At 44.8% G+C, this 437,090-nt stretch overlaps 3 protein-coding genes, 1 long non-coding RNA gene and 1 pseudogene across 16 annotated transcripts; 3 read left to right on the plus strand and 2 right to left on the minus strand.

Moving 5' to 3' along the window:
• The first annotated feature begins 50,095 nt into the window (after positions 1-50,095).
• NCOA1 (nuclear receptor coactivator 1) lies at positions 50,096-384,517 on the plus strand. 12 transcript variants are annotated; one of them, XM_039530434.1, is made up of 23 exons: positions 50,096-50,409; positions 67,752-67,896; positions 135,331-135,500; positions 259,578-259,683; positions 266,756-266,922; positions 308,232-308,326; positions 315,102-315,279; positions 322,513-322,692; positions 324,730-324,825; positions 325,681-325,821; positions 327,362-327,509; positions 328,479-329,802; positions 342,332-342,515; positions 347,650-347,835; positions 353,214-353,340; positions 359,039-359,207; positions 362,932-363,246; positions 363,709-363,810; positions 366,595-366,994; positions 368,326-368,500; positions 374,773-374,956; positions 378,990-379,115; positions 380,970-384,517. In XM_039530434.1, exons 4-23 carry the CDS (start codon positions 259,595-259,597, stop codon positions 381,135-381,137), a joined length of 4,554 nt encoding a protein of 1,517 aa, XP_039386368.1. In that variant the 5' UTR covers positions 50,096-50,409; positions 67,752-67,896; positions 135,331-135,500; positions 259,578-259,594; the 3' UTR covers positions 381,138-384,517. The 12 variants fall into 12 exon arrangements, with proteins under 12 accessions (XP_039386368.1, XP_039386367.1, XP_039386372.1 ...); XM_039530441.1 differs by lacking the exon at positions 67,752-67,896 and adding an exon at positions 380,818-380,874 and having other exon boundaries at positions 50,097-50,409; positions 378,990-379,079; positions 380,970-381,108; XM_039530440.1 differs by lacking the exon at positions 67,752-67,896 and adding an exon at positions 380,818-380,874 and having other exon boundaries at positions 50,098-50,409; positions 378,990-379,079; positions 380,967-381,110.
• A 9,690-nt stretch (positions 384,518-394,207) lies between these two features.
• On the minus strand, positions 394,208-402,234 carry PTRHD1 (peptidyl-tRNA hydrolase domain containing 1). Its single transcript, XM_039531648.1, has 2 exons — positions 401,864-402,234; positions 394,208-394,704 (listed from the first exon to the last, which is right to left on the minus strand). The coding sequence occupies exons 1-2, from the start codon at positions 402,203-402,205 to the stop codon at positions 394,534-394,536; spliced, it is 513 nt and encodes a 170-aa protein (XP_039387582.1). The 5' UTR covers positions 402,206-402,234; the 3' UTR covers positions 394,208-394,533.
• Positions 402,235-402,375: 141 nt separating this feature from the next.
• Positions 402,376-419,891, plus strand: CENPO (centromere protein O). Of its 2 annotated transcripts, none has more exons than XM_039531647.1 (7): positions 402,376-402,528; positions 404,320-404,480; positions 406,399-406,568; positions 406,992-407,121; positions 408,117-408,376; positions 409,864-410,035; positions 418,750-419,891. In XM_039531647.1, the coding sequence occupies exons 2-7, from the start codon at positions 404,450-404,452 to the stop codon at positions 418,872-418,874; spliced, it is 888 nt and encodes a 295-aa protein (XP_039387581.1). In that variant the 5' UTR covers positions 402,376-402,528; positions 404,320-404,449; the 3' UTR covers positions 418,875-419,891. The 2 variants fall into 2 exon arrangements, with proteins under 2 accessions (XP_039387581.1, XP_039387580.1); XM_039531646.1 differs by having other exon boundaries at positions 402,377-402,528; positions 418,747-419,891.
• Positions 419,892-424,487: 4,596 nt separating this feature from the next.
• Positions 424,488-429,285, minus strand: LOC120401880. The gene is made up of 2 exons (XR_005596807.1): positions 428,980-429,285; positions 424,488-425,282 (listed from the first exon to the last, which is right to left on the minus strand). It is a non-coding gene; the product is annotated as an uncharacterized LOC120401880 (long non-coding RNA).
• Positions 429,286-430,043: 758 nt separating this feature from the next.
• LOC120401196 lies at positions 430,044-434,993 on the plus strand (annotated as a pseudogene).
• Positions 434,994-437,090: the final 2,097 nt, after the last annotated feature.

Genomic DNA, 437,090 nt, shown 5'->3' on the forward strand with positions numbered 1-437,090 from the left:
TGTAGGGATGGATGCAATATGACTCCTTGGAGACTGCAGACATCAAGGTATATTCCCCTCCGCCATCCTTTTGCTGATCATTGAGCTTTATAAGTGGAAGATTATGATATTGCACCAATGGATTTGATCCACTGGCTTGAATTTTCTGAAGGGCTCTGTTACAAGCTCTCCTCACCCAGAGGACGTCCTGCAAAATGAGCTTGCCTAATTTCAGTAGCTAAGTATAAGCAGAGTCTGAATGAGCTTTCCTCTGACATTTAGTGACAAAATGGGGGAAAAGACGTCAGGAGCAGACAGTATTTGCATAGACACACCTACTCTGCCTGGGTGTTCAACAGGCAGAGCTGCTTTGCCGAAGTGATCGATTTTGGCTGGTTTGGGGTTATAGTTTACTTTAGTGGAGCCAGGAAAGTAACTGAAATACTTCTAAGATAGGTTATCCCTCAGTAAATATAATCCATCTTAAATTCTCAATTACTGAGCGACAATCTACACTCATTGCTATATTCGCTTTCCACAATCTACTCTTAGTATAACCTTTTATGAGTGATGTACCTGAATATTTGGATGCTAATATCTAAACTGTATCATTAAATTTATTAACCTTAATTTGGGATATTGCTCTGATTGGCCTCTGCCTACTCCCAGCCCTTCTAGCCACTGGAGGACCAAGTCTCACTGGTTCCACCAGCAACTGACCCTGGGAGGCCTTTTTAGGCAACTCCTGGAAGTCCAAACTCTCTGCCTTTCACTTCTTAGGTCAGTGTGCACCAAGGCAGTGGGGTGTCCGGTGAGAATGGGGGTAGTGAATGCCTGGTACACCCTGTCACAGGCTCACAACACCCACAATTGTGCCAGATTATCAAAAGAGCCGAGATTCCATTTAGGCACCAAAATAAGTGGCTACATTTTCAGAAGAACTCAGCATGATGGATTCAGCCCTATTAAAACTGACCGAAAGTGCCACAGTGGGAACTATTGGAGGCAGAGCTCTGTTATAAATTCTGGCCATTGATTAGATGGTCTGAGGTCCTGAGTCCAAACTCTGCTAGAAAAGTTGATAAAGTAAGTAGATTTCTTGGCAAACATCTGAATGTTTTCTCAGCTACTAAGCGAGCAGACTCCACCCTAATTACATGTCTTCTCTGGTCTTCGTGGCAAGCTTCTAGCAGACTCTGCTGATAAGTTTTTAGTATCTTCCTTGGCCTCTGTGCACATCATCTGACATCTGGTTGTGAGTAAGTGCTTCTTCCTTTCCTGCCAATCGCTTCTCCTGGCACATCATGGGGGCAAACGGGGAACTGGGAAAATCTGGGGAGGCAAGGCCAGGTTGGGGATGTCTGTCATGTGAGGAGGAACGAGGATTTGGTAGATAGGATTATTCAGGGAATATTCAAGACCCGGTGAATGGGTGGGGAAGGGTCCAGTCCAGTTTTCTCCTTATGCTCTGGAGATGGGGTCCTGGCAAGTAAAGCACCCTTGTCACAGTCCCCGGCTATGAAAACTGTCCCCTTTCACCTACAGCGCTATCCAGAGACACCTACTAATCTTTACTTTTTTCTGCCAAGGTTTTAAAATATATATTCCAGCAAAAAGGGCAGGAGCTAATTAAAGAAACTGAGTATGGATTCTAATAATCAACCTAGGGTGACCAGATGTCCCGATTTGATAGGGACAGTCCTGATTTTGGGGTCTTTTTCTTATATAGGCTCCTATTACCCCCCCACCCCCATCCCAATTTTTCACACTTGCTGTCTGGTCACCCTAAATCAACCCCAGATTCTCAGTATGTAAGGAAGACACTCTTCAAGCCAGACTTGGGTTTACTTAGATTGGGCCAGTGGAAGGCGAATCTCCCCTCTCTTTCAGCCCAGTGGGTGCTGTGACTAGTTCACTTTCCAGTGCTGCTGGTTTTCATCCATTTGTAGGTCTGTAGGGCAGAAACTAGGCAAACTGCACTCATATTGGAGTAATGTGTAAGCAGCTTTCTACATTCCTATTAGTTCTCCCAGATTAGAGGTAATTACAGATGACTAAATCCTATCTCTAGTACAATCACAGAAATCAGAGATGGAGAAGACCTAGATTAGGACTTTCTCTCATAAGGAATGTAGGAGATTCTGGTATTTTAGGTCACTCCAGGAAACCATGTCTGATTTTTGCGCCTCTGGTGGAAAAAGCTCAAGAATCCTGGAGAGGCGGGTGAGTCCCAAGCTGTGGTCTACAGAGCATGGGTGATGAGCAGTGAGCTAGTTAATCAGATGATGCTGGTTCTCCATTTAAGACAGCTAAAAATGCAAACTTTCCTAGTATTGCTCCTCCATATAAAGAATTGCAGCAGCTTCCATGGAAATGTTATATGACGGCAAGTAAAAGGTAAGATGGTTTGAGCAATTGCAAATGGTAGGGACTGTGTCCCCAGGACAATACACCAAATGCTGAGCAGTAGCGTAAATCTGGAGTCACTCCACTAGCTTTAGTGGAGTTGTTTTGCAGACACATTAATGTGAGATCAGAATCTGGCTTAATCTCTCTGTTAAGATGCAGTATGCACTATGACAATTGTGAGACCCACTGGTGGGGACCCCAGTGCAGGACTGTTCTCGAGTGTTCCATGGTCCATGCTGTGGCCAATTCCCTCCTCGGGTACTGCAGCCTTCAAAATGGCACTCTAAAAATCACCTCTCTCCAAAATGGCACCTTCTAAAAATCCTCCACCCCACAGAGGGGCTGTGTCATATTCAGTGATGCCACATAGCTGCTTAGTAGTGATTATGCTGGCATTAGCCAGATGACTTCACTCCCTTGACTATAGATGGTGGTGAAGCAGCATAGGTAAGCAGGTAACAAAGCTGATTGTTAGTGTGCATCATGCTGCAGTGCAGACACTGAAATAACCAGTCAATGTGAAATAAAGGGTGGAGAGGGGGAGAAGAGAGACCATGCATCAAAGATGATTGGATCCTAGCCTGCCCACACTGATGGGACCAAGCCCAACAGTTGTCCTGCCTGGGGAAAGGATGGATCTGAGTTCTTCATCGCTGGCGCACATATATTCCATGACGAGCTCAACTGACATTCAGTGGCAAGGCCCCTGCTGTCTATGGCACTCCCGGGCAGCAGTCTGGGATTGCTGCGGCAACTTCAAGGTACATTCGAAATTAGATGGTTTTACTGAATTAACTATGCAAACGAGAAATGCAATCAGAACAGTGTCCCTTGTGTGGTTTAATTTGGGACTAGATTCATCTTACACTGCCCCTAAATGTTCCATTTCCCCTGTGCTATTAAATTTTATATTGAAAACGGCTGTACATGATGTGCAGTTAATCAAAGAATAATAACTATTGCACTGTAGAAACTGCACCTATTGCTTTTTTGCCAACAGTCCTAATCAATGCAACCCCACTTCCTGCTATTATTTTCTGGGAACCGTAGGTGGCGATTATGCTTCCTTTGTTAGCTACAGGCATCTGCTGACAGACATCAGATGTCCAGCACAGGTGCACTTCAGCTGAAATGACTTGTTTGCTAAGGCAAACATTGGGTAGAATATGTTAGTTCCTTTTCCCCCTCTCAGATTGCTGGGCCGACTTTGTAAAATGGTATAGCCGCGAAGGTATATTTTGAACACCAAAGAGCCTATCATTATCAGTGTGAGTTGTTTAGTAATACTTGGCTTCTCATCAGCTATGAGGTTTTTAATACTTTGTTGCCCTGTTGAGCAAGAAACACAGCACTGGCTGACTCATGCCATCCTCGCATACAGAGGGAATTTTACTATACTGGTGTCTTTTTATGTTTACATAAAATCTAGTGTTGCTTTTATTTACTACTGTGTATTGGCCAGGCCATAGGAAATGAAACTGCCTTGCCCTGAGTTACAGAGCCCAAACGCTGGGATGCGTCTAGACCAGGGATCGGCGACCTTTGGCATGCAGCCTGTCAGGGAAATCTGCTGGCGGGCCGGGACGGTTTGTTTACCTGCAGTATCCGCAAGTTCAGCCGATCGCAGCTCCCACTGGCCGTGGTTCGCCGCTCCAGGCCAATGGGGGCTGCGGGAAGCAGCGTGGGCCGAGGGATGTGCTGGCTGCCACGTGCCAAAGGTTGCCGATCCCTGGTCTAGACAGACTGTACTCCACACCAGCAAAGGTTTCATTTTCTTAGTGGCTCTCATTTTCTGGGGGCCAACTTGAGATCCTGAAGTCTTTATTTGCAGAAGTGCTGAGCACCCACGGCCGCAGCTGCAGTGTGCTTTGAACGTATGAAGAGCTGTAAGTACTCTGAAAAAAATCAGGCCTTGCGTGTCTCAGATTGGCCAACCAAAATGAGTGGACACTTTGACCATAATCTCTCTGTGTCGCAGTTTCCCATCTGTAAAATTACAATAACACCACTTCATCTCTCTTGAGAGTTGTGAAAATAAATTAATCTTTGTGAATCCCTCAGGTCCTATAGTGATGAGCATCTTAGAAAAACCCATGAGGAAATGAATAATTTTGTCTTCAGAGCAGGGTTTGAATAGGAAGCCGTAACTAAGGCATGGGGCCACATGTCGAACGGTGACGATAAAACAAGATATTGAACAGCTGCTCAGTCAGTGAGCACTTCTAGTCTGTGCACTGAGCCAGGGGTCCTGTGGAAAAATAGTCCGTGATCACGTATCACGATGCATACACACAAGAGGGCTGACTTCAGGTTGCACAGACAACCTTGATGCTGGCATTTCCTTACTTTAGAGCGCTGGACTTTGCAGCATTCACATCCTTCTAATGAACTGTTTTTCTGTGTAAAGCATAGACACATTAGCTTGGTATTTTACTGTAACTGGTCGCACATGGAGTCAATGAAGAATGTGGAACAAAGGCCTCCAGTATGCTATTCTGTCTAATCGGGAATTTGTAAAATACGTAGTTTTTTTGGTTGACTGTGCTCGGTTGTAAAGAAAGCTGGGGTTTGTGCAACCCTTGTATGTGTGAGAGTAGGGCAGTCTAGAGTTTGTGCTCACAGGTCGACACAGGAATTGCCAGATCACAGTGCAGAGATACAGGTTGAGGCTTTACTACCTTTCTATGGCCCATAAGCCCTGCTGGGGAATTCCCTTAGGAGGTGTCCTAGGAACTGCCCTGGAGCACTGTCACAGGACCTGAAACCAACTGCCATGGATTCAGGGCCAGCAAGAAACTCCAGGGCCTCTGCAAGGGTGGGTTTAATTTTCCAAGGATGCCCCAGATTCCACATAGATTTCAGGGATCCGTGCAGTTTGCGGGCCATACATGGAGCTTGAGCTGTGGAAGGCAAACCCTACCCCCCGATGGAATGATTCCAGAGGAAGTTCCTTGCAGAGAAACTTGCAGCAATTTCTTCCCCCCTATAGCGTTTGGTTTACACATTAACATTCACCTCTGCAAAGAATAGAGCTCAAGGTTTAGGCCAAAGTTTTCAAAAATGGCCATTGACTTAGGGTACGCAACTTGAGACATGTAGCACCTGATTTTGTTTTTTCAAACGGAGGAGCGGGTGCTCAGCATTTATGAAAAACGGACCCAAGGTGGGGTCTCCCCAGAACTGAGGCACACCAAGCCAGTAGCCACACGTGAAAATTTTGACCTTACTGCATTTTGTAATTAAATCTTATGTCACCAGTAGTTATTTGTGACCTTATTTTCAAGCCCTCCAGAGCTGGTGTGCCATTCTGGTGTTCCTATTTAAAAACGTTCTGACTTTTTAAAATGTTCCAGGAAGCTGAGAAATTTGATCTTGTGCTCTACCTCTTGACTAGATGGATCTAGCAAAGTACACTTCATTTGTCTACTTCCCATTTTCTAACTCAAGTGGCAAAAAAGACTTAGGAGAATTTTATAACTCTGCTAATCCCTCTCCTTTAATTTTGCATCTTTAAAAACAGTTTGACCAACTAACTGGCATCTTGGTTAAAAACTACAACAGCAGCAAACTCCTTTGGCCAGGAGCCAAAATTCCATTTTAAGAGAGGTTCATAATGGAACATGAGTTTTAATCTAAATCAGGGGTAGGCAACCTATGGCACGCGTGCCGAAGGCGACACGCGAGCTGATTTTCAGTGGCACTCACACTGCCCGGGTCCTGGCCACCGGTCTGGGGGATGCTGCATTCTAATTTAATTTTAAATGAAGCTTCTTAAACATTTTAAAAACCTTATTTACTTTACATACAACAATAGTTTAGTTCTATATTATAGACTTATAGAAAGAGACCTTCTAAAAACGTTAAAATATGTGACTGGCACGCGAAACCTTAAATTAGGGTGAATAAATGAAGACTCGGCACATAGCTTCTGAAAGGTTGCCGACCCCTGATCTAAATTATGGAGAGGTGGCCACTATTCTATAATTGCCAGTACTGAAAGATTCCTGGTCACATGACTCTTCTCCTCCTATATGGTATTTATACATCCCCGTTACTGCAGGATGTGACTGCCTCACAATATTTAAGCATTTATCTTTACAAGCCCCCTGTGAGATAGGGCAATGCTATGATCCCCATTTTACAGATTGGGAACAGCGGCACAGAGAGGTTAAGTAACTTGCACAAGATCCCACAGCAGGTCTGTGGCAGAACAGGGAATTGAACTTGAGCCTTAAGTCCCAGGCTAGAGCTCCAATCACTGGGCTTCCTCTCCCCTCTAGTAGCCAAATGTTCAGGTATTTGGTACTTACATGGAAGCAGGTATTAGTTTGTTTTTATGAATGCCAGCCTCTGCACATCGCTTGTGGACAAGCCAATATAGCTGGTCAGTAATCCCACCGTGGTGCTACTAAGCCATTCAGCAAAGACCCTTGATGATGGGACAGTCCAGCTTCCACCTTGCAGAAACAGCCTCCCTACAATATTAAAGAATGTTCTTGACTAAGAGTAGGATGTAGCCCTTGATTTTAAACATATTTATCTCAGTACGAATGACATTGTTAAATTGTTACAAGCTGATTCTGTACATCTCCCTGCCAGGGCTGCCCAGAGGATTCAGGGGGCCTGGGGCAAAGCAATTTTGGGGGCCCCTTCCATAAAAAAAAGTTGCAATACTATAGACTCATAGACTTTAAGGTCAGAAGGGACCATTATGATCATCTAGTCTGACCTCCTGCACAACGCAGGCCACAGAATCTCACCCACCCACTCCTGTAACAAACCCCTGACCTATGTCTGAGTTATTGAAGTCCTCAAATTGTGGTTTGAAGACCTCAAGCTGCAAAGAATCTTCCAGCAAGAATAGAATATACTATATTCTTGTGGGGGCCCCTGTGGGCCCCAGGACCTGGGGCAAATTGCCCCACTTGCCCCCCGCCCCGAGCAGTCCTGCTCCCTGGAAAGGATTGTGAGCAATTGCTATCATTATCAAAGGTGATGTGCAAGGGAAACAAAATGAGGGTCTTCAGTGGCAATTCAGTGGCAGGTCCTTCCCTCCGAGCGGGACTGAGGGACCCGCCGCTGAATTGCAGCCGAAGACCCGGACATGCCGCCCCTTTCCATTGACCGCCCCAAGCACCTGCTTCCTTCGCTGGTGCCTGGAGCTGGTCCTGCCTGGAGGGCCAGGGGGTTAATATTTTTTTAACATTAGAACCAATAGGACAGCGAATGTGATCTTGTTCTGGATATCTTCTTGTAGGACTCAGCCATATAACTGGAGTTCAAAGTCTTTAATTGAAGGAGTGCTGATGTTCCATCTTTACCAAACAGATCTTTCCTTCCAACTGTTTACAAAGGGATTGAGTTAAATAGCTGTTTCCAAAAACAAAACCAATGCTAAGTTTTAAGCAATCTGAATAAAAGTCACTTCCCCACTCAACTTTCTGTCACTTGATATATGTGATGTCATAATTCTGCTAGTCCTTCTGTCTTCCAAGAAAAGCCAAGGAGACAATCTCTGAATTACTAATGTGTAAAACAAGTAGATTAATACCTCTTAAAAACTTCCTTCATATATTACAAAGAAGCAAAAAAAGGGCCACCAACCCATTTTTCCTGTACATAAAACCTTTAAGCAATGTACAACGCTGCTGTATCTTTCAAAATGTAAACATGCCAACTTGTATGCCAGTGGTGCTGTATGACCCTGAGTGGGCATTCATCTAGTTTTTGGATCCCTTTATTCTCTGTCTTATTACTTTAACTGTATGTCTTCAAAAAGGCATGAATTGTCTTAAAAGCCTGAGCGTATCAGCTGCATAATTGATTATGGGCCAGATACTCAGCTGGGGTAAGTCAGTCTTGACTCTACATGGATGTCAAGCGAGTGACATTAATTTACAGCAGCTGAAGATTGGGTTCTACGTTTTCCAGAGTTTCAGGGAATTATATTTGATCCTGCCTGGTGCTGAACATTCTGGCCCGGAACCAGCAAAGCTCTTAAGTACATGCCTACCTTAAGCATTTGGCCCTAGAGGAAATGGAGCCCCTTCCCCGCCATTTGTTAAACTTTTGAATACCTTTTTTTTTGTGCCTTTGTAGCCCATTTCATGGCTCTGATACACGATTTGCATGCATGATTTATCCCTGTCATATGATGATAAATTTACACTTTCACAGTTACACAATAAAACAAGATTCATAACATTGCAGGTGGGCTCTCACTTCCCTTCGTTCTTATCTCTCACTGACTGACTGGCGACGCCCCACCCCTTGTATAGCCGCAAGGGCCTGGCTGACAACATTTTAGGAGGTTCGAGGAAAATGTAGTTCTCAGAAAGTCTGGAAGGTTCCACAAGATTCTACAAAGGTTCAGAACATTCTAGGAGGTGAGTGAAAAATGAATCCACATACGGAATACCTGAAACATTTAACTTCAAACATTATATTTTCCCCTTTGTCGCTAACAACAAAAACAGCTCACACACCCTGAGCATGGAGCCCCCTAAGCCCAGCACTCCAGGCAGTTGCCTGGGTCACCTGCCTTTAAATCCGGCCCTAGTGTGAATAGTCCCTAACATGCTTCAGTGCTTTGCTGGATCACCAGCAAAGTGATCTGCACCTTACAGGACTATTTTCCTCATTGTCACAAGTACAATGATGTGATTTCTCTACTTTTTCTGGTAAAACATTTAAATTTCTCCTCTTCTCTCCAAAGGATTCACTGAGAACTGTATGTACCCAACTTCCTACTAGAACATACAGCAGCAATAATGATTTACATCTAATAGTTCTTGTGTTGACAGCCTCTTTAATGGATCATTGATTTTTTTTTGTATGTGAATTTTTATCACATTTCTATGGATTGTTTCCCTAAGCATTTATTTAATAGAACTGTTTTAATAATTGCCTTACACTGCCAGGGAATGTTCAGTTATTAAACTTTTCCTTTGCACATTTCTGAAAGTATTTCTGATTATATATGGATTAGAAACATGTATATAATTTAATCTCAGTGTGTATAATTTCATGTGACTGTCCATAAAATGATTTCCTTCCTTGTTTTGGTGTAAGGTAAATCAGTGGTTCCCAACCAGGGGTATGCAGAGATCTTCCAGGGGGTACATCAACTCATCTACATATTTGCCTAGTTTTACAACAGGCTACATAAAAAGCACTAGCAAAGATAATACAAACTAACATTTCATGCAGAGAATGACTTGTTTATACTGCTCTATATACCGTACACTGAAATGCAAGTACAGTATTTATATTCCAGTTGATTTATTTTATAATGATATGGTAAAAATGAGAAAGTCAGCAATTTTGCAGTCATAGGGTGTGGCGACACTTTTTTGTATTTTTATGTCTGATTTTGGAAGCAAATAGTTTTTAAGTGAGGTGTAACTTGGGGCTATGCAAGACAAATCAGATTCCTGAAAGGGGGGCCGTAGTCTGGAAAGGCTGAGAACCACTGAGGTAAATGAACCAAAATCCTCCTCTTTAATGTGTAGATATAGTTAGTGACCATGATTTTCAAAAGCAACTAGTGAGTTTGGGTACTTCAATTTTTGGATCCCCAACCTGAGACATTTTCAGAACTGGGTGCTCAAGATTTCCTCAAGGTGAGTATTGGCACCCTTTAAAGCATCTCAAGCCTGGCACCCAAAAATGCAATGTATTTATTTAAGAATTAAATAAAACTATTAAAAGCTGTATATAAACTATATAAAAACTGTAAATACAATTGTAATGTCACAGGAGCAAGCTAAGCTGATGTAAGATAGGTTTATAGTGACGTAAGAGTGCCCCCACAGAAAACGTCAATCCCAAGCATCTTAACAGCAGGCAGTATAGATGAACATCCAGCTGTTGGTTTTGATTATTTTAATGGGGGTTTAAACGCTTGTCAGTCCTCAGACTGGGCAGCAGGAAGGTTTGCTCTCTGGAGCAACGTACCAAGTGGAAAAACACAGATGGCATTGCCTTCAGAACAAGAGCCTGGATAATGTGTCTCTCTCCAACAGTCTCCCACTGAGAAAATATGGAAACTGGAATAGAGACAAGCTGTTGGGTCCAGATTGGGGCCTTCTCTGAACAAGGCAGACATTGGCATTAGCGCATCAAAACTGCAGGGATCTCATCTTAGGTAAACATATTTGTACTGTAACAAATCCATAGCCTCCTAATATAACCCCTTCAGCTATGATTATTTATTATTTGTATTATGGTCATGCCTAGGAACCTCCTTCAGAGACCACAGCCCCATTGTGCTAGACTCTGTAAAAACACAGAAGATCCAGAAACTGGTGTTAACCCCATCTTCTTAGCAGGCTAGAAGATTCCCTCAGTTGTGGGTAAAGTGATTCTAACTTTATCCACAGAACCTAAGATGTTAAAATTGGGACAGGTCATTGCTACTGTCTGGATAGTTAAGGTTGCTAGCCAGTCTCCCCATCTGTCTCAGACCAGATGGGTGAAAGGAGAGGGAAGCACCAACATTACTCTCAAGCAAAATAGAAGATACCAAGACTTCAGAGTCAGCAGTAGGGTCCATACCTAGAGGAGATCTTTCTGGTGCCACAAACACTTCCGAGGCTAGAACTTCTGCCAGAGTCCTCAAAGATTCTGATAGGAATCTAGGAAAGGATTGATCTCACCTCCTTCCTTTTATGATCTGAGGATCTAGGAAAGATCAACAAGGTCACATTGCTCAAAATGAGGGAGGAGGGAGGCTCAAAGTACCTCCAAGAGTTGTAGCTCCCCTGTAGAGGAGCAGGGGAGATGGACCTTTTAGAAGACCTCAAAACACATCCCATATGATGTTCAGGCCAACCTGAGCAATCCCTACAACCAAGAAGTAGAGGAAGGAGAAATTCTGTCATTCCCAATATTAGAAGTAATAGAGGCCATTCAAGGTAGAATTTTGAGGCTTTGAAATCTGAATTCATATTTAACCTTTGCTGCTCATGCCACTCTTTGATATGTAACACTGGAAGTGTGACAAATCTAATAAAGTGCCTCACCCTGATGCAGGATTCACTAGTGCCAACCCCTGTGCTTCTGCAGAGTCCAATTTACTTCAGTAGGGCTCTGCGTGGATACAAGAGTAGGGGCCTAAAACTTTAATGTTCTTAGCCACCAAACACTGAGTGTGTCCATAAACACATTTAAATTATCCCATTAATAAAAATACCTGAATAGCCATTACTTAGTACAAAACAGGCTGGCTTTGTAGCTTCTAACTCTGGCTGATTTCAGGGGATGTGAGGTACAATACTCAGGTGCCAGCCTAAGATTTCCAGCATAGACTTGACTTCATTCTGGTTTCTAATGTAGTGGGGAATAATTTATAGACCTACCTCCAAGAGATACATAATCATAGAATATCAGGGCTGGACAGGACCTCATCTAGTCCAACCCACTGCTCAAAGCAGGATCAATCCCCAGTCAGATTTTTACCCTATTTCCCTAAATGGCCCCCTTAAGGATTGAACTCACAACCCTGGGTTTAGCAGGCCAATGCTCAAACCACTGAGCTACCCCTCCCCTCATTAATATAGTGCTACCTGTGTTACAGACATCCTCACAATTTGTTGTGTCTGTTTTAATAACTTAACTTATACTGTTACATGGGGCTCCATGCTGCTATAATGGCCTGCTCGTATAGTACCAAGTGCCGGATCAGGGCCTTAGTGGTAAACTCTTCAAACAAGGGACCATGTCTTTTCTATGTTCTACAAAGTGGCAGACTTTATTTACTAAAAACATTATTATAATAAAATAACAACAGCCAATGAAGAACACAGCATCCACTTCCTTCATTCTTTACCCTGACCACCACCCCAGGCTGCTCATTCACATGGGCACTAATGATATTGTCAGGTATGACCCTGAGCAGATCATCAGTGACTACAGGGCTCTGGGAGTGAGGGTAAAGGATTCAGCACTGATGGTGTTCTTGCCTATCTTCCCGGCTAAGGATAAGGGTCCAGGCAGTCATCCTGAAGATGAATGAATGGCTGTGCGGATGGTGTGAACAGGAGGGCTTTTGCTTTCTTGACCATGGGATGCTGTTCTGGGAAGGAGGACTGCTGGGAAGAGATGGGGTCCACCTGACCATAAAGAGGAAGAGCATCTTCATGCAACAAATCACCAATCATGTGAGCAGAGCTTTAACCTAGGTTCAAAGGAGACAGGTGACAAAAGCCCACAGGTAGGTATAAAAAAGGCAACCTTAACAGAAGGCTAGATGCTGTGAGGGAAATGGCAAATTACAATAGGGTTGTACGAGCAACAAGAGGGATAACAGAGGTATCTGCTCCACATCTTAGATGTCCATACACAAGTGCAAGGAGGATGGGGAATAAACAGGAAGAACTGGAGCTATTAGTACACAAGTTAACTTATGATTTAACTGGCATCACAGAGACTTGATGGGATAAATCTCATGACTGGAATATACAATGGTATAGCTTGTCCAGGAAGGACAGGCCAGGGAAAAAAAGGAGGTGTTGAATTATATGTCAAGAATAGATACACCTGTTCTGAGGTCCAGAAGGAGAGGCAGACCAATTGAAAGTCTCTAGGTAAAGATAAAAGGGGGGGGGAAATAGGGGTGATGCTGTGATAGCAATCTACTATAGCCCATGAAATCAGGAAGAGGAGGTGGATGAGACATTTAAAGAACCAATAACAGAAATATCCAAAACACAAGACCTGGTAGGAAAGGGAGATTTTAACAGCACAGACATTTGTTGGAGAAGTAATTCAGCAAAACACAAAATGTCCAATATGTTCTTGGAATGTATTGGGAACAACTTTTTCTTTCAGCAGGTGGAGGAAGTAACCAGGGGCACAACCATTTTAGACTTGATTCTGACTAACAGGGAGGAATTGGTTGTGAATCTGAAAGGTGGAAGGCAATTTGGGTGAGAGTGATGTCGTGATTCTAAGGAAAGGAAGGAGTGAGAGCAGCAGATAAGGACAATGGAAATCAAAAAAGCAGAGAACTAGTAGGTGAGGTCCCATTGGAAGAAAATCTATGGGATAAAGGAATTCAGGACAGCTGGCAGTTTCTCAGACAATATTAAAAGACCAACAGCATACCATCCTGATGCAAAGAAAAGATAGGTAGAATAGTAAGCGGCCAATATGGCTCCATCAGGAGCTCTTTAATGGCCTGAAAATCAAAAAGGAATCCTACAAAAAGTGGAAACATGGACAAATTGCTAAGGAGGAGTGCAAAAGAATTGTACAGGCAAGTAGGGACAAAATCAGAAAGGCTGAGGCACAAAGTGAGTTACACCTAGCAAGGGACATACAAGACAATAAGAAGAGGGTCTATGAACACATTAGGAGCAAGAGAAAGACGAAGGAATGTGTAGGTCCTCTATTTAGCAGGGGAGGAGAGCTAGTAACAGGCAACTGCAAGAAGGTTGAGGTGTTTAATATCTATTTTGCTTCAGTCTTCACTGGAAAAGTAAATTGCAACCAGATACTTAACACAACAAATATAAACAACAAAATGGGGGATAAAAACATGTTAAAGAATATTTAGGTAAGTTACATGTATTCAAGTTGGCAGGGCCTGATGAAGTGCACCGTAGGGTACGTAAGGAGCTATCTGAGACAAACTTGGAACTATTAGCAATTATCTCTGAGAACTCACAGAGGATGAGTGAGATCCCAGGGAACTGGAGAAGAGCAAAGACAGTACCTAACTTTAAAAGGGGGAACAAAGAGAACCAGAAGAACTAATGACCAGTCAGTCTACTGGTGACACCCGGAAAGATACTGGAACAAATTCTGAAACAATCAATTTGTACATACCCAAAGGATAATGGGGTTATAAGTAACAGCCAGCAAGGATTTGCCAAGAACAAATCATGCCAGACCAATCATACTGCATTCTTTGGCAGGGTTTGTGACCTAATGGATGGTGGGGAAGCTGTAGATGTGATATACCTTGATTTCAGTGAGGCTTGTGACAAAGTCCCACATGATATTCTCATAAGCAAGCTAGGGAAATGTGGTCTAGATGAAGGTACTATATAGTGGGGGCACAACTGGTTGAAAGACCATCTTCAAAGAGTAGTTATCAATGGTTTGCTGTGAAACTGGGGTGATGCTTCTAGTGGGGTTCCTCAGGGGTCAATCCTGGGTCTGGTACTCATCAATATTACCATTAATGACTTGGATAACGGAGTGGAGTGTATGCTTCTAAAATTTGTGGATGACACCAACCTTGAAGGATTGCTAGGACTTTAGGGGACAAGATTAGAAATCAAAATGACCTTGACAAATGAAATCAATAAGATGAAATTCGCTAAAGCCAAGTGCAAAGTACCACACTCAGGAAGGAACTATCAAATAGGGTGACCAGATGTCCCAATTTTATAGGGACAGACCCGATTTTTGGGTCTTTCTTATATAGGCTCCTATTACCCCCCACCCTCTGTCCCGATTTTTCACACTTGCTGTCTGGCTACCCTACTATCAAAAGCACAACTACAAAATGAGGAATAACTGACTAGGCAGTCGTACTGCTGAAAAAGATCAGGAGTTTATACTGGAGCACAAAATGAAAGAGAGTCAACAATGTGATGTAGTTGTGAAAATGTCCTTCTGGGGTATATTAACAGGAAGATCATACATAAGACACAGGAGATAATTGTCATGCGCTACTGGACACTGGTGAGGACTCAGCTGGAATGCAATTCTGAGTACCACACTTTAGGAAAGATGTGGTCAACCTGGAGACAGTCCGAAGGAGAGCAACAAAAATTATAAAAGATTTAGAAAATCTGATTTACGAGGAAAGGTTTAAAAAAATGGGCATGTTCAGTCTTGAGAAAGGAAGACTGAGCGGGGACCTGATCACAGTTTTCAAATATATTAAAGTATCAGAGGGGTAGCCGTGTTAGTCTGGATCTGTAAAAGCAGCAAAGAGTCCTGTGGCACCTTATAGACTAACAGACATATTGGAGCATGAGCTTTCGTGGGTGAATACCCACTTTGTCGGATGCAAGTTGCAAGCTGCATCCGACGAAGTGGGTATTCACCCACGAAAGCTCATGCTCCAATACGTCTGTTAGTCTATAAGATGCCACAGGACTCTTTGCTGCTTTTACAAATATATTAAAGGTTGTTATAAAGAGGATAGGGATCAATTGTTCTCCACGGAAAGTAGGACAAAAGTAATTGACTTAATTTGCAGCAAGGGAGATGTAGGGTAGGAAAATCTTTCTGACTATAAGGATAGTTAAGCACGGGAATTGGCTTCCAAGGGAGGTTGTGGAATCCGTGTTACTGAAGTTTTTAAGAACAGGTTGGACAAACACCTGTCCAGGATGGTCTAGATTTACTTGGTGCTACCTCAGTGGAGGGGTCTGGACTCGATGATCTCACCAAGTCCCTTCCAGCCCCACATTTCTATGATCCTATAATCTTTCAACATCCACAATCATATAAAGCTTATGAGTTAAATCAACACTGCTGTAATAAAGAGGTGCAACTCTGCTGCTCTCAGTGGACATTGAGATGTCCAGAACCACACAGCCTGCTCCCATCCACTGTTTTCTCAGCGATTGATGGGATCAGCACTCAGGAAACCACAGTGCTATAAAATAACAAACTCTAAGTTCCAGATTCCTAGTGTGGCCAGGTAGCATATTTGCAATTTGCTGAAATCAAACTCCCACACAGAAAAGAAAATGACCTGACCACAGCTTACTTCCCCATGGCTCAGTTTCCCCATCTGTAAAATGGGTATAATGATACTGCCCTCTTTTGTAAAGTGCCTTGAGATCCACTGATGAAAAGCACTAAACGAGAGCAATGTTTTATTATTATTACTGTAACCCAGTAAATAACTGGTACAGAGAATAATCATTGCTCTTTTGCTACACTGATACATACATTGGAAGGCAGACCTTGAATAAAGAAATAACAGGGTTATTTATTGCTTTGCTTGCTGCTGTCTAGACTTCTCTACATGCAGAATAACATCAAGGAGGTTTACTTTCAAAAGCCCCCATCCTGCCCTCACTGAAGTCAGTGCCAAACTCCCCCTGCCTTCAGTGGCAGCTGGATTAGGCCCCAGATTAAGCTGTCTGCTGATGGCTTGTTGCCTGAAAGTTGTAACAAAACCTTGGTGTGATGGGCTGGACCCCTTGGGAAGCCACCTGATGTGCTGAGATACCACTGAGTCTACCTGTTCTGCCAGCATGGGCCCCCTTGAACCTGTCTTGCTGAGCCAGGCTCTTAAAACTTCCAATAACACACACACAGGCAGGGCCGCAGATCAGCTCTGGGAAGACTCATTTTAAGGCACTTGCTCCAGCACTCAGATGTCCACCTCCCTTGTGCAGACCCAAAGATATATTATGAAATTTGCCCCCTCCCTCAATGTGGAGAGGGATGTGCACACTTCTTGCCCCGCCCCCAGTTAGAAATTACAGAAACTGGGTTTACTAATAAACAAAACAAGTGTTATTAACTATAAAAGGCAGATTTTAAGTGGTAAAAGGGGTAACAAACAGCACAAAGCAGATTACTAAGCAAATGAAATCAAACCCGCAAACTACGCTAGTTTCATTAAAGAAATTGGTTACACATAGTATTTCTCACCCTAGATATTGCTGCAGGCAGTTTGCAAAGTTTCTGTGGTTCAGAGTTCCAGTTATATTACTTTTCAGACTGGACTTCTCTCTCAATCTGGATTCCCCCCTTGCCTTCCCTTTTGCAGTCTTTCTTCTTGGGCAGCCAGGCCATGGAGAGGAGGAATCCTGTTTGCCGTCCTCCCCACCCTTAGGCCTGGTCTACACTGGTGGGGGGGGAGATCGATCTAAGTTATGCAACTTTAGCTATGTGAATAACGTAGCTGAAGTCGACGTACTTAGATCGACTTACCGTGGTGTCTTCACTACGGTGAGTCGACTGCTGCCACTTCCTCGTCAACTCTGCCTGCGCCTCTCGCCGAGCTGGAGTACAGGAGTCGACGGGAGAACGCTTGAGGGTCAATTTATCGCATCTAGACTAGATGCGATAAATCGATCACCACTGGATCGATCGCTGACTGCCGATCTGACTGGTAGTGAAGACATACCCTTAAATAGGATTTACATAAGATGGGAATCCTTTGTTTCCCAAACGTGACCCCCCCCTTCCCTTCCAGTGGAAGGTGACAAGAAGTCCCGACTCCCAGGTAATGCTTTAGTATCAGGTGACAAGACCACCTGACTCGGTAGGATCACAGCGTCCATGAGTCAGGGGCAGTATGGAGGGTCCACAGGAAGGCCAAGCTTTTCACAGTCCATTGTCCTTGCTGATGGACCTTCCGCCCTCTCTGGCTTTTCCATTGTTGTACCTGAAGTGTTAGCAGCGGGTGTCACCCAAAGTAGCATAGTTGAAATACAGATCCATAGTCAATATTCCTAACTTCAGATACAGAAATATACAGGCATACAAATTAGATCATCGCATTCAGTAAATCATAACCTTTCCAATGATATCTCACATGAGCCGTCTTGCATAAAGTACATCTCAGTTATGTCATATTCACAGCACAGGCGTATTTTCATAAGGAATATGGAATGCACATCACACTCGCATGGAATGTGTTGTTTTAAAGGGTTTCAGAAAATATAGCATTAATAGAAATGTTATCAAAATGTTTGTAAAATGTCAGTGCAAATGAGATGTAAACATTCACCACCCTTCCCCATGCAGCGCTAGGAACTCAAACCCAGCAGCCTGGAGCTAGTGCACAAGCAACCCAGAGTGAAACTGATCCACCAACTGATTGATACTATTACATTATGAAAACTGAGACTCTTGCAGAATTAATTTCCTCTTCATCTAGACACGACAGTGATAGGTACATGGTAGATAGCTAGACAGATCTGCTTGTTTACTCTTTCAGGATCGGGGGCCTGAATGCCCAATGATAAGTGCATTTGGGTGAAATGTAAAAAGCAAGCAGACACCTGCCTCTTTGTTATATTTCAGATCCAAGAACGAGGTGATGATGGTGGGGAAGGAAGGCCTCTGATACAAGACTGCTGGGTTGTTCCAAACTCTGATGCTGACTCTTGGCAAGCCCGTCTGAGGTAGGTTGTTGCCTTAAGCTGCTGTGGAGGGCTGATCGGCGCAGCTCTTACAAGGATGAGTTTGCGTGGGGCAGGCAAAATGCAGCAGGAAGCACATCGAGAAGCAGAAATAACAGTGGCAGCAAGCAGCCAGCAGGGGCAGAAAAACCAGCGGCATCAAGCAGGCAGTGGCAGCAGCAAAAAGTGGCAGCATCAGTAAGCCAGTTGCAGAGGTGTGTGGCAACAGCAGAGACACTGCTCAATGCCTCCCCTCCCCTCTCTTCAGGCGCGGACATGAACCCACCTCTGAACTCGTGGTCTTCACTCACCAAGGACAATCAGCTCTGAGGGGGGTGCAGTGGAGGGAAAGGGGAGTGGCATGTTAAAGGGACATTCATTCATTGGACTTTCACACCACAAGGTGGGAAACTGAGGCAGAAGATGCTGCCCAAGGTACTGCGGGGTGGGTGTTTGCTTATGGTGACATGCTTTTGAATGTGATTAATGCTGGGTTCCCTTTTAATAAAAGTTTTCTTTTGTTATACTGACTCAAGCTGGCAAGTATTGCCTCTTATAGATACCCAGGGGTAGTGTTAAGTTTTCCCAGATTAGTGGGTGGGGACTCAAGCCAGCTCTGTATTGTTAAGAGGAACCCCTAGGAACTGAACCTGGTGCTTTTTGCTGTCACCTCCACCTTACAGAGAATGCAGTAGCCATCCTCCCCCTGGCTAACTTGGATCTGTTGGCATGAGGGGCATCTGCCCATCCCTGCCCATGACGCCTGCAATTTTCACAGGTGCCTAAGGGAGTTGAGCACCCAACTTTTAAATGGGATTTAGGTGTTTAACTCCCTTAAGTGCCTTTGTAAATCCCAGCCTCTGCATTTTCTAACACTTCTGTTGGCACTAGTCACCCCTGCTCTGTGCATACTGGGAGTATAATGATTATACCTGTCCCTTGAGCAAAGATATCCACTTGTATCCACTCCCTATCCTTGTACACTATGCAGGTACAATTTAGCCTTTAATGAGATCTTGGGATGCATATACAGGGGACTCTCTAGCAGGAGTAGAGAGGTTATCTTACCTCTTTATGCGGCACTGATGCGACTGATGCGCTGCTGGAATCCTGTGTCCAGTTTTGGTGCCCACTATTCAAGAAGGATGTTGATAAATTGGAGAGTGTTCAGATAAGATCCAGAAAGAATAATTCAGAAAGAATAATGAAAGGATTAGAAAACATGCCTTATAGTGTTAGACTCCAGGAGCTCAATCTATTTATCTTAACAAACAGAAGGTTAAGGGGTGACTTGATTACATGTATAAGTATCTAGAAGGGGAACCAATATTTAATAATAAGCTCTTCAATCTAGCAGAGAAAAGTATGACATGATTCAATGGCTGGAGGCTGAAGCTAGACAAATTCAGACTGGAAATAAGGCGTCTATTTTTAACAGTGAGGGTAATTAACCAAGGGTTGTGGTGGATTCTCCATCACTGACCATTTAAAAATCAAGACTGGATGTTTTTCTAAAAGATCTGCTATAGGAATTATGTTGGGGGAAATTCTCTGGCCTGTGTTATACAGGAGGTCAGACTACAAAAACAACGAGGAGTCCGGTGGCACCTTAAAAACTAACAGATTTATTCGGGCATAAGCTTTCATGGGTAAAAACCTCACTTCTTCAGATGCATGGAGTGACTGAAGAAGTGGGTTTTTTAACCCACAAAAGCTTATGCCCAAATAAATCCATTAGTCTTTAAGGTGTCACCAGACTCCTCGTTGTTTTTGTGGATACAGACTAACATGGCTACCCCATGATACTTGAGGTCAGACTAGATCATCATAATGGTCTCGTCTGACCGTAAAATCTATGAATATATGAAACCTCTTTGTGTCTCAGCTGATCCATCTGTAAAAATGGGAGTAATAATAATTGCCAATTCTCACAATCCCCACTGTGAAGTAAACTTTTTTAAAATGGGGTCCTCAGACGAAAAGTCTATCTAGATACCCAGTACTGTGAGTTAGGAACTTTATACCCACTAGTTAGGTGGATGATCTGCAGGGAATGCAGGAGGAGAGCAGCTCAAAGAAAAAAAAATGGGCTCACAATAAACTGTATAGACCACTGCACACTGCCACGTCTCTAACACTTTTTAGGAGGAACGAACAAGTTTGGAGGAGGCAGATAAGCCTATGCAAACTGCTGTATGGGCAGAGTGTTCTTTTGTACAAGCATTCTTGAAAGTCTGTACTGTGTGTATGTGAGCAGGACTTAATGATTGGAGCAAGATGTTCCAGCACAGCACAATGAGAAAGAGAAAGGGGTCCAGCTCTGGATAGAAACCACAGCAGAAAGGAAAAGGAACTGAAATATTGATTCTTGATGTGGATTCAGGCATGAGATGAGTAAAAAAAGGATATTATTAAGCATGGATAAAACCCTGGGATTATGATGTAGCTCTCGGCTCTTTTCCCTCAAATGCTTTGGGTTTGAGCCCACAAAGCAATGCGTGACTCCTGTGAGATTCTAAGTGACTTCCGCTTCTAGGGCTCAGCACCGCACAGGACCCAACCCTTAGACTGCCACTTAAGAGCAAATATCAGAAGAGAGAGTCCTGTGTGGATAATTGCCCAAAAGGCTGGAAATAGAAGAGCAGTTGGTGAAACTGTTAACATCTGGTGTTGGTTGCTTGAGAACCACCTGGATTATTGCACACTTCAAGGTGCTCTGAGGGTGGTGTTGATAATTTCAGTCACTAGTGGGGCTACTTGTTTCATGCTGGCTTTCTCTAACCATGATGGGCAGGCATTTCGTCCTACGTAGCTTGGAGGAGGTGATGGTTGAATAGGAAAGAGAAGATTTTTGCTATGTTTTTAATGTCCAGTTTGATTCTAGACAGAGGCTCAGGCCCAGTGTGCATGACTGGCTTTGTGTGTGGGTCTCAGTGGTGATTCTGAGAGGTGCCAGGGTTGTGAGGTACCTCACTACCGCATGCTCTTCGCGTGAGGAAGTCTTGTCTGTGGCAGCACAAGCGTTGCCCTCCAGACCCCCCCAGGCCTCACTCTCTCTGTACAGATTAGTGACTGGCACACATCAACTCCCGAGTCCGCCAAGTGCTGAGCCTCTGTTCCACTAAACACTCCCAGAACTCTCAGATCCTCTATTCAGGGCTGTCCCTAGGGGGGATGCGGGGCCCAGGACATAGGCACTAAGTTTCTAATCTGCCAAGGGGTTCTCAGCCCAGGCCACACCCCCACTCCACCCCTTCCCCCAAGGCCCCACCCACACCCTGCTTCTTCCCACCCCTGTCCCCACCTCTTCCCCACCCAGTTCTACCCCCTGCCCCAAGCACGCTGCGCCCTCGCTCCTCTCCCCTCCCCCCACAGCACCACCTGACGCTGTGAAATATCTGATCCGTGACAGGCGCTGAGAGGGATGGGGAGGCACTGATTGGTGGGGTCCGCTGGTGGGCAGGAGGTGGTGGGGGAAGGGGAGGTTCTGGTAGGGGGGCTCCTTGTCCCCCCAACCCACCTGCCGCTTGCCTCCCCATTCACCTCCTCACCCCGCTCACCTCCTGCCTCACCTCCCCGCCCGCCGGGCCCCCCAAAGCGCAGGGCCCGGGGCAGTTGCCCCGATTCACCGTACCCGAGGAACGGCTCTGCCTCTATTCCCAAAGGGACAGTACACACCAGCTTACTATTTTAACTCCAGCTCACCACTCCCCTTAACACACAGCACTTAGATATAGAGTGAAAACAAGAATACGTTTATTTTCAAAGCACAGAGATTCCAATGACAGCAAGTACAAATATTGGAAATCAATGGTTACATATAAAAGAAAATCCCAACACACCTTTCTAGAGCCTAAACTTAACTCCTAAGACATTCCCCTGTTTCCTACAGGCCAGTTTCCCCCAAGTCCTTTTCCCCGTGTTTTCAGCCAGGTTTGCTAAGATTCCCTTTCATAAGGTCAATCCCATTGGCAGCTTCTCCTCACACACTGAAGGGTTCATCTACACCCTAGATATATCAGAGGAGACCTTTGATCTTCACCTGAAAGCAGGGTTCCCCTCCACTGTTTACCTCTTCCTGTTAATTTCTTTCTGAAGTCTCTGCAAGCTCCGCATTAGTGTTTGACTCATTATGCTAATAGACTTTTCTTGTAAGATACACAGTCTCCAAAGATCAAGAGTCTAGGGAACTCGAACGTCCTCCTGAATAGCAATCCGGTAATTTCTCTTTGAATCCTGTAGGGTTTGTGGGGGGGAGGGGAAGAAGGAGGGGGCATTTATACCAGATCGATTTCTGTCATATCTAGATTCAGGTGTCATGTGAATGCTCTCAAATGATATTTTTTTCCTCCAGGGTGGGGTATCTTGTGCATATGAGTTTGAGTGGGAATATGACTCTCTCTTTCTTGGGTTACTTTTGCCTTCCTTTTAGCTGAGTAGTTAATAAAACCAGCTGGGCCACCAGTATGGGGCTGGAGAAGTTATCTGGCCAGGTCTTAGTGATGCTGGCCAGGTTGAAAGGTTTGTCTGAAACCAGATCATAAATAATACAGGATTAGCTGATGACTGACCTTGTATTCCTTAGCAAGAGTTTCTGAACATCAAACCCTGATCTGAGCCTGGGTTCCATCTCTGCTTTTAAAACAGACAACAAGCACAGTAATATGGTGTGTAATTCATTTTCTTATTAGACACTCTTTTGTTATTGCTGAGCAGCCCTGTGATAACATCCTGGTATTTTGAGGCCATAATTTGATTCCTCATCAATCCTGTGATAACATTCTTCACATACCTCAGGACTTTACTTTGATCCCTTAGCAGCCCTATAAGAACATTTGTATGTTCCAAGACTGTAGTTTCAGCAATGGAGGCTGAATCTCTATTTCAGTTCTCTCCATAAAACCCATTCCTCCACCACTGTCTTTATGGAGACTAGATGGCACATCCCTGGGCTTCTGCAAGACAGCTAAACATTTGCAAATTAAGACCTAACTCCACTAAATTGAGTCTTTAAAGTCTATCAATCCTGATTCACTAGCGGTCCTCACATTTTACTCATGGAGGAGGAGATGGGACTGCTTTTCTTCACTTCCATCTCCAGATCTCTACCAGGTGTATTCTTCTAAGTGTTTTAGGATCTAGATCAACTAGGAAGCAGAATATCTAGGATTTAATGTAGCTTTTAAGAATATTCCTAAATACAAATAGTAATTTAAAAAAGAGTTAAGATTGAAGTATACTTCAATGCTGTTCAGCTAATACCCAAACCAGTTTTACGCTTTACAAAAATTCTGGACTTTTTAAAAAAACCCAATCAACAGAATGCATGGAAATGAACAATTTAAAAATAAATGTATCCAGACAGTTCTCCATTGCGATGTAATCCTTCACAGAGTTGCCATCTTATGATTTTATCACAAATATTGTGGTATCTTGTTGTGACAGGGCGGACTAAGTTTGAAGGCCCCTTGCTAGAGGCCTCACTGCCCTGCCACACCCAACCCCAAAAAGGGGCAGTAGAAAGGTCCTCCAAGGTGCCTAGAATGGCTGTGTGGGAAACAGCCAATTAGAGAGGCTTCAGGGAGCAACCAATCGGGGCTCAGCAGGTTAGTGTAAGAAGATCTGCAGGGCCAAGGTGAGGTCAGTTCCTTGCTAGAGCTGGTGGAGAGTAGATGGTGTAGCTGGCTGGCGGGAAGGGGGTGCACGTGTGTGCGTGCTACAGGCCCTTGCATAGAGCAGTGCTGGAAGAAGCAAAGGAGCTAATGGCTGGCTGTTGGGACTCAATCAGGACAAGGCCTTAAGGTAAGGGTGAAGAATATGCTGGAGCCATGGAGGGGTGGCCCAGGGAATTAGAACAGCTGTGTGGCTTACATAAAGGGACATAGCATGACTGCTATCTATAGGGTCCCTGGGCTGGGACCCAGAGTAGAGGGTGGGCCTGGGTCTCCCCCCCACCACCACCACCAACCACTGGTAAAGTGGCCTGGACTTGAGGCACCCTAGAAGGGGAACTGAACCATAGTGGCTCAGCTGGAGAGTTGTGGCCAGAAAGGCCTTGAGAGAGTGAAGACATTGCCACCAGGGAGGGAGCCCTGGGGCACTGCTCTATACTGAAGCAGAGATGACTTGAGAGAGACATTACAGAGGGCACTAAGTGAGGCCTTTGTTGGACTTGTACCCTGGGAGGGTTTTGCCTTGTTCTTATCTCACAGATGGCCTGTGTATGACTTGGCTGGAGGGCTGAGTCACCGAAGACCCACCACAAACCCGGGGGGGGGGGGGGACCAGGCACATGCACTGGGATCGGGTGCTTGTGAAAGGTGAGTGTGCCTCATTACACTTTTTTCATAAAGCCCCATCTTCTGAAGTCCTGTGATTACATGAGGTTCTCAGATTCTCTTTTTAAAAGTTTCTACTCCTTATGGTTGAGAAGCTTAAAAACATGGTCAGTCTATCTGAAAGGCTAAAATAATACATAAATAAAAAGAACCCCACATCTATTTGTTTTAAATCATAATTTGTAAGTCAATCTTGTAACTTTTTTGTGACTCACGATTAGGTGTTGGCAGTACAGCCTTAATCACTTCTGATTTACATCACCAACCCAGTTTCTGCATAATTAATGATCTAATTTCACCCCATTGATCTTCCTCCATCACCCAGACCCAGCTAGGTCCTACTTTAACTTTGCCCCTGCCCCAGTCTTTTGCAAGAATCCTTGCAAAAGATCAAGATAACAAGCTTGTAGGAGATTAATGAAAATGGTACAGTTTGAAACATTCTGGGCAAGATCCTCGGCTAGTGTCATAGAGCATAGCTCCAACTGGTTTCAGTAGAACTCAGCTGGTGTACACCAGCTGAGGATCTGTCCCGCTGCCTTTAAAATTCCTTTTCTGACTTTTTTTTTACTAGTCTTTCCAGAAAAGTTCTACTCTGAGAGGAGAAGCCTTGTGTGATATTTCAAGAAGGTTGATTTCTTTACAGGAAAAGTTATGGTATGGATTTAAAAATGACTTAGACTGGAAGCTTAAATTAGACCATACCTGTGAAGCAACAGCTGTTGATTCCACAATGAAGGTATAACAGAGTAGTCTGCCCTTTAAGAGGCCGGGGCCTGAGGCCAGCTGCCTCTGTTAATAATAGGTGTTTGGACCTGGTAGAAGGGATTATCAAACTCAGTAAGGAAGGGGTCAGGTAACTACTGGATGAGCACCTGATCCTGATAAAGGAGCAAGAAGACTGGAGAAGAGCTGCTAGAACTGGAGCAGGAGACTCTAGCAAGGAAGATTTGTGTCAGGGGAAAGGACCCATATTCACTGATGGGTTCATATTGCGCTAGTTCATTTAGGGGGTTGCTAAAGATTGTTGGTGCAACCAATGCATAGTGCCCTAAGAAAAAGCCTGAACAGACCATGGGTGTGGTTTTTAATTCCTTCTTGGGCTGGGGAGAGGCCAGTAGCCTACAGAAATGTCTTAGTGACACCTGCTCAGTCCCTTTTTTGCTCTGCCCTATAAAACAAAAAAGCGGTGGTCACTTGATGAGCCTAAATGGCATGATGATTTTGAACTAGTATTTCTTCAAGCAATGAGAAGTCGGCTTGTGTAATTTCCTGCCACATGAGGTCATAGAGCCAGAGGAACAAACCCTGTCTCACTCTAACCAATGTAAAGCAAGAGTAACTTCACTTCAGTGGAGTTAATCCACATTTACACTGATGTAGCCAAGAGCAGAATTTAGCTCATCTACTGCAACTAGATTTCAAGTGTCTGTATGAGTCTGACTAATAACAGTCATAAATACCAAGTCATTGACAGCCATGTCTCCTGCTTAAGGTTAGCAACTTAAGGTTCAGGAAGGAATTTACCTTCATGTCAATTGGCCAAGAGTATTGTGCTATTTAATGCACAGTGGGATATTGTTTGCCTTCTGCTGGTGCATGAAGTGCAAGAACAGAGTACTTGCATTGACAAACCAAGGGTCTGGTCCACCTGGCAATCCTATGATGGTACCGAAGTCCTATAGTCCATCTAGTTCAGCAGAAGAGTAATGAAAAGAAATGGGCTTTTATAGCTACAGAGGACATGGATAGGCTTATAGTTAAAGCATAGGAATGGGAAACCGGAGATGCTGGATCTGTCTCCACCTACACCAAAAATGTAGGCATAGATTTGCAAGGGGAACTTAGGCACTGTAATGTTCAACCTAACGTTAGGTGCCCTACCCAGAGTGGAATCCACAACCCTGACTTAGATGCCCAATCTCCGTACACAAGGCAGAGAGAGAGTTTATGCCTAAAAATGGATTCCCAGAACTCCCCTGCCCTCTATCCAACCCCCCCGCCCCCCTAATCACACAGCTCAGAGCGTCGGGTCAGGTCAGGCCAGGCTCTGCAGCTGCGCTGCTCCAGGAGCTTGCTGCCCAGAGCATTGCGCTGGCGGCCGAGCAAGCGGAGGCTGCAGGGGAGGAGGGACAGTCTCTTGGGACAGGAGCTCAGGGGCCAGGCAGGACGGTCCTGTGGGCCAGATGTGGCCCACGGGCTGCAGTCTGCCCACCTCTAGTCTAGCTTCAGTGTCCAGCCACTATATCATGTTAGACCTTTCTCTGCCAGATGGAAGAACCCATTTTTAAATATTTGTTCCTCCTGTAGGTACTTATAGACTGTAATCTAGTCATCCCTTAACCTTCTGTTTGTTAAGCTAAACAGATTGAGCTCCTTGAGGTTATCACTATAAAGCACATTTTCTGATCCTTTATTCATTCTCGTAGCTCTTCTCTGAACCCTCTCCAATTTATTAATGCCCTTCTTGAATTGCGGGCACCAGAACTGGACACAGTATTCCAGCAGTGCCAAATACTAAGGTGTAATAACCTCTCTACCCCTACTTGCGATTCTCCTGTTTATGCATCCCTGGATCACATTAGCTCTTTTCGCCAAAGCATCATACTGTACTAGGAGCTCACATTCTGCTGATTATCCACCACAGCCCCCAAATCTTTCAGAGTCACTGCTTTCCAGGATAGAGTCCCCCATGCTGTAAGTATGGCTTATATTCTTTGTTCCTAGATGTACACACTTACATTAGCCATATTAAAACTCCTATTGTTCACTCGATAAACTGTGCACAAGCAATGTAGATCGCTCTGAATCAGTGACCTGTCTTCAGTATTTACCATTTTCCCCAATTTTTGTTGTCTGCAAATTTTATCCATGATTTCATGTTTTCTTCCAGGTTATTGATGATAAATAGCATAGGGCCAAGAATCAATCCCTGCAAGACCCCACTGGAAACAGACCTGCTTGGTTCCCCATCTACAGTTACATTTTGAGACCTATCAGTTATTAAATGGATTAAAAACTGGCCGAGTGGCCTGTTTAACTTTACATCACTCTAGTTTTTTTTAATCAAAATGTTGAGGTAACAAGTTAAATGCCTTACAGAAGTCTATTACATCAACACCATTACCTTTAGCAACTAAACTTGTAATCTCATCAAAAAAAGATCAAGTGAGTTTGACAGGATCTATGTTCCATAAACCCATGTTAATTTGCATTCATTACATTACCTTCCTTTAGTTCTTTATTAATCCAGTCTCATATCAGCAGCTCCATTATCTTGCCTGGGATCAATGTATGGCTGACAGGTTTATAATTACCCCACTCATCCCATTTACCTTTTTAAAAAATTGGCACATTAGCTTTCTTCTGGAACTTCCCTAGTGCTCCAAGAAGTAATGGTCCAGCAAGCTCCTCAGCCAGCTCTTTTAAAACTCTTGGATCCAAATTCTGTGCACCTGCTGGTTTAAAAATGTTTAACTTTAGAAGCTTCTGTTTAACGTCCTTCAGAGATACTAGTGGAATGAAGTGTTATCACCATGTAATAAGCCTATATCATCTGTCCCCCTGCCAAATACAAAACAAAGTATAGGGCATTTACTTGGGATATATAAGACTTGGTTCAAGTCCCTGTGCCACATCAGGCAGAATGGGGATTTGAACCCCATCACCTACATCTCATGTAACCACTGGGGTATTGAGTAAAGGGGGGGGTTCTTTGGGCTGTTTGTGGGAGGACTCATCTGATAGACATGACCTAAGGTGGCCCCTTAGCATGTCTACCAGATTGGGAACTCCACGCAAGACAGATGAGGGAGACCCTAGATTGTGAATTCCATTCGGGCTTAGGTGCAAGTTGGCACCAAGCTGCTTGCTGGTGTTAGGACTGAGGTGACTGTGTGTGTTCCCACCAGCAGAAACTCAGGCTTGTAGCAAATTTAGGCCCTACAGGGTTAGGTAGCAGCTGAGCAGGGGCTCTGTGAATGCCACATGCTGACTGTTGGGCTTGGGTACCTAAAGGGGGAGTTAAGAACTAAGTCCCCCTGGTTAACCTGGCCCTTAGCATATGAGTTTAGGTAACTTATTTAACTTCTCATGTGCCTCAGTTTGCCCATATGTGAAGTGGGGATAATTCCTAAACGGCAGGAGGAGTGCACCGATGAATTCTACTTGTGGCGCTCAGCAGGCTCATTGAATGGAAGGTGCTGTAGAAGTGCCAGTTGTTTAGCGTAAGCTAGTGCTGGAACTGCCCTCCCATGAGGGTGAAGGTAAGTGGGTCAGTAATAGAGAAAACATTTGTGGTTTCTATGAGTGAATGTTCCTGTGGCTGTCTGCTAGTCTAGACGACAATGCAGACGTGACCCTTTGGTGAAGGCTTCTGATTAATACCTGTCCTTACTGTTTATGTATCCTGCACATTAATACAGCTGAGACGCAAGCTGGGGCCCTTGTGGTCCATCGACAGCCGCAGCCAACCTACTAGGTAAACTGCAAAGGAGCCTCATTCAGACCAAGCTAGTTGAAGCTAAGCTAAACTTGTCTTCCCTCAAAGTCACTCTGTGCTTCACTTAGCATGAGGAAGGCAGCCATAGGAAACAAAGGTTTAAAAATCAACGAGGCCAATTTGCCAAGTTTGGGGCTGGCTCTGAACTGCCCCAAAACACAGGGATGTTCCGATCTGAGGTTTTGGTTTGCCCATTTCACAAAGATGAGCCAACCTACAGAGCTTAGGACCAAATCTGTGCTTCCGCAAAGTTCAGGGCTGCGGGGACACAGGGTTGTAATTCAAGCCCGTCTCCAAAATACACTAAGAGGTGCTATGTTATTGAAAGTACTTCCTCTGGGTGAAGTGCCTGCCCTTCAGGTGCTCGAGTGTTCCCAGATCCATAGACAAGATGGTATTTTTAATTTCACTCAAAGTGATGTCTTGGATAACTTCCAGGTTCTAATCAATCAGAAGTGTCCTAGGGCTGAGAGGGTCCAAGTATTTAGAATAGGTTTCTCAAGTGAAGGATTTTTCAAAGGCGAGCAACTCTTTATAGGAAGAGACAAAAGCGCCTAAAGGGACATTCAGAGGTAATCATGGGGGCATGTGGAAGAATGTGTGGGACAATCAGTACATTAAGCCCAATGAAGTCTGGGAGCAGGAGCATTGCATTGCAATACAGCAACAAGACGGCATTCCCAGGCTGTGACAACTAAGTATGAGAGTGGGGGTGGGGTGTTGGGGATTCCTAGCTCCCAATTCATTGCACAGGCAAAATTCCTATTAACCTCCATGAGTTGTATGCACGTCTGGTGTTCTAGTCACCATTGCCCTGCACCCTGTGTAGTCATCTACACCAGTGCAAAGCGAGTATAAAATGCTACCCATCAAACCAATAGGGTATCATGTTAGACCAGGGGTCAGCAACCTTTCAGAAGTGATGTGCCGAGTCTTCATTTATTCACTTTAATGTAAGGTTTCTTATGCCAGTAATACATTTTAACGGTTTTAGAATCTCTAAGTCTAATATATTAATTTTTGTATGTAAAGTAAATAAGGCTTTTAAAATGTTTAAGAAGTTTCACTTAAAATTTAAATTAAAATGCAGAGTCCCCCAGACCAGTGGCCAGGACCTGGGCAGTTTGAGTGCCACTGAAAAACAGCTTGTGTGCTGCCTTCTGCACACATGCCGTAGGTTGCCCACCCCTGTGTTAGACCTACTTTCCACTGCTGTAAATGATCACATGAGGATTATGGACATGGTGAATCACGTTTGTGGGCTTCAAAATCAGAAGCTCTAAGATCAAATGCCATTCCCTACTTGTAGATCACATAACAAGCAACCAGGGGCGGCTCTAGACATTTCGCCGCCCCAAGCACGGCGGCATGCCACGGGGGGCGCTCTGCCAGTTGCTGGTCCCGCGGCTACACCGAAGCCACGGGACCAGCAGACCTTCCGCAGGCATGCCACCGAAGGCTGGCTGCCTGCCACCCTCCCGGCGACCGGCAGAGCGCCCCCAGCGGCATGCCGCCCCAAGCACGCGCTTGGTGTGCTGGGCCCTGGAGCCGCCCTTTCATTATCCTAAAAATGAAACCAACATTAACAAGACACATTTCAGATAAAATTGACAGTTGGACTATCCTCACTGCAGAAACTGTTGGAGGGCAAAGGTGGGTTATGCCACCCACTATTTCTCCTTGGATTATATGGCCAGCTCCTGGCATAAGTTAGAGCAGCCTAGGATGTGTATTTAGATGCTTTGATCTGAACTCTGTGGCTTGTTTTGGAGGGCTTGAATTGTTTGTTAAAGGATGGAGTGTGTAAAAGGAAAAGTTAAGTTTGACGGTTTGTCTTATGACTTGGTAACTCTGCTTGCCTTGTATTCTATAGAATACAGCGTTTTGTTCTGTTTTTCCTAAATATACCATGGAGCCTTTGGATCAAGGTAGGCATAATACACTAACTAGTGGATATGTATCACCGCTGCTCTCTCTTGGGTAGAAGCAGACGTACTCAAGTGGCTGTGATTATTTCACCAAGTCTTCTTTATCTCAAGTGGCATATAAAGCTTTAGCTCAAGCTTGTGATTTTTTTATTTGGACCTGAAGGGCCTGATTCCTATTTCCAGTGCGTGTGTAGCTAGTGACCAATGTCTCTTCTTTGCAGCCTTATACACAGGGCCCAATGAACACTGCAATTCCATGGCCAAAGAATTTGCCCCCAAATCCATCCCTTCCTACAGAACAGCTAGCCAGAATGTAAGGTTTCCATTTCAATTTTAAAAAAATTATACTTATTGTTATAGTAGCCACAAAAATTTCTAAACATGAACTAAGTATAAACGGAGGCCTTGTCTACATTAGGCTTCTAGCCTCTGATGTAGCTGCATCACTGCAAATCACTACTCTGGTGAGATCCTCATTGGTGCAAGTCAGAGCTTACACCAGTGCAGTGCATGATAAGTTTTCAAGTACATAAAAAGATGTTACAAGGAGGAGGGAGGAAAATTTTTTAACCTTTGAGGATGGGACAAGAAGCAATGGGCTTAAATTGCAGCAAGGGTGATATAGGTTGGACATTAGGAAAAAACTCCTGTCAGGGTGGTTAAGCACTGGAATAAGTTGTGTAGGGAGATTTTGGAATCTACATCATTGGAGATTTTTAAAAGCACCTGTCAGGAATGGTCTAGATAATACTTAGTCCTGCTGTGAGTGCAGGAGACTGGACTAGATGACCTCTCAAGGTCCCTTCCAGGTCTACCAGTCTATCTATATTGGGTTTGCATCAGTGTAACTGCACTGGTGGCTTATAAACCCCAGGGTAAACAAGTCCTGATGCAGTGCTGTCTGCCTGAGTCTGTAGCTGGCCTGAAACAATAGTTCTGAGAGAAATGAGAAACTGACCCCATTCCTCTGGAAAGGTTGTTAACTTTGAAAACTGATAAGTAACAGTATTGATGAAGTTTGCACATGAGAACATTTAGGTTAAAGGGAAGATTTGAGGCACTTCAGTAGAACCTACCAAAGTCAGGTGAACAATTGGCTTAAAGCAGATAAGTCGCTATTGACATGCATGGTTATGCACACTGGAAGAAATAATTTTAACTACTTGTGCACATTGCTGGATTCTAAATGAACTGTAAGGGCTTGTCTACACTACAGGACTATTTCGAATCTACTTTAAAAGTTTTTGTGGATTCGAACTTAATAAATTGTTGTGTTTTGTATCCATACACAAACACAAATTCGAGTCCACATTCACATTCACGGGCCAGCTTTGATTTGGAAGCGGTGCACCTAGGGAAGCACCCCCACCCCCCCCTCCCCGCTGCCCATTGGAATTTTGGATTTTCACCCCTGGCTGGGGGGAAAAAAAAAATGTTGTTGAAACCGCCCCCGCTCCCTTCCCTCTTCCTGAAAAAGCCGGCGGAAATCTGTTCGCGCGCCTGGTCTGGTACAGCGCCGCAGCCACAGCACTGCGCACTGGGAGCATGGAGCGCCCCGCTCTCGCTGCACTTATGGCCGTGGTCTCGTCCTAACCTCGCCCACTCCTTCCACAGTCCCATCATGAGAAGAGAAGCGAGAGGCTCCGCAGCGTGAGGAGCAGCAGGAGAGAGAGACGACCTCTCACAAAGCAGGGCAGGTGGAGGGCATGGGGGTGGGTGGTGGTCAAGGGTCAAGTTGGGGGTGTGGAAGGCCGGGGGGGGAACGGGAAACAAGCACAGACTGGGTGGGAGTGCATAGTGCTGCAGGTCTGGGATGACACACTTCAGGATGCGTAAGGACACTTTCTGTGTGACTGTGACCTTGAACTGTGTGCGCTTGTCCCCTGCCCTGAAGCGCCGGCGACACTGGATGCCAGAGCAGAAGCATGTGCAGCTGCAAACTTGCCAGCCAGAAACTTGCCAGCCGCCACCACTGCGAACCGTACCTTGGCGGCAAATTTGGCGTGGGCAAATAATCCGTGCAATGGGCCCTCATCGCCAACAAATAGCCTGCGCAAAGTGACTGACTGTCGGAATGTCCAGGCTCTCATCGATGATGATTCCCAATGGATGGTGGATCCCCAATGGATGGGGGGCCCATGTGGGGCTCACGGACTCACATCGGCACCAGCCCACCAGGCCAGCCCGAAGGCCAGCTTTTAGCTAAAAGAAAGGGCTGCTCAAGACCATGGCAAGCTGTAGGGACATCACCGTCGGGTCAACGGGTGGTGGGCGGGTGGGCGGCAAGGTTCATGGTGCAGGTGCGGTGTTCAGGAGGCCTCCTTCCAGGCAGGCACTTCAAGGCAGGCACCGGACTCCAAAAACAGGATGCAGATGCCTACATGCCTCCTCCTATCAGCCTCTCGGGGACCCGGCCTCTCTATGCTGCCCCTCCTGAAGAAGCGGACACTGAAAAGACTTCAACTGCCGCTGACTTGGTGGCTGGCCCGTGGTAAGTGTGCCTGTGGTGGAGGGAGTGGCCTTGAAGGGAGGCACGGGAGATGGCGGACTCGACTACATCAGCGAAAAGAATATCCCTGTGCTGTGTGCTGTTGCTGCTGTGCTTCTGTGAGGCTCTCAGTTGGAGCAAGGGGGAGGCCGCTTGGGCTTGAGGCTTTGGGAGGTCATGCTGTGGCTGCTGTTGAGAATCAGCCAGCTGCCGATCTGAGCATGCTGAGAGAGCGAGAGCGGAGGAGCAGGGCATCAGGCGCTGCTTGAGTCCAGCAGCAGCTAAGGAGACTGTGCACTTGATGACTTTCCAAGTTTTCCCCACTTCCCCAAGTTTTTTAACTTTTTTTGACACTTTTTAAAAAAAAATAAATAATTTTTAATTATTTATTCAATGTTTTATCTTTTAAATTTGTTTTTATTCTGTTGCCATGTATTGGTTGAGTGCTGGTCTGGGTTGCAGGTGAAGTAGGGGGTTGCAGAAGGGGGTGGTTGGGGACGGGTTGTGGTGGGGGCTGGAGGGGGGGGGTGGGGGGGGGGGGGAAGGGGGGGGGTGAGGGGGGTGTGGGGTGTGGGGGACGGGGGAGTATCTTGGGGGGATGAGGTCTATTTTGGGGCTCGGGGCACCGGGAGGATAGCCTGCCTGGACATTCGGGGATGTCGGCACCCCACACCACCAGGGAGCATACACCAGGCATACACCCCACCACAAGACACACCACAGCAACTCCACACAGCAGCATAGTGACTGCTAGCTGTGGCAGTGCTGCAGTGTGTCTGCAGCATGGTCCTGTGGTGTCTGCAGTGCAGTGCACAGACCCACCAGGCACCATACAGAACAACCAGTAACAGAACACCGACGAAAAAGAAACGACACAGTACAGTTTGAAATAAATACCAACAGTAAGGGTAATGTACTTGAGTTTTTACTGGTTGATTGGAACAGGTTGATGTAATAACTTAAGTTGGTGTGACAGTTGGCTCTAAGTACACTTGTACAGCGCGTGCTTGTGTGGTGTGTCTCGACACAGTTCTCACGGCCCCTAGGGCCCCTCCGTGCTTGTCACTTTGGGGGGCAGGGGACTTGGCTTCTTGTGGGGCAGCACTGCAGGGAGCATGGGGCAGGGCTGCTGAGCCTGGCAGGCGCGCCTCAGAGGTCAAGGCGCGCTCTCGCACCTCGCGGCGCGTCCGTGCTCGTTGCTCCCTCATTGCCGCAGCGTGCCGCTCCCCTCCTCCTGCCAAGCCTGCTGTCCGCCGCCTCTGTGTGCGATGCTGCTGCTCTGCCTGCTCCCGCCTGTCTCTGACCTGCTCTGCTCTGCCGCCTCCGCCTGGAGTTGGCTGCCTGCTCGCCTAATCTGGTTTTTTTTTCTCTTTTTCTTGTCATGTCCTCTCTGGGAGTTCGATCTGGAGTGGGGCTAGCCGTGGCTGTCTGTGGGAGTGAATGGTGATTTGTAGGAACAGGAGCAGAACACACAACAGTAGAAAGGTACAGTTCTCAGTCAGAGTTCAGTGACAAAGACCAAAACAAGACCAGTCTCAGGGAGGAGTCAGAGGAGTCGAGAGAATTCTCGCTCATTTGCACTGGAGAGCAGCCTGAGAGTGCGAGCAGCGAGGAGCGCAGCTGCATCCTCTGCTGCACTGGGCTGCATCCAAAGCTCAGCTAAGTGTGCTCTTGCATGCTCATGTGCTCCTCTCCTGCTGCAGGCAATGTGCAAGCGCAGAAAGGCCTGCCACATCTGGCAACGGAGCGAGGGTGCAGACCTCCGCCAGTGATTTCTCTGCTGAGCCTCTGTTTTCTGCTGCAAGCTTAAAAATTCTTATGTTGCTGAAAACAAACTTGCAAGCAAAAAAAGAATATGCAAAGTAATGCAAAGTTAAAGTTGTTAAAAGTCATTCTTATGCAAGTCAAGTACAAATCAAAGTAAACAACAACACACTTTCACACATAAAATCACACCATGCTCACAGACGACATCACCCTGAGAGGACTCAGGCGCAGCGCGAGAGAGCGGATGTGCACACAGCCCTGAGAGCCCATGCTGACCATGCACGAGAGCAGCTGAGGAGGCCATGCTCCTGAACCGTGGGGGCTTCAAGCTGCCTGGCAGAGCTTCTTCGGAGCACCCCAGAAAGCACAAGAAACCTCTTTGTGAGCTTTTTTCTCTTTTTCTCTTTTTTTCTTATTTTTTGAAATATCCCAGAGGATTTTTGCTTATCCCTTGTTTGTGTTTTTTTTATGTTTTTTTTTTTTTAAATTTTTAAATAATTTTATTATTATTAAAATTTTTTTATTCCCTTCCCCTGTAAATGTTTAAATAAAGTTTGTCCCTTTTATTAGAATCCTGATTCTGATCTAAAGTCCTGTCCTCCTAGGCTGAGGGGGGGGTCCTAGGGTCTCGTGAGGGTGATGAAGAGATCCTCGCTGTCAGGGAGTTCGAAGGGGGGGGTGGGAGGGGGCGCCGCCACCCCTCCTCTTCCCCGGAACTGGGACCCCACGGGATACCTCCAAGCGAACTGTCCCGCTCCCGTCCTCGGCTCCGGACTGTCTGGGGCTGGCAGAGCACGTTGGCCCGGAAACTCTGGCCAGCATCTCTGTCCGCATGCACCACCTGGGCATGTCTGAGGCTGGGCTTGCCGCCCGCCCTTTTCCTTCACTTTTTTTTCGACTTTATTTCTCTTCCTTTTTTTCGCTCCTTGGGCGGCTGAGCCCTTCTGTTTCCTTTGTCTTTCTCTTGTTGGAGCTTTTTTTCTCTTCGTTGTTGGGCCGAGCTTCAGCGGAGCTTCAGGATCCGCAGCAGACTCGACGACCCACAGAGAGCCCTGGATCCAGGCATCAGCTTCTCTGTCTCTACTGGGGATTGCCTCTGCTCGATCAGATCCTCTCTTCTGCTGCTCTGCATGCTGCTGCGCAGGTGCAGTCTGCTGCAACCAGATGCCAAGATTCAAACAACAAATGAACGGCCAAGGAAGGAAAATTTCGGCATCATTCGCCAGAGCTTTCAAGTGGCAGGAAGCTCTGTGCCAAAGCTCGAGCTGCTGTCCACGGGGAACACTGCCACCTGCCCTGTGGATGCTAGCGGAGCCCTAAAGTTCGATTGCATCCACACCAAATGGCTTCCGGCTATTAAGCCCGACCGTTCGAATGGAACTAACCGACCCTGGTGGAAAAGTAGTCGTGTAAAAAATGGGCCCTGGTTCATGGTTAGGGCTGTTGCGTTGGGCGGTTGAGCTAACTGACCATGGAAAAGGCCTGGTGTGAACAGACATATCAGAGAACACCTGCCTTCCTAAACTGCGCTCCTCCCCAGCAAGATTTCCACACTCTCATGCATGACTTGTTGACCCATCAGTGTTATGTCTAATATATTGTTCCTCTGAGTTGCAGCTTGAGCCTGCTCACACTAAAATCTGAAGCAAGTGCCATTGACTTCAGTGTGACAGGATCGGGCCCCTAGTTTGTCAACTATGTCATCTTACCTGTTCTGTAAAACATCATGTAAACTGGTGCTTTGCTAGTGCTTTATAAATATGGAAAATTTGACATCACTAAAGAAAATTGACTTTCTTAATCTTCAGCCTCACTCATTCTTCCATAAATGACCTCTCTTGGTGGAAATGTCTCAAGAGGGTGGCAAAAAAATTAATCTTTTGGAAGTATATTCTGAAACAGAAGAGCTGAGATCATCCTTTTTCTTGTTGGCTTGCTTCCATTTAGAATTCAGCAAACTGAGAACCATCTATTACTGGATATTACATACACAACAGATGGTTCTGCCTTTGCTGAATCCTAAGTGAAAAGCACTAAATGAGCAAGGAAATAATATTTCATTTTTCATTGTCCTTGGACTTGCCTGAGCCTCTCTGGATGGAGATCAGAGCCTCCCTGGGGAGGCCAACCTCACAACTGGAGAAGCACTGCACCTACAGGAACAAAAAGGAAGGAAGAACTAACAAGTTTTTCTCAGACGTGAAATGTTAGATTACACACAGTGTACATGGAATTGCGTGGTTGTAGCTGTCCTCTGATGTAGGAGATCAAGAATGATAAGTCTTTGGACTGAGTCAAAAAATGTGAGTCTTCAAGGGGATGGGGAGGGAGACAGTTTTTTTTTTTAAGTGAGCAGTGTCAAAATCTAGAGGTTCCTGGTGTAGTGCAAAGACCCATTTTAGCAAGTGTCCCTGCAAAGTTGCTGCTTTTCTTACTACATGGCATTTCCATAGCATGTGAGGCTCTCCAAGCATTGTACAAATGTTAATTTAGCCTTAGAATACCCCTTTCACAAGGTAAACCTTATTCCAATTTTTACACACAAGGAAAGCAACATATGAAAGTATGTGAATTATTTCAAATTTTCTTATCTAGAACCCACATCTTCTGGATCCCAGACCATGCTTTCATCACAAGACCTTCCTCTCTCTCTTGAAGACGTGCACGGCAAACCAATAGCATGAGAGGCCCCATCATCTTTGTCCTTCTAAACAATTTTCTGTTTGGTGTGTCCTCTGCTAGAAAAAACTCTGAATGCCCCTTTCTCCCCCTCCCTGCCAAGAAAAATCTCTACTCTAAGTTACCATACAATTGTAACCACACATAGGAATGATTTACTTTAAATAATTGTCACAGTGGGAAGAATTATTAAAACATGTCCAGAAAAACCCCTGTATTTTATAATTTCCTCTAATCCTAATCTAGATTCTCCCCCCCAGTATGAATCATTTACCCCAGAATTCCCCTGATCGCTTGACTCTCCATTTATTTGGATGACCACAAAACATTTCCAATAGCGCGCACACACACACACACACACACAACCACACAGTGTTGAATTGGTAATCTACCTTCTATTCCGTTTGCTGATTTTTGTAGCCTCAGTTTTTTTATTCTATCGCTATGGAAGCTAGGCCCACTTTCACACAAGGCGATACTGTACCAGTATGAATGCCCTACTTGCATTTGTTCTTATGTCTTCTCCTCTAGCTTTTCAATAAGCAATAAACCCCCAAAAAGAACTGTCTAGAGCTAAACTGGCATCCCTGGAGAATATACTCATCAGATGGGTGGTAGCAGTGCATGCTCCTCCCCCAGTAAATCTCACCCCTATGCCTGCCAACTTTTCAGAAACAAAAGGAGTGATCTACAATGTTCAATGGACTGGAGGGGCATCTACCCCACCTGTCCAAAACTGGAACTGTACCTTGATTTGTTAGTACAGATACAGCCAAAACGCCAATAAATCATACGTTTAATGAAGAAAACTTTACATAAAAATAAAACTTGTGCTTGCAATGAAGTTTTCCTTTTTATTTTCCTATCCTCCACTTTTCTCTGAACTTCCTGTCTTTCAATGTCTGAAGGAAAATACAAACTAGGTTTTTCACCCCCCCCCCTTTATATTTTTATATCTCATCTTTAAAACTGTTTCAAGAAGATGCATTTCTTCTGACTTTAGCTTTTATATTCCCTCTTTAATTTACTTCCTGTGTTTCCCATCTCACTGCCTTTCAGTCCCTCACAATCTTTTTTTTATTTATCCTCCTAATACCTAGAACAATGCTGCTATTCCCATATAGGGAGTGAATGGAAGCACAGACTCAGTGATTTGCCCCAGGTCACACAGAGTTTGTGGTAGAGCAGACACTTGACTTCACATCTCCTTGGCCCTCACCACCCATCTGCTATACTTACCTACATGCCTCCAGCTTTCATCCAGACCACATCACACGATCCATTGTCTATAGCCAAGCTCTAAGATACACCCACATTGGCTCCAAACCCTCAGACAGAGACAAGCACTTCTCTATCAAGTGTTCTTAAAACTACAATACCCACCTGCTGAAGTGAAGAAACAGATTGACAGAGCCAGAAGTCACCTGCTACAAGACAGGCCCAACAAAGAAAGGAACAGAACGCCACTAGCGGTCACCTTCAGCCCCCAACTAAAATCTCTCCAGCGCATCATCAAGGATCTACAGCCTATCCTGAAGGATGATCCCTCACTCTCACAGATCTTGGAAGACAGGCCAGTCCTCGCTTACAGAGAGCCCACCAACCTGAAAAATACTCACTAGCAACCACACAACAAAAACAGTAACCCAGGAACCTATCCTTGCAACAAAGCACATTGCCAACTCTGTCCACATCTATTCAAGGGACACCATCATAGGACTTAATCGCATCAGCCACACCATCAGAGGCTTGTTCACATATCACACTGGTAGATGTGTAGACACCATCATGTACCAGCAATGCCCCTCTGCCATGTACGTTGGCCAAACTGGGCAGTCTCTACACAAAAGAATAAATGGACACATCAGACATCAAGAATTATAACATTCAAAAACCAGTTGGAAAAACGCTTCAACCTCCTTGGGCACTCACTTACAGACCTAAAAGTCGCAATACTCTAACAAAAAAACTTCAAAAACAGACTCCAATGAGAAACTGCAGAATTGGAATTAATTTGCAAACAGGACACCATTAAATTAGGCTTGAATAAAGACTGGGAGCGGATGGATCATTACACAAAATAAAAACGATTTTCCCCATGCTAATTTCCCCCTACTGTTACTCACACCTTCTTGTCAACTGTTGGAAATGAGCCATCCTGATTCACTACAAAAGTTTTTTTTCCCCTGCTGATAATAGCTCACCTTAATTGATTAGTCTTGTTATAGTTGGTATAGCAACATGCATTTTTTCATGTTCTGTGTGTGTGTGTACACACACACACACACATATATATATATATAATCTATATATATATATCTATCTATATATATATATATATATCTTCCTATTGTATTTCCAATGCAAGCATCCAATTAAGTGGGTTTTAGCCCCTGAAAGCTTATGCCCAAATAAATTTGTTAGTCTCTAAGGTGCCACAAGTGCTCATTATTTTTGCTGATACAGACTAACATGACTACCACTCTGAAAGCTATTTAGATTTGTCAAGTCCCAAGAGGACTGCGAGATACTTCAAAGGAACCTGCTGAACTAAGTAAATGGACAACACCAAGGCTGAGGAAGTTCAGTGGTAACAAATACAAAGAATGTATGTTGGAGGGAAAACTTTAAACTACTCCTTACCGGGGTCTAAATTAGCAGTAACAATTCAAGAAAGGGACCTAGGCACTACTGAAGCCCTCCACTCAGTGTACAGCTGTGGTCAAAAAAGCAAAACAAGATGTTAGGATGCATAAGGAATGGAATGTAGAACAATATGGAGAATTCTACGATGCCATTATATAAATAAATTGCTTGCCATCATCCGCCTTTGAGATGGGGTGACCAATATTTCAAACAGGGTATTGCAGAATTAAGGGAGGTTCAGAGAAAGGTTGTGAGTATGAGTAGGGAGACCCTTAGAAAAAGCCCTCATATGAAAAAAGCTTGGAAAAGATGGAGATTGTTTACCTTATAAGGGAGACAAATAAGAGGTGACATGATAAATATATACAAAATAAGTAGCCTAGAAAAGGTGGGTCAAAAACTTTTGTTCTCCCTGACTCATAAGACAAATATACGGGTCATGCAATGAAATTGAAAGGTGGAAAATATAAAACTGATAAAAGGAAATACTTTCCCTGCACAATTAGACTGTGGATCTCTCTGCCATGGGATGATGTTGAGACCAAGTATTTAGCATGATTCAGAGAGGGAGTAGAGATTTATATGGATAACAAGAATATCCAGTGTTATAATAATGAATGATAATAACTTTGGGGAGGGATTAAAAACCTCATGCTTTACGACAGTCTCTATTAGGGATTAGGATGAGACCTTCATGGGAGGGGGATAGTCGGGTTTTAAAACCATTTTGGAAAGGTATTCCTTACCTGAATTGCTGAAAGCAAAATAACTTTAAAAAAAATTTTTTTTTTTGCAGTTTTGCTCTTCACTTAGGTTAGACATTGAAACTTCATTAGTTTTCTGTGTGGCTTAACTTTTCATTATAACAGTTTTTAGTTGGTTCCCATCTGTTTCTCAGACACTAGTACAATGCTGAAGTATTTTGGTTGCAAACACAGCAGGGAAAGGATTAAAATCCCGACAAACATAACTGTTTTAATTGAATTTTCTCTATTTTCTTTTTACTTTTTAAATGTCATGAAACATTTCTGTAAATATTAGGTTTTGTAAACATTTAAAAATAAATCTAAATGTTGAGCCTAAATTGCCTGGCAGTGTCTATTTCAAAAGAAATGTTTAAAAACTACCCAGAACTAACAATCATTTTTTAATTTCTAAGAGCTCCTTGCAAGTACTCATGGTAGTAAATATTCATACTTGGTAATAAGTTATGCAAGACCTGGGACGACTCATGGTAGTAAATACTGCAATTTTGAAATCAACAGGGCTCTGTGTATGCATAAAGGTCTGCCAGCGTGGCTACCATTGCAGGATCGGGGCCTGTAGCCAGTAGTATTCACAATATTTGCCCCAATATTATAACTTCCTTGGAGTAGGGGCTATGTCATTAATCTATCTGTACAGTATCATCCTCACCTATGGTGCTAAAGACAAATGTTAATAACAGCAAAATCTATTGATTATTGTTAAATGTATAGCTATATACATGTTATTAATCATGAATAGAAATTATCCAATTAATAGAGCTTTGAGGTGTGTTTAGAAGGGGACTGGGAGAGAAGTGAGGTTTCTTGTGTTTAAGTTTGGCCTAAAGCTCTATACCTTTAGTCAAAGAAAAAAAATTAAAAATTAAATTTGAGAAACCCCATACACACACACTCTCTCTCTCTCTCTCTCTCTCTCTCTCTCTCTCTCTCTCTCCTGTTTTGATCCAGTCTGTTGTCAGATTAAAGGGTGAGATCTGAATCAACATACAAGTATTTAATCTGTTGTTCAAACTAACAGACCTTGAACGGGAAAAAAATATAAAAGCTGGCCTCTTTTAATTTAATTCAATATCATTTTAATGAATTTCTGAAGTTAAACACAAATGTGACAGCAAAACGTGGAAAGCACACACTGTAGTTGTGTGAGGTCCAATAAAGTGATACTAGCTATTTGTGTGGTTAAATATGGCTTTGAAAGTGTGGTAACATAGCCACACATACTCGGCAGCTTATGCAACCCAATTTACAGTATGTCAAAGTTTCCTGTAAGATATTAAGCCTTTTTAATTTATTATACTTTGCTTTCTTGCTGCTGCTAGAGGTTGCTCTGTGCTGAGCTGGATCTGATACCATAAAAAGTTAGGGAGGAAGCTAAACTGCCTGTTTTGTACTAGGAGCCTGTTTTGAAAGCAGGCAAAAAATGCAGATTGAGGCTTTTAAAACTGCACTGAATGACTCCACTGTGAAAGGTAGAGCAGAGTTAGTAATCATATACTTTTGTCCTTGCGTTTACTATAAAATAGGTCACAGAAAAGGGACAGTGTATCTTTAAATATTGTTACTCTGCTGATCCTGGATTATGATTAGGTTACGTAACTTGCTTATGAGCTGCTTTTCATTAAGACTTCCACAGAGCATACACGTCCATTTTAGTCTAAAGCACAAGAGGGCGCTGTGTTTGATGACTCAATCTCTGCTGAGAGCCAGAATGCAGACACGCAGTTTTATGAACACTGTAACAACCATTTTAGAAAAGGATTTATTTAAATGTAGACAGCTACTTTCCTGTAAACCATGCAAGTCCTAAAAGTCTTCATCACTGCCAACTGCTCGCATGAATTATCACAGGATAAGTAGATGTCTGAATGTAAAACAACTAATTAACCTTAATGGAATTATACATTAATCTTGGCTGAAGTATAGTCACAAAAAATTGTAAAAATAAAGGGTACATAAAAGATGTTAAATCAATGCATTAAAAGCATTTTTCTCTAAGCCTCCAAATTATTGTATTAAGTGCATCCTCTCATAAGAAACTTTGATTCTTCTTTTGGTGGTCTCAAAAGCTAGCTACACTAATCGTCAATGAAAGTTAAAGGCTGATTCCTATAGCTCTTAATGAGGGTGAGAACAGGACCAAAACTAGGGAGCCAAGTAGGGTGACCAGACAACAAGTGTGCAAAATCGGGACGGCGGTGGGGCATAATAGGATCCTATATAAGAAAAAGACCCAAAACTCAGGACTGTCCCTATAAAATCGGGACATCTGGTCACCCTAGAGCAAAGTTATAGATGAACCCAACTGCAGAAAAAGGTTATGAGCATTTATAAAGATTTTACAAGCCAACATTAAAGTCCCAATCCTTAGAGGGAAGTCAATATCTCCCAAGAGGTACTCAGCACTTTGCAGAATCCAGCTCATACTTAGAATTTATGTAGCACTGAGAGGTCAGATTCTCCCTGGCATTAAGTGAATGCAATGCGGTCAGTGAAATTAAGGCTCACTTACACCAGAGCTGGTATCTTTATAACTGCACAATATTAACTAATGAATCTGCCTCAAACCATCTGAGGGTAGTGCTTAGTCCAGTGGCTACTTGGGAACTATTGCAATGAAGGCTGAAAAAGGCCTCCTCACCCACAACAACTTAAATGAAACAATGGGCTAACAGGAGGCAGCATTATACAGTGGTTAGAGCAGGAAACTGGGAAGTCAAATAACCTGGGTTCTATTCTATTTGGTGATTCCACCACTTACCTGCTGAGTGACCTTGGGTAAATCACTTACCACTCTGTACCTCAGTTTCCCCATAGGTAAAGTGAGATCATTATAACTTAAGGCATTTTAAAAAAGTATTTCATTCTTCTGATGGATTTATTTTTGCTATGTATATTTCAGTGAGATATTTAAATCTCACTTATTTCTTTTGAAGTCTCATTCATTCATATTGTCACAGCTTGGCATCCCTATATGTATTTTAAAATGATATTGTTTTATATCTTTATTCCATTTAAAAATTAACTAGCAGATTAATAAAAATGGCCTTATGCTCCTCACTGAAAACTTAAGCATCCCTTCCCTGCGACTGACCCATACATTAGTCTCCTGTGCAAAAATTCATGGAGGAAACCACACTAATGTAAAAACTCCATAGTTCTAATAAAGCTGTGGGGTTTGAGCATTTCCCCTGTGTGATGAAATAGACCAGCCCTTACTGGCCTACTGCTGGTCAGCTGCACCCTGCCCCAGGAAGAAGAAAGGTGGGTCCTCCAGACCTACCTAGAGAGACCTCACTGGGGCAGCTATCTAGGAAGCCAGAGAGACATTGTTCTCTGAGGGCTAGCAACAGCCAATTAGAACTGCACTCTGTTCCTATAAAGAAAGGAGTTACCCAGCATGCAACAGCAGTTGTCACAGTCCCTGTTAACTTTCCACAGATGTTTCCTGTGGTCTGTTGCAGTTCAAGGAGACTCAGGAGCGTTACAAATGGTGCATCTTCTTCCACCCATTGGTCTAACCCATGTTGACTGTATAGCTCATGGAGTGCATGTGTTGTAGGGTGGGGAAAAGAAGGTGACTATTTGATATGGGGGTATCATCTCACATAGCCACTCTTCTCCTCTATGTGGCCTCAATATGGCTTTCTTCCATGCATTTTCTACTCTCCAAACCAGGCGTGGGCAAACTACGGCCCGTGGGCCGGATCCAGCCCATCAGGGCTTTGGATCCGGCCTGCGGGATTGCCATTCCCGTGGTGCTGCGGGGCTAAGGCAGGCTCCCTGCCTGCCCTCACCTCACGCTGCTCCCAGAAGCAGCTGGCACCATGTTCCTTTCGGCCCCTGGGGCGTGGGGATGGGGAGGCAGAAGGCATGCAATTTCCCCACCCAGATGTGGCCCTCGGGCCAAAAAGTTTACCCACCCCTGCTCCAAACCATATAGAAGGGGAATGGGAAATATAGGCCAATCTTCAGAAATCTTCCCCAAAGACTTGTTCAGAAGGAACAAAGTGTACACTATTGCCTATAAAATGCACCTACAGTAATAATAAAATTAAAAATAGTTAATATTTTTGTTTTACCTTAGAATAATAATAATAAAAAATGCCTGTGACAGTGCAGAGACACCCCCTCCCCCCAACCTGGAAAACAAGGAGTTAATTCTAGCTCAGGTCACCTCTCCACATGCACAGGTGCTTAGGGGAAGATAATGAGGCAGGGTTATGGAATGCAGGCTAATCAGTTTCCTCAGCTGGATGACAGGAAACATCATAAAGAGAGCTGCTCAGGAACCAGCCTAGCCTTAAGAAGGGATCTATATCAAGTCATTATAGGGCTGAGGTTATAGGCTAGATTGGAGTTTCTCTAGTTTTGATTGTCTTGTGAAGCCCAGTTTCTTTTGTTATAACTACTGCATTCAGAATACTTTGAGGAATAAAAAGCCTTAAGGAGGAATGTGAGCTACGTGAAGAATTGTCTTATTTTAACTATTCAACCTATTTTCCTTGATGGCGTGTTGGGTGATTTCACACTTCCATAGAGCATATGAAGAATGTAACAAGATGAAGAAAGAAAATGTGGCAAAATAGTTGATTGCTGCAGATTAATCATAGAATTATAGAATATCAGGGTTGGAAGAGACCTCAGGAGGTATCTAGTCCAACCCCGTGCTCAAAGCAGGACCAATTCCCTACTAAATCATCCCAGCCAGGGCTTTGTCAAGCCTGATCTTAAAAACCTCTAAGGAAGGAGATAGAGCACTTGCTGCCCTTCAATTTATGCAGAAGTAACAGCAAGTGCTAGTAGAATTGTTTCAGGTGGGTCCTGGGGTTTATGCTGCAGTGGATGGGATCACTCTGGCTTAAAAGCTTGTCATATCTCACACTATGAGGGGAGGGATAGCTCAGTGGTTTATGCATTGGCCTGATCTCCCCCCCCCCCCAGGGGTGTGAGTTCAATCCTTGAGGGGACCACTTAGGGATCTGGGGCAAAAATTAGTACTTGGGCCTGCAAGTGAAGGCAGGGGCTAGACTCACTGACCTTTCAAGGTCCCTTCCAGTTCTAGGAGATTGGTATATCTCCAGTTATTATTTATTATGCTTATTGGTGGGAGGAGCTGTTCTCTGCCTCAGTTTAGATTCTGCTGACTCTGTATTTTAAAATGTTTGAATGTGTGGGAGGAAAACACTGGCAATGCCAAGATGGACCACTCTTTTCCTATGATCACAGGGGAATTAACAGGTCACTTCACCTTCAGTGGTCCCTTAGAATATGTGCTAACTACTTATGCTAAACTATCTGTTCTATATTGTATTTATCTGTGACACTTTCCAGTACCTTTCTCAGACCTGAAGAAGAGTGCAGCATGGCTCAAAAGCTTGTCTTGCTCACCAACAGACATTGGTCCAACAAAAAGTATTACCTACCCCACCTTGTCTCTCTAAAACCAACTGTAATGCTGACAGACCCTGGTTGTCGGCGGGCGAGACTGAACTGGGGACCTCCGGAGCTTAGTGCATGAGCCTCTACCACATGAACTAAAAGCCAACTGTTAGCTAAGGCTGTAGAGCAGACTCATTAATTGCTCTTTAAGTGATCTCAGTGCCACTAGATGGGACGAACACCACATCCAAGAGGTGTGTGGGTTACATAACCATGGCATTTAAGTTTTGCTTCATACCTACTGGGGGAAACTACTTGGAAACAGATGTTGAAAGGTGACTAATATTGACACAAAGCAACCAGTCTAGATTTGATAGGCCTCACTGAGCAAGTCTATTGGAACAGGTTGAAAAATAGGGAGATTACAGGCTTGTTGACTCAGGAATGGTGCAGCAACTTGGGGAGATCTGCAGTTGGTGGATGAAATTGGAATCCTATTTCAGATGGGAAGTGGTGGAATTTGTTCTGTTAGAGCAGTGGTTCTCAAACTTTTGTACTGGTGACCCCTTTCACATAGCAAGCCACTGAGTGTGACCCCCCCCCCCCGTATCAATTAAACACTTTGTTATATATTTAACACCATTATAAATGCAGGGGGCAAAGCAGGGTTTGGGGTAGAGGCTGACAGCTCATGACCGCCCCCCCATGTAATAACCCTGTGAGCCCCTGAGGGGTCCCAAACTCCTGTGTTAGAGCAACTTAATATTATCAGGCTTACTAAACTCCAGGAGTGGGTTTGTTGCTATGGGGGTGCCAGCAGAGGGCAAACTGTATGTCTGGTGGGAAAAGGAGGCAGGGCAGCATAATGGTGCTGAATTCAGGAGGGACAGGGGCTGTGGAGGATGTGATAGCTGTGTGTGAGTGACCCAGCAAAACTTGCACCCTGGTTAGGGGAGGAAGGCAGTGCTATGTGCTTCCTAGGGTCCCAGTAGCCATGCCGGGGAGGGGTCTGTCCTTAAACCACAAAATGCATTAGAGGGCAGGTGGGTCCTTTATATATGTTGGTATCAGTATTCCTAAGGTTGAATGTATTCCTGAGGGTTTCAGCACATGACATCACCTTTAATGAAAGATTATTCTTTAATTCCCAGAGACTCCACGATGATCCTGGAGGGTGGGCAACCCTAAGTGTTGAGGGGATGGATGGGCCTCGGGGAAAAAAGCATCAATGTTTGGACAGACCTGAGGGGAAACAGGGCTCTGTGGTACCCGGGTGCTATGGGAGGGAGCGCTTTGTGGGGCAAAGGGGAAATGGGGTGGGTGCTCGGTGGTACCTGGGTGCTATGGGAGGGAGCGCTGGAGAAATGGGTGGGTGTTCTGTGCTACCTGGGTGCTATGGGAGGCAGCGTTTCGTGGGGCAAAGGGGAATCGGGTGGGTGTTCTGTGGTACGTGGGTGCTATGGGAGCAGCGTTTTGTGGGGCAAAGGGGAAATGGGCTGGATGCTCGGTGGTACCCGGGCGCTGTGGGAGGGAGCACGTCGTGGGGGAATGGGCTGGTGCTGGGTGGTACCCGGGCGCTGTGGGAAGGAGCACGTCGCGGGGGAACGGGCTGGGTGCTGGGTGGTACCCGGGCGCTGTGGGAAGGAGCACGTCGCGGGGGAACGGGCTGGGTGCTGGGTGGTACCCGGGCGCTGTGGGAAGGAGCACGTCGCGGGGGAACGGGCTGGGTGCTCGGTGGTACCCGGGCGCTGTGGGAAGGAGCACGTCGCGGGGGAACGGGCTGGGTGCTCGGTGGTACCCGGGCGCTGTGGGAGGGAGCACGTCGCGGGGGAACGGGCTGGGTGCTCGGTGGTACCCGGGCGCTGTGGGAAGGAGCACGTCGCGGGGAAACGGGCTGGGTGCTGGGGGGGACCCGGCGCTGTGGGAGCACGTCGCGGGGGAACGGGCTGGGTGCTGGAGGGTACCCGGGCGCTGTGGGAGGGAGCACGCCGCGGGGGAACAGGCTGGGTGCTGGGTGGTACCCGGGCGCTGTGGGAAGGAGCACGTCGCGGGGGAACGGGCTGGGTGCTGGGTGGTACCCGGGCGCTGTGGGAGGGAGCACGTCGCGGGGGAACGGGCTGGGTGCTCGGTGGTACCCGGGCGCTGTGGGAGGGAGCACGTCGTGGGGGAACGGGCTGGGTGCTGGGTGATACCCGGGCGCTGTGGGAAGGAGCACGTCGCGGGGGAATGGACTGGGTGCTGGGTGGTACCCGGGCGCTGTGGGAGGGAGCACGTTGGGGGGAACGGGCTGGGTGCTGGGTGGTACCCGGGCGCTGTGGGAAGGAGCACGTCGCGGGGGAACGGGCTGGGTGCTGGGTGATACCCGGGCGCTGTGGGAAGGAGCACGTCGCGGGGGAACGGCTGGGTGCTGGGTGATACCCGGGCGCTGTGGGAAGGAGCACGTCGCGGGGGAACGGGCTGGGTGCTGGGTGGTACCCGGGTGCTGTGGGAAGGAGCACGTCGCGGGGGAACGGGCTGGGTGCTGGGTGGTACCCGGGTGCTGTAGGAGGGAGCACATTGGGGGGAATGGGCTGGGTGCTGGGTGGTACCCGGGCGCTGTGGGAAGGAGCACGTCGCGGGGGAACGGGCTGGGTGCTGGGTGGTACCCGGGCGCTGTGGGAGGGAGCACGTTGGGGGGAACGGGCTGGGTGCTGGCGGGGCGGTGACCCTGGGCTGCAGGGTGTCTGGCGGTGGGGCAGGGGGACCTTGGCTGGGGCTAGTTGCCCGGGGCACTGGTGGCGGGAAGCGGCCAGAGGCCCCGTAGGGGTGAGGGGCGGAGGACGTGTCCCAGGCACGGAGGAGACGGGGGTGGGGACGGTGCTTGGGGCAGCTTTGCGCTGGGAGTGGGGGCAGGGCGGTGCCTGCCCCGCTCCCCCCCAGTCTGTGTCCACGGGCCCCTTTACCAAGATGGCGCGTGGTTCCCCTCGGGCCCCGTGCGGCGGCGGCGCCGCCCTGGCGGCTGGAGGACCCCGCGCTCTGCGGGCGGGGGAGGGGCAGCGGCCTGCGCCCAGGCCGCTGCTGGCGGGGAGGTGCGAAGATGGCGGCAGCCGTCCGCGCTGCGAGCGGTTGAGGGGGAGGGATCCGGGCCCGGCCGCGGCGACCCCGCCCCTCGTTCGGCCCCTCCCCGCCCCGTCCCGTCCCGCCGGGAGGGAGGGAGCCGGAGCCCGAGCCCCGCAGCCAAGCCGAGCAGCCGGAGCAGGGGGCCCCGGGCGCCCAGGAGCCCCACAGCGGGAGCCGGGGCCCCAGCAGCAGCAGCCGCCGCGGGAGCCGGAGCCTCTCGGGGCCGCCCCCCTCCGTGTGGCCGGCGGAGTCGCTGTCGCACCCCCGTTAGCTCCGCTGGGGGCAGGCCGGAGGCGGCGGCTGTCACCAGGCGGCGGCGGCAGGTGAGCGGAGCTCGCAGCCCGGCCGGACTGCAGCTGTCAGGGGCCGGGCAGGGGGGAGCGGCGGCGGGGCCCCGTTACCCCCCCGCCTGGGCTGGGAGGGGCTCGGCGGGGGGGGGTCACAACCGGTGTGTGTGTAGGGGGTTCTGAGGTATTGCGGGGGGGCACAGCAGCTCCAGTGAGGGGCACCCTAGAGCAGTGCACCGGGGCCCCAGGCTGGGGGGGGTGCAGGGGCCCCAGGCTGGGCGGGGTGCAGGGGGGTGCAGGCGGGGGGGGGTCTGAGGGATTGCGGGGCGGCACAGCCGCGCCAGTGCGGCGCACCCTAGAGCAGTGCACCGGGGCCCCAGGCTGGGTGGGGTGCATGGGGTGCAGGCTGGGGGTTCTGAGGGATTGCGGGGGGCACAGCAGCTCCAGTGAGGGGCACCCGAGAGCCGTGCACCTGGGGCCCCAGGCTGGGTGCAGGGCCCCAGGCTGGGCGGGTTGCAGGGGGGTGCAGGCTGGGGGGGTTCTGAGGTATTGCGGGGGGGCACAGCAGCTCCAGTGAGGCGCACCCTAGAGCAGTGCAACGGGGCCCCAGGCTGGGTGGGGTGCATGGGGGTGCAGGCTGGGGGGGTTCTGAGGTATTGCGGGGGGCACAGCCGCTCCAGTGCGGGGCACCCTAGAGCAGTGCACCGGGGCCCCAGGCTGGGGGGGGGGCAGGGGCCCCAGGCTGGGCGGGTTGCAGGGGGGTGCAGGCTGGGGGGGTTCTGAGGTATTGCGGGGGGGCACAGCAGCTCCAGTGAGGGGCACCCTAGAGCAGTGCACCTGGGGCCCCAGGCTAGGGGGGGTGCAGGGGGGTGCAGGCTGGGGTGGGGGTTCTGAGGTATTGCGGGGGGCACAGCAGCTCCAGTGAGGGGCACCCTAGAGCAGTGCACCTGGGGCCCCAGGCTGGGGGGTGTGTGCAGGGGCCCCAGGCTGGGGGGGGCAGGCTGGGTTGGGGAAGAGCTTGGCGTGGACTGGGGAAGCTCCTGGGGAGCAACAGCGTCTGGAGGACCCCCCCCCAGTGCTCCCCCGTTGCGGGGTGGGGAGGAGGCGGGTAACTAGGGCACTGGGGGGCCCTGGAGGCTAGGGGGCGGGGTGGGGCATTTCCCCCCCCATGCTGTGGGGTTCGGGAGGAGCTGTAGCTGCACCGAGGCTCGGGAGGATCGGAGAACTCGGGCTAGGGGGAGAAAATGCCGGGAGCGTGACGGGGCATGTGGTGGGGGCTGATATTTTGGGCCCCCTCCCCTTTAGCAGTGCCTCGGGGTAAGGAGGGGAAACCACCAGGCAAACCCAGCATCCGTGGTCTGGGGTGTGCCAGCGGGGAAAGTAAAGCTGTCATGGTGCTAGAAAGTAGCAAATGGGCGTGTGCGGGAGCGATGGGGGAGGGAGGGGAGGAAAAGGGGGATGGGAAGGGGGATGTACAGTATTTTGAAGTTGTCCTGGACTGTGGTAAGGAGCTGAGAATTCTCCCCATAGACAACTCCTATTCTATGGGGTATTTTGGCCTTTTTTGCAGGTTTCTGGAATGGCTTGTGTGCCACCCCATTCTTCTTTGAGGGGGTTGGCTGTAGGGATCATGTGAAAGAAACGTCTGTTGGTTTGGGGATGAGGGTGTTTGGGGGTGCAGCACCTTTTGGCTCTTGCACAGCAGCAGTGCGGGGAAGGGAATGGGTGACAGTCGAAGCTGATTAAATGAAGGCTCGTCATTTCTGAAATATGTTATGTATTCAGATTTTTAAGAAGTTGATTTGAAAAGTAAGGAAGCAGGGTTTTTTCCTTCTAGTGTCCCTGTGAGGGAGGAATTGGAACTATATGGAGTGACTTTGTCTTGGCTCTGCAAACATGGCTGAAGGGGAGGGAATGGGGGTTGTTGGTGGGGTGAAGCACCGCACAAATGGGGGTTGTGGTGGTCACAGCAACAGGGAGCTGCTGAAATCTCTATTGCAGGGACAGTGGGCTGGGGGAGGGGAAGACACTTCATTTTGTTGCTTTTTAAGTGACAGCTCTTTGTTTGTTTGCATCTTCTAATCAGTTGCATTATTACACCAGCACCATTGAATTAGGATACGCACATTAATTTTTTACATGTAAAATTTTTAAGAGGAAAAACAAGTAATATATTAATGCGGTTTCTTGGTTAAAGGAAATGAAGATGGTAATGTGGTATCAAGTAGCTTTCAGTGTAATTTGAGCTGAAAAGATGGCTCAGTCATTATGCATTTTGTTTGGAAAAACAGCCAGCAGTCTGAGTAAAAGATGTGTATGGTGCTTACTGCTGTTCTGAAGTGTGTGGGGAGATTGATTTTGAAGTCACTGCTTTTTTTCCTCTGTCAGCAGCTGAATTGTTGCCCTAAATTTCGTAGGTTTCTGTCCTAGAAACGTGAACCAAAAGCAGCAGCAGATTGTGAATAATTCTAAAGCTGGGGGTGTGTGTAAGTGGCAACCCAGGAGTTCCAGTTGGAACTAAGGGGTTATAGCCAATAGAATATGACATTTAGTTATATAGAAGCAGTGGCTGAGAGGCAATTTTCTTCCAGTGTAGGCTGCTAGACACACTAAAACCCCTGGTTTCTTAGGTGCATGTTGACCTTTCAATAGCTGAGAATTGGGTTGCCATTATGATGATGTTGTATGTTTGACATTTTCATGATTGTATTGTATTATGCTACAATGCAACAAGGGGGTGGTTTGTGACCTAAAGTGCTAGAGAGTTGGTATGTAAAAGTTTACTCAACATATAGTGGATGTTAACTCTACAGACCCAGATATGGCGTAACCAAAAAGGGAGACACAGCAAAGAAGCATAATAGAGCTGAAAACTTGTAATAATGTAGGTGTTTATCGTGCACTGTTCTTAAAATCTTGGTGTTAAGATGTTGCATTCCTTATGTTAATAGTTTACACTTGTATACATGACCTGGCTTATGTGGGGTTGCAGGAAATGTGAATCTCAAAAGCGGTACACCTGATGAAGTACGGTTGAGAAGTGTGTTAGTGGATTTAAACAAAAAATGAGGTTTACTGTTTACTTTTCCAGGGATGTACTATCCTAATCCAATTCAGAGGCTGTAGTATTTTCAGCTTGCCACAATCTTATGGGAAGGTTTAAATGTTCTAAAATGTTAAGTTACTTTGTGCTTATGACAGCTCTTTATATAGTGGAAACAGCAAAAACCATTACCTAACGTTTCTCCAGTTTGTTTAGGCCTCTTGTACAGCAACGGGGAGAGAAACAGGAAAAGGTGATTGTAAATTGACAAATTTGTGGAGGGTCTCAGAAACTGATATAGTATCTGAAACTACATTTAACTGAGTTTTTGGAAATGATTGGAGTTCAAGTTGTCCCTTTTAAAAGCAAACACCTATTGATGCTAGACAACAGTAGTAACTTCAGCAATATTATACCTGTCTCAGAGCCTGTGGGCATGATTGAAATGATATGATCTTACCTGGTTTGCTCAAGTTAAGTATTTATTGTCTAGAAATATGCTGCTAAACAACATGACAGCAGCATGATCCTTGCTTTCAAAACAAATGCACTTCACAAGAAACCGCGTGGGGTTAGAGTATTAATAATTAAGACCTTTATTTCTTAGTCATTACAGTTTGATTTAGAGTTGGTGTTAGGGTGTTGGTTTTTCCCCATAACTTGCCCTCTGCTGTGAACACTGTAAGAGAAAAATTCACAACTGTATGACTAATTCTCGTAATTAGTCATGCAACTTCCATTGTAGAATTATTGGCATAGTAATACTATCATTTTATGTTCTAATATTGTCTTGTTTTAGAAACATATGTGCCCATTGTTGAGACTTCAGTCTCTTAACATCCTTTTTATGTGGTACATCTATAAATGTCTAAAACCTTTAGGATTATTAGCTTTCCTTAACTTTATAAACATTTTTATAATGAGCAGATTTGCTGGAGATCAACACCTTGTTGGCTACTAATCCAAGAGTGTCAATTTGCATGTGAGGTATGAGGATTGTCAGAAGTTAAGGTGTGAGCGTTGTTACTAAAAATAGCCTGTCTCTTGCATAAGCAATTTGCCAGTTGAAGAAAATTAATTTATTTTTTGTATAAGCAAACTACTTATATTGCAAGTTTTGCTTGGTTCCTCATTTCCTTGAAGCAGTGATGTTTATCTCTTTTATCAAAGGGAGGGAATAAAAAATAGTTTTTAAAGTTAGATTGAAATCTGTTTTTAAAGGAGAATCAGGGAAAGCTCAGAGAAACAGGTAAACATTAAATCAAGCCTGCCCAAAAGGGCAAATGCAGCCCAGAGTCTACATCCTGTAGCTACTGCTGCCATATAACAAAGGCTAATTGTTGACAAATTCAATCAAGCATTTTTACTGGTTTATTTAGAAACTAGTTCAAACAGACAATTGTAGGTAACCGTAATACTTAAGGCCTGGTCTAAACGGTTAAAATGGTACAAGAATAGTGCCAAGCAAAGCTGCATCTGTTTAAACCTGGCTCTTAAGCAGATTCAAGAGTAGTGCCATGCAAAGTTGCATCAGTTTTAACATAACATAACCTTCTGTGTAGACAAGCTTTAAAGTGCTTTGAGGACTTATTTGTGCCCTAAACACAAAAATGCATCAGTTTAACTAAAAATGTGATTTTTTTAAAAAACAGATTTAGTTAAGACAATACATCTTGCTTGGTGTGTGGACACTTTAAATCCATTTAAACTTATTGATTTAGCTTTCCGCTTTAAACTAATAGGAGGAAGGTAAACTGACAGCCAGTTTTAAACTAACGTGTGTTCACACAGGGATTTGTCCTCGTTTAACTAAACCCATACAAGTTTGTATGTAGACAAAGGAAAGGTGTTATAGAAATGCAAAATAGTTCAATGAGTATACAAATGAGCAGTGTCACTTGAACTTTCCTGGGAAGTAAACTGTAAGAACTAGATGACCTCCTGAGGTCCCTTCCAACCCTGAGATTCTATGATTCTATGAACCTCAATTGCAGAATATGGGCACTGCCTATGATTAAGCTCAGACAACTTCTAAAATAAAACTGGGGCAGGTTCTGCCCTCAGATGTGTGTGTAATTTTTCCTATGGCAGGTTCTGCCCTCAGATGTATGTGTAATTTTTTCCCCAGAGGCACAAAGACATTTAAATGTTTAAAGCTCTGTTTTAAAAAGACAGATTCCAGGAGATGCAAAATCAAGGCTGATCCTCTTCTAACTTTTTAGGGGAAACAAATGTTTAACTTGTTTAGTTTTGTTCTAAGTCTCATGAAAGATACCTGTAAAACAGACTGCTTAACTAAGAACAGGATCTCTTAAACTGGATCACCTTTTTATTATATGCTTAAAATCTATCAGGACATTACATGAATTAGCTGATGTGGAAAGAGGTGTGTGTGGGGGGGGAGAAACGAGCCTTGCACCTGTTTTGTGTGTTCATGATGCCCTGAATAAGGAACTGTTGTTTTTTAAAAACAAAAACTAAAAAAGAGGTCTTGGCTATATTTTGGGGTTGGGGTTCAGGGTACTCTGACTTGGAGCTGTATGAATGGAGAATGATGATGTATCAAGAGACTTAGCAGTTGAGAGGGAAAAGGATTTTTATTTTTTTGTTCACTTTTTAAATATATATTTAACTCCAAGACTTGGGAGAAAAGTTTGCTAATTGAAGCATTGAACCTCTAAACCTTTCAGTCTTCTATGTGTAAAGCTGAACCAACCTGACTTAAAAAAGCCTTTGCAGGATCTACAGCAAAACCTCTCAAGTATCTGGAATCATTCATTTTTATAGTTGCATTATTTTAAAAATAATACGTTCTCCCTCACTCCTCCTAATGCTTCCTTTTCATTCCTAAACTGAGACTTTGCATACAACTTCTAACAGAACACATTTGAAGTTGAGTTAAATACACCGCTACCTCGATATAATGCCACCTTGATATAACATGAATTTGGTATAATGCGGTAAAGCAGTGCTCCGCGGTGGCAGGGCTGCGCACTCCAGTGGATCAAAGCAAGTTCAATATATCATGGTTTCACCTATAATGTGGTAAGATTTTTTGGCTCCCAAGGACAGCGTTATATCGAGGCAGAGATGTACCTGAAAGTAGTGGTTTTAATGGTAATGGAAATGACTAATCTGAATAGTTTTTTGACACTTGTTTGTGACTAGTTTAAATTTCAAATCAGATTGGAAAAATTGTGGGTGAATTTAATGTTAATGAAAATCAAGAACTTTACAGCATCAGCTAGGACCTAGTGCAGACTGGGTGTTCAAGTTTAATCTCTTCTGTCTTGTGTTCCTTAATTCTGACCCCTGCTACTCTAGTTCTGCATCTTCTCTCCTGCTCTGCCAATGCACCTCAATGCTGACTTTTGTTTTAGTGATGACCCTTTCTTGAGCAGAGACTCCTAATCAAACGGTTTTGGGAGGTTATTTATGGTGTGAGCCAGTATCCACTAGTGTGCATAGGATGAGTGCACTAACCTTATTTTCAGTTATGACCCAGTTGACTCAAAGGTGAAAAGCAAACACAAGTACTGTTTAATGACAGAACACATTGTGTTAGGATTCAAGGAATGACAGCTAGTCACCCTGGAACCATTTATACTGAACAGCTGATACAACACTCTTGCTTTCATGTGTAAGTGCAAATTTAATAGTAAAATGCGGTGTGTAGAATATTAAGAATATGAAACCTGAGCATTTACAGTGTGCTCGTATCTCAACTTACTGTACAATTGTGCCTCAAGTCCAAATATGTGTTAAGTGTGAAGCCTGACTCAGTACTGTGTTAGTATTTAGAATTTCTTGGAATAGATTTCACATATAAAGCATCTCTGCCCATGTCTTCAAATGACATGTTAAGAATATTGTTATACGGAACCAATGTGAGCCACTGCTGAAAAAAAACGCAGGTATAACAATTATACTTCACAGGCCTCAGTCTTTGCTCTTTCTTGCTGACTCATTTTGAATAGGAATAAGAGTTTAATTAGTTCTCCCTTTGCTAGCATGTATATAAATAAGGGGTTTTGTGTAAACTAAAAGCATAAACAACCTGCATTTCAGAATAGCCTCCATATTTTTAATGTTCTGCAAGTTCCGGGTAGTCTATAGACTACGTTCTGTTTACTTTCATCCTGTATACTTTATAAGAAAAAAAGGCCCTCTTTTAATTGATCTCTTTCAAAACTTTTTTGGGTGCCTAAAGTTACGCATCAGATCCATAGTTCAACACTAATTGGCCTGGCTTTCAGAAGTGTTGAGCATCTAGTGAATTCAGTGGGCGCTGCGAGTGCTTGGTCCCTCTGAAAACTGGGCCACTTTGTTAGTCTTAACTCTAGGCGCCCAGGTTTTACAGTCTTGTCTTAAGGTTATAATGGTGGTAATCCCTTACAAAACCTAATATGAATACAAATGTTTTTAAAATGTTTCTAAAATGTCACTAAAAACAGTGTTTTGTCTGGGCTTATACATTCTTTTGCAGTATTGAAAATATAAACACAACCACATAGTACTGTAATGTGAGGGGGACCGAACATGGAAAGTAAAACTGAGCAGTCTAATTTCACTTTTCAAAATGAGTGAAGTTGAAAAAGTAAACTAAACCAATGTTTCCCAAACTTCTGACTAAGGCAACCCACTAACTTCATTTTGTCCCTTTTTGGGAACACACCTTTACCCCTGTTTTCCTCTCCACTCCCCTTCTCGGTTGTCCTACCCCATCCTGTAGCCCCAGCTGGCTCCTCTCTCTCCATGGCCGGGGAGTGTTACCAACTCTCCCGGATTGTCCTGGAGTCTCCAGGAATTAAAGATTAATCTTTAATTAAAGATTGTCATGTGATGAAACCTCCAGGAGTACGTCCAACCAAAATCGGCAACCCTATGGCTGGGCCGGGCTGCGATCACCATCAGGCAGCTGATTGTCGGCTCACCGGCCACGGCTGCTTCCTCTGTGCTTCTGCTGCTACCTGGATCTTGCTACCTGTGCTGCTGCATTCTGCCCAGGGGAAGCAAAATCTGGGTGGTGGTGGCGGCAGCAGCAGCAGCACAGAGGAAGTGGCTGGAGCCAGAGGGAGGACAGTCAGCAACCTCTCCCTGCCCTGCTCGTGCCACAGAGGCACTTCCTCTGTCATGCTGCTGCTGTTGTCTGGATCCTGCTGCTTGCTGGGCCAGGGGAAATGAGAGAATGTGTAGTGGGGTAGGGGAATGTCTTTGGGCACATGCAGGGTGGGGCAGATTGTTGACTGTCTGCTTGCTGACTCTGGCCACGCCCTCTCTGCTGCTGCTTGGATTTCTCACCCCATACTGCTGCCTCCTGCCCAGGAAAAGTGAGACGCTGGGGGCAGGGTGAAGGCGTGATCCACCTAGATCCCTCCCATGACCCACTGATAGGTTGGACCTACTGTTTGGGAAACACAGAACTAAGCTGCCCAGATCAGAAAAAGTAACACAACCTATTTTCTATTTTGTTCTACAGCCTAAGATGTTAACTTAAATTCCCTTTAATGTGGCTAAGATTAAAATCTTAAAAAAATAAAGCAAAGTGCAGTACATCTGAGTAACATATTCTGACAGCAAGGGAAGTCTGGACCAAATTCTGCTTGTGTTACTCACTTGAGTAGTCTTGCTCCTTAGTCCTGTTGGCTTTGTGGTTATGGCAGACAGGATTTGCTCTACTGCCTTTAACTTCATAGGTATTGCAGGGGTATAGATCCCTGCTGGTGACAAGTACAATAGTGCTTGGATACAACGTGCCCTCAAGTGTCAATTTCTTTATATTATCCTGTAACCGTCTTCAGTATGATAAGGGGACCTGGTAGTGATCCTGGACTTAGGTTGCCTAACACTTCTTATAATCTTGGAGAAGCTTTATGCCTCCATTGTTTGCACCGGGGTAATCCTATCAAGGTAGAAAGGTGCTTTTTCTTTGTTTTGTGAAATTCCATTCAGATTTAACTGAATTGTAAAATGTTAAAAATCACAGAATCATAGAACAGCGGAGAGGCAAATAGTGCACAGCGGAGACAAGACAAGCCAGTTTGTAGTTTTTATATGAGATAACAAGTTGAGGCAAACCCTACGATCCCCATAGTCTTTATCTCACCCTGCTAAGGGGGAGCCTGTGGTTTATCTTGGCATACTAACTTATGTGAATACTACAAACTGCCCATCGGCACTAGGATTTTAACTCGAATTAGCACACTTCTTTTCCTAATAAAGGGACGCACCTAATGTTGACAGAGTTATATTCCTGCATGGGAATACCATCATATAAGTGGTAATATGAACAAATAGAGAAATGCTATTGTGTTGCGTGTAAGGCCTTGCTTTGCTGTACCAACCCACCTCCCTTTCTTTTCTCATCCCCTCCGGAAGCTATATCAGAAGACAGTTATCTAGGTTGCAAAGTCAAGCACTGAAAAGTTAGGAAATGCCAGATTTATGGATGCCTATGCAACTGTTGTTTTTAATGACATAATATTTTTTCCATGGAACCCCTGCCACATTCAGTGTACAGGTTGGGTAAACAAGAGGGACACATTAAGGTTGCACAGACAACTGTAAATTTGGCATTTCATAATTTTTGTGTGCGCTTGATGTTGCCAGGGCCGTCTCCAGACCCCAGCGCACCAAGCGCGCGCGTGGGGCGGCATTTTCACTGGAGGGCGGCAGGCGGGTCCGGCGGATCTTCCGCAGTCATGCCTGCGGGAGGTCCACCGGAGCCGCGGGACAGCGGACCTCCCGCAGGCATGACTGCGGAGGGTGCGCTGGTCCCACGGCTCGGGTGGACCTCCCGCAGACATGCCTGCGAATACTCCACCGGATCCGCCGGACCAGCGAACCCTCCGCAGCTGCGGGAGGTCCACTGGAGCCGCAGGACCAGCGGATCCTCCGCAGTCATGCCTGCGGGAGGTCCGCTGGTCCCCCGGCTCCGGTGCACCTCCCGCACGCATGACTGCTTGGGGCGGCCAAATTGCTAGAGCCGCCCCTGGATATTGCAATCTAGATGATATTCTTTTAACATAGTTTTTTGTAGTATGTATATGCCTTTCTGTGGTGCTTATTGTGATATTATTTGAACACCTGACACATTAAACTGTTCATAATACCTTGGGGATAAGGATATAGCACTCCCACTTTTCAAATGGGGGACATCGGCAAGCCGCTCAACTTCTGTGCCAATGTAGCAGGGTTTTCTGTCCACGGAGAAAAGGCACTTGACAGACTAAAATATTTTAAAGTGCTCAGCGCATGACAAGAAAACTTGTGATCAGAGAGGCTGATTTATTAGATTGGTGCAACTCATCATGAATTTGTACCTTGAAAGTTAGATCTAGAAGGGACCCTTCATCGTTGGCAGTTGACTCTTCTGCATCAGGTATGTGGTGGTGCTTATGGATTTATGGCTGGCACCTGATCACTCTCATTCTGTAGACAAACTCTGCTTCTCACTGTGATTTCTAAATTGTTTTTATACTGTGGGGAAGAACTCAGACTTGAAGGTCATTGTTACTGCTGTAGAACATGCCACTGCAGAGATGCTGGATAGTCTTCCAATTCTTGTTATGAGCCTTTATCTTGAAATCAATTTTAAAAGCTTGTTTAATTGTACAAATACTTTCAAAGGGGGATTTGTATCCCTGCTACTGACATAGACCTGTATGCTTAGGCTTGGAAGGATTAGGGTTTTTTTAATCGATGGTCAAAATTAACTGATAGGCAAAGTGAGAAAATTGCTGCTTGAGAGATTAGAGTCTCATGTGAATGTGTATAAAATGTGTTATAATGCTGGAGTTAAATGATTATAATTTTCTGCAACTGTGAACATTTAAATCAATGATTGAAAAAAATGCTTGAAAATAAATTTGATATTATCCATTGAAGTTATAAAAATAAATAAAATTCTGACAAGCCTGTGTATATTGTCATTAGGATTAGGCCTTTCCACATTCAATGGGTAAGTTAAAAAGAAACAAATTGAAGCTTTTAAAGAAATCTGAAGAATCTAGTTAGATCAAGATTACATTATGTATTGCTTTTAAGACTTATGGAAAATGGATAAAATAACCTTTAGAATAAAAAATAATCGTGCTTGTCAGGAAACATTTTCTTCCTCTAGTCTGTCCATTAGGCTGGATGCGAATTGTGCACTACAAGAGGCTGTTGAAATGATCAGTTGTTGCCAACCTTACTCTATAAGGACTGGCCCTCTAGATCCACCCCAGAAATTCTGCCATGCAACAATTATAGGTTGGCAGTTAGAACTTTTTCCTGTTGAAAAAGTGCTTCTCTATCCAAGGAACTCAAAGCACTGTAATAAATATTAATATAATAAACCTCACCACATCTCTGAGAGGTAGGTAAGTATTCCCATTTCACAGATGTTTGTGGACTTCCATAGGGCTGGTCCACACTGGTACATTGGTATAGCTTTGTCCCTTAGGGGTATGAAAAATCCTCACCCTTGAGAGATGTAGCTATTGTGACCTAACCCCCAGTATAGACAGCACTAGGAATCCTTCTGTCGAGGGTGGATTGCCTATGCCAACGAGAGAACACCTGTTCTAGGTAGCTACTATACTGAAGCTCTATAGCGGTGAATCTGCAGTGCTGCATCTATGCCACTGTAGCGGTTTAAGCATAGACATACCCTAAATGTCACACAGGAAATCTTACAGATGTGCTGATGGAGCTCAGGTCTCCCGACTTAGTGTATGGCTACACTACAGCAGCATAGCTAAGGCCTTGCAGCTGTGCTGCTATCATGTAGACCAGAGGTTCTCAAACTGTGGTCTGCGAGCACCATTCAGGTGTTCTGCAGATAGTTCCCTCTAAGGTGTGCGCCTGGGCGGCCACACACAAGAGAATGAAGGGCCACCCACCTAATTTGTGGAGCTGTGCAGGTGTCGCTCCACAAATTAAGTGCTTGGGCCCTGGAGAAGAGACACATGTAAACTGAGACGGTGGTCTTGGAGGGAACAGGGGGTAGGTGGGAGGGGGTACTGGGGTGAGAAGAGGGGGTGGGTATTCGGGATATGCAGGGCTGCGGTGGCCAGAGAAAGAGGCAACTTTCCCCAGCTCCAGGGCTGCGGCTGCTGGGGAGAGACCCCCCCTGCTTCCCAGCCCCAGCTCTGTGGCTGCTGTGGCCAGGGAGAGAGGGGGAGACACCCCCCCCTCCTTCCCAGCCCCAGCTCGGGGGCTGCTGTGGCCGGGGAGAGACCCACCTTCTTCCCAGCCTCAGCTCTGTGGCTGCTGTGGCCGGGGAGAAAGGGAGAGACCCCACCTCCTTCCCAGCCCCAGCTCAGGGGCTGCTGCGGTGGGGGAGAGAGCACATCCATCGCATTAGAAAGGTAAGACTACTGATATTAAAAATATGAGTTGTGTGCTTTTATTTGTAGAACAAAAAAAGTTAATTATTAAGGTGTGTTGGTTTTTTTTATATAGCGCCTTTATCCAAAGCACTTTACAATAGTTAGCTATTGGTACAAACAACATTTGGAAAGATCATTAAGTGGTCTGCCAAGACCCTCAGCAATTTTCAGGTGGTCGGTGGAAAAAAAAAAGTTTGAGAACCACTGGTGTAGACCCTTCCTGCACTGAGAGAAGGGTTTTTTCTGTTGATGTAGGTAATCCATCTCTCCAACAGGTTATAGCTAGGTCAATGCAAAAATTCTTCTGTTGACCTACCTTCATCTGTCATAGGGGTTAGCAACCTTTCAGAAGTGCTGTGCCGAGTCTTCATTTATTCACTCTAATTTAAAGGTTTCACATGCTGGTAATACATTTTAATGTTTTTTAGAAGGTCTCTGTCTATAAGTCTATATATTATATAATTAAACTATTGTTCTATTGTAAAATAAACAAGGTTTTCAAAATGTTTAAGAAGCTTCATTTAAAATTAAATTAAAATGTTGATCTTATGCCGCCGGCCCGCTCAGTCTGCTGCTGGTCTGGGGTTCTGTTCACCTAGGCTGGCAGTGGGCTGAGTGGGGCCTGCGGCCAGGACCCCAGCTGGGAAGGGTCTGGCAGCCAGAACCCCAGACCGGCAGCGGGCTGTGCGGGGCCGGTGGCCGGGACCCCAGACCGGCAGTGGGGTGAGCGGCTCAGCCCACTACTGCTCAGGGGTTCCATCCTCCAGCTCCTGCCAGCAGGCATCCCGGCTGCCGGACCCGCACAGCCTGCTGCCGATCTGGGGTCCTGGCCCTGCCCACATACAGTGAGTACCTGCCTTCTCCCTGGTTCTGCCCCATTCTCTTCCTCTCTCTGCACTGAGCTGAGGGTGGGAGTGGACCGAGCACAGGGCTGGGGGTGAAGGGTCTGGCCAGGAGCCAGAATGAGGGAGGGGGCTCAGGGTTGGGGCAGGAGGTTTGGGTGTGGGGGCACTTACCTGGGCAGCTCCCATTTGGTGTGAGGGGTGCAGGTGGGAATGTGAGTGGGGTGCAGGAGCTCCCGTTTGGTGCTCAGGGTAGGGATGTGCGGGGTGCATGGGATGTGGGGGGTGCAAGAGTCAGGGCAGAGGGCTGCGGGCATGTGAGGGGGGTGCAGGTGTCAGGGTAGGGGGGCTGGATATGTGTGGGGGTGCCAGAGTCAGGGCTGGGGTCATGGGGGGAGGGTGAAGGAGTCAGAGGGCTGGGTGGTACAGGGCTCAGGGCAGAGGGCTGAGGGGGAGGGGTCAGGGCTCAGGGCAGAGGGCTGGGGGACTTCCTCCCCCCCCCCCCCCGAGTCCCCAACCCCACTGCTCCTTGTCCCAACTACCCCCTCCTGGGACCTCACCCCCATCTAAGCCTCCCTGCCCCTTGTCCCCTGACTGCCCCCCCCCCAGGACCCTACCTCCTACCTGTCCCCTGACTGCCCCAACCCTTATCCACACCCCCGCACCCAGACAGACCCCCTGGACTCCCATGCCCCATCCAACCGCTCCCCGCCCCCTGACAGGATCCCCAGAACTTTGGACCCATACAACCCCCACCCCGCTCTCTGCTGCCCTAACCCCTCTCCACATCCCTACCTCCTGACAGCCCCCCCCGAACTCCTGACTCATCCAACCCCCAGCTCCTTGTCCCCTGATCACCTCTCCAGACACCCCCCACTCTAACTGCCCCGCAGGACCCTCCTTGCTCCCTGTCCCCTGACTGCCCTGACCCCTATCTGCCCCCTAACAGACCCTGGGACTCCCATGCCCTATCCACCCCCCTGCTCCCAAACTGCCCCCTCCAGAGACCCCCACCCCAACCCCCCCTCCGAGATCCCACTCCCCCCATCCAACCCACCCTGCTCCCTGTCTGCCCCCACCCCTTATCCAGCCCCCCCTCCAACCCCGGACCCCTTACCATGAGGCTCCCCGCTCATCCGGAGTTTTGTCGCCACCGCGCGCGCGCAGCCCTGCCCCACCCCTCAGAGCGCTGCGCGCGTGCGGATGAGCGGGGAGCGGTTTTCCCTCCCCACAGAGCCAAATGCTGCCCCACGGGAACATGCAGCCCCGGCCCCCAGAGCCCTGCGTGCGCGGCGGCAGAGCTTCGGGGGGAAGGCGGGGGTGGGGCCGGCGGCTTGCGCTCGGCCGGTGCTCTGGCCAGGGAGCGCAGACCCTGCAGCTTCCCACGTCGGCAGGATTTTTAATGGCACACTGGAGAACCGGCAGGCTCCAGCATGCCATTAAAAATCGGCTCGCATGCCATCTTTGGCACGCGTGCCATCGGTTGTCGACCCCTGGTTTAGATTGACCTAGGTGTATCACACAGGGCATGACATTTTTCATGTCTCTAGTTTTAGGTATAGAGCAGGCCTCAATCCTGCGCTCTAATCACTTGTATAGTTGCACTTACTTAATTCTTGAGCAGTTAGCCTACAGTGGTTAATGTATGGAACATGTTTACTGTAATTATAGTAATATAAACTTGATTTGTTTAGCAAGAGAGTCCTTTGGATAGGCCTTCAAAAGTGCCAGGAATGGGAAACAAACACAACTTGAAGTGCCACTCTGTATCCTTGAGTATAGCTATAAATGCCTATTTTGCATCCTGATGCGTGATTTGTAATGAGAACCACAAGGTTAAGGGAGTTCTCTCCTGACCTCCCCCCCCCCCCCCAACCTGTGTTTCTATTCAGGGCCGTTGTGAACAGTGGGGGCCCTACCAATGCAGCAATTTAGAAAATTGTGCCTTGCTTCAAACACTAGACTTAATCCACAGGTAGTTTCCAGCCTTCAAAAGACAGTAGCATCGGTGAAGCATAATCCAGTACCTACGAGGATTTCTGCACAAGGGAATAATACTTGTGTCCCTAGAAGTGAAGAAACGGCTAACTGGAACTCTGTGCAAATGAAGGGGGAATAGGTTTAAGGATCTTTCTGATGTGGGTAAGAGGAAGTTAGAATTCCCCACTGTTAAGCATATAAGAGGCCATTATATTTCTCCTTTGGTGGAAGGTATTGAGTGGGCACAAAAATAGGAAGGACCGTTACAAAAAAAGAATGTAATCATGAAAAGCAGAACAAGAGACAAAAGCAGTTTCTTTAACATATAATAGCCCCAAATAGTCTTTTTTTTTTTTAAATAAGCACCGTAATAGCATCTTTTTCTGTCCTGATATGCAAAAGTCTGAAGATTCACGGTAAGCCAGAAGGGTACATTGTCTGCCATCTCTTGCACCTCTTCAGGCTCTTTTTAAATAAGCAGTGTTGGATGCAGCTGGGCCAGTAAACTACACTTGCCGCCTTTTCATAAGACAGCAGAGATTGTTGTGTGCCTAGAGAGACGTAGTTGTATCCTCAACTCAGCAGTCACATCCAAGTGGTAGTGTTTATTTGAGAGGATCAACATGTTGGAGGGGAATAAAATAGAAGCGCTCAGTTACACTTGGGTGAAGACACTGCAGTGCTTGCTGAACAGGCTAGACTACTTAGTTACAAAGGTTAAATGCTGTTAGCTGTAACCTTTCATTGTCAGAGTCCATGTTTGAACCTTTCGCTCTTCCTTTTTAACAGTTAATGGCAAGTGCCAAAAGGGGGTTGGTTGTCTTTCCCTTCTCCCTGAAGGGAAGTTGACTTCTGAGAAGTGGCTGGTTTTTAATATTGAAGCCAAACTTTGTTCATTCTAGTGTCATCTCCTATCCCACTCTAGTGTCTAACCTCTAAGGGCGCGACCCCAACCACATCTCTCTGGAGATATTAGCTATAGGCCCTTCTCTGTGAGCTGAGTGAACATGTTTTCAGTTCTTTATATACTTGAGCTCCTTGAACCTCAGCGCCATACAGGAAAAAACCTGCCATTTCTTTCAAAGAGACTTTAAAGGGAGTTTGATAAGAATATATAGAAAATGAGCTCTCATTTTGTGACGTAGCCTTTCATCACACATGCACTTGAAACCTCTAAATAAAGAGTGCAATCTTCACTGCTTTGAGATCTGTGGATCAGAAGAGCTATGTAAGACACGGATATTATTTCCCAGGGGAGGCAAATCTCTCAGATCTGATTTTAAAAGGATCAGAATTAAATTCTTGGGATAATTCTGGAATGTATATTTTGAAATGACAAAAGGGTTATTACAGAACTGGTTATTAAGATGGAACAGGAGGAGGTCCGAAGTGACTTTAGTGAACGCTTTCTCTCAAATTCAAGGAGTACTCCATTGTGATGCAGAGAGAAATGATGTGTGGACTACTGATTTGAATAGAGGTCTAAGTCGTGATTCTGGCTTGGATATTGGCTCCCTTAGGCAAGTTACTTATCCTCTTACTTGTTTTCCCTCTATCTAAAGTTGCAATAACAAATACTTGACATGGATGCTGAGGACTAAAGATAATGCTAAGCATTAATAATGCTATTTAAAAGCGCATGACTCTCCAATAAGGAGAATAAATAACTGGTTTTTGTACTGTGGTAATACTCATTAGGAACTACACACTGTCCGCACCTGGCTGTGAGATAGCCATCAGCAGATTTTTGCAAAGATAGAATGCGTTGCTTCCTACAGTAGATGCAACTGATGCATTTTTTCTGAATAATCCTTCTAGCAAAAGACCATATCTACTTCAAGAGTGGGCAAATAGGAATAGGCATCCCAAAGACATTTCAAAGTCCTTTGCAGCAGCCTTGGAATATTCAGTATGGTATATTCTGGCATGAAATTCTAAATAAAGCGCTAATGGTCATGAGAGATCAGAAGTTAGTCTACATATAAAATTTTGCTGGCTCAATCTTTCATTTTAAATGCTTTGCACTTCCTCAGCAGGAGCCATGCCTCTAATGTAGACTTGAGAAGTCATCTTTGGCTAGGGTCATGGGCTAACCTAAGTTTTAATAATTTATAGTAATATTTATTATTTGTATTGCAGTAGTGCTGAAGGACCCCAATCAGATCAAGTCTGCATTGTGCTAGTCACTGTACGGACACAGAACAGACAGTCCCTCTCCTGAGAGATTACAGTCTATGTATAAAACAAGGGACAACAGACAGGAGGAGCACAAGAAACAATTATGGTAAATAAAACTGGTCAGTGTGAAAAGTAGTGCTCACTGTATACAAGCTGCTTAACCATTATCAAGTTTTTTGTAGGTGTCGTGATAGAATGTTCACCAAGCTATGGGTGGGAGGAGGAGAGAAGTATATTTGGAGAAACTCAAATTAGTATTGTATAGAGCTATTAAAGGATATAGTTCTAATAAACTATGATTACATGTGGGGAGGATGCATTTGAGATTAAATATGGAACTGTTAAGGGGAGGAAGGACCCTAGAAGGAAAAAAAGGGAGATTAGTACAGTAGAACCTCAATTACGAATACCTTGGGAATGGAGGGTGTTCATAACTGAACAGAACGTTATGGTTCTTTCACAAGTTTACAGCTAAACATTGACTTAATACAGCTTTGAAAGTTTACTATGCAGAATCAAAATTCTGCTTTCAACCATCTTAATTTAAATGAAACAAGCACAGAAACAGTTTCCTTACCTTGTCAAATCTTTTTCAACTTTCCCTTATTTGTGTAATAGTTTAACACAGAACTGTACTGTACAATATTTGCTTTTTTTGTCTCAGTTGCCTGATTGCATACTTCCAGTTCCAAATGAGGTGTGTGGTTGACCGGTCAGTTCATAACTTTGAGATTCTACTGTACATGTTTCTTTTTGGTGTGTATAGATTCATAGATTCTGGGGCTGGAAGGGACCTCGAGAGGTCATCGAGTCCAGTCCCCTGCCCTCATGGCAGGATCAAATACTGTCTAGACCATCCCTGATAGACATTTATCTAACCTATTCTTAAATATCTCCAGAGATGGAGATTCCACAGCCTCCCTAGGCAGTTTAACCGTCAGGGTGGTTAAACACTGGAATAGACACTTTTTCCTAATGACCAACCTAAACCTCCCTTGCTGCAGTTTAAGCCCATTGCTTCTTGTTCTATCCTTAGAGGCTAAGGTGAACAAGTTTTCTCCCTCCTCCTGATGACACCCTTTTAGATACCTGAAAACTGCGATCATGTCCCCTCTCAGTCTTCTCTTTTCCAAACTAAACAAACCCAATTCTTTCAGCCTTCCTTCATAGGTCGTGTTCTCTAGACCTTTAATCATTCTTGTTGCTCTTCTCTGTACCCTCTCCAATTTCTCCACATCTTTCTTGAAATGTGGTGCCCAGAACTGGACACAATACTCCAGTTGAGGCTTAACCAGCGCAGAATAGAGCGGAAGAATGACTTCTCGTGTTTTGCTCACAAAACACCTGTTAATGCATCCCAGAATCACATTTGCTTTTTTTGCAACGGCATCACACTGTTGACTCATATTTAGCTTGTGGTCCACTATAACCCCTAGATCCCTTTCTGCCGTACTCCTTTCTAGACAGTCTCTTCCCATTCTGTATGTGTAAAACTGATTGTTCCTTCCTAAGTGGAGCACTTTGCATTTGTCTTTATTAAACTTCATCCTGTTTACCTCAGACCATTTCTCCAATTTGTTCATATCATTTTGAATTATGACCCTGTCCTCAAAAGCAGTTGCAATCCCTCCCAGTTTGGTATCATCTACAAACTTAATAAGCGAACTTTCTATGCCAATATCTAAGTCGTTGATGAAGATATTGAACAGAGCTGGTCCCAAAACAGACCCCTGTGGAACCCCACTTGTTATACCTTTCCAGCAGGATTGGGAACCATTAATAACTACTCTCTGAGTACTGTTATCCAGCCAGTTATGGACCCACCTTATAGTAGCCCCATCTAAGTTGTATTTGCCTAGTTTATTGATACAAATATCATGTGGCACCCGTATCAAATGCCTTACTAAAGTCTAGGTATACCACATCCACTGCTTCTCCCTTATCCACAAGACTCCTTTTCCTATCAAAGAAAGCTGTCAGACTGGTTTGACATGATTTGTTCTTTACAAATCCATGCTGGCTATTCCCTATCACCTTATCACCTTCCAAGTGTTTGCAGATGATTTCCTTAATTACTTGCTCCATTATCTTTCATGGCACAGAAGTTAAACTAACTGGTCTATAGTTTCCTGGGTTGTTTTTATTTCCCTTTTTATAGATGGGCACTATATTTGCCCTTTTCCAGTCTTCCGGAATCTTTCCCGTCTCCCATGATTTTCCAAAGATAATAAGTAGTAAGTCCAATACACTAAACAAAATTTTACCTCTATGTTGCATATAGTCTTCAAATGAAATAGGTAGAGAAGTACTAAAATTTGTGAAGGACAGCATCTGACTTGGAATTACTTGTGTAACTTAATGCAAAACCTAAATTAACAGTGCAACCTTAGCATTAAATTAATTACTCAGAGTTGTTAGGGAATGCCAAAGTTAAGGTTGATCATTCAGTCTTTACCCCCTTTCTGCATAAATGTCGTACACAGTCTAATTACAAAATTGCATATTTCTCAGAGACAGTATAGTAACTTTGTATACATGTAGTGTCTGGTGATATTTTTTCAGTTTTCTTCTTTATTAGAGATGTACTTATAGGGTGCTAACAAAATTTACCTCCTTGAGACAAAAAGAACAGGAGTACTTGTGGCACCTTAGAGACTAACAAATTTATTTGAGCATAAGCTTTCGTGGGCTACAGCCCACTTCTTCGGATGCATGGAATGGAACATATATTGAGGAGATATATATACATACAGAGAGCATGAAAAGGTGGGAGTTGCTCTACTAACTCTTAAGAGGCCAATTAAGGAGAAGAAAAAAACACTTTTGAAGTGAGACAGTTATCTTTACAGTATAATACCATCGTATTTAGCATGCTTTTTCAGAGAGACTGGAAAATAGTACAGTATTAATCTTATATATTTCTTGTCTATCAGTCTCTTTTCTGCAGATATATCTAACTTGAATTATGTGCTATATCTTTCAGTCTTTACTTGTTCCATGTAGTGAAAATAGTTAAATTGAAAGTTATGAATGTTTTTAATACAAGAACTTGTACGGACTATTTGCTTGTTTTACTACAAGCTTGAATGTGATCAATATCTTTCAGACCAAAAGCAAGTCGTAAGTAAAAAATTAATCCTGTAGTAAATAAATGTCATTCACCCTTTTCTAACATAATAAAAATATTAAATTTAAGAATCTGAAGAAGTGAATGGTAAGCTATATAATTGCTTAAACAAATGTTTATATATATAGCATATTATCCTGGTTAGCAGAAAGGTACGAAATTGAGTGTACAGGCTATATTTAGTTACAAATCAACATGTTTTGATGATGACCATCCAACAAGAATAAACTTTTCTTTAGGAAAATAACTACAAATGCAAAACAAGATTAAAATTGGTGATTTAAATCAAGGTTTCCTATTTACTGATTTAAATTTTGATCAGAATCTGATTTAAATCAATCCACCCTGTTTTTAACTAACGTAAGCCAGAGACTTTCAGAGACATAAAATGTTTGTCAGTGCTAAATATTTGGCTGAGTAAATATTTACTATATATTGACAGTAAGATTCAGTAGAAGGAGATGTAGTCAATGTGGAAAGAGTTTACAGATATAAAATAAACTGCTACATTTGCTAACACATAATATTTCTCACTATTACTGTTAACTAGAACAGTGATGGTCATCACTTTTTAGCCCAATCCAGTGGTTCTCAAACTTTTGTACTTGTGACCCCTTTCACACAGCAAGCCTCTGAGTGTGGGCCCCTCCTCCCCCATAAATTAAAAACACGTTTAATATTTAATACTATTATAAATGCTGGAGGCAAAGTGGGGCTTGAGGGTGGAGGCTGACAGCTCATGACCCCCCCCCCACACACACACACATCATAACCTCAAGGCCCCCTGAGGGGTCACAACTCCTAGTTTGGGAACCCTTGGCCTAATGGTACATTAGTTTGTCTGGTGATGTCTATTAAAACAGGCATCCACCTACAGCCTGTCCTAATTAAGTGGTGTAGATTCATGCCAAAGTGTGCTAAACATTTATATAGCTATTAAAAAAAACCCTACACTGCAATAGAAATAATGTTTTAAAGTGAAGAACTGAAGAGAGGAAATGCTAGAATTAAGGTTGCCCATGCCACCCTCATTTTGCCCTTTTGTGCATATTCACTGTAATACAATCTTTAGTTAAGTGGTCATATAGTGTTTTTTACACGCTGTCTGCACAGGACAGACGGTACTCAGGGAGTGAGGCAATGGTTCAGTTTTGTTTCTTACCCTCCTCATTCAGTGTGTCTTTCCATGCTCAATACTGTATCCCGAACAAATGCTGCACTGAATGTCTCTTCTGTGGCACTCACAGCTATAGTATTTGAGACTCACAAATAATAATGAACTTCTCTTTATAACCTCTGTGAGATATTTGAATATTATTATACCCATTTGATAGATGGGGAAGTTAGATCCTGGGATATTGAAGCCAAAATTTGCAAAGAATTAATTTTGGCCACTCAGCTCGGTTGACCTGGGAACCCAATTTTTCAGATTACTTAGCATTTTTCTTGCACTTTGGATGTTCAGAAGACTGTACAACAACAGATTTTTCTAGGCCTTTATGAAGAGACAAAAATAAATTCCATTATATGCAATTCTTACAACCACCCAAAATGCTAGTGCTCTTAAAACAAACCAAACCCTGAAAGACCATTTCTCCAGATCATTTTGAATTTTAGTTAAATAAAATAAAATAAAATAAGGAGTTCTATCCTCCATAGCATTTGCAACCCCTCCCATCTTGGTATCGTCTGCAAACTTTATAAGTGCACTCTCTCTGCCACTATCTAAATCATTGATGAAGATATTGAACAGAACCGGATCCAGAATTGATCCCTGTGGAACCCCACTTGTTATGTTTAGAGCAGGGGTTCTCAAACTTCATGGCACCGTGACTGCTTTCTGACAACTGAGCCTGCTGCCCTGGGTGGGAGGGTCAAAGCCCAAGCCCCACTGCCCTGGGTAGGAGGGGGGGGACAAAGCTGAAGGGCTTCAGCCCTAGGCAGGGGGCCTGTAACTCGAGCCCTGCTGCCCAGTGCTGAAGCCCTCGGGCTTAGACTTCAGCCCTGGGCTGTGGGGCTCGGGCTTCAGCTTTGGCCCCAGGCCCCAGCAACTCTAAGTCAGCCCTGGCAACCCCATTAAAATGGGGTCGCGACTCACTTTGGGGTCCTGACCCACAGTTTGAGACTGCTGGTTTAGAGTACTTCCTTAGCTATCCTTATTCTTAGTGATTATTAGCTCTATATTATGCTTGCTGAAGTGATAAAACTCATTTTTTTTAATTCTGCGGAACTAATTTTTCGTTCAGTTTGGTTTTAGTTCAGTTCATTTCCCTATTTTTTCTTGTCGGTATTGCTACAGAAGCATGAGTTTCAGCCAGGGAGGGGTGAGGAACTGGAGGAGGATTCAGGGATCTGGTAATTTTTCGGGAAATCCTGCTCCTGCTTGTACCTAGAATGGTGGTCAGATTTTTCTCTTTTCAGTAAAATGTCTGGCAAATGACTGTTAAAGATAAATACCACTGTTAGACTTTGTTATACTCTTCACATCTCTTTAATTTCATCCAGGGATCTGAACTCATAGATAAACAAAAACTTTTTTAATGTATGGGCAACAGTGGCACACAAATTAAGTGTTTTGGCCCAAGGTCACACAGCATGTCTGTGACAGCTGGAAATAGAACTTAGATCTCCTGACTTGCAATCCTGTGCTTTAACCACAAGACCATCCTTCCTTGACAGTACTGAAGTCTGAACTTCCAGTCCAAAATGGTATATGTGGAGCCAGACACTGTAGCAATTCATGATAAAGGTAGAAAAATCCCTTTGCCTCTCTGGGGTGGTCTTTCTTTTGTTTTTTGTTTAAAAAAAGAAATGACCCCAGGGATATTTAATCAGTTGAAGCCTAAAATATTTTCTAATTAAAATGGATATTTTATATCAGCTCCCTGAACTCATAACATTCACTCTCCAGGATAATTCTGTTTTTCTTTTGTGTGGCCGAGTGGCAATACGTTTTACAAATAAAACAAACAAAACCCACTCCTCTTTTATTGTCGGGGGAATGGGGAGAGGAAAACTGTTTAAGGAAAATTAACTGTTGGCCTGACTTTGAAGTGCTGAACAGCTCCAGCTGCCACTGAAGTCAATAAGATGATGTAGGTGCTCAGCGTTTTTGAAAATCAAGCCACACATATGGTAATATTCCTTTACCGACAGATGCATTAAGACAGAAGGATGCAGTTGGGTTTACTGCAACTATAGACACTAGTATCTAAAAAGGAAAAGTTGATTCTTAACTGGAATATCTGTAAAGTTAATCATCTTAGTAATTCATATAGAGGAGATGTATGAAAGAGGTCCCCTACATTGGTGCATTTTGCATACTAGTGAGCACGTCCATCATATTCATGATGCACAAACATATAATACCTATTGCAGCTTATGAGCAGCAAAGCTGTAGCATCATAAGGCTGTATCTAAAAGGGATGGTAAACACAAGCCTTGTAGTCTTGTTCCCAATGCTCACGGCTGATGGGGGAGAGGGAGGGAGAGGAGACAATTGTACCGAGGCCCTGAGTTCAAGGAGCCCCCTGAAAACATCTGTAATGTCTGTTTCTGTTTTGCTTCTAAAGCTCTTCAATTCATATAATTGCATTGCCTCTTATGTATAGCTGATTATATGTAGTCAGGTTGCAATTGTAATCCCACTTGCTCTCAGCAATAGGTGACATAACTGTTGAGCTACAATGAACAAAGCCCAAAGTGCTTTTTTTTTTTTTATAATATGCTGCTTTTAAGAACAATGGCTTGGTTCATAGTATAGTTGTTTGTTAATTGGAGAACTGTAGTTTAATATAGAAGTTTACTCAAGGAAAAAGTACTGAAAGCTTTTATAATCAAATAGTTCAGATGGCAGCAGAACTTGTCCTTCCACTCATCTTTATAGCTGATAAAGCATTGTTCTTGTGACTGTGGGACTGGAGAAACTAACCTTACTGGATTTCCTACTATAATAGGGCAATTGTAGATGTAGCTAGGAGCTTAAGGTGAAGTATCTCGTGTCAGAAAGGTGTCATAAGAGAGCTATGTAATAAGAATAAAATATGTTTTTCTGTATTTCCCCTAGAATTTGAAAACTGTATTTACTGTCTAAATAGTTTGGCTCCTGTTACATATGTACTACAACTTCTTAAATAGATCACTTACCGGTGCATGGCTACATAAGAATGGCCATACTGGGTTAGATCAGTGGTCCATCTAGCCCAATATCCTATTTTCCAACAGTGTGACTATAGGAAAAAACAGTGCAGAGAATTTATCGAATGATCAATCCTCTGTCATTCAGTCCGAGCTTCTGGCAGTCAGAGGCTTAGCAACACTTGGAGACATCTTGGTTCAGAGCCATTGATGGACCTATCCTGCAGGAACTTATTTCATTCTTTTTTGAACCCAGTTACAGTTTTGGCCTTCACAAACTCCCCTGGAAGTGCCAACAGAAATGTCTTTAAAAGAACCTATAGTAGTCCAGTTAGGCTAGACAGAAAATTGCAGGACTTTATTTATCAGTTATTTTATTATTTATGATAACCATACCCTGGGTGGGCTGTACCAGCCTTTGACAAATACCAGAGGGATCTGCTTGTTTTTTCAGATATTTTAAGCAATGCTTGACTCCTTTATTTGACATAATAAGCTAACATTGAATTGCTAGTACCTGCTTACTATTGGTTAAATATAATTACTTCTCTAAATTTACTGGGTGTTCATGGATTGTATAATGCAGTGGTTCTCAAACTTTTGTACTGGTGACCCCTTTCACATAGCAAGCCTCTAAGTGCGACACCCCCCCTTAAATATATTAAAAAATGTTTTTAATTTATAACACCATTATAAATGTGGGAGACAAAGCGGGGTTATGGGTGAAGGCTGACAGCTCACGACCCCCCATGTAATAACCTCGTGACCCCCTGAAAGGTCCCGACCCCCAGTTTGAGAACCCCTGATATAATGCAATACCGCTTTATTTTGTACAAATTAAACAAATGTGATGTTTTGCTGTACCTGATCTCAAACTGAGAAAATAACACTCCATTTTTAGGGAAACACTTGCCACAAAACGCTTTTAGGGAAGGTCTAACATGAGGTTGAAGAACGCTTTGTCCTGCTGTCAAGTGATGAGTCATACTGGTGGGCCTGAGAGTGCAGCCTTTCCTGGCCCTGAGATAATTGTTCCCCCTCTGCTGCATTCTGCCACTTGGTGCTTCATGCCCTACCTTGCCTTGCTTAATGGCTTCAGGCAGAATGGTGAATGGGGCATATGGCACCAAGGTGCTGAATACATCACAAACACCCCAAAATGGGAGAAATAGTACCAACACCTGCCCCCCACCCCTCTTTCCAGCAGCCACTTGCTGCAGGCACCATAAATGTGAATTATCAACCTTTTGTGCGGTTAACATTTCAGCTGTAATGTTACTTTCACACATGGATATAAAATATATTTTTTGCCTTTAACCTGATCTTTGTTTGGGAGAGAGCCTCTTGTGCAGTCTTTTTATTCAGGACAAACTGTCAGCATTGTCATTCGCACTGTATCTGGGTGTTGATTAAAGAGGGAAGTAGCAGATTGTTTTGTAGATTAAAACAAGAAGAAACTAACAAAACTATATTTTTTTTGTTCAGGCTGGAATGCCCATTTTATAACCTGGTATGGGTGGTCACCTTCTCAACAGCATGAAATGCACTGGACTTTTCAGTTTCATAATTACCGAATTTGTGTATATTCCAGCAGAATCTTTGTGAACTTTTAAAATTGTTTGGACAAAAATCATTAGGTTATAACTAGTATTTCAAAGATGACTTAATTTATTGCTGTGATTGAGCTTTCCACGGAAAAATGTCAGATGAAAACCTGCATAGACTTTGAAGCCAAAGTCCATATTAGGTATAGCCATGGGTGTGAGGAGCCTTGAACTAGACTCTCAGTTTCTGTGGCTGCTGAGTCATGGTAACATGTGGCATGCTCTGTATAATAAACATGAGAATTTTACACCGTGTGTTGCCAAGGTAAGGGAGTTTTATCAGGTTGTCAGAAGGCTGGTTCTGCAATAGAGTGTAAAGAGATCAGCTTTTAATTTGCTTATTGTACCTTGACAAAAGCCAGAGTGTTGGAGTGAGTTGTGCATTTTTCAAAAGAAAATTAATTACCCATGTTGTTGTAAAGTGGAGGATATTGTTGCTGTAGTTACATACGGTATTTTTACAGTGGAGTGGTTGTTTTGTAAGTAATACAAATGCTCAGTTATACTATCTTGATGGAGAGATGAGCAGAAATAGTACAAATCACTGAAAAACCACAGCAACAGAACCTAAATTGCTCTGAAATAATGCTTTGCACCTTTATTTTTCTTCCAGTTGTATGTAAAGCCACCTACGCTGGAGCTCCGGAAGTGTATACAAATATTTAATATACAAAACTAAAGATTAAAATCCCAAAATACAACAACTGGCTCTTCTCATCCAAGACAACCCTAAGTAAGAAAATAACAGACCACTAATGAAATAGCTTCTGAAATCTGATCACCCCATAGTCCTCAAATACCCCTTGAACGAAATCCTGAAGAAATACATTAGTTTTACAGCATATTCTGATAGTCAACATATTTAGGCTTTGCTAGGAAAAGGGGGAGCAACTGAGATTGAGGACACCTTGCAAAAAACATTGTCAGTAGTTTCCTCTTTTTATATAGGCAGACATTGGCCTTTGTTCATTGGCTGGTTGAAACGATGGTGATATTGCATCCTGTAAGAAAAGTGGACCCTCAGGTATCAAGGTAGCACACATTCAAAACAATATCTTTTAAATTCTATCTGAAAACAAATAAGTAAATACTTGTCCATGTAAAGAGCCTAGCAGAATGCTGATGTTACGTAAACTATAACTGGAAGCTAGTGCTGACTCTAGTGTGTTGATGTGACCATTCAATATCTTCATCAATGATTTAGATAATGGCATAGAGTACACTTATAAAGTTTGTGGACCATACCAAGCTGGGAGGGGTTGCCAGTGCTTTGGAGTATAGGATTAAAATTCAGAATGATCTAGACAAACTGGAGAAATGGTCTGAAGTCAGTAGGATGAAATTCAATAAGGACAAATGCAAGCACTCCACTCAGGAAGGAATAATCAGTTGCACACACATAAAATGGGAAATCACTGCCTATGAAGGAGGACTGCGGAAAGGGATCTGGAGGGCATAGTGGATCACAAGCTAAATATGAGTCAACAGTGTAACATTGTGGCAAAAAAAGCAAACCTCATCGTGGGATGTATTAGCAGGAGTGTTGTAAGCGAAACATGAGAAGTAATTCTTCTGCTCTGCTCCATGCTGATTAGGCCTCAACAGGAGTATTGTGTCCAGTTCTGGGCACCACATTTTAGGAAAGATGTGGACAAATTGGAGGAAGTCCAGAGAAGAGCAACAAATATGATGAAACATCTAGAAAACATGACCAAAAAAAGTATGAATTGGATGAATGGACTATAAGGTGGATAGAAAGATGGCTAGATCATGAGGCCCAACGGGTAGTGGTCAATGGCTCGATGTCTAGTTGGCAGCTGGTATGAAGCGGAGTGCCCCAGGGATTGGTTATGGGGCCAATTTTGTTCAACATGTTCATTAATGGTCTGGATGATGGGATGGATTGCACTGTCAGCAAGATCGTGGCTGACACTAAGCTGTGGGGAGAGGTAGATACACTGGAGGGTAGGGATATGACCTAGAGAAATTGGAGGATTGGGCCAAAAGAAATCTGATGAGGTTCAGCAAGGACAAGGGCAGAGTCCTGCACTTAGGATGGAAGAATCCCATGCTCTGCTACAGGCTGGGGACCGACTGGGCAAGCGGCAGTTCTGCAGAAAAGGACCTAGGGGTTACAGTGGACGAGAAGCTGGATATGAGTCAGCAGTGTGCCTTCGTTGCCAAGAAGGCTAATGGCATATTGGGCTGCATTAGTAGGAGCATTGTCAGCAGATTGAGGGAAGTGATTATTCCCCCCTATTCGGCACTGGTGAGGCCACATGTGGAGTATTGTGTCCAGTTTTGGCTCTTCCTCTTACCTCACCCCCACTAAAGAAGGGATGTGGACAAATTGGAGAGAGTCTAGCGGAGGGTAACGAAAATGATTAGGGGGCTGGGGCACATGACTTATGAGGAGAGGCTGCGGGAACTGGGCTTATTTAGTCTGCAGAAGAGAAGGATGAGGGGGGTTTGATAGCAGCCTTCAACTACCTGAAGTGGGGTTCCAAAGAGGATGGAGCTCAGTTTTTCTCAATGGTGGCAGATGACAGAACAAGGAGCAATGGATCTCAAGTTGCAGTGGGAGAGGTTTAGGTTGGATATTAGGAAAAACTATTTCACAAGGAGGGTGGTGACGCACTGGAATGGGTTACCTAGGGAGGTGGTGGAATCTCCTTCCTTAGAGGTTTTTAAGGTCAGGCTTGACAAAGTCCTGGCTGGGATGGTTTAGTTGGGGTTGGCCCTGCTTTGAGCAGGGGGTTGGAGTAGATGACCTCCTGAGGTCTCCTCCAACCCTAATCTTCTATTATTCTATTTCCCCTGGTTGTCTTCCCCCAACCCATGAATACCAGAGTTTTCCTCTGTCTTGTCTGGGTTGTTCCTCAGCCAGCTAGCCCTAGCCTCAGATGACACACTGAGTGAGTGAATTGTTCAGCTGCATCAGCTAGGACAGATAACTGGAGCTCTGCCATTTTATCAGCATATTAGAGACGCTGTAGCCTAATCACCCTCATTATGAGGCCATTAGGATGTTTGAGAGAGAGGTGATGCCATAGAACCCCTGTGGTATCCTGCGAGGCAGCCCATGGGGCAGACGAGCAATTGCGAAGCAGCTGTTTGACCTCTATAAAAGAGGAATGGAGTAGCTCAATCAATCAAAGGCCAGGTCTACACTAGGAGTGCTTTTCAGTCTAACTGTACCAGTATATTATAACAGGAAAGTGCTCCTAATGTGGATGCAGCATATACCAACAAATCTGCTTTTGCCAGAAATAAGCTATAGCAGCAAACATTTAATTGTGTGTATAATTTATAAACAAACTGCATCTACATTAAGGGCTTTTGTCAGCCAGAGATCACACCTTATCACACCCATGACCAGCCTAGCTGTGCCAGCAAAAGTTTATAGTCTACACCTGGGCTAACCCTGTTAGGGACTTCAGATATGTCAACTGTACCTCATGATCATTGGTGTCTATACGGTGCCTTCAGTCCAAAGATTCCAAAGAACTTTACAAATATGCATGCACGTGCCCTTGCAATGTCACTGAGGGGTAGGCAAGCAGTATTTCCATTTTAGAGATGACTAAACTGAGTCACAAGCCTTAAGTGACACACCCAAGGTCTTGCAGTGAGTCAGTAGCAGAGCTTGGGTGGAACCCATCTGTCAGAACACAATCATTTTGTGCCTTAACCATGTGGCTGACCTTCCTCCCCAAGGGAAACTTGTTCTTATTATCATCCAGGTTTGTGGTAAGTACTGGAAGCATTTAATTTGTGTTCAGTTTTGACTTAGCAAGTTTTTCTAAGAAAATTAGAGTAATTTAAGAATTTTGGTTCACTTGCTAAAATGACGTGCATAAGCTTTCAACAGTTAGATAATTCCTTTCTTATGCAAATTAAGAAATGGGTCCATTGTAACATCGGCGTATGTGTGACATCCACTGAGTTTTTCTTCAGCTGAAATCTCATTGAACAGTTAAGAAAGGAGCTAAACAAAATTTTAAAGGAGCTAAACACTGTTTTAAAAATAGTGACTCTGTGTACATCTCCAGGGATGTTGTGAAGACACCAAATTTAAGCAACTCTTTCCTCTTATCCACTGATAAAGTCCATGAAAAATTTTGTTTTTCCTTCAGACAAGTGTTTACATAGTTTAATCTTAATTTGTGAACAAAAAGAGTAAATTATGTTTTAGACCAAATGTCTTAAGTATATTGGAGAAATTACAAACAGGAAACCACAAAGAAATGCAGCCCATGACATGAATTTGAGAGAGGCTGGAAACTTTCAGAGCTTCACTGGTTTAACCAGGTTTTTTCCCTAGAAAACAGTAGAACTTAAAACGGTTCTGAAAATCTCCTCTCACTGTAATTAGTATTGAATCACTAGTTCCAGCAACAGTGTCAAGGGCCAGTTGGCCCTTTAAGGAGACTCAAGGCCTAGCTTGCCCATGATGGCCCTCTGAAGACTCACCGGAGTCAAGGTGGTTGTCCCAGGTGGCTGATAATGGTGCACCTGCACCCTATAAAAAGGCTGCCTGAGCTCAGTTGGGGAAAAGCTCTCAGGAGGAAAGTACCTCTGATGAGAAGAGAGACAAGGTGGATGAGGTAATATCTTTTATTGGACCAGCTGCTGTTGGTGAGAAGAACAAGCTTTTCAGCTTGCACGGGGCTCTTCTGAGAAGAGGTTTGTAAGGGGGCAACCCCAGAGGGAGTATGTCCTAGGGAAGGGAACAGGAGTAGCCATGAGGAAGGGAACTGAGAGAGTTCCAGAGAGAGAGAGTCTGTTTCCCAGTTTCCAGGAGCAGGAGTATCTTGAAGGGAAGGAATCTGAGGGAATGTCTACACTGCAGCTGGGCGCAAACCTCCCAGTGCGGGTAGGCAGATTCATGCTACTTGGGCTCAAGCGAGCATGCTAGCAATAACAGTGTGGACGTTGGCACTCGGGTCTCTCCAGTGTAGGTGGGTCAAGTGGACTTACTGGTGTGAATCTGTCTACTTGGGGTGGGAGGGTTGCTTCCAGCTGTAGTATAGACAGATCCTGAGACTGTTTCCAGGAAGAGAAGAAGAGTATTCTGGGAGAAGGAATCAGAGACTGCCCCCCAGGTGAAGGAGGTGGGGTTATCTGGAAGAAAAGGAACCAGCAGTTGTTTCCAGGAGAAGGGAAGAGGACTCTTGAAGGGAGGAGCCAGAGGTCATTGTCCAAAGCTAGTTGCACTGACTGTAGGATGGTGGATGCCCTGGGGGTTCCTGAGTAAGATCTTGCTTATGTTTGTGTTAATTTATGATGTCGGTGAATGAGGCCCTCTGAAGGGGAAGCACTCTTTGATACCGAGATTTGTTTGGACTGCCTTGTACCTGGCTAGGGGAAACTAAGGCAAGGCTTGCTTGCGGCACCAGTCCTGAGTGCTAGGGGACATGCAGTCAGAAGCAGAGCATCCACACGGAGAAATTGAAATAGATATTTTTAAACCTCTTTTTAAAATTTAATATTTGCTATCCAAGGTCAAACTAATCCATGTAGTATATTTTTCTTAAAGGAAAAAACACTTCAAATATATTGGCTCTGCCTCACAAGAAACGATATAATGTATGCGGCTCACTTCCGTAACAAAACGGACATCAGCTGCAAGCTTCTCAGGGGTTATTTTGGACAGTTTGAGGGAAAGAGTTGTCAAAATGTCAAGTACCTAACTTGTGTAGTTCTCTTGCAAACAAATGTTATGCATTATTGATTGGAGAAGTTCTTGTGAGGAAATTACCAGCCTATTCTAATGGTGAAATATTAAACAGAACTCTCTTTCATGCAGAATAGCAACTGGTAAACCTCTGGTGCTTTATTTTTTAACTAGGGTGGCTTCTCCCAGAGTCTCTCACTTCTTCCCCCATAGCCACTCTACCTCTGGAGAAGGAGGTCTGGATAAGATGCTGTTTCACGTGTTGGCCAAAGAGGATCACTTGAGTCAGAGCCCTCTTTCAGTCAGGCTGTGTGAATTGCCCGAAAGTCCTATGTTACAGACTTGTTTAAGAGTTGTACCAGGGAGTTCAGTGGTTTCCAACCTTCTGTGAGAGCTCCCCTTGTAACGCGTTGGTAGCTAGTTGTATGTTCGTTACGGTGATCCACCACCGTCAGGGCACCGTTGTGCTAAGCACTGTAGAAGTAGAGTAGTAGATGGTCTCTGCCCTGAAAGAGCTTGCACACTAGACAATAGGGACAAAGAGTAGGGGAAAGAGAGAGAGAGGGTCTATATACCAATCACTTTGTACCGTTTCCTGGTACAGTTCATTTTATTTTCAGTCCGTTAGTGGTAGTGTCTATTCTTCTTCTCCCTGCAGTTGCCTAGTCCAGTGTAGTTTTAGCTGTCCTCTATGCTGATCTAGTAGTTAGAAACAAGAGGAGGAGCCAGCAGCAGCCCGCCAGACAGCTCTCCATGGACCAAGCGCATCATAGACACAATTTTTGGGAGCCGTTGCACTTGAGTCAGAGTGGATTTAAGTTCTTCCCACCACCACTGCTCTTCTTCTCTGCTTGTTTCCCCACCCCCAGCATAGCCTGCCTCCTCACCCCAGGCCCAGGTTGAAAGCATTGAGTTAGTGACAGTGGTTGGCTCTAAATGTGGTTTGTGTCCAAGGTGGCTAATACTCTTAGTAACCATAGCAGCTAAGTGTTTTGCCCTTGCTATTTGGGTGCCTTCCTGTAACCAGTTCAGCACTGTTTTTATTAAAGCCTAAACCCCCTCCCCAAATAGCATCCGTGTGAATGGCCTGGGTGGCCCTCCTTCCACGCCAGCATTCTGTGCCAAAGACATTCCAGTGTCCATTGTTACATATACTGCTGAGTGGATAGTCTGTGGGCATATGATCTACTGCAGAGGCAGGATGGGCCTGGTGTGCATGGGGAAAACTTCCCCCAGATTTTAAAATCGGTTCAGCTAAACAGATGAAATTGGCTGGCACTGTAGTGTAGATGAGAGTTCAGGCAGCTTGAACGATTTCATATGAATGTGTCTCAAAACCATCTCAAGCTGGTTCCGCAACTGGTGTGGTAAAAAATGGTTGTGGGCTACATACTATGGCTCCAGCAAAATCTGTTTAGCTGAGCTGGTTTTAAAACCAGTTGGAATTTTTTGGGGACGATATCCCAGCATAGATGGGCTGGTGTGTTACACGCTCAGATTTCCCCAGCACACATAGCTAGCTACAAACATGATTAGGAATTGTGGTTGGTACAAATTCACCAACACTTGACACATGACTGTTTTGGGAGGAGGCAAAATGCTGCTGTGTGGGCACAATTCAAATGAGTTTGCTGTTACCACGTTAGATGAGTGTCACAAACTGGTGAAAAATATCACAGATTGATTTTTATTATAGACAGGGCATGACGCTCATCCCTCTTTTACTAGGCCAGCACAGAGCTGGAGTTCTGGTCTTGAACACAGATCCTTGGCTCAGGAGCAGTGTGCTGCAACTAGGCTGCTTGGAAACTTTTACAAACAAGGGAAACTGTTCAGGGAATTTTTTCAAAAGCCAAAGCATTTTCACTTTAAAAAAAATAGCTGTCACTTTAAGTAGATATGTGTTATGGTTAAACTTCTCTAATCCTTATTACATGTCAGTATAAAAATGCCCTCAGTAATATGACCCAGCAGTTCCTTGAATGCTTTGCTAAACCAGTTGGAGCACCTCTGTTTCAGCAAAAATCTGTTAAATAGCCTTGGTGCATAGATAATATTGTTGCAGTTTATTCTCTTTGGTTTGAAAAGGTATTTGGTGATCTGTGCTCTATTAACTTTCCAAATAAAGCATAATTTTGAGAGATTCAGTATGTCCCCCACACATAATTGACCCTGGCCAATTTTAAAATATGGTTACTTGGAAACATGCAGATTCTGTGGAAGTCTCCTTTTCTTTGTTCTGTGTCTTCCACTTTTTTAAAGAAAATAACTTGAAATTTATAGGTGCTAAAGAGAGAGGTTGTGCAAGGTGTTACGAAAACTCTGTGAATTGCTGAACCACAATTTGCCTTGTTAAATTAGGATCATTACCACATCAAGTCAGTAACTACGCAAGCATTTTAATGTCAGTTCTAATTTATTCTGTGACTCTTGTCACTTTCATATTCAGGTTAAAAATGTTTGTAAAAGCTTGCTGCATATCATCGGTATTCAGCATTCAGAGTTTATTAGGTTCCTCCAGGCAGGCACTGTGTGAGCAAAGCACCTCGCTTTTGAAAGGCCCTTATTTAGGGGGCACCTAGCGGTCATTGTGGCAGGGGCAGTGAGTGGGGTAAGAAGAGAAGCTGTAAAAAACCAGCTTCAGGGCAAGGTGGGGCCATTTCCAGGCAGAAAATGGGCCCTACTTTGATTCCATACATATTTTTTTCCCACTGAAAGGCAAGGAGAGGCAGGGAAAGAGGAAGAGAGTAAGAATATACTGTGACTGGTAAAGAGAAGGCAATGTGCTACTCAGTATTGAAGCTAATGAAATGGATTTTATTTAAACATCTTACATTGTATATTGCATGAGACAGGTCTCGTTGAATGACCAAATCAGTACTGTAACCACTACATAATTCTGTGGTTGACAGGGAATACAATAATTATGCAGATCTGCCATCAGCATAGCCAGGTAAACAAGAAAAATGTTGCTGGGCACCATAGTAACCAGGTGGGTGGAAACTGTCTATCCTTGTACTGTCCGATGTGTCTTATGTGGTGGTCCAAGACAGGAAGATGTACTTAAATTGAATACTACAGAACTACGTAACATGCTTCCCGCCCTCCCACCCCCCGCAGATTTGAAGCCCTGTTACTGCAACAAGGTCCTGAATTATGAAAAGTTGGTCATCATAGAATCTCAGGGTTGGAAGGGACCTCAGGAGGTATCTAGTCCAACCCTCTGCTCAAAGCAGGACCAAACCCAACTAAATCATCCCAGCCAGGGCTTTGTCAAGCCTGACCTTAAAAACCTCTAAGGAAGGAGATTCCACCACCTCCCTAGGGAACCCATTCCAGGGCTTCACCACCCTACTAGTGAAAAAGTTTTTCCTAATGTCCAACCTAAACCTCCCCCTCTGCAACTTGAGACCATTGCTCCTTGTTCTGTCATCTTCTACCACTGAGAACAGTCTAGATCCATCCTCTTTGGAACCCCCTTTCAGGTAGTTGAAAGCAGCTATCAAATCCCCCCTCATTCTTCTCTTCTGCAGGCTAAACAGTCCCAGTTCCCTCAGCCTCTCCTCATAAGTCATGTGCTCCAGCCCCCTAATCATTTTTGTTGCCCTCCGCTGGACTCTCTCCAATTTATCCACATCCTTCTTGTAGTGTGGGGCCCAAAACTGGACACAGTACTCCAAATGAGGCCTCACCAGTGCTGAGTAGAGGGGAATGATCACATCCCTCGATCTGCTGGAAATGCCCCTACTTATACAACCCAAAATGCCATTAGCCTTCTTGGCAACAAGGGCACACTATTGACTCATTCAGCTTTTCGTCCACCGTAACCTCTAGGTCCTTTTCTGCAGAACTGCTGCCCAGCCATTCGGTCCCTAGTCTGTAGCAGTGCATGGGATTCTTCCGTCCTAAGTGCAGGACTCTGCACTTGTCCTTGTTGAACCTCATCATATTTCTTTTGGCCCAATCCATCATATTTCTTTGGTCATCCTAACCCAGCAGTATTGATCTGCTTAGATACAGTTTATAGTAATTGGCATTGAGTCTCTGGATTCCACAGTGATACATAAGGGTTTATTCCTCTTTTCTGTTTACTTGATAGGGGAACATAAAAGGCATTTGTGACCTTGTTTGTTTAGATGACAAATCAGTTGTCCTTGTTGCCAGTGCCTTGATGTGAGATACTTGGGCTTTATTAGAGTTACGATGAAGTGGTGTCTCTGTGGATGGTAGTTTAGACTGTGACTTCTACTCAGGTGTACGATTCTCCTGTGCCCCAGCAAAGGCTCTGAGTCCTGTTGACCCTCCCTCTGGCTATTTTTGCAGACCACTTGCACCACTCTTGGGTTGTGCCAGATGTTTTTGCTGGAGAGAGAAGCATGATGCCTGCCTTGAGGCTAGACATACTGCCTCTGCAGCCTACTCAGGCCCTGCTGGCCTTGGCAGATATGATCACCTGTGTGTATGGTTCTGGCAGTTGATTACCTGGCCAGACAGGCTGAGTAATAAGAGCACGCTGGGGATAATATTTCCATGAATAGAATTTTTTAGATGATTGTAAAGGCTAGGAAAGTAACTAGAGCTTTTAGGAGAGATTAGAGGGTATAGGTTACAGTGCATTCATCAAGGTGTATGTTTCTTCAGCTCTCCATCTTGTCTGATCTATCAGGTCTAGCTGAGTGGCTTCCCTGGTGTCTGAGAGTGAGGCTTTAAGAGCTGTCATGCTCAGCCCAGTCAGGACTGAAGTAGTGTTAGCAGATTCAGAGAAACAAATGGAAAAAAGGACAGCATACATCAGTTCTCCTGTTTGAAGGGCAGACACTTTGTCACTTGGAATTTGGAGTTGGGAATTGTGTGATTGGTCAGAAAGGGTTGCTGGAAAGCAGGTAAATGAAAAAGAAGTGTGTGTGTACGTACAGAGTGAAAGCCTAATGGAGTGGGGAGAGAGGAATAGCATCCCCCAGAGGCTTTGTCTTCACTGCCCAAAGTGAAGCGGTAGTTATAAGTCTGTAGTCAGCCTCACTTCAGTACCTGGAAAGGGTCTCGAACAAATTATTAAATCATCATTTTGTAAACAGCTAGAGCATAGTGGGGTTACAAGGAATAGCCAACATAGGTTTGTCAGGAGCAAATCTTGTCAAACTAACCTAAATTCCTCCTTTGACAAGGTTATTGGCCTAGTAGGGAAGCTGTAGGTGTGATATATCTTGATTTTATTTATTTATTTGGTAAGGCTTTTGATACAGTCCCACACAACGTTCTCATAAGCAAACTAGGAAAATGTGATCTAGCTGAAATTTACTATAAGGTGGGTTGCACAACTGGTTGAGACGTTGTCCTCAGAGTAGGTATCAATGGTCTGCTGTCAAACTGGGAGGGTGTTTCTAGTGGGGCTCTGCAGGGGTCAGTCCTGGGTCTGCAACTAGTCAATATTGTCATTAATGACTTGGATAATGGAGTGGAAAGTGTTCTTTTAAAGTCTGTAGATGACACCAAGCAGGGAGGAGTTGCAAGCACTTTGGAAGACAGGATTAGAATTCTAAACAACCTTGAGAAATTAGAGAATTGATCTGAAATCAACAAAATAAAGTCGATCAGGAGAAGTGCAAAGTGCTACATTTAGAAAGGAAAAATCAAATGCACAACTACAAAATGGGGAATAACTGGTTAGGTTGTAGTACTGCTGAAAAGGATCTTGGGGATCACAACTTGAATGAGTCAACAGTGTAATACAGTTATAAAGAAGGCTAATATTCTGGGCTGTAATAACAGGAGTCTTGTATGTAAGACATGGGAGTTATTTATCCCACTTTACTTGGCACTAATGAGGCCTCAGCGGGAATACTTTGTCGAGTTCTAGGTGTCAGACTTTAAAAAAGATGTGGACAAATTGGAGAGTCCAGAGAAGAGCAACAAAAATGATCAGAGGTTTAGAAAACCCAGCCTGTGAGGAAAGGTTAAAAAAAATTGTGCATGTTTAGTCCTGAGACTAGAAGAGTCGGGACTGCTAATAATCTTCACATCTGTTAATGGCTATTATAAAGATGATGGTGATCAATTGTTCTCCATGTCCACTGAAATTCGGACAAGTAATGGGTGTAATCCACAGCAAGGGAGTTTTAGGCTATTTATTAGGAAACACCTTTTAACTATAAGGGTAGTTAAATGCGTGAATAGGCTTCTGAGGGAAGTTGTGGAATCTCCCTCTTTGGAGGTTTTTAAGTACAGGTTAGAGCAGACAAACGCTGGTCAGGGATGGTTTAGATTTACTCGGTCCTGCCTCATTACAGGGGGCTGGACTAGATGACTTCTTGAGGTTCCTTCCAGGATGGTTTCCAGGATTCTGTGCTTAGGCAGTCTTGTCCATTTGCATAACTTGGGCATTAAATGCATAGAACTACATTAATTTGGTGATAGGGTTACATGCTTAATTTAAAAAAGGCAGCAAATTCAAAAGTTAATGTTCTAGTAATACTAACCCTCATTCACATGGTTTTTGATTAATGGTATGGCTGTTAAATGATATAGCCTGCACAGTGTGCTTTGATAATTCTGGGGCTATGTCTACACTAGAAACGCAAGTCAATCTATATTAGGTCGACTTATATCCACTGCAGTAATTACTGCGGTGGTGCATGTCTACACTACTCTGCTTGGTTGGTGTTGCTTGTCCTCTCCTGAAGTGCTTCCTCCAACCTAAGAGGGGCAGTGTAGAGAGCTGAGAGCCCAGGCTCCCAGTGGGTGGCTCTCCCCCTGCTCCCCATTCCCTGCTGGGAGCTGGGGGAAAAGCCTCCCAGGGCTTCTCGGCACCTCTCCGTTCCCCAGTCGGAGCAGTGGGAAAGCTGCCTGGGGCTTCTTGGTGCCTCCCAGTGCCCTGCTGGGAGCTGGGCAGCCTTATCAATTTCATGGCTCAGGAAATTGACATGGCTGCCCAGCTCTGGGTGGAGGGGGCTCCTGGGCTTCTCGCCTCCGCTTTCAGCTGGGAGCAGGATCCAGCCACCTGAGCTTCTCATCCTGGCTCCAGCTGCCCAGCAATCCGAGGGAGGGGGTAGGCTGTAGCTGAGACAAGACAGCCAACAGCTGACGTAAGGAATGCAGTGTCTACACAGACGAACTACACCGACATAAGCCTTACACCTCTCGTGGAGGTGGAGTTATGGCAGTGTAGTAGGGCACTTATATTGGCGGAGGAAGGCTGTAGTGTAGACACTGACATAATTAGGTCGACGTAAGATGCCTTACTTCGACCTAACTGTAGTGTAGACCAGCCCTAAGGGAACCTTAACTTTTCTGTCTGGATCTTGTTTTAATGTAACCTTTTTTTTAATAGGCTCTTATTTAAAGCTAGTATTTCAGACTTTCAAGTAAAGTTGATGCAAAAAAAAATCATCCTGTATAAAACAAATCTGTATTTAAACTAAGGAACATCTGTTGGAATAAGGAATTATGCTGAAAAGCATGCAACTCTTGCAGCATTATTTTGTATTTCAAATTGTATTCCATAATAATTCTGAGTTCACTAGAGACTACAGCAGTGATGTCAGCCAGCATTCTATGTGTTCTGTCTGTCGTCATAATTATAGATTATAGTGAGCGTTGCCAGAATCCTAAATGTCATTGGTGATTGTAGTATTTTGCTGATGAAATTCTGCAAAAAAGAGCCAGAGTTTGGAAATTCCAAGAAGGCTGTGTTGAATTCTGTATTGAAGGGTAAAACCTTTCTGTTTCTTTTGAAAGCCCTTTGAAGTCAGAGGATAGAGCTTTATAATAGTAAGAGTGCTTTCTCAATTGTTGGTCTTCTAATGTATTAGCACCGCTTCCTGCTGTGACACTATCCAGATTGTATTCAGCAAATTGGCATGATGCTATGAAGTGGGTTATTGTAGCTGTAATGGGGCCATGAAAATTATTGGAAAAGGATCAAAAAGGAAAATTTCAAGAAGGAAAAACAAATGTGATACCAACAGCTGTGGAAAACTGCTTTTGTTTGTTTAATAATATATACCTGTCAGGAACTGTGTTCACCATGAAAGCAGATTAGACTCCAAAAACTTCAACAAACCAAAATAAGCTCACTGTTCATTGCACAATCTTTTAAAATAGGTGATGTTCAGATTCTGAGATTAAGATAACAGTGTATTACAAGTAGGAGTATTCTTTCAGTGTAAGAACTTCCTTAATTGTTGTCAATATGAGGAGGAACACCATGGAGTATTTCAAAGCTGGTAAGTCTGTATGAGTAAATACAAGTAAACTAGAAGTTTCTTGTGATAGAACAGGGTGAAGAGGCCTATAATGGCCAAACTTTAGAGGAAATGGGAATATCAGCAGTACTTGCTTGAATCATAGGTGAAGAGATGAGGTTTAAGATGCATGGAAAAACATTTATAGCTTCATTGAATCCAGTGGAGTTCTGATAGTTTGCACCAGCTGAGGATCTGCCCCAGGGAATTTATTCTAGCTGGTGGAGATGGTGCATGGGAGAGATATGAAGCTCACTCGGGAGAACTGGGAAATGAAACAGAAATACTTGAGGAGCATAAGTAAATAGCAAAAGAATAGTGAAGTGATTGAGGGAAATTCTCTGGTAGATCTCAAGTACAGAAGTGTAGTTGTACTCTGGACTTTGAAATGATTAAGAAGTTAGTGGAACCTTCAGGATGGGGATGAGATGTGCTCAAAAGTGGGTGTCACTTTGTACATTGGTTGGTTGTTATGAAACGTAGCAGCATAGCTCAAACACCACATTTAAGAGCACCTGTGTGATAGCAAGGAGTATCTTCATGATGAAGAGACCAGAATTACTGGCTGAAAAGTAAAACAAATCAAACAAGTACTGAAAATAAAAAGCTATCTTTTTAATTTAAAAACAAAAAGGAGGTAGGGGACTCTCACTCGCTATGAACTTGCTGTGCAATGTGAGAAGTCAGTACGTTTGCAGGCTTCAAGAGACTAGACAAATTAGGAAGGTGATAGACCCTTTCTGAATGCAAATGGTGATCTAGACTACTATGTGCAATTATGGTTATCTCAGTAGCAGAGAGTTGCCAACAAGGAGGAATTCAATGAAAAGCAGCAATTGCCTGAAAGTTTGGAGGTGTTAAACTATGATAAAGATTAAGAGTAAACATATATCTTAACTAACTCACTTAAGGAAAAAGGGAGGACTGAGAGATGTAATCCTCTGTATTTGAAGGGCTTGACACCTGTGATGGAAGAGGATTTGGATGTTGGGGTCCAAAGTAGTATCACTAGACCTAATGGGATGAAACTGACCAAAGGAAATTGGGCACTGAGTACTCAGAAGTGTTTCCCAATAGGTAGGCTTATAGGACAGTGGAATAGACTCAGCAATGAAGTGGTGCAAGCTCCATTGTGTGAGTTAACAAAGCACTGGAGAATAGACTAAAGGAACAGTAATAGCTTGGTTGTGGGATGAACAAAATGACTTAATAGAGCTTTTCGCTCTCTAAATTCAGACCTCTATGGGTTATATAACCTGCCCTATTGTTAATGAAAATTAAATTACCAATAAAGGGGAAATGGCAGAGCAAAAAAACACTCAAAAGTTGGTTCTGTTTAACTCTCCCACTCAGATGAAAAGAGCTTTTAACCCCTTCTTAGCTCACCGGTTGTTTCCAACTCAGAGTTGAGAAACTCTTTCTTTCTGGAAAAAAAATCTTATCTCTAGCCATGCTGTGTATCCAAAAGAGGAAAAAAGTACAAACTTAATTCTGTACAACCAATCTCCTGTGTTATATTTCTCATAAACTTCTGTAGTTACATGAGTAACCAACTTAAGACACAATTTAAAAAAAGTGTATTACATTAGATTGATTGGAAAAAAAAGCATGTTCAGTAGCCTGCCTGCCTATAGAACACTGTATAAAGAGATTAGATGGACCTGTATATTAGTAGCCTGCCAGAATTCTGAAAGAGCTTGCGTAGGAGGCCAGTAATGGGAGCAAAACCAATGTCATATACATTTTTAACTTACTGGAAACTTTACTTATCAGCCTTTCCTTCCAGTCCCTAGTCTGACACTCCTACACAAAAGGTGATCAGGGTAGACTCTTGAAGGCCAAAAGGAGTATGCTTATGGTGCTGAGTATTGCAGAAAATCTGGGTATGATAAATAAAAGTAAAAAGGCCACCACTCCATTTGGCAGCTTGCTTGGCAGTTTCTGCAGACAGACCAAAGGCTGAATGGCCTGTGGAGCCTGACCTCCACTATTGTCCTGAGAGTTAGGAAGGATGGTCTCATGGATAGTGCACTCCTGCTGGGATGTAGGAACAGAACCCAAGTCTCTCAGCTTAGCCACACACAGCCTGTCTGACTCTGGACACTCGATCTATGCTGAGCCTCAATTCCCCATCTGTAAAATGAGGGTAGTGCATTAATGATTGTGAGATGAGAACCATATAACTACCTCGATAGACACCAGGCCACTGATTAAATAATTTAAGAGCAGTATGGGAAAACTTGAATTGCTTCTGCCTGTACTCTCCTTTTCTGTGGTTAAAGGAGACAGACAGCCACACTTCACCATTACTAATTTCCCTTAAAAACAAAAACAAAACAAAAAAAAATCCCCACCAAAACCTAAAAGCCGCCAGATCAGTTTGAATACCCTCCCTGCTCCCAATAAAGGAGTAAATAGAATTCTAGTAGAATATTTCTGTTATGGAGGGGAAGCCTAGATTTGAAGTCACCCTGTTCTTCTCTTGGTCCCCCCCTTTTTTAATTAAAAACATTTGGTTAGTTCTGTTAATTCAGTTGTGGACAGCACTGTAAAAGAGTGGTCACTACAAGTAAATAAGTAGCAATTATTTTATCAAATGAAATAAGTTTCCCCCACATCACTGATCAGGGACAAAAATGAACATAATGATAAAAATTGGTTAGAAAGAGTGAGGAAATAACAAGGACAGTGAAAGAGTAGAAATAATTGACTTAATCTTCAAGAAGGCTTTAGATCTCTTGGACATTAGTTTCTGATGCAATAATGTAAGCAGCTGTGGTATCGATATGAGAGACACAGTTGCATTAAAAAAAGGCCCAGAGATGAAGGTCAAAGTTAGCAGTAAATGGTTACAGATTTTGTAGGAGGGAGGTGGCAAGAGGAATGTCACAGGAAATGGTGTTAACGTGCCCCTGATCACATTCAAACTGTATCAGTGACTTTCAGGATTAGCTATGTGGCCAGGTTTATAAATCCACAGGTGAGACAAACTAATTTAATTATAATAAAATATTAACCCAATTGTGATAGTGTGTCCAAAAAGACATCTAGAGGAAACAAAAAGAACAGGAGTACTTGTGGCACCTTAGAGACTAACAAATTTATTTCAGCATGAGCTTTTGTGAGCTACAGCTCACTTCTTCGGATGCATAGAATGGAACACACAGACATGAGATATTTATACATACAGAGAACATGAAAAGGTGGAAGTATGCATACAAACAGGAAGAGTCTAATCAATTGAGATGAGCTATCATCAGGAGGAGGAAAAAAAACTTTTGAAGTGATAATTAAGATGACCCATAGAAGGTGTGAGGAGAACTTAACATAGGGAAATAGATTCAATTAGTGTAATGACCCAACCATTCCCATTCTCTGTTTAGGCCTGAGTTAATTGTATCTAATTTGCATATTAATTTGAGTTCAGCAGTCTAAGAGACATGAATTAACAGGATGGCTTCTGCAACTTACTGTAGAATAATGTGGAGTAATGTGGCTAGAAACTGAACGTTGGCAAATAGAGATCATGCTTTTAAATGGTCACAAATTACAAAACGCTGATCAGGAAAAGGATCTGGAGTTGATAGTTTATGGAAATTTGATAGCCTTCTTAAAGCCTGGTAAGAAAGCAAAGAGTACTGGGATGACTAAATAGTGTCCACGTTGGAAGAAATCTTTGCCCATGTGTAAAGACTAGGGGGACAATTTGGGCCCCATATTAGAGAAAGGATACTGAAGAATTGGAGCAGGAAAAATAAAAGGAGCAAGCAGGATGGCAAAGACCAAGTTTGGAAAATTTAAGCCCTAAAGTTAAGTTTCAGGAAAAATATGAGGGATTGATAGCAAGGGATGCGAATAGAAATAATGATGCAGCCTTTACTTTAGCAGTTGCAGCTGCTCCCCTGGTCATTGTCAAAGGAGAAATTGAGGAAGCATGTTTGAGACTCTTAAAATGTTGAGGTGTACCCAGAAGAAGGATGCCAAAACAAACTTTCTGAGATGGCAACTAACTCTAAAACAAGAGGGCAAAAGTGGAAGCTGTGTATAGAAGAGGCTACCCAAGGTAGCTGTAAAGGGCATGACCCACCAGAAAATATCCTCCTCATAAAAACTCTGGGAAGTGACTCCAGAGGCATGCCTGCTTATCTAGAGAAAAGGTCAATCTTCTGTGAAAAGTGCCAAAGATTTGTATATTAGGGAGATGGGGGTACGGTCAAATGAGCAGAACAGCTGGTGTTGCTGGAGCGAGGAAAGTCCATGCAAATGAGCTCCCACAAACTCTCTCTTGGAGCTGTGAAGCTTGCAAGAACTAGTTCAGCCTTAGGGCTGAAGTGAACTCATGCACAGTTCATGGATATGGAGTTGTACAGTTCCAGCTTAAGGGCTAGGGGCATATTGAAGGCTTTGTTTTTGATTCTCATGTGGGATTGGTTGTGTGCGGGAGAATAGCAGCATCCCTGTCTCCTGTAGTCAAGGGTGGACTGTGAAGAGTAATTGTCAAGCATCATAGTCCTTTTCTTTTGTCTGCTCTCTGAAACAATATAGAAATTTTGGGGCATTGCAATAATGAAATTCTTCTTGGCTCACAAGTAAGATCCCACTCTTGTGTTAGAATGTCTGGGATTGTACTGAGCACACTTTATAGTAAGACTTCAAATGAATTGGGAATTCACTAATCTCATAATAGAATCAGGCCTCTTCTCTCGAAGGTGAGAGCTTGTCTGCACTTGTGGGGACAAGAGCATTTGTATCTTTCTGATCTCAACATCTTAACCTGCAAAACCATTCTTGTGGCCTATGGATGAGCTTGAGTGGAGATGGACATTTTACAAGGCCCCTAGATGAGTGGTAATGGTGGGGAAATGATCCTTTCAGCCGCTTCCAGGAGAGTGAATCTGCTTAAATAGCAGCTGAATCTCAGGCTGATGTGTTTGTTATATTAGGATAATAGATCCTGGTCTTGAAAAAAATCTACTTGCCTGGGGTAAACAGGAATCTTTCCTGGACAAAGGTCATCTCAGCTTTCATTTAAAAAAAAAAAAGTTGTCTTTTATGATTAACAGCCTTCCAACCACTAAGTGTAACTGATGCTGTGCTGGCTGCCTTTATTTCATCCCAGTGCAGTTGCTGCTACTGCTTGGGGGCCTGGCCACTGACTGCTGTTAAGAGCAGGGTCCCCTGAGGGGTGTGTCTCAACCTGTGCTGTGTAGTAGAGTTTTGGGAAATGCCAGTGTCTTGTGAAAGCTCCCATTCGGAATAAACCAGCCCCGACAGGGCTCTATGTGGGGCCCCTGACAACTCTACAGAGGATTCTGTAGAGGGAAGGGGCACTGCTCCAATATCACCGTCATCTTCCAGAGTGCTTGGTGAGGTGACAGTGGTCCCTCTTCTCTTTTAAAATACTTCTAGGCCTAGGGTAGGAGGTAGATAGTCTGCCATAGCTGGCCTTCAGGCTAGCTGGGGCTCACTACTACTCAGCTTGCTGCTCCCTCTTTTGTAATTGGCTGGAGGTCTGGTCCAGGAAAAGAGCGATTATAATTTTTTATTATAATGGTGCATAGAGGCCCCAGTTGGGATCAGTGCTGTACAGCTATATAGTCGAGATAGTGTGCGTCCCAGAGAACTTGCACTCCAGGGTTGTAACAAAACTCAACAAGTGGTTGAAACAAGCAGGGAAAGTAGGGCACGGTAACAGTGTGAGCATGTTTTCCTGTCTGCACAACATAGCTTGCCCCCTGCCTAATCTCAGCCCCGTGTCATCCCAACAGAGGGCTGTGAGGGATTGCGTGAAGCCGCCTTGCTTTCCCAGCAAAGGGCTCTGGATAGTGGAGTGACAAGCGGGGGTGTCTGCATTAATTTATTGGGGATGCTGCATTAATTGGAGATCAGGGTTTAACCAGTGGCTGACTGGAGTTTTTGGGCCCAAGCAGTGGGAGTATCTGACCAGTGGAAGACCCTGTAAGAGGTGGTGTGGCTTGGAGATGGGATTCAGGACTTGAGGTACAGTTGTATTTTTGTCCTGGCAGGTTGGCTTAGTGCTTAAATTAGGAGGTGTTGGTCAAACTTTAAAAGCCCTGGGTTAAATCTGTTCTGAACACTGAGGTTTCCCCCTCTCACCAACATACACACAAAGGAAACATCTCAAAACAAATAATGAAGCAGTGTTATTTAACACCTATTGTAAATAGAGAGGGGTAGTAATCAAAACCTTGGAGTCAAACTCACCCAAAGATTGGGAAAATTTGAATCCTGATATTGCAGCTGCTTCTGTAATGGCCCTCAAGCAATGGTGGTAATCCCCTAACTTTCAAGCTTGGGCTCCATGCACTTCTAGATGGACTTTCTCTGCTTTTGCATGATTGTTTTGTAACTTGGCTGTCTTATTTTGCTATTCCATTCTGTAGAATTAAAGCTTCCAGCGACACAGAAAGTGTTTATTTTAGGTTCTGCATTCTTCTCTTCCAAGCCTTTTTCATGCTGGTAGTAAAGTTGACATTACTTTTTGCAATTTGTTCAAATTTTCTTCACATTAAAGGCACAATACTCATTTGGTGTAGGCTCAGTGTCCATTTTTAATTGTATTTGTATTATGGATTTATAGTATGCAGTTGTCTTAAATTAGTGTTTTGAAATGGATGATTCCCTAGGGAAATGTTTGTTCTGAAATTAATCTCTATAAGGCTTAGTTTACATAGTATGTGAACAGTAATGTGGAGGCCTTTTAGAAATACAGTAAGATGCTTACTAAGCCAGTTGCTTTTGTTGTGTAGACAAACAGGATTGAAAAACTCTTGTGCAAGAACTGCAGAATGGGTGTAGGGAAGGGGTGTGAAATGTAATTTAATCAGTTTGCTGCTATAAACCTTGGATAAAGGGCTGTTGGCTCAGTGATCAGAACTTTCTAGGTCTGTGCCATGTTTAATATATAAAATAAAGAGTTTGTTTGTTCAGTGTCTTGGGGCTAAAAGAGAACCTTGGCAAAGGTGGTATGTCTGGGAGTTCTGTGTGATGTCCTAATTGATTGCATGGTCTGTTTATTCTTGGTGGCATATTGGTTTACTTTGTAAACTTAAAATTGGTCATGTGAGATATACATTAAGGTCATTTGATATAACTATTAACTTGCAGGCCATGCATGGTCTGTAAAATGGATGTAAGAATTTGGAGATCTCATGTGGATTTTCTCTTTAACACTTTTGATAGGCTTTTCTATGGTCTGGCTTTCACAAAGATGAATTTCAAGGTCTAATTTTATCTCTAACATGACTGTATGTCCAAATGCCATTTGCTAAAGGAGGTCATTGGGTGCTACAATATGTTGACTTTAAGAGTTTGCTTTCTCAACTTGTCTGATTTGTAGTTCGCTTTGAGAGGCACCAAGGGGGAATCAAGATGCTATAAAGAAAAAAAAAACAACCAAACAAAAAAACCAAATCCCAAGACTCTGCTGTATATCCTTGCCAAAACTACAGATATGCAGTAATTTGTAAGCAAATTCTACAAGGCAGGGGAGATATCAGGAAATTCTCATTTTGATAATACTGGCTTTAAAACTCTCATAGCAATGTTGCCTATGTCTGCTGACTGATAGTAGGAGTTCTTTGCAGCCTAGTTTGTAGGATGACAGCTTTCAAGTATGATTGCTAACTTTCCCAAAAAGTTATTTTTCAGCTGTTCCTAATGTTTTGCCTCTGTGTGAGTAATTGTACAGAGGCAAAGCTTGTATAAAAATAATTTATTGCTGAAGATTATGGGAAATAAAATCAAGGTTAGCTGATCCTCAGAAATTAAAGTTTCCAATTGCTGACTCAATTAGAATGTCAGTGGGTAAGTGCTTGAGGTCCTGGCATTCATAGGAAGGAGAACCAATTCATTTTATTGGATAGTACTGAGTTTAAGAACATTTATTGGCATAATATAGTAGTTGACTCTGCTTTGTATTATCCTGTTTATTTAACAACCATTGTTTTGTGTGCAACTTGTTTTTGAAAGTATGGATTGCCTTGCTTTACCTGTCGAACTGCATTACTTTCCAAGTGGCCTTGCAGCTGTGCTGGGTGTTTTTAAAATGCGTACTCCCGCTATATGTTAACATACAAGGTCTCCAGGAGAAAATGATTTTTCAATGTTATTTACTAGTGATACAAACCATAAAGACATTCCATAACCAGAAAACCAAAAGCAACGCTAGGGATTACATTAAGTAAAAACAGAGGAAGGAATGTTCTAATTGCAAAGTCTTCATTAGTGGTGGCATTGCACAAGCCATGTTGACTTTTAGATCACATGTGAGTTTACAAGGCAAACAAAAACTATATATATATTTTTACTTGTAAATCTGAGCAAATTTGATGTGGAGTAGTTGAGAGACGACAAACATTCTACTCTTTAAAAAAAACAAGAAAAGAATAGTCATGCTCCAAATTTGTTTTCTTTGCATGCTGGTGGAAACTGCTTAAGGATTTTTGTCACGTAAACATAGTAATTTGTTTTCTTACTGTTGCACAAGGGATTTTGTTTCCATTAGCATTAATGGACACTAACCAGATAAATCCTCCTGACATTGATGGGAAAGGATCTGTTACTATACATGCACTGCTGCAGCAGATTATCTCAGTAGACCAAAGTGGTTCCTGTCAATCGGATGAAAGCCGGACTTTAGAAGAAAAAACATGCATAGTCTAAGGTTCCTGTCGTACATTTGGGAGCCAGAATATTGTGTTCTGTAGTAACATGGAGATGATGAAGGGGTTGTTTGTAAAAACAAAAATGAGCCAGACAGTACTCTTAGCGTTAATAGCCTTGTGCCTGAGTGCCTCATGTTGGAGGCTTTGCTCCCTTATGTATTTTGCTGGAGGACTCTGACCCACATCATATCATGGTTCCAGAGACTTTAGCCTCTTACCACTAAGTACAGCACTAGTAATGGAACTCTCCCAGGGCAATGATTAACCACTAGGTGATATAGCATTAGGCTCTGCTTCTCTGAGGCAAGAGGAATATTTATTTTTTTTAGGCTTGTCCCAGGGGAATAAAGCCCTTGGCTGCACCACTGCTGAGAGAGCGGGAAAGCCTCCTGATGAGTTAGTATACTGCCATGTGAAAATCTAGGCTTTGGTCTTGCTTGTCCAGAGGGAGTTGCTGTTCAATGGCACAGGACAATCAGCACTGGTAATGAAAGACCAGAGGGATGTTATTTGTTGTTTGCTGCTGCAAATGTGCTAAGTACTTGGCAGACAGGCATGAAAACAAGGGACCTAGTTTGCAGGGTTTTACAATTTTAATAATAAAAATAAAAACTCACTGGTGAACAACTTTTAAAGAAATGTGATTTGAAGGGTTAACTGACATTCACCTTATCTGCATGAATTTCCTTACATTAAAATTAATGGAAAAAATTATGCATCTCATATTTCTTAGTGATTCATTAGTTGGCACGTCTGCAGAGGTGGTAGGCAGGTGGAGGTTCATGGGACTTCACAAACAGGTGTTTTGAGGAGGAGAGGGTGGAGACTCCATTGAACTGGACCTCGATTGGGAACTACAGGCAGAGGGGTGCCGTCTCCAATGCTTCTAAGCAGAAAGGTTGTGTTCACCATATATTGATGATGATGTAGCATGAGAGAGTGGACAGAAGAGCTCTTTGGGTGGCGATAGGGATTCTAAAAACTACGGGTTAGGGAGAACTTTTAGGGACTGTTTTTTATAAGCAGGAAGCCGAGTCTTTCTCAAAACTCTCAAGAAAGTCAATGAATACAGTGGGAAAGTGGCATCTGCAGGATTGGGCCTCAGGTTGCAGAAATCATGGTTTCTGCTGCATTATAATATACAGTAGTGACTTTAAAAATGTTTCTCTTGTCTGGCTGTAAGTAATTGATCATGGAGTATATCTTGTGTGCATGATTAATACACAGAATTAAACTAAAGCAGGTGTCATGAATAATCTAATATTTAGTTCCTATGACATTGCCTGCCACTTTGCCTTTTCAATTTTACAGTTTCATGTGACCTGCGCTTCTGCCATTATGCAGATTTCACTCCCTTTTAAAGAAATAACTCTTTGAAAAACCTTATGAATTACTGATCATGTGGGATTGCATTTTCATTATACTTATTACCACTTAATCAATTAAATATATTTTCATCTCTCTTTTTGTTTTAAGAAGTCAGGAAAGGGAAGTATATTGATTACTTGTTTTGGACATACGCATTCAGCAGTCTGGAGTCATTTATGTGTTCAGAATGCACAAGAGCTCAAAAACATAAAATATTAATTACATTGTGCTGTATAAAATTAAATGTTAACTAAAAACATTTCTGTAGTCGTAGAGCTCTGATTTGAAAAGGAGCATGTAAAAAAACAAATCTCCCCACACTGGAGTACCATAAAACATATGTTTTTTTGTTTTTGTTTTTTAATAATACACTTTTTTATTAGATTAAGAGTACTGTAAAACTAATGCATGTCAAAAAAATACTGGCACAACAATTAAACCTCAAATCCTTTTCCCACTTCCTCCATCAGTACATGAGGCGTTCATAGTTTAAAAATAAAAAAACAACTTCATCTAGGAAGGGCCAGACCAAAAAAATCAGACAAAATATGACGCAGTTAAACAACTGAATGTTGTATCTGTATAATGCATATGATGTAGATTTTACATGTAGGAATAGATTTTGCCACCTTATTTGCATTGAATGCCACCATACTTCATGAACAGCCCTGTTCATATCAGTGGGGCTACTGTGGAATATGGTGGCGGAATTGGGTACAAAACTAAATGGATCCAAGTGGTGACCTAAATGTACTTCTGGCAGTTGTGACCCAAGAACCCTTAAAGCCAAGGAGGTACAGTAATATCAAATGAATCTCAAATGAAATCTAGTGTCTTACCGGTTATTAATATCATTGTGAAGTGTATGTACAGATACTATGTAAGTAGTTATGTATATATACTGAAGACATGTTTTTAGTCTGTATCAAAGTATTAATCACCAGCAAAGGTGAAAAACAGGTTTTCTGTCAGACAGGAGATAAGAAATGTGTATCTCTGTCGGGATGTAAATTAAGCATTGTGCATGCTTAATTAAGCAAAGTGGATGGATATTTCTAGAAGAAGTCGCATCTTAACAAAGAGATGTGAAGTCAACAGGAAAGCAGCACAGAAGTAAAAAAACAAGCTATGGGTGGTTATCCTGCCTGTAAGCAAAGGCAATGAACTTTTGGGGTATATCTAGAAGACAAGAAGACACCCACTAATCCTGCACCTCAGAAGTAAACAGCACATTTACATTAATCAAAATGAGATCTCAGCCAACCGTGTTTGAAAACGCTGAAGAGGACTTTGGATAAGATACGCTTTAGACATGAGGTAAAGCTGATAGTTAAGCTTGGTCTCTAGAAAGCATAGTATGATTTTATTTCATATGTGGCCATTTGTTTCCAATATCCATACTATCTCCTGGATCTCTAGTCTTTGATAATAAACTTACATTTATACTGAAAACAAGAATATCTGAGTGCTATGGTGTTAAGCAAAGTGCTGGTTCTGAGCTGATCGTTACAAACTGGTTTTCATACGGTTCTTTTGGGAACAGCAGGCCTGGTATTTCAGTGAGTAGCCAGGGACAGGGGCTCGATATCACAGGGGAACACTTAAAACAGACTTGGGGACAGGGGTGCACCTATTGTTAATCTGCAAGGCGAAGTCAGAGCTGGCATAGCCCAGAGGCATGTGCTTGAGTCGCTCGTGGCCTGAAGGAGTTAGGGAGCTGACACCCAGCTAAATACACCCTCCCTCGTGCTGGAGAACATAAGAACGGCCGTACCGGGTCAGACCAAAGGTCCATCTAGCCCAGTATCCTGTCTACCGACAGTGGCCAGTGCCAGGTGCCCCAGAGAGAGTGAACCTAACAGGCAATGATCAAGTGATCTCTCTCCTGCCGTCCATCTCCATCCTCTGACAAACAGAGGCTAGGGACACCATTCCTTACCCATCCTGGCTAATAGCCATTTATGGACTTAGCCACCATGAATTTATCCAGTTCTCTTTTAAATGCTGTTATAGTCCTAGCCTTCACAACCTCCTCAGGCAAGGAGTTCCACAAGTTGACTGTACGCTGCGTGAAGAAGAACTTCCTTTTATTTGTTTTAAACCTGCTGCCTATTCATTTCATTTGGTGACCCCTAGTTCTTGTATTATGGGAATAAGTAAATAACTTTTCCTTATCCACTTTCTCCACATCACTCATGATTTTATATACCTCTGTCATGTCCCCCCTTAGTCTCCTCTTTTCCAAGCTGAAGAGTCCTAGCCTCTTTAATCTTTCCTCATATGGGACCCTCTCCAAACCCCTAATCATTTTAGTTGCCCTTTTCTGAACCTTTTCTAGTGCTAGAATATCTTTTTTGAGGTGAGGAGACCACATCTGTACACAGTATTTGAGATGTGGGCGTACCATGGATTTATATAAGGGCAATAATATATTCTCAGTCTTATTCTCTATCCCCTTTTTAATGATTCCTAACATTCTGTTTGCTTTTTTGACCGCCTCTGCACACTACGTGGACATCTTCAGAGAACTGTCCACGATGACTCCAAGATCTTTTTCCTGACTCGTTGTAGCTAAATTAGTCCCCATCATAACACAGGGTTATTTTTTCCAATGTGCATTACTTTACATTTATCCACATTAAATTTCATTTGCCATTTTATTGCCCAATCACTTAGTTTTGTGAGATCTTTTTGAAGTTCTTCCCAGGTTGCTTTGGTCTTAACTATCTTGATCAGTTTAGTATCATCTGCAAACTTTGCCACCTCACTGTTTACCCCTTTCTCCAGATCATTTATGAATAAATTGAATAGGATTGGTCCTAGGACTGACCCTTGGGGAACACCACTAGTTACCCCTCTCCATTCTGAGAATTTACCATTAATTCCTACCCTTTGTTCCCTGTCTTTTAACCAGTTCTCAATCCATGAAAGGACCTTCCCTTTTATCCAAAGTGGTAACAGCACTGGGCACCCTGACAACCGTCCCATGATCAGCCAATGGGCCAGTTTTGCAAAGAAACACCATCAACTTAAAAATAAGCACTTTAGCGGGTTGAAAAATATTTTTTTAGACAAGAGTTGCAGTGATTGGGACTGAAAGATGCTAGTGAAGAAATACTATTTTTCTTTTTTTCCCCCCTGGTTTGTTTACTTTTGTGCATATGATACATGTTGGATATAGCCAGTTTCACCATTTTCCCTCTAGTCAGTTTCATTTTACACCAACATAAACAGATGAGAAGAAAAACCCTTAAAATTATTCAGAATTGAATTTGTGTATATTGATCAATTTCAAAACATTCAAGTTGTGTTCCCTTAAAGGTATTTTAGATGCAGTTTCTGCTTGTCAACATACCACTTCTCTGCTTCAAGTCTAGCTCTCTGTACTGTACCTTTTGTGTTCTGTGGGCTTGTCTTCACTACGGGGAGTTTGACGCTGCTGCATGCAGCAGGGGTCAATTTTAGCAGGTCTAGTGAAGTTCTGCTAAATCGACAGCAGAGTGTTCTCCAGTCAACCCTGGTACTTCACCTCTCTGAGAAGAGTAAGGTAAGTTAACTGGAGAGCGTCTCCTGTCGACAGCGCAGTGAAGACACCGGGATACATTGACCTAAGCTACGTCGACTCCAAATACGTTATTCACATAGATGGAGTAGCGTAACTTAGGTTGACTTATCCTGGTAGTGAAGACAAGCCCTCTGTCTGTCAAGTGTTGTGAAGTGAAACTTTATTAATAAGGGAGTGTTAAGTGGTTAAAAAAATGGGATTGGAAATCAGGGCCACTGTGATGTATCCCTGACTCATTTTGTATCCTTAGGCAAGGCACTTTACTCCACTGGGCCTGTAAAATGGGTACTGTTGTACTTGCATGTCTGTTGCACTTAATGTGTAAGTCCAGTAAACATCGCTGTACAGCTCATGGTGCAGAGAATGAAGTTGTGGAACTACATAGGGAGGAGGATGAGTGTGGAGTTAGAACACAGCAGCAAGCTGTTTTTATAAAAATAAGAATTCCTTTTTCTTCAGAGAGGGACAGACACAATAGAGGCAAAGGAAATGGGAGAGTGAGTCTTGGGGAAAGAAAACACAACATTCAATTTTTTAAAATTTTTTTTGTGGCTTGTTTTTTGTTGATGGTTCTGGTACTTGCCGTAATTTGCTGGTTGTGTATCCTCAGCCCCTCTTGTTAAGAAAAGTGAATTAGGTGTTGGTAAATGAATATCTCTGGGTCTTGATGTTTTACTTATTTTGGGGCATACAACTTGGTAAACGACTTTGTACTGTGACCAGAATTTTGCTGTGTGCACCTATAGTGAGGCACCAAAGCCTGACTGTCAAGACAATGAACTTCGATGGGTTCCATTGAAGTCAGAGGGTATCCAGCAACGCTGAAAAACAAGCCTCTCATTTAGATATTTTGGGCACTGTGTGTGAACACGCAGGCTTGTAGTGCCAATAGTTACATTGCCATAGTAGCAGGGGACTTACTGCCATTTTGCAAGACAGGTTTAGACCAATGATATACATTATATACATTGGTTTAATTCGCCTCAAGAGGGCTTGAAATTTGGCGGTAAATATATGCTCGTACCACAAAGAAGTTCTAAAATATTCATTGTATTGTTTAAAAGAAAAATTCCTCAGCCTTGAAAAGCCTCTGCAGTTTTGCATGCTAAACAGTTCCTTCTGAAGGGAGTGTTCTAAAGCAGATAAGTTCTTCAGACACATCTCCAGAAATGTAAACAGACATGGCAATACTACAGTGCTTTAGCTCGTTCTCTCTAAATTAAGTGCAAGCTTAGTTGGCACAAGCTGCTACTTGTATAGGAAGGAGAGGTAATTATGATGAAACGAGTTCACTTCAGACTTCAAACACTAGGGAGTTAATTTGCTGTAACATGATTGAAAAAACAAATAAAACTTTTGTAGCTTATTTCCTCCTAAAATAGGGATATTCAGCAACTAAACAGGTTATGACACAATTTCGTTTTAAACATGCAAATATTCAGACACTATGTCTCCTCTTCAAATGTAAGACTACAGAAGATGCATAGGTTGTTTTACAAATCAGTGAGAGTAACAGTAACTTCATAGCAACACCAAGAGGCCAACTGAAAGGCTACACAAGGGAGACAAATTGTCAAGGTCGTCATCTGGCACCTGTTGCTGCTGTTGTGTTTACTAGCTTGGATCTTTTGGACAACTTGCGTACCACTACCAGACCTACTCTAGTTTTTATAAGTAACATTTTGGGAGCTTTTAAAAGAACTGGTAAACCTATGAATATTGTATAATCACTTATTAACACTCAAGACACTATTTGAATAGTCTGTTGGCCTTTTTCATCTATGTAGATTCTGATATTATTTGAATCTAGTGCTGCTTATTCTCCTGATACTAGAGTTTTTAATTATCACTATTTCAAATACCTCCCCCCAAAAAACCAAACCCAACCGAAAACCATGAATTTTTCCTTTGTGGGACTTACTTCACATTCACTTTTGTTACTTGTAATGCCTTGCACATTTTGAACACAGCCATGGTTCCATATGAAATACATTTCATACGTATTCTTATGTCTGGATACAATACTGTTCATTAATGCATTTTTTAAAACCACTTTCTTTGTATTTCCTTTTCAGAAACTGTACTGAAGTAGAGAAATTACTTTTTTTCCCTTTAATTTGGACACTATAAAAACGGCCTCAGTTTTAAAATTTGCTTCTATACTCTGACATTTTGTGGAGAATTGTTTCAATTTAAGGGAAATGTTACATTGTTAAAGTCTCTAGGTCCACTGGAAGATCTATTTATCATAATAGTATGTATCAATAAGATGATTAGAGTTTGAACAAGTCTGGGGGAAAAGATGGAACGTTGTACAGTGCCTTTCAGACATTAATCTCCTATTATTGTTTGCGACTTTCACAGTCATTGGAGAACTACAATAGCAGATCCAATACAGTGATCCATGTGCTATGCCATGAATGAATGTACTAAATGGTCCAGTAGAAGAAGAATGGGGTGTAGAACACTTTATGTCTAGGTAACAGGCCGTTCTCTCTTCCAGGTTTGATAGTGGGTGGAAGTACTTACCATCTGTTAGCTGTTCAGCCTTTGAAAAAGGAGTTGGATATTCTGACTAATTTCCAGTGGATGGTGTCCATATCACCAAACCACCATGTCAGCTGAGAACCCTGTTGGCACTATCATCAGCTGAGGGCTGGATGGCCATGGAGATTAATGATCATCTCACTTCAAGAAGTTGTTTAACCCATGCTAGAATCTTACGAGCCATAACAGTGTTTAAACTCTTTTGCGTAGCTAGTATAGCTATCCCAGTGTGTATAAGGCCCCTGACTTCTGGTCTAGCACTTTAGAGATCTGTTTAATCCAACAGCTTTTCAATCCAGGCAGTGATAGATGATAGACTGCCCTTCTTGCAGCCTTTAATTCACAAATTCAGAGTCTGGTTTGCAAGATTAATTTGGCATCTAAAAGATATCTTACCATATCTTCTAATTAAATAAGCTCTTTATACTGCAATTGGTGAATTGCAGAAAAATATAAACCTTAATAAAGGTCTAGTGTGGCAGGTGTCTGATCAGAAATGCTTTGTAGCTAATGGTCTGAAATACTCAGAGGTTGGAAAACTGAACCCCAGTCCCATCCTACCTGATCCACAGTACTTGTATGGAGGAACCCATGGAAATTATATTTAAAACCCTTTATTAACCATCAGACTGCAGTCCAATGTGCAGTGATCTTACTAGCATGTTGCAAAACATTGGTGATGGCCATTCAGATCTTGAATGCTTTAAAAAAAACCCGCCCCCCCGCCCCAATTGGTATGTGATAAAATCCGATTACTTTAGTTGCTCATAAGTGAAAAGCTTGCTGCTTAAATTGAACACAGATGCCTTTATTTCTGCTTATTTGCATGTTGGGAATGTGACTAGAAGTCTGTGCTATTAAGCTGCTGATTGATGTTACCATCGGGGGGGGAGGGGAGGGGGAGATAAGGTGGCTGCAGGAACAACTGCAAGCATCTGGAACATAGTGACTGCCATAAATTAGTGTCTTAATACTGAACTACTTTTAAGTCTAAGGAAGAACTTGCTGCTTAGTAGTTTTTTTTCCATCAGTAGAACTCAGTGACTTACAAAGGAGGTCAGTATCATCCCTGTGTTTCAGATGGAGAAACAGAGGCACAGGGATGTAAAGTGACTTGCCCGTGGTTACCCATCAGGCCAGTGGTAGTCAGGAATAGAAGCCAGGTGTCCTGAGTCCAGTCTACTGCTCTATCCACTCGGCCACACACTGTCCCATTAATTAGTCAGCTACCTCTCTCCAGTGTTGTGAGGATAAATTAGATGTGTTTGTAAAGTGCTCTGAATAATATCAAGTGACATGTAAGTATTATCTGCTGAGGAGCCTTTCTTTCAGAAGGCCTCTGATTTTTGGATTGGCCTGTCTGGTTGTTGGAAAACAAGATTGAGGCCCTCAGTCCAAATATTTAAACATTGAGATGACTTAGTAAATTGAATTTTAGACAGAGCCTTCCTTCCTACATTATGGCAAAAACGGGTCACTGTTATGCCTGACTTTCTTGAATCTATTTATATGCAGAGTGCATGTATGTGTGCAGAATAACACGTTAAAAATCAGCATTAGAATGAAGGGAACCCAGTCAACTTGAATCTTTTGAAATTGGCTGATAGTCTTCGTTAGCTTTGTGTTCCCATACTGATGTGGAGAATGGTGCTGTGACTTGGTAGAGCCTTGAGAGCAGCAACATCAGACACCATAGGTGCTGAGTTTTTCTTTTCCCCAGGAGTGCTCCACCCCTGTCCCTCCCCTCCCCCGTTGCCCTGTCCTGTGCTCTGCCCATTCCCTGAGGCCCCTTGCCGCTTGAAATGCTGTCAGCCTTCCTCCAAATCCCTACCCCAGCCTCCGATCAGCTGTTTGGCGGCGTTACTGATCAGCTGTTTGGCAGCACAGCCAATCATCTGTGGCTAGTGGGTGCTGAGCACCCACAATTTTTTTCCCCGTGGGTGCTCCAGCCCCAAAACACCAATGGAGTCGGCACCTGTGCCAGATGCACTCAGACCTACCTCTCTTAGCCATTCCCTCTCTTTTCCGCTCTGTGCACATGCCTTTCTGCAACCTCTTTGGTTTATGATTAGTAGTAAACAGCCTTCCTCAGGGACTGGGCATGGGTGTGCACAAGCATTCCCTCCCAGAGCAGTACATGGGTGATGTCGTGCTGGTGCATGCGACAGGAAGTGCAACTGACCATCAGCACAACAGCAAACCCAGTTGTGTGTGAAGGGCTCTCAAATATGCAAGGTAAATGGCAGAAAATAGAGAGAAATTTTCTAATCTGTCAGTTTTGGAAAGCTCTGATATTACATGTAACCAAAGTGGGTATAGTTTTCAGGTGGAACTTTTTTTTTTGGGTGAATCTGTTCCTGTAAGGTAAACTACACCACTACTGTTGAAATAGAAACACAGTAAAATCAACGTGTACGTGTGTGTGTGTGTGTATGTGTGTATGTATGTAGTGTGGGTATATTAGGTGAAGTTGAATTTCTACTTCTAGACATTTTTCCCCCCAGTTAACAAAATATGCTGTAGCTATCACTCCAACAGAAATTATGGACATGATGTAGGAATTTCTGGGAGAAGTTTGATGGCCTGTGTTATGCACAAGATCAGACTAGTTCATAATAGTTTTTTCTGGCCTTAATCTATGAAAAATAACTTCTTCTAGTTTGAAATTTTCTATGCAGTCTTAGTTCAGTGGTGATTGTCTGAAGAGTCTGAGCAAAAACTGTTCATGTAGTCTGTTTTTCAAGAATAAAACATTACAAGTTGCCTACACGTTCTGATCAGAAATATTATGTTCTGATAATTAAGCTAGACATTTCAAACATCTTTTATATGGAAGATCTCTTTGAGATAAGAGGTTCTAGCGAAGTTTGAAGACAACTGGTTCTGTATTTTTAAAGTAATAATGAACAAAGTGAATGTGTGTTTGTGTTGGTCTGGGCCTGGAACAGCATGGCCTTTGACATACTTTACTTTCATGTTGCTAATAGTGCATTATAAATTCATGATATGGTGTAAAGAGCGAAAAACTAGGAGTTAGCACTCCTGGGTTCTTACCCTACCACTTCAATTGACTTGTTTGTCACCAGAGAGAGCATCTAATCCTCCTGGCTAATGGAATTTTGGGGCGGTCTTTGCTAGTGGATAGGGCATGAGGAGGCTTCCCCAGCTCTTGAGAGACCCTCCCAGTAAGGCCCAGATACTATGGCTCCATTAAGTCCTCTAAGGACTTTGCTGTTGCTATCGATTTCATGCGGAAGGAAGTCCGACGCTACAGTGATGGGTGGCAGTATAAAACTCTTAGACAGATAAATAGATTTCAGTCCCTGTGTGCCTTTTAAGTGCAGGGACTGCTCACTTATCATGCTCTAAGACAGTGTTTCTCAAACTTTTGTACTGGTGACTCTCTTCACACAGCAAGCCTCTGAGTGCAACCCCCCCTTATAAATTAAAACCACTTTTAAAATATTTAACACTGTTATAAATGCTGGAGACGAAGCGGGGTTTGGGGTTGAGGCTGACTGCTCACGACCCCCCACATAACCTTATGACCCCCAATTTGAGAACCCCTGCTCTAAAGAGCATGACCCACACAAGATTGATACAAGGGACAGCTGGAAGAGGGTCTGGTCCAAAGAATTACATTCATGGTGGCATATTGGGTGCATCCCCTGAGACATAGTCCTCAATTGCAGTTTCCCGCACCACCCCTAAATTGGGCGTGTGACTTCTAGTTCTTTGCCACCTGTTTCAGGGGGATGCTGGCGAAGAAATTGCCAAATCCACTGGAATTATGAGAACTCTGGAAAAGCAGGGAGAAAACTGCTGCCCCAACTGTTGCGAAATGGTAACACATCAAACAGAGTTGAGAGCACAAGCTGTAAAAGGAAAAAGAAACAATATTTCAATAAGGTAATGAGGGCACACTTTCAAAAAGGCGTGTCCAGTCCCAATACCTGTTTAGATAGCTTTGTTTCATTACCCGAGCTTTGATATATTTGCCACCTAATTTTAATTCTGAATCAAATGCAACCGCTTAAAACTAATTTAAGTAACTTCAGAGAGATGGGAAATGTTCAAATTGCCATGGGCCAAAAGGTGGCAACTATGGGCCAAATCCTCGGGTGGTGTTACTCCACTGACTTCAGAGTGGTTATGCTTGGTCCTTAGCCTTGCCAGTGGAACAAGCTTGAACATAAGATTTGTTTGTCTGTAGTAGTTTAAGTACTGGAAGAGAGACATCTGGAGTAAATATGGAACCACGGTATTGACTCTACAGCTCAGATTGTAACCAGTTTTTCATTATAGCACTAAGTTAGACTCCACCTCTAACTTCCTAATAAAGGTTGCTTTCTGTAGCCAGCTGTTGATGGAATCTTGATCCACCACTCTATTAGAATTCTTTGAGTGGGTCAATAAACATGTGAACAAGGATGATCCATTGGATATAGTGTACTTGGGCTTTCAGAAAGCCTTTAACAAGGTCCCACGCCAAAGGCTCTTAAGCAAAGTAGGCTGTCCTGGGAAAAGAGGGAAAGTCCTCCTATGGATCAGTAACTGGTTAAAAGACAGGAAACACAGATTAGGAATAAATGGTCAGTTTTCGGAATGGAGAGAGTAAACAGCGGGGACCCCAAGGATTTGTCCAGGGACCTGTGAGGTTCAACATATTCAGAAATGATCTGGAAAAGGGGGTAAACAGTGAGGTCGCAAAGTTTGCAGACAATACAAAATTACTCCAGATATTAAGTCCAAAGCTGTGAAGTTATGAAGGGATCTCACAAAACTAGGTGAATGGGCAAGAAAACGGCAGATGAAATTGAGTGTTGATAAATGCAACGTAATGCACATTGGAAAATGTACTCCCAACTATACATACAAAACAATGAGGTCTAAATTAGCTGTCATCACTCAAGAAAGAGAATCGTGGATTTTTCTCGGAGAACATTTGCTCAATGTGCAGTGGCAGTCAAAAAAGCTAACAATGTTGTGAAGCATTAGGAAAGGAATAGTATCGTACTGCCACTATATAAATCCATGGTATACCTCCACCTTGAATACTGCATACAGTTACGGTCACCTTATCTTAAATTAAGATCTATTAGAATTGGAAAAAGTACAGAGAAGGGCAACAGAAATGATTAGGGGTACAGCACATCTTCCACAGGAGGAGAGATTAAGAAGTCTGGAACTGTTCAGCTTAGAAAAGAGACAGCTGATGAGCCTGGGATATGATAGTCTCTAAAATCCGGGATGGTGTAGGGAAACTGAATAAGGAAGTGGTATTTACCTCTTCACATAACACAAGAACCAGGGTCACCGAATGAAATTAATAGGCAGCTGGTTTAAAAGAAACAAAAGGAAATACTTCTTCACACAATGCAGAGTCAATCTGTGAAACTCATTGGTAGGGGATGTTGGGAAGGCCAAACATATAACAGGGTTCAAAAAATAATTAGATAAGTTCATGGAGGATACGTCCATCAGTGGATATTAGCCAAGATGATCAGGGATAAACCGTATGCTCTGGATGTCCCTAGCCTCTGACTGCCAGAACCTGGGACTGGATGATGGGCTGGATCATTCAATGATTGCCCTGTTCTTTTCATTCCCTCTGAAGCCTCTGGCACTGGCCACTGTTGGAAGACAGGATACTGGGCCAGATGGACCATTGGTCTGACCAAGTATGGCCATTCTTGTGTTCTTATGTAACATGTAAGAAGTTCAGCGGACCATGAAACTTTCAGCGTATTGTAGATGTTAAAGCCTGAAGGGACCATTCTGATCATATAGTCCGTAGCAGCGTACTCTGACTACCTGGATAACACAGGCCTTAGAATTTCACCCCATTGCACTTGTATTGAGTCATCTCATTTCCATATCCATACATAAGGCCCTGTGTAAATAATTATTTTATAGAGGGCATGGAAACTGCAAAAATGCCCCCAAACTATGACCTTTAAAATATTTTTTTAAAGGAAAATATCCCCAACCAAATCTTTTATACAAAAAATTACCTAAACTCTAGTCAGTTTCAAATTGACTACAGTTACTTATAGAATTAATTTCATCCTTGCAATTGACTAAATTTAGTTTTAAAATTCATTCTGTGGAAGGTGCAGGAAATTTAATTTTTTGCCATTTACACTGTTGTGAATTTTCTTTTGGGAAAAAGAAAATATGATTTACACAGGGCCCCTACCCATTGTCTCATTTGTTCCCCACAGTTGTAGCGCATTCACTGCCAAAATGTGCACTTCATGTTCTCATTCCTTCATGGAAAGTGTGCTGTGTTTGTCCTTCCAGGCAAGGCTGTTTAAATCAGCTTTTTAAATCATGATTTAAATCGATTTTAATAATCTTTTCCATTTGTACTTCAGTTACTTTTTAAAGAAAGGTGCATTCGCTGGTTGATATAACCATTAAAATGTTGACATTCCACTACATTTGTTGCATATTTTTGCTACCTAGAAGTGTACACCATAACTCTATGTTTAAGCAATTATATAACTTGATGTTTTCACATTCTTACTAACTGTGGATTTTTAGTATGTTAGAAAATGGTGAATGATATTGCTCATTTCCTAGATAACTAACTTCTTGCTCATGATTAGTGTCAAGCTGCATTAGGATGGTAACTAGTTTAACCAACCACAAGCAACAGCATATAATATTTATTTTAATTAAATGTTTTGGATACATAAACTTTTCTTATCAAAATGTGTTTCACCTTTACAACTAAATCATAATAAGTTTAGGCTTTAACATAGTTTGTATTAAATTCTGATTTTATTTTCTTTCAAAAGAAAAACTTATAATTTAAAATACAAAATCAAAAATAAATTTTAAATAAAAAAAATCCACTTTGTTCCAGAAAAAAATCAGTTGTTTTTTTTTAAATCCAGGCTGCTACCAGTTGAAATAGGTTGGTTCAAATAGCTTATGAAAAAAAATCCAAATTTGCATCAGGAATAAATTCCCCGACAAGAAATTGTGCAAGTAGTTAAGGTTGTAAATACAGATCAGTTTATAGCATCATTAGGATACTGTACTTTGACATAAAGCAAAATGCCTGAATAAGGAAATGTGGAGTTAACCTTGACATAACTCTCTCTGACTAAACACCCATCTTCTATTGCCAGGAAACGTGTATTTCCAAATTTTTCACTTCATTCACTTTGACTTTCAAAAACCAGCTGGACCATCTTGAAAGTCTTGACTATATTCAAGAACACGCCAGTAATCCTCATCCTGGTTGGTATCTACGCCCTGATTCTGCTGGCTTTGTAGGGGCACCGCTGTCGCACTGTAGTTTTCTGGATTAATTAGTTTTTGACCCTTCTTTGATGTGGAATTCACTGCTCCTTAACATCCACCTCAGTCCCTCCCTTTTAAAGATAATCTAAAGTCTCACCTTGTAGAGATGTTCTTACCTTTAAACATTCTTGGCCTCATGTAAAACCTCCAGCCTTGTTAGTGATTAGGATCATTTGGTAATCAGTATCCAGCAACTGGTGATATTTTGTTCTGGATTGCATCAGAATTCTCTCTTGTGACTGGACATATCTAGCGTCTATGCATAAAATCTCCACTTTCACTACAGGTTCTCCCACATTTATCCCCATTCAGTGTATGTATATATGAAATATCTGACTGGTATTGAGGTATCATTGAAACTTATTGTGCTACAGACTGAGGTTGCTTGTCTTTTCTAGATCAAACTCCACTCTTCTGGAGTGACTTGCCTATCCACATCCTTTTCCCAGCATGTCAAATAGAGACCCTTTTTTGTTAGGAAAGCCGTCAAAGATTGATATAAATTACTTAACTTTTTTGTTTCCTAATTGTCCAGACACCATCGTTTCTGTTAAAGTTAGCTTTCCTGTATAAAACAGGTTTTCTAGAAAGTTGAGAAACATAGTGCCTGACTTGAAAGTATTGATACCAGGGGAGAATGGTTTTGATCTCTAAATAAGTTAGAAAAATTTCTTTACTGAACAGCTGGCCAACTATGTGTGTTCCATGGCTCTCAGTCTGGATTATTTGTGATGGAAAAGAGCTGATCTTATCGCTAGTTCTATCTGAGACCCACAGAGTAGCTTTGCTAAAGGATATATGTAAAATTTCTGACGGGTCTGAATTTTTTTATGAATCAATAGTAGCCTAGTGATGTTACTGTTGTGATTTTCTTGTTCAGTATAGACCCAGTATTTGGCTGGGTTAGAGCACCCCCAGTCTGCTACTGGTTTGAGCTGGCTGGCTTGATAGTACCATAGAACTTTTGAAATAGTCCACACTATTTAATGGATCTGTACAAAGTATCTTCTTTCACTCTTGGTATTTTCTGGTTCCATATGAATTCTAACATCCTCTGTATTTGTGCTAGGTTTTTATCTGGGATAATTTTACTCTGTGTGACGTGCTCAGAGTAGCACTGTGTGCGGGTCTATGTGAAGGTTTACTTTTTCATTCATTACTCACTTTTATTTTACCCGTTCGCTGGCTGTAATTACTTCTCTCCTGTGTAAGGGTACGTGCATACCAGTCAGTAGCAGCATGGTACTAATGCATGCTCTTGGAGTTATTTCACTGTTTGCTTGTTATTAAGCTGTTTTGTCTCATTTAATTACCCAAAGATTATAATAAACATACTACTGATTTGTATTTATATCCACTCTATGTATATTTTCTGTATCTTATACATGCCATATAAACGCTTTAAATAAAGTCAAAATAATTGTAAGGGGAAGGGGGAAGAATTACCATTCTTCAATTTTTGTTCAATGGCTCCAGCCCCCCGTTCTCTCCTATGGTCCCAGTTCTATTTTATCATTAGCATGAGGTGCTGAAGGATAGTTAAGGGGCTTGCCACCGTTATTTGGGTAAAGATTAGTCTTCTGCTTAAACCTGTTGAACTAGCTGCATAAAAGCTTTTAAGTAGGCCTTGTGCTGTGAAGACAGTGCCAGATCACTAGATAGGACCAAAGTTATATGTATAGTAGAAATATATAGATGCAGAGATTCAGGGTCTGATCCTACAAAGTGCTGAGTACCTTCAATTTACATTTTCTTCAGTGAGCACTGAGGGCATACTGTATCTTGCAGGATTGGGCCCTTAATGAACTCTAGCAGCTTTTTTCTTTTTATAGTCGAACTCTCTGCCATGTACCTTTACAGGAGCCTCCTTTCGGTAGCTGCCGCAAATGCTGTCTTTTGGAGCGACACAACATATTATAGTGATTGCTACAATAGGAATGGCTTCCTTGCAAATATACAATATCTAAGGAAGTGCCTTAAATATCTACCAAGCAAGAATTTACAAGTGTTGTCAATCTTAACCAAAAAGGTACATGCTTTCAATTTTTGGTTGTACTTTCCCCATAGATGGAATGGTAGAAGGGGGACACTGCAGGGAGATCATTCTACAGATACCACTTTTATGGCTTTTTCTGCTGGAGGGCATGATCCAGGCTCCAGTAAATAAGATCTTTAATTATTTGTTGGGTTACGTCCTGGTCCAACTGAAAGGAGAGAGATCCTATCATTTGCTTAACTCTCAAATTACTTCATGTCTTTATGGATAGCTATCAAAACCTTGGATCTTCAATTTGCATTTCTGATGTTACTACCTCTTCATAAAATGTAAGCCAACAATAATTAACATCCAGTAAAATCAACAGTAAAATCACCACCATCAGGTTAAAGTACACCTCAGTCATAACAAATTATCCAGTAAATGCTTTTGTTTTATTATAATCTGTAAAAATGAACTTCATTCCATCAAAAATTATGAATTTTAGCTTGGAAAAAAAAAAAGACAGCAACATCTGCCCCAGGCTGTTGAGATTATGTTGTAAAATATCAAACCTTTATTCTTTTTGCTCTCTACTCTTATCTGAAGTACTTGATCATGTTTTGGCAATCCAAAATACAGTTCAGATTCTTATCAAGGGTAAATTTAATCACTTAGGACTATACTTCACATAAGTTCTAGTTATGCCTTGTTGCACCATTGCAGAGGGGTGAAATTCACTGTCTGATCTTATCACCCTATTCTTAGGCATCTTCATTAATACTGAATAGAACAATAAAATAGATGGAAAAGATGTCTTGTCCATTTTAACTTGACTACAACAAGATTCTTCCCGGAAGTAGATAAAGTATCAAATTGATTTGAAAATGTTGCTTTTTACATACTAAAACAGACAGCAATCTTGTCTCAATCTTAGTACACTGATGGTTATTGGTGCTTTCACCTCAATTTTTCTCATTTTATATGTCTTTGAAATCTGCAAGTACAGAACAATGTTTCATCCATGTACTGGCTGATATTGTTTTAACATGGAACTTTCAGCTGCCACAAGTTCTACTTTCAGCTTTGTACCTTCTTTTCACATCATGGAAACATTGACAGTTCATAAAACTATTTACAATCTTCCATAATGAATCATCACTGCTGGATTACTGATGACTTTGACAGAATTTTATGCTCTCCCATCTCCAAAAAAATTAAATCAGGAAAACAAACACCCATCACTTCCTCATGTTGTCTGGCCTCCAGATGAAGAATAGTTTGCAAATGACAAAAACACTTTAATAAAACTGATGGGCCTTGGAAGAGAGGACAGACCAAATAAAATAGGAGTATTGAACTGGGTGAACCATTAGTGTGTGTTTTTCCTAACAAGAGAAACTGACTGTTCTCCGAACTAGTTATGCGTGTGGTAGTCTAGAAATTACTCTATGTACAGCCTGTCGTCTATTCTAAACATCATTGACTGTGGTACAAAGAGAGAAAAGGAAGATATCCATGTATTTAAATGTTGGAAAAAATTGGTACAAATCCTCATTGGCCCAGTTTTGTGTATTACTTATGTATTGTGTATGGTATAATAACCCATGATTTCAGCATGATGTTCATTAGTTTATCTCTACAGACAATATCTGAGAGGTTTCTGGTACCAATTCCTGTATCAATAGAGTATTGCAGAGTGAAGAGGGCTTTTCATCCAGTGCAAATGAACATAGTTTAAAAACTATTAAAGTTTGGTCTAATTTAGAGGGGAAATCCCTGAGATCTTTAATACAAAATACATAACTCAGATAGTGTAGGTGATCTTAGGATTTCAGTTTTAAATCATTGGCTAGGAGCAGGGAGCAATCTGAACTTTTCCAGCTTCCGATCTCATTCCAAATATTATAGCTCATGTGGCCAGCTACGTGGTTTCAGCCAGCAAACAGCTGTTACAGTCCCATGGTTGCCATGGCATCCATAAAATTCTGAGCTGTTCCAGAATAAGTCATCTACATAAATATTGATGTCACTGAGCACTTTTAGCCTTTGTGCCTCCAGTGCCACTGCAGTGATGAACCTGATCAACGCATCAAGGGCATTGGTGGTACACCAACACCAACCCGCTTTAACCCTACCTTGGGACCCACCCACAAGGTGAACACCTTGAAATCTAGTCTTGGAGCAGGCAACATCATTCATTGTCTTAAATATATAAAGCATAATTTGCATTCTCCATTGATCCCTCTTTGTGCTTTACAATACGCACAGCTGGGGACAACTGCCTCAACAGTCTTAGATCTTATTCTCCGGGCCTTATCCCCCAGTGGGGTCAAAGACTGACTTTTACTGCATATGGCAGTGTTTTGTCAGTCTTTTGGTCGCCCGAAGGTGGCCATTGAAGTGAGGGAGCTAAATGCCCAACGTTGAACTTCCCGGGCAGGCTGCAAAGACCGTCAAACGCAACAGAACTTAATTCCACAACCAGCCTATCCCTCTATCAATCCACACCTCTTAAAGATGTCCCTTTGCTACCTCCCAGAGGCCTTTCATCGTTGTGAAATTAAGAAAAATACCAAAGAAATCCCACTCCCAGGTGCCTGGAGCTTTCCCTCCCATTGTCTAGATGGCTAGATTTATGTCATCCTTCCCCTTCATCCCTGCACCACAGAGATGACTGTAGTGGCCAAACAACTAAAGTGGAAAACTCCTGGCTACTTCATTTCCTGGCATCTATACTTTCATATTCCTACTGCACCCACTAGCCTTACCTCACTTAATTCTGAGTAAGTGTTAGTTCAGTAAGCCCACTGACATTAGGGCAGTAGGAATGGTTTCGGGAGCGCCCCAAAAAAGTATGGTTCCTTCCAATACCCTAGATGGCCTATAGGTGTTTTTTAGACAAGTTTGTTACTTCCTGCATTTAGTGGAAATGGCCTGGTGGAGACAGCATTCTTTTAAGACTGGATGTGAAGACTGGATAAACGCAGTCATAAAAGATGTCCAAAGAGAAATTCAGGTGCATATAAATACACTCAGTCTTGTTAGGCAGATATGATTTTTTTTTAAATACATGCCTGGCATAGGTTACACTGGCAGCCACTTCTGATTACCTTGTCCTCCTCTATTTGTCTTTATTCATATGGGTATTGGCTAAATCATAGATCGTGAGCAATCTAGGGCAGGAATTTTTCTCCAGACCATAATCTCTGTTAGGGTTACCACAGTAGAAGTAACCACAGATTCCACTTTCTTTAAAGACAGTATTGCCTCTTGTTAACCTAGAATTATTTGTTACTTTAATCAAAGAATAAAAAAAGTTCAGATATTTTAGCACCTTGAAGTGAAATCTGGAAAGTGTGAAACATGTTAATTTCAACTAGGGCAAGCAAAAACTCCACAAAAAACTTGGCATACATTCAAAAGTTTTAAAGGTACAAAAAATAGTTAAACTTTCATGTGAGTTGATAAGACAAATTCACTCGAACCCATTTGATTTCTCTATTTTTCAGTCCTTAGTTGTAGAAAACTACAATCTCTCAAAATACAGTGGTGACTATTCAAATTAAAGGTTGGAGCTGTTAATTGGCAGACTAATTTGACCCTCTTGCCAAAATGTCTCCTCTCTCTGCAATTTGATTGCTTTATAATATTGTGTATAATATGTGGTATCTGAAAAAGTAGAAATGGACAAAGATATAAATTCCCGGTGTCCTCCTATTAAGCACCTATTTCTTCTTACTCGCAGAATTCCCTCCTTCCTTTCTGCTATGAATACATTACATTCAAACCATACTTGAGAGCCAAATTTCAGAAAAAACGGTTGTGTGAAATAACACTGTACAGGTACTGCTGCCTGAATGTTCCTATCCAGAGGAGGTGAAATGTCCCTGAGAAATATGAATTCTAAACTGGCCCAATAGCCTTGGAGGAGATGCAAGTTAGATACTTGGCACTAATGTCTTGTATCCCAGTCAGAAACAGTGCTCTCTGCATATGAAAGTGCAGACGAGGAAGTGCCTTGGATCATTCACTAGCTACCCTTCCAGCCAATTACGCTTCCTCTGGTGTCTGTCATTGCTCCTCCTTAAAGTTTACGGAAGTTGTCATTTTATTTTTAATTGATATCTCTGATACTAAACAGAGAACACATGCAGCGGTATGAACTATAAGGTTGTACTTTCTATGCTGGGAGTTCTCGTGATATGTACAAAAACATCTGAACTCTTCTGTCTGTAGCATACATTTTGTATTTAATTTACTACCCATATCTTTCAAAAATAATTTTAGGCAGGTAGGTGTAGGTGAAAGGAATGGATGGTCTTATGACTGAAGGACAGAACTATATATTGAGAAATCCGGATCCTGGTTCTCCACTCACTGCTTTAAATTGGGTAAATCCATTGAAGTCAAAGGCGTGACACTGGTGTAACTAAGAAGGGACTCCAGCCCTGACTCTTCCTTTTTATTGTGACTTTGCAATTTGTAAAATGGGGTAATATTTCCCTAAATGACAAGATGGTGAGACTTAACAGTGCCTGTAAATCACTTTTGAAATCTTTGTATTTTATGGCACCTTCCATACAAAGTAGTATTATTGTTCTGAAGCAGGTTAGCAAAGGACAGACCAAAAAACCAGGAAATTCCCAGATTTGGCTGAAAATCCTGACTGAACAATCAGACATAAACTAATCTGTCACCCGTGTCAGAAGTCAAGGCTACAGTGGCATATAAAATAAATCCTAAAGTTTTGCCATTAAAGTTCCTTGCTTTTATATTAGGCCCATATTATTATGATGTAAATTTTATATTTGGAGATGCTTTTTAAATTGTGGTAGCTAAAGTAATTAATCATTGTCAGCATTGTCCAAATTGCTTACTGCAGATACATAACATTTGGAATGTACGTAACTTTTGAAATTCATTTTATTCACTGGACTAAGTAAAATGGAACAAGGGAGTTGTTGAAAGGCATGTGCTTTGCATGCTAGCCCATAACTGCTTCAAAGGTGCTATAAGTCTATTGCATCATGGCCTGTTGTGAGAACTTTAATTGCAGATAGACCATGCCTTTTAAACCCGTGGGTGAAAAATCTGTAGGGATCACATGACTTGGGGAATGTAAATGGAGAAAGATAACTAAACTAAAGATGAAAGAAAGTTCTCTTTGAAATGTGGTCTGGATTAAAAATGATGGAAAAATGTTTTGTATGATGACTGATTGGTAAATTAGTGAATGGATTTTAGTTTAAATATTTAGTAACAGTTGCCCTTGGGCTAAGGTATTGTGCCAAGTTTTAGCCCCAAAAGAATTTTTACAGCTGACTTATAAAACCTTAAAATAGGGGTATGTAATGGAAAGACTGATAGACACAGTGACATGACTGGCACCGTAATATATTTTTGAGTACATTTTTGATGGATTACAAGAATTCTTAAGATTGCTATAATCAGTAATAGAGTACTAACTAGATGAGTCTGTTTCATAATGATGTATTGTAAAGGAAGTTTAGTTAGAAGAATTCAACTTCAAAGGACATGTTTACAAAGACCTTAGATAACCTACTGCTCGCCTTCACCCCACCACTCTGTGGGAAGTATAATTATTAGATATGGTTTGCTTAAAAACCAAACAACATTCATCTTCATCATCTTGTGTTGAATATTTGTTCCTCTCCAGACAGCTTCATTAGGTGTCAGAAAGAAAGGATAAAAATGAACCCCAGCACTTATAAGCAAACCACTTCAGACAATTCACTGACAAGAGTTGAGCATGAAATATTGAATACAGGATTATGGAAGGTAACAGTCAGAAGACCAAGGATTTCAGGCTAATGCAAGCTTTATGGAAAGGCCAGGTTTCTTGCACTGAAAATCTTTAAGTACGTACTCCTTGTAGTAACAAGAATCGAAATGCTTTCTGATGGAGTAAAAAACATTGTGAGGTAGAGATATTTATATTCTGTGGACACTTCATTCTACTGTTTGTCCTCCAAACATCTTTTTTTCTTAAACTGAAGACTTATCTGAAGTCACGTTGATGTATTAACAAAAGGCACTTTAAGTAGTTTTTATCACCAGGCACTATAGTAAAAAACAATCCGCTTTAGAACAGAAAAGCTACAGATATATGAAAAAATATATTTGGACGTAAAGGCAATCCACTTACTTGGGTAAGTAGAGAGTAGTATTTGCTGAACTGGCATTGTTGCTTGTTGTCTGAACCCATGATTGTCAGACTGTGGTGATCTGCAGATAGCTGATTGCTCAGAGGGGTGTGTGTTCTTTTCACGCCCCTGAGGGACATAAATTATACCAATAAAAGTGCTAGTATAGACATAGCCTAAGATGTGGTCCACACTGCACAAAACTTCAGAACCCCCATCTATGTCAGTTTGTAATTTGTATAGTAGAAGCTGCCACAGTAGCGCTGTTCACACTCTAAAGCACGGTTTGCCTGTAAGGAAGCAGTCCAACAGACATGGCTGAGAACAGCTGGCTAGGAAGGTACGGTGCCAGCGAGTCATCTAGCAACAGCTCAGGGCTGTAACCCTGTCCACTCATTAGAACAGCCTGATTATAGTTACTCATTTGAAGTGATATCCATGTCCATATCAAATAAGAGTATCACTGAGACATAAATGCTTCTTGTTTGGGTTATAAATTCAGAGAAGTCTGAAGAACTTTTGGAGGGATCTGATCAAGTTGGGTGAATGGGCAATGCAACGGCAGAAGAAATTTAATGTTAATACATTTATTATTGGAATTACCCTAGCACCTAGGAACCGCCATCATGGACCATGATCCAATTGTGGTAGGTGCTGTACAAGAGAAGCTCCCTGCCCCGAAGATCTTACAATCTAAGTATGAGACAAGAAGCAACAGATGGATACACACTGATGGGAGAGTACACAGAAACAATGAGGCAGTATTGTTCAACATGATAGACTGTGGTCTTAACACACTGCCATCCTAACTGTCAAATTTTGTATAGGCATCACAGTAAAGCAGAGTTTTAAGGCAGGATTTGAAGGTAGATAATGAAACACCTTTGCAGATGTTTATGGAGAGCTCTTCACAAGCCTGAGGCTGAGAGAGAGCACAAAGGAGCTTGTTTGAAAATGTAACAAGTGGGCGGCGGAGGTTGGTGTCGTGGACTGATCAGAGTTGGGAGCAGACAGCTCGATGGTGATGAGAGATGATAGACTGTTAAGTGCCTTAAAACAGCTTTGGTTTGATGCAATCGATAATGGGGAGCCAGCAGAGGGTTGAAAAGAAAGGGGTGAACATGGTCAAAGTAATGGGCTAGGAAAATGATCTTTGCAACAACATTCTGAATGGATATGAGTGAGGCAAGACAGCATTTGTCATGGCCAGAGAGGTGGTGTATCTTAGAGATGTTGTGTAAAAAGAATCTGCAAGATGTGAGAGATGAGGCCTGGAGAGAGATGAGTCGAAGATCAGGAGTACTTGTGGCACCTTAGAGACTAAGCATCTGATGAAGTGGGCTGTAGCCCATGAAAGCTTATGCTCAAATACATTTGTTAGTCTCTAAGGTGCCACAAGTACTCCTGTTCTGTTTGCGGATACGGACTGACATGGCTGCTACTCTGAAATGAGTCGAAGATGACAGCCAGGTTACAAACCTGAGTGACTGGCAGGAGGATGGTGGTGTCCACAGGGATCAAGGGAGGATGTAGTAGATGGGGTTTCTTGGAGTGAGGGGAGGTAGAGCTTGAGTTCTGTTTATTTATGTTAACCTTGAATTGATGGGTCGACATCTATGAAGAGATGTCAGAGAGACAAACCCAAGATTTTAGTTTGGCTAGAAGGAGAGAGGTCTACAGTAGAGATTTATTTATTTTATATTTTATTTAGAGAGGTAGATCTGTATATCACCTGCATAGAGTTACAGAAATCAAGGGAGGACAAGATTTCTAGGAGAGTGTAGTTGACTGTCAAAGGTGGCTGACTGGTCAAGGAGCATTGGGCAAAATAAGGCACATTGGTGGGAAAACTTAAGTTCTAATACATTTTACTGGGTTCTATATTAACTGTATCAACTCAGGAAAAGGATTTGGGTATTGTTGTGGACAGTCCAATGAAGACTTCTGCTCAAAGCGCAGTTGTAGTCAAATCAACAAATGATATTAGGATGCATAAGGAGTGGGATGGAGAATTATATATGAAATATTAGAATCCTGTTACATAAATTAATGGTTCACAATCATCTAGAATACTTCACTCCATGCACTGGAATAAATTGCCTAGGGAGGTTGTGGAATCTCCATCACTGGAGATATTTAAGAGCAGGTTAGAACAAACACCTGTCAGGGCTGGTCTAGAATAGATAATACTTAGTCCTGCCATGAGTGCAGGGGACTGGACTAGATGACCTCTTGAGGTCCCCTCCTGTCCTATGATTCTGTCTCAAACAGAATATTGCAGAATAAGAAGGGGTCAGGGAGTGGCATCCAGAATGATTAGGGGAGTAGAAAAACTCTCATATTAAGTGAGATTGAAAAGGTAGGGATTGCTTACCTTAGAGAGGCGACAAGGAGACATACAAATAACGAATGGTGTAGAGAGGGTAGATCGGAAACTTCTATTCTCCTTAGTTCACAGAACAAGAACAATGAGTCATTCAGTTAAGTGGAAATGTGGTAAATTTAAAATCTAGGAAAAAGAAATACTTTTTTGCATAATACATATGGCTGTGGAACGCATTGCCGCATGATGCTGCAGCCAAGAACTTAATAGGATTTAAAGAGGGAGCAGACATTTATATGGATAACAAGTTTATCCAGAGTTGCTTAGTTAATGCTAAAAAAAAGTTTGAGACCTATAAAACCTCATGCCTCAGGGTTTGAACAAGACTCTAACTATCAAAGGTTAAGAGAAGACTTTCATAAGGGGCAGGTTAACCCACATCTGCTTACTACTTCATGCGCTTTCCTCTGAAGCAGTTGGTGCAGACCACTGAATTACATGGACCCATCTGATCCAGTCTGGCAATTCCTACATTCCTTATTGAAAAGACTACTTATCTGAAACTTATACATAAACCAGGGGTCAGCGACCTTTCAGAAGTGCTGTGCCGAGTCTTCATTTATTCACTCTAATTTAAGGTTTCGCGTGCCAGTAATACATTTTAACGTTTTTAGAAGGTCTCTTTCTAGAAGTCTATAATATATCACTAAACTATTGTTGTATGTAAAGTAGATAAGGTTTTAAAAATGTTTAAGAAGCTTCATTTAAAAGTAAATTAAAATTCAGAGCCCCTCAGACCGGTGGCCAGGACCCGGGCAGTGTGAGTGCCACTGAAAATCAGCTCGCGAGCCGCCTTCGGCACCCGTGCCATAGTTTGCCTACCCCGATATAAACTTTCAGATAGGTCCATGTAATTATATATAAACTTTCAGATAAGTAGTCTTTTCAATAAGGAATGTAAGAATATGTGTGTGATGCTATATTATAGAGAGCGCGCCACAACAATGGTCAACAAAGAAGTAATAATGAGACTTCTGGCCTATGTGTTTGATTCTGTAATCAGTATACATGATTACCAGAAACTGTGTAGCTTTTTACTGGCTTGAGAAATAGATGATTGTTATGCTGATCTGACTATTAGCGAAGGTTCCCCTTTTGGACGGCTCACTTTCTCATTTGAAAAAACAAGAAGGAGTCCTTGTGGCACCTTAGAGACTAACAAATTTATTTGGGCATAAGCTTTTGTGGGCTAAAACCCACTTCATCAGATGCATGGCGCTGAAAATACAGTAGTAGGTATATATACACAGTATATTGAAAAAATGGGAGTTGCCTTACCAAGTGGGGGGGTGGGGTCAGTGGTAACGAGAATTCAATTAGCAGTAGAATACCTAGGGAGGAAAAAATCACTTTTATAGTGTTAATGAGGGCGGCCCATTTCAAACAGTTGACAAGAAGGTGTGAGTAACAGTAGGGGGAAATTAGTATGGGGAAATTATTTTTTGTAATGACTCATCCACTCCCAATCTTTATTGAGGCCTAATTTGATGGTGTCCAGTTTGCAAATTAATTCCAGTTCTGCAATTTCTCGTTGGAGTCTGTTTTTGAAGTTTTTTTTGTTGAAGAATTGCCACTTTTAAGTCCGTTATTGAGTGACCAGATCCCTGTTTGTTAGTCTCTAAGGTGCCACAAGGACTCCTCGTTGTTTTTGCTGATACAGGCTAACACGATTACCACTCTGAAACCTTTCTCATTTGAATTCTGACAGTAGATCATAGGGTGGAGTGCAAACTCATATGACCAATGTCTGTGCTTCTGCCAATTGAGGTTTGACCAATTTATGATTTGTTACATATTGGAATTTGTGTGTTGAATACAAGGTTTTACATGGGTGAAAATTTTGGGAGACTTGGTGGCTGAAAAAATTATGATGGTTTAGATCAGTGATTTGGCTGCAGCAATATGCGGGATTGAGTTGGTGAAACTTGTTCCTTGTAGTGGAGGAAGCGTAAGTGACATGGCACTTACGGTATCCCTGAAGGGATAAAAGGCTACATCCACTATTCTGTTCTGTTCAGGTTCTTATACCATGGCCTGTGAGCACCATTTGAAGTGTAAAAAACTTTTACAAAGTACTATACATCAACAAATTAAAGAGAAGTTTCCTCTCCATTTTCTCCACCTGCACCCTTCATGGACAGTAATTTCTACACTTTAAATTCCTTCTCTGACCTAAATACTAATAGAGTGTGTTGCTTTGTGGGAAAGAGTGGTCAAAGATGTGAGATTTTTTTTATTACATTTGGATCTGAAAATTGTTGAGCGTGTTGGCTAATCTTAGTCCTCTGGGAGTTAATTCTACAACACAGCTGCCAAGAAAACCCCTGTGAGCTTCACCTTTTTGGTAAATAGTTCCTTTATTCATGAGGAGCAGAGTTGTTGAGCAATTGAGACTTAGAGGATGAGGTGAACTTTTAGGTACCTTGGTACCAGTTTTTTTTTTTTTTGTGTGTGCAGGATTTCAAAGAAAGGACTAGAATCTTGATGAAGTTCGGTAAGGAGCTTGCGGAGAGAGTGGTACAGGGGTGATATTGATCCTGTATCTAGGTTATAGGCTATAGATGTGCTCAGGAACTGCTGTTCATTATCTTCTCAGTCAGCTTGCTCAGGAGTAGGAGATTTGACTCCAGGTGGTGGAAGTCTTGTTCTGTAGAGTCAACAAATGTTTCAAGATTGGTCTTGCTGTAAACCGGGAGAGACAGATCCTTCGTTGAACAAGGCACTGGCAATCTGTCAGATACCCTAGGTATTCTTGAAACTTTCCCCAGCCAGAAAGGGCAAAGGTCTGACTTGCAAGTGGAGGCTTCTGTTTCATTCACTTTGTCCAGGGCTTCCTGATGTGTAGAAGGATCAAACTTGGGGAAGGGAGGTGGCCAGATATTGAAGTTGTATGTAATGTTTGATTCTATGTACCCCAAGAAACTATTGGCTATATAGGGGATGTTCAGTAAGGAAGAAGATAGCAGAAAGTGTTACTGGATTCTTCTGCAGGCTACAGTCGGTTGGGCTTCATTAACCAGAATAGCTTTTTTGGGTGGCTGCTGCAGAAGAGGAGAAAAAGGATTTTAGCCTGTTATTTTGCCTTAGTGTATTTTTTACATATTGAAAATTTTTGTTTCAATATTTCTACCTTATCTAGATTTCAGTGCTCTAGTTTCTTTTCATATTATACTAGTCACACAGAGACCTGTGTGAATGATGTGAAGGCAGAATGTTGTTTGGGAGCTGTTACTTTGATTACAGTGGTTAATGTGTGGTCATAATGATGCGCAATTTGATTGCTTCTTGGTCCCTTGCTGCGCTGTTGCCACCGAATATCAGGGTGGATAAAAATAGATGATTAAAAAAAAAGATAATTTGTTTTAAATTAAATGCATTTTCTTTTTAAAAATAAACCTATTTAAAATTATGGCAACCTATATTAAGGCCTAAACTTATTATAATCTATTAAATCATTTAAATTAAATAAAAAAATCAACCAGTACATGTTTACTGACAAAAATTTTAAGAAACCACTGAACTGGTGAAAGTCACTGGTTAAGCACCTGGAACCAGAATTTGTTGAAGTACTAAACCAGCTTTTGATAGCAGTAGCCTCTTCTGCAGGTGCAAAGAGAATATTTTCTTCATTTCCGTTTATTCAGCTATTTTACTTGAATGATTAGTTCATTCAAAGTTGAGAAACTTATGAGGGGTTGAAAAAGCAGGAAAGCTTATTTTCCTCCTTCGGTCTATGAATAAAACTGAGGTGAGAAAAAGGAGCTCTATTAGTTCTAAAATCTTGAAGGTCGTGGTGACCAGAAACAATCAGTTCAGTTCAATAAATACAGATAATGTTACTTTTGTTTAAAAAAACAACCAGTTTTTCTAAAATGCAAAACGTATTAATAAACCTGCTCTTTTGTTAGGTGTCCAGTACATTTAAAGCAGTTTTATTTATGTAATAAACAATTTTTAGATGCTGTTCTTGTGTATTTTTAATTGAATTCTAGTTTTCATCCAAGTGAAGTTTGACAGAAATCACAAGTAAAAATTAATCTAGTAAGTAGATAACATAACAATATATAAAAATGAAGACTATGAATATATGTATATTTAGCGTTTGGCTCTCTTAAGGTCCACCTCGCAGTCATTTCTGCATTCTACCCAGGTGCTTGGTGTTTGCACACCCGCTCGTGCGGCGTTTCCTGAAAGGCCTGGAAAAAATCCATCCTCCAGCAAAGCCACCTGTACCTGCATGGGACCTTAACTTGGTTCTTTCCTGCCCTATGGGCCCTCCCTTCGAGCCGCTGGCTTCCTGCTCACTCCTCTATCTTTCCTGGAAGGTCGCCTTCCCAGTGGCCATCACTTCAGCGCTTCGGGTGTCTGAGCTACGGGCTCTTACCTGTGAAGCACCTTATACCATTTTTCATAAAGATAAAGTCCAGCTGAGACCTCACCCAGCCTTGCTGCCAAAAGTGTTGTCCCATTTCCATGTAAGTCAGGACATTTTCCTGGCAGTTTTTTACCCGAAACCACACACCGACCTTCGGGAACAACGCCTCCATTCACTGGACGTTAGGAGGGCGCTCGCCTTCTATATAGACTGCACAAAACCATTCCGTAAGACAACCCAGTTGTTCGTTGCCATCACGGACCGCATGAAAGGCGCACCGGTCTCCTCCCAGTGGATATCTTCATGGATCACCGCATGTATCCGTACCTGCTACAGCTTGGCACACATCCCTCCGCCTGCTCTCACGGCTCACTCCACTAGAGCTCAGGCATCGTCGGCAGCCTTTCTGGCACACGTTCCCCTCCAGGAAATTTGCAGAGCTGCCACGTGGGCCTCAGTGCACACCTTCACATCCCACTATGCCATCGTCCAGCACACTCGTGATGCGGTTTTTGGCAGACCAATTTTACAGTCTCCGGTACCTAAACTCTGACCCCACTTCCGAGGTAAGGCTTGGGAGTCACCTAACTGGAATTGATATGAGCAAGCAATTGAAGAAGAAAAAACGGTTACTCACCTTTCTGTAACTGTTGTTCTTCGAGATGTGTTGCTCATATCTATTCCATTCCCCCCCCACCTTCCCCTCTGTCGGAGTAGCCGGCAAGAAGGAACTGAAGGGGGGTCGGGCCGGCAGGGTCTTGTATAAAGCACCATACCGGCGCCACTCCAGGGGGCTCCCCAGCCAGCCCGACGGGTAGCTGCTAGGGAAAAAGTTTCTGACATCCGTGCACGCAGCATGCGCACACACCTAACTGGAATAGATATGAGCAACACATCTCGAGGAACAACAGTTACAGAAATGTGAATAACCGTTTTTTTAATGGTTACCAATCAATGATACTCAGTCTTTCTATAGGAAAATAAATAAAAAGTAAATGCAAAATGAGATTAAAATCAATGATTTTTAAACCAAGATTTCTTGCCTGCTGATTTAAAATATGCATATATCAGTAATTTAAATCACTTTGATTTAAATTAGTTGACCTTTGTGTATTGGAATCTGGTGAGCCCATAATATTTCTTGTCTGAATCATGCAAAATTGCTATTCTGGTGCCCAGAGGCAGGGAGGTCCTTAATAAATAATAATTGGAGATATACCAATCTCCTAGGACTGGAAGGGACCTTGAAAGGTCATTGAGTCCAGCCCCCTGCCTTCACTAGCAGGACCAATTTTTGCCCCAGATTCCTAAGTGGCCTCCTCAAGGATTGAACTCACAATCCTGGGTTTAGCAGGCCAATGCTCAAACCACTGAGCTATCCTTCCCCCCAAGGAATTCCTTGAGGAATTCCACCAAGATTTCAACGATTTCCACCCTACCATCAACCTCAGCCTGGACCAGTCCACACAAGAGGTCCACTCCAAGACACTACAGTGCTAATAAGCAATGCTCACATGAACACCACCCTATACCGGAAACCTACTGACGGCTATACTTATCTACATGCCTCAAGCTTTCATCCAGAACACACCACTCGATCCGTTGTCTACAGCCAAGCTCTGTGATACAACCGCATTTGCTCCGATCCCTCAGACAGAGACAAACACATACAGAATCTCTATCAAGCCTTCTTAAAACTGCAATACCCACCCGGTGAAGTGAAGAAACAGATTGACAGAGCCAGAAGGCTACCCAGAAGTCACCTGCTACAAGACAGACCCAACAAAGAAAGTAACAGAACGCCACTAGCCATCACCTACAGACCCCAACTAAAACCTCTCCAGTGCATCATCAGGGATCTACAACCTATCCTGAAGGACCATCCCACACTCTCACAGACCTTGGGAGACAGGCCAGTCGTCGCTTACAGACAGCCCCCCAACCTGAAGCAAATACCAGCAACTACACACCACAAAACAAAAACACCAACCCAGGGACCAAACCCTGGTGCCAACTCCGTCCACATATCTATTCAAGGGACAACATCATAGGACCTAACCACATCAGCCACACCATCCGGGGCTCGTTCAGCTGCACATCTACCAATGTGATATATGCCATCATGTGCCAGCAATGCCCCTCTGCCATGTACATTGGCCAAACCGGGTGGTCTCTACTCAAAAGAATAAGTGGACACACATCTGACATCAGGAATCATAACATTCAAAAACCAGTAGGAGAACACTTCAGTCTCTCTGGTCACTCAATAACAGACCTCAAAGTGGCAGTTCGTCAAGAAAAAAACTTTAAAAACAGGGCTCCAACGTGAAGCTGCAGAACTGGAATTAATTTGCAAGCTAGATGCCATCAGATTAGGCCTGAATAAAGACTGGGAGTGGTTGGGTCATTACAAAAGCTAAACTTAATTTCCCCTATACTAATTTCTACCTACTGTTACTCACACCTTCTTGTCAACTGTCTGTAATGGGCCACTCTTACCACTTCAAAAGTGACTTCTCCTCCCTTGATATCCTGCTGTTAATTGATTTATCTTGTCAGACTGACTTAACACTTGGTAAAGCACCCCACATCCTTTCATGTATTTATACCTGCTCCTGTATTTTTTACTACATACATCTGATGAAGTGGGTTCTAGCCCATGAAAGAGTATGCTCAAATAAATTTGTTAGTCTCTAAGGTGCCACAAGGACTCCCTGTTTTTTTTTTTCATGCTGCTTATGTTAGGTGGTAGTCTAACCCAGAGCAGCGTTTGGCTTATGATGATCTCTGTCTACATCCGGTCCAACATATGGCCAGCCATGTGAATTACACTAGAAATTATTAGTGAATGTTTTAGGATGGAAAGAGAGGAGACAAATTTTGGGGTGTTTGTGTCCAAGGTCCTGTCAGTATGAATAGGAGGCGGGAGGGATAGCTCAGTGGTTTGAGCATTGGCCTGCTAACCCCAGGATTGTGAGTTCAATCCTTGAGGGGCCATTTAGGGATCTGGGGCAAAAATCTGTCTGGGGATTGGTCCTGCTTTGAGCAGGGGGTTGGACTAGATGACCTCCTGAGGTCCCTTCCAACCCTGGTATTCTATGATATTGACATCGCCTAGGATTATAAGTCCAGAGAACTTCACTATTGCTGACAGAGTCTTAGTCAGCTTCTTTATGAACTCCTTGGTCTTTTCGGGTTTATTAATGAGTTTGAAGTCCTAGATTTCCTTTGTTGCTGTCTGTTAGATGAAGGAATTCAAAAGATTTTCTAGTTCCTGGGGGTTGGGAGAAACTTAATTGTATTTGTGGTTAGATGAGACTATTGAATGCTAACCTATCTGCCTTCTTGCCCATTCTTGTTCTTTGGTGTGCTCGGTAGATTCATAGAATCAAATGCCAGAAGGTACCACTATGATCATCTAGTCTGCCCTCCTGTGTGCACAGGCTGTAGATTGTTTGTTTGTTTTCCCAGAAACTGGAGTAAAGCGTATCTTTCAGAAAAATGTCTAATTTTATTTTAAAGGCTACAAGTGATGGTGAGTCTACCACCTCCCCTGCTAAGCTGTTCCAAGTTTAATTATCTTCACTTATTTCAAGGTTGAATTTGTTTAACTTCAATTTCCAATCCTTGGATCTTGTTTTGCCTTTGTCTGCAAGATTGAAATGCCCCCACCATCAGATATATTTCCCATGTGTAACTAACTATACACAGTATCAGAGGGGTAGCCATGTTAATCTGGATCTGTAAAAGCGGCAAAGAGTTCTGTGGCACCTTATAGACTAACAAACATATTGGAGCTTTCGTGGGTGAATCCCCAAATGGCCCCCTCAAGGATGGAACTCTCAACCCTGGGTTTAGCAGGCCAATGCTCAAACCACTGAGCTATTCCTTCCCCCCATATCACCTCTCAGCCTTCCCTTTGATAAAATGAATACATTGAGCTCCTTAAATCTCACATTGTAAGGCTTGTTTTCCAGCCCCCTGGATTGTTTTTGTGACTCTTCTTTGACTTTCTCCAGTATTTCTTCATCCTTCTTGAAGTGTGTGTCCAGTGCTGATGTCTAATCTAGTAGTGCTCTTACTAATGTAGTGTACCAAAGCAAGATCACTTCCCTACTTGTACTAGATATTCCCTTTTTTATACATTCAGTGACTGTAGTGGCCTTCTTTGCCACAGCATTGCACTGAGCGCTCATGTTCAGGTGGTTACCTATGATGACCCCAAGTCCTTCTCTGAGTCACTGCTTTCCAAGCCCGTCTCCGATCTTGTAGTTTTGGCTTCATTCTTTGTTCTCAGATGTATTACCTTGCATTTTGCTGTATTGAAACACACTTTGTGGGATTGAGGCACTTAACCTGGTGACTCAGATTGCTTTGTAACAGTATCTTGTCCTCGTTGTTTGCTATCCCACCAATCTTTCTGTCCTCTGCAAATTTTATCAGCAAAGATTTTATATTATCAACTAGATCACTGATAAAGGTATTGAATAGTGTTATACCAAGAACCGATCCCTACGGGACTCCACTAGTAACTGCCCCACTTATTAATATCTCCATATTCACTGATCTCAAAGTTTAGTTATTAAGTTTTTAATTCATGTAATATGTGCCCTGTTAGTTCCATGTAAAGCAAGTTTTTAAAACAATGTCATGTGGTACTAAGTCAAATGTCTTATTGTTCTTAATATGATTTAAAAATGCCTTGTTGGCTTTAACCCTATTGGCCATTAATATTTCACTGATTTTTTGTACTTATCAGTTGCCTGCATTTTTTTAACTTTAATTTATTGCTATTAACGTCCCCTTTTTGTGGTCTTTATATATTGTTTTTTTTCCCATATTTTATTGCTGCTTTCACATCTCCTTTTAACCAAGATAGATTTTTGAGTAGCGTCATTTTTCCCCAAGTTTGTGCAATTGCATTTATTCAGACTCTAGTAGGATGGCCTTGTGTGATTTCCAATTTTTGCTAACACTTTCTATCAGTTATGCTGACCAGTTGCTTTAAGCTTTGGGTAACTGGCCCTTTTAAAGTTCCAAGTCTACACATTACTGATAGGTGCCGTATTCTGTTTGTAGTCTGGTAGGAGCGAGGTGGACCATCTCTGGGCCTGATTTTAATGTTTAACATGCCTCCGCCATGTACATTGGCCAAACCGGACAGTCTCTACGTAAAAGAATAAATGGACACAAATCAGACGTCAAGAATTATAACATTCAAAAACCAGTCGGAGAACACTTCAGTCTCCCTTGTCACTCGATGACAGATCTAAAAGTCGCAATATTACAGCAAAAAAACTTCAAAAACAGACTCCAACGAGAGACTGCTGAATTGGAATTAATTTGCAAAATGGACACCATTAAATTAGGCTTGAATAAAGACTTGGACTGAGGGAAGGAATTGTGGCTTTAGGGAGCCATAACTACTGCCTGGTTTCCTTTTGTTCCACACGGATAGTACTTTGCAGTTTCTTAGGCACTTACGTATCCCCATTTGCTGTATTATGAGCCCCTTGCAATCTTTAATGTATTTATTCCCAACACCCCTGCGAGGTAAGGAAGTTCTATTTATTTCCATTTTACAGATGGGGCACTGAGGCACAGAGAAGCTAAATGACTTGCTGTAGTCTGTGGAGGAGCAGGGACTTGAACTCAGGTTTCCTGAGTCCTGGGTTAGTGTCCTAGCCACTGGATGATCCTTCCTGAACTATAACAGAAGCAAATTACTACCCACACCCTGTGAAGCAGTGCTCAGACGGTGATCATATTGCATCTGGGGCCTCATCCATAATGAATTCACTGACGATTTGAGGACTGTTGACCACCAGTCTAGCGCTGATGAGCGTCAACTTAATTTTTTGGTGCTCATTTGTGTCTTCGTGGATGATGTCTGGCTATCGCAAATTGTTATCAGTTTGTTTCTGGATCTGTGCTGCTTTTTCCTGTGGGTATTCTGTGTTAGGCATTATATAAGAGGGGGAAGGGGGCAGAAGATAAGCATATCTGTAAGTGACATTGAACCTAATGTTTGTTAAAAGCTCTAGAGTTTCTGGACTGTGAAACTTCCATTCTTTAGCATGGATTTGCTGAGGAATAAGGTCTTTAAATGTTGATTTTTTTTCCAAGTCACTAAAGGCTGGAAAAACTGCTACCCTATTAAGCCTTTTTGTAATGCAACCAAAGAACAAACTGCTTTGGTGTATGTAGAATTAATAAAACCAACATGCTTTTAATATGATATTGCCACAAATTAATGTTGAAATTAACTAACTGCTATTTTTCACTTAAGATGCTGAAAGTTGAATCCTGTGTCATTTGGTTTATTGGGAGACAGTAATGTAACCAAAATGTCTGTTTGCCCTTTTTCTCACCAGAATTCAATAATTGATGCTGGTCCCCTGCCGGGAGAGTACATCTGAAGACTGCCCATGGACGATCGATGCTTGTGTTTTCTGAAGTTCTAGGATTCTTTTGTTTTACTGTTTAATTTACTGAAGAGTCCATTTTTTCCCATGAGTCATCGTCCACCTCTGGAAAGGTAGAGGTAAGTTTTCAGGTTTTTTCTTTTTTTGTTCTTTCTCCACCTCAAGTGAAAATTGTTTAAAACTGTCAGAGATGCCTTTTGCTAAGGCATCTCTAAATGTGGAACCAATCATTGGAACTTCTCAAAGCATTCTGTCTCACCTCTGTATCCTAAGGGTTTGCTTTCCATGGATCAGACTGGCAGCCAGTCTGTAGTGTATCAGCAGTTAAAAAATCTGCCTTAGAAGTCCATAAAGGAAAAAAATTACTGCAAAACTAGTCCATATTGACTTGGTGTGCTTTAATGGTTAGTTGCTGCAATTGCAGAGTGAAGTGTTGTGAAGGCGAAGACTACAACACGGTTCAAAAAAACTAGAAAAGTTCATGAAGGATAGGTCCATCGATGGTCATTAGCCGGGATTGGCAGGGATGGTGTCCCTAGCCTCTGTTTGCAAGAAGCTGGGAATGAGCAACAGGGGATGAATCACTTGATGATTACCTGTTCTGTTCATTCCCTCTGGGGCATCTGGCATTGGCTACTGTTGGAAGACAGGATACTGGGCTAGATGGACCTTTGTTCTGACCCAGTATGGCCGTTCTTATGTTCTTATGCATAGGCTACATACTCAAGACAGGTCTGGTGGCTTTAATTAGTTAATATTACTCTCGTGGTTTGACCTGGAGCTTTCAGAGCTTCTCTGTAGAACACTTGAGCTCATAGTGTGTTTCCCAAGTCTCAAGCTTGTGTGTTAAATGTCAGGGACTAAATATAGTCTCTGGTGGAAGAACAATGCAGTCAGTATCCTTGTAGCCCTTCCTAGCTGATATACGTAATGGCTTGGACATTTCTGTAGCTTGCTAGCAACCAGCTATATTTTAATTTGAAGAAAAATTGCTGTAATAGAGTGGGAACTACACAGAACAGAAAAACTTAAATGAGCATAGTGGTAAAAATACCAGCAGCTTTAAACACCATCATCCTAACTTTAGACTTTAGTTCCTCCTGTGCTATTGACATATTGGGCAGTCCGGTTCCTCCATTAATTAGTGGCTCGGTAATTGTGGTAGTTCTTCCTCAGCAATGTCCACACGTTCGGTAACCTTTGTCGCTGTCATCTGCCAGTTCTTGTTTGGCCTACATCATTTTCTTTCCTACCTGGATACCCAATTCAATGCTTGCTTAGTTCATCTCCCATCTTCTATATGGTGTATGTGTCTCAACTGCCTGAGCTTTTTTCTTTGATATTTTCTAATACAACCTGCTCTGTCCACTCCCTTACTCTCTCAGGGTACGTCTATACTTACCCACCGGGTCGACGCGTAGCGTTCGACTTCTCGGAGTTCGAACTATCGTGTCTAATCTAGACGCGATAGTTCAAACTCCGAACGCGCTCCCGTCGACTCCGGAACTCCACCACCGTGAACGGCGGTGGCGGAGTCGACGGGGGAGCCGCGGACTTCGATCCCGCGGCGTCTGGACGGGTGAGTACTTCGAACTAAGCTAGTTCGTACCTTAGTTCGACCCCCCCCCCCCACTTAGTGTAGACCAGGCCTCGTTTGTTGTTTTGTCTTTCCATGAAATGTGTAGTATCTTCCTCAGCCATCTCTGATGGGCAACTTCCAGTTTCTTTTTGTTAGCTCCTGTCTTCAACCAAGTCTCTGCCCTGTACAGTAGTATACTCAGTACAATCGCATGGTATAATCTGACTTTTAGTTTCGTGTTGAGACCTTGGTTTGACCAGATGTTGTTCATCCTTCCAAAAGTGGTGTTCATTTTTTCTTCATCTCATGTGAATATTTTCATCGCAGCCACCATCAAATATCATCACACTCTCCAGATAGCAGAACTCTACCTGTTTCATTTTCTTCTCCAGCTTTTTCTAATTTAGCACTGGCATTTATATACACCCTTTGCACAATCATCAAATCTGGACAGTTTAATATGAAAGGAAATGTTCTTTCCATCATGCAGACCATCACAGATGTTGAAAATGCACAAAGAACAGGCCAAACAATTAAAAAAAAAAAACAAAAAAACAACCCACCACAATAGGGAAAATAATCATGCAGGCATTATCACGAGGTGAGCAGTTATACTGTCAGTATTATACTACCCTGTTCAACGTAGCTTATCACTCATTCACCAAGAGTTTCTTAAGAAGCTTTCAAATAAAGTCCGTTGTCCAGAACCAGGTTGCACTAGGGGTTGGAATGCAAACTAGAGTTTCTAGAATTTTTTATATTGGCTTGAAATGTCCCTTGCTTAACTAAAATTCACAATATTATCCTTGAATAGAATATAGATGCTGTGTAGAAGTATGATGCTGTTGTTGGGTCTCCTTCATAGGCTGATTTTGTTACTGGAAGGATGTTTGTGGGTTAATAGGTGGCTAATGGATTAAGGCACCCTACATACTGTTCTTGACTCATGTTGCTGCATGGCGTTGGGTGATCCATAGGAACATAGCATTGAAAGGGACCTCTTGGGTCATTGAGTCCAGTCCCCTGCTTACCTTTTGTCCTCTCTATGCTTCAGTGTTTCCATTTGTAAAATGAGGATAATAATATGTAACCACCATTGTAAAGCTCTTGGAGGGCTTTAATAGTAAAATGAGTGAATGAAGAGGAAAATATTACTAATTATTATTATTTCACTTCATTTATCAGGTTTCAGACTCCCTTTGCAAAGAAGAGCTGTGACTTTCTGATTAGTCACTAAGTTCAAAGACATTTCTGTGGATATTTGTTTTTACAATAAAAAAAGTCTCAGAATTCAGTGAGAATAGCACTTAGTACTGAATACGACTATTGCTCCACATCTCTGTGCACTGTATTCACTTCACTGTTATATCACACTGCTTATTTTCTGGACAGATCTCTTATCAATCTGGAATCAGGGTTTTACAGAGCAATAAATAGACTCCTTCTACTCTTCTATTTTTAAGGGTTTTTTAATTAAAAGAAAAATGTATTTGGAAGTAAAACAAGAAAAAATGTGATCACGTTAAAGAAAAGCTTTCTAATATTATCCCTAAGGTTTATACATAACATAAAGTGACTGTTGAGGGCTCTATCTAAGCCTTTGTTGTGTATTTATTCACCCGAATAAAAAGAAAAATATATGTAGCAGCCCTACCAAAACCAGGAAGAAAACCCAAACCCACTTCATCTATGAATACCCTGTTCTCAGAGCACAAAGCAATGCCATCGGCCCACTATTCCCTTCTTGAAGCTTGAGGAGAGGATGTGCTTTACAGGGTGCCCAGAAGGCCAACAAACTTGGGCTATTTGGAACTAGAGGCCCCTCACAAAGAGTTCCTAGCCCCAGCTCTATTTCTTTTACTCCGAGAGTATCAGATGGGGAGAGAGGTGCCTCTCCAGTACGTCAGCTCTAAATCATTCAGAGCTTTATATGTCAAAACCGAAACTCCACTCAGAAGCTAGCAAACAGTAGTGATCCCAGAGCACTGCAGTCACCTGCTCAGAGTGAGAAACTCCACTTGATAAGTGAGCTGCCACATTCTTTGCTGGCTTCAGTTTCCCAGTTGACTTGAGATGCAGTCCCACATAAAGTGCATTTCGGTAATATAATCTCAGCGACGAAGGCATGGATCATGCGAGCAGAGTTCTGATGTGGAAGAAATGGTTGCAACCTCCTGCCCATATGTTGATTGAAAAAAGTAACATTGCACTGTTGGCTGCTTTTGAAGCTACTGTATATTGTATTTGAGGTTGTATTGTAAAGTTTGGTAGTGTAATCTCCCAGTCACTGTTGAAGATGAGTGCTGCTTCTCTTTGTGGTGGATGGGAGGGGGTAGTATCTGACAAGTCTGCATTTGAGGCCAAACTGTTGTTTAAATAATGTAATAAAATGGATGGTCAACTTAATCCCAAAAGGTCTTTTGTACATATTATTTTTGAAGAGAAAAATCATTTTGGGGAAAAAGTAGCAGTGATGTACATAACTTGGCTGTGGAAGGCCATTATATTATTGACCCTCATTAGATTGCTGCTTCTTGGAATTTCCACAAGTATAGAATTGTCTAACACTCATGCATTTAAAATAGTCTATTATTGAAACTGAGTGATTGAAAATTAGGTTTTTGTGTTTTAACGCTGAATTATACATGTACAGTGGAGTCGTGGGGGTTAGGTTCTAAAGTCAGCGCTTAAGGCAAAAATTGCGAATAGTCAAAATTACCCTTGAAAATTCCTTAAATTGCCCATAAAGTACAGTATACTGTACAAGGTTTTGTGTATACAACACTGTACAGTAATATGTATGTGTATAATGCATACAGTAATGTACAGTATATAATAAAGAGTACATATGCAAAATATAATTTTACAGTACTGTATTTTTAATTACGGGGTAATTACAGGGGGTTGTCAGGGCTTGATTTCGATTCAGGAAACTGAGGTGACGGAGAGCTTGGGTGATCGAGAGCGAGTCGTAGACGAAATGGTTGGCTCTGGTTCAGCTCGAAGTTGATTGCATAGGCTCATCTTCTGCTGGCTATTTTTCCTTGAAAAATGTCGTGATCGGCAACTATTGCTGTTGTGTCTTGAGCTGCTCAAACATTTCTTGATATGGCCTCAAATCATTTGTAATACTAAGTGTGATTTTTTGAGGCTTCGTTCCATAGAGGGATCATATTCAGAAATTAAATCATTCAGGTGTTTCGCTGCTTGGAACACTTCAGCAAATTTATGAAGATTCCAACTTGCTGGCTCTTCCTGTTTCTCATCATCATCTTCGTCTTCTGTAGACGATTCTATCAGTTCCTCTAACTCTTCGTTAGTCAATGTTTCGCTATGGCTCTCAATTAATTCTTCAATTTCTTCCTCAAGGATGTCGACGAAGCCGTCACCACCCACTTGCCTGGCCACCTGAACAATGCATTTCACTTCTTTGTCAATGGTCGGGAAACCCTTAAAATCATTCACACATTCTTTCCATAGGTTTCGACCAACATGCATCGACTGTTTCAGGCTTGATTGCATCCATTGCCTGTTTAATATAAGTGATGCAATCGGCAATGTTGAAGGACTTCCAACACTCCATCACATTAAGATTGGGATCAGCTTCCATAGTGCTATGTATCTGTGAGAACCTAAGCCTCGTGTACGTGGCCTTGAAACAGCGAATCATGCCTTGGTCGAGAGGTTGGAGGATGGATGTGGTATTTGGCGGGGAGAAAGATGAATTCAATGTTATGTGCAAACCGGAGTGCCGCAGGGTGGCCAGGAGCATTGTCTAGAATCAGCAACGCTTTAAAGTCAACTCCTTTCTCTTCGAGGTACCGCTTGACCTCCGGAATGAAACACTTGTGGAACCAATCCAGAAATAATGCTACTGTCACCCAAGCCTTTTTATTTGATTGCCAGAGCGCAGGCAGGAGATTTTCATTCTTGCCTTTTAGGGCTCAGGGATTTGCAGCCCTGTAGAGCAAGCCCAGCTTTATTAAATGCCCAGCCGCATTGCCACAAAACAACACAGTCACATGGTCTTTAACTGCTTTGAAGCCAGGGGCTTGTCTTTCTGATTTCAAAATGTAAGTGCGGTTGGGCATTTTTTTTTCCAGAAGAGCCCAATCTCGTCAGCATTAAAAGCTTGTTCTGGAAGATAGCTCTTTTCTTCTATGATTTTCTTTAATTGTTTGGGGGTAGGCTTTTATAACATAGAATCTCAGGGTTGGAAGGGACCTCAGGAGGTCATCTAGTCCAACCCCCTGCTCAAATCAGGACCAATCCCCTGACAGATTTTTGCCCCAGATCCCTAAGTGGCCCGCTCAAGGATTGAACTCACAACCCTGGGTTTAGCAGGCCAATGCTCAAACCACTGAGCTGTCCCTTTGCTACCTCTTCATTGGCAGATGCAGCTTCACCAGTAGTCTGCATGTTTTTGAGGTTGAAGCGGTTCCTAAAACTGTTAAACCAACCTTTGCTGGCTTTGAATTCCTTTTCATCAGAAAGCTGTCCCTCTTTGGCAGGAGGTTTGAACAGCATGTAGAGGCTAAGAGCCTTTTTTTGTAACGTGTTGACATCGATCGGCACACGTTTACAATTATGACTTCCAGCCATGAGTTTAATGTTTTTTCAGTCTTCACTAAAGTCTTATCACGCACCTGGCTCGTCACCTTAGCAATTATTGGAGCACTTGATGCCACGTCTTGACGAATTTCTCTCTCTTGAATCTTGATGGCACGGATGCTAGATTCGTTGCGGCCATATTTATGCGCCACGTTGGAGACCGACATATTGTCTCTCAATAAGTCCAACACAGCCAGCTTTTCCTCCAGTGTTAGAAAAGATCGCTGTTTCTTCGGTTGAGCATCAGATGAAGTAGTTGGCTTGCATTTAGGGGCCATGTTGTACAAAAAATACATATCTTTAAACACGAGAATCACACTCAGCGTGGCGAGATGCTGACACTATGAGAGGCACACAGGAACTGAGACTGACGGAGGGAACGGCAATTCACGTCTCCCATCTCACGCTCACTCTGGGGCATACGCTCATTGGGTTGAATTGCCGGCACTATTTACAGGTATTTTGTTTTTCTTTTTTTTGCCGAGCGCGTATAGGCGAATTTGCCTAAGTTAACGCGCGTATGATGCGACTTGCCTGTATATCCTGTTTGGAGAGTCAGACTTGGATTGTTTTGCATGAATAAAACTGAAGAACATGTCTCCTCTTCATGTCCCTGTTAGAGAAACTCCTCAGAAATATTTATGATTTACTCTAGAAAAGTTGCATTATGAATAAAAAGAAATTCCACTTGATAATGTCATTTATCCACATTGATATTAGCTTTGGTGTCAGCTAAAGTTAGAGGTTATCAGGGTTTTTCCATATCTAGCTGATAGGCTTGTCAGCTCTTACTTTTCTTCTTTCAGATGAAATTTGCCCTTGTGCAAAGGGTCAGCAAAAGGCTCTTGTGCCATTGCAAAGACCTCCAAAGATGATTGAAGTGATGTGTATATATAATGTGTTAGCCTCAGCACATAGATTAATTTAACTCTGAGGTGTTTACAGAAGCCTAACTTGTTTGTTGAATTCTTCAGATGTGGTAACTGTCCCTGCCAGCAGGTATATGGGATCTTGGGGAGCAATTACCACATGGGTGGGGTGCAAAATAAACTTTATTAAGAAAATGCAAAAAACAGGGAAAATTCAATAGTGAGGGGTGTGGGGTTTGTTAAGGTAGACAATTGGGGAGGGGTTTCTTTTGGTGAACAGTATAGGGGGTTTCAATAGTGGGGTATAATACAGTTGGTAAACAATTAACACTGAGGTATAAATGTAACAGGCAGTTAACAATTCCTATGTAGAAAGGTGTGTCACAGCAGCATATAACCAACTAACAGTTATGGAAAAATATGTTAAATAACAAACAATTTTAGGTAAAAATGGGTCACAGTGGTGTAAATGTAGAATGTGAGGTGTATCAGAGAGGAAAAAGTAACCAATGGGGTTTTATGCTAGATTGGGATGGGGGAAGAGGGGCACGTGGTGGAGCAGAGGGAGATTTAAACTTAGAGAGACGCAGAGAACAGACAGACTGTAAGGAGTCAGAGGGACACAAAGAAGCTGGGGGGGCGGGGTTGCAGTGGAAAGACAGACTTAACCACAATTATGCAAAACACAGCAAAATCTTATCTATGATCTAACTTAACCAAGACTACACAAATTAGCAAGTAACAAAACACAATGCAACAATTTTCTAAGCCTAACTTACAGAGTATAATGCTAAACCTAACTTAACCTAATGAGTGCACCTTATACTAGGGGTGGTTCTCCAAGGGTGTGGCTGCAGCAGTGGAGCAACTGCAAGTGAGCTGCCCAGGACATAATCCAGGGAGGCACAGGTTTATTTCTAGCAGCAAAAGAGCTGCAGAACCAGAAACAGATTACAGATGCAGACCAAGGAGTTAACTTGGGTCTGTCTGTTGGGGAAAGAAAAGCCAGCAGCTAGAACAGGGAGGGTCTGCAAGAGAGAGTTCTTACCAATCCCCAGGACAACAGCAGAGGCAGGCACAGCAGCAGCATCAGAGGACACAGAGAGGACTCAATTTGCTCACAATAATCAGGAGATCTCCAGGCAAAATTTGTTGTTCGTGGGAGGGGAGTTTAAAAACGGGGGTACGCTCAAAAACAAACGAGAGCGGGGAGAGGGCCTCCCAAAGACCCCTAGCTGATCAGACCAGGTGGCAAAGCAAGGACCTTCTCCGAGGTCTTCTTAGAAAATGTCTGGTTATATAGGCAGACTTAGGCAGTTTCCCGCCAGTAACTTTGATTGGTCCCCCTTGTTAGAGGGGAGGAGAGAAAGCAGGGAAAAGTCTTCAGGTGTGCACAGATGTTTCCGGGCTAGTTCTAAGTCACAGGCATGACTTTGGGCAGCGCCCCCTACACCGAGCCCAGGTCTGAACAAAGGAGGCAGGGGCCCACCCCCACCTGAGCAGAGCAATGGCTCCGGTTAGTCTGCAAAGGCCATTCCACTGAGCAGGGCCAGGCTATGACTCTTGCTAGCCCCATGGCCGGGAGGGGCGGCCACACAGAGAGGAAAACAAAAAAGGAATGCAGCAGGGAGGCAGCTGTAACAGACAGTAACTTGTAATAAACTGTGGCAAATTTTTTTTCTTAATTCCCATTTCAGTCCTCAATTCAGGTGGGAATGAAACTCAGCATCTTACACCAGAGGAGCGCTGTGGAAAGTTTTGAACCGCTTCAGTTTTTCCCCAAAAGGAAATGATGGCTTGTTTTGTATAAGATTTTTACTGTAGGATTGATGCCTAAAGAAAGCACTCAAGTTTCCTTGTGCTTATCTGCAGAAGATATTTCAGATAGCACTATGCTTTCTGGCTAAAGCTTCTCTGAAAAAGTATACCCTTTTTTTTTTAAAGAGCTAAACATGAAGACCATTCTAGCCTGAAATGCTTAAATTGTTCTAAATGGAATTTCTGGTCATTCATTTGCTGAAATAAATAAGTTCATCGCTGATTTGAAGACACAATGTCATTTTTTGTCAGCCATCAGTATTAAGGAAGGATTTCTAACAGTAAGATTAATTGGAATTAGACTGGACTATTTTGCTAAGAGAGGTTGTTAAGGCAACATTATTAGAAGTGTTCAAGTGTTAACTAGATAAAGACACTTTGATCTTTGTTGAGCTGTGGACTACTGCAGAATCAATGAGAATAATTTGGTAAGCATTGAAGAGACCATGTTCTTTTTCATGTTCATATTAAATTAATAGGAATCAGAGGTGACTATACAACTTCAAAGATGGGTGGAGAAACAACTCATGGGACTTCAGAAAAAATGATAGAGAAAACAAACATGCTAGCAGAATTTCAGACTTTTGGGGAATGGGAATTACGGGCGAGAACCTTTTCATTTAAAGTAGTTAGTTTTAGTTACACTTATTGGGTTTTGTTCTGTTTCTTAAATTTAATTATAGCCTTAAAGCCAAAATTTTCAATGGAGGTGCCTAAAATTGGGTACTAAAGGTAAAAGTGCTCTGGCTCATAGAAAGGTATTGAGCACCCACAGCTTCTGTTGATGTTCAACGCCAATGAAAGTCAAACCACTTAAATACCTAAATAAGGATTTGATTTCTTAACTTGAGGCACTAAAGTTTACAAAATTTATCCAGAATTTTAAGATGTAACCTATTGGCCAGTGTATGTGGAACTAATATAACAAAATTACTCCTTCAAAATACTACTTTTGGTGTCAGTAACTAGAAACTTCCAGAAGATGGGAAAACTGCAAGCCTCTTCAGGTGTTTCAGCAACCTTATTTATAGATAAGGCTCATTTGTAGCTTATAAGTTTCTATAGAATCATAGAAATGTAGGGTTGGAAGGGACCTGAGAAGTCAAGTCCAGCCCTCTAGTAACACGTAGGATATCTGTGACAGGTGTTTGTCCAACCTGTTCTTAAAAACCTCCAATGACGGGGATTCCACAGCTACCCTTGGAAGCCTGTTCCAGGTCTTAACTACCCTTTGAGTTAGATTTTTTTCCCCTAGTATCTAACCTAAATCTGTCTTGCAGCAGATTAAGCCCAGTACTACTTGTTCTACCTTTTAATGGACATGGAGAATAGTGGATCACTAATAGCCTTTAACATATTTGAAAACTGTTATCGGATCCCTCCTCAGTTGTCTTTTCTCAAAACTAAACATGCCCAGTTTTCTTAACCTTTCCCCATAGGTCAGGTTTTCTAAACGTTTTATCCTTTCTGTTGTTGTTTTCTGGATTCTCTGTAATTTATCCACATCTTTCCTAAAATATGGAGCTCAAAACTGGATACAGTATTCCAGCTGAGGCTGCACCAGTGCTGAGCAGAGTGGAAGAGTTACTCCCTGTGGCTTAGATATGACGCTCCTGTTAATACAGCCCAGAAAGATATTAGCCTTATTTTGCAACCACATCATGCTGTTGACTCATAATTTGTGATTTACTCCAACACTTGCAGTGTAGATATACCCAGAGTGTCACAGCTAAATACAACGTGGAATAGATTGCTTAGCATAAGTAAACACACATTTCAAGGGACAATTAAAGGTAAAGTTACCTCTTAACAGCTCTCCAGTCATAGGAAGGAAAGGAGGGGAAGAGATGATGCTGGAGTGGGAGGGTGTTAAGTGGGTTATGGATTGTAAGAAGCCATACATTCAGCGTTTCTATTCAGTCCATGATTTTTAGTATCTAGCAAAATTATGAGGTTGGCATATTGGTGAGCCGTCCTAGTTCCCATGGAATGCATATGAGGTATCATCAAACAATTACAATCCGTACTCAATGGGGACTATATCCTGAAACCTATATCCTTTCCTGACCCCCCCTCTGTGACTGGTTCGGTCACAGAGATCACCTTGGGAATGTCACCTGATGCGCTGAGATTACCTCTGAGCCCGTTTTCCCTGCCAGTTTGGGATTCCAGAACCCTGCCTTGTTGATCCAGACACGCTAGCCTGCTGCAATGCAGACTCAGGGTCTGGGCCACAACCCAAAGCTGTAGACTTAACTGAAAACAGTTTAGCAGATTACCTGCCTCCAGCACCCAGACCCCAGTGGGTCCTAAATAAATCTGTTTTCCTCTGTATAAAGCTTACATAGGGTAAACTCATAAATTGTCAGCTGTCTATAACACTGATAGAGAGAGATGCACAGCTGTTTGCTCCCCCAGGTATTAATCACTTACTCTGGGTTCATTAATAAACAAAAGTGATTTTATTAAGAATAGAAAGTAGGATTTAAGTGGTTTCAAGTAATAACAGACAGAACAAAGTAAGTCATCAAGAAAAATAAAGCAAAAACATGCAAGTCTAAGCCTAATACATTAAGAAACTGATTACAAGTAATATTTCATCCTCAGAGATAGTCCAATAGGCTTCTTTCACAGACTAGATGCCTTCCTAGTCTGGGCCCAATCCTTTCCCCGGTACAGTCCTTGTTAGTTCCAGCGGACATCTTAGGTGGAAAGCAGGGGCTTTCTCACAGGGCTGGCTCCAGGGTTTTTGCCACCCCAAGCGGCGCCCCCCCTCCCCCCCCCCCCCAAAAAGGCCGCGATCGGCAGCTGCTTCACCACACCACTTTCTTCTTCGGCGGCAATTCAGCAGCCGGTCCTTCCCTCCGAGAGGGAGCCGCCACGCAAGATCCCGATGTGCCGCCCCTTCCCCTTGGCCGTCCCAAGCACCTGCTTGCTCAGCTGGTGCCTGGAGCCGGCCCTGCTTTCTCATGATTGGCTGCCCTCTTTGTTCTGCTCCACCCCTTTTATACCATTGGCACAAGGTGGGAATCTTTTGTCTACACATGCCTGTTACAACATATGGTGTACGTCGCCGCTGCACTAAATGCCCCAACTACTACTAAGTGGATGAAATGAGACTGTCGAATGAACTCAGACAGAAAAATGATAAAAAACGAAAAACACCATATCGCCTGTGGGTGAACACTTTTCATAATGCAGTCACTCTCTATATGACTCTCAGTCCTCATCTTCAAAGGAAACTTGAATAACACCCTCAAAAGGTGAGCCTGGGAGCTTAAATGCATAACTTTGCTAGATACTAAAAATCACAGACTGAATAGAAATTCTAGATCAATGGCTTCTTACAACAATCTATAACCCCCAGATCTCCTTTCCCCTCTGACTGGAGGGGTGTTAATGGCATTACTTCACCATGAAAAGTCCCTTGAAATAAGTGTGAGGTATTTATGATAAACAATCTGTTCTACTTTGTATTTAGCTATGACAATGAGTACATTTCCCAGATCTGAAGAAGAGCTCTGTTTAAGCTTGTCTCTCTCACCAACAGAATTTGGTCCAGTAAAAGATATTACCTCACCCGTCTCTTGTGACACTTAATAAAGTGATGGAAACATGCTTTCTCTTGTCTTTCTGTTGCTCCTAATGTACTTATAAAACCTCTTCTTATTGCCTTTTCCATTATCCTATATAACTTTGTTTTCAAATATTTGCCCAGATCCAAAATTGCTTGTACTAATTTGCTATTGATGCATGTACAGTAACTCCTCACTTAAAGTCGTCCGGCTTAATGTTGTTTCGTTGTTACATTGCTGATCAGTTAGGGAACATACTCATTTAAAGTTGTGCAATGCTCCACTCTTACGTTGTTTGGCTGCCTGCTTTCTCCACAGCTGGCAGCCTCCCTACAGTTGCTTCCCCCCAGTGCCTCCCGCCTGTCAGCAGACTCTGCGGATCAGCGCCTTCCCCCTCCACCCCCTGCCTCCTGCTTGTGGCAATCAGCTGTCTTGCGGCATTTTGGAGGCAGAAGGGAGGGGGGAGGAGGAGGACTCAGCGTGCAGGCTCCCTCTCCCTCCCCTGCCTCCCAACTGCGGCAAGCCAGCTGATTGGAGGCAGGGGACGGAGTGGAGGTGCATCGAGTCCTCGCTCCTCCCACCTCCCTCCTGCCCAGGGCAATCAGCTGGTTTGCCGCATTCGGGAGGCAGGAGAGGGACGGGGAGCCTGCGCACCGAGTCCTTGCTCCTTTCCCCTCCCTCCTGCTTCCAAAACACCACAAGCCAGCTGATTGCCCTAGGGAGGCGGGAGGAGCGAGGACTCTGCACATCTCCACTCCCTCTCCTGCCGGCGGCAATTAGTTGGCTTGCAGCGTTTTGGAGGCAGGAGGGAGGGGGGAGGAGCGAGGACTTGGTGCACCTCCCCCTTCCCTCCCCTATGCGGCAATCAGCTGGCTTGGCGTTTAGAAGGGAGGGGAGGGTGGGGGAGGAGCCAGGACGCAGTGAGCGAAGTAAAGGGGGAGGAGGTGTGGGGGGGAGAAGAGGCGGGTCAAGAGTGGGGGCTTGGGGGAAGAAGTGGAGTGGGCAGGCTGAGGGTTGAACCCCCCGCCTCTCGTGTTTGCGGAGTAGGGGAAGCTGCCCTGGAACCTAACCCCCCTATTTACATTAATTCTTATGGGGAAATTGGATTCGCTTAACATTGTTTCACTTAAAGTCGCATTTTTCAGGGACATAACTACGACGTTAAGTGAGGAGTTACTGTAATATAAAACATTACTTGAGGCTGGGAGAGGTTGGCTGAGTTAGGGATGTTTAATCCATGATTCTCTTCAGCCTCCTCTATTTGTGTAGAACTTGCTCTGTGGAATACACAGGATGAACTGTGTGTATATTGGTTTTAGCAAAATCATAATCAGCATCCAGCAAGACCATAAATGATGCTAGAAATATTAGTGGTGTTTTAGTTTGCTGGATATTCTGTTGTCCTCAAGGAGTTTCTACTTCCTGGGCTAACAAAGAGGATGTATTGTACAACTGAAAGCCATACACTTAAATAATCAATCCATATCTTTTCTGGACTTAATGATCCCATACACTTCACATAATGCAGTATTTGCTATAAAGGCCCTTCCTGTGGACATTAATAAGATATAAATTGGTACTTATTTCCTTTCCCTTCTCTGTTGCTTCCATCTACATTTGTACAGCTCTACCTTTCACATTAATAATATACCGGTAGTATGTTGTGGGAATTAATTTGGTGTCTTACCATTATTGACAGGCTTCTAAAATATGTTCTGTTCCATTCTCCCAGTTACTATAGTGGTGGTGCTAGTTGCAGCTTCTATATTTAATGTTGTAAAACTGCATCCATTACTTGTATAATGTTCTTGTTACTCCTGACTTTCCAAAATGCTCATCTTGGGGTAGTTTTCCCCCGTGCTTAGATTAATTGATTTGGAAAGCTTGAACAAAATCCCTTTAAGCCATATTTTAAGTTAGTGGACTCAATGTGGAGAGTGGAGTAGGGAAGTAATTTTTCTCTTTAAATAAATACATCTTTAAAAAAATCTAGCTTTTTTAGGGGAGGGCTGTACTTAAAAAAAAACAAACCAAAACAAATTTGAATGGGAAACTTGGCATTGACATAGCTTCCATTGAAAATTAGTGTCTTATATCAGTTAGCAAAATGTTGGTTTTGATTGAACAAAGTTAGGATCTCCATCAAATCTTTTTTTTGAAGAAGAAGAATAGAGACTATTTCAAAGGGAAACTTTCGGATGTGAAATTCTCCAAATATGCTGATATTCTGGTCCAGAACTCTTGGACCTTCCCATAACTCCTTAATGTAAGCCTCATATCCACAGTCTCGGACTTGCTCTCTGCCTCTCAGCCTCTATACTAAGTTTCGTAAATAGGGCCGTGTGTAAATCATGATTTCACAGAGGACACAGAAATCATGAAAATGCCCCCAAACTGTGAACATTAGTCAATTCCAAGGATAGAATGAATTTCAGTCCTTGAAATTGAGTAAGGTTGGTTGTAAAATTCATTCGTGCAAACTGCGTGAAATTCAATACTTTGCCATTTACTTTTGTGAATATTCTTTTTTTTCCTTTTTTTAATAACATGATTTACACAGTGCCTTATTCATAGCAAAAATCCAGTACACTTGTTATGATACGCAGATCAAGGAAAACAAAATTTTCCCAGAAATAAGGTACATAAAATCCACATCCCCCATATGGCAACCAAATGAACTTCCCTGAAAGTAGCCCAACTCCCCTATATCCAGGCTGTTTTTTCCCTGCAATGTGTTACCATAGTTAATTGTTCCAGAATATTTGTCTCTCTGTGCAGTCTCTATAAAGATGTAAAAAGAAGTGCAATGCAAAAAATTACTGTTGCTGCAGGTAATAAGACTACAAAGTTGTCCACAATATAAATAAGTATTAAAACCGTTAGGAAGAATGATTTGACCTTGGGCAAGTCATTTAATCTCTATCTCAATTCTCCATTTGTAAAACTGGAATAATACTTCCTTTTTCCTGTCCTTTGTGTTGATTATTTAGAATGTAACCTTTTGGGGGCAGGGATTCTCTTTTGCTGGTTAGCTCAATTGGACTCTGATTTTGGCTGGAACCTCTAGGTGTTAGCATGCTGCTACAACAAGGAACTACTGGAGTAAGGGAGGGTTGAAGTCCCATCTTTGCTACTAATATTTGGCTGAAGACCTTTTTCTGTACGGCTGGGTTGATGGCAATAGCAGCAGAAGGATAAAATCTTAAGACCCAAGGCTGCAACTGCCAGGTGTTGTGCTTACTATTGTGCATAAGCTCATAAATACTGTTTTTAAGAATAACTAACTGTGCGTGGGATCAGGCCCTTAATCTGTGCCTGCTGGAAGATTTTGCCATGTTCCCCTCTCCCCCCCCGTGAGACACTTACAGTGTCCCACTTGTGAATTTATCTCCAGCAACAACTTCTGGGCCCATGATGGGCAATACCGGGCACTGACAGAGTGGGAGGCCCTACTAGCCTGTTCTAAAAATAAGCTGATGACAAATGAGCATGCTCAGAAATGTTTTTCTGTTGCTGTAACTTTCTGATTATTAGGTTTTGCGGGGGGATGGTAAATTTAACAAAAAGTTGACTCCTCAGGAAGTAGTACTTGTTCAGTTTAGTGGTGGTTTGTTCATCTGTTTTCAGTTATTAGTGAGCAAAAAAGTCTTATTGCTGAAAGAATGGGTTTTATTCACTTTCCAGTAACTCTCAAATGACTGGAGGGATTTTCCACAGACTTTCAAAAAAAAAATTCACCTCTGGGTTGAGAGCAAGCCTGGGAAATTTCAACCTCACAGGAGTAACTGTGTGTTTCAAGATACCATTATTATTTCCCTCATGGTCTTGTGATAATTTTTTTGTGAATAGTTTTTAGAGACATGCTTGGAGCTTTTTGTCCTCAGAGCGTGGATCTATTGGCCTTTGGAGAAGAACATTACCTATCAGAAGTTCTGCACCTTCAGAAAACAAGGACAAATAGTAATAAACACATTCCCCCAACCACCTTCCCTGCAGGGTTGGGGATCATTGTGTGCTACTGTACTCTGTGTGGTAGAAAAAGGATTGTCAGTTAAAGTATTTGCTGGCTGTTTTGACTCCATAGTGGGTAAGTGATTCCTGTAACTGTATGGCCCACCTGTCAATTGGGAATGTTGATTTAATAATCCCAGAGTAATGTTTTTTATATCTACTACTTTGCAAGAATTACAGGTAAATAATTTTCTTCTCTTCATGTTTAGTTTTAGAATTTCACCCAACTAAAGGGGGTATGGAGCCTAATTTAAGGGTGTCCAGTTTGCAAATTAATTCCAGTTCTGCAGTTTCTTTTTGGAGTCTGTTTTTGAATTTTTTTTGTTTTTGTTTTTGTTTAAGAATTGTGACTTTTAGGTCTGTAATTGAGTGACCAGGGAGGTTGAAGTGTTCTCCGACTGGTTTTTGAATTTTATAATTCTTGACGTCTGATTTGTATCTGTTTATTCTTTTGCGTAGAGACTGTTCGATTTGGCCAATGTACATGGCAGAGGGGCGTTGCTGGCACATGATGGCATATATCACATTGGTAGATGTGCAGATGAACGAGCCTCTGATGGTGTGGCTAATGTAATTAGGTCCTATGATGGTGTCCATTGAATAGATAGGTGGACAGAGTTGGCCAACGGGCTTTGTTGCAAGGATAGGTTCCTGGTTAGTGTTTTTGTTGTGTGGTGTGTGGTTGCTGGTGAGTATTTGCTTCAGGTTGGTGGGCTGTCTGTAAGCAAGGACTGGTCTGTCTCCCAAGATCTGCGAGAGTGAGGGATCGTCCTTCAGGATAGGTTGTAGATCCTTGATGATGCGCTGGAGAGGTTTTAGTTGGGGGCTGAAGGTGACGGCTAGTGGCGTTCTGTTATTTTCTTTATTGGGCCTGTCCTGTAGTAGGTGACTTCTGGGTATTCTTCTGGCTCTGTCAATCTGTTTCTTCACTTCAGCAGGTGGGTATTGTAGTTTTAAGAATGTTTGATAGAGATAGGTGTTTGTTTCTGTCTGAGGGATTGGAGCAAATGTGGTTGTATCTTAGAGGTTGGCTGTAGACAATGAATCGTGTGATGTGGTCTGGGTGAAAGCTGGAGGAATGTTGGTAAGTATTAGCAGTATTTCTGGGTGAAATTCTCCCCGTGCAGGGGACCAGAACAAGGCCAATGCCTGTCCACCACTTAGTGCCCCACTTAAGTGTAATGTAAGTGGTACATAAGAATTTGTGCGGTCTCTCTGAATAGAGGTGACTTTCACCTGCAATTACTGACAGCAATAGCATGGCTGATGAACCCATAACTTTGAAGACTTGTATGTTTATAGGGTAGTTTGTTTAAAATGACTTTCTCTCATTTATTTTTTAAAATGAGTTTATTAATAATCAACTCCTGTATTTCCATCATGTACGCTCCCTGGGTTTACTATACTTTAGATATTTGAGCTTAAGAGAGCCTTTCATTGTTGCTAATAGCCAATGAGATGCTGGGAATAGTTAGTAAACTTCTGGTAGTGTCTTTAATAAAGAACCTTAGCCTCCCCTTGTAGATTTCAAAGAATTCTCCTGAGGTTAAGGAAAGCTTTAGCTTCAGTGTGTTGGTTTTTTTGGTCCCCCTTTACCTTGTTATGCCTTGTTGTTCCTTTAGAGAATGAAAGGCGTACTCTTATATAATAATGCCATCACAAACCATGGCTGTGGATGTGCTGAATGCAAATGTACATTTAAAATATATTTTGAGAAGTTGAAAATGAATTTCAGAATCAAAGGAAAATTGCCCCTCTTGCGTGCTATAATTCATATCAAAATGTCACTAGGGAGAGAAACACGTTCTTTTAGAAGAGTGAATAGTTAGCTGAGAGGGGGACTGAGTTTACCTGTGGGGAAACAGAATATCTCCCTACCACCCCCAGCCCAATTGGTGAAGAGTGAAAAGTAGACTAATGAGTAAATTTTAATAACAAAGTAACAGCATATCAGACGGATGATGGATCTTTTAACATTACAAGTAAAGCCATAGATTTATTCACTAAGAGCAATTTCCATACAGCTCTGAATATAATAAATGAAGGGAAAATCATTTCTTTAGATGTTTTGAATAAAATTCTGAAAGTGGCAGGAATAAATTAGAAATGAGACTTTAAAAACTCTTATCTCTGTAACAGTGACAGTTTTGGAAAAAGAAAATAAATAAAGTTCCATATTTCGTTTTCAAGATTTTTTTAGATTAATGGAGCCACAAAAATTCTGCAGAGATGCAGTAAAAATTTATATGGGCAGTTCAAGAGCAGCAACAACAAAATAATTAAAATAGGGTAAAATGTTCGGATGCAAGAAAAAGCTATTCAGGAATGTGAGAAATGTCAAGATGAAATCCACCAGCATTATTAACTGTTAATTGTACACAAGTATCAAACTGGGAATTTAAATGAGTGGAATCTGCATATTGTCATCTAAAAACTGGTCACTGGAAAAAAACCAAAAACCTATGCACTGATGCCATATGGTTAATGGTGCTCAGACACTTTGATGAGCACTATAGAAGTATCTGAAGAAATGTGAGGGAGAAACCCCGGTTAATAAGGTAGACATACTGCTGCTGACAGTTGCTGAAGGAAAATTAAAATATTTTGACTCGCAAAGGCACATAAAAAATAAAATCCATGAATCACTGCCATCATTGCATATAAACAACCCTTTTGTAGCAGGATAAAATATTGTGTTTAACAATCACGTAAATGGACTGCAGTCTAGCTTAATCAAATTAATTCCTACTAGAAAGACTTTATTACGGCATAAAATGATCTAACAATTTCACTGCCTGTTCCTCACTGTTAGCCAATTTTATTTTTGTTTGGAAATCTCAGAGGAAGCCTAAACCATCCAGATAAAATAGCCTTGGAAGGCAGAACAATATCCTAGGGTGGCACCAATGCCAGAATTCTGTCCCAGGATGTCAATATTCCCTGATCTATGATGTTCCTTTATATCACCTAGGCTCCAGTTCTTTTCCTCACGGCCTCAACTATGCTGCTGCAAAGCTGCTCCCGCACCCCTGACATCATTTAGGCTCTGCAGGGGCTATCCTCAACCCTCACATCTTCCTGTTTGGAAAGGTTGGCTTCCCACGAGAGAATCTAAAACTGCCTACCAGTCCAAGTTACATCTGAGAAAGTTTAACAGAGCCTAATTGCTGCTTAATCCGGGTGCCACAAACCCAGATCATATCTCCTGACTTCTTAAAAAGAGAGAAAAGGACATCTGGTGCCCCGAGTCTCCTTTTTGTGTACTTTGGTGTAAGTCAGGAATAACTCCACTGAACTCAGTGGTGCTACACTGATGTAAAACAAGTACAAGTCGAAACACTCTTCAACCATTTTAAGGTACCCTAGCTATTCGGTCTTATTTGCTTTTGAGGCTTACTGCAGTTATTTGTCCCTGTGTGTTCATTAAATTAAAGGCTGGAATAAAGCATCCGAGTATTGCCAACTATAATCTGACATGGATTCTTTTAGAAAGACAAGGTGGATGAGGTAACATCTTTTACTGGACCAACTTCTGTTGGTGAGAGAGACAAGCTTTTGAGCTACGCAGAGCTGCTCTTCAGGTCTGGGAAATGCACTCAGAGTGTCACAGCTAAACAGAAGGGGGAACAGATTGTTTTACTGTCCTCGCTCTGTCTCTCTACTGCAGAGGAGGGCAATCTACGGCCCACGGGCCACATCCGGCCCACGGGGCCATCCTGCCTAGCCCCTGAGCTCCTGGCCGGCCCCAGCCGCTCTCCTGCTGTACCCCCTCCCCCGCAGCTCACTATGCCAGCCGCGCAGCGGCAGATTTACAAGTGAACACAGGGTGCCCTGGCACGGGCCGCCCAACAACAGGGGGATCCAGGGCTGGGCACTGGGGCAGCTCAGCACCAGCACAACCCCCTGTGGGGGGAGGGGCTGCGCTGCGGGGGCAGGGGAGCGGGTGGCGGGAATGCGGGCGGAGGACTCAGGAGGAGCACCGGGCGGCCGCAGAGCTTGCTGGAGAGAACCGACGCTTTGAAGGGGAAACCACCGCTTCTCTCTGGCTGTGCGGCTGCGCCTGAGTCCTCCGCCCATGTTCGTAGGGCCACATTCTGATGGGGGTGGGGTCGGTCAGGAGCAGGAGGCACTGGGAGGGGGCGGTCAGGGGACGGGGGGGTTGGATAGGGGATGGGGTCCAGGGAGGCAGTTAGGGGTGGGGATCCCAGGAGGGGGCAGTCGGGGGACAAAGAGTAGGGGGGTTGGATAGGTCAGGGGGGTGGGGGGGGGGTGGAGCGGGCGGGAAGTGGATAGGGGGTGGGGGCCAGGCTGTTTGGGGAGGCACAGCCTTCCGTACCTGGCCCTCCCTCCGTTTGCAACCCCCAAGGGCCCCTCCAGGCCAAAAAAGTTGCCCCTGCCCTGCTCTACTGGCTACAAGAACACTGCATGATGATAATCTTTTTAGTCTCTTTTACTACAGTCTCATCTTTCAAATCCTAATTTTATTTTTTATTTTATACTGGCCATTCCTTTCAAAAATAAGTAGCCACAGGTCCAGATAAAACTCAGGTTGGCAGGACCCTGAAATTTGTGGTGTTTACCTCTTCACGTAACACAAGAACCAGTGGTCACCCAATGAAATTATTAGGTAGCAGGTTTAAACCAAACTAAAGGAAGTGATTCTTTACACAACACCCAGTCAAACTGTGGAACTCATTGGCAGGGGATGTTTGGGGAAACTAAAATAAAGTAATTTCAATATAAGTTCATGAAGGATAGATCCATTGATTATCCAATGATCTCTATGATGCAACCTCTGAAGCTTGGGTGTCTGTGATCCATGATTGCCAGAAGCTGAGATGCTGGGTGAATGACTGATTGCCTGTTCTGTCATTGTTCTGAAGCACCTGCTGCTGGCTTGATCTGACCTAGCATTGGCCTGCTGGATGGTGGGCCATTGATCTTTGGCTATGTTATTATGATTCTTCTTGGCCATTCTTATATTCTTTTATAAATATCTGCTTGCTTTATTTTGTTATTTATTCTTTCTTATTTTGCTTTCTTAGATCTTTATTTGGAAACTGTGTGTGTGTGTGTCTCTTAAATGGACTGGAGGTTTCTCTAGGTTTTGTTGTCTTAGTAGTCTGTTGTTTAAACTCCTGTGTTGGTAAAGTGCTGGTGTCATTGCAGTGGTACTGCCCTGGTGTCTTTATCCTTTTCACAGCTAAGTTGAATTTTTGACAGCTTTTATTTTTGCTGACAAAGCAAAAAAACAAAGGCTGTCAAAAGCAGGCTGGGCCAAGTCAAAATTTTGTTGCAGCTTTGTGTGCATATAAAGCAGCTGGTCTTTTAAAGCAGCTCAGAGAGTGGTCTTCAGTGACCTTCAGACCCTTTCAGAGAGCTTTTGGCTGGCCACCTTCTCTCCTGCAGCTCAGAGAGCTCTACTGCTTTTTATTAGGAGAAGAACAGCAACTAGAGCTCAAGAAGACACACACCAACATAGAACACACAAGACACAGAGGGACACATTGGCACATGACATAGAAGGCTGTGCATTCTTCTCTTCGACTTCCTCCATAACACAGGCCAGAGAATATTGCCATCAGGTCTATAACTTTTTGCTTGAGGTATAGTGTATTTCTTATGTAAAATCACTGCTGATAAAATTTGCAGGTGAGACACAGATTGGCAAATGATGATGACAGGACAATTGTATAGAGGAATCTGAATTGTCTGGTAAGCTGGGCCCATTCAAACAAAATGTTTTTAATACAGTCAAAATTCAAAGTTATATGTGTAAAAATGTGGACTGCAGGCCATGCCTACAGAACGGTGGTCTGTATCCTAGAAACCAGTGACTCTGAAAAGACTTCATGGGTCATAGTAGTTGAACATGAGCTTCCAGGGCAGAGGTTCCCAAACGCGGTGCCCGCGGGCACCATGGCACTCGTCTACTGGCCGCTGGACAAGCAACCGCTGAAATGCCGCCGAGAAGTGGCAATGTAAAGAAGCGCTGCTGCCGAATTGTGGTGGGATTTCGGCGGCGACTTGATGACGCTCCTTCACAGCGGCATTTAGCAGTGACGCCTATTGACGTTGCCGCTTCATGGCGGCATTTCGGCGGCTGCTTGTCCAGTGGCCACGGTCCTCGGCGGCTAGTCGTCCGGCACCCGCCCCACGGAAAAGGTTGGGGACCACTGTTCTAGGGCAATGCTGTAGCACAAAGGGCTAATGAATGCTCGGATGTATATCCAAGGGAGTATTGAAGAGTACTAGGGAGATGATTTTATGTCTGTTCGTGGCATTGCTGAGACTGAAACTGGAATATTGTGTACTGTTCCAGTGTCCATGTTTTAAAAAGGATGTTAAAAATTGGAGAGGGAAAAGACACAACAATCATTGATGGGCTGGAGAAAATGCCTTATAGTGAGACTCTTAAAGTGCTCGATCTGTCTAAAAGAAGATTGAGAAGTGACTTGATTAGTGTCTAAATTCCTTCATGGGGAGAAGATATTGAATGCAAAAGCGCGCTTTAATCTAGCTGAGAAAGGCATAACAAGAACACATTCAAATTAGAAATGAGGCACAGATTTTTAACAGTAGGGGTGATTAACCCCTGGAACAAACTGGAAGAGATGCTTTAGTGAAACCCAAGTTATTGGACTCAGTAAAGGGGTAACTGAGTGAAATTCAATGGCCTATGATGTACAGGAGGTCAAACTGTATGAGCTAATGGTTCATCCTTTCTGACCTTAAATTCTATGAATCTTTTGGAAAGTTTATTACACTCTCACTGTTAAAAATTAGTACCTTAAACAAATTCAGACTGGAAATATCTTCTGCTTTCAATCATCGGAACAAACAATTGGTACAATTGACCCCATCCATTGTGTGTGTGTGTGTGTGTGTGTGTGTGTATTTGAAGTCACTCTTCTGAGTTTTTCCTTTCATGTAATTTCCCAGGCATGCACTGTTGCCTGCCTCGTTGTCCTGTTGCTCATATTTGAAATGGCAGGTGAAAACAGTTCATTGTGATTAGCTGCTCTTGACCTGTCATTTCATGAGGGCACATGTGTTAAGTATTAGGCTCTTATCACCCTGTAGGTATTAATGATCATATAAATTATAAACTATTTCACCAGTGTCTAGTGTTAGTGTATAGTAACCCCGTTTTTGGAATGCTGGTGGGCATTCAACTAGATTATAATAATTGCAGTAACCCTGTTTTTTGAATGAGTTGGGCAGAGTAATAATTGCTGAATGTCCTGATCTGAGTCGTTTGGGAAATCATTGAGCATATTAAATGTGAAGAACATAGAAGTCTCCAAACATTAGCAAAGATAAGAGAGTTGGCAGATGAGTAAAGTAACTAAGGGATTAAAAACACCACTCAGTGCAGTACTTACCCATCAATCCTCAACACCATGTACCATACATAAAGTAAATAATTCCAGTGAAAGATACAAAGATCTTATTAAACATTTTAACTAACTCATCAACAGACTAACAAATACTTAATGAGAGTTACCAAAGTGCCTGTTCAGGCTTCTATAGAATTTTAAGAATGGCATTCACCCACTAATAAATGCTTGAGAGAGGAGATTTCATGAAAGCCAGTTTGTCTATCCTATTTTAAGTATTGGATTTGGGTATAATAGTTTGCTTTTTTCAGTAGTGTAACAAATCAGCTCTAACTTACATTCTTCTTTTTAAAATGTACCCTTTTAGAGAAGTGGCGTAAAAGAGAGAGAGAGAGACTAATTCAGTAGTATTTCTAAGAGCAAATTACTGAATGGAACAATCATCTTCCGGTTAAGGCACTGGATTAAGACTCGGGAGATCTGGCTTCAAATCCTGATTCTGCCAAAGACTCTGTGTGACCCTGAGCAAGTCCCTCAATCTTTGTGCATCAGTTCCCCATCTGCAAAGCGGGGATACTACCACCTTTTGTCCACTACTGAACTTCTACATTTAGATTGTGGGCTTTTAAGGGCAGGGACAGTTTTAGTATGCATGCCTGTTCAAAGACCAGGTCAGTGGGGCCCTTCCTCTCACTTAGGGCTTGTCTACACTGGCAAGGGTCGGTGCTGGGGCCGGTTTTATTCAATATCTTCATTAACGATCTGGAGGATGGTGTGGACTGCACCCTTAGCAAGTTTGCAGATGACACTAAACTGGGAGGAGTGGTTGATACGCTGGAGGGTAGGGCTAGGATACAGAGGGACCTAGACAAATTAGAGGATTGGGCCAAAAGAAATATGATGAGGTTCAACAAGGACAAGTGCAGAGTCCTGCACTTAGGACGGAAGAATCCCATGCACTGCTACAGACTAGGGACCGAATGGCTGGGCAGCAGTTCTGCAGAAAAGGACCTAGGGGTTACGGTGGACGAAAAGCTGAATGAGTCAACAGTGTGCCCTTGTTGCCAAGAAGGCTAATGGCATTTTGGGTTGTATAAGTAGGGACATTTCCAGCAGATTGAGGGATGTGATCATTCCCCTCTACTCAGCACTGGTGAGGCCTCATCTGGAGTACTGTGTCCAGTTTTGGGCCCCACACTACAAGAAGGATGTGGATAAATTGGAGAGAGTCCAGCGGAGGGCAACAAAAATGATTAGGGAGCTGGAGCACATGACTTATGAGGAGAGGTTGAGGGAACTGAGATTGTTTAGTCTGCAGAAGAGAAGAATGAGGGGGGATTTGATAGCTGCTTTCAACTACCTGAAAGGGGGTTCCAAAGAGGATGGATCTAGACTGTTCTCAGTGGTAGAAGATGACAGAACAAGGAGTAATGGTCTCAAGTTGCAGAGGAGGAGGTTTAGGCTGGATATTAGGAAAAACTTTTTCACTAGTAGGTGGTGAAGAACTGGAATGGGTTACCTAGGGAGGTAGTGGAATCTCCTTCCTTAGAGGTTTTTAAGGTCAGGCTTGACAAAGCCCTGGCTGGGATGATTTAGTTGGGTTTGGTCCTGCTTTGAGCAGGGGGTTGGACTAGATACCTCCTGAGGTCCCTTCCAACCCTGAGATTCTATGATTCTAATTAACAATGTTGCAACTTCCTTGCTCAGGGGTGTAAAAAACCCCGCCCCTGAGCACTGTAAAGCGCCAGTGTAAACAGTGCCCCGGTGCTTGGAGCCACGCCCCTCATTGAGGTGGGTTTTTTAGAGCACTGGGAGAGCTCTCTTCCAGCGCTGTGTCACGACCGCACAAGGCACATTAAAGCGCTGTTCTGGCTCTCAGTATTACTACGAATGATACACAAGATTGAAAAGCCTGAGCAGTGAAGTAGTAATTCTGGACCAAATTCTGCAGTCATTTCTTGAAAAACAGTTTTGCTTTAGTCAAAGTTTTGCTCAAGTGAAAGCCTCAGAATTTAGAGTTTATTTTGTAAGAAACAGCAACTTTTGGGGACAGGGACTGTATTTTAATAAGTCTCTTTAACAGTGTATTAACCAGATTTTGCTCATTACATGCTCTTTCAGGAGACTGTATCCGATATTAAATTGATACTTCACTTACATTATAACTAACCCTGTAACTAACAGTATGCCTGTCTTTTTTTTGTGATCACCTTTGTTTTTACAGGGTTTAACCTCAAGCAGAAATAAAACTGTTACTTTATATAATGATGTGATAGTATGCAACATAGAAATAGGCGAGATCCCTGCACCAATCAATTTAGTGGTTGAACTTGACATTGAGGGTCCTATAGGCACTTATTTGGTTGTGTGTGATTTGTACAGAATGCACAAATGTGTGACTTGTAATGCACATATTTTGCTCAAGTTATAAGTTAACTCTCCGATAATTTAAACTCTGTTGTGAGCTAGTAACATTCTTATTTCTTAACAGTTTATTAAACACCAGCTAATCTTACATTTGAGTTTTATCCTTATTTGTTTTTAATTTTTATTTATTAGCGATCTAATACATTAACAGAGCAGCAAAGAATCCCGTGGCACCTTATAGACTAACTGACGTTTTGCAGCAGAAGCATTTTTGTTAACGGAAGCATTTTTGTATTGCCAATATTACTGTTCCACAAATAATAGGTCTGGTGTACGTAGAAGTTGTGAAGTATAAACTGGCCTTTGGGATTCCATAATGTTAGAATGGTGGCCTTCTAATAAGATAGCAGTGTAACAGTTTCCCATCCTCAGTATTCAGAGAAAGTCCTCAGTCTGATGGGAATGATTCTTTCCCTGAAAACTCCAGGAAACTCTACCATATTTCTGATTAATCCTTTTCTTTCTTCCCTGTAGAACTGACTTGATGGGTTAGCTTTTTTTAATAATAGTATTTCCCATACTTTGTGGAACTAGTTAATTGATTTAGGGGAGTCATGTCTCTTCCACCTTGTGATTGTGATTCTTGCTGCAACTAACAAATGGGTAATCAGTTCCTTGTACCTCTCCTACAGTGCAGAATTTTCAGGAAAATTCAACAAAAACAGCAAAGGATTATGTGACAGCTGGCAGCCCGTTTCTTTAATGAAGTCCCCAACCGCTTTCCAAAATGTCCTAATTTTTGGACAAGTCCACCATATGTGAAAAAAATCTACCCATTTTGTTATACTCTCTCCTGCATTTACTCATCCCTGTATGATAGATGTGTTTAACTTTAAGGGGGTTTGATATCCTTGGTAGAAGATTTTAGTAGTTCGTCATCCTTTTATAATGCCCCCTGTGCAGCTTGAGTGTTTTCTTTCCTTACTGTTTTTTGTCCTCCTTTCTATTTGGCAAAGATTGATTTTTTTTCCCTGTGTGCTTAATGGAGCAGAAGCCAGTGTTGCTGTGTTCTGTAAGCTGCCATGTTTGTGCATTAGCACTGCTGGTATCAGTGAGAGTGTTTGTAGTCCTGAGTACAGCTTATGTGAGTGTTAACAGCTGCTTCAAGGCCACTAGGCAGAGCTCCTTTTTGGTGTGTCATACAAAAATGCCAGCTATCATTTTCAGAAGTGTTTGTGTGGAAATCTTTGGTTATTGAGTGGGAACGCTGTTAGGATAGAGTTCACCCCTGTGCAGAATCCAGCACTAGGTTTAGGCAACACTTTTGCCCCATGTAGATTTAAGTGGTAGATAGGCACTGGATTGGCTCCCTGCACCAGTGTAAAAATCGTCCTTTAGGGCAGTGGTTCCCAAACGTATTCTGCCGCTTGTGCAGGGAAAGCCCCTGGCAGGCCGGGCTGGTTTGTGTACCTGCCACATCCGCAGGTTCGGCCGATCGCGGCTCCCAGTGGCTGCAGTTCACTGTTCCAGGCCAGTGGGAGCTGCTGGAAGTGGTGCGGGCTGAGCCGCCGCCTGGAGCAGCGAACCGCGGCCACTGGGAGCCATGATCAGCCGAACCCGCAGATGCGGCAGGTACGCAAACTGGCCCGGCCCGCCAGGGGCTTTCCCTGCACAAGCGGTGGAACAAGTTTGGGAACCACTGCTTTAGGGAATACCCTCCAGATTGACTGAAAATACTGACTATTACATGTTTATTGCAGGGGTTCTCAAACTGGGGGTCGGGATCCTCAGGAGGTCACAAGGTTATTAAATAGGGAGTCACGAGCTGTCAGACTCCACCCCAATCCCCGCTTTGCCTCCAGCATTTATAATGGTATTAAATATATTAATTTAATTATTTAAATTATTAATTAATTTAATTATTTAATTAATTTAATTATATTAAAAGTGTTTTTAATTTATAGTGGGGGGGGGTGTCGCACTCAGAGGCTTGCTACGTGAAAGGGGTCACCAGTACAAACGTTTGAGAACCACTGTTTTATTAGATTGAACTAAATCAAGCCAAATAAGTAACCATTTGACAGTGAAATGTATCCAGAGTGGTCCAGTTTAACAGACTAGATAATCTCAGCTTTCTTGCACTATTAATGTCTAAGATTTAATAACACCACCTTGGACTTATTTCTGTAGCACTTTCCATCCCAGGATCTCAAAGGACTGCATACTTCAATTAGTTTAGCCTCACAACTTCTTCATGAGGGATTGAGCTCTCCTGTCCCCCTCCCTCTGCGCTTGAGCATGGAAGTTCATACTTCTCTCCTAACTATCTAGGTTCTTAAATTGGTGCCAGTTATCACAGTGGTACTGGAGTGCTCCTCCCTACGCACCAAGAAGTAACTCTTCACCAGTGTAATCACTTTATTAATATATCCCATTGTATTTAGATTGCACATACTTATGCTGTAATTCTTATTGCATGGATTTCCTGCAGTGCCTGGGGGCCCTGGCCCCATCCCCTTCCTCCAGGCACAGATCCCTTAACCTGAGGAGGGTGGAGCCATGAAGCTGGCTATTTTTCACCCCTTTTTCTGTGCAGATCTGTTTGGGGAGTGGGGTGTGATTGGTAGGGAAAACATGAGTCTCTCCATACACTATTTTGTGCCTTACTCTTTACTTTGGTGTTTACATTTGCAAAACAGTGCTAGACATAAAGAGAAGCAGCCAGTGGAAAAGTTTGTGTCTCTTTGAGATCACAATCTTGTGCTTAGGAGACAGTAGAGAGGAGAAACCGATAGCTGTCTAGTTAAAAATCCTCCATTATACAAACCTGGCAGTAGCAGATGTGATGGTATGCTGAGCATCCTGTAGGCTTGATTGCTGACTGTCTGACACCTGGGTGAAGGAGGTGTAAAATGCTGTCATTCTGACTGGGTAACATTTCGCACCTGTTTTGCCCAGGTGTAAATAACTGCACAAAATGCCAGTCTGTCTCTTTTGGCACAGGCTCATTTCCGTTAAACCTTCCTCCTTGCCGATGTTACACTTCCTTCTCTTTCTTGCTGCTGCTGTTTAACTCTGGGGTAACAAGTAGGAAAGACAATACAAAACGAAGCTGCATCTTATTGTCACTGGGAGCAGATCATTTTATTTCTTTATAATCTTTCCCAGAGGATTCTTCTCAGCTGTAAGTTTGTAAGCCTTCTATTGCAGGGACCTTTTCTGCAGAACTCAAACTACAATTCATGAGCTCTCTGCAGTCTGTTTCAAGGAGAAAGCCTAAAGGAAACATAAGTAGAAATATATATTGCAGAGGCAGATCAATCTTGCTGCTGTACAACAAAAATAATAAATGGTAAGTTGGATAAATATAGTGCTAGAAAGGTGCCTCCAGCACCCAAAATGTTTTTTTTATTTCAGTCCTTAGGGAGTGATCCACTGACAATGGTGTGATTTAAAAAAAAATTAATTATTATTTAGAAATACTTAGTGTTGGGGGAAGAAGTTGGGCTATGTGAGAGCCCAGTTGTTTTAAACTTGTTTTTCATTGTAGTAGGCCCTTTTTAAAAAAAGGCGCTAGGCCTTGAAAACCTTAAAGTCCTTCAGTTGCAGTGCTTGGAAAGCATCTCTGGCCCTGAAAATACTCTGCATTGGGTAGATTGGGAGCGAGGGATGGGGGTGGAATATTCAAGACCATGTGCTCTTTATTAGCAACTCCTTTATGGATAGAGTGAAGAGTACAGGATGTGTGGCTTTTTATTTATTTGTATTAAATCTGGGAATAGAATTTTTGGGAAAAATCAGGTAGGGGATGTTCTTCTAAACTATACCAATTTGAGTGACCAAAATAACACTACTACTCACAGTAGACTGTGCAGATCTGTGATTCCCCTCTCTCCTTTGGTACATGAAGAATGAGAAAGTTGACGAAATAGATACCAAAAGAACAGGAGTACTTGTGGCACCTTACAGACTAACAAATTTATTTGAGCATAAGCTTTCGTGGGCTACAGCCCACTTCATCGGATGCAAATGTTTTTGCTCAAATAAATTTGTTAGTCTGTAAGGTGCCACAAGTACTCCTGTTCTTTTTGCGGATACAGACTAACATGGCTACTACTCTGAAACCTGAAAATAGATACAGTACTTAATTGCCATAACTGGGCACGTGAATTAACATCTCACTGAGATGGATGGGGGCAGTTGTCATTTCTCAGAGCTATTGTTACAGGTTCTCTTGCATGAATATTTCTCCGTTGGTGGTTACACTGTATTCACAAGTAGGTTTACAACCCCCCCACCTATGAGCCTAGAGAACAGGATAGCAGCTTCAGAGCGATGCTGATACACCATCACAACCACGTATTGGTTCGATCCAATTCTTCTTAAATCTGTTTTTTGTCTTTCTCGCAGTTCAGAATTTGTGGGTGGCCTTGCAGAATAGCTTTCCATTCTGCCAGCTTAACTGACTTCTATCCACTTTGATCACTTTGCTGAGGAGAGACCTTGGCAGTTCTCTTTGAATGGGACTAGATCAAAGTGCATTTAATGAACTGTTAATGCAGGTCAGCAGGATCCACACAGTTAGCCTGTGGCAGGCTAGTATGGGGTAGATTCACACATCAGCTTGCTGCAAACTAATTGTTTGTATAGACTAGCCCTTTCCTCCTTGCTTTATTGGCCAGTGTTTAAAGAGACATAGTCAATTTACTTAATTACTAATAATACCTAGCATGCCACATGTTCAAAGTACTTTTCATACACTAATTAATTCTCATCCTCACCATCACTCCATAATGTTGGTAAGTATCCAGCTGAGGAAGTGAAAACAGGGAGTTTAGGTGACTTGCCCTAAACCACTTAAAAGTCAGTGTCAGAGCCAAGATTAACAAGGAGTCGGGTGGCACCTTAAAGACTAACAGATATATTTGGGCATAAGCTTTCTTGGTTAAAAAAGCCCACTTCTTCAGATGCATGGAGTGAAAATAGCCAAGATTAGTTCTTGGAAATTTCTGGCTTTCCACTATGTGCTTGGTCTGCTGGATTTCAATCCCTTGCAGGTGTATAAAGCAATGGACTTTGTATATTTATATTATTTCTTTGTTAAATGATTGTTAAATTTACTAGTATATTTATAATTAAGATCTAATTAATGCTCTGTTCTACAAAACTGAAAATAAGGTTATCAAGTGGCATGTTGCCACAATAACAACACCCACACTGGTCTGAGTATTGCATTGACAGGTATAGATCATACTTTCAAAGCTGATCAGTTAAAATGAGAAACAGAGTAAATACTTTTTAAAAAAACACTGTCACTAGAGAGAGAGAATGGGGGGAAATGGCATTTCTACCACCTCTTCCTACTTTAAACCCACCACTACACTGAAACACCTGCCTTAGTAGCTAGTTTGTTTTTTATCACGTCTTGCACATCTGAACTTGAATCTTATGCTGTCCACTTGGCCTTGATCTCTTAGAAAAGATTAAGTGGCAAAATGGGAAGGCTGCATTATGTAGTTTGCCCTCTGTAATTAATTTAATGTAGGTAGACTTGTTCACATTGCTTCAGCCTCAACTTGTTCTTAAATTAACCGTTTAAATTATAGGACACCGAGATTGATCATGTATCAATAAGTGAATATCACAAAAGTGGCTTCAGTAGGATCTAGAAAAGTTTGAGAACTGGGTTGAACCATATATTTTTACTATTAACTTTGGAGAGTTCAGTTGCATATATGAGGTCAGTTGATGGTGCTGCACAGGTTGACATTAGCTGAGGATCTGGCCTTCTTGTGTATTTGCAGGTATGGTAAAAATTAAAGAGAAATTAAAAAAAAATCTTCTATCTGAAGACTTTGTACTTTCCATTGTTACAAGCCCTAAGATTATTTACTAACAGAGACTAGAGGAAAATATTGTTCTCTAGTTGTTTCCAATGTATACTGTGTGTTTGGTAGCACTTTGATCCTGAGTTTTAAAGGTATTTTGGTGCCTAAGGATGCAGATAGGCACCTAATAGGATTTTCAACAGTGTCTAGGTGCCACTGAAATTAATTAACCCTAAGTGCTTTTGAAAATCTCACTGGCACCTATCTGCATCTTTGGGCTCATCTTCACTGCATTGTTAGCTTGAGCTATAACATGAGTTTTACCCCTAACCCGACTCTTGTCCCCACACACACACAAACTCAAACCAGCTCGTTTGTTTGGGGATGGGTTGAAGCTTGAGTACTGCTGAAGCTCCAGCTAGTAATCCAGAAGCCAAACTCATCAACTACTAACCTAATCACTAGCTCTTCTATTTCACAGTGTGCTCAGTCTCACTTCCTGCCTACTCTAGCTCCTGCAGTGAAGAGAAGCCCTTTAGATGCCTAAATAACTTTAAAAATCTGGCCTTTTGTCTATAGTCAGTTTCACTGTTTCCCCTCTAGAATAATTTCCCCATGTTTGTATGGGTCTTTCACACAGCAACAGTGAAGGGATAAAAACGTTTTGGGGATCAAAATTTAAACTTTGTAAAGCCACAAAAACTGGCAGTGGGGACTCTGGGGAGGTGTAACATCTGAAACTACCTTAAACTTAATTGTTTTAAAACATTGACTACATTTCAAGTTGAGTGTCTCTTTAAGATCACTCTCCTATAAGCGAGTTATATTTAGAATTACAACATTGTCATTAAAGTAAATGGAAAAACTAGCTTGGCTTGAATTTGGATTTGTATAGGACTTGAGTCAGTTTCTTCTTTCCGCCTGAAGTGGAAACCAGGCACAAAGCAAGAGTGCATTTCGGTGTGCTCCTCAGAGCAGTGCCAGGCTCCTTACTCCGTGTTTTCATGTAGTCTTGGAAAATGTTTCCCATATCTGAATGAAAGTGTTTTATTAAGTAACTTGATAGGCTTTGAAAGCTAGAATGAATGTAATACTGAGTAATCTCTTTTGCAGAATGCGTATCTGAGGAGGTATCTTTATTAGGAAGTAATTTGAAAGCTTTGGCTCTCATTTCTGGGACACCCTTGTACCATCATCTCTAACTAGATTTTGAAGCGGAAGTTGTATTGCACAAAACTTAAAGTGAAACTTGGCTTGTCCAGCATATCTTTACCCAAACTAACTCTTAGCTAGTAATGATTTTAGAAATGGAAAGCTGACAAAAGATGAAGCTGATTATATGCAAATATGCAGGACTTGATGATCTAATATCCTGTACTGCATTACATGTGTTCCAAGCTGTCTATATAATGCATTAAAGTATTATAAATAGTGACAAGCCTCTGCATAAACAGTGCATTAACATCCTAACACATAAATACTTTGCATGTGTCACTTGTGGAGCTGAAAGTGCTTTACAAAGAGGGGATAAGTACCATTATTCACATCTGTGAGGTAGGGCAATGAGGCACAGACACAAGGCCACAGTTTTTAAGAGTGGCCACTGAATTTGGGTGTCCAGTTGGGACACTGCAGGTTTGCTTTTCAGAAATGCTAAGCAGCTGCAGCTCCCACTGAAGACATTGAGAGCTGTGGGTACGCCTCATCTCTGAAAATCAGGCTCGTGGGGTCACAAGTTGGGCATCACAAGCATGATGAAGACCCGGACCACCGCACAATAATGAGTCACACAATAATGTAGAGCTGGGAATAGAACAAAATTCTCCTGGAACTTTTTTCTAGTACCCTGTCCATTAGCCCACGTTGCCTCCCAGGGCAGTGACTGATCCAGTGCTAGTCCAGTGCTTCAGCAATAGCATTTCTGCTGAGTAAAAATAATTACACTTGTCTATTGGTAACAAACTATAATTCATATTATGTTAGGTTGGCAGTAAGCGCTTCCTTCCTGCCAGGATCCATAGTCATTCTTTGAAGCATCTCGTATATGTCCCTCATAAGAGTTAGATATTCCAGCACCCAATAGGTAGGCATCTGAAATCAGGAAATTATGTAATTGTGAAGCATGATGTTTTGATTTTTCTTCAGTGCCACTAACAGGGCCACCCAGAGGATTCAGGGGGCCTGGAGCAAAGCAAGGGAGCTGCGGTGCTTGCACTCACCCAGCGGCGGTCCGGGTCTTCGGCAGCATTTCGGCAGTGGGAGGCCCTTCAGTCACTCTGCGTCTTTGGCGGCACTGAAGGGCCCCCCGCCAGTGAAATGCCGCCAAAGACCAGGAGCGACTGAAGGGACCCCCGCCGCCGCAGACCCGGGCTGCCGCCGGGCCAGGGCTCGCGGGGCATTTCGGTGACGGGGGGCCCTTCAGTCGCTCTGTGTCTTCGGCAGCACTGAAGGGGCCCCCGCCGCCGAAATGCTGGCTGAAGATCCAGACCGCCGCTGGGCCAGGGCTCGCGGGGGCCCCTGTGGGGCCCGGGGCTTGGGGCAAATTGCCCCACTTGCCCCCCCCTCTGGGCGGCCCTGGCCACTAATCCATCTTTCAGATGATGGCAGTATATCCTCATACACTCCCAGATAAACTTCAGGGATTTGTATGTGTGTTGCGGGAGGGGGGCCTGATTCCTTCAAATGGATCATTAGGAGAAAGTAGATTTTTCTCTGAGGGGAGCTTTTAGGTGAGAAATGCTATTTAATCTGTAGTAACCGTTCCAGGTTCTAGAAAGAATGTGACTTGCACCTTTGTGCATTGTTTCTTTTTAAAGGGTGGTGTTGACCCTTTTGGCACAATTTGTTTTGAACCCTCCAAATCCTAGCTCACAGTGGTCCTAAGACTACAAGCACCTTAATGGTGGCTGAGGCCAGGAGATGAGACCAACATGGTGCTGATTCAGGCCAAGAGTGTTTCCTTCCATGCTTCTTAAGTGCCAAACTCCTCTTCTTATTAGTGATCTCAATCCCACTCGCTCAGTGCTGCCTTTCATTAACTCAGGGGCTAAGGAAATGGAAGTAGGATCTCTTTCCTTCTTGCCTGCTGTTCCTGTTTGGAGAAAATAGTCTGCTGAGGAAGAGGAACGTGAAGGATTTATTCTTGCCAAGAATCTAGAGATCAGGCTGTTCAGGAGACATAACTTATCCACTCTAGTCACTAGGTTTCTAACATACTTAATTTGAAAGATTTCATTCCAAAAATATCGGAGGAAGAACCTTTCCAGGAACTGATCTGCTTGGAGATTCTCTGGTTAAATAATGACCTCCCCAGACAGAAAACCCCAGTCCCTAGTAATTTCTCAGATGTTTTATGCTCTTAACAAAGAGTCATGTACTTTTTTTTTTTTTTTGGGCTCCTTATGAGGAATTGTTTTTCTGGGTACTTTTGAACAAATCTCCTCCTGCAAAGATCCAGCTGAGTGAAAAACAGCATCTGCCCGTAACCAGACGAACATCCTTCACTTTTAAAGCACAAACTGGGAGTCAGAAAATTTGTGAAAATTCAGGAAATAGAACCTCTCTTTTTCAGCTGTGGGAGAAATACTTCTCACTGTATAACTTCTCCATCTATAATACCTACAACAGAGGGATGTTGTGAAGTTTAACATCCATGGAATACTTTGAGAAGGTCAGATGGCCAGTACTATAAAACATGCAAAATATCATCATCATAAAATGATTTTTGGGACTATCATTTATAGGAATAACATGGCCAAATTAGCAGGTGATAAATGACGTCTTTGATCATTTTGGTTACCTTTTAGACCCTTAGCAGAAACAGACAGTAGAATGATTATTTTATTTAAGCATTTTGTTTTTTTTAAGAAGAAGGTTGTGTTCCGTAAAGCAGCAGCGTTGATCTTCAAAACGTAACTGTTACATATTAGCCAGGACACTGTTTTCTTTCTCAGAAACCAAAAATCCACCCACCCATCATAAAAAATCCAAAGGATCTGTTTGATACAATAAGGCTTTCTGGCCAGCTGCCTTGTTTTACTTACACAGAGTCCAGCCTTTCATAAAATACAGTAGGCTGTCTATTTTCACAGCCTTCCAAGAACAATATGGAGTCCTAATTGCATATACAGTAGTTAGAGAGATCTTGAAATGTGTCCCTTTATATTGTTTTGGCTTCTGGTTATATGGCCTAAGCCTGCTCTGCTACTGGATTTCCTGTTTCTCATTCTCAAAGGTGAACAGCTGCCAGACAGACATTAAAATTAAGGTAGGCCCAGTCTCAGAATCCCTCACTAACTGGGCTTTTGGGAAGAAGGAGGGTGCACAAACCACAGCCGATCTTCCGACAATTATTCCTTCCCAGCCCATGTTCGCACCTGGTGAAATCCTCTTGCTTTTTTCTGTTTCACTGACAATATTGTACAATATGATTTAGAAAATACTACATATCTCACTGCAACCCGTGGCATTTGGGATGTCTCTGAATAGTACAATCTGGGATATTGTCACCAGCACAGGGAACACCAGTGGAAATTCATTGTTGGGTGGAGGAGGTTAGTGAAGGAAAACATTGAAAGTTATTTCTGACCTGAATCTCTCTGTCCCCCAGCCTGCTTAGTGGGAGTATTCAACACAGAAACCTGTGCATACTACAACTTTAATTTTTGCACTGCAGCCTGCCTCTTAAAGTGCTGCTAAATTGTTGTCAGCCCAGGCTCTTGGTCTGTTAGACAATGGCTACACTTGCAAATTTGCAGCGCTACAGCAGGGTGTGAAAACACACCCTCTCCAGCGCTGCAAATTGCGGCGCTGCAAAGCGCCAGTGTGGTCAAAGCCCCAGCGCTGGGAGCGCGGCTCCCAGCGCTGTACGTTATTCCCCACAGGGAGGTGGAGTACGGACAGCGCTGGGAGAGCTCTCTCCCAGTGCTGGCGCTTTGACTACACTTAGCGCTTCAAAGCGCTGCCGCGGCAGCGCTTTGAAGTGCAAGTGTAGCCATAGCCTTAGAGTATAAACTAGACTTTGTATCCTCTAAAGAGGGTAGAAGAAACATTTGCAAATTTTAGCAAGTCAGCTTGACCTACTTATTTATCCCATCCAGAATTCACAGGTTTCTGAGGCAAGGGCTTCACATTTTCCACTTGCAAAGGCTACTTGTATGGTATTTTTAAAACAGGTTCAATTTTTAAGCTAGCAGGCTTTCTTGTAGTGTGTATTTCTACCAAGATTGCTCACTGTGGCTTTGTTGAAATGATTTATCTCCACTGAGAACCTGGTGAGATTTTTCAAAGGTGCTGAGCATTGGCCGAAATCTGTTCCCATTAAATTTCTCTCCCGTTGGCTTTCAGTGGGAGCAGAGTTAGGTCAATGTTGATTGTTTATGAAAATCCTACTCCCTTCCTCCAAGCAATTGACGTTTAGATCTGGAGCCTGCTAGCATGAGTGCTGCAGCTGAGCTCAGATGTTGAGGTACTGCATGGGGGAGAGGGAGCCAAGACTCCCACCATATTATGGTAGGCTGCCCTTGCCAGACTTTGCATTGTAGGTAATATGTGTAATTGGAGCATTGTCTCATGTGCAGCTTGGGATAGAACGAAAAGGACTTGGGAGGCAAAGCCAAACCATTTTGTTTGATAAGAACTGAGAGTATCGTGACTTGGGCTCCTAGGCACTATGGTAATGTAAGTAATGATGATATTAAAAGTAAAGAAAAAGATGTCATGGGCAGGTGATATACAATACACAGCTCCTTTGAGTTATTTCCTAATCCTGCCTAATAAATGTGTTTTGACAGCCCATTTCACAGCAGTGGAAGTGGAACTCCATTGCAGAAGACTTGGTCTTGCAATAATAGTAAATCAAGATTTCAAAATAGCTGGGCCTTAGAGTGAATTTAGTGCTGGGGAATTGTGCCAGATTGACAGCTCTGGAGACTGAAGTTGTTTAGCCACAGACAGATACAGAATTACGCTATGGTAGTTCTGGATTCACTGCTCTATCCCAATGTGACTGAGAGGATGGAGAAGTGAGGTAGCCTACTAGTAACAGTCACTGGCCATACCCACATTCCCAGTGTTCCTGATTGTGTTTCATTTCTATCCCATAGTCTCCACTACCACAGCCCCCTGGACTGGTAATAAACCTTCTGGGAAGGAAGGAAGGAGGGTGATGGTGGATCTTTCCTCCTCCCTTATAAACAAGGGTGTCCAGGTATCACCTACTCATAATTCCACATGGGGGGACCTGGTGACTCTCACCTCTTGCTCTGCACAAACCTTGAAAGAGTGAGCAAGGAGCTTCTTGCCTTCACAGCTGGTGTGAGAGAGTCTTGTGAGCCTTGCTCTTGCATATGTACAGCTTGGAGAGTGGGGAAGAAGTGCCAGCATGATGTAATGTTGTATAGTGGTCCACACTGAGACCGCACCCTCTCTATAAGAAGATTGGTCTGTTGATGAGAAGGTAGTTCAGTCTCCTGCCATTCATGCCGTGCTTCTGTGATGAAGGCTCTTTCTGCCCTAGCGGTAGGACTGAGATGAGCAACTCATGGGGCTGGAAAGGACCTCCTGGGTTATTGAGTCCAGTCTCCTACTATCACAAGCAGCCCATCATAAAATCAGCTTCATAAATATATCAAGATCCATCTTTAAACTACTCAAGTTGTTTGCTTCCACTACTCCTATGTGAAGGCTGTTCCAGAACTTCACTCCTCTGATTAGAAGCCTTCTGATTTTCAGCCTAAATTTATTCATTGCCAGTTTATACCTATTTAAGCCATGGGAATGGTAATTACTTTTGATCACTACTGTTCTGGGCCTTGTTCCGCCAGTGACCTGGAAAGGAAAGGTTATATGAACCACTGCCCTTTTCAATCATTTATTAGAACAAAGATATACCCCTCTGTATTCTATTGACTGTAAATGAGCTGTGTAGCTCATGTCTGGGCATCTGTTTATGGGGCTTGTTTTCCCTCTAATGGACAGTGGAGCAAATACTAAGAACATGTTTCATTAAAGGACAGTTTTGGTGAAATCCAGCCTGTTCTTGTTTCCGCCCTAATATTTTTTGCTGAATTTGTTTTTTGGGTAGCACATGTCTTCCTATTTGTGTTGTGTAAGCCATGGGGAGTTCTCACAATGTCTAATGTTTTTGATATACTTTGAGGAACTGGTTTCAGAGTGGTAGCCATGTTAGTCTGTATCAGCAAAAACAACTGATGAAGTGCATTTTAGCCCATGAAAACTTATGCCCAAATAAATTTATTTGTCTCTAAGGGGCCACAAGGACTCCTCGTTGTTTTTGAGGAATTCATAACTTGTGCTATGATTTCACAATTCTCTGCTCAGTGCTGAATGGTTAAAGTTTGCTTCAGGATCTAGCTTCTCTCTCTTGAACAAGGACAAGTGCAGAGTCCTGCACTTAGGACGGAAGAATCCCATGCACTGCTACAGACTAGGGACCGAATGGCTGGGCAGCAGTTCTGCAGAAAAGGACCTAGGGGTTACGGTGGATGAAAAGCTGAATATGAGTCAACAGTGTGCCCTTGTTGCCAAGAAGGCTAATGGCATTTTGGGTTGTATAAGTAGGGGCATTTCCAGCAGATTGAAGGATGTGATCATTCCCCTCTACTCAGCACTGGTGAGGCCTCATTTGGAGTACTGTGTCCAGTTTTGGGCCCCACACTACAAGAAGGATGTGGATAAATTGGAGAGAGTCCAGCAGAGGGCAACAAAAATGATTAGGGGGCTGGAGCACATGACTTATGAGGAGAGGCTGAGGGAACTGAGATTGTTTAGTCCGCAGAAGAGAAGAATGAGGGGGGATTTGATAGCTGCTTTCAACTACCTGAAAGGGGGTTCCAAAGAGGATGGATCTAGACTGTTCTCAGTGGTAGAAGATGACAGAACAAGGAGTAATGGTCTCAAGTTGCAGAGGGGGAGGTTTAGGTTGGACATTAGGAAAAACTTTTTCACTAGTAGGGTGGTGAAGCACTGGAATGGGTTACCTAGGGAGGTGGTGGAATCTCCTTCCTTAGAGGTTTTTAAGGTCAGGCTTGACAAAGCCCTGGCTGGGATGATTTTGTCGGGAATTGGTCCTGCTTTGAGCAGGGGATTGGACTAGATACCTCCTGAGGTCCCTTCCAACCCTGAGATTCTATGATTCTATGAACTCTATTTTTGGGGCCTCTTCAGTGTTAATACCCACTAAATAATTATTAATACATTAAAGGCCTGATTTCGCCATCCTAACACATGTTGAGTAGCACTTTACTCCATGATGAGCTCTGTTGATTTCATTGGGGCCATTTACAGAATAAGGTGCTTCTCTATGTGAGCAAGGGCTTCAAATGGGACTATGTTAATGTAAACGTGGGTGCCTTGTAGAGCGGGCCAGCAGGGTCTATGTGTGGCAGTTAGAGTGCAACACATTAGAGCGCTTGACAAATCCCAACCTTCTGAAGCACCTTAATTTCCCTCTGCATTTGTTTCCTACCTCATCTTTTGTCTGTCTTGTCTATTTACATAAACTCTTCTTTGAAGAGATTCTCTTACTGTGTATTTGTATGATGTCTAGCACGATGGGGGCATATAGGTGTTACTGAAGTACAAATAATGGTACCTCAATTCACAGTCCTACATTCTGAGGATTAAAAGTCTGAAATCTTGTCTCTGTTAAGATTTCAAAACATTAAAAACAGGAATCCACTTCTTTTTTGCATTTAAAACCTTATCTTCTCTCCTTCTCCCTCCCCTGTATTCCCTGAACAACTACAATTAGGACTGCTTTGATTTGAGTCTTTATGAATCATATCTACCTAGGTTGCTTTTTTTTTTCTTTCTTTTCTTTCCATTCCTCATCTTATCAGTCCACCATTCAGGGAGCAAAAAAGCCATGAAGTTTCTCTTCCGGAATCTTAGATGACAGACCCGTCTCTCCAAGAATTGTCAGTTTCACAAACACTTATTTAAACTGAAAATGCCAGGAAAGGATCCCTTTAGTATATGTCAGTTGCGTTCGGGTTTAGCAACTAACAAACTTCTAAGGAAGCCCAGGAACCACGTTTAAAAACCCAAATGCCAAATCAAAGTCTTGAGAGAATTGGAGATAAAAAATGTTTGTGATCCTAAGCTAAACACAGCCCAGCCTGTCAAATACCCAAGGAGTCTCCTTATTGTGAGCATTACTCAGACCAATGTGTTTCCAGCTAGAGAAAGCTGTGCATTGTAAAATGAAATGGCATTTTGACTGGATGGTAGAGAGATGGGAATTTGAAGAGTTCTAATAAGGTGTGTTTTTCTTCCTTTCATGGGATACTGTAGCTTTAAATGTAACTCTGATTTGTTAAACTGACAGATTCCACACTTAAAGAGGAAGGTCTTAATTATAGCATCCTGGTAATATATAAATTTACCAGGTATTGGTGTTTAGATAGTGGTGCATGGTGATAGATGCCTTACAAATACCAAAAATAGAGATTGAACTGGATACATCTGCAACTGCTGCAGCTTCTCTTGCTTTTCTTTTTTTCCCCATTGCCTGGCACAGTTCAGAGGCTTGCCAGTGTGTTTAGTCAATGAAAGTTAATAGCCATGTAGATAAGCATGTGTGATTTTTCTAGTGCCAATTATTAGATCAGCAGATGCTCTGGGGAGTATTTATTAGAGCTGTCACATTAGTAATCCCAAGGTGTAATTATACGTGCAGATTTCTCATGCTTTAGCAGTATTGACAAGGTGGTCCAGATGTTTAGATTGGGGAGGAGGAGAAGATTAGGTATTTTGCACAGTCACCCTCTTTTCAGTTGTGATTAAGAATGAGAGGTTATCTAACACTCACATATTTTAGTGGACTTTAATTGAAATGGAACTGAAAACGAAGATAGGTAAATATGTATTCTCCTGTTTATCTAAGTGCCGTCTTCCTGTTGTAAATATTTGACATGACCTTTCACCTGGTAGGGTTTTAGCTGTTTTTGAAAGTGTTTCTTTAATTGCTCTCCACTTAGAGATCATTAAAATGTTAGGTAATTCACATCCTCAATTCCATGTTGAATAGGAGTGCTTGTAAATAGGCTGCAGCCCTAATTATTTCTCTTGGAAAGAGTTCAGGTGAGTATGCCTCAGACTGGACTCGCCGTGGTAAATGGGAACTGAGTAATTCTCCAGTGCTGAGAATTTGGATCGGCTTTGGTTTAGGAGCATTCCCTCTGAGCTACTACTGTCTGAGGTTTAAACATAGGCTTTACTAGTGCAACATAAGTATTATGTAACAAGTTAATGAGTAACTAACTTCAGTGAATGATTATATCAGACTGTCTCTAAGTGGTTAAGACTGTTGCTTCAAACCGGTTGGGATTAGGAAAGGTCAGATGTTGTGGACAGAGCCTTGTGTATTATTATGGTTTTATTATATGGCACTTGGTTTTAAATGCAGTAAAGAATAAAAATCTTACTATGACCACATATTAATGTCCTTAAAGATAAGGTAAAGGTAATAATTGGAGATATACCAATCTCCTAGAACTGGAAGGGATCTTGAAAGGTCATTGAGTCCAGCCCCCTGTCTTCACTAGCAGGACCAATTTTTGCCCCAGATCCGTAAGTGGCCTCCTCAAGGATTGAACTCACAACCCTGGGTTTAGCAGGCCAGTGCTCAAACCACTGAGCTATCTCCCCACTTCTCTCCTTATTTTTCTCTGAAAGAAAATTCTAATTTGCAGCATCCAGCATCTCTAATTACCTGATTGGTTGATCACTAGTGGACAGCTGAAATAATCTTGTTTTCACAACAATAAAATATTTAATAAGCTCTGAAATATATTTTAAATACTTTGATAGATACCAAAAGCATCATTTTAAATATTAACTCTCAAAACCTCTTTGGTTTGTAAGTCTGTAGAATGGCATATGATTGCTCTCAAGAGAAAATGTCTTTTTGTTTCTCTTGAACATAAATTAACTGTCTGATTTAAACATAATTACAATGAGGTGCCAAACTATGCATGGCCCAGAGCAAAAACAGAGATACCCTGGCATCCTTGAAAACCTCCAGATTTATTTTTTAAAAACATTTGTGGAATAAATAGATGCTTAAGGAAGTCCTGACCTAATAGTATTAACTAGGATGTGGCATGGCATATCTTTAGATAAGATTTCCTGCTCTGTCAGTGCACCTCCATCTTGACATGCAGAGCCTCCTGGTCAGAGACTCTGCTTGTTTCTGTGGTGGTTTATGTGTGACGTGGATAAGCTCCTACTAGGGAGAAGGAAGGAGAATGCTGTTCACTTTCATTTGTGATCTAAGCAGAATTTGTAGTCATGCTTTCAAAAATGAAAGATGATTGCACTATTAAACCACTGACCCTAAACCTCTCTCCTGCTAGTGAAGGAAGAGTTGATCAGGTTGCATGTTAAACTCAGCCATTTTAGTAAACTTAAAATGTTTCTATGCATTGATCCAGCAACTTCATGCACAATATTTTCATCCATGTGTTCAAATGTGAACTCTAAAGCTCATTGTTTTGACTGTCTTTTTTTTTTAAATCCTGTCTGGTAATGACACCTTAAGTTATTGAAACACAACTAATCAAAAAACTCCAACAAATTCACTTTTTGCAATTCATATGGTGATCTTACATTTTGCATTTCTCACTCTGCATGGACACTGAAAATGAACTAGTGAGTTTCACTTTCTGGCTTTCATGCACTGGCACAGTGCTGTAATGTTTGGGTTGGAAAAAAGTGCATAGGAATGTTTGTATTTAAATAAACTATTTTAATTAGAATAAAAAAGGGAAAATTTCTAATTACAAATTGTAAAAATCTTGTTTTTAATCAAACATAAACGTTAGTCCTAAATTGATCTGTGGTATCTATTTAATAGTCCAAAGTGTCTAATGAAGTCAATGAAAGAAAATTGTGTGTGTAAAAAGACTAAAAAGATGTTCACCTGTACTTTGTGTATGCTTATGAACCGATTTGATCAGCACAGATACAATATGATTTCCTCATCCACCTCCCCAGAGTTTTCTTTAGTTTTTAATAACTTTTCCTGTTTAGGTAAATACAGTATTTTGATATGGCTTGAAGTATTGTTTGGGTTAAATTAATCAGAGGGGGTTTGATCTGGTGAAATCCTCTAGAGATCAGATGGTGTAATTCTTACAACACTTGGCTAGGAAGCAAACAGTGTCTTTTTGCTTAATTAGATTCAGGGAAGGCACATACAGCCATGCAAATGTTCCTAGACAAGAGAGGAGAGGATTAAAGTGCATAAAGAAAATACACGAGTCAAGATTGCAGACTGAGGAATTCTTTAATTAAAAAAAAAAAAGTAGCAACACTTGCTCTATGCCCAATATGTTAAACGTATGAGATGAGATTAGATTAAATCAAAGCAAGACAAACCATAATAATATGGAGCTAAACCTCCTTTACTGGCCCCAAAATAAAATAATTTAATATCCAAAGGCTTTAAACAAAGGTAACAAAAATCACAGTGGAAAAGGCAAGTAGCAAGAGGAGAGCAAATATAAAATCAAAAGTAAAATAAAGGAAATGCATTTAAACAAACAAAACTTGCAGACGTTCAGAGCGTAGGTTAAGGAAAACAAGAGTCATAAAAAGAAAAGTGAGGACAGTGGGGAAATAAAAGAAACAGTGACACAATAAGGGGAAAAAACTAAAAATAGGAGCCTTAAAAATTTGGGTGAGTAAGAGGGGAATGGAAATCTTGCTAATGCGATGGAGGCCCCAGTGGAGCTGATGAATAATGGGTCACCTGTGCAGATTAGATGGTGTAGCCTGAAATTGATACAAACTGTTTCTAAAGAATTTCAAATTAGCTCAATTAAAATTACATTCTTATCCTTCTTGTATCTTTTATTTCATGCAAAAGTGGCAAAAATTGAGAGGAACCCAGTTAGAAGACAAAGTAATCTTTAGCATGTACATGCATACACTGTGGTGTCCACCTGTGAACAGGCATAAGGTAACTTTGTATTTCTCTAAGTATCCATTTTACTGGCCATTCATAAGTATACAAAGAGAGCGAGATTAAAATACAGCAGTACTGGCAAGAGAAGAATACCTGCCCTCATCTTTCAAACAAAGGATCAGCTGCTGGAGTCCCAGCAATGCTCCTTCTTGGGCTGCTGTTGCAGTCCCAATAAGTAGGACAGGATGTCTGTATCTCCACTGGGTTATCTTTGATGCTTAGGTCCCAGCATGCAATGCTGCTGCTTGACTCAATCATCAGACTAACCAGTGGGAAATATGTATGTCCTGCCCCCTAGTTACTGGGAGTGCTGCAGCAGATCAAGACAGAACATTGCATGTTAGCACATGTAGTTTCTCCAGATTGCACCTTCATATGAAAAGTGAAGATGGCAGCAGGACACATTAAAGCACTCTGGGCTGCACTTTGGGTTGCCCCTGTTCTCATGCTAATTAGCAGCCTTTTCGTGTCCTGGCTCAGTAGTCACTGTTGGCAAAATGGCATTATGTTCCATCCCTGGGTCCTTTGTTTCCGTTCAGAAAATGAGCTGAGACTGCAGAAGACCCCTTTGGTCAAGTCATTTTTTAATATGCTGTATGTGGTCCTGCCTCAGTGCAGGGGGCTGGGCTAGATGACCTCTTGAGGTCCCTTCCAGCCCTATGTTTCTATCATACATAGCTTTATATAAAGGATTTGGTTTCCCTTTCTTCCATCTCCCTCTTCTCTCCAGTTTAATTCACTGATTGAACTGCAGAAAGTGCCAAGAATAGCATAGCCCAGCTCCACTCCTTCTCTGACAGAAAATGCAAGAGCAACTCTCTAAACATCCACTTGCTTGCAAGTCATGTTTACTCTTGAATATTGATGCCCTGTTTACACTTGAATGTCAGGAACAACAACAGGCAGCTCAGACCAGTGCACCACCAGTGAACTGATTTTTATAGAAGATGTTAATCTATTGGGGTGCAGTGTCTGTCCATCTCTGTCTGTCTCTCTATGGTCCACAGACCCTTTTACACAGGGTCTCCAACCTGTACTCAGCTGAAGGAGTAAAAAGCCATTCTCGGAGGAGTGCTCCACATAATAGAAAAATACAGCGTGCCTTTGTTATTTTTCTTGCACCTTTTGGACTTCACATCTCAGTTGCTGCTTGCTCTTCTGTATTTAGATACGGATTTAGCATTGCTGAGGAAGATAGCCTGTTAACCTCATTGAAAGCTTTTAACCTAACCTGTGAGTGGCACATGTTTTCACAGGAATATTTTTATCATTACAAGCTGAATCTCATTCTCACCAATAAATGAACAGAGACTGGAAACTGCAGTCTGCAGAATATTGTCTAATATCACTGGTTCTCATAGTTGAAAGGCTTTTTAAACATTTAAAAGCAGCTTGATTATTTTTAATTCCCTTACTGGTTGATAGGGTACTAGATATTTACCCTGTCATGTCATATGATCATTAGTTATCCAGAATTTAGAGATATTGATTATAGAGTGCAGTGTGCAATTTGTTACATAATTATCCACTGTAATTTTAGTTTTTGCATGAATAAACTGTTTAATTAGAACACGAACTTTTAATATTTCAGAATGTACCAAACAGAAGTATAATTGATTATATGCCTTGCCTGTGTAGGAATCCTGAAGTTATTATGTAAGGACACATAACTACATTTAATCAAACATTGGCTAAAGCCAGCTGTTCAGCGCACAGTTTTGGCACAAAGTAAGTAACAATTTAACAATTACTGAGTGCTGCTGAAAATAGTCTTGCAGTAGAATGGGCTTTCTGCTGTGCATTTCAATGACACATAAGACACCTCACCAGGCTGGTTTTTTATTAAAGAAAATGTTGCTTAACAAAATAATGTAAACTAAATGATGCATCTGATTAAACAGTTTTAGTTTCTATAGGTCCCCGAGCCTGTGTTTAATGAAGTAATCCACCAGTTTTGTGTGTGTGTTGCGGTATGTGAGCTTTCAATGGGAGAAGGGTGCATTGATGAGTAATGAAGGGTTTATTACCAGTATTGTGCATAGAATGCTATAACAGCATGCAGCAAATAGTCTTCCCCCATGCACCCCAGTTTGCAATGTTAGGGGTATCCTTGAAAACCCTTTCACCATCTTTTTTTTTTCCTGCTCTGCCCATTTCCACCCTATCTGTACTGCAGCTACAAGGAACGGTTTGACTTTTACTGCACGCTATTTTTTCCAGAAAGCTGAGTTTACGTTTTAAAGTTTTTGCTTATCAAGTGCAATTCTGACAACTTCCTCATACTGGAGAGGTTTCAGAACTGCACAGGGGGAAGAAGTGTGAGGCTTCTCTTACACTTCCCACACACCCACTCCCCCTTCTTTGTCTTGGGACCAGATTCCATTGACTTCAAAGGGAATGTCACATATCATAGGGAAATGGAGAGGGAATTGAACCTTGCGAAGCGAAACCCATTCCTGCTGTCTTCTTGTTCTGGCTGAGGGTAGCTGCCTCGGACTTTGCATTATTCCTAGATCAGTTGTTGCAAAAGTTTTTGTTGTTGTTGTGTCTACCTCCCACCCCACCTCACCCACCCTGCCAGAAAAAGGGAGGGAAACTGCCTCATAAAATGTTCTTTGCCATGTCAGGGAAGGAGATGGGACCAGACCATTTAACCACCTGGCCTACTGGCAGGTCAAAATAAATCCTCCAGATTCCAATCAGTTTGTCACCTATATGTTTTTAGAACCTAAATATGGCAGGTTGCAGAATGTCAGCTTTTTGGCAGCGTTGGAAAGCTGTCAATCAGATATTAAATTGGGCATAGAAGTATTTTCTATCCACAGAAATGAAATCTCATTCTAAAAGCACTCATTGAAGTGCTGTCAATAGCTGCACAATCTTTTTAACTTCTATGCTGCAGTCTTAATCATACTTGTCTTAATTGCAAAACCATTGGGTTTTGTAACTAAAAAAACCACATACTATTTTTTTCTTAAAATGCTACCATGGAACAGTGACTTCTGGGGGTCATTGATGTGGTTGTAGCAAATTCGATCACCAACCAGCAAGTTATGATGTAAAGAAACTGAAGGTGTGACCAGTTCTTACACTAATGGTCGAAGATAAGGGTGCCCAAATGCAGTGATTCCAAAGGACATAATGGTAACTTGGAAAGTGTCCAAAGGCTGCTTTTAACTTACTTACATAATCTTTGAAGGGAAGCAAACACACAAGCATGTTTACTTGAACTCATTTTTTCCAGAGTGGAGGCATATAAATTGCTTCCTAGTTGAGTTCCCTGGAAATGATCTCTCTCCCCATAAGATTAAATTGCTTGTTTTTGCCTTCAAGTGGATCACTGCACCCTAGCCGCTTATCCCTTTGCCTCTTTCCTTCTCTCACCCCAATGCTGCTGGCCATGATCCCCTCCCCACCTGCCCTCTATTTGTCCACTTCCCCCACAAGCATCTGTCTCTCTTTCATGTTTCCTCCTACACATGGAACACCCTCTCAACTATTCCAATCTGCCAAGCCGTCACCCTCTCATTTAAATCCCCACATGCCTACGAGAAGTGATTCTATAATTTATTTTGTAATTAAAATTAAGCCATCAAGGAGTACACGTGCTCTAAACTGATTGGTGGCACAATCGTGTTACTGTTCCCTGTCCCTCCCTATTGTTTGTCATCCTCACACATTATGTTGTAATCAGCGTTAGGTCTCAGTTCTGCAATCAGATCGGTCTGCGCAGTCCACTGCACCTCTGTTGGTGTCCTGTTGATTTCAGTGGGGTTCACAGGGGTTCAGGAGTTCACCTACACAGATCCAGCAGCAGGCTCTCAGGGTAGGGACATAGTAAGACAATGTATTCTGTAAGGCACCTGGTGTGAATTTGGACACTATATAAAGTATCCAATAATAAAATGAGAGCCTGCAATCTTTTAGTGTAGTTCACACTCTACATTCATAAGCAGAGAGTGATTGCAGGCACCATTTTATAATTATTCAACACTTAGACAGTGGCCACCATCAACATTTGATAATTTTGCCTAACATTACCATGATACTTGCTGTATTTCCTTTATATAGTATAGAGAATACCATGGTAAGATGAGTGACTTACAAATAGAAACAGGAAAGATTTTATGGTAACCCCTGAATAGTGCTTTACATTTTCAAAATGCGGTACAGATATTAATTAGTCAATCCTCACAGCTGAGAAGTTGGTACATGATCTTGTTCCCGCTTTATGGATGGGCAAATTCAGACAAATAGGTTAACATGCAATTCTAGTTTGAAGCACATACTTCGGTGACACCTTACCTACATGTATAAAGCATCTCGTGTCAGGGCTCTTTGTGATGCTGCACAAGCAGGAAAAATCCCAGCTTGACTTTCAGATCCCAGAGTGAAGTTTCAGGGCTGGCAGTCTGGAGAAGGCACATAGCTTGTAAACTGAGTAAATCTCATATGTAGGTAGTGAGAAAAACCACTCTGGAGCCCAGGCCATGGTTAGTCACTTCTCAGAGCAGAGTCACATTTTAAGATTATTTCCTAAATCCAAACAGTGAGTCAGTTGTAAAGGCAAGAACTTGGGAGTTCCTGATTTCATCCTCCAGTCACTAAACCATGTACCCTTGCTACCCATTAGAACTGTGTAGAATGGCTGTTCTCTGCCTTTTTGGGCTCAGGACCCATTTGTAAATGTTTATGGCTGGTCACCACCCAGTAAATAGTCTGGAGGTGGAAGCCCTGGGGTGCTTTCAGTTGTGTCCTGTCTCCCCGAGGGGGTTGGGTGCTGCCTGGCACTTACTCCCACAGTGGCAGCTCCTGCAGCTCTTGTGCTGTGGGGCTGGCTGGGCTTGGCTCTGGGCATTGCAACCTCAGGGGTTACAACCCTGCTCAGGTTTGACTGCAGCCTCCTGACTGGACCAAATTTGTGTAAGTGGAGCTGTGACCTGGCTCGTGGGGTTGCAGTGCCACTCACTTAAATTTATAGACTTATAGACTCATAGACTTTAAGGTCAGAAGGGACCATTATGATAATCTAGTCTGACCTTCTGCACAATTCAGGCCACAGAATCTCACCCACCCACTCCTGTAACAAACCCCTAACCTATGTCTGAGTTACTGAAGTCCTCAAATTGTGGTTTGAAGACCTCAAGCTGCAGAGAATCCTCCAGCAAGTGACCCGTGCCCCATGCTGCAGAGGAAGGCGAAAAACCTCCAGGGCCTCTGCCAATCTGCCCTGGAGGAAAATTCTTTCCCGACCCCAAATATGGCGATCAGTTAAACCCTGAGCATGTGGGCAAGACTCACCAGCCAGCACCCAGGAAAGAATTCTCTGTAGTAACTCAGATCCCATCCCATCTAACATCCCATCCCAGACCACTGGGCATACTTACCTGCTGATAATTTGGCAATTGATCTTTGATTAATTGCCAAAATTAGGCTATCCCATCATACCATCCCCTCCATAAACTTATCAAGCTTAGTCTTAAAGCCAGATATGTCTTTTGCCCCCACTACTCTCCTTGGAAGGCTGTTCCAGAACTTCACTCCTCTAATGATTAGAAACCTTCGTCTAATTTCAAGTCTAAACTTCCTAGTGTCCAGTTTATATCCATTTGTTCTTGTGTCCACATTGGTACACAAGAACAAATGGATATAATTAAATAATTATATCCCTCCCTAATATTAATCCCTCTGATGTATTTATAAAGAGCCATCATATCCCCGCTCAACCTTCTTTTGGTTAGGCTAAACAAGCCAAGCTCTTTGAGTCTCCTTTCATAAGACAGGTTTTCCATTCCTTGGATCATCCTAGTAGCCCGTCTCTGAACCTGTTCCAGTTTGAATTCATCCTTCTTAAACATGGGAGACCAGAACTGCACACAGTATTCCAGATGAGGTCTCACCAGTGCCTTGTACAACGGTACTAACACCTCCTTATCTTTGCTGGAAATACCTCGCCTGATGCATCCTAAAACTGCATTAGCTTTTTTAACGGCCATATCACATTGGCGGCTCATAGTCATCCTGTGATCAACCAATACTCCGAGGTCCTTCTTCTCCTCTGTTACTTCCAACTGATGTGTCCCCAATTTATAACTAAAATTCTTGTTATTAATCCCTAAATGCATGACCTTGCACTTTTCACTATTAAATTTCATCCTATTATTATTACTCCAGTTTACAAGGTCATCCAGATCTTCCTGTATGATATCCCGGTCCTTCTCTGTGTTAGCAATACCTCCCAGCTTTGTGTCATCTGCAAACTTTATTAGCACATTCCTGCTTTTTGTGCCAAGATCAGTAATAAAAAGGTTAAATAAGATTGGCCCCAAAACTGATCCCTGAGGAACTCCACTAGTAACCTCCTTCCAGCCTGACAGTTCACCTTTCAGTACGACCCGTCGTAGTCTCCCCTTTAACTAGTTCCTTATCCACCTTTCAATTTTCATATTGATCCCCATCTTTTCCAATTTAACTAAAAATTCCCCATGTGGAACCGTGTCAAATGCCTTACTGAAATCGAGGTAAATTAGATCCACTGTGTTTCCTTTGTCTAGAAAATCTGTTACCTTCTCAAAGAAGGAGATCAGGTTGGTTTGGCATGATCTACCTTTTGTAAAACCATGTTGTATTTTGTCCCAATTACCATTGACCTCAATGTCCTTAACTACTTTCTCCTTCAAAAATTTTTCCAAGACCTTACATACTACAGATGTCAAACTAACAGGCCTATAGTTACTTGGATTACCTTTTTTCCCTTTCTTAAAAATAGGAACTATGTTAGCAATTCTCCAGTCATACGGTACAACCCCTAAGTTTACGGATTCATTAAAAATTCTTGCTAATGGGCTTGCAGTTTCACGTGCCAGTTCCTTTAATATTCTTGGATGAAGATTATCTGGGCCCCCGATTTAGTCCCATTAAGCTGTTCGAGTTTGGCTTCTACCTCGGATGTGGTAATATTTACCTCCATATCATCATTCCCATTTGTCATCCTACCATTATCCCTAAGCTCATCATTAGCCTCATTAAAGACTGAGGCAAAGTATTTACTTAGATATTGGGCCATGCCTAGATTATCCTTAACCTCCATTCCATCCTCAGTGTTTAGCGGTCCCACTTCTTCTTTCTTTGTTTTCTTCTTATTTATATGGCTATAGAACCTTTTACTATTGGTTTTAATTCCCTTTGCAAGGTCCAACTCTACATGGCTTTTGGCCTTTCTCACTTTATCCCTACATGTTCTGACCTCAATAAGGTAGCTTTCCTTGCTAATCCTTCCCATCTTCCACTCCTTGTAGGCTTTCTGCTTTTTCTTAATCACCTCTCTGAGATGCTTGCTCCAGCTTGGTCTACAACTCCTGCCTATGATTTTTTTCCCCTTTCTTGGGATGCAGGCTTCTGAAAGTTTCTGCAGCTTTGACTTGAAGTAATTCCAGGCCTCCTTCGCCTTTAGATCCACGAGTTCTTCAGTCCAATCCACTTCCCTAACTAATTTCCTCAATTCTTTAAAGTTAGCCCTTTTGAAATCAAAGACCCTAGTCCCAGATCTATTTTTGTTTATCCTTCCATCTAGTTTGAACTGAATTAGCTCATGATCACTCAAACCAAGGTTGTCCCCTACAACCATTTCTTCTATAAGGTCCCCACTACTCACCAAAACCAAATCTAAAATGGCATCCCCTCTTGTTGGTTCTTCTACTACTTGGTGAAGAAATCTATCAGCTATCACATCCAGAAAAATCTGAGCCCTATTATTGTTACTAGCACTTGTCCTCCAGTCTATATCTGGGAAGTTAAAGTCTCCCATGATCACACAATTCCCATTAGTGTTTACTTCATTAATAACATTAAAGAGGTCTCTATCCATATCCAAATCAGATCCCGGTGGTCTGTAGCACACCCCAAGCACTATCTCAGGGGAGGCTCTAGTAGCTTTCTTTCCCAATGTGATTTTTGCCCAGACAGACTCTCTTATCCGTTCTATTACTTCTTATTTCTTTACAGTTAACCTCATCATTGACATACAATGTTACTCCACCACCTTTACCTTTATTTCTGTCTTTCCTAAACAGCACATACCCTTCAATACCTGTACTCCAGTCATGACTACTATTCCACCATGTTTCTGTTATCCCTATAATATCCGGTTTCACTTCCTGCACCAGTATCTCTAGTTCCTCCATTTTGTTACCTAGGCTCCTCGCATTAGTGTACAGACATCTTAATTTTTGCCGTTTGGCTTCACTGACGTTCTTTACTCGGTTAGGCACAGACATTCTACCCCCAGTATCACCTATTAGACTGGTATCTACACTAGCCTTCCTCCTTATGTCCATTCTTCTGCCCACAGCTGTATCCTCTCTTACTTTGTTTTCTTCCCTCTCAATGTTGTATTCCAGTGTGGAGATTACCTGGACATCTCCCCACAATTCCTAGTTTAAAGCTCTCTTAATCAGTTGGGCCAGCCTCCATCCTAGAAGCCTATTTCCCTCCTTAGTCAGGCTAAAGTCCACCCTGAGAGAACAGTCCTCTGTCCATGAATGCTTCCCAGTGGCCATACATCCCAAAGCCCTCCTTATAGCACCACTGCCTGAGCCATCTGTTGATAGCCATAATCTTGTCACACCTTTGTTGCCCTTCTCTAGGAACAGGCAGAATCCCACTGAAGATCACCTGAGCCTCGATTTCCTTAAGCGTCTTCCCCAGCCTGGCATAGTCTCCCTTGATACGTTCCAGCGAGAATCTATCCGTGTCATTTGTTCTCACATGAAGGACAATCAACGGTTTCTTTCCTGTTTCCGTTAGGATCCTTTTCAGCCTCAGGTCCACATCCCGTATCTTAGCACCCGGCAGACAGCACACCCTTCTGTTCTCCGGATCAGCTCTGGTTACAGGCCTGTCTGTTCTTCTCAGTAAGGAGTCCCCAATCACATAGACCTGCCTTTTCCTGGTGACAGTGTGATTCTCTGGTCTATCTCCTGCTCCCACTGTCTGCAAGTCCTCTCGATTCCTATTCGCCCTTGCAATCCTCTGCAACCCATCCCGTATCCTCCTGGGGCTCATGTTTGGTGTTGTCTCCATTGACTCTTCCCCTCTTCCTGTAGGACTAGCAGCTCTTCTCTTTTTCCTTGCCCTCTCACCTTCAGCGACCACCTGCTGTGCCCCTTCTTCATTTTCCAACTCTGCAAACCTGTTCCTGAGCTCTATTTCTCCTTCACTGCCTGTCTCTTCCTCTGCTTGGTTCTCTTAGTCACATGCTTCCACCGTCCACTTTCCTCACCCAGCAGTCTCCCCTCAGAATTCTTAGGTCCTGCTTCCATCTGCAAGTCTGAGCTTGTCCCTTCAGCCTCCTCATGTCTTTGCTCCATCATCTGCTCGAACCCCCTTTTAAACTCAACCAGAGTTTCCACCTGCATCTCCAGTCCTCGGATCTTTTCTTCCATCAGCTCTATATCAGGCGGCATTTCATGCAGACAAAACTCTTTTCAGGTACCCCCTACCTGAATTCCCGGGCCAAATCTAAGTGGTGCTGGGACCCAAAGGTTGCAGTGCCTGGAGCAGGGAGGTGAGCCCAGCCAGCTCCGTGGGACAGGAGTTGCCATGTGACCCTTGGAAACATTCTGGCGACCCTGTTTTGGGTCCCGACCCACAGGTTGAGAAACCTTGGTGTAGAGCACATTTGGACCTTCTGCCACACTCTGGAATCAAGTTAAATCCACAAAAGGTCATTGCAGACTTCTCTGCAACCTGTCTTCAGTTTCTCACTCCTTGAAAGTATTACTTGCTCCCTTCGAGCAGAGTGTACTCCTTTCTTCCTCCTGCTCCCCCCTTTCAGCTGCAGCTCTGGAGAGGTCTCAAAGCTATGGGCCATGTCCCAAACAGCAAGAACCCCATTGCCATAGACCATTAGGCTGCTCACTTTCATACACTTCTTTATGTTGTCTGTCTGGATGCTGACTCTGGGGAGAAGTGCCACAGAGATGGCTGTAAAAGTTTAGCTTGCAGATTGCAGCTGGGTGCCAAGATGGATTGGGGGGCGGGAGAGAGAGTGTATGAGCTGTAACATAACTTTCCTAAATACTATTTCCTAGACTGCCCCTTCTCACAAAAAAGCTCCTGACAAGGGGTGGAAGACTCCAGGATGGCCCCTTCCTTGACTTCACCCACTGAATGATTTTCGGGGAAGGGGGAGTTTTCCACCACGGCCACCTCTAGAACAGGCTATGGTTTCACTTCCAAACCTTATGGAGCTCAGCGGAGACAACCATCCACACAGAGGTCCCATGCTTCTGCAGACCCCATTCACTCCCTTGCAGCATATGGCCAAGAGACACTTGTCCAAGGTGGTGCAGAAAATCACTGTTGCAGCCATGATCACACCGATGTCCTGGCTTCTTGTGTTGTGCTGTAGCCCCCAGACCATCTTTCTCCGCACTGCACCAAAGAATGCATATACAGAAGTCTGTCCTTCTGCTGTGTCTTAAAATGGTAAGCTATAGTTATTGTTAGCTATGAATTAATATCAGTGCACACTTCTGTGCCTCTTGAATTCCTTACCTAACCTGTGCATCTGCCAAACTAGTGCATGTCCTCTCGACCTCTGTAAATATAGGCTAGAGGCAGCTTATCACCCCTAAGATCATGACAGCTGACACACAGATCTAAGAGCCTAGTAATTATATGCTAAAAGTCAATGTGCCTATTTATTCTGTTTCCACCTCCAACAGCAGGAAAACATCCTTTAACTAATTACATGTGGGTGTCTGTCCCATCCCACACCCCAGCAAGGAAGCTGCAGCATGAAACAAACAGTCTGCAGAGATGTCTCTTAGGTCTCAGGTGGTTTACAGACTTGGGTAATCAATAGGGGACGTTAACGGGATTGAACCAAACATGCTTTGCGTGGAAGTGCAGCACTTACCCGCATGGCCTCAGCATTGCTGTTCTCCCTGCTTTTGCTTAGTAAAATGAATACCCTTTTTCGAATACTGTGTGCACAGATGCTTAGTCTCTGTAGTACATCTTGCACATGTACATGTATGTCATGGGGTGGGGAATTGGGAAGTAAAAGCTCCCACCGCCCTTTCACAAAAGTAATATGATCCCACGGGAATGCTGAGAAGATTTAAAAGATTAGGTGGAAGGCCTTTTATTTGTATTTAAAGGGCCACTGCTAGGGTAAAAATAAGGCTTTTAAAATATATGTATTTGTATATACACGTATGCTGATGTGTATGTATGTAAGTGATATTAATGTGGTTCGTATGCTTACTGTGTCCTGCTGAAGCAAATTTAAAATGCTGATTAACTTTTCACCCTTAATGTAGTTTTATATTTTGCACTACACTCGATTTGGACCGTGATAACTGACCAGTCAGTTTTACTTTTGTTTCTGGTCAGTTTCATTTTCATGCCCTGTCATAATGCTACTGTGTTTGGATTGCAAATGTTGCCGGGGAATTTTTAAATCTATAAAACACTTTCATTGGACTGTAAAGTGAACTAACAGGAACTTTTCTGTGGATGATCTGTAAAAGCTTGGTGGCTTTTGTTTTACACCACCTGAATTTTAAGCCCATCCAGTCTCGTGTCCCTTTTTAAGCTTTATCCACACAGTGGATTGGGCTAGCTGAGAGGTACAGTGGTAGTAATACTGTCTGCCACACAGCACGTCCTGTGTTCAGTCCCTTGTGCCTGGAAGGTCCCACAGAAACAGTGTGCTCACGCCTAGCATAAAGGAGGAATTTGGGCCTCTAGAGTTGATGAGCACAGGGAGACAGTCGCTCCTCTCACTGGAGCAATACTCATCCTGACACAGGAATTTGGGGAAAGGACGTTATAGGGCTTGAAACTAGACAGTTGATGTTGGTAGGAGCTTTGCTGTCCACTTCAGTGGATGCAGGATTGAGCCTGTAATGAAGAAAAATTAGATAGATCCTCCCTCCTCAGGAGAGAGAAGGAAGTGCATTCACAGTGCTAGATCTAAGAGGATCAGACAGAACACATACACTCCAAAATATTACATTAAAGTATAATAAAATGCTAGTTCACATGCATGTGTTTTGCAAACCATGACCCCAGTCCTGCAGTTGGATCCATATAGACTTCTGCCCAGAGCTCCATTGCGGCTCCTTGTGAACACAGGGATCTACCTGTGTGGACATAGGGATCTATCTGTGTAGATCCATTTTCAGGATCAGGGCCCATGTTAGGAAGATAACAAACATAGACTAGTAACACATGGCAATGTGGGAATACACATACGCTTTCATAAAAAGCATAAGGGAGGAAACTCCATTTGAGCTAGTTTCTGATTTTTAAGTGTTTCCAAATGTTAGTGTAGAGGCTCTTGAAAGCTCCTCTAGTAGGATTTCTTGCTATATCTTGGGTAGAAGAGGAATAAGTTGATTCAGAAACCAAAGGCTTTTTGTTTGTATATGTAATAGCAAATGAATATCCACTTTAGAACATTTGGTTAAGATACGTATTTACATTATACTGTAATGGCTCCTTAGGAGCTATTCAAATGCTTTTGTAAAAGGTTTTAAAATCTTTTTCTGTTTTTAAAAAACAACAAAAACTTAAGTATAAAAGTGTTTTTAAAAGTTCTTTAAGATTTAGCACAGGGATTGGCAACCTCTGGCCCACGGCCCGCCAGGGTAAGCCCCCTGGCGGGCCGCGGGCCAGTTTGTTTACCTGCCACATCCGCAGGTTTGGCTGATTGCGGCTCCCACTGGCCGTGGTTCACTGCTCCAGGCCAATGGGGGCTGCAGGAAGCAACGTGGGCCGAGGGATGTCCTGGCCGCTGCTTCCAGCAGCCCCCATTGGCCTGGAGCAGCAAACCGTGGCCAGTGGGAGCCACGATCGGCCGAACCTGCGGACACGGCAGGTAAACAAACCGGCTGGCAGGCCGTGTGCCAAAGGTTGCCAATCCCTGATTTAGCACGTCTTTACCGAATTGCTGTTTTTTCTGCTTTGGCTTCAGCCTCATAGACTCCCAGGACAGGTGGTCTTTTTGGACTGATAAATTGAAACAGTTCATAGAAAACTTTGTCAGTAGAGTCCGTGTTAAAAGTAAATGGAAAAAGGAGAACTGCGATGCTTGCTGTTCTTGAACCCTTGTATTACATTCCCAGTGTTTCCAACTCATGTGATTTTATTTAATGGTGTTGTGATATTTGGTGTTTTCAGCATCTGGATTCATATTATTACTTGAGAACTGCAGCTTTTATTTAAAAACAAAGTTTATCGTTCTTGTGGGTGCAGAGAAAAACCTTAAAAATATGATCCCTAAAGGCTGAGTCTCCAGAAGGCAGACAAAAAGACTGCAAACAGATGACTTTAGAAACATCTCATGATTTTAAAGACAGTTTCATGAATTTGGGGGCCTCATTTTTTTTGAACGGTTAGGATTAGTAATACTACATTTCTGTCCAATGGTGTTAGTTGAAGAGTGGGACAGTTTCAGATGTGATACATTAGGTGTTGTAGGTTACATGTAGCCAGAAGAGAGTGATCATAGGACTGGAAGGGACCTCGAAAGGTCATCTAGTCCAATCCCCTGCCCTCCTGGCAGGATTAAATATTATCTAGACCATCCTTGACAGGTGTTTGTCTAACTTGCTCTTAACATTCTCCAGTGATGGAGATTCCACCATTGATGTAGCAGAGGGAGATGAAATACAGACATGGGTATTGCCATACTGGGTCAGACCAGTTTAGTCCCATGTTCTGTCTCCAGCAATGGGCAGCACCAGCTGACTCAAAGGAAAATGCAAGAACCCTGCTATAGGAAGTTAGGGAATAACATGCCCCTGGAAGAGTCATCTTCACCCCCATTAATTAGGGGCTGGTTTATGCCCTGAAGCCAGGAGCATTTTAAGGTGTTAAGTTAAAGTAGGTCTGACCTCCTATTGTAACAGACATGCTAAAGGGCTGGAAAAAGGTGCAAGTTGCCAACTGATCCTTGTTGGGTAACTTGTTGGGGTGGTATTGTCAGAATGCATAAGGGCTAAATTTTGTGCCGTTAAATTCAATGAGAATTTTGTTATAGAACTCTGTGGAAGCAGGATCACTCCTTAAGGGAGTTAGGAGCCCAAGTCTCATTGAATGTTAGAGCCATTAGTAACTATATACTTTTTCTTGCTGTCAGCACCTCTCCCGCTGCCCCTCCTCCAAGCCCCCCCCGGATTATTTGATGCAGAGATGGTGATTGAAGGCTATTTGCTGCATTAGCTATGGAGCCATGGCTCTCTGAGGTTCTAGCATTCCCTCTTCATCCTCTTGCAGATATGTTTGTAGCTGCCTTCTCTGAAATGTGAAATCAAGCTTGGAGAAAGGGGCTTTAAAGTCTCAATTGTTTTGACTGGTTGATTACAAAGGGCATTTTTTAGTGACAATTGTTTACAGTATGGGAAGCATGTGTGTTCTAAAGGATGCTGGCAAGGTCGGGAGGCAGAGAATGCCCTCCCTTTCTCTAGCTCTGTATCTGTTAACAATGCTCATGGCCAGTAGTTTTCTGTGTAGTCTCTCTCTCTCTCTCTCCCCCCCCACCCCCCCGATCTGTGCTTTAGTCTAAATCCTTGCATCCCTGCAGCAAGTCCATGATGGCCCTTCTGAAGCCTGTGTTGCACGTGCAGTCAATGGAGGCCACCACACCCCTTGTTCTTGTCTTAAATATAAATAGCTTTCTTGCTGCTTTGCCAACAGACCTGGCGCCTCGAGTGATTCTCGCACGACCTCGGAAAATGCTGCCAGACTGGCTCTGCAAGTGAACATGTGTGAAATGACTGGGGGAAGGGGAAAATCTAATGAAACAGTTAAGTTTCAGGCAATAAGCAGGTCACTATAAACAGAGGAATGAGAGGGCGTGTTATTGCTTGGTTCAGAGATCTCGACTCCCTGTGAGAGTTGGCTCTCTGAGGATCTCCCTGATAATTGGGAGCTTACTTTGCAGTGACCTTCCGTTCTACAGACGTGAACACATTAGGAGACTGCAGGGCCAATTTCTCCCCTGCCTTGCACTTTGTCGTAGTTTCAATCTGTGCAAAGTGAGTGTGACTGATCGTGTTTTATGCGTACTTTGCAGGTGGAAACAACAGCACAAGGTGCAAGGCAGTGGAGGATCATGTTCTAGGGCCTCTGATGAGCAGAGAGGTGGAGGTTAGATCGTCCATGCAATTCATAGTAACAGCTTCATCCCATGACAGGGAGGGAGGAAGAGTCCGTATGTTTTAGCCACTACTTTCCTTGATCTGCTCCTGTTCACATTTCACACCTAGGCACAAGCTGTTTAGTCCACCCCTGTCAAGATCACTCTCTTTCCATCTCTCTTCAGTACTACTGTTTACTTCCCAAACAGCACCTCCTTTCCCCAAAATCCTTCTTAAATTGTAGTGTCTAACTGTGGTTCACCACAAGTGGTGATGGTGAGAATACAATTTAACCCTCAGTTCTCACTGGGAATCAGCTGTTCCCAGGCCTGTATCATCTGCACAAACTGGGCACAGTAGGGTTAATAAAACAGCTGCTAGCTCTTGTGGATATAGTTAAATCCCCTATTTTAATTTTGGACGTGAGGGGTGTAAACCTAGGACTTTGTTCTGGGAGCCCTGACACTTTAACATGCTGTTTCAGGTAATGAATTCATCTTCTCCTTCCAAACCTCCATTTCCACCTCCTTATCACAAATGTAGAGTGTTTCCCTATTACTTTGCTTGATTCAGAAGAGATGCTCATCTGTTCCATGTATGTCTTGCCTTTGGTAAGTCTCTTGATGGGAACAGTGTGTGGATTCCCTTGTCATCACTTCATTTGGCTTTATTTTTGTTTTGCATCAGCTGGAGGCTCTTTTAAAGCAGTCTGTGTGCCAAAGAGCAACTTACTCTGGTTTGCCTTGCAGGATTGGGTCCTTAGTGCACATTCAGTAGCCTCAATGGGATTTCCGCTCAGGGCCCTTGAGATGTGCCAAAAGGGAGCAAAAACTGACCTGCTTTCTATGTGGGAATAGGGAAAGTCGTCTTCCCTTCTCTTCTCCATCACACGCCAAGCATTTCACTACTGTAGTAGTAATCCGGATACCAAATCCAAGCCGTGCGTGTTTATAGCTGGTGAAATTGTGTAGAGATAAGGCTTTAGTTTATCAGTTTGCTTTTTGAATATGAGACCAAAAAAGATAACGGCTACAATCTACTAATAAACATGGTTTGTATCCGTTTGGAGACAATCAGCGTATCTTGATAGGAAAATAAATACTAGCTGGGAAGAAGAGGTTTATGAAGAGGCTTAAGGGGGAAGGGATAGCTCAGTGGTTTGAGTATCAGCCTGTTAAAGCCAGGGTTGTGAGTTCAATCCTTGAGGGGGCCACTTAGGGATCTGGGACAAAAATCAGTACTTGGTCCTGCTTGTGAAGGTAGGGCACTGGACTCAATGACCTTAGGGTCCCTTCCAGTTCTCTGAGATAGGTATGGAGCAATGTACAACAATTTATTCTTCCTTTTAGTAGCCTGGTCACTAGAGTAGTTAATAGACGAGTATGTGGGGAAGAAGATAGCCTTGTAGTTAGGAAACTGGACTGAGACTTGAGTTCTGGGTTCAGTTCCTGACCCCGGCACAGACTTCCTGTGTGATGTTGGGTAAACCACTTAAAATCTCTGTACTTAGGGCCCCCGTTTGTTTAAAAAAAAAAAGACAATTCTTTCTTTGTCTAATTTATTTAGATATTAAGAACTTTGGGGCCAGGACTGTCTCATTCTATGTATTTGTACAGCACTTCACACACTGGGGCTCTGCTCTGGGTTGGAGGTTTGGGGCACTGCTGTAATACAGAGGAACTATCAAATTGGATCAGACAGAGGTCCATCTAGTCCAGTATCCCATCTCTGAAAGTGACCGGCATCATCTGTTTCAGTGGAAGGTGCAAAAATCTTTGCAGTTAGGCAGTTAAAGGGAAACTTGTCCCTTGGGAAAGTTTCCTCCTGACCCCCAATAGCTAGATGTTAGTGTATGCCCTGAAGCAGGAGGATTTAGAGGTCTTCCCAAATTCTTGTTTATTTAATATTACAAGTCAATATTTTTCTATCCATATAAATGTCTCTTATTTTGAATCTTGGTAAGTTTTGGTGTGGATGATATACCCTGTGGCAATGAGTTCCACAGACTAATTGTGCATTGTATGAAAAACAGTGCTGCTAGTGCTATTAATTATGTCCAAATGATCCTTGCCTTTCTGATCTGAGTGGACTGCTCATTGACTTTACTGAGAGTGTGTGCTTGACTAAAACAAGCAGGATTTGACCAAAGTTTACTGAGGTTGCATGCCAAAAAGAAATGTGTCTAACTCTAGTTGTAAAGGTACAGCGTCTCCAATGGTTGACTGTTTTCAGTGTTTTACATGGTGCTGTTTAATATGTTTGAACAGGAGATTTTCAGTAGATTTAACAGGTAGGTGTGCTCTTCCTTTAAGCTACTTGAGTCTTATTCAACAGTTTGAGAATTAAATTTTGCTCAAATTGTAAGAGATCAGAACTACATTAGGCATGTTCTACTTTAAAAATAATTGATGTAAAATAAAAAATGGACAAGCTCTTTTGGTGTGCAAAGTTCAAGAGATTGTGTCTGTGTGTCTTTCAGCGTAATTAACTAAATTCTTGTCTAAACCCTAAGGGCTAAGAGTTTCAAAATTTCCTACAAGTTTTGCGCATGTGTCTGCTTGCCTTGTTCTGCAGCTATTTTGTAAAATTGCATTTCCAGTAGTGTATAACTTTGATTTGAACGCTGTTGATGGCAATGTAAATAAGAACATTGGCACACGCATCTCTTTAAAATAATTCATACGCAGCGCCAGTTCGGGTACTTTGTACACAGGCTCTTTTTGGGAGGGTGGATCTTGAGAGAGAATTGGCCTTTGTCCCAAAGGGAGCAGGGAGTTGGGTATGTGCTCCCTCAAGGACACATGGAGGGAGTGCACTCTGCACTCCACTAAGCGTGAGGGACTGGGGTTATCTATCCTTGTGTGAGATATGCAAGGGGAATAAGGAAGGTTCCTTGTGCTCAATCTCTGCATACGGACTAGTGGCAATCTGGGCCATAATCAGCTCTGATATAGGCCACATCTGCAGTGGACTTCTCAGTATGTTAATGGTCAGGCTACTGTTACCTTTGCTGTGACAGTGATTCACATGTATAGACTCAGAATTCTGTAGAGGATATTGTGTTTATTATAAACACTTCCAGTGAAGGATCTCAAAGTACTATATGAACATTAATGAATAACTCTTCTCCCTGGGGAAGAGAAGAAGCATTCATATTCTCACACACACACTCTCTCTCTCTCTCTCTCTCTCTGAGAAACGAGGAGGGAGCTGAAATGCAGATTGTGTGACCATCAGCAAATCACATCGAAAACCTTGACCCCCCAACCCTGGGCCTTAATCACAAACCATCTTTTCCAAATGATCATGTTGTTAATTTTGCAGAATAAATCAAACCTCTGGCCATGTTTGAATAAAAAAGAAAGGTCTCTAGATTATAATCTAAAATATAGTGAATCTTTTTAGTGTTTTTCATGGGCCCAATCCTGCTTCCCATTTGGGACTTGATCTGGTCTCTTAGATGGTATTGATCAAAGCAGAACAATAAGGAAGTGTTAACCGATCTGCTCTGCAGGCTGTCAGAGATGCTGACATCAAACACATTTCACAGCACACATGCCCCAGTCACATCTGGCTTACAATTAAGGCCGGTTACCTAAGCCATTACAATTAGATAAGAATAACAAAGGCAACACACTTTAAAAAGCAAGACTGGATCCAGGGTGTATCTTGATTGTTTTCTCTTGTCTCATAATTGAACCCTTAGGTCCCCTCCGCTCCATGGGAGGCAGGATATTTTCATCACTAGTTTATAATTATTTCTGTTGTGAAACCTCTTATGAGGCATTAAAATTAAAATAATAAGGGCAGTGAGATACTGATCCTTCCTGCTAAGGAGGGGGGCCCGTGTACAACATGCTACTTCTAACTGCTTTGTTTGTGAAGCTCTTGGAGGTGGAAAGTGCTATAAATATTAATAAAAATGTAATTCTAGAATTCTGCCGAGCGGAGGTTAAAGTGACAGCTTACCCTTTCAAAGGGGAAAGGTATGGCTCAGAGGGAATGGACAAGAGCTAGAGATGGATCCTGATAGTGCAGTGTAGTGTCCCCAATCTGCCCCCAAATAGCAGTCTCTGCTCGCTACTCAGCTAAGGTGGTTACAGATATGCAGTGGTACATTCTGAAGTGCAGTTACCTCTGTTCAGGAGACTGCGCTTATTAGACACCACCTGACTTAAGAGAGTAGCTCATGGTGTCCCCAAATGTAAGGCTAGCCGGAGCTATTTGGCATGGCTTTGCTGATTCACAGGGCCTCGGGGGGCACTAGGTGTTTCCTGAACTTCTCCGTATACAACAGGTATATTGGCTGCTACTAAACCTCCTTATGCAATGCAGCCTGTAGGTTGGTACTGGAATGGGTGGGACCAATAGTTCTGCCTCTTTCCCTCTTCCTTTATGATGCTGTATGTCCCCTGGGAAGTAGAGAGGGAGCAGATCCAGTGTGTCCCTTAGCACAAAGACAGCAGTTCTGCCTACCCCTTATGTGGGATGCAAGCTGTGTGAAAGTTTGGGAGACCAGTGTAGCCTAGTAGATAGGTCACTGAACTGGGAGTCAGAAGCCCAGCCACCACTCCACCCCTTCCATTAGGTCCCGCCCCTGCCCCACTCCTTCCCTGCCCCAATCCAACCCCTTCCTCGAAGTCCCCACCCCCAACGTTGCCCCCAGGCATTGCAGGTGGTGTGCAAGGTGCGGCAGGGGGCTCAGGGCAGGGCGTTGGTGGGGGGGTGAAAGATGGTGAGGGGTGCGGAAGGTGGCTCAGGGCAGGGAGTGCAGGAGGGGTGTGGGATGTGGCAGGGGGCTCAGAGCAGGGGGTTGGGGTGTGGGATGTGGGACCTAGGGGTTACAGTGGATGAGAAGCTGGATATGAGTCAACAGTGTGCCCTTGTTGCCAAGAAGGCTAATGGCATTTTGGGCTGTATAAGTAGGGGCATTGACAGCAGATCGAGGGATGTGATCATTCCCCTCTATTCAGCACTGGTGAGGCCTCATCTGGAGTACTGTGTCCAATTTTGGGCCCCACACTACAAGAAGGATGTGGAAAAATTGGAAAGAGTCCAGCGGAGGGCAACAAAAATGATTAGGGGGCTGGAGCACATGACTTATGAGGAGAGGCTGAGGGAACTGGGATTTTTTAGTCTGCAGAAGAGAAGACTGAGGTGGGATTTGATAGCTGCTTTCAACTACCTGAAAGTGGGTTCCAAAGAGGATGGATCTAGACTGTTCTCAGTGGTACCCAATGACAGAACAAGGAGTAATGGTCTCAAGTTGCAGTGGGGAAGGTTTAGGTTGGATATTAGGAAAAACTTTTTCACTCAGAGTGGTGAAACACTGGAATGGGTTACCTAGGGAGGTGGTGGAATCTCCTTCCTTAGAAGTTTTTAAGGTCAGGATTGACAAAGCCCTGGCTGGGATGATTTAGTTGGGAATTGGTCCTGCTTTGAGCAGGGGGTTGGACTAGATACCTCCTGAGGTCCCTTCCAACCCTGATATTCTATGTGGCAGGGGGCTCAGGGCAGGGAGTTGGGGTGCAGGGTGCGGGCTCCAGCCCGGCGCCGCTTACCTAGAGCGGTTCCAGGGTGGCAGCGGTGCGCACTGGGGCCAGGGCAGGCTCCCTACCTGCCTGCCCTGGCTCCGCGCTGCTCCGTTCCAGGAAGCAGCTGGAACCATGTCCCTGCAGCCCCTGGGGGAAGGGGAGGGGCTCAGGGTTCTGTGCATCCGCTGCTCTTGCCGCTCCTCTAGGTAGCTCCCACGAAGCTCCCACTGGCCACGGTTCCCTGTTCCCGGCCAATGGGAGCTGCGGGGGGCGGTACCTTGAAGTGAGGCAATGCAGGATCCCTCTGCCTCCTTCCCCCTCCCCCCTGGCCCGAAAGGGTATGCTGCCAGCTGCTTCAGACAGTGGTGCGGGGCTTGCAACGCCGCAGGGGGCAATCCCGCGGGTAGGCAGAGGGGCGGAGGGGGGAGCTTGGCGAGCCACACGCAAGAGCCCCCCGGGCCGCGTGTTTGACACTCCTGGTGTAACACAATGGGACCCTCAGCTCAGTAAATGACTATGTGTTACTGTACTGAAGAGAGAATAATAATGATGCTCCTTGTTTTGTTCCCCAGCATTGTGGCTTCATGTGCGGGCTGGCCAGAATCTATCCTGCACTGAGTAAATCGAGTTCCTCCTGTACTGGAAAACTAGCACTTTTAAGCAGCAGACTTTTGGTCAGTCTCTTTAGTTTGTCCTTTGGAACACACTTTCTCTATGTTGTCATAACCAACTAGCTAACCTGCAGTTGTTAAAATAAGACAGCTAAGCTTTATGATGCAATCTCCTCCTTTTATTTATTCTTCACTTACTAACTTGTAAAATTCAGGCATTTGTGTCAGTCCCCTGATCACTGCTGAAAACTAGTGAGGATCTGATATATACTTCATTCATTTGGAATGAACATTTTGAGGATTTCTTGGGTAGAGATCTGGGGATTTTTTTAGATATGCTTCTTTCTCTTACTGCTGAAAATCATGATTGCACCACTGCAGAGTTTACAGCACACAGCATCCATTCAGAAGAACATCTTTTGTTTTTGTCGCTTAGCGATTTCTAGGCTGACTTTCAATTTCAGCAACAAACTTCACTTTTCCCTTACCAAAGCCAGTGGAGGTTCTGTATCAAATTAACTGCACTTCCTTGTTAAAGATGTGTTGCAAGTATATTAATCCTGGGGGAATTCTGCTAAAAAAAAAAAAAAAATTCTGCACACAATATTTTAAAATTCTGCATATTTTATTTGTCAAAATAACACAATATGATCATTCCAGTTTCAGTTATTTTGGTAATTTATTTCAAAGTACCCATCAGTATGGCTGTAACAATACAAACCAAAAAAAAAAAAAAAAGAGATTCAGGAAATGTTTTTTTTTGACAAATAGACTCCTTACTAGACATATTAATACAGAACTTTGAGTAATTCATTTAAACTACAATACAGAAATGTATTTCCTGCACCCCTCAGAAGTACTGCAAAGGGTTGAGGGAGTCGGGGTAACGGAGGAGCTGAGAGGGAGGGAAGGAGCCTGGGAGTGAACCTGGAGGGTTGTTGGGTGTAAGTGGGAGAAGTATAGAACAGGGTTTGTTTTGGTGGGGCGGGGATTGTTGGGGAGCCTCCCCCATGCATGTCCTGGCTGACCCTAGTCACTCTCATTCAGTCAGGCACATCTGCCCCTGTCCCTGTGTGTCCTTGCACCCCATGTGGCCCTTGACTTTCCTACCCCCGGTCCCTGTGTGGCCCTGCAGCCCCCTGACCACTCAGCCCCTGGCTCAATGCTGTCACACCACTAGCTCCTGAGCTCATGCCCCAGTCTGTCCTCCCCACTAGCCCTTCTGAACCCCAGTCTGTGACCTCCCAGAAGCCCTGTGTGCCCTATCTGTCCTGTGCCTCCTAACCAGGCCCTGCTGTGAGGAATGCAGTTTCTTCTGGCTGGCTGACCTCTCTTCTGGTGCCACAGCAGCCCCTGGTGGGCAAAATGTGTAACTGCAGCACCTCTCCAGCAGCCTCTCTTTTGTGGAGGAAAAAAAAGTCTGCAGGGGACATGAATTCTGCATATGTGTAGTGGCACAGAATTCCCCTAGGAGTAATATATATGGTGGATTATCCTGCAGCAGAAACAAACAGCAGGTGCTAAGGTGTTTACTTGTGTCATTTCTATGTAGGAGACTGCAATTCTTTAGGAAGAACTAGCTATTACTTCTGGAAATCCTGGCTCAGGCCCAATCTGAAGTCCTGAGAAGACTAGGTTGTTTCAGGGTTCTCCCTAGCATGCAGAAGGCTGCATTGCAAAAACAGCAAGCAAATTTCATCATTCACCCACTTGGTGGCCTTTGTTCATATTAAAACCAAAGCTAGCTTATTTTTCAGTTATGACTAAATCTCTCACTCTAAAAAATAGGATCTCTCCAGGACAAAAATTGAAATGCTCAGTGCAGGCAGTGTGATAGAAATTTGTAGCTGCTTACATGGAGTTTGGGTAGTGAATAAAAGGACTACTGTAATATTTAGAATAGGTAGCCATATTTACAGTCAGGAGTGAGTGGGTTGTTAACTGCGCCTTTTCAAAACCGTAGCAGATACTGAAAAATCAAACTTAGGTCTGGACTTAAAATTACTGGATATTTATCTGCAATGCCCTATCAAACTAGTGTTGCAATCCTAGGCACAATGATGAGTAAAGATTTGTTTTTCATACACCTTTTATGGGAGGGCACAAAATATTTTTGGTTTCATCTGTATGAGATGGTTCTGAAAACCACGCTATTTCCTGAACTCTGGTTGTAACCTGTGACATATGAAAGATAATTCTGCCATGTAACATACACAGTTGTATCGTACTGCCAGAGATTTCCCCAAATACTCCACCCTGTTAGCAGGCATTGATCTGGCTGGGAAGAGGGTTATATGGATTTTGCTAAATCACTGGTGCAAGTGTTTTATAATCCCTCCTAGTTATAAGGGAAATAGGAGTGCCTGTCTGGGAAAATACAGGGTATGGACTTGAGCAGTCCTGAGGGAGAAAACCTAGGGAGAACATTTGACATGAACTTTATCGTATTGTTGATTTCTTACTTAATAAAGCCAAACCCCAACATGGGGGTGAGTTTGGACTCGTATGTGTGTGTGGATTTAATAGAGCAGGCTGAGAAAGGCGTCTTGCTCACAAATGTAGTTGACATGCTTTAAATCAAACTGTGAACTTTAATTAAAGTGTAGGCTTTTGGACTGGACTAAATAGAAACATTAAGTGCTGACAGTTATTTAAGATAAATGTGTAACAAACTTCATCTTCTGAATTCAGAAACTAACCATAATGTAGCAAAATTTTAATGATTCTTACAGTGTACTGAAGGTAGCAGGAGAACAAACCTGGTCTTGAATTGGAGAGATCTGACTTCATTGTCTGAAATGGACACAAGGATTTGAAACTTTTTCTTTTTCTCCCTCTCCCTCTTAGTGCAGTTAATCTCTTCACTCAGATGTATTTCCTTGGTTGTTCCCTATCTACCATTTTCTGCTTGGAGAGGACAGGAACCATTCTTTTTAGGTGGCAAATCTGAGGAACTGTCACACCTTGAGGTTCCTAATAGAGGAGGTTTGGGAATAAATTGGTAAACTAAACAATAATAAGTCACCAGATCAGATGGCATTCACCCAAGAGTTCTGAAGGAACTCTCATTTGAAATTACAGAATTACTAATTGTGGTATGTAACCTATCCCTTAAATGTGCCTCTGTACCAGATGACTGGCGGATAGCTAATGTTACAGTGACTGTTTGTTTTTAAAAGGGCTCCAGAGATGATCCTGGCAATTACAGGCCAGTAAGCCTCACTTTGGTATCAGGCAAAAACTATAGTAAAGAACAGAATCATTAGACACACAGATGAACACAGCAGGTTGAAGAAGAGTCAATACAGCTTTTGTAAAGGGAAATCATGCTTCACCAATCTATTAGATTTTTTTTTGAGGGGGACAACAAGTACTTGGACTTTCAGAAAGCCTTTCACAAGGTCCCTTACCAATGGCTTTTGACCAAAGTAAGCAGTCATGAGATAAGAGGGAAGGTTCTCTCTTGGATCTGTAAATGGTTAAAAGACAGGAAACAAAGGGCAGGAATAAATGGTCCCCATGGAACTGTACTGGGACCACTGCTGTTCAACATATTCATAAATGATCTGGAAAAGGGGGTAAGCAGTGAAAAGGGAAAATTTGCAGATGATTCAAAATTATTCAAGATAGATAAGTTCAAAGCTGACTCTGAAGAGTTACCAAGGGATGTCACAAAACTGGGTGACTGGGCCACAAAATTGCATATAAAATTCAATGTTGATAAATGCAAAGTAAAGCACATTGGAAAACATAATCCCAACTATACATAAACAATAATGGGTTCTAAGTAAACTGTGGATATTTCTTGAAAACATCCACTCAGTGTTCAGTGGTAGTCACCCCCTCCCCCTGAACAGAATGTTAGAAACCATTAGGAGAAGGGATAAATAAGACCCTGAATATCATCATGCCTCTATAAAAATCCATGGTACACCCACACTTTCAATACTGCATGCAGTTGTAGTCACCCCATCTCAAAAAAGATCTCTGTAATTTTTCCAATTTAAGATGAGGACAACAAAAATAATCAGGGGAATGGAACAGTTTCCCTATAAAGAGAGATCTAAAAAGACTTGGGACTGTTCAGGTTGGAAAGAGAGGATGAGGTGGGAGGGGGAATATGAAAGAGGTCTATAAAATCATGACTGGTGTGGAGGAAGTGAATAAGGAATTGTTATTTATCCCTTCACATAACACAAGAGCCAGGGGTCACCCAATGAAATGAATAGGTAGCAGGTTTAAAACAAACCTAGGAAAGTATTTCTTTGCACAATGCATGGTCAACCTGCGGAACTCATTGGCAGGGGGTGTTCTGAAGGCCAAAGGTGTAACAGGTTTCAAAAAAGAATTGGATAAGTTTAATTGAGGATAGATCCAGCAATGGCTGTGAGCCAAGATGGTCAAGGATGCAACCCCATACTCTGGGTGTCCCCAAACCTCTGAGCGCCAGAAGCTGGGACTGAGAGGATGGATCACTAGATAATTGCCCTGTTCTGTTCATTCCCTCTGTAACATCTTGCCCAGCCACTAATAGGAGACAGGATACTGGGCTGGATAGACCATTGGTCTAATCCAATATGGCCATTCTTATGTTCTCTTCTGTCTGTCGTTGCTGTTATATAATTTGAAAGAGCAACTATCAAAGGATGTTAGCTTAATCATGAAGATTTAAAGTCACTGTCCATCACCTGTACAATGTGCTGTGTCTTGTACGCTTGTGCTTTGTCCGCCGTGGTAATTCTCCATTTGTAGTCCATGGTCACTTGTAGGTGGGCCAGAGAGATGCTGCTGTCACAGCGAGGAAGCATCTGTCAGTCTGCAAGCTGGTTGTAACCCAGACCAGGACGCTTTAGAGTTTACAGAGGCCAACAAAGCACAAAGGAAGAATATGCCTCTTGGTGGATCATTAGTCTCCATGAATAATTTGTGGGTTATAAACAGGGTTTCTTTCCAGTTAAGGAGGCTGGCATGTTAGAGTAATTATCTCTGAGGGAGGTGAGTGATGCAATAGAACTAGGTCTGCTTTTTACTCCGAGTAACTTGCAATCCCTTTCTTGCTGAGATTGGATGGAATACTGAAGAGAGGATATATTTCTGATGAGAATATTGATAATAGAATCCTGCATGCAGTTTTCATATGTAAATTGCGAGTCAAAATGTAGTGATCAAAACGGTTGAGACCAGGCCAATAGACCTAAGTGTTGACACGGCAACAGGGTGGATTGATTTAAATCAGCAATTTAAATTATGATTTAAATTAGGAAGTGGAAAGCCTACATTTAAATAATCAATTCTAATCAACTTTTCTATTTGTACTTCCAGTTATTTTTCTAAAAAAAAAATGGTTGATATAACTATTAAAACATGTTGATTTACAACTAAACAGAACCTTTACACTAGATTTGGTACATCTTTTTGCTACCTAGAAAGGTACATCATAACTAAATACATTTATTATGTAAATTAGATATAAATGTAAATATATTATGTAAATTATATAGCTTAATATTTGTTTTATTAATTGTATATTTTTAGTATGTTAGAAAATGGTGAATGATTGGTATATCTCCTATTATTACCTATCTCCTAGAACTGGAAGGGACCTTGAAAGGTTATCAAGTCCAGCCCCCTGCCTTCACTAGCAGGACCAATTTTTGCCCTAGATCCCTACATGGCCCCCTCAAGGATTGAACTCACAACCCTGGGTTTAGCAGGCCAATGCTCAAACCACTGAGCTATCCCTCCATTGCTCATTTACTATGTAATTAACTCATGATTTCTGACAAGTTGCATTAGTATGGTAACTGGAATTTAAATAAACATGCAAAACAATGTGGAATGTTTTGGATACATAAACTTGTTCTTATCAAAATATGTTTCACATTTACAACTAAGTGATTTATTAAACAGAGGGATTAACTCTAGTCAGCGTATTAAACTGATTTCAGGTCAGCCTGGGAGAATTTTCAAATATGCCTAAGTGAAAGTGACTGCAGTGTAAGTTCCTGCTTGCATAAGTCTCTTGAAAATGAGACAACCATCTCCTAAGTTACTTAGGTTGTCCTTCAACTTTTAAAACTAGTAGATTTTATCTTCTCCCTCCTCATTGTTGTTCATAGACTAGAAGAGAGAGACAAGTTTTCCTGCTTTTTCAACTCCCAGTCGGTTTCTCAACTTCGAGTGAATTGGTCCACATGAAGAAAATATTCTTTCTGTGCCTGCATAAGAGGCTACTGCTTTCAAAAGCTGGTTTAGCACTTCAACAGACTGATTCCAGGTGCTTAGCTAGTGACTTCTGCCAGTTCAGTGGTCTGACTTCCTTTAAAACATCAGCAGCAAACACGTACTGCTTGAACAGTTCACCTCCAGCCCTGAAATTTATTATGGTTGGCATGATTGATGAGTGGTGATTAGATGCCCATGTCATGGCCCTTCTTTAGCAGTTAGGCATCTACTGTGGTACTTTGAGTTGAGAATATTGACAAGAAATTGAAGTGGAATAAGTGCTTGATCCATACACTTCTTTACTGCCTGCAATTTAACTTGAAGTTCTTTCCAAATTTCAACAGCATCAGCAATGCAGCAGCCATCTTTCTGCAGTTTGTCCAAGGCAATGGAAACAGGTTTCAGTTTATTCAGCATATCTTCTACATTTCTCTTTAGTCCAATGATTTTCACGAATTGTCATCAGAATAGGCCAATTCATAATTAATAGCTCAAAACAATCAGCCACTGAATTCCATTGCACATCTTGGGGGAGAATTAGTTTGGATCCTCCTGCTGTCTTCAGTGAAGTTGAAGCAAAATGGTTGTTATGGGAGTATTGTGCAATTTCAGCAACATTTTCCTTTATTCATAGAATTGTAGGTCTGGACGGAACTTGGAGAGGTCTTCTAGTCCAGTCCCCTGCACTCATAGCAGAACTAAGTATTATCTAGATTCTAGACCATCCCTGACAGGTGTTTGTCTAACCTGCTCTTAAAAATCTCCAATGATGGAGATTCCACAACCTCCCTAGGCAATTTATTCCAGTGCTTAACTACCTTGACAGGAAGTTTTTTCTAAATGTCCAACCTAAACCTCCCTTGCTGCACTTTAAGCCCATTGCTTCTTGTCTGGTTCTCAAAGGTTAAAGAGAGACATTTTTTTCCTTCCTCCCTGGAACAACCTTTTATGTACTTGAAAACCGTTATCATGTCCCCTCTCAGTCTTCTCCAGACTAAACAAACCCAGTTTTTTCAAACTTCCCTCATAGGTCATGTGTTCTAGACCTTTAATAATTTTTGTTCCTCTTCTCTGGGCTTTCTCCAATTTTTCCACATCTTTCCTGAAATGTGGCACCTAGAACTGGACACAGTACTTCAGTTGAGGCCTAATCAGTTCAAAGTAGAACAGAAGAATTACTACTTGTATTTTGTTTACAACACTCCTGCTAATACATCCCAGAATGATGTTTGCTTTTTTTTTTTAAAACAGTGTTACACTGTTGACTCATATTTAGGTTGTGATCCACTATAACCGTCTGTTCTTGGGCAGTCATTTCCCATTTTGCATGTGTGCAACTGATTGATTGTTCCTTCCTAAGTGGAGTACTTTGCATTTTTCCCAATTGAATTTTATCCTATTTCATCCTATTTACTTCAGACCATTTCTCCAGTTTGTCCAGACCATTTTCAATTTTAATCCTGTTCTCCAAAGCACTTGCAACCCCTCCCAGCTTGGTATTATCCCCATAAATTAAGTGTACTCTCTGTGCCATCTAAATAATTGATGAAGATATTGAACAGAACCAGACCCAGAACTGATCCCTGCGGGACCCCATATGATATGCCCTTCCAGCTTTATTATGATTCATGTATAGCTACTCTCTTGGACCAGTTTTCCAACCAGTTATGCATCCACCTTATAGTAGCTCCATCTAGGTTGCATTTCCCTAGTTTGTTTATGAGAAGGTCATGTGAGACAGTATCAAAAGGCTTACTAAAGTCAAGATATACCACATCTACTGCTTCCCACCTATCCACAAGGCTTGTTACCCTGTACTTTCCCTGGTTACCTAGAGCTCTACTATAGAACCTCAGAGTTATGAACAGACCAGTCAACCACACACCTAACTTGGAACCAGAAGTACACAATCAGGCAGAGACTAAAAATAGCAAATACAGTACAATACTGTGTTAAACGTAAACTACTAAAATAAAAAAGGGATTTTTTTTAAATTGACAAGATAAGGAAACTGTTTCTGTGCTTGTTTCATTGAAATTAAGACTGTTAAAAGCAGCATTTTTTTCTGCATAGTAAAGTTTCCAAAGAGTATTAAGTCAGTGTTCAGTTGTAAACTTGTGAAAGAACAGCCATAATATTCTGTTAAGAGTTACGAACAACCTCCATTCCTGAGGTGTTCGTAACTCTCAGGTTCCACTGTACTTAAGTCTTTGGTAAAGGCAGCATCAAATGAGCACTATACCCATATGCTGAAAGTTTGAGGTTTCCTTCATAATCTTCTTCTAGATTTCTTCTCATCTTTGCTACATTTGCATCATTGTCTGTGACAAAGCTACACACTTGACTTTTTGTTCAGTTGGTTATGGCTTTTACTGCGACTTTTAAGTATTTTGCTATAAGGGCATTTCCTTATGTATCAGTTTTCTGTAAGATAGACAACCTCATCTTCTTTTGTCACATAGCCACCTAATACGGGATCATTATGTACATTGCTGCACCCATCAAGACTCAGATTAACAAATTTCTCATCAATCTTTTTTGCACACTGTTCAATTCTCCTCTCATATACTCATAACCAGCAATTTTCAGCAATGTCTGCTCTGCTGAGTGGAGAGTAATCTGGTTCACTGTCAATGAAAAGTTGGTTCTGAACAAGATGAAAAGGAGAATTTGTTGCATAAATGAACCAAACGATCTTTTCATCTGTGGAGCCTTGCTGGAATTTGCTGGTCCTGATTATGAACTCATCTGTGATTTTACTGGAGAATGAAGGTGTTTTTTTGTTTGTTTTTTGTTTGTTTGTTTTGGGGTTTTTTTGGGGGGGGCGAGATGCGCAGGTATTTACTGTCTGATGTATTTTTTGTTGCAGCGCAGGTGGTGGTGGTACCAGCAAATGACACTGACATTTTTCACATTGCAGGTGATGGATGTTCTTAACCCCTTATGTGTAAGCTGGACCCTAAAGAAAATAATTTAAAAAAAAGTCTCTGCCGCTGAGTATTTCTCAGTGAATGGCTTTTTTTTTTTAAAGAGATGGTAAATGAAAGATCCCACTTATTGCAAGTGTTTGTACCATTGTTTAAATGATATAATTTATTCTAAACCCAATGATATGGGGAAAATAACTAATAGATGATTATCAAAATCTATGTAAACCCTTATCTCTAGCAGCATACCAAACAGCTTGAAATTTTTTTAAATGTTAACGTTAATAAATGCCTAATAAAACTACATTTAAATAGGAAATCTTTGCCTAGAATATTTGATTATATTGAGCAATAAAAATTATTCCAGAAGTTCAGTAGTAACAGTAAAAATGTAATTGATAAATACTTCAACAGTAATCATACCAATTATATTTCAAACACGCACATTTTGATATTCATAAGTAATCCACCCAAAACACAAATTTATGACAATAATTGAAGTTATCATTTACTAATATAGTAAGACATGGAAGACAGTCTGTAATGAGTTGACTAACCAGTTGACCCAGGTTGTTCAAATGTGTCCACATCACTATCTTCAAAGTCATTGCCTTCTGATCAGCATTTTTCATATTGTTGTTTCATTCTAACAACCAGCCCTTGCATCTCTTTTGATATTGTTTGTTTGGCACATGTTCCTTTTTTACCCAGAGATGCAGAAATTTCTTGAAAATATTCCCAAAGATAGTGTCTTTTTTTACAACCATGGCAGTTTTTTTCCTCCCGTTCCCAGGCGTTGAAATCAGCACTAGAAGCTGCACTCTGAAGAATGTTGTCCCTTCTTCCTGCAGTGTCCTGCTTTGACACCAGTGTTGCTCCTTTCTCGTTGCACACTTGGCTCCTGCTTCCTTGTTTAATAATTCCTCCCACACCTAGAAAATAACTAACAGCAATCCCAGACTTCTGCTTGTGTAAGTCACATGCCTTTTGCATTTGAGTATTTTATTTGTTAGAGAGAGTGAGGCAGGCAGTTGGGAAATTAATGGATTTCTGTTTGTATCTGTGTGTACACATGCAAGGAGACAGCACAAGGCCACTTACTTGAAGTGTCCAGAACCACCCAGAAGCAAGGGCTGGTAGTTACTGGTCAAATCAGTGTTTTTCCATGTGTTGGAGAGTAAGTTTCCCTGGTGGGTGGAGTAATAAATATTTGTAATTTGATAACTGACCTAATCAGAGCTAAGGTAGGGAGAAGCTATAAAATAGGAACCTGAAACCACCCAATGGGCTCAGTGGATGATTCTGATGAAATACATGATGATGTCTCCTGGATTCAGAGGCTGTGTCCCAGTGTCTGTGATGACTTTGCCAGTCTCTTGTACCCAGTAGCAAAGACCTTGCGTCTCCCACAGGATCAAGTTCTTTATCCAGTACGGGACCTGTTGGGCCATAATTATGAAGTATGACTTCAAAAATTAGATGGTTTTCAATTGATTCTTTCTTTATATAGGAAAGCAAGATGAGTTTTCCTTCCTAATAAGAAACTACAAACATTTGCCAACTGAAGATGCTGGCTGTAGTCAGGTCTTCAATCAAGCAATTTCAAGATCTGGAAAACTTTTTTCCATGCCTCCATTTATCATGAAGGTGCTTTCTATCCTTGAACTGTTTTTTCTAGCTAGGTTTTTCATATTCGGCTAGGTGCTCATTGTAACGTTGTCAGTGATGCTGATAAGCAAACCCTGGCCAGATAGAGCATATGCACCTTCTAAGGCCTCTTTAATCATCTCCGCCTTTAAGGAGACACTGTCAAGTCTAACCATGTTTTTTTTAAATGTTCTCACCTGTCACAAACAACCAGTCAGATTATTACTCTGGAAAGAATCTTAAAATGAGTTGCTCTTCCCTGTATGAACACTTTTTTATATTCACTGAGAAATGGTTGTAAAACCCTACCACTGCTATGAATGGGGAATTCTGATTTGGTAATGTTTTACAGCCACTTTGTATACTAATTCCCAAGGCAACAGAGGATCAGGCCTTTAAATGTGACTTTAAAATGTTGGATTTACCCATTCTCATGAAAAACCATCTCGCTGTTAGCATGTACTCCCTCATCTGTTTGTTGTATCCATCTATGCTACTCCTTGTTTTAAACTTAAATTGTAAGATCTTTGAGGCAGACTGTTTTGCACTGTACAGTCCCTAGCACAATAGGGCCCCAGTGCTTGATCAGTATCTCTAGTTGCTACCTCAGTAAAAATAATAATGAAAGTCAGAGCTCTGATTTGTTTGCAACTACAAAGAAATTCCTCCTTTCTCAAAGGGGAACAGCATTTATAAATTAAGACCAATATAAACCTAAATCTCTGTGCTGACTCCTTTAGCTAACCAAGAAGTGGGAACATTCAGGAGAACAGCAAGCTTTAACTAAATTTTCTAACATTCCTTTTCCCCCCTTTCTGACACCTTCTTCCTACTTCTGGTTCAAAGACAATATCCTAGAGCACAACATCTCAAACATTGGAAGTTTAATAAAATACCATGGATTGTATGGGATGCCAGTCACAGAGTAACGCTTTCTGGGGCACTGTCAGCAATTCAGGTAACATCAGTGAGTTTTTGAGTGGGAAGATTCAAGAGGGAAAAATCTTTAAAGATGGTTAAAACTTCTTTGTACACTGAATGTGTCCCACAGCCTATTCAGTGGGGCCTTTCAGCAACCCCCCCCCGTGATTAACTAAGGGCAGGTTTATGCTTAAAACACTGTATTGGTGCACCTGTGCCACTATAGCGCTTTCATGAAGATGCTCTACGCCGAGGGAGAGAGCTCTCCCGTCGGCGGTGTTAATCCACCTCTCTGAGAGTCAGTAGCTATGCCAACGGGAGAAGCTCTCCCACCAACATAGCACTGTTAGGGGTTAGGTCAGTGTAACTACATCACTTAGGGGTGTGGATTTTTCACACCTCAGAGCGATGTAGTTATATCAATATAGGTCTGTAGTGTAGGCCAGATCTCAGGACCTGTCTACATTTAAAACATTTGTACTGGTGTAACACAACAATGTAGCGTGCTAAATTGGGGATTCTGGAGAGAGCTGCAGCAGTTGTACCACTGCCACAGAGGTGTACTAGAAGTTCACACTGGTGTAATGATGTAATGGTGTAATTTATTATACTGGTGTGTATTTTTCCTGAATGTAGAAAGGGCCTCAGTTTCCATCAATGCTTTGCAGCTCACTGTAAAAGTGAACACAACTAGGTAGATAACCCACCGTGTGAGGGAGCTGCATGATGACACTGGGTGAGTGTTGGGGGCACCCACCAGTTCATGGGCAGTTTTAAACTGGAGACTTTATTCTAGGTGACTGGTAGTCTTTGTCCCGTCTTCATCAGCATTTTATTAGCAGTATGGGTGATGGATTAGTAGCAGGTGAGTGTTGGGGCACAAGTGCAACAGGTGGGAAATCACTCCCTTCCGCTCCCTGGATTTTTCCCAGTCCTGATCATTAATCATCATGCTCAGGAGAAAGAGATAGAAAGTGAAACTAGAGATGCTTACAACAGTTCTGTAGTTTCTGCAAATTCTTCTTTACCAGTCCAGATACTTGGCCTTGTTTAACTCTCTGTGTTGGATGATCCATTTCTACTGCGGTTTATTTCCTCTTTAGGTATTGTGTGGGCACTCTCCACCTCCAGTCCCTGCAAATGATATTGAAGGATCTCAGACCCTTGTAAAAACTGGATGTCGACTCTAGAGGAATCACTTGCTCACTACTGAAATATCACCACCTCTGCTGTGACACACCTACTAATTATTAATCTGTCATACCAACTATAATCAAATTCATTGCGGGGCCCAGACAGTTACAAAAAGGGCATATTTTTGCTGTCTAAATCATGAAAAAAATTGAACTGCTGAAGGGGTGGAGTTTGTTTGACAAACTACCCAAACTTGTCATATTTCAATTTTTCCAATTCTGCTCATGTCAATTTCTATAGGGGCATGGATGCATTTCAAAACTGCAACATACGAATTAAACATCATTAAAAGAAGATTCCAAGACCCATAGTGAACAGAAAACTGAAATCTCTCTACTTGCCCTTTTCTTCTGGAAAAAAAACCCTGTTCTCTGAAGGTTATCAGACTGGGGCCTTGTTTGTCCATGCGGTGTTTGAAGTGGCGAACCTGCATTTCTTTGTGGTAGCCTCTTCCATAGATGTTGAGAGAACAGTCTCCTCGTTTGGCCAAATTAATTCCAGTTTGAGACAGTGGCTGAGAGTCCTGTACAGCTCCCTCACTCTCTTCTATCTTTTTCAGCTAAGACTTCCCTTCCGTTTATTTCTGTTTTCTGTAACCTTGGTATTCTCCTTGATCTTGAACAACTTCGTCAGCCTCCTGGGTCTTCTAACTCATCTTTCATCACCCCCACAATGTTATCCAGGGGCGTCACTGCCTGAGCTCCACCTCTGCTAAAATCCTCATTTGTGCTTTTTATCTCCTTTCTACTTGACTATTGCAACTCCCTTCTCTAAGTCCAAGGTCTGCAGACACTACCATGTGGAGAACAATGTTGCTTGCCCTCTCATGTGAATAAAGAGGAATGTGTTCATCCATCCTCCTTTAAAAATAGCCCCACTAGACATGGTTTATGATAGGATCCACTTAAATAATGAGGAGGAGGTTTTTTCTCTCTCTCCATTGACTTGCTCCAGCTGACTCCACACATTCTCTCTCCCCACCTCTTTTCTTCTTTTTAATTTAGCACTGGCTGCTTCTGTGTTCTTCCGTATAATGCAGCCACAGTTGGTGCAAGAGTTTTCTTCTCCACAGATCCTGCTATCTGGGACAACCTTCCTGTATCTGTCACTCCACTGATACACTCATTTCAAATTTGATGAAAACCTCCCCTTCTCCCTTGCCTCTTTATTTCTCACTCCTTCTGCTATTTTTATCCCCATAGCCTGCGTTATCTGACTCACTGGGGAAACAGTTTAATCTTTTGGCTTTTGGGAGACAGTATGAAAGTGAGTCTTTCTGTCTCAAGCATTAAACAAAAATAGTCAACAAGGGAGAGCCCCTCTTTTGGAAATCCAGAATGAGCTATTCAGATGCTATGCTGATGGTAAATCGTAGCTAGATATTTCAGTTCTTCCACTGTCACTGAACTGAAAATACAGAGATCTTGATAATATCAGCAACCATTCTATAGCCTGGGCTCTGTATGATTTCTCTATTGAATTTTATTTACACTATTCAGTGCAAGGGACTGTCTTCGGTGACTTCTCAAGGTCCCTTCCAACCCTATTATTCTATGAAAATAACCTCTAGATCTGTACAGTCCATGTGTCACGACCCTTACTATAATGATATGACACCCCCATTCTCCACTCTATGGGTCACCAGCGGAGCTTGAATCCAGGGCAGTCAGCACCACAGCACAGATTTCTACCACTTGAATGAAGAGTAAGTCAGTAGCAATAGTAGACGGTTATCCCTTAGTTGGCAAGCCATTAGAGGGGTAAACAGCATGCACTTTGCCATTGTGTTACAATGACAGCTGTGTGGGTGCCTGGGCATCACATGCTTCATAGCTTGTGTAGGCGAAGCATATTGTACGCACCAGAGGCTCCTTTCATCCCTCCATTTCCCTCCACCCAAACGCCTTGTGTGTCACCCATCAACCCCCCTCTTTGTCATGGACTCCTGCAGTTCTCCCAGTTTCCCCCCGCCACGGGTTCTGTGTGCCCCCCATTCTACCCTGCTCCCATACCAGACTCTTCCATTCTCTTCCCCTGTGTTAGCCCCTATTCCCCCTTCCTCCATATGTGCCATTCCGCCCATGTCAGCGACTGTGCCCCCTTCCCCAGAACCAGATTCCCTAGTCACTCCCACCACTAGAGGTTCTGTGTCCCCCCACCATTTCCAGATCCCTCTATCATCCCCCCTGGGTAGGGCCTCTGGGTATGCCACTGTTCTCCATGTTCTGCATTCCTCCTCACCCCATACCAGGGGTTCTCCATGCTTCTCATTACTCCTTCCACCCATACCATTCTCCTCTCCCAACAGGGGCTTTGTGCACCCTACCCATTCCCCCTTATCCCCACCATTATTATTCTTTTTGTCTGGAAGGTAAGTCATGTCTACACTACAAAATTAAGTCCACCTAGCTTAAGTTGGCATACAGCTGCCGCAGCTGCTTGTGCGTGTCTACACTTTGCTCCTGGTGTCAGTAGTGTGTGTTGTCACTAGGAGTGCTTGTATCGATTGTACTGTCAGTGTAGGGCCCTGTGGGATGGCTCCTGAAAGCCAGTAACAGCTGACGTAAGCAATGCAGTGTCTTTGCTCACACTGCGTCGACCTAACAACATCAACCTTGACTATGCCACTCGTGGAGGTGGAGTTAAATCGGCATAGTGGGGCAGTTATGTCAGTGGGAGTGAAATTTCAGTGTAGACTTCTATAGTTCGGTCAATGTAAGCTGGCTTGTGTCAACCTAACTCGGTAGTATAGACCAGACCTTAGTGTCAACGTGTTGAATTCTGTTGGGTGGATGAGCAGAGTTGAGATGGTGTACTGTTATGCTGGCATGTGTGCGTGGGTGCCATTGAACAGTTGACTTGTAGACAATTGCACAGATGCTTATGGCTGTGCCAAAGAGCGGTCAGGGGCTTCATGTACCCCCTAGTTCCCCCCCTTTTGGGCTTTCTGTTTTTCCTTAAGATCAGGGTTTCTCAAACAGGGGTCGCCGCTTGTGTAGGGAAAGCCCCTGGCAGGCCGGGCCGGTGTGTTTAATGCCCTATCCGCAGGTCCGGCCGATCGCGGCTCCCACTGGCCGCGTATCACTGCTCCGGGCCAATGGGAGCTGCTGGAAGCAGCGGCCACTAACTCCCTCGGCCTGCCGCTTCCAGCAGCTACCATTGGCCCAGAGCAGCGAACCGTGGCCAGTGGAAGCTGCGATCAGCCGGATGTGTGAACAGGACAGGTAAACACACCGGCCCGGCCCGCCAGGGGCTTTCTCTACACAAGCGGCGACCCCTGTTTGGGAAACCCTGCTTAAGATCAACAGGGTTCTGTCCATTGATGCCTACAGCATTCTCTGAAATTTTGGAGTTGATCTGATGCGGCATTTAAATGTTGTCCTGCTACCTACAGACAAACAGAGAAATGCTGATGAGTGGCGTGTAAGGCCTTAACAAACTTGGCCCACTATGAAGAATAGTTGGTTGAGCATATTGAACTGACTGAAGTGGTTCCAGTTTCTTTAGCTGCCCAGTCTTGCTGTTCCCCGCATACCCAACATTTGCACTGAACTCATTTTTCAGAGTGCATGTAAGCTGTTTGGGCAGGGGCTATCTTTTATTATGCAAGTGTCCTGATCCCTGATTAGGGCTTCTAGGTGATGTTGCGGTCATTAAAAATAAGGATCACACCCTTTTACTATAACTTGTAATAAGCTTAGCCATTAAAACAGGTATTTTTAAGTTCAAATATAAGTTTAAAGAAGTCCCTCTCCTAAACAATGAAATAAAAATCTGCTTATTATTAAATAAAGAAATGATTAATCTTTGTAACACTCTGGATGTGTGGGAGAGATTGCTGGTATAGGCTTTACATAATGGCTATTGTACTAAACTGGGATTCAGGAGACAGCTCTACCTTGGGCTTCCTATGTGACCTTGGGCAAATTACTTTATTTCTCTATGCCTCAATTTCTCCATTTGTAAAATGAGGATAATTATTTTGTATCACACCAGGTGTTTATGGAGCACTGAGATCCTATGGTCATGGGGGACCATACATGTGTTTAGCTAGATAAAAAGCTGTTTACCAGTTGGAATTCTAAGCATTAGGCAGGTGGTAAGTAGTTTGCTTTGGCTGCTTTCAGAGAGGTTTTTTGTGTGTGTGCTCTCTTTTCTTGGTGAAAGTCAAGTGTATCTCAGAGCATTTTATGGCTCACTTGATTCTTTGAATTTAATCAAATTGCAAACCTGACTTAAGTAATATTCTGAATCTGTCCTGCCACGGCGTGTGTTTGGCGGAGTCTGTCAGGTGGCACTGGTGATCCCAGAAGAGTCGCTGCGTTCGAGTGGCTCGGGCTGTATGTATTTAGTTTAATTATCAGTCAGCTGGTGTGGGAATCAAGTGGGAGAGCTGGCTCAGAATCCTTCGCCTGTCATGGCAGAAGCATGTGCTGGAGAGTACACACGCTGAATGTATTGCAAACATCCAGGAGCACATGGAACAGAGGAAGGGAGAGAGCGGGAGAGAGAGCTTCACAACAGCATGTTAGTCATCTGGTTGCTGCTCAGCCTGAAAACAGACTTGCCTAGCTGGAAATCTCTCAGGTAAGGAGAGCGGTCTGATGTCTTTAAGCCTCCAAAATGTGAGCTTTTTTTTTTTTTGGTTATTGTGAGCTAGTAACAAATTTGCTTCCCAAACCTTCAGAATTTCTGCCCCCGCTCCCCACCCCCTCTAGCTTTAAACGCTGGTATCCTTCACTGAAGACCTCAGCTGTTTCCAGGCAAACTACATTTTGCTAAAAGATCGGAGGGGATTCTGTACAAGGCAGAGAAGCTTTTAGTGTCGTTTATGTCAGTGTTTATGTAAGTTACGTAACAGTGCAAACAAAAGATGATGTCCAGATAATTATATTTCAGTTTCTGAGGAAAAGTCCTTTTTACCATGATCATTTTAGCTTAGATATTTTTGATTGAACTTTTTTGGTGCTGTTTGCTTTACCTCCCCCCACCCCATAGCATTTAATAATGCTGTGCATTTTGGAATAACATACTAAAGTAAAAAATCACATATTTCAGCAGTGACCTTGAAAATCGATGCGTAAATGTTTAAACTGGCTAGATCTGGCAAGGATCCTCGCAGCAACTTGCAGAAGTAAGGACGTTAGTTTAAAGAGAGAGAGAGAGAGCGAGCTCCTTGCTTAAAGAAAAAATTGCTGATTGCTTAACATTTGTTAATCATTGATGAAATAATTTAAAGCAACAGATGAAGTTAATTATTTCACATGTATGTTGTTATAGAGAACCCAAACCCAACTATTGCACAATTTGAAGGAAATCTTCCTATGATAGAAATTCATTTTAGATTATTCTGTAAACAGGTTCCAAACGCTGAATTGTCTTTGGCATGTGCTTGAAATCATTTTCTGACTAAGGGCTCCAAGAATTTCTATAAATCCTGGAGGCAGATTTGGGAATATAGCAAATACAATGGAGCTGCAAGTTATTGTTTGCTGACACTGTGGTGCACTCTTATACAGTGATCTAGAGAAGGGGGTGGGAGGAGGGTTAGGCAGTAGCCCAGGACAGTGCAGTACAGTATGTCTTGCACACTGTTACAGAAAGGTCCTTCTGTGTGTTGGTGTACTTAAAAGTATACACAACCTGTTTATTCTAGTAGGTATGTACAGAGGCATTTATAGCTTCACCTAGACAGAATTGCGTATTCAAAGAAGATGGAATCAGCACAAATAATTGTGGTAAATGCTGGAGTGTGTCTGCAAGAGTACTTGTCTACTTGAATATCCTTGTATATAGTGTGGTTTAGATGCTAAAAGATCCAGGCACACCTGCAGTCTGGCACTATATGCAAATATTAAACAAGATGGTAGTATCCTGACCTCTAGATCAGGAGGTCATGGGTTCAAATCCCAGACTTATACTGCTACGGGTTGCAGTTTTTTAGATAAGATGTTAAACTGAATTGGGTGAAAACTACAGATCCCATGACTCTTTTCAAAAAGAGTAGCCCTGTGTCCTAGCCGTGTGTCCTGGCCAATAGAACTGGTTGTCAAGTCCATGGCTGTGTGAAAAATTGCTGCACACATACCACTGGCCATATTAATCTACACTTTGGGACGGGACTGTGTGTAGACAGCACCTAGCACATGGACTCTTTTAGATTACAAATAACTAATAAATGCAATCACTGCATCTAGCACGTTCATCATCATCATCATAATAGGAGATATACCAATCTCCTAGAACTGGAAGGGACCTTGAAAGGTCATCGAGTCCAGCCCCCTGCCTTCACTAGCAGGACCAGTTTTGCCCCAGATCCCTAAGTGGCCCCCTCAAGGACTGAACTCACAACCCTGGGTTTAGCAGGCCAACGTAGCGCAAAGTGAATCATTGTATACAATCATTTATTATAATACTGTAGCAAAGTATTTACATATGTACATCTCCGTCATAAACTGGACTGATGGAGAATAGTGTCAGTTAGCATTTGTACAAACCTTTGGATCCTTAGCGTGCTGCACAAATACAAGCCAGTCACTGCCACGCCCTCCTGGGACAGAAATAGCGGATCACCAGTTCCAACTCCACTGTCTCTCTCACCAGTCCTTGTTTTCTTTGATGGCACCAGCACAGTCACCAAATACACAAGAATAATCCCCTGGTGTTCAGTCTGTGGTTTTGCACTGCAGCATTGTATTACCATTATTTGTTTGTATTATGGGGTGCCTAGAGTCTCCAACCAAGACTGGGAACTGTTGTGTACAGACACATAGCAAGAGCCAGTCCTTGCCATGAAAAGCTTATGTTCTACACAGTCAAGTTGAAGAGCGAGAAAAGGAAGCATTCCTCTGCCTTTTACAGGGGGCTAATTGAGGCACAGACAGATTGTGACTTGCTCAGTATCACAAAGGTAGCAGTGCGGAGCTGGGAATTGAACTCAATCACCTGAATCCCAGTCTGGACCATCGTTCTTCTCTCTTGTCCATTCTGCCCTTGCATTACTGTGTTTTTATCTGAACAACCCCCTCACCCTACCCTTCAGTAGTCTCATGTCTACGTCAAGGTTCATCCTCTCTATTACAGCTACAAACTCCATATGGGAGAGCTCTCGGGTCCAACAGGCAGCTTCCCATTACAACCCTGTGCAGTCAGTCTGTAAGGAAGGATGGGAGCCAGCTCCATGTGCTTCCACTCAGCCAAGTATCTCATGGTGAACATTGTGAAATGCTCTGAGAACTCAAGGGCTTGTCTATACAGTGAGTTAGTGCGTGGCAAGCCAGGGTGTAAATCTACAGCGCAGTAGCTCGCCGCACACTAATTTGCTGTGCGGACCCCGCTACCACACACTTTCAAATGGAGGTGTGTCAAAGTGCACTATGGACCTTTTTAGTGCGCGGTAGCAGGGTCCACACAGCGAGTTAGTGCATGGCATGCTGGTGCGCTGTAGAGTCACACCCTGGCTTGCTGCACACTAGCTTGCTGTATAGACAAGCCACTACCAGCATGAGAGGGTCTGTTCAATGGGCAGTTCTCTAATGGTGAAACCATTAGTCTAATTTGTCTAATGGTGCAGCCTGTGTGATGTCTGCCATATCCCTGTCTAAAACCTGACTTGGAAGGGTCTGAGGTATTGGCAAGGCCAGGAGTTGCTGGAGGTGGCTTTGAGCTGTACTTAATTACTTTGTTCAAACGTGAGAAATCCAACATTGGATGTTGGTTGGCAAGGTGAATTTAATCAGAGTACTGTTTCTTGAGTATTGGACAGGCTATCTGCTTCAAGGAGGCATGCTGTCTTCAAAGGAGATGTTAGCAGAGGGCTTTAGCATTTTTGAGATTTCACCAGTCGGGATGGGCACAGGACAGTATTGCACGTAGTCACTGGTGCCTCCTTCAGTAAGTTGAAGGAATTCTTGTTGCGTGTGGATCCTGGGAAGGAAGATGTTCTAGTGTCAGTCTGATGTGTGGCCGTCAGTTCCTGGGATCCAGAGGGGTCATCCCAGACTTAGGTGATCTTGTCTGTGAAATAGGCAGATAATTGCCTTGATTGGCATGAACTGGAATCTGCAATTGGGAGGAGACATTATGTGTTGGCCACTATATTGGCAGGCCTGCTGGTTGTGATTTAGTGCAGTGTTTTGCAACCTTTTTGTGCTGGTGACCCCCTTTGAACTTTAAAAAAAATAAATAAATAAATAACAAAATCTTGACCACCCCACCCCCCCACTAGAAAAAATTGCCAACCTCTACCTTAAGGTTGGGGCTCGGGCAAAACATGTAAATTAGCTTTGGTGGGCTCCCCTGTGATGTGGGGCCCCAGGCAATAGTTTCCTACACCCTAATGCTGGCCCTGCTTGCGATTTCCCCCCCATAACCCATACTGCGAGGCCCAGGGGGTTGCGACCCCTTGGTTGAGAAACACTGATCAAGTGGATTCCATGGTGGAAGAGATGTTCCTTAGCCTATTGTACAGCTGTGGCATAATCATTGGGCATCTTTCACAATCAGCATTTCAGATTCTTTCGCCACTCTGGTTCATGAAGACAGTAGTGGAGAGTGGATGCGTCAATGCCTGGTGTCAGTCACAGTGGACAGTCTGTTAGTGTAGTGTCCCCCTAACTTCACAGTGTCTTGGCTCTTCAGTTAGCTAGTGGGGTCCATTAGGATGTTCTAGAGTTGGCTGGGCCAATGAGCCTCGAGGGGATGTCTGTCCTGGCACCAGCTTGTTTCATAGAATCATAGAAGAGTAGGGTTGGAAGAGGCCTCAGGAGGTATCTAGTCCAACCCCCTGCTCAAAGCAGGACCAATTCCCTACTAAATCATCCCAGCCAGGGCTTTGTCAAACTGGGCCTTAAAAACTTCTAAGAATGGAGTACAATATGTGCACAATATTTTAAAATTCTGCATCTTTTATTTGTCAAAATAAGATAAAATAATCCCATCAGTTTAAATTATTTTGCTAATTTATTTCAAAATACCTGTCAGCAAGTATGTCTGTAACAATACAGACAACAAAAAAGACCCAGGAAATGTTTTTTTGAGAAATAGATTCCTTACGCGGCATATTAATACAGAACTGTGAGTAATAATTCATTTAAACTACAATACAGAAATGTATTTCTGGCACCCCTCAGAAGCAGTGCAAAGGCTTTGGGGAGTCAGGGGTAATGGAAGAGCCAAGAGAGAGGGAAGTAATTGCTGGGAAGGAGCCTGGGAGTGAACCTAGAGGGTTGTTGGGTGTTGGTGGGAGAAGAATGGAACCAGGGTTTTTTTTGCAGGGGGAGGGGGAGGAGGGATGGATTGTTAGGGAGTTGGGAGCCTCCCCCAGGAAGACCGTGGCTGACCACTAGCCTCTCCCATTCAGTCAGGCATATCTGCCCCTGTCCTCATGTGTTCCTTTGCCACCTCCTCCCTCTGTCCTCCTGCACCCCCTGTCCCCATGTGGCCCTGCACCCTCATTCCCATTCAGTGCCTGGTTCAGTGCTGTCATCCCGCTAGCTCCTGTGCCCAGGCTGTTGTCCTCCCTCACTAGCCCTTCTGATCCTGAGTCTGTGACCCCCCCCAGAAGCCCTGTGTGACCCACTCTACTCAGCTGGCTGCTCCAGTCCGGAGCTGTCTGCCCTCTCTTCTGGCACCACAGCAGCCCCTGGTGGGCAAAAACTCTAACTGTAGTGCCTCCCCAGCAGAATTTATTTTCTGTTGGAGGGGGGAGGGGGCAGAAGAATCAGCAGGGGACATGAATTCTGCACATGTGCAGTGGTGCAGAATTCCCCCAGGAGTAAAACAATAGACAAGAAACATGGTGGATAACAAAACCCCTTTCCTTCACCTTAAAAAAAGAGGTCTTTGCTTCAGATGAGGAGACTTCACCCTGGGAGGGTCAGTAATCCAAAATGTATAATTAAATTAGACCAGTTTCCCCTGTGGGTGCATGGTTACTTAGGATACTTGCTATTGCAAACTTTAGGCGAAATCACTGCTGGCCTTTGCACCCATTGACTTTAATGAATGTACTTACGGGAGTAAGACAAGCAAGATTTAGCCTATATGTTTGTTAAATATAAAAATTGGCAGGTGTACCAGCTACCTTCCCCTTCAGAATGGTCTCAGGTTGACTCCTTTCACCATACCCACTTTATAACTTTGAACGAATGCTCTTAAAAAAAAAAAATCAGTTTTTTGCACTATCGTGATTGCTCCCTAAATGACAGCCTGAAACCTAAGCTCTGAGCTGAGTGCTTCCTACCAACTTGTTAGGCTTTTGAGATTTTCACACTCCGTACTGTGGGCATGTTCAGTGCTTAATTAGTTTGACTTTCATTATTCTTCCTGGCAAAAACATCAGAATCCAAAGGTTGTTCAAAGGGCATGAAATGATGCAATTATATTTGCTCCTTTCTACCTTCTCTACAAGGTTAACGTCTCCAGCATTGTACTCCTGGGGATGCAATGCTAAGAAATCTTCATGTACTTTGCTTCTGCTAACAGTTGTTTGGAACATATTTTTCCCTGACTTCTCAGGGAAATGTTGAGATTACATTTGCCGAACACGGTAACTTCAGAATCTGGTAAGTGCAGTAGTTGTCACAACCTTCCTCGTCATGGTGCGTGCCTGGAGTGTTGTGATGGGTGCACTACGTAAATCGAGAAATAAATGTAATTTCCAACTATGCCATTTCCTGCAACGATCCATTTCTGTTTACAAGGTTCAATCTTCGTCCCTAAGCACTCCTCTTTGGCCCTGGGGCTTAGTTAGAGTACAGCACTTGGCGTCACTGAATTCCACCTGGTCTCTTTCCTCAGACCTACTCAAGCACTGCAGCCCTCAAGGCAGCCAAAAAGTACAGACCCATTTCTCCCTCTCAGTATCTTTGGAAGAATGAAGATCTACTTAGCCAGCAGCGCTGTGGATGAGGGGATTGGTTGGAAACCTTAATTATCAAGACTGCTTTTAATTAAATGTGTAGCTTCAACCGTGAAAGTAAAATATTTGCAATTCAGGGCATTGGATTCAGTTGCAGTATTCTGGATCCATTTGACAGCCTTCTTCTGTCCTGCAGTTAGCAGAATATTTTCTGCATAGTTTGTTTTAGCTTTGGCTGTTACCAATTTTTTGTTGTTGTGTCCTTGCAATGCAGAATATGTGGCAACCCCCAATTCCATCTAAAAGAGTTAATGGCATACAAAAGGTATCATTTTAGAAGTTCTGATGGCTCACCCTCTACCTATCATCCCCATTCCTATGTTTGGCTGTTGAAGTAAGCAGTGACCTACTAGCCAGCTCTCCAGCTTCAGAGGAATCTGTTATTCAAAATAGGCTTTAAACGTTTGCCTGCTCTGCTGTTGAACTGTTTAGAGCAGTGGTTTTCAACCTGTGGCCCGTGGACCCCTGGGGGTCTGTAGATTGTCCAAGATTGCCAAAGGGGGCTGCACCTCCATTTGACATTTTTAGGGGGTCTGCAAATGAAAAAAGGTTGAAAACCACTGGTTTAGAGAAATAACTTAGTAAAACCAGCATATGCAGATTGATGTGAGTGTGTGCTAGCAAAACCCTCTTGCAGTTCCTCCTTCCCATCTAGCTGCCTTTCACTAGTTCTCTGTTCTGCACTTGGGGTAAGTTCTAGCTTCAGACTTCGGGGGCTATTTCTAGAAACAGTATTTCCTCTTTTCAAACATTACCAGTGAAATGTACAGTAATTCCTTTTGACATGCATTGCCTTAGGCTGCAGAGTTATCCAGGGAGTTGTCAGATACCTTTGTGATCCATCCCTGTGTTGATTTTATCTATACTGCTCTCTGGAACCTGTGTCTGAGACTAACCTAGATATTAAAGTGAGGAAAATAGTTTATATGTTTAATATGAATTGCCTGTTTCTGAATAAAACACTTGAGCTACTTTTAAAAAATATTAATAGTCAAAGGTCGTAAAGGATTCTGGGGAATATGAAGGTACAAAGCAATGCAGTCTCAGCTACCTTTGATATGCTGCAGCTGTCATTGTTATATCTGTACAGTGAATAACTAGGTGGTGGATGGGAAGTGGAAACAGCACAGGACTTTCTTCCTATGTGTATGTACAGCATCTAGCACAATTGGACTTCTAGGTGCTATAGTAATACAAATATTATCCATTAAGGGCTTCCTGTAAAGAGGATCATCTGGTTTGCTAAAAGGTACATAATTAATCTGCGTTCAGAATGGTGCCCAGACTTTTCCTGTTACCCCTCGTCCACTGTTTGCTTTTCCCACCGCTGTCTTTGTCTTTCCTTCCATGTTGGCCCTTAATCCTGAAACGCCTTGATCTGCAAGTTGCCTTCTTTCTCCATGTTCAGTCCCTTCCTTTCTGCCCACTTCTGCCATGATTGCTGACAAAAAAACTCACCAATCAAGACGTCAGTGCAGTCATGAAAAGTATAATAGCGGCCCTCTGTGCTTCGTGCCATAAATTAACCCTTGCTGCACAATCACATACATTTATTGAAGTTAGCCCCCACCTCCTCGCCTACTGTCTTGTTACCTATTCATTACATCCTGCCTAATTCAGTTTATGAGCTTCTTGGGTCAGGGATCTTTCTGTTCTGGGAGGTGCCTGGCAAAGCTTTAGCACCGACAGAAGTAAATGATAGCTAATAACCTGATGAATTCTGATTTCCTGTGCAGTGTTGCTGTTTTCTTGGTCCATATGATAGTCCTAAAAAGCAGCAGCTGAGGCCAAGGAGTGCCTTCTCTAAGATTAACTCCTCGGGCAGGAGAGATACAATAGATTGCAGTGCCTGACAAAGAAAATAGTAAAAGCATCATTACAGACTATGGTTCATCCTTCAGCTCAGCACTGACGTGGCACCTGCTACTGGAGGTGGTGACAAACCTGCCTGACAGTTCAGGTTCCATAATGGCTGCTGCTCAGAAAATGGAGCTGTCCAAGCCTGCACTTCTTTGCTCCTCCTCCTGGGTTTCCCACGTTATTCCTCCTCATCCGGCACTTTGGCAAATCATCACTTCATGTGGTAATGCTGCTGCCCTATCATGCACTAAGCACGCTGACAGGGAAGGTGTCTGGGATACATCTGTGTACCATAGTGAAGGGGGCCCTTTGTCCACTACCTTTTCTGGCCCGTGTCTCCCTGTATCATTACCATCAGGCCGTGCTGTCAATAGAGAGGATGGCTGAAAGCCTATCAGAAATTTGCTCGTTACCTCTAGTTTGTTAAGCCTCAGTCCTTGCGATGGCAAAAAAAACCCAAAACCCAAGCCACAAACCAACCATTTTTATCAAGTCCCATAGCTGGGCGTGGAATGTTATTACCTCCTTCCTATCCTGGACTCAATGGTAGTTTCAGTGGTAGCGGGGGGAAAATGAAGTTTAGATTATGGACCATAAAGTTTAACTTCTAAATCTGGATAGGGCCCTGGACTGGGAGTCAGGAGATGTGGGTACAGCTCTGCCACTGACCTGCTGCATGATCTTGAACAAATCCCTTAACATCTTTATGGCTGTTTCAGTTGGCACACATTGTCTGTTTACCCTGTAAACTCTTGGGTTGGGGCTGTCTCTTACTGTGTGTTTGTGCAGTGTCCAGCACAATAAGGCCCCCAACTTGATTGGAGCCTCTTGGCACTACTGTAATACAGGTAACAAATACAAAGATTAATAAATCAAACTAGCTGTTATGTTTCTAAATACACATGTCACCATTGTGTAGACCCTTTCCCTTCTCTCCACCCACTTTAAAAAAAATACATTAAACCTGAATAACTGTAGCAAGCAAGAACTAAGAGTTCCTTTTCTGAGAGTTTCTCAGGCATCGTGATTATCTGAAACTTCTTAAGTAAGCTCCTACTGAAATAGTAGAGTACAGATAATTCTCCTCTTTACCCATCCAAGCTATCATTATGCTTGAAGGATGGTTGATCACAGACACAACTTAGTTTTAAAAGAATGGGATCTGAGTTCTTTGGAGTTGATTTACATTGTGTAGATCCCAATCACTCTGCTGCATAATGCAGCTTAAAATATACTAGGAAAAATGGTCATGGGGTACAGCACTCAGAGTCCTCTCAGTGGTATAAAAGTTTACTTCTCAGTCCGATGGTAAAGCCCATTGTTTGTCTTCCAGTCCTACACCTCTGATCAGAACACAGGAGTCTCTGGGTGCTGCTACAGTATAAATATTAGTTTATAATGAGGTCAAGATGATGGATTTCTGAAAAAAAAGACCATGTAGATTCTTTCATAAAATTAGAAATAAAAGTATTGGCTGATCTTCTTCCTCCCCATTCCCAAAGCAGGATTTTCATCTGATTTAAATGATTCAAGCTGGGGGCTTCCCACCATAGACCCTGAGATTCCACATTCCTCTTTTTTCCTAGGTCCAGATTCTACCACTCAGCTCAATTTGACGCGAGACCCTTACTCCACAAAAAGGCCCATTGAGTTTAGTGGCCAAGTACTTGTGGAATAAGGTATTACCCCATCTGTATTGTTGTCCATAGTGTTTACACCCTTCAAATTCTTGGAGGATTATGAAGTCACCTTCCTTCCTTCCCCCTGTCACAGTCCTTTGGCTAAATTATATGCATTTAGTTCTTTTAATGTCTTTCTTATAAATCCCCTATAGCCCCATGGTCATTTAATGTTGCTCTTCTCTGAACTGCGTCTGTTTGTCAATATCTTTCTGATATTGAGACATTGATGCTGTATACAAAACTGTCCTCTTCATTCTCCATGACACGATGCTTCTGTATACGCAACCCCAAATTACATTAGTTTGCAATTTTTATATCTGATTTTTTTTGCCCAGTATTATCATGAGGTCTCACTTCTGTAGTAAGTTTCTGTCCCCAGTGATGGTCGCATCTCTTCCAAATTTAGTATCGTATGCAAATTTCAGTAGCTTGCTGATACTTAATGAAGATATTTATTAAGACTGGACCTAACAGAAATCCCATTGACACTGCACTAAACACGTCCCCTGCAACTCTGTGCTTGGTTATTTATCATGACCTTGTCTATGGTCTGCAAACCTGTTTCTCTCCATGGGAAAAAAGCTCCTATCTGAGCCAATCTGAATGATTGGAGGAGTGTAACTCTTAAGCACATAAAAACAAAAGCAAAGGTCTCCTGCATCAGTGTGAATGTAATGCAAGAAAGAGAGATACAGCATACATTAATATCGGAGATGGAATCCTCTTTGATATAGAGGTTTACCATAATAATTTACTTATGTTTCCCTGTTTAAAAAATGCATCCCCCATTGCCTTGAGGTGCGTATATTAAAAACTATGAAGGCTCATTCCTGTACAATTGGATCAGAGCCAACTGACAAAGAACTCCTCCTCTCTTTAGTGGCTAGATGCTATTGGCTATATTTCAAAGAATACAATTGCATAAGGCTTCCCTCAGTGTTGATACTGTTCTTTAGCCAGGAATAACAGCCACTCACCTCTTCCCTCTCACTCCCAGAAATAGGCATAGGCTTTAAATCAGGATTGGACGTCTTTCTGTAAGATCTGCTCTAGCTCAACCAGAAGTAATTGGCATTGAGCAGGAATCACTGAGTGAGGTTCTCTGGCCTATGTTATGCACGAGGTCAGACTAGATGATCATAACGGTCCTTTATGGGTTTAAAATCTGTGAAAATTAAATGGCCATTTTGTGTCTTGCTCTGTAACCCATCACTCAGACTTTGTTAGATAATAGGCAATAGATCTGTCTATTGTAGGTATTTATATGGAACCAGTAATATTTTTCTAGGAGTTGATTTGCATAGACTTGCACCACGTTTCATATGCTTTTCCTTTATTTTGAAGAGGTTATTAATGTTCTTATTTTTCTAGCTGATTTTTCTTTTAAATATTTCATTGTAAGACCTTTTTAAAAACAAAAAGCTTCCTTTTCTAGAAGAAAAGAAACCTAATTCAGATGTATTCTCGTAATTCGGACTTCCCAGTGTCTTCCCGTCTCTTGACTTAAAAAAGCTGCAGTACAGCACTTAGCTTGATCCACAATATATTTAGTTGAATGAGGGGAGGACATCAATTATGAAAGTGAAGCACTCAGCTGCTTTGATAAGCTGTTTGCTTTGGTCATGGGTAGTTGAATGTTGGATCGTAAAACACTGGTGAATGGAAACTCAAATCCATGTGATACCTATAAAGAGGCATATCCATAGGATTATTGGGGAAGGAAAACAGGATACTTTAAAAACTTCTTTGTGATACACTGGGATAAGAATGCTTATTAGAGGGTAAACTAGAAAAATGGTAAATTTATTTAAAAAATATAGGGAGTGTCCCTCCACAAAGCAAATGTAGCTAAAAGAAACCAGCTAAATGTTAAATCTCAAAGTTTGGGGTGCAGGTTGTGAATAAAGAAATGTTTAATAAAAAGACCAAGGAGATAAATCATTTGCATTGAAAACAATGAATTTGTGGAATGCTGTGCCACAGTGGTGGTTCTAAAAATAAATAATATGGTTGTGTTCAGAAAAGAAGTGCTATTTATGAGGTGCAACTTATTTTCCATAGCAGTTGTCACACAACAGAACAAGGAGTAATGGTCTCAAGTTGCTGTGGGGGAGATTTAGGTTGGATGTTAGGAAAAACTATTTCACTAGGAGGGTGGTGAAGCCCTGGAATGGGTTACCTAGGGAGGTGGTGGAATCTCCTTCCTTAGAGATTTTTAAGGTCAGGCTTGACGAAGCCCTGGCTGAGTTGATTTAGTTGGGAATTGGTCTTGCTTTGAGCAGGGGATTGAACTAGATGACCTCCTCAGGTCCCTTCCAACGCTGATATTCTATGATTCTATGCAATTGTAAAGGGAGAGATAAATTAAGAGGTAATGGTGAGGGAGAAAAGATGGAGGGTTCAAAAGTCAGAGATACAGAAAACCTGCTCCAGATGAAGGGAGCTGCAGTGGAGAAGGCTCTCATATCAACGATACTGAGACTGAGCAGATAGAAGAGCAGTGCTGGATGAACATGGAGAAGCAGTAGTCAGATAGGTCTCTGAGAACTAGAGCTAGATGGCTGGGTCAGATTCAATGGGCCTTTGAAATCTCTTCAAACCTTTCAGGTTCCTATGGAGTTCAGTGTGTGTCTTGAAAAATCAACCCAGTTAATTGCTGGTCTGTCTATAATACTTTGTCCAATATGTGATGTTGTAACCCCATGAGTAAAGCAGTTATGCAGCATCCCATCCAATAGCATTAATGCTCTCAAAACATTTTGATTTTGGTGAGGGGATCAGCCACCTAACCAGGAGAAAGGTTATATTAGAATGGAGATGAGAATTGGGTACCTCCTGCTTGGTTCCAGGGGTGTGACCATTGGGTTGCTTCTGTAACCATTGCAGGAAACTTGCTCATCTTGGACCGTGTTATGCATTTACGTGAGAAGCAGTTACTCTTATGAGAGCGTGTGTGTGCGCATGCACGCATAATATGCCAGCCCACCCATGTTCTAGAGCACAATCTTTCCTAGGGATGAGCAGTAGGTGTCAGCTGCAGCTGCTGCTTATCTTGGGTGGAATTTTTCTCCTTCTGTCACAGTAATCTAAGTAGCAAAGAGCTTGGTGTTTACATTGTTCTGTACACCTGCTCATTTTCTTTATAGAGTTGACATCTAACTTCTGATGCATTGATAGGTCATGCTGCTATTAACAACTGTGGAAAAGCAGAAGGCAACACTAGTCTCATGTTTTCAGAGAGGGATGGAAAATCTGCACCAGTCAGTCACTGAAATTTCTAGGAGATTTAATAAATACTTTTCACTTCTGTAACATGAAATCTATGGAGTGGTCTCCATGGAAAAAGTCAATGTTTGCCTGTGGTTACCATGGTCACCTCCTACTCCTAGTATAGAAGAGGTAATAGTGGAATCTCAAGTACTGCTGTGGGAAATGGTGACTTGTTAATGGTGACTACCATATGTGGATTCCTATTCAAGGCTTTGTGTGGCATTTAAACTTGAAACAAGGGTAGAACGTTGAATTGTAAGAAGTAGCCTCGATTTTATCTATCTTCATACACAATATTTCAAGAAATGTTGGATCTCCGGGATACTATTGCTACGTTTATTTTGCAAATGCTCACGTGTTCAGTTATATGAAGATGAATCGAAATAATTGTGAAGAACATTGACTCAGTCAATGGGTATAGGCGAGCAGCAATGCTCAGCACAGAGCCAGAGAAGGTGGAGCAAAAGTGACTTTACATCAACGATACTGGAGCTGGTTCAGCTTTGGTACAATGTACAGCAGCGCTGTGAGGCTTCTGTAAGTAGAGCCCAACTGCCAGTGGCCCTAAGGGCTCTTCCAACACCTGGGGGTTGCTGGAAGCACAGTGATGCTCTGGTCACACTCCCAGCATGCTCCTGCTGGAAATGGAGATAACCAGCCCAATGCCATTCAGGGATTCCCTACACTGGGGAAATCCTCAGCTGGCTGGTTAGGCATCTTTATGCCCCTTTATGGCAACAGAATGGCACAGAGGAACTGTACTGAGGCACAGGATTGTGCCAGCTGTATCTCAGGTTTTATATTTTGCCATTTTTTCACTTTAATCAAGTGTAAACCCTTCTAGGAGGCAAATAGCTAGTAACTGTGGGCTTGCAGCAACTTCACTCCGAGGTGTATGAGGCACAACCAACACTGTGAAGTTTTAGGCTGAGTTTTTCAAAGGAGGCTTTTTCTCTCTCCCCACCCCCCACCTCCCCCCAAACAGTGAATGTGTTCTACCCCAAGATAACTAATGCTTATTAGCTATCTCACTGAGAGATCCTAGTGGAGACAAGACATCTGTAGTTTTTACCACGAGGTAGCTAGGTGAGACCCGCACTATGTCCCTGCCCATAGAATCGTAGGGCTAGAAGGGGACCGCAAGGGTCATCTAGTCTAACCCCCATCCAGGAAGCAGGATTTGTTGTGTCTAAACCACCCAAGACAGATGGCTCCAGTCTCCCTTTGAAAATCTCCGGTGAAGGAGCTTCCACAACCTCCCCAGGCGTCTGTTCCATTGCCCTGCTGTTCTTACAGTTAGGAAGGTTTTCCTAGATTTAAGCTAAATCTGCTATGCTGCAGTTTGCCATTGCCCCACAACATAGCTCTCTGCTGAAGTGGGGTTGGTGGGTATCACAATTAACACCCCAGCAAGGTGAATGGGGCAGTTCACGTCTCTCAGGATTTCTATGTTAGGCTCTGTACTCATGCAGAAATCACCATATCAAAATGGGAAATGACTGCCTAGGAAGGAGTACTGCAGAAAAGGATCTGGGGCTCATAGTGGATCACAAGCTAAATATGAGTCGAGTGTAACACTGTTGCAAAAAAAGCAAACTTCGTTCTGGGATGTATTAGCAGGAGTATTGTAAACAAGACACGAAAAGTCATTCTTCCGCTCTACTCTGTGCTGATTAGGCCTCAACTGGAGTATTGTGTCCAGTTCTGGGCCCCACATTTCAGGAAAGATGTGGACAAATTGGAGAAAGGCGAGAGAAGAACAACAAAAATGATTAAAGGTCTACAACACATGACCTATGAGGGAAGATTGAAAAAATTGGGTTTGTTTAGTCTGGAGAAGAGAAGACACAGGAGACATAAGTTTTCAAGTACATAAAAGGTTGTTACAAGGAGGAGGGAGAAAAATCGTTCTTAACCTCTGAGGATAGGACAAGAAGCAATGGGCTTAAATTGCAGCAAGGGCCGTTTAGGTTGGACATTGGGAAAAACTTCTCATTTGTCAGAGTGGTTAAGCACTGAAATACATTACCTAGGGAGGTTGTGGAATCTCCATCACTGGGGATTTTTAAGAGAAGGTTGGACCGAACACCTGTCAGGGATGGTCTAAATAATACTTAGTCCTGCCATGAGTGCAGGGGACTGGACTAGATGACCTCTCGAGGTCCCTTCCATTCCAGTTCTATGATTCAATGATATCAGTTATCTGTGGTTCAGGTTTTCAAGTTTTTTCTTTACAGTCATGAGTGCTAAAAATTTTGTAAACCAAAGTTGAGATTCTGAAATGATGTTCCCTCCTAACCTTGATCTCCCATCAGTCCTCACTGCTGCTCACTCCTTTTCCATCCCCAATTGATCAAGAATGTCACTGCTAAAGTTCTCTTCTCCTGTCATTTCATCTCTCTACTCCTTGAATCTCCGCATTCCCACCAGCGTCAATAAGATCAGAATTAAGCCGTGTGTTGGTGTGTAAGTGTATAGCATAAATTTCACTGTGGTTCAGGTGAGGTTACAGTGTGGAGGCTGCCCTGGTCAGTCAGTAACTATCTGCCCAACACAATGGACGGGCGTGTGTCATAAACAAATGACCTTGTCCTTGTTGATAGCAAGGAATTTATTGGAAGCATATAATGTCATTGATCATCAGATTTTTCTCCATCTCTGGACTGTTTTTTTTTTTTTTTTAAAGTTCAGATTGAACCTGATGGAGCGAGCCAGTAGGCACTGATGGATGAATTGTCATTGGGTGTTGCTGGGATTATGTGTAGAGTTCTCCAAAGGTTAAGACTGGTGCAATGCTCCTTTGTTTCTGTAGCGTGTGAGAGACTTGGGCTGGGATATTACTCTTACACAGATTATACCTAATTATATACATGTCTCCAGGTTCAAAATGGGGGTTAAGTGTTTTGTCACTTGCGTCATGAAAATGCAGAATTAGATGGCTGTGAACTGGCTAAGGCTGATCCCCAGCAAGACCAAAATCATGCTGATTGGGTCACAGAGAAACTGTAGGGAGAGAATCATTCCTCAAGACCTCTATATAGTTGGCATTTTAGTACCTTTCCTGGAGTTGTTAAAGTGGGTGCCATACCCCAGTGTGTGATGGGGAGTCATTTCAGGGGACTGAAATCTAGGCAGAGTTCTTGATCATGCCTGATGTTGGGTCAGCTACTTGTTATGGTTAGAGCTGTTAGGAATATCAGACTGAGGCCCTGTCTTACCTGCTGATGTGGTAATTCTGATGCGTTTCTTGGAGACAACAATGTTAAACTACTGCAATAGGTTTTATTGTGGGTTACTAGAAAGACAGCTTGTTAGATTACTCCCCGGGGAATTCTGCACCAAAAAATTAAAAATTCTGTGCACAATATTTTAAAATTCTGCATATTTTATTTGTCAAAATAACACAAAATAATCATGCCAGTTTCAATTATTTTGGTAATTTATTTTAAAATGCCTGTCTGGAAGTATGTCGGTATAATACAGAAATGTATTTCCCGCACTCCTCAGAAGCAGTGCAAAGGCTTGGGGGAGTCAGGGGTAATGGAGGAGCCGAGGGAGAGGGAAGTAATTGCTGGGAAGGCACCTCGGAGTGAACCCTGGAGGGTTGTTGGGTGTGGGTGAGAGAAGTATGGAACAGGTTTTTTGGGGGGGTTGGGGGATTGTTAAGAAGTTGGGGAGCCTTCCCCATGCAGACCCTGGCTGACCTCCCATTCAGTCAGGCACATCTGCAGGCATTGCGGTGTGAGGATGGCAGTCACTGCCCCTTCCCTGTCTACAATTGGCTGCTCTGGCTCTGAGCTGTTTGTCCTCTCTTCTGTTACCACAGCAGGCCCTGGTGGGTGAAATGTGTATCTACAGTGCCTCTCCAGCAGAATCTATTTTCTGAGGGAAAAAAGATCTGTGAGGGACACAAATTGTGCATATGCATAGTGGCACAGAATTCCCCCAGGAGTATTAGATTGAGTCTCCTCTTTGCTGCTTTCTCTCTCCTGCTACAGGCTGCATTTAAGATTCTAGTTGTAACCATTAAGGCTTCTATCAATGGACCAGTTTCCCAACATCTTTCTGAACTTCTAGCTTCTGATATACCATATCACAATCTGAGCTCAGCAGAAGCTCCCAGTTTGTGTACTTTGGGCTTTCTGCCTTGCTGTACCTTTTGCACAGCAGGTTGGTTTTATTTATGTTGTCATTCCAATTATTTAAACTTTGTTTGTTGTCCTTTGATCTGTACTTGTTTTAAAACTCCTAGGATACTTTTGTAAGTGGTGTAGTATGTAATAATGAACTGTTATATTATGGACACATCCTGTATTTAGATTATATTCCACAAGGGGGTTTTCTTTTCATGGCATTTGAGTTCAGGATGTCCTTCATGGTTGGCCTTAACTTAAGGGATGGCAAGGTACTCTGGAGTTGTCACTAACCATTTAATGTGGAGCAGTCTTGGTGACATTTAACCCATGTGCTCATTTACTCTTTCATACAGCTACCATCTTGATATTTTCCTTTAGCTGGGATTGCCACGTGGGTGCTGTTGGAAACACACAATGATAATGACTGGATTTAAACCAATACTGCAGTAACCAGCATTGCCATTCTGCAAATGCAGGGCAGCAAACATCCTTGGCTTGTCCTTTCTGAGAATTCAGGCTTGTTGCATCAGAAACGTATAAGCTTATCAGGCCTTGGGAGTAAGAATCCTAAAGTCACTCCTGAACTGAAGTCCTCTGGGTGCTTGCTGATTCTCTTTCTGTTGCCCTTCAAACCACTGGGGCTAACTTGTTAGAGGAAAGTTGTAGACTTGCACCTAAGCTGGACTGACCACTTCTGATTGCCCCTGTTTAATACTCTTTTTTGTAACACTTTAAGGATGTGTCTACACAGGAAAGAAAAACCCGCAGCTGGCCAGCGCCAGCCGACTCGTGCTCGGGCTGCAGGGCTGTTTCATTGCTGTGTAGACTTCTGGATTCGGGCCGGAGTGTAGACTTCTGGGTTCGGGCCCCACAGCTGTAGCCCTGTCAGCCCGAGGCCGGCTTCGGGTGTCTAGTTACTGGGTAAACATACCCTAAGCCAATGGTTCTCAAACTTTTGTACTGGTGACACCTTTCACACAGCAAACCTCTGAGTGTGACACCCCCCCATATAAATTAAAAACACTTATTTTATATTTAACACTATTATAAATGCTGGAGGTGAAGTGGAGTTTGGGGCGGAGGTTGACAGCTTGTGACACCCTACATACTAACCTTGTGACCCCCGAGGGGTCATGACCCACAGTTTGAGAACCCCTGCCCTAAGATACACCAATTATATGGCTACCTTCCAGTTACTGTGTAACCAAGACAGAGTTACAGTAACTTTTTTGAAATCTCATTTACTTCCACCACAATTCAATTTCTGCTACGTGAACACGAGTGTGTGCGCGCATCCGGCCTAAATATTTTATTCTCCCCATAGAGAAAATTATGCAATTATGGCATGTAATTCACAAATGTAGTATTAAACTAAGTGTATAATCTTCTGTAAGTACAAGAGAATTCATGTTGTTATCCCTTGCAGAAGTTGTATAAATTAATCCACTTTTTCAGCTGCTACTGGGAAAAAAGGTTACGGATCTTACAGCTGAACTTTGTATCTTATCTCCACTGTAAACATGGCCAGATCGTACTGTTGGTTTTCAGAGACAAGCAACCCTGCAGGGCTACACAAGGGCTGCCTCAGTAGTGTGCATTCTTTCTCTCTCTCTCTCTCTCTCTTTTTTGTTGTTTAATTATTGTATCTCATCCAAGCTAAGAAGTTAGTTAATATTGTCTCCTTAGCTCAAATTTAGTGCCCAACCAGAGATCGGAGCCTCTTTGGACTAGGCCAGCAGTTCTCAAACGTCACTGCACCGCGACCCCCTTTGACAACAAAAATGACTACTTGATCCCGGGGGACGGGGGGAAAGGAGGGGGGCTTGATCTCTAAATAGGGGCCCCTAGAAGCTGCCTTAATGCAAATAACAAATGATAATCCATTCTGCTAGGGTCCTCTCTGTTCAACCATTAGTTGACCTACTGGTATATTCCAAACATCTAAAACTCCAATTGAAGCCTGCTTCTGCATAGGGGAACCTGCAGTGCACAACATGGCTCTGATCCTGCAAAAACACACATGAGAAATAGTCCCATTGAACTAAAGAACTTACTTGCAGGCATGTGTGGAGGATTGGGGCCCATACCTGTTGCTGAAGGTATGCCTTTCGCAGTGGGTGATACCACTGTCATTGTTCCTGTTGTGCTTCTGCTCTGTCCCAGATATGCATGAGACATGTCCCCTATATCCATTAACCAAATATTGAACCACTCTGGGCTGGATCGTACTCTCTTTGAAGTCAATAGGACAGGGTCCTAAATCAAAAAGAAGAGCTAAAATTTCGTTATAGTTTGAGGGTGTGTCTGTACTACCTGCCGGATTGGCGGGCAGCGATCGATCCAGCAGGGGTTGATTATTGCGTCTAGTTTAGACGCGATAAATCGACGCTTGAGCCCTTTCTCATAGACTCCTGTACTCCACTGCCGCGAGAGGCGCAGGCAGAGTCGATGGGGGAGCAGCAGCAGTTGACTCACGATAGTGAAGACACTGCGGTAAGTTGATCTAAGTACGTCGACTTCAGCTACATTATTCACGTAGCTAGTGTAGACCAGGCCTGAGAGTGAAATTCACCCCTGTGCAGAGGGACAGCACAAGGCTTAGGCACCATGTAAGCCCAGAGTCTTAAGGACTCGGGCATTTTGCTGTCCTCCTGCACAGGGATATATTTTACTCCCTGTACTCACCACTGTTTGTTGACCTTAAAACGGTGTGTTTGGAGGAGGCACTTCTTTTACAAGCTTGAGCATGGGGGGAAAGATAAAAATTAGTGGAGTGACACATTATTAAAATTGTATAAACCTAACCTTGACTCACCTTTTCAAAGGGTTTCTTTCTTCACTGTTGTTCAGTTCCTGCACGGTATAACCACTTCTCTAACCTTGCTACTGGCCCTGCTGCTTCCAAACATTTTTAAATGCACATGATGCAGCCTTTGAGGGAGTAGAAGGGTAAAGTAGTTCTGACTCCCCCCCACCCCCTTTTTTTTTTTAAAACAATAGGGCAGCTCAAAGAGAGTGGATGTTTACAAATAAGATAGAGGCTTATAAAGCACCTTGGGGTCTGGTTTTTTTTGGATGAATCATAGAATATCAGGGTTGGAAGGGACCTCAGGAGGTATCTAGTCCAACCCCCTGCTTAAAGCAGGGCCAATCCCCAGATAGATTTTTGCCCTAGATCCCTAAATGGCCCCCTCAAGGATTGAACTCACAATCCTGGGTTTAGCAGGCCAATGCTCAAACCACTGAGCTAACCCTGTATACATGAGAGTTGCTATTTTACCTAGAAAACATGAATCCAGAATCAGAAATTAGCTGCCAGGTGTTGTCAATGCAGTTTCCAAAAAACAGAATAGTGTGCAGATAAAGGAATCTGTGTGTGATTTATTAAAATGAGTCACCATGCTAGGACTGCATGGGATTCAAAATTGCACTTGGAGGTCAGCATTTCTTAAGCTGGAATTTGTTTATGCTGTGGAGTTTCTTGTGGGTTTGGTGTTTCAGAACAATACTGTGCACAGGTTGTACAGTGAAATTCAAGCATAAAACTAATTGTACAAAGCATGTATTGAGTAAAATTCATCCCTTTGCACAGGGCCAGCCTCAAGCCCGTGTACCACTTAGACCCAGTAAGGCACTGGACTGAGACTCAGAAGATCGGGGTGCAATTTCCAGCTCTCCCAGACTTCTTGTGTGATCTTGATCAAGTCATTTAATTTCTCTGTGCCTCAGTTCTCCATCTTTAAAATGGGGGACTAATAATGCTTCCTGTGTCTGTTTAGACTGTAAGCCCTATGGGGCATAGCCTGTCCCTTACTCTGTGTGTATAATGCCTGGCACAGTGGAGCACTGATCTGTGGCCATAGAGAACAGGAGCAATGTCAGTAACAACTTCAGTCACTGCTATGGAAGTGTTAACATTTTAAAAAGTGTAATATATTTCTAGCAGCAGAGGTGGGGATGTGGTCAAGTAATTATTGTTTGTATTACGATAGAATCTAGAAACCCCAAACAGGGTGGGGGGTCCCATTGTGCTAAGGGCTGTATAGACTTATAAAATAATGACAGTCCTTGGCCCTGATCTCGGTTTTGGGGCAGGTAGGCGCAGCCATAATTATTATGATTATAATTAATAGTAAAAATGTGCACAATGTTTTTTGAATGAACTGGTGCCCCCTCCTGTTGTGGTTCAAGCAACAACAGTTAAATTCGGAGCTAGACTTCCATTGTTGTTTGGGGTGCACAAACTGGGAAACAAAACGAACAGAAAAAGGCCATGCATGTGCACTTTCAAGAAAGCTCTTTAGGGCCCATTGAAATCCGAACAGCATCCAGGTTGGAAGCTCACATTCAGCCTAAAGCATTTTGATTCTTCCCTTCCCCAGCACCCACTCCTTATATCTGTTAACAACAAACAAATGTTTTAATGCCTCTTTTCTATTTATATATATGTTAAAAAAATCTATGCTGGCATTCATAAACAACCCTATAATAATAAACCAGTTGGCATGCTTAGGGAAAACAGCTGGTATAAGAAACAAATTTGAATCTCTAATGGGTTCTTAATGAGTAAAACAAAACAAAGTGCTTGTAATACTGGAAGAAGATATTTAAAATAGTGTAAAGTGCCTGAACAGTGTTGTCCTACACTTAGGTATATGGTGAACTGGAGAACCGCCTTGACCTCCTTTCATATGCCATATTAATTTATATACACAGATGGCGGTAGTAAAATAACCCCACTAATTTGAAATTATGGCCCATATAGTTCTAAATTAAAAATAATTTCAGGGATCACTGTCTTGTCTAGTGTCTAGGCACTTACCATTTTTCAGCTGTCGTCTCTTCTATAGTGTTGTATTCCGTGTACTTCTATGCTGAAATTAATACAAAGCTGCTTTTAATCAAGCACCTTTGCAAGGACGTCGAAATTTACACAGCAGGGTCCTGGTCCATGATTGGTGCGCTCCTAGGCACTATGATAATTTAAATAATAATATGAGGTGAGGAGAGATTGCCTGTCTTGCTGTGGTTTGTTGCTTCAGTTGAGATGAGCTTACATGCTTGAATTGGAGTCCTGCTGTTATAAGCGAGTTGGGCCTGCTAGCAGGATATTCTCTGTGAGGGGCCTCTCAGCACTGAAACTGGCTCACCCTTCCCCCCACCCCCACTCCAAGTCTGAAATAGCCCAAATCTTAAGACCTTCAGAGCATATTGTAAATCTCATCTTTTCTTCCAAGCATTTGCAAATGGGGCAGAACTGAAATAGTTAGGGTGGGAAATTTTTCAAAAGGAGGAGGATTTGCAGCAATTGAGGTTCATCCACCACACTTGCAATGTATTTTTCAGTTCTGTCAAGGACATCCAGAGCATGTGCAAACTGTGCCTTTGAGTAGAACAGAAACTACCTGGGACAACTGGGCCATGAATGCCATTCAATCCCATACCAGCCCATAGTGGATTGTCAGCATGGATGCTTTGAAATCTAACACCATCAGTCGGTGGAGTTGTATCAAGCCGTTCTTCCTTTAGAGCAGTGTTTTCCAAACTTGGGATGCTGCTTGTTTAGGGAAAGCCACCGGCGGGCCGGGCCGGGCCGGTTTGTTTACCTGCCGCGTCCGCAGGTCCGGCCAATCGCGGCTCCCACTGGCCGTGGTTCGCTGCTCCAGGTCAATGGGAGCCGCTGGAAGCGGCGGCCAGTATGTCCCTCGGCCTGTCCCTTGCAGGTGGGGGCTGGTAAGCACTTGCTGGGTCAGATCTGAAAGATGTATACTGGGAAATCATCAAAGGGAGAAGCAGCTGAAAGGTGAGTTATACATGAAGCGTAATACTGTGTAAAGCCAACACGTGGACAAAGCACTGTGCTTGTTAATGCTGAAATTTAAATTGCTGTTGGAAACATTTCATCTCACTCTCATTTCAAGTGACAGTATTTTGTTAGTCACTTTTGCTCATTTTTGTTTTTAACGAGGCACATACTTTAATGTCATCACTTAGAGCTGTGATCACTTCTGATCCTTTGAGTCAGAGAAGGGAATTATCTTCTGAGCAGTCACCTTCCGTGGAAAAGATAGAGAAGTCTATAAGACAGGGTGTTTTAGCAGGAAGCTCTTGAGTTGACATACTGTGTTGCTAATAATTAATCAGGAGCATTGCAGTGCTCCAGAAATTAATGTGGAGAGATCAGATGAAAGATTGCTCTTTTTGAAAGCTTTTCTGTATCTAATATGTTGACTAGGACTGGTCCCAGTACAGACCCCTGGGGGACACCACTATTTATCTCTCTCCATTCGGAAAACTGACCATTTATTCCTACCTTTTGTTTCCTATCTTTTAGCCAGTTACCATGAGGGGACGTTCCCCCTTATCCCATGACCGCTTACTTTGCTTAAGAGGCTTTGGTGAGGTACCTTGTCAAAGGCTTTCTGAAAATCTAAATACACTTTATCCACTGGATCCCCCTTGTCCACAAGCTTGTTGACCCCCTCAAAGAATTCTAGTAGATTGGTGAGGCACGATTTCCCTTTACAGAAAACATGTTGACTCTTCAACAAATTATATTCATCTATGTGTCTGACAATTTTGTTCTGTACTATAGTTTCAACCAGTTTGCCTGGTACTGAAGTCAGGCTTATAGGCCTGTAATTGCTGGGGTCACCTCTGGAGCCCTTTTAAAAAATTGGCATCACAGTAGCTATCCTCTAGTCATTTGGTACAGAAGCTTATTTTATTTTATTTTATTTATTGGTGGCTATAGAAGAAGTGGTGGTGGGGAACATGAGGTGAACAGTCTCCTTTTTGGTTCTCTGTAAATATTTTATTAGGTGGGGGTAGATGGAGAAGTTTAATTTTCCATTTTAAACTACCTTTCCACTACGGCTATATATGGTAAATTTCAGGGGGAAGCCTGATAAAGCATCTCACATTTTCAAAGCGCTCACACACACACACACACATTTACAAACATTAACTTACTTAGTTAATGCACTACATTAATAGATGAGTTGTGGAAAGTAAGGACAAAAGCACAGACAGGTATTGGAAGAGAATCGTTTTCCTGGATATTCCATTATGGCAATGCTTTCTGCCAGAATGCTCTGTTCTTGTATTGTGCTAACTGTATTTGAGGGAACTTATTGTGTTTGTTTATAGGCTTTCTTTTGCAAGTTCTTGTTGTAACTATTATAGCAGTTTACTATCCTGAAGAAATACTGGTCCTTGGTTTCAGCTGCCCTTCACTGCACCTGTTGTAATGGCATCCGGTTCTACAATAGTCTGAATAAGAATAATGTTGTGGTAGCACCTAGAGGTTCCAGTTAGGATTGGAGCATCATTGTACTAAGCACTGTACATGCCTATGACAGAATGCGAGTCCCTGCCCCATTGAGTTGACAATCTAAGTATAATATTAGTAGGCTTTGTAGAACTTGATTATTATTTTTTGGGGGTGGGGAGGAGGGAAGACAGATAATATTGATGATTAAGCATTTTTTATTTTTATTTATTTAAATTGTCACAGTTGTCGGACATTATGGAGCAGTAGATAATTATGTAATAATAGTAGACGTTGAGATTCAAAAGTTAAAGCTTTATAACTGTTAAACACAAATTGTTAGCATTGCATGTCAAAAAGTAGAAAGTAAATATTCTTAAATCAAACTCTAATACATTTGCATGCGGCATTTTTCCTACTTTGCCTATCTGTAAATTTCAGTTATTGTCGATGGAAATATTTTTTCATTGGTTTGTGTGCAGTGAAATTGAGGCTTGCCAACCCTTACCAATAAAAATCAAATCCTTCCAAGTCTAACTGTAGGAGACCACCGGTGGATACAACAGTTGGACTTGGTGAGCAAACGGTAACAATGAGATGATTATGATGAGTGTAATGAGCAGCAGTCACAGCCCATCATTTGCCTTGCCATTGTTGAGTGTTTTTGTAGGCATCTCAGAGGTGAGTTTTAAGGAAAGATTTGAAGGGTAATGTAGTGGCTTTGTGGATTTGAATAGGGAGTTCTTCTTGTGGCTCAGTTCATTACTTCCCACAGGTGGCAATTTGTTTTAGTGGTAAGAGTTAACATTTGTAGGTCTTATTCCAGTATGTCCCATTCTTTGTAAAACAGATTGGCTTTTGAAACCCCTCTTGTGCTAAAAGGGAGCTGGTGCCCTAAATTGGTGAGCTGATGAAAGTGGTGGATTATTTACAGGTTAAGGCTATGTCTACACTACAGCTTATGTCAGCATAATTTATGTCGCTCATCAGTGTGCATAAACCATCCCCCTGCGTGACATAAGAACCGGTGTGGACAGCGCTGTGTCGGCGGGAGAGCTTCTCCTGCCAATATAGCTACTGCTGCTCACGGGGGCTGGAGTAGTTAAGCCGACAGGAGAGCTCTCTCCCACCAGCTTAGAGCGGCTACATTAGACAGATTTCAGTGGCACAGCTGCATTGCTCTAAGATCTCTAATGTAGCCATGCCCTAAGATTCAGTATTATCCCCAAGCCTTTCTGATCAGCCTCCTCTTTCCTTTTTTCCATCACCCATAGGGCATTGGTTCAAGTACTTCTTTCCTTATCTTTGCATTGTGGTATTTTGTATTTTCTACCAAAGAATTCTATTTGTTCCTTTCATGTCCTTGCTAAACAGATATTTGAACTGGCAGTCAGTGTTACTATGGTTTCATCCTTAGGGAATTCCATTCTTCAATTTGATGAATGTTTTTTGTTGCCTTATAGGGAGTTCTGTGGACCTATATAGATTGACTCAATCTTACCAACCGTGTGTAGGGCCCTGCCAAATTCACAGCCATGAAAAATGTGTCATGGATGGTGAAATCTGGTCCCCCCCACCCCTCGTCCTCCCCCATGAAATCTGGTCTTTTGTGTGCTTTTACCCTATACTATACAGATTTCACAGGGGAGACCAGCGTTTCTCACATTGGGGGTCCTGACCCAAAAGGGAATTGCAGGGCAGGTCACAAAGTTACTTTAGGGATGTAGTGGTATTGTCACCCTTACTTCTGTGCTGACTTCAGAGCTGGGTCAGAGCATGGCAGCCGCTGACTGAGGGTCCAGCTCTGCAGGCAGCAGCAAAGAAGTAAGGGTGGTAATACCATGCCATGCCCTCCTTTCTTCTGTGCTGCTGCTGGTGGCAGCTCAGCTCTGAAGGCAGCACCGCCGCCAGCAGCAGCGCAGAAGGAAGGATGGCAGTACTGCAACCCCCTCTACAATAACCTTGTCAACACCCCACCACTCCTTTTTGGGTCAGGACCCCTACAATTAAAACACCATGAAATTTCAGATTTAAATAGCTGAAATCATGAAATTTAAGATTTTTGAAATCTTGTGACTGTGAAATTGACCAAAATGGACTGTGAATTTGGTAGCACCCTAACCATGGGTACATGTTACCTTTCCAAAGCAGATGTCACCTGTTGACAAAAGATCACTAAATGGGTTCAGAAGACTGAATTTGGGGGTCAGTAGAGCTCTCAATATTGCAGATATGGTGTAACTTTTAAAGCCTGGAGCCACAAATACAAATAGAACTGAACCTTGAGAGGTAGAATCAATTTTGTGTATCTCTTAAATATTAATGTGTGTGTGACATGCTGCTCAGTGTGTGTTTGTACATCCCCCTCTTGTGGCTGGTGTATAGAGGGTATGAGCCAACTGCTTCTACTAGCTAAAGGAGTTATTCCTTTAGTTCACATGATAGTCTCATGCTTTTAGTGCTGGAGGTCCCAGGTTCAGTCTTGACTGACTACTCACAATGGGTATTTATATAACATGTTGAATTCTAAGTAACAATCTGTTGTCCCCGATGAGCATGTGTGGCCTTGTGAGCAAACAGAGCTCCTTGCATTACCAAGTATAAGACATTCTATCCTAATGAATGTGGGATGTCATGACGCCTGAGGTTTACCCTTAAGTTTTTGTTTGGTATGAGTCAGCCCTCCTTGAAGAGGAGTGAGAGCTCTTGGAAACAGAAACCCATGGATCCTTTGTCACTACAGAGGGTCAGTGTACACTTGGGCACGAAGAATAAAAAATATTCATATGACGCTCATTGGAGCAATATCACACCGTTTTAATAGCAGTGTAAGCGTTGAGCTTTCAAATACAGAGCCCGAGGCTGCAACTGCCTGACAGTGAATCACTACATGACACGTGTTGTTGTTGTTGTTAGATATATCTAAGGTATTCATCAGTAGCTGAGCACCTACACAACACAGTAGCTAAGTTTATCCAGTGTGTAGTCTTTAGTTTCAACACTGTAAACACAGGTTGCAAGGCATAGCTTCCTTGCTAATAATAATACTTTGCACTTCTACAGTGTCTTCCATAAGAGGATTCAGAGTGCTTTGTAAATACTAGTCAGTTAAGCCTGCCACCACTCCTGGAAGGTAAAGTAGGTTCTCAGCAGTGGAACTTAACTCCTGGAAGTCACTGGGGTCCATATATTTTTGCAGTCTCATCCAGGCCCATTTGTTGAGCCTTTTCTTTTTTGTTTCCCCCCCTTCTCCCTTTCTGTGTGTGTTGCCCCTTCATTGTTTGTGCTAACTGAGAAATACGGCAAGTCTATATTACAAACTTGCATCAGCACAGCTGCACCACTGTAGCACTTCTAGTGAAGATGCTCTAAGCCAACAGGAGAGAGTTCTCCCATCGGCTTATTAACTCCACCTCTGTGAGACAGGGTAGCTGTGTCGGTGAGAGAAGCGCTCCCGCCAACATAGCACTGTCTACACTAGGGGATTAGGTCAGCATAAGTATGTCGTTTTTACAAAGTAAGTGTGTAGTGTAGACCTGGCCTTATTCCGTTTTGTGTGGTGGGCTGGTTTGCCAGATGGCTGTTAGGTTTGCTCTTGTTCCAGCTCAGAACCTCGGTTTTCCTTTTTGGTGCTTCCTTCCCTTCTCCCAGCATTGCATATATACAGGATGTGGTCCAGATATACACCTAATCCAAGTTTGCCTTTATTATTAACAGCAACAAAACATAACCTTCAGCCAAAGCATTCTCCTGGGTGTGACTGGTCCTAGGGTTTTTCCAGCACTCCTCCTGGTGATATTTACCCAATTTTCAGAGAGACAGAAAGCACGCTGCTGTCTAAAACCGGATTGTTTGGACACCGTGTACTTAAAGGAGCAGTAAGGCATCTATAGAACAGTGCAAGGTGCACCACATCTAGAGGCAGGGATCATGGTGAGACTAAAGGATTCATTCTGGAAAGGTTAAGGTACTGGGCTGGGACTCGGGAAAGCTGGGTTTATTTCCCAGCCTTCCCACACACTTCCTGTGTGACCTTGGGCAAGTCATTTAGTCTCTCTCTGCCTCAGTCCCCAGATGTAAAATGGGGATTATTCTTCCTGTCTCCCATCCTTAGTTAGCTTAGACTGTGAGATCTTTGAGGCAGAGTCTGTCTCTTACGACACGTTAGTACACACTCTAGTGCAATGGGGCCATGATCTCAACTGAGGCCTCCCAGTGCTACTTTAATACAAATAAGACAAAAGAAAGTTATAATTTTTCTTTAGAATTGTTTTTAGCTGTCAAAATTTGCCCCTTTTATAATGTTAGTAGCTTTCATTTCTATAGCTTTTTTGATCATAGGATTAATCAAGACTGTGAATGTTCCTTCCCTTACATCTCTGCACTGGCAGGTTTTATTAGCCTGCCACCCAGAGAGATCCTGTAGTAATTATCAGATTTCTGAATGACTCTGCCTACACAATAGAAAATAAAAGCAAACACTCTCACTTCAGACTGGCAATTTGCTTTGGAGGAAATGGGGGTTGGGGTTAGGCCAGTTGCAGTGACGTTTGTGTTTCTGCTGCGTTGGATGGTGAGGCACTTGATTAAATTTGTGTTCTTTGGCCTGCCTTGCAAACAATTGCCTGTTAGCGTTGGTTCTTGCTGTTGAATGTAGCCCACTGAAGTCTGACGGGGTCCTGAGTATAGGAAGTGCTATGCCTAACAGTAAGTGTTCGCAGGTCTGGCCTTAAGTAGACACAACTGATGAAGCACATGAGCCCCAGATGAATGTCCAAGTTCAAGCAAGTGTAGATATTCATTCTCTCTAGTATTTCTGCTCAAGATTCCCTCTTTGGTGAAGGTTTGGTGGAAGAAGTCTTTGATAACCGCAAAGCCAGTCTTCTGCTCTTTAAGGCACAGGTCTTTGACCTGCTGGGAGATCTGGATTAAAAGTTGCTAGTTTTGCTGCAGACTCCCTTTGTGACCTGATCCAAAGCACACTGAAATCAACGAAGATTGGGGCCTTCAATCTCTCTGTCCCTCAGTTCCCCATCTATAATTGGTGATGATACTGTCCTTGCCCATTTTCTCTATTTAAATTGTAAGGTCTTTGGGGCAAGGACTGTTTTTATATGTATGTACAGCGGCTGGCACAATGGAGCCCTGATCTCAGCTGGGTGCACTAGGTGCTGCAGCAAGACTACTAATAAAGTAATAGTTTTAATGAAGAGAAGCTGATCATATGGCATCATGGTAGAGCATTGAGCAGAGGACCCTGGATAGTGCAGAGACAATAGAGGAGTGACATTAGGAGAGAGTGGATAGTGAGACACTTTGGCCCATTGAAAGCAGATGGATACAGCTTTGCAGTTCAGTGTCTTCTCTATCCATCTTTCTCTCCAAGAAGTCCATGCAAAATTAGCCTGTGCACATGTTCCAGGCTTTTCAGTATAAGCTCTGTGATGGAAGAGGTGTACAGTACACTCTAATACTTCATTGGCAAAAATAGCTAGGATTCCTAGAGGAAGAGATTGCTAGCTTGATTCTTTTGCAGCTGTTTTTCTGCTCAGCACTGGAAAATGATTCTTCTGCCAAAACTCACAGATCTTTCTCATTCAAACTGTTCTTTCTAGGTATTGTATGATGTACCAGAGCCAAAGGTTCCATCGGTTAATATCCTCCTAATACTCAGTCACAAGACAGTGACTGACATCTGCAATCTAGGTGTTAGGCTGCAGCAGGTGACCAAAACAGAGAAACAGGGAATGAGATGGTAATAAAACAGGATGTAGCATCAGGGCCGGTGCTTCCATTAGGCGACCCTAGGCAGTCGCCTAGGGCGCCAGGATTTGGGGGGCAGCATTTTGTGCGCTCCCTACGGAGCGCATGGGAGCTTCCGGTTCCACTCCAGTCGTGTCGCCGAAGAAGGACCTTCTGCCGACGTGCCACAGAAAACAGCGGCAGGCAATTGAGCAGCTCAATGACTGCCGCTGTTGCCTGGGGCATTTCGGCGGAGGGTCCTTCTTCGGTGGCATGATAGGAGTGGAACCGGAAGCTCCCGCGCGCCCCATGGGGAGCGCACAAAATGCCATCCCCTGAATTCTGCCTAGGGTGCCAGAAACCCTGGCGCCGCTCCTGCATAGCATGAAATCAGAAGTCTTTACTAGCCATTCACTGGACCAGTGGCATACGGATGCATTGATTCCCTCAAGGTCCATCGCGCTAAACAGATGTGATATTTGTTTTCTTTGGTGGCTGAAGTTGTGAATGTTTGTCCTGGAGTGTAGGCTCCATTTTTTTATGTGAGGTCAGAAAAAGAAATGTAATAATATACCATTCCTGGCTCAGGAGAGTAGCTTGCTCAGCGACTCACCTATCACTTTCGCCCATCGCCTCTTGTGCGTCAATGTAGAGCTCCAGTGTTTATTTTGTAACCTGCAGAGGTTAAAAAAAACAACAACACACAATAAAAATGCTCATTAAGACTTGAGTACTTAGATTAGCAACTAATGATGTACTCATGAGTGGGACAATATAGATGTGTCCTTGTGGCATCCTAAGTGTGCTCTTAATTATCTCTAATTGAGACTCTGTCTGCTCTGCATGTGTACAGATGGGTTATATTTTAATAATAATAAACAACTGTATTGTAAGGGACTTTACTAACATCAAACGTTTTCTTAAAAGCAGCGTACTAATTGTTTCTGTCTCCCAGTCGTTAAAGTGTGATACACATTAAATACATTTTTATGGTGGTTTCTGGGTGAAATTCCCCCCTTGATGGGGCATCTGCCCCACGCTAACCCATAAAGGGTTAATAGAGCCCTAGGGAGGCTGCACAACAGGCAGTCAATTGGAGAGGGCTACGAGGAGCAGCCAGTCAGGGCCGGGCAGGCCCATATAAGAAGAGCCATGGGGCAGAGCAGGTCAGGCACTCCCTGGAGGGAGGAGGACTGGCTGCCTTGCAGGTAGAGGGCAGCTAGCACCTTGGACAGAGCAATACGGGGCAGGAGCAGGGGAGCGAGACGGAGCTCTTGGCTGACTGCTGACAGGCTGGGGCCCTGAGACAAGGGCAGAGAAGGTGCTGGGGCTACGGGGAAGTGGCCCAGGGAAATAGACTGCTGGGTTGGAGGGGACATAACATGCGGCTGCCACCTACAGAGTCCCTGGGCTGGGACCCGGAGTAGCAGGCAGGCCTGGGTCCCCCACCCCTCACCCCAACTTCCCACTGAAGAAGTAGCTGGACAGTAGACTATGGTTCTCCTGGAAGGTGGGAGGACAGAGTGTGACAGTGTGTCCTGAAGAGGATGCTGTATCCTTTGGGACAACACACACCTTGGAGCAGAAGTGATGGTGGCGAGACATCACCAGATGAGGGCGGATGGGCGGACTAAGCTAGTTCCCAGTACAGCCAGCAGGAGGCGCCGCAGCGGTGAGTTGAAGCCCATCACACCCCCCTACCAGGGGAAATCATTCTATCCGAAATATAAAGACACAGGCCTGTGAGTCCATAGAGACTATATTCTGTGCCTGGCTTTGCCACTAATTCATTGTAGGATCTTGGGCACATCACTTTGGTGCACTGTGCCTCAGTTTCCCCATTTGCAGTAGTGATGCCCTTGTGAAGGTGTTTGAGATATGTGGATAAAAATGCAGCATAAGCACCAGCTACTGTAATTTTACTTATTTTTTTCTACTTTTTATTATTTTGATAATCAGTGAAGAAATTATGTGCATGCAAAGTTACAGAATTGTCACGGTGCCATTGATGGATTAAGAGTTTTGTGCAAGCATGAAACTGAGCTTGGTCCTTTGCATCCCAATCTGGCAGGGCCTTTTGTCACTTTTAACACACTCACTGGGGTTCACATGATTTGAAGAATGAGCTCCCGTGGGTAGAGGAATGGATTAGTATGATTCAGGACTGAGAGGCAGTGTTCTCTAGTGCAGAGTTTCTCAACCTTTTTTGATACCAGGGACTGGCTTGCTGCCTTCCTAAACTCTGTTAGGAAGATCTCTGGGGCTGGCACCAGTCCACGGACCGGTCGTTGAGAAACACTGCTCTAGTGGATAGGGCACTGGACTGGGAACCAGAAGATGTGTGTGGGGTCTGTTCCCCAGATCTGCCACTCCTTGCTGTGTGACCTTGGGCACATTGCGTCAGCACTCTGAACCTCTGTTTCCTTCCTTCTTTGCCTTTCTTTTCTCTTTGGAACACAAACTCTTTGGAAGAAACACTCCCTTGGTGTGCGTGTGTCTGTGTATGTATGCACGTGCATGTACATACAGTGTCTGGAACAATATGGCCCTCACCCCGCTCCCGTACTCCTGCCCCAGCCCAGTGAAAGTGAGTGAGGGTGGGGGAGAGCAAGCAACAGAGGGAGGGGGGATGGAGTGAGCAGGGCGGAGACTCTGAGAATGGGTGGGGCCTCAGGGAAGGGACGGGCAGGGGTGTTGGGTTTTGTGCGATTAGAAAATTGGCAACCCTGGTTATAGTACAAATATATAACAAATCTGTGGGGGCAGGAGAATGGATCTGGACAATCTGCTTTCTGGGGCAAGCGTTCATGCTCCTAAACCTCAGGTTTTGTCTGTGCTTGAGATCAGCTCTAATGTAGCTGTTGGTGGCAATCAGCTGCTGCAGCTGAGCTGGTGAAGGAGACAAGGAGAGTTGCCATTTGTGTCTGTTGAGTTGACTTCGATCTCAAGCCTAGTTGGTGCAAATTGTGACTCCCATACAGCTAGATCAACTGCTGCCACTGATCGCTGAATCCCAAGTAAGACAGGGTCTTAGTGCATGAAGCTGAATTTTTGAGTGGAGTGCAGTTATACTGAAAACTAGTCTTTGTTTAATATTGCAAAGCCAAAATATAGATCTATTTCAGAACAGCCATTTCCAGTGGAGACATGCCATTTCTTCGCGAAATGGTGATTTAATTGGGGTTTTTCCATTAATGTGTTGCGAGAGAGTGGGGGTTGGAGGGAGGGGGCGACCAAACACTCTGTGTATTGATGCAGTACTTAATATGTGTTCACACAGTGACTGACATCAGCTCCAAAGGAACCCGAATAGGTAAATAAACCAAGCAGCCAAAAAGGCAACATTTACCCAGTCTGCCATTATAGCTCTAGTGGTTAACCTTAACGACGGCAAAGGAGCGATTGTTTTGCTGAGCAGGTTTTCATCAGAATTTTTTTTAATTGACCTAATTAGCTTGTTTTTGCTTCCATCACACTGTCCTTTATCTGCTTCTGTCTGCTCTTGTGAACAAGCAGAATATTGTCATTTTACAGAAATCAGGTTTCTTGTAAATTTCAATACTTTGATCAGAGAGCAAAGCAGGACAACACAAGGCCTGTTTGCATCTCAGATAAACACAATCCCCATGGATGGTGCATCATCCTATGGAGTATTCGGCATGCTAAGTGTTACAGGCCTTGTTCTGAGCCGTCAGGGTCAAAACGTTTTCAAACCAAGCCATTGGAGTTATTTTTAGGCTAAGTTAAATTTTTGGCTTGTCAGTCTTGGCAAGTGTTGCTGCAAAATAAACTGAATTTATAATAAAAAGAAACAACGAATGTATTACATCAAGGGTTTAACTCAAGCCAAGGATTTCAGCTAAGGCTGCAATTCTGTCCTTAATTCAGCCTGGTTGGGCATAAAGAAGATATTGCCAAGGTCACAATCCTGTAACAGTGGACTCCAGTGGGAGGGATGCGATTACAGTCCATGGCTCTGCCCTGCACAACACTTATTCATTTGAGTATCGTTACTCAAATGAGTAAGTGTTCGCGGGATCAGGGCCTGTGAGCAGCAATAGTAGTCAGAACTCTGTTTCCTGGCTTTGTGGATGTAAGCTAAACTTTTAACTTAACTTCAGTGTCACGTTTCTTGATGTGAATTTTCTTGAAATGTGTACAGTATAAATAAGCAGCATGTTAAGTTAAAAAAAGGGAGGCTGGAAAGATGCTGCTTGGTACATCTATTTTGTAAAGGAAATTATTTAAAAACATTGAACAACAAATGTATATCTTAAACACCGCACCCCACCCCGCCAAAACCCCCTTGTAATTGGAGCAGATGATACGGCAGTTTGTTTTCCAGTCCTTAATTTTTAAAGGGTTTTTTTCTTATGATTACTGTTGCTTTTGACATTGATTTTTATTTCAAACTTGACAAATAAGAGGAATAAAATTAGATCTGTGGTCATCAGCTAGTTTGTTGGTTTCTGACCAGAGTTTCTCTGCTGTTGATTATTCTTGTTTCTCATAAATTAGGACAACTGACTCTGCTTTTCATTCTCGGTGGCACAAAGGAGGAATTATTGATTGGCTATGCTAATATTGCTGAAAAGATTTCAGGAACAGCTTTCATCTTGGAATAGTGACGCAAACATTAGCAAAAATGACTGCTTGCTGTATAAAGATTGGTTTCTCATGGCACTTCTATTTAAACACAGATGTATCATTTACTTCAGAATAGATGCATTAATCAGTAAATAGCAAGCACAATGGATCATGAGATAGGTTTGAATCCAGGATCTTTAGCATCACAGCACACATCTCTACTACATGAGCTAAAGGAGAAACCCCATTAACAGTAGCAGTAGTAGGCCATTACCCTCTAAGGGACCAGCCACTGGAGAGAAGACAGAGAGAGACATGCTCGCTCTCTCTTCACTAGTATATTGCACAAGATTTGAAAGGAGCACGCATAAAAGGCATTTAAAGATGTAGGGTGAGGTTTTCAGAAGGACTCAGTGTTGGTTTAACTCTGCTCCCTTTGAAGTCAATGGGAGTTTTATCACTGCCTGCAGTTGGGGCAGGGCTATGCCAGTGTTGAGTTCTTTTGAAAATCCCACCCTTAGAGCCAGTGGGAGTCGTGAGTGATTGTCATCTTGCAGGATCTGACCCTTTGAGAGTATCTGGTTTGTTAAGCCATACAAAGCTGAGTAAGTGTGTCCCAGAATCATAGATATGTTTGAGGACTCTTCCAGCTCTAAGGTCATTTAGTCCAGCCCCCCACACTGAGACAAGACCATGTAAACCTAGACCATCCCTGTTAGGCATTTGCCTAACCTGTTCTTAGAAACCTCCAGTAACGGGGATTCCATAGCCCCCCTTGGAAGCCTATTCCAGTGGTTAACTATCTTTATAGCTAGAAAGCTTTTCCTAATATCTAACCTAAATCTCCCTTGCTGCAAACTGAGCCCTTACTTCTTGTCCTGCTTTCGTTGGACATGCAGACTAATTGATCACCGTCCTCTTTATAACAGCCCTTAACCATACTGGAAGACTGTTATCGGGTCTTTCTCTCTCCTCCCCTCCCCCAGTCTTCTTTTCTCAAGACTAAACATGCCCAGTTTTTAAAACGTTCTTCATAGGTTTTCTAAACCTTTGATAATTTTTGCTGCAGTCCCTTGGACTCTCTCCAATTTATCCATATCTTTGTTAAAGGGTGGTGCCCAGCACTGGACGCTGTACTCCAGCTGAGGCCTCACCAGTGCCATGTAGATCAGGACAGTTACTTTCCATGTCTTATGTATGACACTCCTGTTAATAGACCCCAGAGTAATAATATCCTTTTGCTCAAATGCATCACATTGTGTCTCTAATATCCTGGGAGCAACACAGCTATAATAACACTGCATCACATTGTTGACTCATATTCAATTTGTGATCCACTGTACCTGTATACCCAAATCCTTATCAGCAGTACTACTGCATAGCCAGTTATTTCCCATTTTGTAGTTGTGCATTTGATTTTTCCTTCCTAAGTGTAGTACTTTTCACTTGTCTTTACTGAATTTCATCTAGTTGATTTCAGACGAATACTTCTTTTTGGCAAGGTTGTTTTGAATTTTAATCCTTTTCTCTAAAGTTCTAGCAACCCCTTCCAGCTTGGTGTCATCTGCAGATTTTATAAGCACACTTTTCATTCCGTTATCTACTCTGAAATCCGTTATCTAAGTCATTAAGGAAAATATCAACTAGTACCGGACCCAGAACAGACCCCTGTGGGACCCTACTAGATACATTCTCCCAGTTTGACAGTGAACTACTCTGAATATGGTCTTTCAACCAGTTGTCCACCCACCGTATAGTAATTTCACTTAAACTACATTTCCCTCATTTGTTTATGAAAATGTCATGTGGGATATGTCAAAAGCATTACTAAAATCAAGATATATCACATCTACGGCGTCTCCACTAGGCCCGTATCCCTGTAAAAGTATGAAATTAGATTGGCTTGGCATGACTTATTCTCTAAAATCCTTGTGGCTATTATATACCACCCTGTTATCCTCTAGGTGCTTACAAATTGATTGTTTCATAATTTCATAGAATCATAGATTATTAGGGTTGGAAGGAACCTCAGGAGATCATCTAGTCCAACCCCTGCTCAAAGCAGGACCAATCCCCAAATGGCCCCCTCAAGGATTGAACTCACAACCCTGAGTTGTTCCAGTATCTTTTCAGGTAAAGAGTTGGGCTGACTGGTCTGTTGTTCCCCGGGTCCCCTTTGTTCCTCTTTTGAAAGACAGATACTCGGTTTGCCCTTCTCCAGTCTTCTGGGACCTCATCCATCCTCCATGAGTTCTCAAAGATAATTGCGAACAGTTCAGAAATTGCTTCAACTAGTTTCTTAAGCACCCTAAGATGAATTTCATCAGGTCCCGATGACCTGAATACATGTAATTTATCTAAATATTCTTTAATTTGTTCTTCCTACTTTGACTAGCGTTCCTTCCCCTGATGTTTAATATTAATTGTGTTTTGTGTGCCTGGTTACAATTTAGCTTTTTAGTGAATACAGGCAAAATAGACATTAAGCACCTCGGCTTTCTTCATGTTGTCTGTTATTACCTCTCCGTCCCTGCTAAGTACAGGACCTGCGCTTCCTTTGCCTTTCTCTTGATCCTAATGTATTTAAAGAACCTCCCCTTATTGTCTTTTATGTCCCTTCCTAGATGTACTCATTTGTGCCTTATCCTTTCTGCTTTTATTCCTACTTGCTTGTGTTACTCTCTTGTACTTCTCCTTAGCAATTTGTCCATTCTTTCCTCTTTTTGTAGGATTCCTTTTTTTATTGTCAGGTAATCAATATAGCTCCATCTTTAGCCTCTTACTAGTCTTCCTATCTTTTCTTTGCATCGGGATAGTTTGCTGTTGCTCCTTTAACATCTCTTTGAGAAACTGCCAGCTTTCCTGAACTTCTTTTTCCATTAGATTTTCTTCTCATGGGACTTTCGGTAGCAGCTCTTTTAGTTAAAGTCTGCACTTTTGAAGTCCATTGTCCTTATTCTGCTGCTCTTACTCCTTCCTTTACATAGATTCATGAAAGCTGTTATTTCATGATCACTTTCACCCAAACTGCCTTCCACTTCAGATTTGCAACCAATTCCTCTGTTGGTCAGAATCAAGTCTAAAATGATTTTCCTGCTGCCTGTTTCCTCCACCTTGTGAAACACAAGGTTATTCCCAATACATTCCAAAGAACTTACTGGAAATTTTGTATTTTGTTGTATTTCTTTTCTAACAGATGTCTGGGTAGTTAGAGTCCCCCACTACTACCAGATCATTTGTTTTGGGAATTTCTGTGTGTGTCATTGAGTGTAGAAAGCCACGAGGCAAGTATCTGGAAGGGATTGTCTCTCAAATTGGTTTAAGTGTTTAATTTTTTTTAAATAACCCACTTTTAAAAACATAGATTAATAACTTAAGAGAATGGGTGGCCTGGATTTTAGCAGTGCTAGAAAGAAAGCTAATTAACCACCCTTAAGATACGGCCTTTTCTACCCACCCATACATCTAAAACTCTCATCCAGGCTCTCAACATGTTGTATCTCGAATACTGCAACATCCTATTCTCTGGCCTTGACAAATGCAATCTCGCCCCGCTTATATCTATGGCGACTGCTGCTGCAAAGATCATCCTCCTAGCCCATCGCTTTGCCATGTTACCCCCTCTTTTCCCTCCCCCATTTCTCTATTGAATCAGATATAAGCTGCTTGTCAACCTATCATCTCTGATTCAGCAGTGAGATGTCAATCCCCATCTCTGATCAGCCCATGATGCCAGCATCCCTTGCCCATTTGTTAAATTTTTAAACAAGCACCTTCATGCTTACTCCTATGCTGCCCCTCACCCTTGGGAGGAGCTTCCTGTAAACATCTATAAAGCTACTTGTCCTTCAAATTCTTCTTTAAAAGTCTCTCCTTTGCTCTGTTGTCTACAAAAAACTTGACAACAGTTAGACTGCCGGTGTGCTGAGATCACTGTGTATCCTGCTGACCAGTGTTGCCTCATTGATTCCCTGTACTCCCCCGTCTCTCTGTAGCCATCTGTTGATTCTTCTCTTCTGCTTAGATTGTAAACTCTTTGGGGGCAGAGATTATTTTTTATTTTTGTTTGTACAGCACCTAATACAGTGGACTTCTAGTCCATTACTGGGGTGCCTAGATGCTGTGGCAGTACAAATAATATTTAAAATAAAAGGCAGCCTACATTATATGGAGAAATTGCAGGATAGTAATATCAGGTACTGTATTGAAATACCCCAAATCACCAGTTACTTTTGAAAATTCTTGTCAGTATATTTGGAATTTTGTCACTTCTTTGTTTAAAAAAATAAGGTTGTATTTTAAAAACTCCTAATTGGGGAGTGGTAGCAAATGGGTTATTGTAACCCTCACTGCTTAGGAATTTTATTAAAGCTGCTGGGCAGGGATTTGCAAACACTTTCCTAGTGCGGACCACATCTTAATAGAATGGGTGTCTAAAGTACACTTACTTCTTCTATATCCTCTCGCATGGACCCCACCTCCTTCCGTCGATAATCCCATACCATCGCTGCAGCATCTATAGCAATTGTATTCATGGGACAATGATAATAGGTTGTTTTTTTAAAAAAGCTTCTTTTAATGGAGCTGGAAACATAGAGCGCCACTGGCTTGCCATGTGAGCAGTCACCTAGAGGCCTACCACAATCTGGGAATCTCTGTACTAATGGAAGGTCTTAAATCAACACTGATGCAAAATGGAAGAGGTACCAAACACAGAAGCCCAACTGCAAAGGGAGATGAAAGTATTTTTTTTTGTGAGGGGGAGATGTTACATCCAGCAAGATGAGTTATTTCCAATTAATGTAAAGTCATATACTCTGAGAGAAAGGGAGTAGATAGCACAGATGCAAATGTGAGGGGGTGGGGCAGCTATCTAGAAATCAGAGAAACCAGAGGATGCTAAAGGAGTAACTGAAAATCACCTAACTGTGTGTCAGACTGCCAAAAAAAAAATAAAAAAAATCAGTTCTCCCCTGTATATAGAGTGCTCTCATAACAACAAGGCTGGTGATGCTCCCGTGCACAGAGCCCTAAGAAGATCATATCTGGAGTATTGGGTGCTATGCTGACCCTTATTGTTTGAGGGTATTGGGGAAAAAACAGAGAAGGCCAATGGAAATGATACAAGAACCAGATTTAAAAGTTATGGGGGCAGGGGAAACTGAGGGCGCTCAGGCCATATCATATAGAAGAAAAGAGATATGTGGTAAGGGTGAGGGCTTGTGTGAGAGAAATACCATGGAGGTGGCAATACACATGGTCTCTTTTCTCCACTTGTGGTGCTTTCTACGTAAGCTTCCTTTACAAGTTGGTGGGACAAGGCTTAAACTGAAGAAGGTACCGTGTTCTGGTGGGAGATTAGGGAGAAGATGTTTAACGTTAAGAGCAGTTGGCTGCTGGACTAGTTTACTATTCAGTGGTCACCGGATTCCTGCTGTCTGGCATTCCTGTGTCTGAATCATTCATTACCTGGTTGTAAGCTGCTCCCCCTGTCAGGTTCCTGATTCGTGTTTCTCTTTCCTGTACAGGTGCAAAGTAGCTCAACATGAGTGGCCTTGGGGACAGTTCAACAGACCCTGCTAACCCTGATTCCCGGAAGAGGAAGGGGTCGCCATGTGATACGTTGGCCCAGAGGTACGTGCTCTGTTCCAAATCCATTTCTCCCACGTGGCTACTTTGTCATTCTAACCACATCGTTCTGTCCCGTCTGCTTGAGCAGATGGAGCAGGTTTCATCTACTCATAAATGTTCACACTTCCCACCAGAACTCAGCTCTACTTTTATCAGTGACTGTGGTGGAAGAGGGAACATGATGGAAATATAACTTCCCATCTGCTCTTCTTGCTTTTAGGTGGCAACTGATGATAGAGGCTCATTATCAAAGTTAATTGATTGATTTATAAATTGAGAGCACTTGGTGGTGGCATGGGGAGATATCGAGAGGGCTTTCTTGGTATGAGTTAGGGATGGTTGCATTACTTGTGAATGTCAAAGCTGTGTGTGAGTTCTTCAGGTCAGCCCAAGGCTTATGCCTCCCTACAGGGTGCCCAAGCAACGCATATTTCTGTCAGGTTCCAAAGACCTTGGTGATGAGATTCTTTTACACCATGGTACATTCAGGAGACACGTTAGTCTAAATTATAGTCATTTCCATGTGATTGTCCAAACAGCCCTAATGGCAGATTCCTTTCATAATTCAGCTTGCCCTAGAAATCTACTCTGTGTGGCTTTCCCAGTAATTTTTCCATTATGCTGCCAGTTGGTTAAGGGTAAGCAAATCTTACATGTATTTCATCCTGATTTATGTAGCTGTGAGCATTGTAGCTAAAATGACTGTCATGCTGTGTGGCCCTTGGTGGCACTGGTGTGAATCTGTCAAGTCTGGCTGTTTCCTTTTTGGTGCACCCTATGTTAGGAAAGAGTTTTTTGCATTTTAGTGCCACGGTTAAGTGTGTGCCACTGCTACCTATCAAGCTGTTTTGCTCAAGTGCAGAGACAATGCTCAGCGTTTGCTTTCTGTCAGTTTTGCACATGTATGGACATTTTGTGTTTGACTGAAGTTGTGAAGTTTCTAGACTGTAAATGTAAGTGGCAGTAAGTTAATAATCTAGTAAAGAGTTTAAGATGATTCTGTTTATTAACTTCAGATATTTCTACTCAACTTTTCAGTGACTGCCTCTCCCCTCCTCTAGCAGTGAATCTTCTACAGAATTTCCAGGTCTTCCAGCAGTGCCTAATTACAATGGTGACTTGGGTTCATAGCCTAACTATGCCATCAAGTTAAAAAAATCAAACAATACAGCTGGTGTAAACTGCAGTAATTCTATAAGAAACACTTTTCTGGTAGCACTTATTTCCATCCCTAGCAAAGACTTTATGGTACTGGTGAGACATTTGCCATTTCTGCCATTGTGTAAGAGAGCAGGTCTTTGAATCAAAACCCTGAGTCTGCCTTAGAGCCCAATCCCATTAATTCTAGTGTTTCAAGTGGATCCAGATCATTCCTTTAGAAATGAACACCCTTAGTCCCTCAAGCACAGTCCATGTCTAGTGTCTGTGGAGCGAAGAAGGCCTGTATGCCTGTTCTTGAAGGCTCCATTGCCTGAATAAATAAGAATGTGCTTTCTTATGTTTATTATAACTCCTTTCTTTATTAAGAAACCTGGCTCACAGCCCAATAGTAAAGTCCTTAAACCAGCCATGCATTTATTTTCTAACTAAAAAAAACTAGGCGTCCTTGTGGCACCTTTTGCTGATACAGACTAACATGGCTACAACTGAAATTGGTCTTTTCTCACTAACTTTCTCATTCTCCACTCTTGTAGCGATCACTCCCTCAGAAACCTTACTATACAGATACAGAAAATCCTTAAGAATATTCAGAGTAAGAGCAGGCTAGGACAGTAGAATGGATTTTACAGCTCCTTTCACACATAAGTAGGGGTCTACCAAATTCGTGACCGTGAAAATCGCATCATGGACTGTGAAAAATGGTCTCACCCTTGAAATATGGTCTCCGGCTGCCCAGCTGTGAAGGCAGAGCAGAGAGCGATGGCTGCTGTCTAGGCACCTAGCTCTGAACGCAGTGCTTCTGCAGCACAGAAGTAAGGGTGGCAATACCATGGCGCCCTTACTTCTCTGCAGCTGCTGACAGCAGTACTGCCTCTCTCTGTCCGCCCAGCTCTGAAGGCAGAGTAGAGAGCAGTGGCTGCTGGCTGGGCACCCAGGTCTGAAGGCAGAACTACAGCCAACAGCTGCAGAGAAATAATGGTAGCACGGTATTGCCAACCTTCTGTGCTGCTGGTGGTGGTGGTGCTGCCTTGAGAGCTGGACACCTAGGCAGCAGCTGCCACTCTCCCGCCTCCCAGCTTCAGGCAACGCTGCCACCAGCAACAGCACAGAAGTAAGGGTGGCAATACTGCAACTCCCTAATAGGCTTGCAACCCCCTTTTGGGTCCGGGCCCCTAGTTTGAGAAATGCTGCGAAGAAATCACACATTTTTCATGGGTCAGTCACAGCATAAATAGGAAATTTCACAGATGTGTAACACATCTGAAAAATTTGCTATTTATGCCGTGACCAACCTGCAAAAATTGTGTGATTTCTCTGCATTTTAAGGAGACCCCTACACGTAGGGTCTTATGCAGAGTGCTTACTGGGATACCTGTAAGCAAACATGGCAGCTATTAGGAGCTTTCTCACAGATTTAGACTCTGGAATGTGTTTCCCTGGGAGAGGGAATGTTGGCCGGTGCCCCGGCATTATATCCTACTCTCTTCAGAAAGTGCTAATGAGATTTTTAACTTCCACCGGTGACTGGCAGAGACAACTTCCTGCTCCACATCTTGTTCAAAGGCTGGAGTATCGCATGCTACGGAGCTACTTGAATTTCAGAATTCCTGTGTAAAAGCCTGGACGGTTTCACAGTTACTGTGATGATACTCCAGAGACATAAAGAACAGCCCACTGCTATAATATTCTCCTGATGCTTTTATGTAGGGAAAATTGGCCTATTCTCCCTCCCACAACTTGAAAGTTGCCACAGCAACAGTGGCATTAAGGGTTTTTTTCACCAAATGAGTTCACCCACAACAAGTAGCTTTTCTGCTTTTTCCCTTTTGATTTGCAAAGAGGGGAGGAAATTAATTTGACCTTAACTGAAATACCTATTCGACTCTATTGAGACATTTACCTGCCCTTCAATAAGCAAAAAGGACCCACCTGTGTGTGAGTCTGAATGTTTTGCAAAATGACTCACTGCAGTGAACTTGGTTGCTGCTCAGTATTCATCTGCATGGCTCAGTGTGGTATGTGGGGTGTTTCTGTGACTTGCTTATAAAGTGATCGACTAGATTTGCTTTAGTTGTTTTTGCAAACAGATTGATTGCAGTTTTTCTTCTTTTTTTTCTTTAATTCATACTTTTACCTTTTAACTTATGAAATCTCAGACCTTTGGCATTGTGCCTCATATTTCTCTTTGGTGACTTAAAAAAAAAATCTATTGGCCTCTTGACAGAATGATCTGTTGAGTAGTTACTGTATGTTAATAGGTTTCAGAGTGGTAGCCGTGTTAGTCTGTATCAGCAAAAAGAACAGGAGTACTTGTGGCACCTTAGAGACTAACAAATTTATTTGGGCATAAGCTTTTGGGGGCTAAAACCCACTTGATGAAGCCTACGAAAGCTTATGCCCAAATAAATTTGTTAGGGTATGGCTACACTTGAGAGTTACAGTGCTGGTCGTCCAGCTGTGCAGGGACAGCGCTGGTGTGTGGCCACACTCACAGCTACCAGCGCTGCAGTGTGGCCACATTTGCAGCATTTGCAGCGCTGTTGGGAGTGATGCATTATGGGCAGTTATCCCAGCGTTCAAGTGGCAGCAACGTGCTTTTCAAAAGAGGGGGGTGGGGTGGAGTGGAGTGTGACAGGGAGCGGGAGAGAGAGAGAGAGTGGATTTTTGGAGCCGACACTGTGTATCGGCTCCCTGCCTTGCAAAATCAGAAACTTTTCCCGACCTCTAACTCTTTAACTGCAAACAGCCTGCAGACCAGATAAACAGCTGCCGACTCCCTTTCTCGCTGCTGTTTCTCTCATCAAGCAAAAAGCAAACACTCAACCCCTGTGAATCAGGCAGGCAGGGGGATATCTCATTTGATTGTTCACAGACTGATCACAGCAAACAGGAGCTGTGTTTGTTTTTTTAGATAAGCAGCTCCTGGAGCCCGAGCCCCGCGTTCACAACAAAACAAAGAGAGGCTGCATAACAAAACAAAGGGAATAATTTAGTTTAAAGCATTCTGGGATATCTCCTAATACCCTGGAGGCCAATAACAGTGCTGGTGTGTGGCCACACTTTACGAGCAGCGCTGTAGCAACAGCGCTGCACTCGTTATACCTGGGCAAACCCAGGTGTACAGCCAGCGCTGCAGCCAGGGAGTTGCAGCGCTGGATGTGCCCTGCAGGTGTGGACAGTTACTAATTGCAGCGCTGGAAAGCCTCCACCAGCGCTGCAACTCTCAAGTGTAGCCATACCCTAAGGTCTGGTCTACACTGGGGTGGGGGGGTCGAACTAAGGTACGCAAGTTCAGCTACGCGAATAGCGTAGCTGAACTCGAAGTACCTTAGTTCGAACTACTCACCCGTCCAGACGCCGCGGGATCGAAGTCCGCGGCTCCCCTGTCGACTCCGCCACCGCCGTTCGCGGTGGTGGAGTTCCGGAGTCGACAGGAGCGCGTTCGGAGTTCGATATATTGCGTCTAGATGAGATGCGATATATCGAACTCCGAGAAGTCGAACGCTACCCGCCGACCCGGGCGGGTAGTATAGACGTAGCCTTAGTCTCTAAGGTGCCACAAGTACTCCTGTTCTGTTTGTATGTTAATAGAACATTTCCTTTGAAATGCATGTGGGGGTGGGGAGATCACACTTTTCAGATAGATGTTCTCTTTCCCGTACCTCTAGGCCCCTGCCAAGTGCATTAGATCCCTGGAGCTAATGTAATTGGGCACAGTTTAGTCCTTCCCTTGATGTAAGTGGGTCACTTCCTAGAGCACAAGTTACTTCAGATGTCACTGATACCGGTTACAAAAAGAGGATAAGATGGTAGCTTGGACAGACCCAACCATTTTTGCAGAAGGTGGAACTCAAACTAGCCACGAGCCTGTTCACATTAACATTTAACTATTTGCTTGGATATGATACAGCTGCCACTTTGTGGTCAGCTGCCTGCTGGGAGAATGAATGTAACTATACACACTCCTGAATTAGCAGCCAATCATGATCGGATCCTGTAAAAGTTATTGGACAGTGCTGCCTGTCTCCCTGAAAAGGCCTAGCAGTCACTTGTTACCTGTCACTTAACAGGCAGCCTGACTTAATCTAAGCTACCTAGATTTGGCAAGCCAGACCAGAAATGTTATTCCTTTCCTCCACTCTGTGGAGTTGCCCATGGTCAGATAGTTGATTTTTTTTTTTTCAAAATACAGATTCTTCTGGGAGACCAGCTGGCTGCTGATCTGCTGTATCAGCTGATCAGAAAGTTAACTCTCTCGCTTCTCAACCCTATGTGCAGTGGTTTGGAGAAGGAGAAAGGACAACAAAGTGTAGGAAGGTGAACCTCAGTCTAATGAAGGCACCAGGGAAGAACCAGAGTTCCAGAACGGTGAGGGGCATGATGGTCCATCTAGGACTGTGTGCAACTGTTAGTTGTTTACAGAGCATCCAAGCCACCGTGAAGAGGACAGTGCATATCTGTCAGGGCTAGCAGAAAAAAATTAATAATATTGCTTGAATACGAAAAAGGAACAAATCTGTAAACCCCAGAACATCTGTGCAGTGTGTGCATAGAGTTTCCTATGGGTATATGAGTGTGGGTGTGTACTAGGCTGGATATTTGGGACTGGAATAATCTCTAAGCAGTAGCTGCAGACATATCAGAGTGCTGCTAGCTGTACACTGGTCGTAAGCATTTTGTACGTGTCCACTTTTAACAGAGTGACTACCACATACAGAAGATGAAACTGATCACTTTCTGCAGCCTTTAGCTTGTTCCTCTGCACAACCTTCTGCACTTGCCGGACAGAACTTGACTGCATGCTCAGATAATTTTCAGTCCCCAACATATATCCCTTTTAATTTTCCCTTTCTCTTTCCATCCGATGAATGTAATTTGTAGCATTTGTCTTATGAGCTGGAAACTGTTCTAGTTCAGTTTCAAAATTGTGGCCTGTTTGTGACCTACCATTCATGTCACATCAGCTTGTTAATTACTGAGAATAATCCATTTTTAGACAGTATTTTCTGAAATAATTTATTATTCTGTGTCCTTCTAAAGGTTGCAAGGAAGGTGATTTGACTATTTTTATAAGGACTTTGATTTAGCAAATAGTGTGTATATGTACATTTTTACTTACTAGTCCATTAGCTGCTAACAGTATAAGGCCTATGATGCACATTTGAGCAGTTCTGATTCCACCCAATAGAGGTTAGTGATAGAGAGGGAGGCGTGTGTGTCACAGCACAGTTCATTACACTCTTCCTGCTCGCAGTGTCTCTGGCCCAGAAATATGTTATAGTCTCTAGAGGGACTCTCATGAGAGCCAAGTTGCAGCTCAGCTGTTTGCAGTTTGTCCACACCTCTGAATTTTGCCATAGAGAAAGAGTTCCTGGAGAAGTATTTGGCCCTCTCGTTTGGCTCTGACCTCAAGGAGCAGAGATGCAGTTGGCATTTGTTGGGATGATACCAGTAGCAATACTACTTTTCATCCCAGTCCTGCCACTGTTGATTCACATTATATTTTTAGTTGACTTCAGTGGGCTTTGTTGATCCTTTGTGTGTGAAGTTAGGACTGCTCTGCACCAGCTTGAATGCTAGCTTTGGCAAGGCGAGTGGCTTTGCCGGTTCATAGTTCACTTTCTGAAATAAGCAAGGAGTCCTGAAAGTTGGTTTTTATAAAGATATCTTCTGCGAGGAATGTCTGACTTGAGTCTGCGTTGTGCATGTCTTCCTGGGCTTTCGTTCCGTGACTCATTTGGCATAAAAATAGACAAGGGCCTGAGCCAATTCATCCTGTGTTTTGTAGACATTCAGATTGCAGCACAGTCCTGTCTCTAAGCAGAAAAGTTTCCGGGTGCCTATTAAAGACACACATGCCTGTTTGGGGGAAGCAGCGGGAAAGTCATTAACCTGGAGTTTTGTTTTGCCACAGCAATGAAAAGCGACGCCGGGAGCAGGAGAATAAATACTTAGAGGAGCTGGCGGAGCTGCTCTCGGCAAACATTGGTGACATCGACACCCTGAGTGTCAAGCCAGACAAATGCAAGATTCTAAAGAAGACGGTCGACCAAATCCAGCAGATGAAGAGGTTGGAACAAGGTAAGGCTTGAATTGAACTCTCTGGCTGTGAGCCTGATAGAAAGACCATGCTAAAGCCCATCTGCAGCATTGATTAAGTTACAAACAATAACCATGACATAGACACAATTCTCTTTTATATAGTTTTTCTTCTCCCACTTCTTGTAAGGCATTTCCATGAAAGAAAGTATCATTTGTTTCTGCAGATGGTTACTTGAAGTCATAATATTCTGTTTGTGATGATGTCCTCGTTTCCAGAGTGATCTGTTAAGCACTAAGTCTGCACACTCTAATGCCGAGTTTATCGGGTTTATCCTGGAAGTGCTTTACCAGCACTGAGCCCAATTTGAATTCACAGAAGTCATCCTTCCTCCTATGAGCATTCCCATTAATTTGAACAGGACTGCTCTTAAAAGTGAAGTTTACAGGATCAAGTGTGTTAACTAATGAATCTCTGATGTCACTGTGAGGTAGGTACATAGGCATTAGACCCATTTTAAAGATGGGTAGGATGAGAGGCTGAGGAAGGCGTGGCTTTTGTAGCTGGGATTAGATTTTAGAAATTTTTCCTGGCTCCCAGTCTTGTGCTTGTATTGCTAGACCAGACTTCTCTTCTATGTGACTGTAAGCAAGGAGAAAGCACCAGAAACAATGAACTCTTTAAAGACCAACTTTTGTGCCACTGTCCCTAGTCATTTAAAAAGAGGAAGGAGACGTTCAGAATGCTCTCTGAATAGAACACTTTCCCCAAACTTTCTACGTGACATGAGGAGGTCTTTAAAGAAAAAAGGGGGATGTTTCTATATCAGTTTGTCGGTAAATGAAAGCTTTGCTTTGCATCCCAAGGAGTTCTGCAGTGCTGAAGATCTGGGAATGTGGGGCAGTGATTTAGTTGTTACAGCAATAGGACTGAGCCCAGCTTTGCCACATGCTCGCATTGTGTGACCTTGAGCGATTCATTTAACTTCATCTTACATGGTTCCCCATTTGCAAAATGAATCTAAACATTACCTATCCATCCATCCATTACTGATGTGTCTGGGCACCATAAACAAAATTAAGAGAAGAATCATTTCTGTCTGAAAAAGACCCACCTCTCCCTCATTTGAAGCCGTTGCATTGACAGGGATAATTTTCCCGTCCTTCACCTTTGTGAGGTTAAATTTATTGTTAGGAAAGCACTTTGGGCTCCTCAGATGAAAGTCACTTGAAGTATTCCTTTCGGGGTTGAAGTTCGCCCCTGTGCAGATCAAGCCCCAACGATATGCACCACATAAATCCAAAGGGCTTAGGAAACCAGGCGTAAGTGCTGCATATAGAACCCACAAGTGAGTATATGTTATAGGTCCCCTTCTATGCCAGTCTGCAGAGGATATGAGTTGTTACAGCCCCCAGCTGTGCTCACTCTGTAGCAGCTCATGCTTTTAGTTCTGGCGGTCCCCGGCTGGGGCAGCCATCACATAGTCCTTGGGGTGAATTTCACCCATTAGTAACAGTGGTAAGACAGGCTTGCCCAAGCTTCTGCCAATTCCTTTTGCCAAAATTCATGCTGGACATTTTCAGAATTAAATATTGTTGCCTTGTAACAGATGTTGAAGATTTCATAAACACCGTACTTGGCTTGTGTCTGTGTGTGCGCTAACTTCAATCCTATTTAGCTCTTCAGCGAGGTTGTATGTGTTTTGTGTGTTACTTAGCCGTACTGTCGTCGTGAAGAAACAGGGAGACTGTTTTCAGATTTCATTCAGGTTACGGCTGAAGTCTGTTAAGAATTTCATAATGGGTAAATACTTAAGAGGTTCTTAGTTACTGGCATTTCAGTATTCATTAGTTTTCTTGACATTGCACAGCAGGGCTGAACATTAACTAGGACAAGCGCTACTTAAAAATATTGTTCCTTGAACCTTGTTCTGTATTACCGGCTTATTTGGTACTGCACCACACTGCTGAAGAAATGAAATTTCACCTCTGCATTTTCTTAGCTAACAAACATTTAATTGCAGAGGCATTTAGTCTGAGAAGGTGATGGAGAGTTGTTGAAATGTCGGTACATTTGCGCTGGGGTCAAGAGAAGCTTTTTCAATACTTGCATTTGTACTGAATGTTACACGTGTGGTGTTTTGTTTCCTTATCTCCTTTCTGTTCTCCCCTTGTCTTTATTTCCATGTAGCCCCAGTCAAAGAATCACTTAGTGTCAGCTGATTGCTTAGGTTCTGGTTTTGCTTTGGAAGCATTGTGAATGGCAGAGCATCTACTGCGGAGCCAGAGGACTTGCATCATTATCTGTTTAGAGCAAGGGAAGCCAAAGCTCTGCCTGAGGAAAAGGGTCACATGCATCTTGTGAGTGCATTTAATGTGGCCTATGACAGCGCTCAGAAACACAGTGAAAGCTTTCACAGGTACAGTCCTTGATGCCACAGCTAGGCGATAGCAGCCAGGAGCATGCTTATTGCCATAGGTATAGAGATGGGACTGAGACCTGAGGCTTATACAGAAATAATGGAGCATTTTACATCAGCGTGGGGCAAGGAGCACATTGGGTGGTCGAGTCAAGTCAGCAGCTTGATGTGTTGCAATGTGTTGGACAGATGAAGTCTAAGAACATCCATCTGTAATCATTGGGCAACCGAATGGGTTAAGAGCTGCTCGTGCGCGCACTCTCTTGAATGAAAAGCTCTATATTTGTGGTATCAAGACATTTAAGTGGCGTGTACCCACTTGGCAGTGGTGTGATGTTAAGGAATTAATTAGTTTTACGACACCTACATGTGTGAGAGAGAGTGTGAGAATGTGTGCTAGTTTGTTGTGTGCTCTTCATTCCTGTGCTGCTACTCCGAATGCACTGCAACAGGTGTTCACTAACACAAGAATTACAAATCCACATCCCACATGCAGGTGTTCAAATGGGCACTTAGGTGTGTAAAGCTTGTCTTACGTTACAAACATTTATATATATAGTGATTGCATGTAGGCAAGACAAGCTCTTAAAAAACCACACATGCACCTAAAAGCTCATCTGAGCATCCAGTTGGTTGTCTGTTAGGGAGCCCACCTGTGGAATTGAACTTGTTTGCCAGTAATGACCAGAGTATGGCAGGGTTCTTGGCACTGGGCCACATACCTGTTGGCATTTTTGGTGGACAGTACAACACTAACCCAGGGAAATATACAAATGAGAATCCAGTTTTATTGTTGCAATGCTTAATTTAAAAAAAACAAAACAGCAAACTCAAATAATCTGCCCAGGGGGAACATAATTGATAGGAAAAGGAGAAATGTTACATTGAACCTGCAAACAGAGCAGCAGAGGCGGAGAGAATTTAAGTGAAATAGTGGGGGACAAAATCCCTTTAAATTCTGTTAGAAAATTCCTAAATGAAAGCCTGTGTTGAGTGCAGAGCACTTACAGAGTTCTCTGCAAATTGTAAAGTTATGGGAGCCAGCAGGTGTAAGCTCATAATGAATGGAAACAATCTACAATTCAGCCGCTTCTTGCCAAGTGTTCACTCACTAGTGGAAGTTTCCCCCACTGTCAGCCTTTAAGAGTTTGTTTCTCCTGAAGATTTAGAGGTCACATCTCCTCTGTTCTTCCTCCCCAAAATCATCTTTGTCTCTCTCTCTGCAGGATCTTACTTCTTTTTGTCCCACAAAATGGTGGAGGAACTAAAGGAGGCAGGAAATCTTGTAAATGCATCACATATATCAGCTAAGCCCTCCCTCCCCATCCCCCAGCACGCCTGGCGGCTGTTATTTAAAGTATGAAGCAAATGCTTTTAGAAAAGATTCCTAGGTTTGGACACTTTCCAATGTTAGTAATGTACAGTTGGCAGAACAAGCAGTTTGCGGCTGTGGCAACAACCTGAAATTCATCTGCCAAGACAGCAGTAAATGCAGCGGAGGAAGGGTCCAGAAAGTTAATTTTTCAGCACTCATCTGTCCCACAAAAGTTGTTAGATTTTGAGTTAGTGCAACGTTGTGAATGCTGTTTTTCAGGCCTTCGACAGTGCTTGAGCAAAGTCCCTTAGACAGGGACGAGAACAAAAGCTCACTGCAGTCATTTGGGCCACACATAACATTGGAGTGAAAGGGAAAAAATAATTGAATCCAGGTGTCTTGTTGAACATAATATTTTTAATAGGCTTGCTATTGTGGGCATGCCTGGAGGCAGCAGAGCTGGGATAGATTCAGAAGTTTGGAGTTTCCAAGAATTTGGGAAACTTGTCCCATAATGAGTTTGGTGGAGAGATTTTTTCTGGATGAATGTGGGGCCACATGATAGATGCTAGTCACATTGTTAAGGGCTTTGCAGGAAGACTCCCAAACGTCATGGTGATGGACCCATGAAATAACTTGGATGATACTGATGCACTTACCAAATGTAAATCAACCCATACAAGGTGCTGTCTCCCCCATAGGTCCATTACACAGATCTGTGCCACTTCTCTTTAAATCAGCTTGCTAGATAAGGTATTAATAATCAGTTGAGAGTAATCCTTAAAAGCTGACCTAGAGAGGCAGGATGTAGATCCAAGAAGTTCCTGCTTCTGAGATTTAATCAGTCTTTGTTTTGCAAATCAAGCGGGAGGAGAGAAAGAGATGACTTTATGGCGATAAGGCCCTGCTTGCTATACAGTAGAAATGGTACATTTTATAGTGCTTTGTCCATGTTACTTTAAAAAGGCCAGTAAAGGCAGCGTGGTCTGTAGGAATGAGCACTGGGTAGAAAATCAAGAAGTGCTGAGTTCTAATCCAGGCTGTGTAGCTGACTCACTCTGTGGTCTTGGGCGAGTCACTTAACCTTTACATGCCTCAGTTTCCTCATCTGAAAAATGGGTAGCATATTTACTCACCTACCCCAAACAAGTATTGTAAGGATTGATGTCTGTGCAGTATTTTGAACACACAACATGATAGCATTTATCTATCTATTATTGTTTAGTTGCCTACATAGATTGTAAGCTCTTTGGGGAAGGGCCATCTTTTTGTTACATATTTGTACAGTGCTTAGAACAGTGGGGCCTTGGCCCATCACTGAGACTTCTAGGCCCTATTTGCAGAATACTGCTACTAATTATCAAGTGGTGGGGGGCTCTATTATCCCCCCAGGACACTGTTCCAGAGGTTAATGGAGTCAGGAAGTGGTTCCCAATTCACTCTGATTTTTTCCCTTTTTTAATTTAATCTCTTCACTGCTCATTACATTCTCTTCCCCTTCCTACCTTCAAACACACACTTTACAATTCTTCTGCCTCCTTGGTGTTTACAACCTTCAAATGTTTGCTGATTTGTTCTCATATCCTCACTTACCCACACTACTGTATACAGATTCAGCTTATTTAATTTTCCGTCACAAATCCAACTCCAGTGATTTTATTGCTCTTTCTGAACTCCCTTCAGTTTATCAATATCTTTCTGGCAGTGAGATGCCTAGGACTGAACATATTGTTCCAGGTGAGGTCACCCCAGAGCCAGATAAAGAGAGACTTACTCCTTGCTCTAACACAGGGTGCGGCTCCACTCTCCTGGGATGTGTGTCTTGGTTTGAGGAAGGATATTTTTTTCCAAATTTTAAATAAATAAATTCCTTGTGTGAAGGCACTAACCTTTGTGTTACAAAACAAATAGTGGGAAGGATTCTGGAAGGAGGGGGCGGGGAAGTCCCTGGTGCTGGTGGATCTGTTGTCAGAGAGATGGTATTTTTTCCCTTTTAGATCTACCAACCTTAACTGTGTCTCTTTTTAAGACTGTCACCCAATCCTTTGCTCCAAACACCTCTCCATTGATAGTGCTTAATTTCTTTCCAAAGTGATAGTTTAAATGCAGCATCTTAATAGCATAAATCAAATAGTATTGAACTTTTGATCAGGATCTACTAACGCTAACATCATCACAGAGGATTGTCTTTGAAAACCCTCCTAACATGCATTACGAGTAAATCTGCAGCAAAGAATATTCAAGGGGGACCACCTTTTTCCCCCACTGTATTTGCTTTTTTGCTGTTTGCTTTCTTCTGCGCCTGCTGTGCTGTAGTTCATCATTAGCGCTCTGTGGAGATCAGTGTTTAGAACCACAGTTACTTCTGTGTTCATTAGTTCAGCAGGTGCATGCCCTGTTCTGGGTCCATAGTATTTGGTATGTCTATTATTTAGATAGCACCCGGTAGCCCCAGTCAATTTATCCCATGGTCGCCAAAATAAAGGAGTTTATTCCATGGCTACCGTGACCGTGTGTCGTACCACTTATAAATACTACGTAGGCAACTATGAACTCTCAGGCTGTTCATGCAGACAAAGGGGTTCTCATGGCAGAAGGGAACCCCCTGCCATCCTGTGTGTGGTATGGTAGTGTTAGGTTCAGTTTGCAGATCTTTAATAATAGTATTTCTGTTACAGTGCGGCCTATAAAACCACAAATCAGGTTAAGATATTTTAATAGTATGGTGGACTAGGAATTATTTTCTCATGATTGTTGTTGTACCAGATATGATGATTGGAGATATACCAATCTCCTAGAACTGGAAGGGACCTTGAAAGGTCATTGAGTCCAGCCCGCTGCCTTCACTAGCAGGACCAATTTTTCCCCCAGATCCCTAAGTGGCCCCCTCAAGGATTAAACTCACAACCCTGGGTTTAGCAGGCCAATGCTCAAACCACTGAGCTATCCTTCCCCCCCATTGTGCTGTCAGTGTCCTCCTTCTGTTTCTCACCTGCTATCTCGTCATATGTTTAGTCTGTAAGCTCTTTGGGGCACTTTGTACAGCATTTAAACCAACGGGGCCTGATCCTTCATTGAGGCATCTGTGCACTACCTCAATATAACTGAGTTTCTTGTTGGGTGGTGGTGGTGCAGTAACACATACAGTTGGTTTTTAAGAAAATAAAACGTTTAAGTGAATCTAGCATTGGTGAAAGGTGGCAGATTGACAGCCCTGGACTGACTGCTTCCATCCACTGACCAGGTTCAGCAAGGCCAATGGGGGAGTCAGCTTTGAGAAGCTGCCCTGCTGGAGCATCTTCAGTCTGAGTTGGGGGAGACCCTGTCAGGGACAAGAGAGAAATTTAGCCTCCATGGTTCACTCTGTAGTGATGATAACATTTGCATGGTTCTGTGTATGTTTATTAAAGAGCTTGAAATTAAACAGCACAGGAATACTGGGAGCAAATATTATATGCACTCTACAGGCAAGGAAACTGAGGCACAGAGAGGCTGCCCAAGTTTACACCACAAGCCAGTGGCAGAACAGGGATTAGCGCTCTGTTAGACTTCCTAGCTCCCAGGCACATACTAGAACACCAGGCCTTAGCCCTAATGGACTGTGCTGAGATTGTCCACAAGGGTTCCAATTAGTGACCATTTTTATGCCGTTTTTTGCCATGTGGACATTTATCCTGTATGAACTAGACTGAGACCCACCAAACTCATTTTGAACATGAAATTCTGTATTCTGGAGCCTCGTGCTGGGCCTGAAGATTGGGTGGAGTTCTTTCCTCCTCAAGGTTTCTTTCTAAATGAATAGTTGCCAGTCAATATCCACTCTGCTGTGGTCACTTTCTGTCCAATTTCTACCTGATCTGAGTAGCCTTTGAGGATAAATTCATTATTATTATTAGCAAACAAAACCTATGGTTAGTGACGGTTAAGGCAGCAGCAGGACACACCTTATACATCCACAACCTGAAAAGCATGGAAATAAGAACTTAAGGGAGAGACTTGCGCACATTCGCATTGCCTGTAGCATTGCTGATAACCTGCTCCAGCACTCTGTGTGTCTTTCATTTCCGTCCTCAACAGACAGCCAAAAGCAATACATACCCCATCTTCGTCAAACTCAGACTCTAACAAAAAACCACTAACCTCCTATGCGTTTGTATTAATTATGTCAACAGATCAGCATGTGTCACACATTCCATGAATTTGGAAAGCTATTCTGCTGCACATTGCTAAGCTCACTGGAAAGGTTTTGCACTAGAGTGGAAGCTTGATGAAGTTGGGATATGTGTGACTTTAAGTGACTTGCTCAAGTTCACATGCTGAATCTGTTATAGAGCCAGGAAATAAACCCAGATTTGCGGAGACTTGGCCTGGAGCCTTGAGCACAAGATCATCTTTCTCTTCTATTCTTCTGTCGTTCTAACGGCTTTCTGATGTTAGTCTCCATGTCACACAGCGTTCTTATGTCTTTGATGTTTGTGTTCAACTCAATGAGACATGTGATGGCCTGTTGTAAGAACACAATGTTGTTACATCTATTAATGACAAATGGGGAAAATACCAAACAAACTCAAATCCACAGAAAAAGAAATTCTAATGGTTATTACTCAGGCTGTCACTATTTGGTGTTAATTTGAATCCAAAGTAGATAATGACTGCAGAACACCAAGCTGGGAAGCCAGGTCTTTGGCTGTGGAGGAAACCTCCCAATCCTTTCCTGAGAGCCCTGTTTCTCTCTGGTCATGGTGTGCGTCTGGAAGGAGAAATGTCACTCTCTTCAGACTTAAAGAGCCAAACCGTGTGATCTTTACTCTTTGGCAGGATGTCAGATTTTTGCAGTTTGAGCCTAACGCAGCCATGCTTTCAAGACAGTGTGACTCAACCAAAGCGCCTGTGGTGTGAAAGGTGACACAGCAGGATAAATGTTCAGCGTCCGGTGTAGGTGGAAAATATGTACTTGATTCCCAGCACCTTCTGCTCAGAACATGCCCCCTAATTCCAAATTAAAAATGTTTAATCTTGTCTGATAGAATCATAAAAGCTAGAGATGAGAAGATGTATTATTTGGTCTTGTCCAATCCATCTGTGAGGCACACATCCCCCTGCCTTGGGAGGGTATTCCACAGCCTGATAGATCTCATTGTCAGTAAGTCAGCCTACGCTTCCTTTTACACACAGAATGTAAGCCCATTTCTCCTTTCTTACGCCCTGAACAATTCCTGTCCCTTTATGGGCCATCTGATTGAGGGGTGATGAGGAGCTACCTTGTGCCTTGGGAATCTTTGAGTGGGATTTTCTGGCTTGGTTCCCTCGCTTAGGATGATCACACCTAATACACCTGCTGCAGTATCTAGTATTGTGTAACTTCCTACTCAAACATGATGATCACTTCCCACAATTTGCTACATTACTTTTTGTCAATTACCTTCCTTTATGGTCTGTCAGCTACTTTTCAGTTCGTGTAATGTCGTTCATATTCAAAATGATCTAAATTATCTTTTCAAGTAAGATTTTAAGACAGAAAAATTTCTCATCCACTGCATTTCTTTCATCCAGTCATTTTGTAATTATGTACCAAAAGATTAAGATTTTTATAGCATGGTTTCATCTTTATAAAACTCAGGTGTGAGGTGCTCATGGTTTCATTATGCTCCTGTCACTGGCATAGTTTCTTCTAAATATTTCATTATTTCACTGAACATTAATGTCAAACGTATGGATTTATCTTACCCCTCATCTGTTTGTTGTATTCACCTCTCATTTGCCACCACATACTTAGATTATAAGCTTTTGGGGGCAGGAACTGTCTTTTCGTTATTGCGTTTGTTTGGGGCCTCTAGGTTCTACCTCAATACGAATAAGAAATAATAGTGATGGATGTTAATTGTCTGGACCTCTCATTTCCTTTTTTTTGGGGGGGGGGAGGGGAGAGGGGGAAACTGGTATCACATTTACCTTTTTTCCCATTCTCTCTGGTACCTGCCAACTTCTTCAGGCCTTTTAAAAAAAATAATAGCCAGTGGTTTGGTAAGCATATTTGGAAATGATTGTAAGATCCTGGGAAGTTTAGCATCTGGACCACACACTCGCATATACAGTATTCAGTTTTCCAGTATTCTTGATCAATAGCGATCTCATCATTGGATCTTAGTCATATCCATTTCTTTATATTAGTTGTCTTATTAAAGAATGATTTTGTTCTAGCTGTGGAGCAGCCTTTTAAAATCCTTAGAATTGCCATTCATTTATTCTCTCTCCTCTTTCCAGAATTAGTCTTTTCTCCTGATAGTCTGATAAAAATTCCTGAAGCCCTCCAGCAGCATTAACTCATAGTCTGGAATTATCTGTCTGTAACTTCCCCTGCAAGCATCAGCTTACTCTAAATATTCTTGCTTGGTTACTTCTACCCTTTGCCAGGATTGTTGCCTTTAGTTCCCTGAGCAGTCTCTCCAGATGCTCGTCTTGGCTACTGCTTTATCTCTTGCATTTTTCTTTTTTAGAGGAATGTCTGTTTTGTCTTAATTATGGTCTCTTCTGAAGGTTCTCTGCCTCCTTCCCCCACCAGAATACCTTAGACCAGCACACAGAGGGGATTCTTAGAGCCTGGATCTCCCCTCTTTTAAAAAAAGGGTAGTCATCTGTCTCCACAGCCTTATCCCCACCTTTTGTACCCTGCAGAGGGGGTGCTGCAGGTCCAGGGTCCATTCATGGGAGTGGAGCAGAGAATGGGAAGTCTATGGGGAAGAGATAGTAGGGCTCAGAAGACACATTGTGTTGTCCCCCCTCCAGTCCGCCTCCCCGGGGGCAGCTTCACCTGATTTGCAGACTGGAGGTTCATCACGGGACCCAGCGAAACTCCATTCCACTGAACGGAGCCGTCCGCCAGGGGAATCGGGACAAGCGATAAAGGAAATGCGGCTACGCCAACGAGACATTACCCCACGTCCTATGTAGCTGCAAGCCCCATTCCAGAGCCTGGCAGCTGTGACACAATGCCATCCAAGATCGCCTGGTCAGACCCATCCCACCACCCGTAGGGAAGGTTGCTGTAAACTCCACCATCCCTGGAACCGACAGCCAACTGTGACCAGACATCGTCAGTACCAATGAGGACCAGGAGAAGATCATCCTGGTAGACATCACGGTGCCCTTCGAGAACAGGACCCCAGCTTGAGCTTGAAAGGTAGAGAAATACACCCCTCTGGCTGAAACCTTGAGAGCTAGGGGTTACCAGATTCAGACACGCGCTGATCATCGGAGCCTTGCATGCATGGGACCCCAGTAACGAGCGAGGGTTAAGAGAATTCAAAATTGGTCAACGCTACACTCGGCTGATGCAGCAACTCAGGGTGTCGGACGCCATCAGATGGTCAAGGGACAGCTACAGAGAACACATCACCAGTCATCGGCAATACTAGGAGGGATGCTGAGAAGCGAAGTGGGGAAAGTAACTGAAATACTTCTCTTGTGGATTGTATTTTCTAAATGGACAACCTACCCTAATTCTCAATTACTGAGGGACAATCTTCATTCATTGATATATTTTTGCTTTCCACAACCAACTCTCTGTACAACTTTCCATGAGTGATGTACCCGAATACTTGGATGCTAATATCTAAACTGTATTCTTAAATGTATTCTCCTAAATTTGGGTTAGTGCTGATTATATACTCTATGTATCATATGACTTTATCCACAAACACAAAGTTTATTTTTAAATCTAAGCACTATACCCAGATGTACACATGCTCTTTTCTCAACTTGTGTATTATATAGTTTTAACACTAGCTTTAATAAAAATTTTAATTCTCTTCTGAGGAATGTCCCTTCTTCCAGGGGTCCCTGGAGTGGTAGCAGCTAGGTGGAGTTCCAGAGACCAGGGAAAGGCTTCTAGGAGCCAGCACTAGCATGGAAGCCTAGTGAGATCTTTGGGCAGATTGCCCTGGCCTCCAATGATCACTGATTTCCCAGGTTTGTGGATGGCCACCACTATCTCTTCCTTAAGGGGGTTGGGATAATTCCTCCCCCACAATGGAATGGTCAGGGAGAAACGTGCAGATTTCTTTCCCCTGAAGACATAGGTAAAACCCTGGGTTTTACTCCAGGAGGGGATGATTCAGGATGTAGATTAATACTCCTCCTGTTGCATTGTGATTTCTAAATCCTGGACTAAATTCTGTACTCCTCACTTGGGGAAAAAATTTGGCCCTAGGTTTCACAGTCCCATACAGTTTGCTTTCCTGAAATCAAATACTCTTATATTCAGTGAAGCAGTTCTGAAATCAAGGGCCTCATGGTCAGCAGCACGACGCTACACAACCAGTTTCTCCCTGTCATTAAGAAGCAGATCCCTTGTGTCGATGGGAGTTACTCGCAGTTGGAGAATAGTGAGGTTCTACTTTCTGGATCATTATGTAGGGAATTGCCAGACTGGCTCAAACCTCTGAACCACCTAGCCCATTATCCTGTCTCTCAACAGTGACCAATACCAGATACTTCAGAGTGGTTACATCATCTCTGTGCAGTTTAGGAACTCTGATCCATTTTTTACTCCCCTTAAAAAAAACAAACCAACCCCCCCCAAAAAAACTATAACTAGAATGTAGTATAAATGACATCTTATTCACTCACCTGCGTGCCAGAGACCTGCACTGATAACCTCTGACAATTTCTTGTCATGGTTTTGCGTTTGCATGCTTTAGTCACCAATGGTAATCTCAGTCAAGTGTAATGTGTTCTGTTTAATAAATCAGGTAAACAAAATACCTAGAGGATCTCTCTGCTGGAATGCAACTGCTCTTGGGATTTTGAAATTCACACATGATACTCTTGCAGTAAATAAAATACTGTAGCAGTGCATTGACTAGGAAGTGCTATGTTCAGAAATAGAGAAGCTCTAAATTATTTTTAAATGTTGTTCCTTAATTCTTAATCCATATAAATTCTCTTGGTGTCTCACTACAAAAAAGAGACCCAAGAGGGAAAATCCTGTGAGATGTTTTTTTCAAAGATGCAAAACTACAAGAAAAGTCATTTTCTCCTAAGTAGCCAAAGTCTCTGCATATATTGTATGTGGGCCTGATCCTGAGCAGGGCTGAACACCCACAAGCTATGTTGAAGTTATGGTTAATTTTAGGTAATGGGCATCTGTCAGGATTAGGTCCTTAGAAGAGAGCACATATGAACTAGATGATCTGTGTTATGTGTAGGATGATGTGATTAGGTCTGTTGCCTGCAACATTAAATCTGGAGAATCTTAAACTTCCTGTCTTCACTGAAATGTACATTTTTTTGTAAAGTGATTTGTGGGGCAATAAAAGTTGTCTGCTAAATACTAATTCTCTGTTTAAGGTTAAAAGAAACACTATTAATTGAAGACGTTAATTAGGTACTTGCTCTTCCTCTGTATGCATTAAGCAACACGAAGCACCACACGTTTTGTAGCTTGAACTGGCTTTGCTGTACTTAAGCATTAATACCATGTGGTTTTAAATGACCATATATGGCGATAGTCTAGGAATGGAGCCTTTGAGACTTTGTTTTTAGAGCAGGATGACAGTCACCCTTGTGCAGGGGGCCAGCACATGGCCTATAGCACTTAAATTTCACCCCCGTCTGCAGGGGGTGAAATTCCCTTATTCAGTAATTTGCAAAACCTTGTATTAGGCCTAGGTCTAACAGGTATTAGTGTGACTGGGTGAGGCTCACTGTGGAGTTAGAGCTGGAGGGAGCCGATCACGTCAGTCTGATTCTCTTACGCTGTAAGCTGTTGGGACAGGGACCGTGTGTGGTGTCTAGCATAAAGGGGCCCGATCCCAGATTGGGGCCCTGAAGTACTGCTTTCAAATAAATCACAGAAGTTTAATCATACAGGGTTTGTAAAAAAACCCAAACCCAACAACAGAACGTTGTATGAAAAGCAATGCAAGTGGAAATGGCTCCTGGAAATAAAGTAAATTCAAACTTCTTTAAAGATTTTTAATTAATTAAGGGATTTTTAATTAATTAATTAAAACTGCATGAAAGGTTGTCAAGTCTAAAATTAGACTGTGGTCTCTTCAGTGTACAACCGTCAGCCTGATTCTGATCTCTCCAGTTTAAATGCATTGATTTTATTGGAGTTGCTCATGATTTGCATTGGTTTAAGCAGGAATCAGCATTGGGATCTATGCATTTGTTCTATAAAAGGCAATTAGCAGGCTCTAGAGTACAGTGTAAATCATAATGGAGGCTTGATCCTGCAACATGATGCATCCTCAGTTGTCTTTTGAAGTCAGTGGAGTTTGGAGTGCTTAGCAGGGGGAGGAGTTAAGGGTGCAGGTTTGGCCCCAATGTTTGCAAATCAAACACTGCAGTATTTTGCTAGTGTAAGAGGACCAGAAGATAGCATTGGCTAGTCAGTGTTCTTTGTCTAATTGGAATGAACTGCAGTCAGTGAGCTCAGTGGTTTGAGCATTGGCCTGCTAAACCCAGGGTTGTGAGTTCAATCCTTGAGGGAGCCACCTACGGATCTGGGGAAAAATCAGTACTTGGTCCTGCTAGCGAAGGCAGGGGGCTGCACTCGATGACCTTTCAGGGTCCCTTCCAGTTCTAGGAGATAGGATATCTCCTATTATTATTATTTATTAACATGGTGGGGCATACCGTGAAAAGTAAATTTGATTTTAACCATTATTCCTGTTTTAATAATCAGCACAGCTGGAACACTTTATTTTGTTTTTAAAGTTTTAACTGGACAATGTCCTTGTCTCTTGAGACCTGGTCATTGTGGCTGTTACTAGCCTGACTTAATAAAATTAAGTTTATTGTGTGGTCCAAAATCATTAGAATTTGCAAACATTGTTTTTGATTTAAAAAAAAATTACTTGTAAAGTTACTTTCATTTCGATCAGTTTTTTAAAAATAAACATTAAAATAAACTTTTATAACCTGTTAAGATTTTGTTTATTATTTGTACTATGGTAGTACCTAGAGGCCACAGTCAGGGAACAGAAGCCCATTACACGTATGTAGTCTTAAAAAGACAGTCCCTAAGGAGTTTACAATCTGGGTTAAAATCTGGGTGAAACAAACGAATGTGGGCAAAAGGGAGATAGGCGTTGTTACAGACTGCACTGTGCTCTACAAATATTTTCCTCATAGAAATACTAAGAGATTTCAGTGGTGCAGAGGGGCAGTGTAGGCACTCATCTCCCATTGATATTCAGTTGGTGAAGGTTGTCCAGTGGGGAGCCTGGTGCCCAGCTCCCATTTGTGCCTTGGAAAATATACTCATCTGTCAGGAGTCCTACCCGTGACTAGATCTGTGAATTTCTGTGATCTGGTTTCAAGCATCATCCAGCATATGTAAGGCTGGATTTTTAGTTCGTGGGCAGGCTGAGAATTTTTGGATAACCGAAAGTGATTAAATGCTGGAATTGTTGTGTGGATCAAAATGATTTTGCCAGCAAAGTATCCATTCCCTCTGCTTTGTCCTCTTACTCTTGGTGGATTCCCAGTGTTTTCCATGTGGATGAATGAAATGATAGGAAAGAGTGGCCCAGCCTTGATAAACCAGAGGAGCAGAACGTGACTGCTGTGTCACTGACAACAGAAAGGGGGTCACCTCTGTTTTTTGATTTTGCTTTATATGAAAGACATAGGTTGAAACAGAGTGAAGTGGTTATTAGGCCCAGTCTTGCAAACATACATGAGTCAAGTTCCTCAGGGCCCAATTTTCCATTACCCTGGAGCTTGCACAGTCATGTAGACCAGTGTGAAGTCACGAAGAATGCCTTGTTCTCATGTGGTAGCATTTTTCATCCATTTTGCACTCACTGGACACTGGCAGAAATGATTGCACAAGACGCAGGTCAGCGGAGAATCAGGCCTTTGGTATTTTTGGGGTGAGTACCTCTGTGTTGTGGGGAGTGAGTAATTCCACATTATAACACAAGTCCCATGTAGAATGTTCCTGTGAAAGAATTCTGGGTGTGTCACACACTCCCTTTCTCTTCCCCTCAATTTGAGTGTAAAATAGTAAATGGGTTGACTCTCTGCCCACACCTTGTACAGACATTTGTAAAATCTCTCTCTCTGTATCCTCTGGAATCTCTTTTATATCAGGGATTGATTTCAGATACAAACTCCCCCAGGTCAGTGCTATAAAAATCTCTGCCTGTGCTGTAACATCCGGCAGTGTGCTCTCTATGTGTTTATTTTATAGAGCCATACCACCTATGAAGCATGTCAATAAAATTCTCATTCCTGCGCTGACGATTTTAATCTAGTTGACAGTTTAAATATAGAGCAAGGGGAAGGGGAGGCTGCCGATAATCTCACAAACTTCCCTGAATGTTGCCTTTATTTTATAACTCTAACAGAACATTTGGTCATTACCTCTTGAAGCATTAAACATCGTATATTGTCAAGGGCTAATAAATACTTCAGCATTTAACTGTAAGTCATCATAATCAAACACAGAGTTTACTGAGGACCATTGTGCCAGCCACGGTGACCGTGGTTGATGGCGTCACACCGGGCTTTGTATAGTGAAGTTCCCAGATCTGGCGCAATCCTGTGATTCCACAAATCTCTGGGGTGGCCTGGCAGGTGGCCAGATGGGATCAGAGAATGCACCCCTTTGCATGTTGATGGAGAGTTTGAGAGCATGGTGTGCTGGGGTCTATTTATCCATCTTGACGAGATGGCCATAGAGCATGCACTGCCACTTTTGAATATAATGAGAATTTGAAGGAAGGCCACACTTATCTGTGAGATTGACATTTCGCCCAAAGTCAGACCTCTTTGTGCTCAAGATTTGGCAATGACATGGCACATGGAATGCCTCTAGCAGCTCCCAGTCTGCCTGTGAGAGGTTTTGGGTTTCTGACCCATATGGCAACACAGGCAGTTTTTTATATATATATATATATATATAATATATATATATATATAACTCTGTCTCATCACAATGATGCTTGCATCCATAAATGAGACATGAACAGTATGCAGGAGGCAGGGAGACGTAGTCACTGAGCAATATCTGGTTTGTGGTGACCAATTTGTATTCTGCTTGGAGCCTAGGCAGATGAACTTGTCAGTGCTCTCCATGATACTTGACCACACCTGCACAAGGGGTTCTGGGAGCCCAGTTCTGAAGTTCTGGACCTTGGGCTTTTGCCATGAGATGTTCAACCCCATAGTGCAGGTAGCGTCTTGGAGGGCAGGGTTGAAATTCTCTGTTTTCTCCACAAGCAGGGCAGTGTAGTTGTCATAGTCTTTGTCAGTGAACAGTTCTTGATCAATCTTCATTCCTACGTCTGGAGTGATCAGTCATAATAATCAGTCGATAGCCTAAGAGAATAGTGCTGGGATGAGAATGCATCCCTGCTGCACACCTGAGGTTGAGTAGAAATGCGGCAAAAGCCATGAACGAGGGCTCACCCTCGCACTGGTACCGATATGAAGATTGTTCAGTAGATTTAGCAGAACATCTGCAATGCCACCTCCTTACAATGCAAGTCAAAGTGTTGACCTGTTGACTGAATCAGAAGCCATTTTGATGTCAGTAGATGCCATGTGAAGTGAGTGGTTAAATTCTTGGTGCAGCTCAGCCAGAAGCATGGAGGTAAGGACAGCATCCATAGTCAGCTGGCCACCAGTGAAACCTGGTTGCTGTGGACAATGATGTCCATCTTACCAAGCAGAACATGAGTGAAGACCTTCCCAGAACTGATAACAGGGAGATTGGCCTGTAGTTGACACACTTGGTGTGAGATTCTTTGTACAGGTGCACAGTGATGCTATCTTTCCATTCTGCTGGTACTTGGCCTGATGCCCACACTTTTAAGAGCAGTTGATGCCACCCACTGTGCACTGGTTCCAAGGCATATTTGAGGAACTCAGGTGCAATCCCATCTGGTCCAGAAGCATGTCTATTCCATAACATTCGAATGGCCTTTCGTAATTCCTCGGGTGACAGAGGATCAACGTTTGTCCCTGGGTCTCAAGTCATGTGATTTGCCAGGTCACAAAGCTCTGGACTGTAGTCAGCGGGTGTGTAGTTCCAGCACTCTTTCATAATGTGTTTTCAGTTGTGCAGGACCTTGTCCGTCGATGAGCAGGGAGAGCCATCTAATTTTGTGATGGGGATGTTAGAAGGCTGCTTGTGGCTGCCAGCCAGGCTCACGATGGCTCTGTAGGGAGGATGCAGATTGTTGTACTTTGGGCTGTCCTTTGCTTCATCAGTCAGGGAGTTGATGGAGATCTCAGTCATGCTTTGACATGGCCTGGAAAATGTCTTTTAGCTATTTATGTTCTTGGACATTTTCCTGCTTACGTGTTTCTTCCTTTTCACTAATATATCAAAGGCCTCTTCAGAAAGCCACAGTTTCCTGCATGACTGTCTGAAGCCGATTGTTCCAGCAGTAGTATGTGATACAGCATTATGTATACCACTTCAGGTGCTCTCCATGTCATCTCAGAGGGTATCAAGGTTATGTATGTGCTCTTTGATGGCCTGTATGTATTTCACAGCTTCAGCAGAATCTTTGGATGTATGCTGGACAATTGTGCAGTAGGTGGGTGTCTGGTTTGCAAGGATTCAGAAAGTGCACTTAGAGCTGAGACACAACTAGTCTATGGTCTGCAGTTGTGGTTGCTTCTGCACTGCCAAAGACCTGGTGAGATTTCACTGCAGAGTGATTTCTGAATAGGTTGTGCTCAGTTTCCTTAATGGCACGTCCATTGTTTGCAAGCCAGGTCCAGTGATGGTTGTTAAGGCACCCATAACAGAGCTCATAACAGACACGCCCTCAGCCACACAGTGTCAAACAGTGTGTGGTGCCCTTTGGAGAAAATGAACCAAGGAAACCTGTCATAGTTTCATAACCAGTTCAGTTGAAGCCACTCATGTGATTGAAATCTCCAAGCACTAGCACTATGTCATGAGGGAGAGTTGACTGGAGTTTTGCTACTAGCTGGTGGTCGATTCTGTCCTTTTCTTCAGGTGATGAGTCTTCTGTTGGAGCACAGGCCTCAGTCACAGATAAATTTCCTACGGTATTGGAGCTCAGTAAAGCATAAGCATGGAGAGATGCCGTGCCGTGTGGTTAAAGCCTGTGCTACAGGATGTCGAATAATAAGTGCCACACGTTGAGTTCGGTGTGGACCATCTGAGTGGAGGAAGGTTGTTTCTTCCACAGTAATTTGAGTGCTTTGTGCTAGATGGGTCTCTGCAGTGTCAGTGAGTAGAGTCTTGTAACTGGTGAGTTCTTAGACGAGTTGTCTTGTGCACGGTGCTGTTCGGTGTTAATATGTTCCATGTGTGGATACGGCATGCGTCTCTAAGGTCTGATTTGGGCTTCTGGGAAGTTGGGGTCATTTTAGGGCTGCTTCTTCCCTAAATGGGGAACTTGGCCTTCATCCTCTGAGTCCCTCGATTGAACACCAACGTTACCCTGAGCAGGGATCCTTAGCAGGTATTAGTGATCAGGGCCATTCAGAGGTGAGGCTCATGTGGGCAGGACTCCCTGAAGTACACCACGACTACTCTCTACCCAAAAACTGTAACGAAGGGATCCTGTGGGATGTAACATGCATGTGCACAGGGCCGGATTTCCAACTAAGCGCAGTAGGCACGTGCCTAGGGGCACCGACGTTCTAGGAACGGCGTACCTCTCTAAAACTATGTGCAACGTGAAGGTCTGCTGTAGGCAGGGAGGGCACTGAAGATGCTGTGCCTAGGGGTGCATAGGGTGTAAATCTGGCCCTGCATGTGCAGCACACAGGAGAGTTATAACCACCTAAAGAAATGAGAATTCCTCCTCCTCCTACTTTTGCCTTATGCCATCCTGGGCTATGTTTCCTGTACTTGAGTCAGTGCCTTTATTTTTCTGGGAGTGTGGAGAAAGGAGGAGGAAAAGAATCCCCTCTCAAGATTCCTTTCTCACCACCACTTGGTGCTGCTGAGGGGCGACCAGGACTTCCTTTAGGCTCTGTGTGCCCTAGGGAATTGAAACACTGGAACAGAACCAATGTAAGCACAGAAGGTGCAGCATGTTCACACTAACCCCATGCTGTTTCAGATGCAGTTTTGCCTCATATTCACTTAACTGGGGTTTTACTGCTCTCTGGGTACCTGTTCTACAGCTCCAGAGCCAGCACCCTGCAGTAGTGACTTCTGGGAGATTTCAAAAAGCCTTGTTGGGGCCCAGATCATGGGGGACCTCTTCTGGGCCATGTCACTGGAAGTCACCAGAAGATGATCATTGGACAAATAGCATACAGCTGGCTTCTGGCAGACCTGACCCCAGTTCTAAAGAGAGCAGAAGGCAGGGAAGGCAGGCCGCTTCGGCAGTGGCTGATGTCCTGCAGAGTGGTAAGACTGAAATCACGCTTGTATTGGCTGGCGTGCCGAAGGACCACCCAGTGGTTTAGCCTTGTTTAAATCTAGTCATTGCAAACAGTAGTGGGATGCCAGTGTACTGTACCACTGGGAGCCCTTCTGTACATGAGCATCCAGTGTGTGACAGGAACGCTGGGGTGCCCATAGCATGCTTAGCAGTAAATTTCTCTACATTGGAAACAGCTCCTTAATTGACCAGAGGGGATGACTGTTCCTTTTCTTTTCACTTTCAGTAGAGTTTTTGGCTGAACAAACCTTTAATCCTCAAAACTCCCATGTGAGTTATGCATAGGATAGATAAGAATCACATCACCCAATAATGAAATGCAGCTACCTCTGGGGTGGAACATGGCAGCTATTTGACAGTGCAGAGCAAGAGCTTTTTAGGATGCTGTTCAGCACAGTGATGACTTCTTCCTCTGAGTTCCAGTGTCGTCATGCTGCACTTAGAGATCCACCAGCCTTATGGAAAAAGACTGAGGCCAGAAGTTTAGCCAGCCTCAGGACACTGAAAGATTATAAATGATATTTGTCATCATTTCTCTCGCTGTTTAGTATGTCAGTGGTCCTCCCTCACTCCAGGACATGTTTTCCATTAATTAATTAAACTGCCAATCTCAGCTAACTACCTTTTAAATCATTATGTCTGTACTATAATTATCAGCACTGCTGAACACTGGGGCTAAGGATTGGGCTCATGGTTCCTTTGGTTACTAGTTTGTACTGGGTTTTGTACAGTTGCCAGACTAAAATGGTGAATTACATACATAGTTCTGCATGAACCATTTCTTATGAGAACAGGGAATAGTTCTTAGCGTATCGCGTTTTTGAAATAATAGCTGATGTAGAGCAACTGGGTTTTAAAAATGAGTTGTTTTTCTCCAGCGATGAATAACAGTTACGTGGATTCGGATGCAGAAGGCTCTGTGTTAGGGTTACTGTAACTGACTGGCAGTAATCCCATCCAGTTAGCAAGTGTTGATCCTGTTGGGAAAGGGCCGAGTGGGTTCTGCTGACTCACTGAGGGAGGAGACTTGTTACTCCCTTCTATACCAGGGCAGTGAGAGTGGCCAGCTGGTGATGGAGGATCTAGGATGTGGGTTGAGCAGTCCCAATAAAGGAATCCTTGGAACAGCCAAACCTGGGGAGAAGGTTGAAGCCGGACTGTATCTTGTTGCTAAAGCCAGGCCTCCCGAAGAGAGGTGAGTTTGCACTCCATGCAGCATGCAGACTGTTCATGCACAGCAGGATGAGAGAGACCACTGAAATGTTTCTGGTAAAATGTGTTCATACCGGAGTGCTCATGGGACTTGACAGATGAGTATAGAATGAAAGTTCCCTGCTCTGAGGAGCTAACGGTCTCTGGTGCACTACCTCATAGGTGCTGGCCCACATCGGGGGAGGTGCTGCAGGAGAGTTTGTGCCTTATGGAGCAGAATTCCTTCCAGTTCTCCCTGGCATGCACAGTGGGAGAGTGCACCTTCAGTGGTGCAGCCGCATGGGCTGATGCCTGGGTGTGGTGTGGTGGTGGGGGCAGTGCCATTTCATTTGTTGTTAGCAGCTTTGTATTACAGTTGTGCCCAGAGGTCTCATTCGGGGATCAGGGCCCTGTTACGTAGGCTTTATACACATGCAAAAAAATAAGACTGTCCCTGCTCCAAAGAGTTTAAAAGTCTTGTGTTGCTCCCTGCCCCCTTTGGGGTGTCTCTTGGCTGCAATCGTGCCTGGCAGCTACACTATGTCCGTCCGTCCATGTGTGTGCGTGTGTGCTATGTTTTACCTCTTATTTGTCCACACAGCATCTGGGCACAGTCTGGTCCTATATTGGACAGGTTATTGTTGGAAAAGGTAGGAGTGGATGATCTCCTTCATAGCCATCTGCTGGCAAGTTTACACTTCCAATTGAGTTCACAGGAATGAATAAAAGGCAGTTCACACCTCTCCCAGAGCTATAGTTTTGTGCTGTCTCCAGACTCGGCAGACATCCTTTGTTAGTTCTGTAAAAGCAGCAAAGAGTCCTGTGTCACCTTATAGACTGACTAACAGACGTATTGGAGCATGAGCTTTCATGGGTGAATACCCACTTCGTCGGATGTGGCTATTCCTCTGATACTTGTTAGTTCTGTTTACCCTTGGGACACATTTTTAAGAATATCTTTGCAACTTAAGTGAAGCTAACTTGATTGCTAACGTAAATAGCCGTTTCATGCTAGTAACTTTCATGGACTGTTTACGGTAATACACTGAACTTCAAGCAGCTCCTCCTGTGTCTTTCTTGTATGCCATACCAGCTATAAATAGCTTACTGGTGTGGCGTGCCGTACCGTACCACCCTACTTGCACCACTGCCTGTTTGCAAGCTTCAGTCAACCGGGATCGACAGCTGCAAGGCTGCGTGTAGCTGAATGGAGACGAATAAACCGGTTGGTATTCCTTTTACTATAGCAATCCTAGACAACATTACACAACTTATGTAATTCCTACACACGGTAACCAGGGAGGGACTTGGATGGGAGATTGTGAGTATAGAAAGTTCTCTCCTAGTTGGGAGCAAGTCTGCAATGCCAATTGTTCCCTAGCTCCCTTTGGTTTTAGGGGCCGGTGACACACCATGTAGCAAGGACCCTCTGTACTCAGCATTGGGCTCTGCCTCTGCTTCAGTTTCCCTTTAGTTTTGGTTCTTCGCTGGCTCCCAGAGCTCTCAGATCACTGCAGTGACTGAGTCATCTGGGTAAGTCCAAAACCATTACACCACCTCTGGAGTAAACAACAGTCTGTCCATCTTCCCCCTTAGAACAGGGCTTGCTGCATCCCCTCTCTAGGTGCCAGCATAGGGGGTTCCCATGCCCACTCTGTACTCTAGGTTTCTGAGCCTGGGGAACCCTAAACAACTGAGCTGTCTACCTCCTATAGTCCAAATTGCTCTGGCTTCTTTCTAGGCTGTTACGCCTCCTGCTCTTGATAGAGCACTGATTCCCAGGTCTGCTGTCCCTGGAGTCTGCCTGGCCTCCCTCTAAACTACTCGTTGCTCTTATTTTCTTGGAAGGCCTGATCTTAGTCACCTGATCCTTTGTCACTGATTTCCTGCACCCAGATTGATGAGCTAAGCCGGGCATAGATACAGCTGAGCCACAACCCCCATAAAGGGGATCCCCCTGTGACAGTTTTCCTGTAACAAAGGTAGAAAATTAGAAGTGCGTGCCAAGCCTTGTGACGCATGGTGGTTTTCTGAAAACCCCAGCAGCTGGAGTCATGTGATTACATCAGGATCCCACACTTCGTTTAAAAAAAAAAGGTGTCTAACCTTCATGATTGTGGAGAAAACTTTGAAAAATGTGACCTCTAACAGCTTAAAAACCAGGAGACAAATAAAAAGCTCCCCCCCCCCCCGCACTAGTTTTTAAAATTTCATGATGTTGAAGTCAATCTCATTATTTGGTGGGGGGGAGGGGTTGACTCATGATTTCTGAGTCCTTCATGTTGGCAATACTGCAAACTGTTAATCAGACATGCTGAAAGGCTTGGAAAAGATGAGCCACATCCTCAGGTGATGTAAACCCGGTTTAGTTCCATTGACGTCAGTGTCGCTCTATCGATTTACAACAGGAGAGGATCTCACCCTGTATTCCTTGGACTGGTATTTCCAATTCTGTGTCTCATATAGAGTAAGCTTTTCATATATTGTTTTAATTCATAGATCAAATTGCTACCCACCTCCTGGAGTAAAAGATCAAAAAATCCTCAGCCTCGGAGCTGTTCACTTCCATGTAATATTTTATGAGAATCTGATACTCAGAAGGCGAAGGAGTGATAATACAGAGCATTGCTTTTCTCTGCTGCCTGTTTCTAGTACCCTGTCACTGGAATATCTGAGTGCTGTGCTGTGTAGGCAGGAGCTTCTTTGCACAAACAGTTCTGCCACCACATCTCAGTCGTGACTTACAGCATCCCCACCCAGAATGCCAGTCACACTGAACTAAGTGGCAGTTCTGTGATCTGGACAGACGTGCTCTGCAGACCAGGCAGGACAGTCTAGCTCTTCCTTATCCTTTGTTCCCGGCTCCCAGTTGAAGTCAGTGGGAGTCTTTTGTTTGACTTTATTTGGGAGTTGACCGGGTCCTGTAATCAGAAGGTGAACAAGTGTGTGTTAGGTAGAGAAGGTTACCTAGTTAAGCAAAAAGGAAAGTCACTGAAAAGGCCCTGCGGGGGTATCTGAATCTCCAAGGCTTCCTTAGTGTCCTTGTTCTTAGCTAAAGGTTATTGGCTGGAATTCCTACTAATTGAAATTCCAACCACAGTGAAGAGAGCAGTACAGATAGTTTCATTTCCTGGGCTTTTTACAGGGTGACGTAAAGGAGATATGTAGGTATACATGGGTAATTTTAATATAAAGAACTCCATGTACTGGAACATAAAGAGTACGTAGCACTGTACATAAGTAAGTTATTGTGCACTGCAAATGGCTTTCTGAGTCCAGCCCTTAAAGTGGGGCTCCACGCTATATCCCTTGCCCCAAAGCCCAGACTTAGGAAAGGACCAGGTCCTCCGCCATCTCCCATCACCTGATGCCTGTCACAGGCTGGCCGTATGCTCTTACTACCTTCATACACAGTTTACTAGTCTGGCTCCTCTCATTCCTACCAGTCAGCGGTGAATGAGGAGAGGCATAGTTCTTCCACTTAAACAGCTGGGAGGAGGCTGAACATAGACCGTTTAGAAGGGGGGCTGGAGTCCCAACTGACTGGGCAATCAGCACCATGTTTTGGGCTGTGGCTCATGGGATGGACCAACTTCCTTTCTTCCTTCTACCTCCTCTGGGTAGCTCAGAGAAGCAACTGGAACCTCTCCTCCCTGGATGTTCCCTTCTGGGTGGCTGGAAGGCACCTGAAATATAGAGGTAGAACATTCCTCCCCCCAGCCCCTTTTCCCATATTAATCTCACGTGTTCATGTGTCATTTAAAGTCTCAAGCTGCCTTTTATGCTGACAAGCTGCTCCCCCAGGCTGCTTGCAGTTGTCGTTATTTCATCTCGCTGCCATTTAAACCATCTTATGAGAACTGCACTCGTCGGTGCACACAGAAAAAATTCTCTCGGATGGTTTATTTTTATGCTAGTTGTTCTTTCCTGTTGGATTTACTGGATTAATGAATTCCATGTTGGGTACTAATTAATGGCATGGCTTTCTGTCAAGCTTTCGATCGATGGGCGCACCAGAGTCTATTACATCTGATTTTAATTAACTAAAAATCAAATCTCCGCATTAGGGAAAGTGCAGATATATATTCTGTCACCTTCCCAGTTGCTTCAAAAGTAGAAAGATCATCTAGGAGCTGTATAGTCCTGGATAGGTGCAGACTTTCGTAGGAGTCCATGTAGAACTGACTTCAGAGGGAACTCAGGAAGGGATTGTGCCTCATGCCCATGCCGTCTGTCCAGCCACCACTTCATCTTCCTTCACCCTGATCTCTCCACTGGGTCTTTTTGAGGCTTCCAGTCCCACAAGCTCCGTTATGCGTCTGTCTTACTTCGCCCCCATTACTGTACTATTACTGTACAGTCCTTTATGTACTTATCCTCACAGACCCCGTGGGGGCAGGAAGTACTGTCACCTAAACAGGACACTTTTTTTTGTCCCTGCAAAACTTTGTGACGAAATCACCATTTCCACACAAAGGTTTGAGTTTTCAATGAGACCGAAAACCAAACATTTGTCAGTTTTCAGCGACTAGAAAACAAAAAATTGTAGCTGCAAATTGAAAATTTCCGGCTTATGGCAGAAATGTTTCCATTTGTCAAAATAACCACTTGGAAATGTTGTTGAAAATGAATGAATGCTTCCTGCAGAAATTTGTTTTGACAAAAAACATTTCATTGAAAAAATGTTTTGAACTAATCATTTCAACCAGCTCTATTATCCCCATGTCACAGTTGGGGAACTAAGATACACAGAGACTAAGGGGATGTGTACAGTGCAGCTGAAGCTGGGGTAGGCGCGCTCACTCTAGCCTTAACCTAGCTAGTGTGGCTAAAAATAGCAGCAAAGGTACACCAGCATGGGCTGTACAAGTTTGACTGGGAGCTTGGGTATGTGCCTGTGTGGCTATCAGCGGGGTCTGTGCCTCTGTGTCTTCACTGCTATTTTGAGTTAGATAAAAGCTAGCATGGTTATGCCTACCTGAGTTGTAGCCATAGCTCTGATTGCAATGTAGACACATACGCTGTGTGACTTGATCAAGGTTAGGCAGGGAGTCGGTGGCAGAGACAGGAATTGAAGCCAGGTCTCCTGAGACCCAGATTAGCGACCTAACTGTTGGACCATGCTTCTTCCACTTCACTCACTCTCAGATCACCCACTTCTAGCCTCTCGTATGTCAGCTTGCTTGCTGACTCCCTCTCCAGGGTCTCTACCACTCTTTCCTCCCCGTTCCCCCTGCAACATCAAACCCATTCATGCCCAACATCAGCTTGCTCCACCTCTGCTCCCAGGCCACTGAGTTCCTCTGGAGGGAGTTCCATGATCATGCCAGACTTCCTCCACTATAAATGAACTCTGTCCTCCTCGTGTTCTGCCATTTTCCTGCTCAAGCATCATTGCTTCTCTGCTCTCTTTGAATCCAGATGCATATTTACTCTACCTAGCTATAAGTTTGTATGGTGCTTAGCACAGTAGGATTCTGGGCATTACAGTAATAAAGAGGAAGGAGAGAAAATATGAGCAAATTGACTTTCCTCCAACATACATTTTGTGATGGAGCTGAAAATATTTTGCGAAATTTGCAACATTTCAGTCATTGCAAAGAAGTAAAAGCCATTTTCAGGAAATTGTTCAGAATCTGATTAACTTTCCTTGCATTGTTTTGCCACATTTGACGTCTAAAGCAGTCATAAAACACTATTCTTTGGTAAGCCCTTTTCGATGCCTGTTCCCTGGTTGACTTGTGTGGTGGTAATACATCCCCTGCTGCCTGCTGAGCATGCTTCCTGACCCCCCACTGTGTTTGTTGTTGGCTGACTATCTTTACTTGGCCTCTGTGCAGACCTATGGTGCTGCTCCCATGAGAATCTCCAGCAATAGTTGCTATGCATACTTCTACTTTCTTAGAAAACTTTCCTTTTCCAATTTTAAGATGCCTGAATTTCTCTCTGCCAATGACTCCATGTGCAAAGGCCTTGATGCAGAGGGAGACAAACTTAGTCCTATTCAGGAAAGACAGGATCCTAATCAGTTTCTCTCTGTAGCCCTCGGCTGTGTAAAATACTGACGACGATCCCACCGAGAGCAAAAGAAGACAAAACTGATGAAAAGACCAAAAGAGAATGGAGAGAGCTCAGGAGATTAAAAAGAGGAAGCACTTGCATACCATGGGGATAGGAGCCATGTAGACACTCAGTCTGGCAAATGAAGACAGAGAACTGTACGACAAAAGAGAAAGGGCTGGTCTACACTGCGGGGGGGGGGGCGGTATCGATCTAAGATGCACAACTTCAGCTATGTGAATAGCGTAGCTGAAGTTGAAGTATCTTAGATTGATTTACCTCGGGTCTTCACAGCATGGGATCGACGTCCGTGGCTTCCTGTGTCAACTCCACTACCGCCGCTCGCTCTGGTGGAGTTCCAGAGTCGACGGGAGCACGTTTGGGGATCGATATATCGCATCTGGATGAGACGCGATATATCGATCCCTGAAAAATCGATCACTACCCGCCGATACGGCGGGTAGTCTGGACGTACCCAAAGAGTCAAATCCATGAGAAGAAACCGTGTGAAAATAAAAATAGCCCCAATGTTGGTGGCTGTCCTGATCATTTGCAGTGTTAAATGAGAACAACCCAATTTGTGTTTTGATCACCAGCGGATTACTCTGAGTGGCATGTGAGGAGAGCCCTCCAGAATGAGTAATTCCCCTTTCCAGGTGTGCCTTTCAAAAGTAACTGTGGGACAGGAGATCTGGTCTCAGGTAGCAGTCTGGAGATTGACAAAGCCCATGCTGTTGATCTTGTCCTTAGGGCCCCAGGCTAGATGTCCATTAGTAGCCTGCGCTGGAATTCTCCTGTCAAGAGGGACTCAGGGTAATTCTCTGTGATAGTGAGGGGGTAGGTTTGCTTAGAAATGTAGTCCTTCCTGTCAGCCATGTTGAAGTCCTGCCTGAGGGCAAGTCACAGAATCATGGAACTGGAAGGGACCTTGAGAGGTCATCTAGTCCAGTCCCCTGCACTCATGGCAGGACTAAGTATTACCTAGACATGGGGTGGGCAAACGTTTTGGCCTGAGGGCCACATCGGGGTTCCCAAACTGTATGGAGGGCCGGGTAGGGAAGGCTGTGCCTCCCCAAACAGCCTGGTCCCCACCCCCTATCTGCACCCTCCCACTTCCTGCCCCCTGACTGCCCCCCTCAGAACTCCTGACCCATCCAACCCCCCTGCTCCTTGTCCCCTGGACGCCCCCTCCCAGGACCCCTGCCCCTAACCGCCCCCTGGGACTCCCACGGCCTATCCAACCCCCTCCCATCCCTGTCCCCTGACAGACCCCCCTGGACTCCCACACCTATCCAACCGCTCCCTGTCCTCTGACTGCCCCCTCCCCCGAACCTCTGCCCCATCCAACCACCCCCTTACCATGCTGCTCAGAGCAGCAGAAGCTTGCAACCCGGCCACGTGGTGCACTGAGGCTGCAGGGGAGAGGGGACAGCGGGGGAGAGACCGGGAGCTCTGGGGCCGGGCAGGACGGTCCGGCAGGCCGTAGTTTGGCCACCTCTGACCTAGACCATCCCTGACAGGTGTTTGTCTAACTGTCTCTTAAAAATCTCCAGTGATGGAGATTCCACAAGCTCTCTCGGCAATTTATTCCAGTGCTTAATTATCCTGACGGAGTTTTTCCTAATGTCCAACCTAACCGCCCTTGCAGCAATTTAAGCCCATTGCTTCATGTCCTATCCTCAGAGGATAAGGAGGACAATTTTTCTCCCTCCTCCTTGTAACAACCTTTTATGTACTTGAAAACTGTTATCATGTCCCCTCTGTCTTCTCTTCTCCAGACTAAACAAACCCAATTTTTTAAATCTTTCCTCATAGATCATATTTTCTAGACCTTTAATCCTTTTTGTTGCTCTTCTCTGGACTTTCTCCAATTTGTCCACATCTTTCCTGAAATGTGGCACCCAGAACTGGACACAATACTCCAGTTGAGGCCTCGTCAGCATGCAGTAGAGTGGAAGAATTACTTCTCTTGTCTTGCTTACAACATGCCTGCTAATACATCACAGAATGATGTTTGCTTTTTTTTGCAATAGTGTTACACTCTTCATAGAATCATAGAATCTCAGGGTTGGAAGGGACCTCAGGAGGTCATCTAGTCCAACCCCCTGCTCAAAGCAGGACCAATCCCCAGCTAAATCATCCCAGCCAGGGCTTTGTTAAGCCCGACCTTAAAAACCTCTGTTGACTCCTATTTAGCTTGTGATCCACTATGACCCCCAGATCCCTTTCCACAGTACTCCTACCTAGGCAGTCATTTCCCATTTTGTATCTGTGCAACTGATTGTTCCTTCTAAGTGGAGTATTTTGCATTTGTCCTTATTGAATTTCATCCTATTTACTTCAGACCATTTCTCCAGTTTGTCCAGATCATTTTGAATTTTAATCCTATCCTCCAGAGCACTTGCAACCCCTCCCAGCTTGATATTGTCTATGCCGTTATCTAAATAATTGATGAAGATATTGAACAGAACAGGACCCAGGATCCATTCCTGTAGGATCCCGCTCGATATGCCCATCTAGCTTGACTGCGAACTACTCTCTGGGAACGGTTTTCCAACCAGTTATGTACCCACTTTATAGTAGCTCCATCTAAGTTGTATTTCCCTAGTTTGTTTGTGAGAAGGTCATGCAAGACAATATAAAAAGCCTTACTAACGTCAAGCTATACCACATCTACCACTTCCTGCCCCTATCATTTCATGATCTCATTCACCTTAGCTGGTTTACACTTTCAAATTCTCAACCAGATCCTTCCTGTTTGTCAAAATGAAATCTAGAACAGCCTCTCCCCTAGTAGCTTTCTCCACCGTCTGAAATAAAATATTGTCTCCAGTATATTCCAAAAACTTGTTTGATAATCTGTGCCCTGGCGTGTTATTTTCCCAACCGATGTCTGAGTAGTTGAAGTCCCCCATCACCACCAAGTCCTGTGCTTTGGATGATTTTGTTAGTTGTTTAAAAAAGACTTGTCCATCTCTTCTTCCTGGTTAGGTGGTCTGTGGTAGACCCCACCATGACATCACCCTTGGGTTTTTTTGGGGTTTTTCTACCCCTTTTTCCCCAGAGACTTTCAATGAGTCTGTCTCGTATTTCCATCTCAACCTCAGTCACAGTGTATGCCTTTTTAATATATAAGGCAACAACTCCTCCCTTTTTTTCCTGTCTCTTTCCTGAGTAAGCTGCTGCACCCTTTTATACCAATATTCCAGTTATGCATATTTCATAGTTGTTTATTAACTAGCATTTCGAATTCTTCCTGCTTATTCCCCATACTTCTCGCATTAGTATACCGACATCTAAGATACTGATTTGATTCTCCCCCCTCCCCCGCCAGTTCTGTGTTGTCTCTCCCTTATCTCTGCTATAACACCCCATTCCCCCCCCCACCCCCTCCCCCGATTCTGACCCTCCTCCCGGGTCTCCATGTTTTTGACTTACCTGTGGGCTTTGGTCACCTGCCCCGCCGAACCTAGTTTAAAGCCCTCCTCACTAGGTTAGCCAGTCTGTATCCAGATATGCTCTTCCCCTTTCTTAATAGGTGGACCCCATCTCTGCTTAGCAGTCTTTCTTCCCAGAACAGCATCCCGTGGTCAAAGAATCCGAAGCCCTCCTGGCGACACCATCACCCAGCCAGGCATTCACCTCCAGGAAACTTCTGTCTCTGCCTGAGCCCCTACCCTGGACCGGAAGAATTGAAGAGAACACCACCTGCACCCCAACTCCCCCACCCTCACTTCCAGAACCCTGTAGTCACTTCTGATCTGCTCAGGGTTATACCTCGCAGCATCATTAGTGCTCACATGGATGAGTAACAGGGGTAGTAGTCAAAGGCCAGATGATCTTCAACAATCCCTCCCTAACGCCTCGGAGACAGGCCCCTGGCAGGCAGCATACCTCTCAGGATGCTATGTCAGGGTGACAGATAGGTGCCTCTGTCCCCCTCAGAGTAGGGTCACTAACCACCACTACTCTCTGTTTCCTCCTGGGAGTGGTGGCTGCGATCCTCCCTGCCTTGAGGGTACAGCGCTTCTCCTCTTCCACCTTTTTGGGGGTGATTCCTCATCGCTTGTTGCCAGGGCAGCGTAACTGTTCTTCATCACTGTGGTAACCAGCAACTAGTGACGTCCCTGTGTGACAGAGCCATATCCTCCTCCCCTGGTGGTGTGACAGCAGTCCTCTCTAGCTGGATAGGTTCCTCAGCCTTGGACGTCTCTATATGAATACTCTCAGTGAATTCCTCATGGGTATGGATGCTCTTCAGCCTAGCCACCACCTCCTGCAGCTCTCCCACCTGCTTCCTGAGAGATTCCACCAGCAGGCACATTTCACACTGGACGGTCATAAGAACGGCTATACTGGATCAGACCAAAGGTCCATCTACCTAATGTCTGATCTTCAGACCATGGCCAATGCCAGGTGCCCCAGAGGGAATGAACAGACCAGGGAATCATCAAGTGATCCATCCCCTGCTGCCAACTCCCAGCTTCTGGCAAACAGAGGCTAGGGACACTATCCCTGCCCATCCTGGCTAATAGCCATTGATGGACCTATCCTCCATGAATTTATCTAGTTCTTCTTTGAACCCTGTTATAGTCTTGGCCTTCACAACATCCTCTGGCAAGGAGTTCCACAGGTTGATACTGCGTTGTGTGAAAAAATTCTTCCTTTTGTTTGTTTTAAACTTGCTACCTGCTCCCCCAAGCCTGGCTTTCTGAGAGTGGGAAATGCAGGCCACAGTTTCTGTAAATCCACACCAGGATCTGGGTAGACGCATCCAGGGTCAGGCTCTTTGTCTGGATCCAGATGCAGGTGAAGGAGAAAGGAGCAGTGTTGCCACTGGCGATGTGGCGCCTTCCTAACCATAGTGATTATATCACGACTCCCTCTTACAAACTCCTTCTCAGCCTCCCTTGTTTGCTAGCTTCCCTTCGGCGCTTAGCCTCTGGCTCTTTAGGCTTCTCTTCTAGATCAGCCCTACCCCCTCATTAATCCCACATGGGGAGGGTGATCACAAGGCTGATTGAAGCTGATCCAGGATGATCATGCTGGGAAATCAGACATGTACATAAACTCAGCCCTATCCACTGATGTGTCTATCTGGAAGGAAGCAGGCTTCTGACGATGATCTAACTCTATGGGCAAGTGAACCCACTTCCTTTGCTTATTTTTTTTATTTGTAATGTTTTAGAGGCAGACCTCTCAATGCAGAGGGTTGAACCCAGTTCCTAAGACTGACTGCAATGTACTGTGAACTGAAAAAAAGCCACAGACAGGGGGAAAGTGTTGTGTTCTTCCCTTTCCCCCATTTATAAATGCCTCACACCTTTCTATTTGATCATCCAAAACGACTATTTAGTAAAATATCAGGCTCGGTGCTCTCAACTTATCTATCAAATTCTGGTTACAGGAGAAGAGCTACGTAATAGAGAGATGATGTTATAAGCACAGGATCCTCATAACAAAAGGAGGACTCGGGCACTTCCCTTCATGGTAAATTTGGAAGCCCTTGTAAAACACTGGGAAATGCCATAGTTAAGATTGCTGCCCACCTTGTGTACCAGAATTGAACCCGTTTGGTTGCACCATGCTGTTGCAGCAGATTGCCATCCCGTTGTCAGCCCTTGAAGAGGGGCACCTAGCCAGGAATGTTTATTTTTATTCTGGTAGGCTCCTGCCCCCTTTCCATTGCCGAATGCTAGAGTTGATACTGTGCCGCTCTTCCACTGCGTCGAATGCAGCATAGGTGAGACAGAACCTCAGTTGTGACGGGATGTGAGAGGAGAACAACCTGGCTGGGAACATGGAAGGCGGCTGGGGTGCCCTGTTCTAGTCATGTGGAAAAGTTCCTCATCCGCTGTGGAAAAATCTGTTCCCACTGACTTGCTCTGCTACCTCTTCCTTGAGCATGTGTGCTGATCTCCTCCCCTGCCTCACGTGCATTACGGCATCCAAGCATCCACTCCCTCTTGCAGTGCCTGGCCCAGTTCAGGGCTAGCTTTGGTCTCTCTGAGGAGCCTGACCCCATTCACTCTGGACACCATCATTAGGGCTCCGTGTCTGTCACGGAGGTCGTGGAAGTGACAGATTCTGTGACTTTCTGCGACCTCCATGACTTCTGCAGGAGCCAGTGGGGCTGACTCCAGGGCCAGCTGCTCAGGTGGCCGCCAGGACAGCCACTCCAGTCGCTGCTGCAGCGGCCCCGGGGACAGCCACATCAGCCACTGCTCCGGCGGCCCCCAGCAGCAACCCCAGGGTGGCCAGAGCAGCCGCGGTCCGTTGGCCCCAGCAGCGGTCCCCGGCCGACTGGCTGGAGCAGCCGTGGTCCCCGGCAGCTGGTTCCGTTGGCCCCGGGTGCTCCCCCCAGCAGCAGCCCCCTGTTCTCCCCCAGCAGCGCTGGCTGATCTCTGTAGTATAGATGATACCTAGGATGTCTTGGAATCTACAAAATTACTGATGAACTGAATCCTAAATTATTCAGTATTATTGGTGTCCCTTGGCTACTGCTGCTTAAGCTGAGCAGTATTATCTCATTGCTTTCTTGTGCTCCCAGGGTGTGTCTGTAGCTACCTCTTGTCTCTTTTTTTTATACTTAGATTGTGAGCTCTTTGTGGCAGGGACCATCTTTGTGTCGTGTTTGTACAGCGCCTAGCGCAGTGGGATCCTTCTTCATGACTTGGGCCCCCATGTGCTACCACAGTGGAAATAACCATCAAAAATGTCAGGAGGAACTTGAGGGCAGGCAGCTCTAGGGGAGCGTTTTTGGTGCCCTCCACTGCAAAACGTAGGCGAGGTTTCTGCCTGTCACCAGAACCTTTCAGAAAACAGCAGAGCTGCAAGCGATTTTAGTCTGATGCGAACAGGAGAGGGGAATGAGACTAATGGGTTAAGGTGAAAACCAGTGGTTTGTTGTAATGTATTCCTTTCATATCTCCGAGGTAGGCTTCTCGAGATGAAGCGCTAAAGAGCTGCATTTAATGAAATTTTGCATTTAAGCCCATTAACTTAAGTGCTTGGCTGGGATGCAGTGACACTTTGACTGGAAGAATTCTGTATATGCCACCCTGAAAAAGGTGAGCAGGCGCTTTAGTTGATACTTCTACTTTAGCTGAGACACCCAAGAATGCCTGATGACTCCAAACTAGGGAAGGAAAAGGCTTGCGCACAGTCGAGATGGCAGTGGTGCCTCATTCTGTCAGCTAATCCTTTTGAATAATAGGCTTGGAACTGGCATATGAAACTATTTTGCTAAAGTGGGAGGATTCCACAACCCAGTTAAAGGATTAGATTTGAAAGCCAGCATATTACCCCTAAGTATATGAATTAGTTAGGAGTGGAAAGAACATCTCTCATGCTGTTCAGTATTAAGAGCTTCTGGCTCTGCCACACGCTGCTTGAGAGACCTTGGGCAGGTCACTTCTCTTCTCTATGCCTTGGTTCTCCCCTGTAAAATGGAGATGATGATGCATCCCACATCCATGTTTTTTTTCATGGTAAATTCGGCAGCCCTTGTAAAACGCTTTGAGATCTTCAGTCAGCAGACGCTATGGAGATGTTTTAAGTATTACTGGTATGACAATAACTCCTCAAGGCACTAACCTGGCACTGAGGCTTCATTGTGCTAGACGTTCGCATAGTGAGAGTCTGTGCTCCAGAGAGCTTACAGTCTAGATAGACCAGGCAGTAGGCAAAGGGTGGGAGGAAGGAAGTTTGATATTCTGTACTTGACACATAAGGAAGTGGGACCCAGAAAGATGAAGTGACTTGCTCAAGGTCACACGGGGAGTCTGTGGCAAAGCCAGGAATGTTCATTGTTCATGTCTTCTGGGTTGCAGTCCCGCACTGTAAACACAAGTTCATCAACAAGGTCTTAAATCCAATGTTCCTCTCCAAGGACAAACTATTTCTGTTTTCTAGTGGTGAAGTCCCAAAAGCACTGAGATGGCACATACCATAAGGCTGGTTTTCATAGAATCACAGAAATGCAGGCCTCGTCCATCCCCCCGCACTAAGGCAGGATCCACGTTTCCAGAGGTGCCCCAGTGCCCACCTAAATTTTGTGAAAGAATCCTACCTATGTGCACAAAAGGGGTTCTTTAGAGTATGTCTGCCCTGCAATAAAACACCCGCAGCTGGCCCATGTCAGCAGGCTCGGGCTGCAGGGCTATAAAATTGCAGTGTAGACATTCGGGCTCGGACTGCAGCCTGGGCTCTGGGACCCCGGGAGTCTACAGCCCAAGCCTGAGTTACTTGCCATAGGCCAGCGACAGGTAGTTTATTTGAATGTAGACATACCGGTAGTGTGCAGATACTTGTTTTGGTGCCCAAGTGTCTCTGTGGGGGTGTGGCTGTTTGTGATGCACTGCCAGCGTGCATGTTGCGGTACAGAATATGTAAGAGAGAAGCTCCTTTCCCCCCAAAGGAGCTGATAGTCCAAGAAGGCAAACAGATTACCCTTTGGGAGTTTTTTGTGCATAGGTAGTAGCCCTGCTTAGAGAGGTGGATCAAGATTGGCAAGCTGCTGTCCTGAGGCGGAGAGACTGGAAGAACCAGGTGATTGGGTGGGAGCCTGCATTTGAGGCGTGTGATGTGGCGAGGTAGAATGCAAGGCGTGCATGTACCTGCACGGTGGCTTTTTCTGGGAACTAGGCCCAACAGGTCCTAGAGCGTATGAAGGTTAATCTTTTCTCCTTCCATGTTGTTTTGAAATTGAAGATAGTTACTTAAAAGGCATAGCCTGATCTCTTCCATGCTTTCTGTGCTTAGAGAGGGCTTTGTTTCTGGAGGTGGGTCTGCCTGTCACAAGCTATCAGGAGGGGAAGGCGATCTGAGTTTTTTACTGAGTCACCCGCAACGGGACTACAGTGAACTGTGATACATCAGTTCCACATGTCATGTCGTTGCATCCGAGTGGTGGGAGCCATTGTCTAGAATGCAGGCAAGAATCAGTATTGTCTTATCATTGATCCTAGATTATTATTATTAATTTATTATTTGTATTCAAGTCGCGCCTAAAGGTTCCAACCAAGATCTGACACCAGTTGTGCCAGGTGCTGTACAAACCATAGTAAGAGACAGTACCTCCCAGATAAACTGCTATTGAAATACAAGACAGACAAAGGGTGGTGGGGGCAATAGAGGCACGGATGTTAAATGCTAGATTAGTGACAGAACTGGGAACAGAACCCAGGTCTCTTGAGTCCCGGTCCTGTGCTCTATCCACTGGAATATGCTGAGTCTCCTAAGTATGCCACTGCAGAGGTCCCCAACGCAGTGCCCGCGGACGCCATGGTGCCTGCGGGGGCATCTAAATGTGCCCGCGTCCTGGCCGGCGATGGAGCATCCGCCGAAATGCCACCGAATTTCAGCAGCATTTCGGCGGCGACGCTTCTCGATGATGCCGCTTGTCACCGACAAGTGACGTCATCGAGAGGCGTCGCCGCCGAAATGCCGCAGAAATTTGGCAGCATTTCGGTGGGTGCTCCACCGCTGCCACGGTTCTTCGTCTGGCACCCACCAGACGAAAAGGTTGAGGACCACTGTGCCACTGATTATGAATGAATGTTGAGCAACTGGCAATTCCTTGTCTGCTCCTCCTAAAAAAAAAATTGTCTTACAGGTGAGATTTGAGTTAAGAGAACTAAGCAGGAAAATATTTGCTCAGAGGATCCTATAAAAAATCTATAATGATGAGAGTATGGGAATATGTGTATGTGAAAGAACACATTTGTAAGTTTCTGGAATGTGGTTTGAACGTGCTCTTCATTCATATCATTAGATCTAAGCACAAGTGAATCACAGTGTTAATCTGATGCTTGTGGTAAATGTTGGGTTGAATTAGACACTTCCCCAAAAAAACTGTAAATGCAATTTAGCTTTTGCTTACAGACAAGTCATGGAAACAATCCTCTGTTCAGTGCCAGAATAGCGTGGAGATGAATATCGGAGCAGAGAGCATAACAGGTTACAAGCATCTGTATGGTGAGAATGTCAGTGTTACTCAGTGGAGATGTGTTAGACTGTGGAATAGTCTCCTAAGGAAGTGGCGGAAGTCCCATAGCTTGGGAATTTTACAAGAGATGGAACAAAACTAGAAAATATGCTGTAGGGAAGGATCCTCCATTGGCTCCTAGAGATGGATTGGGTGGGCCAAATCGGTTTCTTCTATCTATTCATCCATCTGTGCTAGCCAAAGCTGAGACTGGACAACAGGATGGGTCATTTGATAAATTGCCCTGTTCTGTTCATTCCCTTGAAAGCATCTTGCACCAGCCTCTGTTGGAAGACAGGATACTGGGGTGGATGGATCATTGGTCTGATCCAATGTGGCCATTCTTATGTTCTTATCTATAGAGGTATTTTTATGGGGCTGGCTACAATAGCAGTTGAGCATCTCAAGTATGTATAGCTGGATCTCCTCACAAAGGAGTATGTGTCAGAGCCAGGAATTAACCTAGGTCTCCCAAGTTCCAGTCCAATTCCTTACCCACAAGGCCATACTTCTAGGGCTATTGTCTGATTCGCACTCCAGCATTTTTCAGAACTCAGGCTTGATCCTGCCAGACTGCTGTATTCAGGACTCCCACTGAAGTCAATGGGAGCTCTGCACACAGAAGGGTTGCAGGATCAAGCCTTTGCTGAGGATGCTGATCTTTAGGTTCTGTGGGAAAAGTAGGCTTCCCTATCAGTGGAGCGAGCACAGTACACAGAGTACAGTGGAGTTGGTCTAGGGAGTTTTGCTTTGTTTAAAGTAGCCATAGAAAAATACCTTGTTACTATGCATGTCTGTTCCTAAGGAGGCTGATCCTGTTCCTTCCACTGCCAGCACTGCATGGGATTGGGCCCTAGGTTTTTTCTGAGCTATATCTGCTTAGTTGCCTGGCAAAAGCAAGTATTTTTACTCCTGCCTGCACTGCAGAGCCAGCCTAACTGCGGAGAGGCAGGCTGTATCCTATTGTGCCTTGCACATCATCCACCAGATTGCCAGCTGAATCCTGATCCCAGGATCTTTCTCGTTGCTGACGGTTGGTGATGATGCAGAAAGAACACAGCTTTGTTTTCAGCTATCAGGCAGAGTTTGCAACTCTGGCACTTGGGGGGAATCTTGCAAATGGTGCAAATTTGATAGAAGAGTCACTGAGGAAGGGATTGTGACACCAGAGAGATGCTGTGTTCAGAGTTGTTTTCTGATAGCCGCAGGGAGTTCTTTGAATTAGTAGCTATTCATAAATTGGAATGAGCAACAGTAAATTGTGCTGGTGAAGGAGGCATGCGTGTCTGTAGCTTGCCCTTCCAAATGATTTGTCCCCCTGATGTTCCAAGACTCCCAGTCTCTCTCTTGCTTCTCATGCAGCTGTCGATTTCCCCCACCATTAAAAAAAATTGTCCTTTTATTCTTTCCATTGAAATGTAGCAGGTGATGCTCTGATTGAGTCCAAATGAGTCCCAGAATCCTTAGTGCAAGTTCCAAAGAAGATGCGCAGCAACCAATGTCTAGTGATTGTGATGCACACGGGAGGATGTGAATTCTCTGACTTCCATCAGGAAGAACTACAAGAGCAAAGACACTCCCTGCCCCCAAAAGCTTACAATCTACAATGTCCCTTTCTTCCATTTGCTAAATAGCACCAGAAGAACAAAGCAATCCTATTGCTAAGTAGAGTACAGCTGTCCCTTCTAGGTATTACTGTCTTGGACAAGGCCAGTGTCCCGCTCTTGCTTCTGTTGCATGAAAAATTATTCCACCCTAAGCAAAACTTGAGATCTATTTAGGGATTTTACTTACACAAGAGCTATTCAAAGTTTTTTGTAGCTCACGGTTTTTCTGGACTATTGATACACTCTGGAAACTCACCACGTACAAGGGGTTTGAACTATTTTAGTTGGTTCTTTATTAAATGGGCTAAGAGTGCAGGAACGGGGCAAGGGGTAGAGAATAGGTTTTGGATGCCTGTCTGGAGTGTCCCATTTGTAACCAAGTTCTTTGTCACGAGACTGTATTACAGCTGTATGCTGTGTGAACAACTGAGGGAACCAGAATTATGAAGGGTGAGATGTCTGTTCCATAAAGCCCTCATCCCACTCCTTATGGGGATTATAGATGGTGGATTTGGGAAGGACCTCCTAGGATACCTAGTTAGTCCCATGTCTGGGGTAGGTCTCTGTACTAAACTCTTATGTCTTTAATCTGGTCTATTCTTGAATGTTTCTGATAAGTATCCCACCATTCTGAGTCCCTAGCAAATGAATCCGACAACTGATCCTTGCTGTTGGAAACGTGTGTGTGGCTAATTTGCCATTTGTCTATTTTGAGACACTTCTGCTTTTCTGAATATCGTCGGTCTCTCTGTACTTTCCATCTATACAGTCCTTTCTAACTGGGCGTGGGCCGTGTCCCACCAGCTGCTTTGACACCAAGCTCTGACACCCAGTGACACCAGCCCTCCCTGGGGAGCATTCAGGCTTTAAGGATCAGACCTGTAGATAAGGTGCGACTGACTGACTGACTTCTTCCCAACTTGGAATCGTCCCATGTCTCACCCCTCTGTTTGCCCCTTCACTGGCTTCCCTTGGCCCTCTGCCTTACGTGAGAGCTCCTTGTGCCCTCTTCAAAGCCCTGCCAGTCTAGCTCCCACCTGCCTCTCTGTTCTCTTCTCTGTTGCTCACAAGCCACATAACTAGCCATCCTCGTAGTTTCATACTCCTGATCCTGGTAGTTCCCTATGCCTGGAACATCCCCTCCCTGACTATGGAGCTAAAGCTTATGTGGCCTCCATCACTGTAGTGTCTGAGCACCTCACCATCATTTGCAGTATTTATCCCCACAACTCCCCTGTGAAGTAGGGAGGTGCAATTATCCACACGTGGCACTGGTCATGCAGGGAGTATGAGGCAGTGCCAAGAATTGAATCCAGCGCTCCTGATTCCAGTCCGGTGCCTTAACCACAAAATAATCCTTCTGCTCTGTGTCCATACTCTCCTCTTTCGAACCTCTACTCAAAACTCACTTCCTTCCCAAGGCCAATCAGCTCCTGACTCAGCCACAGGGGTGGTGAAGAGTGTGCCAGGGGAGAGTAACCAAAGAAACCTGAAACCACCTCACTTTCGTGGCTGACTTACTGTAGTCACGTGCCTTGTCACATTCCACCCCCCCACACACCCCATTTGTCTGATAATAGAAGATAAACTTTTTGGGGTAAGGCTGATGTCTGATTATTGGCTTGTAGAGCAGCCAGCACCCTTTGAGTCTAGTTCAGTAATGAGGTTTGCTACCCAGTTTTTTAACTGAGCCATAGTACTCAAAAGAAAACTCACACACAGCTCTGACTTTTCTCTCTCTCATGCAGGGCTATGTCGAGAACTTTACTAAAACCTAGTGGCCTGATTTCTAGAGGTGCTGGGTACCTGCAGCTCCCATTCAACTCAGCCCCAGGCACTCAGCACTTCTGCAAATCAGGCCACCTATACATCATAGCTACGTCTTTGTCTACTGGACCTGTGCTGCTTGTGTCAAAGCAGGCTATCTGGTTTCTTCCGGCACAGTCTGTTCTTTGTGAACTCCTGCTGCCAATTGCTCATCAAGATGTTGTCAGATCTTACAGATCAGTTATTTGAGCTCGTACTAAGGCTGAGCTGACTAGTCCTTTTTCAAAAGCTTGATGTTTTTCAGTCTTCCTCTTTAAAATATGTGTGAGACGTTGCTCAATTTCCTCTGAACCCAGGGAGGAGAAAATGGTGATCTAGCTAATACAGACATTTTACTACAAAGGTGTTTTCTTTTCTCACATTGCTTCTCCATCTATACAGTGAAAGGGGCACCCATCAAAATACAGAAGTCACTTCAGTGCTTTCAGTTTGTTGCTTCACTGGGACAATGGATATTAAACAATAGTCAATGTTTTGTTGCTAATCAGTAGCTTTTCAGTGGTTAAAAAGATGGTTTTTTTCAACTAAAACATGTCCTTTCCCTTACTACAGAGAAAACAGCTGATGATGACGTCCAGAAGTCTGACATCTCATCCAGCAGCCAAGGAGTGATCGAAAAGGAATCTCTGGGACCTCTTCTCCTGGAAGTAGGTGCTCTGTTGCAATCAGTAACACCACTAGTCTTTTCGTATTTGAAATCTGAGGTTGTTCTAATGAATCTCTGACCAAGAAAGTAAAATACAGAATAGTAGGAAAACACAGTCCCAATCAGGTTGTTCCAAGGCTAAATTATCCCTTGCTAAAGCTGCAGGTAACCCACGTTAGTCCCCCCAGTTCAGCATATCCTTTAAGCATGGGAATCCTAGTCCTATCAGCAACGCACTTGAGCGCATGCTTAAGTCCCATTGAAATTAAAGCAACTGAAGCATGTGCTTAAGTGCTTTGCATGAATCAGAGCTATAGTGAGCAACGTCTTAATACCGGTATAAAGGTGCCCTGCCCACCTCTGTGTAGTTATTTCATTCTTTCCACTTAGCCTGAGCGTTGTTGTGGGGGGACGCAGTATGACTGAGGAGCCATCATTCAGCTGAGCGAGTGGAAAGCAGTCTGCTTTGGGAGAAAACTTAACTTTCAACCACACTGATCTAAGTCAGGGGCTAGACTGATTGTCTTGTTAACTGCCGGGGTGCTGAAGACTTGCTAGCCCTTTCAGGCACCAGGGCTCTTAGATATGTGCTAGTAAACTTCCTCCTCCCAGCTAAGGCATGAGAAAACAAGAGTTAAAGGCAGGAAGAATGAATACTGAGTCCAAAGCAGTGAATTGGAGTGGGCCATTAAAATGCAACAGCATCAAATAGTCTCATTTTGAGGGCATCAGGAGCGATCAGATCATTTAGTTTGACCTTCTATACATCACATGCAGTAATCGCCACCCAGCTGCTTCCACGCCAACTCCAACAACCAGAATTAGACATGAGTATTACAGCCTTCAGGAGGCTAAACTGTTGTGTGCCATGGCAGAGAACAGAAGGGACCTGTTGGGTTTAGTGTGTGGGTGCTAGTGGCCAGGGATAGACAGGAGGTCAGTCTAGATCAGTGGTTTTCAACTTGTGGTCCACTATGTCTAAGATTTCCAAAGGGGTCTGCACCTCCATTCAAAAATTTTTAGGTGTCCGCAAATGAATAAAGGTTGAAAACCACTGGCCTAATGGTCTCTTCTGACCGTAAACTCTGACTATGACCCACGGGATATCCCACAGTGATCCTAGCGAATGACCTACGCCTTGTGCTGCAGAGGAAGGTGAGGGCTGTGCTAACTAGAAATATGAAATATGGTGAAGTGTGATGGTACGGGACTGACAAAAAACTCTTTTCTTGGCATGAAGTGGATGCAATTGCCAAAGTGGTTCTGATGTTTTTACTAATTGATAAAAAGACATATTGGCTTCTGTAAAGGGCTGACAGTGCTAAATCATGATTGCCTGTGTCTGCGTACTAGCAGGAGAATCTGGGACAGAAGGAGCACTTGTATAGCAAATGAAGCTACCAAGGAATAATCAAAGGTTCACTACAGACAAAATTAATGCCTCGGTGAGGAGGTATTTGAACTGTAGGGAAGGATCTGATTTGTAAAGAGAATGAAAGCCATCTGCCTGAAACACGTGGCCAGAACTAACTGGGAGTTGACTGCTCAGCAAAGGAGGTGCTGTCTAAAGAAGCAAACAAGCAGAAGTGGCATTAGAGGGAAAGCAGCATTGGACAATGGAAACAGTGAGTGGGAAGAGTAAAAAAAGAGAGGCAAGATTGTCCTGAGAGAGGTGGCAATTCCTCAAGAGTAATATAGAGCTTGGGCTACACTAAGAGAGTTGTGCATCCTGCTAGAGCAATGGAGGATTGAACTCTGGAACCGGAAGAAGCCAGAGGAGGTGACTTCCCAGGAGTATTGACATCTGGGCTGTCTATTTGTTGGCACTTAGAGTAACCTAAGAGGCATCAATAAATTTGCAGCATACCCAAAATTTTATAGAGCAACCCCTGGAAAGTCACCCCTGGATATAGCTCTCATAAATTGGAAATCAGGGGTCAGTTGAAGACCCTAGTACAGTTTAAGAACACTTTTATTCCAAAGCTGCTAGGCCTAGCCAATAGCTCTCTATAGGGGTTGAAAAAATGGGGTGCTTATATGGGATGGGGAATTAATTAGATCAGCTTGTCCATGACTGAGAATATGGCTTCATGCTCAGAGTTTAGCATTAATAGGTCATTTCTGCAGGGAATTAAAACAAAGGTGTGTTGTGGCTCTGTTAAGTTCTGCTTTGTGAAGAACTCATTATACGCAGTGTGCTAAAAATATCTAACAGTTATGCAGACAGAAGGATAGTTTTGTAACTTGAGATCCCATATAACCAACCTGCAAAACACACTAATAGATGGGTAAATTGCTCTGGGTACAAAGCCGCCTCCTGACACCAGACCTCCAGCATCATTAATTTGGTAATTTACACTGACCCTAGCCAATGCATGTTGAGATCACTGAGGCTACATGCTGTTGTTTAAATGTGTCATCAACCTAAGTCAAAACACATAGTTATCTCTGGTTTCCAGAGCCAATGTGAGATTGTATTTGTGTTCTAACCCTGGGGGCCTTTAACGTTCACTTAGGTCTGGCTCCCACACAGTGCAGCTATGGAGTGTTGCAAGGATAAAAGCAAGGTGATGAGCGGGACCAAGAGAGCAGGGAATCTTTTTGCTGCATTAATCTGCCAGGTTACACCTGCCTAGTAGCAGGTTTGAGGCCTAAGAGGGGAAGCATGTAACTAATCCCTCATTAACCAAAGGATCCTTGCACTTCAACCCAGGTCTTCCCAGACACACCCTTTCGTCTCTCATATCCTACTGTACCTTGTGTTCTTGTGATTAAGAGAGCAGGTATTCAGAGGGCTTGAGGGCTTCAGCGTGGAGGATGATGCCTAAAGTGGAACCTTACATGTGCCCCTACCTATCTGCCATTTGCACTTGGGCTGGCGTGCAGCAGTTATGGTGCACCACATAAGGGTTTGCAGGATCAAGTCTTTAATACTTAGGGAGATGCCTGGATGTGTAGCTTGAATTTCTTTTCAATGTATTCAGCACATTGGTGTCCCGCACCCCCATCAGGAGCTAAGTGTCACCTGTCCTGCAGCACTAGGGTTTGCAAGTGGGGGGGATGCTCATGCTGTTAGCCGCTCACAGAGAGGTTTTGCTAGTAAGGTGAGGGTAGGGGCTGTGGCTGCACTAGGGGATGAGGAGTGCTAGATATTCCTGCCACAGGGCTGTAGCAAAGCAAATTCCTCCCCTCCTGTCCTCAAACTACTCCCTTTAGAGGTGTTAGGGCCTTTCCTGCCTCCAGGCACTGCTGTTCATGTTGGAGAGGAGGAAAGACGCATTCTCTCCAACCCAGCAGAGTTTAGGCTTATGAAATCTATTAATGGGACTTTTTTTTTATAGAGACCTTTACAAACCTTAACTAATGCCTATAGCCCACTCTGTGAGGTAGCTGAATGTTGCAACCTCTGTTTTACACATGGGGAAACAGAGGCACGGGGCATTGTGAGCACATATTAGTTAATTTTTGTGAAGCACTCTGGAAACACTTCCCATCTGTGCTCAGTAGTTATTAGTATTATTAATGGTGCTCCCAATAAATGATCTCACCGAGGAATGGCTTCAGATCCTGCTTATGTTGAGGCAACTATGAAGAGTTTAGTTTTCTGTCACAACTGACCATGAGAAGCAGTTTTTGGTTCCAGTAGGTTCCTAAACAACATTCAGATTCAGCTGTTTGAAAATGTTCCTGAGGTGACTCCCACCTCCACCTGCTTGTCCTTTGCTGTTTCCTTTAACTCTTGGGATAAGAGAGCTTGCTGCTCAGAAGGATCTAAATCCTTAAGTGCTTGTCCGCTATTAAAGTCATTAAGAGTTGCAGGCACTCAGCTACGGTAGTGATGAGGGCCATGGAAGTACCAAGATAGGCTGTGCATCAGGATTTGTACCCGTGGGGCCATCTGCATGCTATCTTTCAATTTCCATTCTATATTAATGGCCACACTCCCTGTCTGTCATCTCACAAACCTTTTGCTGCATTTCTAGACCTTCCGAGCTTAGTACCAGATCAATTGCTACTTACCTAGACTTCTTCCATTAAGGAGCTAACTTGCTACTGTGCAACATCTTCACTAGAAGACAGCACCAGTGTAGGTTTTAAATGTTTATATTCCTAATCTTCTCCATAGAAAGTAATGCTTGGGCTAGTCCCTAGCTTAATTAGTGGCACCTTAGTGGGTCGTCTTTGTGTTCTAGGATTGTCTTGGGGCTAAAGTGCAAGGACTAGGAGTCAACAGACCTGGGTTGTAATTTCCCACTTTGCTATGGATGGCCTTCCTGGACCCCTTTGGGCAAATCTCTCTGTAATTCTGTTTTCCTGTGAGGGATAATACGATTTCCCTGCCTCACAAACAATTAGCTCATTAATGTTTGTTAAAGCACGTTTACAGCCTCAAACGGAAGGGGCTACAGAGAGACAGATTATTTATTTGTTAGGTTTTCTGCTGTTTGGGACCAGAACCATCCCTCATTATGGTTCACAAGCTCCACAATCAGCAGTGCTGATACACCAAGTATTTGTAAACCCCAGAGTAGCATTTGCTCAGTGTTGCTAAGTTAGGAGTGGGTTCTGTTACCCCACGTGAGTTTTAGTTCAGTAGCCTCTTCCTTCTGCAAAGCACCCTGGAGTACTGTGTGCAGAGAGCACTAGTTAGAAACCTTGTCTTGCACTTTCCTGCAGGGCTTGGGTCCAAGGCCCCCCTGCTTTCTTAGTTTCCCTCAAAAAAAAATTGAGTGTTTTATTGGCCTCTGATTAGGATGCTCACAAGAGAGGCAGGGGCTCCTCTCCTTATTTCCGGAAATGGATTATTCAGCACCAGTTACATGCTGGTTAGACATCAGTCCGACTGTGTTAATGGTGCCGTGATTGATTTACACCCAAGCTCGAACCATTTGTTAGGTGCTGATTCATTCTGTTTCTTTAGCTACTCTTATTTCCCATCTGTTTTATTCATGCTGTTCTCCCTTTACTAAATACTTTAGAATAACCGGATCAGCTTTGTTACTGGGTGTGTGATAGGGGGTGAGGGGGATGGAGGAAATATCACGATGTACTTGAAAAGGAGGGAAGTTAGGGAGTAAAGTTTAATACAGGGCTCTCGGACAAACCCATTTGACTCTTCTACAGGAGTCTGTCTCTTCTGTGGGAGCATGAAGTGCAAAAGCTGGTTGCTTGGCAACAGGCAACAGCTGTGAAAAAGGAAAATTGTGGTTGATCTGCCAGGGCAATTTTGACAGAGTTTCTTTAAAAAAAAATAAAATAAAAAAAAATTGCTTCCTGTTTCTAGCATTGAATGTTGCTTTGTCCCTGGCAAACTTGATTTCCAGAAAATATTAAATAAAAATCAAAGACTATGTAGCAAAGTAACTCACTTCTGGCTTCACAAGACAATACAATTATAGGGCATATGTTTGGTGGAGAAAGGGGATAGAATGTTGCTGCATATGGGGGAGGGGAGGTGCATGTAAAATACAAAAACCTGGTTTTGTCCCTATAACACACGTCCTGGATTCTGCAGTCTGATCCCTGGACTCTTGTGCCCTGTGCAATGCCATGGCTGCACACCAGCACCGGGGGTCTGTCCACATGGATTCAGTTGCAGGATCAGGGCTTGTGTTAGGGCGCTTGCTGTTAATTACTAAAGATGGGATTAAATTAGGCTCCGGGTAGGTAAAAATCAAATCCTACTGACATGAAGCACTTAAGGAGAGTCCTGTAAATTATCGATCTGCCTCTCCCAGGGCTTCTTCCAGAAACAGTGAAGTCTCCTACATTGGGCTATTCCATGCTGGTGGAAAGAGTTTCCCCCTCATGAACAGTACCAGAGGAGTAAATAAGGACTTGACCCTGGACCCGTTAAACTCAATGGCAAAACTCCCACTGGTTTTAATAGTGCAAGATTGGATCCTGTTTGCAGATATTCTCGTTCACTGTGATTGCAGGGCTTGGGCTGGATTTGCCAGTTGTTTCCCAGAAACATGTAAAATGTGTTAGTCTGCAAGATGCTGAGTATTTTTTAGTTCTCAGGCCCTGATTCAGCAACGCAATCATGTGCTTGACCTGCACACTTTACTGAATCAGGGCCTCGCTGACCATCTGACTCTTCAAAGGGGATTGTTTGCTGCTAGCTATTATGCCCCAAAGTAAAGAGGTCTGTTTACTGTAGCTTGCAGGGCCATAGTACATGCTTAAGCAAATGTACTGATATTTGATCCTCAGCAAAGGAGCCATAGAGTTTGTGGAATACTTTACCATTAGAGCCCTTTGGCTAATCGCAATACAGATCTTTGTGGTTATTCCTTTCTTACCGTCAAGTAGATAGATACAGCTGGTTGTGCTTTAGATAATCTGTGCTCTTGGGTCAGCTCACCAGACACCACCCGTAGACAGCAAGGAGCCTTCCACACACCTAAAAGAGGATGAAGAACAACCCATTACCGGGGCGAAGGGGGAATCAAAGCAAAATGAAAGGACAGTGCAAGCAGAGAAAAATGTTAATTACATCAGACCACTTAAAGTGATCTATTATCTCTATTATGGTAGTGAGATCAGGGTCCCATTATGCTAGGTGCTGTACAAACCCAAAATGAGAGAGTGTCCCTGCTTTGAAGAGTTTACAGTCTAAATAGACAGGAACAGGAGGGGGAAACAGTTGCAGAGAAGGAAAGTGACCTGCCCAGGCTCACAGAGCTGGTCTCCTGACTCTTAGTCCAGTGCTTTACCTTCTGGAGCAGCTGCTCTTGCACTGACTGCATTTTTATTTCCTCCGGTCATTGCAGGCACTGGATGGCTTTTTCTTCGTTGTGAATCGCGAGGGGAGGATTGTGTTTGTGTCCGAGAATGTGACCAGCTACCTGGGTTATAACCAGGAGGAGCTCATGAATACCAGTGTCTACAGCATCCTGCACGTAGGGGATCACGCGGAGTTCGTCAAGAATTTGCTGCCAAAGTCTCTAGGTAAGAAGCGGATGGGTTTTTCCTTCTTTACTTCAAAGAAAAATGGGATTTGTGCCATGTTTTCCTGATGAAGCAACAAGATTGTTAATGGCCTGTCCCTGTGTTTATAACACAACAGTCACTGTGTTACCTAAAGTGGAGAAGTGTAACCTCTCTGTGCTTTGGGGTCTTACTTGCCTGTCTCACAAGGGTGTTGTGAGACTAGATGCATTAATATGGGTACAGGGCTCTGAGATCTTCAGATGCAAGCCGCTGTAGAATTGCAAACATCATGTCAGATGTTTCCAGCATTTATTTTTTGGCATTTGAAGAACACTGTATAAAACGCTATTGTTCTTGCAATGCAGTTAATTCTGTAATGACTGAGATTTTGTTATACCTAACTGTTGCGTTGCATGCGGGCCGGATAAAGCACAACAACCAATATGATTGCAAGCTGAATTATTTATTATTTATAATGCATTATATTATATAAGCTTTTTTATATTAGCAAACGTTAGACACACCAATATTACATTGCTGCTGATTTTTTTTTTTTTTGTTTGTTAATATTTTTTTTTTTCTTGCAAATTTTTTTTTTTTTTTTTTTTTTTTATTTTTTATATTTTATTTTAATTAGGCTACCTGGCATTGCCTCGCTCTTGGCAGTTCCCTATTTTAATTTTATTTATTTTTTTATTTTTTTTTTTTTTATTTTTTTGTTTTTTTTTTTTAGCATAGCAGCAAGGACCTAACTGCACACTGGAATTTGGAGAGCTGTACAAACCAGTTAGCTATATAAAGAAATAAAGCAGGTGTATATTTCCGTCTCAGCTCTCAGGGTCTGATCCATCAACCTTTGCACAATGAGAATATCCCTCCTATAATAGACACTAATATTAACTTTTTGTAAAGAATGCTCTTCCTGCTGGCTGTCAGAGCCTTTTCTCTCTGCTTTCTGCTACTGATGCAACTTCTGCATAGATCAGAATAGCTCATGGGTTGTGGAACAACAAAACTTTCTGGAGCTTTGTGGATTAAGAAATAAGTTGTCTAGCGGGAGTTGAGTGCATGCAGTGCACACTTGAGAGCACTAGAGGGCAGTGTGAGAAGGTCATCTGGAGAGCGAATAACTGAAGGACGTTTGGGTTTTGAGAGCTAGTGTAAAGAATCCTGTTTAATCCTATCAACTGCCTGCTCACTTGCCAAAATGCCTGTCGCTTAATCTGCATTTAAGCTAATTGTTAAAATAATATGCTTACTCTATGTGCCATCATGTAACTCCCAGTAAGAACCTCTGTTGGCTACTTAGCCAGAAACCTCGACTAACTTTATTAAACACACAGCTTAAAAAGCTTTGACTTTAAGGGGATGTTATTAAAGCCGATATGCCAAAGATCTGCCCTGCCTCTTGAATTCTGAGGCTTTTTGGTAGGTTTCAGGCACGTGGCAACAAACACAAAGAATAAGCTACGTTTTGGTTTGTTGTTGTAGGATCACTGCACAGTTGGTTTTAGTCAAATGAATTGTTGCAGCCCTAAGATCTATGCCTTGTTCAAGATAGGTCAAGTCTGTGGCCTATCCACCTTGCTCACATTCTACTGGTTTGATAATATAACGTCTAGCTCGATGTCTAGTTGACAGCCGGTATCAAGCGGCGTGCTCCAGGGGTCGGTTATGGGGCCAGTTTTGTTCAACATCTTCATTAATGATCTGGATGATGGGATGGATTGCACCCTCAGCAAGTTCGCGGATGACACTAAGCTGGGAGGGAGAGGTAGATACACTGGAGGGTAGGGAGAGGGTCCAGAGTGACCTAGAGAAATTGGAGGGCTGGGCAAAAAACAAATCTGCTGAGGTTCAACAAGGACAAGGGCAGAGTCCTGCATATAGGACAGAAGAATCCCATGCACTGCTACAGGCTGGGGACCGACTGGGTAAGTGGCAGTTCTGCAGAAAAGGACCTGGGGATTACAGTGGACGAGAAGCTGGATGAGAGTCAAGAGTGTGCCCTTGTAGCCAAGAAGACTAACGGCATATTGGGCTGCATTAGTAGGAGCACTGCAAGCAGATTGAGGGAAGTGATTATTCCCCTCTATTCAGCACTGGTGAGGCCACATCTGGAGTATTGCATCCAGTTTGGGGCCCCTCACTACAGAAGGGATGTGGACAAATTGGAGAGAGTCCAGCGGAGGGCAACGGAAATGATTAGAAGTAGCAAAGAATCCTGTGGTACCTTATAGACTGCTGGTGCCACAGGATTCTTTGCTACTTCTACAGAACCAGACTAACACGGCTACCACTCTGGGAAATGATTAGGGGGCTGGGGCACATGGCTTATGAGAGGAGACTGAGGGAACTGGTCTTATTTAGTCTGCAGAAGAGAAGAATGATGGGGGATTCGATAGCAGCCTTCAACTACCTAAAGGGGGTTCCAAAAAGGATGGAGCTAGGCTGTTCTCAGTGGTAGCAGATGACAGAACAAGGAGCAATGGTCTCAAGTTGCAGTGGGGGAGGTCTAGGTTGGATATTAGGAAACACTATTTCACTAAGAGGGTGGTGAAGCACTGGAATGGGTTACCTAGGGAGGTGATAGAATCTCCATCCTTAGAGGTTTTTAAGACCCAGGTTGACAAAGCTTCTGGCTGGGGTGATTTAGTTGGGGATTGGTGCTGCTTTGAGCAGGGGGTTGGACTAGATACCTCCTGATTCTATATCAAAGTTAGGGCCTATTAGATAAACTCTTATAAGTTCACAGACCACTGGCCTGAACAAGTGTTGGAGCCATTACTGTCTTTTAGGTCCACACAGTTGCCTAAACAGTGTGGAATTCTTGTTCTGTAGCAAAAATTCCTCAATGTGCCAAGCAGTGTATTTAAAACAAAGGATTAATTTGAGATGGTTGGTTGGGTCTCAGGAAGGTTTTTCACATTTTCTTCTCCGGCCCCTTAGTATTTTCCCCAAGGCCCAGGGAGATTGTATATAGCCTCTTAATACCTCACCAAGCATCTGCCAGAGGGGATTTGCTACAGTTCATGAGGGCTTGTCTTCACTAACGGGTTAACAGGAGATATAGCGCCACTGTTCCTGTTAGCTCGACTGCCATCAGCACACACAAACCTGTCACTCATGCATAGTGGTGGTAATAAGGTGAGTTGGCTGTCATGTCTTAGGGGTACAGGGCAGACCCCGAGTAAGGTTCACTCAAGAGCTGCTGACTCAAGTTATCAGCATGTGGAAGCAGGCTTAGAGACTAAGGCATTGTCTGCTCACATAGTTACACCATGGTAGTTAAAGTGTGTTTTTCAACTAGTTAAAGAAATCCAACCCCCTGTGGGGATGCTTTTAAATTGGTTTAAACCTGCCTTATATTGATTTAGCTTAATTTGGTAAGGAATTAATTTAAACTAAGTCACCTACATGCCAAAACAGCGAGGCAAGTTTTTCTCATGTGTGATGTGTGTTTTGTTTTTGTTTTGTTTCGTTTTTTTTCCAGTTGGACCTGAGCTAGGAGTTAAATTGCTGGGTTTTAGACTACAGTGAATTTTTACAGCTGAGTTATAACCCATCTAAAATAGTGGTTGATAATAAAACCATTGACACAACTGTAACTATGGAAATCCAGAATGTGTCCCTATGATTAAACCACTTCCAAGAAAAAAACATAGGAAGCTTTTTCATTGCTATGTTATAGACTGCAAGCAGGCCACCATAGGCTCTGTAGTGGGTGCTGTATCGAACTGTAAATAGCACAATTAGCAGTTACTTTGAATGATTCCAGAGGGAGGCCTCAGTGTACCAGGAAAGCCGTGTGAGCATGACTTGCCCTTCCATCAGCCACGTGAGCGCTTCAGCAAGAAGTAAGGGTGAAAGGTTCCCCTGTGCAGAGGCCTATGCACTGCATAAGTCCTCAGAACACCATTTAAGGATAGTGAAAGCACAAGGCTGGGAGTCAGGGAATCATCTCAGCTCTGCCACTGTTTCACTGTGTGACTTTGGAGCAAAGTCACTACACATCTTTGTGTGTCAGTTTCCCTGTCTGTAAAAGTTGGGGGGTAATGATACCTGCCTCCCAAGGGTGTTGCAAGGATGAATTCATTAGTGTTGGCACAGTGACTTACACAATGGGGTGTTCATCTCAGTCTAGGTGATATTATAATACAAATGTTAAATAATGATAACGAGGATGAGATTTCGTCAGCGTGTTGGTTTCATGTGCTGGTGTGTTTGGTGAGTTCCCCATTCTTTTGTGGTGTTTAGCAGTTGCTGTCAGAGCTCACAGTGCCTGGTCTGGAGTCTTATCTAAAAGGGAATCAAACAAATAACACAGAGAAAATGCGTCCCTTGGATCCGGTACTTACCAGTCATGATTCTGGCATAAGAATGGCCATACTGGGTCAGACAAATGTCTATCCAGCCCAGTATCCTGTCTTCCGACTGGCTGGTGCCAGATGCTTCTGAGGCAATGAACAGAACAGAGCAATTATCTAGTGATCTATCCCCTGTTGTCTAGCAGTCAGAGGTTTAGGGACCCCCACAGCATGGAGTTGCATCTGTGACCATCTTGGCTAATAGCCTATTGATGGACCTGTTCTTTATGAACTTGTTTAATTCTTTTTTGAACCCAGTTATTGTTTTGGCCTTCACAACATCCCCTGGCAATGAGTTCCATAGATTGATTCTGCACTCTGTGCAGCAATACTTCCTTTTGTTTGTTTTAAACCTGCGGCCTATTAATTTCATTGGGTGACGCCTGGTTCTTGTGTTATGTGAAGGAGTAAGTAACACTTCCTTATTCACTTTCTTCCCACCAGTCATGATTTTACAGACCTCTGTCATATCCCCCCTTAATCACCTCTTTTCCAAACTGAACAGTTCCAGTCTTTTTAATCTCTCCTCATACGGAAGCTGTTCCATACCCCTAATCATTTTTGTTTCCCTTCTCTGGACTTTTTCTAATAGATCTTTTTTTAAATGGAGCAACAAGAACTGCACACACTATTCAAGGTGTGGTTGTATCATGCATTTATGTATTGGGATTATGATATTTTCTCTCTTATTATCTATCCCTTTCCTAATGGTTCCTAACATTCTGTTTGCCTTTTCAACTGCCACTGCACACTGAGCAGATGTTTTCAGAGAATTATCCACGACGACTCCAAGATCTCTTTCTTGAGTGGTAACAGCTAATTTAGATCCCATCATTTTGTATGTAGAGTTGGGATTATGTTTTCCAATGTGCATTACTTTGCATTTATCAACACTGAATTTCATCTGCCATTTTGTTGCCCAGTCACCCAGTTTTGTGAGATCCCTTTGTAACTCTTTGCAGTCTGCTTTGGACTTAACTATCTTGAGTAATTGTGTATTGTCTGCAAACTTTGCCACCTCACTGTATACCCCTTTTTCCAGATCATTTACAAATATGTTGAACAGCACTGGCCCCTGTACAGATCCTTTGGGGGACCTTGCGATTTACTTCTCTCCACTGTGAAAACTGTCCATTTATTCCTACCCTGTATTCCCTATCTTTTAACCAGCTACTTATCTCTGAGAGGACCTTTCCTCTTATCCCATGACTGCTTACTTTGCTTAAGAGCCTTTGGTGAAGGACCTTACCAAAGGCTTTTCAAGGAGGTAGGTACATAGGGTCAGTTTTTCAAGCGCTCAGAACACATTGCAACACTTACAGGCAGGTTTTGAGAGCTCAGTATGTTGAGTGCATGTTGGGAGCTGAGCTCTCTGGAAAACCTGGCCATTTGTTTTGGGCACTGAACTCTTCTAACCATCATGGATGACAAATGGTTTTGAAAATCTGGCTTTTGTGCTCAGTAGGTGCTACTTAGCTATAGGTAATTGTGTAGAGTCCTGTTAGCACTGTTAAGTCACCTTCTTACTTGGGCTGTCAATAGTTAATTTTCTCACTTAGTGTAAGCTTAGCTTAGCATCACTGGTTGTAGCATTTTGTTGTGCCCAGAAGAGCTTGTTGGATTGGTGTTATGTAGCTTCACTGCGGCTACTCTGGCTCCTTAGCCTGGGGAAAGGGTTTTCCCTTTGCCTTGCAGTCTGGTGGTTTTAGCTGAGTTACCGTTCTTGATCTTTGAAGAAGGTAATTTCATGCTGGAGCAAATTTGGGGGTGGGGAATTTATTCACAGTGCTGTCAGTGTGACCAGTAATTCTGTGTAATCCCCCTTTGCACCTTGCACCTCCACCCTCTGTGCATTTATGTAGGGGCAGACCTCGATCTCATCCTGATGTGAGCGTGTGCATTTTCTGTGCTTGCCACCTACACAGCAGTGTCACTTTAAAATCAGATGCATCCTCTGCTGGGGGAGGCGGGAAGGCTGTATCCTGCCCTTGCAGTGTAGTAGACTCTGATTTTATAGAGCCTGAAGAGCCTGGTTCAACAGCGGTGGTTGTGTTCAGCCAGCAGCTGCTCTGCAGGGAGCCAGACCACTTGCCTTCAGAATCCTCCTTGAAAGGGAGGAGATCATGGCTACGTGTAGCCTCTGGGTGGCAGCGAAGTTGATGGGGTGTGGTCTAGGGAGCTGCCAGTGCTGGGGACCCAAATGGTCTTTGGAGGGACTGGCCTGTCGGGTGAAATGTCCTGGAACGTGCTGACTCATGAGTGATTTATCAGCCGCTGCTGTGACTGAGGGGAGGGGAAGAAGGTTCTTCTGGCTGATGCACTGGATGGGGAGTCAAGAGAACTGAGTTCTATTCCTGGCCCTGCCACCGACTCACTGTGTGGCTGGGCAAGTCAGAGCACCTCTCTATGCCTCAGTTCCCCCCCCCCGCCCCCCGTTACACAGAAATAACAATACCTGTAGAACCTACCTCACAATGGTGTTGTGGGGTGTAATTCATCAACCCTGGAATTCCTTGGACATGTTAGGCTGTAGAAGTACAAAGTGTTATCGCACCACTGTCAAAGGGATAGTGTGGTCCAGTGGGTAGGGCGGTGCACTGGGACTCGGGAAACCTGGCTTGTAGCCACCAACCTGCTGGGTGACTCCAGGTAAGTCAGTTCACCTCTCTGTGTCTCTGCTCCCCCTCCCACCCATGTCTGTTTCAGCTGTCAACTCTTCCAGGCACTTTTACTCTGGGTGCCTAGCAAATGCACATAGCAAATGCTGATGATAACATGGAGAGGGTCAGGCAGAGAACTCTGATCCTTAGCGTCCACCGTTCGAAATGTTCACTTGTGATCACAGTCTGTGACAGTCTCTCTTTTCCCCTCTCCCTCGCCACAGTAAATGGAGTTCCTTGGCCTCAGGAAGCAACCAGACGCAGCAGCCATACCTTCAGCTGCCGGATGCTGATCCGCCCCCCTGATGAGCTGGGTGCGGAGAACCAGGAGGCTCGCCAGCGCTATGAGGTGATGCAGTGCTTCACCGTGTCCCAGCCCAAATCGATCAAAGAGGAAGGAGAAGGTAGGGCAGAAGATCATTTATTTCAAACCCTGCTTGATTGCTTTGTGCTGCGTCTTGGGGAAGGGAAGGAGGCTGGAGTGGGAAGAGGACGAACTGCCCTCTACTGTCCTTATGCAGGACTTCCTTCCAGGAGATTGTAGTTCTTGCCGAGAGCAGCCTCGGAGAGTTTACTTTCCTCCTGCCCTGTTTGCTGTTGCATTTAGGACGGCTGGCAGTGCAGGTGGCACAGGATCAGGTCCAGGGGCAGTCGCACAAGTCCTTTTCCCCAGAGGGCCTTCCAAGGGTTTGTCCTCCTCAGCACAGGCCTGGCACAGCATGGGAAATGCAGCCAGGGCAAGTGGGAACGCATTTAGAGGAGTTTGATGTTTGTCATTGGCTCTCCTCCATCCTCTGTTTTTTATTCCGGCTTAAACCACATTTGGAGCCTTTGAGTCCTTTCTGACCACTGTGCTGAGCCCCAGGGGTTTGATTTGCAGTGCTGTGTTGTTCAGACGCCTGGGGTGAAATGTGTGGGAAGAGCTGGTGGAAATGAGGCTCTAAGCCTGTGTCAGTCTTGCAGAGAAGCCACCGGCACAAGGTCTCCTTGCCCTCCATAACCTAGAGGGGAATGGAAAGTGCTAGTGAAATTTAACTCACTTGCTGAACAATGGGCAAATCCAAAATTTTGCAAGGCTGCTTTACGCTGCCACAGGGCGACATCCCTCTCTCCCCCAAGCAGAGCCAGAGTGAGGCCTGTGCACCATGGTGAGTGGGACTGAAGTGGGGAGCACAGGTCTCATGCTGGCCCTTTGTCCAAGAGTGAATTGCACCAACAGTGAGAACACAGTCTCCAGCTCTCTTAGGTTATCCGTTTCCTGTTGTTTGGATCAATGCTGTCCAGTCAACAAGCCTTTACCCTCCTTCCATAAGCAGAGATGGGGACAGGCTGCCCTTCTGAGCACCAGGAGAATTCACAATGGAGCATGTTAGGTAGAAATTAAGGAAAGGGAAGGGTAGATTGATTAGTATGAAAAGCTGCTGCACAGGGAGTTCTGTCACTGCAGAATAATGGTGGGAGCCCCACTCCTTGAGGTGGGTAAGACTGGAGCGGACTGCACGGCACAGTCCTGCCCTGCTCCCCAGTGGGTGGACTCGATGCCCTAGGACAGGAGCAGTCAGTAGGGGGACCACAGGCCCAAATCCAGACCACCAGGCACTGTAGAACAGACTGCAAAATCTTTTTGTTTACTTCTTCTTATCATCATTGTTATGATTTTTGCATTCTTTTCTCTGGAGTCTGGACCTTGACTATATCTTGACCAAGAAATTTGGACCCTGACAAAAAATAATTGATTACGCCTGGCCTAACGGGACTTCTCTAGGTCTAATTTCTGTTACTTTTAGCTGATGCCCCCAGTCGGGCCTGGAGTGTTTGACAATTGTTGTAGCGCTGCATTTCCAGTGAGTTTCAGGCCCCCGTCAGATCTGTATGGGTGTGCCTCTGCTCAGGTTCCTGATGGTCATTAGGGCCACCCTTTACAGATCTGATTGCAGGATCAGGGCCGTAGTGCGTATCCACCTCTGATCTCCAAATGGTAGAGCAAAGAAGCCTTCTTGCGAAAAACCTGAACCCTCATTTCTGTGGACCAGCCATTATTTTCCAGTGCATTAACTGAATTAATCCATTGCAGCTTACTCAGGAGATCATGATTGGACGGAATAAATTACAGTATTTTATGACCAGATACTTCCCCTGGAGCCAACAGTTGTTGGCGTTCAGTGCTGACTTTTATTGTGTGGCACTGCCAGATCTGAAAGGCCCTACGGTTAGTTCCTCCAAACAATGGAGTTCTTTCCTCTCCAGCAAACATCGTATAGCTTATAGCGAGCTCTGTTGTGTTGAAGGCCTAGGTGACAGGCTGGGTAAAGGCATCCAGAGTAGGATGTGGCTGTCGAGTACAACAATGCGATTGTTAATTAAACCATTGATTTGCAAGCGGTTTCTATAACACTGGACTCGCACCGTCCCACTCTCCCCACCCTGTTCTGTTACGGCAGATTTCCAATCCTGTCTGATATGCATTGCACGGAGATTACCTCGACCTCCAGCTGTCACCAGTTCAGAATCTTTCATGACCAAGCAGGATACTACAGGTACTGTTCTCAGCGAGCTGGGGGGTGCCAAGCATTGTTCTGGGGTAGGTGCCATCTTTGCAATCAAAATGCTTCAAGGCTCACAGCATCTTTGTTCCACTAGAACTGTAAGATGCTGTAGTTCTTGCAGATGTAGCATGGTCCCAGCATTTCATCCAGCCAGTAAGATAGTGCCACAGGGTGTTAAACTAAAACAGTCTGTAAGGATGTCTGGCTTGAAGCTAGCCAGCCATACTTCCCCCTTAATTAAAATGGATACTTGTATACTGCACAGTTTTGAAGAGGGTAGTGAAGTTTCAATACAAAACTGGCGAACAGATGAGAAATGCTCGATTTCGGGTGGGTCCCCTAGGTATTCATGAATGAGACGAGTTGCACTGTGCGCATGTTCCTCTCTTATTGTTCTCTTCATGGCCACAAGCAGTCAGTCATTTAGTAAAGCTGCCTGGATTTCAGTATCCTCTATAGGCAGATAACTCCTTGGGCTTGTATTTCATTTTTCTGATCTGTGTAAGGACATCCCTAGTGTTACCGCCAATTGCCTGGCTGGCTGGTGTCAAGTTGGATGCATCTGGATTTTGTGATGCTGAATTTAGACTAGAGAGAGGTCTTTTGGGGCCTCCCTACTATGTTACTCCAGTTTGATGCCAGTATAACCTAGGCTAGGCTCAGCCCACTGTACAAACTTTGAGAATAGCTTCTAATTTTAGTTGTGAAAGCTCATTTCAAGCCAAAGTGTATGTGCGCCTCTAGCTCGGTGTGCACCACACCGGGAGGGTAAGAGTGAGAGCTGTATAAGTGACTTCTTTGGCACTGCTTCTGTATCTGAATAATGTGAATTTTCTTTCCACCCAGGTAAAATTATCTCCATTGACACCAGTTCCCTAAGAGCCGCAGGCAGGACTGGCTGGGAGGATTTAGTGCGGAAGTGCATCTATGCTTTCTTCCAGCCTCAGGGCAGAGAGCCATCTTATGCCAAACAGCTATTTCAAGAAGGTAACAGGCTTCTCTCTTTGCTGTGCTTTGCCTTGCATATTGAGCTGGGGTGGCTTCAATCAGAAGCCGATGCATAACCCTTGTTGCTGGATAAGTGCTTTCTGGAAAAAACGAATTCTGCACTAATAATAAAGTGCCAAAGAAGTAGCAGAAAAGGCTCAGTAGCACAGAAATGGTTCCTGTAACTGGAGAGGCTGACTGTGGATGTCACAGCATTCAGCAAGCTACCATGCACATCCCAGCACTGCTACAGTAACTTGCTTAGGGGATATGATTGGCCCAAAACTCATGGGTGTCATGCCAGCTAGAGGTGTGTTCACACCCTTCTGCAAATAAAGAAATGAGACAAACTTCCAAAGACCCACTGTGGTCATTGCATTGAAACCAGAGGGTGATTTCCCCCCACCCACCCCACACACACACACTCCATGCCCACACATCAGACCCAGTGTCAAAGTCCCATGCCCGATCTTCAGGCTCTTTCTTTTTGATAGTTTTTTTTAGCAGGGTTTTCCTCTGATCATGGCAGTGATTTAGAATATTGTTCCCTCTGGGGGGTTGTCATGGAAGCTTGATGCACTGTTGGTGAGGACACTAACAAAGGAAGTCAGGAAGACAGAATGTCACATAGGGAGGTTGGCTGAGCGTGGAGAAGGATTTAATTCTGCCAGTGCTGCAGTGGTTAGTATCCTGTTGTAGTTCTCAGTACCGGGCTTGGCTTCATCAGGGTACACTGTGTATGTACTGTACACTGGTGATTGAATAATTGCCCTTTCTGCTGCTATAGCACTGTGTGCTCAAGGACAGTGCTTAATGGATTTAAATAGAAGTACATTGATAAGGCAATCAATTACAGCTCAGCCATTCTTGGCCCACATTGTGCCCCATGTCCCTGCCCATAACAAGCAGCACTGAGAAGTGAACTTGCATCACACCAGCCTTCAGATCTTCCTGAAACACCCGCTGCAACTAGTGTGACCAGATGTCCCAATTTTATAGGGACAGTCCTGATATTCTGGGCTTTGGCTTATATAGGCACCTATTACCTATAGGATGGTCTAGATAATACTTAGTCCTGTCATGAGTGCAGAGGACTGGACTAGATGACCTCTCGAGGTCCCTTCCAGTCCTATGATTATCCCCCTGCCACCTGTCCTGATTCCCTAGCTGCAATACGCTGGGTTAGTGCACCTGAAAATGGTGATGTGAACATCATAAGGCAGTGAAGAACAGTGCAGCGAGACTACCTGGATTGCCAGAACTTCACTGGAGGATGATTTTTGACTTGCATTGTTTTCACACTAATGGCAGGATCCTTGTTAAAATACACCGAGTGCAATTGGGCTGGGGGAGGAGGGGAAGGTGAGTGCAAACTCTGCGTTGTTATCCTCGCGTGCGCACAGAGGGATGGTGGAAGTCAGTCCCCTACTACCTTCACCACCATCCTGCACTCCCCCACATCCCTCCTCAAAGGTTTTGTGAGCCCTGTCTGAATTGCTAAGCAGATGGATGGATCACGTCTGGTTTGTTTTCCCCGCAGTGATGACACGTGGCACGGCCTTCAGTCCATCGTATAGATTCACGCTGAGCGACGGGACGGTACTTAGCGCCCACACCAAGTGTAAGCTCTGCTATCCTCAAAGCCCAGAAATGCAGCCTTTCATCATGGGTATCCATATCATTGACAGGTGAGTCCCAAGAACTTGGGGTGAAATCGCTGCTAGCTCACAGAGCTTGGGCCTTGTCCTGGATCCTCAGCTATGTCCTGGATCCACAGCTCAGGAGTAGGGGCAGTCTGGAGGCTGCTGTAAGCTAGATCAGCTGTCAGTGGCATCTAGGAGCCTGTAAGCGTGGCCAGGGATCAACGTCAGCTGCAGGGAGGGTGGCGGCTTAGGAGTCACAGCGCTGGTTCTAGGCCAGTGGTGGGTGGGGTGATCCTCTCATGCTGGTTTTGGGGCTGCAATCCCACATCTAGGCGCTGCGCTGGGGGAGCTAAGTCCATATGTTTGAAAGCCAAGGCAGCAGAAGTTCACTAAAGTTTGGCTATTTCTGTGGCTTCGTAGTTCTAGCCGATGCTTATGCAGCACCATGAATCCACACGGCGCTTTACTGACATGGCTAAGGCTCATGCCCCACCCCAGAGAACTTGCACTCAAACTCGTTCAGGAGGAAGAGGTTGTTAAAGAACAGGGGAGATGGGGGAACTTACTGTGTGCTAAAGAAATGCAACTAGATGGAGGAGGGGAAAGAGTGACATTCTCTCAGCACTCTCCTCTTCCTGCCAATGGGAGAGTACACAGCCCAAAGTAGACCTTCCCTTCGGAGATAGATTTGTAGCCCCTCCGTTGCCACAATGCTGCGAGATCCATGAAGTACCTACGGAGATCAGTGTAGCTGCTCCATCCGCAAATGCTACTGAACTGCGCTCTCTTTCCTCCTGGGATCCTAGTGTAGTGGTGGGGCTAGGAAAGACTGTGGAAAACACCATATCTTACAAGCTGCAGCTGTCAGACTTACCAGGCCTGATGTGTCTATGTGATAGCTTAATCCCAAAGAGGCTGGAAAAGTTTAGTTGAGCTGTGCTACAGATTTAGATGTGTCGTCTTCTGAGTTCTCTCTCCCCACTGCCCACCCCCTCTGTCTTTTGTTTCTTTCAGGGATCACCACATGCTCTCTCCTCAAGAGAACACTAACTCTGGAATGCCCCTTCCCCGTGTCAGCCCTGCGCTGCACCCTAGCATGTCCCCAGGGCAAGGCATGGCGCTCTCGTCCGTTATCCCTCCATCCAACAGCAGCATGTTGGCGACCAATGTAAATCAGCAGCCAGGCTCTGGCCTCCACAGCAGCAATTCCAGCACCGGCCAGACAAGCTTTGGGTGTTCACCTGGGAATCAGATCGGAGCCAATGTTGCCTTAAGCCAGGGACAAGCTGGTCCCCAGAACAATAACCACCTTTTAAACCTCAGTAGCTCTCCCATGAATAGTCCAGGGATTACCCCAGCACAGTTCATGTCTCCTAGGCATCGGGTTAGCCCAGGATTGGTACCAAGGCCCAGAATGCCAAGCAATCCTTTCTCGCCTACCATGCCTACCATGCACTCCCCTGTGAGCATGGCGAGCAGCGGCTGCAGCAGCGGTGGCAGCAGCAACAGGCCTTTCCCCAGTGCCCCGATAAACTCTATGCAGGGGCTTAATGAAGGCCCCAGCACCCCCATGGGCTACTCCACGCCGCCTCCCATTCTGAGGCAGCCGAGCTCCCAGAACTCGCCCGGCCGGCTCAGCATGCAGCCTGTGAAAACGGAGCCGAAAGACAGCAAGGAGATTGCCTCCATCCTGAGCGAGATGATTCAGTCTGACAGTGGCTCGAGCGATGGCAAGCCACTGGACTCAGGCCTGCTACATGCCAGTGACAGACTCTCGGAGGGAGACGCCAAGTGCTCCCAAGCCACCAGCCACAAGCTGGTTCAGCTCCTGGCCACAACGGCAGAACACCAGCTGCGGCACACTGATGCAGACACTAGCTGCAAAGATCCCTTATCCTGCACGGGTGCCTCTGGGAACCCTCCAGGCAACGCGTGTCCCTCTTCCCACAGCTCCCTCACAGAGCGGCACAAGATCTTACACCGGCTCTTGCAGGAGGGCAGCCCCTCCGACATCACCACTCTGTCCATGGAGCACGACAAGAAGGATACCGCGCCAAACGCTGCCGCCACCCCTACCTCTCAGAGTCACATCCCGGGGACCCCTGAAATCAAACTGGAGCCAGAGGCCTTGAAGAAAAAGGAGTCCAAGGACCATCAGCTCCTACGCTACCTGCTAGACAAGGACGAGAAGGACCTTGCCGCGGTCCCGGCCCTGAGTCTGGATGACGTGAAGGTGAAAGTGGAGAAAACGGAGCAGATGGATCCGTGCAATACGACTCCGGCCCCGCTGACCAAGCCCTCTGCTGCAGAGGAAGTGAAGCTAGAGTCGCAGGGCCAGGTGGGTTTGCCCTTTAAAATCCATGCTGTTTACCTAGGGTTAGCATTTAACACCAGTTAAGTTAAAGGCAAATCTCTTTTAGCGGTAGTGGTCTGAGGCCAGAGAGAGAGAGAGAGAGAGACACACACACACTTTAGCAGTTCTCCCACACACACCCCCTTTAGCAGTTCTCCTTCAATTCATGGAGCCACAGCCTAGTGCGTAGTCTTGGGTTTTGCTATCTCACAAACACTGATAGTGGCATGACTGGTTCCAAGACTAACTTGCCAATCGGGTGTTAAAAGTAGATACCTAAATGACCCCTAAATGTATTTAGACTCCTAAATGATCATATGAGCAGTTAGGTGCCTAAATGTAGACACTCAGGGAGCCAGTTTGAAACTTCTTGTTGCTCATGACAGAGCATGGATCACTTGATGATAACCTGTTCTGTTCATTCCCTTTGAGGCACCTGCCATTGGCCACTGTCAGAAGACAGGATACTGGGCTAGATGGACCTTTGGTCTGACCCAACATGGCCGTTCTTATGTTCATGCACATGCTCTGAGAAACAGCGATGATGGGAGAGGAAAGAAAGCTTAATGGAGGTTTATCACAATATGATGTAACATTATGCATTGATTTTTCAAACGCTGAGAGGAGAGAAGCCATTTGTAGGACATTCCTGCATTGCCGAGGGAAAAAACTCTTCGTATCCAGCATCTGTAAGCCTATTCAGGGCTCATGTACTGGGGAATTTTCAATCTGTTGCCTACTTGTTGGCTGAGATTAGCAATTGTAAGGGCCCTTTAGTTATCCTAAAAGTATTATGAAATTGAATAATCCAGTGGCAGATCCCAGTGATAGAGATTTGAGAGTATAAATATTCATTACACGTGGCTATGAATAGAAGAGATTTCTTATTTTTGAAAGCCACGGGAGATGGTAACATAGATAAGGCTGCTTAATCCTTTTTAAGCAAAGAGTACAGAGAGTCTGACATTAAGAGCAAGCCTGCTTACTGACTGTGTCAAACAGGGCTGCTGATTTGGGAAGATATTGCATGAATAACACAGAACGCTCTGAAAGCCTCAAATGGCAAATACACAATAAGACTCTTAATAAGGTTAAGAGCTCCATTCATTTGGGAGCCTCAGTCAGTTATCCCATCGGCAAGTGGGAATCTAACTCTTTTTACCTTACTATAAAACATTCCTGCCGATATCGCTCACACCTTAGATATTTCTCCTTCCATTCGGGCCCAGCCGTCTAGATTAACATAAATTGCTTCTAGTCCAAGGAAGATCCAGATTAAGATACATCTGTTTTGGAAAGAACATTAGAGCTTTTAGATGGTGACTGAACATCATACAGCTTTGTGCATCTAGCTGCTTTGTCCAGGAATGATAGAGAGTTGGAGGGTGCAGTGCACCCCTCCGTAGGGTTTTGTATAGCACTTACCGCTGTAATATCCGCAGAAAGGGAAACATCTCGCTACAGTCATGTTGAAAGTTGTGCAGGCTACACACAAAGACAGGAGCAACTGAAATGCACAGCTGCTTGTTTTTCTGGCATTCTGGCCCTGTTATATTTCACACGCCGCCTGATACTCCTTTGACCTGGTTATGACAACAGGCTATCTCACTGCCCGGCAGAGTTTGCTTATCAACCCCGTTTCACTGCCTGATCGTGTTAGTATCAGACCTTCTGGGGAAATAAAAGCATAGAGCCTAGGTTGCAACAGCCTGGTTACAAGAAGAGAGCTGTGTGTCAGATTAGTCTGCCGATGGGACAACACTATTAGCTACCACAGTTACTGATAGAGTAATATTCTTTTTGCATGTGGGCAACCAACCATGTTTAGAGCCAGCCGTGACACTCGCTGTTACGAACTCAGTTAAAAGCCGTTGTGCAGACAGGGACTCTGTAGCTATGGGAAGGAGGACCCAGGATTGCACCCCACAGTGAAAACTGGTTTGTCTGCTTTGTTTTCTCGCCCTGAGACCAGCAGTTCAGGGGTGAGATTGAGCTGCCACACTTATCTGCATATCTCTGCCAGGCCACTCTGTGTTCTATAATTCACGCTATTGGTCCAAAAAAACCCAACAACCACGTGTTTGGCCCTCGTTGTCTTCCAAATAACTGCGGTGTTACCCGCCCTAGCCTGCACACACATGTCTGAAACAATAGCTCTGAGAGGCCCTTTAGTAACAGTTGGTTGTCAACTCTGAAGTCTAATGGGGTGCGTGCTTTTCAGAAAACTGAGGTCTGTACACATAAGTGTGTGACTACTTGGTGGATGCAGTTATTGCTGTTGCGTGTGAAGACTGGCCATGTGTGCCCGATTGGAGCTTACTGAGCAGTTTCTATGTACAAATGGATAGTTAGCATTTACATTTGTGGTGAACAGACCCCTGGCCTCAACTGCTTGATAGCAAGGCCCTTCATAGAAACTTTAACTGTTCACTGCTGCTGATCATTACCGCAGAAACATCCAGGCACTTCAGTATTGTGGGCAGCGATTAAGTTATCAGCACAGTCTCCATCCATTCTGGCTCCAGAGCAGCATTGTTTAACAGCACAGTGCATAGAAGATTCCTTCCTTATGGAAAGACCAAGCCTGCCCTGTTTTAGAGGATTCAGCTTGGTTTCCTGCTGTTCCCAAGCATGGAGCTGCCAGTCCCTTTGCTAAACAATTTTTGCAACAGCAACAAAGAATCCTGTGGCACGTTTTGCAGCATGAGCTTTCGTGGGTGAATACCCACTTCTTCAGATGCATCTGAAGAAGTGGGTATTCACCCACGAAAGCTCATGCTGCAAAACGTCTGTTAGTCTATAAGGTGCCACAGGATTCTTTGTTGCTTTTACAGATCCAGACTAACACGGCTACCCCTCTGATAATTTTTGCAACATTTTTTAAGGGGGGTGGAAACACCGGGCGACTAAGGACATAATTAAAGCCCTTCTGTAACTAAGCAGGGATTCTCATGACTTATTTTATTTGCTATTTGCTTACAATGCACTCGGCCCTCAGACCTCATCTACTTTCGTTTCAGGCTGGAGAGAGCTTTTAGGGTTAAACTGTAAATGTCTGAAAGTCGGGTTTATAATGAACATTCTATTGTAAGTTTAACTGTAGCAACATGAATGGAATGTAATTTGGATCTGCAGAGTTGCCCTATCAAGGGAAGCATTAGGGGAGCACTATACTTCAGCACTTTCCAGCCTGCTGGGAAATCTGCAGCACATTAGTTTTTATATTTGCAACTGAGAGGCAACTCGTCCCCACTTAAAATTGCACTCACAGCTTCTTTTCTGCATCTTATGCAAAGAAGAGCCTGCCGGCTCGATGGTGCCTATTCTGCTGGAGAGGTAACAGCCTCTTGGAGTTCTGGAGGAGCTCGTGGCGATATCATTTAAATGACACCACAGGCTTCTATTAATTAAATTAATCTCATCAGCTGTAAGTAAAGTAATCTCTTCTGCGCTTCAGGCCACTAGTTGCGCAGAAGCAGGGCCAGCGGAAGTCACACACCTTGTTGGTCTGGGATGGTTTTGGTGAAATCCAAGTTTTTGTTTGTTTTTAAAATAAAACTTTTCTATTCCATTCCCCCATAGAGAGCTCCCTCCCACTACTGCCCTTAGGAAGCAGGGTCATGTGGTTAAGGCCCTGCAACTGGGTTTGATTCCTGGCTCTGCAGGAGGAAACCTCATTAGACTTTGTCAGGTGCTTTGACAAAGGAAAGAATACTAATCTCTGTTCCTGTGCACAAATATTTTTGATGTTTTACCTATAACCACCTTTCTTCCATTCAGCATCGTAAAGCACTTTACTCACTGGCAAATAAACGACATGGAATCACTTTCATTGCTAAAATGTAGTCACCTCTGGGGCAGAATGCAGCAGCTGCTGAACAGTGTACAATTACAGTATCCAACAGTTTAGGTCAGGAAGAATACTGTATCCAATGGAAAATTTAGGTGGGCAGAATGTAATGATCCGTACTTGAATTTGGCTGGGAATGAGGGACCCCTCTACTGAAAAATGTGCCATGGAATCTTCAACAGCTTAGCCTTTATTACATGTTATCACTGCAAGACAAAAGCTGGGTCATTCAAGAAGCATTAACTTATGCAACTGAGCTAGCACCGCTGCAGTATTCAATTTATATTAGCTTAGTGAATTTGCTGCTGCTTGGCCAGGTTTTATTGAAAACCAACAAAATCCTGCGTGATCTCATGCACCTGGCTTTTTGGCCAGCACCCCTTTAAATCACACCCATTTGATTGTAGCAAATGTTGAATGAGTGCGTGGATATGCAATAGAATGTGCAGCTATCTAGTACCCATAAAAGATGCAATCTGTTCCTATGGCTCACCCAGTGCTAGTGGGGATAGTGTTAATTTTATTATGAATGTTAACATTTATTATGAATGTTATATTGCGGTAGCACTTAGAGGCCAAGAAGGTCAAAAACCTGTTGTGTTAAGTGCTGTACAAACACAATGTATGTGACAAGTCCCTGCCCCAAACAGCAGTTATGTAGGCGTTACAGACAGGTGAGATTTCAGGAGGGAAAACCGGTGGCTTTGTGGGTCTTGTCTGGGAGCTCCTTCGTGAGTATGGGAGAACTGCGTATCAGCTGTGGTGTGCTGGGCACTCCCCAGGCTGGTGTCAATAGGCTAGGCTCCCTCGTTTGATGTGCAGTTGGGGGATGGACAATAAAAATAACCAGGGCGCGCCGTTCCACCCTTTTCACTTTGAGTTTGTTTTAAAGATATTTATCATCTGCCTCGCTGACCCTTCTCTGTGGGAAGGGCTGAACCTTTTTCCTTAGCAGGATGTATGTGATTCATCCAGTCTCAATGGACAAATGTATTAGCTGAATGTTTACTGCGCTGATCCCTGCTGAAATGATTAAGCATATTGGCATTTCATCATCATCTTACTGCACCGTCCAGTGCATAAGGCAGAAGCCAAATGTCTCCAGTCATTCCTGTCCTGGGCTCATTTGTCCAAATCTCTTATGTTCAGATGTAGTCATGCTGCTCCATTCATTAGTGTGCTGCAGAGTGCCTCTAGGCCGGCCTCCCCATCTCGTCTGGGGTTGCCAGAGAAATGCTTCTTTAGGTAGCTTATTATCGGGTATTCTTAACAGAGATCCCAAGTCAATCCATCTTTTCTTCCGCACTGCCCATTCTAGGACCACTTCGTTACTTATTCTGTCAGTTCATTTTACTTTGAATATTCTGTGCAGACACATGGATTGATTGCTGTTCAGTTTGTACTGGAATGTTCCAGGTCTCTGCTCCTTATAGGAGGCTGCTTGGGACATTGCTGCTTAAGATTTTTAGTTTAGTGTTATTGCTAATTATGTTGGACTTCCATATTGTATGGAGTTTTTGAAATACAGCACTTGCTTTTCCTATTCTGGACTTTACATCAAACATGCAGTCATCAGTTTTGTGAATGATGCTATCCAGGGAAGATGAATGTTTTTCAAGGCTTCACCTTTCAAATAGAGCGAATTATTGATAGGTAAATTAATTTTCATAACTCCCCTCTTTGATTTAGTGATAAGACCTATTGGGTTGGCAGAATTTGTGAGATCACCTGTCTCACAGCATATCTTCAACTGATTTATTTGTAAGTTAGATATCGTTTACAAAGTCTGACACCAAACTCACCATCTAGCCATGCAATGCCTGTTTCCATACTGACTGTTGCATAACAAAGTCCATGATGGCATTTATGTGACCATAATTAAACATCCGTGTTAAGACCCCACAGGGGTGAAGGGCAGGAGTAGGGGGAAATAGCCACGTCACAGTGCTATTCTTTCACTCTGCTTGGCTGCATAGTCAGTACCCAAATAGAGAACCAGTTTACTTTGTGCAACAAACCTGTCTTTGCAATCAGAAGAGCTGGGAACCTTTATAATAAATACCAAGATTCTGAAGTCTGTCCACAGTCGTTGAATGAACCTGAATTCTCAACATACCTGGAATTTCTGCACTCCGTGGAGTTCTCTTACCCCAGATCAGAATCCAAGTTCACGGTCAGCCTAATAATGCCTTTTAAATGACACAAAAACTAGATAGGAGTGAAGTAAGAATCAGGGACTCCTCATAGCAATCAACCTCATTTTAAAGCACTTTTCTCCTGCTTCCTTGTGAAGCATGTATTAATCCCGTGGCTATGCGGTTCTGCTTTCAGGTGGGCTCATTAACAAGATAATTATATTAGCTATTTTAAAAAGGGCTTTACATCATTATGTTGACCCTGATCATAGAATCATAGAATATCAGGGTTGGAAGGGACCTCAGGAGGTATCTAGTCCAACCCCCTGCTCAAAGCAGGACCAATTCCCAACTAAATCGTCCTAGCCAGGGCTTTGTCAAGCCTGACCTTAAAAACCTCTAATGTGTGGAGGCACCTTCTTTGCACCTTCAAGGTACACCCCTCCAGGTACTAATCCAGTCTGCAGTGCTTCAAAACAAGTTACCCACCCGGAATACTGCTTAGACTGAAAATAAAGATAGATGCAGTATACTAAGGCCGTGTCTACACTAGTGAGCTTACAGCAGCACAGCTGTGCCATCGTAAGATTGCACAAGTAGCCACTCTGTTGACGGGAAAGCTCTCCCGTCGACATAATTAAACCACCTCCAACAAGCAGCAGAGCTATGTTGGTGGGAGAGCGTATGCCACCGACATAGCACTTCTATCAGTGTGACTTATATCGCTCAGAGGGATGGGTTTTTTCCACACCCCTGAGTGACATAAGTTATACTGACAAAAGTGCTACTGTAGCCATAGTCTAAGAATCTGTGAATCTAGGAAATGGATTTAAGCAAGTTTAAGTTTCTAAGGAAAAAAGTGTTAGTGTCTAAGTGTCAAAGTATTTCTAAAAATAGTTCCTGGGGCAAATTCCATTCTGGGATATTACGTACCCTAGAGTTAGCATGAGCGCTGCACGTGTGTCTGAAGGCTGACCTGGCTCAGTACATTTAGGCTATATTTACACTAGCACTTTTATTGGTATAACTTATGTTGCTCGGGTGTGAAACACACACCTCTCTGAGCAATGTAAGTTACACCAACAGAAGCGTCGTTGTGGACAGTGCTATGTCAGCAGGAGACGCTCTCCCGCCGACATAGCTACCGCCACTCGTTGGGGGTGGTTTAATGATGTCCACGGGAGAGCTCTCTCCTGTCATCGTAGAGCAGCTACATGTGCAACCTTACAGTGGCACAGCTGCATTGATACTGCTGTGCTGCTGTAAGCTCACTAGTGTAGACATGGCCATGGACGTTAAGACTAGAAAGAACTCTTATGGTCATCTAGTCCAATCTCGTAGTAATAAAGGACATTGACTTTCACCCATTGATTCCTGTATCTAGCCCAACAGTTTATGGTTGAGCTAGAGCACATCTTTTAGATGGACGTTCAGCCTTAAATTCTCCATCACTTTATCTTTTAAATTAACCCATCCCTTGGTAATCTGTTCCAGGAGTTAATTGTCCTCACTGGTAAAAAATTGCTTTTTATTTCCAGATGAACTTTGTTGAATTCAACTTCCAGCCATTGCATCATATTCTGCCTTTATCCACTAGATTAAATAGTCCTCTAGTATCAGATATCTTATACCCATGTTTAGGTACTTATAGACCATGATCAAGTCATCTCTTAACCTTCTCTTCAGTAAACTAAATGAACTGAGCTTTTCAGTCTCTCATTGTATGACATGTTTTTCAGACCACAAATTATTCAGATGGAGGCTGGATGTTCTTATTGAAATCGGTGGGGACTGCAAGGGCATCTCTGAGTGTTTGATATGGCCCAAATTGTTTAGTTCATAAAGTAAAATGTGAGCACTGTGTTTACTACCCCTTCCAGGGGTGAAAGTAACTTACAGGACTTACCAGTACTGCTGGAGTCCTGAGGGGGGCGTGGCCTCATCCGGAAGGGGCATGGCCTCAAGATTTAAAGCAGTGGCTGGGAGACCCAGGGCCTTTAAATCAACCAGGGCCTCCCAGCTGCAGAGGTAGCTGGGAGGCCCCCAGAGCTCAGGGGCAAATTAAAGAGCCCGGGGCTCCAGCTGCCACGGGGAACCCTGAGCTTTGTGTGGCTGGTGCAAGTATTTAAAGGGCCAAGAGCTCCTGCCGCTGAGGAGAGCTCCAAGCCCTTTAAATCCTGGCCCCAGCCCGGCCACTGAAGCCGTGGCCGGGATTCAAAGGGCTCTGGGCTGCTCTTTAAATCTCAGCTGCGGCGGGGGGTTTCAAGGGCTCTGGGCTGACCACAGCTGCAGCAGCCCGGAGCCCTTTAAATCCGGCCCCAGCCCGGCTGCCGGAGCCACGGGTGGGGAGTTTCAAGGGCTCTGGGCTGCCAGCTGCGGCGGGGAGCCCAGAGCCCTTTAAATCCCCGCAGCAAAAGCCTGTGCAGTCCGGCACGGCGTACTGGCTTGTACCGGCTTACTTTCACCTCTGACCCATTCACTCCCATTTCTCCTTTCTCCACTCCCGAATCTCTTTCCATGCCTCCTGGGCAATGTAACTGGACTCCTGGGTTTCATTTTCCTTTCTCTTTGCTATGGGTCATAAACTTTCTCTATGACTAAGTTAACACCACAGAAAAGAGTTCTACATGTAACAGAGCTTCTTTCAGTCCTGTTAAAAAGTGTCCCCACACTACAGTTTGCGAGTGTCTTATATTTGCGTGTAGTAATAAACAGCTTACTACATGTATTCCCTTTGTTGCAAGGTGTCTAGCAATCTTGGGCGCTAATGAAAAGCTGTTGGTTCAAGAAGCTGTATTTTTTGAAGAATTGTATTCTTCTTGCAGAGGCAGTGCTGAGGCTGCAGTTCCTGTATTTTATTGTTTCTGTAAGTGGGAGTGATTATGTTTATAAGGATGTTCTTTTCCTAAGGACTCTGGGCTTAAAGTTTGATGGCTAGCATACACTGTTAAATTAGTGGGTGGATATTCCATTATAAATAATCATATTTATTGTCCTTAAAGCATTACATAAACATTGTTTAATCCTCAAAACACTGCGAGGAAAATAAGTACCTGCCCTATCACAGAAATTGTGTACATTAAAAATCCCTATCTAAATACTTATGTGACCTTAGAATAAGTAACTTGCCGAAGGTCACACAGGCAAAGCTGGGAATTACACCAGATTTCTTGGGTCCCATCAAGTGCCTTAACCACAACACTATCCATCCTTTTGTTTAATGCGGCATTGTTATCCTGGTTCAAATGTGTGATGCTATTGAACATCTAGGAAGAGAACTCTTTCCCAAAGTCCTACAGCACAGCCTCAGAAGAGTTACAAATGTCTCAACAATGTATATAATACCGCACTACTGGTGAGTATTGTGTCAAAGATTGTTAAGCAGTTCAGCTGTTGGTTATAAAAACATAACCACCTTCTTCTGCCTTAGATGGTCCACTAGTGTCTCTTTTCTTATGATCTAGTCGTGACTTGATTGTTTTATACAGCGCTTTCCCATCTGAAGGTACATTTCATGCCTTATCCCTTAGTTGTGGGATGTGATAAATTGATGAAATTTTGTCAGTAAAGAGCAAGTGAGAAAGAGAAATAATCTAGCAGACAGGGCTGTCTTTTGTAGCGTTTCCTGCTGCACTTGAATAAATATGGAGAAGTCTTTAAGTTGGATCCTTGGAGAATGATAACCTTGAACTCATGCTAAGGAGATGCAGCGGCACTTTATCAACACTGGTCCCTCCACGCAAAGGGCCTGTCTACAGTAGGCAAGCCTGCCATTGTGCAGGGCATTGGTAGTACTGTATGAAACAGCCAAGCTCTTTATTCTCGCACCGCGCTAAGATTTGCACCTCCTAGGGAGGATGCTCCCATCCTTTTTCAGGTACTGGATTAATATTTTTTTTTAACCAAATGGGGATTAAAGAAGAAACTTTCCCATAAATTCCTGTTGCAGGAAGCAAAGTGTCGACCTTCCGCTGAAGCGGCTCCTGCTGGCCACTCGTGGAGACAGGATACTGGACTAGATGAGCTATTGGTCTGATTTCCTCTGGCAATTGCTAAATTCTAAATTTTTTCTGTGCTCTCAGGCTGCTCACGTGACAGCGACAGCTGAGTGCCTTTGCTCCACTCACTCACTGGCTGTGGCTTTCTGCATCTGAACTGGAAGAAATGTAGCAGTCGTTAAAACAGGCCACTTATCCCCCGGGAGGCAGCCCAGCATTCCCAGTGCCTTACGGGCTCTAAGAGGTGGTTTGCATCATGGGGGGAGGAGGAAGACTTGACATTTGTAACTTCTATGTATCTGTAAAAAGAGAGAGTGAACTTATCTGACCCTCATTTCCAAGAGGGATCTAAACTTTTCTTCTGGCTAGGAAGTCATTTCCCTCCATCCCTGCTGCTTGCTGGAGGGCTTCCCTGGCATTAGTTCCATAAGGGTCTGTCTACACTGCAATGAGACACCCGTGGCTGGCCCATGCCAGGTGACTTGGGCTCACGGGGCTTGGGCTAAGTGGCTGTTTGATTGCGGTGTAGGCTTTGGGGCTCATGCTGGAGCCTAAGCTCTGGGACCCTCCCACCTTGCGGTGTTCTAAAGCCCGGGTCCCAGCCTGAGCCCGAACGTCGACACCACCCCTTAGCTGTAGGCCTGCGAGCCAGAGTGAGCAGGCGCGGGCCAGTCCTGGGGGTCTCATTGCAGTAGAGACATACCCGAAGAGGCTAGTTGCAAAGGCTGTTTCCTTTCGAACATTCTGTCAGCCCATTGTAGACACTTGCCAAAGTTTGCTATTGCTAGAACCAGGCTGCCCAAGAAGGCAGGTCTTTAAGAAGCTTGTATGTCATTTTTGCAGAGTAGCACACGAATGAGGCGAGCCCTGAGCTGCCCCAAAGTGAGCAGCCCTCCAAGCAAAGGAACCTTCCCCTGGCTGGAGCTGCAGTTTGATCTCACAGCTGATTTCTCCATAGTATTGCTGACATATTGACTCCTCTGTGAAACGCACAGCTGTTTATATACCCTAGGCTATTGGTAAATCTGGTTATATTTATCATAGGCATAGGGCCTGTCAGCTCCAACCTTGTGTCCCAGCTAATTAGCCAACTTTCTGCTAAACCTCACTGTGACCTAAACTTATTTCTCTGCTTCTGTCAGTCAAATGCAAAGGTATTTCACCCTAATAATCTGGAAAGGAATTGCGTGTAAATACGCCCATCGCTCAACATGCAAGCTCTTTGCCACGCCGACTGCTGACTCTTGTGGGAGCATGTTTAAATGTGTTCTTAGATTGAGAGTTTAAAAAATGTTACTTCCCTTGGGATAATTTTTTTTAACCAAAACCTAATTTAGCTTATTCCCTTTAATCCCAAACTGTTGCTTGCCGGGATCTCCATTATATCCCCTGGTGTGAATCCCTTCCTCAGTAACATCCCCATTTATTTGGGTCCCCAGGCCAAACATCTACTCTCCTATTCTTTGCTATGATGAAGACTGGAAAAGCTAAATGATATATTACTAGTCCATCAAGAATAATTACTTGCCCTAGGCAAATGTATAAGCAGAGGTTTGGAGGGCTGTTCTACAAAGTCTCTTATATTTTTCAGGAGAGGCCATTTTTTACATCAGTGTAATTGTATGTGTATTAATAGAGCAAATTACCTCCTGCCAAATGGCTGTAGGTGTCTAGGGCCCATTCAAGTCAATGCCCATGCAAGCCATTAATAATAGTTGTTTTATTGTCATGCCTAGAAGCCTCCATTGAGATCAGGGCATCATTTTGTTCAGTACAGATGTAGTGAGAGACAGTCACTGCCCTGTAGAGTTTGCAATCTAAATAGCCAAGACAGACAAAGGGTGGGGAAAGGCAGTATTATCCCCATTGTACAGACAGGGAACCGAGGCACAGAGAGAGGCTTGCACAAGGTCACACAGGAAGCTGGTGACAGTCAAGAATTGAACCCAGCTTTCCAGAGTCCCAGTCCAGTGCCATAACCACAAGGCCATCTGTCTCTGCATGTTTTGACAGAGCAAACTACCCCCTGCTAGGTGGCTCTAGGTACCTAATGGACATGACATCGTGGCATCTCATACCCAAGATGTTGATTTTTACACCTTATGTGTAATGCTCTAGGCTCATTCTAGAGGCTAGGGGCCTGATTCCCTGTGTTCCAGCTTCACATGGGTAATTCCACTGAAATCAGTGGAGATACGTAGCTGTAAACCAGGAGGTAACATAGTGGTAAATCAGACCCTGTTTCTGTGCTTCTGCTTATCTGTGATCAAGGGTACACAGAAATAATTCCAACAGAGGCCTTTACACCAGCGTTTGGGGAGGGTAGCCAGAAGAAAATTACATTGCAAAATGCTTGAACTTCCAGGGACAGAATGAGTCCTGATTGCCCTCTTTGCATGTGATTTCAATGAGCCAGTTAATTTGGGGGGTGGGGAGGGGAGAGTGGCTGTTTCTGAATTTTTTGTGTGTGTAAAGAGTGTGCTGCCCCAATGGGCTCAAGGACTGACCTGTGGCCTTGTTTCCTTCCTTAGTTTGCTGCTGAGCTCGACCAGCTCGACCAGCTGCTGCCTTCGCTGGAGAAAGCAGCCCAGTTGCCAGGCTTGTGTGGGACGGATAGAACCGAAAGCAGCATGGCCAGTGTCGCGGTCAAACCTGAGATTCTGGCAGCCCCGCTCCAGCCCAGCGCTGCAGCAAGAACTCCAATGGGGCTTAACAGTATGTGTCAGTGCCGATAGCTCTGCGCTCTCATGCTAATCCACAAGACCGTTTTCCAGTGTTTGCGGGGAGAGTTCATCTCTTGTCATTTCAGTGGACTTCTAAGGATACAGCATTAGCTTTATGTGGTATACTGGGGCCACTGTGTCCTCTTAATTGTGTTTGATATCTTAAAGCTTAGTGACCTTGCAGAGATGTGTTCACTATCAGACAGCCATGACACGAGTGAGTAAGGGGACAGGAATACATTCCTTCACAAATTAGGAGTTGGGGAGTCAGTGTGCTCACTGGGCTCAGTAAGGAGCAGGTCACTGCACATGGTTTTGTTTCATCACTATCAGTTTGGGTGCCTAGAGTTTCATCACCCACATCCCTATTTAGACACCTGAATAAATGACCTGATTTTCAGAGGTGGGGCAGCACAAAGCCACTTTAGCAAAGCCCAGGTTTTCAGCTCTTTTCAGTGAAAGTAAAATCAACCTGGTGGTGCTTTTATTTAACATTCACGGGCTTCCCCCCAGGAGTGCCGGTCGTATTCCGGCTGATAGGTTTCACTCAGCCGAGGCTGCCCTCACTTATCGGCTTCAGCTCTGTGAAATCCTCCCCGTTGCAGCCCCAGTGCATAGAGTGTAACCAGGTTCCAGCTTGGTGAGGGTTTACCTATCCCGGGTTTTTATTTTGGGTTTTGGGTGAAACAGAGTTGTGTTTGTTGCATCCACCTTGTCACCACAAGCAGAACTATATTCATCTTGTCACTGAGAATTACATTGAGCCTTGAGAGTGGAGGTGCAGATTTTTGCTAATGAACAGGACTGTCTGAAAGAGGGAGTGGGAGGGGAATTCTAAAAAGAAAAGCTAATGGTTGGCAGAATAATCCCAGGTATAAACCAATTATCTGCAGTTCTGCCCTGGGAGGGATAATCCACACTTTACTTATTCAGCAAATAGAGATAATGAAGCCGTTGGCTGTCTCTGCTGTCTCATGCAAAAATCAGGACAAAGCCCATGAAATAGGTTTGGCAGGAAGGGGGTAAATGAACAGCCTGGAATGTTTCTATAGGACTCTAGTTTCAGGTGTCAGTAGAGGAAGTTCTGGAACAAATTGATAAATTAAACATAAGAAGTCAGCAGGACCAGAAGGTATCATCCAAGAGTTCTGAAGGAACTCGCATATGACATTGCAGAACCACTAATTGTGGAATGTAGCCTATTGCTTAAATCAGCCTCTGTACTAGATGACTGGAAGATAGCTCATGTAATACCAATTTTTTTAAAAAGGGTCCAGAGGCGATCCTGGCAATTACAGGCCGCTGGTAAGTCTGACTTCAGTACCAGGCAAATTGGTTGAAACGATAGTACAGAACAGAATTATCAGAGTCACAGATGAACACAATATACTGGGGAAGAATCAACACAGCTATTGTAAAGGAAAATCATGCCTCACCAATCTATTAGAATTTTTGAGGGGGGGGGTCAATAAACATGTGGACAAGGCAGGGCCGGCGCTTCTATTAGGTGACCCTAGGCAGTCGCCTAGGGCGCCAGGATTCGGGGGGTGGCATTTTGTGCGCTCCCCATGGGGCACACGGGAGCTTCTGGTTCCGCTCCCGTCGCACCGCTGAAGAAGGACCTTCTGCTGATGTGCCGCGGAAAACAGCAGCAAGCAATTGAGCAGCTCAATGACTGCCGCTGTCGCCTGTGGCATTTCGGCGGAGGGTCCTTCTTCAGCAGCGCGATGGGAGCGGAACCAGAAGCTCCCGCACGCCCCGTGGGGAGCACACAAAATGCCGCCCCCAGAATTCTGCCTAGGGCGCCAGAAATTCTGGCGCCGCTCCTGGGACAAGGGTGATCCCAGGCTAAGGAGCCAGAATAGCTGCAGTGAACTACATAACACCAGTCTGACAAGCCTTCCTCAGCTCTAACAAAATGCTACAATCGGTTATGCTAAGCTTACAGTAAGTGAGAAAATTAACTACTAACAGCCCAAGTAAGATGGCTTAACAGTGCTAACAGGACTCTACACAATTACCTATAGCTAAGTAGCACCTACTGAGCACAAAAGCCAGATTTTCAAAAGCACTTGTCATCCACGATCGGAGCCAGATTTTTAGAAGAGTTCAGTGCCCAATACAAATGACCAGGTTTTCCAGAGAACTCAGCTCCCAACATACGCTCAACATACTGAGCTCTCAAAATCTGCCCATAAGTGTCGCAATGTGTTCTGAGCTCTTGAAAACCTGACCCTATGTACCTATGTACTTGGACTTTCAGAATGGGAAATGAAATTCAGTGTTGATAAGGACAAAGTAATGCATGTTGGAAAACATAATCCCAACTATACATACAAAATGATGGAGTCTAAATTAGCTGTTACTACTCAAGAAAGAAATCTTGGAGTCATTGTGGATAATTCTCTGAAAACATCCACTCCATGTGCAGCAGTAGTAAATAAAGCTAACAGAATGTTAGGAACCATTAGGATGGGGATCGATAATAAAATAGTAAATATCATAATGCCATTATCTAAATCCATAATATGCCCACACCTTGAATACTGTATGTAGTTCTGGTCACCCCATCTCAAAAAAGATCATTAGAATTGGAAAAAGTACAGAGAAGTTTAGCAAAAATGATTAGGGGTATGGAACAGCTTCCATATGAAGAGACATTAAAAAGACTGGGACTGTTCAGCTTAGAAAAAAGGTGACTAACGGAGGGTGTGATAGAGGTCTATACAACCATGAATGGTGTGGAGAAAGTAAATAAGGAAGTGTTATTTACCCCTTCATGTGACACAAGAATTAGGGGTAACCAATGACATTAATAGGCAGTAGGTTAAAAACAAACAAAAGGAAGTACTTGTTCACACCACACAGAGTCAACCTGTAGAACTCATTGGCAGGGAATGTTGTGAAGGCCGAAAGTATAACAGAGTTCAAAAAAGAACTAGATAAGTTCATGGAGGATAGGTCCATGAATGGGTATTAGCCATAATGGGCAGCGAGACAACCCCATGCTGTAGGTGTCCCTAAACCTCTGACTGCCAGACGCTGGGACTGGATGACATGGGATAGATCTCTAGATAATTGTCCTGTTCTGGTCATTTCTTCTGAAGCACATGGAACTGGCCACTGTCAGAAGACAAGGTATTGGGCTAGATGAACCCAGTATGGCCATTCTTATGTAGATTTGGCATCTTTAGAAGGATAAAAAATCCCATAGTATGAGGAAGAACAACAGTGTTATAAGCAGGAGCAAAATTCTGCTCTGGAGGCCTGAACTCTGAGAATATTTTGTAGCTGCACACACCAGTCATCCTTGGGAAACAGGCCTCTAGCACCAAATTAAAGAAAAACTCTATTAGTTGCAAGCAGGTTGTTCTAGTCACTGGGACCAGCCACTAGAGGGCGACATGGTTATGTGTTACATATGCTGCAAGGAGATTAGATTATCTGAATCAAGAGCCACCATGTGACTCTAAGATCAGGATATCGGCTATGAGAGGAAACGTAGGAGCGCGAGTTGGATAGAAGATACTACACTGGGCAATAAACCTGGTGAGGGCTTTGAATGACAGCTGCACTGAGACTAAATGCATCAGAGAGCCGTGCTGTACCTTTCCACAATAGGGGGAATGTCTGGCAGCTTGAAAAGGAGCTGTCAGCTCTAATCATAGCCATTGACCAATTTGTCCCATCACCTCTCCACTGAATTCATAGCTAAAGATCAGACAGCCGCTTATCACTCAAGCCTATTATTTGCGAGCCAAGGACTCTTATTCTAAAGACTCAAATGGACAGCACCTTCAGGGAACGGAGCACTAGGAGATTCATAATGTAGTGACATGGATATAATTATAATGGGGCTTTATTGTCTTTGGGAGACAAGAGAACCTTATATCAGACAGGGTTGAAACGGAGATTGGCAAAGAGGAGGAGTACATTTATGGTGAGATGTGTCCAACTCTGTGCTTTAAACTCCCAACGCCGACTCCCCATATACTCCAGAACTTAAAGTATCATTTCCCAGCAAGAATATGTATCTCAAGCCCAAATGCCCACAAGGAAACCAGTTTCCTTTAAATTAGCGCTGTTGGGTTAAACTGGTGCGTGGATTACAATGGTTAACTCAGAAAACGCACTTCATCTCTGCAGTGAGATGCCTGGTCATGACACTGACATTCAGCCCTCTGCAGAGAGCCCGTGCAAGGCCTGTGCTCTGCACTAGTGCTAAGCACAGGGGTGAAACCCAGCCTAAGCGCTGATCAAAAGAGATACAAAACTTTGAAGGTGCAGATGATTCTACAGGGTGAATAAAGATGGGACCCCACTACAGGCTTTTTTCCATTAAATCACAGCTGAAAAGAGCAGAGGGTATGGTGACTGGCGGCTGGAATTCAGCCCTGGGTAGTGAGCCTGCCTGAAGCATGGGTATCACTTAACTCCCACTTCAGGCTGAGTGTTGGCCCGCTGCACAGGGGTGAATGTCACCCTGTGCTGTGTGGGTTAGTGAGATCCTGCTGTATGTACCTGGATCAAGTTCTGACTACAGTGAGCGGGCAGCTGTGAATTATCCCCTCAAGGGCTCCTGTGTTGATCTGAAGTGAGAGTGAGGTTTGTGCAGTTCTTGCACTGGGGTTCAAAACTTGCTTATTTCATATAATACATAGGCACAAGAATCCAGTCAAACCTAGCCGCCCTCTGCATATCCTCTGACTTGTAGTATGGACTACCCTGCATATCCCTCCACCCGCCCAGCTTAACTACTGGGGCACTGCTCCCTTTCTCTACAGCACTCCTGTGGCAGCAGCATGGATTGCTGGCCCTCTCAGAAGTACTAAATCAGAGCCACGTCGCTGTCCGGTGCTGATCGGCAGCGTAGTGTCCTTGTTTGCCTGCATTCCTAAGGTGTGATTCCCTGGGGTGGGCTCTGTGCAATGAAGTCACATCTGTCAGTCCCTAGTCCCAAGTGCCATGAGTAGGCCATTCCCACACCAATCCCTCCCTTGCCCTCCAAAGTCACTGATGTCAGCTCCTTTGGCTGGCAGGATGAATCAGTCAAGCATTGGTAATGTCGTGATGAGCCCTCGGAAGCTGTCTGAGTTATGCTTATTTATTATTTAATGAATCTCTAGCTATTAACGGCGGGCAGGGCATGCAGGCTGGCCGGTCCCCATTTGAGTTCTGCGACCCCGTGGAGCCAGTTCAGCTCAGGCCAGCTCATTTTCCTGCAACGAATGGCAGCAGACCGCATTCCGGGTTACCGTCAGAGCAGGGCAGGGGGACAGTAACTGGACCAAACCCCTTCCAGCCTGATACAGGTATGTGCTCCCGCAGGGATCCGCTGATCTGGGCCTTCTGCTCCCTACTAGGTTATGCCTGCAGTTTCTGGGGGATCTACCAATATAAAAGTATAGCAGAGAGGGCACCAAGATAAGTTAAATTCACCCCGTGCAGAGCAGAAGGTTTACATGGGGCATAGGCCTTGAGTCTGAATTTCCCTTTAGGGAAGGCGAGGTAATGTTAGACCTGTGTTTTGAAAACCAGTTCCGATGGTGGCCTTATGCAAGCTGGGTAAGGCAAAACTATCCCACCCAGCTTTCGCCAAGCAGAGAATAAGGAAAAGCAAAAATTTTGATTAACACTGGTGTGGAAAGACAAGGTAGGTGAGGTAATATCGTTTGTTGGATCAACCTCTCTTGGGGAGAGAGACACGCGTTCGAGCTTACACGGAGCTGAAGAAGATCTGTGTAAGCTTGAAAGCTTGTCTCGCTCACCAACAGAAGTTGGTCCAATAGAAGATCTTACCTCACCCACCTTGTGTCTCTAACGTCATGGGACCAACATGGCTACAACAACACTGCGTACGTTGGTGCTGAAAGACACTGTTCTGAAGCCACTCCCACCTTCACTGCAGTGTCTGGAAAAGGGCATGCACTGCCCTTTCCTTTATTCCATGTACCTGCTGGGGAATGCTGTTGTGGTGTCTTGGAATGATAACCCAGTTAATCCACTTCAGTGTGAATGTTTGAAATAACGCAGCTTTTTTTTTTTTAATTCTGCATTACTGCGAAAAGAGAAGCAAACAGACATTGCTTTCTTGTACCTGTTTCTAGACAGATACTGTCAGACTAACTTGCCAGCTCCAGATAAAGCTGTTAAGAGTTTAGTGCAAGGGCCATATTCCCCTGGAAATTGGTCTAAATATCTTTCCATAAAACTTGGAATGAATAAGCTGCTTTTGAATGGCAGCATTAAACTCCGTGAATAGGCTGAGGTTTCGTGACTGCAAATGACTTTGGTTACATGCTCCCCAGAGGCTCATAAAAAGGTGTATAAAAAGCTTCAGGAGTAATATCCCAGTTCAGGCAACGAATTAAATTGGTGTGGTGGGCACCTGATGGTACTAGTGGCACAATGCTGGAGACCTTGGTATTCCTGCTTTCCAGACTATGCTACAGGGGTCTCCAGCAAGGGAGAGTATTGCTACTGTATCGCCACCTCTCCCCATCAACATGGCGAGATACTAAAGATGATCTCAGAAGAGACCCATATGTTTCATCCTCTGTGAAGGAAGAGAAGTGCTGTAATGGCAGCTCCACAGCAGGGAATGGATCACAGGAAGTCACAGACCCAGGACCACTCACCTTCAACTGGAAGCCAAAGAAAACATGTGACCATAGAAATTGCCAGACTGGATCAGACCCAAGGTCCACTGAGTCCAGTGTCCTGTCGCCAACAGGGGCCAGAACCAGACGCTTCAGAGGAAGTTGTAAGAACCCTGCCAAAGGCAGATGTGGGATAATCTGCCTCCTACGTAGGTCTCTTCCTGATCTCTAGTAGTTTGAGATTAGCGTGAGCCCTGAAGCATACAGTTTAATATCCTTCCAATATTTTTATTGCATTAATTATGATAACTCAGGATATTCTTGACATTGATATAACTGTCCAGTCCCATTTATTCTTGGTTTCAGTGACGTCCAGTGGCAGTGAGTTTCACATCTTAATTACACATTGTGTGGGAAAAAAAGTATTTCCTTTCATTGGCTTTGAATTTGCCGCCCTAATTTTATTGCATATCTCCTTGTTCTCTTGGTATGAGACTGGAAGAACAAATGCTGCTGACCTCCCTTCTCCAGATTCTTTTTTTTTATAGACTCCTATCATGGCCCCTTGTATTTTTCTCCTTTCTAAGGTAATGATCCAACCTTTTCAGTCTCTCTGCATAGGAGAGGTTTTCCAGGCCTTGATCACTCTTGTTGCTCTTCCCTGAATCTCCTCCAGTTCTGCAGTATCCTTTTGGAGATCAAGTGACCAGCATTGTATGCAGTATCCAGATGAGGCTGCACCGTTGATTTATATAAAGGCATTGTAACATTTTCATTATTATTCTCCATCTCATTCCTTATAGATCTTAACTTCTTGTTGGCATTTTTGATAGCAGTTGTGCACTGAGCAGAGGTTTTTATTGATCTGTCTACAGTGACATCCATGTCCCTTTCTTGGGTTGACAGTTAATGTAGAACCCTTTACAGTGTACCAGTAGTTCACATTTTTCTCTCTGTGTGCATTATTTTGCGTGTATCCATGGTGAATGACATTTGCCATCATGTTGCCCATTCATCTAGCTTGATTAGGTCTCCGTGAAATTCTTCACAGCCCTCTCTGGGGCTGACTAACCTAAACAACTTCATGTCATCTGCAAATTTTGCGCTCTCACTACTTATCCCTTTTCCAGATCATTAATAACTATATTAAACAACTTGGGACCTAGTACAGAACATTGAAACCCCTGTTGTTAACCTTTTGCCAAGATGAAAGTTGACCATGTAATCCTACTCTTTGCTTTCCGTCTCTTAGGCAGAAAGCTTAAAGACTTCAGAGGCTGTAGTGCAGAACTCTTCTGAGCCCAACCCTGTGAGAAGCTGGGTACCTCCTACAAACTACTGAGTGTCCTCTTCTCCTTCTGAAGTCAGTAGGTGCAGGAGATCTCAGGTCTTATATAAAATACAGGGATCAGTTTGAGTTAAGTTTTGCACTAGCTTTCCCAGACCAGAGACCTAGCTTGAGGACTTGCCTTAGCTCACAAGTGAAATGAGCTTGGCAGTTGGCCTCAGCCTCAGAAAGACAGTTTGGTATAATATAGCTTTGGCTTAGGACAGTAGTAGTAGGGAGGCCAAGACTGAGAAGCAGCGGCAGAGCTGTTTGCGGAAATTGCACACCGTTTGCCCATGTTGTGCCTTGTCCCAGCTGTCCTGGTTATAAGCACTGTGTCTTTATTATGGTTCTGCCCACAGTGGCCTCCATCTAAAGTGCTTATTCAGTTGCACTTATAAGACTAGTTTGTGGAATGGCTTGGATCAGGCTGACTCAGCACCAAAAGAGTATCTGGATTGCGACTTGGTTTATCTGAAGGAGGAAGGAAATTGCCTGTGGAGAAGATGGCACCTGGATTTCTGAATACTTTCATCTTGCAGGTTGGGTCACATGGACAGCAGCTGAACGGTTGTTGTTTGGAGAAGACCATAAGCTTCAGCCCAAGCAAATATGTGAAAACATAAAGAAGCCTATAAAGAAACTGAATTAGGCTGCAAAGCAATTGTGCATGGAGCATTCTCTTGCCCAGCTGGAGCTGACGTTGCTGCTGCTAGAATTTCTTTTATTCTTCTGTTGCCAAGCAACCTTAAGAATGTTGTCTTACTGTACAGTAATTTCATGAAGTAAATGAACACTTGCAAGTTGACTTTACTTGCTGGTGCATAGCTATGATCAGATTAGCTGATCAGACAAAACTGTGGCAGCTAGATCCAGGCAGACGTCTCAGATTTTAGGGCTAGCTTTGCAGGAACCTGGTGACCATTTGCAACAATAGTAGGGTCATCTGTGGGTAATGGCCACTTTGTAACTATGCACCTGATTGAGGGCAAAAGTGGGATTGGAAGCTGGGACCTCTAGATCTACAAGCATGTAGTGCTTGAGCTAAAGGACCGGGTCCATTAAGTTTGAAACAGCAGCAGATGCAAAACCTCTTACATGATGCAGCTGCTAGAGAAGGACAAAGAGCCATACTTGGCCAACATGCGGCATGCTTAGATCCTGTCCTTTAAAGGATATGCACCTCTGTAATCACTAACACATGTAAATATAATTCCTTTTATTGTAAAAGGAATTAGCACGGCCGAGTATGGTAAAAACACCAAAAATAAATAAAGACTTTTCATTTTCAGTAACTGCCTTATAAGTACTTGAAACCTTGGAAATAATAGAACTATACATGGACCCAGGGAGCATGCCCAGGAGAAGGGATGCCACCATGGTCAGAGATTTTCTTATCCCTTGCAGTTCTCTGTTCACATTGCTGTCCAATCGTTAGTTTAGCCAAGATGCTTTTAGTCTTAAATATCAATTCATATTTCAAATAAGATGATGGTGTAAAGTCTCCAGACCTCATAAATTGCTCAGTTCTGGGCTGGGCTCAAACTCCTGTGGAATTTAAATTGATTGAATTGGCCTTTTCCCTGTAAAATGAGTTTCTCCAGAATGGAAAGTCAAAAGGCATGAATATGTGTGCACTTTATTTTGGGTTGGTTTTTTAAGCAAGATCTCCAGTGGTGGTAACTTTCAGTAAAGAATTCTTTAACTGGCTACATTTTGAAAACATTTGTAGATCTTTGTAGAAGAGGCACTTACACAAAGCCGCCATGTGTACAGCCTTGGAGAGAGACTTTCTCTTCCTATATAAGTGTACCCAGAAGATAATGTCTGTTGGTATGAGGGAAGCTATGGCTGATGTCTACTACTTAGGGGCTGAAAAGAACAGCCACGTAGTCCTGCCATGAGGAACAAAGCTCTCTGGGTCTTGGTGTATGTGTCACAAACTCTCTGAGCTGGAGAGTCTCTATTTTCTGAAAACTCACGTCATTTATTTTGAAATCTTAGTGCACTCTTATCCCTTTCCTTATTGTTTGCAAAGTGTTAGAGCCATGACACAATCACTGTCCCGCTACCGTCTGTTAGACAGTGTAGTTGAGCTGCAGTAGTTAAATTGTCCTGCCTAGGCTGTGGGTGACAGTGTGCTGTGTGTTGCAAGTGAAGGGAGTCAGCTGTGTGAATTCCCATTGCTTTGGTAAGATCTCACGTACTCAGCCTGATTAGAGCTTTGTTCACAGAGATATAGGACATCAAGCCCTTGACCCTGCTTCAGTTGGCTTCCCCTCTGGATTCCTGATCTGAGGTGGTGGTAAAGGAGGCCTGATGAGAGATTTCATATTTCCGTTTAATCACTCTGTTTTTGGCATGTATTCTGTGTTATCATCATGGTATCTGAGCATCATGTATGTAAGAGCTAAGTAGCCCCGTTTCTTAATCCTTTAGTAGTGGTAGTACTTGTCCACAAAATCAGCTCAGACGTTCGTGTCAGAATGCTTTTGGGGATGGGGGAGGTACTGCCTCTGTACCTCTGTGAACCAGGGATTATCTCAGCTGACTCCAGAAGGATTTCAGGTCTAAGCAGGCATTAACATTTGTCTGAACTCTTAGCTTCCTTTGCATTTTCCCCACTCTTCCTTCACCTTACACTGAAGGTATTTTACACATAAGTGAATGGGGAAAGACTTGTAACTCCCTTTGTATAGTGGTTTATGACCCCTCTTTTGCTCTGTAACACTTACTCTCCCCCACCCTCGCTTTTCCCAATCAGGATTGTCTGAACTGGAGTTGGGAGTCTCCGATCAACAGTTTGGACAGCCAGGAATGGGTGACCAGATTCCATGGGCAGACAACCCCATGGCCTCCATGAACCGAGTATCTTTGAATAAACCAGATGAGTAAGTACTGTGGGTTTGGATAATCTGCCTTCCCGCCACCCCACCCTCCTCTAGCCTCTTACGATATATTTTTAGTAGGCTTACGGTTTGTTGTAGTTCTGTGGATAGAGATTGCTGTGCCTACCCTATGGGTGCGTCCACACAGCGATCGTCAGCCCAGGGCAGTGACAGTGAAAGGTAGACAGTCTGAGATTGGCACTATGACTAAAAATAGCAGTGTTGAGGTTCGGGCTCAGGCTGGAGCTTGGGCTCTGAAGCCCGCCCACCCATCTCCTTAGGCTTCAGCTAATTTTAATGCCATGGCATGAGCTTGAGTCTGTCAAACCGAGCACCGAGACTTGCTTTCACTGGCTGCATAGGCATATCTGTAGAAGTTACACTTACATGAGGTATGTTAAGTGATCAGACAGCTCAAATGTTGGCCATACTAAGATGTCCTGATATTCTCTAGTCCAGGGGTCGGCAGCCTTTCAGAAGTGATGCGCTAAGTCTTTATTCATTCACTCTAATTTAAGGTTTCTCATGCCAGTAATACATTTTAAGGTTCTTAGAAGGTCTCTTTCTATAAGTCTATAATATATAACTAACTGTTGTATGTAAAGTAAATAAGGTTTTTAAAATGTTTAAGAAGCTTCATTTAAAATTAAATAAAATGTAGAGTTCCCCAGACCGGTGGCCAGGACCCAGGCAGTGTGAGTGCCACTGAAAATCAGCTCGCGTGCAGCGTTCGGCACCCGTGCCATTGGTTGCCCACCCCTGCTCTAGTCTGATCCACTTGGTTGAGAGCTGAGGGAGAGGAACGTTCTCACCATAGCTAGTTAAGACTGGAGGAGAAACAATAGCACAAGGGTGAAATTCACACCTGTATGGAAGGGCCAGCCAGCACAGTCAGAACATCACTGAGGCTCAAGCTTTGTCCTGGCCATTTTCACAAGGGTGAACTTCACCCTGTGCCAGTACGAATAATATTAGTGCACTGTCAACGATGAAAGGTGCCTCACAGATCAGATACACTGAAATCAGTATTAAGACAGTGTGAGAGAGAAATATTTTTTCCAAATAACTAAGGATCATTCCTAGAGTCCATTAATTAAAGCTACTGCCACCTAGTGGTATAATTAGAAGGTTGCAAAAACTCTGCATGCAGAAACTTTTCTTTGACCTGAATTGAGGCAGAAGGGAGGTACTGTACAGTTCTGCTTGAGCAAAACCTCTGAATGGCGTTTTCCATGTAGCTGTTAAAATAGCTGCAGTTGGGCTTCATCAGCAGTGAATACATCAAGGCTTGTGATGGGGGAGGTAAACAGTCTGCTAAATGGCCAGCTGTGCTCCTGAAGGAGAACAGAACATTAAGCAATAAGGTGGAGCTATTGGAATATAATTAGGACAGAACAAAATAGTTTCAATGAGGCCTTTCCCCAGGAGCAATGGCCATAAATAAAATAAAAGTACTTATTAAAAATGTCATTATATGTAAGCTCACAAAGCTAACCAGGGGACTAGAGAGAGCCTGCCTGTCGTGCATGCTACATTTGATGCCCAGATACCAAGGGGATGGATGCCTTACAGGGGGAAGGAAGCAGAGGGTGAAATGGCTTCCAGCAATGTTAGGAGTAAATGTGACGCTGCCTCCTTGTATGTGAAAGCAGCAGCACCAGGGATCATGGAGAGTAGGTAAACTTGCGTTTAACCATCGAGGTGACAAGGGTGAGATTTTTGCCATTGCAATAAGATAGTCCTGACCTTGAATGGGAAGAAGATCCCAATAATCGTAAACAGTGGCCCCCAGAGGCAAAGTGGTGAGCCTTTCGCCTAGTCCAGAGGGCTTTTCTGAACCAAAACCCCCCAGAGGTCTTGCTCCAGCCTTCAGGAAAGCTTTAAATAAAATCAAATGTCTGTGTAGAGGCTCTTAAACTGCTGGAGCTGTGTGTGTGACAGCATCTGATTACAGGTTACTGGCCGCATGCTCCAGTTTTCAATTTGACAGGCCCTATTAAAGCTCAAATTGAACTTCATATGTAAAGCTTATAGGGGTATGTTTGTTATTAACAGAGCTTTCCCCCTTGCTCTGCTGCGAGATACACGTTAACTCGAGTGTAATAGAGCTGTCCTCTTCACGTTATAAAGCTGGTGGGTCTCTGGATACATGTGGAGCAGCTTGTGGTCACTCTGAGCTACATGTCTTTAGAAACCTTGGGGTTTCTTTCTGTGCTCATCTGTACACATGAGGAAGACAGAGAGAGGCTGAGGGGGGTTCTGTTCCTGGCTGGATTGTTTCCCGTGAACCATTTTGCTGGAACATATCAGGAGCTTGTTAGAAATGTGTCTGGGACCTGTGATTTTTCTGTGGAATAATAGTCCCATTAGCGTAGGGCTTTGCGTTTGTGTTGCCACACCCAGAAATCCCGTAAAGAGATGGCCTGCAAGATCAACCCATAACGAGCCGGTTGTGTAAAGCAGAACATTGGTGCTGTAGTTAAGGCACCAGGCTGGGAGTTTGGAGTTCCGGGTTCAGTTCCCAGACTCCGAGTGACTTTCGGTGAGTCTCTTATTACTTCTGCCTCTGTCCCCTGTCTGAGATGGGGATACTGCTCTCCCTTTCTTTGTCTCTTTAGGCTGTAAGCTCTTCAGGGTAGGGGAGAGGGAGAGCTCAGTGGTTTGAGCATTGGCCTGCTAAACCCAGGGTTGGGAGTTCAATCTTTGAGGGGGCCACTTAGGGATCTGGGGCAAAAATCAGTACTTGGTCCTGCTAGTGAAGATGGGGCTGGACTCAATGACCTTTCAAGGTCTGTTCCAGTTCTAGGAGATAGGTATGTCTCCAATTAATTTTTTTTTTTTTGCTCCTCTCTCTCTCTGCGTTTGTACAGTCCTAGCCCAGGGATCAGCAACCTATGGCACGCGTGCTGATTTTTGATGGCACGTGGGGCGGGCTGAGCTGCTCAGCCTGCCGCCGCTCTGGGGTTCCCGCTGCTGCCCCTTGCCAGCCGGGGTCCTGCCGCCAGTCCCACTCAGCACCCGCTGCTGGCCTGGGTTCCTTCCCCCAGGCTGGCGGCGGGCTGTGAGCTGAGCTGATAGGAGCCGGCAGCCGAAACCCCAGTGCGGCGACGGGCTGATCCGCTCAGCCTGCCGCCGCTCTGGGGTTCCCGCTGCTGCCCCTTGCCAGCTCGGGTCCTGCCACCGCTCTGGGGTGCCCGCTGCTGCCCCTTGCCAGCTCGGGTCCTGCCGCCACTCTGGGGTGCCCGCTGCTGCCCCTTGCCAGCTCGGGTCCTGCCGCTGCTCTGGGGTGCCCGCTGCTGCCCCTTGCCAGCTCGGGTCCTGACGCCGGTCCCATTCAGCGCCCGCTGCTGGCCTGGCTGAAGGAACCCCAGGCTGGCAGTGGGCTGAGACACCGGCTGTCAGGAGCCGGCAGCTGAAACCCCAGAGCGGGGGCTGGCAGAGACGCTCAGGCCACCGCCGAAACCCCAGAGCTGGGCGGGCTGATCTGCTCAGCCCGCTACCGCTCTGGGGTTCCGGCTGCTGGCCCCTTACCAGCCGGGGTCCCCGCCGCAGCCCCACTCACCTTGCTTCCAGCGCAGGCCCCCTGCCAGACAGGGTCCAGGCCTCCAGCCCTGCCCAGCTCTACCAGCCGCCAGCTCCATTCACCTCAGCTGCCAATCGGGGGTTCCAGCCAGTTAACAACTGATCACTCAGAAGCCTGTGTGCAGCTTAAAGTATCCAAATACGTGCCACCAGACATTGGAAAACTCAGCAAGGAAACGCAAGGGCAGGGATCACACTAAACTGATAAGATCTGCATTTTAATTTAATTTTAAATCTTCTGAAACATTTTGAAAACCTTGTTTACTTTACATATAACAGTAGTTTGGTTCTATATTATAGACTTAGAGAGAGTCCTTCTAAAAAACGTATTACCGGCACGCGAAGCCTTAAATTAGAGTGTCTACATGAAGACTCGGCACAGCACTGCTGAAAGGTTGCCGACCCCTGTCCTAGCCCAAGGGAGCCCTGAGATCATTAAGGGCCTTGTGGCACTACTGTATTGCGTAGAAGCCACAGCGCAGCGGTGTCAAACATACCGCCTGCTGGGCGGATCTGGCCTGCATGACGTATTTGTGTGACCTACATGGCATGCCCTCCGATTGTGCAGAATCTAAGCTTCAATTAAAAAAAAAAAAAAAAAAAGTTTCTCCTCTTGGCGGGAGAGAAACCTTCCAAATGTGAACCACGCGTAAGAGACATCATGATGTCTGCATGGAGCCTGCACCAGTGAGTCAGAGGGGCGAACTCCCTTCTCGTGCTAATCTGGTTGGAGCATCAGCACTGAGACCAATGATGTCACGGCAGCCTCAACATTTACTGACAGTTCTAGTGTGTCGAATGGGGTCGGGGTGGAAGCGAAACCCTCGACAGGTGCCATTTGGGAGTTGCCACAGAGAAGGAAATACAGGAATAAATCAGTTTAGTTACTAGTGACGGCCTCATTGTTCGCTGGATGTTTGAGTGAACCTTCCACTGATCTCATTGGGGTCTCCGATGTGGATCAAGGGCACTCTGCCACCTCCAGCCCACAATTTAACCTGGAATCCAGCCCTTTCCTCTGAATTTGATGCCCCTCCTGTGGACTGATGGAGTGTTTGTGGTACAGGAGCCAGTACAGCTAGATGTGTAGCTGCAGCTTTAACACACACAAATTTGGTTTGATATGAAGCTACAAGCAGCAGGAATCTTTGTTATAGACTGAAGCAAGCCCCATTCTTCACCTCTCCCTCCCCTTCTTCCTCTGTTCCTGTACTGCAGTCTAAGAAATTCCAGTGCCTTATATTTCTTTCCCTGGATTAAACTATGTGTATTGGCTGCAGTGTTCCTGATCAGATTAGTTTCAGTTACTTACTGTACATCTGGTCCTCATCTGGAGCTAAGAGGATAAACAGGTCTGCTCCTTGGGAACGGCAGGCATGTTTCAGTTCTCTTCTTTGTGCTTTTCTAGAAGTGTGATGTGCCATCGCTCCCTTCATTGTGTCAGGCCCAGCAAACCCCATTGACGCCAATCAGTCACGTCATTGGAACGTCTCTCATTACATATTAACCTCGTCCCCAAGAATATCAAGGGGGAAATTCTTCAGGCTTCTTATTTTTGTGCCTAAACAGTTCCCTTTGCCTTCAGTGGCTTTAGTGTCAGCTGTTCTGACTTTTCCCAGACCTCTCCGGCTTTGTGTTTCCAAAGGATTCTCTGTACTGAACACCCGCTGTCTTTCCCAGCCAGGGGGACATTTGCCGGCACAAAACCTGGAAAAAGCAAGGTTTGATAAGAATCTTGTTGAGGCTCTGAAACTCAACCCTGCGCACAGGTCCAAGAATAGTCTGCAGTGGTGCCTAAACCTTGTGCAGGGGTGAAGTTCACCCTCGGTGCGTTCCAAACATCACTTTGGGTTCGCTTGCTAGATCAGAGTGAGTTGTTGCACGGACTCAGAACCAGTTAGGCAAGTGAGCATGTCAGCGGGAGGAACCCTGCAGAAGCAGTTCTCCCATGTGGGGTCCTTGCAGCCGAAATGCAGAGCTGTTTTCTACACTGAACATCTCTGTTTGCTTTAAAAGCAACAAAGAATCCTGTGGCACCTTATAGACTAACAGACGTTCTGCAGCATGAGCTTTCGTGGGTGAATACCCACTTCTTCTGTTTGCTTTGTCGTCCGTACAGCCAGTGTATCACTTCCCAGCTGGACGAACTCCTGTGCCCCCCCACCACGCCGGAGGGCCGGAGCGACGAGAAAGCCCTCCTGGAGCAGCTTGTGTCCTTCCTGAGTGGCAAAGATGAAACCGAGTTGGCGGAATTGGACCGAGCTCTTGGGATTGACAAATTGGTCCAGGTAGCAAGCGATGTGCTTGGGGCGGGGGGGCTGGTAGAGGATTGTGTCTGTGGCCAGGTGCTGAGGCCTGATAATGGGTGCAAAGGAGGGCTTCCAACATCTGGGGCTTGCTTGCCAGATGTGGATGGGAACAAAAGAGCACATTAGGCTCAAAGAGGATACTTAATACCATGGCATTTCTCAGTGCGCGCTACCAAAAAGTTGGAAAATATCCCCATGAAATACAATATTGTGCCCCCTGCTTTTAAAACGTGATCCCCCCCGTGGGAAATGTCAGCCTCTCAGAGGCGGCTGAATGTATTTATCCTTGAATGGCTCATGCAGTGGGAAGTGGGGAGAGTTGGCAGGCTTTCCTGCCTCACCATCTTCCTTTGGGGTTAGAGTGCAGAAGAGAACTCCAGCTGGAATCTCACAAGTAGAGATTCCTGAGCCTTAATTATGCTGCATAATATATGCTTAATGGCCCTGCTGGTACAAAAATGCACAGCCTTTACCACCAAGCCTGGCTTTCATTGCAGCAACCCCTGTCTCCAATTTAACCGCAGGCTGATGGGTTGTTCCCCAGTCCCCTCAATATTGCCATTGTGCAGCGCATGCAGTGGCCCAGATCCTGCCTTGGAGCTGCGCAAACAGATCTTAATCCCATAAACCCCAATGGGGTTCCACCTGGGTGCACACAGATCCAATGGCAGGATCTGGGCCTCTAAGAATATGCCGGGTTTTCATAAATAATGAAGAACAGCACTGCTTGAAGAAATCCTGATCATAGGAAAGATATAAAGAACAGAGACATACAAGTAATGAAATAGTTTGCGACTATTTCTATAATTTATTTTTCCAGTTCAGACAATACTTACACATGCATGTTTGTTTCCAAAAAAATTATTAAAACCAAAAATCTGTCATTAATTTTAGTGCTCTTGGAATGGACATAGAGAGGGAGCCCTAGAGAGTGAATTCCTGTCCTCTTCCAAGGCCTGCTTCTTTATCCCTGAACTCAAGGGGGCTTCTGCCACTGAGCCCCCACAGAGCAACCACACAATCGCCCCAGCGCTGTGCCTCAGCTTTAATCTAGAGACAAGGCTAAATTTTCTTGTGTGACTATTGATTTGGGGTGACTAATCTGAGACACCTTATAGTGGAGTTGTTTTTCAGGAAATTCCAAGCATCTGCCCTCTCTATAGCAGATTCCTTTTAAGGCATCTCATCTTGGGCATCAAAATCACTAGCCACTTTTAAATTCTGTCTCCCTGGCACGTTCAGTCACTGATTCCTCTGCTGAGGCTGCCAGTAAAGATGCCAGTTGTGGTATGGTGGTTTTCATGCCATGGTCTCCTGTCCACCAGGACCCGGATTACAATCTACCAAACTCATTTCATACAGGCCACCCAACGCCATAACCACACCAGTTAACTTTCAGTGTTGTTCTTAGGGAGGATACTAGGCATTTGACTTTCTCTGTAAAATACTGAAGTAAGATGCCTTGGAGCACAGAGCCTGGGGCCCAGAGTTATGTGAGAATGCCAGTCATCTTCCCTCTTGAGCCAGTAAATTCCCTGTCTAATAGTCTATGGCTCGGAGCATCGTCTCATGTTTGGAATTGAAATCCAGCTTTACTCCCATCCAAGTATCGTTTCTTTAATATTAATCTTGGGCTTTTTCCATGGCTCCAGATGAATCTTTGTAATAACTTATGTAATGTTATAAAATATGTATTGGACATAAATATTTATGGGGACAGCATTCAGGCACCTTTGGGAAGAAGTTCATTTTGCTAGTTTCCCCCTCGGATACATAATTGAAATGTACCCCATCCTCCTAACCCAGTTTGTATTTCCTTGGGTACGTTGTACAGACTTACCCTTACTCTTACTTTCAAGTTGTTTATAATTAGGCCAAAGTATTTCAGACCCACCTGGAACTAACTCAAATATACTCTTGCCTTAGGGTATGTCTTCACTGTAGAGTTACCTTAGCCCACCTCCTGTCCACAAACGAAACCTTCTCAGCTGAGTGTAGTGTTGCGTTCAGCCTGAGCTAGCTGGCACAGCGGGGTATGGGTTAGAGCCTCGGTGCCGCTTTCTCTCAGGCTGGTCACCTGTTTACTTTGCAGGGACGATACAGTCCTGCTGCGCCTTCCCGTAATTCCCCCCCTAGAAAGACAGACAAGGTCTTCCACAATTCACTAGGAAAGAATCATGGAGTGGCTCAGCTAACTGCAGCACAGAGCCATGAGATTCCTCCCAGATGTCCTAGCGACACACACGGCTACATGCAGCAGCAGCAAGGGTGCAGTAATTCAGGCATGGTATTGCACACAGAGTGGCTGCTCACACCCAGGCACCGGTCACCTGAGTGAACTCTCTGCAGGGAAGACATACCTCTAGAAAGTAGCAAAACCTCTGAGTTCCTTTCCCCTGACTCAGAACCAATGCTGAAGGTTGCTGAATGATTTCAAGCACCTGATGGGATAGGGCTCTAATCTGGTAACTGATTGTCTAAGACCACCTCTCTGCTGCAGCATCAGACAGGGAGTTGTGGCCAGGTGAAGTGTTCGAGTTAACCTAGCCCCCAGTTTAATGAGGCGGGGCTGAAATCAGGATGTTTTTCAGTGAGCTGTTCTCCATTGTGGAATTCACCTCCCACATTGAATGAAAGATGAGTTTTTTACATAGCACATAGTCAATGTCACAAGCTTAGCAGTTTACTCTCTGCTCGGTCCCAGTTATTTTGCTCTACCTGGAGTAAAGCTAAAGCAGAACAGTGTCTCTCCTATTTCCCCCTGTGGAAGCTTCCTCAGAGTGGTCTGATTCGGCTTACTTGCATATACTGACCCCGATCCCGGACTGCAGCTGAGGAGCCCACAGCACAGCTCAGGAAGGCACACTCCTCGATCCAGATCTGACTGTGCATTGGTTCGGTCACCCCGTGTCAGTGAAAGCAGCGTGACGGCTATTACTCCAGCTGTCAAAGCTTTCTAGGGCTATCATGATAGCTGGGGATTGCTGGGGCACAGGGAAGCCCCAGCCTGGCCACCTCCCCTTTGCAGACTGCAATAGGAGGGTAATGTAGGAGATACCATGCTGTTCCCCTGGCCTTGAATTGATTCTCCCACTGTCACAGCACAGCCAATGATGGGTGCTCCCCTTTAGGTACCTAAATAAATGGCTAGATTTCCAAACAGCCCAGCTCTTAGTGCAGACCTGGAGAGTCTTCCCCCCCCTCCCCCCCCCACTCCTGAGAACAAAGAATCTCCTGCCCCTTCCCCCCCTCCTCTTGACAACAATGGGAAATGAGCTCCCTGGAAAATCTGGACCCAACTGCATGTGCTGAGCCCTTCTGAAAATTGTGGCCTTTGTTCATGGCCAAGCAAAAAGTCCTTGTGAAGGTTTTTTAGGCCTCTGGCCCTGAGGAGTGAGGTATTAATTGTTCTCCCTGCAGTTGCTTTTTGGAACATTCCCAGTGACTAGCCTCAAGCCGGCTGGAGTGTGGTTGGCTGTACCAGTGTAGTGAATGCCAGGACCAGCTGTTGGGTTAATCCGAGGAGCAGTCCATTCTGCCTATGCCGGAGGAGCCTGAGAAGGGAAGGTTGGGCCCTTTGAGTTGGGCTTCGCCACCTTCTGTGGGAAGTGGAACACATGGCAGTTGCTTTGTGTGGTAGAAACTCTGCTGGGATTTTTGTCAGCTAAGAAGGGGTCTCACTTTTGTCCCTCTTTTTAAACAGGGAGGAGGCCTGGAAGTGCTGACTGACAGATTCCAGCCACAGCAAGCGACACCGTCTCTTCTAATGGATCAGAAGCCTGGCCTGTACCCCCAGCCTTATTCTTCTGCTTCTCCTACTGCTAATCTCCCCAGCCCTTTCCAAGGCATGGTCAGGCAGAAACCTTCTTTCGGGCCCATGCCGGTTCAGGTACCACCGCCCCGAGGGGCTTTCCCCACCAACATGGGAATGCAGCCACGGCAGACTCTAAACAGGCCACCGACAGCGCCCAACCAGCTGAGACTTCAGCTGCAGCAGCGGCTACAAGGGCAGCAGCAGGTGACTATTCACTGTGGTTTTATGGGGAATCCAGAACTCTCAGCTAGAGCTGCCCAGCAGTCAACCTCTTCCCCTCCAGCTGTGCTATGCAGGTTACAGAAGTCTGTAAACTGCCACACACTGAGTTTTGCGCAGCACTTCTCCTTATGTGGGGCCAGCCCATCCCACAAGCTCTGTTATTAGGGTGCCCCTCTGTAATAGAGCAGCAGAAGGATGTGCACCTGGAATAACGTGAAGGAAATCGGCTTAATGGAAAAGTGCTGTGTTCCCGTTTTGCAGTTAGAAGAGATTGTAAGAGCCCCTTTAAATGAATTACCTGCTTCTCAGATAGGTAGGGAGGAAAAATGCAGGGAAGTAAAATGCTGTGGGAAGCCAGTTGCCGTTGGTGGGTCTGTAGATATTCTGTACCTGACCAAAACAGGTGTAGAGCTGTAAGGTCTTTCTGATTTCCTCCTCCTCCAGCTGATACACCAAAATCGGCAGGCGATCCTGAACCAGTTTGCAGCAAATTCTCCGGTCGGCATCAGTATGAGGGCAGGCATGCAGCCTCAGATTACGCCTCAGGTAATGGTCGGAAGCCACATGTTGGCACCCTTATCAGCCCAGTGGAAATTGGGCCTACACCAAGGGTGTACACCAAGGGCCTACACCACTGATCTGCAAGCAGCAATAAGTTCAGTCTGTTCCAGTGAGAATAACTGCAGAGTGAGGTACTACTCAACGTGAGTACGGGTAGTAGAATATGGCCCCAAATGAATTTTCTGTGTAGCTGACTGCGGATATTATCTTCAGCCTCTGCACAGCATTCCCACCTGGAAATTCTCTATTGCTGCTTGGAGATGAGTGGTGCTGGCTTGGACTTCCTTGAGAAGGGTCCCTTTGTAATGGATGATGTTCTCTTATAGTTGAATCCTTTGTCATGATCCTGCAAAGCCCCAGGTCCAGGAGTTCTATCCGCTTTCAGTAAATTGGGATCAAATATCTGCTCGGTATACGGGGAAAAGAAGGTGGAAGGTGTAGCCATATTCTGGTAACTTTGTTCCATATGGTGGGTTTTTATTGGTGCTGCTTTGCCACCCCCAAACCATTACTGACTCCAACGTCTCTGTGAAGACTCCAAACTGTTTTGATGAGTTTTGGACATCTCTGATATTCTCTCAGGCACCATAGCTGCAGACAAAACTATGTAATAGTTTCCATTGTAATGCTTTGTCTTCAGCTGCTGCTAACTTTCTCTTCTGGGATGAAATTTTCCACTGTGATATTTTATTAACTTTGAGCAAATCTGGTTCAGCCATTTGGGAAACAAACCCATAATTGATAGAAAATTCTTGAAAAAGATGGTTTTGAACAGCCCTACAGTCAAAATAGCTGGGTTAGAGAATTGAACGATGGCATGGAAATAACCCTCAACTGACAAGAAGCACCTTCAAGTCTCTGTGAAAATGAGGCTTGATTTGAACAAGTTATGAATGTTTGAAAATAGCATGCTCTGCAATGGAGCAATAGCATGCTCTGCAATGGAGTAGTCACATTTCTCACTGCTATCATTGTGGTGGTGGCAAGAGACCCTGTCATGCCAGGAGCTGTACGCTCACAGAGAAACGCACAGCCACTGCTGTAGAGAGCTTTCAGTCTAAATAGACAAGACCGACAGAGGGGGTAGGAATCGGAGACGTAGAAAGGTGAGGGGCCTTGCCCAATGTCATAGAGCAGGGAATAGAGCCCAAGTCTCCTGGTTTCCAGTGCCCTCTCCACTAGGCGACACTGCCTGGCTCACTAAGTGTGCACTTTGTAAAGTAGGCTAAGGGAAATGGCCCACGGCAACAGTTGCTTGGATCACTGCAGATCTCATACGGCACATCAATGTAACATGTGCATGAGCGCTTCACAGGCAGGTGGGAAGATAGGGTCCTGCCCAGGAGAGCTGAAAACTCCTAAACAGAGAAAACTCAGACAAAGAGAGAGGTTGGGGACAGGGCTTGACATTAAAGCCCAAGTGATTGAGCACTTTGAGCTGGTACAGTCTAGAGAGCAAACACGATCCTACTGAACAACTGCAGACTGTCTGGGCCGGGCCGTGGGCGGCCGGTGGGCACTGGTTAGTTATCGAGTTGCCATCAGGAGACGTGTAGTGGAGTCGGGGTCGAGCTGGGTCAGGATACCAGGAAGTCTGAGTCAGGCACCAGGTTACAGAAAAGAGCCAAGTAGCGGAGCTGGGAAGGAGCTGGGGACAGGAACCAGAGTTGAAGGTTCACAGTAAGGCAGGGCTAGCGCGGAAGCAAGCAGGCAGTCTGTGTCCTGGCTCAGACAGCTCCCTGTAATGGCTTCCTGGCGCTTATACTGGCGCGGGCCAATCAGTGAGCTGCAGGGCTGCCACCCAGGCTCCGCTGAGTGCTCCTTCCTGCAGTGTCTAGCTTCACAGGCTCCCCCAACAGAAACCTGGCCTGAGCTCCCGGTGGGGATGTAGGTTTGGGAGCCCAGAACCTCCATTGTCCCAGGTTCTAGTTCCACAGGTGCTGACAGACTCCACAGTGAGGGGTGCTCCCGTGTGGTGACTCACGTTGGCAGAGCTTGGAAGAGAGCCACCACCTTTCTTCCCCCAGTTTCACCCCTGAGTACCACGGGCTTTTAAAATGTCACTTGTAACGATTATACGGCGATACGAGCAAGACAGGATTATGGTGCCAACTAAGCAGGGACAGGTGGCGGGGCCGGGGGGCGCAGGCACGAAGAAAGGGAATCCGGAGGGGAGATCGGGATGGCGGGAAGAGGGAGATTGCTCAGTGTGCAGGGAGCGGTATGAAGTGAGTGATTGTGCTGAGAGAGTCCAGCAACAACTGTTGTTAAAGGCAAGGTTGTGGTAGCAGGGCGGGATCTGAAGCAAAACAAATGGTCTTTTTTGGACAGGCGTTTTTCTCATTAGCAGCTGCATGAAATGACACAAAGCTGAAATTTTTGCCAGTAGCTGCCCCTGCAGATGGGGAGCCCCTTGCAAAGGTTTCCTGTTCATAGCCAGGCTGAGAACATGTGTTTCGAATCCCAACTCTCCAGGGTCTTTCAAGCTTTTATGGGGTAAGCATGTGAGATTTTCCATTCAGTTACAGGAACGAGCATGTACAGAGGCAGCTCCTTAATATTTCCAGTCTGCTCTGCCTTTGATCTGCCCGAACTGGCAGATTTACTGAGCTTCCCCAATTGCTCTTTGGGGTTTTTAGCTTTCTTTGCAAAATGATGATTGACACCACAGGTCGCCGGAAAGGGCATTTGTCCATCCCCTGGATGGGACAGTTACCCTGACAGGGGGCAGAGTTATTGTAACGTTCACATCTACCTCCTCCTCTGCAGCCACCTCTGAATGCACAGATGCTGGCCCAGCGCCAGCGAGAGCTGTACAGCCAGCAGCACCGGCAGAGGCAGCTAATGCAGCAGCGAGCCATATTAATGAGACAGCAGAGCTTCGGGAACAACCTTCCTCCCTCGGCTGGACTCCCAGTGCAGATGGGGGCAGCTCGCCTCCCCCAGGCACCCCCACAGCAGTTCCCCTATCCCCCCAACTACGGTACGAATCCAGGAAACCCTCCCACCTCCACCAGCCCCTTTTCGCAGCTGGCATCGAACCCTGAGGCAGCACTGGCCAGTCGCAACAGCATGGTGAACAGAGGGATGATGGGGAACGTTGGAGGGCAGTTTGGTGCCGGGATGACCCCTCCCATGCAGCAGAACATCTTCCAGTACTCGGGGTCAGGTATGTCTTTGGCTGTGCCCTTAAAGTGGAGTCTGCATTCAGTGTCTGCTTCATCAGGTGATGCTTTAAGTATGTGGCAGTATGAGCGGGGGCAACAAACGATGCAAGTAAATAAAGATACTGCACGGCCAACGTAATGACTTCAATGTGTACCCCTTAGCCCCAGGTGGAGGAAATCCAGATCAGGTCATAATTACACGGTGCTTTTCATTTGCTGATCTCCAAGAGCTTTACAAAGGTGGGTAGGAATCATTATCCCCAATTTATGTATGGGGAAACTGAGGCACAGAGCGAGGCCGTGACTTGCCCAAGGTTTGCAGCCCAGTTCTTCTGACTGCCAGTCCAGCTGTGTGTCCACTAGACCGTGCTGCCTTTGCATTCCATTAGTACCATTCACTTGAGGATCTCAGTGCACGGATTTCAAATTCTGGGAAGGTGCCCCATTCTTCAGGCTCCATGTTCCAAATGTTCCCCTCAGACAAAGTAGAGATCTCTAGAAGTTGATACTATTTACGTAAATAATTGTATTTCCCTTTTAAAAAGAGAGAGAGAGAGAGAAAAATTCAGAGTGGCCATTTTAATTAAATTACTTTAAATTTACATTCAGAAGCTAAATGTCTGAAAAAGGCCAAATCCTTGTGCATGCTCTGATGAGGTATCGGAAATCAGGTGCAGATGGAGGTTATTTCCTGTGTACAGATTATGTGGGTGGCTCAGATTAAATCAGTGAGTTTGTCCAGAATTGGCTGCAGATGGACATCTTCGTACTGCACCTGCTCCACATGTTTTTACACTTAAGCAGCACTTTTCCATAATGTAAAAAGAATTCAGTTTGAATCTGGCAAGGTAGATCTGGGTTCTATAATTAATCAATAGAGACAATTACCCCACAGCTATCGCGGCTTTGGAAACCAACTAAAATTGCCCTGCCAAGTCAACAATGACATTGTCTTGTTCTCCAGTACAGTTACCTCAGCTCCTTCTCCAGGCAGCTGTGTTCTGGAATAATACCCCTCTCTTTATGGCAAGCAACTTCTGGGTTCCCCCCCACCATTTGGCTACAAAATGCTGTATTCGGGTAATACAAATAACCAAAAAAAGGGGGAGGAGGGATGCCTAAGATCAAAAGTTCAGGCTGATGCTTCAGATTTAACTCCAGCACCTGCAAAAAAAGGGGAAATCCTCACAAGACACTACTGGAAGAGTAAGGTAATACTCTGTGTGAGTAAAGCTGGCAGACTCGGGTCCCGAGGGATTAAGAACAAGCTTATTAAGTAATGGCGTGGTCGTCTGCAAAGTTTGCAGTGAAGCCGTCTATGTGTTGTTCCCAGGCATGGGTCAGCAAAGTGAGCCTGCATTCGCTCCATCACTCAGCCCCAGTAGCCCTCTGATGTCGCCGCAGATTCCTCCTTCGCAGAGCCCCATGCTCCAGTCAGCTCCACCGACCCCTGGATACCAGTCCCCAGACATGAAGACTTGGCAGCAAGGAACAATGGGGAATAATAAGTAAGTCTAACCTCAGGTCAGAGTCATGTGCACGCAGATGGTAGGATATCATCCCGCCTTCCCCACTCCAGGAGCAATAACTGCTGAGGTCTGTGCTCCTGCCCCCAACTGGTCTGGAAGCAGGGGACCCAGGGTAACAAAACATGGCTCTATGGATACTGACATCACAGTCGTCAAGGGGATTGAACCTGGCACCTTCAGCGCCAAAATCACAGGCTTCTTCCACAGCAGATCTCCTTTAGCTATGAGTCCGTAGTAGGCTGTGATGGTCCCTGGGTCCAGACACTAGAGGGAGACATGGTCACACATGCACTAAGCCAGTGTCCTACACCAGCCCATCCCCTAACCACTCACCCTGCTGGGTAGCATGTTGGGTTCCCTATAGAACATCCATCCAGCCGTGACCTTTAACTGTATAATTACCTTGTAAAAAACCAAACCAAAAGCAGTGAGCTCTCTCCTGTTTCTCATAGAATCATAGATTATTAGGGTTGGAAGGGACCTCAGGAGATCATCTAGTCCAACCCCCTGTTCAAAGCAGGACCAATCCCTAAATGCCCCCCTCAAGGATTGAATTCACAACCCTGGGTTTAGCAGGCCAATGCTCAAACCACTGAGCTATCCCTCCCCCCTGTTACTCTGAGTGAGTAATCCATGCTGGTGCTTGGGCGTGCTGAGATACAGCTTGGGGAGATACCACCAAGATACCATGGTGATAGAGGCTTTATAGATACGTAATACAGGCTGTCACCTCCCACAGTGATGGGGCCTGCATGAGGAGGTGGAGACCAGGCTCTGTGCTAATCTCAGTCAGCATTTACACACCATGAGCTTCTCCTTAGACTCCTACCTGTTTGCATTTTGCCCTTGGATCGTCAGATTGCCAGAAGCCCACGGCAAATTGGTTTTCTAACTGAGCGCACACATGCAGTAGCCCACAGAGCAATTCTTTTGCTTTAATTTAAAAAAATGATTTAATTAAGTCTTCATGAAAGCAAAAGACTTGTGGAAGCATTAATTCTGCCAATAAACCTCAGTTCTGCCCTGCTACTTATGGGCTGGGCTTCTTTGAGCAGAGATTTGCCAATCCATGACACAAGTGGACTAGTGTAAGAAATCACCAGCTCCTATTCCTATTGTCTTAGCAAGGCTGTGACCACAGATCTCCAGAGATAAAAAGCTCCTAGTGTATGAATTGACGTTGCAGCTTGGCCGTATCCCTTTGGAACGGGCTGTCCTTTCCCTGGACTAACAGCTCCAGCATACAGCAGTTGTGCTGATTCTGATGCAAGGGAGCTTTGTTCAGTGCAGTACTGTTCGCACTTGCCCTCTGACGGAAAGTTGTGTCTGTCTCTAGGACAGGAAAAGGGGTGGGTCAGACCGTCAGGAGGGGCATTAGACTGAAGTACTGCACTGTGCCTCATACTGTACAGATTAGGCCTTTACTTTGTTTCTGAGCAGAACCACGGTCCAGCTAGGACTCCTTTAATAACGTCCTTTCTTGTCACCATTGTTTTTCATACTCTATCCTCAGCCAGACTCACCAGACTGGATAAATGCTGGTACAGTATAAACTGGGGCAGATATTTCCAAGACCTCGCGCAGTACCGTGCATGCTGTGGAAGGGAGCTCTAGTCTGCAAAGCACTTGCCCATGTTTCTGTGGGAGTCATTTTTGAACTTTGTCCCACTAGGTTTCTCTGCGGTGCCTTTGTTGTCAGCTGTGTTTCTAATTTCTAGAGTCCCTGTGCTTATAAACTGTGTTTTAGAATTCCTAGATGTTCTGAGGATAAAGCAAGGTCTGTTCCTCATTGAATGGCTTTTTATATTCACTGGTTTTTATTACAGCTTGGAGTTGGACATTTTTTAATCCAGTAGAAGTTTGCCATTATGCACTAATGGTGCTTGGTTAGCAAGGCATGGGGCACTTTATGTGATCGGAATGTTTTAGACTGGCTCAGCAGCCAGCCACTGGGTAACAGAATCAGGTGTTTGAACAGGACTTTCGTTTTCTGTGGCTGTCTCTCTGCAAGCCATTCAGCCATTGGTAGGAGCAGTTTACGTCGCTGTGCCAGTGCAAACCCCAAGTGTAGACAGGGAAAGCCAGGATACACACCAGTTCTGCTTCCCCCTGCTTGAAACAGAGTTAAACTCCAATCATGGGTTTGCTTGCTCACCTGCACTTAGGTTGTACTGGCTACTGGCCACCAGTTGCTTAACTGTGCAAATCCCCAGGTGGACACAGTCTGTGAATCAGTGTATTTGGGCCTGGTGTAGTGTGTATTTCTCACAGCCTCTTTCCCCCGTCTACACAACAGAAATAACCATTTCTAAACACACTTTGGAAGTGTGGTTGTGGCCCATGTGCATTGTGGTGTTCTTGCCCATGTGGACAGAAATCCCTCCATGAATCCTGGGTGGATAACTAGGCTAAAAGATGGTTATATCTCTGATCACACAGGCAAGAGGGGGTTGTGCTATAAAACCCATGGGGAACATGACTATGTTTCACTACAGTGTTTAAACATGGGCTTTTCCCTTCTCTGTCCTATTTTCCTGTTGCACTTCAGATATTGCAGTGAAAAGCCCCCTAGAAATGCCTGTAAATTACAAAATGTCCTGTCTTGGTTCTGAGTCTAGAATAACACACACTCTGATCAGGAAGGCAACATAAAAACCTGCAAAGACCAACAGGAATCTGTCTTGTATGGTCTGACCTGTTTACAGTATGCAGTAGGGTCAGCTAATGCCTGTACTGCAGCTCGATGATGCTCGGTGTTACATAAAAGAGCTAAGTACCCATGGTGGGGGGTGGGGTGCATCAGTGTGGTGATGGGGGAGGAAGGTATCATCCATCTCCCTCCATTGCCTTCAGGAAACAGTGCCTCAGGCTCCTATCAATCTTGCCTCTCCCACCAAAGACTTCAATAGTGACAGCACCTCATACAAACTGGACACTTCGCACTTCTCATAACACAAATAAAAGGAAGTTCTTCTTCACGCAGCGCACAGTCAACCTGTGGAACTCCTTGCCTGAGGAGGTTGTGAAGGCTAGCACTATAACAGCATTTAAAAGAGAACTGGATAAATTCATGGTGGTTAAGTCCATTAATGGCTATTAGCCAGGATGGGTAAGGAATGGTGGCCCTGGCCTCTGTTTGTCAGAGGGTGGAGATGGATGGCAGAAGAGAGATCACTTGTTCATTGCCTGCTAGGTTCACTCCCTCTGGGGCACGTGGCATTGGCCACTGTTGGTAGACAGATACTGGGCTAGATGGACCTTTGGTCTGACCCGGTACGGCCGTTCTTATGTTCTTATGACAGAGAACTTCTCCACAATAATTCCTAGAGCACAGCTTTTAGAAAAACATCCCATCTGGATTTAAAAATTGTCACTTCAACTCTTGGTAGATTGATCCAATGGTTAATTACACTCACTATTAAAAAATTACGCCTTATTTGTCTAGTTTCAACTTCCAGCCATTGGATTATGTTACACCTTTCTCTGCTAAATTGAAGAAACCATTCTTAAATATTTGTTCCCCATATAGATATTTATAGATTGTAATCATCACCCCTTAACTTTGCTTATTAAGCTAGATTGAACTCCTTGAGACTGTCTCTATAAGGCAGGTTTTCTAATCCTTAATCATCCTCGTGGCTCTTCTCTGACCTCTCTCCAATTTATCAACATCCTTCTTGAATTGTGGGCACCAGAACAGGACACCGTATTCCAGCAGCAGTTGCACCAGGGCCAAGTACAGAGGTAAAATAACCTCTCTGCTCCTACTCAAGATTGCCCTGTTTATGCATTCCAGGGAACACACAAACTCCAACAAATCACTTCATGTCCTTTATTTCAGGGCTCGCTTTATTCCGAAACAGAGCAAGCAACTCAAAACACTCTCAGCAGCCCTTCAGCCCTCATCTCCCTTCTCCGGAGCTCAGGCTGTCCCTTTGACAGTTCCCTGGCCACATGGTCTCTGGGTTCTCAGTCTGTCCTGTGGAACTGCATTTCCCAGAATGTGCTGCACTTAAAGGGACTGTAATGGGATGGGCCTGTGCACCCCAGGCCCAGGATCCTATTACAAATGTATTTTTAATATTGCTGCTGTTTATTATTTTAAAGCAGGGCAAGATGTTAGAAGATGTGGTCCCTGCTCCAGAGAGCAACAATCTAAATCTCAGACCTGACTCAACAGGACAAGCAGTAGAGAGGGAGTGGGACTCAGGGGTACAATTCACAGGGAATACTGAGCAGGATGAGAGGGGATGTGACCTCGGGATACAACTGGGGAGATCTCTGCTGGAACACTGTCCCCACTTCTGGTGTCCCTACATTAAAAAGGAGGTTGAAAAATTGAAGAGAGCTCAGAGAAGAGCCATACAAATGATATGAGGGGTGGAAAACTTGCCTCGCAGTGAGAGACTAAAGGAGCTCAATCTGTTTAGCTGGTTGACGAGGAAGAGAAGAGGCAGCTTAATCCCAGCCTGTAAATACAGTACCGCCACAAGAAGTGCCTGATGAGAAAGGGCTCTTTAACCTGTCAGAAAAAGATTTGGAGGGACAATGGTTGGTTGACAGCTCTACTTGTTGCCTGATTTTTGTGGGTGTTGGGTGAGAAGTGTGTTTTGGTGAGAGGTTAGAGCGATTTGGCAGATGGAACCCAGACGTGCCCTGGGAGGCCATGGAACTAGAAGGTCACGGATGATTTTTGTGTTCTCCACCAAGAATTCCAAACAAGCCTGTCTTCTCGTTTCATTTGCTCAGTAATTTGGCCGAGACAGAAGAATCACTTCATTGATTTGGTTTCAGGCTGATACAGTGCAGAACGGCTCCAGTGCAATTGCTCCAATTAGGGGATAATCTCAATCTCTTTGTTATATATGAAGCAATAAACGGCTGCCCAGATTGATTAAGGTGCTCAGCCGCACTTGGGCATTTCATCAATCTCGGAGGCTGTTTGTTGGAGTGCTGCAAAGCAATACAGATTTTGGCTGTTAGACAGCAAACCAGAGCAGGGCATTTTATTACTGTATTCTCTCTCCTCTTGCAAAAGCTGAGCTGCCTCTTGGCTCTTCCACAGACTATACAGCTGAGGATTGGTGTAGAAAGACACGATCTGATCTAACACGCACTGAAGTCAATGGAGAGCCTCCCGCTGACTTGGGTCAGGTCCATAATGCTCTGGATGAAGGTCCAGCCCAGGCACCATACCATTTCCTTCCTCCCTTTCTGTAGGGGTCATTGCTGACAGATTTTCCTGGAGCTCGGTGTAAATGCTATAGAGAAGTGTTTCTCAAATGGTCAGTCCTGACCCACCAGTGGGTTGTGGGGCCCTAGGCTTCTCCCGCCCCGGTGTGGAGCTGGGGTGAGCCTGCCCCACACTCACCCGCCAGCAGCAGCTCCTGTCCTGGCTCCCCACTCCGAACAGCACGACGTGGTACACGTGGTCACAGTACCACTTAGGTTTGGCCTGGCCACTCCCCTGGGACAAATTCAAGCGAGTGGTGGTGTGACGTGGTGCATGGGGTTGCAGTGCCACTCCGGTTTGGCCATGAGGGAGGGGCAGGCGGGCCAAACCCGAGTGCTGCTGTGACTTTCCATTTGGACTTTTGTAAATGTACAGCTGTGGTTTTAGGGTTCCGTTTGCAGGAGAGTACTTGCAACTCCCAGTGACTTCATCACACACCTCTGAGAGCAGAATTTGGCCCTTTTACTTGTAGGATTTAAAGGGAAGGAAGCAATGAGGTTCTTTAGAAACTAAGTGAGATTTTATAGACACTGCTCTTAAGACAATGAGATCCTTTTTAGAGAACTTTTAAAGCAGCTTACAAAGTTTAATGTTATCCCTGCTATCGAATTCTGTAGGTTGGTTTAAACATTCTTGGTGAAAGGGTCACTCTGTGTTAAATTCTGTAGGACATTTTCAGAAGGGTGGTATTTTCTTCAGTAGATAGAAGCAGGAAGTCATGAAATTCCTCCCCAGGGGAAAATAAGCCACAGAGATCTGTCTGCTGCAAACATTGCATCAGTTATTTTAAAAAAAGCCTTTATCACTCCAGCTCCATTACACCCCCCCCCCCACCACCCACCACAAACACACACCCTCCCCTTCCTTCTCTGTTACAGACACATCTCGGTGGTTCCATTTCTGCAAGGATGCCTGTTGCTGGAGTCACTCTCCATGTTACAACTGGAAACGGAGCCCTGGCCTCTCTGAGCTCCTGACTCTGTGTAATCCCTCTTTGTTTTTTTGTCTGGGTTAACAGTGTATTCAGCCAAGCTGGGCAGAACCAACCCACACCTGCGCAGCAGGGAATGTACAACAACATGAGCATCACCGTGTCCATGGCTGGAGGAAACACAAACGTCCAGAACATGAATCCAATGACTGGACAAATGCAGATGAGCTCACTGCAAATGCCCGGGATGAACTCCATGTGCTCTGAGCAGGTCAGTGTTGCAGCGTCCTCGTTCACCGGGCACTCCAGGAGCACGAACAGTGAGAATGTCACTCCACTGACCATCAGCCAGTTTCACGGGGGGGTCCTTTAACAGGTCTCTACCCTTGTTTATGGAGATAACCTATCTCATAGAGCTGGAAGGTCATCAAGTCCAGCCCCCTGCCTTCACCAGCAGGACCAAGTACTGATTTTGCCCCAGATCCCTACGTGGCCCCCTCAAGGATTGAACTCATAACCCTGGGTTTAGCAGGCCGATGCTCAAACCACTGAGCTATCCCTGAGCTTTCTCCATTGGTGAGGCGCATGTGTCCCACACTAACTTTGTGGTGCTCTCTCTGGGAGTTGCCTGACTCCCTGAGCCAAGGAGCTAATGGATTTATTGCGTTTAAGCTTTGTGTTCCAGGGTTTTGTATACCAGATGCTTGTTGCTATAACTCCCCAGCACTCTGCATCATGCACACCCCTACCTCTGCCGCCTATTGTCTAGCATGCTGGGTGCCTGGAAATCCTGGCTCATGAGTCATTTGGTGCTTTTGTGCAGACTTAAAAAATGTCCCTGGTGATCTCCCTTTTCTCTGGGGTGTTTACCTTTAGGTTATCTCCTTCCTGTGCTTGAGAAGCAGGGGCCTGTTACACTGGAAAAGGGCTGGAGGGAAGCAGGCAGAGGCCTCTCTCGCTTCACTGGCACCCACAGTTGTAAGCTTAGCTGTGTTTTGAAGCCTTGTGCAACAGGCACCCGATTAGTCAAATTATGAGATAGTTACACCAGCTCACCAGGAGCTGACGGGCGTGCATTCAACTCTGCAAAGATAGCGGTGGCTGCACTGAGAGTTCCCAGCTGCTAATGACTCCTGTTGCCCCTGAGTGTGCCCTGAGGATTCCTTATCGCTAATTAAGGAGAACTTGACATTTCATGGGAAGATGAGGCAGATTTGTTCATATTTAGACACCCCCAGGAAGTCCCCAGGTGGTGGGTCTGGATTGGTAAAACTCCCATGATGTCAGTGGGGGCGGGGCTGAACACTTTCAAAATCCCCAGCCAAAATGTCTGAGTGTAATGTGATGGCTCCTTCAGATCCAGTATGTCTGCTTGGGTGAGGTACGAGGCCAGTGGGATGGCTTTGGAGCTTGTCTTCTAGAAGTCACCAAATCCTTGTTAAGTATCTTTTTCTAAAGCAGGATCCCTACTGTTAATAACCAGTAAGTAACTGGTGTAATAACCAGTTCAGTACCATGGAAACTCACCGTTCTTTCTAGTGCCTTTGGATCAAATTCAGCCCCAGGGCCAGCTAACACCACTCGCACTGAAGTCAGTAGCATGACCCCTGGTTACACCAGGGCTGACTCCTACCCCTTTCCTCTACAGCCAGCTTCTGCAACAATCTTCAGTCACAGAGGATGATGGTATAAAAGTGAACACAGACAGATACATGCGCACATGCACCCTCCTGGAGCCAGGCCGATATGGATCTCCTGTTACACTCCAAAATGACCACAGTTAGCTATAGCACTCATGCCCCTAGGAACTCATCCCTTCAGTGTCTGTGCAGAGTAGTGCAGGTGGCGGAGAACAAGCTGATTCACTACCCATCTGTGCACACTAGCTAGCAGGTGCAGTTTGCACTGAGTCCTGCTAGAAAGCAGTGTGGAGCTGCACCAGCACCAAGGGAGCACTGGGAGAGATTCTGCCTCCAGAGGTACAGTCTCTTCCAGGGTGTTTTGTGTATGCAGATTGCGTCCTCTAGTGGTGGGAGGCGTTCTAGAAACAGTGTGTGGAAAGGGACCTCAAGAAGTCATCTAGTCCAGCCCCCTGAGCTGTGGCAGGACCAACTAACCCTGGACCATCCCTGACAAGTGTTTGTCCCGCCTGTTCTTAAAAGCCTCCAATGATGGGGATTCCACAGCCTCCCTTGGAAGCCCATTCCAGAGCTTTTCCTAATATCTAACCTAAATTTCCCTTGCTGCAGATTAAGCCCATTACTTCTTATCCTACCGTCAGTGGCCATGGAGAACAATTGATTCCCTTCCTCTTTATAACAGCTGTTCATGTATTTGAAGACAGTTATGTCCCCTCCTCAGGCTTCTTTTCTCAAGACTAAACATGCCCAGTTTTTGTAACCTTTCCTCATAGGCCAGGTTTTCTAAACCTATGATCATTTGTGTTGCTCTCTGAAGTGGATGCTGTACTCCAGATGAGGCCTCACCAGTGCCAAGTAGTGGCTCCTTCGCCTTCCCAGCTCTTTCCAAGTAACTTGCTCGATCGAAGACGAGTGAGCAGTCCCCACCCACACTGCTATTGTGGTGGGGGTGTGCAAGTGGCAAGGGAAGCTGCTTGCACGTGCCCTCATGCCTGCACCAAGGACCAAGTACAGTCTTGTCCAGTGCTGCTTTGTGGCGAGTAGTAGGCCTCTGTAGTAACCATTCGGTCTGAGGGAGATTCTCTCCCTGTTTCCAGGGCCAGACCTGAGATCTCACAGGTCCAGAAGGGGCTTTAGCTGTTTGGGTTTGTGACTCAAGAATGTGGTAAAGCACCTTTGGGATCCGTTGCGTGACGAGAGGGATCTGTGCTGTATTGCTCTTGGCAGCATCACCTCTAATTAGTTTCATCTGGGAGCATTTGTCTGTCTGCACTTAAAGCTTCTCTGAGCCATTCCTCCAACAGCTGACCTCTCCCGGCCTGTTCTGAAGGGATTCAGTCACGGGGGCTTTCTGAACTGCTCGTTACGGCTGCATTAAACAGTTTGGAAACCAGCCCTAATTGTGCATTTGCTGTAGAGTGAGCTGGGAACCGAGGGAGCCTGGTTTGAAGACGCACTGACTCAGGCCCTGCCTTCGTAGGCCAGATTTAGGTCATCGTGTCCTGGCTAGCACAGGATTAGTCCCTGGTGTCATCTGACACGTCAGTCTGGAAGCGATATGGAGGCTGAGCCGTTTGTTCTGCCCCTCCTGTCAGTTCACTGGAGTGTCACGCTCCCCGGAGATAAGATGCTGTAGGGAACCACCAGCAGCCCAAGTGGTGGGCACAAGGGAGCTCTCCTCAGAAGGAACTTGGATAATCTTAGTCCAGAGTGCGATCAGTGAAGCAAACAAGCATTGCAGCCCCTCCATGGCTTCATTCTGCTTCAGAAAATGGAGTGAGCCATCTTGTACAGCAGGGGCACTGAGAGGCTGGGCTTGATGGAAGGTTTTTCGCCTTCCTCTGCAGCGTGGGGCACGGGTCACTTGCTGGAGGATTCTCTGCAGCTTGAGGTCTTCAAACCACGATTTGAGGACTTCAGTAACTCAGACATAAGTTAGGGGTTTGTTACAGGAGTGGGTGGGTGAAATTCTGTGGCCTGCGTTGTGCAGGAGGTCAGACTAGATGATCATAATGGTCCCTTCTGACCTTAGTCAATGAGTCTATGAACTCAGGGGGCCCCAGCCATCCGCTTGGTTGTATTGCTTTAATTAAAACATTCACTGGCAACTTGCAGCAGGGAGTGAGCTGCTCCCGACACTGTCTGCGGAGTCAGGAGTGCTACTCATGCTCTGTCAGCACCAGAACCAGGTCTGCAGCCCTGCCCTGGGATCCACGCCTCTCTCACCACGATGTTCACAGCATGGTTAAAGCTGGGAGAGGAGAATGAACTGTGCTCCCTGCACCCCTAGAAGGTTCAAATGGCAGAAGCTGTAGCTTTGGGAGGAGGTGGTGGGAAAAGATCGGGGAAGTAGTGATGGGGAAAAGGAGCCCAGCATTTCTAAGTCTCTCCTTGGCTCAGAAATTCTATCGTTCACCTTTTGTGAGGCAAAGCAAAAGAATGCTGTAATAAACAAGCTTAGTCCAACAATGTCCCACTCGGCTACTTCCCGAGGCCATTCCAGCCTGTCACGTAGAGTGTGCCAGCATGTAGGCTCCACATACGCAGCCCAGTGCTAGCGCTCTCCTGGGATCCCTCACTTGCTGCAGAGTTGGGGCTGGAGGATGGGGCACTGGGGACAGAAAGCAGGTGAACCATCGCTGAACCTTGGCCTTGCTTTGACAGGTAAATGACCCAGCGCTGAGACCCACCGGCCTTTACTGCAACCAACTTTCCTCCACTGACCTTTTGAAAACAGAAGCAGATGGGGCGCAGGTCAGTAAGAAACTCCTAAGCACAGACCCATCTGAGGTACAAAGAGGAGATGTTTGACATGTCTGGGTTGGTCACCTCAGTAACTGTAAACTTCTTGCACCTATTTTATCAGCGGGTTTGCCATCAGGGAAGGTTTCTGTAGTGGCAGAGAATAAATTGCAGGGCTCAGGCCAGTAGGGCCTTCTATTTTCTGCGTAGTGCAGAGCTAGAATCTGCTTTCGATGACAACAACCTGCCTCAGAAATCTTGCTTTATTCTCCTACTCTGATTGAAGCCTGTATGGATCAAAGCTCATTGCTCTGGCAGGAAGGGTAAGTGTCCCCAGCAGTGTGGGGAGCACAGTCAGTGCAGTGAGCTGAGCTGGAAAAGTAATTGGACATTGGAGACAGGAGTTGCTAAAATCCTAATCGGCTCTGAGGCTGGCCCCAGGTACAATGACAAACGAGAGATGTTTCTGCTTTTGAAGGGCAGGACTTGCTCGTAGAACTATGGGAACATTTGCAGTCAGAATCCTTGTCTCTGCGACACAATGTGTTGATCACGAGCCCCTTCATAATGTATCAGCGTGCACTCAGTGCCGCGTTGGGAGTTGTCTGAGCTCCATTACAGTTGAACCATTTGTTCTGTTCAGAGAAAGGGGCTCAGCACTTTCTGCAAATCAGGCCCTTTTAAGGTGTCAAGTTGGAAATCACTTGCAAACTTACTAGCAACTTTTGAGTATCTTGGGCCAGGTATTGCCATGCTGCCTTGCAGTACTGCCAGTTTCAGCGCAGAGCATGCATCTGCCCAGCAGTCTGGAAAGAACCAGCTTTCTACCAGTTTGTTTAGAGATGACGTGTTCTGCTTCAATATGGAGTTCTCTTTGTTTCCCCTGTTTGCTGATGAACTCTAACTGCACCTCGTGCTGCTCTTGTGTGCAGTCAGTCTTGCAAAATTCTGCTTGCCCGGGGCAAGGAATTTTGGGCTTTTGATGGGCTTATAAAAGAGCATCAAACAGTATATGTTTTTCAGTAGCATTATCCTTAAAAAGCGTGGGTGAGCAGATTTTTGCTCCTGGGCTGGTTACCATTTTCAAAATGGGTAATAAATACATATTTAAAACAAAATAAAAGTTATGTGTTTTATTAATAACCCATTAAGTATCACAAATCAATTGTACCTCTCACCACTTTTTTCATTTTGCTCAGTCTGGACAATGAAAATCAACTAATCAATTTCACGCTTTTAATTTCCTGGTCAGTTTCACTTTGTGGCTCTTATGCATTTGCAGGATACTGCAGTGTTTGATTTGCAAAGGGAAATGTTAACACCCAAACAAAACAAATCCTATTTTTATTGCAATAAATAAGGAAAATGTGTCCTACCTTTAGGGTCTGTGACACTTCAATTTTGGACCTAACTCTACCTTAGTATTGTCCCTTTGATATTCCCTTGCAGCGAGTGAGATGCCATGATGTACCCTATTCAGCAGCCTGGCATAAGCATTCTACCTTGTGCCTTTTGTCTATTTGGCTGCAAATGAAGGGGCTTCAGTGGTATTAAAACAGGAGAAGATTGGTTTCCAGCCTTTGATACTGTGCTCCCCTCAGAGCAGGTATCACGGATAAGATGGCTCTCAGCACAGTGATGGCTGGCCGGCAGCTGGAGACATGGGAATGCCAATTTTTTTTTTAAATTAAAAACATGTGAATCTTTCAGAGCTCTGATCCAAATGAGTGCAGTAGTTTTCTTTTTATAGGAAAAGAAGACAGAAGAGTTCTTCTCTGTGGTGACTACAGACTAGAGGAATTCTCTAGTGAGTTTCCACTTCACGTAGTACCCAGTCCATAAGCCAAGGGGCCTGTTCCTTTTTTCCTCTAAAAATCTCTCTTGTCTTTTGTGTCCCAGCAGGTACAACAGGTTCAGGTGTTTGCTGACGTGCAGTGTACAGTGAATCTGGTAGGTGGAGACCCTTACCTGAACCAGCCTGGTCCAATGGGCTCGCAGAAAAGCACGACAGGTCCTCAGACCCCTCAGGCCCAGCAGAAGAGCCTCCTTCAGCAGCTACTGACTGAATAACCGCTTTTAAAGGAATGTGAAATTTAAATAATAAGACATACAGAGATATATAAATATATATATATATTATATATTTTTCTGAGATTTTTGATATCTCAAACTGCAGCCATTCTTCAGCTCTTAGTGTTTGGAGCAAAAAGTTTTTTTTTTGTTTTGGGGTTTTTTTTTGTTTGTTTTTTTTGTCTTTCGGGGGGGGGGGTTGTTTGTTTTTGTAAAAGGCGTTGGATGTTGGCAAAGCGACAAGGCAGGACAGTCGGTTTCTTGAGCCAAAATTACAGATGATTCTTATTTTTGTAATCAGTTGCTGGCATCTTACTCCAGACGAAGGTTTCTGGGGGAAGTGGGGAAGGGGATGGAGGAAGAAGTGAGTTGAAAGAGACTGCTTCGGAAGGAGGAAGATCATCTCAGTTTCAGCTGGATCTGTCACTGATTCGTGTCTCAGCCCAGTGGGAAGGTGGGGAAAGACACCGGACTTCTATCAGAAAGGCTGTTTTTATTCATGCTTAAAAAACCCAAACACCTTTTCTCCCTTCTGCCCCAGCCCGCTTGTGCGTACAATCAGCTTTTTCTAGCAATCGTGAGTTTGTCAGTTTTAAAGAAAAACAGAGTATTTTGACCCATCATTTTTTCCATGTTTTATGCTGATGTTTAAAGCCTCCTAGCGAGAGAGGCCACAATGTGTATATCACATCGGGGAAATTAATAATAAAAAGACAAAAAAAAAAAAAGAACAGTTTGGGGGGAAAAGCTGCAATAATTTTTAGGGGGAAGGATGAGGAGGAGGGGGAGGGTTCTGTCAATTATTGTAGATCAAAATTTTCTGATTAAATATTAAATAAAATTAAGCAGTTTTTTTCTGCTTTGATTGTGCTTAACAGCTGAGGTAGCTTAAACTATTTAAAATAATAATAAAAATAATAAAAATTCAACTCTCTGATGGGAGAGAGCTTATTTTTTTCCCCCTCAAACCTGTCGCTGTACATAGCTCTGATGTCTTGTATACATTTGTTTTCTTCCTTTCGTTGCGATCGCTTTTTATTTGATTTATGATTTTTTCCCCTTTTTCTAAAATTGTGCTGGTGTGTGGAAAATGTGTAGCTTTGTTGACTGCATTTGCAAGAGAGAGAAAAACAAAGAAATGGAGATGGCTGCTAATGTTGTATTGCTTTCCGATGACTGTGCTGGGCAGTGTGTGGATTTTCCCTCTCTTGGGGTTGGAGGTGGACAGGAGCAAGTCTAGTTGTCAGAGGTGCTGAGCATTCACTGTTCCCGCTAGTCAATAGGAGCTGCAGGAGCACTCAGCACTTCTGGAAATTGGCCCCCTGAGCTTCGAAGGGCTGGTTCATTCTGCCCCACAGAACAGCCTGGTCCTGGTCCAACTCCAGTGGGAGGCTTGACACTACCAAAGCCTACAGGGGATGTTGTTGTTGCTGCCACTAGAGAGCAGGGTTCCTGCTCCTGCCCTGCCACTCAGGCAGAGCCACCAGCAGTCGCAGAACAATATTTGGTGCCGTCTGCTCCCCTCTTGTCTCTAGTATTTGCTCCATCACTCCCAGCCACATCCCCAGAGGCAGATCCACCTCAGGAAGGAGCCATGGAAAACATGGCTGCTGAGATGGAGGCCTGGCAGGAGGGATAAGTAAACTATGTGCAGGCAGTTCTCCACTGCTGAGTCCTTCAGGCCCATCTTACGGGGAGAAGGCATTCAGAAGCCTCCTGGGCTTCCTCTCTGAGTGCAGAGCGGGACAGGTCTGGAGCCACAGCTGGGCTGGATGCAGAGCACAGCCCCAGAGCCTCCAGGTGGCAGGACAGATACTTGCTACTCACTCTGCCAGAAAGGCAGCACGCTGGCATGTAGCTTTGTCTCCTTCTGTCACAGAACGTGTATAATTCCTACAGGAGGTGTGGCCCCTAGCAGGCTCTTTGCTTCAGTTAACTTTTCCCCCTAGAAGGTGGAGATGGAAGAACAGCCAGTAGCTAGAGTCACAGTAAAATGAGTGATGTGAACCGAAGACAGGTCTGCAGAGCTCTGAGCTGGAGCCAAAAGGGGTCTAAGCCACTTAGAGTGTCCCTGTTCTCCCAGAGGGGGAAAGACCAGAACTTTCAATACACACCAGGAATGGCCCAGCCATTACTGTCACTCCCAGAGGAAATACACTCAATTCCGTGACCACAGCCAGGGAGTTGTTAACGGAGATTTCTTCACCACATTTGACTTGAGAGCCAAACCTCCACGTCCCCTCCCCGGGCAGGAGTTTTACCGATCACAGATGGGGAACTGTATGTCCGGTTCTGTGCACCAATGGTCATCCTAACATCGGCACCTTGCAGCTCCACCAAGCTGAGTGTGATGAGCAAAGGCGGCCTCAGACAAGAAGGGATGTGTGATAGCCCACGTGGGAGACTGGCTAATAAAATCTGGAGCAGAAATGGCAGCTCCATCCAGGGCGCTAGAATTCTTCCAAACTACAGAGGCGTCGGCCATCTGGACTCAGCTGGATACGATACCACACTCTTCTAGGAGGAGTTTTGTGCCAGGGGAGGAAGGATCTGATGAGAGAGCCAGTCCAACACACTCAGTATTCACTGTGTCCAGGTGGTGTGAGCCTTATTGGGATGCTAGTTCCCTACCTCCCCAGGGGCTGCAGCATATGTATTCATGCTACAACAGTACATGGCACATTACAAGACAGAGGCACCCTGCTGAAATAAATACGAGCCTCGGACTGTGCAGGGGGAAGAGCTGACAGAAGTGAATTCCCTTTGGATCTGTTCCCCTTCGTTCAATCATTGGGGCAAGCTTTAGAATGTGGGGCACCTGAGAGACACCACAGTACAAAGCCAGTGCCATTCAGATGCCTGGTGCAACATGTACACTGCAAGGAGTTCTTCCATGGGGACCTTGTCTCGGTATATCCATGACTGCTTCCCTCTCAGCTCCTTAAACCAAGGACTTCCCATCCCGCTGTATTCATGCCCTACCCTCCACTTCCCGTACTGCTGCTGGTTGGACAGGAACCCTAAGGAGGCCCAGCTGCAGGCTAAGCACCGTTCTAGTGCAAGGCAGGCCATACCGAATGCTTGCCAGTCCTCACGCAGGCTCTGCCCTGTCCAGAACTGCAGAAGGTATTCAGGCAACTATGCAAAAAGCCACATGTCTGAGTCCTGTCAAATGCGCCTGGTAAAGTTTGGGTCATGTTCTGTGTGAAGACCAAGGAATCCCAGCTAAGAGCCTCATAGGGTTATTTGTTAGCCCAACCCACATTAGACCAAGGGTCAATTTCTGAACCCTCCTGTGGAACCTAAAGTTGGTATTGGGCCTGGGCTATGCTAGCGGGGGCGGTTTGAACTAAGATACACAACTTCAGCTACGCTATTCACGTAGCTGAAGTCGAAGTATCTTAGTTCGACTTACCTGGCCGTCCTCACGGTGGCAGGTCGACCACTGCGGCTCCCCCGTCGACTCCGCTTACTCCTCCTGCCGAGGTGGAGTACAGGCATCGATTCGGGGATCGATTTATCGCATTTAGACGATCCCCGATACATTGAACACTACCCACTGATCCGGCGGGTAGTATAGACGTACCCTTAGAGAGAGACACTAGCCTCATCCGCACTGCATATGGAATACCTGCGATCTCTAGCCCTTCTTTGCCTGGCCATCAAAACCACTTTCACAGCCTCCCTAGTCTCAGCGATGAAGGCAGAGGACTGGCCTCTTTCCTGCTTAGCCTCCAAGCTTCATCTAGCACTAGAAATCTTGCCAAGTTTTCAGCTCGAGGAACTGAAGAAGTCCATACGATTTCCATGCATAAATGGAACGGAATGGATTTTAGTTTGAACTGAGGTTACAGAGCCCAAATGGGTATAATGCCCAATGCAGGTTAGGGCTCCCTTCCAGAGGGGGAAACCAGTCTGATGGCTGAGCAGCTAAGGATTTCCATATGCAGCTTCACCTAACACTGAGGAAGGATGGCCTTGTAGTTAAAGGCACAGGCCTGGGTTCCTGGCTCTGCTGCAGGTTTCCTATGCAGCCTTGGTGGATTACAGTATCTGACTAACTTCTTGGGAGAAAATAGCAGGTACTAAACGACTCTTTAATCTAGTGGAGAAAGGCAAAACAAGAACTAATGGCTGGAAGCTGAAGCCAGACCAATTCAAATTAAACATAAGACGCAGATTTGTACCAGTGAAGGGGATTAGCCATTGGAACAAACTACCAAGGAACGTGGTGGATTCTCTTTAAATCAAGACTGGCTGCCTGTCCGGAAGATTTGCTTTAGCCAAGCAGAAGTTAAGCTCAGTACAGGGGTAACTGGGTGAAATGTAATGGCCTGTGCTATCCAGGAGGTCAGACTAGATGATCTGATGGTCCCTTCTGGCCTTAGACTCTATGAATCTGAAATCACTCAAGCTCAAATTGTCAAAAGCAGCCTCTAATGCTGAGTGCCTGGATCGTGGCGCTGCTAGGGCAGGATTCCAGTGATGGCGAGCACCTACAACACTTATTGACCTGAGTGGGTCTTTGAGTGCTGAGCGCCTCTGAACATCCAACCCAGGGTGTCTAAAATGGGGCACCTAAAAAACACCAAAGAGGCTAGGACTTTTCAGCTTGGAAAAGAGGAGACTAAGGGGGGATATGATAGAGGTCTATAAAATCATGAGTGATGTGGAACAAGTGGATAAGGAAAAGTTATTTATTTGTTCCCATAATATAAGAACTAGGGGTCACCAAATGAAATTAATGGGCAGCAGGTTTAAAACAAATAAAAGGAAGTTCTTCTTCACCCAGCGCACAGTCAACTTGTGGAACTCCTTACCTGAGGAGGGTGTGAAGGCTAGGACTATAACAGCGTTTAAAAGAGAACCTCCATGAATTTATGTAGTTAAGTCCATTAATGGCTATTAGCCAGGATGGGTAAGGAATGGTGTCCCTAGCCTCTGTTTATCAGAGGGTGGAGATGGATGGCAGGAGAGAGATCACTTGATCATTGCCTGTTAGGTTCACTCCCTCTGGGGCACCTGGCTTTGGCCACTGTCGGTAGACAGGATACTGGGCTGGATGGACCTTTGGTCTGACCCAGTATGGCCGTTCTTATGTAAAGATACACCCAAAATTAGAGGCCACTTTTTGAAAATGTGGACCTTACTCTCTCTGCCTCAGTTTCCCCATCTGTTAAGATAAATGTATTCTGTGCCTTGCAGTATCACCCACCATGTGCTAGGTGCTGTCAATACACAACTCCCTGCTCCCAATAAGATCACAATCTAAGAAGCCAAGCAACATCTGTAAGGGTAGGAGAGAGGGATAAAAAAGCACAACCAGAATAAATACTGTCACTCCCAAATGTGTACCTCAGCTGGCTGACTTGTGGGCAATGTGGCAGAAATGGGTCTCGAGGAATCTGCAGGTTGCTATCTGTTTCTCCAGGATGTTGTGACGCTACACTTGTCAGGCTGGAGATTTTCAGGCCGTGGATGGAAAGCGCTATAGAAGGAATGATGATTATCGTCCATCTACAATGGTTATTAATACAATGCTAGTCCTCTTATCTCTGCTCTTCCTATACGCTGCTGCTCTTGTACCTAGAACCCATCTGTCTGGACCAGTGGCGGCTCAAATCCCAGCAAGAACATGTTGCCTGGTAAAATCCTGCTGTTTCTGGAACTTGGATTCCCAATCTAAATTTAGCAGTCAACAAGCCAGAGAGGTTAGAGAAGGATTTTTCCCTTTCTCCTCCTGCTTCGTAAGGCCAAGGAAGATCTCAATGGGAGAAGAGAGGGGGTGGACACTGATGATGATGAAGAGGGTACCCAAAAAGTTCAGTGATTGTTGGTGGCTTTGCCTGATTAACAGGTGTCAGGTGGGAGCTGATAGGGTGGCTGGATTCCCATTCAATCTCCAGATAAAAGCTACTCGTGCTTTTTAGATGCGGTGGCCAGTTGCCACTGCTCTGTGGAAGGGTCTGTGTCTGGTACCTGCGTGTGTGTGAAGTCAATGTGTGCTTTGCCCAGCATGGCCAAAACCTAGTGACCAAAGGAATTTCCAAACGCTGCCTAAATTCCTATGCTGTAGTGTAGGGGGTGTTCTGTGGGGTCGCGGGAGGGGGGTGGGACGGGAACGCCATTCAGCTCATTTCCTTTCCTAGTTCTGTCTTGAGCTGCTCAGGTGTGAACAGTTCCTGCAGGGCAGCCCCTTGCTGGCTGAGTTCAGTGTCCTGTGTGCAAGAGCCATAGGAGCGTAGCAGGGGAAACGCGGGCTTGTTAATTGAAAGGAGCTGTGTGCAGCAGTTACTTGACAAGGTGCATTTTAAGGATCTGAGATAACCTACTAGTAATGTGGGGCTGGGCTTGTCTTTTAACACAGCTGTAAATAACAATCCCACGGTGATGTGCACACATGGTGCAGTTCCTTGCTGACTTTTCTCTCTGCCCTGGTCTCTTTCCAGTCCCTGTTGGACGCCTGCCCCAGAAAGCAGCATAGTCTAATGATTACTATGTGTTTGTGGGGGAAGGGTTCAGGACTCTTGCATTCCAGCCCCAGCTGTGCTATTGACCAAAGCGGGGGACAGGTGGCAGTCAACCAGAAACCGGTGTCTACAGGGCCCCTCCACAAAATATGTGCCAATCTACCCAGTGCAGAGCAGTCTCTTTTCCTGGCCAATCAGCCATCTTTAAAAAACATGTTTCATTTTGTTCGGCATTTCATGACTGCAACATGGCACTGCATGTGCACGATACTATGTGGGGCGAACACCAAAATGTCTCCAGACCTAGTTGGCAGCTAGAAATGCATCTTCGGCTCTCTAGTGTGTGAGACATGAGTATGAAGACTGCTGCCCAGAGGAAGTGTATAAATGCAAAAGACCAACAGATCCTTGGGATGGGTCCCAGAAACTGTTTGGCCAAGCTCTGGGATGTAAAGACGCTAAGAATACACTTGGATTTCAGCTAAGTAGGTGCTATTCTACAGAAACCATTCAAGTATTCAGTCATCGCAACACATGCTCATGAATTGGTATTGAATCCCACCAACAGATCCAGCAGTAACACCAAGAAACAATCCCCTCCCTTCACACCACAACAACAGATTAAGATTTGTGAGCAGGAGCCCCGATCCTCTTGTTCCCTACACCCGAGCAAATATAGGGTGAGAGGCAGCTGTTCTGCAGCAGAGCCCACGTGGATGCTGGCTGTGTTTTCCTCATAGAAGACATCATTTACCTCTCTGCTGCCTGCACATTTTTTTTAGTTCAGGGAATAGTTTAAACTAGGTGTGTGCTGGATTTTTTTTTAACTTGTTTGGAAGTGAGAACATAGTGGAATAAATAGAGGAACCAATTCTAGAGATGTAAGTAAAACATTAATTTTGCTTTCTGGTCACTTATGAGCCTATCGACTCTGCTGGTTTCCCCTCTATTCTTGTAAAATAAAATGTACCATCATATTCTCCTAGCGTGGCCCCAAACACTGTACTAAGAGGGGGATGAGGTGTAGTGGGTTGGACCATTACTAGAAAATGCTGTGGGACTTCTTAAGAAGTTGACTGTGAAGTTTTAATGCGCCCTTGGTTCCCATTGTGATTTTAAAGGAGGCCCTGAAAAAGGACAGAAAACGGGGGGATTTGCCCCTTCAGGATGTAAAGGGAAGGCCTGACAGATTGCTGGTTTGGCTGCTCATTGGTTGCATTATAAATTCAGGTCTTGTCTGCCCTGTTTCTCCTGAGCAGCTCTATGGAAGACTGGAGAATTTATGAGATGATGTAAGAAACTATGCAGCTGTAACTTGATTAAGAGGGGAAATAATTTCTAATGAGACTGTTTGTTTAACAAACCGTTGGAAGAAAAGCTCTTTTCTTAAAATTCATCTCACACACACACGTCGTCTTCTCCTTTAATTAAGGACTCAGAGAGCTCCCAAGCCACAGATCTGAATCCTCCAAGGAAGAAAAAAAGGAGAAAGTTTGACATTCCTGATATTTAAGGTAAAAAGCAAGCACAGAAATAACCTTTTAAAACAACCCCCTCCCCCCACCCACAACACCTTTCAGTGAAAGTGCTCAAACCTATGGTTTCCTCTTAGGTCACACCTTTAAAAGTGGCTGGGGCTGCCTGGAAATGGGCACTTGTAAAACCCCACAAATTCCTAGACTTGCCACCAGCTCAGGTAGAGAAGTATGTCACAGCTTCATCCTTTAGTTAAGAATGTTTGTAAAGCACTTCAGAGCTGAAGCAAGCCTCACAAAAGTGCTGAGTAATAATCTTAATCAAGGGGAAATGATTTTAATGCTCATGTTCTAAGGAAACCTATGCCCGCAATCTTAGGGGGAACCAACTGATTGGTACTGGAGTCTCAGGCCGTGTCTATACTAGCAAACTCCATAGCTATAGTTCAGCCCTTGTGCAGCCCCTGCAGAGGGAAACCATAATGCAGACAGGGTGTGACAAGGGTAATCACAGCAGAATCCTGTGTATACTGAGGCTTCCACCATTGCTCTCAGGGTTGGGGCTGGACAATGTTAATTGTCTAGTTTGGGGAAGACAGCTCCTGATCTCTGAAACCAATCGTCCCACTGTATTAAAAGATTGGAGTGGTAGGACAGTGCTTGTACATCTTGTCTGAACAATGGTGCCTTTAGTTCCATGCTTGGGCTTGGTATTGACTCAGTGACGAGGGCATCAAGAACATTACTCTGCCTGACCCTAGTGAGATGCTGTCCACCCTTGTCCCCAGCTGCCATGGCATAAGATGGGCCAATGGCCCTGGTTCTGTTCTTCAGCAGCACTTCCAAACCATCCGCAAACATCTCAGACGCTTTAACGTGCACCGTGATCAAACGGCAACAATGCTTTAGAAATGCCTGGATGAAAGCAGGGGCAGCAGTGCCTATTAAATAGCTTCAGTAGCAGCACTGGGGGTCCTACATGTTGCTATGGCCTGTAACTCAGGTCACTGAAACATGGGTAGCTTTAGGTTACATTAGTCACAGCTCTCCATCTAGGGAGGAACTAACTACTAGTTTTGAAGCTAGGAGTGGTGTTCTCAGTCCCCACCAATTGCTGTCTCTGCTGCCTGGTTAGACTGAACATTAGTGAAGCAGCTATTTCCTCCCTATTAAAAAAAAAAAAAAGGGGGGGGGGGAATCCTGACTTCCCACTCGTTTTAGGTTAGTGTGACTAGCGATGCCAAACAGAGTTACTCCCAATTTACGGGAATGAGAAGAGAATCAGTCACTGGAGATCCTACTTATTTTCTTTTTAAAAGTGCTTCATATTTGTTAGTTGCTTTTTTAAAAACTTCCCATAGAGGAAAGCAATTTTGCTATTCTTAAAAATTGCCCCAACATAACCCTAAGGGACGGATTTGTATTTTGGTTTGGCTAGAAAACTGTTTTATCTTCACTGATCCTACTTAAAGTTGAATTCACATTACACTGTGAAAAATCTCATTAGGCTTCCCCTGCTTAGGGTAAATGGAGATAAAAGATGGAAAATTGATCAATCTTGCATTTAACAGCTCTAATGTGCAATGAGGCATTTAAAGAGCACTTTTGTCTTAAAATACATGCCATTTTCAAGTGTGACTCGTTTTGAATATTTTTCCTGTATTTAAAATGAGGCATATTTCTTCAGCTGCTTGACTACTCTTGCTTTCTGCTGTTACAGTATCAGCTTTAGTCAATGTTTAATTATACTGTTTGTTGTAAATAAAGTCATTTAAAAATTGGCTTTCTAGTTGCAGTCTGTTTCCTCTAGTCCTTACAAGGGCCACTGAACTGATTAAATAGGAAACCTATAGACTATAAAGGAGAAATGGAGTGAAAATGCCGTCCATCCCAGGCAGGGAAAACATGGCCAAGCCCTTCTCTCCCTGTTAGTTTCTGGGGGAGGGACAGGCCTGCTCCAACCCTGGATGAAAATAACTATGGCCTTGCTCCTGCACCACTAGTCCATTGGAATAGTATTTTGCCCTATCGTAGGAAGGGAGATTGATCCGGCAAGAGAATGAGGCTCAGAGCACCTGGCTTCTACCCCCAACTTCTCTACTGGGTGTTCTAGGGTGATTCACTCCCCCTCTCTGCCCCTCATATACAGTGGGGCTATTACCTCACAAGAGCATGGTGACTCAATCCTTTAATGGCTGCCCCCTGCTGAGAGGTCCTTGGCTGAAAGTCACTCCCCACGGGTAAATTATTGTTGGACCCAGGCCTCCCTTTCAGGGAAGGTTCCCCCAGTTGAACTGCCACTACTGTGATCATTTAAATAAACTTTATTTGCTGTTCAGCCCACAAGGTGATGGCCCCTTTTGAAAAAGCCCAAGAGTCCTCCAGGAGTAGCCCATTTGTGTAGAATACGGCAGTGGTTTTTCCTCACCCTCTTTAACCTTATTTACATGGCAGTAGCCATGATATAGCGCAGCTTGACTTTTGGGACGCAATGTAACTTATGCTGACTCACATTACTAAGAAGGTAGAGAACCATGCATCAGTAGAGCGCTTGTTAAAGCTGGTGCCTCGCCAACAGCATTTTCTTTAGAGAGAGAGATGTTGCTTATGTGGCTGTGGTGAGGTGGAGGATTACTGATCCGGCCACAGGTGCACGCCCCTTTCAGAGGGCTAGCTACAACCAGGCTTTGTTCCCAGGGCTTGAGTGGTACAGTCTTTGAAAAGCCAAAGGCACCACCCACAAGCACCTCTTCCACTTGCTCGTGATCAAGGGCAGCAGGTGTCTTGTCAGTACTATAATCTGACGTAGACTGCAGGTACTGGTTTGGTTCCTGCACCATGGGGCAGAACTCAAGGCCATCACATAGCCAATGACATGCTTGGTTTGCAGCCAAGAGAGGGTGAGTGCTGCATAGGATACATCTCCCAGCGGCCTGGCAAATGCATGGGCCTGCATCGCTATGAATCCCAGAGGAAAGTTGCTGATGGAAAGAGGATGGGAGCAGGTTTGAAATAGTGATCCCTTGGGGCACATCTGCTCTGGCTTTCATGGGTGGACGCAGGAGCAGCTGTACTTGGATGCTGGGGATCTATAACCCCTCAAACCAGTTCTAAGGGGTCTCTTAGTAACAGAGCTCAGTATGCAAACCCGGTAAGCTGAAGCCAGAGCAAACATGAGACTGGTAAAGAAAACCATGTTTATTTTCAACCCAGTTCCATTGAAATAAGAACTGCGGAGTCACAGCCACACAGGAACAAAGGAGACTTACCTGGATAAAGAACTCACCTGGTTTATGAAAACAAAGTCAAGCCTTTTCCCTTAGGAACTACGCTGCGTGGGGTCACATATGGAGAGGGAGTGAGGCACTCTCTCGCCAGCAGTGCTAGCATCTTACTTTTGGCATTTCCTTTAGCTTGGACAGTGCTTTTAGATCCGTCTGTTTCCCTTTCTAGCTCTGGGCCATTAGCCCAGTGTGGCTGGCTTTGTAACAACACGTGGAATAATCTAAATCCTATCCAAAAAAATAGCGTCACTAACGCCCTCTTTGATGAGCATCACTAACCATTTCTATCTATATCATATTAACCCCTTGGGGTGACAAACTAAATGCTTGGCTTGAACCAAGACACTTGGGTTTATTTAAAACTCCCCATTAGACCCTGCAACCATGTGGCAAAAGAAATTGCCAGAAATGAGGCCTAACGCACAATGCATTAGTGCTTAGCACTGGGAGCTTTGAACAGTTGTCCCAGAGGGCAAAGCTGTATCTTCAGTAACACTCTCCTTCCGTCCTAGCACCGCTTGTATTTACTCATTCCCTGTGCTAAAAGAACAGATTTTTAAGCTCTCTCTTGTCTTTTGCTTAGGGGAAAACAACCTCAGGGCTTCTGCTGGATGCAGAGCTGCAGCAGTTGAAACAAAGGTAAAAGGGGAGAAACTGGGGAGAAGCATGTCTGATAGTGAGGTTGTTGGGTGCTCCCCGTATGTAGAAAGAGGCTAAGAAAAGCTACCAAGGCTGAGCAGCAGCAGAGCTGACAGTGTCACACAGGGCAGCTATTCGACAGTTATGATCCTTCATACAGAAATCAGAGAGGGAAGAGATCAGTTGGATTATCCACTCCATCCCCTTGTGACGGGTGCAGGAATGCTCCTTCCAGCGTACACTAAATAGTCATCGGGGCTTCAGAGCTCCAGGAGCTTTTCCTTGTATTCAGCCTACATTTTTCCCTTTCTTGATTTCATTCTGCGACTCCCCCTTTCTTAGCATTTGCTCATTTCAAATCCTTGTAAGTAGTGATGTCCTCACCCCCCTCCATTGGCATCTATATTACGGGGAAGCAAGCGAACAGCTGGCAGTGCCATACACGCAGCTGGATCTTATCTGAGGGCCCAAATTATAGGTTGTGGCAAGTTACTTAATACTGCCAACAGAGAGCTACCCTATAGCACTTAACAAGAGCTGCTCCCCACAATCAAACAGCTGTGGACAATTCTGCTGCTTCACAGGGAGGCAATGGAAGGGAGAAAGCCAGGCAGCGGTAGTGTTGGGAGACCTAACGCACAATCGAGCACCACAGATTGCAAACCCGGGTGTAACCGCAGGCCTGTTATGTGATACAGCAGCTATGATTTGGGGCTGCATATGCAGAGGCATCACCCCAGCTGTTAGAGGGCAGCCTGCACGTGGGTGCCTCATTATTTGGAAAACCCAAACTGGAGAGAGCTCAGAGAGGAGCAACACGGAGGATGAGAGGCCTGGAGGAACTGACTTAAGGGAAGATGGAACTAAAACAGTTCTAGCACGACTGAAAGACAAACTAAAGGACATCTCTCTACTCCCTATTCTCTATGGGCCATGGCAGGAGAAGAATTCAGCATCAGAGATAGGAGTAATGGGGTGAAATTTAGGCTGAATGTCCGAGAAAACTTCTGCCCTAGAAAGCAAGACCTGTTGGTCTAGGGAATAATTTCCCCCTGGATGCAGTGGATTTCTGGAGACATCTAAAAATGAGAATTGACACAACCTAGTGAGTTTGTTGTAGGGAAAAAGCCCACTCTGGCTGGGACACAGACTAAGTGTCCCATTAGATCTTTTCCATCTTTGCTCACTGCAATTTTGATGGGTCAAGGCTGATAAGTGAATATTTATTCTGAAATAAGATGCACTCATACATTCCACCATAATCCCTTTCCATGGAAGTGAAAGACAGGAGTGTGTCATCATCTCCATTGAAGAGCATTGGATTTAACGGCAACATGCAGTAAAAGTGTTATGTTCTTCAGCAGCTGCATCTAAAAATGATGCTTTTAGGACACATGCAGCTTTATTGTCTCCATATATATCTGTACCATTTTTACAGCCAGACGCACCCAGGAAAGCTACATGTTCTGGTTAAGTCTGTATGACACTATGAAGGTGAAGGGTCTCTAATAGGAAGCCAGGGTAAAGGTCATTTGAGCAATTTGAACTTCTTCAGATGCTGGTGCACTTCCTCCTTGGGGTAGGGTCTGAGTGCGATGCAAGTAGCTATGTTCTCTGGCTGCTCTATCCAGACTTTGTGATCGATGTTGTGTTGCTTCAGAGTCTCAGCTAGTGTCGTCAAGGCACCCTCATCCAGGGCCTAGAAAACAGAGGAGGAGGAGGTGTGAAAAATTCACTGTGAGCTCAAGGTGAGATTGCCATGGGAAGCCAGCAGTAAAGGCAGCCCTTGTGCTGACTGATCAGAACTTCCACCTCCGTACTGCTCCTCCCCACACACGCAGACAATTCCACCACCACTTTCTAGTTACACAGTATCAGAAGGATCTCAAAGCACTTCAACTGTGTGTGCAAAATCTAGAGAGAAGAATTACCCGCATGCAGCTGAAATGCAGCCAGTTCTGGGATGGAATGTGGCAATCGATGGGGGCAGAATACTTCACAGCTTTTTAGGAAGAGAAAAAGAATAACTCTACCAGTGAAACTTCAAGAGACTCACACAAAGTTAGCCAGGACATAGTGGTGACGCTGCCATAAGTACCTAGTGTTCCTTAATGGAGGCAAGGCCTCCATTTTATATATTTGTCCAAAATAAGTCCAATTCTTGAGGGTAACTCAAGTCTGCAATTCTGCCTACGGGAGAGAAATCCTACCACCAAAAAAATACCAGGAGTGATTGGCAGAATCTGCTTTCCTGTGATTCAAAGAGCAGCCGTGGACAATTACTGGGAAAAAAGTGTTGCCACAGGACACAGGTGATTAGTAACATAACACGCTGGAGAGTGCATAGCACTTAACAGCTCTCTCAGTCTGTGTCCTAAGAAGCTCAGAATCTAAGGTTTAATCTATACTACAAAATAATCCTGCACCCCTAGGTGACACAGCTATGATGTATATGCAACTGAGCCGGCACAAGAGTGCTCCTGATGGTATAGCTCCTATTGTTCAGAGCTATCCAGTTTAGCTATCCAGTAGAAAAACCTCCTCCTGTCAGCTTACACTGCATATACACTAGGGGGCGCTGCCAGTCTAGCTAGTCAAAAAGAAAATAGCAGCACAGACCAGTGGTCTCCAAAGTGGGGTGCGCGCACCGCAGGGCGTGCGCAAGACGATCCGTTGGGGGGCATGGCAGGAGGCGCGCCGCTGGAGGGGGGAAAAAGGGCAGCCAGAGGAGGGAGGGAGCGAGCAGGGAAGCTGCCCCTCCTCCCCCCGGCAGGCAGGGCCACCCGGAACGCAGGGGCTTTAGGGCCCTGGGCTGAGGGGGCCCCAGCCTGCAGCTCTAATGCCCCTTTCAGAATGCGGCCCTGCATCCTCCGGCCTGTGGAGGAGCTGCGGCAGCCGCGCAGCCAGCGGCGGGAGAGAAGTGGCGCTTTCCCCTTTAGAGCGCCGCTGCCCCTGCTCCTCCCGAGTCCTCTGGCCCCTGCTCGCAGGGCTGTATTCTGAAAGGCGCATTAGAGCCTCAGCCCAGGGCCCTCAGCCCCTAAAGCCCCTGTGTTCCAGGTGGCCCTGCCTGCTGGGGGCAGGGTGGGGGGGCAGCTCCCAGAATCGTGGCCATGGGGGCGGTGCCGCACTGCACAGAGCCACCTGCACCCCCTGCACCAAACAAGAGCTGCCCCAGGTAACTGCTCTGCACCTCCTGCCTGCCCCAGCCCTGAGCCTCCTCCCGCACCCCCACCCTGAGCGCCTTCCTGCACCCTAACTCCCTCCCAGACCCCCCACCCCAGCCCTGAGCCTCCTCCCGCACCCCCTGAGCGCCCTCCTGCACCCTAACTCCCTCCCAGACCCCCACCCCAGCCCTGAGCCTCCTCCCGCACTCCCCACCCTGAGCGCCTCCTGCACCCCAACTCCCTCCCAGACCCCCACCCCAGCCCTGAGCCTCCTCCCGCACCCCACCCTGACCCCACACCCCACCCTAACTCCCTCCCAGACCCCCCACCCCAGCCCTGAGCCTCCTCCCGCACCCCCACCCTGACCCCACCCCCCCTAACTCCCTCCCAGACCCTACACCCCCAGCCCTGAGCCTCCTCCCGCACCCCCACCCTGACCCCGCACCCCCACCCTAACTCCCTCCCAGACCCCCCACCCCAGCCCTGAGCCCTCTCCAGACCCCCCAGCCCTGAGCCTCCCTCCCTCCCAGACCCCGCACCCCAGCCCTGAGCCTCCTCCCGCACCCCCTGACCCCACCCCTAACTCCTCCCAGACCCCAGCCCTGAGCCTCCTCCCGCACCCCTACCCTGACCCCACCCCTAACTCCCTCCCAGACCCCCCCCCAGCCCTGAGCCTCCTCCCGCACCCCCACCCTGACCCCACACCCCCACCCTAACTCCCTCCCAGACCCCCCCACCCCAGCCCTGAGCCTCCTCCCGCACCCCCACCCTGACCCCACACCCCCACCCTAACTCCCTCCCAGACCCCCCCAGCCCTGAACCTCCTCCCGCACTCCCACCCTGACCCCACACCCCACCCTAACTCCCTCCCAGACCCCACCCCAGCCCTGAGCACCTCCCGCACTCCCACCCTGACCCCACACCCCACCCTAACTCCCTCCCAGACCCCCCCACCCCAGCCCTGAGCACCCTCCCACACCCTAACTCCCTCCCAGACCCCCAGCCCTGAGCCCTCTCCCGCACCCTAACTCCCAACTCCATCCCAAACCCCGCACCCCCAGCCCCGAGCATCCTTCCTAACCCTAATCCAGACCTTTGAATCGCTATATCACAAGTGTTAAACCAAGATTTTCAGAAAGAATGAAGCATTCAATCACATTGCTCTCACTAAAAAATATTATTTTTTGAGAGCAAAAGGTTTTTTGTACAGTTAAATAAAATTGTTTTTAAAATATAGTTTTTCATCTCTCATCCTTTTCTAATTTCTATTTTTTTAATATGTTTTATAATGTACATAATATATTAGCATTAGTACATGTATATAATTTATACATAAATACATATATATTGAGGGGGTGTGCTCCAAAAAAATTTTACTGATAGGGGTGCGCGATCAAAAAACTTTGGAGACCACTGGCATAGACAAGCCCTAAGTATGGGCTTAAATGGGATCAGATGCTTAAATGCAGGTGAATTTTGATTGCATCTGGAGTGGGGTTAGGAGTTCTCTTCCAGGGGACTGGTGGGCATGGACTCTGATGGGGGATTTATCAGACAGTCATAGAACTGGAAAGGACCGAGAGGTCCTTTAGTCCAGTCCCCTACACTCATGGCAGGACTAATTATCTAGACTATCCCTGACAGGTCTAACCTGCTCTTAAACATCTCCAACGATGGTGATTCCACAACCTCCCTAGGCAATTTATTCCAGTGCTTAACCACCCTGACAGTTAGGAAGTTTTTCCTAATGTCCAACCTAAACCTCCCTTGCTGCAATTTAAGCCCATTCCTTCTTGTCCGATCCTCAGAGGTTAAGAACAACAATTTTTCTTCCTTGTCCTTGTAACAACCTTTTACATACTTGAAAACTTACGTCTCCTCTTCTCCAGACTAAACAAACCCAATTTTTTCAATCTTCCCTAATAGGTCATGTTTTCTAGACCTTTAATAATTTTTTGTTGCTCTTCTCTGGACTTTCTCCAATTTGTCCACATCTTTCCTGAAATGTGGCACCCAGAACTGGCCACAATACTCCAGTTGAGGCCTAATCAGCACAGAGTAGAGAAGAAGAATTATTTTTCATGTCTTGCTTACAACACTCCTGCTAATATATCCAGAATGATGTTTGCTTTTTTTGCAACAGCGTTATACTGTTGACTCATATTTAGCTTGTGATCCACTATGACCCCCAGATCCCTTTCCGCGGCACTACTTCCTAGACAGTCATTTCCCATTTTGTGTGTGCGCAACGGATTGTGCCTTCCTAAGTGGAGTATTTTGCATTTATCCTATTTACTTCAGACTATTTCTCCAGATCACTTTGAATTTTAATCCTATCCTCCAAAGCACTTGCAGCCCCTCCCATCTTGGTATTGTCCTCAAACTTTATAAGTGTACTTTGTGTGCCATTATCTAAATCATTGATGAAGATATTGAACAGAACCAGACCCAGAACCGATCCCTGCGGGATCCCACTCATGATGCCCTTCCAGCATGACTCTGAACCACTGATAACTACTCTAACTAATCCAATCAACATGTATTGGATGGACACCTCGATACCACACTATTAGCACAATATAAATGGAGATGATTATTCAAGTGCTCAACATATTCAGAAATGGGGAGCGATGTGCAGAAATGGCCACCCAGGACCTACAAGCTCCACGTGCTGTGGGCCACCACAACTCCCTTGCATAGCTGCTCACTAAACATCTCAGGTGCTTTGCCTATCACATTGTTCAAGGGTGTATATAAAGGTTGCTCCTTTTTCTTCCCCACCGCATTCTTCAGTCTGCTGAACTAGAAGCAAAGCATTCTGTCCATGTAGAGGGATGTTCAGCTCCTGCACGTGATGGGCAGAGAAGCAGATTCCTTCCTGGGTGCTCACACCACATATCAGATGGTTAGCGTAGGAGGCTGCTACCACACAGCACCACACTGATCTACTTTTTTCATGGAAGTGACAAGCCAACTCAACAGATGGGCCATGGAGTCCTTCAATGCTCTTCCCTCTAAATGACCTCTGGCATTTTCAAGCTTGTGAGCAGTTTTTCCATCTGCATTTGCCTTTCTGTAAAAGGAACCTATGGCTGTGAGATCAGATGTTACCCGTGAGGGCTCTGCAAAGGAGCAGTTTAACACCACTCACACCCATGTGTGATAACCCCTTGGATGCACAATACAAATATGTTTCATGGGAAATTCCTCCCTTACCGTCTCCCCTCATTGCCTCCGCAACATCACCCCCTAGATGTCACTGTTCTATCAACCTGAGCTGACATTCTATCCCCACCAGCCCTCTTTCTACCATCTCACTCTCACACAGCTGAGTCCTCAAACCTCTTCTTGGTCACTCAGATTTGCATCCTCAGTACCTCTCTCCACACATCCAGGCTCTTGCAAACCTTGCTGCTGCTTCCTTTACAGTATATCTTCTGGTTTCCCTCCCTGCCCTCTCCCTGATTCGTAGCCTCTTCCTTGCATTATCCATCTAGTTTAGAGTGGACGTTCTTTGGGTCCAGGTTTCATTTTCCTGACTGCTTGCAAAGTAGTAGATGGTACCATAACATTGTAGGATAGCTCTCAAGGGCTGGTTTTTCATTTTAGGTTGGCTGCACAGTGCTGGGCTGGCATTTTCTATAGAACATTGAAAAAGCCTTACTGTGACATCAGACCATAACTTAAGGCTAACAAAATATCAGCGTGCCCTTTCAGCAGTGTGTATGAAAACCAAGACTTGAAGCCAGACAGGTACCAACAGGAGCAATTTTAGAGATGCTCCACACACGACTGCAGATTGAACAATGAACTTCCCCCATGCATTACTTCAGTTGGGCTATACCAGAATACAGACAGAACTACAGAATGAAACCAACTCCGTATGCAGACAGTTCCCAAATAAGTGTCTCAAAGCTGCATCAAGTTAGTTTTGAAAAGAACTATTGCCACCTACTGATCTTTCACTGCCAATAGACAAACCAACCCTCAGTTCTGGCAGCAAATGCAGCTGCTGAAATAGACATGTTGGGGGAAGAGATGACAACTTATTACAACAGGCTGTAGGAACAACAGGGAAGGATGCTTTTTAATAGTTGTGACTCAGCCTCACAACTATGCTTTTCGTCTGTATGAGGCTAGTTTATATGGAATGAGGGACTGATAGCACTAGCTCATGCCAAGAATAGCATGGACAGATAGTCCACTTCTACTACAAGGTAAACAATAAAACCTTGCCATCATACAGCACTTTTCATCATTATCCCCATTTTACAGATGAGGAAATGAAGTAGAGAAAGGTCACCCAGGAAGTGTATGGTGAAGCTGGCAGAACAGCTCCCAGATTTTCTGACTCTCAGTCCCATACTATAGCCACCGACCACACTGCCTTTGGTAGAGGCAAAGATTGCTAAAGACTAGGTAATTTCCCCCTGAAGTATTCATGTTATGCTCATACATATGAATAGGCCAAGAGCCAGGAGGGAGGTTCAGTAGGACTACCTGGATTTGAGATGGGATACAATGCCACATTCTATCCACACTGCAAGGCCACTAACGTGCAAGTTGCTTGAGAAGTGCGTGTGGTGTCCCTCACAACTAGTCTACCTATACAGCAGCCTTCAACTATTGCCGAGCAACAAAACTATTTCAATAACTCAAGCAACGTGCTACTGGCTTGTGGTGGGGATTGTTACACGTGCTGTTACTTGTATGCTGAAGTGTTGGATAAACGCAGCTTTCTAAAGTGTCGCAATCTGCCACGCCCTCATCTCACAGTTTAGAAGTAAACAAATACCCGTCAGATGGTATAGAAATTCCTGTACTGCAATGTCCCACTGGACAGATATTTGACTGTATCAGATTTAACTGTCCTGACAATTGCTTCTCTCTTTATGCCAATGGAATTTCTTTAATCCAATTGACAGCTGAGACTTGTAGACTCCACAAGTCATTTGAATTCTGGAGCATCATCTGCTGGAACCTGTAGTCTCCATGAGCAACTGGATCAAAATAGAAGCTACAGGGTGACCAGATGCTCTGGCTTTGCTCTGCTTGGCCTACTTTTCTGCAGCCCTACCTGCTATCTGCCGCCCCTAAAGCAGGGGCTGCCAAATGTCCTGTGCTTTGACAGTGCTGGAGATAAAGCTTGATACTTTGCAGAGCCATGAACCTATGCAGGCACCTGCATCCATGCCAGGATGCTCTGCAGGACATTTTCCTGGTTCACTTCACAGAGATTCAAGGCTGGCACCTCTTCCTTCTGACAGGACCTGGCTTTAGTGCGCGGAACACACACGGGGAGCAGCACTAGCCCCGTCCCAGGCTTCGCCCTCACGTAGGGGAATGAGAAATGCAGCACTGACCTACTGCTTGGCGCTAGATGAAGCCGGGCACCCCGGGGGCTGTTCCCTTCCCCTGCATTATACCCAGAGCGCCCAACTCTGCACAAACCTGCCCCCCGACATCTCCCGCACGTGTGGTCCTCGTGCTGCTGGAGCCCCACCAAGGGCCTCCTGGGACCCCTCTCCCCACAGGCCTCAGCCCCACTCCCCACCATGGGCCCCTTGCCCCCCACTTCTCCTTCTCCCCACTAGGGGCACTGCTGGCACCCTGCTCTGCCAAGGCCCCGACCTCCATGGCTCCCCCCATAGGCCCCGGCCCCAATGCCCGCGGGCCATACAGCGCCCCGCTCACCTCCAGCACCACGGTCCTCATGCTGCCCCCCTCAGCCAGGTAGGCCCCGGTGTCCGCCTGCCCGTAGTGCGCATGCACCACCGCCAGGGCCGCGTGGCAGGCCTGAGCCACCAGGGCCCCCAGCGGCCACGAGAGCGGCTCCCGCTGCAGGTCCCCCCGCAGCACCACGTACTGCACCAGCGCTCGCGCCGAGCTACCGCCGGGCGCTGCCATCTTAGCGTACGGAAACCCTCCGGGAAGGAGAGGCGCGGAGCATGCCGGGAAAGGGGCGCACTCACGGCCACCTTGCGGTACGGCATCATCGCGCACGGCATGCTGGGAAAATAAATCAGGCGCCGCCATCTTCTCGTATGGAATCGGGGTGACGTTTACGCGGAGCATGCCGGGAAAAGGGTTTGCTCACCGCCATTTTCCAGTACGGACTCACTCAACCCGTACGCCAGGCTGGGAAAGCAAAGCGGGCGCCGCCATCTTGTTGTACGGTAACCGGAGAACGAGACAGCGGGCATGCCGGAAATAAACCCTGGGCGGGGCGTCTCGGGCACGCGTGCCGCGGGGCATGCTGGGAAAGAAAATAAAGGGCGTCTCGTGACGCATTTCCCGTGGAGTCGGTGCGCGGGAGGTTTGAGCGCGGGACCCGTAGCTGGTTTCCATGGTGCTCGCGGGTGAGTCCTGAAGCCGCTGTAGGAGGGTCGGTGTCCTTGTCCCCAGCGCGGGGTCCGGCCCGGGCTGAGTCCGCCCCCAACACCAGAGCCCCTCCTCCCAGGAGTCCCGCTCCCCCCCACCGCCACCGCCAGAACCCAGGAGTCCTGCCCCGCCCCCAACACCAGAGCCCCTCCTCCCAGGAGTCCTGCCCACCACCACCACCGCCAGAACCCAGGAGTCCTGCCCCGCCCCAACACCAGAGCCCCTCCTCCCAGGAGTCCTGCCCCCACCACCACCGCCAGAACCCAGGAGTCCTGCCCCCAACACTAGAGCCCCTCCTCCCAGGAGTCCTTCCCCATCCACCAGAACCCAGGAGTCCTGCCCTGCCCCCAACACCAGAGCCCCTCCTCCCAGGAGTCTCTGACTCCACCCCAACTGCCAGAACCCAGGAGTCCTGCCCCCCCCAACACTAGAGCCCCTCCTCCCAGGAGTCCTGCTTCCCCATCCACAGAACCCAGGAGTCCCCCAGCTCCCACCAACACCAGAGCCCCTCCTCCCAGGAGTTCTGACTCCACCCCAACTGCCAGAACCCAGGAGTCCTGTTCCCTCCTCCCCCCAACACCAGAGCCCCTCCTCCCAGGAGTCCTGACTCCTCCCCCAACTGCCAGAACCCAGGAGTCCTGCCCTCCTCCCCAACACCAGAGCCCCTCCTCCCAGGAGTCCTGCCCCCCCTCCCCACCAGAACCCAGGAGTCCTGCCCGCCCCACCAACACCAGAGTCCCTCCTCCCAGGAGTCTGCCCCCACCGCCAACCACCAGAACCCAGGAGTCCTGCCCGCCCCACCAACACCAGAGCCCCTCCTCCCAGGAGTCCTGCTTCCCACCCCATCCGCCAGAACCCAGGAGTCCTGCCCCCCAACACTAGAGCCCCTCCTCCCAGGAGTCCTGCTTCCCACCCCATCCACCAGAACCCAGGAGTCCCAGCTCCCACCAACACCAGAGCCCCTCCTCTCAGGAGTTCTGACTCCACCCCCAACAGCCAGAACCCCGGCGTCCTGTTCCCCTCCTCCCAACACCAGAGCCCCTCCTCCCAGGAGTCCTGCCCTCCAACCGCCAGAACCCAGGAGTCCCAGAGCCCCTCCTCCCAGGAGTCCTGCCCTCCAACCGCCAGAACCCAGGAGTCCCAGAGCCCCTCCTCCCAGGAGTTCTGTTCCCTTGCCCCCCAACTGCCACAACCCAGGAGTTCTGCCCACCTCCACCCCCAAACTTCCAGAATCCAGGAGTCCTGTCTCCCCACAGAACCCAGGAGTCCCAGCCCCCCAAACGCCTCCCTGAACAAGGATTAGAACCAGGGTCCCATAGGGCAGAGATCAGAACCCAGGAGTCCTGTGTCCTCCTCTTGGCCAGGGTCCAACGCCCACTTGCTTTAACAAGGTCACTCCAGTGAAGGCTGCTCTGAGGCATTTTCCTGCTCTGGGTGTTTGTGAAAGTGGCTTCTCTGCCCCCCCTCCCCCGCACCCCACCCTTCCCTGTCTGAGCAGCAGGAAGAGTCAATGGGACGCCTCATGAAAATAGATTGACATTGTTTTATACAATGTGCAGCTTCAGAAATCAACTTGGAAACATGGTGTCTGTGCTCTTGCTAGTGCCTTACAGTCCGCACCCATACCCAATGCCCTGGGAGAGGCATCCCTGATCCACAGCCACAGAAAAGCCGCAGGGGCAGGGATTTTCATGGGCTGGAATCATTGTACCATCTGATTCCTTCAGTAGACAACCCTAGAGTGTAAAAGAGGGATCTCTTCTTTTCAGCACAAAGAAGCTTGTGGTGGCCAAACCCCTAGTGCCTTTGTGGCGTAATTCCATGGGGCCAGTACCTACCACGAAGATCCTTCATTCCACACCAAGCTCTCTTGCCGTTGCCTAAGAACTAGACGTGACAATGGAAGAGGCGACTGCTTACCTGAGAGATGGTAAGTTGCTAGAGAACAGACCGCAGCTGCCTTCACCGTTAATGTGAAGCGATGACCTGCAGAAACTATGGGTCTTAAGTGTAAAGTGCTCTCCAGCTTGGTGAAAGTGATACACTCATTCAAAATCACTCCTTAAGATCCATTTCTGTCATAATAATAAAATCTAGCTCTTGTGTAGCACTGTTCTTCTGGAGATCTCCAAGTACTTTGCAAAGGAGGTAAAGATCATTATTCCTGTTTTACAGGTAGGAGAGTTGAGACAGGTGTGAAGTGACTTTCCCAAAGTCACCCAGGAGATCTGGGAGCCTGTGTTTCCTGAGGTCCAGTTCAGTGCACTAGCCACTAGCCCAGTGGCTTTCAAGTTGTGGGTCACAACCCAGTACTGAGTTGCAGCAGCTCTGGTCAGCACTGCCGATTGGGCCGTTAAAAGTCCCGTTGGTGGTGCTGCCCAGCTAAGGCAGGCTAGTCCCTACCTGTTCTGACACCGCACTGCGCCCTGGAAGCGGCCAGCTGCTGGTCCTGCGGGTGAAAGCTGTATGGAGCCACTTGTGTGCACCTCCACCTAGGAGCCAGACGTGCTGCTAGCCGCTTCCGGGGCGTAGCACGGCCGTGGTGCCAGGAAAGGCAGGAAGTCTGCCTTAGCACTCCCGCTGCGCTGCTGACTGGGAGCTGGCTGAGGTAACCTCAGGCCTCAATCCCCTGCCCCAAGCCTGAGCCCCTTCCTGTACCCCAAACTCCTCATCCCTGGCCCCACTCCAGTGCCTGCATCCAGAGCCTTAGCCCCCTGCTGCACCCCATGCCCCTCATCCCTGGCCCCAGCCCAGAGCCCCTCATTCCTGGCCCCTCCCTGCAGCCCTCGCCCCAGCACCTCAACTGTCTGCCCCAGCCCTGAGCCCCTCCCACACCCCCAAACCCCTTGTCCCCAGTTTGCCGTGGGTCGCGGACCTCAATAGTTTTCTTCAACTGAGTCGCCAGAAAAAAAAGTTTGAAAACCACTGCACTAGCCTACATTGCCTCAAGAAATTAGCCAGCTAGCAATGGCTACATCAAGGGACAATTAGGACTCAATCAAATATATATGACCAAAAAGCCCCTTAACTGTAGGTTTTCTCTTTCCCCTAACCTATGTAAGTATGTAGTGATTAGGGTCTCTTCATGTATCAGTACAGTGCCTAGCATGGTCTGGGTGCTACTATAATATAAATAGGCTTGGCAGAATCCAACCCCTCCCCCAATTTCGACAGTTAATATAGTTTTTTATTTTTAAGATTTTTATCATCGATAGTATCACTTTTATTTTTTAAACATTTGCTGGAAATTAAGGTGCGGGAGTAGGGCTAGGGTAGCACTGACTGGGGGCTGCTGGGGGTCCCAGACACCATGGCGCAAAGAAGGCTGCAGTCCTGGCCCAGTGGAACAGAGGCCCCCGGCCAGGACTACAAGGAGGAGGACGAGCCCCCAGCCATGAGGGAGGCCGTTCTGCTGCTGAATGGCTCCTGTGTGGGGTTGGAACCATTCAGCAGCGGGGTGGCCTCCCCCAACAGCTGGGGGCTTTACCTCTTCATCGCAGTCCTGGCCAGGGATCTCTGCTCCGCTGGGCGTGGGCCACAGCCTTCACTGCACCTTGTCCCTGCAGGGATTGGTTGTCATCAGCCCTGAGGCCATGCTGTCATGGGAGTGAAGGAGCTGGGTGGAGACACAGAGGACTCCCTGCATATCCCCAGGGCTGGTGACACCGGATCCCTGCAGGCACATCTTGAGGGGGCTGTGCGCCCTCTGACAGTTACAGATTTTTTTTGGTTGATTTCAGCATGTCAGCTGAAATAACTGACATCTATAGATTTTTTTAAATCCTGCCCAGGCTAAATATTAATAAATAATTGCAGACTGGATTTATCTGTTTCTTCTTTTCCTGGAGGGGTCCTATCCCATCTGGAAAAGCTAGAAGCTCATGCACGGAAACTAGCACTGAAGCAAGAAGAAACTCAACGGCAGCAGGAGAATTTGGTCAGGCTGAGAGCAAGAATCCAGGAGCTGAGACTCCAAAGAGATGAACTCCAGACCAAAGTGAACCTGCAGCAAGTTGCGGTAAGAATTAGGTGCTTGTCACGTACAAGTGGCAGAAGGTCGCAGACCGGCTTCTGTCCTTCCAGACTCTGTGATTAACGTATTTATGTTATTTCTCTAATACAACTAGCTGCTATTCTTTCCCTTCACCTTTTTTTTTTTAAATAACTTCATGGTGCTGGCTTGAGAAAACTCAAGACTGAAGTCCTGTTCACAGAGGAGGTGCAGCACTGCCATGCCCTGCTACTTACAAAGAAACTGTTGTGTCCCTATCCTAGAACTTTTTTCTTCTCCTGTCGCAAAACAGTATTCCAAGCAATCTGTCTTGCCCTGCTCTGAGCAGAGCAAATCCCTAGCAGCAGCCTGGGCCACCCTTGATCCAGTGAATACTTGCTGTTTCAGTGACTTCTGAGCTGCTTTTCTTTCGTGTCTTGTATTTTATAGCTCATCAGGCAGGAAGGAACCACCGGCAGTAAGGTGGAGCCCGTCCAAGCAGTGGAGACTGGAGGGCAAGCTCTGCTAAAATGGAAAGTGGAAAATGTCAAGGCCATGCTGCAAGCCTTTCATCTGACAGGTAAAGCCCTGAGATCTGTGCAAGCTCTGACTAGTGCTTGTATATGGGGCTGGTAGGTGTCCTTGATCCTGGCCACTGGTTTTATAGGGTTCTCATTTTGAAAGATGAACTTGATATCTAGCTGATTGTTTTCTATTAAAAGTGCTTCTATTGTGCTCTTAAATAACAGTCATTAAGAGTGTTGAGGTGCTAGAAAAATAACTGAGTTTTGAAAGAGATTAATTCATGTAGGGTTGATTCCCTTTGTCTCCTCAGATTCTCCATCCACCACTAGAGTCTTCCAGGATACTGGGTTAACACACTGTGTTCAGAACAAATTCTCATTGGCTGAGCCTTCCCTAAAGGCAGGATACTGTTTCTAATGTCTCTGAGCCTGTTCAAATTACTTCTTTAATGTGCAGCACTTTCACCACAATTTCCAGTTTCTCTAATTGAAATGTAATTAAACCAATCTTGCCACGATGCAGATGAGCTGATTAGGGGAGCATTTCCCAACCTTTTTGGATCACTGTGTATCAGTTTAATGAGTCTTGGACCTTGGCTATGCCAGCCAGAGCATGCTGCCTTCCTCGACTCAATTGTGCATTCTTGAACTCAACATTGAGTTTGGGCTTCTCCTGATGGTAAGACTGGTTTGGAGTAGTCAAGCTCCATAGCAGGCTAGAGTGCATGCACCTGTGTGGAAGGTGTGCAGAAACATACCAGGACCCAGCACAGAAGCTTAGTGGAAGAAGTTGGGAACCTAGATTACTGGCCACAAAATCCTGAACCCACTAGAAGATTGAGTGGAAGGTTATAAAAAATGATTCCAGGGTTCATGCCTCTTAATTCTTCCAAATCCTTAATCCTTTTAGGAGCCCTGTCTAATGACTAAATGTATGTAGTGTATTCCATATGTAGAACAACACAGTTAACCGTCCATGCCCCCTTAGCAAAGCTTCCTTACAATAGTGTTCTAGAATGGTGCTGAATAAACACCCCTTTTTGTACCCAAGGTCTTAGTGGGAAATTGACCAAACAAGGAGTCTGTTTCTGCATCAGCACTGCTTATGAAGGCACCTACCTGGACTCCTACTACCTGGACCTCCTCATACAGCAACCAGTCCAGATTCGTCACCACTCTGTCCCCATCTTTATCCCCTTGGAGCAAATAGCCAAGAAGTACTTGCAGACCAACATCAAATGCTTCCTGGCTTTGTTGTCTGATCACCTGAATGCTTATGCTGGAAGGAAATACCAGGCAGATCAGTTACAGGTACCAATGGCCCCAACAACCACAATCTATTCTTGATCCTTGTATGTAGCAAAAGGGAGATAAATGATATAGGAGGGTTCTCTACCCACATATATTTGGGGGAGTGAAGTTACAGTAAATGAGGTGGGAAGGACGCAAGATTGTGTGGTTTGAGAACCAGGGATCTGTGAGTTCTAATTCCATTTGTGACAGAGCCACTGGGTATGTGCTTAAGTAGGTCATTAAACCGTTCTACTTAGGTTTCCACATCAGTAAAATGCAGAACATGACGGTGTTAAGAGGGCTAATAATTTAACATTTAAGCTCTTTGAAGACATGTTAAGCAAGTATTGCATTCCAGGTATGCGTGGTGTGGGGGGAGAGTTAAACAAAGGAGATAGTGTGTGTTTAAATCTTAGAAACTGTGTTAGGCTGTAAATATCCTAAAAGCCTGTGGGCATCAGAGCTTGCATGGTATTTTTATGCAATGAAAATTGTGCAGAGAATTGTTTGTGTCAGAATCTGTATAGGAAGCTGTTAAGCCGTAGGTCCTATAGAGGAGCACTCAAGATTCCAGTTTTAGGTGTTGCATTGCTAATTATAGCATGAAATATGAACTCACTTGAAGACCAATGGAAATATGTCTTAAATGTGTTAGTATGCGTCACTAAAATATATACATTAGAATAAGGTAATTCTCTAAGCAAAAAACTTCATTAACATGGAGTTTAGTTTGGAAATACACCCCTTTTGAAAACCAAAAGCAAAACTCATTGGCTTTAGAAAAATAAACATGTGCAAGTCAGGAAGCTTGGAGTTAAGATTCCACAAACAACTTTTACTCTGTTCCACCCCATATCCAACACACAGTCCATCTATATCCCTGAGAGACTCAAACGTGTACCTCTTCTAGATTTCCAGTATAAGCCATGTATCACTGGTGTACGGTCTCATATTCTGCCAGCTAAGCATCCAGCTATTACATGGTGGGCACTAATCTCTCTATAGCCCCTTCTCCAAGCTGCCCCGATTCTCTAATATTTTCCCTGTTACCTTTTGTACACAGAACAGACATGTTCCTCTCCTCCTCCCACCTGCCCTCTATGCTCAGTATTGCAACATCTTCATGTCTTTTTATCAGCAAATGCCCTCTGCTATTAACCATTCAGCTAAAATCATAGTCCGCCATGTTCACTCTGTCTCCTGAATACAAATGCCACAATCTTCATCTGTTACAGGGATGATGTTCCATGTGTCAAGATACAGGGTGGGGTAGATTTAAGGTGTTTTGTGTAGTCTAAACTTCAGGTTTCCTGACTTGAAATAAAAAATGTGCCAGCTCTGCTGTTTTTACTGTGAGGTTTTTGTTTGAGGTATGTACAATATGTTTCCAACCTTAAATCTGTCAGACCTAAGCGTGTTCAAGATTTAGCAGAATGGGAGAAATCCCAGCCTCACTCTGAGTCCCTTTCATAGTTTAGTGCTTCTGTTTGTCTTCATCCCTCCAGGACCATTATTCAGCCTTTCTCAAAGGAACCTTGCAGAGAAACTCGTTGCATAATGTACTGTTCTTTAATTATGATGTGGAAACAGAAAGCAAGACCTTTCCATTCAGAGCAAAGCTGGTTTATGGCGATCTCACCCGTAGTCTTCCAACTGAGGCCACTATTACATGTAAAGGTAAAATAAGGACATCTGTGTCCATTCAGAGAGCATTTGTATGGGAGCAAGATCAGAGCAAAACAGTCTGCATTGGGGCTTTCGCAGTCTGTTTGGGATCATATTACCATTGTTCACTATTTGAACTTCAGGACAAGAAAGAAATGAGCAGCTTATTTTATTTCTTGAGCCCTGTGGAAAAGCAGGCCACGTGATTCCTGTGTAGCTGGAGCTTTGCTCCGAAGAGGTTGTGGCCTCAAGCTATAAACGTTTTACAGACTTGCTACAGCTCTCATCTTAGCCGGGCTGTAAGACGATTCTGGATCGTTACGGGCGTTGCTGGGTCTGAGGTGTATGGGGAACCAGGACTGGAATGAGAGAGTGTGCAGGAGTGGACATACAAATAATCTCAGAAAGATGCATGTTAATTTGTTACCTTGAATAAATTCAAATAGCAGAAAAATGCTAATATTCATAGATTATGAAGGCCAGAAGAGACCGTTTTGGTCATGTAGTCTGATCTCCTGTGTAACACAGGCCAGAGAACTTCCCTGAATTAATTCCTGCTTGAACTAAAGCAGATGTTTTTAGAAAAACATCCAGTCTTGATTTATGAATTGCCCATGACGGAGAACCTTCCACGTGTTGCTCTGGTCCCCACAGGAACGTATAAAGCTCTGTGCCAAGCACACAGGCCAGGCCAACCTGTATTCTAACAGCTGAGGCCCCTGCCATGTTACAACTCAATTCCCCTGAAAGAGGAAAGTTTGGAGGATAGAGGGGCTCATAATGAATTCAGAAGTGTGTGCACTCTCAGCCAGAGTTACAACGTGCTCAAGTATCCCATCTGTAATCCATTGTAGTAAAGATTATCCCATGGTTTCTCTCCACACTTTTATGAAAGCCTTGGGATTGGGAAACTTTCTCTCTGGGTGAGGAAGGAGGAAGAGCTTTCATTGTGAATAAGATTTGATATTGTGTGGTTTTGAAGGCCCTGGCCTCTACAGTATACTAGAAAGCAGGTGGTGGCACAAGGAGAGACAGACAGTGTGGTTATGGCTCTCTCCTGAAACATGAAGGATAATATGAAATATAGTGACAGAAAGCTTTGTGCCTGGGAACGGTCTGCCTGTCCTCCCCCACCTCTTCAGGAAATCTGTCCTTCCTCCTCCATCATATTATTATTTGTTTGTTTCTATTATCATAGTCTTGGACCAGGACCCTGTTGTGCTAGGAGCTGTACAGGCATAGCACAGAGACAGTCCCTGCCCCCAAAGAGCTTACAATCCAAATATACGACAAGAGAAAACAGACTGACGGGTGAATGCAGGGGAATCATGAGATAATGCCAGACAGCAGGCCACCCTCTCCTGATATTGTAAAGCCTTTGAGGCAGGGACCATCTCTTATCCAAATTTGCAATGATATAATTGTTTTATAGTCAGATGATAGTGTGTATCATAGTACAGTCTCCCCATCAGTTTGTGATGGGTTGCCATAAATGATAAGGGTTTGTCTAAGAAATAAGATGGTTACTCACCTTTGTAACTGTTGTTCTTCGAGATGTGTTGCTCATATCGATTCCAATTAGGGTGTGTGCACGCCCTGTGCACGATTGTCGGGAGATTTTTACCCTAGCAACGCTCGGTGGGTCGGCTGAGGCGCCTCCTGGAGTGGCGCCTTCATGGAGCCAGAGATATGCCCCGGCCGACCCAGCGCCCCCTCAGTTCCTTCTTGCTGGCTACTCCAACGGAGGGGAAGGAGGGCGGGTTTGGAATGGATATGAGCAACACATCTCGAAGAACAACAGTTACAAAGGGGAGTAACTGTCTTCGAGTGCTTGCTCATATCGATTCCAGTTTGGTGACTCCCAAGCCTTACCTAGGCGGTGGGGTCGGAGTGAGATGTCGCAGAGTGAAGGACCGCTGAACCAAATGCAGCATCACCCCTGGACTGCTGCACTATCGCATAGTGGGTGGCAAAGGTATGTACCGATGACCAAGTCGCTGCCCTACATATCTCCTTTATGGGCACGTGTGCAGGAAAGCAGAGGATGAAGCTTGAGCCCATGTGGAGTGGGTGGTAAGGTGCGTAGTTGGGACACCAGCCAAGTCATAGCGCACACGGATGCATGATATGATCCAGGACAAGATGTGCTGGGAGGAGACCAGAAGGACCTTTATCCGGTCTGCCACCGCAACAAACAGCTGCAACATTTTCCTGAAAGGTTTTGTTCACTCAGTGTAGATGGCCAGGGCCCTGCGAATGTGCAGGGAATGCAGCTGTTGCTCCCATCGAGAGGCGTGCGGCCTCAGGTAGAAGACAGGGAGGAAGATGTCCTGGTTGACATGGAAGGTAGACACCACCTTAGGGAGGAAGGCTGGGTGAGGTCGCACTGTACCTTGTCCTTGTGGAACACCGTATACAGTGGTTCCAATGTGAGCGCCCTGAGCTCAGACACTGCCTTGCTGAGGTGAGAGCTACGAGGAAGGCTGTCTTCCAGGAAAGGTACAGGAGCAAGCATTGGCCATCGGCTCGAATGGGGCACCCATGAATCTGGATAGGACCAGGTTAAGATCCCACGTAGGGACAGGCTGTCGAATTCATGGGAACAGGCGCTCCAACCCCTTGAGAAATCTATGGGATTGGAGAAGACCGAACACCCATTTTCGCCCAGGTGGAAAGACGAAATAGCTGCCAGGTGCACTCTGATGGATGATATTGCCAAGCTCTGCGGCTTTAAGGACAGGAGGTAATCCAAGATGATAGGTACTGATGCCTGTAGGGGGTTGTATGATTCCAGGCGCACCAGCAGGAAAAACGCTTCCACTTGCATAAGTATGTGGACCTGTTAGAGGGCTTCCTGCTACCCAGAAGGATCCGCTGAACCAAGCGAGAGCAGCACAGCTCAGATTGATTTAGTCATGTAGCATCCACGCTGTGAGGTGGAGAGAGAGCAGGTCAGGATGACAGAGTCGTCCATGGTCCTGAGTGATCAGGTATGGTCACAGCGGGAGTGGAATCGGAGTGTCCTCCGACAGCTCTAGGAGAGTGGTGTACCAGAGCTGTCTGGGCCACGCCGGGGTGACCAGAATCATACGGGCTTTGTCCCTGCTCAGCTTGATCAGGACCCTGTGGACTAGCGGGAATGGAGGAAAGGCGTAGCACAGGTGATCCTTCCACTGAATTAGGAAGGCATCCAACAGGGAACCCGGAGAGCACCTTTGGAGAGAGCAGAACACCTGGCATTTCCGATTCTCGCGAGAGGGGAATAGGTCTATCAGGGGAAAGCCCCACTTCGGGAAGACAGAGTGGATGACGTCCAGGTGAACCGACCACTTGTGAACCTGGAATGATCTGCTGAGGTGGTCCGCTAAGGTTTTCTGGACTCCTGGGAGAAACGACACCACCAGATGGATTGAGTGGGCTATGCAGAACTCCCACAGACGAATCCCCCCTCTGTCAGGAGGACATGATCGGGCTCCCCCTTGCTTGTTGATGTAAAACATGGCCGTAGTGTTGTCTGTGAGGACTACAACACAGCGGCCTTGAATGCACTCTCAGAATGCCTGACACGCCAGGCGCACTGCTCTGAGTTCCCGTACATTGATGTGCAGGGGTAACTCTCTTGCCAACCGTAGCCCTTGTGTATGGAGGTTCCCGAGGTGGGCTCCCCATCCCAGGGATGACGCATCCGTGACTAGGGACACCGAGGACTGCAGGGCGTGAAATGGCACCCCTTGGCACACTGGTTTGGGGTCCATCCATCAGCCTAGAGAGGCTAGTACCCCTGGCAGGATGGTAACCAAGCTGTCCCGACCTGGTCGGTAAACTGATAGCCAGGCTTGGAGTGGACGTAGTCGCAGCCTGGCATGCCTGGTCACATACGTGCAAGAGGCCATGTGCCCCAGGAGGCATAGGCATGTTTTCACGGTCAAGGTCGGGAAGCTTTGCAGACTGTGGATGATGTTCACCAGGGATTGAAAGCATGCTTCTGGCAGAATCGCCCGGGCCTAATACCCGAGTCTAATACTGCTCCGTTGTCGACAAAGGGAGGCAGCCACCACAGCCATGCACTTAGTAAACACCCTGGGGGCCGTGGACAGGCCAAAAGGAAGGACGGTGAATTGAAAGTGCTGTTGATTGACCACAAAGCAAAGGAAGCGTCTGTGCGCTGGGTAGATCGCAATGTGGAAGTATGCGTCCTTCATGTCGAGGGCGGCGTACCAGTCTCCAGGATCTAGGGAAGGAATAATGGTCCCTAGTGAGACCATGCGGAACTTCAACTTTACCATGAATTTGTTGAGGCCGCGTAGGTCCAGGATGGGCCAAAGCCTGCCCTTGGCCTGGGGGATTAGGAAGTAGTGGGAGTAAAAACCCTGGCCCTTTGACTCTCCTGGAACCTCCTCTATTACTCCCAAAGCTAGGAGTCATAGCACCTCCAGTAGAAGAAGGTGCTCATGAGAAAGGTCCCTGAAGAGGGATGGGGAAAGTGGAGGAGGGGGGGAAGGGAAGCAAATTGGAGGGAGTATTCCCTTTCCACCATGCGTAGGACCCAATGGTCTGATGTTATGTAGGACCACGCATGGAGGAAATGGGAGAGATGATTTTGGAAAGGTGGGGAAGGATCCTGAATGGAGACTGGTGCTCCATCCTTGGGCGCACCTTCAAAAGTTCTGCTTAGGCCCTGCCGATGGCTTGGGAGGGCCCTGGCCTTGGCTGGCTTGGTGTCCAGTTTTTCTTTTACTACCTCGGCCACGTCTTCTAAAGAAGTCCCGTCTTGGCCGAGGGGGAGGGTAGGATCTCTAAGGCTGCAGTCTGAAGGGCCTTCTCTGTGTTACTGGGGTATGCATTCCCAGAGTGCGCATGATAATTCTCTAGTCCTTCAGACTCTGCAGCCTTGAGTCTCTCTTCTTGGAGAATAGGCCCTGGCCATCAAAGGGCAGGTCCTGGAGGGTCTGCTATAAGTCTGGTGGTAAGCCAGAAGCCTGCAGCCATGAGATGCAGCGCATGGCTATGCCCGAGGCCAGGGTCCTAGCTGCCGAGTCTGCAGCATCCAGAGAACTTGTAGGGAGGTTCTTGTCACCTTCTTGCCTTCCTCTACTAGAGCCCCAAGTCTCTGGACTCCTGTGGAACCAACTCTTTGAATTTCTCCATAGAGTGCCACGAATTATAGTCAGATCGGCTCAGGAGTGCCTGCTGGTTGGCCACCCTGAGCTGCAAGCCTCCAGCCGAGTACACCTTGCGCCCAAACAAGTCTAGGTGTCTAGCGTCCTTTGATTTAGGCACCGGGGCCTGCTGACCATGCTGCTCCTTCTCGTTGACCAAAGCCACGATAAGGGAGCACGGTTGAAGGTGCATGTAGAGGTACTCGTATTCCTTTGAGGGGACAAAGTACTTCCTTTCCACCCCCTCGACCGTAGGTGGAATAGAGGCTGGCGATTGCCTGATTGTCTTGGCATTGGCCTGTATGGTTCGTATGACGGGGAGGGGTCACTCTGGATGGTGCCTCCACACACAGAATGTCCACCACGGGGTCCTACCTCCACCACCTCCTCTACCTGGAGGTTCCTATTGCACATCACCCTGCAGAGCAGTTCCTGGTGGGCACGGAGGTCCATAGGAAGAGGGCCTGAAACTGTAGACCCCGCCACTGCCTCATCAGGTGAGGACGAGGAATATACCCCCAGGACTAAGGGATCCTGCGCGAGGTTCTCTTGTGGAGGTCCTTGTTGCTTAAGGTCCACCACGCTAGGAGCGTGGGCCTGTATTGGCGCTGGAGCAGTCACCCGGGTGGGGGGCAATACACAGTGGCCTCCGCTACTCGGGGCTCCAAAGGGGTGGAACGGGAAGCCCCTGAAGGAACCCCCTGGGCCTGATTGGTATGGTATCGATATGAGCAACCCATCTCGAAGAAGAACTAGGAGTTCCTCTTGATCCAAAGCAGTTACGTGGTTTGCACTGTCTGGCAGCTTGTTGACTCTGATTCTGCTTTCTGTGGATTTTCCCAGGATCTCCCTGTACTGCAGGTTTACGTACAAGGAATAGGCAAAAGGCTTCATGGTTAAAAAGCAGCCAGTTTGTGGCCCCTGCTCCCTATCTGTGCTTTGTAGCAACACTTACCTCCTGTGGGTGAGGTGAGGGTTAGTGGGTTAATGCGAGGCTTTAATACAGGGGTCGGCAACCTATGGCACACGTGCCAAAGATGGCACGCGAGCCAATTTTTAATGGCACGCTGGTGCCTGCTGGGACCCCAGTGTATCATTAAAAATCCTGCCGTCGCAGCAAGCTGCAGGGTCTGTGCTCCAGGGCTGGAGCGCCGGGCCGAGCGCAGCAAGCCGCCGGCCCCTCCCCCGCCTTTCCCCCCCTTCCCCATGAGCCATGCCGCCGCGTACAGCACTCTGGGGGCTGGGGCTGTGCACTCCCGTGGGGCAGCATTTGGCTCCATGGGGAGGGAAGGACGCTCCCCGCTCATCCGGAGCCCCGCCCCTCCCCTCAGAGCGCTGCGCGCACGGCGGCAGGACTCCAGATCAGCGAGGAACCTCATGGTAAGGGGTCTGGGTCCGGGGAGGGGGTTGGATAAGGGGTGGGGGCAGTCAGGGGACAGGGAGCAGGATGGGTTGGTGGGATCCCAGGGAGTGGTTAGGGGTGGGGTCTCTGGTGGGGGCAGTCAGGGAGCAGGGGCATGGGAGTCCCTGGGGTCTGTTAGGGGATGGGGAGTGGATAGGGGTCAGGGTATTCAAGGGACAGGGAGCAAGGAGGGTCCTGGGGAGGCAGTTAGGGAGGGGGGGGTCTCTGGAGGGGATGGGCAAGGGACAAGGAGCTGGGGGGGGTTGGGAGTTCGGGGGGGCTGTCAGGAGGTAGGGGTATGGAGAGGGGTTGGGCAAGCAGGGAGCAGGGGGGTGTTGTATGGGTCCAGAGTTCTGGGAGTCCTGTCGGGGTGGGGAGCGGTTAGATAGGCATGGGAGTCCAGGGGGTTCTGTCTGGGTGCGGGGGTGTGGATAAGGGTTGGGGCAGTCAGGGGACAGATAGGGGGTAGGGTCCTAGGGGGGCAGTCAGGGGACAAGGGGCAGGGAGGCTTAGATAGGGGTGGGGTCCTAGTCGGGACAAGGAGCGAGGGGAGTTGAGGGTTCTGGGGGGGCAGTCACCCAGCCCTCTGCCCTGAGCCCTGTACCACCCAGCCCTCTGCTGACTCCTTCACCCCCCCCCACATGACCCCAGCCCTGACTCTGGCACCCCCATACATACCCAGCCCCCCTACCTTGACACCTGCACCCCCCCACATGTGCCTAGCCCTCTGCCCTGACTCTTGCACCCCCCACATCTCCAGCCCCAGCTGGGGTCCCGGCCGCAGGCCCCACTCAGCCCATTGCTGGCTTAGATGAACAGAACCCCAGACCAGCAGTAGGCTGAGCGGGCCGGCAGCATAAGATCAACATTTTAATTTAATTTTAAATGAAGCTTCTTAAACATTTTGAAAACCTTGTTTATTTTACAATACAACACTAGTTTACAAGTCTATATATTATATAACTAGAGAGAGACTTTCTAAAAAACATTAAAATGTATTACCGGCACGCGAAACCTTAAATTAGAGTGAATAAATGAAGACTAGGCACAGCACTTCTGAAAGGTTGCCGACTCCTGCTTTAATATTTCCCTGGCAATTATCTTGCAGAAGGACCCTGCAGCTGAGCCGGCTGCGCGGGGAGCTCCGACTCTTCTGCTCTGCACCTGGTCCAGTGACGGGCTAGATAGAGCTCCGGGGAGAGGAGCCGCTCGAGCAATCTTAACCAGTTGCTGGTTGTCTGGAGGCCCCATTGGCCAAACAGCAGAGCTGGTGTGGAACTGAGGCCCAGCTCTGCAGGCGGAACTGTGTCTTCCCCCTCTGGTGCTGTGAGTGGTAGAGGGGAAGCAGGAGTCTGCTGCTCCTGGAGCTTGTTCTTCCCTTCTCCCCCCACATTCAGCCCTCTGCAGATGAAGCTGTAGCCTTTGCTCAACAAGTTCAGATACTACCGTTCTGGGCACCGGTGTCTGACAGATAAGCTGCTCTCCCGGCCCTTCCCTCCCGTTTACACACCCTGAGCCGTGACTAGGGTTGCCACCCATCCAGGTTTCCTGGATGGTCCAATTTTTGGCTTCTGTGTCCAGGTGTCATTTAGGGTTGCCAGGTGCCTGGTTTTCAACTGGAAAGTCCAGTTAAAAAGGGGACCTGGCAACCTAAATGGCACCCGAACCAAAGTCCAGTTACTGTGGGGCATGGGGAGGTATCATGTCATTAAAGTTCCTACTCAGCTGGGGCTGCCTTCTATCTGCAGGCAGGCTCCTTGAGAAGATCCTGCAGCGATGGGGGGAGGAGGGGAGAGGAGCATGTGACAGGCGGGACCTTGGGGGTGGGGGAGGGGAGAGGCAGAGCAGGGGTGGGGCCTCAGGCATCCAGTTACCAGCAATTAGGAAGGTGGCAACCCTACCTGGGCTGTCTCAGTGCCAGGAAAAAGTGGGCCTGGAGCCATTTCCTCTCCAGTGCTGGGAGAGACACCCACTCAGAGCCGCTGCTTGTCAGGGGAGACAGGGAGTGGAGAGAGTAAGGAAGGTGGAAGGGAGGGTAACAGATGAAACCAGATGGGACTCCCAACATGTGCGGAGGAGAGAAATCAGAAGCAAGGAGCTTTATGTTAGGGGTAATACTGAGTTCCTTACAGCTACACTGATTTGCTGGTTTCTCTCTGAAGCAGGAGATGTTTCTGACTCTCTGGTGGAGAAGACAGCAGCTCATTCAAACTTGTTCCGCCACACGGCTCTGCACAAAGCCTTCGATTCCTTCAAAAGAGCAGCAGAAAGTCTGGATCAAACAGCGTAAGCAGACGGCGTCCTGTTCCCAGATCAAATGCGCTTACTGTGCCTTCTGATCGCTGCAAAGCTCCCTGGGAGGTTGCTGCTGTGTAAATGCTTTTTAGACTGGACTGCAGCAGAGTTTCGGGAAGATGCCTGCGGAATAGCTAAACCAGTTCATAGTACTGAGAACACTGGCTTCTTGAGCAGCCTTTAGATGCCTGGTCTCCGCATATCCTTCTAGAGCTCCTCTCCTCCGGCGTGTTGCTAAAGGGTTGCTGTCAGACTAACATAGTTACTACCATGGCTCCATAATACTTCACCAGACTGGACAGCAGACAGACACAGGAAATCCATCTCTCCACTGGAATGGGAAACCAAAAAGACTTTCAGAGTTGTCAGGTAAACTTTACAAAAGTCTAACAAAACGTAGCCCTAGTGAAAGCTGTCAGGGAAGCGGTCCTGGGGTCTACAGTCTTCCCTGTATCCCTCCACCGCTGGTATCAAATGGTGTGGAGTTGGTGTAAGCTTCCTCTAGGTTGCTTTGCAAATGGCATGGTTGGTTCTAGGCCTCATGCTGCTGAGATTATCAACGAAGTCTCCAATTCTGCAACTGGCTTCATGCAGGACAACCTCCATGACCTCCGTAGGGCTCTGTACAGGTGCAGTGTTCCTGCTGCATAGGTCAGGCTTATGTTAGCAGTTAGTGCTGACTGTGGTAGTGGATTCTGTGACAAGCCACTTACCCTTTGTGAGATGGACTATGGGCTTGACTACACTGTGCATTGGTACGCACCAAAGTAAACTTTAGTGTGCACTAGAATTTACACCCCTCTGGTGTGGACTAAACCACTGTGTAGACAAGCTTGAAGATCCTCCAAGATGGATACTAAACCACCATCCTGTAATAACGTTTGGTTACTTCCAGCATCAACTAAATTTAAATCAAGTGTGCACACTTTGGTGTTAATATAACTGTGGTTAAATCACCAATGCATTCATTTAAAAAAAAAAAAAAAAAAACCTTCAGAAAAAAATTACAACTGACAACAGCTGTGAAAACCTGACTTTTCCCTGCATTCCCATATTGAGCTACTTCCTTTGTGTCCCGGCTTAGATGAGACTTTGGGCTTCCTTTTTCAAATTCATTATTAATGGCACTTTCACTTTTTAACTTGTTACTAAATATGCCTCATGATTAAAAATGCAATAATCTTAAAAAATCTAATTTACTTTTCACTATGGCGGTTGGCAATTATTTCTCTCAAACCTGATGAGTGATATTTGACTAGGAAATTTTTCTTCCCATTTGTCATGCACCATAGAATCATAGACTGTAAGGTCAGAAGGGACCATTATGATTGTCTAGTCTGACCTCCTGCACAACGCGGGCCACAGAATCTCACCCACCCACTCGCATAACAACCCCCTGATCTATATCTGAGCTATTGAAGTCCTCAAATCGTGGTTTAAAGACTTGAAGGTGCAGAGAATCCTCCAGCAAGTGACCCATGCCCCACGCTGCAGAGTGTTGTCAGAGTGTTACCGGTGTGGTGCTCTGCTTTCTCCAATGTTGATATCACTCGGCTGCGTGCGTGTGTTCCCTCTGAGTGCTGCCCCAGCTCTGCAGATAGCTGACACAGCAGACCCGACAAGAACCCCCAATAACCACAGAGTCTAGTAAGATGCAAAGTCACGTCAGCTAGGTTTATTGCGATCCTGGACACAATGGCAGTTCCCCGTAGATTACTTAGTCTACCGGGCATACTACGAGAAAGTGCCTCTTGGCAATGGACCCGGCTCAGTCAGTGGCAGGACTTTCCACTGCCCCCTCGGCCGGACAAAGACACTGCCCCAGGGATGCATTCTTATACACAGGTACAAACAAGCTACACATCGCTCCTGACGTATGGAGGTGCAACCCCTCTACGTAGTAAGGTGCCGCCTCTCACCTTGTACATGTTGGTTTGAACAAAACAACTCTACCCATCGTATTAGCCTTTTGCCCCTGTCATTGGGATGGGTCGGCCTGTTCTTTATCTGTGTGGAATGTGCAAGTATGTGAATGTTCTGATATCTAGTGTCCAGTACCTTTTAGGTACGTATCTTCTTGCAGCATCAGCCCTTTCCTTGCCAGCTTCTGTGAGCAGGGCCTGCCTCTGGCTCACAGCTTCACTTTGCTTTGTTAGCAAAGTCTTGACCATTACTTTAGTTCAGGCCTCAGGCCTCATACCGGGCCTCTGATACCAAGGTTTATATCTTAGGGCCTCCTCTTACTACAGAGCAAATACAGCATCTGTGGGGTAAGTGACTGTCTGCAGTGTGTGTTTGTTTGTGTTTGGGGGTTACTTGCTGAGCTTGTGTTTGTCAGTATGTTTGGTTGGTTGAAGGACCGTGTGCTCTGGCTGGCAGTTGGAGGCCCTGAGCTTCAAAGGAAGGTTTGAAAGCTCGAAGACTCTGGTAATTGGCTGAGCCTTAATCAGTGGGCGGGGCATTCACTCAGGCCAGGGCTTTATAAAGCCACGCACAAGTGACCAGGGGCTGCTAACAGGGAGTTTCACAAGGGAGTTTGGAAGGGGAGTGGGAGTCCCTTGTCAGCCCTAACCCCTTCCCTGTAGTCCCCTTAAAACCTATAAACCAAACTACATTCCAAAACCTCGTTCTGTAAACCACCCTTCCATTAACTAGGAGACAATGCAGGCAGAAGCCCAGCAGCAGAGTGGGGGCTATCCAGTTTATTGCACTGAGTGTTGCATATATGATTACCTGCCCTGTGGGCGGGTGGCGTATGTGTGCAGTCGGTGCAAGGAGCTCCTGGCCCTCAGAGACCATGTACGGGCTTTGGAGGCCAGGGTGGCGGAACTGGAGGAGCTGAGAGAGGCAGAGAGGTATGTTGATGAGGCTTTCCGGGACACTGTAGAATTGTCCCACCTCCGCTCAGACAGCCCCTGCGCTGTTGAGGAGGAAGAACGGCCCAGGGAAGCAGAGCAGTCAATAGGAGCAGAGGGAAACCTTCCCATAGTTGGTAACTGTAAACCTGTCATAGACTTAAAATTCCTGGTGAGTAGACAAAATAAAAAGACATTTTCTAAATGACAATGCGTCTATTGCAGCCAGCCTTGTAAAAGAATCCTTTTAGTGTCAGGAGATAATGAAAATACGTGTTACCTATGACTCAGTTAAAAAAACGATGTCATGACCTGGCAGTTTCTTTTGAGTGCTGACACATCCATGTATTGCACAGATTAGGACGGGAATCTTGTAAAGGTAAAAGGAGTCCTCATTCTGTATTGTTGCTCAGCTAGGAACTGTAATTGTAAGTTTCTTGCAAGTTGTGAATAGTAGCAGGGGGCCATGAACAGCTTGGAAACCTATATTTTTTTTCATTTTTTTAATGCAAATTACACTTGTAAGTAAAAGAAAAATCACTTTTGTTAAATATATGTTCAGAATTAACAAACGCAAAAAAGAAAAAAAGACACATTTGGATTGTAACTCTTGCCTTCTGAATATTTAGCTTTATAACAAACACCCAGCCTAGAAAAATAATATTCATTGCTGGATTTTGAGGCGGATACAGCTGTACACATCAAAAATGTCATTCCAGATATTCTCACACTACTGTGCTCCAAACTGCTTCCAAAACATCATCCTTTAGTGTAGTAGTCAACAGTCCTGAAATACTAGTGCTTTCACTGCAACTTAAGCAGGAATATGAATGCCTACTTTATATATGTGTATATATCTCTATATACTTGAGCGTATGTATACATATGTGTGGACATATGCAATATATAAATATACACACTGATAATACAGCACTTACATAGTAATTCTAAGCACTGCTCAAACATTAATTAATCCTCACAATCACTATGTCAGGTAGTTATTATTATTCACATTTTATAGTTGGGGGAACTGAAACAGAGAGATGTTAAGGACAAACTTTTCTAACTTGGATGCCTAAAATTAGGCTCCTAAATCTATGCTGAGGCACCTAAATAAATTGCTTGACTTTCAAAGGTGCAGAGCACTAATAGCTCCCATTCAATGTGAATGGAAAGTCAACGCAAGACATGACTGCTCATTATTCTTGAAAATCAGGCCACTGTTTTGGTGCCTAAATACTAGAGATGGTCAAAAAAACTGTAAATGAAAAATGCAGTTGTGTTAAAATCAAAATGCTTCATTGGAACAATATTTTTGAGAGGAAGAAGTGAAAATGAATTGTTTTGACTTTCTCATTTTGTTTAGACATTTTGATTAATTTCATTTGGACTTTATATATATATATATAAAATTTAATTTTTAATCAAATATAAAAGTCTAAAGGAAATAAATCAGTATGATCAAAACAAAATGATTCAACAGCAACAACATGTTTCAGTGGCCTCAACTCAAAATTTGTCAGATATTTTGTTTTGCAAGAAATCTCTGCTTTTTTTTCTGATTCCGAATGAAAAAAGTTTGAACTGTCAGAATTTCCCATAGAGGTCTTCTAAATATAGATTATGGGGGGGTCTAAGTTTAGGCACCTGCATAGGAATTTTTTTGAAGAAGACACCAATTCAGCCAAAGACATTAAGAATGGTTTTTAAGGGGTTTGCTGGTCCAGGACCTAAGTGACTTGTCTTTGCTCACATAGCTTATCAGGAACTCAGGAATTCCTGGCTCTTAGCCCCATGTTCAAGCCATAACATTCTGCATCTTCCTTCAATATATGTAGGTGTGTATCATATATACATACATGCACACACGCATACACACACACACACACATAGAAAATCTTACAGAATTAATGTAAGTATAATTTCTAAACCTGTCTTGTATCTTATTTTTAGAGGGGAATGCTTGTTCCACTGTCACTGTCCAGATTTATTGTTTGTGACAGCAATGGATAAGTAGAGTTAGTGCACAGGACAATGGTACCTATAAGCCACAGAGACTGTGAAAGTTTGGCACGCTACAAAAAGAGTCACTTTGTGACAATGTTGCACCTTTCCAAGCACTGAACACTCATGCCCTCAAGGACACGTGGCTGGCAGGTGTGTGTGGCAGCTATGTGCATTTGTCTGTGCAGTTTCTGAGCAAAGAAAGAATGACAATTCAAGTTCTGAAAAGCCTGAGCAAAATCTTTTTTTCTAATGAAAGCTGCCTAAGTGCTTGAAAATACAGATCCAATTCAGAACAAAACAAATGTTCCTATGAAGTCAGAATATGTCATAAACTCATTGACCTACTAGTAAAATCCCCAAAGGCATCTTGTTGCCAGCTACATAACAGCACAGTTTTATTGAACCACAATTTTACAGGAAGATAAAATACACATTCTAACACACAACGGATCCCCAAATATACCACAAAAAGATCTTCAATATTTCACCAATGCAGCTAGTCCGTCCCCGCTCTACGCCAACCAAAACAAACAAAAGAAGTTCAATCCCTTCCGGTGCAATTAGAAAAAAGAATGCTCACTTACATAGGATTTTCAATTGAAATTAGATATAAAAGAGTAAATGTAGCTAATACATATTCAGGTTGCCTCTGTCACTAGAAATCTGCAGATGTGTCTGTAGTTAGTAAAAGACATATTTAGAGTTAGTTATAAAAGCACTGACAGTGTGATAAATAAAACCAGTGGGGTTATGAAACACTGTTTATTTCCAGTAGGTTCAGTTATTGGTTTAATGAGGGATTCCCTTTACCCCTTTTCCTAATCCCAGAGATCAATTTCTCTTTTAAGCATTATAAATTGTTTGTTTCCTTGACCATTGTGGAGGCTCATTAGTAAAGCACTTCTCTGATGGCTGGCAGTTTTCGTATGTGGTCACTCTGGAGCTGCTGAGCAACAGAGCCTTATTCCCTGACACGAGGGGGAAAAAAAAAAGCTTTCAGAATTAACAGCAGCAGGTTGAATCTACAGGAAGTCGCTTCAGTGAGCCTGCACTGAGTTTCTCTGATGTGCAACTTAGGTTAAGGCAAGTATGTACTTGCACAGCCTTTAGGGCAAACAACTTGCTGTCTATTGGCTTCTGTTACAAGGTCATCATGGTATTTTTTTAATATTATAATGACTAAGGAGACTTGGTGCAAGTGGTCTCAGAAAGAACTGAATTGGACGAAATCATTTCATAACTCAAGTAAGTAGGAACGAAGGTAGTAAACACAGGTCATAGCCAGCAGATGGCACCAATGCTTCTCCTTTTGAACCTTCCAAAGGCCTGGCAGTTGTTTTTGTGTATTCAGAAAATCCAAGAAGGGGGTAATGTGCATCAGTGTATGTACTTGTTGGAAAGAGAGGTCGAATGCACCTTTTGTTTCTCTGTCTCAGCGTATGCTCATTCTTTTTTTTTTTAACACAACAGTGGGGTTTTTTTGCTGTTTGTAGAACACAGGGGGCTAACCTGAAACAAGAAGTCACCTTGTTCATTTTGACCTAAAAGAGAGACGGGGAAAAAAAGATATTTGTGATCAACTAACAGATGGATTGATGCATCGCCTCCCTTCACTTCAGGCACCCACTAGACTGCAAACATGTGCAACTAGCCTTTCCAAAACACCCTCCTGAAAACAGAGATCACTTCCTCTGCCTTAATACCCTGTTTGTGTGGTCAGACAGATTGTATACCTGTGTGCACAGAAAGAAAGGGCATGCAAGTGATTTGCTCAAATAATCTCTTTAGCATCTTTTAAAATAGCAAGGTATTTGATGCAGGTTCTCAAAACTTTGATTCTGGGTAGGAGCAGTATTTAATTATGTAATCCTCTGAGGCTGCTGACCATGTGTAACCTGGAGGATGACCTGAACAATAGTAATCCAGCAAAATGCAGATGCCTTTAGGAAAAAAAAACGGTTTGGTACATAGAACAGTGACTGAAAAGCAGCTGCATAGTTAAGTCACCTGTGGCTACCTCAGCAAAGTAATTGTGCAAGGTTTTAGCTGCACAGCTCCTGCTGACTTTAGTAAGAGTCCTATGGCTAAACTTGTATTGGTACCAGTTGCTATACAGGTGTTCAGTGGTAGTTTGTCATTGAAAATCTGCTTGTGTGCCACCTTCGGCACGTGTGCCATAGGTTGCCTACCCCTGATCTAGAGGCTGCTGAGCTGAATTCACTTTGGGCCAATGGTGCACCAGCACTGGGGCTCCCCTACTACAATCACTAAGAGCTGAAATCATTTAAAGAGCTAAACTTACTGAGCTGAGTGCTGTGTTAACTAGTGGGGGAGCCTGAAGCTCTATCGCTAAGCAGCTGGCAGAGCAGAGCAGTTTGCAGGACGGTTGGAGCAGCCCACGGAAAAGTGAGCGGAGCGGAGCAGTTTGTGGGGCAGTTGGAGTGGCCCACGGAACAGCGAGCGAGCGGAGCGGTTTGCAGGGATGGCTGGAGCGGCTCACGGGTCGGCTGGAGGAGCGGAGTGGAGCCATTCGTGGTGAAGGCTCCAGCAGAACTCCACGGAGAGGCAGGGCAGTCGGCCCCAGACCATGTAAGGTGCTCCTTAACACCCTGTGTGCACCCCCCCCCCATTTCCACCCAGGCTGGGCGGGGGTAAAACTCCGCAGATAAACTTTTGAACTCTGGTGCAGCACTGACCAGGGACAGAGACTTTTGGGTTGTTGGACTTTGGGGTAATTGGACTTAAGACCCTAAGGGGAAAAGGACATTGCCAAAACTGACTTGGTGGGTCGTTTGCTCATGGTTTATGTCAGGCCCGCACAACTCGTAAAGCGGCGAGGGCCACATTCCTCCAAAGAAAACAGCCGAGGGCCAAAACCTCCCGGCCCCGCCCCAGGGCCGTCCAGCCCTGCAGAAACAAACCCTCCTTCCCCAGCGCCACCCCACCAAAACAGCTGTGGGCCAAAAAGGAAGGTTGGGGGTAGGGAGGTGATACTTGATTTTAAATCAGCCAGGGGCTCCCAGCTGAAGAGGTGGCTGGGAGCCCTCAGGGTCAAATTAAAGGGCTCGGGGCTCCGGCGGCTGGGGGAACCCGGCAGGGTCGGCTCTAGGTGTTTTGCTGCCCCAAGCAAAAAAAAACTTGGCTGCCCCCTGTCCCAGCCCTGGGCTCCCCCCTGTACCCTCCTGCTGCCCCAATCCTGGGCTCTTCCCCAACTGACCCACACCCCCTGCCGCCCCAGTGCTGGGCTTCCCCCTTTCCTCCCCACCAGTGCCCTCCCTCCACCCTGCTGCTGCCCCAGCCCAGGGCTCCCCCTCACCAGTGCCTCCCCACCACACACACCTCCTGCTTACCCAGCCCTGGGTCACTAGTAATGCTCCCAGGGCAGGTCATTCAGCAGGAATTTTGGATGTGCACAAAATACAGACAGGCTTGTTTCCCATATGGTTACAGAGCTGCAGTAAAGTGGAACAATTTTCAGCTTGTGTGATTGGAGGATATCTGGATGCATATTATAAGACTGTCCTCCATAAATGAGGAAAAGTTGAGGTGCCTTTATTATTCTTTTGTTCCACTCTTTCTTTCTATGGGGAATTTGCCAATGCAATATCACTGTCTTCCTTAAACAAACAAAAAGGCAATGGCTGTTGAAAATAGCAATTCCAGTGCTAAGAAGCATTTCTTGCTCAATTTTATCCTGCTTTTTCTACAGCAAGTTACAGTGGATCAGTATATTTGATTTGGGAGAAATGAAGTAACAGCTGCCCAAACTGAGCTTGAATCCTGAATCCTGAGGTGTTCAAATCTGGAAGGCAGGTGCTGGGGCGGGGAGGGGGCTGTGGGCTCCCCGGGGGAGCATGGCAGCAATGTGTCTGGAGCTGCATGGAGCCAGACACACTGGTCTGAGTGGCACAGTAAGGGGGCTGGAGGTTGGAGAAGGGGTAGGGAGTTCCAGGGGGCAGTCAAGGGACAGGGAGAAGGGGTGGTTGGATGGGGCAGTCAGGGGACAGGCAGCAGTAGGATAGGCATGGGAGTCCCAGGGGTTTATCAGGGGACAGGTAGGGGTGGGGTCCTGGGGAAAGTTGGGGGTCTCAGGAGAGGGCTGTTGGGGACAAGGAGAAGGGAGACTTAGATAGGGGCTGGGGTCCCAAGGGGCAGTTGGAGCAGGGGTCTTGGGAGGGAGCAATCGGGGGACAAGGAGCAGCGGCATTTAGATAGGGGGTGGGGTCCTGGGGGGCAGTTGGGGCAGGAGTCTGGGGAGGGGGCAAACAGCAGCCACGTTCCGGGATTCAAACCGCTCTGGGCTGCCGGCAGCCGCAGGGAGCCCTGAGCCCTTTAAATCCCAGCCGCGGCTGGGAATCTCTGCGGGCAGCCCAGAGCCCTCTGACTTCCGGCCGCAGCTGGGATTTAAAGGGCTCTGGGCTCCCCACGGCTGTAGGCAGCCCAGAGCCCTCTGATTCCCGGCCGCGGCTGGGATTTAAAGAGCTCTGGTCTCCCCGCAGAGCGCCGTGAGGGGGGGATTTAGAATCCCCCGGCGGACCGCACCGTGAGGCTCTGCGGCCCGCATGTTGTGCAGGCCTGGTTTATGTTACAAATCCTGTTTGTGGTGTTTCCCCAATATAATGCCACATTGTTTCCTTCCTTTATTAAAAGGATTTTGCTACACTCAGACTCTGTGCTTGCGAGAGGGGAAGTATTGCCTCCTAGAGGCGCCCGGGGGGGTGGTAGGTAATTGTCCTAGGTCACTGGGTGGGGGCTCAAGCCGGTTTTGCATTGTGTTATTGAAACGGACCCCCTGGATACTGAACCCGGCCCTTGTTGCAGCCAACTCAGAGGGGCAGAAGGGTTACACTCCGAATAACCCAGCAGAAAACACCCAGAGGGGTTTCCAGCTGCAACGCCCTGAGAGAGCGTCTCTTAGAGCAGATTGCTATGGCCGACTAATGGGGCTGTTCCGGTAGATCTTGCGGCAGAGGTTTAAGGTTGGGTGCTGGGTTCAAAGCCTCCCAGTGACTGGGGTCGTTACACTGCCAGTGGCGATCAGCAATCCCTAGCTGTTGTTGGGTTTGCGTCCTGCTTAGGAGAGACTGAGAAGACATAGCGCAGGAGCCAGGGGAAGCCAGTGACCGAGCAGAGCGAAAATCAAAGACAGAGCAAAACCAAGGGCAACCAGACGGCCCTCTACTGGATACTGCCCCCCCCCCCCACTATGCCAGCTCCCCTTTCTCCCCCCAGCGTAACTCATCTGAAACTGCTATGGATGGACCAAAAACTCATGGGCTTCTGCCTGGGTTCCAGCTGGTACTATCATCCGATCGAGACTTGCTCAAAATCCGGCTCCTGCCACGGCTCTGGCTAGCTTTGCTCAGAGCTACTCAGACTGGGGTAAACATTGCACTTCAGGCTGGTCACAAGTCATCCCACCAGCTTTGCCCTGCTCCAGTTCCCATCAGTCACACTTCTCTGCTGGGATCGCCCAAAGCTGGCCACGGGCAATGGCGGAGGGGCAGGGCAGGGTCTGACATTGCAGGGCACACAAGGGGCTTCGTGTGCTGCCCCTTTAAAGGGATTCTGGCCGGGGTGACATCACAGAGAGTGGGTAATAATGGCAGGTGGTTGGTGTCAGCGGGCCGGGGGTGGGGAAGGCAGGCCAGCCAGCGCAGTACGAGGGGAACATCCCGGAGAGTGGCTCTTGGTGGGGTTGTAGCTGGGCCAGCCCTGGCTTCAGCTGCACCCTCCCTTAGAGAGTGTGACGCCTCCACAGAGTGAGTATGGAGAGGCTGGGTGGAGGCAGATGGAGGGGGAGCCCCAAGGCAAAGCTTGGAGCAGCGAACACGGACTTGGAGAAGCATCCTGACTGCTGGAGCACATGTTCCTTAAGAGAGTCCTTAGCATTTAAGCATTGGACCAAATTGCCAAGAGCGGTCATTAATTTGAAGTGCCCAGCTTGAGACAACCAGGCCTGAGTTTCACGTGTGCGGAGCGGCTGCAAACTGGAGTAGTGGGCGCTCCGCACTTCTGGACATCAGGCCACGCGCTCAGAAGTGAAGCCCCCCCAATCAGTGGCCCTAATGGCTAGTTAGTAACTAGCCTTTCCTAAGCTTGGGGGTAGGCAGAATTATTTAACTGCAAGTGGCCCAGATGCTGCCTATCAGCAATTTGCTTTTCTTTGGCTCCGCTATAAATTCCAGCCCTTCGACTAAGGGACCAATTGTCTTGGAAAGCAGTTTTCTCTGGAGCTGGGGTCACTGACCCACATTCTAGGGAGAGGTGGGACGATCTGAACCGTTTGTACCCAGCTGATGATGGCCCCGTGGTTCCAGAGAGAGGAAACTGACAGAACGCAGCTCCTCAAGGCAATGAGACCCACTCAGCTTCCAGCTCCCGTGGGGCTACATGAGACTCAGGGCTGTGGGGGTTGGGGTGGACTCCAAACCTCCCCCACATCAGGGAGTTGTTTAGATCACAATCCCGTTGACTCCAGTGGACTATTCCAACCTCCCTAATTCGCCAGCAATTAGCTTCCAAACGATATAGCACTAAGACGTGTCTTGGCAGAGACCCGTGGTCAAACTCAGGCTGGTATCAAACAAATTTGCAGATTCAGGGCCAAACGGGACAGAAAATCCCAGCCATGACTCAGAGCCAGCATTCCTAATGCACCTGGAATTTGACCCCCACATTCTCCCACGACCCCAGCAGCACAAGCAACCTTCCCCCAAGCCCTGGGTCTAGACTCCAGTTACCCCACCCGGCCTCCATCCTCCTGACCTATCCGAGGGGCCCAAACCTCACTTACTTCATAGCTTCCTGCCCCCTAGACACCAAATCTCTCTGTCCTTTCTTCAGATCCCCCAGGCTCACCCACTCCCCAAATCACCCATCGGAGAAGGAACTCCCTGCTCCCACCCCTTGGCCTGGAGGGGAGATGACCTCTCCCAGTCCCAGCCTGGGCCGGGGTATGTGAAACGCTGGCTCCAGGCCTGCGGTGCCTCTTGGAGGAGGCCGTGTGCTCTCCCAGTACAGCTCCTGCAGCACCCAGCCAGGCACCTGGGGATGCTGCCCAAAGCTCTAGCAGAGGTGGAAGGGGAGCAGGATACCCCTCCCCCATCCTTTCCCTCCTGCGTCCCCTGAGTGGTTTTCTCTCCCCTTCTCCAGGCCACGGCTGTGGGCAGCCTGCTCTTCCTGGCGGTGCTGGTCATTGTGCACCACCCCCTGAGGGTCAGCGACAAGCAGGACCTGGCAACGGTGCAGCGGGCGCAGCAGCAGGAGCAGCGGCTGGCCCTGGAGATGACGCGCCTGCAGCTGGAGTGTGAGCAGAGGAACCAAGCGAAGAGGCCGGGCCCACACCAGAGCCTGGGGCCAAACCAGAGCCAGGGGGAAGAGGGGGCCGAATACGTGACCTGGGATGGGTGGCCCTGTGCGCTCCTGGTTATTCTCCTGATCTTTGAGCTCTGCAGGCCAAGCCTGGAGCCCAAGTCCAGCTACGACTCCAGCAGCGAGGATACCAGCAGCGAGGAGGAGGAGGACGATGCCGAAGCAGGGCCCGGGGGCTCCTGCACCCGGCATCCCGACTTCCCCGACAGAGCGGCCCTGTGGCACTGTTATGAACTGCACCTCCAGGGAGTGTCTGAGGACCTGGCCAGTGTCAGGGACTCGAACCATAGACAGTTCCATTACATTATAAATCGTGTATATTCACTGGAGCAACCCACCCCACCCTTTTCTAACAATTAAAAACTAGACACCTTTAATATACACGCATGCCTAGTCCCTTCTGATGGGCATTGTTTAGATGGATTTTCACGCGTGTGAAGATTCCAATTCTCTAAATACCTGCAGGTTTTAGGACCATAATGTACATGTAATATGCTGGGGTACCCTTAGGGGTGAGGTGGAATGCTTAGACTGTCCCCCACCCATATTCCAATCACACACACACAGGGAGGGTGCCCTGTCCGCACTAGCGGCTCATAAACTAAGGATCTTTCCCTACAGTGTACTCGCACAGGAGAGACTAACGAGGATGACCACGACTCTTCTACACCTCCCTTCAGCAAAGAGCGTCGGCTAGTCTCTGGGAGACGGCACCGCTTACTCTGATTGCGTCCAGTGAGATGATCAGACTGTCAGTCGCCCACACGGAAAGGAAAGGGGAGGGAAGATGGGTTCACACGCTCCTAGACTCAGGTAGCTTCCTCGCCGGACGATGCCAGGCCGAGTCAGCCCACTGTGGGTCAGATCTCCTAAAGATCCACTAGTTACCGGGCTTGCATTAGAGTAGTCCTGGTCACGAGCTTTCACTTCACAGGGTACTCTGGGCATCTTCCAGTAACAGTCACTCACGCTGGTGTACACACACACACACACCAAGGCCTTTATTTCCTATTACCAGGATGCATCTGATCTTGCTGCACAGTCAATAAGTTCAGATGGCGTGAGCCCAACAGAGACAGACGTCCCCACAGACAGTCCTCCTCCCAGTGCGGCTCTGGGGCATATGATGGGGGATTTTTACAAGAGCTCTCCATATAGCTTCAAACATACAGCTCCATACAGCTTCAAAAGTTACCTGTCCCTTCATGGATTTATAATTATACCATACAAACAAATGATCCATTTGTCCCGGGCTAAGATTAACCAAAATATCACTTAAGGAGTTCATCCTATCTGTGGAAAAGGTTCCACACTCCGGCCAATCTTTAGTTGGGGACAAATGAGTGGTGAAAGAAGGCCATTGAATTTGACATAAATTTCTCATTTTAGATTTAACCAGACCAGCAGTTCCAGAAATCTCCAAGTATCAGAGACAACGGGGCATCCCCCAGGCACTTACTGCCAACTTGTCCCATTTGGTAAGGGGACTCTAACCCCTCTTCCCCGCATCGAGGTAAAGGGACTCTAACCCCCACCTCCCACGTCGAGCGCTCACTTACCTCTCTAGGGGATTTGAACACCTGGACTGGGACTCAAACCCAGGCTGGGACTCTAACTCAGACTACTTGGATCCTGCACAAACCTGGACTGGGACTCTAACCCAGACCTAAGTTGTCAGGGACTCGAACCCTGACAATCTGCACTGGGACTCTAACCCAGGCAACCTTGACCCTACTCAACGGGTAGGTGGCTGTTGCTGGATTTCTACAAGCTTCAGCTGGGTCACAGAACTCGCCTTATCGCCGACGCAGAGATCAGATCACCAGGCAAGGCTCCTCTAAACCGGAGGATGCGCGCTGCGTTGCCTCAGAGTCTGATCCCCCGCCGGAGAGTCAGACAAGTCCCGGCGGAGTCGCCAAAGATGTCAGGGACTCGAACCCAGACGGTGAGGTTTGTTGTCTGACCGCAGAGAGACAGGCAACACCAGCAAGGTCCGATCAAAAGCTTTTTATTGACAAGTGCACGCATTAATAGAGAGCAGCTCGTCTCCAGAGAGAACCAGCTTGCTCTTTACATCTTAGTATCAGCCTATATAGACAGTTCCATTACGTCATAGATCATTCACTTGAGCAACCCACCCCCCCTTTTCTAACAACTAAAAACTAGACACCTTTAATATACACGCATGCCTAGTCCCCTACGTTTACAGCATTAGATTGTTAATAATATCTTAACAAGCACCAAAAGTTAGGAATGTAGGGGAGTTAAAAGCAAACCGAAAACTAACCCAGGGAGTGAGTAAGGACGCTGGGAGGCTGGGGTTTCTTATCAGTTCTTCAAACGAACTGTTCCTAACACAGCACAGCTGGTCCTATGCCAGGAATGCAGCCCCTCACTTATCTCACTTTTTCCCAGCGCTTTGTGAGACATGCTGCGTCTCAGTATTTTTTCCACTCAGGGATTACCCAGAAGCCCTTGTTAGCCTGACTCCGGTCAGGTTGGCATAACTAGTTTTGTGCTACATCTCTATTCAGGCCTAACACCAGCACCTGCGAGTTTGAGGCAGGCCTGGTGAACAGCCTGCTGGAGGTCTGCCAAGTCCTCACCTACCAGACCTTCCTCCCACAGCTGGAGAACTGCACTGCCGTGGCCAGTGCCTTTGAAGGCTGGTGGCCCCATAGGGACTCCAAGGCCTACCGGGTGCTCGTGCCCCTGCTGCCGCCCAAGGGGCACTCCTTCCGCCTGGAGATAGAGAATGTGGAGGGCACCCTGGAGAAGCATGGCCACATCCTGGTGGAGCTGGAGTGCATGTGCAAAAGGGAGAGGCTGCTGGGGGACGTGGTCTGCCTCCTGCACCACACCAAGGAAGACCTGAGTGACAGCATACAGGGGCCCTTCCGCGTGCACCTCTTGTGCACTAGCTCCCACCTGGATGTGGAAAAAAACACGCTCTGGTTCCACAGTCTGGTAGGCAAGGCCTGGGCCCTCGTGGCTCACAACTACAGCTTCCAGCTCACAGCCCAGCCCTCCGCCTCCTCCTGCAAGCTCAGCCTGGCTTGCGAGTCCAGGAGGGCCCTCTCCATCGACATCATCTTCGGGGTGCAGTGGGGAAACTCTCTGGTCTTCCTGCCCTGCCATGGGGCTGAGATGGGCCCCCCGAGCAGCACCGTCTGGCTAGAGACCTTCGCTGTCCAGGAAATGCTGTTCTTCCAGTGGGTGAGCAGGTACGCCCCAAAGGCTAGCTGTCACCTGAAATGCCTCCAGATCCTCATCCACCTCAAGGAATGCCTATCCTGGAGAACAGGATCCTTACCACCTACCACTTCAAAACCGCCCCGATGCACCTACTGCTCCTCCTGCCGCTGTCGGAATGGCGCCCGGAACAGCTAGCTCAGAGGCTGCAGGACATCCTCTCATACCTGCGCCGTAGCCTGGAGGAGAAATGCCTCTACCACTTCCTGATTGAAAACAGCACCTTGGCCAGCCAGATCCCTCTCCCCAAGGCCTTCCGGAATGCCGAGCCCCTCAACCTCTTCCGGCAGCTGGCACTGGAGCCTGCTGCTCATGGCCAGGCAACCAGCGAGTTCCTGGAAGTGATGGAGCAATCAGGGCTCTACAGCGCAGCAAGTAGCAAGACAGTGTGTGGGTCTGCGGCACCGAGCAGCCGATTATGCTGTGAGTCTGACAGCCTAGCCCATCATCTGCAGCACAGAATCACTACTGGGAGTCAGACCATGCTACTGATATCAGAGCGGAGCCAGAACAGCTTCACTGAGCCGGGGCAGGGCCATCAGGGCTTGCCGGAGATGCCACCCTGTGTGCCCCGGGCGTGGAGAAACCTGGGGACAGAGGGCATGCAGAAGGCACTGTACATTTAAAGCCAAGACAGACGAACTTCCTGGTCCCAGTAATTTTGTACAAGTGTACATCCGTTCTCAAGGACTTTGCTCTACTGGTTTGCGAACAGGGGCTGCTAACAGGGAGTTTCGCAAGGGAGTTCTCCAGGTGAAGGAGGAGCATGTTGTCAGAGTGCTACCGGTGTGGTGCTCTGCTCTCTCCAATGTTGATATTACTCAGCTGCGTGCGTGTGTTCCCTCTGTGTGCTGCCCCAGCTCTGCAGATAGCTGACACAGCAGACCCGACGAGAACCCCCAATAACCACAGAGTCCAGTAAGATGCAAAGTCACGTCGACTAGGTTTATTGCGACCTCGGACACAATGGCAGTTCCCTGTAGGTTTCTTAGCCTAACTCAGGGCATACTACGAGAAAGTGCCTCTTGGCAATGGACTCGGCTCAGTCAGTGGCGGGACTTTCCACTGCCCCCTCGGCTGGACAAAGACACTGCCCCAGGGATGCATTCTTATACACAGATACAAACAAGTTACACATCACTCCTGACGTATGGAGGTGCAACCCCTCTACGCAGCAAGTTTCAACCTCTCTACGTAGTAAGGTGCCGCCTCTCACCTTGTACATGTTGGTTCGATCAAAACAACTCTATCCATCATATTACCCTTTTGCCCCTGTCATTGGGATGGGCCACCTGTTCTTTGTTATCTGTGTGGAATGTGCAAGTATGTGAATGTCCGGTACCTTTTAGGTACGTATCTTCTTGCAGCACTAGCCCTTTCCTTGCCAGCTTCTGTGAGCAGGGCCTGCCTCTGGCTCACAGCTTAACTTTGCTTTATGTTAGCAAAGTCCTGACCATTACTTAGTTTAGGCCTCAGGCCTCATACCAGGCCTCTGATACCAACGTTTATATCTCAGGGCCTCCTCTTACTACACAGAGGAAGGCGAAAAACCCCAGCCCAGTGCTGCAGTGTTTGAGTTGAAAATGCTTCAGGGAAATGTTCGATTTATTTTGTTTTGTTCTGGTTGCTTATAACTCTTGAAAATAGTTTAGGAGGCCAAATGTAACCCGACCATCACTTTAAATTGCAACCTGAAGTTCTATGGCACGTTGGCTGAGATTTGTTATTACAACTGCATCATTTCTGAGTGGAAGACTATGCCCCTGCTGTTCAGAGTTAATTTTTGGGGGGATGCTCATGAAGATTTATGAAAGACCTGAGTGGTTTATTGCAGAAAATTCCTGCAGGTTGCTGTTGCATAACGTACAGTCTCTAACTAGATCCCTGTCTGAAAATGTCTTTGTCCATGACAGGTAGCATCCTTCATGGTTTTTAGAATGGTGAAAGGCAGTTTCTTTCTTTGCCTGTTGCTGTGCCACTACTGCTCGCTCTGCTGCTACAGTGGCCTCTGCCTCTGACCAGGTGTGCAGATTGTATGTGTGTGGCTTTGACACCAGCAAATACCATTCTATTTCAGGGCCGCCCAGAGGATTCCGGGGGCCCGGGGTCTTCGGCGGCGGGGGGCCCTTCCGTTCCGGGACCCGCCGCCTAAGTGCCCCGAAGACCCGCGGCGGGGACCCCCCCGCCGCCGAATTACCGCCGAAGCGGGACCCGCCACTGAAGTGCAGCCCGGTCTTCGGCAGTAATTCGGCGGGGGGGGGGTCCCCGCCGCGGGTCTTCGGGAAACTTTGGCGGCGGGTCCCGGAACGGAAGGGCACCGGGCTGCGCTTCGGCGGCGGGTCCCGCTTCCCCCCCGCCCCAGCCCCGGCCTCAGCCTCTTACCCCCGGCTCCCTCCTCACCCAGAGCCTCAGCGCCTCGCCGGAACAGCCGCAGCGTATGGCCGGCGGGGCCTGAGCTCGGTCCCGCTCAGAGCCGCGTGGTGAGGGGGCGGGGCTGAGATCTCCACGCCGAGCGGAGGGAGCTCAGGCCCCATTGGAGCTCCCAGCCCCGCCCCCTGACCACGCGGCTCTGAGCGGGGCGGGGCTCAGGGGCCCCGGCGGAGACTCGGCGCTTGGTGAGCTGAGGCTCCAGGAGAGGGGCGGAGGCGGGAGCCTCAGCTGTTCTCTTGGGGGCCCCTGCGGAGCCCGGGGCCCGGGGCAAATTGCCCCCTTTGCCCCCCCCC

This window comes from Mauremys reevesii, linkage group 3 (genome assembly GCF_016161935.1).
Source record: "Mauremys reevesii isolate NIE-2019 linkage group 3, ASM1616193v1, whole genome shotgun sequence".
In the NCBI taxonomy this organism is placed as follows: domain Eukaryota; kingdom Metazoa; phylum Chordata; order Testudines; family Geoemydidae; genus Mauremys; species Mauremys reevesii.

What these genes read in the sequence shown, in the direction of transcription:
- NCOA1 (XM_039530434.1), top strand. Translation starts at nt 259,595, where the DNA reads ATGAGTGGCCTTGGGGACAGTTCAACAGACCCTGCTAACCCTGATTCC. An exon ending in AACTCCAATGGGGCTTAACA is followed by an intron (nt 342,516 to 347,649) that starts GTATGTGTCAGT and finishes ATGAATCTCTAG; the next exon opens with CTATTAACGGCGGGCAGGGC. An exon ending in GGCTACAAGGGCAGCAGCAG is followed by an intron (nt 363,247 to 363,708) that starts GTGACTATTCAC and finishes CTCCTCCTCCAG; the next exon opens with CTGATACACCAAAATCGGCA.
- PTRHD1 (XM_039531648.1), bottom strand. Translation starts at nt 402,205, where the DNA reads ATGGCGGCGCCTGATTTATTTTCCCAGCATGCCGTGCGCGATGATGCC. An exon ending in TGAGGACCGTGGTGCTGGAG is followed by an intron (nt 394,705 to 401,863) that starts GTGAGCGGGGCG and finishes TCTGTTTTCTAG; the next exon opens with GCCCTGGATGAGGGTGCCTT.
- CENPO (XM_039531646.1), top strand. Translation starts at nt 404,450, where the DNA reads ATGGAAGAGGCGACTGCTTACCTGAGAGATG. An exon ending in TGAACCTGCAGCAAGTTGCG is followed by an intron (nt 406,569 to 406,991) that starts GTAAGAATTAGG and finishes TGTATTTTATAG; the next exon opens with CTCATCAGGCAGGAAGGAAC. An exon ending in GGCCACTATTACATGTAAAG is followed by an intron (nt 410,036 to 418,746) that starts GTAAAATAAGGA and finishes TTCTCTCTGAAG; the next exon opens with CAGGAGATGTTTCTGACTCT.